This window comes from Podarcis gaigeae (assembly GCF_964106915.1).
Source record: "Podarcis gaigeae genome assembly, chromosome: 10".
NCBI classification, from domain to species: Eukaryota; Metazoa; Chordata; class Lepidosauria; order Squamata; family Lacertidae; genus Podarcis; species Podarcis gaigeae.
The window spans coordinates 64438009-65014724 of record NC_139686.1 but is presented as its reverse complement, the minus strand read 5'-3'; the positions used below and the strand labels follow the sequence as shown (position 1 = coordinate 65014724).

General features: G+C 42.2%; 1 protein-coding gene across 10 annotated transcripts; it reads left to right on the top strand.

Annotated features, from left to right (window-relative positions):
- The first annotated feature begins 230482 nt into the window (after positions 1-230482).
- Positions 230483-573402, top strand: TAFA5 (TAFA chemokine like family member 5). 10 transcript variants are annotated; one of them, XM_083701672.1, is made up of 7 exons: positions 230483-231806; positions 396677-396826; positions 435827-435883; positions 498429-498556; positions 547421-547467; positions 558641-558804; positions 571038-573402. In XM_083701672.1, the coding sequence occupies exons 1-6, from the start codon at positions 231695-231697 to the stop codon at positions 558681-558683; spliced, it is 537 nt and encodes a 178-aa protein (XP_083557798.1). In that variant the 5' UTR covers positions 230483-231694; the 3' UTR covers positions 558684-558804; positions 571038-573402. The 10 variants fall into 10 exon arrangements, with proteins under 10 accessions (XP_083557798.1, XP_083557801.1, XP_083557802.1 ...); XM_083701674.1 differs by lacking the exon at positions 230483-231806 and adding an exon at positions 314605-316694; XM_083701675.1 differs by lacking the exon at positions 435827-435883.
- The last annotated feature ends 3314 nt before the right edge of the window (positions 573403-576716 follow it).

Genomic DNA, 576716 nt, shown 5'->3' with positions numbered 1-576716 from the left:
TCGCTTCCCCGCTCCTCCACATGCAGCTGCTGGGTGACCTTGGGCTAGTCACACTTCTCTGAAGTCTTTCAGCCTCACTCACCTCACAGAGTGTTTGTTGTGGGGGAGGAAGGGAAAGGAGATTGTTAGCCACTTTGAGACTCCTTAGGGTGTTGATAAAGTGGGATATCAAATCCAAACTCTTCTTCTTCTTCATGCATGGTCACTATGCCAGGTCCTGAGTTATCTTCCAGTGCTGCTGGTTCAATGGATTATGCTGAGTCTCAGAGCTGAGGCTCAGCCTGGTGCTCTGGACAGGACAATCCCAATATCTGCCACTAGTGGTGGTCAGCCCTCCTCATTTTCATCTCACCCTGGCATTCAACCCTTGCTCAGTTCAGTATATGGCCTCTGGGTTGGGGTTGGCATCTTTACACACAGCTGACTCCCAGGTTGACTCACAGCTGTCCATGGAGGCACAAGTCAAATCTGTGTCCAGGGCAGCTGTTTACCAGCTCCATCTGGTACGCAGGCTGAGACCTTACCTGCCTGCAGACTGTCTCACCAGAGTGGTGCATGCTCTAGTTATCTCCCGCTTGGACTACTGCAATGTGCTCTATGTGGGGCTACCTTTGAAGGTGACCCGGAAACTGCAATTAATCCAGAATGCGGAAGCTAGACTGGTGACTGGGAGTGGCTGCTGGGAGAGATCTGCATTGGCTCCCAGTACATTTCCAAGCACAATTCAAAGTGTTGGTGCTGACCTTTAAAGCCCTAAACGGCCTTGGTCCTGTATACCTGAAGGAGCATCTCCACCCCCATCGTTCAGTCCAGACACTGAGATCCAGCACTGAGGGCCTTCTGGCGGTTTCCTCATTGTGAGAAGTGAGGTTACAGGGAACCAGACAGAGGGCCTTCTCGGTAGTGGCGCCCACCCTATGGAATACCCTCCCTTCAGATGTGAAGAAAATAAGCAGCTATCCTATCTTTAAAAGACATCTGCAGGCAGCCCTGTTCAGGGAAGTTTTTAATATTTAATTCTGTACTGTTTTTAACACTTGATTGGGAGCTGCCCAGCCTTTGGGGGTCAATGGGCACATTTGGAATTTTGAGGAAGTTTCATGGGCACAAGTCACAAAATGGCTGCTGTAGGGGTTTGCCATAACAGAAAATGGCTGCCATGGGAGCATGCACTTGGGACCAAAGCAATACAAACAAAAATTGGGTAGGAAGAACAAGCAGCTTCTTGTGCAATGTAAAATTTTTGAGGGGATATTTATTGAGGTGACCTTTCATGGATGCCAAAGGAGGTACTGGTGGGCACACTGGCACCCATGGGTGCCATGTTAATGACCCATGCTTTAGTTTCTTCACGTTAGATGAAACAGATGTATTTTTACAACTTTCACTCAGATTTCCTTACCTTTTGGGATAATATAAAAACAAAGCTTTCACATGCCCTTTTCCATCTAATAGCATCAGAACAAAATATGCTTTCTCAATGCAATCGGCCTTATCTTTTTCATTTCTGATTGCTGAAACACCTGTATGCTTTTGATCAGCATGAAAAATAATCACACGTAGGGACAGCCTTTTGAGAATTTCACTGACCTGCAAAGAAAATATGAGGCCAGTCTGCTGCACAGAAGTCCTGGCAGCTATTGATCGGGTAAGAATGAGCTTCATGCCTTGATCTTGCAGCTGCATCACTGCGCTTGAACACTACTGCCAGCCGTGTGCTGTTGCAACAGGTCAGGCTAAATTCAGGGAGCTGAAATGCTGAACAAGCAGCATATTTTAAAACAGAAAATCTGAATCCACCCTTGAGCTGTTAAGCTGATTAAAGAATATAGTGCTAATAACCTCCTACTCTTTGGAAGGCTCTCTTCCCAAGCCACTGTTGCAACAGTCTCTTAACACTAGGAAGGAAAATGAGATTTCTGCAGCTGCATATTGACTGAGGATCAGAGCTCTCTAATAGAGTCAAACACTGTGCCGTGAACTCGAGGCCATGCTTTGGACTCAACTGTCAGCTGAGCAGATTAACTTCTGCTCTTCTGTTTCCTTAACTGTGAAACAACTGCAATATTGTACAGTGAAGATGAGTGCATATTTGAAAGCTCTCGGAAAGGAATCTTGCGATGAGACATGCGAGAGAGATCAGAGCCAAAGAGAGATAAACCGAGTCGCAAATGAACACTTATCATACAGTCACTTGATAACTCAACTTGGCTTTCAACGATAATAGGGGTGAGGCACAATGACAAAAAGAAATCTTTATGCATAGGCTGAAAAATTCATCTGTTCTTTGGAACTGTGCTTCAATCGTGTTTTTTTCCATTGGAATATTTCTGTGGCTCGTTCAAGTTGCTTTCCAGTGCCAACTCTCTAGTATGCCCTTTCTCAACCTTGGGTCTCTAGATGTTGCTGGACTACAACTCCCATCATCCTTGATTACTGGTCCTGTTAGCTATGGATGATGGGGGTTGTAGTCCAACAGCATATGGTGCCCCCAGGTTCGCAAAGGCGACCCAGTCTATGCTATCAATCAGCACAGTAGCATAGACAGAGTCTCCATCCCAGCAGTAGTCAATCATTTCATGTGATATGATGTGTCTATGGATATGAACCCAACCAGCACTTATTTAGTAGATGTTCTGAGCAGAGAATTTGAGTATACAGCTCTGTGTTCTTTTGTACACCTGGAAATCCAACGAGAGGCAGGGTCCCTGTCTGTGCATTCAAAGCCTAGGTGTGTACACTTGTGATTTCATTTTTTAAAAAAATCCAGATCTTCTGCTGTACAGATTAAGATGGGACCAGTGTGGTGTAGTGGTTAAGAGTGGTGGACTCGTAATCTGGTGAACTGGGTTCGCGTCCCCGCTGCTCCACATGCAGCTGCTGGGTGACCTTGGGCTCGTCACACTTCTCTGAAGTCTCTCAGCCTCACTCACCTCACAGAGTGTTTGTTGTGGGGGAGGAAGGGAAAGGAGATTGTTAGCCACTTTGAGATTCTTTAGGGTGTTGATAAAGTGGGATATCAAATCCAAACTACTACTACTACTACTACTACTCTTCTTCTTCTTCTTCTTCTTCTTCTTCTTCTTCTTCTTCTTCTTCTTCTTCTCCTCCTCCTCCTCCTCCTTCTTCTTCTCCAGGTATGCATATCAATGTCTGTGCCAAGCAATTTATGGGAGCTAACAGCAATGGTCATCTGATATAGAGATGATGGTATGTCTTTTATATTATTCAACCATAGCTAGCATTTCTGGCTGGCCATTTCCTTCAGAGTTAACTCTTTTCCAGAAATTAATATAAAGGGACAAAGTTACAAAAACAAAGTTTCCACGGAATGTGTTTTCCAAAGCCGCAAATGTTTTAAACATGCTAACTGATTCATTAAGACCGTCTGTCACATTTTTTCTCAACCATTCAACCAAACTAGGAAGCAAGCTGTTCTTCGGATATTTTGCCAATAATATTATTTGGTCGAAAGTTTTACAAAGAGTTCTATTTCTTCATTGAGACATTTTAAAGAGTGAGAGCGTTATAATGGTTTTCAGGATGTGGCAACTTGCAAGCTTATTGCATGAAGGTATCCCCCCCCCCCCATACCAATCTGTCACATAAAAACTGAAGGGCAAGAACTAATCATGTTGATTTCTTTTAACCTTTAAAAATGGTTCAGTGAACATAATATTGACCTCAGGTGGACAAAAGTCACTTCGCGAAACCTGAGCAGCTACAGAAAAACAGAGGCCTTGACAAGAGCTCAGTTTAATTAAGGTTACTAAGCCGGTTAACATTAGCACTAACAAAAAGAAGAAGAAACGGCAACAAATACTTCCGATGTACTGTTCAGTTTTAAAACATGGTAAACCTGGACAACCTGTGCTTCCAGATGTTGTAGGACTTCAACATTCCCAACCTTTGGCCATATTGGCTGAGGCTGATGGGGGAACTGGAATCCAACAACATCTAGTGAGGTAAACATCTCCACACTGTGAAGCATAGCTTGCACAACGTTCAACTTGGCAGCAGACCCAACATCAACATGTGGATTCTTGGACTGGGTGGGCACCTTTAAGAAATTCTTATATTCTTGCTGCTTAGCATTGAAGGACGTACTGGTCTGATGCAGAAATGTGTGAGTATAAGAGTATATATTTAAAGTCGATGAATAAATGAGTAAATTAAGTTAATTTGGATATGCAGAAAATATTAAAAATCAATTTAAGGAACTGCAGAAAGAGGAAGAAGGAAGTCAAGTTTTGAAATGTTGAAATGATTAAAAAATTATTGACATGTATAAAATTGAAAATCATTATCATCATCATCATCAGAAGAAGAAGAACTGTGTGAGTCATCAGTTTAACCTCCTACCACTGCCTCTGATGTAGTATCACTCAGAAGTGATGGTTTGCTGCTGGCAAAAGGAGCTAGGCATAGTGTACCTCTGAGCATGAAAGGAACATGGAGAGTCAAGGATTTAAAAGTCTTAAAGAGGCTGTGAGGAGGAAGCCTCAATGCTGCTGTGTCTGTGTAAGGCTTTGCACCACCAGCAATAAATCAAATCAAGTGGGAGGGCACCCCTCTCCTTTCTGTAAAGCAGAAACACTAAGGGGACACTGAGGAATCAGAAAGAGGAAAGCCAAGGGAGGTGGGAGATGGCAGGCGAGGGTGGGGGGAGTGTTGGGTTGAAATAAACGACAGACGAATGACAAGTGGGAGGCATCTCTCAAGCATGTCTCAGGGAGTCCCTTTTATTGAATATCACAGCATTGCCACCCACATATGTGCTTGTTGCTGATTGGTTAACACAAATACAATGCAAAGGTTGCATATAGACATTAATCATCAATAGATGAAAGGTTGGGAAAGGGAACACAGGATTGGACAGGTATGAAAACCTCCTTATTAAACTATTACTAGTGATTGATATAGCAAAACTTAAAAGAACATAACTATCGCATTCCGTAGACGTGGTCAACCATGCATTAAGAACAGGTCAGGGTACAATGTTTCATAAACTCAATGTGAACTAAACATTCTAGGGTGGGTGAGGAAGGAATGCTTCAGCTTAGAGCGGTTTGCCAGAGTCATGTGCAGAAGCAAAACTTCCCATTAGGGGAGGAGGGAATTTGTTGGAAAACATTTCCTCCCATTCATAAAGTCAGCCTGGGGGGGGGGGGGGAGAGAGAGAAAAGAGGGTGGAGTTCTTCAGAAGAAAACACACACCCACAAAATGGTAAAAGGAGAAAATAAATTTGGAGTGGGGAGCTCTCCCACTTTGAGAATAAGAATGCAACAAGAAACAAATATCGGAGACAGGGTCTAGGACAAAAAGAAAAAGTGGCAAGACTATAACAGAAGACTGATGGAACACAAAGGCAGTACAAAGAGGCATCAGTTAAAGAACAAACCTTGGGGAGGAGTCTGGTGATGAACGGGGAGTCTGAGCTCTTATACCAACAGTTCCACCCTGCAGAAGGTAAAGGACCCCTGGACGGTTAAGTCCAGTCAAAGGCGACTATGGGGTTGCAGCGTTCATCTCGCTTTCAGGCCAAGGGAGCCGGCGTTTGTCCACAGACAGCTTTCCGAGTCATGTGGCCAGCATGACTAAACTGCTTCTGGCGCAGTGGGACACCGTGACGGAAAGCAGAGCATACGGAAACACCGTTTACCTTCCCGCCACAGTGATGCCTATTTATCTACTTGCACTGGCATGCTTTTGAACTGCTAGGTTGGCAGGAGTTGGGACAGAGCAACAGGAGCTCACCCTGTTGCAGGGATTCAAACCGCTGACCTTCTGAGGCTCAGTGGTTTAGACCACAGCGCCACCCATGTCCCTGCTCTCCACCTTGCATACCCTGTAAGAGTGTAGCAGGCCCACCTAGCATACTTTTTGCACTGGGCCCCATGGGCTGTGGAATTTTTTTTATCCCTACCAGCTGGTGGTGAGAGAGAAGCCATGCAGTCAAGGAACCGCATTACATTTAGCATACATTCCATGACACGTTCTGATTAATAATGATTTTGGACCTTCTTATGAATGTTAAAATGGTACGAACATAGTGAAGGCCTTTGTGCTGTGGCAAAAAAAAAGAAAAAAACCAGTGAAAGAGTACGATTCTGAATTTATCATAGAATCTATTTATTATGAATTATTCACTCGGTTCTTTTAATAATGTGCTGCCCTAAGCAACAGAGAATAGCTTTGGACTATTCCTTACAACTGTATCCTAAGATTCAAATGATGTATGTCTAGAAAAGGTTGGAGCAATATTTTCTTATATGATCACGGACAGGTTTTTTGACATGGCTTTTTAAATATTATGCACTGTTGTTGGGGTTATTTTGAGGGTAGGATGTCATTGTACTTGCATAAAACATGTTCTATTAATGATGTTGAAACCCCTCAAAAACTGCCACATTTAAATGGCAACAAGGAAGAATAATGTACATGGTGTGTACTAAGTTAAGGAAGTGTTAAATATCATGGCAAATTAATTTCAGCTAATGAAGATGTATAGTTGGAAAACACCAGCTGTTGACCTGTAAAAATAATTGGATCTGCAATATAAAGTTCCCCTCTCCTACCCAACTGTCTGACCTTTGATCTTTGTTATGGGAATGCCATTTCCCCAGAAATAGTTAGTGGCAGTAACGATTCAGCATTTTCAGTGCTAAAATGTCAAATGAAGTGCTGAAAGCATTTTGTGAGAACATTTGTAAGAACGGAAGTAATGAAAATGAGCACATTGAAGCAGTAGCCATGCTAATTTTCTCATGGAGCAGATGAAAGTTTTCCACCAGATTTGCTGTGCTTCAAAAAGCCCTTTGCTCAGTGAACGTCTACAGTTGTTGTTCTTGTCATTGAATTTGGGCAACATTCTAATAAATGGGTGCATCCAATTTCTACAATCCATAAAGCGATTCAACTGATCCTTTGCAGTTCAAACAGCATAAGGGGAGGCTTGTGGGCATTGTGCATGGCTCAGCCCACATTGAATTATGTTACAAAGGAGCTGCCTTATGCAAAGTTCACCTAGATGGGTACAATCTACATTAAGGTTACCAGACGTCCCCATTTCCCAGGGACAGACCCTGGATTTACAAACCAGTCCCCATACAAAATCCACTGAAGTTGAAAAGTGTCCCCGGATTCATTGAAAAAAATCTGGTAACCTTAATCTACATTGAATGACAGCAGCTGTCCAAGATTTCAGGCAGCCTTCCCTTCCAAACCTACACCCTTGTGCAAATTAATTGAAACAAACAATGAATTCAATATAGGAGTTTATTGTACAAAACTCACATATACATGTACAAAACTCACATATATGTACATTAGTAACGGATATGACCTCTGCTATTTTTAAGCAGCATTTGAACACTGTTTGGCATGGAGTCTACTAGTTTCGAACAGCCACTGTCGATTTTCGGATCTCTGTACCACATTTGAATCAGTGCCTAAATGAGCTTCTCTACAGTCATACAGTCTACAGCATGGAGACGACTTTTGCATATAGCTCACAAATTCTCAGTGGGACCAAGTACCTGCATTTGCTGCTCTGTCATGAATTTCTTCACCACTTTCGATGTGTGACACGGGGCTAGGTCCTGCTGCAATATCCCAGTACCGTCAGAATACCTCTTTTCCAGCTCTGGAATAACTCTTTTGTAGAACCTCAATATATTGTGGTGAGCACATCATTCCTTCTATTGGCTGCAGGCTTCCGACACCATAATAACTGAAGCATTCCCCAAAACATCTGTTTTTGTGGGTGTTGACAGACTGATCGATGTGGCATAGAAAACATGCTTTGTTTCAATTAATTTGCACAAGAGTGTACCTGGAAAAGTTGGGGATTGAACCTGGAAACTTCTGTATGCAAAGGGGATGTTCTAGCACTGGGCTATGGACCTTTCCTACAAAACTTTGTGGTGTCTCCTTCAAGAAGATCTCACTTACTGCCTTTCTAGTGTACAGTCGTACCTTGGAAGTTGAACGGAATCTGTTCCAGAACTCCATGCGACTTCCAAAATGCTCAGAAGCTCCTGCAGCCAATCGGAAGTTGTGGAACCCACGTCGGATGTTCGGGGTCCAAAAGAACGTTTGAAAACCGTAACACTCACCTCCGGGTTCCAATTGTTTGGGAGCTGATTTGTTTGGGAGCCAAGGCATTTGAGATCCAAGGTACGACTGTATTGCATTGGAATTATGGAATTATATCCTCTTTGGAGATAAGCAAAAGGTATAGAATCTGAGGGACAATAAGACAAGTACAAATGAGTGGGGGCACTACCTTCTAAAAGATTATGGGTTTAAGGAAATTCATGGAAGGAAAATTTTCTATGCTTCCTCCCCCTGCATTCACCTGAGCCTCTTGGAAATCTGGGTGTCGTCCTGATCAATGTGCAGTGATGTGAAAGGGACTGTGAGGAAGAGGAGGCGGAGGAAGAGGAGGGACCTGATCAATGTGTTTATTTCATGAGCTTCCTTAATTTAGCTCCTCTTAGGATCCAAACTCAATTTTGGGGGGTTCTCCTACTTCAGCAACCCTACACATTATTCAGGAGTGCCTTCCCAACCTCAAGAGATGCATTTAAGGGGAAAGGTAGCTGCAGAGAGAAGGCAGGAAAACTTACTTCCATGTACGTCCATCAGTTATGCTCCAATCCTGCGTATCTTTCTTGGCTGCATGTCAGAAACGCGACTTGGAAAGCTTCAAGAGATTTTGAGACCCATCACCTTACCTTGCTTGCTTGCTTGCTTGATTTCAGCTTCCCCCCTGCCCCCGCTGGAGCCGAAATCCGACTGGGCAAGAAAACTTGTAGTTGGCTAAAGTGAAAGATATGCAGCACGCAGCATCACTGTCCGTACACTGAACAGCTTTGTGATTAATGATCCAGGTACAACGATAATAGCTCCAATCATTAGCACTCGGCAAAACTTGCGGAAATGCTCCATGTTGTCCTACTAATATAACTGCTGTTGTTTCCAGCTGGCTGGTCTAGACAGCTGGGAATTCATAAAGAGGAATATATATATATATATATATATATATATATATATATATATATATGGGAGATTCCATTCATTAGCGGGATCTCATGTAGGCCATTATTGTTCTCTCATTAAAGGTGATTACATCTTCGTCTCCACCAGCAATGAAGAGTAAGAGCCACAACTGTTTTTTAACTAAGCAGACAAGATCAGGCAAGGTGCAAGGACCTTCTAGAACCCAGCGGACTGTTGGCCAAAACAGGACTGAGAAAGCGCGAGCAAATAAACAGTGGCATGCGGTGGAAATTTTCATAGCAGAACAGTTAGGGCTAGTTGCTCTAACCAGCAAGCAGTAAGCCATTTTGCAGTGTTGTATTATTCCATCTTAAAGAGCTGAGCACATTTTTTCCCTTTTGTAGGTATCCAGCATGAGCCTACCTTTTGCTATAAGGTCTTGTTTCTCTTGAAAAGGCAAGGCTCCAAATGATTTGTTGCAGAGGAGGTCCAAAACACAATCATGTAAGCAGGCACATTCTCTAAGGAGGGAAGCATTTCTTCAACTGAGTCGCTCTTCATACTTTCTAACTAAAGTACAAAGGCACAACGTGGTGTTTCTTGTCACCTCGTACTTCACTTGAAGACTTGAAACTCTTAATTGCCACAGAAAAAAACCTGTGTGGTGTTGTCTTCAGAACACAAGGAGACACATTAATCGTAAAGTACCAAACACCAGCAACCCACTTGTTTTTACTTCACCCAATGGACTAGTTATTGTTTTTCTGTTCCCCAGCTCCAACTGTAAGCCGAAACCGATGCAGGGCTGCACAAAACACATTTGCATGCAATGATGGGGTGAACAGGAGATAAACCAAGGGAAAAGCTCTCGGACAGAGTATTTGTCACTTAAGAGTGATAAATATCATGAGATAAAAATGAATGCATATAAACAAGTTGGAGTAAAAGGTACACACTTTAATACTCTCATTTACTGGGAACATTTAGGAGACTAGCCAAGTCCTCCCCAGTCCATTGACATCAGGCCACTGTACGTAAATAAGAGTCTGCCTAACACAAATGGATATATGGACCAGGACATCCTTGGTTCAGACTTTACCCCCAAAGTCCAAAGATGCCTTTAACCAAGCTCTCATCTCTTTGCATCCACTCCTCATCTGAAATAAAGGGATAAAAATGACCTATCTTATAGTTGTGGGATGTGATCCATGAGAGGCAGTCAAGTACAACATTCCTTGAAATGCTAGAGAAGACATGCGAGTCCAGCCAGTCGAAACTTCCTGTTCCTCTTGGCTGGAACATCCTTCCTTTTCCATGTGATAGAAGGTGGGCGTGACCTAACCTGTCCAGGTAACAAAGGGGCGAATCACGCAGCACACTTCCCTCTTTTTGACTTCCTTCTTTGTTTGACCAGCTTTCAGCTAGGACTGCTCTGCTAGCTCTCAGCTAGCAGAAGCACTGGGATTATTCCCCCATATGGGGTAGATCCACATGCACATATTTGCAACTAAGTCTGCCTTCAGGAATCCAACTGTGAACTGATGTGAGTAAACTCTTTTATTCTTCGAATAAGATTGTGGTGTCTTTGTTCTTTTAAGAGGGAATTCAAGGAAACGTACCAGGAACATACAATTCAATCTGAGACAGACTGAAGTGTATAACAGCGAGAGGCGCACATGAGCCTGAAACCAGCTGCTTGTTGTGCATGTAGAAGGGGAATGTAACTCTGCTAAGTAAAGGAACTTGCTAGTGCAAGTTAGGAAGCATATTAATAAAGAATATATCCTCTCCTGCCACCCTGAACATTCCCATAATAGCGTGGCAGCTTCGAATTACAGATATAAATTGGTTGACAGTAGTTTGAATGTTTATATATTACAGTAGTACCTCAGGTTAAGAACTTTACCTCAGGATGAGAACAGAAATTGCGCGGCCGCACGGCGGCAGCAGGAGACCCCATTAGCTAAAGTGGTACCTCAGGTTAAGTACGGTTTCAGGTTAAGAACTGACCTCCAGAACGAATTAAGTTCGTAACCAGAGGTACCACTGTATAAAGTACAATCCCATTGTAAAGGACCTCATATTTCCAGACTATTTGCTTCATACATGCAAAGCAATTACTGGGGCCATTGCCTGCACCACTTTATAACAATGCTCTTACTTTGGAGTCTAGAAAAGAAATTTTAATTCCATTTAATACAAGGTCCAGTTTCTTAATGAAGACGTATGGGCTTCAGTTCTCTTTTCTTGGCTAGAGAACGTTCTAAATCCCTCCCCTCAAACGTATTTGTGCTTTCCAGTTGTCAGTTGCTTAAATGCTTTCTTTACCACTTAGACCGCAACACCAACTAAATTAGAACTGCAGTTTGCACTCACTAAAACAGAAGGTGGCTTTCAGTTCCAAAATGCACTCTTTAATACGCTTCCTTGACAAGCGTCCAAAGGGAAGGACTTGACAGAAGTAATATAAAACATAGAAATTGGAACTCAAGTTGTAGGGACTAGCTCAACGCCCCCCCCCCCAAAAAAGTGAGAAATAGCTGGTTGAAGCATTGCCCATGCTTACAGTGGTTTAATTTGTTTAGATACTGCTTCATGCCAATATGGCTTCCGAGCAGTTTACAAGTATAGAAATGCATTAAAATGTAAACACCCCTAATTAAAATAAGCAGAAACAATCCCATAAAAACAATACAACAATTAAAACAGGAGACTCAGAGAAAAAGATTGTGCTGACCACGTTCCCACAGTTAGCTGTCTACTTGAGAACAGCTCTCGGTCCATTTCAATGAGATTTGTTGCATACATTTCAACACTTCTCCATTGAAAATAGGTACGTCCAGTGCTATTTTTCTAGAAAAAGAGGTTCTGGAGCTCACTGTGAATGCCTCTCTTGTTCTTTTATAATGGCAATAGTGCCCACCTGAGAGGTGCCAGAACTTAGTTCCAGCAAGTTCTGGCTGGAAAAAAGCCCTGGAGATGTCCTATTCTATACCCTCCTGTATTTCTTCGATGAAAACAGGGACATCCCCTCCAACATTTCTCTGATGAAAATAGGGACATCCTAAGGAAAAAAGGTAAGTGGTAAGGCACAGCTTCTGATTGGAAACAATAGTCAAAAGCTACATCAAATGTTCGGCTTCCGAAAAACATTTGAAAACCGGAACACTTACTTCCAGGTCTTCAGAGTTTGAGAACCAAGGCGTTTGAGAACCTAGGTACCACTGAGAGCACATGGGAGGCCGTGCTCTGAATGTGTCTTTTCTTGTAGATAAACTTGCATAAAACTGACAAAGTCATTACTGCTTATCAGGCTAATTGCTTGCCAGAGATCGTTAGAATGATGATGGAACAGGACATCCCTATTTTCGTTGGAGAAATGTTGGAGGATATGGCATGGTATCTCCTGCACCTTCCAGCTCAGACTCCATTTTGCAGCATGTTTTGCTTCTTCACTGCCGCGACCTAGAGCTGAGACAACCAACTAGCCCATGTACCTATGGACTTTTCTCCATAGGTTTATTAACAAAATAATAGATTTTTTAACTGAAGTTAACTATTGAGTCTGTGACTCTTTTAAACATATTATACTTTTTAAATACTTTATTGTAAAACTGACTGCATAATCTTATACACATCTATTCAGATGAAAGCCCTCGCTGAGGTCAATGGAACTCACTCCCAGTAAGTGTGTGTAGGTAGGGTTGCAGCCGAAAACTCCTCTTTTTACAATTTGGCACAAAAAAAAAGTACAGACAGTACAGTTCACAGCAGGCAGGCCCATCTCAGCAAGGAAAGTGCCTTGGTGAAAAATAACTCTTAAGGATTTTTAATACAGAAGGAATAGATGCAAAGCAATTGGGTCAGTGCTAGAGTCAAGTTAGATACAAAATTATTCTTGCCTTTAAGGGTGAACATTGCAGGTGTAGACGAAGGTGTAGACAAAGAACTACAGTAAACATTACAGAAGGCAAACTTTGACAAAGGAAACATAAAGAGAAAAATTATAGACTTCCTTCTTTCTCAACACGGGTCTGATTTTAAACTTGATAAACTGTTTCTTTCTTATTTTGTCTTTTCTACCCTTCTCCATATGTTGTATTTGTAAACCGAAGGAAGTCTATTAGAATAGAATAAGAACTAACGATTGGATAACTGAAGTCCGTGTGCAGATACATGCAGATTTATGGATATATGTTTATCATTTGTTTTGTGTTTTCTTTTGTAGTTTGTTTTCTAAGTGTCATGTGTGTTTGTGCTGTAATGATAAGTTAATGAATAGCATTTACAAAAGAAGAGACAAAAAATATATTTCTGGGATATGTGAGAAAATTTCATTAGCCTAATTAAGAACCTGTATTATTATTTTTTTTAAAAAAAGTTATCTAAAAGAGGAATGTTTACGTTGCTTGAACTACAGTGGTACCTTGGGTAACATACGCTTCAGGTTACAGACTTCGCTAACCCAGAAATATTACCTCAGGTTAAGAACTTGGCTTCAGGATGAGAACAGAAATTGTGCTCTGGTAGTGCGGCGGCAGCAGGAGGGCCCATTAGCTAAAGTGGTGCTTCAGGTTAAGAACAGTTTCAGGTTAAGAACGGACCTCCGGAAGGAATTAAGTACTTAACCCGAGGTTCCACTGCACTCGAAAATAAAGAAAACCTGCTTGATCTGTAGAAACTGGCATCAACTCCAGGGGGTGCCTGGGCACCCACAAAGATACAGCCCACGCCTGAACGCATCCATTTACATGTTGACGTGTGCATATGAACATGTGCTTATGAACTGTGTATGCAAACATGTGCTGCACCTGCAGCTTCTCGCTCCGGTCAAACTGCAAGAGTTGCATCTAAAGACCTTGTTGGAGAAAAGAGTTCTCCAGGAAGCAGAGGGAGGCGGTTGTTTCCTCCTTCCCACCCTGGGGTCAGTGCAGCTCATCTCTTTCACAAGTGTCCTGCTGTTGCAGCTCCTGCTCCCATCTACCTTCTCCTGCCTCCTCTGCCTGCTTTGCTGCAGCCCCATGGACCTACTGCAGGCAGAGAAGTACTACTGCCATTGTTGCCAATTTTGGGCCAAGAGCATGACAATGTGGGGTGAGATCTTGCCCAAAATTGGCACCGATGGCAGCGGCCCTTCTCTGCCAATGGAAGGCAGGGCACCCACGGGCATGCTGTTTGATGGGGTGGGAGTGCTTCTGTCGCCTGAAGCAGTGTCCTCACCTACCTCATGGCTGGGACAGCTCTGGCTGGGGTTTGACTTGTCCCTAGGTAAAGGTAAAGGTAAAGGTACCCCTGACAGTTAAGTCCAGTTGCAGACGACTCTAGGGTTGCACGCTCATCTCGTTCCAAAGGCCAAGGGAGCCAGCGTTTGTCTGCAGACAGCTTCTGGGTCATGTGGCCAGCATGACTAAGTGGCTTCTGGTGAACCAGAGCAGTGCACGGAAACACTGTTTACCTTCCCACTGGAGCGGTACCTATGTATCTACTTGCACTTTTGACATGTTTTCAAACTGCTAGGTTGGCAGGAGCTGGGACCGAGCAACGGGAGCTCACCCGTCGCGGGGATTCGAACCGCCGACCTTCCGATCGGCAAGCCCTAGGCTCTGTGGTTTAGACCACAGCGCCACCTGCCTCCCTTAACCTCTCCCTAAGGCATCCTTTATGTAGTCTTGGGCGTTCTGTGCTCACTTTTTTAGATGAGGATGCTCATTTAGAAGCCTGCACAAACATTTCAGATTATTGTTGCAAGTCAGCTCTTACACATCACACATGACCAATTAGAGAAGATGCAACATCTGCCAGTTTTAAGGTACAATGTAATCCTTTGTTGCAAAGAGCAATTATATATATATATTCCTGCAGTAGCATTAATATGCAGAAACAACTGTTGTTCCTCTTATTGTTGTTTTGCCTTGGTAGCCATGCAAAGCTAAATGGGGGATGACAACCAAGATCACACTTCCTCCTGTGAAAGGTGGGTCCAGATGGCAGCACCCCAGTGCACTGAAGGAATGCCAAATGAGAAACACGAGAACCTGGCAAGGAGAATAGCTTCCCAGTGCACTAATCTCAGCAAATGGACTGAGCTGGTCCTGCAGAAATTGGACTGTGCTTTAGAGTAGGTTCTTACAAATGACTTTAAGGGTGAATTAAATTAAAGCATGGGGGATCAATCTCTCAGTGGCTACTAGTCATGATGGCTAGATGCTTTCTCCAGAAGCAGAGGCATGGTGGACATGATGTGGCAGAACCAGGGCCAGTTTTAGGTTTGATGAGGCCCTAAGCTACTGAAGGTAATGGGGCCCTTTATATGTCCAGCTGTCCTTTGTCAACGACAAACTGTCACTGTTTTTTGTGTTGAATATGTGCTATATGGTATTTAATGGACCTAATAGGTATCCAAAGCCATTTGTACACAACAAAATATGTGTTTTATCAAAGTAATTGTTGAACTCAAATACAAGTGAATTTTTTTTTGGGGGGGGGGCTGGCAAGTGAGTGGGGCCCTAAGCTATAGTTTGTTTAGCTTATACAGTGGTACCTCAGGTTACATACGTTTCAGGTTACATACGCTTCAGGTTACAGACTCCGCTAATCCAGAAATAGTGTTTCAGGTTAAGAACTTTGCTTCAGGATGAGAACAGAAATTGTGCTCCGGTGGCATGGCAGCAGTGGGAGGCCCCATTAGCTAAAGTGGTGCTTCAGGTTAAGAACAGTTTCAGGTTAAAAACGGACCTCCGGAACGAATTAAGTACTTAACCCAAGGCACCACTGTACGTAATTCTGACACTGGACAGAACTCTTGACCTCATGACCCACTTGCAGGCTGACCATATTCAGTCAAACCTCGGTTCCCAAACACCTCCATTTTGGAATGTTTTGGCTCCCGAACACCAAAAACCCGGAAGTAACTGCTCCAGTTTTTTTAATGATTTTTGGAAGCTGAATGGCTTCCGAGCCACGTTTTTAATTTTTTTTCCCCCATTGACTTTGCAGCCCACCCATTGATCCTTGGTTTTGGAACTTTTCGGAAGCTGAATGGTCTTCTGGAATGGATTAAGTTAGAAAACCGAGGTTCCACTGGGCTATTGCTAGGCTATTGTGGACTAGGTAGACCTTTGGGCAGATCCAGCAGGGCTTAATATAGCTTTGTGTTTCCTGTTCTGAATTTACACAAATCTATCTGCCCCAGACCTTAATAGTTGGTTCCCAAAGAAAGTTCTGCGAAACTCTCTTTGAAAGTTGTCTGTAAGTTTCAGATAATATTTTCAAAGCAGTGTCCAAAAAAAAATGAGATCTGGTGGCTAGTCTGATTAATGCCACTGTTTAAAGAGCCAAAGGTACCCTGATATACGACTTGGAGGTAATTAATTTTAAATTGGATTAAGACATTCCTGGAATTACAAGGAAACACTTCAAGGCTGATTCTTCTTTTCAAGCTCTTTTCTGAAGGTTCTTATAAATGGTGATTTGGTATTCGGCCCAAAGCTCTGTAACTAAACTCTGACTAAATGTGAATAGCAAATCATTCCTGATGACATTTTCTATTCTATTCCTCTTTGGCAATTGGCACTCCGGTTACAGCGGAAAACTCAGGAAATGGTTCGACATAAACCCCGCTGTATGGTCATTCTGCTGCCTGAAGCATCAATCTGGTTTAAATAAAATCTAATGAAATTAAAATGCAATAATTTTGAAACACAATTATAAATACTGTATGACTCCAGGCATAAAAAGGCATTATTCACAGGCGATGTCTTCTGCGACTGATTTAATAGAGAACGGGATGGTGTGAGTGACCCTTTAAAATCCAATTCTGATCTGCAAAGAAGTGACTTGCAAAAAAAAGGGGGGAAAGCACGTTTCTTAAAAGGGAGATCTTTTCCCACTGTACAGTGACTCATGCTCAGAAATATGAATGGAGAGAAAAATGAAGCCTTAATACTTTTCACTTCATAGGTTTGTACAACCAACACAGTTGTTGGAAACTGAATTAGGAAGATTGCACTCTCTCATCCTCCTTTTCCGCATCATCCTTTAACATGATGGCTAACTTAATTCTGTTGCCATGGTTTCCTGGCCACCAAACACCCCATTCACTGAATCAGCTCCATGTATAGGTTAAAGGAATAATGTGACTTTTATATGCAAATTCCATATCCAGAGATGGTATAATCTTAGCCCTTCTGCTTTGTGTGACTTCCTTCCTTCCAAGGCAAAGCGACATTAGGGTGAAATCTGAACATGTGGGCTGGCCAAGCCTCACTGAAATCAATGAGATATGTAGCCTGATCTTGAAGACATTTGGAAATAAGGGTGCTTTCGGGCTGTTGCTATTTAGGGTGATGTCACACACATGTGACGGGACCCCCCAAAGTTGGACAGAACCTGGCTCCTGTTATCCTCACATAGATCTTTGAGGAAATAGGCACTGAATCGTTCAAGTAACTGTTCCACTTGTTCCAGTTACAGATAGGTAGCCGTGTTGGTCTGCCATAGTCAAAACAAAAAAATTCCTTCCAGTAGCACCTTAAAGACCAACTAAGTCAGTTCTTGGTATGAGCTTTCGTGTGCATGCACACTTCTTCAGATGTGTATCTGAAGAAGTGTGCATGCACACGAAAGCTCATACCAAGAACTGACTTAGTTGGTCTTTAAGGTGCTACTGGAAGGAATTTTTTTTGTTCCACTTGTTGCATAATGTCTCTTTTGACATACTGTATTTTTCGCTCTATAAGACGCACCACACCACAAGATGCACCTAGTTTTTGGAGGAGGAAAACAAGGAAAAAAATATTCTGAATCTCAGAAGCCAGAACAGCAAGAGGGATCACTGTGCAATGAAAGCAGCAATCCCTCTTGCTGTTCTGGCTTCTGGGATAGCTGTGCAGCCTGCATTCGCTGCATAACACACACACACATTTCCCCTTACTTTTTAGGAGGGAAAAAGTGTGTCTTATAGAGCAAAAATTCCAGTAAGCAAAATTTGCCGTTTGAACTTCCTCAAGAAATTGTGCAACCTATAAAATTTTCAGATAAGCATCTCAACTTGAGTTTCAGCATTTATTTTTTTTACCTAGTTAAAAAAAGGGGGGGGGGAGACTTCTTATCTGCACTGAAGTATTTAATTCATTTGAGCAACTGAAAAAAGTCTGCAAGGTATGCCAACCATAACAGCCACTCTTTATTTCTCAAGAACCCCAGAACTTTGTGTAGATGTTCTAACCAGCTTGGCAGCACTTTTTCTTTGTGACGCCCATGTCATTTCTGTGTGCAACGCTTGCTTTTTGTTCAGAACCCATTTCTGTGCAGAGAACTTCAAAACATCTTGAATTAAGAGCATTGGCTTTGATGAAATTAACAAATTTCACACTTTTTCAACAGCACGGTGCAGGACTTTATTTATATGTTTGGAAGCTAGCACTTCTCTGTGGAGAAAGCAACAGATCCAAGTTGCATTTGGAGCAACCTTGTGAGTGGGATCAGTCTGTTTTACCTTCCTGCCATAGAAACTACACCATCCACTAATAGACCAACATAGCTGCTCCATTTTAGATCATTTTCTACCATGGAGCTGTCCAAAGTTTTGAAATTATTTGCTGTAGTATTTGTTGGCAGTTCTTTGCTGAATAACATTTCTTCCTTACTTTCTCCCTCTTATCATGCTTCACATGTACAAGAAGAAAAGCATACTTGGACACATCTCTTAACTCATCTTACTGTAGTGCAAAATAATAATTATTTTATTCTTATTTTTATTGAATTTATATACCCTATACCCGGGTGTCTCAATGCTTGTTTTGTGATATATGCTGAACTTTTTGTGTTCTTAAATTGTCAGAAAGGTGATCAATTTTTCATCTTCCTCAACTACTGCTTTTCCAACTTTATCTCTAATATGCATTCTTATTAATATTAGCATTAGATCATGATCTTAAATAAACAATTTGTGAATTGCATTTAGTAATAAATGATAATTTAAGCCTACAAAACTTCTTGTAACCCTATTAGCGATGTCAGTTGTTCACAGTTGTCTTTTGAGTCCGATGTAAATTTGTTCCAGTCTTTCAAGAAATTCTGGTCCTGCTAGTTCCGAATTTCCCCAGTCAATTCCGCCAATTTGGCATAATCCATTAATTTCATCTGCCACTCTTCTTTCGATGGTATCTTTTCCTGCTTCCATCGTTGGGCTAGTAATATTCTTGCTGCAGTTGTAGCTTATAAAAACCATGTTTTATCCTGCCTGTGTATTCCTCTACCTATAATTCCTAATAGGAAGGCTTCCAGGTGTGTGTTTTTTCCAAATGTATATTTCAACTTTTTAAAAGTTCATTATATATCATTTCCCACCTTCTGGCACTTTTCTAATCCTTTCTCTAATCCACTTTCTCTCTCACCTCACCTTCTTAACTATTGTTTCTACTGCCAACTACCTGCCTGTTGTCTTATCTACTCCTGTCTTGTCGTGCTCCCTGAGTCCTTTCCCCTCTCCACTTTCTACTTCCTCTTGCCTGCTTATATTGCTTTCCTGTCTGCCTCTCACAATATTCTCACCTGCCTTTTCCTTCTCTTCACCACCTTCCGCTCTGCGTGACCTCCTCTATCACCTTAAATTCACCTCTCGACCTTTCCGAATGTCGCCTTTCTCAAATCAAAAGTTCAGAAAATGAACCCTTAGAATCTCATACAAATGGAAGATTTTCTTTGTTGGGTTCTGTAGGTGGTTTGTGTGTGGCGGCGTGGAGCTTCTCTGAATGAAAAGTTCTTTCCTTCTTTTTCTATGCAATGTCTTGCCATTTTTCAATTCTTTTTAAGGGCAACCAAATAATTTATTTATGTTTACTCCAGATCAACACTGAAACATTAAGGTTGTAGCCCTATGTAAACTTGCTTAAGAGTAAATCCCATTATTATTTTTAACATATTTTTATTGAACAAATTTAACAAATCAAATTATAAATCAATATAGCCAATTACATTTTTCCCCCTTTCCCCCTCCCTCCCTGCCTCTCCCACCCTCCAGAGACTTCCCTCAGCTCCCCTCTCTGAGTGTTTATACATGTTATTCTCTGCATATTATAAAATTGTACATATCATGACCTTATCTATCCTATATTCTACTAATAAATTTGTGGAGATTTATTCAAAACCTGCCAAGGAGTCCAAATCCTTTTGTTGTCTTTTTAAATAGTTTGTAAAAAGTTCCCATTCTTCCCTGACATCACGGTTGTCCTTCTCATGTAATTTGTATGTTAACTTTGCCAACTGCGCATAGCTCATCAGTTTTTCTTGCCATTGTTCTTTGGTTGGGATTTCCTCGTTCTTCCATAAGAGTAAATCCCATTTAACAGGGATCCAAAAAGAAAAAGAAAAACTCAGCCAAGGCTGAACCCAGCAAGTCTTGTTTAGTCGTTTAGTCGTGACCGACTCTTCGTGACCTCCTGGACCAGAGCACGCCAGGCACCCCTGTATTCCCCTGCCTCCCGCAGTTTGGTCAAACTCATGCTGGTAGCTTTGAGAACACTGTCCAACCATCTTGTCCTCTGTCGTCCCCTTCTCCTTGTGCCCTCCATCTTTCCCAACATCAAGGTCTTTTCCAGGGAGTCTTCTCTTCTCATGAGGTGGCCAAAGTATTGGAGCCTCAGCTTCACGATATGTCCTTCCAGTGAGCACTCAGGGCTGATTTCCTTAAGAATGGATAGCTTTGATCTTCTTGCAGTCCATGGGACTCTCAAGAGTCTCCTCCAGCACTTGTGGATTAAGCCTAACTCAGCAATGCAACCTCTGTCCAGGTACCTAATCTGTGTTTGAGTAAACTCACTGCAGACTTCACATACCCACCACTCATATTTTTGGTGTATTAATCCAGTCAGGTTAATGCAGATTTCCTGCCACAACTGTCCTGCCCCTTTCTTTTCGAAGACCAAAGTCTGGTACTTTTCAAGAGGTCTTAACTTCAAACCCTTCTCCTGTGCCAACCTGGACTGGCACAGCAAAGAAAAAGAAAGGGGGTAAAACACTCCTAAATTCTTCTTCTTCACCAGCAGAAATAAGCAGTAATACTGTAATATTCTTTTTCCCGCTCCATAAGACGCACTTTTTTCTTCCCCAAAAGTAAGGGAAAATGTCTGTGAGTCTTATGGAGCGAATGCATGGTCCCTGGAGCTGAATTGCCCAGGGGCGAAAAGCAGATCATGCTTCTTCTTTTTTTGAAAGAGGGAAGTGGGTGTTGAAACAAAGTCGCAGATCGGCAAGCAATCGGAGGGAGATAAGGAATGCTAGCAATAAAGGAGGCTGCCTGGGAGTGGGGAGGTAAAGAGCAAACTTGCAAGGACAGGAGACAGGAAGACTAAAGCAATGAGGAGAGAAATTAGAATAAAAGGAGGAGTAAAAAAACTGCTCCAGCTAAGGAAAAGACACTAAGGCAAACAACAGGGGAGTGTTGAAAGGAAGCAGCAGATTGGCAAGCAATCGGGGAGGGAGATAAGGGATGCTAGCAATAAAGATGGCTGCCTGGGAGGGGGAAGGTAAAAGCCCATGGATCCTCAGGATTTTGACATTGGGTGACTCCAAATTCACCATCAGATATCATGTCCATAGCACCTGCACCATCAGATCACATAGCACAGCCTGCACCAAAAAACACACGCACCCACTGTTACAAAGCACAGATCCACACGGATCCTCGGGATTTTTGCATTGGGCTACCCCAAACTCACCATCAAATCACATGTCTGCGGCCACAGCATGAACCACAAAAATCATACATCCACTGTTTCATTCAGAATTTTTGTTTTGTTTTGTTTTCCTCCTCTAAAAACTAGGTGCATCTTATGGAGCGAAAAATACTGTGTACCTTAGATGCATCAAAAGATCTACACCTTTCCCATCTCTGTTAGGAATGCTCTATTGCTTCCTCATTTAGAGATTTCTGGGCTGCCTTTTAGAACCATACCCCCTCAAGGCAACTTTTAATATAGAAAAGGGAACAGAGGTGGGACAACATTTTTCCCTTTTGGGGGGGGAATGGGGGGAAATTATTGAAGTTTTCACAATACAATAAGAGAAGCAAACTAAACTACAGGAAACAAAGAGAAGAAACAAACAAACAAAAAAGAAGGAACAGAAAAACAAGCTACAAGATTCTTTCTCATCACTATAGCTAAACTTTTATCCCCTACAGAGGAAGGTGAGGCACAACATTTTTCTAATGAAACTTTTTAAAAACAACAACACCTGAAATTAGTGTGGCACCTTAAAGAGCAACACATTTATCACTGCACTGCAGTCCACCAAAGCTTCTGACATAATAAATTTGTCAGCATTTCAGGTGCAACAAGACTCTCTGTGGTTTTGCTGAAAGAGACTAACATAACTGGTACTCTGGCAAAAGCATTCAGCTCCCTGCTCTCCCTCCTAGCTGCTCATGTTTAGTCTGTAGAGCTTGCTCTGAAAAAGATTAGGCAGGTGAAATGTTCAGAATTCATCACAAATGCCTGTCTAGCCTTAACCATTCCATAGTTCTTGCTGCTGAATTATGCCTGTAAGAATTTATGAGGTGTAGATTTAATAATCTTCTCCAGAGAAATTTCATTTAAATGAAAGCTTTAGTTCCTCCCTGTCGGTCTGAAATACCTAATATACTTCAGGGACAACACACATACACACACAATTTGAGTTAACCCTATACTGAACAGTGATTATGATTTGAAATTGTGGGAAGGAGACCTTTTTGGGGTTTTAAATACCTGAGCAGACATTGGGGCTGGGGTTAAATTAGTTCAATGTGCCTCTCGTAAGCTGCCTTATCTTGAAATCATTCCTGAATTTGTGGTTATTATTTCACATTATAGCCATGAGAGAGAGCATAAATTGTATGTCAAATTAGATTATTGTTCCTTCTCCTCTGTGTACCCAGTGTTTATTAGGCAACAGCTACTACAGCATACTTCAATATTTCCTTTCCAATCTTCTGCTTTTAGCTCACCAAGCTGTTTATGTTTTTACTTTTGCTTTGTGAGCAGACAATCGTGCTCCTTCTACTTTATCCTGCTGCTTCCCTTCCCTCACCCCTCCATGTCTTGGAAAGTTTAACCTTCCTCTGAGAGGGAAGTCTCTTAGAGCAACCCAGTCACCCATCTGATCTTTAGTAAAGGTAAAGGGATCCCTGACCATTAGGTCCAGTTGTGGCCGACTCTGGGATTGCGGCGCTCATCTCACTTTATTGGCCTAGGCCTAGGGAGCCAGTGTACAACTTCTGGGTCATGTGGCCAACATGACTAAGCCGCTTCTGGCGAACCAGAGCAGTGCATGGAAATGCTGTTTACCTTCCCGCCAGAGCGGTACCTATTTATCTACTTGCACTTTGATGTGCTTTCAAGCTGCTAGGTTGGCAGGAGCTGGGACTGAGCAATGGGAGCTCACCCCGTCGCGGGGATTCAAACCACCAGCCTTCTGATCGGCAATCTTTACCAGACCAGTATTAACAACATACTGGATAAATGAGAGTTAGCGATTCTGTACAGCTTTTCTCTCTGGTCACACTTCCTTCCTCAAGGTCCTTCTCTTGCAACACGTCTAAACTCAACCTCTATTCGTTGATAGTTAACCTCCACTTGACAGTGAACTCCCAACTGACCAGAAACGCCATGCAATCAAACCACCTGTCAATCATGTGACACAATGTGATTGACAGGTGAAAGACCTATCAAATTTGGACTGCAGTACCAATCCTAATAAGGATGCGGCCTATGGAGCCAAAAAAAATTTTTTTTTCACTCCTGACTACCCATCACACCCATCCATCCTTTCATAAAAGTTAGTGATTCTTCACTCCTGTTATAAACTCCATAGGTCTCCTGTTATAAACTCCATAGGTCCACCATGTAGCTGAATTAATTTTTATTTGGAGGGAATGATACAGGAAAGGTGCAGAGCAGGAGTGTGGATATACTGGCTTTTAAAGGGTTGGACTCCAACTGCCATCTACCTCAGCCTGCATTACCAATGATTAGGGATGATGAGAGCCATGATCCAATTGAATCTGAAAGCTCATGATTTCTGAACTCCTGGTGGAGAGGAAAAGCTCACCTGACTTGCTGGAAACTCAGTGATCTAAGAAAGGAGAAAAGACTGAGCGGAAAAGCGAATGAAAAGTTGAGGCAGCAGAAGGCAAAAGAAAAGTAGAAGAGCCAACTAAGATCAAGGAGAGAAAATTGTGGCCACGGGGGGACCGCCCCACGATTGAATGAGCTATTATCTTGCCAAGGAAATGAATACGAAAAAATTGAAAACATCTACAGTGCTATGTGCTAGATCAGCCCACTGCGTTCTCTTTTCTGCAAACACCTGCCCACAGTGGGCAGCCAAGACACAGCTCAAAAAAATTGCCAGCTTTCCTTTGTTTTAGCATCATCTTTCCAATTTTCGTACTTTATCAAATGCTAAAATGGCTAAATCTGTTGAAAAGATTGTGATCCGAGTGGGATGGGAACAGAATGCCATGGTTATTAACAATGTAGGGGAGCAATATCCGATACCAGAGTGTAACAGCGCCTGATCCAATTTAGTTATCCAATTACTCAGCTTGCAATCCTGTTGCTAGTTACTCATGAATAAGTCCCATTGAAATCAGAGGGAACTTTTCAAGCATAACTGACGATAGGATGTGTATTCCTCAGAGCCTAAAATAGATTAAGATGGATAGTTAGTTCGCAGGCTCCCTCTGTGCCCAGACACCAGCACATCAACCTGAAGAAATCCAAGTCGACTTCAAAGTTGTTGGTCTCATTCTGCATTATGGAGATCCTTGTGATTTAGGGTTGAGGGCACCAAACAACTGTTATAGACATTTCAGCAACCTGTCCTGCGTCATATCAAACATCTTTTGTACCACTAGGGTATATGCATCATCAAAATTCTCTGCTGGCAGTTTTGAAGAAAATTGTTGAGAGACCGCTTTCGTTTCCGCTCTAGCTGTACAGCGCTTGATAACAGCTGCATAATAAAAATGCTATCCGTTTCCACCAGTTTCTTCACTGGCGTCTTCTAATACAAGAGGGTGCTCCCAGCATGCCTTTCTCTGATTACCTCACCTCAGCAACTGGTGCAGTTAATTCCTTTAACCACTAGATGACACTACATCCAATAGCAACATCTATGCATGTGTGTGTGCGTGTGTGAACAAATGTATATATCTCATATAAAATATTCAGTTTGATGTTAAATACATGTGTGTGTGATGCAGAATTCTTGCTCAGTAGCTTCGAGGGACAAGGTGTAGGAGTTTCTTGCTGTAGATGCTTTGGGGCAATTATTAATAACACTCGGGGTGAGAGTCTGGATAGGCTGGAGAGGGGGATAAAATGTGTTAAGCTGCTCAAAAGTTGCAAGGTGAGAGTCTGTTGGCACAGAGTGGGGGTCCTCTGTTTGTGTGTGACAAAGTGGGGTGGGTTGGGGAATAGGCTACAATAAGTGGAAAAAAGGATGGGAACTGTTGAAAAGACCATTGGTTGCTTAATCTGTTTAAATATCTTGTGTTTGGTTCAATTGGGAATTTTAATTTTTTACATTGTGGTTTTGCTTGTGTACCTTATGAAAAAAACTTAATTGGTTGTTTACTGAACCCTATTTTTCATAATTTTTTTGGTATACTTTTGCTCTGTTTATTTTTATTTCTTTGGGATGGAAAACGTTCAATGAAGAGCTGGTTATAAATACCCCAATCTTTTTTAAAACAACAACAACAACAACAACAACAACAACAGGAAAGTGGAGCATCTACTTGTTTTTATTTTCAAAAAAATAAATAATTGTCCCAGTCACAATTTAATTCACAAAGAAGCCAATACAACTTGGCAAGCATAGATTTTCTACTTGAGTTTTCCTAAAATGTTCCTTCATTTCAGTAATTTATTTCACAGTACCAGTCAGAAATTACACAGTGGCGATGGAAGCAACCTGAACTAACATGCTCTGTGTACTTTATGGAGACCAATATCAGGTCTTAAAATAGTTCATCTTCCTTCTTACTATTCTAAGCAGGAAAATGTGCAGAGAAGGGTGACCAAGATGATCAAAGCTTTGGAAACCAAGCCTTATGAGGAATGGTGAAGGGATTTGGGTATGTTTAACCTGGTAAAAATGAGACTGAGAAGAGATATGAGAGCCATCTTCAAATATCTCAAGGGATTTCACATGGAAGATGGAGCAAGCTTCTTTTCTCCTGCTCTGGAAGGTACAACTTGAACTAATGGCTTTAAGTTACAAAAAGGTGATTCTGACTAAACATTTGGAAAAATTAAATGAGAGTAAGAGCTGTTCGGCAATGGAACAGACTCCCACAAAAGGTGGTGGACTCTCCTTCCTTAGAGGTTTTTAAGCAGAGGTTGGGTGGTCATCTGCCATGAATGCTTTATCTGAGATTCCTGCATTGAAGGGGGTTGGACAAGATGACCACTGGGGTACCTTCAAACTCTACAATTCTATGATTCTATGAACTAACCTCTCTGGGGTTGGCTATATGGCCCCTCGCTGGGTTTCTTTCCCCCTCCGAATTAAGACAATCTTTTTAAAACTTCTGTTGCTCTTCTCATCTGCTGACCCATTTAATTTTATTGGATCTGATGGTTTTAATGTTTACATTATGTCTATAAGTCATTTCAGTTCACTTTTGTGAGCAAAGCAACTAATAAATAGCAATAATACCAACCACAACCACCTCAACAATTAAAGAAAAAACACTGTCCAAATTTGATAAGACTTCAAAATGAATTTAGCAGACAGCATAATGGATGGCAAAATGTTTAAAAGAGAGCTTCCCCTTCAACAACATCAACAGCCATAAGTACAGTGCCATTTTTCTTGGGGGACGCATACCCCTAAATATTTTGTGAATCTTTGTCCTTTTGTCCATTTACTGAATTTTTCCCCCCAATTTGAACTATAAAATGGGGTTTGCTTGAGTCAAAATGAGAGTACCCCTAAACACTTTTAAGGGAAAAAAACACTGCATAAACATAAATAATATCATAACAATTGTAAATGCCTGAGAGAATAAACAGTGCAGGTATTTGAGAAACTTTCCTATGGAGAGAGTTCCATAACAGGACACAGGGGTGCCAACCTGAATAAAATATAGGGGGGTCAGGAATGCCCTGCCCCATATAATCGATCACATGACACAGTGCACACACACCACTTGAATGTCAATGCCCATCAACTTGGGAGAGGCCTGGCTCCCTCAAATATTTTATTGGGGAGGCCAAAGGGACCTCAGCCCCTAGAAGTTGGCTCCTATGACTGGGTACCACCAATGAAAATGTCAGAAGCTCATCCTACACTTGAGTAGGACCCTGGCAGAGACACATGTCCAACTGGCATGTTCTCTCCCTCCTGGTCGATCGTTGGGGAGCTTCATTAGCTTTCTTCAGCCTGAACATCACTGCGACCGATGGCAACAGAAATCGGCACACTTAGGGATCCGCAGAGTTTGCGCCTCATGCGTGACAGACCTCAGCAACTCAGCATTTTGGCTAATCTACTTTATATACATATAAACACACAGAGAGCACTGCAACATGGCTCCCTCTCTCTCTCTAGCATCAGACAGCAAATAGAAAAAGAACAAAGGACAATAGTCCCACTTCACGGAACACAGTAGCACAAACATCCTGTCTCCTTCACCTTCCACTCTGTGGAGTCAAAACATATACTGTTATGTGAAAGACAAAAATCCCATGACTGCAATCACGGAGCAGGAATTCTAACAGAAAAAGCCTTCTCCCTTGTGACTGCTCTTCTTCTTAGATGAGAAATGATGAACAGTCAATACATAAACATTGTGTGTTTCAGCTTGCTGGACTTCCCCAGTAATGACTGCATAGAAACGTATGTGTAGAAGATGTGACCTTTCATCTCCCCAGAGCAGGTTCCGCCTTTGGATTTGACAGCACAAGCACAATAAAAACAAAAGCAGGAGCCTCTCGCTCATTTGCTTGTCAATATCCCTCATCCTGTCTGAAGATTGCTGAGTTCCACATCAATAGAAATTTGGCTCTGCCAACAGCGTGCTGGTTTAGGAATTATGATGCATTCCCCTGTGTTGCTACCTTGACTTCTGGAAGCCGGTTCATGCCCACAGGGCTCCAATAACCAAGTGGTTTAGTCTGACACATCATTCATAACCGTGCTGCTATAGGGGGCTCTGCACTTTCTTTTCAAGACAGAATGCTGAATGAAAGAGCCAGGGAAAAGCCCACTGCCATCTTCCTCCCCCACAAGCAATCCTAAATCCCATATATCTTTCCAACTGTTTAGAGAAGGGTCATAGCTCAATGGTCGAACATCTGCCATGCATGCAGAAGGTCTCCAGCATCTTTCAAGCAGCATCTCCTCATCCTGAAACCCTCAAAAGCACTCCTGACTATCAGAAGGGACAATAGGGAACTACAGAGGTAGATAGACCAATGGTTTGACTCAGGATAAAGCAGCTTCCTATGTTTTTTAACATTGGTTCCCTTCACTGTAGCCTAGTTGATGCTTTTCCCCAACTTTCTCCAGATCTTCATCCAGCTTCTCCTCTAATGAAGTGTATCCAGCCCTCACCTAAAGGACTGATTTCCCTTGCCTTACGTTCTGCCTTTCCTCCTGTCCCACCTAAAGCCACATATGACACTACCTGCATGTGCCTCCTGAATTTGTAAAGCTAATTTTTTAAAACATTTAAAAAATTGAAGTTAGCATTGGCTTTGAAAAGTCAACCAAAAACTCAATTACAGTGGTACCTTGGTTTAAGAACAGCTTAGTTTATGAACAACTTGGATTAAGAACGCTGCAAACCCGGAAGTAGTTGTTTTGGTTTGTGAACTTTGCCTTGGAATAAGAACAAGTTTCACTTCCTGTTGAGTGTGTTCTAGTTGTAAATTGTCCCCCGCTGCTATGGGAAAGCATGTCTTGGTTTAAGAACGCTTTGGTTTAAGAATGAACTTCTGGAACGGTTCGTAAACCAAGGTACCACTGTACTGCAAAACCATGTTTCTGTTGCATTCTACACCAAACTTCATGCATTTTTTTCTCCTGCCCATGCAACAGATGTAAAGTATGTAAAGATATATTATAACTCATAATTACTTTTGTGCAGTAAGAACTCAAGCAGGGCAAATATTTTCACCAAATCTGAACCAGTAAAAGAAGTTAGCAGCATTCCTGAAACTCCCTAATGTGCAATCTGGATAAATCTACTGGGGTAATGTTCTATCCTTGCAATGGGCCATCTGGTGTGGAGATGCACTGCCAATTAATATAGATGAAATGGCTGTTAACATCACAGACTGTAAATATTTCAGGCTAATCCTTTATTGTCATTTATCAGCTGTATTTCATACCTCAAGGCTTGCAAGCAAGCTCTCTGTGAACTAGCTTAAAATAAAGAAAGAATTAAAGAACCTTTTATTGAGGGTGAAAGAGAAGAGCGCAAAATATGGTCTGAAGCTCAACATAAAAAAAACGAAGATCATGGCCACTGGTCCCATCGGCTCCTGGCAAATAGAAGGGGAAGAAATGGAGGCAGAGAGAGATTTTACTTTCTTGGCCTCCATGATCACTGCAGATGGTGACAGTAGTCATGAAATTAAAAGTCGCCTGCTTCTTGGGAGAAAAGCAATGACAAATCTAGACAGCATCTTAAAAAGTAGAGACATCACCTTGCCAACAAAGGTCCGTATAGTAAAAGCTATGGTTTTCCCAGCAGTGATGTATGGAAGTGAGAGCTGGACCATAAAGAAGGCTAATCGCCGAAGAATTGATGCTTTTGAATTATGGTGCTGGAGGAGACTCCTGAGAGTCCCATGGACTGCAAGAAGATCAAACCTATCCATTCTGAAGGAAATCAGCCCTGAGTGCTCACTGGAAGGACAGATCGTGAAGCTGAGGCTCCAATACTTTGGCCACCTCATGAGAAGAGAAGATTCCCTGGAAAAGACCCTGATGTTGGGAAAGATGGAGGGCACAAGGAGAACGGGATGACAAAGGACGAGATGGTTGGATAGTGTTCTCGAAGCTACCAGCATGAGTTTGACCAAACTGCGGGAGGCAGTGGAAGACAGGAGTGCCTGGCATGCTCTGGTCCATGGGGTCACGAAGAGTTGGACACGACTAAATGACTAAACAACGACAACAACAAAGAAAGAGGCTCATGAGAGAACCAAAGTCCAGGAAGGGACCAAAAGGTTTTGTTGTGGGGATTCAGACTCTACAGTCCAGAGCAGAGTGTACATTTATAGAACAGCTACTTTTAGGTTTTGTTTTCTTTAATTATTTAATCTTAAAAAAATATAAACATTCAACAAACAGCAATTCAAAATCCAAATATCAAGATTACTCTGAATCTCCTGACTTCCCCCCATCCCTTCCATGGGTCCTAATGATAATATTTGCAACTGCTTATCAGTATTTATATTTAAAAAAAAATATTCATTCTAAATTATCCATACTTTCCATTATTTTACAAGTGTGGTTAAAATCCTGCCAATGTTTTGACCTGCTTGCAATGGTCTCGTAAATAAATTATAAACTTTCCCCATTCCTTTTTAAAGTTCTTGGCTTCTTGGTTTCCGAGGTTCCCAGTTAATTTTGCCATTTCGGCATAGTCCATCATCTTGATTTGCCATTCTGACTCTTCCTTCCATCTCTGAGTTGGTGGGCCCACAAGGAGCTGGGTCAGAAAGGCCTCCCTAACCATCCTAAGGTGGCAGCCTTTCTCAACCTTGGGTCCTCAGATGTTTCGCCTACATCTCCCATTATCCCTGACCACTGGTCCTGTGAGCTAGGGATCATGGGAGTTGTAGGCCCAAAACATCTGGAGACCCAAGGTTGAGAACCACTGGAATCACTGGAGGAAGACGTGGGTGAGATTTGAACTCTTACATTTGTTCAGGGAAGTTTTTAATGTGTAAGATTTTAATGTATTTTTAATCTTTGTTGGAAGCCGTCCAGAGTGGCTGGGGAAACCCAGCCAGATAGGCGGGGTACAAATAATAAATTATTATTATTATTATTATTATTATTATTATTATTATTATTACATGGCAGGATGAGTCTCATCTGATTGGTTAACACCTAGATTCCTATACAGTCGCACTGCAGTTAACTTGCATAAAATTGCATACATTTAAATAAAAGGCATCTAATGTTTTACCCAAACATCGCTGTGCCATGTTTCTTTATTTCATGGCTACAGCTGCAATTAAAGCAGATCAAAGTGTTCTGCCACCTTGTGGTGGACATGCAAAAAGGCATAGGCATTCTGGGAAATGATATATAATGAATTGAAAAAAATGTTTAAGATAACTTTTGCTAAAACAACAACAACCAGAAGCCTGTTTAATAGGTATAATAGGAGAAGAATTACCAAAGGATATGAAAAGAGTGTATATGTATAGGATGACAGCTGGAAGAATGCTTTATGCCCAGGGATGGAAGGAAAACACCAACTGAAGAAGAGTGGATTATGAAGACGATGGATGGCAAGGATGACTAGAAGAATCAGACACCAAGAGGACAACAAATTTAATACAGAATGGGGAAAATACATAGACTATATTAAAGAACATTGTAAACAATTAGCAGGATTTTTATAACACTTGTAATTTGCAAAAACCGAAAGACTTTTAAAAAAAGGGTTAAAGTTAGATAAATGTAATCAAATAAGGTAAGATTAAAAAATGTACATTTTGAAAACAGGGAGGGGGAGTTTGGGGGTTCAGAAATCCCCAAGTTTGTATTAGTGTTATTTTGTTTGAATGGATCTTTGTAATGTTTAAAAATATGAAAAAAAATATTCTGTCACCAAGTGCAAAAAGTCCATTTCTTAAAAAAACCCAACAACAACTCCAGACTTTTTGCAGGTATGAAAGTGGTGCACAAACTGTGGGATGAACAAATTATTAACAAGAAAGCATGTAAACACCGTTCAAACTAATTAGGACGAATGCTCATTGCCACGTAAGCAACAGATTACAACTGGAACAATGATTACTGTGTATTCTTGGTCTCCCCTCTTGCTTAAGTTAGATTTTGTCTCCTGCACCCCATGCTGCAAAGAGAATTCTTGCCCACTGCATGAAAAGAAATGCTAAAGACCGGCAGCTCTTTGAAACACGCAATTATTTTGTTTACTCATGTGTAAAATGGGGATAATAACAGTTACCACACAGAGGTGTTGCAAGAGAGACCTAATTAATTAAAGCTCATAATGTGCTTTAATATCCTTGGGTATATAGAGGTGTTATTATGATTATAAATTATTCGATAATTTGAAATGACTCAACACACATTCATCCCCCAGTACCTTATTGACTCACAAGATTAAAAAGTTCAGTGTTGAAAATGCTTTCTTTTTCCCCCTCCCTCAAAGACATGCTGTGATAACATTTCTCTGTAATCTCTGCTTAAAAATAAATTGCTTATTTGGTTCTCTTATTGGTTACCATGGCTCTATTACACCAGCTGCATTATATTTGCTCCTGCCCTATTAATAGTGCAGGCAGTCTAGCTACCTTCTGCTTTTCTTTCAGAGGGCACAGATCCTGCTTCTCGTATGTAGGGAAATGCTCCTGTTGAAGGGGAATCGCTTTCCAGAAATCCGTCAGCCCTGCGGTGCTCACACAATCATACAAAACAGCTAAGCCCTTCGTTTGCAGAACATGCCACATATTAGACCTAATCTAATGGACCCCTCCCACTGACTTGATACCCACCCAGGTTACAATTAAACAACTGTTAACGGAGAAATCCGAGGGCTCCCTTGGATAAAAACAAAGACACCAACCAGGATAACTTGGAGGAAAACAGCCAACTGTAGGCTTGGCCTTTATTGGATACTGTCACGACAGGACTCCCACCCACAACAAGATGAAGCAAAATGGAAGCCCAGAACAAAAGAAGACCCCAACTTTTATTCGTTACTAATCCCCCAAACTACACCCCTAGAACTACATCACAACTACATCATGACTACATCATTGACACATCACAAAAAGGAGGGGTTGAGGGAGGAGTTGTGGAGGTAACCTGAGTATCTTGTCACCTGGCTGGCTCCTCCTCTCCCCCTCCCCATGAGTCATTTCCAGAGGACAAAAGGGAGTTGGCAGTTTCCTGCCCCCAGAGGGAAGATCTGATCATTGTCCTTTGTTCCAGTTCGTGTTGAATACACTCCCATATGTAAGTCCTTTGTGACCTTGATGGTCTTCTGTCTAGGACCATCAGGGTTGGCATAGCAACTGGGCAGGGCTCCTGTGTATGTGCTGGTATGCTCAAGGGATTGTGGCTGGCCTGTATCAAACCTTCCCCATTTTGTAGTCCTTCCTTCGTGGAGTAAAATAAAAGTGGAACGGTGCAGATCCGATGTATGGTTGATTTTCTATGAATTTATAACAGAAGCGTATGTTGTGTGTGAGTGTGTGTGTGTCAAGTTTGTACAAACTGAATGATTGGGGGGGGGGTTTCCTGCCACACATGTAAGCAGTTTAAGGCTAATAGGAGATGTTGCAGCTCCATGAGCAACGGCATGTCAAAATATTCCCTGAATTCATGGTCCCTCCATCTGAGTTGACTTTCCTCCAAAAGGAAACTCAAGCAGCATTTTACTGAACCAGTATATGTTTTAGCTAAGGTAAGGTTGTCACCTTTGGTGGGGCCAAAAAAGGGACAGGTTGGGGGGAATTTAGGAGACTAAAATTACTTCTGCCCGATGCAGAAATGACTTCAAAGCAATCCATTATGATGATCAAATGGAAGCTCTCAATAACTGCAAACATCCCAACTAGAAAACTGAAAGGAAATGCTCCCCACCTGCTGAATTTCTGCCTGCCAGAAGGATGGCAAATTAACAATAACAATAACAATTTTTATTTATATCCCGCCCTCCCCAGCCAAGGCTGGGCTCAGGGCGGCTAACAAGCAATAATAAAAACAAGTTGAATGAATACAACTTAAAAACAAGATTAAAATACAACATTAAAACATTAAAAAGCAGCCTCATCACAGGAGGAGAAAGGAAAAAGAAAGAGGGGGAAGGAGTCAAATTGACTCCAAGCCAAAGGCCAGGCAGAACAACTCTGTCTTACAGGCCCTGTGGAAAGAAATTTGATCCTGCAGGGCCCTGGTCTCATGAGACAGAGCATTCCCCAGGCTGGAGCCAGTGTTGAAAAAGCTCTGGCTCTGGTTGAGGCTAATCTAACTTCCTTAGGGCCCTGGACCTCTAGTGTGTTGCTATTTATGGACCTTAAGGTCCTACCGGGAGAGGCAGTCCCTTAGGTACAAGGGTCCTAGGCTGTGAAGGGCTTTAAAGGTCAAAACCAGCACCTTAAATCTGACCCTGTACTCTACCGGGAGCCAGTGCAGCTGGAAAAGCACTGGGTGAATATGCTCCCATGGCAGAGACCCTGTGAGGAGCCCAGAAACCCAGCCCAAAAAAGAAAGGGGGAGAGAGAGTGCAAAACAGTTTGCTTCTCTTACTCACAGAGCTTTGCCTCCAACATCTCAAGAGGGTTCACATAACCCCTCATCCCCATGAAATCTCCAATATATGAAGGTTATGATGCTTTGATGCCCAGGGATGGACAGATTATTATTATTATTTATTAAATTTGTATGATGCCCTTCATCTGGGCAATTTCAACGACAGAACCCTCAACGTAAGAAATCCTCCTTTGCAGCCTCCGCCCGATCCATTCTAGAGGTGGAAATAAGCAAAGAGAATCCTTAAACACCCATGAGAGAGAGAGAGAGAGTGAGACTTAGATTTGAAATATTTGAAGATTTGAGGTTACAGGGCCTTTTTGGTAGTGGCGCCCGCCCTGTGGAATGCCCTCCCAGCAGATGTCAAGGCAATAAACAACTATTTGAAAGACAACTGAAGGCAGCCCTGTTTAGGGAAGTTTTTAATGTCTGATGCTGTATTGTTTTTAATATTCGGTTGGAAGCCGCCCAGAGTGGCTGGGGAAACCCAGCCAGATGGGAGGGAATAAATTATTATTCATTTCACTTGTTCTCTTAGATCGGGCATGGCCAAACTTGGCCCTCCAGATGTTTTGGGACTACAGTTCCCATCATCCCTGACCACTGGTCCTGTTAGCTAGGGATGGTGGGAGTTGTAGTCCCAAAACAGCTGGAAGGCCAAGTTTGTTTGTTTTTTTTTAAATAATTTTTTATTAATTTTCAACACAAATAAAAACAAAACAATCAACACACACAAACAAACACAAACATATAAACATGTATAATTTCAAATCTTTTTTTCATAACCTTACTTCTCGGACTTCCCCCTCCCTCCCCTTCTCTGCTTCCCTGTTTTAAAAGTTTCTTCAACAACCCTTCAGGCCAGTTAAATTAATCACTTATTGTCTTTTTAAATTTCTTCTAGTAATTAATCTATCAATCAATTACAGCTGTAATTCTATATTTTCCTTTACCTTGACATTTTAACATTCATCAATATTACAACAGTTCTTAAGATATACTTTAAACTTCTTCCAATCTTCTTCCACCGTCTCTTTCTCTTGGTCACGAATTCTGCCAGTCATCTCTGCCAGTCCCATATAGTCAATCACCTTCGCCTGCCATTCTTCCAGCGTGGGTAGTTCTTGTGTCTTCCAATACTTTGCTAGGAGAATCCTTGCTGCTGTGGTGGCATACATAAAAAACGTCCTATCCTTCCTTGGCACCAATTGGCCGACCATGCCCAGGAGAAATGCCTCTGGTTTCTTATGGAAAGTACATTTAAGTACCTTTTTAATTTCATTATAAATCATTTCCCAGAAGGCCTTAATCCTCGGGCAAGTCCACCAAAGGTGATAGAAGGTACCTTCAGTCTCATTACATTTCCAACATTTATTATTGGGCAAATGATAGATTTTTGCAAGCTTGACTGGGGTCATGTACCACCTATAAATCATTTTCATAATATTTTCTCTTAAGGCATTACATGCCGTAAATTTTATCCCGGTGGTCCATAACTGTTCCCAGTCAGCAAACATAATGTCATGACCAATGTCTTGTGCCCACTTTATCATAGTTGATTTGACTGTCTCATCTAGTGTATTCCATTTCAACAGCAGGTTATACATTCTTGATAGGTTCTTAGTATTGGGTTCTAACAGTTCTGTTTCTAGTTTTGATCTCTCCACCTGGAAGCCAATTTTCCTGTCATGGAAGGCCAAGTTTGGCCATGCCTGTCTTAGAGCCATTGGCAAGAGCTCCACCCAACCCAGAAGAGCCTGCTGGCTGGCGAGCTCCATTGGCTAGCCTGGAACATCAATCAGCCAGCTTTGGAAGGTGGGCTCAACTTCCGAAGTGCTAGCAAGTTAGGCTGCGCAAGATAAGCAAGCTTTTAATTAATTAATTTTTTTATAAGTGATTTAAATGGGACAAAAAGCATCCCAAATGGAACAGGGGGCTCTGTGCCCACAAAACAGAACAAATCCGTATTTTAAAGGACGGGTGGCTGAAATATACTTGGAGTCGAGTGTGGATTTCATGCTCTTTATTCAGTTCATAGTAGTGAGGAAGTTCCTCCAAAATATCTGCTTTATATACATTATTTATACAATAGGCCTCACTTGATTGGCTAATTCTGGGATTCTCCCGTGGGCCAATCAGGTTGTGGATTCACTTCTACCTGGAGCTGGATCAGGTGGCTCCTGTGGACCAATCATACTGCTGCATTGTTCTAGGACCAATCAGACTGTTGCATTCTGAATCCTATTGTTCTAGGACCAATCAGACTGCTGCATTTTGGATCCTATTCAACTCAGTACATAACACCGGCAACCCTAGTTTTAGCCATTCCTGGGATGTCCATAGTTGTCATCTGCATTTCCAAGTGAATGAAAGCTATGATTCTGGTATGGCAATTCAGCAGCCATCCTGTAATCCCAGCATATGCTAGGCTTTGATAATTTATTCCGATTGGACATGAAACGAGACTAACAATATTCATGAGCGAAAAACAAATACAGAGTGCTCTGTGAATAGGCCTTTATATATAACATTCGTTTTGTGCTGTAAATTGCATTATCAGTGTGCATTAAATCTGTAACTCATAGTAGCTAGGAAATGAATATCAAAATACGAATTTAAAGGGGGGAGGGAGCTATTAAGCCCCAATGGTAAGTTTAAAAATAAGGAAATTTAATCATCTCTCCCTTTTCTGCTTATTGGATTACAGTAGAGACTGAGCTGAGCAGAAGACAATCAAGATAGATGGAAGGAACCGGCATACAGTAACTTAAAAGATTTTCGATGAATAAAACAGCTCATTAAAAGCCATTAAAGTCAAAGAGAGTCCTCCATCAAGTTTATATTCTAAGAGCACTGAATGGGTGGAGAAGCAGTAACTCTAGCAATTGAACTTTGTACACTGACCAGCCTTGCCCTTATTCCAATTCCTTTTGCATACGACTCACATTATCAGAGCTCTTTGCATTTAATTCAAAGATTCTTCAAAATGCACATCACCAAAGCGAGCACGGTGATGGGTGAGCTCAGATTGAATCATCTTTGGGGCGTAAATTGTAGGGTTTCCTCTGATGCTTCAGAAGTGACGAATCTCCAGCCCTGCTCTGAAATTTTGGTGGCAATGTAAGTGCTGATGTTTTGCACATGGGACACATGTTCCAGGTGACAGGAAGGAGTCTGCAATCCCACTGCCCACTTCCCTGGCAGTAAGTGTTGGTTTCTGTTTCCCTCACTGAGCAGCTGCTGGTAGTCACAGGACTATGTTTTCATTCCACAGTCCAGATACTGTTGGATTCCCACGGGAAAGGGAGACGGGATGTGACATTTACTGGTTTCCTGTTTCCTTCGTACTTTCATATCTTTGTAGGAGTTGCTCTCTGCTTCTCACAGAGACAAGATGTATATTTGTGTGCTCTCTGCATAGCTTAGCAATAAAGCTTAGCAATGTAGCCATACCTGCCTCATCCTTCCGTTGCGGACTCTGGGTATATACCCTGCTGGGCTCAAGCCAAGATGAGCTGTATCAGCTTGGAGGACCGGAGCTGAATTTACTAACATTTTTTGGTTATGGGCCCAGATGGACGGAATCAAGATGATGGACGGCAGAGGAACGGATCGCAGCTATCAATTGAAACCATCCTCTGCTACACCCAGAGTCCGCAAATGGAAGGATGTTTACTACTCTGCTTGGCTCAAGCGAAGAAGAGCCGTATCAGCTCAGATGACCGGAGCTGGATTTATCTAACAATAAGCCCCCCAGTGGGCCTTACATCTGAGCAGACACGCAGAAGTTTGCACTACAAACTTGCGCTCCCGGTTCCCAGCTATAGGATTGGGCTACTATTGTAGCAGCTGGAAGACTACATCTCAAGGAAATGGAAGCACATGCATAGATTTTAATAGAAGATTTACAGAGCTTTGCACAAAATCATTACTACCGCTCCCCCCTTCCCACCCACCCCTGTTATTTATGGTATAGCTCAGTGGCGTTTATGTATTTTGCAATACCTCCTTTCCCTCTTCTCGGTGGACCTGCGTAAATCTGCTTTCTCCCCAATGTGTTTTTGCCAAATGAATATTTTATGAGTATACATGTGTTGGTAACTAGAGCTGAAAGAGCTTATGAAATCTAACAAAGCGGTTTGCATGAGACACGGAGGAAACCCTAAACTGGGCGATCTATTATTCCCTTTCAGCTAAATATAAAAGGGGGGATATTATCAGGATCAGCAACTTATTTGAGTGTGCAGATAGAGCGTTTTGAGAGAGCATCTGCTTTCAAAGGGCCTCTTTGCGGATGGAGATATTCCCGGGCTTGTTTATCTCTCCCACCACCTCCTCCTGCTGCTGAAAATAGGCGCCAGGAAATTCACACAAAACTGAAAGTGACAAAAACAACAACAGCAGAAGAGCTGGGTTGTTGTTTTTTAAAGGATTTTGCAAAGAGAGTAAGATAGCAGAAACTGATATTTATCCTGTCTGGCGAAGATTATGGAGAAGCAGAGGTGGTGTTTGTCTCTCCACCCAGCCAACCCACACACCCTGTTGCCTCCTTTCAAGGAAGAGACATTAAAGATCCTGAGTCTGCCAGAGCAACAGGAGGAGAGGAAAGACCCAAGGAGCGAATGAGACAAAGAGGTGCTCACCTTGTGCAGGTATTCCCAGTCAATAAAGACAGACACGGGTTCTTTCCGAGGAAGGTCGGCATTTATCCACCTGCACAGGGGCTTTTGTTGTTGTTGTTTAGTCGTTTAGTCATGTCCGACTCTTCGTGATCCCATGGACCAGAGCACGCCAGGCACTCCTGTCTTCCACTGCCTCCCGCAGTTTGGTCAAACTCATGTTGGTAGCTTCGAGAACACTGTCCACCCATCTCGTCCTCTGTCGTCCCCTTCGCCTTGCGCCCTCAATCTTTCCCAACATCAGGGTCTTTTCCAGGGAGTCTTTTCTTCTCATGAGGTGGCCAAAGTATTGGAGCCTCAGTTTCAGGATCTCTCCTTCCAGTGAGCACTCAGGGCTGATTTCCTTCAAAATGGATAGGTTTGATCTTTTTTGCAGTCCATGGGACTCTCAGGAGTCTCCTCCAGCACCATAATTCAAAAGCATCAATTCTTCAGCGATCAGCCTTCTTTATGGTCCAGCTCTCACTTCCATACATCACTACTAGGAAAACCATAGCTTTAACACAGGGGCTACAGTGAGAATATTTCTCAAAGGCTAAGCGCCCCTTGTCTCTGAGGCTGCTTTTTATAGTATGCAGCAAACAGCTTCTTACCGGCTTACTCAAGCAGGCAAAAAGCGGAACTTTACTTCAGCAGGCAAAGAAAAACAGAACTTTATTTCTCCTCCACCCTCCTCCTGTCCTATCTGCCCCAAACTGCAAGCATGTGCAGATTTCTTGCCCAAAACTGCAGACATGCAAGTTTAAAAACAGACACCAGTTTGCTCATCCCTTGTGGCTGACTTTCTGGAATAGATTGTTTTACACACCACTTTCAGCTCATCTCCACAGTGGGGGTTTGTTGGGGGAGATAATCTCCATTCAGACCCTTCCTCAATCTGTTCAGGCCTTCATCAGTTTCACAGACACATCAGAATCAGAAATGGGGGAAGCCCAGGCCCTTGACACTCTTCCACCTGCAGCCACAGCCCTTGTTGACTCTGCTTCATCTTGGGTAGTTTTGCCTGGCTTATGTGTGTCCTTAAACTCTTACCCAGTTCATTTCTGAACCTAAAGCCCTAAACAGTCTTGGCCCTGTAAACCTGAAGGAGGGTCTCCACCCCCATCGTTCAGCCCAAACACTGAGGTCCAGCACTGAGGGCCTTCTGGCAGTTCTCTAACTGTGAGAGGTGAAGTTACAGAGAACCAGGCAGAGGGCCTTCTTGGTAGTAGTGCCTTCCCTGTGAAACGCCCTTCCTTCAAATGCCAAACAGATAAACAACTATGCAACTTTTAGAAGACATCTGAAGGCAACCCTGTATGGGGAAGTTTTTAATGTTTGACATTTTACTAAATTTATATGTGCTGGAAGCTACTCAGAGTGGCTGGGATATATTACTACTACTACTACTACTACTACTACTACTATTGTTGAATAGGACATCCATATTTTCATTGGAGAAATGTTAAAGGTTATTTGGCAACTTAAAGCTAATTGCAGAGCTTGACCTATGGGTATTTTAGACCACACACTGCTCTGTCTGTGTCATCAGGTTTTCAGAGATGACTGTGGCTTAAGTAGAACTCAGCCATTTAACACAGCTGACTTTTCAATCAAGCAACGTTCTCTTCAAAAACTCTGCTCCCAATATGGGAGGGGAAATGTTTAATTACATACTTCATTGCTCTTCAGAATAGCAACAGGCCTTTGTTAATCACTATTGCAAGCCCTCAAATATACCACTGAGATGCATGATTGTCATCTTAAGATGAATTAAATTCAGGAGGAAAGGATTTCAATTCACACAGGGCCTCTTGCATTGCGGGAAGAGTATCTAAAGAGGGAAAAGGCAAAGTTAAAAACAACAGAGATTCTCGCGACTCCTTTAAAAACACATCAGATTTATTGTGGCATAAACATTTGGATTTATACCCCTCTGTCAGTTGCGTGAAGTGTTACCATCAATTGACAGGTGTCTTTCGATCTGCGCACATGTACACAGTGTAAACAACGGGACCAAAATTTTATACTGCAAGGGACATTTTTATGCAGAGCCCAGCAGTATACAAGATAAGAGGAGAGACACTCACGATGGTGCAGTCTTTCTCGCCATGCTAGGTTAATTTAACACCAGTAGCGGGACAGAAACCCACGGTTATGATTAACCCTAAATTGAATAGAATCGAATTTGCTGATAACTTCTAGTTCAGCAATTTCACGCTGGAGCCTTCTTCTGAAGTCTCATTGTTGAAGCACAGTGATTCAGAAACCAGTGGGATAACTCCCTCTCCCGCCGTAGGGCACTCTGCTTCGAAACTCAACGTTACCAAGTGCCAGTGTGAAATAGCTGTACTGGAAGTAATCAAGAAGTTTGGGTTCTATTTGTTTGGGTTTGAATAGAGAAAATGGTTTCCTGGCACACTACTGGTGTTAATTAACATAGTGAAACTGTGATGATTTGTGCTGCCACCAACTACTGCTGTGGATAGTCATTCGGGTTATTTTGAGCTTTACAAAACTGTCACAGACTGTACTTCTTGTTGTTCGTCGGCATTGTGTTCCATTCCCACCCCCTCATTGGCGCAAATATACATGAAAACTGAGGATTACAGACATCGGATGAAGTGGACTTGGGTCCATGAAAGCTGATGCTACAACACATTTTCAGCAGCAAACCATGTTCTCACACTGAAGTGCTGCCATCTTAAATTCAGATTTGTCTCCTTTTTGTCTCTCTTGTGGGGAGCGACACAGCTCTCCTTACTTTTCATTGTTGGCAGGTGATGGCGCAATGGAAAATGAGGAAATCTGAGGCAAAGTAGTTGCCTTAAATTTGCCTTTCAGAGTAATAAACGCATAATACTTCACTAGGCATAAAAATTGGCCATCAATTCCAATGCAGGTCCTTCAGGAATTACCAGCACTATTTTTCTTTTTACAAAAGAGGTGCCAGAACTTGCCTTGTTCCCTTACAATTGCAATGGTGTCCACCTGGAACGTGCCAGAACTGAGTTCCAGTGAGTTCCTGCTTTAAAAAGACCTGGCTAATAATAATAATAATAATAATAATAATAATAATAATAATAATAATAATTTATTATTCATTCCCCGCTCATCTGGCTGGGTTTCCCCAGCCACTCTGGGCGGCTCCCAACAGAATATTAAAAACATAATAAAACATCAAACATTAAAAGCTTCCCTAAACAGGGCTGCCTTCAGATGTCTTCTAAAAGTCAGATAGTTGTTTATTTCCTTGACATCTGATGGAAAGGTGTTCCACAGGGCGGGCGCCACTACCGAGAAGGCCCTCCACCCACTTCTTAGGGTTATTTAAGAACTGGTGTGTTGTTTTATTGTCTTACTTAATCCTATAAATTCTCTCTTTGTCACCTTTAAGGGACTGAGTTCTTCAGCTAGTCTCTGCGGAAAAAATAAAAATCAGCTCAGGAGTTATCTGTCCAACATCTTCTGCTGGAAAGACAGATGCAAATAACTCACTCAGCTTCTCTTTTCTATTCTTCTCTCTTTCCTTTTTCTCACTTGTTCCCCACTCCCTTCCCTTCCCTTTGTATTTATAATTATCTTTGGCACCCTCAACAACAAAAAAACATTAAAAAGCAGGGAAGGAAATACTTGTAAGAAATTAAAATAATTCGTTCATATACTTGATGTGGAGGTTATGAAAAAATGTATCACTGGTTATTTTTATTTTCTGAATTTATATGACTATTATTTATACCGCATTGTTGTTTTTGTTGTTTTTGTTGTTGTTGTTGTTGTTGTTGTTTTATTAAAAATAAAGAAGAAAAGAATTCATTTTGTTTCTTCTCATTCTCTCCCCATTCTCCTTTAGCCATTCTTTGATTCCTTTGTGGACTAATGCTCCTGCAACCTCTCTGACCGCTTTCCTGTTTCTGACATATTGAAAGATTTTTGGTGTATTCCTCAAACTCGTTTTTCACTTGTCTTATCATCACTTACATTTGTTTGTTCTCTGGGAATAATGATCCAGCAGAGGTGCTTCCCGGGGGATACCAAGAAACCTCATTATATAACTACGCTTCTATTTTTGCTTTGTTTCTTTTAAAAAAGGGGAAAAAAGAAAAATAGGCAGGATCTTATTAAAGATTTAGCTGATAAATTTGTATCAGTGGGCCTGTATAAAGTATTGGAGATGTGGGGAGTTGTCAATCAGCAGGGAGGGCAACGGGGAGCGAGGACGACAACAACAGACCCTTTCTGAAAGATTAAACAGTTTAATAGCCTAAAGTCAGATTCCGACTGCACTCATCTCAGTGGTTGTTTTGCCTCTGACTTTGATGAAGCCAGGATGTTACCCCTGGCAAAATCTTTAGCAGGCTCTGCAAGCTTTCTTTGATTCTGACTTTGCTAAATATACATACTGGGAGCTGCTTGGATGTAAAATAAATACATTGCAGTGAACAAACCATAGGGAAAATATCCTATTAGGAATATATCCGGATCACTATTTTCTGTCCTGGAACTCATGGCCCTTGAATGGGAACAAAAGGATTGTGCCACTGATTGCAAACAAAAAACCAACATAATTTGGGGAAGTGGAAATCCAAGCCGGGGGGGGGGGGGGAATGCATATATAGTGATGATACCTGTAAAATATGACAGCCACTAAGATAAAAATTCTAACCAAGTTTAAATATCAATAGAGCAGGTATGTCTGGTGGCTAGACCCTTGCTCCAGTTGCCATAAAGCAGTTCCATACCATGAGTTCCATACCAGAGCTGGACCATAAAGAAGGCTGATCACCGAAGAATTGATGCTTTTGAATTATGGTGCTGGAGGAGACTCTTGAGAGTCCCATGGACTGCAAGAAGATCAAACGCATCCATTCTTAAGGAAATTAGCCCTGAGTGCTCACTGGAAGGACAGATCCTGAAGCTGAGGCTCCAATACTTTGGCCACCTCATGAGAAGAGAAGACTCCCTGGAAAAGACCCTGATGTTGGGAAAGATGGAGGGCACAAGGAGAAGGGGACGACAGAGGACGAGATGGTTGGACAGTGTTCTCGAAGCTACAAACATGAGTCTGACCAAACTGCGGGAGACAGTGGAAGACAGGTGTGCCTGGCGTGCTCCGGTCCATGGGGTCACGAAGAGTCGGACACGACTAAACGACTAAACAACAACAGTTCCATACCCAAGGCACAGTTACTGCATTAACCCAGAATGAATATTGTGTAGCTGTAGTTCACCTAATGTGGACTGGATCCAGTGGCATAGCACAGGTTGCCAGTGTTCAGGGCAAGGCAGGTAACCCGTAATTTTAAAAATCATGCAACCCAGCTATCAGTGTCACACACATCATAGAGATGAGGCAGGTAGGGAAGGAGGACAAGGCTATCTAGGCGCTCATTGCAACCCGTTTATTTGCCCTTTCATGTTGTAGAAACTGTGTATAATCCTCAAACAGTGGGAGATTTTCTGTGTGATGGGGGAGAGCACATTATTTTTTATTACTACTTTCTTTTCTTTTCCTTTTGAAATTTTATGCCTCTAAGAATTTTGTACCCATGGCCTCTCACATGGTACACCACTGACTGGATGCTTACATCAAGGCCTTTTCCCAGCATTCAGTTCAATTTATAGGAAGTACTTTTCCCTCTTAAACTCTAGCTACTTCCTTGCAGAAGGAAAGGCTCATTCAGCCCCTTTTGGCATTGGATCACCTTCCCGGTGGTGCAGCTAGGGGCTGGACCAAATGACTACCCAGGCAGTGACAAATGATGGGGTCCATTTCACACAAGCCCCGTGTCAGTACTTAGACTGGCATGAGAATGTCATGTCCGCCTCTGCTGGAAAGGACCACCCAACCAACCTCTCTGGGGCAGTGTGTAGAGAGGTCCCAGGCTGCCCAGACAACTGTTAGGAGTTTCATTCTCTCTCGTGCTGCAGAATATGTGACTACTAGATCACATGCTCTGTGAGTCGACATTCCATTCTTTGGAAGCGTAGGAACGGAAGGAACTGTACGCCACTTCCGTCTTTTTTGAACTTTGTTATATGTTCTGTTGTCCTCTCTCAGAGGAGAAGAAACACACCATGATTGTTCTGTTCTTTATTTTGATGCTGTAAATAAACTTACCAACAAAGGTCCGTATAATAAAAGCTATGGTTTTCCCAGTAGTGATGTATGGAAGTGAGAGCTGGACCATAAAGAAGGCTGATCGCTGAAGAATTGATTCTTTTGAATTATGGTGCTGGATGAGACTCTTGAGAGTCCCATGGACTGCAAGAAGATCAAACGCATCCATTCTTAAGGAAATTAGCCCTGAGTGCTCACTGGAAGGAGAGATCCTGAAGCTGAGGCTCTAATACTTTGGCCACCTCATGAGAAGAGAAGACTCCCTGGAAAAGACCCTGATGTTGGGAAAGACTGAGGGCACAAGGAGAAGGGGACGACAGAGGACAAGATGGTTGGATAGTGTTCTTGAAGCTACCAGCATGAGTTTGACCAAGCTGAGAGGGGCAGTGGAAGACAGAAATGCCTGGCGTGCTCTGGTCCATGGGGTCACGAAGAGTCGGACACGACTAAACGACTAAACAACAACAAACAAATCACTAAACCCAGATGCTACATATCCTCAGTCTCAGCTTCTGCTAAGCTCTGCTGCTTGCTTGAACGTCCGGAGGAGTGAATGCTGTGCTATGCGTTCCAGACCGGTGCCGGGAGAAGGCCGTTTCCTACCCAGAAGCACCACCACCAACAACAAGAGCCCCCTCTCGGCCTTGTTGATATGGCCCAAAGCTACTCATCAATGAATACTGAGCTAGGTAGCCAATGACTTATTTCTTTCAGGCCATTTCTGTGCCACTTAATATATAAAATATCTCTAAGCATAGAGCAACAGATTACAAAAAAAAATTACCATCAATATGAGCTACTGGGAAAATCTGTTAAAAAACTGAAAATGCAGCAGTATACATATTATAATAGTATAAGACAGCTGTGTTCCTAAACGCTACCACCCATCTGCTTCCTAAATCTCAGAGTCTAAGCCCTACGGAGGTTTGGGGAGCTAGGCTTATGGAGCCATCCTGATAACAGGCTGATATAGACAGCAGAGTATGATTAACAAATTGCCCGGCCCTCTGCATTTGAAAGAGAATGTGTGAACAAACCGCATACCCCTCGAGCAGCAAATAGTTTGTCATACCTGAACGATCCAACTGAATATACAATGAAGCTGAGAGAGATGAGATAAGGAAGCCTGCAAGAGCCACAAACAAGCGTATGTCATTCGGGGAGAAACTTCCCATAACAAAAGCCTAGCAACTTGGCACTCTGAGGGATTGGGGAAGTGTTTTTCTTTCTAATCCTCAGCACTGAACTCAGCTGCTCCTTCTTTTTGAGTGGGGAGGAGGTGAGAATTGCAGAATAAGTCTGGAAAATAGACTATGGATTTCCAGCATGAGTAATGGGTGCCAACTGAAAAGAGGTTCCTCTAGTTATTGGTAAGGTGAAACAACAGGTGTTAACTGATGGTGGGAAGAGGCAGCCGGCGAATGTGTTAGCTGTAGACTTGACAGCCCTAATCCACGAACCGATGAAGCAAAAATGTGCTGATTTAAGACAGTTTTGCCCCATTGATTTTCAAGGGCTGATCCACAGTGTAGCCTGCAGACTGTCTCACCAGAGTGGTACATGCTCTGGTTATCTCCCGCTTGGACTACTGCAATGCGCTCTACGTGGGGCTACCTTTGAAGGTGACCCGGAAACTACAACTAATCCAGAATGTGGCAGCTAGACTGGTGACTGGGAGCGGCCACCGAGACCATATAACACCGGTCTTGAGAGACCTACATTGGCTCCCGGTACGTTTCCGAGCACAATTCAAAGTGTTGGTGCTGACCTTTAAAGCCCTAAACAGCCTCGGTCCAGTATATCTGAAGGAGTGTCTCCTTCCCCATCGTTCTGCCCGGACACTGAGGTCCAGCTCTGAGGGCCTTCTGGCGGTTCCCTCACTGCGAGAGGCCAAGTTACAGGGAACCAGGCAGAGGACCTTCTCGGTAGTGGCGCCCGCCCTGTGGAACGCGCTCCCATCAGATGTCAAAGCGATAAACATCTACCTGACATTCAGAAGACATCTGAAGGCAACCCTGTTCAGGGAAGTTTTTAATATGTGACATTTTAGTGTATCTTTCATCTTTGTTGGAAGCCGCCCAGAGTGGCTGGGGAGACCCAGCCAGATGGGCGGGGTACAAATAAATTATTATTATTATTATTATTATTATTATTATTATTAAAGCCAAAGAAGTTAAGCTGCTATGATAACAGGCCTTTGTGGGAGTGGGTTAATGCACCACGCTAAATCGAACCCTTGGGGACGCAGGTGGCGCTGTGGGTTAAAGCCTCAGCGCCTAGGACTTGCCGATCGAAAGGTCGGCGGTTCGAATCCCTGCGGCGGGGTGCGTTCCCGCTGCTCGGTCCCAGCGCCTGCCAACCTAGCAGTTCGAAAGCACCTCCGGGTGCAAGTAGATAAATAGGGACCGCTTACCAGCGGGAAGGTAAACGGCGTTTCCGTGTGCAGCTCTGGCTCGCCAGAGCAGCGATGTCACGCTGGCCACATGACCCGGAAGTGTCTCCGGACAGCGCTGGCCCCTGGCCTCTTAAGTGAGATGGGCGCACAACCCCAGAGTCTGTCAAGACTGGCCCGTACGGGCAGGGCTACCTTTACCTTTACCTTTACCTTAAATCGAACCTTGGCTTAGTGAGACCATGAGGACATGTGGGCTTCTGGAGAAAGAGCTCACAGATGCTTTGCTCCTCTTTGCTGGTCCCTTTTGCTAACACACCATGCTAATCTAAACCAGCGTTTGCCTTAGTGGGTCAAACAACAACAATAAGAAGAGTTTGAATATGATATCCCACTTTATCACTACCGTAAGGAGTCTCCAAGCGGCTAACATTCTCCTTTCCCTTCCTCCCCCACAACAAACACTCTGTGAGGTGAGTGAGGCTGAGAGACTTCAGAGAAGTGTGACTAGCCCAAGTTCACCCAGCAGCTGCATGTGAAGGAGCGGGGAAGCGAACCCGGTTCACCAGATTACGAGTCTACCGCTTGTAGTAAAGTTAGTACTGTTTAGAAATCATTCCTTGGTCAAGTCAAAAGAGTGAAGCCTTATGGGAACTCCATCAGCCATAAGGACCCTGGGAAAGAAGTTGTGTCTCTTTAAACTCTAGACTAGCTGGCTCCTTGGCGTGAAAGGTTTATTGGAATCAAGGAAGCCTGATTTAATGAAAGACCTAACACCTGGGTTGAGAGTGTAAACCCCCCCCCCCCCCCAATGATGCTATCTGTCCTTGAATTGCTTGGGAATGTGTATCTGGCTAATTTCCACGGAAGGGAGGAAACCCTTTGATTTAAAGTTTGAATTCCAAATTGGCCCAGCTGTCAAGGGGTAAATTGATTGACCAGCAAGCCGGTCATTGGTGAATTTAAAAATAATTTGAGTCTTATGATTGGCTTGAAAGTTACGACGCCAAGTGCGAATTGTGAATAAAAGATCAGGGAATTGTTTGAGAATTTGCTCTCTGCCATTGCTCTGCAATCCGCATAGATGCCCGGCTCTGATGTTCCATACTAATAGCCGTCGTTTGTCTTTTGAAATGGAGATCTTCAAAAGCCTTCAACTTGCAGATTCGTAAAGGACTTCAACTACCCTGTTTTGTGTTAGACTTTGTGAGTATGTAGAGTTAGCTATACTATGCAATGTCTTTATTTCCTTATCTGTAACGTTCAAAAGATGTGCCTGCTATTTTAGCATGTTCCTTATGTTATTTTAAAATAAACTTTTAAGAATGAAGCTGATTTAGTTTGTGTGCCTTTCCGGGGGAATAGCTAAGTCCTAGCCTTACGCTTGGTTACGCTATACCATAGAACTTCTGTCTGCAAGTCTGTGGAAACAGCTTGTGGAGTGGGGGACAGCCAGGATAACGGGTCGCAGCCTTCTCCCTGGGTTGTGATTCTGGGTCCCCTGGGAAAGAGGGAGTGGTGGCAGCCCTACCGGGTCGTGTTTGTTCTGTTTTGCAAAAGTAATGTGTCTGCCAACCCTGCCCTGGGCGTCCTAGTCTGGCCGGAGAGCAGAGACAGGAGAAGGGAGGGGCAAGCGGTTGGGGGCGACATTACTACACCGCTCTTAACCACTACACCACATACTCTCAAGCTCTCTCCTTTGGTTTGTTCTTGCCTACAGATCATCCTTAGTGAGCAGATTGTTTAACCAGGAATCCCGGTTTGACTTACACAAAAAGCCAAAGCTTGGCTTAGTTTAGCATGGCAACAAAAGGACTAGGAAGGAGCAAAGTGAATGTCAGCTCCTCTATGGAAGCACACACTTTTGTAAGCCACAGTTTGGCTTAGCATGTTGCAGAGGCACCGGGTTGCCCCCCAGAGTTTTTTGGGAGGGGCAACTGTGTGTTGTGTGCACCGCACAGAATGTCAAATGCTCTGGGGGAGCCGGCCACTGGACTTGGGGTGCATGGCGTATGCATGATGTCATGTGCACACAACTGCCTTAAGATTGAGGTAGACTTGAGGAAGATTGAGGACACCCGGTGCGTCAACTGGAGGAACCTCTTACACCCCCCAGCCCAAATCGAGCCGGGTGCGAGACGGCCCAGCCACACAGCCAACTGCCCAGTGGCGCTCTGGGGCCAGGAAAACCCTGAAGCAGATGCAGGGAGAAAGGGGAGAGGAGAAGGAAGAGAGAGAAAGAGGAAGGAGAAAAAAGAGGGGAGCCCCGACCTTGCTGCGCCGCTGCTGCCACCACCGCTAAGGAGGAGAGGTTGGAGAGCACCGGGAGGGCAAGGACATGTGGCCAAGCCCAGGCCCGACCTGAGCCTACTCCACGATGGCTAGTGCTCCAAGAGAGCAGGCTGAGGCCGAGAGGAAGGCTGCACGACAGAGGAGACCACAGAAGAGAAGATATTACTCTTACTTATTATTTTTAAATAACTTTTTTAAAATAACTTTTTTTCTCTTTTTTTTTTTAAAAAAAGGTGTCCCCAGATTCTTTGGAAAAAAAATTGGTAACCTTAGTCTACCATTGTCACTTTAGGCTGACTTATGGAGAATATTGAAATGATTGCTGTTTTTAAATGATATTTTATTGTATTGCTTTTTGTTGCTGTATTGGATGCGTTATGCAAACTGCCTTGGGATGGATTTCATTTCTGCCAAGTGAGGGCAGTGAAGGTCCTGTGTGAGTGTCTGGAGGCGGTTGGAGGATGGATGGCGGCTAACAGATTGAGGTTGAATCCTGACAAAACAGAAGTACTGTTTCTGGGGGACAGGAGGCGGGCAGGTGTGGAGGATTCCCTGGTCCTGAATGGGGTAACTGTGCCCCTGAAGGACCAGGTGCGCAGCCTGGGAGTCATTTTGGACTCACAGCTGTCCATGGAGGCACAGGTCAAATCTGTGTCCAGGGTGGCTGTTTACCAGCTCCATCTGGTAGGTAGGGTGAGACCCTATCTGCCTGCGGACTGTCTCGCCAGAGTGGTGCATGCTCTGGTTATCTCCCGCTTGGACTACTGCAATGCACTCTACGTGGGGCTACCTTTGAAGGTGACTCGGAAACTACAACTAATCCAGAATGCGGCAGCTAGACTGGTGACTGGGAGCGGCCGCCGAGACCATATAACACCGGTCTTGAAAGACTTACATTGGCTCCCAGTACGTTTCCGAGCACAATTCAAAGTGTTGGTGCTGACCTTTAAAGCCCTAAATGGCCTCGGTCCAGTATACCTGAAGGAGCGTCTCCACCCCCATCATTCTGCCCGGACGCTGAGGTTCAGCGCCGAGGGCCTTCTGGCGGTTCCCTCATTGCGAGAAGCAAAGCTACAGGGAACCAGGCAGAGGGCCTTCTCGGTAGTGCCACCCGCCCTGTGGAACGCCCTTCCAGCAGATGTCAAAGCGATAAACAACTACCTTACATTCAGAAGACATCTTAAGGCAGCCCTGTTCAGGGAAGTTTTTAACGTGTGATATTTTACTGTATTTTTGGTTTTTATGGAAGCCGCCCAGAGTGGCTGGGGAGGCCCAGCCAGATGGGTGTGGTATAAATAATAAATAATAAATTATTATTATTATTATTATTATTATTATTTCTGAAATGCGCTGCAGACATTTATTAAACAAACAAATAAATATTGGCTAGTAGAAATATGCTTTTTAAATGTTATTCTAATTGAGAGATTGCAAGCTAGAGGAAATAATAATTAATCCTTTTAAAATACAGGCTTGGGAGAATTCTTCCAGAAAATAATAGCCTTATATTCTGTTTAATGCTTTCTCAATATGAATGAATTCCAAGCATCACGGTGCATCTCGAGGTGTTATAGCATATTCTACGCCATCCACGCAATTAGCCTCTAGAATCAAGCACCAAAGAACATCAAATATTGGTTTCTTGCAGTTCCACTTAATAGATTTGAGCATGTGTGTTTAAAAGGACAATCATGACACTTTGTCAGGGAACTGCCATCGGAGCTAGAGGCGGAGGCAAGGCTCCAGAGCGATGCTGGAGAGGGGCCCAGCACGGAGAGAGGCAGCCCATTCTGCTGGGGAAGGAAATCAGTGTAACACCGGTGGAGAAGGGGGGCAGATGGGGGAATCGGCGAGGGGGCTCTAGGACTCCTCGCCAGAGACCAGCGGGGAGAGCACGGGTCCTCTGCTGCCCACACCCACCCTGCGCAGAAGACTTCCGCGCAGGGAGAGTAGGCGGAGATTTGGCGTCAACGAACTTCTTTGCTGGAAGAAGTTCAAGAAACGCCCACTGACGGATTCTGCCAGCGACTGAAACAGCCACGAAGTGAAGGGCTGTACAGACAGAAAGGGTTTAACCAGGAGGTAACCTAGCCAGGAGTGGCGGCAACTTACGCACGAGCAACCCCTATAACCATTACACATTTATATGAAGATCAGGTTCACCTTCCCCCACTATTATTAGCGATATAAGGCTTGTTCTCATAAGCCGCCTTGCTCACAAAATGAAAGTTTGAAAAATTCCACAGTGGTGTACCCATTAGAATTTCTTCAGAAATCTGCTGAGTGCAAGGTTTATTTAGTTTACTGAGTTTAACCCCTCTTTATTGGGGGGGGGGAATGTAATTCTGGTGCAGAACCACAGCATGATTAATTGATTAATTAATTAATAATACAAAAATCACGCAAACCACTGCCAGGAACAGAGTAGGCAGGCTTCCTACCTTCCTGTGCTTATAGTTAAGCCCAGCTAAGGATGTCATGGGTTTTTCTACAAAGACTGACACTTGGAAAGATTGCAGAGTGCAGACCATTTGTAGGATGAAGTAAGAAAGCTCAAACCCCCCTCTGCCTGTTAGAATTCCTACTCCATGATTGCAGTCATGGGATTGTTGTCTTTCACATGACGGTGTATGTTTTGACTCCACAAAGTGGGAAGTGACGGAGACAGGATGTTTGTGTTACTGTGTTCCATGAAGTGGGACTATTGTCCTTTGTTCTTTTTCTCTTTGCTGTCTGATGCTAGAGAGAGAGAGGGAGCCATGTTGCAGTGCTCTGTGTGTGTTTATATGTAAATACAGTAGATTAGCCAAAATGATGAGTTGCTGAGGTCTGTCATGCGAACTGCGAAGACTCTGCGGATCCCTAAGTGTGCCGCTGTCTGTTGGTATCGGTCGCTGTGATGTCCGGGCTGAAGAAAGCTTTTGAAACTCCCTAACAATCGACCAGGAGGGAGAGAACATGCCAGTTGGGCATGAGTCTCTGCCAGGGTCCTACTCGAGTGTAGGACGAGCTCCTGACATTGCCACCTCAGAAATAAGGTAAGCACAACAAAACTCTGTGTGATGGCCTGGGAATCTGATTCAGAAGCTGAACCTGAGAAGTCCCAGCCTGCACAGGAGTCCCCGCCACCAGGGCTGGCTGAGCTGGGGCAGGGGTTTGAATCTGAAGGTCCTGCACCTGTGCCGGATCCTCAGGAGCAGACATCAGATGTATTCACTCTGGCTCCAGAGGTGATTGAGGACCCATTGCCTGCAGGTGCACATCTCCCAGCCCAGTCAGGGGAAGGTGAGCCTCCCCCTGGGTCCAGTAACCCTCCAGCCTCTCCTGAACTGCAGAGGCTCAGGGCAGAGAGGCGGAGGGAACTAAGTTCTCTCAGGAGGAGTGCTCACCTTAAGGCCAGGAGAGGCGGGTCACCTGTGGGCCGGGACTGTCCCTGGCCTCAGAGAAGATAAAGGCCAGTCAGGCCAGTCCCAGGTTGTGGGAGGAACGTCGTTAGAAACCTGTTCCTGCCAGCACCCTGACCTGTTCTTCCAGAGTTCCCAACTACGCCCGGCTTCTTGCTTTGGACCCCACTTCGATCTTGGTGGACAGTCTCCAGACCCTCGACCCAGGACCAGACTCTGACCACACCTCATGGTAACCCCCCCCCCCCAGGACCAGGACACTCTGCCATCCAATCATGGGAACTTTACCCAATCTTTCTCTTTGCTTTGATAATTTTTTGAATGCAGTTTCCTTTCTCATTCATTGATGGAGAAGGGCCTGGGAAAATGTGGCAGGGTTATTGGCACGGCATCAGTGGGGTTGAAGCTGTAACATCCACTCACGAAAGGCAAGGCATGGCAATAGGCTGTCCGGCTGTTGCACAGCGTGGATCTGAACGCAGACCCGCTGTGACAGGGACGGGTTGACAATGACTCATCTGACATCTGCGCAACTTCGTAAAGTTATTTCAGCCACTGTGAAGGCAGCGGCATTGGCACAACCCTATGTACCTGGGGTATGGCAGATGTTTCAGTTCCCTACATTATATGTCATTGAGACTGACACATATTAGAGAACGGATCCATCTGCTAAGCATAGGCTGCCAGTGGAGATACATCAATACAATCTAATCTGGGTTCTTCACAGGTTTATATAGCGATAGAAGCTAGTAGAAGCTTGCTTACTTGTGTGTGTGTTTGTGTGTGTGTGTGTGTGAGAGAGAGAGAGAGAGAGAGAGAGAGAGAGAGAAGACTGCAATGTCTTGTTCCACAGCTACAGCCATGACAAGGATGGAAAAACAGAAAGAACACCTGAAGGGTCTGCAAAAAGAAATGTTATTTTCCATCTTACTGTAGGCTTCATTTTATTTTGAAAAACAAAATTTAGTTTTACTGTTTATTGTTGTTTATATTTTGAATGTGGCGGCACTGAATGCCACGGCGAGACTCCTTGTCACGAGATCCAGTGCTTTACCAGCTGCACTGGCTCCTGGTGGAGTACAGGGTCAGGTTTAAGGTGCTGGTTTTGACCTTTAAAGCCCTATGCGGCCTAGGACCCTTGTACCTACGGGACCGCCTCTCCTGGTATGCCCCGTGGAGGACCTTAAGGTCCATAAATAACAACACTTTGGAAGTCCTGAGCCCCAAGGAGGTTAGATTGGCCTCAACCAGGGCCAGGGCGTTTCAGGTCTGGCCCCGACCTGGTAGAACACTCTGTCACAAGAGACTAGGGCCCTGCGGGATTTGACATCTTTCGGCAGGGCCTGCAAGACGGAGCTGTTCTGCCTGGCTTTTGGGCTGGAGTCAGTCTAACCCTCCCCCCCCCCCATTCATTCATTCATTCATTTGATGGAACGCCTTATATGGGATTTTGTATATAAATTTTACCTCAGCTCTTTTTGCTGGCCCATGTAGGACCAGCAGGGATAGTTGGCCCTGGTGAATATTTAACATTCCCCCCCCCCCTTTATGGCTTTGATTTATAGGCTACCACTAAAACGAGGCTGCATTTTAAGCTGCATTCTAATTTATATTTTAATCAACTGTTCGTTTGGGTTTTTTGCTTGTTTTGTTTTGAATGTTTTTACTGTATTTATATTTGGTGTTAGCCGCCCTGAGCCCATTCTTGGCCGGGGAGGGTGGGGTATAAATCAAAATGTATTATTATTTAAGTGTTTAGGATCTCAAGGTTTTGATCCAGCTCTGAGCCCTCAGGATGACTGAAACATCTAAGCAGCCACAGAGTATATAAAAATCTGACAGTATTGATCTTTGAGACCTTTGTGAACTACTCAAGCTCCTAGAAATCCCCTTTTCCATATAAGGCATCATAATCTGTTTGTCTGCTATTTGCCAGGATGGGCCAAATTTTGTCATGCTTGCCAGCCAAGCTCTTTGGTCACCTTAAGCCTGTCCTCTTTTATTTTGCATCTATGATTTCAAGGCTGTCAGTTTTAGCACTCCTGCTCCTGTCTCTTAAGACTGTCTAGTTCTATATCAGTGGAGTTTAGTTAGTTAGTTAGTTTTGTTTTATAAGCAGTGGGGACTCTTGAATCTTGGCACAATTGTTGTTGTTGTTTAGTCTTTTAGTCATGTCCGACTCTTCATGACCCCATGGACCAGAGCACACCAGGACCTCCTGTCTTCCACTGCCTCCCACAGTTTGGTCAAACTCATGCTGGTAGCTTCAACAACACTATCCAACCATCTCGTCCTCTGTCGTCCCCTTCTCCTTGTGCCCTCCATCTTTCCCAACATCAGGGTCTTTTCCAGGGAGTCTTCTCTTCTCATGAGGTGGCCAAAGTATTGGACCCTCTGTCCTTCCAGTGAGCACTCAGGGCTGATTTCCATCAGAATGGAGAGGTTTGATCTTCTTGAATTTGCTTGGCACAACATAAACCTTCAAATAATCCCACCTAACCTATGAGATTAAGTGAAATCACTTCTTTCCCCTCATTCCAGCTCTATTCCACCCCACTTCTCACCTGATAAAATATTATCTTGGGGAGAATATTCAGACAGTTCTCCCTCTGACAGCAGCCCCTAGCTCTTAAGGCAGCAGCTCTTTCATGCAGCTGTATTTGGTCTGTTGGCCTTCATGGCATCTGTCCCATCACAGCATTTCCATCTCCCAGACTCACATATTCTGTTTACTTCACATTTCCATTTGAAGTTTCCGCCCCTGATTTCATCTTCTGCCCAATGACTTATGTAGGTAGCCATTTGTTGGTGTCCATCTGTCTCAGGAGACAATAAGAGAGTGCACCTTCAGGGGCAAAGTCAAACCATTGGAGAGTTACAGCACCTGCTGTGGCTGTGGAGACTGATATGGGAGAGAAATGTTTTATTGCAGGTGGAGCCCCCTCCAATACATTGGCTTCTGTGGGGTGACATCCCCTCCTGTCCTATCTCATATAGTGCCAGACCGTGTCCTCATTCCTTATGTGATTATGTGTTTTGTTAATAAAACCCATCCAAAAGAAAGGAAACGTAAGTGTGAATTCCTTAGAGCAGAGTTTTCCATACTGTGTCATGACACGTTAGTGTGTTGGCTGCAGTGAACTTAAAAATGGAAAGTGTAATGCTGGTGATCAACAAAAGAGGTTTAAAGACTCTTTCAAGGCAAATCTTTTAAGATGTAGTTTAAACACCGACAACTGGGAAACACTGGCCTGTGAGCACTCCAATTGAAGAACAGCCTTTACCAAAGGTGTCATGGGTTTTGAAGACGCTCGAACTCTGGACAAAAGGGAGAAACGTGCTAAGAGGAAGGCACATTTGGCAAACCCTCACCGTGATCAACTCCCACCCGGAAACCTATGTCCCCACTGTGGAAGGACGTGTGGATCCAGAATTGGTCTCCACAGCCACTTACGGACTCACTGTTAAGACCATGTTCATGGAAGACAATCTTACTTGGCTACAAGTGATCGCCAAAGAAGAAAGGAGAAGAAGTAGGTGTGTCATGTGAAAGTTCCCCACGCTCTTCTGGAGCTGGAAAGGTAAAACTGGTAAAACTGAATTACTGTGTCACGAAACAATGCATGTCTAGAAAGTGTGTCACCAACATGGAAAGTTTGGAAAGCTCTGCCTTATAGCTTCAGTTGACAGTTGTTTACCAATTGGTTTTTCTGCAGCCTTGTTTCAACAGGGGATTTCCTCAAAGCATTCACTTGGCCCTTCAGCATTTGTCTGTGAAATTACCTAGATTTGTTTATGATAATTCTTAACATTTGATGTTCAATTATACTCTCCCAAAGCTGCCTGAACTCAGCTTTAGAAATCTATTTATCCTGGAGACTACACATCAGACATCATTAGCTGTGTCAAAAAAAAAATTAACACACACATACACACTTTCTTAATAGCTTTTGTTGCTCCTATCATAGAACGACCCAATTAGCATGACTTTCTCTTGTGCTTTGTACTGGTGTTTGCTTTGGAGTTTTTCTTTGTTGAGAGGCTTATTTTCTTCATAGCTCTCCATACAAATAACATGAATAATCCTGAGATGCATCAAAGATAATTTAGGTGGTCGATATCAACAGATTCGCTGCTCAGCTTGCAGGAGCAGCGAGTAATGGGTGACTCTTTCTCTCCTCTGATGGATACAGCACCCTTTAATCACATTTAGCAGGAACAACATTACAAAGGCCCCTTTCTTATGGAAAATTTTTCCTTTTATGTAACCTTGCATAATGCAGTGCAACACCACATACTTTTAATGATTATCCGGGAGATTAATGGCTGGATATATAAAGCAATAATAATTAAAGCATGTTAGGCTTTGGAATGATGGGCTTTTAGTCATTTGGCAGTCTTTTGAGCCAAATTACCTGCTGGCATTGGGAGGGGGGGGAGAGGCAGCAGTTTCCTCCAGGTTCTGTCAATGCAAACGTTTCATCTTAGACTGAATTCTGGCTGCCAATTCCTTATTGCTTATGAATGAGGACATTTCTAAGGAATGCCTAAAATTTATGGAGCCCTTTTTATAGGCATACCTGCAACTAATTTTAAATAGACATTTGGGGAAAAAAATATTTTGAATGATGCATGAGGAAGGAATAACACATGGGGCCATGTAATTACCTAGGGCACAACCGCAGAGAACCATTTTCCCATGAACCTGGTTCTGTGCCGCGATCAAAATCGAGCCTCTGAGTCACATAGATCAAATATCATCGGATGCAAAATAGGAATAGCAAATATTTGATGCTGATACTGAAATTCATTTCCTCTTTAAAGAGACAAAGGGGAGAAATTACATAATTATGGGATAACTCGAGACAACAGCAGTATTTTGGCCTTTGCTATGTCTGGTTGTGGCACATTTGCGATTGAATCAATGATGCAGACAGCCTCCTCACCATGTCAGGATATCCCATAGTAGGATGGGGATCGATAGGGAGTCTGTACAACTTGCTACACAGACTTCCTAAGTGGGAAGGGAGCAGCCAATAAGTAGACAGGCTCCTCTGTTCTGTAAAGACCAGGGATGAGGGGGAGCAAAGAAGAGGAGAAAACCAACAGGATACAGTAATCCTTTATCACCTGAGGTCATAAACAAGGCAAGCAGAGGGGAAATGGCTGAGGCTTTCCTTATTTTTCCCAGTACTACTAGGAACATAGGCAGCTGGATAGCATCCAAATATGGCTGCCACTCTGGAGGGCAGTGTTTACAATTTACTATATTCAGTCAATCAGTAGCTTGGTTTGCACGCCGTGCTTATCCAAACCATGGTTTAGCAGGTTCTCAGAGAGGAGCTCACAGTCTCTTTGCCCTTCCTCAGTCCTCTTTGGTTTCCATGCCGCATTAGGCTAAGACAAGGTTTGGCCTAACATGTCATCCAAACCTAAGCTCACAGTTAAGCTTTCTCCAGGCTAATCATGAGCTGCAACCAAGAACAAACCTTGGCTGGTTTGACATGGTGTGAAGTTTGAACCAGGCCAATGTATTGATCCAGTCAACAGACTTCACAAGAAAAATATACGTGTAACATACCAAAATAAATATCAAAATAACATCAAAATAAAATACAAAATCATCCAAATAAATTGTTAACAGGTAGCTACATAAGTATGGTTACATTTGTTTACATAAAGTTTAGATGCTGAGAGTAATGGAGATATCTAAACCTTAGATAAATATCAGTTTCTATACTGCCCTTAATATGATCTTCAAGAAACTGGATTAATTTACTTTTTCCAAATAGCTCAATAAAAGTTACAAAATGGTAAGGTGGCTTAATGGTTTAATTTCCTCCAAACCTCCCCTACATTTGAGATCTGAAGGTATTGCATTGAAACCTGCTGGAGAGAATTCTTCTGCATTTCCGATTCCTCCTGTTCCACAAATATTTGGCTTCAGTGTAAACAGAAGTTGAGTAAATGCCAAATGAGAAAGATGAGTAGGTCTTCCTGGCTACTAGAAGGACATTTGAAAAGTCCGCATGTTGAATAAATAAAGATCTACCCTTGTCACGACCAAAGAAAGAAAGAAAGAAAGAAAGAAAGGGGATAGCAAGAAATGTTGTAATTTAGTTTCCTAATCCATGAGTTTACATATGATCCTATGATTACATACAATTACATGGTTTTAATGAACCAATGACAAAGAAACATGAGAGAGCATGAGGAACATTTTAAAAAATTCAGTGCTAAAGACCTGACTTCTATAGAATTGAAATCACCTCCTAGTATCAGAGGTATGGCTATCACACTGTTGTGGACACCAAATATAGTCCTTAAGAAACTTGTCTGAAATTCAAGATCCAGCTTTGAATATTGTATAAATGCTGAGGAAGTGATTTATCAGTAAAAAAGTATCTTGCATTACCGAGAGGACATAGTGCAGAGAAGATGTGGAATTACAACCACATTTTTATGCATGTTTCTGGTAACAGAATTCCCAAGAGATGCCCATAAGGAAGAATAAAACATAATTCCCAGATACAGTAATATTTCTTATTACTCTTTGAGAATTCTAATGCAATTCCTGACACACTTAATTCTTCATTCTTACAATAGGTGTAAGAACTGAGGTCCACCTCCAAGGATTTTCTGGCGGTTCACTCACTGTAAGAAGTGAAGTTACAGGGAACCAGGCAGAGGGCCTTCTTGGTAGTGGCACCTGCCCTGTGGAATGTTCTCCCTTCAGATGTCAAGGAGATAAAGAACTACACATCTTTGAGAAGACCCTGTATTGGGGAGTTTTTAATGTTTGATGTTTTATTATGTTTGTATATGTGTTGGAAGCCACCCAGAGGGGCTGGGGCTACCCAGTCAGATGATCAGGGTAAAAATAATAAAATTATTATTATTATTATTATTATTATTATTATTATTATTATTACCATATGCTCACACAGGCAGTAAGATATTGGTGATGGGTGAGACCAAATCAACTTAAATGCAGGTAGGTAGCTGTGTTGGTCTGACACAGCTGAGATATATATATATATATATATATAATCTCCATTATCACCTTAGAGACCAACTAAGTTTGTTCTTGGTACAGTGGTACCTTGGGTACTTAAGTACTTAATTCATTCCGGAGGTCCATTCTTAACCTGAAACTGTTCTTAACCTGAAGCACCACTTTAGCTAATGGGGCCTCCTGCTGCTGCCGCGCCGCTGGAGCCCAATTTCTGTTCTTATCCTGAAGCGAAGTTCTTAACCTGAAGCACTGTTTCTGGGTTAGCGGAGTCTGTAACCTGAAGCATATGTAACCTGAAGCGTATGTAACCCGAGGTATCACTGTATAAGCTTTCATGTGCATGCACACTTCTTCAGATGCCAATTCAACCTGTTTGTGATTAACCATTACACTGCCTGTGCAAAGAGAAGGTAGTATGAGCAGTTATTGGCACAAGTAAGCTCATTGATAGATGATCTGAAAACTAAATTAATCTTGTAAAAATTATTCACACTAAGGGCTGACATGTAGTCTACCGACTATACCACCTTGCTCTGCATTTATTTTTTACTTATGTTTTCCTCAGGTACTAAAAGATGAAAACTGGTGAACAAGAACAAAATAAGAATTCAGAAACGCTGTTTGTCATTTGCACATTTATTGTTTTATCGCCCGGGCTTCCATTGATTTCAGTGTTTTAGGGTTATGAGCATTTTGGTCAGCTTGATTTCAGCTCATTCATTCATGCCTAGGTATATATGGAATGTAGTTTTTACATTCTAAGTCTTTTCTCCCCCTTATGCATTGCAAATATTTTAAAAAACACTTTTGACATTTCTTCGTGTAAATATTGATTTCTTCCTCTATGATAAATAGCTTTGTGCTGTAAAATACCATGCTAAAAGGCCAGCTTGCATTTGAATCCACCCAACTCTGCCCTTAACGTTCAGAGTGGTGCTTAAATTTTTTTGAGGGGGTGGGGGATTTGATCTTACCTAGACCAAAGTGATCATAGTCAGAGTATGATTATTTGAGAATACAATGTCTTCCCCTTTCCAATGATATATATTAAAGGAACAGGCTATGGGTATGGAAATACAAAGGTCATTGAAAGCATTAGAGTGGTCACTTGAGCCACACTTACAGATTTGCTTCCGCAATAATTGATTCAAAACTACGGTACCTATACAATGAGGAAGCAAAACCATGAATGTGGAGGCCAAATGAGAAGATTGCTCACCCCCTTGCCTTAATATCTGATGGAGGTTGGATTTGGAACAGGGCCTTGGCACTCTGTGAGGGTTTTTCTTTAAACCCTATCCTCCTGTTCCATGTCTCCAATTTAAATCAGCTCTCCAAAGCTGCTCTTAGTGATGGAGACAGAAAAAGATCTCAATTACTGGAAATAGCATGGGCAAAGGATTAACACCATTTCTCAGCTTCATCTGGCAAAGAAAAAGACATCAGGACATCCAATCGCACTTCTTGTGTGTCACATTTATTTTGGCCCTGGGAACTTTGGAACCCCCAGATGTTGCAAACTACCACTTCCATCATCCATGGCCATTGGCCATGTTTGCTGGAGCTTATGGGAGTTGTAGTTCAGTAACATCTGTAGGGGCAAATGTTTCCTTATGACTGCCCCAAACAGTGCAGCTATGTACAGGTTACAGGTTAAAGCTTTGAAAATAAGTAGGGGTTTTTTTTGGGGGGTTAAGTATTAACAACCCCTAAAAGCTAATTTGGACTATGGCTTGCTTTGTTGCATCCAGTCTGAAACAGCTCACATAATACACACTTCAGCAGCGGAAACTAATGGGATACTGCAGAATGTATCTTTTTGCAGGTGGATTATCTGAAGAGACTATTTCAGATAATGATTCTGTGTTTGCTTCTGTGGAATGTGAAATATCTGCCCAAGAGGAGAGAAAAGATTAATAGAATACACCACATCTGCTACTTGTTAGGCAACATTAAAATGGTAAGGGAAAGGGAGAAAGCAGAATCTCTAACAAATAATGTGTATGTGTGCAAACTCTTAATCAGATTTGGGAGGTGATAGACAGACAGATAATCCATCTCTTTGTTTATTGTGCTTAAGCATAACCACCAGACAAGGCAAATAAGTGTTCATCCTTGGGTCCCCTGATGTTGCTGAACTGCAACTCCCATAAGCCCTGACCATTAGCTAAACAAGACTAAGATGGATGGTGGGAGATTGTAGTCCAAAAACATCTAGGGATCAAAGGTGGAAGAACACTGAGTAGGCAATATGTTCTCCTTATTAGGCTCCCTGGCTCACTTCTGACCTTGTTTCCTTAGCTGAGTTCAGCAAGTGAATAGTAAGGAGCAAAATGGCTCCCTGTTGTTGTTTTTTATAGCATTTATTGCATGTTATACGGCTTAGAAATCATATCGAAATACAAATCGTGGTGATTTAATTTTCAATATAGCCAAGAGCTGCTTTTTCTTTCCCCCACCCCTTTATGAAATCTGAAATAGGGTTGTGTACAAAAATAGCAACATGGGCCGCAATTATCTAGGAAATTCACCAGGCTGTAGAAGGGAATATATTACGCTGAAACTTTCAACTTCATGTAGTTTAAAATAGCTGAAAGAAATGCAAATGTGCAATCTTACCAGGAAAGAATTTGCCACTAATTTATTTAAAACAATTCTTCTTTTACTTATCCTCTGACCAGGTGAAAGATAATGTCTTGTCCATGGACACCCAGACTTCTCCATGGCTGAGGAGGTGAGTTGAGGGAGCCTTGGCTTTTCCTGCCCAGTGGATTCTGAACAGAAAATCTATGGAGGAAAGAGAGAACCTTCCTCATAAGAAATCCACAGATGTCCTCTCTGGATAGCTATCCCTAGAAGGGAAAAGAAAGAGTCCAATTTACACACAACAGCTCATCAATCTTCCCCAAATGAGTCAGAGGACTGGCAAGATGCTCACGACCCCAATTTTTATTGTATTAAAAATTTCTCATCAGTATTGAAACTGTATATCCGGGACGTATTTTTGTCCCCAGAGAATGACTGAGCCATCCGTTCGCCTGCAGAAAGGCAGGTGGGATAAATGCATCACTTTCAAATCATCTCTCCCATAGAATAAAATTGGCGAACATTTACTTGGCTAGATGAAACAGGTACATTATTTTGATAGAAGAGCAGTTAGTTAATGTCACCGATGATGTATGGCACACGAACACTTAGGAGGGAAATAATGGCGATAATTTGTCAAAGAAGCTAAGAAGCAGAAGAGTAGGGAAGGTGAGGAAGAGGGATATCATGTGCAGGAAGAAAAATGTGATAGTGGGATGGTGAGGAAGAGGGGGAAACGCAACAGGGCAATATTAAAGTGTAGTGGAATGGCATAAAACACAAGAGTCCTCTTCAGAACATTTGTTGTGTGAACCAGAAGTGGGGCTCCACTGACTAGCTTTGCTCCCCTAGCATCTGAATATTCAGTGGGAATGCATTTTTTAAGGGAGACTTTGCTCATCCATGTTAAGACTTTGCTGAAATATATATTTAAAATAGTGATATGAAATTGCGTGCAGGATTTGACATATGAGTGACGGGGTGTGTGTGTGAAATGATATTGAGACGGAATTAGGGAATTTAGTAACAAGTAAGGTAAAGGGACCCCTGACCATTAGGTCCAGTCGTGGCCGACTCTGGGGTTGCGGTGCTCATCTCGCTTTATTGGCCGAGGGGGCCAGCCTACAGCTTCTGGGTTATGTGGCCAGCATGACTAAGCCGCTTCTGGCGAACCAGAGCAGCGCATGGAAACGCCGTGTACCTTCCCGCTAGAGCGGTACCTATTTATCTACTTGCACTTTGACATGCTTTCAAACTGCTAGGTTGGCAGGAGCAGGGACCGAGCAACAGGAGCTCACCCCGTCACGGGGATTCGAACCACCGACCTTCTGATTGGCAAGTCCTAGGCTCTGTGGTTTAACCCACAGCACCACCCACGTCCCCTTAGTAACAAGTACAGTGCAGCAATTAAGGAAAAGAAGAAAAGCATCATTGCGGGAGGTGTGGGAAGTAAAAATATATAAATGAATGATATATTCGAAACAAAATAAACAAATTACCAATAACTAACTTAGTTGGTCTCTAAGGTGTTACTGGAATGATTTTTTTTTATTTTGTTTCAACTACGGCAGACCAACACGGCTACCTACCTGTAACTTGAATGATATATTGTATGTGAAGTAAATTTGTTTTTAAAAATTGAGAAACCTAATAGATAATAATAATAATAACTTCACACAGATATCACGTGTGGGGGCAATCAGTATATCCCAGCTGACGTGTCATTTGAATGTGCAACCATAATTTCTGAAGAGGGATGCAAGCATCCACTACAGAGTTAAGGAAATAAACACAAGAGAAGTAAAGTTTGGAAGATAAAGGCCAGTTATGCTGTAAATCAGAAGGCCCATGAATTATTAGGCTGATGAATGCACCAATAGTCAGTGAACATTTGTAAAAGGATCCCTCCAAAATGGATAAAAGGGAAATATAAAGGCAAATGAGGATTAATGTAAATAAGGAGAAAGTCATGCAACTGGCAGCAGAGGCGGCGGGGAGCTAACTTTTACACAGATGCAGTCTGAACTTAATATGACTGAAAAAAGGAGGAGATCTTAAGGATATGGTGGCCCTCAGTTAAAATGTCAACTCAGTGGATGGGGGCAGTGAAAGAGATTACTTCCGTGCTAAGGAGTATGAGAAAAGGGAATGAGAAGGATATGGCCAGTATCTTAATGTCTTGATATAAATATATGGTGCAGCATATTTTTAATCCTACATACAGTTCAAAGATAGATGATAGATATAGAGAGATAGAGAGATAATAGATAGATGATAGATGATACATAGATGATACATATATAGATGATAGATAGATAGATGATAGATAGAGATAGATAGATGATAGATAGATAGATAGATAGATAGATAGATAGATAGATAGATAGATGATAGATAGATAGATAGATGATAGATAGATAGATAGATAGATAGATAGATAGATAGATAGATAGATAGATGATAGATAGATATAGATGATAGATAGATAGATAGATGATAGATAGATAGATGATAGATAGATAGATAGATAGATAGATAGATGATAGATAGATGATAGATGATATAGATAGATAGATGATAGATGATGATGATAGATAGATAGATAGATAGATAGATAGATAGATAGATGATAGATAGATGATAGATAGATAGATGATAGATAGATAGATAGATGATATAGATAGATAGATGATAGATAGATGTAGATAGATAGATAGATTAGATAGATGATAGATAGATAGATAGATAGATAGATAGATAGATAGATAGATAGATAGATATAGAGGATAGATAGATAGATAGATAGATAGATAGATAGATAGATAGATGATAGATAGATAGATAGATAGATAGATAGATAGATAGATAGATAGATAGATGATAGATAGATTATAGATAGATAGATGATAGATAGATGATAGATATATACAGTGGTACTTTGCAAGACAAAAAACGCGCAAGACGAAAGAGTTTTCCATTTTTTTAGTCGTTCCACAAGACGAATTTCCCTATGGGCTTGCTTCGCAAGACGAAACGTGTTGCGTGTTCTTGCAAGTTTGTTTCCTTTTTCTTAAAGCCATTAAGCCGCTAATAGCCGTGCTTCGCAAGACGAAAAAACCACAAGACGAAGAGACTTGTGGAACGGATTAATTTCGTCTTGCGAGGCACCACTGTAGATGATAGATGATAGATAGATGAGAGAGAGAATGGAACTGTGCAATATGAAGAAAGGGTCAGCCAAATACTGAACTTGGAAAGGAGAAGTACACAGTTGCTAATCTTTGAGCGGTTGGGGGCTGGAAAATTAGGCGACCATTCCATTCATATTCTGATTCCCATGTGGGGATCCTGGAAACATTTGGATCAACTACTCCAGGAAACAGAATACTACGCCAAATCGATCTTGGGTCTGATTGTTCAGGCTCTCCTTGTGTTTTTATGTTTGGCATGCTGTATTAATCCCCTGCTCCATGGGCGACCCAACTCTCAAAGAAAGAAAACAATAGATTAAAATGGTAGGCATACTTATTTGCATCACAGCTAAACTGGTGATTTGTGAAACCCGATTGTTTGCAAAACCTAGAGATGAGCAAAACCTGGGAATGAGCAATGTGTGAATGTGCACATACAGAAATATGTCTGAGAGATGTGCCTTTAAGAACATCTTGGCTAGATTGGATTGATCCTTGATACTTAGAAAAGCACATATAGAATACCACCCATATAATTATATAAAGGCTGTCTGGGGAACTTTTTGACTGAATACTTGGGGAGAAAAATATGCAAAATAAATTAATAACCATATTAGAAAAAGATGGAGATAATTGGAGGCTGCAGAATTTGAGAAACTAAAAGATAAAGTGCGAGATTGGTTACATTATGCTCAGATTAAAGAGGTTTTTAAGTCGGATAAAAAGATAGGATTCCAGGTGGAAAAATCAAAGTTGGAAACGGAATTGCTAGAACCTAAGACTAAGGTGGTGCTGTGGGTTAAAGCCTCAGCGCCTAGGACTTGCCGATCGAAAGGTCGGCGGTTCGAATCCCTGCGGCGGGGTGCGCTCCCGCTGCTCGGTCCCAGCGCTTGCCAACCTAGCAGTTCGAAAGCACCTCCGGGTGCAAGTAGATAAATAGGGACCGCTTACCAGCGGGAAGGTAAACGGCGTTTCCGTGTGCGGCTCTGGCTCGCCAGAGCAGCGATGTCACGCTGGCCACGTGACCCAGAAGTGTCTCCGGACAGCGCTGGCCCCTGGCCTCTTAAGTGAGATGGGCCACAACCCCAGAGTCTGTCAAGACTGGCCCGTACGGGCAGGGGTACCTTTACCTTTTTACCTAAGACTAAGGTACTTTCAAGAATGTATAACTTGCTGTTAAAATGGAATACACAAGATGAAACGGTCAAATCGGCTATGATAAAATGGGCACAGGACATTGGGTACAATATCATGTTTGCTGACTGGGAAAGGTTATGGACCACCGGCCTGAAATTCACGGCATGTAATGCCTTGAAAGAAAATATTATGAAAATGATATATAGGTGGTACATGACAACAAATGTTGGAAATGTAAAGAAACTGAAGGAACGTTCTTTCACCTCTGGTGGACCTGCCCTAGAGTTAAGGCTTTCTGGGAAATGATATATAATGAGTTGAAAAAGGTATTTAAGTATACCTTCCCTAAGAAACCTGAGGCCTTTCTTTTAGGCATCGTTGGCCAGAGGGTGTTAAAGAAGGACCGAACATTTTTTATGTATGCAACAACAGCAGCAAGGATACTTGTCGCCAAGCACTGGAAAACCCAAGATTTGCCCACACTGGAAGAATGGCAGATGCAACTGATAGACTATATGGAACTAGCAGAAATGACCAGCAGAATCCGAGACCTGGGAGAAGAGGCAGTGGAGGAGGACTGGAAGAAATTTAAGAACTATTTACAAAAATATTGTAAATTGTATGAGTGTTAAGAAAGATGTAAGATTATAAATAATATGACACCATTAAGTTAGTTGAAAGGAATATGAAGATAAGTGAAAATCTAAGAAAAGATAAATTTTGGATAAATACTATGTTAAAATTAAGCTTTTAAGGTTTGGGTAAAAATATCTAAAATTAGGGACACAATATTGGAAAATTATAAAACAAGAATTGAAACAAGGTGATAAATTACTGGTTAAAGTTTGATAAACTTGGAACGCAGGAACGAGAGATGCGAGGAAGTCCAAAGAAGCGAAGAAAATATGGTTATTATAATGTTATATGTTACTTTGTTTTTTTATTGTATTAAGAAAATCTTTAATAAATATCTTATAAAAAACAACAACAAAATAAATTAATAACCAAAATACTATGTCTGGCAGAAAGCCCCATTGATTAGGAAAGGTTCATTAGTGCATAAGCATCTAATCTGATTGACCTACAACCTGCCCCATCCCCAAACCCGGCTAATCAGTTTACCAAGCGATCCATTGATCATATGGCTTATTCACAAAAATGCTTTCACCATGTTCATAAAGTATTCTGTTTAAAGCAGGTGTAAGTAATTCAGAGTTTAAATTTTCATATGTGGCATGTGCAGCAACCCTAGCAATTAAGCCTCCCTGAGACTCTCGGCTGCAACAAATAATTATCATGCGTAGAAGCTGATCCTGTGAGGAGGGGAAGGTACACAGCATGTGCCGATGCAATAATAATCACAATATGCGGTTTCCCCAGCCCTGAAGAGATAGCCACTGCATATGCTAACGTCACTGGTTGATGCTATCATCAGATTAGAGATGGAGAACGTCGGTCTTTGTGAAATCCATCATGGGCCAACCTAATTCACACAACCATTACTAATGTATGGGGGGGGGGATTATTGACATATTTATTACATTAATATTCCGCCATTCTCACCACTTCTCAGTATTCCAGCACAGTTCTTCTGAGTGTGTGTGCATGTTTCTGAAAATCCATATTTTGAGAGAAATATGGAATAAGAAGAATTTAAATAGCTAAATGAATTACCAGGCTTTTAAAAAAACACACACAAAAACCCCCACACCATGTAGATTAATGCAGAAGCAGGGTATGCACCATATAAGTTTACAATCAGGGGAATGAAAACATTGACTTCAGTAAAAAAAATGTAAAGAAATACTGGTTGGGGAAAAGAAATCCATTTATGAAGATCTGCCTGAATAACGCCATTCTTAGGAATATGTCTAAAAGCAGAGAAAAATGATTCCTGCTCAACCTCAACAGGGAAGGGTTTTCCCAAGGCAGGGTCGGCAACATTAAAGACTTGGTTCCTAGTAAAGGATGGACAAACCTCAGGAAAGAGAGGAACCATAAGAAGTGCCCCATCAGAGGATCTTGGTAATGGCATAAACAATGACCGCTCCCCGCTTAAAACGGGGGGGGGGTGCCCTTTGCGTGGACGCGCGCAGCCCCCAGATCTGGAGTGGCTCCAACAGCATAGGCTTGGCTTGGCTTTGCCTTCCCTCAGGTGGGATACCTGGAGGTCTCCGCCTACCTCAGTCAATTGTCCAATCCCACCTGGGGGAAGCGTTGCCAAGGAGACCAGGCCAGGTAGGGGAGGGATTACTTGCCCACACAATAGAGGGAGGATCTTACCTGGGGATCCTCACTTGGCTCCCTCAGTTAATGTCTTATTTTGCAGGTTAACTTTTCTTCACAGGTATGCGGGCGCTGCTACGTTAAGGTCCCTGCATTGGCAGGTTTCGCCTTTCCTGTAGCAAAACGTCACAACTTTGGCGGTATCAGGCCTTGGGTGGAATCCCTTAGTCCATCTTCCTCTTTGCGGCGGCGGTGATACCAGGGTTCCCTGTTAAAGGGGTTTCTGAAGGGAGGCTTTAACCGTACGCCGAAAGGTTGTCATTGCTCTCCCCTGCGGCGGCGGCGTAACGGGGGCGGCTATCTCTGCTTGAACATATGTTCTCCAGAGCCGGCCCATCCCCCACACAAACACTGGATAACCCTGATGCTCCCTAGGTCCCTGGCTGGGGACTGGGGAGGGAGAATGCCCAATGCCTGAGCCAAGGTCTACCCACATTTGAAATTTAATAAAGTTGTGGCCAGTTTAATCCCATAGCACGTTGTCTTGAGTCGTTATTCCACATGAGGGGGGGACCACTCGGGATCTGGGGACTCCGCTTGTCCACGCAATAGATCACATAGCTCTTAAGTGGTTTCTCAGGTTGAGAACCTAATTCATTCTGGAGGTCCGTTCTTAACCTGAAACTCTTCTTAACCTGAGGTACCACTTTAGCTAATGGGGCCTCCTTCTGCCGCCACGTGATTTCTGCTCTCATCCTGAAGCAAAGTTCTAAACCTGAAGTACTATTTCTGGGTTTAGCAGAGTCTGTAACCTGAAGCGTCTGTAACCCGAGGTACCTCTGTACTTTGTGATTTAACAAAATACAGCGATACCTTGGTTTACAAACTTAATCTGGTCCTGAAGTCCGTTCTTAAACCAAATCCATTCTTAAACCGAGGCACGCTTTCCCTAATGAGGCCTCCCACCGCCGGTGCCCTTCCACCGTTCGGCTTCCGTTCATAGACTGAGGTAAAGTTCGCAAACTGGAACACTACTTCCGGTTTTCAGGCGTTTGTAAACCAAATAGTTCGTAAACAGGGCTGTTCTTAAACCGAGGTACCACTGTAACTTTAAACCTGGCCCAGTAGCAAATTGGCAACCAGTGCAGAGGAGTAGAATGTTGCCAGTAGAATGCTCCTGTGAGCAGTCTGGTTGCTTCATTCTGCACTAGCTGCAGGTACTGGACCATATATAAGCAGATGAATGAGCATACACGTGACAGCGATTGGAAATACCCAGATTTGGACATCCCTACATGAAATATCAGGGACGCGGGTGGCGTTGCGGGTTAAACCACAGAGCCTAGGGGTTGCTGATCAGAAGGTCAGTGGTTTGAATCCCCGTGACAGGGTGAGCTCCCTGTCCTGCTCCTGCCAACCTAGCAGTTCGAAAGCACGAACTGCAAGTAGATAAATAGGTACCGCTCTGTTTGGAAGGCAAACAGTGTTTCCGTGCGCTGCTCTGGTTCACCAGAAGTGCCTTAGTCATGCTGGTCACATGACCTGGAAGCTGTACACTGGCTCCCTCAGCCAGTAAAGTGAGATGAGCGCCGCAACCCCAGAGTCGTCTGCGACTGGACCTAATGGTCAGGGGTCCCTTTACCTTTATTTTTTACATGGAATATCATTGCAAGCTGGGATTTGATCACAAACTGGACATAGGTTAGGACTCATCTGTGTTTAACCTTAAAATGCTTTGGGGATGGTGAGCTTTATTTACTCAGAGCACATCTCCTGAAATTTAATGAAAATGTATCACTCCAGTTGAATAGCAGCCTAGTTTTTTTTTACATTAGATGTGCAGGTTGATATAGCCTCGTGGGCTTGCCAATTGTAAGGTCAGCAGTTCAAATCCATGAGATGGGGTGAGCTGCCGTTGCTTTGTCCCAGCTCCTGTCAACCTAGCATACCAGTGTGAGTAGATAAATAGTATCACTGTGGCGGGAAGGTAAACGGCATTTCCATGCGCTCTGGCACTCATCACGGTGTTCCATGCACCAGAAGCAGTTTAGTCATGCTGGCCAATGTGACCCAGGAAAGCGGTCTGTGGACAAACACCAGCTCCCTTGACCTGAAAGTGTTGATGAGTGCTGCACCCCATAGTCAAATTTAACTGGACATAACCATCCAGGGGTCCTTTACTTTTACCTATATGCCTTGTTAACCTTGTGCAATTCCATTGCAACTAATCAGAGAGAAGTTGCCCACATGTGTTTCATCAGATCAATGTGCACATTTGTTACATGCTTAGCTCTGTTGTCGTCAGGCGGTGTTACATCATAATGCAGCTAACCATGCCTCTCAAGATTAAAGTTTACAGGTGGAGATTTAAGTTTCAGTATGTCTTAGATGCGGCCAAAGTAATTGAATAGAATCATTGGCATTTACATTCCAAAGATCTACAACTTTACAACTGAGGTTGGAGAGCATATGCCGCTAAGAATTGATTCTTCATTTTCTCTGAGCCCATACTTGGCCACTTAGCCAACTGCCATTTTGCTCAGTGTTTATCGATTTTACAGCCGTGTGGATTCTTCCTGCTAGCCTGCCCTTCCAGCAGTGCACCACAGAAATAGAAATATTAAGATTCTGTTAATGCAGATGCCACACCTGAGTTCTGTGACCTGTAGAAATGTGCAACTTTCACAGCTCTGCATTTGCTTTGCGTTATATAATTCTGCTTTTGCTAATTATCAACAAGGGCCAGAATCTCAAGAGCCTATTTATTTTAACACGCTGAATCAACTCACTGACCCCATCTCCTTAAAATTTCATAAGGTGTTGCCTATGCATGTTCAAAGGCTTTTAAAGCAGAAAATGAAAGTGAAACCTGAAATTCACCAGATGTTGAATTCTGGACAAGACATACACACCATAATGTGAGCTCATTTTCCTCACTCCTAGCACATTCACATGATAGGGATTTTGATGGGGAGGGGATTCAGTTCAGTTCACATTCAAATACACTTACCTAATTTGTACCCTCCCAAACCATGTGTGAACGGAAACACAACCACCTTTGAAATTTGCACTCTTGCGAACTTTGCAATGCAGTCTCTAGCCAAGTAATATGTATGAAAATGTATATGCTAGTGGATGTAAATGCATATGTTAGTGAAAACAACTTACAAGAATAATTTTATTGGGGGAAATTGATTTGCAAAAAATTTCGTATTAGGAAAAAATTGCATCAAAAATGTGTATATTAGGAGGTATTCACAAAAATATGCCAATGCATATTCGGGAGTAGTTTCCCCACACAAAAATCACAAAGTGATGTGTAAACGTGGAGAACTAATTTGAAGATCTGAGGAATGAGAAACTGAAATAGACATATTTGCCATTCCCCAGGTGAGAACAAGGGTTGTGGGGGATGTAGACAAAGACAACATCAGGACCTACTCCATTTGGATTCATCCGCAGCCCACTTACGGAAACTGCCTTGTAGGAAGGAAAATCTGACGTTCCAGTGAAGCTGGTTGTGTTTTGTTTGTTTGTTTGAGGATGTGGTTCTTGGTGTACCTGTTGTACTGAAGGGGTGGAAGGAACTGTCTGCTATGTTTCTCTCAGATTCTCATTTTTCAGATCTTAAATTCAAATCTAAACATTTTGCAGTGATTTGTGAACTTGTTTTTTAAACGTCCTCATGAAAATTCATAAACACGTACTGTGGATTTATCCTAAACAACACATTTTTATATGCAGTTTTGACTAGAGTGCCTGTGTTTTGCAAGCAATTTTCCTTAATAAAAGGCATTTTGTATGTTAGTCTCATGAATATATATTCACTATATATCCAATATATTCAATTTTATGCACACTGTCCCCCAATTTTTGCATTTTTTGTAAACATTGCTTGGTTGGAGAACTGCGTTGGAGAATTCAGATAATGCAAATTTCAAATGATAGCTATCTTTTGGTACACATACTGCTTCAGAAAGTATGAATTTGATAGATACAGCTTCAAAAGTGGGACTTTACATCCCATTTATCTTCAAAATAGTTCGAGTTGGCATACAGTGTTCTTTCTGTCTCTATACTGTATTATCCTTACAACAATTCTGTGAGGTAAGCTAGGCTGAAAATTGGTGACAAGCCAAAGGTCATGACTGGGATTTGAGACCTGGTCTCTCAGGCTATAGTCCAACGTTGTAACCACTTTAACCACTACATTAATCCAAGAAGTGTGGATAAGAGCATGTCATTTAGGACTAGGAATATTACTTCCTTAAAAATTCACTCTGTAGGAGGCAATGGATACCAACAAAAATGACTGGAAATCCAACTGAGGTCTGGAAGAGGAACAGATTGGTTTCCTCTTTGCTTGTTTTATTTGTTTTATTTATTAAATTTACAATGGTACCTCGGGTTACATACGCTTCAGGTTACATACTCCACTAACCCAGAAATAGTACCTCGGGTTAAGAACTTTGCTTTAGGATGAGAACAGAAATCGCGCTCCGTCGGCACGGCAGCAGCAGGAGGCCCCATTAACTAAAGTGGTGCTTCAGGTTAAGAATGGTTTCAGGTTAAGAACGGACCTCCAGAACAATTTAAGTCCTTAACCAGAGGTACCACTGTATATACTGCCCTATACCCGCAGGTCTCACAAGATAAAAACACAACATAAAAACATGACCACACAATCAAAATAAAAACAAAGCCATCTAATAACCCCAGTACATTTTAAAAGGGCACTGGATGTTAATCAGCCAAAGGCCTGGTTAAAGACAAACGGTTTTGCCTGGCGCCTAAAGGTGTACAATGAAGGCGCAAGGCAAACCTCCCTGGGGAGAGCATTCCACAGACGGGGAGACACTGCAGAGAAGGCCCGTTCTTGTGTTGCCAGTCTCTGGACCTCTCGTGGGGGGGGGGGGGTTACTTTTCATTTATGTACCATTTCAGTTTAAAAATACCCACTATAGTCACTAGCCAGGCTACCGTGTACCAGTTATGATTCCTTCTTTTAATGCACTGTTCTTTGAGGAGTACAAACTCTGACTTGACTTCCACATTTTTGGTAACACACACACACACACACACACACACACACACACACACACACTATGTAAATGAGTTAATTATGTAGAATACCTTTGATTTTCCCAGTTGGGCAGAAAGCTAAAAGAAGAAGAAAAAGAGTTTGCCCGGTGAATCACCAGAGGCAGACTAGACCTGTGATAAGAAACCACATACTTTAATTCCCCCTGTTACCATTAAATGAGAATATGCTTCTTTTGAACAGGATTAGGAATAAATTAGTCTTTTGTGTGTGTGATGTAGGATTGAGTACCCCATGGGTAATAACAGGGTAGAAATAAACCAAACGACACTCAAAACTGACACAAATATATCACTCTTACTCAAAAGCAGATGTGCTCAGCGGAGGAGGCAACAAAAATGAAGGCTTATTTAAAAATACCTCATTCTATTCAAGCGGAGAGAATTTAAATTCTGCTCTGGTCAGACCTCACCTGGAGTACTGTGTCCAGTTCTGGGCACCACAATTCAAGAAGGACACTGACAAACTGGAACATGTCCAGAGGAGGGCAACCAAAATGGTCAAAGGCCTGGAAACGATGCCTTATGAGGAACGGCTAAGGGAGCTGGGCATGTTCAGCCTGGAGAAGAGGAGGTTAAGGGGTGATATGATAGCCATGTTCAAATATATAAAAGGATGTCACATAGAGGAGGGAGAAAGGTTGTTTTCTGCTGCTCCAGAGAAGCGGACACGGAGCAATGGAACCAAACTACAAGAAAGAAGATTCCACCTAAACATTAGGAAGAACTTCCTGACTGTAAGAGCTGTTGGACAGTGGAATTTGCTGCCAAGGAGTGTGGTGGAGTCTCCTTCTTTGGAGGTCTTTAAGCAGAGGCTTGACAACCATATGTCAGGAGTGCTATGATGGTGTTTCCTGCTTGGCAGGGGGTTGGACTCAATGGCCCTTGTGGTCTCTTCCAACTCTATGGTTCTATGATTCTAAATTGTTCCTTCTAATAGTACATTCAGATGGGGTGAGGGTGTCACGGGTATTAGAGCCATAAAGGGGCCACTTAGAAAAATGGGGAAGGCATCCAACAATCAGGATCAGTGGCGTACGGTGAAATTTTTTATAGGGGAACACTTAGGACCAGAGGCACCAGCTTGCGAGAGTTATGAGCGGTCAATGTCATGCATGTGACATTGTGGCGTCCTAATGTCGCCACACATCGCCAATGTCACACGTGAGCATTGTGTTAGAATTCCTGCTCCATGATTGCAGTCATGGGATTTTTGTCTATCACATGACGGTATATGTTTTGACTCCACAAAGTGGGAAGTGACGGAGACAGGATGTTTGTGCTACTGTGTTCCGTGAAGTGGGACTTTTGTCCTTTGTTCTTTCTCTCTTTGCTGCCTGATGCTAGAGAGAGAGGGAGCTATGTTGCAGTGCTCCGCGTGTGTTTATATGTAAATAAAGTAGATTAGCCAAAATGCTGAGTTGCTGAGGTCTGTTACGCAAGCTGCGAAGACTCTGCGGATCCCTAAGTGTGCTGATGTCTGTTGGCATCAGTCGCTGAGATGTTCGGGCTGAAGAAAGCTTTTGAAGCTCCCCCAAAAACCCTCCCTTAGCTGGGCTGAATCTTCCCTGGCTTTGCAAAGGAGGTGCCAGGGTTCTGACAGGATATCGGAGCTCTTCTGCCTTCTTCCAAAAGCCAGATGAGCTTTGGGAAGATGGCAGGATGGCTCTTGGACCCATCGGAGCCTTGCACCTCCACTCTAAGCTGGGCAGAAGCTTCCCAGACATTGGGAAGAAGGCACCAGCAGAACATTTAGGGTACTAGCCTAGTCCCCTTAGTCCAATGATCAGCATGCTCAGAGGAACCTGAGATATAATTCAACGAAGCCTGAGCATGCTGTGTAGCTATAGATTGTTGAGTGTTAATTGTGGAGGGAATGGAGAGTGGAGGGAACTCAGGAGAGTGGAGAAGGCTGTGAGTTCTAGGATGTTCAATATCTCAGTTGGTAGAGCATGAGACTATTACTCTCAGGGTTGTGGGTTTGAGCTCCATTTTGGGCAAAAGATTCCTCTATTGTAGGGAGTTTGGACTAGATGATCCTCAGGGTCTCTTACACCTTTACAAGTCTTTGATTCTACTGGATCACAGACTCTGATTTTAATATGCAGACCAACAATATAGGCTATTTAGAGTTCATTTAAATTGTAAAATCTTACAAGTCGGAATTGTTTTTCTGTGTTGCTGCCCACTACTTTACTGATAGAATTCAGGTACAGAACGCACGCACACACACACACTTCCCCTCTTTCCAAACAATTGCAAAATAAAAAGCTGTCAATTGCCTCTCGCATGTTTTCCTTGGTCTGGAATTTTTCATGGGGAGAAGCCTGTACATCATCCTGAGTACCTTTTAACTGAAAGGCAATTTATTTGTTTATCAGGAAAAATGGGCATTGAGTCAGCAAGACAATGTATTTTACCTTCATAGCCACAAAAAGCTTAGATCACATAAGAGGAAATCCAACACTGGAAATCATGCAACTTGCAATAGAATTACATCTCAGAAGACATTTGTAAGGATTGCGTTTATCCATCAGGCCTGCAGAAACCATCTGCATATACACTGTGGATATGAGAAAGACACTTTTATTAATGTTCCTTCAGTGCCTATTGTAAAAAAAAGGTCCCCTTGTTTCATTGTTTAAGATTATTAGTGTTAGACAAATATATGTCTGGTACATATAATTAACTACAAGTTGTAACCATAATTCTGTTCCATTCTACTTTAATATTAATATGCCATTAAAATCCCCACCAGAAAAAATACTTAAATATATATTTTAAGTGTGTATTTTGAAATGTTTAAATTGCCAAGAATTGTACATTCAGAGATTCATTTATTGTCCGTTTGTTAAATTAGTATGGTGCTCAAGGCTGCTAGCATTGGTAAACTGAAAGTTAAAATACAAAACAACAATTCAAGAAAATCGGGTAGGACTTATTAATAAAACAGATCACTGTAACAGCCAGTGTAAACCATTTCAGCCGACTTATCAATGGCCATTAACTAGTCTGCCTGCTGTGTGTGTGTGTGTGTCTTTGCCTGCTGGCGAGAGGTCATCAGAGATGGGGCCAGGTGAATATCCTTTAGCAAGGAGTTCCATAGTGCATCTGACACTTAGAAGGCATTCAGCTGGTTGAAATAGTCTCTATTCATTTTCAACTTATTTTTAGTTTTCTTTTTTTTGGGGGGGGAGTATCTGTAAATTGCCTGAAGACTAATGTAGAAAGCAATTCCTAAACTCTTCTCCTGCAGTTTCTTGCAACTGGTACTAAAGGCATTTGCCTCTGACAGTGGAGGTGCAATATGGTCAAAATGGCTAGTAGCTATTAATATGCTTATCCTCCATGAATTTGTCTAATCCTCTTTTAAAATCTTTCAAGGTGGGTGCCTGTCAGGGACTGGGCAGAGGAGCAATGGTGGAGACCGCCTCCCCATCATGACCCCTCCAGGGAGGAGGAAGAGGAAGACAGTATAGATTACAACAGTGGTTTGTGGGAGGTCACAGCCCAGAGGCAGATGAGGAGAAAAGTCGGGAAATAATGGGAGAGGAGGAGGCAGGACTAGAACAGCAGCTGACTGGAATGGTGTCTTTAGAAAACATCCCAGACCCACCATCTCCCAGAACCTGGAGACCCTTAAAAGTAGGAGAACAAAGAGCTCAAAGACACAGGGCACTTATCAGCACCCATAGGAGAGACAAATGAGGAAGTGGGAGAGACGGGGGTGGAGATTCACTTGGGACAACGCCATTATCCAAGAGGCTGGGTTCTATAGCCTCTCTCTGTAATATTGAAATAAAAAAGGACGGTAAGAGACTTTTCCTTGCCTTTATACTTTCCTGGGCAACCAACCGGGAGCCACTGATATCATCCTGACATGATCTGAGTGAGTCCTGAGGGAGCGAGTTCCATAATTTAACTATGTGCTGTGTTAAGAAGTACCGGTACTTCTTTTAATCTTGCCCAAAGCTTCCAACATTATGTGTTTATTTATTTATTATTTCTATCCTGCCCATCTGGCTGGGTTTGCCCTGCTGCTATGGGTGGCTCCCAATAGAACATTTAAAATATGATAAAACACCAAACATTAAACACTTCCCTAGTTCAGCTGCTTTTGGGCGCGCGGGGGGGGGGGACTTATCCACACTTATTCTTTTCCTACTTCTTCCCCCAGAGATAAACTGCTCTTTAGCACTCAATTGGAGCAAACAGCAATTCGGGTTTTCTTCGGGTGGATGTTTGCTCCGATTTAGCACTTACGAGCGGAAATTCCCCCAGAAAGGAGCAGTGCAAAGGGGAAACCGCTGAGACATTGAAAGTGTGGGTCAAGCAGAAATGTGGATGGGACCTAGATGTCCTTGAGATCTATTATCCCTTCCATTTGGATCCCTTCCAGTCGGGATTCAGGCCTCATCATGGGACTGAAACTGCCTTGGTCGCACTGGTTGATGATCTCCGGCGGGCTAGGGACAAAGGTGAGAGCTGTTTCCTAGTTCTGCTGGATCTCTCAGCGGCTTTAGACACCATAGACCATAACATCCTTCTGGACCGTCTTGAGGGGCTGGGAGCTGGGGGCACTGTCATACAGTGGTTCCGCTCCTTCCGCCTGGGCCGTGTTCAGAAAGTGGTGGTGGGGGATGAATGTTCAGACCCCTGGGCTCTCACTTGTGGGGTGCCTCAGGGTTCTGTCCTCTCTCCCATGCTTTTCAACATCTACATGCAGCGGCTGGGAGGGATCATCAGGAGGTTTGGGCTGGGTGTTCATCAGTATGCAGATGATACCCAGCTCTACCTCTCTTTTAAATCAGAACCAGTGAAAGTGGTGAAGGTCCTGTGTGAGTGTCTGGAAGCGGTTGGAGGATGGATGGCGGCTAACAGATTGAGGTTGAATCCTGACAAGACAGAAGTACTGTTTTTGGGGGACAGGAGGCGGGCAGGTGTGGAGGATTCCCTGGTCCTGAATGGGGTAACTGTGCCCCTGAAGGACCAGGTGTGCAGCCTGGGAGTCATTTTGGACTCACAGCTGTCCATGGAGGCACAGGTCAAATCTGTATCCAGGGCAGCTGTTTACCAGCTCCATCTGGTACGTAGGCTGAGACCCTATCTGCCTGCAGACTGTCTCGCCAGAGTGGTACATGCTCTGGTTATCTCCCGCTTGGACTACTGCAATGCGCTCTACGTGGGGCTACCTTTGAAGGTGACCCGGAAACTACAACTAATCCAGAATGCGGCAGCTAGACTGGTGACTGGGAGCGGCCGCCAAGACCATATAACACCAGTCTTGAAAGACCTACATTGGCTCCCAGTACGTTTCCGAGCACAATTCAAAGTGTTGGTGCTGACCTTTAAAGCCCTAAATGGCCTCGGTCCAGTATATCTGAAGGAGCGTCTTCTCCCCCATCGTTCTGCCCGGACACTGAGGTCCAGCTCCGAGGGCCTTCTGGCGGTTCCCTCACTGCGAGAGGCCAAGTTACAGGGAACCAGGCAGAGGGCCTTCTCGGTAGTGGCGCCCGCCCTGTGGAATGCCCTCCCATCAGATGTCAAAGCGATAAACAACTACCTGACATTCAGAAGACATCTGAAGGCAGCCCTGTTCAGGGAAGTTTTTAATATGTGACATTTTAGTGTATTTTTCATCTCTGTTGGAAGCCGCCCAGAGTGGCTGGGGAAACCCAGCCAGATGGGCGGGGTACAAATAAATTATTATTATTATTATTATTATTATTATTATTATTATTATTATCCCCCCCAAGTGAGAAAAACCCCTATAATGGTGTTCCTTCAGCAGTGCCCCAAGTCTGCTTAAGACTTAATATCACACACACACAGAGAAATGTCCATTCAATCAGAAACTGATCTGATCAGTTGACTCCTATCCTAAGTGAATAACATATTGCCATCCCAAAGCTTCTGGCTGGTGGGTTTAGCAGCCAACACCATTTCCAGGTGGGTAACACAGTTCCACCCAAATCACTGAAAGTGATGATTGTTGCGTGTCGAGGTCCCCAAGCCACCCCAAATTAACTCACACTTCACACAGAATTTTTTGTTTAAGGTTTTTGGCAGCATTTTGGCCACAACTTTATTTAAATACACAAACGTGAGTGGTTGCTTAGGCATTGGTTACGACTATCTGTCCATGCCCAAGGGACAGAACTGACTTCTGGATTCCAGCGGAAGCCAGTCAGGGAAAACAATATTGGGGATCAATGAAGCTGGAGAACAGACTCTCACCTCTTACCGCATGCTCCCAGGGGCTTGCATGGCCCAAACTCGATGCCAGGGATTTGGACGAAGGCATGGCAAGCCCCCGGATTCCTTTAATGGAATTCCCTTGCAGCACCAGCATTGGAGGGGTAGGCACTTACCCCTCCACCAACCAATTTTTTAACCAATTTGCTACGCAGTAGGCAACAACCAAATGGCACCAGCAAATCAGCCAAATGGACAAATTCCTACCAGACCCCTGCCCTAAAAGCAGGCGGCCCCATGACAGGCATAGCAAGGTCAAGCGAAATAACCCTCATTTCAGGGAGGGTGGGCGGGTGATCCCTTGCACACAGCAAACGAGAAAGTCCAAAGCTGTGTGACCTGTATTTAAAAGCTTTGTGTCCCACCCGCAAATTGGCAACATGAAAATCTCCCCAGAAACTCAACTGTCCAATGACAGCCTGTGCCCATCCAAACAGATCTGCCCAGCAACAGTGGGGTGGCCTGCTAGACCCCACCACAACACATGCTCTCTATTAGGGAGAACACACTCTGCCAGACAGATGGAGACAGTTGGAGGAGGGACTCAAGGTGACAATGGTCTTCCCCATCTCCTGCTGCTAGGGCACCTGTGTCCTAGTCAAATCTACATAGCAAGTTGTGCCCAGGCACAATGCCATCTCAGCAGATGGTACTGAGCGCGGGCAGTCAAGAGACCATGTCTGAGCATCAAGCGCATTTGTGCAGGGCAGGGTTGCCAGCATGGAATGTCAAAACAGCTGCCTGTTTCTAAGACTGGTGTTCCCGCAAGCGAGATGGGGGATAGTCTAGATAATTTATCACTACATTCCATTTCCTTCCCTCCGTACAAGCAAGCTTTGGCGATTCTGCAGAAAGCCAGTGCTAGCGAAGTCTCATTTACATTCATTACATTATGAGTAATAAAAACAAGAAAATAGAACTGGCAGGTTCAGCAGTCACTTGACAAATTGTTTCCAGCTACACCAGGATTAGAGATTTTTTATATATATAAAAAACAAACATACAAACAAAAACCAAGGGCCAGATTCCCTCATAGGGAACATTCTGGGGGCCATGGTGGGAATGCACTGAGATAGGCAAGAGAAGTTATCACGGATAACAACAACACTCAAGGAAGACAAGGGGGAGAGTTAATCAGAGGCATGGCCTAGGAAGAATCCTAGGGGCTATGTAGCAAACTGTGGGTTTCCTGTGATATACAAAATAACAGGTAAACAACAACAAAACAGACTTACAACCCTTTTTAAGCTCATTGTACATTCTTGGGGGCATAACTGTAAGCACAGACAGTCCTGGATTTACAGAAGCCATCCCTGCTTCTGATTTGATCCTGGAATGTCCTATTTTTCCTTAGGACATTCCTCTTTTCATTGGAGAAATGTTGAAGGGTATGGTAGGGCTTCCAAATTTTCATTGGAGAAGCAAGAAGACATCTGAGGTGCAGGAAAGTTTTTAAATGTTTTATATTTTTATGTACAGTGTGTTGGAAGCTGCCCAGAGTGGTTGGGGCAACCCAGTCAGATGAGTTGGGTATAAATAATAAAATTATGATTATTATTATCATGGAAGAGAACGTCCCTATTTTCATTGGAGAAATGTTGGAGGTATGTAATGACTTGCTTCTGGCAACTTTTTGCCTCCTGGCAGTACAGTTCAGGCCTGATCCAAAGAGTGCAACTGACATGAAGGCTGATGCCCTTTGATCTCCTAAGATTCCCAATCCTCAAAAAGCTTGAATCAGCACTGCTGTTTACCTCAGAGACATACTGTCTTCTTACTGGCAAAGAACACCTTGGACATGAATTGGGGTTTTCAAGTGTTCCAGTCAAATGCTTGAAAATCTCTTGAGAGGTTTTCCGAATGTTGGGTATCAACATGGAAACACCACAAATATTCTAGTTGGGCTTGCCATCAGAACCAACCAGTTAGTCACCACTGATGGCAAGCCCTTCTTACAAGGAACATCTGGGAGTACCCTTGAATAATAAATAAAAATAATAATAACATTTTATTTATATCCCGCCCTCCCCAGCTGAAGCCGGGCTCAGAGCGGCTAACAACAGTAAAAGTAACACAGTTTACATAAAATCACAATCAATTAATTGAAATACATTCTAAAATCAATTCATTCTAAAATCAATTCAGAATCAAATTAATGGCAACCATTGGGCTAGAGTTCTATGAGGATTACCAAAGGAGGGGGTCAGACTGTGCCTTGGCCAAAGGCCAGGCGGAACAGCTCTGTCTTACAGGCCCTGCGGAAAGATGTCAAGTCCTGCAGGGCCCTAGTCTCTCATGACAGAGCGTACCACCAGATCAGGGCCACAGGCAAAAAAGCCCTGGCTCTGGTTGAGGCCAGCCTAACCTCCCTGTGGCCTGGGACCTTCAAGATGTTTTGAAGACCGTAAGGTCCTCCGTGGGACATACCAGGAGAGGCGGTCCTGTAGGTACGAGGGTCCTAGGCCATATAGGGCTTTAAAGGTTGAAACCAGCACCTTAAACTTGATCCTGTACTCCACTGAGAGCCAGTGCAGCTTGTATAGCACTAGGTGAATGTGATCCTGGGGTGAGGACCCCGTAAGGAGTCTTGCTGCGGCATTCTGCACCCGCTGGAGTTTCTGTGTCAGTCTTTTCCCACACCACACTTAACATTGTATCATGTCAGACGTGGGTCAGATAGCTTGGTCCAAATTAGGACCACTGTTGGACCCAATCCACGCACAGGCAGAGTTTCTGCATTTCTGCCCTAATCAGTTCAAAACGTTGTGTATCACCATGGTCTTTTCTTTTATTCTTTCCTAACACATCATGTTTATCCTTTCCCTGATCCTGGTTTTTTAGAAGTGAGTTCCGACATTGCCCTTTTCCCATAATTGAAATCATTTTATATCATCTTTTTTGTTACAGTCATTCTCTTTGGCACTGGGGAATAGCTTCATAATGATAGCAATGTGAGTCTTCTTTTTAAGAAATGTCTTAGGAAGAAGCATTATAATTCCCTGTGATTATTATATTTTTGGTCAGGCACAAGATAAACTGTTACCTTGATCGGATTTCAAAGTGTCCACTGTACTTACTTTTCCAGCCTATAATATTTGCTAATGCTAATAAATATAATAAAACACACCAAAGGAGTAGCACTACTAAGCAAAAGAGAAATGTGACAGGGAACTTGAGTCCAACACATCAGCTACCATTGTAGGGGTCAGTTTGTCCATGGCTCTTTTTGTAATTTCTCATCCAGGAAATTACAATAGATGCAGTCCCCTGATGAACAGCTATTTTCCTGCAATGTTTGGCAATTTACAACCCACATCAATACATTTCCACTTGACTAGAAAAAAATAAGACTATGGTGACCAGTCCCCGTACTATAAATCTGTGGTAGACAATGTAGCAGCTCCAGAAATTGTAGATGACAGCTTCCATCAGCCTCTGCCTTCAAGACCAAAGAATGATAGGAGAACCACATTGTCTATAACCGCCTTACACCTAATCTGCAGAAATCTCCTGAGGTACTGTTGAATGCACAAAAGCAGGATCCAGTAAAAGGTTGGCAGCCCTATGACGTGAGGGGAAGAAAAGTTAAGTGTGTGTTGCGGATACATAAAAGATCTTTACCTTCCAATGGGAATCTCAGTTCATGAAGGCTGAAGATAATGTTGGTCTGTAGAAAGTAGTCGTGCTGGCTATTATATTGAAGTCAATGAGTTGAATAATGTTTACAGTGGTATCTTGGGTTACAGATGCTTCAGGTTACAGATGCCACTAACCCAGAAATAGTAGCTCGGGTTAAAAACTTTGCTTCAGGATGAGAACAGAAATCGTGCGGCGGCAGCGCAGTGGCAGCAGGAAGCCCCATTAGCTAAAGTGGTACCTCAGGTAAAGAACAGTTTCAGGTTAAGAATGGACCTCCCGAACAAATTAAGTTCTTAAACCAAGGTACCACTGTATATATAGCCGACAGATGAAGAATTGGAAGTTCCTTAGTTTCTTAACTAAATTTATTTATTCTTCTTATTCTTCTTAATTCTTCATCATTGCTCTCTCTATCGCGCAGCCCTTTCTTTCTCCTTTCTTCTCCTCTCGATCTATGTTTTTATTTTGTTTAATGTTTTAAGTAAAGTTAAAGGGACCCCTGACCATTAGGTCCAGTCGTGACCGACTCTGGGGTTGGGGCGTTCATCTCGCTTTATTGGCTGATGGAGATGGCGTACAGTTTCCGGGTCATGTGGCCAGCATGACTAAGCCACTTCTGGCAAACCAGAGCAGCGCACGGAAACGCCGTTTACCTCCCCGCCAGAGCGGTACCTATTTATCTACTTGCACTTTAACATGCTTTTGAGCTGCTAGGTTGGCAGGAGCAGGGACCAAACAACGGGAACTCACCCCGTCACGGGGATTCAAACCGCCCACTTTCTGATCGGCAAGTCCTAGACCCTGTGGTTTAACCCACAGCGCCACCCGCGTCCCTGTTTTAGTCTGGACGAAGAAAGATATTTGATAATAATCTTTGCATGTCTCTTTATAATGTCTAATAAAATTCATTCATATATGGAATATCAGTCTAATATTAATTTTTAAAAAAATAACTACTCCAAGAGCAGAGTTTGGATAGTGATATATAGGTGTAGGCTTTTATATCCTTGTTGGTAAAATAGCGCGCACACACACACACACACACACACACACACACACACATTACCCACCCACATGCCCATGATGGGGCCTTTGTTTTCTGGATAGCCTTTTCAAAAGGAGTGTGTTGACCTTGAGACAGAATTGCAAAAGATATTTAATTTTTTTATCAAAAGGAATGTAGACTCTGCTGATGTAGCCAGAGGTGTTTGCTCAGTCTGCAGCTAGCATAAGTGTCAGCGATTACCCAGAAGTGACATTTATAGAAGCGGCTGAGTGGATGGAAAACATTATGTCTAAATGTATGAATGAGGAATGTCAAAGATGACAGCTAGTGAGACATCAAGGAAATCTACATCTGTGTGGCTTAATCTCTTGCACAAAGAAAACTTTCATTGGCAGCACTCCAGAGGCCTTGGCACCAAGAAAAGACAGAGAAAAGGTTCTCAGCTTCTCAGACATGGATAGCTTACTAGCAAAATAAAAACATCAGGCTCGTCACAGCCTTAAGAGATGCACTAGGAGTCAAAATGATTTGTGTGGTTTTTTCCCATTGCCTTTTCATATTTGTGGAAGGTCTTGATCCCTGCCTGTATTCAGTGAGTACTCAAAACATTTGATGGAAATATCTCCTTTTTTCATGGTTTTGTCAGTGTTCCTTACAAATCTGTTTGCTTAGGCCATGGGTAGGCAAACTAAGGCCTGGGGGCCAGATCCAGCCCAATCGCCTTCTAAATCCGGTCCACGGATGGTCCAGGAATCAATGTGTTTTTACATGAGTAGAATGTGTGCTTTTATTTAAATTGCATCTCTGGGTTATTTGTGGGGCATAGGAATTCATTCTTTTTCCCCCCTTTTGAAATATAGTCCGGCTCCCCACAAGGTCTGAAGGACAGTGGACCGGCCCCCTGTTTTCTCATAAAACTGGCTCATCTCATTTCAAGAAGATATGTAATTAGATACTGGTATATAATATAACTAAATTGGAAACCCCCCCACCCCTTTTAAAAAGGGTATTTCACACAAGGTCCCACAACAAAATATGGTCGTCATTGCTAAGTCAGGCCTGGAACAAGATTTTAAAAAGAAATCTTGACTTTGTAGTTTATGAGTCTTATGTTCAAAGTAAAAAAGTTAAAACTCTCTCTCTCTCCCTCTCTCTCTCTCTCTCTTTATGCAAGCCCCCAGGTATGTATTAAGTAGCTATGTGGATCCTTGAAATAGGAACTATTAAAAAAAACAACCCAAACCCATCATAATATAAAAACAAACCAACTCGGGAGGCAAGGCTAAAAATGTTCACTGCCATTCCTAGTTGTCTCTTGGTTCACGGCACTTTTCCCCTTGTCCTTCAGGAAGGCTTGGCTCATGACAGCTCTTATGTGCGATTTTGTTTTTAAAAAAATAAAGGGTCCCAGTGTCCTTAATGAGAATTAAGCATTCCCTCTCCCCACTAGAAAAGTTAGACTTGCTATACAGTCATACCTTGGTAGTCGAACGCCTTAGTTGTCAAACAAATTGGCTCCCGAAAGTCGCAAACTCCAAGGTGAGTGTTCCGGTTTGCAAACGTTTTTTGGAAGCCCGACATCCGATGTGGCTTCTGCGGATTCCGATTGGCTGCAGGTACTTCCTGCAGCCAATTGGAAGCCACACCTTGGTTTGCGAACCATTTCGGGAGTCAAACGGACTCCCGGAACAGATTAAATTTGAGAACCAAGGTACAACTGTACTGATAGTTTTTCACTTTTACATTGTAGCCAAGAGGACTATAGCCGTTAATGGAGAATTTTATGGCCCAAACCAGTGTTTCTTTTCTGACCATGGTTACTTATCCACTTGGATTTAAAACAACCTGTCTACTCCAGATTTCCAACAATTGTAAATTGGAATCCGTTGCTTCCATAACAGAAGCTACACATTACCTCGATCTGTAACAGTGTGCTATTGTGTTGAACTTTGACTGGTGCACAGCAAATTCTCAACCAACACTAAATGTGACAGAAAAAGCAATACAGTGGTACCTTGGGTTAAGTACTTAATTCGTTCCGGAGGTCCGTACTTAACCTGAAACTGTTCTTAACCTGAAGCACCACTTTAGCTAATGGAGCCTTCTGCTGCTGCCACGCTGCCAGAGCACAATTTCTGTTCTCATCCTGAAGCAATGTTCTTAACCTGAGGCACTATTTCTGGGTTAGCAGAGTCTGTAATCTGAAGCGTATGTAACCTGAAGCGTATGTAACCCAAGGTACCACTGTACACTAAAAATGTATCAGCCACACCCTTGTTTTCTTAACATATTGATATTGATTCTTTGCTTCTCTGGGGTCCTCACAAATCTTTTCCTTGACTATTCTGTACAATTTTTTCCAGATGTTTTGTTGATACCAGCACTCTCACTATTTGGCATGTTGTTTTCACAGCTACAAAGCCTGAAATGTGCTTATATTCTATTTTCAATTTACTTTTTGCATTTTGTGACATACATTTCTAGCCCACTCAGGCTGCAACCTACAGATCACTGAAACTTGAATACTGTCCCTTAAAGCAGCAGTTTACTATAACTCTGCTTTGCTACTAGATCCAACACAGCTATTTGGGTTGCTACAGTGTAAGCTGCCTTTTATGTTTCTCAAAAAGGGTAGAGTCATTTTATTCCACATTAGTGATGTGGTGAATATTCATGATTTTCCACTCTTGAACCTATCCGCTGTTGCTGTTAGTGCTGCCTGATCTGCAGACAAAAACTGGTGACTTCTTTGCACTAGCTGTTGCACTATTAGCAAATTGCCCAGTTTGTGTTTTGAGCAGTCGGTCAGCACTTTGGGGAACAGATAATGAGCCAGAGCCCAGCATGATTAAATTGAATTCTCTTCATGGATGAACAAGAGGTTGGTGATCTTATCCAAAGTCTATTGAAATCTAATTTGATCCTTCCATAACTTAAGGCCAGAGTTCACAGGCAAGCGTAATCAGAAGACAAATGTAAACAAGTAACCCTTAGCACAACCCAATCCAAGCTGCCAGAGCTCAGATTCATAACACCTCTCTTCCTAGAATACATGACAAGATGGCAGTCACATTATAAATAATCACTAATCACCACATTATTTCTGATATTATTAAAAGTTATCTTGTGCTAGTTCGGGGCTGTTCCTATCACAGATCCATGTTGTTGTTTTTAGCAGCAAGGATAATTTCCTTCATTGCATAACATCAAGAGACAAGTTATCCTGGGCCTTTATGATGGAGTGGAGCTTTAAAAATATTCTATTTGGCATCATCAAAATCAGCATCACTAGAGCGTAGCAGGAACCATATGATTTGCCCTTTTAAGGATCATCATTTCCTATATGAAGTTGTCAGGAGCTTGTTCTACACTCGAGTAGGACGCTGGCAGTGACACATGCCCAACTGGCATGTTTTCTCCCTCCTGGATGATCATTCAGCAGCTTCAGGAACTTTCTTTAGCCCAGACATCACAGCGACCGATGCCAACAGACACCGGCACACTTAGGGATCCGCAGAGTCTTCGCAGCTTGCGTAACAGACCTCAGCAACTCAGCATTTTGGCTAATCTACTTTATTTACATAGAAACACACCCGGAACACTGCAACATGGCTCCCTCTCTCTCTAGCATCAGATAGCAAAGAGAAAAAACAAAGTACAATAGTCCCACTTCACGGAATGCAGTGATACAAACATCCTGTCTCCATCACTTCCCACTTTGTGGAGTCAAAACATACACTATCGTGTGACAGACAACAATCCCATGACTGCAATCATGGAGCAGGAATTCTAACAGCCTGGGCCGTGTCATTGTCATGTGAGGCCCTTTTCTGTGTGCCAGGAAGTGACAAGAGAATAGACCTTATCTGTAGTAGTTCCCTGTCTACACGATGCTCACCACAGGGAAACCAAACACCTGACACCAACTTTGCATTCATTTTAGCATCAGGCAAAGACTTCACACTTTTCGTCTCACAGAGCTATAATTCTAAGATTGATTTAATAGTCGGTCTCCCTTCCCAAGGAAGTCTGGGACTGTGGGAAACTGTTAGTTCCCAGGATTCTTTGGGGGAAACCATTATTGTTTTAAGATATTGCTTGAAATGTATAGTGTCCAGGCCTCACATGGAAGACAAGTTTCCTCGTGAAGGTTTCTTCTTCTTTAGATGTTTATATTGTGTGTGCCAACATCAGGCGAAATAGGTCCTTGGTGTGTATGTTACAAACCCACAAATTCTCCTTAACTATACATATAATGCAATAGTTAGTGCTGAAAGTGAGCTACCGGAAGTGCCAAGAATATTAATATTGGGTGCTGCTCCTCCATTAAACTAATCTGAGGTCTTGGTTGTGGTACCTGCTGAGATCCATGCCCCAAGGAATCTACAATCAAAGGATGAAAAAGAAAACCCATGGAGGTGTTCTTTTCAAATGCTGTGACCTTGAGATGCCTTTTTGCAAGTAATGAATCTCTTTCATTTACTCTGCACTCACATTATGAGAGGCGCTAAGGTTCATTTTTGAACTCGGCGCTGGCATAATTTCAACACAGAGTCTCATTAGTGGGCACCTTATTCATGCAAACATCCCAAGGCGGCGTAAACTTTAAAGGGGATTAGACGGGGGCTCAGCAAAAAGCAATATTAAAAAGGAGAGCCTTAATCTTACTCTTAAAAACATTAGTGAGGGAGAATCTCCTGAGCCTGAAGGGAGGCAAGCTCCAAATTCAAGAAGGACATTGTGCAAATTCAGTGTCAGTGAATATATGAATATGTTATTGGCCCTAACGAGCTCTGTCTTATTAAGCAAACTTTCATAAACCTCTTCTAAAATGTGTGCATCGGAGTTTATTGTATCACACTCTGGGTCGAAACTTGACTCCTTTTGTCATGTAAATTTTCCGGTGAAAAGCTTTGCCAGCCTAAATAAAACCAAACCAGGTTCTGTACTGCAGGCGGCAGAAACTTTGTTTTATTATTATTTTTTCTTAATATCTAAACTTTTTAAGGCAACAAAATTCAGAATTCACCCCCTCCAGACTAGTGATTTAGTGCAGGCATATTCTGCAACATGCTGTTGATCACAATCATAATAATGCATTAGTGATGGATCTATGCACCTGGAAGAGGGCCTTCTCAGTAGTTGCACCTACCCTGTGGAACACCCTCCCATCAGCTTATAAAGTCAGCTTTCTGACTTTATAAGACATCTGTAGGCAGCACTGTATAGAGAAGTTTTTAATGTTTGATGTATCACTGTGTTTTAATTTGTTCTATGCGACCCAGAGTGGCTTGGGAAACCCAGTCAAATGGGTGGCATATAATTTGTTGTTGTTGCTATATTATTATTACAGTGGACACTTGGGTTGCAAACGTGATCCGTGCGGGATGCACGTTCGCAACCCGCAGCATTCGCAACCCGTGTCTGTGCATCTGCGCATGCGCAGGTTGCGATTCGGTGCTTCTGTGCTCAAAGCACGATTTAGCGCTTCTGTGCATGTGCGACAGCCAAAACCCGGAAGTAACCCTTTCTGGTACTTCCGGGTTTCGGTGGTCCGCAACCAAAAAAACGCCACCTGAAGCGGCTGTAACCCGAGGTATGACTGTATTATTATTATACTTCACTTTGTTCTGCGATACTTCTCCAATTGTCTTTGTCCATGGAATTAGTGATGTATGGAAGTGAGAGCTGGACCATAAAGAAGGCTGATCACCGAAGAATTGATGCTTTTGAATTATGGTGCTGGAGGAGACTCTTGAGAGTCCCATGGACTGCAAGAAGATCAAACCTATCCATTCTGAAGGAAATCAGCCCTGAGTGCTCACTGGAAGGACAGATCCTGAAGCTGAGGCTCCAATACTTTGCCCACCTCCTGAGAAGAGAAGACTCCCTGGAAAAGTCCCTGATGTTGGGAAAGATGGAGGGCACAAGGAGAAGGGGGTGACAGAGGACGAGATGGTTGGACAGTGTTCTCGAAGTTACCAGCATGAGTTTGACCAAACTGCGGGAGGCAGTGGAAGACAGGAGTGCCTGGCGTGCTCTGGTCCATGGGGTCACGAAGAGTCGGACACGACTAATCGACTAAACGACTAAACGACAACAACAGCAACTTCTCCAATGCTTTTATTGCTTTCTGGAGGGTCTATAGCACCACAAGAATGGGACAAAAATAAACCAGAATAATTACGGTGCAGAAAGTTATGGGGATGCAGCAGGATGTTGCGGGGTACGCACTCCTGCCTCTCTGGCGGGTAGTCTGAAGGGTAAACACCAAACGAGGGAGCAACATCGATGAAGATCCACAAAAGTTCACCCCGGGGTTCCTGTGGTCCTGCCATGGCCCTAGTCCTTCAAACGCTCATGTATAATCATGGGTAGGCAAACTAAGGCCTGGGTGCCGGATCCCGCCCAATCGCCTTCTAAATCCAGCCTGTGGACAGTCTGGGAATCAGCATGCTTTTACATGTGGGACCTGCCTGGTGTTTTTACATGAGTAAAATGTGTGTGTTTATTTAAAATGCATCTCTGGGTTATTTGTGGGGCATAGGAATTCGTTCATTTATTTTTTTCCCCAAAATATAATCCGGCCCCCCACAAGGTCTGAGGGACAGTGGACCGGCCCCTTGATGAAAAAGTTTGCTGACCCCTGTTTATAATCATCCTTAGCATCAAGAGCACTTAATAATGATGAATGTGCAATTAAAAGGATGTTTGGAGGATCCCCCAGTAACACCACAATAGATCAGAATAAAGAGAATAGACACTTCTGTTTTAAAAGTTAGGGAGTCAGGCAATGGTCAAGGAGACCTAAGTTCAAATTTGCACCCAGTTATGAAACTCACAAAGTTACCTCTGGTCAGTCCCTGGATCTGAAACCTAACACAAAGCGGTTGTCATGGGGATCTGAGGGCCATCTGCTACATTTAGAGCCTTGAGAGAAAGGCAAGATGTATCTGTGATTATTTTTACATAAATTTTACAATGAAAATATTCTTACATCTTCTCGGCTTTTTCTCTTCACAGAATGGGGGTCTGGTTAAGAATGGCAGCTGCACAAAACTAGTTCAATTATATGTTGGAAGTGTAAGGAAAAGGAGGGGACATTTTATCATATGTGGTGGGATTGTAAGGTAATTAAAAAAAGTTTGGGAAATGATATACATCGAATTGAAGAAAATGTTTCATTTAACATTTGTTAAAAAACCCGAGGCATTTTTGTTGGGAATTGTAGGGAAAGACCTGCCAGAAAAGTTGAAAAACATCTTCATGTATGCGACAAGGGCCACGAGAGTTCTGGTAGCACAAGAAAGGAAAACTGAAGAAACTAAAGAATCATGGCAAGAAAATTTGATGGACTATGCAGAACTGGCAAAACTGACATACAAACTATGGGACAAGGATAACTGTGACTTTAAGGATGAATGGGAACCCTTTACAAAGTATCTGAAGACGCAACAAAGCGAACTGGACTCTTTGGCAGGTTTTGAATAAACATTCACAAACTTTTATAATCAGCTAAATAGTTTGAGGATCTCTATAACTTTGTACAGTGGTGCCTCGCAAGACGAAAAGAATCCGTTCTGTGAGTCTCTTCGTCTAGCGGTTTTTTCGTCTTGCGAAGCAAGCCCATTGACAGTTTAGCGGATTAGTGCTATTAGCGCTATTAGCTAATAAAGCTATTAGCAGCTTTTAGCGGCTTATCGGCTTAGCGGATAAGCGGCTTAGAAAAAGGGGGAGGGGGGAAAAACCTCAGGAACTCGCAAGACATTTTCGTCTTGCGAAGCAAGCCCATAGGAAATTCGTTTTGTGAAGCACCTCCAAAACGGAAAACTCTTTCGTCTAGCGAGTTTTCCGTCTTGCGAGGCATTCGTCTTGTGGGGCGCCACTGTAACATGCAGAAAACAGCATTCTTAGAGAAACCAAAGACTGGAACAGAGGGAAGTTGAGGGGTGGGAGTGGGGGGTTGTGTGGGAGGGGGGAGGGAGGAAAAATGGGGGGGGGACAAGGATGATATATTTTTGGATAATATGTCTTGTTATAATTCTGAATTAATTTTTTTAAAAAAAGAAAAGAATGGCAGCTACCCCATTCTTTACCTCAAGAATTCAGCATGAAAAAGCTATGCTGACTGCTGAAAGAGCCAGAGGGAGAGGAGAGAATCACATATACAGTGTAATAAGGAAACCTACTTTCATAAGTCTCCTGCATTTTATAGAGAGTAATTTACTCAGAAATAGGTCTTGCCGTGAATTTTTACAACCGCAGCTTAGGCAGTGCTTCTGAGGATAAATAGTTAAGAGCTATTTTTCCATAAATTAGCGAGAGAGAAAACCCATAAAATTTGTCAGCAGGCTTCAGAAGTGTGCTATTTTCTAGGAGTACAAATTGTGACTGGCTCAGCACCATATGCTATTTAATTTTCTCTAATGTATGCATGTGCACAAATTGCATTTAGGTAACTGGAAGGCTGTCAGTTTGAAGATAATTCTACATATACTCTAACAGGTATAAGGCAAAGGCCCTTGATAATAATTTGAGGAGATGGCCTTCTTGTAATTCATGCACTAGTACCAGTAAACATGCTGGGGGTGTGGGGGAAAGAGCCCTGGCGCTGAATAGAAATAAAGGTGCGCCTTTTTTCTGAATGATGCTTTACATTAATCATTCCCAGTCATGCTATTATTCTAGGAAAAGGGTGCTGGAACTCACCATGGACGCCTCTGTTGTTCTCTTAATGAACAAGTAGTCCCTGTGACGTTTTAGAAAGACCTGTCTAATATTCTTCTAATAGGGGAAAATAATGTTAAACAGGTCAGTGTAGATCCAGCCTAGGAAAGGGACTGGAAAATAAAGCTTCCAATATTGTACCACATTTATTCAAATAGATGGTGCAGCCACTTTTGCAATACAGTGGTACCTTGGGTTACATACGCTTCAGGTTACATACGCTTCAGGTTACACACTCTACTAAGCCAGAAATAGTGCTTCAGGTTAAGAACTTTGCTTCAGGATAAGAACAGAAATTGTGCTCCGGCGGCACAGCAGCAGCAGGAGGCCCCATTAGCTAAAGTGGTGCTTCAGGTTAAGAACAGTTTCAGGTTAAGTACGGACCTCCGGAACGAATTAAGTACTTAACCTGAGGTACCACTGTACAGTGGTTGTCTCTAGCCTTCCACTTCTAACGACATGGAAGCTGTATCCATAAACAATGAATCTTTGGGCACCTTAAAGACAAACGCAGTTAATGCGGCACAGACTTTCGTGAACTCCAATGCACCTCATCAGATGCAGATGTCTTATCTTGAGTTGCTTGACAGTGGTGGGAAAAAGTGGTGGTTGTAAAAAAAAAAAAGTGAGATCAGAAGCTATGGGAATGCAGAGAAGTACAGGCAGTGATAATTATGTTATTAAGAGTGATAATTACCATAGTCAAGAAATTATGAATTCTCTTACACCTCCATTTACTTGGCAAACAACACCTTAGATTGGTACTTGATTTCCAGTATCTATTGTGACTAGTTCTGAATGTTTTATGCAGAATAATCAGTGTTCAAGGCTGCCAGTGAAATTTTTGTTGCTGTTAAAGTTTTTCTTCAGAGTGCACCCAAGTTCTCAATGAGGTGCTAAATCTGTGAAGTTCACATAACTAAAGATTCCATATTAATATAAAACTATATGTTTGATAGGAATTCTATCCAAGCCTTCCCCTTAAAATAAGTTTCCTATGTGAAGAAGCAGTACTGCAAATATTCTTGAACGAAGCAATCAGCTATGTTAACTCCACCTTCCCCTTACCTGTTTACTTCCTCAACGAGAAGTGGGACAAAGTGAATACTGAAAAGTGGGTTATTTTGCTAAATTTAGAAATGGAAACCCAAGTTAGCCCAAAGATGGAATTTGCAGAACTGGAGAAACTGACGGAAAGAATCTGGAACCAGTGAGACCAAGCATTCTGAAAAGACTGGAATAAATTTATATTATATTTGAAAGACAACTGTAAGCAATTAATACCACTAGCAGGGTTATTTGAAGATGTGGAAGATGAAATTGCTACCTATCCAGGTTGAGTAATTTAATATTTGAGGTAATGATATAACAAGGATAGGAAACAAAGTGAAATGTAAAGATGTAAAGTTTAATTTTGTAAACCATCAGATGGGAGGGAGTGAAGTTCTTAGGCTCAGTTGAGCCAAAGAGATAAAATAAGAGGATGTGATGTTACATAATGTGATTATATGTAAAACCAATAAAAATCATTTTAAAAAAGAAGAGGAAAGGAAACCCGAAACCATACATTATTACCACAACAAAAATATTGGACGGATGAGTTTGATATTGCTAAAGGACATAGCAGTAAAGTTGCTGTTAATTTTTATGCCAGCCATATTTGACTCCTATCCTTAAATAAAACCCTGGGAATAGGACCCAAATTCTCACTCTACCAAGAGGTATGGGCCTCTCACTACCATGATATAAATGCACACAGGAAAAGTCCCCACTGTGATTTGGCATTAGCCAACTATCAGGAGACTTTGGAATGAGAAACAAGAGGCAAGTTCTGTTCTAGTTCTGCAGAGATATGTACTGGGCCAGAAAGATGGTGCCAAGTACACAACGTGCTTCAACCAAGGTCAAGAACCTCTGCTTCCTGAAAATCTTTCCCTGGCCCCACCCTGTTGTGGAGAAGATAGTTACTAAGGGGCCACACTTCTGGCCTGAAGACAAACACTCTATATGTGCCTTCTTGGTGTGCCCCCTGAACCAGTTGACCAGCAAAGAACTATGGGAGTCAATTGGTTATCCAGGCTCAAAAGGGTGGGGGAGGGTGTTGGGGAAGGCTAAAGTATGGTGTCTACTTTTCTTAGGAAAGGCTGCATTGTGGAGTCTACCAATATGGTATATACACTCATTTTATCACCCACAATTCCTGTCTTAGATAGCAACCTCCTACAGGTGCAAAATGAAATGACAGATCTTAAGGGAGGTGGAGGAATAGTTACTTCAGCTGTGTCACTCTCTGAAAGCATTTTGTCTGTATAATTCTTTTGGACACTAGTATCAAATAACACCATAAAGAAGGCTGATCGCTGAAGAATTGATGTTTTTGAATTATGGCGCTGGAGGAGACTCCTGAGAGTCCCATGGACTGCAAGAAGATCAAACCTATCCATTCTTAAGGAAATCAGCCCTGAGTGCTCACAGGAAGGACGGATCCTGAAGCTGAGGCTCCAGTACTTTGGCCACCTCATGAGAAGAGAAGACTCCCTGGAAGACCCTGATGTTGGAAGACCCTGAAAGACCCTGATGTTGAGAAAGATTGAGGGCACAAGGAGAACGGGATGACAGAGGATGAGATGTTTGGACAGTGTTCTTGAAGCTACTAACATGAGTTTGACGAAACTGTGGGAGGCAGTGGGAGACAGGAGTGCCTGGCGTGCTCTGGTCCATGGGGTCACAAATAGTCAGACACGACTAAACAACAACAAATCAAATAGCACCACAAAAATGCTGATAGATTGGCATTTTCACTGCAAAGTGTTTAAAGTTTATTGACAGTTTGAAACAAACAAATATGATACTCTCCATAAATAGTAACCCTCATGTCATTATTCAGCATGATAAAGCAGCCATGTCTGGAATAAATTACGGCATCTGTTTAGTAGGTTAAGTTTTTATATTCAAACGTAAATGGCGTATTGATTAATGCTATATCTAACTGGGAACGAAACTTGGGGAGCTTCAAATAAGCATAGTGCTATTTTGAAAATTGGAATTTCGAACCTAACCATTGAGCCAACTCTCAAGTGATAGGCATCTTGGCTATATTTCTCTTACTTGACGTTTAAGAAAGAGCAACTATTTAATTCTCAGAAGAGATGTCTCTGTATTATGGTATCCAAATAGGCTTTTAAATTGAAAATCTTTCTGTAATGCAATTCATTTCATGGCAAATATACAGTGTCACAGCTGAGGAGTCATAAGGAAATATTGGCTATTCAAATATAGCCTTATTGATACAAGGCTAATCCAGGCCTTACAGAAGAAGGAATGGTAGTTTTGGCTAAGAAACTAGAAAGAAAGCAAACAGCCCTTTTGGATTATTGTGTCTTTGCAGCACTACAGATATTTGCTGTCCAGTAGCATGGTACATTGCATTTTTCACCACACATATAAGATAAAGATGGGGAAAGGGTGCTATATTCATACCACCATGTATTGTATCACACTCATAGATTATAGAGTTATTTTACTTAATTGCTCAGCTCTTGGGGTGATGGCAAAGGAGGACTGTGTGAATCAGGTCTGTGCACATATGTGTTAACATACAGTCCAAAATAAGTCTGAGTACTTGAGTTTTCTAGTGCATATGAGTTATTCTCTTACAACGTTGCACTATTTGCAGGTGAGAATTTTCAGCCAAATGTCAGTGGTTTGCAAAGGCAGCTTTTCAATTTGGGCAATCTAAAATTATTATTATTATTATTATTATTAATAATAATAATAATAATAATAATAATAATAATAATAATAATAATATATTTAAACAAATTTGTCATGACAAATCTCATTGATTACAATGGGAACGAAGTGCAATTAACATGCAGCACAAACCTAGGCACAAACCTTTACTTAGATGTGTTCAATGGGGCTTACTTACTGTATAGTAAGTGTGCTGAGGAGTGCAGCTGTCATCTGAATCCAAGTATCCACATCCCATCTTGCCTAATATTTTCAATGCTCACCTCAACATCCTCCATAAAGTTGGGATTGTCTGCCCACTTTTATGAGATTGTGGACTCATCGCATTCTCTCTCTCTCATTTTATGTTTAATAATTTTCCAAATTATTACAAATCAAACCAAATTAATTCAATACAATACAATTTCCTAAATTCAGGTTTGCACTCCTGTTCCAAACACAGGACCATCAGAATTTCCTCACATAGTCGCATCACTTCTTATTTAGAATCCAGTTGACATCCTTCACTTGCCTTTAAACCATTCTTCCAGCTGACCCCCTTTTTCACCTTACAAACAGCACCTGTGTTACATCTTATCTCTTTTGCTTTCTAAGTGTATCAGATGCTGAAAAGTTACGTAGTTTTCGGTAATTTTCATTGCAGTGAAGTAAATTAGGCATGTGTTTAACTTGTTTCCTGGAACTCCGTGGGACAAACGAAAGGTCAACAAAGCCAAACAATATTTCCCGTAACTGTGACATATGAGTGAAGAAACTGATTTACGAAAAATGTGACAAGAGTGAAGAACCTTATAGTCTTCCATCTGATGTTGAGCTACAATTCTCAGCACCCCAGGTTATTGAAAATGCTGGCTGGGGTTGAGAGGAGTTGGTGTTTATCAGATGGAAGGCCACATATTTCCCCATTCCTGAATTAAAGGGTGATGACGCAGGTGGCGCTGTTAAACGACAGAGCCTAGGACTTGCCAGTCAGAAGGTTGGCAGTTCGAATCCCTGCAATGGAGTGAGCTCCCATTGCTCAGTCCCTGCTCCTGTCCACCTAGCAGTTCGAAAGCTCATCAAAGTGCAAGTAGATAAATAGGTACCACTCTGGCGGGAAGGTAAACGGCGTTTCCGTGCGCTGCTCTGGTTCGCCAGAAGCGGCTTAGTCCTGCTGGCCACATGACCCGGAAGCTGTACGCCGGCTCCCTCTGCCAATAAAGCGAGATGAGCACTGCAACCCCAGAGTCGGTCACGACTGGACCTAATGGTCAGGGGTCCCTTTACCTTTACCTTTATGCAGTGCTTTCTTTCTTTTTGTAGCTGGAGTGTTCCGTAGCACAATTTCGGCACCTCTCTGGTGGGCGCCATTTTGAGCCGGCCCTCCCACTGCCTCCTTCTTGCCTTTATGTACTTCTGAGAAGCCCAAAATGAACATTACAGGTCAAAACGGAAGCTGGGTAGTTTGGGCAAGTCTATATTATATATTATTTTAGCTCTGTGACTCCACCTAGCTCCTTCCCGCCCCTAACCGTCAAGCTACGAGGCAGAACCGATTTGTATTTCCTTTTCTTCAATGCATCTCCCATGTAGCAGCAGTGGGCTTTAAGCTTTCCATCCAGGTCTCTACCACTACATGCATGTCTGTTTGCAAGAGGGCTCTTCTGAGCTGCTCTAGCTATCCACCTGAATCTAAGAGAATGAGGGAGGGAGGGGGACATTTATTTAACCTGTACAAGAACCAGGGGCAAGACAGCTTGCCATAGTTTTCACCACTTCCGCAAGTGGTGAACGCAGCTGTTGTCAAACCAGCATCTGTCCAGGGCTGCCCAGTGTCACTCTGCGACTTACTGGAGCAACTTCATGGAGAGTTACAGCATCTATATTTCTTGCAAAAAAAAAAAAAGCACTGGTGATATGTATTTTAACATACGTGAACTTTTTCTCACTTTCTACAAAGCACATGGTGGTATTCCTAAATATTCTTTCTGTGGAAAAGTGGGAAACGTCTACTGGAAATATCTAGAAATTTGGAATACAAACCAAAGGTAAAAGGAGTACAGTGGTACCTTGGTTTAAGAACAGCTGAGTTTATGAACAACTTGGATTAAGAATGCTGCAAACCCGGAAGTAGGTGTTTTGGTTTGTGAACTTTGCCTTGGAATAAGAACACGTTTCGTTTCCGTTTGAGTGTGTTCCATTTGTAAATTGAGTTCCTGGCTGCTATGGGAAAGCATGCCTTGGTTATGAACACTTTGGTTTAAGAACGGACTTCCGGAACAGATTAAGTTCATAAACCAAGGTACCACTGTAATAGAATGTATCGTTTTCTTAACACAGACAGCTTTTGGTTTTGGATTTTAACTTCCCATAACTCCCAAAATATAGGGAAATGAAGATAAATTGCAGTCTCAAAGCATGACATTGAAATATGCTTTAATGACAGAAAAAGAGTGGACTTGTCAGGGGAGCTGGGTTCTCCTTCAGAAATACAAAGTGAGGTGCAATTGCTGTGTAACTCTAATGCGAGCCTGCCTGTTATATACTGTATTGGAGAACCTGCACTAGAATTAACTTCCCACTGGCAATTTGTGCTCTGTTACATTAGCAGCATACCATGCTTACCACAAAAAAAGCCATTCCTGAAGGGCAGAGCACAAAACATTTTATGCAGCACAAAGGGCTGTAGCCAGAAGGAGAAATCAGCTATTCATGTGTGCATGTATGTCGTGCCTCAGATTTGCATAAAGTCTCTTTGAACCCTGGCCATTCTGGGATCTTCAGACACAAGCCTAAGAGGCCTAAGGAAATTGATGCATTGCAGGGGATTGGAGTAGATGACCCATGGGGTTCCTGCCAGCTCTGCAGTTCTATTCTAAAATAAAGCCTGAAATCAAAACTGATCAGAGGGCACTTGAACTGCCACAATGGGAAGCCTGCCTGTTTTTCTCCAGAAGTCTTCTGTCTTAGCTAGCCAATCAGCAACAGCGCTGTGGCTGGCTGGTAAATTCTAGGATTCTTGGGTGGTAAATTCTAGGCAAGCAGTTGCCCGATCGAATCCAAATGAATACAGCCAGTACATTTATCCAGATTGTCAAATTTTCAGGCTTGGTTCATGACAATGGCTCTTCATTCTGCCACGAGATTTAGATAACAGGAAAATGTTGAAATGACACTAGGGACTCAACTACATTAGTAAAGAAAAGGCATTTTTAAATGCATTAGAACACTGTGACACCAGATACTGGGGGAGTTCTGTCTTTCAGCAACATAATTTCCCATTATGAGGTCTACAACATGTTTTCCTGAAAAGGTTTTTTGATGTGTCAAGATCCAGCAAAATCACAGCAATTGAAAAATAGATATTGTTTCTTTTAGGGTAAACTTTTGCAAGTAAAATTAATGATCATAGATTTTATTTATTCAAACACAAACTTTAGACAGCCACAAAGAACTATATCCTGAGATAATTACTTCAGCATTACCTACTGATTCCTGCATAGATTATAGTTCAGTGTTCAAGTGCAGGCCAATGGCTATAATTTACTGACATGTTATATCCATATCAAAATGTCTGACCTTGCTTCAGCAATTTTATTGAAGAAGAAGAAGAAGAGTTTGGATTTGATATCCCGCCTTTCACTCCCTTTAAGGAGTCTCCAAGCGGCTAACATTCTCCTTTCCCTTCCTCCCCCACAACAAACACTCTGTGAGGTGAGTGAGGCTGAGAGACTTCAGAGAAGTGTGACTGGCCCAAGGTCACCCAGCAGCTGCATGTGGAGGAGCGGAGACACAAACCCGGTTCCCCAGATTACGAGACTACCGCTCTTAACCACTACACCACACTGGCTCTACACCACACTGTAGAAGGATAAGTGCTTCTGTTTTACCTAAGAAGACGAAGACAGCACAGCAGTTCAGGATACAAGTTTCTCTACCAAGTTGTCATTTCTCACATCTTTTTTTCAGGCTGAATAGGAAAAAATATTTACTTTTCAACATGGGAGATAAACCTGACTAGCTTTTAAATAACATAAAGGTAAGTGGCATGGGAGAGGGATGAATTGTGCTCTTTTTAAAAGGAGGGTTTTCTAAGATCAGAGGTTACCTCTGATCCACAGGTAGATTTGATCAAATATATCAATAAAGGTACAGTGGTACCTCGGGTTACATACGCTTTAGGTTACATACGCTTCAGGTTACAGTCTCGGCTAACCCAGAAATAGTAAAGGTAAAGGGACCCCTGACCATTAGGTCCCGTCGTGACCGACTCTGGGGTTGCAGCGCTCATCTTTTTAATGGCCAAGGGAGCCACCATACATCTTCTGGGTCATGCGGACAGCATGACTAAGCCTCTTCTGGCGAACCAGAGCAGCACACGAAAATGCCGTTTACCTTCCCGCCGGAGCAGTACCTATTTATCTACTTGCACTTTTATGTGCTTTCAAACTGCTAGGTTGGCAGGAGCAGGGACCGAGCAACGGGAGCTCACCCCGTAGCGGGGATTCGAACCACCATCCTTCTGATCGGCAAGTCCTAGACTCTGTGGTTTAACCCACAGCACCACCCACGTCCCTTCTCCAGAAATAGTACCTCGGGTTAAGAACTTTGCTTCAGGATGAGAAGAGAAATGGTGCTCCGGCAGAGTGGCAGCAGCAGGAGGCTCCATTAGCTAAAGTGGTGCTTCAGGTTAAGAACAGTTTCAGTTTAAGAACGGACCTCCGGAATGAATTAAGTACTTAACCCAAGGTACCACCGTATATTTATTGGTTATATAACTATACCAATAAAGGTGGTGAATTATCTTCCTCCCCTATATGACCTCAGATTGGTCACTGTAATGAAATAGCCACTGCATAATCCTTAGCGCTTCTGGAAGCACCTCTCAGTGTGGCTTTCAGGTCTTCACCTATCCTTCCTTTGAAGTTAGGCTCAGAGAATGCGGCTGTTGAGTTTTGCAGAACCTTTTGTGCCCCTTGAATATATATATCCCAAATTCTGATTTTAAAATCCAAGCATTCCCCCCCCCCGCCATTCAAGCAGATCCTTCTTTAATATTTTAGTTAATTTAATACCATGTGGTAGCGTGCCTCAAGGCAATGAATATAGTTCTCTCTCTTTTCCCTTTGATTAAACATGCTGGCACAGTTTGTTTAAAGCCTGTGTGATCACAAGACATATGTAGCCTTTGAGAGTGAGGCCATTGGGGTGGTCTCATCAATGAACTGGTTTGCGTTCAACTTTATTTGGCAGGCCATGGTGGTAGTGTAGGGAATAGAAACTTTAAGGAAAGCTTATAATGTTACATCAGACTAATCCACACGGTGGTGGCATCTGAAGTTGTGAAGACTATAGGCCTCCTTTTACAGCCTTCATCTCAAATGCAAGAAGGCAGGGAAATGAGTTGTTGTTGTTGTTGTTGTTGTTGTTGTTATATCCCACCCATCTGGCTGGATTACCCCAGCCACCCCGAACAGCTAGCTAGATAGATGATAGATAGATAGATAGATAGATAGATAGATGATGATAGATAGATAGATAGATAGATAGATAGATAGATAGATAATTGATAGATAGATAGATGATAGATAGATAGATGATAGATGATAGATAGATAGATAGATGATAGATAGATAGATGATAGATGATAGATAGATAGATAGATGATAGATAGATAGATATAGATAGATAGATGATAGATGATAGATGATAGGTGATGATAGATAGATAGATGATAGATAGATGATAGATAGATAGATAGATATAGATAGATAGATAGATAGATAGATAGATAGATGATAGATAGATGATAGATAGATAGATAGATAGATAGATAGATAGATAGATAGATAGATGATAGATAGAGATGATCACAGTGGCATAGCGTGGGTTGCCAGTTCCCAGGGCCACACAGAGGGTAGGTGGGTGGGCGGGCGATAAATGGATGGATTATGCAGGTGCATTCAGCTGCCTAAGGCATTCGCAGCACCCATGAGATTGCAGCCACAAACATAAGAAAATATGAGTCATTCTGTCGTCTGGAGAGGTCACTTCCTAGTTTGCATGGAGGAACCGTTTTCAGTAAATCCCAGTGACAGAAGTGTGTAGGTATATTGAGGCAGCAACAGGTGTTGAAATGTTACACCCCTAACAAATGTACAAATGTTGTGCCCTGTGGCCCCTCTCATGCTACGCCACTGGATGATCAATAGATTAAATAAATAAATTTTATATTTACAGTGGTACCTCGGGTTACATACGCTTCAGGTTACAGACTCCGCTAACCCAGAAATAGTGCTTCAGGTTAAGAACTTTGCTTCAGGATGAGAACAGAAATCGTGCTCCGGCGGCAGCGGGAGGCTCCATTAGCTAAAGTGGTGCTTCAGGTTAAGAACAATTTCAGATTAAGTATGGACCTCCGGAACGAATTAAATACTTAACCTGAGGTACCACTGTATTGCCCTGCCAGGAGCCTAGAATGTAGGCCTGCAGTGAGATTTTGTCTATTCCCAAGACGAGAGTCTGAATGCTGATCTAGTTAATTCACTGTGATTGATTACAACACATCTTCCATTCAGAGATATTAGCCCCCATAACCTCACACCCATACCAACCAGTTAAGAAATAACCAATAACTCATTACTCTGTGTACAAGAGCTAAATCTGCTTTTTTCACGAACCATTTATTAGCTATATTTCAAGTTAATCAGTAAGAATCTGAATATGCTTCATACTGCAGGCATGTTTCTGTGATACCCAGACCAAGTAAGCCGTTATCTGTTATTAAGGTTGACATTTCCTCCAAGGAGCGTGTTGTAACTTCTTCGGGCACACAAACAGTCTAGGGAGGATGGTATTTACAAGAGTTGCTTAGATATAAGAAGAGCTAAATTCAAGGCTAGTAGCAGCGGCGGCAATCCAGTCCCATACTGGAAATCACCGCTAAAAGCGTGTGCCGGGAAGGACGGAAAAGATTTGACTCTTTAGAGACCAAGGCAGTACATCATGCACTCCAAAACAGTCCCTAAACAAAGGCAGTGGTGAGTGTTGAATTCCACAAGTCAAATCTGAATCCCTTGGAACTACACTTCTAACTCTTACATAAAACATACAGTGTGGAATCGAAGAGGTCACAGCGGCATAAATACCATCTGTCGGGTCTTGTGCTCAAGATTGCAAACTTTGATTGGAATCAACACCACGACACACACAACGGGGTTGTGAAGTCATGTTCCTTTCTCTTTCCTGAGCGCCAGATTGGAAGGAGCAGTGGCAAGCATGAATGGACCCATCTTAAATGTGTGATTAGCATGGTGCTTTTTGTCACAGAAAGCACAGCCCAAGGGAAGTGTGGGTTCACTCAAGCATTCAAGCCATCATAATGAGGAAGCAGGAAAGGATGGGGAGGGGAGAGAGAGAGAACCATCTCTTCTCAACTTATCTAAGAGAGACAGAGAGAGAGTGCACACAAATACAACTTTCAGCTAGCCATTTGTTCTGTGATTAAGCTGAAGCATATATTAACATGGCACCAGCGTGGATTTGAAGACTGCAAATGATGAAGGATACTTTTTAGAGAAACGATGTGGGGCATCCAACTTATATCCTCCAAGCCATTAACTGCCACTTATTTAATTTGAGTTAATGTAACAGAGTATGGATGCGGGTGGTGCTGTGGGTTAAACCACAGAGCCTAGGACTTGCCAATCAAAAGGTCGGTGGTTCGAATCCCCGCAACAGGGTGAGTTCCCGTTGCTTGGTCCCTGCTCCTGCCAACCTAGCAGTTTGAAAGCACGTCAAAGTGCAAGTAGATAAATAGGTACCAGTCCGGTGGGAAGGTAAACGGTGTGGCCAATCTGGTTGCCCGGGGGCGTGGCTTAGTGAATTTAAGCAGCTGTGTGGCTGAGGGATCACCCTTCTTGTTCCGGCTTCCGCAGATCTGCACGCTTGGCTCCTGCGATCGTCAAACTTAGAGAGGCTTTGGTGTGCGGTTTGGCTGCAGCTGTGGGAAGTGGGTGGCACTGTGGGTTAAACCACAGAGCCTAGGGCTTGCCGATCAAAAGGTTGATGGTTCGAATCCCCGTGATGGGGTCCCTGCTTGGTCCCTGCTCCTGCCAACCTAGCAGTTCGAAAGCACGTCATCAAAGTTCAAGTAGATAAATAGTTACCGCTCCGGCGGGAAGGTACATGGCATTTCCGTGCACTGCTCTGGTTTGCCAGAAGCGGCTTAGTCATGCTGGCCACATGACCCGGAAGCTGTACACCAACCCCCCCGGCCAATAAAGTGAGATGAGCACCGCAACCCCAGAGTCGTCCGCGACTGGACCTAATGGTGAGGGGTCCCTTTGCCTTGGCTGCAGCTGACCTCCTTAAACAGATGACTGGTGGCTTCCCTACGCGACAGCAAGACTGCATACCAAATAATAGGCTAGAAGCTGTGGTTCTTCAGAAACTTCACCACAGAGAGTCAACCTCCCAAGGCACCCATTCCTGATGAGTTGTGTACATGCAATAGTTTATTACTTGGATGTTCTAGCAATGATTTAAAGTTATCCATTTTGTCACTCAGCTCTCAGGGTATTGTTTTTGTACTTTTGCTGCTTTTGACAACATTGTTAATTACGCTCCAATGTGTCTCCAGTTTTGTTTTCCGCTACTTCTTCCTGAGTCCACTTAATGGACCTAAGAGGCCATTTGCTTGACTACTGACAGTTCATGCCACAATAATCCACCTTTTAAAATGTGTCACAGCATCTTCTGTCTTTTTTTTGCTGCTACAGAATAATCAGATCGCTGTTCCAAAATTGACTGTATGGAACCTATCAAAAGGGGCACTCTAAGGAATGTGTCCAATAGTGTAGACTCTTCGCTTTTGAGGGATCCAAGGTAGCATAATTTACTGGTGTTCATCCAGACTGGTATCCTTGTTTTCATTTTTCAAAGTGACCAGAGCTACATTTTTCTGAAAGAAAGTTTAAGTATTACACAAATAATCTGCACACACAGCAGTTTCTTCCTAACCCACTTAGCTAGTAGTTGGCTTGTGCCCTGAAGCTTTCGTATGGCTTCCAAAATTATAATGCTGAAGAAGTTGAAGACTCTTATAACTTATTTCATTATCCTCATAAATGACCAGTCTTGGGTGTGTGTGGAAATGCTGAGTTCTAAGCCTCTATAATTCCCTGTGGCTATGACAAATAATGTGATTGTTTTGCAGTTTCATTGAATGCCCTAATGCTATTGTTTCTGAAAACCGAGAATTCCTAATTTCACTTTATCTACAGCGCATTCTGCAATCTTGTTCAGATCTCGTCAGTGGTGTGCACCCCAGATGTTGTTTGACTACAATTCCCATCATCCCTGACCATTTGTCATGCAGTCTGAGGCAGATGGGAATAGCTGTCCACATTACCAGGAAAGCACCTCATTGGATACTTCAATCTTGTTCTTTAGAGCTGCCAGCCCAAACCAAAAACTGAAAGCAGAAAAGCAGAAAGTAGCTTTCTGTGCTACTGACTACTAGTCTAGCGTACCACTGGGATCAAAGAAAGTGATCGGGGACAAAGTAGTATTTTTCACCAAGGACTTCTGAACATTCAGCACTGGAAATCACCACATGGGCCATACCACCCAATATCTCCTGGTTCTTGTTCTACAGATAGCCCAGAATATACTTATTCAAAGGATGGATCATTCCCATAAGAACATAGGAAGCTGCCTTATATTGACATAGCTGATCCAGCTCAGTAAAGTCCTTCATGCAAAGAATGTAGCCTCACATTTGGACTATGGATATCAGAAACATTGGCATACCGTGCCTAATCACCAGGGGACTTCCAGATGTTGACTTTCTCCAGTTACAGTGCTTTTGCATATGGTACATACCCCACTTGATATCTGAAAGCCAGCTGAACACTGTGCCAGTCCTCCCATGCTAGTCCAAGAGGCCCTTGGCTGCACATGAAACAGGTTGTTTAGTATGGTGGCACCAGTTCATAATAATAATAATAATAATAATAATAATAATAATACAGTAATAATAATAAAAATAATTTATTATTTATACCCCGCCCATCTGGCTGGGCCTCCCCAGCCACTCTGGGCGGCTTCCATAGAAACCAAAAATACAGTAAAATATCACACGTTAAAAACTTCCCTGAACAGGGCTGCCTTAAGATGTCTTCTAAATGTCAGGTAGTTGTTTATCGCTTTGACATCTGCTGGAAGGGCGTTCCACAGGGCGGGCGCCACTACCGAAAAGGCACTCTGCCTGGTTCCCTGTAGCTTTGCTTCTCGCAATGAGGGAACCGCCAGAAGGCCCTCGGCGCTGGACCTCAGTGTCCGGGCAGAATGATGGGGGTGGAGACGCTCCTTCAGGTATACTGTGCCAAGGCCATTTAGGGCTTTAAAGGTCAGCACCAACACTTTGAATTGTGCTCGGAAACGTACTGGGAGCCAATGTAGGTCTTTCAAGACCGGTGTTATATGGTCTCGGCGGCCGCCCCCAGTCACCAGTCTAGCTGCCGCATTCTGGATTAGTTGTAGTATCCGAGTCACCTTCAAAGGTAGCCCCACGTAGAGTGCATTGCAGTAGTCCAAGCGGGAGATAACCAGAGCATGCACCACTCTGGCGAGACAGTCCGCAGGCAGATAGGGTCTCAGCCTACGTACCAGATGGAGCTGGTAAACAGCTGCCCTGGACACAGATTTGACCTGTGCCTCCATGGACAGCTGTGAGTCCAAAATGACTCCCAGGCTGCGCACCTGGTCCTTCAGGGGCACAGTTACCCCATTCAGGACCAGGGAATCCTCCACACCTGCCCGCCTCCTGTCCCCCAAAAACAGTACTTCTGTCTTGTCAGGATTCAACCTCAATCTGTTAGCCGCCATCCATTCTCCAACTGCCTCCAGACACTCACACAGGACCTTCACCGCCTTCACTGGTTCTGATTTAAAAGAAAGGTAGAGCTGGGTATCATCCGCATACTGATGAACACCCAGTCCAAACCTCCTGATGATCTCTCCCAGCGGCTGCATGTAAATGTTGAAAAGCATGGGGGAGAGGACAGAACCCTGAGGCACCCCACAAGTGAGAGCCCAGGGGTCTGAACACTCATCCCCCACCACCACTTTCTGAACACGGCCCAGGAGGAAGGAGCGGAACCACTGTATGACAGTGCCCCCAGCTCCCAGCCCCTCAAGACGGTCCAGAAGGATGTTATGGTCGATGGTATCAAACGCCGCTGAGAGATCCAGCAGAACTAGGAAACAGCTCTCACCTTTGTCCCTAGCCCGCCGGAGATCATCAACCAGTGCGACCAAGGCAGTTTCAGACCCATGATGAGGCCTGAATCCCGACTGGAAGGGATCCAAATGGTCCGCTTCTTCCAGGCGTGCCTGGAGTTGTTCGGCAACCGCTCGCTCAATCACCTTTGAAACTGTCTCTCAAAATATACACCAGATGCTTATGATCTTTCGATTCCATCATATACTGGAGAACGTTTTTCTTTCTTTCCTTCGCTGGGGCTCTCCCAGTTTAGTTAATTTGTCCACAATTAGGCTACGGAGTAAACTCTACACAAATCCAGAGCGGAGTCCCTAAGATGGTTGGATGATGCCTTGTACACCTCTTTCCAGCAACTCCTGCAGCCATGCTGGTGCCAAACATATTGCTCTGCTTTCCTTTGGACCACATCAGTGAGGCTGAGAAGGAGGTTTGTGGTCTGGGCAGCACAGGACCTCCATATACAGTGTCAAGGCTTGCGCTCCAGGAAGTGTACTCCATAGTCTCTTGAGACCAACAACAATCACTGCGGCCATTCTGGGATTCACCTTATTTTGTTTTTATGACATGTTACTATTTTTATGTTTTATATTATAATCTTTTTTATGCACCACGTGAATGGTTGAATAGTGAACAGTCTAAAAACATTTTTAAATAAATAAGATAAAGATTGGTACAAATGGCACAGTAGCCTATACATCTTTGAAGAAGTTTCTGCTTCGCTTCCAGGTTTGCCATTACCATGGCAGGTGCAGCCGCCAACTGGAAATGTCTTTCAGCAGTCTTCACCACAGACTAAAGGTAAAGGGACCCCTGACCATTAGGTCCAGTCGTGACCGACTCTGGGGTTGCGGCACTCATCTCGCTTTATTGGCCGAGGGAGCTGGCATACAGCTTCCGGATCGTGTGGCCAGCATGACTAAGCTGCTTCTGGCGAACCAGAGCAGTGCACGGAAACACCGTTTACCTTCCCGCCGGAGCGGTACCTATTTATCTACTTGCACTTTGATGTGCTTTCGAACTGCTACCGAGCAATGGGAGCTCACCCCGTCACGGGGATTTGAACCGCCGACTTTCTGATCGGCAAGTCCTAGGCTCTGTGGTTTAACCCACAGCACCACCCGCATCCCTCTCACCACAGACTAGGAAATCTCTTAAAATGGAAATATTGGTTATGCTGTATTGCAATGTAACAATTCAGGAGGTTTGGTTTGCCCATGAAATGGAGTGGGGCTGAGGGGGAGTTTGTTCCCTCATGAAAGCTGTAGCATTTTTTAAAAGTGTCTCCCTGGGGCAGAATGTCTTACAACTAGCAAAAATAAATAAATCCACATGCTTTAGGGATAATTGCCTTCTCATCTGCTCCAGGGTAATCAAGGTATATGCTGACGTACTCTGTTGAAATATAGTCCATGGTAAATGGCTCTAATAAATCATTTGATCCCTAACTTGAGGAGACCCTTGTGGAATTTGTTTTTCTTGAAAACCATCTCTGTGTCTTTTTAAACAATACAAATTAAGATTGGGAGGAAGGTGAGCTTGCTTAAATTACCTCAGGGCAGCTGTTTTAGATGAACCAGCTTTTGCAGGAAATATGGTCTCGAGTTGAAATATACATGTGGGTCTCCAGGCCTTTTTCATCTGGTGACAGCTGCCTATCTTAATGCAGAATATATATATATATATTTCATATATGCAGCCAGCTCTCCTTTACCAAATCAAGGAACATTTTCGATTTTGTAGACCAAATCATAGCGGAAAGTTGTTATTATTATTTTCTTCCTCATTACCAAGACAGGCCTGCTTGGCTAGATTATTATGTTATTCCGAAAGTAGCTATTCCCTCCAAGTCTTGCATACAAGTTTATTATCTACTTCTTCTCACTGTTAACAAGCCTAAACAGCATCCTGAGGCAGGCTTGGAGCTGCATATTAATTAGGCATTTCTTGCAAGGGATAGGTTCACAGAAAGCAACAGGGAAAGAGCTGTTCAGATAAGTATGAAAGGAGGGAATTAGAACTTGTATAAGCAGCTGGATAGACCTGCAAGACGATTTCTGGATCAGGGCAAATGCAAAATCTCAGCAGCCAATTTCCCCCTCCATGCTCACCTGTGGATGCTGCAGCTGCCATCTCTTATCCCTAAGGTACACTCATCTTAAGCATCTTCCTGTACAAGCAATGATGAGAATGGTCCCACCCAAGGCAGCTATAGGACAGCCTCTTGGGCATGCCGTATTTTCAAGATGAGCTGAAACTGCTCTTGCATTTCATTGACATTGCTTCAAGATTACGTTCAAATAAATTCTTATGCCCTCCTTCGTATAACGCATTCCGTATTTTTCGCTCTATAAGACGCACCAGACCACAAGACGCACCTAGTTTTTGGAGGAGGAAAACAAGAAAAAAAATATTCTGAATCTCAGAAGCCAGAACAGCAAGATGGATCGCTATGCAGTGAAAGCAGCAATCCCTCTTGCTGTTCTGGCTTCTGGGATAGCTGCGCAGCCTGCATTCGCTCCATAAGACGCACACACATTTCCCCTTACTTTTTAGGAGGGAAAAAGTGAGTCTTATAGAGCAAAAAATACAGTAACTGATATGTGGAATTCACTGCCAGAAGGTGTTGTGATGACCACCAGCTTAAAGGTAAAGGAACCCCTGACTGTTAGGTCCAGACATGGACAACTCTGGGGTTGCGGCGCTCATCTCACTTTATTGGCCGAGGGAGCTAGCGTACAGCTTCTGGGTCATGTGGCCAGCATGACTAAGCTGCTTCTGGTGAACCAGAGCAGCACACGGAAATGCTGTTTACCTTCCCGCTGGAATGGTACCTACTTTGCCATGCTTTCGAACTGCTAGGTTGGCAGGAGCAGGGACCGAGCAATGGAAGCTAGATGATTTATGCGGGGGAAATCTATCATAAATCATGATGGTGATATATAGTGACTTTTTCAACCTGAGACCTTCCATATTGAATCCATCACACATGACTGTTGACCATTCTGGCTGGGGCTGGTATTATAGTCCAAAAGATATGGAGGGCACCAGGCCAAGGAACCCTGCTATATACAGTCACCAAGTTCAGAGGCAATATGCAAGTGAATATGAGTTGCTGGAGGAACAGAATGAGAAAGGGCTATTGCATTTATGTCCTGCCTACAGGATTCCTGGACACATCTGGCTGGCTATTGTGAAAAACATGTTCCTCAGTCAGATGGATCTTCATTCTGATCCAGCCAAACTCTTGGAAGCTTGCTAGGACAGACCAATAACCCATTGCACTCACTACTATGGCCCAAGTCCTCTTGTTCAGAAGGCAGTCCTTTGCCTTATAGTGATAATATAATCGAGATTGTAGTCGTGGTAGTAGAAATAAAACAAAAAAAAACAAAAAAGTGAATGCTATAATAGGGCAAATGGAAGAATGGTTAGATAACTTAAAAATATATAGATTATAGATTTGTTTAAAAATTATAGATTGTAAAAAAATGAACACTTTAAAGGAAAAATTAGCATTATATATTATAGTAGAATGAATTTTATGTTAAACAGTCATATTTGTATATGATACTGTGCTTTAATCAAATTTGTGTGACTCCTGCTTTACTGGCATTATTTTTGTAATGCATTTTGTAATCTTTCTATCTATCATCTATCTATCTATCTATCTATCTATCTATCTATCTATCTATATCTATCTATCTATCTATCTATCTATCTATCTATCTATCTATCTATCTATATCTATCTATCTATCATCGATCTATCTATCTATCTATCTATCTATCTATCTATCATCTATCTATCTATCCATCATCTATCTATCTATCTATCTATCTATCTATCTATCATCGATCTATCTATCTATCTATCTATCTATCTATCTATCTATCCTATCTATCTATCTATCTATCCTATCTAATCTATCTATGTACCAAACTGATATATATATATCTAAATGCTTTTAAGATACGTCACTGGGGAGCAACAGTGAGAGGGAGCTACTGCCCTCATGCCCGGGTCTTCCCACAGGGATCTGATTGGCCACTGTAAGGGATGGAGTCTGGCCTAGAAAGGCCTTTGTCTGAGCTAGCAAGGCTCACCTTGTGCCCTTACAATTTAACTGAGACTATATTCTTGGGAGGGGATGCAGGTGGCGCTGTGGGTTAAACTACAGAGCCTAGGACTTGCCGATCAGAAGGTCAGCGGTTTGAAACCCCACGATGGGGTGAGTTCTCATTGCTTCGTCCCTGCTCCTGCCAACCTAGCAGTTCAAAAGCACGTCAAAGTGCAAGTAGATAAATAGGTACCGCTCCGGTGGGAAGGTAAACAGCATTTCCATGTGCTGCTCTGGTTCACCAGAAACGGCTTAGTCATGCTGGCCACATGACCCGGAAGCTGTAAGCCGGCTCCCTTGGCCAATAAAGAGAGATGAGCGCCACAACCCCAGAGTCGGCCACGACTGGAACTAATGGTCAGGGGTCCCTTTACCTTTACCTTTATATTCCTGGGAGGGCTTTTGGACCTGATTAAATTTCTACCCTGTGTTAAATTACCGGTATCAGGTGCCGCCCTCCGTCTCCCTCAAATCCGCTGCTCCCTTTCACTTTGTAAGTTTCTTTTTGAGAAATATAGAGACTCTGTCCTGATTTATTAAGTGAAACTCTGCAGAAGAACGATGTACTCCACTATCCAAACTTCAGAACACATATCCTCCCCAAAGTTGTTAATTTTAGGAGCCACAAGGTACAAAGAATATTGATATGTGTGCAGTGTATTAAATGGCATCCTGAACGTTTGCAGAACTCATTAGCTTGTATACACCAAGGTTCTCAAATACGCTCCTTAGACAGCAATCCAGTACAGTTTGCCTACTGAAGGTTAAATTTTATTTTTAGATAATACTTTATATTAAGGTGTGCCCTTCCTATGCCACACACACCACATGCCTTATGCCCTGTAGATACATAGATGCATAATAAATTCTTCAGGAGGTGAAATAAAAAATCCTTCAAATTGCAGAGATGCCTTGGAGAGGGGAAGGGTGAAAACTGAGGCGTTTGAGATCTCAATGGGATACAGAAGCGCTACCAAATGCAAATTTGCTTGCCCTGATTTTTTATAGTTTTTAACAAAGATATTAGCATATTAGTCTTCCATTAGATCTAATGCATAAATCAAGTCAAGATGACCCTTTGTTTTACTTTGCAGAGGAAAAAGAAACATATGCCCCATACTGCTTCTGCCTCCTTCACCTCTTCTCTCAATATAGTAGATTTTCATAAAGCGGTTAAATGAAAGAACAATATTTCAGAGCTCTGCTTCCCGGGGCTACATACTGTCAGGTAGGGGAATTAAGCTCATTAGACTGCTTAGAAAAACTTATTTGGGGGAAGATGGTGATAAATGGCTGCATCTGAGTAGCTGCAGGTGTCTTGATGGACAGCTTCATGCAAATATAATACTGTCCCCCCCCACCCTCTCTCTCTCTCTCTCTCTCTCTGACTTTATGGCATTTTGACAAAGACTTAAACTCTGTGTTTCTGTAAGATTGCTCTCTCTCGTCTAATATGTCTACCAATGACACCCATTTCCCTAACTTTATTTTTCTTCTTACTATAAAGCCCTATGTTCCCCCATAACCTTGGCTAATAACTCCGACTCTGTAGTGCAATGTAGCAGTAGGATCACTGCTTTCTTCATAGTTTTCTTTCATAGGTTTCTATTCTGGTAATGTGTATGTGTACAAGGGTCTTGTCAAGTCCAACTCTATCATCTATATCTATCTATCTATCTCTATCTATCTATCACCTATCTATCTATCTATCTATCACCTATCTATCTATCTATATCTATCTATCTATCATCTATCATCAAGTCATTTCAATGCATCTAAAAATCTATGCATTTTTTTTAACAGTGCTTAGTTGGCAAACTGCATCACAAAATTCAGATAAGTGGACATTTGAAAGCACAGCTGTGCTTTTGTTCTTGAATCTCTCACCCCCCACCCCTATTTCAGAGATAATTCACCTGTTCTACAGCTCTACACCAACTGAGTTGGTGACTGGAGCATAATCCCACCTCCATATTCTACAGTTCTTTACAGTTAGCACCCACTTGGAGATCAGGGACCACTGACCTTTTTCGACTAGTGGTACATTTGGAATTTTGCAAAAACACAAGGAACACCAGTCACAGAATGGCTGCTGTGGGGGCATGTATCACTCAATAGGGTGGCCACATTTTTAAAAAAGCAGAAAGAGACAGGAACACAAAATAGTGCAGGCATAACCCTCACTGGCCATCCTATCAAATGAAAAAGGTGAAGAACAGATTGGAGGGCAGGTTCCCAATCCTGGTAGCCAATGAAATATGCATATGATAGTGAACACTAGAACATGATGCATTATAATGAAGGTCAGGCATTATAATAATCTTCCATCATCCTGAGTCTCTCCCATATACCTTTATTTCAGTAGCCAATAACGTCTGAAAAGCTATAATTTATCAAAGTTTTTAAGAAATATCAGCTCCGCATTTCAAGATAAGTGTGTAGCCCAACATGTCCTTAGTCAGGCACCCCCAAACTCGCCCCTCCAGATGTTTTGGGACTACAGCTCCCATCATCCCTAGCTAGCAGGACCAGTGGTCAGGGATGATGGGAATTGTAGTTTGGGGATGCATGGCATTAGTTTTTGAGAAGATGAAGAAAAAGGTTTTGAAACAATTTGGTGAAGTGAGTTATGTTAGTGTGCTGGTCCCGGGGGGGGGGTTACCGTGAGGCGTGGTCAAAGTCCGGTCCTGGGCCGAGGGTCTGGAGACTGTCCACCAAGGGGGAAGCTGGGTTCAAAGCAAAAGCCGGGCGTGGTCGGGAACTCCAGAAAGACAGGTCTGGGTGCTGGCAGAAACAGGTTTCCAACGTCGGTGCTCCCGCAACCTGGGACCGGGCTGACTGGCCTTTATCTTCTCTGAGGCCAGGGGCGGTCCCGGCCCACAGGTGACCCGCCTCTCCTGGCCTTAAGGCGAGCACTCCTCCTGAGAGAAACCAGTTCCCTTCTGCCCTGAGCCTCTGCAGCTCAGGAGAGGCTGGATGGTTACTGGACCCAGGGGGAGGGTCACCTTCCCCTGACAGGGCTGGGAGAGGCACACCTGTAGGCAATGGGTCCTCAATCACCTCCGGAGCCAGAGTGGATTCACCTGGTGCCTGCTCCTGAGGATCCGGCACAGGTGCAGGTGCTTCAGATTCAAGGCCCTGCCCCAATTCAGCTGGCCCTGGAGGTGGGGACTCCTGTGCAGGTTGGGATTCCTCCGGTTCAGCCTCTGAATCAGATTCCCAGGCCATCACAGTTAGGCACTATCAAAATGGCAGCACAGTATGTTGTACGTAAGTCTGCTCACCTTTCCCAGTGGGCAGCATTGTGGCCGGGCAGCTGGGAACCAAGAGTGATTTGGCCAGGGGGGCGGTAAGTTGACGTCCCCTTCTGCATTGTCCCAGCCATGTTGCTGAAAAAGAAGAAATTGTTAGTTTCAATTTATGCTTTGAAATATATTTAAGGTTGAAGGGCAGTGTCTAACTAAGTCATACTCAGAGTAGACTCTTTAAAATCATTAGACAAGTTACTACATCTGTTGATTTCAGTAAGTCTACTCCATAGGAGCCAACTCCTAGGGGCTGAAGGCTCTTCAACCCCCCCCCCCCATAAAATATTTGAGGGGGCTGCCTCCCCATAGTTGATGGACATTGCCATTCAAATGGGGTGAGTGCACTGTGTCATGTGATCTATTAAGCGAGGCAGGCCTTAGCTCAGGCCCCCAATATTTTATTCAAGTTGGCACCCCAGTCTACTCTGAGTGTGACTAAAAATGAATTTAAACAGAATATGGTATAGACTGTGGTTAGGCAAACTAAGGCCAGGGGGCCGGATGTGGCCCATTCGCCTTCTAAATCAGGCCCCAAAAGTCCAGGAATCAGCGTGTTTTTACATGAGTAGAATGTGTCCTTTTATATAAAATCCATCTCTGGGTTATTTGTGGGGCCTGCCTGATGTTTTTACATGAGTAGAATGTGTGCTTTTATTTAAAATGCATCTCTGGGTTATTCATTCATTCCCCCCCCCCAAAAAAAATAGATAGTCTGGCCCCCCACATGGTCTGAGGGACAGTGGACCGGCCCGCTGCTGAAAAAGTTTGCTGATCCCTGTTTAAACAGATTCCTGCTGTGTAAAAATAAAGATAATCCAGTTTTTAAAAACCTTCCAAAAGACGCAATATGTAAAGCACACCATCCACTAACATTTTGAGAGCAATTTCTCTTAACTCCCTTTACGCTCATTTTGAATGCAGGCAATATTTATTTGTCAAAACATTGATTATGTTTGTGCAATACATTTGCCAGGGATTGAAAAAGCCGTGTTTTACTTTCACAAACACGCCACTGCACAACTGGGGTGAATGTGGAAATACATATTTGATAGCAGAAGCAGCAAAAATGGTCCAAAGCATTTTATAATTTTTCTGCAGCAGAATCTACTGCTCCCTCATGGTGTATTTTCTCAAAGGCTATTATTAACATGTGCTGTAGCAAAGCGCATTGCAAGAATCCTTGGGTACAACACATGTTAATAATAGCCTTTGAGAAAATACATCATGAGGCAGAATGAAGCAAGCTGACACAGGAAGACACCTCTAATGAAATCTGAAAGGGAGGAAAAATGGACCATTATTAGAATTCAATCTAAAATGATATCAATAGATGAAGGCAGATGGAAGAGTGAAATATTTGCAGATTCCAACTACCATCTGGCCCTAATTTATTATCCATCTGATTGCAGGTAATTATTATTTGTCTGGTATCACTAAGCACTTGTTATTTATCTTGTTAAACCACATTTGGTTTTAACACGAAGACCTTCGCAGATTTGGGTGATGTGTAATTTATGTAAGTCGTTTTATTGTCCTTTGCTTTCTTCACAGGGCATCTAAAAACAACCACTGCTCTCAACTTAGCTGATTAATTAATTTTCAGTCTTCCACCTCCCTGGATTGCAGCCTTGGGTTACAGGTTTAAAATGATAGATTTGCAGCAGGGCATCATTTGTCAAGCGATATACTGCGAATTCCTGAAAAATCCCCCTTTTAGCCAATATTTAATAGTCTGATGTCCCCCAAATACTCCTGTCCTTCCTTTGTTTTATCTTTAGGTCTGGATATGCATACATTATGGTATGCTTTGAATTTTGTGAGAGGTGTTGCCTTTAATTGTATTATTGCTGAAAATTGCAATTTTTTAATCTGTTATCGTGTAAGCTGCCTAGGATGACTTTTACAAATAAAGGTGGGCTATAAATGTTCTAAATAAATAAGTAAAGTGATGTACTGTGGACTAAGATTGTGTGTGTGTGTGTTTGTGAGTGTGGAAGCTGTCCAGTTGTGCAGTACTTGATATAAATGACAACCTTCCAGCTGCTAGTCTTTCGTTTCCCTGCCATACGTTGAACCCTCAATGGTGCAAACATGAATACCTGAATATCCAAGCAGTGAAGATTACATAAATTTGTAAAATCTAATTGCAGGTTGACATGGTGGTACAATCTTGCTCCAAAACCCAAATTGTTCCCAGCATCCTTGCAGTAGATTGGTGTTTCCTGCTTGGTGCTGATCCGTTGATAGACCCTTCTTATTGGGTTTTTGGTTTATGCAATGTCCCATTAGGGAGGTGTGTCAGTCTCCCCCATGAATTAATATTCAGGAGGAATTTAAAAGCATTATTGTTCACTTAGGCATTCCCCCCCCCCCCCGTTTGTGGGCTTCCCTTAGGCATCTGTTTGGCTACTGTTGAAATGGGATTCAGGATTACATTCGTCTTTGGTCTACTCCAACAGAGATCTTGTGTCATAGCTTAACTGTGGATGTATTCCTGAGACCTTACTGAATCTTAGGGGATTTTTTTTGTTGTTGACTCCACCCACTCAACTGCCTTCCACCTCTCAAACATCCCCTTCACTCTCACATACAATCATGCTGCATCATGGTGTGGTACGCTGGTTTGACATCAACGGATAGGAAGTGCCTATAGAAGATGGTGAATATAGCACAAGATATTATGGGCTGTCCCGTGAATCCACTGGATGACATCGCGGAAGAATGTTGCCTCAGGAGAGTGAGGAAAATTCTCAGGGATGATTCACACCCTGGCCGGCACTTTCTTGATCTCCTGCCCTCGGGCAGAAGATATGGAAGCATGATTAGTCGCACCGACAGGGTAAAGAACGGCTTCTATCCATGGGCTGTTAGGCTGCTGAATGAAAAGATAACAACAGGGCAACTGACTTTCGGGTTTGGAGGGTGTGCATCAGTAAATGAGGGGAATTAAGACTAAGAGAGCTGAGTGAGGGGTGCTTGTGTAATCTCACTGTATACAAGTTGTACAAGTGACAATAAAGTATTTCAATTTCAATTGTTAGACATCTGCAGATATCCTGCCATTTGTACTAAATGCTGCACTACAAAACAGACACATCCCAGCAGATGCCTGGAGTGGGTGGGCGGATCTATGTTTGTCATAATGAAATAAATCACAGTGAGACAAAATAAGTCCCAAGAAACCAGCTAATATACCTAGCACCGAAATTTGCGTCCTCCAACGAATGAAACCCAAGAATGAATTATGACATCAAATATACTCATAAAACAATTGCATATCTCCCCCAATTACATAATAAAGCTTTGACTGATTGCAATGGGAAATACATGAAACCCAAGATGTAGCTACCCTTACATCATGTACAGTAGCTGAGACTCTGAATGTACAATGTGTTATTTGTGAATTTCGGCAGCTTTCCACAACTGTAGCCACCCTTTAACCCTCTGGAACCATGGGTGTTGCAGTGAGGAATCCATCTTTCATTTATACTCACATGAAGGTTAGAGTTGCTACCAAAGTTCACTGAAAGTGAAACTTAATCAGTAACAACATTTCTGAAGGAGGGAAGGCTCACCTTTCTCTTCTTTGCCGTTAAAGTTTCCCCAAAATAAATTTCAGTTCAGATGTGTAGGGTCCTGGTAGCTGCAACTGGTCGGGGGGGGGGGGATGGCTTCCTTTCCTCACTGCAATTCCACCAGCAATGTCACATAGAGGAGGGAGAAAGGTTGTTTTCTGCTACTCCAGAGAAGTGGACACGGAGCAATGGTTCCAAACTACAAGAAAGAAGATTCCACCTAAACATTAGGAAGAACTTCCTGACAGTAAGAGCTGTTCGACAGTGGAATTTGCTGCCAAGGAGTGGGGTGGAGTCTCCTTCTTTGGAGGTCTTTAAGCAGAGGCTTGACAAACATATGTCAGGAGTGCTCTGATGGTGTTTCCTGCTTAGCAGGGGGTTGGACTCGATGGCCCTTGTGGTCTCTTCCAACTCTATGATTCTATGAAGCCACTGACTTTTAAAAGCCCATTTCAAGCCCAGAAATTATTCCCTAGCTTGGATTAACATCTCATCTAGAGATGAATTTCCATCACTCTCCCCCATTGCCAAAAGTTGTCCCAAGCAATACTCCACATCATACACTTCCATTTCCTTTTATTTACTTTAAATCAGCAGCAGAGGTAAGTGGAGAGAGTAAGGTAGTTGTTAGTTTTTGCTTTTCTCTCACCTCTCTGTTGGGTAACAGTACACAGGAGCACAGGGAAGTATGACTCGTCCAATTCCCTCAAGGGCTTCTGCAGCTGGGGATCATCTAGCAAATGAGATGATGTCATGGCTCCTGACTCCATGTTGCCAGTGTGATTTAGCTACCTAATAACATCAAAGAGGGCAATCAAAGCCAATTCAGAGTCAAGGCTATCCTTCCCAGCTCAGCATTGCTGCATCAGGGGGCATATTTCCCCCTCATTTTGGAGGAGTCCCTGGGGAGAAAATCCAAAAGTAGGAGCAGATTTTTCCCAGGCTCAAATATCTTAGCCACCTTTCGGCAACATTCGCTTTTTGTTTGCTCCAGGCGTATGGCATTGCACAGTTCAGTTCTCAAATCACTCCTTTTCAGTTTATGTGGCGAAAACATTTCTCATGTTAGAGACACTCTCCTGTGTATATAGGTGAACTTCCATGCTCTTCTTACCACCGTTAAACTCGTTAATTGCCTTGTGTAACTTATCTTCTGGGGTTTTGTATAGTCCCGTTTTAATAAAAGGTGGTCTTTGAACTTCTGCTATCCGTTACCTTTTTACTTATGGGCCCTTTTAATTACAGTTTCGTTGTGTTTGCCTTAGCATGGCCTTAATGTTACTATGGCAGAAGCCCAGAACTCCTACTAACATTTTGTGCACATGTGGGTCACTTTAGGCTGACCCAGGTTTGTCTGCATAGGAGAAACGTGGTAGATATCTTCAGCTTCCTGGTGGACTTCTTCGTGCATAGACATAGTTGCCGTGAGCATACCCAGCCCAAGGAGGACAATAGCTGGTAGTTTAATTCTTTATTGATATTGCACATCACTTACAGTAGCTCCGAAGATGCACTAAACACCAAGACACGCAGTTCTGGTGGCTCAATAGCTGGCTTGCACTGCGAGATGGACTCTTGGAGCAACCGTGTGACCATGCCTCCACAGGTACTTAACCATGTCCTCCAATATTTCTCCAATGGAAATAGGGATGTCCTATTCCATCCATCATCATCATTACTGTTTACACCCCACCCATCTGACTAAATTGCCCAGGCCCTTCTGGGTGACTTCCAACATATATAAAAACATAACAAAACATTGAACATTTAAAAAATGGCTGCCTTCAAATGGCTCAGGAGTCGGATAACTCCAACATTTATCCAATGAAAATAGGGGTGTCCTACTATACCAGGGGTCAGCAAACTTTTTCAGCAGGGGGCTGGTCCACTGTCCCTCAGACCTTGTGGGGGCCAGACTATTTTTTTTGGGGGGGATGAATAAATTCCTATGCCCCATAAATAATGCATTTTAAATAAAAGGACACATTCTACTCATGTAAAAACACACCGATTCCTGGACCGTCTGTGGGCTGGATTTAGAACGCGATTGGGCCGGATTCGGCCCCCAGGTCTTAGTTTGCCTACCCAAGTACTATACCCTCCAACATATCTGTGATGAAAATAGGGACTTCCTCAGTAAAAACGGACATTCCAGGATCAAGTCAGAAACCAGGACTGCTTCTGTAAATCTGAAACTGTCCCTGAAAAATAGGAATACTTGGAGGGTCTGATTACCTACCCTCACACACAAGCTACATGTGACTTCTCCTAAATGGAAGTTCCCCCTGTGCCTGCTTCTTCAGGCCTCTCCTGGTTCTGGGAGACAATGGAGAAGGGGATGGAGGGAATTCTACCAGCCTGCCCCCCATAGCCCCCAACTCTACCTTCACTCCTGCCATGTCCTGCACCTCCTCCCCAGTCTCCGACTGTGCAGACTCTTCCCTTTCCTCCAGCCTTGGCTCCTGCATCACAGGAGGTGCAGAACCCCTTAAATTTATACCCCCTTCACCTGATTCAGCCGTAGAAGTGCCACACACTTCTCAGAGCCCTGCCAGACCCTGACAATAATGGAGGCTGGTTCATTCAGGCCAATGGAACACTGTGACATCAACCACCCTTAGTTACAACCAATCAGGGTGTATCTCTGCCTGTCATTGGCTCTGACATTCCCTACTGTTGGTCTCCTCGTATTCCACCTTACCCATTCCACTGGGCACCAGATACCACTGCATACACTAATGGGATGGTTGCTGCTGAATGTTGCTTACTCTTCTTATCCCATGTGCCTCTCGATATGTATAGAACTCAAGGACTCACTAACATAGAGATCTATAATGTATTTCTAGGGACCTGAAGGAAAGCTGTGCATGACTGCATTAATCCAAACAGCCGTGCTTAAAATCAATGTCTGCATTAAAGTAGTGCTTACAGTGACATCTGCCCTCAGAAGTAATTTGAGCAGGGGATGAATCCTTCTTATATGTATTTATTTTATTTTATTTAAGCAGGAGGTAATTAAAAACTGATAGATGCTTAGAAATGGCACCCTGTAAAGTTCAAGTGTTGGCGATTACCAGAGAGAAGTTAGAAGTGGGCATTCAGAAACAGGCAAAAAGTACAATTTCTCTGTAGAATTGAGGCCAAGCTCCACTGTTAAGGGAAGCAAAGTGTCGTGAACAGATACCTTTGGTGTTGCAGCACCATATTGCTTGCATAATTGTTCCAACTTAGTTCGATTTCCTTGTTGGGAGAGGTCAGCTAGAGATCTGGAGTAAGGAGTCACCGGTAATCCGATGGGAAGGCAAAGCATACAACTGTGTGCACATTGTGTGCAAGTTATAGGATGTGTACACACCCTACAGTTAATAATAATAATAATAATAATAATAATAATAATAATAATAATAATAATAATAATAATAATATTATTATTATTTATACCCCACCCATCTGGCTGGGTTTCCCCAGCCACTCTGGGCGGCTTCCAACTGAATATTAAAAACAATACAGCATCAGACATTAAAAACTTCCCTAAAGAGGGCTGCCTTCAGCTGTTGTTTAAAAGTAAAATAGTTGTTTATTGCCTTGACATCTGCTGGGAGGGCGTTCCACAGGGCAGGCGCCACTACCGAGAAGGCCCTCTGCCTGGTTCCCTGTAGCCTTACTTCTCGCAATGAGGGAACTGCCAGAAGGCCCTTGGCACTGGATCTCAGTGTCCGGGCTGAACTATGGGGGTGGAGACGCTCCTTCACGTATACAGGACTGAGGCCGTTTAGGGCTTTAAAGGTCAGCACCAACACTTTGAATTGTGCTTGGAAATGTACTGGGAGCCAATGCAGATTTCTCAGAACCGGTGTTATGTGGTCCCGGCGGCCACTCCCAGTCACCAGTCTAGCTGCCGCATTCTGGATTAATTGCAGTTTCCAGGTCACCTTCAAGCGGGAGATAACTAGAGCATGCACCACTCTGGTGAGACAGTCCGCGGGCAGGTAGGGTCTTAGCCTGCGTACCAGGTGGAGCTGGTAGACAGCTGCCCTGGACACAGAATTAACCTGTGCCTCCATGGACAGCTGTGAGTCCAAAATGACTCCCAGGCTGTGCACCTGGTCCTTCAGGGGTACAGTTACCCCATTCAGGATCAGGGAATCCTCCACACCCGCCCGCCTCCTGTCCCCCCAAAACAGTACTTCTGTCTTGTCAGGATTCAACCTCAATTTGTTAGCCACCATCCAACCTCCAACCGCCTCCAGGCACTCACACAGGACCTTCACCGCCTTCACTGGTTCTGATTTAAAGGAGAGGTAGAGCTGGGTGTCATCTGCATAATGATGAACACCCAGCCCAAACCCCCTGATGATCTCTCCCAGCGGTGAGAGAACATCATTGTCCCCAAATCATCCTGGGAAATGTAGTTTGTTAAGGGTGTTGGGGATTATAGATCTGTGAGAGTAACCTAAAGTTCTCATGGCAACTTTGGAGGGAAACATGTGTTTTAAATATGCACAGTTATAAAGAGATGATAGATAGACAGACAGACAGACAGATAAACCAGACAAACATTGCACACAATTATTTCAAATTGTGTGTATGTGTGTAGCTTTGTACTTCTAAATAATGCAATATCACCCATTGCTAAGAGGCATATAACTGGAAAGTAGAGTGGTACCTTGGTTCTCAAAAGCCTTGGTACTCAAACAACTTGGAACCCAAACACTGCAAACCTGGAAGTAAGTGTTCTGGTTCGTGAACTTTTTCTTAGGAAGCCGAACATGCTCCATTTTGAGTGTTACGCTTCTGATTTCAGAGCCACACTTCCGTTTTGAATGTTACACTGAGGTGCGTCTGTTTTTGCTATTTATTTTGCTTTTTTGTTTTTGTGACTGTGTGGAACCCAGTTCAGCTATTGATTGATTGATTGTGTGAGTGCAGTGGATTGATTATTGCTTTCATTTTATGGATCAATGGTCTTGTTAGATTGCAAAATTCATGTTAAGTTACTGTTTTAGGGCTTGTTTTTAAAAGCCTGGAATGGATTAATCCATTTTGCATTACTTTCTGTGGGAGAGCGCGCCTTGGTTTGGGAACGCTTTGGTTTTGGAACAGACTTCCGGAATGGATTAAGTTTGAGAACCAAGGTACAAGTTTGTACCAGGTACAAGGTGCAAGTTTGTATGCAGTTGTATGTGTGTGTGAACATGTAGATATATTTGCACTTGTCTGTCATCATGCTGATTGAACGAGTGCAGATACATCATGAAGCAAGTTTGCAGGCAAGTCTTCCTGCAATGTCCTGGCCATCATCACCACCAGACCAGGGAGCAAGAAGAAGTCCAGGCTGAGCTGGTGAAATGGGCAGGTGGGAAGCCCAGGCAAACCTTACTACATTCTCCCTGCCATTGACAAATTTAGAAAACTGCAGATATTGAAGGAATAGCTGCATTTCAATTTATGTACCTTTGGGGGAACTGCAAATTACGCAGTTTATCCCCCATCACTCCCAACAGCACAGCTCATGCTTTGACCTTCTTCTACTAGAGAATGGAAGTCTTTGTGTCATGTTTAGAAGCACTCAAATATCTCTGTTGTAGAGAGTGTGATCAAAAAGGAAATGTCCTGGATTAAGAGCAGAAACCAAAGTAATATTTGGCTGGCAGAACAAACAGCACTACCACTTTCAAAGAAATGATTATAATACAAATACGTTCCATTGAACATTAATCAAATGCATCCTAAAAGAATAGCAAGTAGACAATCTTCAGTAAAGAACTGGGATTTTCAGTACATCATCAAGTAGCCATCACTTACTGGCAGGTTTGTATGGCTTCAGTCCTATGTGCATGGCTGAGCTCCTATTAGAGTTCAATTATTAGAGGCGTGTAATTCAGGTACAAAGCAAGAAAATCAAACATTCATTTATGTGTTATATGAAATGTTTTTAACACCTTTTTGTGGCTCATATCCCACCAAGATAGAGTGGCACTAGTATAAAGCAAATATGCACATTGCCAGTCTGAGATTTCTGATACGCCCGTGCATGTAAAAATGTAGGAATTAGGTTAAAAATGATTCGGCTATTGCAATAAATGGCTACTGTTGCTAAGGAGCCTTTTGGGTGGACGATTCCAAGGCTTTGATTCTGTTCTGCTAGAAAAACATAACCTGACCTACGACTATATGATAATACTCCCACCCCCATGATATATATATTTGGTTCCCCAGTGCCGTTGTCATTACCTCTTATAGTCTATTCATTGCAGAAAAATACCGCATACACTAGTATTTATCCCAGTTTGCATCCATCTTTGATTTTAACTGATTCTATCTAGGTCCTGTTTTTGTTTTTTTACATGTAATAGTTTTCATATGTGCAAATGTTTTCACTCCTTATATATGCAATTGTTCACTCTATATTTTTATTGTAAATCGCTTTAGGAAGTTTCATGGGATGCAAGTCATAAACGAAATAAATATGCACTTTTTCATTTGAGATACATTATTTGGGGGGTAGGGTTTTTATATCTTTTATTTCTTAAATAGGGATGAGGCCTCTGTTCTCCCGATTTACTTGTGCTGCAATCCCTAAACATTGATTAAGCTGCTGAGGCTGATGAGAGCTGGACTCTGAAAATATCTTGAGGAGCACAGGTTCCCCATCCCTGTCCTAAGAGACTAATAAACCAAAATATTTGTTGCTGATAAGCAGTCTGACAGCATTCCTAGGTCTCATTCTGCAACATCTATGGCTATTAAATGCTAAAGGTAAAGGGACCCCTGACCATTAGGTCCAGTCGTGACCGACTCTGGGGTTGCGGTGCTCATCTTGCTTTATTGGCCGAGGGAGCCAGCATACAGCTTCCGGGTCATGTGGCCAGCATGACTAAGCCACTTCTGGCGAACCAGAGCAGCACACGGAAACGCCGTTTACCTTCTCGCCAGAGCGATACCTATTTATCTACTTGCACTTTGACATGCTTTTGAACTGCTAGGTTGGCAGGAGCAGGGACGGAGCAACGAGAACTCACCCCGTCGCGGAGATTCGAACCACCGGCCTTCTGATCAACAAGTCCTAGGCTTTGTGGTTTAACCCACAGCACCACCCGTGTCCCTTAAATTAAATTAAATTAAATTAAATGCTACATCTATGCATATTCAGGAAGATGACTGCACTGAAAGTATGCATGTCCATTGACTACAACAATATTCAGTTTAGATCTCAGATGGACCCAGATGTTTCAGAGGCTGTACCATTTATTCCAGGTTCAAATCCTGATTAAGAAAAATGAAGCTTCATGCTTGAACCATTCCCTATTTTGTGGAGATAAAGAAATGGCTCTCACACATACTTCTTTTCGAAATGGAAATAGGAAAGTGAATGTGAGGGTGCGATTATGGTTTACACCAGGATAGCAGTTGATTTTTAGGAAGGTTCCTCCTTGCTTTGTTGTGTATTTTTTAAAAAATCTTTCACCCTGCTGTTTATCTGCTCTGCTGCCAGTTTTGAAAAATCTTATCTTTCTGGTTCCTTTCATTCTTGCTGATGCATGCCTCCTTGAGCATCTTATTATTCAACAGAAAGGCAAAATGTAAATATTTTAAACAAAGAAAGAAATGCTTCCTCTCTCCTTTCTTTGTTTCTCTAAATATTGGCAATAAGGTTCCTCTCCCCCTCTCACAAATCAGACCTGTTACCAAGTCTTGTAATTTTCTTTCTCTTTAATATTTACAAATTCAGGGTTGTTTTTTTATATATATCCATAGATATTGATACAATTTTACTTCAGGCTCTTATTATTTCTCTTGCCTCGATTATTGCAACATTGTGTTAGCACTTGTAGCGCAGGCTTGCTTGATGAGTCCTGGGCTCAGTGGCAGAGAGGACATCTTAACATTTAATATTGTTATGCAGATGCAGCTCCCTAATTGCAAAACTGAAATAACCGGGTATTCTGAAATTCTCTTCCTCCCTCCTGGAATGCATTAAAATTGTTTGCAAGCAATTCTGTTACTATGGAAATGATCTGCCATGCTTAAATTAATTTGCTATTATTTTGTTCAAGGAAAAAAAGTTCATATTTGAGTCAAGTAGCCTTTCTCTTAGAGTGCTGCACTAAATTTTGTTACTCACATAGTTTTCTGCAATGGTATCTTACCACATTAGGGACGCAGGTGGCGCTGTGGGTTAAAGCCTCAGCGCCTAGGACTTGCCGATCGAAAGGTCGGCAGTTCGAATCCCTGCGGCGGGGTGCGCTCCCGCTGCTCGGTCCCAGCGCCTGCCAACCTAGCAGTTCGAAAGCACCTCCGGGTGCAAGTAGATAAATAGGGACCGCTTACCAGCGGGAAGGTAAACGGCGTTTCCGTGTGCGGCTCTGGCTCGCCAGAGCAGCGATGTCACGCTGGCCACGTGACCCGGAAGTGTCTCCGGACAGCGCTGGCCCCTGGCCTCTTGAGTGAGATGGGCGCACAACCCCAGAGTCTGTCAAGACTGGCCCGTACGGGCAGGGGTACCTTTACCTTTACCTTTATCTTACCACAGTATATCATTACTATTACTATTACTATTACTATTACTATTACTATTACTATTACTATTACTATTACTACTAGTAGTATCTCTATATTCCATCCTTCTTTGCAAAGCAGCCCAGAGCAGCAAACAGGAAGCAATAAAATAAAAGTAACGTTACAAAAGTTGACAGATAGGTAGCCGTGTTGGTCTGCCATAGTCAAAACAAAACAAAATTCCTTCCAGTAGCACCTTAAAGACCAACTAAGTCAGTTCTTGGTATGAGCTTTCGTGTGCATGCACACTTCTTCAGTTACAAAAGTTGAGTGCCAGCAGGATTGGATCTAAGCTACTGAAGGTAATGGGGCCCTTTATATGCCCAGCTGTCCTTTTTCAACAACAAATGGTCGCTGTTTTTTGTGTAGAATATATGCTATATGGCAATTTATGGACCTAATGAGTTTCTAAAGCCATTTGCACATAACAAAATATTTATTTTATCAAAGAAATTGTTGAACTTATCTTATAATCATAAATTTTTATTTATACCCTGCCCTTCCCAGTTCAAAAACTGGGCTCAGGGTGGCAAACAACAAATTTAAAACACTTTAAAACAATGATAAAAGCAGCATAAAATACAGTATAAAAACATGAATAACAATAAAATTCAAAAATCAAAAATCAATTAGATAATCCCCAGGGCTAGCTGGCTGAATTGATCCTACCTGGGCCAGTGAGGAGGCCAGGGGAGAATTAGCTGTGGGGTCTCAGAGCAGGAAATGTACATGCAGTTTTTTTCTTTATTTTTTTTGGGTGCCCCCAAGAGAGTGGAGCCCTAAGCTATAGCTTATTTAAAGGTAAAGTGACCCCTGACCATTAGGTCCAGTCGTGACCGACTCTGGGGTTGCGGCGCTCATCTCGCTTTATTGGCCAAGGGAGCCGGCGTACAGCTTCCAGATCATGTGGCCAGCATGACTAAGCCGCTTCTGGCAAACCAGAGCAGTGCACGGAAACGCCGTTTACCTTCCCGCTGGAGTGCTACCTATTTATCTACTTGCACTTTGAAGTGCTTTCGAACTGCTAGGTTGGCAGGAGCAGGGACCGAGCAATGGGAGCTCACCCCATCGCGGGGATTCGAACCACCAACCTTCTGATCAGCAAGTCCTAGGCTCTGTGGTTTAACCCACAGCGCCACCCGCATCCCATATAGCTTATTTAGCTTATACATAAATCCAGCACTGGTTGCCACCCCTACTCTGCCAAGGAATGGCAAGATCTCAGGGGATTCCAGTTACTCACCCAGGGTCTGTGTTCCTTTGGAGAAGTGAGTCACAGAGGAGATTGTTGTAGCTTTAAGAAATACTGTTTATTCACCTATTTACACAGAATAGCATCTTATACAACCCAACCATGGTGTCCAGGAACTGACTTCAGAAACCCTGGATTTGAGAACACACACACTGAGCCTGGATTCAAATGTGGTCACTCGTGGTCCACAGTAACACTAAACACCACCTCAGTTTCCACACATTTCAAGTAAGATGTGCATGACAAACCAGTTCTATTGGCAGAACAGTAGTGAAAAAAATACTTCATTACCCAGTTTCCAGAATGCACAAGATTTACTGCATAGGCACTGTTCCCATCATTCCAGCTGTAAAGATTCATACTTTGTTGACCACCGGGAGTGCCATTCAGTGGAAAGGGGGGTTATCCATTTAACAAATAAATATTCATGGGCTGGAAGTTTATCCATTAGATAATGTTTGAAACAAACCCTGCATTATTGTCCCACACTACTTGCGTTAACCACCATAGAATATATATTTAGCCAGAAACAAAGGAATGTTTTTGTTGTGTGTAATTTCGTTAACACATTTTCTTTCCTTCAGTCCAGAAACAACAAATTAAGCTGCCTGCTAAACTCCTACACAGTCTAAATTCCCCTGGTGATCCGTATTTCATTCCAAGGAAGAACAGTGATCCCAAGATGTTGTTTTGAAAAATCTATTGCCATTCTGCAGCACAGAAGAGGGTACTAAAATCAGTCAAACGTGTATTTGTTTTTTTCTGTTTCTTTTCTTACATTTACAACCTACCTTTCATCAGTCATGGAACCCAAGGTTCATTCAAGTGGTTCTTATGTGGTCACCAAGATGGGCCAGACTCACATTTGCTTAGCTACAGCAAGCTTCATGTACTTTCAAATCATTCCCATTCATAATCCACACTATGATCAGCTCCTGCCCAGAAACCAATGTCCCCACTGTGGAAGGACATGTGGATCCAGAATTGGCCTCCACAGTCACTTACGGACTCCCTGTTAAGACCGTGTTCATGGAAGACAATCTTACTCAACTACGAGTGATCGCCAAAGAATAAGAAGATTCGTGGCAACAAAAGAGATGTGTCATCTTATGCCAAAGACCTCTGAAAATATCGTTGGAGATACCAGAACAAGGAACATTGACCATGAGTATCATGAAGTGTTTAGAAAGGGAGATAAACGTCTACCTTTCAACCCCATCTGGTCTATCTAGATAAACTACCAGCTGCCCTGAGTAACAGAAGCTATCTTGAGATCCTCCTAAGCTTTGCTCCCTGAAATTCTTTTTCATTGAAGGTGTCAAAAACTCAACCTCAAAGCAAAGGCTTTTTTAAAACACAGAGCAATAGTGGGATACAAGATAATAATAATAATAATAATAATAATAATAATAATAATAATAATAATAATAATTTTTATCTATACCCCGCCCTCCCCAGCCAAGGCCAGGCTCAGAGCGGCTAAATAAATGTGTAGATAAATAAATAGATAAATGTGTGGTAGATCAGTACAGATAAATCTAACTGTGTAAGGGAGGGGGAGGATTGGGAAATTATTTCATGCTTCCTGTGTGCATTTTATAGTTTAAAACCTTCTTGAGAATGGGTGCTACACTTCGTGTTGTGGTAATATAAGCAAATATTGGCTTCTAGGAACACATTGCCTTACGGAGCAGAAACTCTATGTCTATACTAAGGTTTGATAAATCTTTTTCTGACGGTTTTGGTTTCTTTCAGTTTCTCAGTTTTCCGGTTTTTCAGTTCACCACAATTCCAGAGAATAATAATAATAATAATAATAATAATAATAATAATAATAATAATAATAAAGAATCCTCAGAACAATTCATAAGCATTTTAGTATATTTCCTAATAAACACATTTATGTATGACATTTTGACTGAGATAGCTCAGTCATTGAGCATCTTAATTTATGGGTTGTGGATTCGAGATCCATGTTGAGCAAAAGATTCCTGCATCACAGAAGGTTGTAGTAGACTAGATGACACTTGTGGTCCTTTCCAACTCTACAATTCAATACACCTTTTGAAAGAACTTGTCCCATAATATTTTGTATGTTACTTTAAGATACATGTGTGAGCAAACTTTCTCTGAATATATGCATTCCCCCCACATTGTCAAAGGATAGTTGTGCTTCAATTTACAATTGGTTCAAGAAGTGCGAAGAAACAACTGTTAAAGACAAGAGCGTGTGATAAAATGGCATGTGTGGGTAAGCTTGTCTGAACAAAAAAGAGAGAGATTTTAACAGCCACTGGAAATTGTGCAAGATAAACCTTGTGGTTCGAGGATCCGATCCCCGCTTTGAGGAATAAAGACACGTGGACACAGTGTATAAGGTTAATGGGCAAGAAAAGGCCACAACTTTATTGATTACAGCAAGTGAGAAGGTATTGGCTTAGGCATTGGACCATGGAAGTTTTGACTCCACCCACTCGGAGAGGGGTGAGCCAAAAGAGGGGTTATTCACCAGTAGGGGGAGCCTGTTGATGCTAATATAACTATAAGCTCTCCCCTGATGTCACCGGGGGTCGTGCCATGGCCCCCTGCCACACAGGCATCAGACAGGATCCACGACTGCCGGATTCCTTTAAAGGAATACCCAAATTTGAAGGGGTAGGCAATGGCCACACCTTGCCCTTCCACACACCAACAACACATTCCAATGCCTAACCACCAAATACCAAGAAAGTTGTGACGATTGCTACGAGGTAGGCGAAAAAACCAAAAGGCCTAATGCCAGTTGGAAAAATTCCTACCAGGCCCCCTGGGCAACCTGGGTGGCCAACCATAGGCCCATAGCAAGGTCAAGAGAAAAGCTAAGCCCTAAGGGAGTGGTGGGTGGGTGACTTGCGGTGAAAAGGTGAAGAAATGGATGGAATGGCTGGCGCGGCTGTATCTTAAACAGCAAACCACACCCCCACCAAGCCGCCCGGTTGGGTGCTTACCTGTGGGCGTGGTGTGCCAGCCAGGTGAGTGGGGCAGGGGCCGTTTTGCCCCCTGCGTGACGCAAAAATCGCGTACCGCCCACAACACCTCCCCTCCAGGAGGAGGAGAGGCCTTATCAATAGGTAGGAAGTTCCAGAGATTAGGTGCTGCCACACTAACAGACCAGTGCCACAGTACAATAACTTTATGGCTGAGCAGAGATTTGAACCTGGCAATCCTATATTCAGACTCAACATTTTTATCAGTGGACTTCACACTCCATTCATTTTCCATCTAGATGAACCACACCACAGCACAAAGTGATCTGCAAATTGTAAAGATAGCAATATGAAAGTAGTTGGGGGTTGTGTGAGCACAGCTATTTAATTAAAGATGCACACTTTCTATTGTTCTTTTTTAAGGCTTGACATCACTCCTTAAGACTCAGAAATGAATTATCTTGCCCTTGCGAGGCTTAAGCATCTATTCATGATTCACTACATACAATAACACAAAGTTTCTGCTTATCTCGTTCCACTTAGAGATATGTGCAGACAAATGTTATTAACACAAAAGAGGTCAATGGAGACACTCATGCGAAGCTCTTATTCCTATGGCAGGTGGCACTATTGGGCAATTGTTAATGCGATCCATTTGTTGCTTCCTTTCTACCTGAAACCATGAGGCTGATGACCTAGAAGCTCTGTGTCTGCTTGTTAAAGGAGTGAGACAAATGCCACTGGACTGCTCCCTGATACTGTTCCTTGCAACCAGGAGACATCTCACATTTCAAAACAGGCATAACAGAGCTCTGGAATAAACACTATTGGACTCACTTTGCAAAATCATTTGCTTAGACATCGTCAATCACAACTCCAGTTGCAGTGCAAGGCTGATGCAACGATTAAAGCATTTTGTGGTTCGAGGACCCGATCCCCGCGTAGTGGAATGAAAACACAAGGACATGTGATATAAGGTTAATGGGCAAGAAAAGGCCACAACTTTATTGATTACAGCAAGTGAAAAGGTATTGGCTTAGGCATTGGATTACGTCAGCTGACTCCACCCCCTCAGAGAGGGGTGAGTCTAAAACAGGGGGGGTTATTCACCAGTAGGTGGAGCCTGTTGATGCTAATCCAACTATAAGCTCTCCCCTGATGTCACCGAGGGTCGTGCCATGGCCTCCCGCCACGCAGGCATCGGACAGAATACACGACCGCTGGATTCCTTTAACGGAATACCCAAAACTGAAGGCACAGGCGATGGCCACACCTAGCCATTCGACACACCACAACACATTATTCCAATGCCTAACCTACACACCAATACCACGAAAGTTGTGACGATTGCTACGAGGTAGGCGAAAAAACCAAAAAGCCTAATGCCAAATGGAAAAATTCCTACCAGGCCCCCCGGACAACCAGGGCGACCAACCTAAGGTCCATAGCAAGGCCAAAAGAAAACTGAGACCCTGAGCTCTAAGGGAGTGGAGGGTGGGTGACTCGCAACGGGATGACGAAAAGTGAGGCCGGAAGGCTGGTGCCACAGCAATTTAGGTTGTTAAACATGCCCCCTCGCAGGCACCTGGTTGGGTACCTGCCCGTGGGCATGGGAGCCAGCCAGGTGAGTGGGAGGCAGGGGGCTAATGCCCCCTGCTTGAGGCGGAGTCTGACTCCTGACCACAACCACTCCCCTCTCTTGCAGGAGGAGAGTCTTTTTAAAAAACCAGAAAAGTGCAATTTTAAAAATAGGTCCTATTTAAAAAATAGAAAATCAGTATCAAATGGGATCTACAGTGGTACCTTGGTTCTCAAACTTAATCCGTTCCGGAAGTCTGTTCCAAAACCAAAGCATTCCAAAACCAAGGCACGCTTTCCCATAGAAAGTAATGCAAAATGGATGAACCCGTTCCAAACTTTAAAAACACACACCCTAAAGCAGCATTTTAACATGAATTTTACTATCTAAGGAGACCATTGATCCATAAAATGAAAGAAATGAACAATGTACTGCAGTCGCACAATCAATCAATCAGTAGCTGAACTGGGTTCCACCCGGTCACACACACAGAAAGAGAGCCACAAAAATGCAGAATAAATAGCAAAAACAGACGGACCTCAGCATTACACTCAAAACGGAAGTGTGGCACTCAAAACAAAGCACGTTTGGCTTCTGAAAGGAGTTCGTAAACTGGAGCACTTCCGGGTTTGCATTGTTCAGGTTCCAAGTTGTTTGAGTACCAAGGCATTTGAGAACCAAGGTACCACTGTAGTGGGGAAATGTAAAGACTTCCAATACAAAACAGACAGACTCTCCAAGTGTCCCTATTTTCCAGGGACAATCCGGGATTTACAGAAGCCATCCCAGTTTCCGATTTGATCCCGGAATATACAGTATACAACCTTCAGAAGACATCTGAAAGCAGCCCAGTATAAGAAAGTATTTTAATGTTTAATGTTTTATTATGTTTTTATATATGTTAGAAGCAGCCCATAGTGGCAACCCAGTCAGATGGGCAGGGGCATAAATAATAAAATTATTATTATTATTATTATTATTATTATTATTATTATTATTATTCCCTATTTTAATCAGATAAATGTTGTATGGTTTGAAATTTTGGAGTGCCTGGTGGGTGAAGGTAGAGCTATAATTTGGGGTGGCATGAGTAGTCACAACGACCGATAGATTTTTATCTGCTGCAGCCTTCATCCATCTTCACAGCACTTGTAACATAGCGCTTGTAATCATCCACCCGTTCTGGAAACACGTGCCTGCGAGTGCTCCAGTTGGAGAACAGCCTTTACCAAAGGTGTCATTGGCTTCGAAGACACTCAAACTCAGGATGCAAGGGAGAAACGTGCTAAGAGGAAGGCACGCTTGGCGAATCCACACCGTGATCAACTCCTGCCCGGAAACCTCTGTCCTCACTGTAGAAGGACATGTGGAACCAGAATTGGCCTCCACAGTCACTTACGGACAGATCGTTAAGACCATGTTTATGGAAGACAATCTTACTCGGTTACGAGTGATTGCCAAAGAAGAAGAAGATAATTGGGGGGAACTGGGTTCAAAGTCTGACATGAAGACAAACTTATAAGGGGATGAGTTCCCCTTAGGAATGCTCTGCTCAGCTCCTGGACACATGTCAGAATAAAAGCAGGGTTGTGAATTAGTATAAACAGCCACCAGAATTGAGCTTAGCACGGACTCAGCAACAGCATTAAGGTTTTCTACTCCATTACAATGCTAGATGGCACTAGCAGTGGCGGAGAATTTATACCAATGAATATCATAAACTTTATAGCCCAATATATACCTTTGCATTGGTCACTGAGGATAAGACACAAAGCCTGCATGTCCTCTGTAGATGGAACGCAGGTGATTTATTTCTGTCTGTAGAGCCCGAGCGCTGCAAGAAGTTTCAATTTTCATAAATACTTCATGTGCTTTTCTTGGAAACAGTATATTTTTCTCATTAAACTGATCTTCTTTCAACAACTCCTCACAGCTTTCTCCCTTTTAAAAAGTGATTTATTCATCCAGAGAGTTATGAATTAAAAATGGACCTTTGATAAACTGACCAAACGCTGTTCTCACTTTTGTATCACACTACTGGAACAGAAAGAGCTACTGGAATGTAGCAGCATGCCTTTACATGCTTCAGTGTTGGAGGAATGCGCACTTCACATCATTTTCACATTTACAATTTGAAAACCTGTGTTTAAGTGCATTAAGAATCAAAGTATTTTACGGATGATGATGATTACCTTGCTGCTGCTTCTGCTTAATAATAAATTCCTAAAGTCTCGTCTACTGTTCTCCGTAATAGTACAGGTAGTTAAACATCCCTAAAATGCATCATATTACAAAGAGAAGGAGATGAAGCTGCCTCAGGAATGCTATGGTTTTGAAAGTTAGCATGGAAATATCTGAAATAAATGAATGGGTGGTGGTGGCGGCAGGTGGCAGTCGTATATTCTGGTCAATTTAAAGACCATTCCATCTCCTCAGAAGGTTTTAAAGGATTGATTTGGAACTTAGAGCTATTTTAAGAAAATAAGAAGAACATGCTGGATCAGGCCAATGTAGAGACGTAGCATGGAGGACAGGGGGGCAGTAGCCCCGGGCACACAATTTTGAGGAGGCTCAATCAGGTGCCCTTGTGACAGGTATGGAGCCTTTGAAGTGCAGTGGTTGGTCTAGTGGGCAGGTGGATGGAGGCAGTGAGCAAGAAGCTCTGTTCATCCTCCCTGTGCACCCCCTTATGTGCGCCCCCACTCCAGCTACCCAGTCCAACAGAGGGGCATAACATTTGCTCCGCCCCGGGCACGGGCAACCCATGCTACGCCACTGGGCCAATGGTCCATCTAGTCCGATATCCTGCTCACACAGTGGCCTACCAGATGCCTGTGGCAAACAGGCAAGCAGGACCCGAGCGGAAGAGCACTCTCTCCTCCTGTAGCTTCCAGCAACTAGTATCCAGGAGCATTACAGCCTCTGAATGGCTTGGAGCCACAGATAGCCTTAATGCCTACAAACTTGTCCAGTCCTCTTTTAAAGCCATCCAAGTTCATGGCCATCACTGCCTCCGGTGTGAAGAAGTACAGTGGTACCTCTGGTTACGTACTTAATTTGATCCGGAGGTCCATTCTTAACCTGAAACTGTTCTTAACCTGAAGCACCACTTTAGCTAATGGGGCCTACCACTGCTGCCGCACCGCCGGAGCACAATTTCTCTTCTCATCCTGAAGCAAAGTTCTTAACCCGAGGTACTATTTCTGGGTTAGCAGAGTCTGTAACCTGAAGTGTATGTAACCAGAAGCGTATGTAACCCGAGGTACCACTGTACCAGATTCAGACTCACTTTGCATAATGCAGCAAAGCAACAACAAGAACAACACAGAACTCTTGGCACTGCGCATGAATGAATGTGGAAGTGTTGGGTGCTTTGCATGTATACAAAATTTGCTATCCTGCTTTCAGTTACCCAGGCAGTATAAGAAAGAAAGAGAACAGGAGTCCAGACTAGATGGGGGGGCTTTGGCAGTGCTTTTACTATGTTCTTTGCGCGACCTGGTGGTGACAGTTCCAGCCCCCAGGGATCATAAGAAAGGAATAAGGACTCTGACAAGGTTGTGGAATTAAAATTAGGCCACAACTTTATTAAAATTCCAAATGTAGGAAGACCTTGGCTTAGGCCTTGGGCATGTATTCCTCCCAGCCCCCCAGCAGGGAGAACTGGGGCACATCAGGGTAAATAGGATATGGGGGTTATGCTAGACAGGTAGCCGAGTCCATATCCCCCCACACAGGGTAGTTCACTGACAACCTTTCAGTGTATGGCCAGTGACACCCATTACATAACCCCTTTTAAGAGGAGACCCTGGAATTGCTGCTCCAGGGGGGTGAATCACCACTTCACACACACCCCATTATAGGGAAGAAAAGGCTAAAGGATTCCACCCAAGGCCATAAACTGCCAAAGCTGTGACGAATTGCTTCGGGGAAGACAAAACCTGCCAATGCAGGAAATTTTCTTCCCGGTCCTTCAACAGCAACCAGTCAAAGACCTTAAAAGAGACCACTAAACAGGAGGAAAAAGTTAACTTACAAACAAGAAAACATTAAACAAAGGGAGGGTAGGGAGGGTGAATCTCCTGAGCCGACTGCCTGGCTGTTGTCGGTTCCACCCCCTATTTATAAATGGGGCAGCAAGAAGCCTAATTACTGAGACTGGATGTGAGCCTCTGAATAATAACACTGAGAAGCAAGCCAGCTCCCTTTTACCACTATGCTCCCTGGGAACTGTAGTCCCACACATGATCCTGCAAAGGCACCCACATTATGAAGTGTGAAGCTCATTAACTGAGCAATATGTGCATCTTCCTACAAGATCTTCTTCCTTTAGGTCCATAGAACCTCACACTAAGAATTATTTTATATTTGCTGCAGTGTGGGCCATGTTCATCAATGCTCCAATTAGAAGCCCTAACCTATAATTACTACCTTCACTGCTGGAGACTGAGGCATTTTCATTTGTGATGAGGAATTTACGACAGTTTTGAAATGTTCCTGAGTGTATTATTAGCACGTGAACACATGATAGAGAGAGAGGAGGTCGGGAGAGGAAGGAACAGAAAGGGGTATTAACATGCTTAATTTCTTTATCGTACATGCTACTTATTATTAGATATTTTGTACCCTTTGAAAAAAGTTAATAGCTTTCACTGGATTAGTAACTGAAGGTTTACATTTAATGCTTTAGCTAAAGCTGTATGATATGTATGTCAGCAGTCGCCAGCCTGGTCCCTCCAGAATGACACTTCTCATCATACCCAACTATTGCTCATGCTGAGAGAGAGAGAGAGAGAGAGAGAGAGAGAGAGAGAGAGAGAGAGAGAGAGATGGAGCTCTGTATTGTGCATCAACCACAATAGAGTGGTACCTTGGTTCTCAAAACGCCTTGGTACTCAAACAACTTGGAAGCTAAACACTGCAAACCCGGAAGTAAGTGTTCCAGTTTACGAACTTTTTTCAGAAGCCGAACATGCTCAGTTTTGAGTGTTACACTTCCAATTTGAGTGCCACACTTCAGATTTGGGTGTTATGCTGAGGTCTGTCTGTTTTTGCTATTTATTTTGCGTTTTTGTTTTTGCAGCTTTTTTTGTGACTGTGTAGAACCCAATTCACCTACTGATTGACTGATTGTGTGACTGCAGTGCATCATTTATTGCTTTCATTTTATGGATGAATAGTCTCGTTAGATAGTAAAATCCATGTTAAATGGCTGTTTCAGGGGTTGTTGCTAATTGTCTGGAATGGATTAGCCCATTTTGCATTACTTTCTATGGGAAAGTGCACCTTGGTTTTGGAACGCTTTGGTTTTGGAACAGACTTCCAGAACAGATTAAGTTTGAGAACCAAGGTACCACTGTATTCAGTTCAGATCCCAATTTAGGGCTTTGGAAAACAGTAAACTTTGGTTCAAGGTGGTTTATAGGCTGTCCCAATTTACTTCATTTAGAATCATAAAAGGTAAAGGTACCCCTGCCCGTACGGGCCAGTCGTGTCCGACTCTAGGGTTGTGCACCCATCTCACTTAAGAGGCCGGGGGCCAGCGCTGTCCGCAGACACTTCCGGGTCACGTGGTCAGCGTGACGAAGCTGCTCTGGCGAGCCAGCACCAGCGCAGCACACGGAAACGCCGTTTACCTTCCCGCTATAAAGCGGTACCTATTTATCTACTTGCACTTAAGGGTGCTTTCGAACTGCTAGGTTGGCAGGTGCTGGGACCGAACGACGGGAGCTCACCCCGCCGCGGGGATTCGAACCGCTGACCATGCGATCGGCAAGCCCTAGACGCTGAGGTTTTACCCACAGCGCCACCCGCATCCCCATTTAGAATCAAAGAATCATTGAATTGTTAGTAACCCTGAGGATCATCTAGTTCAGGGGTTCCCAAACCTTTTCCAAAAAGGGCCAGATTTGATGAAGTGAACATGCATGAGGGCCAACCAAAGTTGTTGAGCTTTTTAAAGTATTTTACTCCAGGACATATACTGCAATGGGGGCCAGATTAAATCAACCGGTGGGCCGAATTAGGCCCCCGAAATGGACTTTGGACATGCCTGATCTAGTCGAACCACTGCGATGCAAGAATATATAGCTGTCCCAAATGGGGAATGAACCTGCAACCACTTGGTGTTATCAGTACCATGCTCTAACCAACTGGGCTATCCTCTCCCTTCTCCCTCCATTCACTACTAGAAATTGACATTTTTTTGAAAATTTCTAGTAGTGAATGGAGGGAGAAGGGAGAGGATAGCACAGTTGATTAGAGCATGGTACTGATAATTCAAAATGTGTATAAAGAAGGCTGATCACTGAAGAATTGATGCTTTTGAATTATGGTGCTGGAGGAGACTCTTGAGAGTCCCATGGGCTGCAAGAAGATCAAACATCTCCATTCTGAAGGAAATCAGCCCTGAGTGCTCACTGGAAGGACAGATCCTGAAGCTGAGGCTCCAATACTTTGGCCACCTCATGAGAAGAGAAGACTCCCTGGAAAAGACCCTGATGTTGGGAAAGATGGAGGGCACAAGGAGAAGGGGACGACAGAGGACGAGATGGTTGGACAGTGTTCTCGAAGCTACCAGCATGAGTTTGACCAACCTGTGGGAGGCAGTGGAAGACAGGAGTGCCTGGAGTGCTCTGGTCCATGGGGTCACGAAGAGTCGGACATGACTAAATGACTAAACAACAACAAAGAGCAAACAATTGATAATATTAACTAGCAGAAAATTAGGCAAGAAGAAGAATATTGGCAAAAAATCCTGGAAGATTTGCTTTGGTCAAGTTTTCAGTATACAAAATTTAGCGTGAGGGATTGAGTTGGTGCATAAACAGGAGGCAATGGAAGATTAAGGCTGTTGATCGTTTCTTTTTTTTAAGGCACCGTGAGCTAGATTTGGAGCATGAAAGGTGCTGTTGAGAGATAGCAACGTACCCCTCACTATGACAACTTACAAAGAGTGTGAAGCATCAGCATAAGAGTCTGAGACTGCAACAGAGCAGGGTTTCCTATGAATGATTCCCAATGATACAAGCACAGCAGCTTGAATCGTTATGTTTGCATGGCACTGTGCTTGCTATTTCACCACTTGTTTAAATCTCTTGCATATCAGGCATTGGCATGAATATTCACAAACATGCAAAAGGATGAGCAAAAACTGGGGGTGAGTTTTCATATTCCATTTAAATAGCTGCCATGGAGTAGTAACAAACAGAAGCCTACATGTGATGATGATGATGATGATGATGATGATGATGATGATGATGATAATAAAGCAATTCTACCTGATAGGCTTATTATCAGCGCTTCTTGGGTTACTATTGTTGAATGATTTCTTGCTATGATAAATGTCAGTGATCTGAGATGACTGATGACACACTAACAGGTTTTTGTATTTTCACACGTTGTGGTCATTAAATAATAGCTCTGTTCAGATCCACATCATATATTTAAAGCACATCCGATGTGCATTTAAGGCAGATGCCAGGATGATATACATTGGGAAGCTAATGTATTGTATTGCACTGCATTGCATTGTATTGCATTGTATCACTTTGAGATTGTCCAATCTATTGTCCAATTTTACAACCAGTCCAATCCTCTTTGGCCTGCATTGAACATTGTGTTGGGACTAGCTTCACAGCCCTCACAGTGATGTCTGTAGACCTTAGCCTGTTATTTTGTGGACTCATGATATGTAACAAAATGTATTCCTGCCTTGCCATTTGCTTATGTTTTAGATATTATGGAATGAACAACAGTAACAACAACGTTTTTTTAAAAGAACTATAGCGTGCTGAAATGTATGGTTTCATTTTTCATTTCATTTTTCCTGCTGCCCAATAAAGAAGAGAGAGGAAAGAGGCATTGAAAAACCATAATTCTACAAGCAGGAAATCCTTCTTTGTTTAAATTCATATAACTCCCCTGTAGAAATTCATATAACTTCCATTCGTGTCATGATCAGATTCATAGGACCAAAGGAAATCTGCAGAGTGCACATCAGTCTCACTAACAAAGTCAATTTTTGTGGTTGCTCTTTCACTCCAGCTTGTACTGTGAAGCTCACATTTAACTTTTAATTAAATCTCTGGAATATGAGATGGTATAAAATGTTACATTTATCAGTTTAATTTTGAAGCATTTATTGAATACACAGCATTGCCCTATGATTCAAATGAATTTCATTTACTAGGAATCACGATTCATTTATTTTATTTTTCTGACACTAGCATAGATTCTCATGCCCAGCTGGTCTTTTCGAGAAAATGGTTAATAAATGAGGTCTAAAAGCAAATTCTCTTCCTCCAAGTCTTGTGTATTGCCAAACATTTCAGATCTATCGAATGTTCTGAAAAAGAGATCATTCACTCAGGAAATTAGTCTTTTCAGCAATACCTATATTTAAACTTCTATTCTTGAATTAAATGCCTCCTGTTGCAATAAGCAATTTTTTTTAATGGCAATACATACTTAGGTGGAGCTCTGAGAGTTGTGATGGTGGTAGAGTAACTATTATTTGTGCTGGCATATCCAAAGCTTTAAACTAAGAATCCAAAGAGGGGATCAGAATCTCCAGGTGTTATGCTAGGCTGTGACATTTCAGGTGAATCGCTAAATGCTCATATGTTTGAATCTTCTTGCACATTGAAAACAAAAAAAACCAAATCTCTTATGAATATAATATAAAATAAATAAGCAAACAAATAGGTATAGCACCCAGTTGTTGCAGGATGATGTGAGTTGTAGCCCAACAACCTCTGTAGGACCTCAGGTTCCCCAGAGTTTAATATAAGGCATCAGTGGCCTCTCTTTGCTTGGAAATTCGAAGCAAATTTGCCCACTGAAGAGGGGCAAAAAGAGATGTGCTATAATAGTGAGCTCAGCTGCTGAGTTGTGATGGCTATGTAACAAAAATAGGAAAAGAAGAGAGAGCTGAGGGGGGGGGGACCTAAGGTTCAGAAAAAGTATAGAAAATATTTAGGAAAAAACGTAAGGGGGGAAACCCTCAGTGTGGGTAAAGGGGAACTTGTTCAGTACAGATATTGAGGGAAGAAAGTAAAACACGATGAAATATTCCAGAAAGGCCATGGCTGGCTGGCTGAGACACTGAATACACCACACGATGACATTTTGTAGCAAGCTCCATTTATAAATGTATAATAATGATAACATTACACAAACAACAACACGGATAATAACCTTTCATAGTGAAATTATTTTGCTAATGGATGTGTTGGGGACATTCCATTGCCGGCCCTACCATTAGGCAGAGTGCTAGAGCCACTTTAGTCTGCTGATTTTGGCTGTCGTGAACGGGCAGCAAATCATTAGTTATTTCATTCATTGTCATTGAATTTTTTCTTTGCTGCCAGAGAAGAGGAAAGGCATTTGTGGATTTTTCCGCCCACCTCAAGTACCAAAATAAGTTGAATGGCCTTGGGTGCTCTGCATGTTGACTTGGGAGAATGGGAGCTATTTGCTGCTCTGCCTCAGGCAGCAAAATGTTTTGGGGTGCAACTTCTTTTAGTTTACATTAAATGTTGCCCTAAACATTGAATTAAACATTACAGTCAAAACTCAGTTGTTGAAATGTTCAACAACCGAGGTGCGGCTTTCGACTGGTTGCAGGAGCTTCCTGAACTCAAGCAGAAGCTACGTCGGACATTCAGCTTCCAAAAAACATTGGGAAACCGGAACACTTACTTCTGGGTTTTTGGCGTTCAATAGCCAAAACGTACAGTAATGGAGGCATTCGGGAGCCAAGGTTTGACTGTACACCTAAGGACTGAACTCAATGCTAAGTTCAACATGGGGCTGGCACTGAAAATATTTAGGTACATTTCAAAATAAATCCATACATTGATGTCACCAACCTCTCTTTCTATTCCAAAGAAATTGAAGACACCAGCAGGGTAGTGATTGGGAAATATGAAGCATCAAATGCAAAAGTGTGCTTAATAGTAGTAGTAGTAGTAATAATAGTAGTAGTAGTAATAATAATAATAATAATATATTCATACTCCACCCATACTGCTGGACTGGGTTCATCCCTGATGGATGACTTTTACAGGAACAGCACAGAGTTACCTTGCTTCTGCTTCATGATTTTGATACCTTTGATCCTGGACCAGCTCCACAGAATGGGAATTAGGAGCCCTACCAAATCAAAAAAGTAACATTTGAAGAGTTCTTTTTGTCCCTTTGCTATAGCGTGCCCCAGGGCCCTATTTTATCCCCAAGACCAGGGGTCAGCAAACTTTTTCAGCAGGGGGCTGGTCCACTGTCCATCAGACCTGGGGAGGGGCAGACTATATTTTGAAAAATAATAATAATGAATGAATTCCTATGCCCCACAGATAACCCAGAGATGCATTTTAAATAAAAGCACACATTCTACTCATGTTAAACACTAGGCAGGCCCCACAAATAACACAGAGATGCATTTTAAATAAAAGGTCACATTCTACTCATGTAAAAACACAGATTCCCGGACTGTCCGCGGGCTGGATTGAGAAGGTGATTGGACTGGATGCGGCCCTGGGGCCTTAGTTTGCCTACCCATGCCCAAGACTATTGAATATCTATATGTAAAACCATCCATCTACCCCCTAAATCATTGTTTCATTATTATTACTATTTAAAAATCCTCCTTGACCCACTCACATCCAAATCCCAAGATTAAACCCAAAAGGATTTTCAGCTGCCAAACACAAAATCATTACAGCTATAAACATTTCAAACGTAACTGGGAGGGAGCCAGTGTGGTGTAGTGGTTAAGAGCGGTGGACTTGTAATCTGGTGAACCAGGTTCGATTCTCTGCTCCTCCACCTGCAACTGCTGGGTGACCTTGGGCTAGTCATACCTCTTTGATGTCTCTCAGCCCCACTCACCTCACAGAGTGTTTGTTGTGGGGGAGGAAGGGAAAGGAGATTGTTAGCCGCTTTGAGACTCCTTCGGGTAGTGATAAAGCGGGATATCAAATCCAAACTCCTCCTCCTCCTCCTCCTCCTCCTCTTCTTTTTTTTCTTCTTCTTAAGCTTTTTCTGTATAAATATGCATTTCTGAAACAAAACCTTGCAATAAAAAGGACTTGCATGTAGCTAAGTAAGTAATGTAATATGCAATCCTAAACCCACTTATCAGAGATTGAATTAAAGAGGGCTTACTTATGAGTAGACATGGTTAGAACTGGACCAATAAATGATTTTGTGATGGGCCATTAGTAACTTCATTAATTTTGTCCTTAAGGTGCCACCAGACTTCTTGTTGTTTTTCTTCCAAAAAAAGGGCTACTCTTCTGGAAATTCATTAACTTTAAATAGGAAGACACAGGGAAGGTAATTGATTTTGTGGATATCTGTTGATAGCAGAGATATGCAAATCTATTGTCTGCTATAAGTTAGAATAAAAATGGAAAGACTTGTGCAAAATAATCCAATTGAAGTGGAATGGAAACTATCAGATTAAAGTATGAATGAATGCTGGAATGGATTGGGGAACATTTATACATCCCTAGTTCATTTTTACTTGTAGCCCCTTTGTACGTAAAATAAGCTATCTGAAAAGAACTACATTCTGTTGCTTCCCACTCGCTTAGTTGATCATTTTGCCAGTCTACCCAACCCCATCTTGTCTCTTTGTTTATCTAAGAATCAATTCTTTGTCTGCTTCCAGCCTAGATGAAACACGGAAAACAAACACGGACTTTTCTGTTCAATTTGCATCCAAGAAAAGTTGCTGCTAACAACCCTTATCCATGAATTACTCACTCCTAAAGATCAATATTTATATGCTTGCTGAAGTGTCCTCAGCAAGATCAATGAAACTCACTAGAGAAAAAGAATGAGAGAGTGTTGTTGTCAGAGGCTAGCAAACAGTGATGGCTTTCTTGTTCACAGTTAGGCATATCTGAACGTAATAAGGCCCTATATTCACAACCAACCTAAAAATTGTGTGTGTGTGTATGTTTACGATTAGTCACAGCCATGTATGGAGTAAGCCAGTTTTCTGATTCTGTGAAAATAATCAGATGTACGTTGCATACATACTCTGGTATTACCAGAAGCAGCTTGGTCATGCTGGCCACATGACCCGGAAAAAACTGTCTGCGGACAAATGTTGGCTCCCTCAGCCAGTAATGAGAGATGAGCGTTGCAACCCCAGAGTCGTTCACGACTGGACTTAACTGTCAGGGGTCCTTTACCTTTTTATCTTGCTGAATGCATAAATTCCTATTCAGTTCCTTATTTAGCTTATTTAGTTATAAATGCATAAAAGAGCTGTATGAAATAGATGATAAATCAGTGCTACATTCCCCACAAACTGTCACATTTTGGGGGTTCCTAAAGAGGCAATTAAGAGCAATTAAGAAGAAGGCAATCTTCTGCCTGCAGCTGTGGCCAGAAAGAGAGGGATGTGTAACATTACAAGTCGTCTAAGCAATTAAACGAACTAATGAATCCTCACAACACACATTTACCAAGACAACATTCTACTCAAAACTCAGGATGGGACAGCTTTCTCTTCATCCTTGGTCTCAGTATCTTCTAGACATTCGTTTTCAGAAAGAATATAAGCTTGTCTATATGAATGGGAGCCTCAGACACAGCCAGGTGACAGCTTGCTTCTCCAAAAAAAAAAAACAACTCTCCTAGTGTTTTTCTCAGTTGGATAAGCAAACCATTTTCCTCCTTGTCATGAATACATCACGCTGAATCTATTTAAAACAACTTGTTTATTTTCATTGCCAGGCATGTTGGGAGGGAAAGGGTTGAAATGACTAATTTTTGTATTCACATTTTCAAAAACATCCCATTGCTACTATCCAATTAATTTATAATAAAAAAACTCTTGTCAAAAGCATGAGGAACCTGTTGACAATTTCTGTTTTGAGAAAATAATTCACACCTTTGAATGTTCAGATAATTTGCAACCCAGATATGTGTGTTGTTGTTTTTCAACAAAACGAAAAAAAACCACTCAGCATCATGCTGACAACATGAAACGTTAAAGAAGGGAATGCAATTAGTGTAAAAGTTAGCTCTGTATAAAATCTAACTGGAATATTTCCCCTTATTTTTTCTGTTTAATGAAGAATGTGTGTATGTTTGGTATTAGATCAATAATCTGTTCTGAGATGACACCACAGCAGATTGGGTAAAACTTTAGGTGAAATGAATTGTGTGTAACTCCATTAAGGAAGATTAATTGGAGGTGCTTATACAGGTGTAATATTCAAACAGGCCTGGTTCCAATGTTATTCTGATTGACAGTATTCAATGCTTTCTAGGGCCACTCATACTGCCAAGGGCAAACAGCTCTCTGCCTTTATCCAAAGAACATTATGTGTTTAATTTGGTGGTGGTCTAGGTTTTCCCCCAATTCATTTTGACTGAAGATGTTTATGTTGGAAACATTTTCTTCTACAACACAACTAGATAAAAACAGAATAAAACGAGAGCGTTATACAGGGACTTCCGGGTCGGCGCCATCGCCGAATGGCGGGCTCCCTCTGAGCTCCGGAGGGAGCCGGCTTGGCAGGGGCTGGGTCCTACCGCACCGGCGATGCGGGGACCCTTAAAAACCACGGCCAGATTGAGGCCGTGGACATGGAGACTCGGCTGGCACCGTTAGCGCCCTCCCGACTCGTGAAGGAGCCTTTTTAAAGGCTACGGATCGGGTGCCGGGGAGAAGCGTGGTGCTTTGAGTTCTCTGCTATCCCTGCCGAGCGCAGCCGCATGCCATCCGGCGGAGAGCGCCGACTTCTTCTATTGAAAATTCGGCTCTAAAGAAGAACCCGTGAGTAATTGGAATGTGGACTAAAAAAAAAAAGGGGATAAATTTTTAAAATTCGGAGCGAACGGGGGAGGTGGAAAAAAGGAAGTCAGCCTACCCCTAAATTGTAGAAGAGCCAAAACAAAGGACTGGACAACTAAGATCGAGTGTAACCTTATCTTGCCGAATCAGCAACTTCGCGAGGGAAAATTATAAGATTGAGCTGGAGGAGAAAAGTGGAATTGTTTTTAAAAAAAAAGCAACCCCCCCGGAATCCCTGGAGCGATTCGTGAAACTGCCTGGAGAAAAGTGATGGAGGTTTTGACAGCTGTCAAAGAGCTGTCAAAAAGGAAGATTAAAATAGAGACTTTGTTATGAGGACTTTGCCGGTTATATTGGTTACAAATTGAATACAAACTGTTTTAAATATCGGTTAACAAGCTACTTGGTCTGGTGGATGTGATTCTGGAAGGGAACTTTGTTACTGCAATCCACCTAGAGGAGCCGAGGGACATTGCATGTGTTTTTCACAGGAAATGTGAACAGTTGAATGGAACTTTCAATCTCCTGGGAAACTGCAGGAATGGAACACTATTTTGTCTACAGAGGTCTACATACTACAGGAAACAATGGAACTATTTGTTGGAAAATGAAAGGAACATGATGTAATGCTTTGCTTCAAGAATAACAAACCTCTGCAGAGACACTAGAAACTTTTGGAAAAAGAACATTTCTGTGGGAGAACAGAGAAATAAAAAGGAGGAGAATGATTGATAAGAACAAGGAAACAACAAGAACTGGACAGAACTGGGGGAACATTTGGGATATTCAGGTTTGACAAGCTTATGGACACAAAATTGGAGTTTTTACTCCTGGATATAAAAACCTGGATAGAAGAAATGGGCCCTTATTTGATAGACTCCTTCTACGATTGGACATCCGTAATTAAAGACTGGCAAAGAATCGGAGGGATATAGTATAATGTGGGAACTCCAGGAAGATATTAGAAGTGGAGGGATAGGTGAAACGCAAAGGGGAAAGAGGGGAGGGAAAATTGGAATCCAAAGGCTGTAAAATTATTATTTACATTTATCTTATTTTCATCTGTACTATGTTTGAAAGGGGGAAACCCGTGGAAGGGTAAAGATCGATCTTAGGGGACGAGAATTTGGATAAAATGGGTTATTGACGAAGAGTGCAATTTGGGGATAAGAATTTGTTGAATTTAATTGCTTATTTGGAAGATTTGGAACACAAGAGGGGGTAGGGAGGGGAAGTCCTAGGTATTGGCAATAGATTGGATTTAATTTGCTTTGATTTGCTCTAATTTGGAAAACCTTAATAAAAATTATTATAAAAAAAAAAACGAGAGCGCTATACAAATCCAAAGTTGTCTCTTCACTTAGGACCCCTGACCATTAGGTCCAGTCATGACCGACTCTGGGGTTGCGGTGCTCATCTCGCTTTATTGGCCGAGGGAGCCGGCGTACAGCTTCTGGGTCATGTGGCCAGCATGACTAAGCCGCTTCTGGCGAACCAGAGCAGCGCACGGAAACGCTGTTTACCTTCCCGCCAGAGCACTACCTATTTATCTACATGCACTTTGACGTGCTTTCGAACTGCTAGGTTGGCAGGAGTAGGGACCGAGCAACAGGAGCTCACCCCGTCACGGGGATTCGAACTGCCGACCTTCTGATCGGCAAGTCCTAGGCTCTGTGGTTTAACCCACATTAAATAACTTAAAAGTACAGTGGTACTTCGGTTTAAGAAGTCGGGTCCATTTCCTGGTGGGGCCATGTTGTGGTCCGGCCCCCTAGCCACTCCCCCTCAGCATCAGTGTGGGACGGCATCCCGCGTGCAGACACGTCAGGATGCCAGGCAGCCAATCTGGACACCTAGAGGCGTGGCCTGGGGAGATTTAATCCTCAGCATGACTCTGAGGCTTCCTCTTTCAGCCTCATGCCGCAGATCTCCTGCCCTCCCACCCTTTTCCCCGGTTGCGTCATTGGTCTTGCTATGAACTTCGGTTGGTTGCCGTTGAGGGTCCTGATAGGACTTTTTCCACTTGGCAAATTGTCACCAGCCACTTGGTTTTCACCTACTTCATAGCAATCGTCACAACTTTAATAGTTTTGACAGTTAAGCACTGGAATAGCGGTGTGTGGGGGAGGGGAGGTGAGGCCATCACCTGCCCCTCCATGCTTAAGGGTATTCCGTTAAAGGAATCCAGGGGTGTGGATCTCTTCTGGAGCTCCAGGAGGGGCTAGGGTCATGCCACGACCCCAACGGGAACCCGGGGTGTGCTCGAGTTGATCCGCATCGGTGGGGCGCCCTCTTCTGGAGGTTTACCTTTACCAGACTTCCTGCAAGGCGGGCAGGAGTCACTTATAGTCTGTGGATGCCAATGCCTAAGCCAATACCACTCACATTCTGTAATCAATAAAGTTGTGGCCGAAATTTTGCCCATTAACATTTAACCTAAAATTCAGTGTCCTTGTGTCTTTATTCTCCTGGGGGGTGGCTTGGGGGCCTTGACACGCAACAGTCTGGATTAAAAACCATTCAGTTTACAAACTCCGCAAAACCAGAAGTAGTGTCTTGGTTTGTGAACTTTACCTCAGTCTAAGAATGGAATCCGAACAGCGGAAGGGCACCAGTGGCAGGAGGCCACATTAGGGAAAGTGCGCCTCGGTTTAAGAATGGTTTCGGTTTAAGAACAGACTTCCAGAATGGATTAAGTTCATAAACCGAGGTACCACTGTGAGAGAAACCTTCCAAAAAGATGCATGGGGAAGGTTTGGTACTGCATAGATATTACCTCTATTAACATTTGTGACTAATAGGTACCAAGTTTAATGGATTGAATCTCGTTATAGATACTTCTGATCACTCTTGTCTCTCATGTCAGTTTCTCAGAAAGATCTCGACGGCAGATTTCTTGCGCATAGTTCTGCGACAAATGTACTCCTGTTGACTTTCAATAATGTGCTATATCCATGCACGATGCTGTTAGGAGCAAAGTGGTGAAGTCTTTATGAAACACAGTTTTGCATTTACTCCCATTCATTAAGAACTGAACTAGCCTAGGGGGGTCCTTTTAGAATCAAATGGTGGAAATAAAAATATCAGTGTGTATAAAGAAATGGTCAATTTAGCAGCAAATGTGGAAGACACCTGCAATCGTTTTCTTAACTCTGTGACAATCTCCTCTGTCCTGCTCCTTTGGCATAAATGTGAAATATATAGATGCAATTAAATGAAGGTGTGTGAAATGCAGGTTTTACATTCAGATCTTATAAATCTTCAATTTTAATATATATATACTATTGGTTGAAGTAAGGGTAGCAAAATTGCAGCTAAGAAGCTCAAATCATATATATTACTGACACCCTTCTTTTGGAAATTAAACCAATGTCCAGACTTCAGCTTTCTAAAACTTTACTTGCAGAAACTTATAGATGAATTAAAATGTAATATTTACAGTCGCATGTCAGATAAGCAACACCTGCCCACTGCATTCTGCCATCTGCTACTGGATTGCCGTCACATCTAAAAACCTTTTGTGAGCAGCCAGAGAGCACCAGACTTCGTGTACAACTTGATTCATAGGCAGGGTTTTTACCTAATCAGTATGATAATCTGGGGTGGGGGTGGGGATTAGGCAGCCTTCATCCCTAACCTCACTCACCTGTCTTGGCTGTCTATGGCACATTTTGCTTCCTGTCTGTCAGAGACCATGCTGAAGAGGACGGCACTGAGGAGGAATGGTGGGAGCCACCGCCTCCGCCTGCTCCGGATCCTGAATCTTCCCAGAAGCAGGACAGTATAGATTTGGAACAGTGGTTTGCAGAGGGGCATAGTTCAGAAGGCAGAAGCTGGAAATTACTGGATGGGGAACAGCTAGGAGAAGAAACACTGGAAGATAGAGGGTTAACAGAGTCACAGTCTCTGGACAGCATTCACCCCCCCCCCCTTTCTCCAAAGTCACGGAAAGCTCAGAAAATGTCAGATCAGAAAGCACAGAGGCTACAAACTCAGATTACAAAACGTAGAAGTGACGTAGATTAGTTGGGACAGAAGGGGGTGGGGTCCTTAATTGGGAGCACCGCCATTCTAGGAGATGTGTTTTTGTTCTCTCACTGTGATTCTTAAAGTTTCTATCTGGTAAGAAGACTCCTTTTCCTTTGTTCTGCTTATCTACTGCCACGGGGGAAGAAGCCAATTCCCTGAAGCCTGACACTGTCTGAGTTTTCCACCCTGGTGAATTTCCATGTTTGCTCTGCTAACTGGCAAAACAAGATTCCAGTTTCCAGCATTTGTCCCAAATCTATTGACTGGTCCCCAAGAGCCCAAGAGCCTTTGGTTACAGGAACATCTGATTTTATTTTCTATGTGCCTCCACACACACTATTTATTTTCTATCTAGGGATGAGGGAGACTTTTGACTTAGTTTTGCTTTTAAAGGTGAAGTTATCAAAGCTGCACTTTCTGAAACAATGTGAGAACAAAACCACAGGAATCCTTTGAAATTCACATCTTATCCAAGTTTCTCCAACTATATTACCGCTTCCGGAGTAGACATAGCCTGTCAAATTACAGATGATAAAACTAAGGGGGGTTTTGTGGGGGAGACCTTCAAAGTTTCTTCTTTTCCTGTGGTTATGTAGGGAACAATTTGATCATGAAAATGGCATGCGTCGCATAGGTGCTCCTAGAAAAGTAAACCTGAAAAGAGTCAGAAGAATATGGACTGGGACTATAGAGTTATGATGAAGGAAAACAAAACGTCTTCAGACTTGTCCTCTGCTCAGCTGGAACCAAAAGTAACAGAAAGCAAGTGCAAAGATGATTTAACAAGAGTGGATGTGTTGGCATGTGACAAAGGAGGCAGAAGAACTTTAGCATAGCCAGAAGAAAGTGATACATTACTTCAACATCCCTTCCCACAAAGCTGTGTGATTGGAGAACATTGATAAAACCGTTCTCTCTGAAGAAAACCTAGCCCTGTCATGTCACAAAAGGGCCCTCTGCACCGTGTCCCTTTCCTTATGCAGCAAGTTTGGAAAGAAACATTTCGTGTTTTGCAGATACAATGTCCTCAGTGATCGTTTTAAGAACTGAATTTTGGCCGAGGTCCCTGCTTCAGTTTGGGGTGCTTCATATAGCCCTGAATCTTTCTGAAATACACCTACTTGAGTTATTGATGAAGGATCGCACAAATCCAGTATTAATGATGTACTTACTATTGCTAGATGGATAGAGGCAGTGGAGTTGCTGGGAAGGTATTCCCTAGTTTCTGGCAAACCTAGGCACATATACTGTGATTTACCTCTCCTTAAAAGGTAAAGGTAAAGGTACCCCTGCCCGTTCGGGCCAGTCTTGACAGACTCTGGGGTTGTGCGCCCATCTCACTTAAGAGGCCAGGGGCCAGCGCTGTCCGCAGACACTTCCGGGTCACGTGGCCAGCGTGACATCGCTGCTCTGGCGAGCCAGAGCCGCACACGGAAACGCCGTTTACCTTCCAGCTGGTAAGCGGTCCCTATTTATCTACTTGCACCCGGAGGTGCTTTCGAACTGCTAGGTTGGCAGGCGCTGGGACCGAGCAGCGGGAGCGCACCCCGCCGCAGGGATTCGAACCGCCGACCTTTCGATCGGCAAGTCCTAGGCGCTGAGGCTTTAACCCACAGCGCCACCTGCGTCCCCTTACACCATCTCCTTACACCATCAAATATGGACACGGGTGGCGCTGTGGTGTAAACCACAGAGCCTAGGGCTTGCCAATCAGAAGGTCGGCAACAACAGGGTGAGCTCCCGTTGTTTGGTCCCAGCTCCTGCCCACCTAGCAGTTTGAAAGCACATCAAGTGCAAGTAGATAAATAGGAACTGCTCCAGCAGGAAGGTAAACGGCGTTTCCGTGTGCAGCTCTGGTTCGCCAGAAGCGGCTTAGTCATGCTGGCCACATGATCCAGAAGCTGTCTGCAGACAAACGCCGGCTCCCTCGGCCTATAGAGTGAGATGAGCACCGCAACCCCAGAGTCATTCGTGACTGCACCTAATGGTCAGGGGTACCTTTACCTTTACACCATCAAATGCTACAGGAAGTATAATTAGGTCACATATTTAACTATTACAGCAATGATTACAACAAAATTATTATGAACTTACAGTGGGGGCATATAAGGTGTTTTGTAGACAATGTTAAGCCCTTCAAAGCTGCAATCCTACAATGCCCTGGGTATTCACTGGGACTTACTTCTGAGTAGACATATATCGAACTGCATTTTCAGTACCACTGGTTTCAATGGTAGAAGAGCTATAAACATGTTTACATATCCCACTGCAATAAATTGGACCAAGAAGTGCTTAATTATGTCTGGGTTGTGTTCATAATTTCCGTGTAAGTTAGCAGCAAATTCCCATTGAAAGAATTTGAATTAGAAGCAGACAAGCCATTAGTAGAGAACATCTGCTTTTTCTCAGTAGATTCCATTTCTTAAATTTGATGAGCCTGTTCTGTAGGATGGAATCTGCACAATTTATTACTTGTTGAGTTAAATTCTAATGCCAGTTGATATTTCTCATTTATCGGCTGATGTAAATGCATAGCAAAAACACAAGGAGTGTGAAGCAACATTACAAAGGATACAGATTTGAGATGAGGAGGATCTGAGATCTTTAATAATGTCAGTATCATTAAATTATAATAAAAGAGGTTTTTTTAAAACACACACACACACTAGAAAATACCTCCTGAAAACCAGGGTGCAAAATTAATCCAGCATGTCGGCTAATTAGCATTCCACTCAAGTCATGAGTCAAAGTCAAAATCTCCATTTAAATGAAGATATTCGAAAAGAGTACCACAGACCATTCTGCCCGCATCAATTTAAAGGCTTTACAGCTCTTGTGTGCGAACACCGTATTTCACATCTCCATATGGCTTCAGTTATGTACATTTTTCATGTTGCTAGGTGCTGCTGAGTGACTTTACAAAGACTGTTGCCTGATATTCCTGGAGTCGACAGGTTTCCCACCTGCTTAAACATGCAGGAAACTTGGTCCACGTGAGTCTTGCGCTGCAATGAAGCATGCATTTAAAATAGAAGCAGGCAGGCATTATCCCCAGTCTTCAAAAAATCCCTCTGCTATGTATTTGCAAATAAACATGAAATTGGCTTGTGCCGATGTAATAAATATTTTCACCCTCGGATTCACCTCTATATGCCCTGCTTTACATTTGGCAGAAATCCAAACTGTCATTCTACAGCCTAGCTGAGCAATATTGCCAATGTTTACAAATCCTTTAAAAAAAAAAAAAAAGATTTATTTCCAAAGGATTGAGCTCCCTTTTTAGCAGCGAATGCACCCTTTGCTTTGCTTTCTGCAGCGATTGTGTCTGCGGCTCAAAGAAACACCTCAATTCATAATGTCACAATTTCACAGAATCTGGATCACAAAGACAGGCTTTGATGTATCCTATGCATACTGCAGTTCGTTTCAAAATGCTTTCTTATAATTTGTCAGTGAATTATACATCACAAGGATTGTCGAAAGAAAAGGAAGAGGGCTGCTAGGCTAAAATGAGGCGAGAGTTTCAGTCTGTGTAAACAAGGGTGGATGAACTGAATTAATGATGGGGATTAATGTATCTTGGGTCCTCGAGCATTAGGAACCCCATGGTGCCTGACACATATGTATACCCATCAGCGGTAGAAATCTCTTCCATTTTGCAAACTTTTAATACACAGGGGGAATCCTATGACTAAACATAGTAGCAGAAGTGAGATCAAGCATTGCTGCTAGCTGTCTCAAAATGAGAAAGGAGTCCAGTTGCTCATGATTCTCAAATGTTGCAACATGCATGCAGTGAATCAAGAGCAGGGTGATGTAGGACCACTGGGGAAATTGTTAGAATTCCTGCTCCGTGATTGCCGCCATGGGATTGTTGTCTTTCACATGACTGTGTATGTTTTGACTCCACAAAGTGGGAAGTGACGGAGACAGTATGCTTGTGTTACTGTGTTCTGTTGAAGAGGGACTATTGTCCTTTGTTCTTTTTCTCTTTACTGTCTGATGCTAGAGAGAGAGGGAGTGATGTTGCAGTGCTTCATGTGTGTTTATATGTAAATAGATTAGCCAAAATGCTGAGTTGCTGAGGTCTGTTATGCAAGCTGCAAAGATTCTGCAGATCCCTAAGCGTGCCGATGTCTGTTGGCATCAGTCGCTGTGATGTTCGAGCAGAAGAAAACTTTTGAAGCTCCTGAACGAAAGACTAAGAGGGAGAGAACATGCCAGTTGGGCATGTCCTATACAAGTCTACAGAGGAAGAAGAAGAAGAAGAAGAAGAAGAAGAAGAAGAAGAAGAAGAAGAAGAAGAAGAAGAAGAAATTAGACTTCATAAAAAAAAACCTCAACAACTTTGACTTCCTAAAAAAAACCTCAACAACTTTGGTAGATCACTGACAGTTTTATATATATATATATATATATATATATATATATATATTTGCTTTCGTATATATATATAGTGGGAGTATACCTCAGCCTCTTGAAAGTTGAACATGCCTGGTCTAAACCACTGAGCCTTTTGGGCTTGCTGATCAGAAGGTCGGCGGTTCGAATCCCTGCAATGGAGTGAACTCCCATTGCTCTCTCCCAGCTCCTGCCAACCTAGCAGCTCAAGAGCACGCCAGTGCAAGTAGATAAATAGGTATTACTGCCGTGGGAAGGTAAACAGCATTTCCATGCACTCTGGTTTCTGTCACAGTGTTCTGTTGCACCAGAAGCAGTTTAGTCATGCTGGCCACATGACCCAGGAAGCTGTACTGTGGACAAATGCCGGCTCCTTTGGCCTGAAAGCGAGATGAGCAGCACACCCCATAGTTGCCTTTGACAGGACTTAACCGTTCAGGGATCCTTGACCTTTTTTTTTTTTACCTTTAATTCCCACTGAGTCCAATGGGCCTTGCTCCCAGGTCAGCGTGGCCTAAATTATTTCTGTGTAGTTACAGGAATCATTATGACGAGCCAGCAATTAAAGCCTACCACATACAGTATACATTTAGTGCGTCAAATGTAACTGATCATAAGTTCGTATATGTGACAAAATGATAGACCTTCCTGTTCTGCCTGTATTTTTCAGTCCTGAAACTTGATCAATTACTTTTCCATTCCAGTGGCCTCCACCATGTGAAGCCAAGGAAATTTTCTTCGTTTTACCTCCTTCTAGAGTTAACCCTGAAAGGACTGAGTCCTCTGCTCTAACTTCAGTGATCAGACAGAACATAAGGGAGAACTGCAATCTTCCCCTTTTCAGAAGCCCAAGCTATCCTCTGTGCAGACATATTGCACATTCACTTCTTATCCTCACCTCCTTCCCACCCACTCCTATCTCTGGGATAGCTTTCAAAATTAACCAGGAAACTGCCATTGTAAACTATTTTTGGAAAAATCATGGTGTCATCTCTGTTTCTTTCCTGTATTTCTTATGAGGGCAATCTGCTACCTGGGCTACACAATCCAACGTTTCTCACATTGTTATCCTTCGTATTTGAGAGTTGCCCTGCGATTTGACACTTATTGTCACACTATCTCTTAGGGGAAAATGTGATGGAAATTATTAGGGTTTTCTTTGCAACAGGAAGAGAGGTATCTATAACCTTCTCTCCCACATAGTTTCAAGCATATGGACAGCTAAAGCACTCCTGTGACTCAAGATCAAAAGCAGATAGTAAATAAGGAATTGAAAGCCAAATAAAAAAACCCATTTTTTCATAGTAATGTTAGCATGTCAACAATATACACATAATTTTACATAATGTTCTGCCACCCTGAATATGATGGTGAACAAAGCATACTTTGTACTTTCAGATCAACCATACATACTACTAAAGAGGTAAGTCACTATTCAATTTACCTCTTCAGGAACATGACAATTTTGTGCTCTTTGCAAAGGAAGTTCTGTTTTTTAACAAAATAATACAAATAGATACAGCACATTCATAGAGTGCAAAACATAGGTTATATATAATCTCTTTGAAGACTTGAAATCAGTATTTGCGTGCCAAGGCCCCATGACCTGTGGTCCCCTAGTGGATAAATAAAACACACAAACAAGCAGATTTTTGTTTATGGGTTCAAATAGGCCACAACTTTATTGGTTGCAGATGTGAGCGGTTTGGCTTAGGCATTGGGTGAAGCCAGAATATATATTGACTCCCGCCCATCTGCTGGGAGTCCAACTAAGGGCAAACCACCGATGGGGGAGCCCTAAGACTTACATCAAATAGGAGCACCCCAAGGGGTCACCGTCCCAGATCCAGGCATCAGACAGAATCCACACACCCAGGTTCCTTTAACAGGATACTCTTAATGAGGAGGGACAGGTAGAGGCTCAAACCTCCCCTTCATCTAAACATAGGCTTACCCAATGCCTAACATCAGAAAGTTGTGACGATTGCTATGAGGACTGTATTTTTCGCTCTATAGGATGCACCCAACCATAGGACACACCTTGGTTTAGAGGGGGAGAACAAGAAAAAAAATATTCTCCCCCTGTTTGCTCAGCGCTCCTTCAGTGAAGTGGCAGGAGAAATGGAGCCTCTTCCATTTCTCCTCCAGCTTCGCTGAAGGGGCGCTGTGCAGCTCTCCCTCTCTGCTGAAGCCGGGAGAGTCTTGCTCTCCCAGCTTCAGCAACTTTGGTGGTTATGACCTTGGGTGGAATCCTTTAGTCTTTTTCTTCCCTATAATGGGGGGGGTGTCATACATTGAAAGGTTGTCAGTGAACTACCCTGTGTACAGGGATATGGGTTGGCTGCCTGCATACACTTATGTCTCACAGTGCACCGCCATATCCCATTTACCCTAATGTGCCCCAGTTCTCCAGGCTGGGAGGCTGGGAGGGATACTGTAAGGAGCTTGTCCCACTCTCGTGTAGGACCCTGGTAGAGATACATATGCCCGACTGGCATGTTCCCTCCCTCCTGGTCGATCGTTCAGGAGCTTCAAAAGCTTTCTTCTGCCCAAACATCACAGCGACGGATGCCAACAGACATTGGTACACTTAGGGATCTGCAGAGTCTTCACAGCTTGCATGACAGAACTCAGCAACTCAGCATTTTGGCTAATCTACTTTTGTTGTTTAGTCGTTTAGTCGTGTCCGACTCTTCGTGACCCCATAGACCAGAGCACGCCAGGCACGCCTGTCTTCCACTGCCTCCCACAGTTTGGTCAGACTCATGTTTGTAGCTTCGAGAACACTGTCCAACCATCTTGCCCTCTGTCGTCCCCTTCTTCTTGTGCCCTCCATCTTTCCCAACATCAGGGTCATTTCCAGGCAGTCTTCTCTTCTCATGAGGTGGCCAAAGTATTGGAGCCTCAGCTTCATGATCTGTCCTTCCAGTGAGCACTCAGGGCTAATTTCCTTAAGAATGGATGCGTTTGATCTTCTTGCAGTCCATGGGACTCTCAAGAGTCTCCTCCAGCACCATAATTCAAAAGCATCAATTCTTCGGCAATCAGCCTTCTTTATGGTCCAGCTCTCACTTCCATACATCACTACTGGGAAAACCATGGCTTTAACTATACAGACCTTTGTTGGCAAGGTAATGTCTCTGCTTTTTAAGATCCTGTCTACTTTATTTACATATAAAAACACACGGAGTACTGCAACATGGCTCCCCCTCTCTCTAGCATCAGACAGCAAAGAGAGAGAACAAAGGACAATAGCCCCACCTCACTGAACACAGTAACACAAACATCCTGTCTCTGTCACTTCCCACTTTGTGGAATCAAAACATTTACCATCATGTGAAAGACAACAATCCCATGACTGTAATCATGGAACAGGAATTCTAACAGATACACACCCAAGGCCTAAGCCAAGGTCTTCCTACATTCGGAAGTTTAATCAAGCTGTGGCCTAATTTTAATTCCATAACATTATCAGAGTCTTTCTTTTCTTTTCCACATTCCGTGGGAGCTGGGGCTGTTGTGCCTGGTCATGCAATGCATCAAAGCAGAAAAAGAGAGTGAGGTGGGTGGGAGATTCGGTGAAGGGCACAAGAGGATGGCCTCCCCGCTGGAGTTTAAATTTCCGGTGGATATGCCCCCTGTGGGCACTGAATGGTTGGTGAGCATGGGGAGGCGATGGCAGGGAATGTGCCAGGCTCCGGCCCTCGCAATGACGCCCACCAGGACCCAGCTGCAATGCCACCCACCAAATAAGGCGCGTGGAGCTGAAAAACTCTTAACCCACCCACTTCTTTTCTCCCCTCCCCCTCTTTTGTAAAAACATGCACAATGACACTGTAAAACACCATAACTTCACTCCTATCATCCATGGATGGTAAAGGGAATCAACTCATTTTCTCTTGTGTGTAGAAGCATATCTGTCACTCTAGAATCTTTGTAGATTTCTCTTTGTTCTTCCTTGGCTTTGCTGTCTCCTGTCTGTGTATAATAGCGACATTAACAGCAAACAAGTTGTTGTTGTTTTTTTTAAATCCGACTAATGCAATCTTTGGCAGCACTCCCAAAATACACATTGTCACCCCTCCTCGCTCACATGCTTCCCCATACCTCCCCTCCCCCTTACCACCATTGTGATGGACTGATCATTTGTTTACAGAAGATGGAAGAGTCAATAAGTAAGTTTTTTTCAAATCAGTGAGTAGGGAAGTTTGTCATTTGAATAGCAGGTTCTGTGTCTGCAGTGGTTGAACAGCTTAAGATACTTGGGGGGGGGGAGGGACAAACAAATTTGGTTAAATATCTTGCTGGGGATGTGCAGTGCCTTAGTAGGAAAAAGCGACTTAGGGAGATAAACGCCTTGGCTTATCTGCAGATCTCTGAAAATGTTATGGTCCATTTTCTGTTCAGCACCAATTTGTTTCTAAGGGAACATTAAGATACCCTGCATTCACATGCAGTGTATGTATATACTTAAAATGGAAAGAAACTGGGCATTTGTTGTTGATAATGATGAGCATATTGCCTTGCATACAGTTTAAATGAAGTGAGAAATATGCATTGGTGTTATTGGACAAAGCATGGTGCTGAATTGTAAATTAAGGGAAGGAGGAGAGACCATTGCAGTTTTGATCAGCAGAAAAATATTGCAGGGATGAAATGTAAACAGTGAGTCATATTGGCCTGAACAACATACTACACTACTATGGCAATAAACTTTTCAGCCATGTAACATAACAGAAAAGTCTACTTTATATGCATGAGGTATTCACTGTTTTCATGCTTAATGTGGTTGTTCATCATTGCAAAGCAGAGATATAAGGAGTTGGATCTCCAGGTCTCTACTGTGATCTCCCCTGATCACAAGCTGTTTGCCAACTCAGATCTCATTGCAGGATTGAGACCCTAGATCCGATATTTCTTGATAAAATATGGTGGCTCACGCAGGCATTTGTTTATTTTTACATATACAGTGCAAAGCTCAGGAGTGTGATATATAGTAAGCCCATAATGTACACAGGGTTGCATTCCGGGGATTGTCCCTAAAGCCAAAATCACATATAGTCAAAACACATTGGGTACTGTCAGGGACTGGGCAGAAAGAATTGGCAGAGACTGCCTCCCTAGCTTGACCCTTCCAGAGAGGAGGAAGAGGAAGACAATTTAGAATTACAACAGGGGTTTGAGGGAGGTCACAGCTCAGAGGCAGATGAGGGGGAAAGTTGAGAAATTATGGGAGAGGGAGAGGAGGGAGAGGAATGGACACTGATGGACACAGTGTCTTTAAAAAGCATTCCAGGCCTCCCCTCCTTCCAGAACCCGATGAGCCTTGTAAGTAAGAAAGCAAAGAGCTCAAAGACAAAGGGCACTTATCAGCACCCGTAGAAGAGACGATGAGATTGACGAATGATGAAGTGGAAGAGACGGGGGGGGGGGTGGAGATTCACTCAGGGCAATGCCATTATCCAAGAGGCTGGGTTCTATAGTCTCTCTCTGTAAATACTGGATAAAAAAGGGGACGGTAAGAAACATTTCCTTGTCTTTGTACGTTCCTGGGCATCCGACTGTGAGAGTTGCTGGTAGCTGCCTGATAGGTATAATGGCGGGTGGAATTGCCAAAGTCTTTCCCCCCCAGGCACCTGCCCCCTTTCTTCCTCACTTACTTGAATGTACACAAATAAAATGTGCATAAATTGTGGGCAAAACAAGGGAAGGGAACCTGTGTCCCTCCATATGTTGTTGGACTACAACTTCCATCATCCTTGATGCTTGGCCACTCTGGCTGGGGCTGGCTGGGCCATGGGCTCCCCACTCCTCTGGGCTATGTGGTTCTAGAACATTATTATTATTATTATTATTATTATTATTATTATTATTATTATTATTACCCCACCCATCTGGCTGGGCTTCCCCAGCCACTTTGGGCGGCTTCCAACAAAATATTAAAATACAATAATGCATCAAACATTAAAAGCTTCCCTAAACATGGCTGCCTTCAGATGTCTTCTAAAAGTCTGGTAGTTGTTCTCTTTGACATCTGGTGGGAGGGCGTTCCACAGGGCGGGTGCCACTACCAAGAAGGCCCTCTCCCTGGTTCCCTGTAACATTCAGTATATGGTCTATATTTGGCTCAGATAATCTGTGAAAATAACAGAAGCAGATTTGGAGACAGGAAGATTGGAAGAACTTTGATAAAGGCTTTAAATAAGGTCAGATAAGATAGCTTTCATAGCTGAAATAGGTGCTTATCGGCAAGAATTTTGAAGCGCTTGCCCTTTGAAGAGTGCTCTTTCAGCATATGCCACGGGCAGCGAACATGGTGGCCAGTGATCAAGGATGGGAGTCATAGTCCAACAATATATTGAGGACTACCCTTGTTTTGTGGTAATTAATACACACTGCTGATCTTTGGTCTATATGTGCTAAACTAAATGCATAGGAGTTGTAGTCTGTGGCATCTGCAGGGCACAACATTTGCTGTAACTGGCTTAGTGAAAATGTCATTTCTGATCAGTGACCACAGCAATTTGAAGACACTTATCCTCACAGAAACCCAGATATTGAAATGGCAACATGATGCACTCCAGAAAAAAAACTGCTTTTAAGTCTTCACAAGAAGAGTCTATAACAACTCTAATAGTGGCAATCCTGACAGTCCCAAGGAAACCCACTCACATAGAAATCCACACAAACACAAGTTGTTCCATATTACGGTTTCTCTATGTTTTCTTTGTGCCAGTGCTACAAATTCTGGAGAGAATCCAAGCCCCAAAGCTATTGTTAGGGGCGGTTTTGTGGGGGTGGGGGGAGAGAGAACTGGATACAATACCTTTCAATGAAGCATCTGCATGAGCCAATTTCTGCTCTGGTAGAATCGTAACTTAAATGACAATAAAATATTATTACTCTCTTGGAAGATTTCCTTGCCTGCCAGTGTTTGCAATGAATAATGTGCCCTTGGCTCTAATTACTGACAGGTATTTATTACATCCACTCTACTGCATTTATTCAGGATGAATTGTTCATGTGAAGGACTAGCATTAACTTTTCCATGGAACTTAACAACAAAATAAAAAATCTAACTCCTTACATTGCAGGCATGGGAAATTCTCCATCAAACACTTTCAGAACGATATTATGTGTTCCATAGTTGTGTGGTTTTCAGGTTTCCACAGAAACGACACAATTTCTGTAAAATATATGCATCTATGGGAGTATAGGAAGTTTAGTTGTTTAGTCGTTTAGTCGTGTCCGACTCTTCGTGACCCCATGGAAATAAACCTCCAGAAATGGACTCTTCCTTGTGTGTGAAAGGGTGATCTATTGTATAAAACTATACATGTCTGTTGTTGTTGTTTAGTCATGTCCGACTCTTCGTGACCCCATGGACCAGAGCACGGCAGGCACTCCTGTCTTCCACTACCTCCCGCAGTTTGGTCAAACTCATGTTGGTAGCTTTGAGAACACTGTCCAACCATCTCATCCTCTGTCGTCCCCTTCTCCTAGTGCCCTCAATCTTTCCCAACATCGGGGTCTTATCCAGGGAGTCTTCTCTTCTCATGAGGTGGCCAAAGTATTGGAGCCTCAGCTTTAGGATCTGTCCTTCCAGTGAGCACTCCTGGCTGATTTTCTTAAGAATGGATAGGTTTGATCTTCTTGCAGTTCATGGGACTCTCAAGAGTCTCCTCCGGCACCATACTTCAAAAGCATCAATTCTTTGGCGATCAGCCTTCTTTATGGTCCAGCTAGCTTATGCTGATTCAGCTTAGGAATATGCTAGCTTATGCTGATTCAGACCATTGGTTTCTGCACTGACTGGTAGTGGATCCCCAGAATTTGGAGTAGGTGACACTCCCAGTTCTGCCTGGAGGTGCTGGGAGTTGAATTTGGGACTCTCTGCATGCAAAGCAGATGTTCTACCACTGATCTGTGTGGCCCTTCCTTGTGTATTGCAAAGGTGCGTGTTGAACATGAAGTCATAGTTGGAGTGCAACTGGGGAGAAGGCAGAGAAGGAGAGGCTATTCCTCGCAGGAAAATATTAGGCATTCTAAGCATATTTGGACTATATGATATGTATTTGTATAATTTGGAATATTTAATGTGATTGGATTGGATTGTTAATATATATATAAACATATATATATTAAACATAAAGAATTTATTTATGTATGCAACAACAGTGGCAAGAGTCTTGTTTGAACAAGGATGGAAGAATGAGGAAACCCCAACAAAAGAACAATGGCAAGAAAAACTGATGAGTTATGTGGAGTTGGCAAAGTTGACATATAAATTACGTGAGAAGGACAATTGTGACTTCAAGGAAGAATGGAAACTTTTTACAAACTATCTAAAAAAACAACAAAATGATTTGGACTCTTTGGCAGGTTTTGAATTAAAATCCACAAATTTATTAGGAGAACATATGACAGATAAAGCAATGATATGTACAATTTTTAACATGCAGAATATGTGCACAATATGTGCAAACAAATCAGAGAGGGGAGCTAAGGGAGGGAAGGGGGAACAAAAAAGGGGGGGTGTAATTGGGTATTTTGATTGATAATTTGTTTTGTTAAAATTATTTAATAAAAATATATTTTAAAAAGAAAATAAAAACATAAATAATTTTTTTTAAAAAAGACTTCTAGGTAAAGGGACCCCTGACCATTAGGTCCAGTCATGGCTGACTCTGAGGTTGCGGCGCTCATCTCACTTTATTGGCTGAGGGAGCCGGCATACAGCTTCCGGGTCATGTGGCCAGCATGACTAAGCCGCTTCTGGTGAACCAAAGCAGTGCACGGAAACACCGTTTATGCCGTTTACCTTCCCGCCGGAGTGGTACCTATTTATCTACTTGCACTTTGACGTTCTTTCAAACTGCTAGGTTGGCAGGAGCAGGGACCAAGCAACGGGAGCTCACCCCATCCGTGGGGATTCGAACCGCCGACCTTTATGATCAGCAAGTCCTAGGCTCTGTGGTTTAACCCACAGCGCCACCCGCGTCCCTAAAAAAGGACTTCTATTTCAGGCATGAAGGAACACTGAGGTTCCACTTCCTTTATCATGGGAGGAGAAGCTGTACTATAGAGCTCCCATTGTCTCTTACCATTGGCTACGCTGGTTAGGACTAATGGGAGTTGGAGTCAGCAGCAGATTTGGCATTTGCCACTGAAATTTAAGACCCCAAGATCCACCACTGTCGGAGTCCCAATCTCCCCACCCCTTCTTTACAATATGACTGCAGGCCAATCCTACCCTTTCAGCTTTGAAGTGACAATGAGCTGATTTAAAAAGTAAAAATAAATAAATGTTTGTATGAGTTTTTACTTGTCCAGTTTATTTTCTGGTTACTGTTGTTCTCACTGCTTAGTTGTTGTGGGCTTTTTTCCATGCGGATAAAAGGAGGAAATCCAGCCACTACTTCTGTGCTGCTGCTATTGATGTTCGATACAGCTCTTGACGGTGAGACTGATGAGTGGCATGTAATGTCAGTAGAAGATGAGAGGCTACAAAGTCAAAAGAAATCTGCTGGACATGAACCCCATGGCACTACAAAAGCACTTAAAAGCTTGGGCTTTCCAAGCCAAAAATGACTGAGGTTAAAAGTATGAATTAAGAGCAGAACCACAACAGTAGTTCAAATGCAACTGGTGACAGCCAGCGTTACTACTAGCCTGTGTTCTGTTATAAGAGCTTATGTCTCTGGAGTTTTTCATGGAAAGTTTGCTAGGGAATGAATATTGCTTGGCTGAAGCAATGAATATCTCTATCGTATGCATCGTACGTAGCTGATATGTCTTCCCTGCTGCACAGGGCGTATTCGTGGGAGCTGACAATCCAACAGATAAGAGGCTTTGCTGATTAGCAATTACTTGGAGCAAACTGCTCAAGGTATTCTAATTGAGGGTCCTGATCTTTGTAAAATCTTTGGGGCAACTTGAAGAGCTGTTTTTGTTCAATAAGGCTTGTTCACATTAAACCATCGCGTTTTCATAATTAGCCAACACAAACTGCCCTAAATGTGGGTTAGAAGCCAAATTCGTGACAAATTCAGGCTACGGCAGCATATCTATTAAGGTTAAAAAAGGGGGGCTAAAGGACCCCTGGATGATTAAGTCCAGTCAAAGGTGACTATGGGGTTGCAGTGCTCATGTCGCTTTCAGGCCAAGGGAACCACCGTTTGTCCACAGACAGCTTTCCAGGTCATGACTAAACAGCTCCTGGTGCAACGTAATACCGAGACAGAAGCCGGAGCACATGTAAACACTGTTTGCCTTCCTGCCGCAGCGGTACCTATTTATCTGTTTGCAAAGCTGTGCTTTCAAAGTGGTAGATTTGCAGAAGCTGGGACAGAGCAATGGGAGCTCACCCCGTTGCAAGGATTCGAACCACTAACCTTCCAATCAGCAAGCCGAAGAGGCTCGGTGGTTTAGACCACAGAGCCACCCATGTCCCACATAAAGCACCACCGATGACTGATAAGCAGGGCTTCCTCAAGCTACAAAGATTGTACGGAAAGACTTTTACATTTGTTTGGAAACATCTGTAAAATGGTGAGTCCCCCCCCACCTCCAGGTGTTTTTACTCAATTCTGCTATCTATGGGCAAGGTACAGAAAGTATGAAAGGAATCACAGCATTGAAGATCTGGCAGTCACCTGTGTCTCAGAATTATAGAAATTATATCCTTCTAATTACTTATTTCAGCAAGTCCGCCCAGGCACATAATTTAGTAACCTATATGTATAGGATGGCAATTCTGTATGGATGCCTATATGTTTAATGTAAGATGTATCCACTGATAATAATAATAATAATAATAATAATAATAATAATAATAATAATAATAATAATAATAATAATTTATTATTTATACCCCACCCATCTAATAATAATAATAATAATAATAATAATAATAATAATAATCTAATAATAATAATAATTTATTATTTATACCCCACTCTGGGCGGCTTCCAACAGAACATTAAAATACAATAACCTATCAAACATTAAAAGCTTCCCTAAACAGGGCTGCCTTCAGATGTCTTTTAAAAGTCTGGTAGTTGTTTCTCTCTTTGACATCTGGTGAGAGGGTGTTCCACAGGGCAGCTGCCACTACTGAGAAGGCCCTCTGCCTGATTCCCTGTAACTTGGCTTCTCGCAGTGAGGGAACCGCCAGAAGGCCCTCAGCACTGGACCTCAGTGTCCGAGCAGAACAATGGGGGTGGAGATGCTTCTTCAGGTATATTGGACTGAGGCTGTTTAGGGCTTTAAAGGTCAGCACCAACACTTTGAATTGTGCTTGGAAACAATTGTTAGCATTTTCTCCTACTGCCACCTTCCAGAATCGAGCAGGATAATGGAAGCTATCCATTCTGACAACCCACCATGCAGTCTGAGCAGGCCACAGGAAGGAGACTTTTTCAAAACTGCACCAGGGTCTGTCCCCTGTCCTCCCCATAAATCATTCTCTGCAAATGTGACACAACATTCCTTTCCAGTCTAATTAAAAACTCTTTTGACATAAAGGCATCTTTTTAATGAAAATATTTCAGTCAGAGATGATTCTCCAAAAGGACCCACAGACTCAAAAGATCTTGACTTTGGCTCAGAAGCTTCACACCGTGTGAGCGATCCTCCCACAGAATGTCAGCTGGCGGAAGGATGAAAGAACTGTGAAGTTGATTCTAATCGAGAAGTAAGATAAGTCAAGCTTCAAAGGCTAAGGAGCTGATTGGACCTCTCTCCCTTTTCTGGGTGGCATTAGCCCAGAAGATAGGAAGCTCCCTTGTACTTTTAATCTATCCATCTCAGTACTGGCAACACCAGGAGTAGGAAACATTTTCTAGTCAGAAAGGCCAGATCTTATGTTGACATCAGGCGATTGACAGACAGGTGATCCCACCTGCCTGTCATAGTTTGCCTGCTGGGGTAGGAGTTAGTCAACAAGCAGGATTGATACCCCAGCCTGTTCATCAGCTGATTTTTCTCCAGGTTAACGCCTAAAGAATTTAATACTGCTTCTGTAGGTGAAAAAACTGTATCTGCACCCCACATCAAGTGGGTGTAGTTTGGGGGAGATTATCTGGCAGGCCAAAATTGGCCGTCAGGGAGGAGCTTCTCCACCCAGTGTCAGGAGCAGGAGTCAGAAGCAGGTCAGCAGTAAATCACACAATGTCACTAAAATTAACAATTTATTCAAGAAAACACAGTCGACCCAGGAGGCCAGGCCTAGTGAGCACAGCAACTCGTTCTAGTAGATCTTGCCCCATGAGGCAGTTGTGGGGACTGAAGGTCGCCACCTTCCCACAGTTCCTCCTCTCCCAGGTCCTTCCCAAGTAATCTGAGACTCCATCATCTTATTTGTCTTTGCTCCTCTCTCTTCATACCACTACTGGTTCTAGGAGACCAGGAGTAGGAGAGCTGGTCAGATCAGAAGGTTCTTCAGCAGGCTGCCTCATCTCTGCCTCTTGGCCCCCCTCATCTCCAGCCTCTACTTCTGTCTCTGATTCTGGACTGCTTTCTGCCACAGCCTCTTCCTGCTCATTAAACCCTGTTACCTCTTCAGTTTCTGACACCTCCTCCTCCAAGTCTGCTCCCTCTTCTCCCTCTGGCCACTTGTCATCGTCCCACCACCAATCCCCTGACTCTGCGCCTTCTTCCCTTAAGGGTTCCCCAACTGGTGTCTCCCACCACTCCTCTTCATCCAGTCCGTAACACCCAGTCTACACTGACTGGAAGCAGATCTCAAGAGTTTCAAGCAGGGGACATACCTAGAAATACTGGGGACTGAAACTGAGATCTTTTGCATGCATAGAGACACTACCACTGAGCTATGGCCCAGAACAACCAACGAAAACTCATCAGTAAGTATTGACGGACATTCTTTTTCTGGATCTGCATATGTCTCAACAGAAAACAATACCTGTTTCAACCAACTCTAATGAACAAGGACCTTTGCCTATTCCGAAAGGATTGTGTGAAGTGACATCCTGGGAGTCATTCTACCTGAACAATTTGAAGTTCAGTCATTGCTCATTCTCTCCAGCCTGCACCCTGCAACTCCTAAACGAAGATGGCTTTGATTAAGACTGTTAATAAAATATTAATGTCCTCATTAAACTTTGTGAAAATGTTTCAGTTCCCCCAAAGGGAAAACAGGGTTAAAGGAGTATTTCAGTTCTTCCCCACTGTAGCTGTGAGCCTTCTCACAGCCTACAGGTCTACAGTGGGTCATCCAAAATGTTCCAAGGAACAGACAGAAATGCTTCTGGGGTGATAAACTGAGGTGTATCCAGTCTCTCAACTTATTCAGCAGAACTGCCAGTTACAAAACCTTTGCGTCTTTCCAAAAGCCAAAGGTAACGTCAGGTCAATTGTTGCCTCTGATAAAAAGGGCCAGAAGGCAGGATGACTACTCTTCACACAAGGGAGCAGATATGAATAGTTTCTTTGGAGAGAGGAAATAAGGAAAAGTGTAGATGTGATGAAGCATGACATTAAAATCCCAAAAGGTAGCTAAGGGTTTCCTTTAACAATATAGGTCAGGCTCATGCCATGATTTTGGATGACCCTGTTGCAATAATTAGATCTATTAAACTTGGAAAAATGAAAAAAAGAAAAGTAAATGAAGGGATTGGAGTTTGGTCTTTGAGAGATATTTCAAAGTAAGAAGAAGAAAGTTTATTTCAAAGGAACAACGTGGTAAGGCAAGTTACCTTGTTGAAATCAGTGCTGCGGCAGCTTCTAATCATTGTCATTAGAAAATGAGCTAGCAACTTCTGAGGAGCTTCTTCTGAGGAGCTTACTTAACGGGGCAATTGCTCAATAAAATCCATCCTACAATGCAAAGCACTATCTTATGGTAGAAGCTAGGAACTTTTTTATAAAGTTCACTGTATCCACATCCTCTTCATGGTTTGCCATTCAAGGAGGAAGAGGAGGAGGAGTTTGGATTTGAAATCCCACTTTATCACTACCCAAAGGAGTCTCAAAGCGGCTAACATTCTCCTTTCCCTTCCTCCCCCACAACAAACACTCTGTGAAGTGAGTGGGGCTGTGAGACTTCAGAGAAGTGTGACTGGCCCAATATCACCCAGCAGCTGCATGTGGAGGAGCAGGGAATCGAACCCAGTTCACCAGATTACGAGCCCACCACTCTTAACCACTACACCACACTGGCTCCCAAGGCCACTCAACAACCCCACTTCCTGTTTTCCATTTTTCTTTTCCAACTGGCACTCAACATTCCATGGCTTCTGAGCATGTGCAATCCTCATTGGGATGCCATCTTGGTCAAGGTGTCTTTTAATAACTTGTTTCGTTATGTTTTTTATTTTCTTGTACCTATGTAAGCATCAAGGTTCACCTGAACACTTTCTTCTTTCACAGTGACCCTGCTCCTGCTTCACCATCTGCATTCACTATTAGAGAGAGTGGTGTTGAAAACAAGATTGTTTTCTCCTGCTTTGTACCAATGGCTCCAAGTTGCAAACAGACTCGTACCAATGGCTTCAAGTTGCAAGAAAAGAGATTGCGTGGCAAGTTCCTGCCTCCCCCCCCAGTGGAAATAAAGACACACGACACAGATATTTAAGGTTAATGGGCTAAATATGGCCACAACTTTATTGGTTACAGGTGATGAGCGGTATTGGCTCAGGCATTAGTCCTAACCAACTATCCGGCTTCAGCCTGTTAACTTGAAGTCTGCAGCTGGAAGTGGCAAAGAGGGAGATCCCAGGCCACCCTGCATTAAATGGAGCAGACCACGCCCCCCCCCAGGCCAGCCGATTGGCTGGCCAGGGGATGATGCGATCGGGATTCCCTCAATCGCGCGGGGGCTGAGAGCCAGCCCCCGTGCGCATGGTGGGAGGGTGAAGCCCACAACCCCACCTCCTTCTACGTTGGAAGTGGCTTTCTGACTAAATATCAGAAGGAACTGTCTGACATTAAAAGCTGTTTGACAGTGGAACTGGCAGACTCTCATGAGAGATGGTGCACTTTCCTTCCTTGGAGGTTTTTAAACAATGGTTGGATGGCCATCTGTCATGGTTGTCCTTGCCAGGAGGTTCTATACACGAGTAGGAGGGCACAAGCACTTCTGTGCATGAGCCGCTGTCATCAGCACAAAGCCAGTCCAGCCTATTCGCTTTCGGTTTTAGGCTCTCGTGTCTCCAATTACAGGTGTACTCACACAGACTCCACGCTGTAGCTGCCAGTTACCAGAGGCTTCAACCGGGACAAAAACAGCTCCCAGTCCTTTCTGCTGGCACCGAGCCTGCTGTCCTCTGTGGCCACGATCCCTGGGCCCATAACCATTGTCAGGAGATCCTACACATGAGTAGGAGTCTGTTAGAGACACATGCCCAACTAGCATGTTCTCTCCCTCCTGGTCGTTCATTCAGGAGATTCAAAATATTTCTCCAGCCCAAACATCACAGTGACTGATACCTAAGAAGCATCAGCACACTTCAGGATCAGCAGAGTATAGGCAGTCAGCAATTTGGCTAAACTACGTTTATTTACATATACACACTTGGAGCATCATAACTCAGCTCCTTCCTCTTCAGCATCAGACAGCAAAGAGAAAGAACAGAGGACAAAAGTTCTACATAACGGAAACACAGTAATCCAAACATCCTGTCTTCGTCACTCCCCACAATGTGAAATGAAAACATTCACTGTCATGTGATAAAAACAATCCCATGACTGCAACACGGGAAAAGAATCCTAACAGTCCTATCAAACCTGCAACTTTGGAGTTTTCAGCACCATGTTCTAACCAACTGAGCTATCCAATTGGTCATAGATTTATTAAAATGATGGATTAGCTTCCTAAAAAAAACAAACCCAAGTTTCATAGGAAACAATTCATAAATGGAATGAAATAAATAATGAAACCGCGAGTCACAGGAAAATAGGTCTATGAGCATCAAATGTTTGAAAGAACAAGGAGAGATATTCCACTGACTTACTGGGCAACCCTACACACATTTACTCAGAAGTAAGTCCGAGGATTTCAAGTAAGTGGGTATAGCAGCCCTAGGCTACAACGCTAAACTACTCCACTAGGAAATGGTGAGACATGCTTATGTCTCAACATGCATAATGGAGGGCTTGAGGATCCTCTGAAGCATATGAGAGTTTTCATGGGGAGGTTGAAAGTGGTGAAATCACTAAATACCGCCTACCTCTAATGGAAATCACAGTTGCCTCCATCAACAAGAGGCAGCTTTTGTTCACAGAGCCCCAAACCTGAACTGGGTTGGACTAGATGACCCTTCCAACTATACGATTCATGTTCTATTTAAAAGGTATCTCTTTATCGTTACCATTTTATTTTCCCCCTTTCAATTCCTTTTTAAAGTCACGAATTCTATAAACTACACAATTCTTCACGCCCACCCCCCCCTTATAAACAGATTCTTCACAGCATAGAGTTTACAACTGATACAACTGATAATTAAACCTCTGAAAGATTGCTTGGTTCTGAAGAGCTGATGAGCACCTTGACTTCTGTGTTACGCAGGCGAAGTGTTTCATAGCTGCTACAAACGTTTGAATTCAGAGATTTCACAAGCAAATGCAAGCAGCAGCAGCAGCAACCGAGAGCACAAAGATCTCAGGGGCAATTGTTCAGCGGATAATTAATGGAACAGTCGTTACCATTTTATTTGTCTGGGAGTGAAACAAAGCAGAAGTTTTCTTCATTGAACCCAATTTGGCAGGGAAGTTGAGTGGGGGGTGGAATGCAACCCTTTGCATCAGTTTTGTAGAAAAATAAACCAGATAAACTGTTTAAGGCACTAAGCGTGTTTGCTAATTCAGTGAGAAACTGTCTGGACTAAATGAACAAGGTCAGATTTCTCTCTATTTTGTGTGAAAAATCTGAGGCCCCTTTTCACATGCCTCCTCCACAAGAGGTTCGGAAGGTGGCAACATGAGAAGAAGTCATTTCTGTGGTGGCTCCCCATTTATGAAATGCTCCCCCTAGGGACACTTGCCTGGAGCCTTCATTGCATATATTTAGGCGCCAGATGAAAACATTTCTCTTCAACTGAGTCTTTGGTTTGTGTTTGTGGTTATTTTATTATGCATTTTGTGTTCTCATTTTGTACTTTAATGTTGTGAACCGCCCTGTTGATCTATGGATGAGGGGTGGTACACAAATTTTATAAATAAAAAGACAGTAAAAAATGTTGACTGCTTCAATCTGTTAATTGCTAATCAACCCCATGCTGCTTTAATAAATTCATCTTCCAAGGCTGCTCTGTCAATATTTAATTAATGGGTCTTGGTATAATAAATTTTCTCATTAACAGCTGCTCTTTAAAATATGTGAAATCTCAATCATTTGGAATTGGTCACGTTCTCTTTTTCAGACTTCATCCCATCAATGAGCGACATTTAAAAGTTGTGCTTTAATTGCCATTGCAAACTAACAGCTTGGGGCAAAACATTTCAGAGTATCTGTTTTCGTCTATCTATTTATAGTGTGTGTTGGTGCATCAGCCAAATATTCACCTATCGAAATAAGGAAAAGAGACTTAGGCTGGATCTATATACACTGGAAAAAAGTTACATTAAAAAGTGTTATAAAGCTCTTAATGGAAAATCCCACTGGCAACGGATCACAGCTCTACAGCATCATCTGGTGTTGCCTGTTAATAATGCAGTTATATCAATCTAATTGATTAGTGTAGCTGAGTCCTTACAGTGCTACTCTAAGCATGCCTACAAAAAAGCAAGTTCTATCAAATTCAGTGGGACATGCTGCCAGCTAAGTAGAGTCACGACTGGAGGTTGAGATGAGGCAGAGATGTTCTTCCATCTAACCCTGCCTGATTCCATTGGACCCACTCTGCTGCTGAGATGGGGCCTCAGTGCACTTGCCCATTTGGTGGGTGAAAGCCACTCACTCATGGTAGCAGGTGGAAACCCCCCAAATGGGGCATTTTGCAGGGTTGCAACCTACTAAACCCTTAGAGTTTCAGCCTGTGCCCCATACGTTTCATCCTAGCTAGCATGAGCAACCATGTTGTGGGTGTAACAGTGGCTACACTTCTTCTATGAAGCCCTAATACTGCTGGCCAGGTATTTGTATTGCTCTGCCCAGCACAGTGTTTAACAGAGCAATCCTGTGCATGTCTACTGAGAAGTAAACACCAGGTGTATAGGACTGCAGCCTAAGTCTCCCGTTTAATGTTATTTCCCTCTGTTAGAACGATAACCGATATGTCGTTCTAATAGGTCAAAGGCATACTTGTTAATCAAAACGTTTTTACCTTGTTTTTTTCATCAAATGTAAGTAACACCCGGGACGCAGGTGGCACTGTGGGTTAAACCACAGAGCCTAGGACTTGCCGATCAGAAGGTCGGCGGTTCTAATCCCCATGACGGGGTGAGTTCCTGTTGTTCGGTCCCTGCTCCTGCCAACCTAGCAGTTCAAAAGCACGTCAAAGTGCATGTAGATAAATAGGTACCACTCTGGGGGGAAGGTAAACGGTGTTTCCGTGCACTGCTTTGGTTCGCCAGAAGCGGCTTAGTCACACTGGCCACATGACCCGGAAGCTGTACGCCGGCTCCCTTGGCCAATAAAGCGAGATGAGCACCACAACCCCAGAGTCGGTCACGACTGGACCTAGCTGTCAGGGGTCCCTTTACCTTTCCCTTATACGTACCTTGGAATAAGTCCCATTGTCACAGGACTTCTGAGTAGCCAGGCATCAGACTGCATTTCAATGTGCTTTACTTTGACTGGATCATGCCCATAGTATCTCTGTGGCTTTAATCATATGCAGTATACCCATTTCCAAATATTTGGAAGTGAACTACCTTCTCTTTAAACATTTATATAATTATAAGGGCATTTATAAATTGCTGACTCCTAAGAAAAATATTACAGTGTTGTATGCCCAAAAAATACAGTAAGAAACATTAAAGCATTGTGGAACCGTAAAATACAGTCCCAAATAATGGAAGGAATTAATTCTCTAAAAATACTTGAAACAAAAACATTTTCAGCAGATGACATAACATCATAAGTGTCATGGCAGGTCTGATTTCAACAGGAATATACAGCAATTGCTTCCCCACCCCACCCCCTTAGTAAGGGGGAAATAAATAAAACCCAATGGACAGTTGCACAGACTTACATTGCAATCATGTGTGTGTCTACTGAGAAGAATGGTTCCAGACAAGTAAAAGTAAACTTCATACTTCACAAACTGTTTTGTCATTGGATTTCCTGCAATTTAGGGTGATAAAATGTTAATTTTAATTAGGTTTCCCCAAGTTTCTTTCATTGTCTGCCCTTTAAAGTGCAATTATATGATATCTAAGACCCTAAGAGTTCATGCGATTATTTGCATATTGACCACATTTGTTCTCCACCATACTTGAGATCTGTAGGATTTTGTTCATTATAATGCAAATTGGCTGGCAAGTCATCTGCTAAAAGCATCAGGCGTACTTCATATAAATGCAATTAATAGCACTTTATTCACACAAATGATAAATGACTGGAGTAAATCTTCCACTTTTAATGGAATGAAGGCACAATTATTCCTTAACTGTTGAGGGGCTTACCATGTCTTCCCAATTCAGCAATTATGGAAGCTCGGCAAGGCCCCAAACATGTTTCACAAAGGCTAAAGGGTAAATAATCATAATAACAGGTGGCTTTGGGGGATAGAAAATTGCCTATTTTCAGCCTATTTCGTTTTCATAGCAAAAGAAAGAAAGCCTGTGAAATTAAGGGTGCAATATGGAGTGTAATACTCCATCATATACACAGTTACCCTTTAAAAAAGAGTAAGAAAATGTTTCTGTATAGTGCCCTAACCTAATTTTTATCCCTCCAGACTCTATAAAGCAGCTCTTTATGTATTTTCGTTTTACCAAACAAGTGGGAAACATATAATGGATGGGACACCAGGGGAAAATTTGGTTATATCTAAAGATTTCCTTCTACATGTTGGCATCCTCAGTTCGCAGAAAGGCTGTTTTATAGCTCTTTCTACAGTGTTGCATAAAGACGGTGAAACTAAATACCAATTGAACTTGCGCAGCCTGTTGCCTAAGCGTAAATATGAGGAGAGTACAAGAGCTTCCTGGTAGCATTTACAGAATAGCATTCATGGTTCTTTGGATTCAATCCACTGTCTAGAATCAGGTAACTAATTTAATGAATCGTCTACCTGATTTCAGAATTCTCCATCTAAGCTGCATAAGGAACTTCAGAATGACAGAACAGGTGTATGCAACTGAAAGGGAAGAAAGTAAAAGAATAAATTCTAAGCTTAAGACATCTTATGCAGTTTTGCTGGGGGGGGGGGGGGAATAGGCAGTGTTGATTGCCCAGGTGGGAGCATTATGTGACTCTTGAGAGAAGCAAAATAACCAGACTATACAACAGTGATGGGATAAAGTCAGGGCAAATCTTTATTGACAGCAGCAGGCAGGGCAAGGGTTAGCATAGTATTGGGTCCCAGGATCATCCACAAGCCCCATATTGATGGAATAGATCCATTGGGTTTGGATCTCTCCAAGCTTGTACACCGGGAGTTGGCCAGTGTTGAAGCTTGCTGTGGTGCAAGCCAAGCAAACATGTTCTCACTGGGGGACCAGGGTGCAGAGTCCAACCAGGCAGATACCGAACCCACGGTTGGGTTTGCTGTGGTCAATCCTCCCCTCAGGCCCCTTATGGGGAGCCCCCTATACCTGCCCAATGCCGTTGCCACCCTCATATTAACAATGCTCTTTCACTTAACAAAGGAAAGCCATAATTTCACTGAGAGAAAGACGACAACCCCCCCCCCAAAAAAAACCCAACCAAGTGACACTCAGGTTTGAGAAAAAAGATCCCTTCCAGCCCTGTCAACCAGCGACCCAAAATTGCTAAGTGAAGGCTCTAACCCAGGGGTAGGCAACCTAAAGCCCAGGGGCTGGATGCGGCCCATTCACCTTCTCAATCCGGCCTGTGGACAGTCCATGAATCAGCATGTTTTTACATGAGTAGAATGTGTCCTTTTATTTAAAATGAATCTCTGGGTTATTTGTGGGGCATAGGAATTCGTTCAATTCCCCCCCCACACACACACACACACAAATCCCCACGATTGGGTGAGCTCCTGTTGCTCGGTCCCAGGTCCTGCCCACCCAGCAGTTCGAAAGCACATCAAAGTGCAAGTAGATAAATAGGTACCGCTCCAGCGGGAAGGTAAATGGCATTTCTGTGCGCTGCTCTGCTTCGCCAGAAGCGGCTTAGTCATGCTGGCCACATGACCCAGAAGCTGTACGCCGGCTCCCTCGGCCAGTAAAGCAAGATGAGCGCCGCAACCCCAGAGTCGTCCGCGACTGGACCTAATGGTTAGGTGCCCTTTTACCTTTACATGCCATAGCCCAGGGTCCTTCTTAAAAGCGCAGGTTTGGATCGAAGAGAGTAAAACTACTCTGTGGCGAGAATCTGAGCTTATCCTGAGCTAAACCAGAACACAGCCACAGCTTACACACACACTCTACCAATCAGGAAGCAACCCCCAGTCTTTGTGCCATGCTGACATTACAGTGTGATGATATGTAATGGTGACAAGCTGAGATATAATACCATATACAATGCCATATTGATGTATCACTGCCTGATCTTTGGCACCCAACATTAAAGGATCTGATCAGATTGAATGCTTTGAGATTAAATGCAATTGAAAATCCTCACAACACAATGACCTTTTTCATTATTATACCAAAATAACAGCTGGAATTTTCACATTCAGCATTATGCTACTTAGTTTAATTTACAGAACAGAAACATTTAAATATTGTAATATTTATGTGAACAAAACAAAAGCGTGTTTTATAAAAAAAAATGCTTTCTTAAAAAAAATGTATTTTGTAGTTGTCCAATGATGTGAATACATTGTATTCGTTGTGACATATCTTAAATATATATCTAATTATACATTTATAATCCCTGTGCTGACTAAATTCTGTTATATTATTATTTAAGACCTGCTGTGTTGACATTATTGCAACGCATTGTACAACTTATGTTTTTACCTAGAAGGTTATTTGTGACAAATGACCTTTTTATAAAAATTGACTCATTTTTAAAATTATGATTCTGTGGAACAAATCAGCCCACTTCACCACCTACAGAAGTCAGTGGAAATTTCCTATCAACCTAAATACAGATTGGATCTGGGCATCAATCATTCATCTTAATTTGGCATATGGTTCCTGTTTAAAAAATAATTATTATGTTTATTGATCACAAGAGCTCCCTTAGATGTGCCAATGAATGTAAGCATGCCAATTGGGATTATTCTTATTATTCAAAAGCATTTCTTTTTCTATTGAAAAGTTTTCCATATCACAAAATGCTCACGAAAATCCCTGCAATGTTGACAGTTTTGCTGTGGAACAAAATCCTTCTCTCCTATATATATGGAATTAGTCACTCAGTTCTTTGGATGCAATTTGGCACATTCACCATTTAATTATTTTAGCGGGATAAGAGCTTGCAGAAGAGAGAGAGAATCTTAGGTTGTAGTCCTATGCTCACATAGCTACGAGTAAGCCCTATTGAACGCAATGGGACTTTCAAATAGACATGCATGCGATTGCACTGTTAGTCTCTTAGGGCCATACGAAACATGACACAATTCAGCTTGGCACAAATATGTGAGATGTCTGCATTGTCCTCACCAGGGGTGAGGAGCCAGTGAGCCTCTGCAGATGATTTTAGACTGTAGCTCTCATTATTCTTCACCATTGGCCATGTTGGCTGGGACTGCTCAGAGTCCAACAACATCCACATGGTCCTAAGTTCCCCATCCCCGGTCTACCTTGGTGGTGACAGCCCTCCTGGTTTTCAGGCAAGAACCTGAGACCTTTGGCATGCAAAGAACGTGTTCTAGCCCAGGGATACCCATCCCACCTTCAGAATATATTGAATTCCTTGCCTGAATATTCATCTGCCCAGTAAAATCTTTTTAAAAATAGTCATACGACTATTTGTAATCTCCCACCTCTGTCTTACTCGCATTCTTTCATGTTTATCATCTCCATATTTTGAGACAGGAGCGGTGACTTGCTAATCTGCTGATAATATATAGTTTTCTCTCCTTCTACATGGAGAGAGTATTTTATTTGCCCTGTGTGGCAGAAAATTGCCCTGTTGCGTATTCAGACCTTTAAACCTCCCCCTTAAATAAATTCAGATGGGACTCAAATTTTGGTTTAGTTTTTGGCAGAATTTAGGCCACAACTTTATTGATTACAGCACGTGAGTGGTTGCATAGGCTCTGGTTCAGCTAGCTCCCTGTACTGTTGCAGGTAGCACTGACCCAGGGCACCGGCATATGTCAGCCAAGGGTGAATATTTGGATAAGTGGAAAGCCGGGAACAGCCTGGACTCAGGCACGGGCACAACGCCTTCACAGGGGTTGACCAAACCATCGAGTCCCTGGATTCCTTTAACAGAATACCCTTCACATAGGGTTGGCAAGAGCGTTCTCCCATCCCTATCACCTGTGCAGGTCACAATTCACCGCTTCTGCACATGCGCGTGACATCATTTTCCGTGTCTGCACATGCGCGAGCGGCGAAACCCGGAAGTAACCCTTTCCGGTACTTCCGGGTCACCGCAGGACGCAACCTGAAAATGTGCAAAGCCATTTCTGACCCTTGGGGAGGAGAGGGGATTGCGGTCTGCCCCTCCCCCGAGCGCGGGGGCTGGCGTTTGGCCCACTCGAGAACTGGGGGAATCCCTGGGCGTGCTTTCCACCCGTCCGCCAATCGGCGGGCTGGGAAGGTGTGGCCTAGCATATTTAAGGCCAGGCACGCCCAGGGACCGCCCTCTTCACTCCTGGCCAGCTGAGAAGTTTTCCCATCCCACCCACCCTTAGCTTTAGGTAGACATAGGCGGATATGACTTTGCTATGGACTCCGGTTGGTCGCCGCATGGGGCCTGGTAGGAATTTTTCCAAGTTGGCGAATTTACGGCCTTTTGGTTTTTTCGCCTACCTCGTAGCAAATGTCACAACTTTCCTCAGTATTGGCGGTTAGGCATTGGCTGGGGTTCTATTGTTATGCAAATGGATGGGGGGGGAAGGAACGCCATCACCTTCCCCCAAGAAAAGGGGTAGTCCAGTAGAGGACTCCGGAGGGCGTTGTCTTGTCCGAAACCTTGGAAGGTAAGGGCCTCCGGCACGCCCCCCCCAAAAAAGGGCCTCCGGCACGCCCCCGAGCGGTGACACCCGTGGGATCCTAGTTGGCGTACTTCAACAGGACCCCCACGGCTTGTGTTAACCCTTCCCGGTCACCATGCCGGATAGTGGATAGGAGCCAATGCCTAAGGCCAATACCTTCAATTCTCTAATCAATAAAGTTGTGGCCTTTTCATGCCCAATTTAAACTTAAACAATGTGTCTTGTGTCTTTATTTCTCATGGGGGAGGGGTTTGACACGCAACCTGACGCAAACATAACGTGAGGCATGACTGTATTGGCAAATTGGCCGGGTCAATCTGAAGCCTACTATACCAAATATCTTCTGGACGACAAGTCCAATGATATCACAGCGGCCGTGGCAAAGTTTCTAATCAAAGATCATCATACCCATGACTAAACAAATAACGCTTTGGTCTCCCTCCCCTGGGGGGTTGTCTGTATGAACCTGTATTTTATTCTGAATCCATGTTATGGGTCATTGGACCGCAATAAAGAATTATATTATTATTTTTATAGATCTTAAAATCATTTATTTATTATTTTTGGCCTGCCTTTCATTATGAGATCTCAGAGTGGGTTGCAACATAATTTTTTTTAAAAATAAGCAATCGCAATACAGTCAAGAGCAGATGAAAGCACATCACTAAAAGTTTCAGTCATTAAAAAAAACACTCACAGAGCCTCTCATGTCTCCTAATTACATAACACTGTGCCAACTCACATAGTACAATACAATTACATTGGTGTTAGTGATGTACACCCCTATTACGCCCAACTCGCTGAAGACAATAAAAGTCAGAGCAATTATAGAAAATAAGTTTAACCAAGAGCACTGATTCTGGCTATATTTCAGAAAACTTTTCCCAGTAAAAACAAAGCAAGACTTAAATAGGGCTATCAAGAGGGGAAAGTGCTTTGATTTTAATTTTTTTTTAAACTATTATTACATAATACAAAAATATTGCTGGGCACCGTCAGTGTGAAAACAGTGGCTCTTACTGTAATTTAAAATTTGCATGGGACACCTAGGGGCAAAAGGAACAATGTGCTGCTGTCAATTATTTTACAACATTATTTGATTTTTCTGTGTAAAGCGGAATGAGTTCATGACCTCAAATGTTTCATCATTTACATGCCGTAGCAAGGGGGAAAGAGGAAAGCTCTGAGTGAATGTCTGAAGACATGGGCAATCGATAATGAAAAGCCTTGTCTTATGAAGTATACATTTTTATTATCCTGTCTTAGCAAGAACTTGTTTTCCTGCGGTTTTGACAATAATTGATCGCTCAGGAGTGAAAACCAGAGAGAAAGAAGGAAAATACATGGGATGTAAATAAATTTCAATCGTATACTTCTTCCCTCAGAAATAAATATCAGTCAGTGCGGCTTTTTTGGACATGACACTAAAAAATTTGTTTAGTGTAAGTGGAGGAAACCTTAGGTTGAAGGCCAAATGCAGCCATCTTGCCTATTACACAAAGGTGTAAAATTTACATTTTTTGTTACACACACTTTTTCCTTTGGCTGCACCCAACACTGGAACCTGGCCCTTAGAAGGTTGCCCGAAAGAGAATATGGCCCTCAGGTGGAAAAATATTCCCCGTGAATTCGCTGCTGGTTAGCTCAAACCAGTGTTTCCCAAACTAGAGTCTCTGGCTGTTGTTAAACTACAACCCCCATCATCCCTAGCTAGCAGGACCAGTGGTCAAGCATGATGGGAATTCTAGTCCCAAAACAGATGGAGACCCAAGTTTGGGAAACATTGGTTTAAACTCTGGTTAGTTCAAACACACTTGGATTCATTGTGGTGTATTGGTGCCAGACTAGGTTTGCATCCCAACTTGGCTGTGAAGTACACTGAGTGACCTTCAGCCAATCGCTTTCTCTGAGCCTGACCTACCTGTGAGGTAAAATGCCAGTGGTTTGGTAAAAAGAGTTGATTGCTTGGTGTTAGTTGCTTGGAGGAAGGGCAGAGTATATATACAAATATTAAAATGAAAAACAAATGAAGTCTGGTTAGTTTAAAAGCAGAAGCAAATGTTTCTTTGGATCTTATCCTGGCCACCACACCAGAAGAGGAGAAATATAATAATAATAATAATAATAATAATAATAATAATAATAATAATAATATAATTATTATTTGTACCCCGCCGATCTGGCTGAGTTTCCCCAGCCACTCTTGGTGGCTTCCAACAAAAATTAAAAATACATCAAAATGTCACACATTAAAAACTTGCCTGAAAGCTTATGAACACAAGGCTCAGAACAATTTGGGTTCATAATGCTTACACAGTTTAGGGCCTCAGTCCCTAACACTAATACAGGCATAGGCAAACTCGGCCCTCCAGATGTTTTGGGACTACAATTCCCATCATCCCTGACCACTGGTCCTGTTAGCTAGAGGTGATGGGAGTTGGAGTCCCAAAACATCTGGAGGGCCGAGGTTGCCTATGCCTATCCTAATACGATATGCTCCTCCTCATGCCCTAAGGCCATCTACAAGGACCCTTCTCTGGGTCCCCCTTCAGTCTGAAGCTCAGAGGGTGGTCACAAGCAGGATTTTTTTTCCAGCTGGAACTCAGTCCTGGCACCTCTCAGGTGGGCATCACTGCCATTATAAGAGAACAAGGGAGGCATTCATGGTGAGTTGCGGATCCTTTTTTTCTAGAAAAACAGCACTGGTCGCAAGAGATATGGCTTTTTTGGTAGTGGGCCCCAGCTGCCAGGGCTTCAGGAATTCTGTTCCTTTCTCAGTGGCAGCAAGAAGCACAGCAGGCACCCCGAACCTGTGGCCCTCCAGATGTTTTGGCCTACGACTCCCATGATCCCTAGCTAACAGGACCAGTGGTCAGTGATGATAGGAATTGTAGTCCAAAACATCTGGAGGGCTGAAGGTTGGGGATGCCTGAAGCAGAGAAACAAGATAAAGTCATTTTTAATAAGTTTAATCAACCATAACAGTGAGAGTCAAAAGAATGCTACCTGCCCTAATCGTGGCAGCATTATTATTATTATTATTATTATTATTATTATTATTATTATTATTATATTCCTCCTCCCTCTCGCCCTCCTGAGTCCAATCCCTGACACCAGGATATGAAATGCTGTGCTTGAAGCTTGAAGAAGACCGTCTGGCATTATTGCTCCAAGGCCTTTTAAGATCTGGTTAAAATCCCCATTATATAGTGAGTGATTTTAGCATACATGTTTGATAACTACTTTGGTTTTGTGTTGTACGTGGCATTTTATTGTGATAGTTTTGTATTTTTATGCTTGTTGCATCAATTTATTCAATGTAGTAGGAATAGGAATAAGAATAAGAATAAGAATAAGAATAAGAATAAGAATAAGAATAAGAATTTATTATTTATACCCCACCCATCTGGCTGAGTTTCCCCAGCCACTCTGGGCAGCTTCCAACCGAATATTAAAATCAATATAGTGTCAGACATTAAAAACTTCCCTAAACACGGCCGCCTTCAGTTGTCTTTTAAAAGTAAAATAGTTGTTTATTGCCTTGACATCTGCTGGGAGGGCGTAAGTGACTATGGACAGTTACTATTGCAGTTATCCAATCAAATGCTATATACTGTACACAAAAGCACCAATACGGTCAAGTAAATATGTGTAAGAGCGAGCCTAGGTTTAGTTGCACTTGTACTTTAATGTGTGCAACAATATGAAATACAGTGGTACCTCAGGTTAAGTACTTAATTCGTTCCAGAAGTCTGTACTTAACCTGAAACTGTTCTTAACCTGAAGCACCACTTTAGCTAATGGGGCCTCCTGCTGCTGCCGCGCTGCTGGAGCACGATTTCTGTTCTCATCCTGAAGCAAAGTTCTTAACCTTAAGCACTATTTCTGGGTTAGCAGAGTTTGTAACCTGAAGCGTATGTAACCCGAGGTACCACTGTATATTAATGAAGGATAAGCATTATTGTATAACTGGATTTCTATTTGACCTTGCAAAAGAGCAACATATTACAGTTCTTACAGCAGCAGCTCTCCCCCCCAAAAAAAATCATCAGTAGTTAACAAAAATAATTTGGTGCAAAAGTCAAATACCATGCTCTCCTGACCATGGAAACAAAAGGGAAGAATTTTGAACCCATTAGCCTCTGGACGATAATTCAAAAGCTAGATTCAAATCTCTGTATTCAGCTAGAAGACATCTCATGTAATTTCTGGATTACATGGGTTGCACTCTGCCACATTTGAAGAATTAAAATAGTGTTTTTCAAATTGAATGGAGCTTGCTTCCCTTTCCTTTTCCTAGTCCTCCTTAACTGGGACACTCTCCTGGGGAATCAGTGTTGTCAGCTGAAAGAGAACAAAAAACAAATTCATCACTTATTGTCACAGTCTTATATTAGTGAATATTCAGCCCTAGAGTCTGTGTTTTTATTTTTTAACAAACATTAAAGAGTACTCAGGACTAGGGCTGGGTGATATCTGGTTTACAACGTAGTGATATATCAGCAGCTAAACATCATGATATACTGATATATCACAATGTCTAAAATATGGATGAAGCTATGTAGAGGAATTTGCTGGCTTCATGGTTTTTCCCACTTTGTGATTTTTGCACAACACACACACACACACACACACCATGATTTGCAGTATACGGCCAGGTCAAATATTATGAAACCAATATGATGATATGACCTTGAAACTGGTTTTGGAAGATATATCATTATATCACCCAGTCCTACTCAAGACTGAATATTCTGAATAAAGGAACTGAATTTCATGTGAATCTAAAACTTCACAAAATCAGAATAAGATCAAAATATAATATCATGTTAAACATATAGCTGAATTCTTGATTTTGTTGGGGTTGTGAGCCTGGATAGCTCAGTTGGTTAAAGTGCAGTGCTGATAATGCCAAAGTTGCAGGTTTGATTCCCATATGGGACAGCTGCATTTTCCTGCACTGCAGGAAGTTGGACTAGATCCGTGGGGGCAATTTGATTTTTTTTGGGGGGAGCAATTTGAGAACAACTTAGACCAAGTTAATGGCCTTTTAGGCTTCCTCCATGGGAATAGGAGTTTGTTTTTTAATTAAATTTTATTTAACATAATTATTACAAAACACAAGCAAAATACTGCAAATACATACATACATATATTATTTCAGATAAGCACACATATATATAAAAGAACAAAAAAGGGAAAAGGGGAAAAAGGGAAAAAAGAAGAAAAATTGAAAGAAGATAGAGTTTCTTCCAAATTTATTCTACAAATATCTCAATAATAAAATTTCATTGATTGACTTCCATCGCTTACACTGCACTTTATATATACATTTTAAGCAAAACTGTATCTGTTATTCTGTATTTTCCCCATACAATCTCATACAAATATTCTAATCAATAAGTTTTCTAGATCTTTCATAAATCTATTCTAAACACAACCAATACCTGACACTTAATCTTTGTCTACATAAATAATCATTTAAACATTTCCATTGTTTCTGGATTATATTTTTTGGTTTTTGTCTTATCAAATCAGTCAGCTTTGCTATTTCCAAGTATTTGCATAATTTATTCAGCCATTCTTCTTTGGTTGGAACATAATTCCCTTTCCAATTATTGGCTATTAACATTCTCGCTACTGTTGTCGCGTACAGGAAAATATTAATTTTGTCATTCAGGATGTCACCATTCAAAATTCCTAATAAATATGATTCTGCTCTTTTATTATGTGATTTTTAATTAGTTTTTTAATTTCCTCATGTATCATATTCCAATATTTCTTAATTTCCGGACATGACCACCACATATGGGTTAATGTTCCAAGCATTCTATTACACCGTGGTTGCAGGAAGCTGGACTAGATCTGTGGTTCCCAATGTCACACAGGGGGGCAATTTGATTTTTTTTTGGGGGGGGGCAATTTGAGAATGGCTTAGACCAAGTTAATGGTCTAAAATTCTATGATTCTATGAGGATGCCCAGGATTCTGAGATAGAGAATGAAATCAGTGATATGTAGCAATGGGTGACTTCCGACAGGATGGTGAGATGTGTGTTCTAGATATGACAAAGAGATAAAAGGTCCAGATATACATTCCATGAGGCTGCCTTAGTGGGAGAGATGGGGAGTACGGCTAATTCCAGCAGCAATGCTAAAAGACATAGCTGTCAACGTTTCCCTTTTTAAAAGGGAAATTCCCTTATTCCGAATAGGATTCCTCGCAAGAAAAGGGAAAAGTTGACAGCTGTGCCAAAAGACCAGCTCTGCCTGGCACCTCCTATCCTTGAATTGTCTCTCTGCCAGCTGGTCATTGTAAGAACTCTTTAAGAACCGGTGCTTGAGTTTGATTTTCCCCTCCTCCTTCTCTTCCATGTAATGTTTTTTAGATGGCAAACCTACAAACAACGGCTGCTTTGTTTTAATTGATTGTGTGTAAGACTCTCTGGGAGCCTTTGGGCTGAATAGTGGGAAACAAAAAATCTAAACACCGTATTGGCCCAAATATAAGCCGCACCCGAATATAAGCCGCACCTTTAAAATTCAAGACGGGAAACAAGAAAAAAAAGACAATATCAGAGTATAAGTCACTCCCTTAAAATTCCACACGCACTCACACCCGTTCCGTTTTACCTTATGTCTGTTTCAGCAGTGATATCGTAAAAGCCAATTTTTGTAAGGTTGCAAATTTAAGCCGCACTTTAACTTTTCACAGTCAGAATTTGGGGGGAGGAGGAGGAGAGGCTTATATTCAGGCCAATATGGTAGATAAATACATGGCTGTATCCTCAAATAAAGGGACACGGGTGGCACTGTGGGTTAAACCACAGAGCCTAGAACTTGCCGATCAGAAGGTCGGCGGTTCGAATCCCCGCGACGGGGTGAGCTCCCATTGCTCGGTCCCTGCTCCTGCCAAACTAGCAGTTTGAAAGCACGCCAGTGCAAGTAGATAAATAGGTACTGCTCTGGCAGGAAGGTAAACGGGGTTTCCATGCGCTGCTCTGGTTCTCCAGAAGCGGCTTAGTCATGCTGGCCACATGACCCAGAAGCTGTACGCCAGCTCCCTTGGCCAATAAAGCGAGATGAGCGCCACAACCCCAGAGTCGGCCACGACCGGACCTAATGGTCAGGGGTCCCTTTACCTTTTATCCTCAAATAGCTGGTCATGCAACCTTTCAGAGGTGACCTTGGAATTCATCTCAGGTACAACACAGGACCTACTGGTATCGCTGAACCAGTTTGGAGCAGCTTCTGAGTTAAATTAAGCTGATTGTTGTAGCTTTGAGACCAGCTTGTCAATTCAGTTCGAAGGTGGAGATTGTCTCCCAGGTGCTACAGATATCAGATTATACACCTATGATTCTGGGATAAAGAAGCAGGGGCTGCTCTCCCCACTGTTGATGAAAATAAAGCTTGTAAACTCAGATGTTTTTTCTTCTTCACCACCTCACCCCTACCTTATCCTAAAAAAGGTATTATCCAACTGCAGACTACAGAATTAGTTAAAGTTAACTATCAAGCACTCTTTGAACAATTTGAACAGAAAAGGCCATCTTACGCCCATCAAGCAAGCTGACCTTGAGTAGAACCTCCCAAACGCCTAGACCTGTTCATACGGGTGTAGGCAGTTTGCCAAAAACCAAGGTCCTAAACCATTTAGAGCTTTAAAGGTCAGCATCAGCACTGTGAATTGAGCCTGGAAAAGCACCGACAGCCAGTAATTAGTACAGAAGTGGTGCCACAAACTCTGATCTTGAGGTACCTACAAGAAGCCAAGTGGCAGCATTGTACACTGCAAAGTTTCCAAAGTTTCTTTAAAGGCATTCCCACATATCTCAGGGCTCTTGCAGTCTACTGAATATTCATCCTGCTTTGTTTCCAAGGAGGTTAAATGGCAGGCATAGCCAGAGACGTAGGAAAGAGGGGCAGGGGGTCTGCCCCAGGTGCCATCATGGAGGGGGGTGACAAATTATCATGGAACAATTACTGCCCTACTAGGGCGGTTCATGAAAAACTTTTTTTGGAAAATGCCTGCTCCAGAGGTCTTCTTTTACTACGCTAGGGATTATATAGCTACATTTGAAATTTCATGCATATCAGTTAATATCTTGACCCTCTTCCACAAAAATAGCTGTTTACTTGGCCGTTTTTCTGTGTCGTGAAGGCTGAAATTTCAATTCAGTGGAGCTGGTTCAGACCTTGGTTCTCAAACATAATCCATTCCGGAAGTCCGTTCCAAAACCAAAGCGTTCCAAAACCAAGGTCCACATTCCTATAGTAGTAATGCAAAATGGATTAACCCGTTCCAGACTTTTAAAAACAACCCCTAAAACAGCAATTTAACATGAATTTTACTATCTAATGTGACCATTGATCCATAAAATGAAAGCAATAAACAATGTACTGCACTCACACAGTCAATCAATCAGTAGCTAAACTGGGTTCCACACAGTCACAAAAACAAAACAAAAAGAGCCGCTAAAACAAAAAGGCAAAATAAATAGCAAAAGCAGACAGACCTCAGCATAACACTCAAAACGGAAATGTGGTACTCAAATTGGAAGCGTAATGCTCAAAATGGAGCATGTTCAGCTTCCAAAAAACGTTCACAGACCAGAACACTTATTTCCGGGTTTGCGGTGTTTGGGTTCCAAGTTGTTTTAGTACCAAGGCGTTTGAGAACCAAGGTACCACTGTATTCTATAATAATGTCTAGTGTTAGAATCTGCTTCTTCTTTTTCCTTAAGGAAATAATCCATCTCTGTGTTTCAGCTGGACCTCCATGTTTTGTGCTGCTGCTGCTCCTGCGGCTTTTTATATTCACCAAATCACTGGCTTTGGCTGTGCTCTGTGTCTCTTCCTCACACATAAAGAAGCAAGCCTTCATTTTTTTGAACCACCGCTATGAATCATACTACTTCTTCTACTGATACCTATTGCATCAGCTGTGTTCCTGACCTTTTTATTTGTTCACAGGCGTTTGCCACACTGAACGGAAGCAGCGTTGTTGCAGCAACGCAGCTCAAAGCTTCAGAGAATTTCAAAGAAATTGGATTTAAACTGAGGACTATTAACTCCAAGGGGCTCAAACGTCTGCTTTATTTTATTTTATTTTATTTATTTCATCATATATGAGATATAAATACAAAAAAAAAAAAACATTTTTTAAAAAAATAAGCGATGTGCAAGAGTATCCATTCTCTTAATTTGTCAACAAAATCAGAGGGTGGGAGGAAACACCTTTTAGTAGAAACATTAAGAAGCCCATATTTCCTGCGCTGGTAGAACCAAGCAGCCCTGGGGGTTAGTTGTATTGGTATAAATCCCACCAAACAATATAAACAATGTACTGGATCTTTTAAGCCATTGAAAACCTGTAAATTGTGGGTTATATTTTCTGTGAATGCCAAGTTCTTTACATTTTTATACCACAAGGATACTTGCAGACCCTGAAAAGACTTTTGTGCTATGGACAGGTTTGATGAGGCCCTAAGCTACTGAAGGTAATGGGCCCCTTTATATGTCCAGCTGTCCTTTGTCGCTGTTTTTTGTGTTGAATATATGCTATATTTATGGAACCCCGAGGCACCCCACAAATGAGGGCCCAAGGTCTGAACACTCATCCCCCAACACCACATTCTGGACACAGCCCAGGAGGAAGGAGCGGAACCACTGTATAACAGTGCCCCCATCTCCCAGCCCCTCTAGACGGTCCAGAAGGATGTCATGGTCGATTCCAAGGACAACCTCTTAGGTATCTTAAATTAGAAAGCTGAATTATTGTATTACTGTAGATGTATATAATCTGTTTATATATTGTCTTCTGCTGTTTGTTATTGATACTTTTAATATTTCTCGTCAGCTAATTATAGGTTTGATTACACTCAAGCAGTATATAAATTTGTTAAATAAATAAATCAAGCAAATAAATCAAGCGAGTAACCGGGACTTTCTTCCATAAAGGGGATGACAACTAAATTCAGAACAGAGAAGGGAGAGGAAGTTGTTATCTGAAGATCTATATGAGGGCAACATAACATAACTCATTTGAATTCTAGGCAACGCTTCTGAACTAGATCAGATTTTGTGTTTGGACAGCTTTATAGGTTTTGATTGAGGCAGGAATACCAATGCTCTTCTATTTAGACAAAAATACAAATATCTATTGTTGGTGTGCATTGTGTGTATTATACATAATATATGTATCTATTTTCTGTTTATCTGTAAATTACATTTAGAAGCACACTACTTATCTTAACCATTTCCTTTAGTTTTATTCTTTAAAGAGTTGGCGTATGTTTTGACTTAGGACTTTCACATTTGCTATATTTTCGCCTGACCAATAGTCCCTAAATGGCACTAAAATCATAATCACATATCTTGCATTTTATTGAATACCACATCAAAAATATAATTCATGCTCGTCTTCCCACTGAAAATGATTTAGGGTGGTGGATAGAATTTTGACTATATTGAACCAGAACAGCCATATACTTTCCTATAAAAGACCTGTGCAAAAAGAGAACTTCATCTTTACTGCCTTGCCCTTCTGTCTGGAGGGAGTCCTATTTCTGCTTTATATATTTTCAGAAACTCTGCTGTTTTCTAAATTTATGGGCCAAAGAGAATACCACTACCTGAATATATACACACAGATTTATCACCAGTCAGAGTTTTTTATACTATAGCAGACAAAGGAAACACATAGTTTCTGCACATTAGCGGTGCAATGTATTGATAGGAGGGAGAAGAAACTTCACTATAAATTACCAAACAAGTCTTTCTGATTTATAGGCAATATAGCACTGCATCTTTTTCCCCTTTCAAGGCACTGTGATTAATGCCACCTTTATACCATACTTTGGTTGCCTGTCATGCTCAAACAATAAAGTTATAAGTATTTTTTTATTGTTAATTACATATACCGCAATAATAAAGTGGAAGTATAATCCCACTGGAAACTGTGTGTTCAGAATCCAAAGAGCAAGGAAATCCTTAATGAATCAGGAATGGAGAGAGAGGGTAAAAAGTTCCTACTAGCTTATTTACTTTATGTAGATGCCACGCAACCTCAAGCTTCCAAGATATGATCCTGGTAATGAGAAGACCGCTGAGGGATGGATGGACTTATTGGTTCCTGTGTCTTTCCGTTTCTCATTCTTATCTTCAGTTCAATCCATTTCTGCATCAGTTTGCAAAATAATAATAATTATTATTATAAATGGTCTGTACAAAAATGCATGTTCATTTCTCCTGATACATGTATTCATGCTCTCAGTTTTGCCTAATAAATGTATTGCTAAATTGTCCAGTAGCACCTTAGAGCAGTGTTTCCCAACCTTGGGCCTCCAGCTGTTTTTGGACTACAACTCCCATCATCCCTAGCTAGCAAGACCAGTGGTCAGGGATGATGGGAATTGTAGTTCAAAAACAGCTGGAGGCCCAAGGTTGGGAAACACTGCCTTAGAAACTAACTAAGTTTGTTCTGGGTGTAAGCTTTCGTGTGCATGCACAGTTCTTCAGATACAGCAACTCCAGCTGAGAGTGGTTAATGGTTTGTCTTTCCTTGTGGAACTCTTGCCAAGCTGGGCGATTCCTTGTAGAGTTGTCCAGTACAGAGTTCCTCCTTTATTTGCTTCTGTTTACAGAATGCTGATCAGATGTTTGAGCAGCTTCTTGGAGAAAATGTGGCATAGTTTCTTTGCATATTCAGTAGGATGAGTGGATTGTAGAGGGTTCTTAATTCTAAGACCCTTAGGTATAATGTCCAAGTTCTGGCATTTAGTCAGAAAGGGGATATCAGTCTGTACCTGTGCAAGTTTCTTTGTGAAGTTGATGGACTTCCATTTCATGCAGCTCAGTGTGGTGCCTTCCACGGGTTCTAGATTCAGGTAGGTAGCCGTGTTAGTCAGACACAGTCAAAAAAATTTTTTTTTAATTGTCCAGTAGCACCTTAAAGGTAAAGGTAAAGGGGAGCCTGCCCTGTGGAATGCCCTCCCAGCAGATGTCAAGGCAACAAACAACTATTTTACTTTTAAAAGACAACTGAAGGCGGCCGTGTTTAGGGAAGTTTTTAATGTCTAACGCTGTATTGTTTTTAATATTCAGTTGGAAGCCGCCCAGAGTGGCTGGGGAAACCCAGCCAGATGGGTGGGGTATAAATTATTATTATTATTATTATTATTATTATTATTATTATTATTATTATTAGGTCTAGTCGTGACCCACTCTGGGGTTGTGGCACTCATCTCACTTTATTGGCCGAGGGAGCTGGCGTACAGCTTTTGGGTCATGTGGCCAGCATGACTAAGCTGCTTCTAGCAAACCAGAACAGCGCACGGAAATGCCATTTACTACCTTCCCGCCGGAGCAGTACCTATTTATCTACTTGCACTTTGACATGCTTTCGAACTGCTAGGTTGGCAGGAGCAGGGACCGAGCAACGGGAGCTCACCCCGTCATGGGGATTTGAACTGCCGACCTTCGGATCAGATCAGGAGTTTGCTCTAGAAATCAGGCTTGCTGACTTCTACCCCTATCCCTGCCCATAGACTATACTAAACTAGATGACCCAATAGTCTGGCTCAGAATAAGACAGTTTCCTATGTACCTAATTAATAATTGCAAATGCTGCTGAACTACCTCTAGAGAGAAAATACATAGCAATTGTAAAACAAAATAGCAAATGGTGCCACTTATCTCTTAATGAACATGGTTGACATAAGGGAAAGTGTGTTTTGATTCCTTGTAATGCTTGCCGGCGAATATAGGAGGTTTGTTCTGCCGGATTAAACTGACAAACAGGGAAGACTTGTTTGTATTCTCCTGATATGTAGATGCATGTAGGAAGGTGTGTGTTACATTGAACAATAATGGCAACAGCTATTCCCAGTTAATGAGAATTTGAAAAAGAAGTCTATGCCGAATTGTTTATATAAGAGATTCACACTCCAAACAGCTCAGAGTAAATACCAAGTCATAGGCAAGGCAATTTGTGTAGGAAGTGAGGTGGAAAACCATCCATATTGTTCTCAAAGAGATTACACCAAATCATATTAATTTAATTAAGACCTGAAATCAGGTTTCTGTAATTAATTTATGCTGTCAGCAATCAGGATGATTGAGTAGCTTCCTTAGCTCATAGGCTAATTCTAGTGAGGTTGTTTACGAGATTCAACTTATGACCAAGAATGGAGAGAAAATGGTGCTAATATCTGGGTGTAATTTTTTGTTTGCAATGCTTACATTATGGGGAGAAAGGTTGAGAGGCCTTTGAAGGACTTCTGAAGCACAACCCCGACTCCAGTCAGTTGGAGTCAAATCATGGCATCCATGTATCCTCCTGAAAAGAGAAACTAGAACAGGAGCAAAAATTGTCTGTGTTCATTTATTTATCCCACTTTCACAACAGAAACCAGTCCAGCAAATATGACCAGTATTCTCAGTTGTTGCTGATTTTTGTCTGCAAATGATACGCAACAATAAGTAATTTGACACTCCCCCTACCTCATTTGCATTGAATTTCCTTTGAACTGAAATACATGGTGTGGAATAACATAGTTAATTAGATAAAATGTCTCCATAGCAGACAGCAAAACAAAAATAATAGTTTTTGCTGGAAGCTGAATTGCAGCTGCATGGAAACAGCACTTCATGTGACAAATAGGAGACAGAATGGAAACTGATACTTTCTTATATCCCTAGCTAAGGTACATCATAAAAGGGGAGATGGGCAGAGGGAGTCCCCTAGGAATTCATTCATTGCTGGTTTGTGGGTACAATTAGGGTCACGACTGAGTTGAGATTAGAGATTGAAAAGCAAACAAAGAAGAATGAGGCTAACTGCTTTCCAGATTCTAGTGATATAATCTTATCCTCATTCTGAACTATCCTACCTCCTGTCTAAAACAGTACAATCACAAGTTGATTAGTCACAGAAGTAAAATCTTCCTTCATTAGTAAAACTCTGAGGGATTCCAAGGTGGGCAGGATAATAGCTTTGATTTTTAGTGTCAAAGAGGTTGCATACATTTTTTTGACACACATAAAGTATATGGGATTTGACTGCAATTATTTTTAAAAAGGAAAAGGTTCTTCCCATGTGGTACCATTAATCTGGAGGAACCCAGAACACTCTTTGTACTGCAGGATACAGAACTCTTAGAAATTATTTTGGACACTACAAACTCAGGGTTACGTTGAAGAGACAAAACCACTGAAAGCACTCTGAGTCTTTCAATAAAGTCTGAATTTTCCTCTTTAAAAGAAATGAAAAGTTCTCCTTTGTATCTGGACATGTGATGCTGCGCCTCTCTTTGGTTGCATTCACACAGCCAGCCATTCTCCTTGTAATTGGAATGGTAAGATATAATGGAGGTATGTATTACCTGAGTTTCTCATGGGTTAATCTTTCCACAGCTCTATTCTGTATTCTTTTCATCTATTACTAAGTTTATTCTGCTTTTTTTAGGAGTAGACAACTTCTTATGATCAGTATTGTCAAATTTATAAATCACTCTTCACTGGAAAAGAATCACTAGGTGGTTTCCAACAGCATATCTAAAAACGGAATATCTAAGCTCCAATACAAAACCATTTCAAGTAAACAACAGGATAGCAAACAGACCTTGGACAGCACTTTAAACTAGAATAACTCCAAATGCCTGAGAGAACAGGTTTGCTTTAACTAGACACCCACAAGCTTAGCAATATTCTAGCTGTCCACACTTCCAATGGGAGTTAATTCTGTGGGATGTAATCCACTGGGAGCAGTCAAGTACAACATTCCTTGTTTTCCTAGAGTGGACATGCAAGGGGATGTTTGGTTCAGCCAGTCAAAACTGTTCTTCCTGGGCTGGAGCATCCTTCCTTTTGCATGTGATAGAAGTTGGGCGTGACCTAACCTGTCAAGGTAACAAAAGGACGAGTCACGCAGCACACCTCTCTCTTTTTCACCTCTTTCTTCGTGTGACCAGCTTCTAGCTAGGACTGCTCTGCTAGCTCTCAGCTAGCAGAAGCACTGGGATTATTCCCCCATATGGTAAGGTTACCAGATTTTTTCAATGAAACCGGGGACACATTTCAACTTCCCCATTCTGGGGATGGATTTTTGTCAGGGTTTTTTAAATCCAGGGACTGTCTCCAGGAAACGGGAGCTTCTGGTAATCTTACATATGGGGTAGATCCACATGTACATATTTATAACTAAGTCTGCCTTCAGGGATCCAACTATGAACTGATGTAAGTAAACTTCTTTATTGACTCTGAATAAGATTGTGGCATCTTTATTCTTTTAAGAGGGATTCAGGGGAACTTATCAGGAACGTACAATTCAATCTGAGGCAGACTGAATTGTATAATAGTGAGAGGCTTACACAAGCCTGCAACCAGTTATCTGCTGTGCATTTAAAAATGGGAATGTAAACTCTGCTAAGTAAAGGAACTTGCTAGCACAAGTTAGGAAGGATATTAATAAACAATATATCCTCTCCTGCCCCCCTGAACACTCCCACAAATTCCACAGTCAGGGTACCACTAGAGAAGACTGTCTCCTGCATCATTACATATCAGTAATGGCCACCCATGTGACAACAATCAGCCTTTCCCCTACTGATCTCAGAACATGTTTTTGTCCTCAGACAAGCACAAGTCCCAGGTCATTTAAAGCTTCATAAGTTAGAGAACTGAGACCTTGAATTGGGCTCAGTAATATAGAGGCAGCCAGTGCAAGACCTGCAAAATGGGTGTTATACGACTTACTAAGACTGCAATCCCATACACATGCCTTGAGTGAGTAACTCCTATTGAACTCAATTGAATTTGTTTCTGACTAGACGTGCATGGACCATAAAGAAGGCTGATCGCCAAAGAATTGATGCTTTTGAATTATTGTGCTGGAGGAGACTCTGGAGAGTCCCATTGACTGCAAGAAGATCAAACGCATCCATTCTGAAGGAAATCAGCCCTGAGTGCTCACTGGAAGGACAGATCGTGAAGCTGAGGCTCCAAGCCTTTGGCCACCTCCTGAGAAGAGAAACTCCCTGGAAAAGACCCTGATGTTGGGAAAGATTGAGGGCACAAGAAGAAGGGGACGACAGAGGACGAGATGGTTGGACAGTGTTTTCGAAGCTACAAACATGAGTCTGACCAAACTGCAGGAGGCAGTGGAAGACTGGAGTGCCTGGCGTGCTCTGGTCCATGGGGTGACGAAGAGTCGGACACAACTAAACAACAACAACAGACGTGTATAGTATTATACAATAGATCACCCTTTCACACACAAGGAAGAGTCCGTTTCTGGAGGTTTATTTCCATCTGGAGAAAAATTCATATATGTTAATACAAATCAATGCTGTTTTTGTTTTCATAAACAAGAGCATATTTGAAGTGCTATTTAACCCTGTTTAGGGAAGTTTTTAATGCTTGATGCTTTATCATGTTTTTAATATTCTGTTGGGAGCTGCCCAGAGTGGCTGGGGAAACCCAGCCAGATGGGCGGGGTATAAATAATAAATTATTATTATTAGAACCACATGTCCCTTGTAAAATGTTTTTAAAGTCTTGCTCCTTAAAAAAAAAAAAAGATAGAAAGTTCACCAGTTCAAAGAGACTTCTGATTTCTACTCTTTCCTCTTTTTTGCCTCATTTGCTTGTCTTTATCTCTGAAAGAATAATGGCAATATCTTAATTCAATTGCAATCATTTGAAGTGAAAAACTGCTCATCATTAATCTTTTAGTGACAGGCCTTTTGCAATTAAACTCCAAAGATATATAATTTCTTATTAACAAAGATTCTTTTATTGTACAAATCACAAGTCAAATTTATCTGTTCTTGCGGCACTTCATGGTAATAAATTTGTATCTAATTTTATTTGAGTGTTTCAAATGTGTGGATATTCTGATTCATATTTGTGTCTAAAATTGCCATGATGAAATTAATTCACCTTGCTAATGAATTAACAACAAAATGGAAAGGTGTTTTTTGATTTATTCTTGAATACTCCAGGAATAATGCCAAGAGACAGCAAAGGGTACATGGTTACTCTCAAAACATATTTAGAACCCAGGAATTTCATGCACTAGAGATGCACAACAGCTTCATGGCAAATTGCAAAAAGCAGGATACATTTCTTGAAATTTATTACTGGGAGTAAGTCTCATTAAACTCAACAAGACTTACTTCTGAGTAGACATGCCTACAGGGGTGGCCAACTCCCAAGAGGCTGCGATCTACTTACAGAGTTAAAAAAACTGGCAGTGATCTACCCCCTTTTGGGGGGTTCAGGTCAAAATTGCTGAGCTATTTTTTAGGGAGGAGGAAGGCCCTGTTTTTTGGGTCAAAGTTGTTGAGTTTCTCTTAGGAGGGAAAGCCCTGTTTATTTAAGGTGAGCCAAAGATGTTGAGCATCTTGTTAGAATTCCTGCTCCATGATTGCAGTCATGAGATTGTGGTCTATCACATGATGGTATATGTTTTGACTCCACAGAGTGGGAAGTGACAGAGACAGGATGTTTGTGTTACTGTGTTCCGTGAAGTGGGACTATTGTCCTTTGTTCTTTCTCTTTGCTGTCTGATGCTAGAGAGAGAGGGAGCCATGTTGCAGTGCTCTGTGTATGTTTAAATGTAAATAAAGTAGATTAGCCAAAATGCTGAGTTGCTGAGGTCTGTCATGCAAGCTGCGAAGACTCTGCAAATCCCTAAGTGTACCGATGTCTGTTGGCATCAGTTGCTGTGATGTTCAGGCAGAAGAAAGCTTTTGAAGCTCCCGAACAATCGACCAGGAGGGATGGAACATGCCAGTCGGGCATGTGTCTCTACCAGGGTCCTACTCGAGTGTACGACAAGCTCCTGATGCTTCTTGGGTGGGGAGCCAGTGATCGACCACAGAAGTCCAGTGATCTACCAGTAGATCACGATATACCTGTTGGACATGCCTGGCATACGTCATAGCAGCAACCAGGGTAGTAAAGCCCTCTTACTGGTGGAATGGGCTGTATTGTGAAAGGGAGGAACTCAGTGAAAGAAGATCTATTTTGCATGCAAAAAGGCCCTGGTTCAATCTCTTGTGTCTCCAAGTAGGGCTGGAGAGAGTCCAGCCTGAAAGACTACTGCCAATCAACGTCAACAATACTGAACTAGATGGACCATGGTCTGACTTGGTATGCTCCTTTATGGGATGCGGGTGGTGTTTTGGTCTAAACCACTGAGCCTCTTGGGCTTCCCAATCAGAAGGTCACGGTTTGAATCCCCACAACGGAGTGAGCTCTCGTTGCTCTGTCCTAGCTGCCAACCTAACAGTTCAAAAGCACGCCAGTGCAAGTAGCTAAATAGGTACCACTGCGATGGGGAGGTAAATGGTGTTTCTGTGCGCTTTGATTTCCGTCATGGTGTTCCGTTGTGCCAGAAGCAGTTTAGCCATGCTGGCCACATGATGTGGAAAGCTGTCTGTGGACAAACGCCGGCTCCCTTGGCCTGAAAGCGAGATGAGCGCCACACCCCATATTTGCCTTTGACTGGACTTAACAGTACAGGGGTCCTTTACCTTTACTTTTTACCTTACAGTAGTTTTCCCTGTTCCTATGAAATATACCTTACATACTGAAATCACTTGCTGACACAACTTGCACATTTTGTTGTGTTGTTTTTTTTAGTAAGAGGGTGAATAAGGGGCATGATAGTGATATATCAAAGCATTCACAAATCTCCAGTCCAAAATTAACCCGACCATGCCTTCCCTATCAAATTGATCTACTTTTCCTGAAAAGTTCCACAAGGGACTATCAGCTAACCCTAAGAATGAATGTGAAGGATATCTGTTTACATGATCACCTGGTCATTCTGTGCACAATGGAAGCACACTACTCTGCACAAAATTCATATTCATATATATATATTCTGTTGCTGAACAATAGGCGCTGAATAGGAACCACACACACAGCAATCACCTCAGTTGCAACACACATTAGCTTTTCAAGCAGCTATGTTGAGTCCAGGTTCACATGTGATTGGACCTTGATTTAATGAATGGTGCTTTAATTAAAATGCCACCTTACAAGACTACTGCTAAAATTGCACACAGACCTTTCCAGCTGTCCTCTCATTACATCGTAACAATCTGACAAACAGAACATTGTTGGACAATAAATCAAAGAAAAGAAATTCACAAGGCAACACGGTTCTATTGTATTCAGTCATTCGGAGCCAGCAGGACTGCAGTATGAAAAGAGAAAATGAACAATGTTGTCTATGATACATATTGCTGTAATATTTACTTTTCTAAGGTTATCACTGCTTTCAGGTAGCTTGATTCTGCACATTACAAAACAAAAGAGCTACAAAGGAGAGCCCAGCCATTTCTTGTTTCTCTAATAGACTGGAAAAATGCAGGGAACTAAAGGGTCTCATGCTTACTTGTTTCTAACAGGCAGTTCCACCCTTCAGAAATTAAAGTACAGTCATACCTTGGGTTAAATATACTTCAGGTTGAGCATTTTCAGGTTACGCTCTGCTTCAACATAGAAGTAGCGCTCAAAATGATGTCATGTGCATGCGTGGAAGTGGCAAAACGCGACCTGCGCACACACAGATGCACAGACGTGTGTTACGTTCTACAGGATGCGAACAGGGCTCCGGAATGGTTCCTGTTCACATCCAGAGTGTAATGGTTCTAAAGGGTTGCTCGTGCGTAAGTTGCCGCCACTCCTGGCTAGGTTACCCGGTTGAACCCTTTCTGTCTGGACAGCCCTTCACTTCGTGGCTGTCTCAGTCGCTGGCAGAATCCATCAGTGGGCGTTTCTTGAACTTCTTCCAGCAAAGAAGTTCTTTGACGCCAAGTCTCCTCCTACTCTCCCTGTGCAGAAGTCTTCTGTGCAGGGAGGGTGTGGGCAGCGGAGGACCCATGCTCTCCCCGCTGGTCTCCAGTGAAGAGTCCTGGAGCCTCCTCTCCGATTCCCCCATCTGCCCCCCTTCTCCACTGGTGTTACGCTGATTTCCTTCCCCAGCAGATGGGCTGCCTCTCTCCCTACTGGGACCCTCTCTGGCATCCCTCTGGAGCCTTCCCTCCACCTCTAGCTCCAATGGCAGTTCCCTGACACAGAGGTACCACTGTAAATAGTTCAGCTGTCCATTCAGCAGTTCTGAATACAGAGAGTCTCTGTTTGAATCCGTTGAAGAATTTCTGCCTCTCAATAGTCAATGCTGAGCTAGAAGGACCATTAATGGTCCTACTAGGTTCAATTTAACCTCATGCTGGCCACATGACCTAGAAAAAACTGTCTGTGGACAAACGCTGGCTCCCTTGGCCAGTAAAGCGAGATGAGCGCCACAACCCCAGAGTCGTTTGTGACTGGACTTAACTGTCAGGGGTCCTTTACCTTTACCTTTTTACTCCAGTCCAAAGTTACAAGAGACCTGCATCCAAAGATCTGGTCATATATTCTGAATAAATATTGCACACCTGATCTCTTGGTTTGTTCTCCCCACATTCCACCTGAAGTGCATATATTTGTCATCTTTTAGGTTCAATATGAAGTTTTCCTGAAGCCCAATTGATCTTCCCTTTGCAGCTGTACTTAATACCAGTTTACCCCTGATCTGCTTTCCCTCCTTCTTGGTCAGATGGTTTATGAATGTTCCTCAGCAGCACAGTGGTTACTAGGAACCACTGAGCTAGATCCTTCTTTTGGTGAATGAATGCAAGTAGAATGTAATGGTCAATAGTGCTATTACAGCATGAATGAGAATACCATAAATGTTATGCTAGTAAGAGTCCTAGCATCAAATGTACATGTACCTTAGCCAATGTCATTCTCTCTGAGACCTGACTTGATTTTGGGAACAGGGCTGGATTAACCATTAAGCAAAATAACCACGTGCTTAGGGCATCAAGGGAAGCCCCACCCCCTTACAGAAATTCTCCATTGCCAGATTCAGCATAGACCATATGGCTCATCTGAACAAAAACAAACATCATTTATGCAAAAATAAACATTATTTTCCATCTTACTGTAGGTTTTGTTTCATTTTGAATTTTTTAATTTTATATTGCAGTTTATTGTTCTTTATATTTTGAATTAGATACATAGGGGGACACCGAAATCTTTTAAGTGCTTGGGGCCGCTAAAGGTCTTAATCCAGGCCTGTTTTGGAGATTTGGGATTTATACTACTGGAACAGCACAGGCAGGAGAAAAAAATGTCTTGCCATTCATATCATATGCGAAGCTTTTCTTAAGCAATAATCCCAGGACTGCTAATGTGAGTGATTTGCAAGCTAAAACAGCACAGCAGACATGATCGCAACTCCAGGATAGTCCCAGAATGAAGGATCTCATTTTTTAGAAGGGTGGAATGCTTTACTTAAAAACACACACGCTAGGAATAAATTTAATTCTGTTTTAGTAGAGCAGTATGCAGTTAAGACAAACTCCACAGTATTTAATCCTGTAGCAGGTTCATATTCAAAACAGCATTTTGTGTCATATATATGGTTTTAACAGCTTCATCTTGCCAAATTTTCCATACCTTCATATTTAACAGCAAAAATTATTTAAAGCCTCTAACAGATGATCTATAAATAGGGTTTTTTAATGTTAACGGGGTACATTCTCCAGTAATAACTACAGAAGAGGAAGCTCAGTTCTAGGGATGGCATAGTATTATGTGTATCGGTTTCTTAAAAACAACAAATGAACATTGTTTCCCATTTATTTCACACACTCTGTCCTCAAGGTTCGCACTTCTGTGCATGGTTATCATATTTCCCCCAGCTTTCAAATTACAATACTTTGTAACTAAAAAAATGCATGCCGCCCCTTAGAGAATGTGCAGGACATCATTATTGAGATTGCTACTTGGGTTTTGTGTTGAGGGAAAGGGAACGGTGTCTGTTGCACATTTTCCTCTGATAACTAATGATGAGCAGCACAAATATATACACACAAATACACACACACACACTGGGGCAGCTCAATTTTGTGATTTTTTTTCTTCTTCAAAAGTTTGATCTTGGCGTTTTTATTATTATCATTAAAACACAAAATTCATTCATTGCCAATGTACATAAATTTAAAAAGAAGAGAGCCCCAAAATGGAAACAACAGGAGTTACCAACAAAAGAAGAGCGGCAGATGAAAATGATGGACTTTGCAGAAATGGCAAAAGTGACGGGAAGAATCTGGAACCAGCAAGACCAAGCATTTCAAAAAGACTGGAATAAATTTGTATTGTATTTGAAAGAAAACTGTTAAGAAATTAACATCACTGGCAGGGTTGGTTGAAGACGTGTAAGATGAAATTGCTACCTATTCAGGTTGAGTAATTTAATATTTTAGGTAATGATAAAACAAGGATAGGAAACGAAGTGAGATGTCAAGATGCGAAATTTAATTTTGTAAACCATTAGTCGGGAGGGAAGGAAGTCGATAGGCTCAGTGGAGCCAAAGAGTTATTATGAGAAGATATGTTACTGTGTAATGTGATTATATGTAAAACCAATTAAAAAATATTATTGAAAAATTTAAAAGAAGAGAAACAGCAAGCTCCCTTCCTCTTTTGGAATCTTCAGACTGCAATCCTATGCACACCTACCTAGTCTAGGAGGAAATCCCATTAGACTTAATGGGCTTGCTTCCAAGTTGATATAGGATTGTGCTGCCAGGCTGCAATGTTGTACACACTTATAGCAAGCTCTCTACACACATTCAGGGCATCTGCATGCAATGAAGGGAATTCATGAGTTCATTGGTCCCATACCTTCCACTATGTCCCTGGTGCTGGCTCTGTCGCCTTCCAAATATTGGGAAAGGAATGTTTGCAGTGGGGAGCCACCATTCTGTACTTGAGGGGTCTCCCTCGGAGAGACAAGTGTCATAATACATGTGGCACTTACATTGATTACAGCAGGTTCCCATTGCAGAAGTTCCTTTCCCAATACAGTGGTACCTTGGTTCTCAAATGCCTTGGTATTAAAACAACTTGGAACCCAAACACTGCAAACCTGGAAGTAAGTGTTCCGGTCTGCGAACTTTTTTCGGAAGTTGAACATGCTCCATTTTGAGTGTTATGCTTCCTTTTTGAGTGCCACACTTCCGTTTTGAGTGTTACGCTGAGGTCTGTCTGTTTTTGCTATTCATTTTGCCTTTTTGTTTTTGCGGCTCTTTTTGTTTTGTTTTTGTGACTGTGTGAAACCCAGTTCAGCTACTGATTGGTTGATTGTGTGACTGCAGTACACTGTTTATTGCTTTCATTTTATGGATTAATGGTCTCGCTAGATAGTAAAATTCATGCTAAACTGCTGTTTTAGGGGTTGTTTTTCAAAGTCTGAAATGGATTAATCCATTTTGCATTACTTTCTATGGGAAAGTGCACCTTGGTTTTGGAATGCTTTGGTTTTGGAACGGACTTCCAGAACGGATTATGTTTGAGAACCAAGGTACCACTGTACACAGAAAATGGTGAACCGAGAGACCAGGATGCAAGGAGCAGACAGGATGAATGGACTTGTCCCCAGTCTCCTTTCATGAGGGAGAATGGCTACAGAGGGATTTGCTTGGGAGTAAGTCCCTTGGAACCTAATGGAATTAGAAGTGAAACAGAATTTTAATAGAATTAGGTGCGCATAGGATTGCAATATTAGGATTTTGTTTTTAGTTCCTTGGGGGCTGCACTGTTGTCCTCTTCCGTACATGTAATCAGCCGTCTCCTTACAAAGAATAGTAAGCAGCAATATGAATTCCCTGCAGCAAAGCTGCAACAGATTTTATCTGGTTGCTTTATTACCTTAAAGGCAGGTTCAAAGAATCATAGAATGATCTCATCTTCTAAAAAAATCATACCCTAAAGGCAGCCTACATCTGTCTTCGGAGAATGTTAAGTTCACCCTGCTTTTATATGCTTGGAAATATTTTTGTTTCATAAATGTAAAGCTCTAAATCAGGGGCGAGGAAACTGCTGCCCTCCAGATGTTGCTGGATTCTGACCATCCCTTATCTTTGGCCATTCTGGAGGGTGCTGATGGGAGTTCAAATCCAACAAAAACATCTGGAGGGCCACAGGTTCCCTACCCCTACTTAAATGCTAAGATGGGGGACCACAAATTAGAGATTTTACTTTCTTGGGCTCCATGATCACTGCAGATGGTGACAGCAGCCACGAAATTAAAAGACGCCTGCTTCTTGGGAGAAAAGCAATGACAAACCGAGACAGCATCTTAAAAAGCAGAGACATCACCTTGCCGACAAAGGTCCGTATAGTTAAAGCTATGATTTTCCCAGTAGTGATGTATGGAAGTGAAAGCTGGACCATAAAGAAGGCTGATCGGCAAAGAATTGATGCTTTTGAATTATGGTGCTGGAGGAGACTCTTGAGAGTCCCATGGACTGCAAGAAGATCAAACCTATCCATTCTGAAGGAAATCATCCCTGAGTGCTCACTGGAAGGACAGCTGAGGCTCCAATACTTTGGCCACCTCATGAGAAGAGAAGACTCCCTGGAAAAGCCCCTGATGTTGGGAAAGATGGAGGGCACAAGGAGAAGGGGACGACAGAGGACGAGATGGTTGGATAGTGTTTGCGAAGCTACCAGCATGAGTTTGACCAAACTGCGGGAGGCAGTGGAAGACAGAAGTGCAAGGCGTGCTTTGGTCCATGGGGTCACGAAGAGTCGGACACGACTAAACGACTAAACAACAAAAAAGCATCGTCTTAAGGTTGCAATCCTGCATACGTATGTTTATCCAGGAATAAGCCCCATTGAACACAACGAGAGATTTCTCAGCAAACAGGTATAGAATAGGTCCTGTTTCACCCACAAAGCCGCCACAATTTTAGTGAATCCATGATGACTTCCATCTGCTCCACTGTGTCCAATGTTGCTTATGCACAACCAACATGGGCGGGAATGTAATTAATGTATTTCTCTTTCCTCTTGCCTTTAATCTATCTACATGGGGTTGATTGTCTGTTTGTCTGGTTGTAAGTCGCTTTGGCTTGACCTGGGCAAGATAAAGCAGCCGACAAATTTAATAAATATAAATAAATAAATGTGCTGATCTTCATTCACATGAGCGATGACATACAGGTCAGACTTTAGTTCCATTCAAGTTAGTTGCAGCATATGACTTTTTTCACGGACTTCCTCTGTTATAAGACGATTGGCTTTTGCTACCCAGTTTCAATCCATCGAAACACTGGGTTGCCATCAGGTCGCAAAAGATCATCTGTACCAAGCCACTCAAAGTCAGCGCTGGATCACTTGAAAACCAAGACTTCCACTGTTTTAAAGGTTCACATTGATAAACCTTAAGTTGTATTTTATCCCTCCAGTTTCTCTCGCATTTGCCCCATACTCCATGCAGTGTTTCCCAAGCTTGGGTCTCCAGCTGTTTTTGGACTACAATTCCCATCATCCCTGTCTACTGGACCTGCTAGCTTGGGGTGATGGGAGTTGTAGTCTGAAAACAGCTAGAGACCCAAGTTTGGGAAACTCTGCTCCAAAGCAAGAATTTGATTAATCTGTTGACCAATATTAAATGCATGCTTTACAGTTAAACTTCTATTTGTGAATTAAAAACTTCTCCTGGTTGTTAGTTTGCCTTTTAAAATTGTTTCTGGTCCCAGCAGTTCTTGTTTCTTTTTTTAGCATTCTCTCTCTGCAAAGCATGCCAACACCCTACAGCTTCATAAGCAATTGACTATATATATCACAGCGTTAGGGCTGTTTGTCAGCACCCTTAATGTCATAGGGAAAGTCAAAAGCAAATATTGTTTTTGGAAGTCAAGACGCTAATAGCGTCAAGTGAGCTCCTGTTGAAACAGCAGCGGCTGCTGGAGAAGCGAATTTCCTGCAGCGAGCACCATGTGTGGCTTTATGTGGAATAAAAGTGTGTAGACAGCTGTCTCAAATCTCAGAAGCCCTGGCTAAAATAAGACTTAGGGTCCATATGCTAGGAGTTGTGAAGTCATCCCATTGTGTACAGTGGCTAGTGATGGCTCAAAAATTCATAATTACATGGTTGAGCACATCAATTTGCCCAGCTTGTGATGCTCAGATGTATGAATGGATCCCCGGTTTCAAAAAAAAAAAGAGAGAGAGAGAGAGAGAGAGAGAGAGAGAGAGAGAGAGAGATGTTTTCTCACTTGGAATATTAATTGAGATTCTGTACCTCCACTGTCAACAGACTAAAGAGCCTCATGGCAGTTGGTTTGTAGGAACATGCACAGAAGTCATTTAACGTTAGTGTCTTATACTTGAGTTGTGTACACATGACATTTTCTTCAGAATCATTGGAGACTGAATACTTGGTGGGTTGTTGTTTATTTACATAGACCACACACAATCTAGATCTACTGCAGATTGTTTGCCCCGGAAAAGCGTCTCCAGAGAAACTGGTTTCGTTCTGAAAATAAACCTTAAACGGTATACCGGTATATCTACTCACAGAATTAAAAACTGCCGGTGATCTACCGGGGGGTGAGGTTGTTGAGCTTTTTTGGGGGGGGGAGCTACTGTGATCTACCAGTGATCTACCACAGATGTCCAGTGATCTAACAGGAGATCAAGATCTACCTGTTGGACATGCCTGCAGACAATACTAAAGTGAGCTCCCGTTGTTCGGTCCCTGCTCCTGCCAACCTAGCAGTTCGAAGGCACGTCAAAGTGCAAGTAGATAAATAGGTACCACTCCGGCGGGAAGGTAAACGGCGTTTCCGTGTGCTGCTCTGGTTCGCCAGAAGCAGCTTAGTCATGACCCGGAAGCTGTACGCCGGCTCCTTCAGCCAAAAAGTGAGATGAGCGCCGCAACCCCAGAGTCATCTGCAACTGGACCTAATGGTCAGGGGTCCCTTTACCTTTATCTACTTTTGTATCTCCGCCAACAATTCTTAGACCACCTATGTATCCCAACATGGAAACCAGAGACAGAGGTTATACGCTTCTTATTACAGGGGAGAGACCAGGAGCTCACCAAGACAGTAGCTAAGTTCCTTTATTTGATTTTTTGCCGCCAGAGTACGCTACAGGATCCTGCCCTTGCTGGAGTCCCACAGAGGTGAAATAGATCGCTTGCCTCTTCTTCCCTTTGGCAAATGACTGTACTGTTGAAATGGCGACGAGATCGCATTGGCCTATTTATTCTGAATATTTGCAAGTGATGCCAATAAAGGTTTGATGATGGTGGTGATGATCTACTTTTGTAAAAAAAAATACTTAGCCAATTCCAGTTTTAGTCAAGGGAGTTGTCCCATAACCAACTACAGTACAAAGTTGGTGTTAATATAGGTCATCATGGTGCGTCCCAAATTTTGTTGGACTATAACTCCAATCATACCTAACTAAGCTGGCTGTGGCTAATGTATATTGTAGTCCAGCAACATTTATAGATGGGGGGGGGGGGAGCTATTTGTACTAGTTACAGAATTCTGCCCATAAATGTGCATTGGAGAATTAAAGAACACAAATTGAAACCCCTACAATTATACAGTTGATTGCTCCTTCTTTTAGACCAGATGAAGGGAAAAGCTCCTAAAAATAAAGAAAGAGTACAGAAAGTACAATTTTAAAAAATCAAACCCTAATGATTTAATATAATGATCTCTCTGAGATAGTTGATTACAATCCACATGCTCTTGAAATCTCACGTGTGTTACCACTTCTGACACAAATTCAGCCTTTTAACTCACACCCAAGTCTTTCAGTAGTGGATACTAATGGTTATAAATTACTTTAAAACATAATAAAGCTTGTAATAGGCTTGTAGATGATAGTCATTTTCCATACTGGTAATTCAGATTTAAGCCAATATAACTGCTGCAAAAAAATCATCATCATCACTGAGCTTCCCCTGTGTGAAAAATAAACAATAACATGCATGAGCCCCATCCACCTCGAAACCTATTTTACTGCTTATGCATAAAGAGGAGAGGGGAGTTCTCATATCAAACTCATTCCGTTTTTGCTATGGTGTGATAAAACAGAATTTGTCAAAAATAAAAATCATGGGATAAGTTGCTGCTGCACAATATATGTTCACAACTGAATCCCAGTTGCAAAAGGCCCAAGTGGGAAGAAACAGATACCAGTGTCTCAATTCCAATTGGGCTCATGTAATTGTCAGGAGTTCAGCCTACACTCGAGTAGGACCCTGGCAGAGACACATGCCCGACTGGCATGTTCCCTCCCTCTTGGTTGATCGTTCGGGAGCTTCATAAGCTTTCTTCAGCCTGAACATCACAGCGACCGATGCCAACAGACACTGGCATGCTTAGGGATTTGCAGACTTTGTGCCTAATGCGTGACAGACCTCAGCAACTCAGCATTTTGGCTAATCTACTTTATTTACATATAAATGCACATGGAGCACGGCAACATGGCTCCCTCTCTTTCTAGCATCAGACAGCAAAGAGAAAAAGAACAAAGGACAATAGTCCCACTTCACGGAACACAGTAACACAAACATCCTGTCTTCGTCACTTCCCACTCTGTGGAGTCAAAACATACTACCTTATGTGAAAGACAAAAATCCCATGACTACAATCATAGATCAGGAATTCTAACAGTGATATGTTATCTCCCCCACCAAAGAAAAATAACAATATAACTCATATTGTTTCTCAGCCCATTTTCTCAGCCCAGTTTATACCCCATTTTCTTTCCAGTGATATTGTCAGAGGAGGCTGCATCAGAAATTTGGTGGCTTAAGGAAGCCAGTCTCTTTATGATGGCCAATTGAAAGCTAAGAGACTTTTTCTAATTGCTTGGACATTTTCTATAATGAAATGGAACTTACTCTGTATAAACATATCATTATGTCGACAGGGATGGGCACTGCAGACTCTTCTGTGGGGATTACAGTATTTTACTAAGGGGGGAGAATTTGTCATGATGCTTGAGTTGTTGTGAGGTGTTGCACTCCTCTCACACCGTTCTCCAGTTGGAAGGCGCCATGAGAAGGACGCAACAGCTCACGTCATCATGCGAGCCCAGTGCCACTTTGAGCTCTGCCCTATTGATTTCAGTACACCCCGTGTATAGAGGAGACAGCAACCCACATCCAGTGGAGCTGTGGGCACACGCTAGCAGAGTTCCGCAAGCAGCGAGACTGTGTAGGTATGTGGCATCACAAAACAACAAACATGGCTAGTGTGAACAGAGTCCCACACATGCATCTTCTCTGTCCAAGAGCAGAGAACAATGAGCAGAAAACAAAAGCACATAGAACGGAAGTCCCACTTGGACTACTGCAATGCGCTCTATGTCGGACTACCTTTGAAGGTATCCCAGAAACTGCAACTAATCCAGAATGCAGCAGCTAGACTGCTGACTGGGAGTGGCCGCCGAGACCATATAACACTGGTCCTGAAAGACCTACATTGGCTCCCAGTATGTTTCCGAGCACAATTCAAAGTGTTGGTGCTGACCTTTAAAGCCCTAAATGGTCTCGGTCCAGTATACCTGAAGGAGCGTCTCCAACCCTATCGTTCTGCCCGGACACTGAGGTCAAGTGCCGAGGGCCTTCTGATAGTTGCTTCACTGCAAGAAACAAAGCTACAGGGAACCAGGCAGAGGGCCTTCTCAGTAGTGGCGCCTGCCTTGTGGAATGCACTCCTATTGGATGTCAAAGAGATAAACAACTACCTGACATTTAGAAGACATCTGAAGGCAGCCCTGTTTAGGGAAGTTTTTAATGTGTTACATTTTAATGCATTTTTAATCTTTGTTGGAAGCTGCCCAGAGTGGCTGGGGAAACCCAGCCAGACGGACGGGGTACAAATAATACCGTAAATTGTTGTTGTTGTTGTTGTTGTTGTTGTTATTGTTGTTGTTGTTGTTGTTGTTGTTGTTGTTGTTGTTACTCTAGTCTGAGTTTCCGTTCCCACACTTCCAACAGCATAGAATGTAAATAAGGATCACATGATCCAGCAATGAGAGAATGAATTACTGACAGTTGTGTCCTTCTCACCTGCCCCCCAGCTGGAGGATGCCATGAGATGGACACAAAAGAGATGGGGCATGTGCCCTGCCAGCCCCACACAGTTAATGCCAGTCTCGCAAAGCAACACTGGGCTCGCAGGATGTTGTGAGTGTTCCCCTCAAAGCAGGGCCGCATTGGCCAGCCGGGCTCCCTACTGTGTGGTTGGGCAGGTAGTACTGCACAACTGTGCTTTGTTCCAGTGGGCAGAGGTTGCTCTGGCAGCCCCCCAGCCCCCATGGTTCACCATGCGCGCCCTCCCCAAACAGCAGCAGGGCACACTCCACCAATGATTCTGATTCCAGCTGACTGCAGAATATCAATACTTTACCTGTGCTAAAGGGTCCTGGTGTGGAAAGGGCAAAGGTCAACGGGACACAGGTCGCTTTGGGGCAGGAGGAACATTCAGATAGATATGTCACAAAACCTCTTATGTTTATGAACTTGGTGTTAGGATTCTTTTCCCATGTTGCAGTCATGGGATTGTTTATATCACATGACGATGTATGTTTTCATTCCACATTGTGGGAAGTGACGGAGACAGGATGTTTATATTACAGTGGTACCTCGGGTTAAGTACTTAATTCGTTCCGGAAGTCCGTTCTTAACCTGAAACTGTTCTTAACCTGAAGCACCACTTTAGTTAATGGGGCCTCCTGCTGCTGCCACACCACTAGAGCCCAATTTCTGTTCTTATCCTGAAGCAAAGTTCTTAACCTGCAGCACTATTTCTGGGCTAGTGGAGTGTGTAACCTGAAGCGTATGTAACCCGAGGTACCACTGTAGTGTGTTTCCGTGTATAGGACATTCGTCCTTTGTTCTTTCTCTCTTTGCTGTTTGATGCTGAAGTGGAAGGAGCTGAGTTATGATGCTCCAAGTGTGTATATGTAAATAAATGTAGTTTAGTCAAAAATCTGCGCTACTGAGTCTGAACACCGACTGTCTATACTCTGCTGATCCTGAAGTGTGCTGATTCCTCTTCATATCAGTTGCTGTGATGTTCAGGCTGGAGAAAGATTTTGAATCTCCTGAACGAATGACCAGGAGGGAGAGAACATACCAGTCGGGCATGTGTCTCTGTCAGACCCCTACTCTTGTATAGGACTTCCTGACACTTGGAACAGTTTTTCAGAAAAAAGTGATGCCCTGTTGCAACTGCTGTAAAAGTCGCTTCATTTGTTTTGGCAAGCAACATTAAAAGCCCAAAGGTACCTTTTCAAACAGGATGGGAACATCTTGCTTGAATAACCTTGTTGATTGCCCACATGTTCAATGCACAATGCACTAATGAAGCCCACCCTTCATCTTTGGAGTTTCAGTGTTTCTCCCTTGTTTGGAATAAATGTTGCTAAACATTCTGTGCACAGCACCGTTCGCACACTTCTCAGTCTTCCACCACAGCATATGCTACCAGTAACACCAACACTCATTGAAATGTACAACAAGAGCTGCTTATTATGTTCCCCATCCTGTCCCCAGTCCTCAAATAACTATTTTCTGGAAAGATTTTGGCTTTCTTAAAAGGTAGAGGACCCCTGACAGTTAAGTCCAGTCGCAAACAACTCTGGGGTTGCGTGCTCATCTCGCTCTATAGGCCGAGGGAGCTGGCATTTGTCCGCAGACAGTTTTTCCAGGTAATGTGGCCACCATGACTAAGCTGCTTCTGGAGAAACCAGAGCAGTGAACGTAAACGCCATTTACCTTCCCACTGGAGTGGTACCTATTGATCTACTTGCACTTTGACGTGCTTTCGAGCTACTAGGCTGGCAGGAGCTGGGACAGAGCAACAGGAACTCACCCCATCACGGGGATTCAAACCACCAACCTTCCGATCGGCAAGCCCTAGGCTCAGTGGTTTAGACCACAGGGCCACTTTCTTACTAGAGTCTAAATGTAGGCAAATAAACTATTACATGGGCATGGCTAAAAGCAACAGGCCAAACATGCATCAATATAAATCAATGGTTCACAAACTTTCTTTTTCTCTGGCCACCCTTTCAGAACAAAAATTTGCTCATGCCAATTTTTTTACTGATATGAAATATGTTGGAAAACCAGAAAAAACAACTCCTAGCAGTGCTTGATTTATAATATAGAACTCAACTACTTTATAATAGGACCGTGCGACATCCAGAATGTATAAAACGATGCAGCTACATAAGAACATGAATCAAAATACCCTTATAAATATTTTATTTTTATTTTGCATACCATTATAAATATGAGCCTTTTGCATACGTACCTTACGTATTACAGTGGTGCCCCACAAGACGAACGCCTCGCAAGACGAAAAACCCGCTAGACGAAAGGGTTTTCCGTTTTTGGAGGCGCTTCGCTAAACGAATTTCTCTATGGGGTTGCTTCGCAAGACGAAAAAATCTTGCGAGTTCCCGCGTTTTTTTCTCACTTTTTTCTGCCCTTTCCCTAAGCGCTAAGCCGCTTATCAGCTGTTCCGCTGATAAGCCGCTTCTCAGCTGATCGCTAAAAGCCGCTAGACCGCTAATAGCGCTAATCCGCTAAGCTGTCAATGGGCTTGCTTCGCAAGACGAAAAAACCGCTAGACGAAGAGAATCACGGAACGGATTAATTTAGTCTTGCGAGGCACCACTGTATATAAACTCAATGAGAGGTGTGTTTTTGCCAGGTAATATCATTTATGTTAGGTCTAATTTGAGACAGAGAAACTCTCATCTCATCAACACAAACAAGCCTTTATCTTTTCTGATCTTTCTTATTTGTCAGAGTTGAAAATCCCTGCTGTTCACAACAATATGTCACAGCGGACTGTAGCATAATGGCCTTGAAGACATGTGGATAGTTTCTGGTTGTATATCCATTTTTGTTTTTTGCTAGTATACTGCACTACACTGAAATGTTTAAATGTTTCTTTGATTGTCCTTGAATCTTCTTGCAAAACCTGCCATCCCTTTGAGAACTGCTGATATAAATGAACTAGTGTAAATAAGTTATTTGCGGACCTAGCATGTTAAGTCTTTAAGGTTGCAATCCTACGCATCCCTGAGAGAAAGACCCATTCAACATTGTGGAACTTAATACTGAATAAACATGCATACAATTACAGTGGAGATGTGCTTTCCCAAACCAACTTCCTTATCCCACGTATCCCTGTTCCAGCCCTTATGAGATAGGCGGTCATTCTCCTTATTCTGTACACAACAGTTAATCACATTTAAAGAAATGATCTATCTAGCAGCACTTCATGGTATAAATGTCAAACTATCTTTCTGGCAGAAACTGGTCCTTTAAGAATATCAGAGCCAATGCACACTCCAAAACATGATAGAAAGGGGATTTATTTATGACGACGTAGCCATCCCATGTTGGGAAGATGTTGAGTGCTCTTTTTTCATTTCATTGTTCTTTCTTGTTCTTATAGCTTTGAAAATCTAATACAAATATTTTTTTTAAAAAAAACAATCATATGTCTGGGTAACTTACATTAAAAGAGAGAGAAGAAATTCATAACAGTAAGTACCTTATTGGCTCAAATATAAGTCACACCTGAATACAACACAAGACGTAACCAGCTATACATTTGAAAAAATATATATATATACTATTCATTGATGCATACCATCAGATTGCAAACATAAGCCACACTTTAACTTTTCATGTTCAGAATTTGGGGAATAAGTGAGGCTTATATTCAGTCCAATATGGTACGTTGGTCCATTGTGGGGGGGAATGCAGATAAGGACGGTTAAACAATAACTTTACAGTGGTACCTCGGGTTACAGAGGCTTCAGGTTACAGACTCTGCTAATCCAGAAATAGTACCTCGGGTTAAGAACTTTGCTTCAGGATGAGAACAGAAATCATGCAGTGGCGGTGCAGTGGCAGCAGGAGGCCCCATTAGCAAAAGTGGTACCTCAGGTTAAGAACAGTTTCAGGACAGACCTCCAGAATGAATTAAGTTCTTAACCCAAGGTACCACTGTACTACAACCAATTTTAAATAAAAAAATGTGAAGTAACTTTCAGGTTACACACCCTGTTTCCTCAGCTTTGATGTGAACCAAAAAGAGACAGGAAGTGACACATGAAGTGTTTTCCTTGGTAGATAGAATGGTGGAAGTCCAGATAGTGATCTTAAAAAACAAAAAAAAGTTGCAAGCCTGAAAGAGTATCTGCCTAAGTTACTTCCAAACTAACAGGGCAATACTAACCATGTCTACTCTGGAGGAGGCCTGGAATGCTGTCTCATTGTGTACAAGAGGGAGGAATGGCAAGGGAGCTGATGCAGTGTGCCATGTTTGTCTTCCTGCCTGAGAATGTGCAAAATTAAACTTTCAGGAAGTGCAAGCTGGTTGCCTTGCTGGAAGAGATTGGTCTGTGAGCTCCAGTTGCGTGTTCAGACCATTAAACCTCCCCCTTAAATAAATTCAGACAAGACTCAAATTTTGGTTTGTTTTTGTCAGAATTTAGGCCACAATTTTATTGATTACAGCAAGTGAGTGGTTGCATAGGCTCTGGTTCGACCCGCTCCCTGCACCCTTGCAGATAGCGCTGACCCAGGGTTCCAGCATAGGTCAGCCTAGGGTGAACATCTGGATAAGTGGAAAGCTGGGAACAGGCTATCTCCACCACCCAAATGCCCCCCTGGACTCAGGTATGCACACAACCTCCTCACAGGGGTTGACCATACCATCAAGTCCCTAGATTCCTTTAATGGAATACCCTTCACATAGGGATGGCGAGACCGTTCTCCCATCCCTATCACATGAACCAGAGCCTATCCTCAACCTTACAAGTTGTGATGATTTGCTACGCGGCAGGCGAAACCCAAATGGCACCAACCAATCAACCAAGTGGGGGAAATTCCTGCCGTGCCCCTGTCCCAATAACAGATGACAGACGATGGCATAGCAAGGTCAAGCACACAGCCCTAAAAGTAGGGAGAGGTGGGCGGGTGTTCTGATGCACACACCGAAAGAGGAAGCTCTGGGTCATGTGCATAGGTATATATAGATCCCTTGATCCATTTAGCATGAGTCCCATTGGTCTGATTAAACTCAGCATCAAGGGACCTACCAATTGGGTGTTGTGGCTATTCAATCGAACCCACCCAGAACTCTGGGTTTGGTTGCCAGCTCTCACCGCAACACGTGCCCTCTTTAAGGGAGGACCCGGTTTTCCATCAGCCCCAGCCAGCATTGCCAATGGTCAAAGATGAAGCTGTTTGCTGCCCAATGACATTCAGAGTGATACAAATGCCCTATCCTTGGATTAAATAAACACAAAAAACCCTGACTTCACAAGTCTAGGTGAAACAAGATAAAGAGGAAAACGAACCACATACTGTACATGTTGTTTTATCTTCATAAGGGAGGGTTCCGATATTTTTCAGCTGTGCTCATTAGTTTGAGAAGAAAACAATTAAAATATGCATGCTTCTTGTTCAAAAATATGAACAGCACATTTTTTTTTTCTACTTGCAGGCACAAAAACAATCGTTTGAACCTTAAAACTGTTGACTGGAGTGCAGCTCTTTTGCAAGTACTAGAGCTACCCCATAGTGATTGATCCGATAAATGTCACCCAAGAGCCTTTTCATCCCATAGTATTACTAAGTACATTCCTTGGGAGTGTAAAAGCAATAAATCTGTTTGACCCCAAAGAAAAGAACCATCTGATTTTTATAAGTAACCATCTTCTGCTGACTGCATCTGTGACCTCTTCGACTTGTAGGTGTAGCAAAGAAAAGTTAAAAGGCATCTCTTCTCATCTCTGCCTTCAAGAAAAATAATAAGCTGTGGCCCACAGTCAGCTTTGAGTTTTTAGGCTTTCGAGAGTATGATTTCAAGCACATTGTTTCAAAGCCCTTATCACCTCCGCCAAAATACCTTTGGCAAAGAGATTCTAAGTCATTACTAACAGCACAGTCCTAAACAAGTCTGTGCAGAAGTAGTCCCATTGAGTTCCAGGCAAGAGGCTATATAGGACTGCAGCCTAAAAGATTCACTCATCACTTGTGAAATTGATTTGTGTTCCCTAAAATGGTGACACCAAATGATGCCCAACTCAGAACCGTTCTGGAGCAGTTATGCATAAATCAACCTCCCATCAAAAGATATTAGAAATTAGGTGACTATTTATTTGAGAAGTTGTAAACCACTAGTTCATTTTTTAAAAATTAAACCAGTGAACAAAATATACAAAATCACATAACAAATACATAAAAACAACAGAAGAACAGACAAAATTATTTCATTGTTGACAGTGTATAAACACCTTCGACTTTTATGTCCATTGACTTTAAGGATATAGGTTCATTGTAATACCCATAGAATCACAATATAGAACTGGGAATGACAAAAATCTTAGTCCATAGAAGTGACTTTATGGGCTTAAATACTAAATAATGCATATTAATAGTAGGACAGGGAAGACTAGTAAGTGTTTTTACTTATAATTCCTTCATAATGTCCAAAGCAGGGAGTGCCCTATATTTCCTGTGGAAGGATGTGTAAACTCAAGCTGCAAGCAGTGGTTTTCATCATTTTATTGTGGAGAAAATGCAGTGTCCCACTCTTTGGACATGCCCATTATGGTGTGAGAACCTTTGTTTATGCTTTTTTTTTTTTTTGGAGTCTTTAAAATAGCCATCTTGCAATTGGGACTTAGCTTGGATTTGTGGTTTTCACTATGGTGGCCAGACATAAGATTACCCATGCTTAGGAAAGAGCAGTAGCTCTTCTCCCTGCTTGGAAAGATTTCACCCGGTCCACTCAACCTCATTCATGCTCAAGGGAACATAGGAAGCTGCCTTATACAGCATCATAACATCAATCCATCCTGCTCAGTATCATCTATGCTGACTCGCAGAGGCTGTCCAGGCAGACATGGATTTAGGGGAGCACAACCAGTTCGGGTGCACTGGGCGCAGAGCCTTGGGGGCACCACATCTATAATTTGGAATGGTCTGTGACAGGTGGAGGGGTACTGAATGTTGGCGTCACACAGGGCACCACTGAAATTTGAGACCCCAAGATGCGGCACTGGTCCAGAGTTTCAGACAGGAGTCTCTCCCAGCCCTACCATTGGCTAATTAAACAATCTATGGCCTTTTAAACTGTGTGTTTGTGGAAGGGGGTATTGTTTGTTACTATGGTTTGTATTTTTGTGTTTTTTTACAGTGGTTACAAACACTTCGGGTTACAAACGCTTCAGGTTACAAACTCCGCTAACCCAGAAGTAGTACCTCATGCTGAGAACTTTGCCCCAGGGTGAGAACAGAAATCGCGTAGTGGTGGCGCGGCGGCAGCAGGAGGCCCCATTAGCAAAAGTGCACCTCATGTTAAGAACGGTTTCAGGCTAAGAACGGACCTCCAGAACAAATCAAGTTCATATCCCAAGGTACCACTGTATTGTAAACCATCCTGTGATCCTCAGATGAAGGGTGGTATAGAAATGTATAATAATAATAATAATAATAATAATAATAATAATAATAATAATACCCAGATTGAACCTGGGACCTACTGCATGCTAAACAGATGCTCTGTAGTGGTTAAGAGCAGTATTCTCTAATCTGGGGAACTGGGTTCGCGTCTCCGCACCTCCACATGCAGCTGCTGGGTGACCTTGGGCCAGTCACACTTCTTTGAAGTCTCTCAGCCCCACTCACCTCACAGAGTGTTTGTTGTGGGGGAGGAAGGGAAAGGAGAATGTTAGCCGCTTTGAGACTCCTGAAGGGGAGTGAAAGGTGGGATATCAAATCCAAACTCTTCTTCTTCTTCTTCTTCTTCTTCTTCTTCTTCTTCTTCTTCTTTTTCTTTCCCACTCACCTACAATTGATGCAATGGCCAGGTAGGAATTCAAAGGATACTTAACTTACGCATAATGGATCTATAGTTTCCATATCCATACCCATGTATTGAAGCAAACATAGCACAAGTGCAGTGACGCCAGCAAGTTAATATTAATCCTTTTCACTTTCCAGTAGGAAGTATACTCATGGTCTCCTGTACAATGCTGCAGGGACCAAACAATAAAACAACTTCATTTAATTTGACAACTTTGGTGATTTAGCCTTCAAACTGCCTTGTTTTGTTTTGATGGTGTTTGTTTTTGCTAATAAAAAGAAGAACATATATAACACTGGGCTAGTGAGCTCATTCCTATAAGAGGACTTTACATAATAATAATAATAATAATAATAATAATAATAATAATAATAATAATTTGAAATAGACTGTGTCCTGCTTCGCTTTTTGCTTTTTGCCAAATGAAGACCTAATGAGCTGAATCCAGAAAAGATAGTCTGACTTTCACCCCAATGGGACACGTTTGTCAGACTTTAAATCCAATTTATTTCAGTGGGGCTAACTTGTTCCTGATTCACCCCAATATGTTTTATTCTTATTAAGTTGGGCACTGGGTTTATGGTTTATAGTACAGTGGTACCTCGGGACATGGGTGGCGCTGTGGGTTAAACTACAGAGCCTAGGACTTGCTGATCCGAAGGTTGACGGTTCGAATCCCCATGACGGGGTGAGCTCCCATTGCTCGGTCCCTGCTCCTGCCAACCCAGCAGTTTGAAAGCACGTCAAAGTGCAAGTAGATAAATAGGTACAGCTCTGGCGGGAAGGTAAACGGCGTTTCCATGTGCTGCTTTGGATTGCCAGAAGCGGCTTAGTCATGCTGGCCACATGACCCAGAAGCTGTACACTGGCTCCCTCGACCAATTACGGTAAGCGAGATGAGCGCCGCAACCCCAGAGTCGGTCACGACTGGACCTAATGGTCAGGGGTCCCTTTACCTTTACCTTTTTACCTCAGGTTACATACGCTTCAGCTTACACACTCTGCTAACCCAGAAATAGTGCTTCAGGTTAAGAACTTTGCTTCAGCATAAGAACAGAAACCGGGCTCCGGCGGCGTGGCGGTGTAGCTAAAGTGGTGCTTCAGGTTAAGAACAGTTTCAGGTTAAGAATGGACCTCCAGAACGAATTATGTACTTAACCCAAGGTACCACTGTACATTTTACCTACATTTTGTTCACACAGTCCTTGATTTCCCCCCACACTTCTTCATTTCATAATAAAGAAATCTTACTTTGCTTCGGATTTACCAGTTCCTCATAGTTCTAACATTTTGTAATCTATTTGCTGACGAGAAATAGATGCAAACAGTATCCTAACTTATTTCACTGGGATGTTTCAGAACAAGAAGGAGAATAAGAAGAATTGAACCACAATATTTGTTAAAATTGCATTGTCTATACAAACACACTTCAGAGGGAAAGAAATCCTTACTTTTTTAAAAGCATAAGAAAAAGACAGAATGAATTCTTTCAGGTAATGACTATTTTCAGTTGTCACAAATTCTTGTTGAAATTTTGGAATAATTAAGAATGAGGCAAGTGCTGTTTGGATAGGCAGAAGAATAATGTGAGACTCGGCTGAAGGAGAGTTCAGAGAAATTAATAATAATTCCATGTGGATTCTGAATCTCTTTGAATCTGCTCAAATTATAGTACTGTGAGTATTGATGTTAATATTCTTTTGTTCAACGATATCTACCCTGGATATAACTATTCTGGAAAATTAGCAGTGTATTTGTAAGGGAGTGATTCATCAGAGACACAGATCCATGAGTCACCTTATTATATGGAAACTTATACTAAATTAGTCACAAATGCCACATACCTAAGAGAGGCAACACCTAATTTAGAGGATAGAAAACACCCATAAACTTGAAATATGAACTTGAGGTAGCTGGAACATCTTTGTTTGATGTCTCCAATGTTCAGCATATTAGAAATCCATTTCATAAAACTCATAGGCGTTGGAGCTCTTTACATCAGCACTATCCACTAATAACCATGAATAATGATGATGATTTTATCATTTATACCCCGCCCATCTGGCTGGGTTTCCCCAGCAACAAGTTATCCAACAAGTTAGTTAGTTAGTTATCCAACGAGTAATCCAACACGTTAGTTAGTTAGTCCAGTGATTTCCATTTGCTCAACAGAACTTCCCATTCCTGTCCTCTCTTCTCATGCCCTCTCCAAATCCCCTTTGGGGGATTGAGAGAATCCGCAGAACAGATTCAGGGGGCATAGGAGTGCATGGGGAAAACATAAGGAGAGAAAGTTCTGTTGTGCAGCTGGAAGATCTTGCACTCATGGAGCTACCGTACTTGGCTGGATATCACCCAACAAAGCTGGCAATAGGCTCCTTAGCAAAGCAACCTCTTGTCAGAACGGATAAAATGAACATAAGTCTTTCTCCCCATTTCTTCCAAAAACCTGCTGCTGCCCAGGTGGTTGCCCTGTGGTTGCAGGTTATTGTCTGTGTTTTGAATGGATCTTTTAATAGTATTTTAATTCTGTTAGTGTTTAATTATATTTTAATGATAGTCTTTTTAGTTTGTTCTATTTTATGTGTGTAAGCTGGGGGAAAGGCGTGATATAAAATATCAATAACTATAATAGAAAGGGCAGTCTGACCCCAGTACAGTGGAACCTTGAGTTGCAGACGTAATCCATCCCGTAGGCACGTCTGCAACTCGAAGCGTTCGCATCCAGAAGTGCCGCGTCTGTGCATGTGCATAGCGTGATTTAGCACTTCTGTGCATGTGCCAGGAGCAGAACCAGAAGTAACCGTCCCAGTACTTCTGGGTTGCTGCAGGACGCAACCTGAAAGGGCATAACCGGAAGCAGACGCAACGTGAGGTATGACTGCAATGCAAAACTGTGATCTGTACTCAGAAACACAAGCATAGGGCAATACAGTGGTACCTTGGGTTACAGACACTTCAGGTTACAGATGCTTCAGGTTACAGACTCCGCTAACCCAGAAATAGTGCCTTGGGTTAAGAACTTTGCTTCAGGATGAGAACAGAAATCGTGCGCCGGCGGCTGCAGGAGGCCCCATTAGCTAAAGTGGTACCTCAGGTTAAGAACAGTTTCAGGTTAAGTACGGACCTCCAGAACGAATTAAGTACTTAACCCGAGGTACCACTGTATAAGGAATGAAAGTTGCCATCATTTGAAATTTGCACTTATTAAAATTTAGCAATGAAGTTCTCCTACCAATGTTTATATATATATATATATATATTTGCTTTCGTAGATTTTCACGGGTACAGGAATGCAGGTTTTGGTGTCCTCGGGTGTCTTCCCGTGTAAAAGTTGGGGTGTCTAGGCGACGTTTCGACGAGGTCTCACTCGTCATCTTCAGGCTGGTGCTTTCGGCTTCTTGTTACTGGAACAGAGCGGGATCTCAATGTTTGAGTTCCTATAAATACTGTAGAGGGGGTGTGGTGTCTAGCCTCCAATGTTCTGGGCAGAGAGGAAGTTCCCAGGCTAGTGTGCCTTTTCTTCTTTTGTTCCTGCCTGAAGATGACGAGTGAGACCTCGTCGAAACGTCGCCTAGACACCCCAACTTTTACACGGGAAGACACCCGAGGACACCAAAACCTGCATATATATATATATATATATATATATATATATATATATATATATGCTTTCGTAGATTTTCACGGGTACAGGAATGCAGGTTTTGGTGTCCTCGGGTGTCTTCCCGTGTAAAAGTTGGGGTGTCTAGGCGACGTTTCGACGAGGTCTCACTCGTCATCTTCAGGCTGGTGCTTTCGGCTTCTTGTTACTGGAACAGAGCGGGATCTCAATGTTTGAGTTCCTATAAATACTGTAGAGGGGGTGTGGTGTCTAGCCTCCAATGTTCTGGGCAGAGAGGAAGTTCCCAGGCTAGTGTGCCTTTTCTTCTTTTGTTCCTTAATTACTTGAGAGATACCTTGAGTGATTTCTTGAGTGATATCCTGAGTACCACTTAGGTGGGTCATTAGGTGTGGATTAGTTGCTAAAGTCTTTGTGTCTTGACCTCTTGAACTTTGTGAAGAGTTTTCCTGAGAAGATGGCTGTATTGCACTTAGTTGTGCTTTGGCTTGGCTTCGTGTATAGGGGCGAGCTGTGGTTTTGTGGCTTGTGTCAGCCAGATCTGTGTAGGGATTGCAGGGGGGTGCAGCATCCGGAGGTGCCACCATGGATTGGCTACTGGATGGTGTCAGTAATTCATCTGTGGAGAGGGTCTGGGTTTGGGTCTGGTGTGGTTGATTGGTGTTGGCGTTCTGTGTGCCTCTGGATCTGGTGTCAGTTTTTGTGGGGAGGGCTAATTTCCAGATGTCTGGCAAGCGGGATGTGTCGTCACGCTTGTTCATGTTGTGAGGGTGTTTCTCTATCTCGATGGCTTCCATGATTATTCTCTTGTGGTGATGTTCCGTGTTAAAGAGCAATTTGGAATCTGCAAAATTAATTTCGTGTCCTGTTTCTTTCATGTGTTGGAAAAGAGAGGAAGTTTTTTCTTCTTTTTTGACGGCATTCTTGTGTTCTGCGATACGTGCATTTATTCGTCTGTTTGTTTGTCCAATGTACGTGGCTGGGCAGACTTTGCAGGGTATTTCATAGATCCCTTGGTTTTCCAACTGGATTTTATCCTTGGGGTTTCTGAGGATATTGGCTATTTTTTGGTTGGTGCAAAAGGCTGTTTTGATATTGTGTTTATGGAGGATTTTGCTAATTTTATCTGTAGTGCCCTTGATATAAGGAAGACCCAAACCCAGACCCTCTCCACAGATGAATTACTGACACCATCCAGTAGCCAATCCATGGTGGCACCTCCAGATGCTGCACCCCCCTGCAATCCCTACACAGATCTGGCTGACACAAGCCACAAAACCACAGCTCGCCCCTATACACGAAGCCAAGCCAAAGCACAACTAAGTGCAATACAGCCATCTTCTCAGGAAAACTCTTCACAAAGTTCAAGAGGTCAAGACACAAAGACTTTAGCAACTAATCCACACCTAATGACCCACCTAAGTGGTACTCAGGATATCACTCAAGAAATCACTCAAGGTATCTCTCAAGTAATTAAGGAACAAAAGAAGAAAAGGCACACTAGCCTGGGAACTTCCTCTCTGCCCAGAACATTGGAGGCTAGACACCACACCCCCTCTACAGTATTTATAGGAACTCAAACATTGAGATCCCGCTCTGTTCCAGTAACAAGAAGCCGAAAGCACCAGCCTGAAGATGACGAGTGAGACCTCGTCGAAACGTCGCCTAGACACCCCAACTTTTACACGGGAAGACACCCGAGGACACCAAAACCTGCATATATATATATATATATATATGGGAAAAGTGTGCATAAAACTAAGTGTACTAGTCAAAACAAGATAAATAAATGCATTAAAGTTGGAGAAATTTCTTGAAAAATGTGTATGTTAGTGAAATACCAAAATAACAGAACCTTCCATCCCTATTTTAGGTGTACATTTTGCTATCCTTCCTAGTTCCTAATCACTCGCTGAAATAAATGCATTTTTGTGTGTTTGTCGTTCTTTCAATCATATTTGCAATAGTATTGGCTTAAATTAATCTATTATTTACTTTAGGGTCAAACTAGATATTTTCTAGCCTTAGCATGCATGATTTAAAAAATGAACAAATAACTAGCATGTGGGGAGGAGCTAGATTAGGACTATGGTGTAGGGTGTCACTGTGAATTTTTCTCCCATTGCAAATAGCCAATGCGGGAGGAGTAAGTTTGACGAAGGAACTTGGCAAAGAGAAAATGTAGATCACCATGGTTCCAATCTAACTGGGTCCCACTAGGGTACCTATTCTGAAAAAACCAGGAACACCAGGGGTAAAAAATGTGAGTAACACCAAGTGTCGTTTGGATTTTAATATAATGATCCACCAGTGAACAGATTCGTAGCTGCTTAACTACTTAATTCTGTTTGTGTGTCAGGTCAAATCCATGCTATCATCCAGACTGAAGCAGTGACTCACTTCAGAATGAACAGGCAATTTGCTAAACTCTAGGCATCTTTTTCAGAATAGAATGTCAGGTACAAAAGAAACAAACCCTTAATTTTCAAAAGCAACCTAGGTTGCTAAGTGATGTACTCACCCATCACTTCACCTACAAAATCGAAGTGCTCGTTGCACAAAGAAAATTTAAAAAAAAATTAAGTTATTTAAATCTTAAACAGTTTCTCAAAATAAACACATCCACAGCTTTCTCAGTAACACGAGGTGAGCAAGGATAGCCAAGTTTATAAACGTAGCTTTTTACATTGGAGGAATTTGTTTGAGACCATGCAATAGCCATGTACTCTTATGTTGTATCACAGAGATAATGACTCCAATCCAGCAAGGAGTGGTTTAGGCCAGTGTTCCCCAACCTTGGGCCTCCAGCTGTTTTTGGGCTACAATTCCCATCATCCTTGACCACTGGTTTTGCTAGTGAGGGATGATGGGAGTTGTAGTCCAAAAACAGCTGGAGGCCCAAGGTTGGGGAACATTGGTTTAGGCAGTGCTTTTTTTCTAAAAAGGTTAGGGGTACTCTCATTTTCCTACTCATATTGAAATAATGCCCCTCAATGAGGCCAAACTTAGATTCACAAAATGTTTAAGGTTATGCGTCCCCCCACGTCTCCTCAGGAAAAAAAAAAGCACTGGGTTTAGGTGTATAAAGAATCTTCTAACACTGGCCGATTTCCAGAGATTGTGGAACAGGTTGCCATGAGGTAAAAAAGGCCTCAGCATCAGAAGCACAATTTACACATGCTAATTTATATGTATAGCTTCAAATTTAGAAATAATTACTATTGTTTGAAAAAGAATTGCATTTCATAGTATTGGGAAGACTATATAACTAGGTAAGATGTGCACTTGCTGTGTCTTCTGTCCAGTGCTAACAGCTGATGGGCTATTTCAAGACCTCTGCTCTGCCTTTTCATTATCCTTTATCTTTAAACCAGACTGTCTGTCACATGTATTGCTTTTGGAAGAAGAAGAAGAGCTTGGATTTGATATCCCGCTTTATCACTCCCCTTCAGGAGTCTCCAAGCGGCTCACATTCTCCTTTCCCTTCCTCCCCCACAACAAACACTCTGTGAGGTGAGTGGGGCTGAGAGACCTCAGAGAAGTGTGACTAGCCCAAGGTCACCCAGCAGCTGCATGTGGAGGAGCGGAGACACGAACCCGGTTCCCCAGATTACGAGTCTCTCGCTCTTAACCACTACACCACACTGGCTCATTGGACAGAGGTAGTGAGCATGTATTGGACAGAGGTAGCGGGTATGTTCAAGGTGCAGGAAGCTCCTGGGTCTCCAGGAATACAATTATTCCCTTGAGGTCAAGGGGGCAGAACTGGAAAAGCAGAAACATGGTTGGGTGAGGCCTTCAGGGACAAAATGGTTGGGATTTTTGCCTATGTGCTAGTTGATGCAGCTTCCCACAAAGCAATTAAGAAGTTGGCCGAAGGCCAAGAAGACTGAGCAGAGGGAGTTACTCTGCCTAGAGATATGGGACCTTGGATACAACTCTGCTATTGATTGAGGTCACCACATAGACATGATGATTCATAACCTTCCTTGGCTGGTTAGTTGGTTGGTCATTGTGGTGTTCTGAGAGTCGTTTGGAGTTTGTTCAGAGAGAGAGAGAGTTAAGATCCGTGTCTGTATCCTGTAACTTGTAGAAACTGCTGCAAATAATAAACACCTCTAAATAACCACATTACTGGTACCAGCATCTTGTTCCTGCTTCATCCTACCTGCCTGCGACTGATTGCTTCTGGAAGTCTGCATATGCACTGCTATATTCAACTGGGTCTGGCTAAGATCCTGCAACAGGTTAAAGTTGCGAAACATCAATAAAAACTGTGTCCCACTCCCACAATAATAGCTGTGGGGTGACAGCCATAACCACCCAGGCAACATGGCTAAGAGGATGAGTGCACCCACCTGGCAGTAACTTGTATTTTGGGCTGGCAGCAGGCTCAGAGATGTCTCTGTCTGATGGATTGGACCCTCATCAACTTACAAATGTTGCCTGCCCTGATGCCATGTCTACTCAGTGGAAATTGCATCCAAGTAAATATGCATACTTTCAGGCTGAAGTCCAATGCACAGTTCTTGTTTTTATTAAGTTGGTAGTGTTTAACATCAAGGCAATATGCATGGGATGAAACGGTGATTCTTATCACACTTAGCTTGGGACTCCAGGAGAAAGCTGCATTGAATTCACGGAAATGCCGTTTACCTTCCCGCCGGAGCGGTACCTATTTATCTACTTGCATTTTTGGCGTGCTTTTGAACTGCTAGGTTGGCAGGAGCTGGGACCGAGCAACAGGAGCTCACCCCGTCATGGGGATTCGAACTGCCGACCTTCTGATTGGCAAGACCAAGACGCTCAGTGGTTTAGACCACAGCACCACTGGCGTCCCATAAGTGAGAATTACTTCTACTAATATGTTTCATGAATATAATGCACACTTATTAGGTCCAATCAAAATCACTCAGTTCCCAAAATGTTTATGATCTGGCTAGCCCAGAGATGTTACTAGCCTAGAGATGGAAAGAAGACAGAGTCAGTACCAGAGAAGAATGGCAGATTAAGTTGATGGACAAATGGCCAAAATGGCAAAAAAAGACCAGAAGAATCAGAAATCAGGAAGACCAAAACTTTAAAAAGGAATGGGGAAAATATATTATTTACCTTAAAAAACCATTGTAAACAATTAAAATTATTAGTAGGATTGGAATAACACTTGTAGCTTAATGTTGACTTTTGGTTATAATGGAGATTTAATAGATTTGGATTAATAGACAAGATGCAGGAGGAAAAGGTTAATATAAGGACCCACAAAGAGGAGGAGGGAGACTCTTCAGAATTCCCTTTCTATGTGGGTTGTTTGTAAATTTCAAAATCTGAAAAAACTAAATATTTTTTTAAAAAAATGTTTATGATCTGGCAGGCCTTTCCGACAGGACTGAGCCTCATCCCCACTCTATTTAAAAATGTATTACCAATTGCTGTTCTTAAATTTAAGCCTACATTGTGCATGCTTTCTGCAATGTAAGCTCTACAGAGTTGTTAATAATTTGCTCCAAGTAATTATACATAGGACTGAAGGCTTGAGCATGCTTCTGGCCCAATAATAATAATATGAATAATAATAATAATTTTATTATTTATACCCCGCCCATCTGGCTGGGTTTCCCCAGCCACTCTGGGTGGCTATTAAATCTCTATATTAATTTCCCATGACCCAGTTGTCTTAACCCATCTTTCTGTTTTCCATTAACCAAAGCATCCTTTCCTGAAGGTTGAAATTGTATTCCACTGTATCCACACATACAATTGAAGTCCTGTTGAACTCACTCACTGGTTTTTTCCTGTTTCCCCTATCCTCCGGCAGCTGTGAAGGAGTGGAGGATGGGTGCTCACTCCCCAGGAGGGCTCCGCTGTGCCACCCACCCCTGTAGTGCCTTGTCCTCTAAGCTCTGCTACCATCTAGGAGGGGAAGTGTGCAAGCAACTGAAGACAGTGCCCTATCCTATCTCCTCCTTTTGCTCACCATGTCACCACAGTGGGGAGGAACTGGCCTGTCGTGCTGCCTTGGAAGAGAGTGAAGACGGTCACCAGTGTGGTGTAGTGGTTAAGAGCGGTGGACTCGTAATCTGGTGAACTGGGTTCGCTTCTCCGCTCCTCCACATGCAGCTGCTGGGTGACCTTGGGCCAGTCACACTTCTTTGAAGTCTCTCAGCCCCACTCACCTCACAGAGTGTTTGTTGTGGGGGAGGAAGGGAAAGGAGATTGTTAAAGGCGTTGAGACTCCTTCGGGTAGTGATAAAGCGGGATATCAAATCCAAACTCCTCCTCCTCCCTTTCTTCTTCTTCTCTACCCACTTGCCCTCTCTCTGCTCTTTCTGCATCCTGCGGCACGAATAGTTGGCCACCTCATCATCTCAATGGTCCACTTGAGTTTGCCCTCTAGGCATTACAGCAGGGAGGGATTCAGTCCAGTGTGAGCCAAATTCTTCCTGCCACATCCCCAAGTGTGGCAAGTGAGACAGCATGAGGAGTCCACATTTGTTCCCTCCCTTTCTTACTCCCAGATGGGCGAATTCTGCAACCATCATGGCTTCCTGGGCACAGGACCAATCCAGCCTGCAGGTTGTGCCCAGAGAGGACAAGCCAGAGAAAGGAAGGAAGGAGGGAACCTTCTCTTGCCTGCATGTTCCAAAGTGTATGTCCAATTGTACCTATTTTCTAGGGAGAGTCCTGGATTTACAGAAGCCGGTTTCCAATCTAATCCCAGAATGCCCCGCTCTTCCTTAGGATGCCCCTATTTTCATTGGAGAAATGTTGGATGGTATGGTAGGACTTCCCTGTTTTCATAGGAGGGTATGGCGTTATGCAACCCCAAGCCATAGCTGTCAACTTACAGATTTGAAAATAAGAGATCAGCAGCCAAAATAAGGGATCAACAATTACTTTGATAAAATACATATTTTGTTGCGTGCAAATGGCTTTAGATACCTATTAGGTCCATAAATTACCATATAGCATATATTCAACACAAAAAACAGCAACAATTTGTTGTTGACAAAGGACAGCTGGACATAGAAAGGGCCCCATTACCTTCAGTAGCTTATTTAAGGGACATCATCAATAAGGGACAGCAGCGGGACATGGCGCTGGAATAAGGGACTGTCCCGCCAAATAAGGGACGCTTGACAGCTATGCCCCAAGCAAAGGAGATAAGTAATTATACAACCTTCATAAGACAATTGAAATCAGCCTTGCATAAGGAAGGGGTTTTGTTGTTTCCAAATCTTTAATGTTCTATTATGTTTTTATACAGTATAGGAAGCCTCCTAGAGTGGCTGGGGAAACCTACTCAATGGGCGAGGTATAAATCACATTATCATGGAACAGGACGTCTCTATTTTCAGCAGAGAAATGTTGGGAGAGTATGTAAGCAGCAGGCGAGGTGGGGCCGCTGGTTCGAGGGACTTCATTTGGCCACCCCTTCCCCTTTTAACCAGCCCCTCTTTTCCAGTGCTAGGAGGAAAAACTGCTCTGCTCGGCGGATCCCTGCTCTGTTTCACTAGCAGCAGCCCTTTTTCCTGCAGCGGGCAGAAAGTGGCAGCGTTGGAGCAGACTTTTTTTTAAAACAACAACAAACAGGTTCTTTAAAACGGGCGCCCCGGCCCCGAATGCGTCGCGACGCGCGCTTTTGCAAAGGCGCGTTCAACTTTGCGCGCAGTTCGGCCTCGAGGGAGTAGGGGGCCGCTTCCCCGTCCGCGCGCACAAGCGCGCGCGTGCGGTGTGATTCTTTTGAGGCGCCCACCCCCTCCAAAAAAGCCGCAGCCGGGAGAGGAGGAGGAGGAGGAGGAGGAGGAGGAGGAGGGGACGCAGCGCGAGAGACGAAGCCGACGACAAGCAGCCGCGTGTAGTCCGAATTTGGAGCGCGCGCGCGCGGCGCTTGGCGTCTCTCCCACTCGCGCTCCAGCCGTCGCCAAAGCAGGCGGGAAAAGACAAGAAACAGAGAGGGAGAGAGGGAGAGAAGAGGGCGGGAACGGGACGCAAGCTTCGCCCTCGGAGCCCCCTCCTCACCATATATATATAAAAGCAAAACAGTGGCGGAGGAGGAAGAGGCGCCGCCGGGCAAGCGCTCGGTCGACGGAGCTGCCAGCTACGAGGACAGAAGGAGCGGATAGCTGTAGGAGGACGGGAATTATCCCACTGCGGATTGAAGACGGAGCGAAGAAGGGCAAGGCGCCCGGGAGAAGGCGGCGGCCAGGGGGCTCCGTCGCGCGCGCCCTGACTTGACCCGAAAGGGTGACGGAGGGAGGGAGGATACGCGTCGTCTGTTGCGCAGGGCGAGCCAGCACCTGTGGGAGCGGCCGCCCCACCTCCTCCTCACCAGGGACAGCTGCGGCCACCACAGCCGCCACCGGGGTCCGCGACGAGGCTGACGGCTCCACAAGTGCCGAAGGGAGGCGGCGAGGGAACGCGGAGGGGCCCGCTGCCGCCCCTCGGATAATACGCCCGGAGGGGTTTCCAGCAGCTCCGCCGGCATCTTCTCCCGCCAGGTTGGCAGGAAGGATGCGCCCGCTGCTTCTCTTCGCCTCGTGGAGTTACGACGTCTCTCCCCCGGTCTTGGCGTAGGGAGACGCCGCTGGCTGGCTGGTTTGCGCGCGCGCGCGTGTGTGAATGTGTGCGAGGCGGTCGTTTGCGTGTCGGCGTGGGTCCCGTTCCCCCGTCGCAGGACTCGCGAAGACGGGCCTCTGGCTGACGGGGAGGCTGGACCGCGAGGCATCGCCGGTGCAGAGGGGAGTCGCCTCGCCGATCTGTTCTGCTCGAGCCTCTCTGGATTCTCCGTAAAGGGGCGAATCATAAAAATAACGAGAAGATGCTGATTTTGGACACCGAAGCGAAATAACTTTGCCCTTCCCGCGAAACCAGTGCTCGCCCCTTCGAAAGAGAAGGAGGAAAGTTGCAGTGTTTCCACCCCCCGCTTCCTCGCTTCCCAATGAATCGGAGAAAGAGGTAAAAAAAATGTGCCATGGCTTCGTTGGGCTGAAGATGCTCCTCGCTGCTTGTGGATGCTGAACCCGAGATCGGCCTGGAAGATGTCTCTCTTTGGGATTACGCGTAGCGAAAGGCGGTCACTCGGAGGGAGAGCTGGCTGGTGGTGAGACTCACCTGACCTGACCTGCCCTCCTTGTTTTGTATTTGTTTTGGGCTTTTTTCCTGCACTGGGGGACACAGTGGCTTCAATGGCTCCATCTCCCAGGAGGATCAGCAGGAAAGATGCCAATGCTTTGCCAAGCGCGTCCTCAACTTTCTGGGCAATTATGATCTTGGTTGGCCTCCTCATCGCCTACTGCAGTAAGTAACAGCCGCAGCCAGATGGCAAATCCACTTCCTTTTTGGCTTGGGCGGTTGGTGGGTTTCTTCTTCTTCTTTGGGAGGTGGGGATAACATTATGCTTGAGAGGCCAAGTTCTCAAAATACACACAATGTGTTAATATTAAACTATGGTGCCAAGCAGTCCATCACACACAGAAGAAGCTCTGTGAGATGCGCTTCCTTCTCTTCGAAACACTTTAATGCTAGTAATAAGAAATGTGGAGAGCCTGTGTTTCCTATTGGAGGATGTGAGCACAGCAGCGGAATTCTTGCCTAGATGGTACTTTGTTTGCTCCTGTAATTGCAACCCTGTTTTCCTTTCACCTGTCTTGGTCCAGCCCCCCACCTGTGCTTCATTGTAGATCGATACCTGCGCCGAGTTTCACTTGCTCTTGTGACAGATGCCCTGGTACCACTAGCATCGTTTATGGCTCGACACATAGGAACGGAATTATCTGGCTGTAAAACTGCAATAGGACAAAACTAGAATGTCCTTAGCATCATTCTGGAAAGACTGTTACCAGTGTTCTAAATATATGCTAGTGCTTCAGACTTCTTAAAACTAGGAGCTGAGTATCTGTAAGTGAAGGGTTGTGCATTGTTGATAGATAAGAAGTGCTTCATTTAGAGAGGCCAATCTCAGGCTGCAGTCATACACTGTAAAGCTTACAGTTCTGACCAGTGACAGTTTTTGTACAAATATGAACATATTTGGTATGCCTGAAGGGGGGAAGCTGTATTTGATCTGAATTGAAATCGGTTTGAAGTGCAGTTTCCTTGGTGTCTCAGAAAATGATGCAGTTGAGCACTTGTGTCATTCTAAGGCTTTAATCCTGTACTTACCTGAAAGTAAGTAAATAAGTACTGTGGAACTTAATAGGACTTATTTTTGAGAAGGCAGGAATAGGATTGCTCTGTTGGTCTTCCTTATATTCCCCCCCCCCCCAATATTAGCTTTTACAGTATTTTTAATCTGTGGTGGTTGCAAAATTCATTCGGTACAATATGTTACTGAGATCCTTTCATGGAATAATTCTTAGGTTGAAGTACAATACTGAGTACAAAAGTCATGTTGCAGCCTATGCTTAGGTTATGGGGAATAGAAATAGTGTTGACTTTCAGAAGTGTGTCTATTGTACCCCATACACTTTTTATTTTGTGCACTCTCTCTCCCTGAACCTTTTGTGGGATACGTCATCCAGTGCTGTAAGGAAACTGAAGTGAGCTGTGATGCTTTGTCTCTTTGTGATGAATTCCATTACAGTTGGAATCTTCTGTCATTGGCTCTATAAAACAGACTCGTCCTAATTTCCAAACATTCTAGTAGCACTTGACATTTCATGTTTTAAAACCACAATGTTCATTCAGTATGCTGATTTTCCCCTAGGCTTTCAAGTTCTTTTAAAAAAATATTTCCATTTGTAAGCATTCAGTGACATGATTTCCTGTGTGTTTTCCTGGATTTTCATTGGGACTTACTTCATAGAGTTTATGGGATTGTAGCTCAAGTGTCCTTTGGGACCAATAAGTATATTGGAAACTGCAAAGAGTACTCTGCAACACTTTAAATTACACTGTTTAAATATTGTACTAAACATATGTTAGAGAAGCATGGTAAGAAGGGGGGGGGGTGCAGTATATAGGCATGATATTTCTAAATACTATTGACCAGGGTGTTTTCCTGCGCCAACAGAAGGGAAAACTTCAATAACTGTGAGAGAGATATTTCCTAGAGATTTGATCTAGATATTATGAGTTTTCTTCCCTTAAAATGTGTAACAATAACATGTCTTTTTTTTCATGTCTTCATGTTTTCATGTCTTTTCTCAGCACATAGATATAAACTACAGATGCAGTCTCATTTGTTTTTGTAAAGGAACAATTCCTGAATAACTTATTTGCAAACAAAACCTACATTAGTCAACACACAGTATATATATTATGTCATTCAACTCTGAGCAAACACCAAGCAGTCTAAAATATGTAGCATTGCAACAGTCTGCCACTTATATTCTTCACTGACTTGAATGCACAACTTTGGAATGTTGAAGCATAATTTGCAGATCACCTGACTGCTATAGTGTTTGAAGTACGTTTTTAGCTTGTCTTTATCCAGGAATAATAATCCTGTGCATATCTACTTAGGAGCAAGCTTCTTTCTGTGTAAACATGAATGGTGATTGTTCTGTAAAAGTGTAAGTAGGGAAAAGGTGTGCTAATGTAACTTCAATAAAGCCCCATCACTGTAATAGTATACATGTTTGAAGATTCCCCTCAAGAATTGAAACAGAGGCAGTTTGTTTTAAATGTCTCTTATTCAAATCATTTAAGAATTAGTCATTGGTTATTAATTTTGTGATGCCTGTAATGAAGAAGTGTAAACAATATGAACATTTGCAGCATCCTTAATGTTATGTCCATTAATATAAACACATCAATGCATTTTAAATTGGACAGCTTTAGTCCAAAGTACACAGGCAGTTAAATTACAGCAAATTACCCAAAATACAGACTTCATATGATGGATAAGTAAAAGATTGAAGTAACCTTTCAACATAATTCAAAGTGTTGCTTCTCTTATTCCTTTCTCTTTTCTCCTCTATTAAGGTATGTTCCTATTCTGGGTATTTTTAATGAAGAGGTGCAGTAGATAAATTTAGCTTGTAAAAAGTGTTACAAAAAGCATTTAGATCAACACACCACTAATTATAATGCTATTTATTGTTTAATTTATTGACATGATAGCTGTTACTTGTATGCCCTAAGATGATAATCTTATCGTTTCTCTTCTCCCACCCCCCTTAAATTTTTGGCTTATAGTTAAGGATAGTGGCTCCACCCAATGGCTGAAGCAGAGACCTGTACTAGACCAATTAGGTTAGTTGCTATAGTGATAAAGCTTTGTCAGGCATTTCCTCTGGAGGGAAAAAGATCCAGAGTTAAGGCGGCTCTAGGTGGGAGGCAGTGGCAGAAACTAGGGGAAAAAATAACTGTGATAAAATATTTTAAAATGTGCTTTCTTGTGAAAGATCCTGTAATATTCCATTTTCAAACAGCAAAACAATGCACTTAAAACCCTACTCTGTTAATGTGTTGAGTAGCGTATCTGACTCTTAAAGATGTCTGATCTTGCCATGATTAACATATGTTGTAATTGCATCTTGTCTGGGCTTCTGCAATGGGCTTTGTGTTGGACTACCTTTGAAGCACTGTTTGGAAACTTGAGCTGTTACAGCCTGATTTTTGACCAGGAACAGTTATAGGGAACATGCTGTTCACTGGCTACTGAATCATTTTTAGGGCACAATTTAAAGTGGCTTAACATAGGAAAGCCTAAGCAGCTTGGGACCAGGGTACTTTAAAGACCATCTTCTCCCATCTGCCATAGTCAAAACAAAAAAAATTCCTTCCAGTAGCACCTTAAAGACCAACTAAGTTAGTTCTTGGTATGAGCTTTCGTGTGCATGCACACTTCTTCAGATACACACTGAAGATACACACTGTGTATCTGAAGAAGTGTGCATGCACACGAAAGCTCATACCAAGAACTAACTTAGTTGGTCTTTAAGGTGCTACTGGAAGGAATTTTTTTGTTTTGATATTTTATATGATGACGATTATTGTTCTGAGTAGACTTATCTGCTTCTTATGTTCATGTTTCTATACATCCTGCATTGACTGCATTTTTACTGTATTGTTAGCGGCCTTGAGTGCCATGCATAGAAAAGCAGAATATAAATTGAAATTATAAACATATTAATGTAGATCTTGTGTAGCTCCAGCAACAGATTGCAAGGTGATTGGCAACTGCCCTCTTAAAATAATCTAATTCTACAAGTTCATTAAATAGTAGTGGCTGGAGAGAAATACTTAATTTGGGCTTGTGGTGCAACAGATCAGATATGTTAATAGTGTGATAAAGTACATGTTTGTAAGTAAAACATATCTACATTGTCAATATTTCCTATTAGCCTAGATAATTGATGTTGAACTATATAGTCAAATAATATAAACTACGTAATTTACAGTTACGTTGCTGATAGGTTTTTAAGTCCTATGTAGTAAATAAATTTTCTGCATGAGAACAACAGCAATGCTCCAGGAGACAAGACCTGTATGTAACTATCTTTAGAATGCTATAATATTTATCTACCATGATAGATACTTGTCGAAGGATGGTCTATGCTACAAATCAGTCCTAAAATGAAAGCCCATATTGTTAGATCTGTATCATTGAAGCTCCACCTCACATAGCTGTTTTAACTGGTCTTTTTAATTTTTTCTTATTAGTTTTTACTCACCCATTATTTATGTTTAATCAAGTATTCTGTGTATATGTCTTAATCTAAGGTTGGTTTTTGCTCCCATTTATTTAAGAATTATTTGCTTAGATTCATACTGTTATGCTGTTTATTTAGATGTTTTGCTTATGCTGGTCAGTGACTGAATAAAGTCAATTCATTCATTCATTCTATAATATTCACAATAAAGTTGCTGCATATAATTAGTTTTAATTGCCCCTGCACTAGTTCTTACAACTTCCGCAGCGTAGTTTCTGCAGCTTGCATGAAGTTCAGGATGCTGGTGCTACACACAGGCAGCCATGTGGAGGCAGACATCATGCATAGAACTTAAAACATGATGTTCTTAAAACACATCATTGCATGGGGGTGAGGAATTCCTTCCTTCCATCATCACCCCAATGTACCCATCCTATTTTCATCAGACAGCAGAAAGTACTAATCATCTACAGTGTTAGAAACTGAGCTATGACAGCTAGGAGTTAAATGGCTCCTTAAGCCTAGGTTATGGGCGCAACAATGAAATATTTAGACATGCTTTTTTATAACAAGAATACAAAGCTGAAAATGAATGAACGGCAGCTAAAATACTATGTTCTTTTTTCACATGGTCTAGTTCTTCCCCTACCCACCCCCCTAATATTCTTAGGAAGGTGTCTTCTCCGGTCTTCGGAGAGTAGCTGTAAGTGGGGAGGCAGAAAAAGGTCCTCCTTTCCTTCCCCTCTGCAGTTTTAATCTGAGATTGTAGGCGCAGTATTGCTCCCAGAGCTCAGAAACTGTTTGCGCTAAGGAAATTCCTGGTTACAAAATGTGCCTAGAACAATGGGAGTTTTGAGCACTGATCATCTAGGAATTGTGGAAGTGAACCATCAATTTGCGTGGAATTTTATGCTGTTCTAGATTATAGTGTTTTCATATTTATGGACACTCTGTGGAGCATCTTCATTTCTGGAACTTCCAAAAAACCCCGTACACGCATGCATTTCCTACTTTTGGAAAGCTGCTTCTGTTTCCCGCTTCCCACTTGCTGCAGCAATACAGTAGTTCACTGCATTATTTATTCCCCATGCAGAATGTGAAGATCAGTGATGAAGCTGCAAATGTTATCCCACAGAAGCACCTTCACCTTAGAGATGAAATGGAGAGATTTCGAACTTTTTTAGAGCTGGAACTCAGACTCCCTGCCATTTCATTGCTATCAACTGAAGTCTTTGTGCAGATTGTATGTCCAACTGCATCTATTTTCCCTCTTGCAGCATGAATGAAAGTTCGGTACACCCACCTCATCTTATTTATTTTTTTTAAATGCAGGATGGGAAATTAAATTGGACAGGATCAGACATAAAACAGCTGTAGTATACTTGTTCATACAAGCAACCCTACAGTTGCAACACTGAAAATAAAAACTGGTAATGACCGTAGAGTGAGATTTCCCTTTGTACAATAGTTAAGTGGTGCAGACATTACCAGAGTGGTGTGGGAGCAATGAACACAGAAGCATCTAATTGTTTGGCCTTAAATGGAGCATTCCAAACAAATGTTTAAAAAGGTTCATGGGGGGGGGGGAGTTTTCAAAATGAAAAGTAGCAAAAAGCTTGGCAAATGTTAGCAAAATGTTCCATATCTCCACTTTCTTCTCGCAAGACCTGGAAACATATTGGAGCCTGGAAAGTTTAGTTGGTTAGAGTGTGGTGCTGAGAACACCAAGGTTGCAGGTTCAATCCCTGATGGCTCCATATGGAAGTTAGGCTAGATGATCGTCCAGGTCCCTTCCAACACTACAATTCTATGGAGCAAGTCAGGGACCATATCTTGCTTGTGACTGAAACAAGTATCACCCTTTCTAGAATCTGTTGCAATTTGGGACTGGATAAAAATGGAGTCACCTTACCTCCCACATTCTTTTGTAGATTACTTGGTCCAAAACTGCAGGCACCACAGGGGTGCCTATGGGTAAAAAATCTGGCAAATTCCAGACAAATCACTCCAGAGGCTTTTATACCAGAAAACTTTTAGCATTGATTTTGCGGTGGAAAGTTATAAAAGAATGCAAGAGCCCTGCCAGATCAGGCCAAAGGCCCATGTAGTTCAGCATCCTGTTCTCAATGTGGTTATCCGTATTCCCATGGAAAATCTGCAAGGAAATTGCTATCTCAAGTAAAACAATTCCCTCTTTGCAAGCTAGACCTGTGAGTTGCAAATGAGGTCTTATTCTCCCCCGTCCCCATCCTAGCATGTTTCTTTAGTTTAGAGGCACATTTCACGTTTTGCTCTTGAAAGCTGCCCCTGCCAAAGCATTGGGATTTGAGAGTGCCAGTAAAACAATTCCCTCTGATTACCATCTAGGCCTGCCCGTCACAATGGAGCTCTTCTTCTCCACCCTCTCCCTACTCTGGTGTTCATTCTGCCTTCCCCATCATCTCAACCTGGCATGATGTCTGGGTTGCTGAGCAGCCACAAAGCTGTCCCTCCTTTCAGTTGTGCTGCCATATAGAGATCCTACTTCACTTCTGGGAAGTACAAAACATTGCTGAGGCATGCCATTATTTTGCGATTCATCTGTATCACCTCTGGGGCAAACAGTAGCTTTCCTGTACCATGATTCCAGTCCAGAAGAGGCCTCCCAGCTTTCTGTTAAGGAAAATATGAAAACTCCTAAACATTCTATTTAAAACAGGGAAGTTTAGCATGTTCTCCTTCATGGAGAGCATGTGTTGCAGTGGGGGCTGACAAGTCACCCCACTGTTGCTGGGCGGGCAAAAGAAGTAGTTGGCCACTGTTGTGATTGGGCTTCCCTTGTTGTTGGGGTTATGTTAATGTTGCCATTTTATGATTGACAGCCTGAAGTTTTAAAACCCCTGCACGCAGCGTTGAGCTTCCTCTTTTCGCTGCATGCATCAGATAGCCTGCCTTCCCTCCCTATATTTAGGGCTGTTCTTGTTGACCTTGCTATACCTGTCATGGAGTCGTCTGCTCTTGGAACAGGGGCCCGGTAGGAATTTTGTCCATTTGGCTGATGGGCTGGTGCCATTTGGTTTTTGCCTACTGCATAGCAAATCGTCACAACTTGTAAGGTTGTGATTAAAAGGTAAAGGGACCCCTGACCATTAGGTCCAGTCGTGGCTTTATTGGCCGAGGGAGCCGGCGTACAGCTTCCGGGTCATGTGACCAGCATGACTAAGCCGCTTCTCGTGAACCAGAGCAGCGCACGGAAACGCCATTTACCTTCCTGCCGGAGCGGTACCTATTTATCTACTTGCACTTTGAGTGCTTTCGAACTGCTAGGTTGACAGGAGATGGGACTGAGCAACGGGAGCTCACCCTGTCGCGGGGATTCGAACCGCCAACCTTCTGATTGGCAAGTCCTAGGCTCTGTGGTTTAACCCACAGCGCCACCAGCATCCCAATGAAGGTTGTGGTTAGGCATCGGTTTTTTGATTTGGTTGGTGGAGGGGCATGGATTGGCTGTGCCCGCCCCTCTAATTGCTGCTGCTGCAAAGGTATTCCATTACAGGAATATAGGGGCTTGCCATTGCTTTTGTCCAAACCCTCTCAAGAGGCTAGGGCCATGCAGGAGCCCCTGGGAGCATTTGGGGAAGGCTGAGGGCAGGTTCCCTGCTCTGTCGCTATCCCACAAATGTTTTCCCCCTTTCTGACTTTCGCAGTCGTGTGAAATGTCAGTCTGTCCCCATTCAGGGTCAGATAGTCGCAACCAATGCCTAAGCAACCACTCACATTTTTTGTATTTTAATAAAGCTGTGGCCAAAATTATGCCAAAAACCTTAAACAAAAATTCTGAGTGAATTGTGTGTTTATTTGGGATGGCTTGGGGACCTCGACACGCAATGCTCTTAGATGCATAATATTGCCAGATTTGCATTGGACGGGTGTCTGGAGCACTAGTTCCCATGCAGCTGAGATGTTGTTTTGGGGAACAGTATGAACGGGCAAGGGATACTTTTATATCTTGTTAGATTTAAGCTCAGTTTTGAAAAAGGTGTGGGAAAGGCATAGCATTGACATAGTATATAATGAAATGTGAACATTTGCCGTTTCCAATAAGCTGCCTTGAAACTACTAGTGTCCTTTGTGTAGTTTGTTGAAAGGCTTTCTTGATACAAGGTCACCGTTGTCTTAGGCCAAAAACAAGAAAGTGCTCTAGGAATAAAATATTGGGCACAGAAATCTTTTTTTTTTTTTTAGTAACGTTTTTGCCTTCTTTTGTGCCACTACCTTTCTACAGGGGAACCCTATTACAATACTTTTGCTATATACATATCCATATTTTTCTTCTCTCTCTCTCTCTCTCTCCCCTGCCTGAATACACATCAGTTTTTCCTTTTCAGTCTGTTTCTCAGTCAAGCTTATTATAGATATTATGATGATGATCATTTTATCGTATTAAAAAAGCAAATCATAAAAATGCCCATATCTTTTATGAGACATCCCAGCTGCTCTTTTTAAAAATAAAAATAAAAAGAGGGCATACTTTTGAATTACAAAAGGTACTTTAAAATTAATGACCTCTGCAAAATGCCACCTGTCAGGCATGGCATCCAAACTGACATTCAAAATATTCTAGGGAGAAAGGGTGAAGCAGTTGATTATGTGTTAATGTATAGTGTGATAACCAAAGCTTAATTTGAAGAATTCCTTTTGCACATGCCCTCAGTTCTCATCCATCAAATCTTAGGAGAGGCATTATCTTTAAACAGGTGCACAATGTTTGTTCTTTACCCCTCAATTACCAAAACTGTTCTTGCAAACATGGCTAAAGAAGGAAAGTTTCCAGGTGTCAGGGATGAACTGGCCACTGAAAAGTGGTGGCATTAGGGGGAATCTTAGACATAAAATCCACACAGAAACACATCATTGCTCGTTTTAACTCGCTTGTGGGAACAACTCAGAGGCTGTGAAAGAAGGAAGGTTAACAACAGAAAGAATTAGAGGAACCATCAGAAGTGACTATGAAAAGCAGTAGAAGTATGAAATGATCAGAACCCTCCGAACTTCAAGCATGGGAAGTCCTATTAAAATTTTATAATTTGGCAGAATATTCAGATTATTTTATATGTACAGTGGTACCTCGGGTTAAGTACTTAATTCGTTCCGGAGGTCCATTCTTAACCTGAAACTGTTCTTAACCTGAAGCACCACTTTAGCTAATGGGGCCTCCTGCTGCTGCCGCGCCGCCGGAGCACGATTTCTGTTCTTATCCTGAAGCAAAGTTCTTAACCTGAAGCACTATTTCTGGGTTAGCAGAGTCTGTAACCTGAAGCGTATGTAACCTGAAGCATATGTAACCCGAAGCATATGTAACTTGAAGCGTATGTAACCCGAAGCATATGTAACTTGAAGCGTATGTAACCCGAACCATATGTAACCCAAGGTACCACTGTATATGTATAATTTGGAATATTTCATGTGATTTGATGGATTGTTAAAGTGGAAAATTTAATAAAAATGATATTTATTTATTTTTTAAAAAAGAGAGAAGTGGTGGCATTATAAATACTTTTTAGAACATTTGCTCATAAGCAGAGCTTCTGGGGGAGGATAATTTCTTGCAAAACCATCTATCCTGCTCATCATTTTTTTGCTTCCGTTTGTTTCATGGTCCCATTGTTTCTGCCCTACCTAGAGTAGGTTTAGGAAGCCTTGCCTTCAGTTCAATTTGGCTTCAGAAGTGATCCATGCAGCATAAAAAAATGGAGACAAATCAAAATGAGAATCCACCCCACACTCTTGTTTTGGAATCCTTTGTGTTTTAAAAAGAATGCCACCAAACAGCTGCTGGGAATACAATTGCTGCAAGTAAATTTGCCTTAGATTTCACCTCTGTTCAGGCTCTTCAATCATTGAAATGTCTCCAACTTTGCACCTTACAAACAAGGGCTTTTCAGCTGAGCAGTAGCCTGTATAAAATTATAGGGCTTGGGTTTTCTATTTCTGTTCTAGAAGATTGTGTGTTGGTGTCTCTGGATAACTGTACTGTTACCATTTTCCAGACTGTCCTTGCATGAGAATAGGACTTGTTCTACAGCACTGAATAATAGTTAAACATGTTTTTTGTGTGTGAACTGACCTTACATTGTACTGTCACTGTACATCTTACCTTGTATATTTCTATTTTGTGTAGAATTCCATTGCTAATGGGAATTAAGGAATGGTTCACAATGCATGGTCATTATTTGATGTGTACAGTGTCAAGAATGAACGAGCCGTTTCAGAATTTGAATGAGCTATTTCTGAATCTGAGATGCCTCATTCAGATGCCTCATTCAGATATAAGACCAAAGTTATAACTTTAATTTCATTCCACGTGTCCAATTCAGTGCTTTCTTAGAGCATTTTAGCTCACACATTCAGCTGCCACCTCAGTGGTCCTGTGAAGAAAGATATATATATCAAGTGATATATGTTCATCTCGCCTTTATAATATTGGTGTGTGTTAAGAAACCAGAGGTCTTTCTCTTGGGCATTGTCGGCCAGATGGTGTTAAAGAAGGATAGAACTTTCTTTATGTATGCAACAACAGCAGCAAGAATACTCATTGCAAAGTACTGGAAGACACAAGATTTGCCCACCTTGGAAGAATGGCAGATGCAATTGATAGACTACATGGAACTGGCAGAAATGACTGGCAGAATCCGAGACACGGGAGAAGAACAAACGGAAGAGGATTGGAAGAAATTTAAAGACTATCTGCAAAAACACTGTAAATTATTTGAATGTTAAAGTGATGCAGGATATAAAGATTGTGCAGCATTAGTGATATAGTTGAAAGGAACATGCAAAGATGTTTTATGAGCAATAAGTAAAGAAATATAGTAAAATTAATCAATGTTAAAATGATGGGAGATTAGAAGATAAGTGGTTTGTAGCGGTAATGGTTAATTTAAAAGAAAATAAGCAATATTAAAATTAGTCAAAATAGAGGAAGGATTTGCTGAAAATAAATTAGAAATTGGAATACAGAAAGGGGAGGTGTGAGGAAGTCAGGAAAGTAAGCTACAAGAAATTAAGATTTGAATTTATATACTTTTTCTGTTTTTTATGTTTTACACTGTGTTTTGTTTGTTATTGTGTGGTTTTGTGTTGTTATGATAAAATTTGTTGAAACCTTAATAAAAATTCTTTTATAATATTGGTGTGTGTGTGTGTGTGTAAACACTGATGATAGTAGAGAAAATGATTTTAAGATAAGACTCATGACATGCTGTAGTACTCTTTTAAAACTTTGCTATATTTATTATAGGCCTATAAATAACGTATTCATGACACATAGAGGAAAAATTCTATAGCCAACCATAGTATTTCTGTTTCTATTTAGGGTTGTGATGAGAAACGAAACAGTCATACCAGATGGCATTTGAGGTTGTGTGTGCATGAATGACACCATATATGAATTAATCATTTCCACCCCCATTTATATTGAGCCAAATACCTAGGACTGACAATTTAGTTCATTATATGATCATTCTTGCTTCCATGGAAACTGATGCTCCACAGTCTAAGAATGCCACCGTGTGTGTGTGTGTATGTGTGTGCATGTTTAGAGAGACCTCTTTATTCCTTTTCTCTTTTCTATATTTATGACATTCCTCACTATCCTATTGCAAGATGTGCATGTACCAATTAATATTAATTTTATAAAAATCACTTGGAAGTATACAGGAGCAACAGCTTGGTTCATTAAGCTTATTTTAATTTTTTTTTTTGGAGTGGCTAAGTGAGGGTTGGGTCAAATGTAGACTGAACCTACTACATAGGAAGTCAGGCCATTGGTCCACCCAGCACAGTGACGGGCAGCTGTTCTCCAGGGTTGCAGACAAGTGTTTTCCACAGTCTTACCTGGACATGCTAGAGGTTGTATCTGGGACTTTCTGCATGCAAGCCAGATACTCTACTACTGATGTTCTCCTCAAACTTGGGATTACACACTCCTGGTGTACTGGTTAAGAGCAGTTCACTCGTAATCTGGTGAACCGGGTTTGATTCCCCACTCGTCCACATGCAGCTGCTGGGTGACCTTGGGCTAGTCACACTTCTCTGAAGTCTCTCAGCCCCACTCACCTCACAGAGTGTTTGTTGTGGGGGAGGAAGGGAAAGGAGATTGTTAGCTGCTTCAAGACTCCTTAGGGTAGTGATAAAGTGGGATATCAAATCCAAACTCCTCCTCCTCCTCCTCTTCTTCTTCCTCTTCCTCTTCCATTGTCTTCTGCAAAGCAGTTTCTTGTGGACAAAACAGCAAGCTAAGCCTGGATGAGGAGGAGCAAATGGTGAATATATGAACCTGAGGCTCCTTGCAGGCTCATCATCAGAGCACCATCAGAACACTGGGCATTATATCTAAACCAGCCCAGAGTGTTTGTCTAACTAAAAAATTTATAAAGGATAATATTACATTCAATTTAAGTGTGCATTTAATCTGGAAATTGAATTTCACTGTGGTATCCTATTACCTCTATGCGCTAGTATGACTATTTAGGTTATGGTATCCTGAGCTTATTGTAGACCCTATTTCATTTTATGTACCACTGCTATGCATGTTCAGACTGTTAATTTTTGAAAACTAATCTTATGTTGTAGTTGAATTCAAAGCCTCGACCCTCTTTTTTGCTAAACCTGTTCATGTAGTCTGAACTTTTCGTAAATCCCAGTTTGATCCTATCTAGTAGGAGGGAAAATGCCTCCTCCAGTTTATACTGTTTAAAATTATTTCCACAGGTAAATCAATGGGCTAAGTATCACTATCCTACATATCTGAGAAATCCCGAGGAAGCTCAACACCAGGACCAAAACAGAAAAATGAATAGGTCAGAACATACTTAAGGCTTGTTGCTAATCTTTCTTTCTGCCTGGGAAAACTTTCCCCCCCAGAATGAAACTTATGTCATTGGCATATAGAAGAATGTTACGTTTTTGTTTGTAACTTTGTTGTTGTTTACTGTAGTCGTTTAGTTGTGTCCGACTCTTCATGACCCCATGGACCAGAGCACGCCAGGCATTCCTGTCTTCCACTGCCTCCCACAGTTTGGTCAAACTCATGTTGGTAACTTCGAGAACACTGTCCAACCATCTCTTCCTCTGTCGTCCCCTTCTCCTTGTGCCCTTCATCTTCTCCTTGTGCCCTTCATCAGGGTCTATTCCAGGGAGTCTTCTCTTCTCAGGAGGTGGCCAAAGTATTGGAGCCTCAGCTACACGATCTGTCCTTCCGTTGAGCACTCAGGGCTGATTTTCTTCAGAATGGATAGGTTTGATCTTTTGCAGTCCATGGGACTCTCAAGAGTCTCCTCCAGCACCATAATTCAAAAGCGTCAATTCTTTGGCGATCAGCATTCTTTCTGGTCCAGCTCTCACTTCCATACATCACTACTGGGAAAACCATAGCTTTAACTATATGGAACTTTGTCGGCAAGGTGATGTCTCTGCTTTTTAAGGTACTGAAACTCAAAATAGGATCTATACTGAATGTAATGACTAGCTAAAAGAAAAGGCAGTAAATTATTATCTGTTTCTCACTCGCTGTACCTTGAACAACTAAATAAAATATACTGAAGTCTGCGGTTAACTGACTTGTTGATAGTTCAGGATTTCCCCACATGTCTGACTAACAGGTCCATGCTATAGATTATAGAGAGAAGTGAGGAGGAATAACAATCTTTAGCTTAGTTGGCAGTAACTAGCAGGCTTCAAATGTGACACTTGTGTGCTAAGGCACAGTCAGCCTGCCATGGTGCGTGTGCGCGTGCACACACACACACACAGAGCACAACAATCTTTGATCAAAACAGACCACAACATAAGTTGGTGTTCCAAGGTATTCCGTTTGTTTGGGATGGGTTCAGGGTGTTCACTGAGTGACTGGAATGGTTTCATTTCAAAAATGTTGTTCTCGTGTGCATCTAAGGCAGGGGTCAGCAAACATTTTCAGCAGGGGGCTGGCCCACTGTCATTTTTATTTATAAATCCACTGCAGCTTTTGCTCCATCCCCTCTTGATTTCTTCTTCACCACAACCTCTTTGATTTCAGCCTGGCTTCTTAGCTCTGTCTTTCCTTACCTGTCTGCTACCCAGCTTGGGTTTGTGGTCCCAATCCTGTCTGTTTCTCAGGTTCTTTTCTCTCTCTTCATCTTCAATATGTTTGCATTTTTACTTCATTTTTAAAAATCCAAGTATGTATTTTCACCTGGTTGCAATTAGTCCAGAGACAATCTCCTATCTCCTATACAAAGCACAATGTGTGTTTTCTCCCTGTTTGTGTCAGCACCAATGTTTGGCTAAGTAGGTGCTGTATCCCTTCTGCTTTCCATATTAAATCTAAGCAGGCTGCTTCTTTGTAGAGGGCAAAGGACTAAGCACTACTGGCTGGTTCATTTCTCAGGTGAGCTGCAATTGTCATCAGTTGTTTGTTTCTGAGTTTGTCAAACCTGGCATCTTAATGTTCTCATCTTTTCAATTCATTTTCTACCGTTTAGTATTGGGAAGACAACGCTTTAACAGTCTTGATTATTTTTATTCCCAATATGCATTTACATACAGGTTAATAACTAAAATATCTAAATATTGCAGAAATTAAGGTTTGTTTTCTTTAAAAAAATAAAATCAGTAGCTGCTGGCAACATGTTAGCTGCAAATTATCAACAGCAATTACCCCTGCTCAAAGCATTTGGTTCACCCTCTATACCTTTTTCTTTTCATACTGTCCAACCAGGATTATAACTGCCTAGTAAATATCCAAGTTTTGCTTGTTTCTATTTATAAAAACAAAGCTGCTGGTTATTTAGCAGGAAAGATGCCTATAGAATTGTTGGGAACAAATTCAAGTTTTCTCTGAATTCTGCAATGCATAATCTTGTAATTGTTCATCTCATAATTGCTACCAACCTTGTGGCTAATCAAAAATGTTCTCTTCTTTCCCAAGGTTCTAAATTGCTCGATGTGATTTTGGGGGATGTATAGTTTTTGTGCTGCTGCTTGGGAAGTGTGGCTAATTGTGGGGATGATGAAGGCACCGTGTTACCTAGTCAGCAACCCAAGATTTTTTCATTCTACAGAGGTAATGCTGGGAGGATGAGATAAGTGGAGGAAACCATCCAGCCCCACGATTCAAGACGAGATAATCCACCCACAGAATAAAGACATGCATTACATGAGTCTGACTAAAACCACACCTAAGAGGAACCTTGGGGGGGGGGGGGGAAGAACCATTGGCAAAATATAGTGCTTACAAAACATTACTGGGTGTTTTTTTTTGCGTGTGTCCAAATGCTCTGGAACTAGTGTATAGTCAAACATGTCAGGGAACTGCTATCAGCTCAGAGGCAAGAGGTGGAAGGGCTGTTGGGTTACAGGGAGCCTCCGAAGATCATGCAAAGCAGCTGTTCCTCCAGCGAGGAGGGAAGCCCCGCCTCCAGTGGGGAAGGGATGCAGGGACCGGAAGATGCTTGAGAGAGCCGCAACACGGAGCCTGAGCAAAGCGCAGAGAGGGGAGGAGAAGGATGGGAGTCAAAAGACTGTTATGCTGGGGAAAGCTTAAGGACCACCCACTCCCAGATTCTGCTAGCGACATGAGCAGACATGGACTTGAGACGCTCTGCACTGTAAATGTTTTTGTACAGATAATAAAGCCTGGAAAAGACCGGTGGGAGTCTTGCCTGTTCGCTCTCGAGCAGCCACGCCTGCACATAACACATGTATGTTTGTTTCTCAGCTATCTGCATTTGTTTTGTAAATATCTCCCTGCTTACATGCCATAGCTACACTCCTTGCTGTTGGGGTGCGTGCAACATTCCAAGCCTTCCATGGGAAGGAAATCAGCAAGGCCTTTCTTCTGTAAATTTCAGAAATGAAGCCTTGTCTAAAAGTTGGCCACAGAGAATTAAAGGCAATAAATACAAAACACCTAATAATTAATTACAAGTGGTTTGCCGGGCAGAGGTGCTTGTCATCCAATACATTGAATATTGCAATCGTATCTGCAGTACTAAGCCCTGTGCAAAATGCAACACACAAAAGCTCTGATTTCACCTTTCAGTTTGCATTTAAAGGAGAACCTACCTAATTCACATATTTTTGAATCAACACACGAATCAAAACAGCCGTCCTTTGAATTTTGCTGTGCTGTTCTCCAGCCAAGTGATTTGCACTAACATGTATATACAGAAACAAAATAAAATAAATAAAATAAAATAAAATAAAAAGATTCCTTCCAGTAGCACCTTTGAGACCAACTAAGTTTGTTATTGGTATGAGCTTTCGTGTGCATGCACACTTCTTCAGATACACTGAAACAGAAGTCACCAGACCCATATATATAGTGAGAGGGTGGGGAGGGGTATTACTCAGAAGGGTGGTGGGAATGGGTGATTGACCGATAGGTGTGGTAAACCTGTTGACGACTGTTAATGACTGCAGTTGGTCTTACAGGAAAAAGCAGGGTTAAAAAGAGCTTTATCATGTATAATGAGATAAGAACCCAATGTCTCTATTCAGACCAGGTCTCTCCATGGTTTTAAGTTTGGTAATAAGTTGCAATTCAGCAACTTCTCTTTCCAGTCTATTTCTGAAATTCTTTTGTAATAAGACAGCTACTTTGAGATGGACCCCACCGCCCCCAGTCCTCTGTGGTTGGTGACATCTACAGTTAATAGCTAAGACATCAAGTCAAATATTGCTCTATAAATGTTTAGCTTTTTTGCTTCCATTTTAAAAACTCACCATTTTATTAAACATTCATAATTCATTCCATCTCATAGGCTTGCAGCAGGGGAGCAACTGACAGAATCTGTAAGTCGACTGCAGACCACTTGGATTGCTGGCTTCTAGTTTAAAATTGCTACATTACATATTGAAATTTCAAAACATTCACTTGTAAAGATAATGAAGTTTTTAAAGGTGACAGTTCAGAGGCAGCATCTACTAAGCCAGTGTTTCCCAACCTTTGGTCTCTAGCTGTTTTCGGACTACATTTCCCACCATCCCTGACCACTGGTACTGCTAGCTAGGGATGATGGGAGTTGTAGTCCAAAAGCAGCTGGAGACCCAAGGTTGGGAAACACTGTACTAAGCAATAGCAGCAATGGGACACAGACACAGAAGGTTGTTGATCCCAGAGTCAATGGTTTTAGAAGTAATAGCCTTCATTGAATATTGCAATGGAAACATTCATCCTCTTGGCTTAGCAACATCATTGCTATTAACTTTATAGCATCGTACCTAAGGAATGATTAAACCAGATGGCATGTTAAACCCAACTGAAAGCGTATAGGCATTTTTACTTTTAAGTTGATAAAAATTAAGTAAAACAACATATGTTCTTACACATCCAAGTTCCTTTAACAACATATTAACTGCTTTCTTTAATATTCTTCTTGGTGATCAGAGACACTATGGTTCCTTCTCTAATCTTTCCACTCTCATAACGTGTTACTAAACTGCTCTTCTCTTGATATTCAAGGAATCGGTAGGAAATGTTTAGAACGATTATTTTTAGGCAATATTCAGGTTTTAGAAACCAATGGATTCATTTGCATTCAAAATAATACTTAATTGACTCATAGGAGATACAGCGTGTACAACCAAGCAAATTATATTTTATGCAACAGATGTTTAGAAGAGAATAACAAACATCCTATTTCCTGTTATTGGTAGTGACCTGTCACTTTTAATGCCATAACGCACAATAATGCTATGCTGAAATTCTAATTATACTTTGAGTTCTTCCGGATTGCAAAAGAGGGAATGTTGCTCAGTAGTAGACCATATGTTTCCCATGGAGTTAGGAGAGGCTAAGATACAGTAAAACATTTTATTTGTACAAAGATGGTCTAACATGAAAGAGTGGAAGTAGACAACATTTTCTAAAAAGCAAGCCTATAACCCTTTGACCCCTTCAATGACATATACTCTCTTTCTCTGGTTTGGAACGCCTGTTGCTTTATTTTGTGTCATAAACCAAGTCGAGACTACCTTGATATCTTTTCACATTGCAAGCTAGTTCTAAAGTGTGGTGCAGAATTCATCAACAACATACAAAGGCTGTTCTACCTGTTCACAAAGAATTTTGCTGTGGAATTATTCAGGGATGCCCCCATTCTAGAATGTGTGTAACACCTTTGAAAGTTCCTTAAACTCGTTGAAGATAGAAAGGTAGTATATTTGGATAAAAGACTCAAACTCTTACATGCTTTTTTCATCCCGGAGTGAGTTTGAATGAAGCATCTGTTCCATTCTCTGCCTGCATTTTGAAAAGGATACATTCCACAGCTAACTGGCTTTCCTGCTGCTTCTATTTCCCAGCTTTCCCAGGTCCAATGCATTCCTGTCAGCTGAGAAGCATGTTGCCTGTTCTCAAATGGGGTTGGGAGATAGGGTAGCTTTTGATGAAATCCACAAGTCTTTCCCCTGCTCCCTGGTAACCTGCTAAAATAGTAGCTGGTTGGAGGGGTCTTTACAGCTCCCTTTAATTGACTATATACAGTGGTACCTCGGGTTAAGAACTTAATTTGTTCTGGAGGTCCGTTCTTAACCTGAAACTGTTCTTAGCCTGAGGTACCACTTTAGCTAATGGGGCCTCCCGCTGCCGCGCAATTTCTGTTCTCATCCTGAAGCAAAGTACTTAACCTGAGGTACTATTTCTGAATTAGCGGAGTCTGTAACCTGAAGCGTCTGTAACCCGAGGTACTACTGTAGTTCACTATGCAACTTGGCTGAGTCGGTCGTTCTGTCCTCTAGGTGCCCTGAGCTCGGTCTCCTTTGATACAGGTGCAGCTGAGAAGATAGTGGAAGACTATTAGGTTCATTAAGCTGCCTGGATTTCTCTCCAGAAGGGAAAGGAAGAGGAGCATAACTAGAGTAAAGGTATTCTGTGGGGTCTGGAACAAGAAAAAATTCCTCCTAGGTTGTTAATTGAACCGATGGGTTTTTGGGAAGCGAGTTCTCATAAACCCAAAACAGTAACTGTCAGGGAACTGACATCGGAGCCGAGTGGAGAGGTAAGGCTCCCTAATGATGCCGGAGAGGGAACCAGCAAGGAGAGAGAGAGAGCTTCCGCTGGGGAAGGAAACCAAGGTGACATCAGGAAGAAAGGAGAGGCTGAGAGTACTTCGGAGGGGAGGCTCCGAGACTCTTCCAGTGAGGTCAGTGAGGAGAGTGCAGGACCACCGCTTGGCACGCCCACTCTGCGCAGAAGGCTTCCGCGCAGAGAAGCGAGGAGGAGACTTTCTGTTAAGGAATTCTTATGTTGGAAGAAGTTTAGGAAACGCCCACTGATGGATTCTGCCAGTGACTGAGACAGTCGCGCTGTTAGGGCTGTCAAACCGGGGAAAGGTCCAGCTATACAACCAGCTCGGAGCAGTTTGGAATTTACGCACAAGCAACCCCAATTCCCATTACAGTAACTTTACGTATCAGCATTTGTCTATGCTTAGGAACATCACCATTCTGTTGCTTTAAAAATATTATGTGTGCAATTGTTAATCAGTATATAGTTTGTTTCCTCATTGTTGATGAAACCTGAAAGCCCTGTCTGTAGAACTGGATCAGGGCTAGTCGTGTAGTTATGTGTTTATAGTTCTTAATGGAAATGACATTTAATTCTGCAGTGCTTGCTATATCAAATAACATCCTGGAACTACAAAAAAAACCCTGAATTGCTCATTGGAAAGGAACAGAAACAAAAGGATAATATACCCTTTAAAATTTTCCTCTGGACGGTATCCAGAAGGAATTTAAAAGATGAACAGGTTTTGTTGAAATCCCCAATGCTGAAGTAAACTTCAACATGCAGGGTAAATTCAAAGTGTCACTTTTGCCCACTTGCTTAATGGTGTCTCAAGGCATAAAGGAGTCTGTGAAAAAAATGATACGGGCTCAAATACTGAAAGTACAGATTTAAAATACTACAAATTACCCACACAGAGCTTGATGCCATCAAAAACCAGTTTACCATAGTGCCCTAAATAAAATGACCACAGGCTACTTTCTTAAAATGGGAAAATTAACATTAAATCAAAAGAGACAGAGTAATTTTTAATGCAGCTTGAGAGGCCATCTATATTCTGAACTGATGGAAAGTATGCTTTTGCGCAGTGACAAAAGGTAAATGATTTTGAATTAGATTGAATTTAAATTTCATTACATATTTGCTGGAGATAGGAGGCTTCACTGTTCCTCTTTTCTCTCACTTTCACTTCTAATAATTCTAATGCCCTAATGTATTTATTACACTATGATTTAAAAATAACCAAGGGTGCTTCTATTCAAAAATAAACAGATTTGGTATGTCTGTGAAATAGACTTATGTGTAGACGGAAGCTTTTTAACAATTCCAGAAAGCTCTTGAGTTTCGCATTGCTTATGAAATGATAATGCAAGTGGATTTAGCATTTGTATATCTGCAGGCTCAAGCTTACTCAGTTGTACCAAGGCAGCTTAAACTAATATCTAATCTTCTTATGGAATTGTTTCGCTATAACAACAGGATAGCTTACAACAAGCTTGAACCACCAGATGGTTGTTTGGGAAGAGCTGAATGGAAGATGGGAGTTGCACAACTTAAGGAATATCTAATTATATTCCTCCATGTGCTTATCATTTTTATGTTTGAGATGGCATGGCAAGAAAGAATGATGAAACCAGAATTTTCACAGTTGTCCATCTTCGTAGTTTAAAAGCACATCTTTTGTAATTGTTTGTAGGAAGCTGCAAGGGTAGAAGGAACAGTACTTCAGAGTAAGTACTTTAACACTTTATCAGCATGGCTATGAGTATGGAATAATGATGTGGAAATATAATTTGCTCTTAGTAACAAAAAAGATAGTCAAACTTCAATATTCAGCTAGCATTTCCTGAACTTTAATCTGCTTTTACAATTAAAACTAAAGGTAAAGGACCCCTGATAGTTAAGTCCAGTTGTGAACGACTCTGGGGTTGCGGCGCTCATCTCACTTTACTGGCCAAGGGGGCCGAGGTTCATCCACAGACAGTTTTTCTGGGTCATGTGGCTAGCATGACTAAGCCGCTTCTGGTGAAACCAGAGCAGTGCATGGAAACGCCGTTTACCTTCCCGCCGGAGCGTTACCTATTTATCTACTTGCACTTTGACGTCCTTTCGAACTGCTAGGTTGGCAGGAGCTGGGACCGAGCAACGGGAGCTCACCCCGTCACGGGGATTCGATCTCCCGACCTTCCGATCAGCAAGCCCTAGGCTCAGTGGTTTAGACCACAGTGCCACCCGCGCCCCAGTACAATTAAAACTAGCAAACCCTAAACAAATCGTTTAAAAACAAAACAAGAAAACAATGACTCTGTTTTTTTTAAAAAAAATGTAGAAGAAAACATTTAATAATCATACATTAAACTTTCCCAAATCAGGAAATATTTATTTAACTATTTATAATCATTAAAAAATTGTATATATTAAGATGGTTATAATGTGTAATATGCTAAAACAAAACAGCATACTGACAAAACATGAATGCATGTTTAGTATGTTCTGCTTGATACTTTAATAAGGTTGTTACCACGCAAGTCTCCTGGGAAGTAAATTCCACAATTGCATCTGCAAAATATGTGTTCTTCATTTACATCTGTCTCAAATGCCTTTGCATAAGCCCCTTTGTAATGCACATTGTGACCGTCATATCCCAGTTATAATGTACAAGTTCTAATTGAATCCTAATATTTTCTGACCCTAAACATGTAGCACCACAGATCTATTACAATATCTTAGATTATGAAAATGCTATACAGATGGCATCATACCCCAGCAAAACTTGCAAAAATGTATAAAAACAGATCACCGACTTGCTGGAGATATAAGAAAGAGACTGGGTCTTATTTACATATGTGGTAGATTTGTTGAGCTATCCAAGATTTCTGGAATAACATCTATGATGAACTTAAAAAGTTATTTAAAATTGATTTTAAAAGAGACCAGAAGACTTCCTTCTAGGCATATTGCCATCAGAGATAAGTAAAAATATCAATCCTCTATTTATGTTATGCGTCGATGGCAGCCAGAATATTAGTGGCAAGGAATTGGAAGAACGAAACTGTTTCCACAATAGTAGAGTGGCAAGCTCCAATGAGAGAATACCTTCAGTTGGCAAAGTTATCAGGAAGAGTAAGAAACGACATGAAACAGAGAGTCTACAAGGAATGGAGAATATTTAAAGAATACTTAAAAGAATCATTATAAGAGTGAAATTCTCTTGGCAGAACTAGACTGATTCTTCTAAAACAAAAAGTGCAAATAATATTATGATAGGACATACGAAGATAACTGAATGTAATATGAGACTGCACGTTATAAAGGAAAGAATAGACACAGTAAACGAAAATTTTTGGAAGTCTTTTTAAAGTTTATAGAAATCATTTTTTGTGTGTCTTTTCCCCTTCTTTTTACGAAATTGTATTTGTATGAACATAAAGGACGATTTGTTATTATATTCATACAGAAAAATTGTATAAAATTATGTACTTGTTTTTCCTTATTTTCTTTTTTCTTCTTTGTTCCAGCTTTTGTATTGAATACTGTTGTATATATAGACTTCCGTTTTTTAATTGAAACGAATGAAGATTATTTTGGGACGCGGGTGGCACTGTGAGTTAAACCACAGAGCCTAGGACTTGCCAATCAGAAGGTAGCCGGTTCGAATCCCCTTGACGGGTTGAGCTCCCATTGCTCGGTCCTTGCTCCTGCCAATCTAGCAGTTCGAAAGCACAAAAGTGCAAGTAAATAAATAGGTACCGCTCCGGTGGGAAGGTAAATGGTGTTTCCGTGCGCTGCTCTGGTTCGCCAGAAGCGGCTTAGTTATGCTGGCCACATTACCCAGAAGTGTACGCCGGCTCCCTCGGCCAATAAAGCGAGATGAGCTCCACAACCCCAGAGTTGGCCACGACTAGACCTAATAGTCAGGGGTCCTTTACCTTAAAGATTATTTTAAAAAAACAAAAAAAACCAGCCAATACAGTGATACCTCAGGTTACATACGCTTCAGGTTACATACACTTCAGGTTACAGACTCCGCTAACTGAGAAATAGTGCTTCAGGTTAAGAACTTTGCTTCAGTATAAGAACAGAAATTGTGCTGTGGCGGCGCGGTGGCAGCAGGAGGCCTCATTAGCTAAAGTGGTGCTTCAGGTTAAGAACAGTTTCAGGTTAAGAACGGACCTCCGGGACGAATTAAGTACTTAACCTGAGGTACCACTGTATCTTAGATAAGGGGTGCATAACCTTAGGCCTGGGAATGCAGTCCTCCAGCCCTCTCTGTCCAGCCCTAGGACTTTCCCCAGGTACACCTGTCTCCTGAAGCTTTGCCCCTCACTGATCCTGCTCCACACCCTTATCCTTGTAAAGTGATAATGCTCTTGCTTGTCTAGATGAAGGATGGAGGTGTATGTGTAAAGATCACCTTACTTTTGTATGCAGAAATGTAACCTACTGCACAAAGGTAAGAGTTACATCTGTTCTTCCACCCACATTTGCCTCTAGCCCTCTTGCACTTTTGACTTTTGCTACACTGTCAATGGCATGGGTGCCCTCAGAAAACTGCCTATGGCGCGGTGCAACCCTAAAAATCCCATACCCCTGTGGTAGGTGTAATTCATAAGCATACCTTATCCTACCTAACCAGGTCCTTGGTCAGTTCTGTCCAGTTGGTCTCAAATGTGACAATGCTTTCAAGAGAATTAACAGGTATAAATAATTGCGCATGGAGTACCTGTGTAGTCAGGACAGTGATTCATTTGTTAGATTTCCAACACTACCTGTTTCTAAGCAGATGAGTTATAATTTGCAAAAGCAACTAGTGGTATTGAGTCTTATAGTCTCTGAGTCTTATATTCTCTGTAAACATCTTTAAGTTTCATGATAAATATCAAAGCCTGCCATAAAATAACAAAGAAGATAGAATCTCACCCTGAGGTCCTTTAGAGATTTGCTCTCAATCTTAATGCAGTTTTAACCATGGGGTTGGTTAATATCTCAAGGTGACTTGGTTAAATTTTCTTTCCTGAAAATACTTTGACAAAGATGAAATTCAAATCCATTTTGAATCTTGCACAGGTTGACTTCTGCTATTTTAATGAACAGCAGATACGGTCTTATATTGGAAGTCGAACAGAATCCGTTCCAGAAGCCCATTCGACTTCCAAAACATTCAAAGACCAAAGCACAGTTTCTGATTGGCTGCAGGGAAAGATGGAGGGCACAAGGAGAAGGGGCTGCCAGAGGATGAGATGGTTGGACAGTGTTCTCAAAGTTACCAACATGAGTTTGACCAAGCTGCGGGAGACAGTGGAAGACAGGAGTGCCTGGCATGCTCTGGTCCATGGGGTCACAAAGAGTTGGACATGACTAAACAACTAAACAGTAACAACAACCTGCTCTTTGTAACTTATAAAAAGCAACTTCCAGGAAAACATAATAGCCCTCCTTTCAGTATTTTCTGTGGACGAAACACTACTGTGCTACATGACTATTTTGGACTTGTTCTCACATCAGAATACCACACTTTGCATAAGAAACTGTGCTAATGCACACCAGTGATAATTCTGCATTAATTAACATGGACATATGCATATGTGGCACATCACTGTGGAATTTACAAACCTCTATTGATCATTACTCCTCAGCTAAGGTTTTGTTAATGTGTCCACTAGAAGACATTTCTGCTGTCTATTTATCTTGTAATATGTATGGCGGCATTAGATAAGCTTATAAAAGACAATGAAGTGAATTGCGTGTTGAGTCCCACAATGCCACCCACCAAAAAATTCACACTTCACACATGATTTTTTGTTTAAGGTTTTTGGCATAATTTTGGCCACAACTTTATTAAAATACAAAAAATGTGAGTGGTTGCTTAGGCATTGGTTATGACTATCTGTCCATGCCCTCAGGGACAGAGCTGGCAATCCGTACACCAACGGAATCCAGTGTGGGAAACAAGTATTGAGTGAGAAAGTGGAGCTGGGCATCAGTCCCGCACTTCTCACCCTCTTGTTCCTGTGGGGCTTGCACGGCCCAAGTCCGACTCCGGGGACAAGGACGAAAAGAATGGCAAGCCCCTGGATTCCTTTAACGGAATTCCCTTCGCATCATTTGGAGGGATAGGCACTTACCCCTCCAAGCACCAATTTAACCAATGCCTAACCGCCAACCTTACAAGTTGTGACGATTTGCTACGCAGTAGGCAAAAACCAAATGGCACCAGCCAATCAGCCAGATGGCAAAATTCCTACCAGGCCCCCGCACCAAGGCGAACGACCCCATGACAGGCATAGCAAGGTCAAGCAATATGAAAAAACCACCCTATAAAAGGGAGGGAGGGCGGGTGATCCGGTGCAAAAATGGCCAAGAGGACGTCCTACATCTGGCCCCTGTATTTAAAGACTCTGACCCCTCCTCCAAATTGGCAACAATCAAAACTCCCCAGCAACCCAAAGTTAACCACTTAAAGGCTTGGGTTCCTCACCAAATTTGCCTAGTCACTGCAGGGTGGCCTGTTTCCCCAACCGCAACACGTGCTCTCTGTTATGGAGAACACGCCTTGTGGGTGGAATAGAAATGGATAATTTACTGCAGGTATTATCTAGGGTTGTAGCTTGTCCTGGGGAGGGGGGAAATAAGTAAATGGAAACTGGAAAATGACTACAGTGGTGGCTGGAGGGGTGGACAGCTAATTGCAAACTTAGAGCAGGCCGGAGGCAGGAGCAACTTATTCTGTTTTTCTCCCTTTCTAACTCCTTTAGAAAGCTGCATCCAGCACCGGATTTACATATTTGCTAAAGAAGCTATAGCTTAGGGGCCCACTCTTTTTGGGGCCCCCAAAAAATGTAAAGGAAAAAAACCAACTGGATGTACATTTCCAAAATATAATACAGTGGTACCTCGGGTTAAGTACTTAATTCGTTCTGGAGGCCCATTCTTAACCTGAAACTGTTCTTAACCTATAGCACCACTTTAGCTAATGGGGGCCTCCCACTGCTGCTGCGCTGCCGAAGCACGATTTCTGTTCTCATCCTGAAACAAACTTCTTAACCCGAGGTAATATTTCTGGGTTAGCGGAGTCTGTAACCTGAAGCGTCTGTAACCTGAAGCGTCTGTAACCCGAGGTACCACTGTTTAAAAAACAAATCAAATAAAACCGACATGCAGCAACAATGGTTTGTGTTGTGTAGGCTCCTATGATATACATATTTTGTGAGGTGCAAATGGCTTTAGATACCTATGAGGTCCATAAATTACCATATAGCATATATTCAACACAAAAAAACAAGCGACAATTTGTTGTTGACAAAGGACAGCTGGACTTAGAAAGGGCCCCATTACCTTCAGTAGCTTAGAGCATCATCAAACCTAAATCCGGCCCTGGCTGGATCCCTCCTGATTTTAATTAATCTTTACATGTAGTAATAATGCATCACCTGTAGGGAGGAGACACGTATAGTTATTTTTTCATAGGCTGCATAATCCAATGCTAGTAGGACTTACCGTATTTTTTGCTCTATAAGACTCACTTTTTCCCTCCTAAAAAGTAAGGGGAAATGTGTGTGCATATTATGGAGCGAATGCAGGCTGCGCTGCTATCACAGAAGCCAGAACAGCAAGAGGGATTGCTGCTTTCACTGTGCAGCGATCCCTCTTGCTGTTCTGGCTTCTGAGATTCAGAATATTTTTTTTCTTGTTCTCCTCCTCCAAAAACTAGGTGCGTCTTGTGGTCTGGTGCGTCTTATAGAGCGAAAAATATGGTACTCCCAAGAAAGCATATATTGAATTGCAGTCTTAGAAGTCACAACTTTTTCCTACTAGTTCCGTGCCTGTGCCTTCAATAGCAGCCAGGGTTGATGACATGTCTATCAGTAGCAGGGAAAGCCAGTTCCAACTCAGTGTTCATTGGCTTATTGTTTACATATCAGTCTACTACCAAACAGAGGAAAAGATTACATTAAGGTGCCTTAACTAAATTATATGTATAGGTGCAAATTTAGAAAGAACAGTTAATTTTCATAGAATGCAATATGATTTTCCATCCAAATAACCCTGGATAGATGCCCTGTACAAAAAAATAAAAATAAACCCTCACTAGTCCTTCCCACCAGTCGGATACATATGTTTTTCATTTGCTGAAAATGTAATTCTTTAATGATGAATTTTACTTTAAGCAAGCAAAACAGAATGGTAGGAACATTGGCTGTGAGCCTTGATCCATTCCAAATGTTTTTTTAAAAAAATATTTCTTGAATGCTGTCAAAATGGCACTTAGGTTCCGATAGATGGGACATTCTTTTTATAGGCATCCTAGAGGTACAGGTCATGTTCACATCGGCATACAAATTAACCTGTAGAAAGTTGCCTGGTGGTAACCTATAAAGAAATCTTCAATGTCAAGACAGTCAATTTCTGCGGGAACACTTGCTATCTAAAAGTTCCACATCCATACTTGGCTTTCCCAGTTTTTCCATCTCTCACGGTAGAGGTTTTTTTATCTTTTTATCATAATTGAAATTATTGCCTCCTGACCTGGCAAAGAGGATTTCAGCAGAGACATTCTTAAACCTACTCTCTGTGTTAATATTTGTACTTCTACGCCTCCCCTCCCTTTCCTGCAGTGTTCTGAAATGCTTGCTCAGTGTCTGGATGCTTTTGTAGAGAGTCTGTACTTACAGAAGTTGCAGTGTGGAGTTTAGCAAGGTTTGTCTGTGAATGTGCTTCCCCTGTGAAATGAATGTTGACAGGGTTGCAGAGGTGATGGTAGCTTCCTGTTGCTGTTGGGTTGCGTGTTTTTTTACAATGCAGTTGAAAGGTATCATGGAGAACACAGGATGCCTTTAAATATTCTCTCTTGCAGGCAGTCACTCCAGATTAATTCCTGCACTTTAGTTTTCCACTAAAAGCTTAGGAAGCTAAGCTGCTACACAAGCACTGCTCAGGCAGTTAAGACACACTTGTTGCTCTCAAGCTAGCCTGTAAGGGAAAGCAAATTAGGGAAATGCATTGGAAGAACAAAACAAAAGAAAACCCTACCTCAGGTAACGAGACGTTTACAAAAAAAACACCTGTTTTCTTTTTGTATTCAATTGCCGTACATTTTCAAAAGTCCATTCCAGTTGATATTCTTAGTCTATTGGGAGAAAATAAATGCAAATCAGTGCTGGAGTAGTCAAGAAGCATTTTAACGCTGCGAAACATATATTTTAAAATTAGCTAACCCAGCAGTGTTCGAAAAGAAGAATTCAGTAGTTTCAAATAAAAAATGATTATATGACATCCTGGGAGCTGAGCTAGACGAGAATGAATAATCCTTCATAGACTGAATATTTAGAGGAGTTCATAATGGTACAGAATAAATGCAGCTCCTTCATGCATGTTTTCTCTAATATTATTCTTTCAGAGAGTCACGCAGCGTGTTTTTACTTGACCTATAAACTGCTTCTTTCAAAAGAAAGCTCTACTTCCAAATTCAGTGTCTCACTCAAAAAGTGCTATATATATCACTGGAAAACTGTTCACAAAGTCATGTGTGAACACTGCACAATATCATTCCATACACATGTTCAAAAAGCATCAAGAGGTGGATCAGTGTTTTTTGTACTAGATATGGATGTCAGACATACCAGGCTCATTTTATGTTTGGACCAGTCATCTGGCTAGTCCATGAATACATGTTTGGTAGGGAGGATTTACAACTTAGGGCCAGAATATATGAAGATTTGCTTCTTCTTCAAACTTCCAAGACCATTCTCTAGATGAGAATCATGTGCTGTGCATGATCTAATCCGAACCAGGAACTTAACCTTCAGAGCATTATTTGGTATGCAGCGCAGAAGATTTACCAGGCTTTCTGAGAGCACAAAAGTGATATGAATTTCGATGCTTGGTTTTACGATTGTTGTATCTCTGGTTTCTCACAAACAGGCAGACACCATCTTGTCTTTGAAACAACTTTTAGTTAGCCTTTCAGTACTGTGCTTCCTTTACAACAGGATAGTCTGTGCCCTTTGGTAGTTTATATATTATAGCAGCCATAATCAAGCAATTTAGATACTTAGTTTGTGAGAATAAAAAGGCAAAGCAGTTGAACAAAAGAAGAGTGCTGACAAACTATTTTGTGTTCTCTGCCAAGAAAAAACCCCCAATAACCCATAACCACTATTCTTCTTCTTTTGAAAATTCCTAAATGGTAGAACATTCTGACGTGTAGGTGATTGAATTCTTTGTTTCTTTCCAATTAGTCAGGGCCTCAAAAACATGCAATCACTGCTTGTTAAAATACTGCACATAGCATGCAGTTTTATCGCTAAGATATTTCGATTGCCAAAAGTTAATAACAGTTATTTCCTCTGCATGCAAAACAGGAATTCAGTATAGGTTGTGGTGACATTCCAAGGAAATGAGCAGCTAAAAAAAAAAGTCAGGGGGAGCATTTCTTATCTTTTTAAAAAGCCACCCCCCCAAAAAAAAAAAAGTTTGTAATAACTAATGCTGAGTTCCTAGGATAATATCCAAGGAAAATGTTGCTTGTATATCCCTGTGTTTATCTTAGTACAGTGGTACCTCAGGTTAAGTACTTAATTCGTTCCGGAGGTCCATACTTAACCTGAAACTGTTCTTAACCTGAAGCACCACTGAAGGAGTGAGGACCAAGGGTCCACCTGGGTCCTCTTTGGAGAGCCAGACTGAAGCCATTTTATAAGAAGCAAGCTAAAAGCTAAGAACTATTTCTCTCCTCTGCCTGCACACAGCATTTCTGTAGATGCAACAAGTGTGGTCAGAGCACTTCACACCTGCTCTAGCTGCTGACCCAATTCCAGTAAACAGACCGAGGAGAGAGCAAGAAGCAGGATGTCTAGCCCACCACAAAGTTCTAAAAGAAGACTTAGGCCTGAACTTGTTAAAACCACAGAAAGAGGTGGGGGTCAAGGAGCATTTACGGGAAACAGTAAAGAGGTCAGATAGATTTTAAGCCATTAGTGCCACCTAGTGGATAATACAGCCTGGAACCGAAAGGCCACCATCAATTTTTTAATTGGTTGAGCTTCAATGAATATGCATAAAGGGGAATGTTTGGGGGGTGAGTTTAGAGGCTGAACTTTGCTTTGCCTAAGGGGATAAAAACTGTCTGCCCCTGGTGTTCGGGGGCATTCTCTCATTTTTGCTGAATGTACCCACTTTGCTTTGCTTGTCTGACAAATAAACCAAAGTCAATAAAACTTCTGTTTTAAAATATTGCTGCCTGGATTTTTCCATTCTGGTCTGGATTCTGAAGTCTCCAACACCACTTTAGCTAATGGGGCCTCCAGCTGCTGCTGCGCCGCAGGAGCCCGATTTCTGTTCTCATCCTGAAGCAAAGTTCTTAACCTGAAGCACTATTTCTGGGTTAGTGGAGTCTGTAAGCTGAAGCGTATGCAGAAGGAGAGAAGAAGAGTTTGGATTTGATACCCCACTTTATCACTACCTGAAGGAGTCTCAAAGTGGCTAACATTCTCCTTTCCCTTCCTCCCCTACAACAAACACTCTGTGAGGTGAGTGGGGCTGAGAGACTTCAAAGAAGTGTGACTAGCCCAAGGTCACCCAGTAGCTGCATGTGGAGGAGCGGAGACGCGAACCCGGTTCACCAGATTACGAGACTACCACTCTTAACCACTTCACTACACTGGCTCTGTGTGTAACCTGAAGTGTATGTAACCTGAGGTATCACTGTACTGCCTCTGGGCAGAAGACGTTTGACACTGCCCCTTTTCCTCTCTATTTCAGGCTAGTAAAGGGAAAAGTCGAAGGGGAGTGGGGAAGAGGAAAGTATCCCATACCTTGTAGATCTGCCTCCCGATCTTGTGGCTGTCTCCTCAGTAGCTGTCACCCATGCCCCTCACTCAAACTCGACCCAACCATCCCTACATCACACTGCTGGGTTTGGCAGCTTGTTGTCCCCATACCTCTGGTTCAGAATAAGGAATGAGATCCTGCCACCCTAGAAGTTATCCGGCTTGTATAAGGCGGCGGCTGAAGTGGACCAAAAGAAAACAAACCCCCATACAGCAAAGAGACAAGTTCACACATCACCTTTTCTGGTCTGGGGCAGTAGCGGTAGACCTTTGAGGGTCCCAAATTTCAGCAGCGTCCTGTGCAGGGCCAAAATCCCCCCCCCCACTTCTGCACTTCATTCTAACTCAGGGGTCAGCAAACTTTTTCAGCAGGGGGCGGTCCACTGTTCATCAGACCTTGTGGGGGGCTGGACTATATTTTGAAAAATATAGATCACACTAGACAAGAGTTTCAAAAACCGTGGGGAAAATGCAGAGAATACTTTACAAAACAGTGCCTTAAAATACATACCTGGACTTGTTTCGATTAATGTCTGCAGGAGACTTTGTGGATATTTAAATTATAATTAGAAAAAAATCTTAATCATTATTCATAAAGGAAACAGCTTATAAGAAGTAAATAAAGAGGCCAGATACAGGATAAAGGAAGTCTTTTATTTCGTTGTTTGTATTGTCGTATGTTATGCTCACTGTATGTTATGTTCACGTTTAGTGAGAGTGGATTGTGTATTGGGGGGTGGGGGTTATGTTATGTTGTAAATAAAATTCCAATAAAAAATTAAAAATATATATTTTGAAGAAAATAATGAACCAATTCCTATGCCCCACAAATAACCCAGAGATGCATTTTAAATAAAAAGACACATTCTACTCATGTAAAAACATGCTGATTCCTGGACCATCCATGGGCCAGATTTAGAAGGCGATTGGGCCAGATCCGGCCCCCGGTCTTAGTTTGCCTACCCATGTTCTAAATCATAGTTGTAGCACCCCCAAGATGTGGCACCCAGAACCCCTAAATTCAGTTCTGATCCCTGCCACATGCTCATTGGCCAGAAAAGTGCCACCAGCCAGCCAATGGGACAGGAATTTCCTTTTTCATCACCACCTCCTTCTCTTGCCGGTTTCTTTCCTTCTCTGAGCCTGCAAAATCTCTGAGCCTATTGCACAATCCAAGAGCAAGTTCCTGTTCAGCTATCTAAGATGTGATGTTGTCAAAAAAAATCATGCCAGTGCTTGTTTTTTCCAAACATTTTACTAAGAAGCAACCTGGTTATCAAAATCTGACATTTTGACACAGCAGATAGATTTTTTTTAACTATTTAGTTTTCTCGTCAATAGTCTGCTTCTCTCAATTTATCCAGTCTTTGCTATGTTAAGCAAAAGGTTGACATTTGTGTGCTAGCTATTAATGATTTCCCCCCTTATCTGCATTGTAGAAACCTCTCAGTCACAAGTACTCAACTGTATAAATTGTATTGGACATAAACTATCTGAAAATAATGTATGTGCTGACTTGAGTGCAAATTTTGATGTAATAAGCATTATTAAACTTGTAATCAGGTTTTTACTTGTATTCTGCTGGGTCAACAGCAGATCAGTTAAGATTTAATGCTTCTGATTAAAGCTCAGCATTTGTTATTAAGCAATTATGCTTTAATTTTTTTCCTGTTGTCTAAGACTTTGTGTCTGTAACCTTGAGGGTGCTACAGTCATTCAGATTTTTCAAAAACTGTTACAGTGGTACCTCCATTTACAAACAGTCCTGTTTACGAACTTTTCGGTTTATGAATGCCGCAAAACCGGAAGTAGTGTTCCGGTTTGCAAACTTTACCTCGGTCTATGAACAGAAACTGAATGGTGGAAGGGCAGCGGCGGCGGGAGACCTCATTAGAGAAAGCAAGCCTTGGTTTAAGAATGGATTTGGTTTAAGAGTGGACTTCAGGAACAGATTAAGTTCATAAACCGAGGTCTTCTTCTTCTTCTTTGGCGATCACTCGTAGCCGAGTAAGATTGTCTTCCATAAACACGGTTTTAACAATGAGTCCATAAGTGACTGTGGAGGCCAATTCTGGATCCACACATCCTTTCACAGTGGGGACATTGGTTTCTGGGCAGGAGCTGATCAGGTGTGGATTTGCCAAGCGTGCCTTCCTCTTAGCACGTTTCTCCCTTGCATCCTGAGTTTGAGTGTCTTCGAAGCCCATGACACCTTTGGTAAAGGCTGTTCTCCAACTGGAGTGCTCGCAGGCCAGTGTTTCCCAATTGTTGGTGTTTATACTACATTTTTTTAGATTTGCCTTGAGACAGTCTTTAAACCAAGGTACGACTGTACTAAGAGTAGATCAGGAGCAACCAGCTGATCAAAAGCATTTTGGACCTGGCTTGGCCAGGTGAGAGGAAGCAATCGGAATTTTTAACTCTGTGGCTTCCTCTGGACAATCTCCACCCAATGAGATTTGAATTACAGTCAACCAGCCCCCCACTCCCGCTACTTCATTCTCTCCCTTTCAAACCCCAATGGAGTGAGTGAATTATATTCCACAGATTAATCAAGGAATACTCCCCCCAGCCCGTACATCATCCCTTACTGATCTATATTTTAAGATATGCAAGTGATTTGGGGAGACCATGTTAACAATTTATACAGGCCTGGGAATCAGTGGAACACAGAAGCAGTTGTAGTAAGGCCATATGTTTCATGTTTCCATCTCAGCTGGCCTGTTGGGAACAATGGAAATAATGGCTGTGATAGAATACAAAGGTAAACCCTAAATTACTTAGTTCCCTGTACCCATACTGATCACCTCTCATTTATGTGTGTTACCCAATCAAGAGAGTGTGGTGGGTAAAAGGCTCAGTCCAGAATGAGAATGCGGTGGGTGAACTCCTGATTTTTTTCCTTCCCCTTCAGGCACTTATCAATTAATTTGTATAATCTGAAAATTTCCCCTGATAGATGCCACATAATTGGCAACTGATGTTCTCCAGGAGGATGGCATTGGCGCTTGCTTGTCAAACTCTGTTCCCCACTACAGTCAACCCTGAAAAAAACATGTTCTTCTTGGCAGTGCTTTACGTGGCAGTAGGATGGCAATGTTTCCTGCTCTCGGGTTGTAAACTATGCTGCAACTGACACATTGTTAGCTCAGATGCCAGTCATGAAGCACCACTGTTCTTCTACTTTTCAAATTAGATTTTCCGGGAGGAAAGAGCATGGCATGATTGGATCACAGTGGCTGGCAGATGACTGAGTTCTAAAGCACACAGATGGGCTCCTCGTTTCTGCTTAGCCCTCGTGTGTGCCCCGTCTCTGGCAGATGACATGAGAAAGCCATGGGGACACATCTGCATACTAATGTGATTATTTTAAAAAGGTAATTTTCCATTCCATCTCTCCCCCTCCCCTTCCTCTCCTTTTTCCATGACGGATCATACTTCATTTATATAAACTGGTACATCGAAAGCCAATGGCCTCGATCACATCTTTGCACATCACAGTAATAAATTTAGAATAAAAAGGGAGCCGTAATTGGGGCATAAAAAATAATAATCCAAAAGTAGCAATATAGTAGTAGCTTCATTAGAACCAAGCTGCTTCACTTGTGACCCAGTTCCTAATAAACTTATTACTGTTTTGGATGTTTTAGAATTAGAATAGATTTAGTATTATTAATTTCATTTATATATCCAATTGGAAAGTTTTTAGGTGGTTTTTTTAGGGTCAAAACTTCTCAAAACAGCTTTAAACATATAAAAGCCCCCCACAGAATATTCAGTCGAAACCTAATAACTGTAAAACAAGAATGGTGGCACATCAGCTCAAACATACAGGCAATTTTCTATAGTGTTTTTATGTAGATGTGAAATGAGGTAAAGGTAAAGGGACCCCTGACCATTAGGTCCAGTCGTGAGCGACTCTGGGGTTGCGGCGCTCATCTCACTTTATTGGCCAAGGGAGTCAGCGTACAGCTTCCGGGTCATGTGGCCAGCATCACTAAGCCGCTTCTGGCGAACCAGAGCAGCGCACGGAAACACTGTTTACCTTCCCGCCGGAGTGGTACCTATTTATCTACTTGCACTTTGGCACGCTTTAGAACTGCTAGGTTGGCAGGAGCAGGGACCGAGCAACGGGAGCTCACCCCGTCACAGGGATTCGAACCACCAACCTTCTGATTGGCAAGTCCTAGGCTCTGTGGTTTAACCCACAGGGCCACCTGCGTGCCAGATGTGAAATAGTGTGGTTCAAAACAGAGTGAGGCACCCTGGAAACAGAAGGCTCTAGACTAAAATAAAACTCCCTCAGCACTACCTTCTGGAACTGATTCTCCAAAAAGGAGTAGGGCTAATATACCCACATTTCCTAAGTTCAACCCAGCAAGGCAGACCAGAAGGATAACATGGTTGAAAGGAGAAGCAATAGGTTGTACTTCCTGTATTCACTTCCTGGTGTCAGTTAGGCACCAGGATTTCCAAAGCTGGTAGATTCCTCCTGTGTTTCTTTTGCTTCATGTTGCCTGCTTAGTGGTGCCTAATGCTAATCATTAGAATTGCAATTAATAAATGGTTGGGAATTCTGAGACAAAGAAATTTATACCTGAATATACTAGCCTAGATTTGTCTCTAGCAGTGGAGTGTATTATCTTCAGCTAAGTCCATTTGTGTACAGTTGTGCTTACTCATAGATAAGTAGATATAGGATTCCAGTCTAAATAAAGAAGTAACGTTGTTGTTTAGTCATGTCCAACTCTTTGTGACCCCATGGACCAGAGCACACCAGGCACTCCACTGCCTCCCGCAGTTTGGTCAAACTCATGTTTGTAGCTTCAAGAACACTGTCTAACCATCTCGTCCTCTGCCGTCCCCTTCTCCTTGTGCCCTCCATCTTTCCCAACATCAGAGTCTTTTCCAGGGAGGCTTCTCTTCTCATGAGGTGGCCAAAGTATTGGAGCCTCAGCTTCACGATCTGTCCTTCCAGTGAGCACTCAGGGCTGATTTCCTTCAGAATGGATACGTTTGATCTTCTTGCAGTCCATGGGACTCTCAAGAGTCTCCTCCAGCACCATAATTCAAAAGCATCAATTCTTCAGCGATCAGCCTTCTTTATGGTCCAGCTGAAGTAACATTATTTTAATCTTACTCTTTTCCCTATATAGAGTTCCATCTATATAGCTGAGAGTTATAAACCACCAGTGGGTTACATCAAATTTTAGATGCCTGTGACTTCCCCTTGGCTCTCTAAGGATGATGTTCTAGGTATATTTGGAAATTAATATAAATTTGGGAATGCTTAATGTTCCCATGTTCCAAGTAGCAAACAGTTCCCAATAGTATGGGATGGGATGGACTTTGATGGTGGTAAACAAACAGTAATAGTTCAAACAGGGAAACGTTTGGTTTTCCTTGAACAAAAACTTTCTTTCTGGGAACATTTCTGTTTGAAATCATATTTAGTTGGTTTTGTTCCTTAGTTTTTCTCCTAGCTATGACGAGCCTCATTTTTAGAAAACACACACACAAAACCTTCTACCAGTCCCCCCCCCCCCCATATTTCCCCTGCAGGGCAAATGCTGTAGCAAGGATTTTTAAGGTTTTAATAACTTTCCATATATGTTCTTTAAAGAATGAGTAAATAAAGATTCCAATTAAAGTAAATAAAATGCAGACTTCAATATTCAAATTGCTTGCCCCAGTACATCTACCATATTGCTTCTATTCAATGCTTTTAAAAAATTGCTTGGGCTGGGTCAGTATATTTCGCATACTCCCAAGTATTATGCCTGCTAGATTCAGCAGGATATTAAGGTTAAGAACTATTTCAAAAGCTGCTATAGCTGCAGATCACAATGGAAAGCTTCCTTGGTGTTCAGACCAATAAATAAATTAGAAGAAGGGCTTTAAGCTCTGCATGATAAAACGAACTGAAAGTAGGGCAGAGAAAGAGCAACCTTTGTAACGAGCCCTGCCTGGGGCTAAGAAGAATCAGAAGTTCATTGTGCATTGCTGCACATGGCGCAACAGTGTTGCAAAGAGTTGGTGACTGAGGTTTTGCAGAGCCTTGGGGTACCAGCATTTCAGCTGTATGTAATGATGGCGAATGCCTGGGATGTACTAAATAAATCTTGTTTCTGCAGTTCATATTTTCAAGCTGTAGTTTAAGAAGGGGATGGGAAACCTGAACATGATGTGTCCCTAGCTGCCAAGATGTGACGAGGCTCTGTTATTCTACATTTGCCAGAGTATTAGAAATATGAACAGTTAATGATTAATAATAATAATAATAATATAGGTAAGTTTGTGAGTTACATAAAGTGGTAGAATTAAAACAACAGAATTTATTTTTATTTACAGTGGTACCTCAGGTTAAGTACTTAATTCATTCCGGAGGTCCGTACTTAACCTGAAACTGTTCTTAACCTGAAGCACCACTTCAGGTTAATGGGGCCTCCCACTGCCGCCATGCCGCCGGAGCACGATTTCTGTTCTCATCCTGAAGCAAAGTTCTTAACCTGAAGCACTATTTCTGGGTTAGCTGAGTCTGTAACCTGAAGCGTATGTAACCTGAAGCGTATATGTAACCCGAGATACCACTGTATAGGGCAACTTCAGGATTGCCCTCATTAAGAACAATGGCTGTATGTAACAAGGTTGACTAGCTTCTGTCTCAATTAAGTTCCTAATCTTCATTAGCCTTCATTGTCTTGTATAGACAGAGCAGTTATTGATCTCTCAACCATACTTGGGAAGTACCCTTTGCCCCTTGTACTCTTGCTGGTTCCTGTCTCTCAAACAGTACCGTATTTTTCGCTCTATAAGATGCATCAGACCACAAGACGCACCTAGTTTTTGGAGGAGGAAAACAAGAAAAGAAAAAATCTGAATCTCAGAAGCCAGAACAGCAAGAGGGATCGCTATGCAGTGAAAGCAACAATCCCTTATTGCTGTTTTGGCTTCTGGGATAGCTGCGCAGCCTGCATTCGCTCCATAAGACGCACACACATTCCCCCTTACTTTTTAGGAGGGAAAAAGTGAGTCTTATAGAGCAAAAAATACGGTAATTTCCCCCATTTTACAGTTTGCAAAACACCTGAACATTTTGCCTAACTACGTTTACTTCCTCACCACACCATTTTTGTTGCTTTCCCCTTCCAAAATTCCTCAATGTTCTTTCATTTGAAACATCTCATCTTCTAGCTCTTGTTGTTGCTAGTTTGATACCTCCCAGCTTTTTCTCCCCCCATTTCCCCCCCTGTCCACTAAAGCCTGTTTTGGAACTAAACTATTAGATTATTTGTAAGGAAAACCAAGGATTGCTCATGCATACGTTACTATGAATAGAATACACATGGACCAGCCTTGAAACACAATAGGCAGAATTCTGTGTTGTACAGTGGTACCTCGGTTTAAGAACAGCCCTGTTTAAGAACTATTCAGTTTACGAACTCCCCAAAACCGGAAGTAGTGTCCCGCTTTGTGAACTTTACCTCGGTCTAAGAACAGAATCTGAACGGTGGAAGGGCACTGGCGGCGGGAGGCCTCATTAGGAAAAGCACGCCTTGGTTTAAGAGTGGTTTTGGTTTAAGAACAGACTTCTGGAATGGATTAAGTTTGTAAACTGAGGTACCACTGTATTGTTATTTTGTTAGCTTATGGGGGGGGGGACAAACAGATTGAAGCAAGAAGAATAAGTGGGCACAATTCCAACAACTGCTTAAGGTGAAGTTTTGGAGTCTTTATTTAGTTTAATTTCAGACTTCACACACACACACATTTCCTCTTCGGTGTTTTTTATGCTGAGGCATTTTATAAAAGCAACACACAGAATGAAAAAAAAACTAGTTTGCCCTGTTTTCATCTACCAAAAAAATAAAATTAGTTTGCCCTGTTTTCATCTACCAAAAAAATAAAATAGAAATGTCTGCACCCCAAAATATTAGTGTATAACATAATTAGTCATTCATTGTTGTGCATACTCCTGATGCCCCTCCTTTCTTTAAAATTTTTGCTCTTATTAATATTTCAGTGTACAAAGATATCTAAACATACAAAAGCTGATTCTCATTGTTTCCTCTCATCTATCCTGACTTTAAAACCTTTGGGCTAATTTCAACCAGTTTCTTTAATACAGGGCTGGTGAAAGATTTTGCTGTAGGAAGGCTTGCTGTCCAATCAGGCAAGCTGAAGAAACAAATCAGCTTTAGTAGTTATGAGGGCGAAGAAATACAGCTAGAAATCAAATTGGACTCTTTTGTTTACTTGCTGGTTTGGAACTCTATTGGCTTAGACTTGGATGTGTTACAAACATCTCTCTCATATTTTGTCATTTCAGATGAATTTTCTGTTTTGTTGTAGCAGTAGCGCTACTTCCTCCTTTTTCTGGATTGCCCTCTGTAAGAGCCCCAAATGATTTGATATGAATGTAGCCTCAAGTTACAGTCTATTCTACCACAGTAATGCTGCGTCTGAAAGAGGGGAAAATCCTGATTTGTGCCATTGTAAACTACCATGTATACCTCTGTAGTTTTATACAATATCAAAACAATCCCTTTCATACATATTTTTTCAAGTCAATTTTTCTCACTGATATTTAAGCAGTGTCAAAGGGAGGTCAAGTGTCAAGTGGGAGAACAAATTGGTGCAGAGGCCTGTGTCTGCATAATTTCAGCTGTAAATTCACAATGGGCTGAGCATATTACTTGAACTGTACACATCGAAGGATCTCCAGAAACATTTTAAGATTTGTGTGCTGGAAATGTATCCTGTCCTCTGTGTCCCAGAAAGAGACAGGGGGAAAAAAAATGGAAATCTCTTTCACAGGGAAAGACAAGTTTTGAGAAACTGGAGGACAGCTTTTGGTACGGTACAACTTTCAGACATGGAAATCTTAAGCCTTTAGAAACAAAATCCTAAATTTTAATCCGCAAAATTGTGAAACTGTACTAGTATTTTGACAAGTTAATTCATCAGCGGTGTCTCCGAAAAATTTTACACATCACTTGGGAAGACAGGCGAACTAATATCAGTGTACTGGAAGAAGCAAAGATCACCAGTGTTGAAGCAATGATTCTTCAACACCAACTTCGTTGGACTGGTCATGTGCGGATGGCTGATTATCGTCTTCCAAAGCAACTACTCTATTCCGAACTTAAAAATGGAAAGTGTAATGCTGGTGGTCAACAAAAGAGGCTTAAAGATTCTCAAGGCAAACCTAAAAAAAATGTAGTATAAACACTGACAACTGGGAAACACTGGCTTGTGGGTGCTCCAGTTGGAGAACAGCCTTTACCAAAGGTGTCATGGGCTTTGAAAATACTCGAACTCAGGACGCAAGGGAGAAACATGTTAAGAGGAAGGCACATTTGGCAAATCCACACCGTGATCAACTCCTACCCGGAAACCAATGTCCCCACTGTGGAAAGACGTGTGGATCCAGAATTGGCCTCCACAGTCACTTACAGACTCACTGTTAAAACCATGTTTATGGAAGACAATTTTACTCAGCTACAAGTGATCGCCAAAGAAGAAGAAGAAGTTTGTAATATTAAAACTGCTCAAATTCAAGTAGCGTGTCAGAACTGGGTTCATAGGTTAGAATATATGTTTCTAAACTAGCTAATTCCTATGATAGTGGAGGTAGACTATGCAAGTGCAAAATTCAACCAGGAGAGGACAATTGAAAAATCAGTTACAATGAACTATGCTGTCTGATAGCCAGACTGGAGATGATCGGTGATTGAAATAGTAATTCTCTCCATGTGCAAAGGAGTCTTTCTTTGGGTTTCAGTGAGAAAGTAGCAGATTCATGGCTTTCCCCTCTCTTCCCAGCATGGATGTTTTATTGGAACAGACATGCCAGTTCTCTCATGGAAATAGCAACAAGTCCAGGTGTTCCTTTTGTACTGATTGTGGCAATGATAATGATCAGCTGTGTAACTCAGTGTTCTTATAAGCTATTTATTTTCCCCAAAGTCCCTTTGTTCGAACACTTTAAGGCTTCTTCCATTTCTTATTACCCTTCAGGCTAAGAACAAGAATTAGCACTTGTAGGCAAACTGTCTGCCTTTATTTTATCTTTATTTTGTCTCCGGCCACTCAAGTTCAGTTTGTTCTGGTTTCGCCTTTGGCAGGTTTGCTGTGTCACAATTTTAGAACTCCTGAGTTAGGAAATGGCACGCGCAAAACATGTGTTTGGAGTGGTTTGAAAAGGCCGAATGTTCTCCTGAAACAAAATGTGACAGAAGAGTGAAAGACTACCTTGTGTGCAAGGTTTTGAGACTTTAGGGACATAATATTTCGTAGTTGTGGGATAGGTATCAGTAAGGCTTGCTGCCTTTGGTGGCCTACACCCACATGGTAGTATTGAACAATTTTATAATCAAAGTGGGTCTTATGTATATGTCATAAAATGGTCTGAAAGGACATTATGCAGCAATGTTTCTGAAGCTAAGCATATATTGGTCTAGTCTTGAATGGAAAACCAGCTGTGAACCCTATCTACATTTTCTCACATATCAACCTCAACATGCATTGAGGTACTTTTAGAGGTCCCTCTCCAGTGCCCTCACCATTTTAGCTGAAGTGGGTGATGACCAAAGAAAGTCTTCTCACTTTTGACGCCCCTCCCCAAAGAGATTTGTACCATTGTGTTCATTTTGGTGCCATGTGAATCTGTTTTTATTTCTCCAGGCTTTAAAATGTCATTTTTAACATAATCAATCCACATATTTTAGTTTGGGTTCATACTGTATCTCATTTTTCCAAAGTCCTCTGAAAGCACTGATGCTTTGTGTTCGCTGGCAGGCCTGTTCAGACTTTTTAGGTCAATTGGCCTGTTTAGTTTAAATTTCTTGAGGAGCTAGTCATTTTTATTATTATTTTGTATTGTTTTTATGGTGTGTTTTGTCATACACCACCTTGATAATTTACGTGAGAGGATAGTTTGTAAATATTTTAAATAAATAAATAAATATGTGCGTATATATGAATGATGGCAGAATAATGTATATACATTGCATTCGGTTTCATCAGGGAAAAAATGGGGAGTACAGTTGGGTTGAGAAATAAGTAAGATGTGAATCACTTATGAGGAATCTCCAACCAGTAGGCTTAGTGTTGTTCCACAGGCCTTCCAGTTTGACCTCTGTGGCTTTCTTGCCCAGGGTAAGCATACCTGGTGTGCATTGTCGTTATGACAATTCTAATGGGCTTTGGGAAGAATACAAAAATCAATGCCATTTATTTTTATCACAGCAACTTACTCTTGATTACTTCTTTCAGAACCAGCAATTTAGCCTTTAAAATCAAAGGATTCACAGTACTTGTGGTTAATAGGTATTAATGTTGGGATGTTAAAGAGCATGGGCTCCTCAACTGGTCATGCCATACAGGTATGGTAGAATCTGCGCTGAAAATGGGAAGTATATTGGTAAAACAACTTTCAGTGTTTGCGGCTAGCAAAAAATGGTGTAAACTTTATATTATTCACTCAGTAAGACCAATGTTAAGTAGGATAAACTCCTTAAACTTTTGCAATTTAATGAGGAGGTTGGTTTAGCTAATTTAGCTCTAAGTGGGGTGACATACTCAAATGAGAACAGAGAAAACAGCAAAAAAAGAAGAGATTATAAAGCTTTTTTCTCAAATAAAAGATGTAATATATTATTATTATTATTTAAAAAAAATGCATTGCTGTTTGACCTGAATTAGACAAGGCATTAATGTTGAATTTGACCAAACAGGGCTGGACCAAAGATAAACCACCCATGGTTCATGAGCTATATTGTACATTGATTTCAGGCTAACAGGGGGAAAAGACAATTTCTTCCTGTTTTTAGCCTGTAGCCTTTATTACGGTAAGTGAGTAAGAGAGACAGGAAGAAATCAAAGCAGCCTGCAAGCAGCAAGTTCGTAACACACACTACCATCATAATTCTAATGCCTATTGCATGAAGTATTTTGGCTAACTAAGTTACTCAAGTTGAAACAGGGCTACAAAGTTAGTGTTATTAAGCTTGTGTGTTTGAGATAGGCATAAAGAAGCTTCCTAACTCATGCCTTTTATTCTCTTCTACCCATTTTTATAAACCGCAAACATAGTGATGTAACATGCTTTGTGCCCGAGTTAATTATAACAGAAAATAGGTAGCTTTGGATGAGCTCTTCACTTCCTCCTGAAGTAACTTCCTCCTGTACAAACAACATTTTGGCCAACTGCCTGATAAATTTAAAACTCTCATATAGTGTTGTTTCTAGTACTATGCAGAAACTGTTACTGTAAATTCAGTCTCTGCTGAGGTTTACACAGCCAGCTATCCACACAAAGCCAATCTTTCAGACTTGCTGTGCTTTAATACACCTGGCAGCAGAAATTCAATTACATTCTGCCTGCTTCGCAATCACCTTGTAATTTTGTACAAAATTTGATATGCAATTTTGGTATTTATGTTTTAGATACATCCTAGTATGGATTCGGCTGCAAATTGCCGATTTGTTTCTTTCATTCAAACACTGTTGACAACCACTAATCATGAGCGTCAGTTTCTATATAGTCTCTCCTGACAGGTGGATCATCATTGGCAAGTCTTTTTTTTCTTACTTTACACCAACCTGCATTGAAATTTCTTGACGAGTAGACTTTACTCTGCATCTAACTCATAAAAATATCATAGGGCAAAGTAAAAAAGCTGACATTAAATTTCTAATTCTCAAAGTTAAAACGTATGCTGGATCAGAAAACTGCAACCCCAGTATAATACAGACACTGCCAGCAGACAAGGAGAGGGGAATAAACAAGAACACAGTGTGAGGTGCATTCATAGGGAGGGCAGAAATGCTTCTGAAAACTAGCTGCTGGAAAGCACATTCCTGTTTTTGGATTAACCTTGGATTAACCTTGATGAGCTGGACCAGCTTCTAGGGGCTGATCTGGAGAAAGACTTCTCACCTTCTGATGATGAAGAACTGGCCCATGTGCTTGAAGAGGGAGATGAAGGTGAGGATGAAGAAATTGAGTTGATGAGGATGTTGAGCCGATCCTCAACTGACAGTTCAGATAATTTGGATTTGAAAGATGGTATTCTTTCCTGTATAACCAGGTCTTTATCTGTGGCCTTTTAGAAGTGGGTGGATGTTTTTAATGTATTTTTTCTTTCCCCTTAGTTTTAATGTATCCATGTGGGGTTTTGGTCTGGTTGGTTGTAAGTTGCATTGTGTTGCTCTGGGCAAAAGTGACTAACAAATTTAATAAGTACTACTACTAATAATGGTGTAGGGATGTGGGTGGCCCTGTGGCTTAAACCACTGAGCCTAGGGCTTGCTGATTGGAAGGTTGGCGGTTCAAATCCCCACAATGGGGTGAGCTCCCATTGCTCAGTCCTAGCTCCTGCCAACCTAGCAGTTCGAAAGCACGTCAACGCACAAGAAGTTAAATATGTACCCCTCTGGCGGGAAGGTAAATGGCGTTTCCGTGCGCTGCTCAGGTTTCGCCAGAAGCGGCTTAGTCATCCTGGCCACATGATCCGGAATAACTGTCTGCGGACAAACATTGGCTCCCTTGGCCAGTAAAACGAGATGAGCACCGTAACCCCAGAGTTCTTTTGACTGGACTTAACTGTCAGGGGTCCTTTACCTTTACTACTAATAATGTTCTTGTGATAGCAGGCTCCGTGGAATAATAGAGTGCCAAAAATCCAGAGCTAGAGTTTGCACAACAGCTAGCTCTTCCTTCTAGAGGTCTTCAAACTTGACAGCTGTTGAGCAGCTCTTGCTGTTCTTCTTAATGTTCCACCAAATCTACCCTCCGGAAACTGAAGCCGATAGGTGATGATAATGGATAAGGATTATTTGATTTATTACTCACTCTTCATCAGAAGGTGGCAGGGCAAGTTACAGCAGTATAAAATACTGCATTAAAGCAGTTTAAAACAAATTGCAATCACAACTAGAGCGGGTCATAAAAATATATATCTCAAGGGTCAAAGTTCAAGTGTCTAGTCTACAGTAAGAGACCAAGTCTTCCCCTGTGGCAGCTCTTCAGTTATTTGACAGTTCTTTGGCTATCAGCCTGCTCTAGGAGTTTCCCTCCCTATCTTTTCTCATATGGTTTCAATCCCACTGACAGTCTCTATTGTCCTAATCATATTGTCCCTTGTTAGTTGTATATATCCTTCTGCAGCAAATAATCTTTGTATTAATGTTTGGAGTGGAGTGGAAGGAGTTTGCATGGCGTATGAATGTTAATGCAAGTAGGCAGGCTGAAGGGGGCATTGAATAACAGTTGGGGTAGTGATAGAAATTTTGTCAGATGGAGAGAGTGTGGGTGGAAGGTAGAGTGGAAACTGGATGGGAACGAATTTAGGAGATTACTAGTTCCAATCACATCCATTTTACAGCTCAGTTTCCTCTGAATTTGTTTTCAATACATTATTACTAAGATAAACATTTTTTGATTAACCCCAAATAATGTCAGTGAAACCAATGCTGAAGTGATTTGAGCATCTGTCCCAATGCTTATACCATCAACTGGACACCATGCCTGTGTCCAATTCTGGATGCTACACCTTAAGAAAAGAGTAGACTAATTGGAATAGGTTCACAGGAGGGCAATGGAGATGTTCAAGAGTATGTCTAAAGTCTCATGAGCTTTCTCTTGTGCCATATGCATTTCTCTATATATACTTAAGCAACTCTGTTGGTCTGAATATTACATGACGTAGATACCAAGTATTAGAATTATGATGACTCTGTGTAATTTAAGCTCCTCTTCTTTTGACAACAGGAACGGAGATAAAGGGCGCCCTCACTGAGTTTCACTTGAGAGAAAGACATTCTAAATTAACAAAATCTTTCTCAGTGTCTAAATAAAATACCCCACACCCAATATATAGTGACACAAAGAGTACAGATACACATTTTTAATAAGTCAAAAAATTAAGTGGAACAGAGCTCATGCATATAGACCAGTGTTTTTCAACCACTGTTCCGCGGCACACTAGTGTGCCTCGAGATGTTGCCTGGTGTGCCATGGGAAAAATTCGAAAGATTTAAAAATAAAGTATTTTATAATTTTTCATATTTCTGTTTACTTACTATTTCATAATAAAGTAATTATAAAATACTTTCTTTGTGTTTATTTGATTCCTATTCAAGAGAATTACTTTATAAATAGTCAATATAGGCACAGAGTTAATTTTTTTAACATTTTCTAATGGTGGTGTGCCCTGTGATTTTTTTCATGAAACAAGTGTGCCTTTGCCCAAAAAAGGTTGGAAAACACTGATATAGACAATTCCTGATATGATATGGTAGCCCACAGTACTTCTCAATTAAATGAATCAACCTCACTGTCTTTTTTCATAACTTTTTTCCCCCATGGAATATTTTGTAAAGTGAATAATTTTTAAAAAGAAAGAAAGAAAGAAAGAAAGAAAGAAAGAAAGAAAGAAAGAAAGAGAGGGAGGAGCTACATTGCAGCTGTAAATTGTTGGTATTAATAGTATGCCCAACAGCACTGTCCTTTTTTTAAAAAAGCCGCTTACAATACAAAGATGAGTTCAAGGCCCTAACATAAATGTTTGATAATGGGAAGTATTTGCATATATAATAATTATATTATTTCAAAGCACTTAATGCCAGTTGAATGTTTTAACTATACAAAAGCGTGTCTCTCTTTTATAGTGCTGAAGAGAACTTATTATAATCAAAGAACAACATTATCAGCTGAGTATTTGTGTCCATTAGTCTTTTCCTCATGTTCCCAGTATTTAACTGCTTTCCTTTTATTAAAAATGTATACTTATTGTGAAAAGGACAAAGGATATCCTATTTGATGTGCTTTCAGATATAGAACCTTTTATCATGTTACTTTAGAGAAAATATCTCTTTAGATGAAAGACTTATACGGGTTTGGATAGATTTTATTTTATTCATTTTTAATCGTATTTGTAACTTGCTCTTCATTTAATGACCCCAGAGTGGGTTGCACCTATAAGACCCAAGTTCTTAAAAACATTAGAAGAGTCTGCTGGATCAAGCCACTGGTTCATCTAGTCTAGCATCCTTTTCTCACATTGGCAAACCATTATCCTTATATCAAGGATCACTGCCTGATCCCCCATAATCAATTCACATTGATGCTGTTTCTGCTCACCTTCAGTAGCTCTGCTCTCATGTTCTCTCTCTCTTTGGCGATCACTCATAGCTGAGTAAGATTGTCTTCCATAAACACAGTTTTCACAGAGAGTCTCTAAGTGACTGTAGAGGCCAATTCTGGATTCACACGTCCTTCCACAGTGGGGACATTGGTTTCCGGGTGGAAGTTGATCCCGGTGTGGATTTGCCAAGCTTGCCTTCCTCTTAGCTCATGTTTTCCTTTCATCCTGTATTTGAGTGTCTTCAAAGCCCATGACACCTTTTGTAAAGGCTGTTCTCCAACTGGAGCACTTGCAGGCCAATTTTTCCCAGTTGTTGGTGTTTATACTACATTTTTTTTTAGATTTGCCTTGAGAATCTTTAAACCTCTTTTGTTGACCACCAGCACTACGCTTTCCATTTTAAGTTCGGAATAGAGTAGTTGCTTTGGAAGACGGTAATCGGGCATCCGCACAACATGACCAGTCCAGTGAAGTTGATGTTGAAGAATGATTGCTTCAACACTGGTGATCTTTGCTTCTTCCAGTACACTGGTATTAGCTCGCCTGTCTTCCCAAGTGATGTGTGAAATTTTCATTGACTGAACTTGCAGAAGGCAGTAGAATTGTGCCTGTTGCCCCTCCTCTCAACCTCTGCACATTCAGGGGAAGAAGATGGGCTTTACACATGCAAGCTGCATGCGTGTAATGTCAGCTTATTATATGTGTGTGCAAGAAAGACAAAGCATTATAAAAAAAAATCGAAACTCGATAACATATTTTGATTAGTTTAAAAAATGTCACATACTTGAACTATTATTTATGCTTTGGATTTGTATATCTTGTAATATTCTTATTTTAAGAAATTTTCTTTTTCTTGTTAACAGAAATGGCAAAGCTGTTTTGTTTTTAAGGAAGAGTCTGTAGTGCATGGGAAGTCTTACACAAGCTAGAATCCCTCATTATGTACAGTTGTTACAGCTATATGTGTGTAGAACCCTATTTTCACCTGTTGCTGGATCCATAAAAGTTCAGAGGCTTGGGGCAAGGCCAGTGGGTTTGTTACAAACGCGCTGTCTAGCTTCTACCTCCCCCTTTTGAAGGACAGGTGCCTGACATGTAATTTGCACATGGGCAGTACTGCCACCATCCATTAATAACTTAGCTTGAATGTGTGGAGATTCAAATTTGCTGTACCTTAGAGGTGAAAGACACACTTAGCCCTCCTAGCAATTCTGTAGCTTCTGTAGTCACAACAGTCAGTGTGAGATTGCCTAAGTCAAGGCTTATTACTCAATTCTAGCTTTCTAATTTAAGAGATATATTAAAGATTAAAGAGCAAAATGAATGAGAAAAGTATTAGCTCTATGAAATAGTACTTTCTAACAGATTCCATATGCTTGATATAAACCCCAAAATTAGTTTCAGTAACTCACCTATAAACATGGTACGTCCTTCAGTATGTCAAGGGCATTGGTTTTGTCCTAACAGTGAAATAGGCAGAGCTTTCTTAGGTCAAATAAGGGTGGAGACAAAAGCATATTCAAAATAATTTTTCATGCTATGTTCTAGCAGCAGGACCTGGAATGGAACGGGACCAATCCTGGCCCTTTTAGGTTCATGTACATATGGAAGGTGAAACTTACTGCTGTGAACAAAACAATGTGTTAACTCTAAAAGAAGATACATCTCTTCTCCATGTGTGGTTTTGCGGTAGATGCTTTTGATGACATGACTTGTTGTCTCTGCAGTCATGCTGCACTGAACTTCTGGTCAGAGATAGTATTTCTGAAAAGGGAAAAAGGGGGAACCCAGCTATTTCATCATTGGGTAGGAACCTTATACAGTACACTTCCAATCTATGCATGGCTAGATTATAATACATATATGGATACAGAATAATTTGCAGTTGCCTGTTTTTCACAGTTTTAAAAGCTAAAGCAGTGTTTGCTATTTTAGAGGTTTTTGCCTAGATATGCTACAAATGCAGAACTGTCCTTGAATAGTTATCAATAGATCAAAACCTACTTCGTTGGCTGTGATGTGTGAAGTGGCAGCTTTCAATGCATGGTTTCTTAATATTCATGTGCATGATTTGTGTCACAATCTGGGTTACAGGCAGTTGGAGTCCAGGCTTGGTATGTCGGGACCGGGGTAGAGGTTGGGAAGCATGAATTAGCAGTCCAGGGTCAGCAGTCCAGGGGTCAGAAAGCCAAGAGTCCATGAATCAGGAAACCAGGAGTCAGGAAGCCAAGAGTCCGAGGGGCAGGAAACCAGGAAGCCGAAGCACAGCTAGGTGGGTAGCGTGTTGCTGTGGCAAAGAGCCAGAGGGAAATGCTGGTCTTATATACCCCTCCCGGCCCTTGCCACCAGGTGCTACAAGTCTTCTGTCAAGCCTCACCTGTGCGGCCGTGCGTTGCCCTTCTAGGCCAAACTCAGGAAGGCCCCAGTCCTACCAATCACAGGGCCTGGCTCCTGCATGCACTCCTGACAATTTGTTGCTATAGAGTAGGGCCCAATTCAGCACTTCAGACTGGGCTTGACCTGGACCCTGAACTGAATTGGTGGCCTTGCACAGTGTGAAGTATAAGTGAGTTTAATTCACCTGTGTTCACCACCACCACATTATTAAGCATGGTTTTAAACTCATATTTTAAACACATTTTAAACACATATTTAAATAAAATATGTGGGTGGCAGTGAGAGGGGGAGAAGGATAGGAGACAGTCTGTGCCTGCAACTTCTTCCCTTGCTCTTCTCACCACCAACTGCATGCTCAATTAGGGTTTAAAACCATGATTAAACATGTAGTTACTACTACTACTACTATTAATAACCATCACTCCTTTTGACAGCCCTAGAATGCTTCAGGTGGACCCAACACAGGATGTGTAGACTTGGGAGTCCCAGTATTAAATAAGACTTACATTAGGAAGATGTGTTGCATACAAAAATGTGTAACTTTGATAAAACAGCTTTGCATGTAGTGACATACCAAATCTATATATAGGCTTGCACACTCATATGTGGGTGTGGTAATTATCTTTAATGATATAGAATATTATGGAGTTGGTGGCTTGTGGGATGATTGTTTTCGTGATCACCTCTTGTAAACAAACAGAAGCAAGTTAGTTGGGATCATCTTATCTAAAGTTTTAAACTGAGTCACCAGAATGCCCCCTCTACTCCCCATTTTCCCTATCGTTTCTTATTCACCAGAATATATCCTTCTCTCCCCACCTCCAATTCTCATTCTTCTCTATTACACATTCTCCCCATACCTCCTTCTGAGCAGGAACCTATGCTTTCTGTATTGTTAACCACCTGGAGCCAAACGCCTTTAGAGGTCCTTTAAAAATTGGCCAGGGCAGAAAACTCAATGGCAGACTCCTCAATGGACAATTAATCCTCTCTTCCAGGGTTATGACTTCCAGTATTGTAACCTACAGGAATCTGTAGATCAAACAATGGAATGTGGATCAAAAGTACAAGGTAAACATGTCTGCCAACCTTTTGCCAGGCATATAGTTTGAGGATTCTCTCATGCCTGTATTAGATGTCTTGTAAAAGTCAGATGGGATGTGGGCGGCGCTGTGGGTTAAACCACAGAGCCTAGGACTTGCCGTTCAGAAGGTCGGCGGTTCAAATCCCCGCGATGGGGTGAGCTCTTGTTGTTCTGTCCCAGCTCCTGCCAACCTAGGAGTTCAAAAGCACATCAAAGTGCAAGTAGATAAATAGGTATCGCTCTGGCGGGAAGGTAAACGGTGTTTCCGTGTGCTGCTCTGGTTCACCAGAAGCGGCTTAGTCATGACCTGGAAGCTGTACGCCGGCTCCCTCGGCCAATAAAGCGAGATGAGCACCGCAACCCCAGAGTCGGCCACGACTGGACCTAATGGTCAGGGGTACCTTTACCTTTTAAAAGGTCAGATACATGTTTATTTCCTTGACATCGGATGGGAGGATGTTCCACAGAGCGGGTGTGACTACTGAGAAGGCCCTCTGTCTTGTTCCCTGTAACCTCACTTCCCGCAACGAGGGAACTGCCGGAAGGCCCTTGGAGCTGCATCTCAGTTTCTGGGCTGAACACTTTGGGTGGAGATGCTCCTTCAGGTGTACAGGGCCAAAACCGTTTAGGGCTTTAAAGTTCATCAGCCCTGGCCATGGGTGAAAGGCATGTCAGAATTACCGTATTTTTCGCTCTATAACACGCACCTGACCATAACACGCACATCGTTTTTAGAGGAGGAAAACAAGGGAAAAAACATTCTGAATGAAACAGTGGATGTATCATTTTTGTGCTTCATGCTGTGGCCACAGACATGTGATCTGATGGTGAATTTGGGCTGACCCAATGCAAAAATCCTGAGAATCCCTGTGCATCCATGGTTTGTAACGACGTTTTTGCACCATTGCAGCCCCAGGCAACAGTGGGTGCGTGATTTTGGGGGGGCAGGCTGTAGCCATGGACATGCTATGTGCTCTGATGGTGAATTTGGGCTGACCCAATGCAAAGATCCTGAGGATCCATGTGGATCCATGGTTTGTAACCACGTTTTTGCACCATTGCAGCCCCAGGCAACAGTGGGTATGTGATTTGGGGGGGGGGGCAGGCTGTAGCCATGGACATGCTATGTGATCTGATGGTGAATTTGGGGTGACCCAATGCCAAAATCCTGAGAATTCCTGTGGATCCATGCTTTTTAACCACATTTTTGCACCATTGCAGCCCCAGTCAACAGTGGGTGCGTGATTTTTGGGGGGCAGGCTGTAGCCATGGACATGCTATGTGATCTGATGGTGAATTTGGGGTGACCCAATGCCAAAATCCTGAGAATTCCTGTGGATCCATGCTTTTTAACCACATTTTTGCACCATTGCAGCCCCAGGCAACAGTGGGTGCGTGATTTTTGGGGGGCAGGCTGTAGCCATGGACATGCTATGTAATCTGATGGTGAATTTGGGGTGACCCAATGCCAAAATCCTGAGAATCCCTGTGGATCCATGCTTTTTAACCACATTTTTGCACCATTGCAGCCCCAGGCAACAGTGGGTGCGTGATTTTGGGGGGGCAGGCTGTAGCCATGGACATGCTATGTGATCTGATGGTGAATTTGGGGTGACCCAATGCAAAGATCCTGAGAATCCCTGTGGATCCATGCTTTGTAACCACATTTTTGCACCATTGCAGCCCCAGGCAACAGTGGGTGTGTGATTTTTTTGGTGCAGGCTGTAGCCATGGACATGCTATGTGATCTGATGGTGAATTTGGGGTGACCCAATGCAAGGATCCTGAGAATCCCTGTGGATCCATGCTTTGTAACCACATTTTTGCACCATTGCAGCCCCAGGCAACAGTGGGTGCGTGATTTTTTTGGTGCAGGCTGTAGCCATGGACATGCTATGTGATCTGATGGTGAATTTGGGGTGACCCAATGCAAAGATCCTGAGGATCCATGCTTTGTAACCACATTTTAAGTGGGGAGCGAAGGAAAAACAAAGAAGGGACATTAGAGGGGTGTGCAGAGAAGCAGCTGGCTAAGAATGCAGGAGAGGGATTTAACGGGAGGGAGGAAAGAAAGGCAAAAGTTTCCCCCCACCCAAGCCAGCCATCTCTCTCTCTCTCTCTCTCTCTCTCTCTCTCCCTCCCTCCCTCCCTCCCTCCCCCTCTCTCTCTCCCTCCCCCCTCTCTCCCTCCCTCCCCCTCCCCCCTCTCTCTCTCCCTTCCCCCCTCTCTCTCCCTCTCCCCCAGCAGCACCGGAGCTTGCCTGGAGGGGAGGGGTTTTCCCTGCTCTTTGTTCCGTTTCAGCAAACACAGCAACGAAACAGAGGAGGGTGGGCAGTAAGACCCTGAGGCAGAATGCAGGAAAGCAGCCGCTTCCTCTTTTCAGGTTTCGCTTCTCCGTGCAGCGTGCAGCGCCGCGATTTGATTTTTGCATGATTTTTCGGCTCCAGGGACCACACATTCGCTCTATAACACGCACAGACATTTCCCCTTCCTTTTTAGAAGAAAAAATCTGCGTGTTATAGAAGGAAAAATACGGTATATGTCTCTTTCCTCAATAAAAAGGGACGTGGGTGGCGCTGTGGGTTAAACCACAGAGCCTAGGACTTGCCGATCAGAAGGTCGGCGGTTCGAATCCCCGCGATGGGGTGAGCTCCCGTTGCTCGGTCCCTGCTCCTGCCAACCTAGCAGTTCAAAAGCATGTCAAAGTGCAAGTAGATAAATAGTTACCACTCTGGCAGGAAGGTAAACAGTGTTTCCGTGCGCTGCTCTTGTTCGCCAGAGGTGGCTTAGTCATGCTGGCCACATGACCAGCTGTACACCAGATCCCTCGGCCAATAAAGCGAGATGAGCGCCGCAACCCCAGAGTTGGCCACGACTGGACCTAATGGTCAGGGGTCCCTTTACCTTTACCTTTTTTCTCAATAGAACCAAGAGCTCCCTATCCAGTTCAGCAACTATAATATTTGCTGAAATTCTTTACATGGATAAAATCATTTTATCCCAGGATGGGTGGAAGGGGACAATAATATCAGAAATCCTGTCTCACAACTTGGCCGGCCTCACAAACCTCTCTCATCTTCAGGGTGCAATGACAGCATTTATAAACTCTGTATATCTCCATTCAAGGTGTCTCTTCCAATCCATTTCCCATTTTTTTCTGTCTTTCTTCATGAGATATAGAAGACAGATAAAGAAGATTAATAATGTTTAATAACCACCTCTGAACTATTTTATTGCCTATATCAAAATATATATTTTACTGGATTTCAGTCTTCTTATCATTTATACATGCAGTCACCCCTGCAAGCATGGAACTATAGCTCTTTATTTTCTTTCTCTTTAGCCGTGTATCTTATGCTAGATTACTGAGTTGCTGAAAATGTGCAATCTCTTCGTAATTGAGTCAGTCATTTTAAAACACTCTCAGCATTTTTGCCAAAGATGCTTAAAATATTTGCTGGATGTTACAATGCAGATTAATTGATATTAGTTGGCTTATTGATTTTTGCCCCGTTTCAATTCATTTCAGGAACTGACACCTCAAAAAAGGTAACAAATTTAATTACCCCCTTTCTCATTTGGTGTGTTGTATTTTCAAAGTGATATAAAAAAGACAGCCTTCACAAATTCTTAAATTTAAACATAACTCCTATTCATAGCTGTCAACTTACAGATTTGAAAATAAGGGACCAGCAGCCTCGAAAATAAGGGATCAGCAGCCAAAATAAGGGATCAACAATTACTTTGATAAAATACATATTTTCTTGCGTGCAAATGGCTTTAAATACCTATTAGGTCCATAAATTACCATCTAGCATCTATTCAACACAAAAAACAGCAACAATTTGTTGTGGACAAAGGACAGCTGGACATAGAAAGGGCCCCGCTACCTCCAGGAGCTTATTTAAGGGACACCATCAATAAGGGACAGCAGCGGGACATGGCACTGGGATAAGGGACTGTCCCGCCAAATAAGGGACGCTTGACAGCTATGCTCCTATTACAAAGGAATTTGTTACTCACATATTATAGGGCCTGAAGAAAGAACAAGGAAAATGGAGATGCAGGTTGGTCCCACTGCTGTGATACCAAGTGTAGAACATATGGACTTTATCCTACCAATGCCAATTCTCTGTGGAGAGGGCTATTTGTTAAGTTGTGGGCAAACATATCAGATGACACAGCGATTCTTCAAACAGCTCTTGTTTATTCCGAGGCCAGAACAGAACTGAACTGAAGAGCTCAGTCAGCCTGCTTATATAGAGCTCCAGAACAACGTAACTGTAGCAACTTTCTAAAACTATCCAATCACTGAACGTCACTTTCAATCCTTCATTTGCATAACTATCTACAGTATCCCCCTGCTGGTCCAGGGTGAGAACTTCAGTACATAAGACTATTGTTTTCATTTGTTATTATGGTATGTATTGTTGAGTTTTTATATTGTAAACTGCCCTGTAATCTTTAGATGAAGGGTGGTATAGAAATAATAATTAATAATAATAATAATAATAATAATAATAATAATAATAATAATAAAATGGATAGCTGCAATAATTGGAAGATAAACTAAAAAGGTAAAAGTAAGATCAGCTGTAAGATCAACATGCTTAACACAAAGCGGGTTCTCCTTCAGAGAGAGCACGTGTTGCAGTGGGGGCAACCATCACAACCTCCTGTTGCTGGGCGGGTTAGTTTGGATGGCCATGAATTTCTCTAACAGTTTTCCGTATTTTCCTCCCCACTCCCATGGACTTCCCTCATACTCCCATTTTGTTTATTTGCATACTGTTCACCCTCCGTATTGTTTCCCCAAAATTTTCCCAAATCCATATTATCTTATTTTTATTATTATATACAATTGTGATCGTTTCCTCAAATCCTGCCAATGAGTCCAGTTATTTATGTTGTCTCTTCATATATACTGTAAATGGATCCCATTCTCTATTGAAGTCTTTCTTGTCCTTTTCATGTAGTTTATCTGTTAGTCTTGCCAGTTCTGCATATTCCATAAGTTTCCCTTGCCATTGTCTTCCGTTGGTATTTCTTCTGTCTTCCAAGTTTGTGCTAATATAATTCTTGCCACTGTTGTTGCGTACATAAATAATATCCAATTTTCCTTTTTTATATCTTGATCTAAAATTCCTGGGAGGAATGCTTCTGCTTTTTTAACAAAAGTCTTTTTAAACATTTTTTTCCAATTCATTATATATCATTTCCCAATAATTTCTAACCTTTTTGCATTCCCACCACATATAATAAAATGTGTCATTTTTTTTGTTAGATCGCACCAGTTTCAAGCAAGATCTCACCCAAAATGGATGTGATCTTCCCCAAAATTGAAGCAGGTGGTGACTGGGCTTTTCCATCGCTGGTGAAGGTGGGCAGGGCAGCCAGAGCACCCATGCACATGCTGCCAGGGGGCTTTTGCTGCGTGAAGCAGTGGGCTCACCCTGCCTAATGGCTGGGCCAGCTCTGATCATGGTGCAAAAAGAAAAAGGGGAAAGGCAGATGGATTACCGTATTTTTCGCTCTAGAGGATGCACCAGACCATAGGAGGGGGAGAACGGGGGGGGGTGTTTTTCTTGTTCTCCCCTCTAAAACAAGCTGCGTTCTGTGCGTTCAAGGTGCGTTCACCCAAAGCCTCTGGAGCCCAGCGGGAGTTCCTTTCGACCTGTTCTTTGGGTCTGGCGGGGGGGAAGCATTGCTTTCCCCCACCGCCAGCCCCAAAGACCAGGTCGGGGAGCAACGAGAACAGCGAGACGGAGCTAGAACAGTGAGACGGAGCGCTCTGCAGCGTGGGGACAGCCTTTGTATCCTCCGCAGGGCAGCGGGGTGAAGGCACCCCGTTGCCCTGGGGAGGCTTTGTGCAGCTAACCCCAAGCTAGAACAGCGAGACGGAGCGCTGCGCAGCGCTCCGTCTCCCTGTTCTGGCTTTGGGCTTAGCCACGCAGCCTGCATTAGCTCTATAGGACGCACACACATTTCCCCTTAATTTTTGGAGGGGAAATAGTGTGTCCTATAGAGCGAAAAATACGGTAAGTGCACCAGATATAGCAAGTTTAGCATTCCTTGCCTTGCTGAATGAGATTAACGGAGGAGGTTATAGCAACACTTACACCTCCTACTCCCAATACAGCCTCCCCAGCATCAGGACACCAACATGCACACAATCTCTATTCTGGCATCACGTGAGGAGAGGCCAATCTGCTCTTCACAAAATGCAGGGGGAAGCATCATTCTCCATAATTATGGTCAGAGATCATTGCAAGCATCTTGAGATGCATAGGTTTTATGCCAGTTAATCATTCGGTAACAACAAGCAAGTTGGACCCTGAAGAATCACCTTCGATATTCTTCACAATGAATGGGGATTTTAGTTTAAGTTGACAGCAAGGCTCCTAATGAAAACTTTTATTTGATTGGGCACTGGCAGTTCATACTAACGCTGCTTGTCACATGACATCTCTCCCTTTAATACTGATTTCATGCAGAAGCTGAAGGTATCCAAAGACCTAGAAGAACACTAGTTTTTCTGAAAGGGAATGATATATTATTTCTCTCTTATACCACCTACATTTTTTTTTGTTACTTCAGCCCTTGTTGTTGTTGTTGTTGAGTCGTTTAGTCGTGTCCGACTCTTCATGACCCAATGGACCAGAGCACGCCAGGCATTCCTGTCTTCCACTGCCTCCCGCAGTTTGGTCAAACTCATGTTGGTAGCTTTGAGAACACTGTCCAACCATCTCGTTCTCTTTCGTCCCCTTCTCCTTGTGCCCTCCATCTTTCCCAACATCAGGGTCTTTTCCAGGGAGTCTTCTCTTCTCACGAGGTGGCCAAAGTATTGGAGCCTCAGCTTCAGGATCTGTCCTTCCTGTGAGCACTCAGGGCTGATTTCCTTCAGAATGGAGATGTTTGATCTTCTTGGAGTCCATGGGACTCTCAAGAGTCTCCTCCAGCACCATAATTCAAAAGCATCAATTCTTCGGTGATCAGACTTCTTTATGGTCCAGCTCTGACTTCCATACATCACTACTGGGAAAACCATAGCTTATACAGGGTTAATTGTAGGAAGCACTCTCCCTTTGTAGATAGCAGAGCATTTAGCATAGAGATAGTGCTTCACACTATCATTGTCATTTTACAAACATATGGTGGCAATCTTGTAATCCCCTCATAGGTGCTTGATTTTGGGAAATGGCACATTACATTTGAAAAGTCACAACCTTGAACCTAAGCTTTGATTTAAAAAGAAGGCTTTCTTCTCTAAAAGTCACTTTTATAAGCTGAAACGTAACAATTCACATTGCACTTTCAATTCAAATGACCGCTATGTTATGTGGTAAATTCATCAACTTTATGGATTTTTATGCATATTTGTTTTGGTATTAAGATTTATTGAAAATTTCCTCTAAATATTGACAATGGGGACATTATTTAAAAGTTTGTTTTTGTTGTGATTGCTGGAATTGTTGCAACAAAGAGCATGATTGAAACCATTACATAAATTAATAAATAAAATAAAAATAACAAGGAAAATCCCACACACATTACTTAACACAGCTCGACAAATTGTACCAATGGGGTCATGGAATATTTTAAGGGGTTTGTAGCTCTCCAGTGATGAGAATGCAATTTTTACTTATTTGAGATGATGATACGACAGCATATTCAAAATATGTGTTAATACCTTTAACTGGAATGCCAGATTATTCTGCAACATGCAGTGTTCTTAAAGCAGTTCTACTTATTTTCAGTGGGACTCCACTAATTTAGCAACTGTTCAATTAATTATGCTAACAGGTGTACATTATTTAGATTACTATTTTGTTGTTGTGCTGTTGTTTTAAACTCTTATATTTACATTCGTACCTCGGCTCCCAAACGCCTTGGGAGTCGAACGTTCCGGCTCCCGAACGATCGAAAACTGGAAATGAGTCCAGCACAGCTTCCGCTATTGTTTCCGGCGCACCTGGGCAATCAGAAAGCAACCAGAAGCTGCGCCTTGGTTTCTGAACATTTTGGAAGTTGAACAGACTTCTGGAACTGATTCTGTTTGACTTCCGAGGTATGACTGTATAACTTTTTAAAAATAGTTTTTGTATATGCGGTTGTTTTAATTGTTTATATATGTACCTTTTGTATGTGTTCTTGCATTGTAAATTGCTTTGGGGTGCCTTAAGGGAAGCAATTCATAAATGAAATAAACAGCTGCATTTGCATCCTATTTTTCTGGCCTCCCCCTCATATATTTCCTTCTGATTATCCTTTCAGTAACTGCCTTTCAAATCTGTAAGTTATTGCAAATCAAGGAAAATGCCTAGGAGCCTTTGAGGAATTTTAACTAGTTTTAGAAAATGATAAAAATGTTTGAAAAACACCTTTAAGAAATTACAGGAATTTGTCCCACTTTGAAATGTAGAGAAATGTCAATGTTTGTTACATATTTTCTAACCATTTTACTGCATAAAATACACTTTTACACTGATCCATAGTTCCTGTTGTTCATGTAATGGCTACACATGCAGTAATTGGTTCTTCACATTCCAGTGACTGTGCTCATTGATCTCTCACTCATCCCTCCATCTCCTTTTCCACATAAAATTTCCCTTACTGTACATAGAAGATGACACAACCTTGATGGCCAAAAGTGAGGAGGAATTAAAGAACCTTTTAATGAGGGTGAAAGAGGAGAGTGCAAAATATGGTCTGAAGCTCAACATCAAAAAAACGAAGATCATGGCCACTGGTCCCATCACCTCCTGGCAAATAGAAGGGGAAGAAATGGAGGCAGTGACAGATTTTATTTTCTTGCATTCCATGATCGCTGCGGATGGTGACAGCAGTCATGAAATTAAAAGATTCCTGCTTCTTGGGAGAAAAGCAATGACAAACCTAGACAGCATCTTCAAAAGCAGAGACATCACCTTGCCAACAAAGGTCCGTATAGTTAAAGCTATGGTTTTCCCAGTAGTGATGTATGGACCATAAAGAAGGCTGATCGCCAAAGAATTGATGCTTTTGAATGATGGTGCTGGAGGAGACTCTTGAGAGTCCCATGGACTGCAAGAAGATCAAACCTATCCATTCTGAAGAAAATCAGCCCTGAGTGCTCACTGGAAGGACAGATCATGAAGCTGAGGCTCCAAGACTTTGGCCACCTCATGAGAAGAGAAGACTCCCTGGAAAAGACCCTGATGTTTGGAAAGATTGAGGGCAGAAGGAGAAGGGGACAACAGAGGACGAGATAATTGGACAGTGTTCTCAAAGCTACCAGCATGAGTTTGACCAAACTGCGGGAGGCAGTGGAAGACAGGAGTGCTGGGCGTGCTCTGGTCCAGGGGGTCACGAAGATTCAGGCACTACTAAATAACAACAACACTGAAGATGAATATGCATTAAATGGAGACGGAGGGAGGGAGAGAGAGAGAATTGTGGTTTTGGGCTTGGGAAACAAGTTTGAATTGAGAATGTTAGATTTCCAGATAATGTATATAAGATTTCAGGCTTTGTCGATGCAATCCAATAATATGAAATGACCAAATGATATATTTTCACTGAAAGTTTGGGGATTTTAAAAGCTAAAGTGAAAATTAGATTGTCTGGTTCTGTGTAGCTTGCTAATTCCAAGGAAAGGAAGAAGAAAATGTTTAACATTCACTCTTGATATTATCCCTCCCATTCTTTGTGGCTGGCAGCCTATTTCTATTCATATCATGGTATGTCTGCCAGCCTTTAAGAGAACTGGGAAGGAAGGTGGCCAACAAATTTATATCTTTCCTTCTCCGTAGTAATTTCAAAATGTTGCATAGGTTGAAGCTGGTCTGCCAAAACATAGTATAAGGACAAGAATGCTTTTTTAGGTACAGTTTTTTCTTCCTTATGACTGAGCATTTTGGTTCTTCTCCTTTGTCATCAGTCAGGTCAAACAGCCTCACTAGAGGTGTTTACACAGATAATAATAATAATAATAATAATAATAATAATAATAATAATAATTTATTATTTATACCCCACCCATCTGGCTGGGCTTCCCCAGCCACTCTGGGCTAAGGTTACCAGATTTTTTTCAATGAATCCGGGGACACTTTTCAACTTACCAAGTGGGAAACGGGGACGTCTGGTAACCTTAACCTAGGTAGGAACCAATGCTATGTGGCTTATTCTCTTGCTTCCAGGTTTGTGGCATTTGGGAGCCAAAACATTCAGCTCGCAATGCATTTGGGATCCAAGGTATAACTGTATATATCTAGAGAGAGAGAGAATATGTTTGAGGGCAGTCAGCAGTTTTCAGCTTGGTTCCGTTTCTCCTCCATTACATTCCTTATAAGCGAAATATTGTAGTGCCTGCTAAAATGGAGAAAGTTGACAAGCAACCCAATATTGGGTTGACAAGCAACCCAATCATAGAAATGTAAAGTTGGCAGGGACAATGAGGATCTTCCAGTCCAACCCCCTACAATGCAGAAATCTTTCCGTGGGAACAATTGACAGGAAATCATGTTAAACAGCATCACTCTCTAAACAAACAGACCTGGGTAGTGCTGTGCCCCATTCCTGCCTCCTTTTTTTGCAGTTTTAGATATACTTTGTGTGTATACTTTATGCTTAAGCCATTATGGATGAAGTAGTGATGAATTTACCAAGAATAAAGGTAAAGATAAAGGGACACCTGACCATTAGATCCAGTCAAGACCGACTCTGGGGTTGCGGCGCTCATCTTGCTTTATTGGCCAAGGGAGCCAGCGTACAGCTTCCAGGTCATGTGGCCAGCATGACTAAGCCGCTTTTGGCGAACCAGAGCAGCGCACGGAAATGCCGATTACCTTCCTGCCGGAGCGGTACCTATTTATCTACTTGCACTTTGACCAAGCAACGGAAGCTCACCCCATCACGGGGATTTGAACCGCCAACCTTCTGATCGGCAAGTCCTAGGCTCTGTGGTTTAACCTACAGCACCACCCGTGTCCCTTTACCAAGAATGCAAAGGAGCTAAAACAAAAGCTGCAAAGATGGCAAAAGCATGTGTAAAATAAAGGTTTAGTATATACAATTATGAGGGGAGTGTGTATCTAGAAGCACTACTAGATAGGATGTATAAATGTTCATTTTGACAGTTGCGTGTGTGTGTGTGTGTGTGTGTGTGTGTGTGTGTTACTTGGTAATTCAGACGCAAGGAATGCAAGGTTCTAGTGATCTGCAGTTTCAGGATTCAGTACTTTGGTCACCAAAGCATGGATTTCTCATTAGCAGTTCTGTGTACCCAATTTGTGCCCAATCTAAACACATTGCCTTAGGAAGAACAGGATGGTTAGTGATTCCGTTGGCAGAGAAGCCATTTAGTTGCTTCGTTTACTGCCTTTCTAGAAATTGGCCGTGACATTTTTCATGCTTCTAAACTTGCATGCGCAGAGAGCAGCATGAAGCAGCATTTTTTAAAATGAAGCAAACGGACATCTTTAAGGAGATTGTAACCCCTGTACTTGACCATATGTCACCAGCAATGAGAAAATTAGACTAGAAAAACTGGAGCGCCGTACATGGTTGCTACGTTTAGCCCAATAGAACTGTGACATTGTAGCCTTCAGTGACACACTGACATTGATGGTACAGTGGTACCTCAGGTTAAGTACTTAATTCATTCCAGACGTCCGGACTTAACCTGAAACTGTTCTTAACCTGAAGCACCACATTAGCTAATGGGGCCTCCTGCTGCCGCCGCGCTGCCGGAGCACGATTTCTGTTCTCATCCTGAAGCAAAGTTCTTAACCTGAAGCACTATTTCTGGGTTAGCGGAGTCTGTAACCTGAGGCGTCTGTAACCTGTAGTGTATGTAACCTGAGGTACCACTGTATACAAATGGGAACCAATGTGGTATCAGTGTAAGACTCAGTGTGGGGAAACCCAGGTTCAAATTCCCACTTAGTCATGCAAGGGTGTCCTTGGGATAATTTCTGTGTCCTGGCCTACACTCTCAGTGGGTTGCTGTGAGGCTAAATAAAGTAGGAGATGCATTTGAGAATTGTTTTGTTTTTTAAAATCTATATCTATATCTATGGGACGCGGGTAGCACTGTGGGTTAATCCACAGAGCCTAGGACTTGCCGATCAGAAGGTCGGCAGTTCGAATCTCCACGACGGGATGAGCTCCCGTTGCTCGGTCCCTGCTCCTCCCAACCTAACAGTTCGAAAGCACGTCAAAGTGCAAGTAGATAAATAGGTACCGCTCCGGCGGGAAGGTAAACGGCGTTTCCGTGCGCTGCTCTGGTTCGCCAGAAGCGGCTTAGTCATGCTGGCCACATGACCTGTACGCCGGCTCCCTCAGCCAAAAAAGCAAGATGAGAGCCGCAACCCCAGAGTCGGACACGACTGGACCTAATGGTCAGGGGTCCCTTTACCTTTACCTTTTTCCTCAATAGAACCAAGAGCTCCCTATTCAGTTCAGCAACTATAACATTTGGTTATAACATTTGCGCTGCTCTGGTTTGCCAGAGGCAGCTTAGTCATGCTGGCCACATGACCCGGAAGCTGTAAAGCGAGAGTCGGTCACGACTGGACCTAATGGTCAGGGGTCCCTTTACCTTTACCTTTACCTATATCTATACCTATCATCTATCATCTCTCTATCTATTTATAAGTTTTCAGTATAAGATACAATAAAAACCCATCTAAAAAAGAGAAAGCAAAAATAAGAAAGAGAAGTAGCTATAAACACTGTCTATCTCAGTTGTATCATATCCTTTATCCATATGCAGAAAAGTCGATCTTCCCAGTTCTCACCTGGGAACTTCTGTTTCTCCCCCCAGCCTTCAACTCTCAAGGGATCCTTCCTGCCTTGTCTCACACACAGAACCCATCACTATCCACCTGGCCCCTTTTCTGTGCATATCCTCATCGACCCAGGACAGAGGTCTTCCTGAAATTAAAAATAAAATTGAGACTATACAAAGAAAGATTTTAAAAAAGGAAAGAAAGCAGAGAATTTTAGACGCCTGACAGGATATTAATGTAATAAATAAATAAATTATACTTAAAGAAATATTTTTGATAAGCAGGTTTTATTTTTGAGGCAGATTTTGTAGTTCTGTGATCTGCACCATTTCGCCTTCTGACAGTGTCTATCTGCTTCATTTCGAAAAGAAGAAAACCAGGACTGCAGGGTTTGGAGGTATGTTTGCTTTTTCTGTTTCCTGTTGCCTAAGGAATGAGAATGTGCATTTGAATGTGTATCCTATTGAAAGCAATAGACAGCGTATGTGTTTGGGTTTTGTATCCAATTTTCACTTACAGCGCCTATCAACAAGAAGTTCCATCCTGTTCCATGGGAGGGAAAAGTAGAAAACTGTAGAAATAAAGGAACATATTTTGTATTTCCCTAGTTACTGACCATATAGATTGCCCACCTCTTCTAAACAAGATCACAACTAGGCATAAATGGTGTTCTAACATACACTGAGTAATTAGTATGACTGAGCAAAAAGGGTCTATGTCTGTCGTCCAAGAGCTCTGAAATGTTTTCCTTGGGGGGGGGGTGTATGTAAATTATTTTCCCTGTTGAGTTTTAGGAATGCAGTGCATCTGTCTTCTGGGAGACTTTGGGACAGAGAAGTTTTGATTGCTGATGGAACTGTTTATTTTATATGGTAAAATAAAAAACCTATACATTGCATTTTAATATACTCTTAATTTTGTAATTGCAAAATGCGTTTACCATTATTGGTAGCCTGGAATATGATGCAGATATTCTAATAGTTAGAAAAGAGAGGAGAAAAATGGAAAACCCACGGAACTTTAATTCAGCAGATTAAAACTATAGCATAAAATACTCAAGAAGAACAGCGTTATTCAGGCTTGGTGTCTATTATGATATGCCTCTCCTATGATATCAGAATCAATTTATATTTAGCGCTAGGGACTGACAATATTAGGCTGCACCCTAAACCCTGAGTTTAGAAAATTTGTATTGTATTATGTTATTTATGTGTGGTGTGTTATGCCTAATAAAGGATTTTGAATTTATAAAAATTTATTTGTGTAAGATCACATCATGGATTTTAATTTATGTCTCTGCTCCCATTCCCAACTTCTTTGCTTTCTTATGGTTAAAATGTCACCACAAGGTGGAGTTCTGGAACAATTTATTTAGAATCTAAAGGTTTGGATTGAGGTTGTTGATGGACATCCCTTTAAGTAGATAAAACCCAAGTATTTTTAAGCTCTCCTCTTTCAGTTGTGTCATGAACTTATCAGGGATGCAGTTCAGCATGAAATATTAGCATCTAAGGCAAGCAGGCTAAATCTTCAGAGCTCTTGTTAGAAGGTCAAGCTAGCATCTTAACACGTATTTAGACTTGGCATTAAGCCTGGACTTTTCATCTCTTACTTGTCAGATACAAACCTAGTGAAGCTCTGAAGCCCAGGACAGATTTTGATTTAGCTTTGCTCTCTGATCCTAGATGCTGCATGGTTCCCCGGTTCTTGGAATGCCACGGAGGGGCCTAACTTTCCAGGTGTTAACACAAACAGCAAAGTTGTGGGGCTTGATAGGCATACTAAAGCACAAAACTTTAGTCTGGCTAACATGCACAGGTTCTTTAATCTTGGCTGAAATTCTAATTGAAAATCTAGAAACAAGATAATATACAAACAAGGCAGATGCCTGGTTTTCTACCTGCGAGTTAAGAGTGCTATTTTTCTGCTCAGCTTGAAGCATCTGGTGATAAACTGCAGAGTCTGTACACCTATATCAGCCGTTTATATCTGGTAGAAGTGAGAGCATAGTATGGAGAATTGGGTTTGGGCTAGTTTGCCCCATACCCGCCTCCCACTTCCATTGGTTCAGGGCTTCCTTTGCACAGAAATATGGGGAAATGAAGCGTATGTGTTGTGTGTAGGTTCTTGGTGGCGCCTTTAATTCATGGAGGGGCCAGTGGATACAGCTTGAATCTCTCCTCCACCACAACCTATTCATTTCAGCCTTTGATGACTGACTACTACTGAGAGTGTGGTACAGTGGTTAGAGTATTACACTAAGGAGACCAGGGTTCAAATTCCTACTCAGCCATGTAGTTCACTGGGAGACCTTGGTCTAGTCACTGGCTCTCAGCCTAAGCTACCTCACAGGGATGTTGTGCGTCTGAAATGAGGAGGGAGAACTTTAGATGAAGGGTGGGTTAAAGGTAAAGGTACCCCTGCCCGTATGGGCCAGTCGTGACCGACTCTAGGGTTGCGCGCTCATCTCACTCAAGAGGCCGTGAGCCGGCGCCATCCGAAGACACTTCCGGCTCACATGGCCAGCGTGACGAAGCTGCAGCTGGCGAGCCAGCACCAGCGCCGCACACAGAAACGCCGTTTACCTTCCCACTATAAAGCGGTACCTATTTATCTACTTGCACTTAGGGGTGCTTTCGAACTGCTAGGTGGGCAGGAGCTGGGACCGAACGACAGGAGCTCACCCCGCCGCGGGGATTCGAACCGCCGACCTTACGATCAGCAAGTCCTAGGCACTGAGGTTTTACCCACAGCGCCACCCGCGTCCCTTAAAGGGTGGGTTACAAATGCATTAAGAAAGGAAGTACTGTTTTGAATATATATCTTATTTTTTTCTTAGCCTTTTTTATTAGGACTGTTGCGTAATGCAGAAACCTTTTTTCTTTTAAGATTCCTTTGGCCCATGATATTATATTGGTTTTCAGTGCCCTGTATCTTATTAGATTTTGTATTAAGCTCTTTTTAGACATGCATTGGGAAGGATTTCAATGAATTCATTATCTAACAGCACAACCCTAACCATGTGTACTCAAAAGTAAGTCCTATTGAATTCCCAGGGCCTTATTCCCAGGTATGTTGGATTAGAATTGCAGCCTCTGTCTGCTGGTTTTTCAGTTTAAGGCTCTCTTAAAGTTCTTAACCATATTATTTCTAGCAAAGAAGGTTGCAGTAGATACTGCCGTGATTAAGATGATACACATTTGGCTGGAATTGTTTTTATTAGTGTCTTCCTTATTGCTTTGGAAACACAGATACTAAAAATAAACATGTTGGTATGGTTAACATTCTGAGTAGATCACGTACCTGAGTAGATCACATAGACTGCACTTTTCATTGTGCAGTCTACTGTGGTACCTCGAGTTAAGAACTTAAGTCGTTCTGGAGGTCCGTTCTTAACCTGAAACTGTTCTTAACCTGAAGTACCACTTTAGCTAATGGGGCCTCTCACTGCCGCCATGCCACTGCCACGCAATTTCTGTTCTCATCCTGAAGCAAAGTTCTTAACCTGAGGTACTATTAGCGGAGTCTGTAACCTGAAGTGTCTGTAACCCGAGGTACCACTGTATATTGATTTACTTCCAGCATAAAGTTTCCATTTTACTTTTGCTTTTATGTCACTTATTCACAGCATCCCTTGAAGATGATTTTTAAAGACGTTGTGCATATTAAATATTGAGTTAATTAATACATGCATATCCCACCCTCTTCTTGCATAAGCACCGCACAGGGCAGCTTATAACATTTAAAGTTACAATTTCATAAAGACAACAATATAAAACAAGCAACCCAGAAGACAGGAACGGGAGGTGTTGACCCTCATTTTCTTCTTCTTGTAGGGTTAAGCATGATTCCTGGAAATAAGTTCCACTGAAGTCAATTGAGCATGCCTCCAGATGAATGTGTTCTGGCTCAGCATGCTAGGAATCACACTGCTCACTGCTGCAGGTCTAGTATGGCATCATTGTGATGCTGGAATGACAGCATACAAGTACAACACAGAGAGCACATGATAAAATATTGAGACAAGGCAGCTAGACTGTAGTCTCTGTTCAGAATGTTCCTTGTTCCACCTGACAGGAAGCAAACTGATCAGATAATACAAGAGGTTAGAATTAATCCATATTAAATGTTCAAATGGCTGTTCCAACTTTATAAACTGTAGCTGCTAATATGGAAAGCAGGAACACTGTTCTGGTACTTATATAATGTGACGACCATAGCATTTTCTTTTAATAACAATGTATTTCTTATTATTCTTGACATCCATGCCGTCCTATGGAGGCATTGTCTCACCGGAGATACAAGGCTGTTTCTATTTAGTTAATAACTAGTTAAAAGCTTGAAACGAAATTATAAATCTTAATACTTGTTTTTGGTATATGTAAACATATGAAACACAAATCTCTTTAAATGGAGCCCCTGTGCTTTTGTTCTGTTTTTGTTCTTTCTTTCTTTTTTTTTTGCCTGTTGTGAAATCAAATACCGGTATATATTATATGAAAGAATTGCCTTTAAAAGCATAGTTATCCTTTGCATAGTGTACAAACTGAATACTGGGAGGTGGTCTTCTCATTCAGCTAAAGAATACTAAACTAATTTGTTCAAGTTCTCTTCATTTGCCAAATCAGATATATTCATTTGTCAAAGCCACATGAAGTACTGCAAGTTCCCATTTCTCTAGCCATCCTGCTGTACAATCTTATATCCATTATTCTTCAAAAAGAGAAGAAAAAAATCCAGGCAACTACTGAATGGGCAGATTGGCATCACTGCCTAAAAACAACATCTAGAACGGATAATTAATCATTCAGTCTGCGCACAGTTAGGAAATCAAACAAACCATAGATATCACAAATATCCAGCATTGATTTCTTAAGGCTAACCAAGATGATCATGCCGTGATGGAGAACTGTGCAAAACATTAAAATGAACCTTAAAATGAGTTTCAGGAGAGAAGTGTACAGTTCTCTTTTGGTTAGGAAGAATCAGATGCCCAAATACAGGATGGGTGACAAGATACCTTAGCAGAAAGCAGTACCGGTGAAAAGGATCCAGAGGTTTTAGTAACCAGAAGCTAAAGGTATATCACCAGCGCAATGCAGCATCTAAAATGGTAGCTGCAGTTCTAAGTCACATCAACATGCATAGTGTCCAGATTGCAAGAGGTAAGAGCGCTGCTCTATTCTGCCTTGACCAGACCTTATCAGGAATACTGTGACACTGCAGTCCTCTGATGAAACGTTGGCTATATGTAGCCTGGAGAATATTTTATTATACGGCAGTAGAATAGCTGTTGGTATCCATCTGTCTTGTGGGACATGGAGTACACCTCTTGGGGGGTGAAGTCAAACTGCTGTGTGAGCAGTACTGAAGTGACCTCCCCAGGGAACAAGCATGGTCAGTGTGTATGGAGCTCCTAGGCTGCCCAGAAGACAAGACCCCCCTAGCTGATGTGGTCCAAAGGAAAGCAGAGCACCAGCTTGGCTGCAGGAGTTGCCAGAAGGAAGCATGTAAGGCACCATCCAACTGTCTTATGGACTACACCAGGGGTGTCCAAACGTTTTTCAAAGAGGGCCAGATTTGATGAAGTGAACATGTGTGAGGGCCGACCAAAGGGCCGACTAAAGTTGTTGACCTTTTTTGAGGATTGAAGTTGTTCAGCTTTTTTGAGGATTTTACACCAGAAAATAAACTGCTACTGGGGTTGGATTAAACCGACCGGGCTGAATTAGGTCCCAAAATGGACTTTGGACATGCCTGGACTACACCATGCTTAGGCAAACTGAGGCCCGGAGGCCAGGTCTAGCCCAATAGCCTTCTAAATCCAGCCTGTGGATGGTCTGGGAATCAGCGTGTTTTTACATGAGTAGTATGTGTCCTTTTATTTAAAATGCACCTCTGGGTTATTTGTGGGGCCTGCCTGGTGTTTTTACCTGAGTAGAATGTCTCGTGCCCCTCACTTCCCTCTACAGCACATGTAGAAACGGCCTTCTTGACCATTGAAGCCACTATCGGTCTCATCCCACTGGAGCCTGTCTTCTCCTGCAGCGGAAGTCCCTAATGGGATTTGAGACCCATTGGCTCCCCTCACCTGGTTTAGCCGACCATATTTGGAATGACATTCTTCGAATATTTGAAAGGCTGTCACATAGATTAGGGTTGGGTAGAGCTGTATTTCCCCAGGGGCAAATTTCCAGTGGCCACAGGCCAGTAGTGGGTGTGGCCAGAGGCAAAATTGGGTGGCACAAGATATGTGACTCAATATGTAGACTCAATTTTAGCCACAAAATGGAAGAGGCTCTGCATCCAAGCAGAGGCAAACAATACAGTTAACACAGTTCAAGAACAGGCACAAGTACTTGAGGAAGGCATACATCAGAACCAATAGGAAGTGTGGTCTGAAGAGAGGGGGTGATTGTGACCAGGAATATATATATATATACGTACATACATACAGATATCATTTGATTTGTATGATACCTTTTCATAGCCAAAACCATGCCCAAGGTGGCTTACAGCATGAAAACAATTACAGTGGTACCTCGGGTTACAGATGCTTCAGGTTACAGACTCCGCTAACCCAGAAATAGTACCTCAGGTTAAGAATTTTGCTTCAGGATGAGAGCAGAAATCGTGCAGTGGCAGCGGGAGGGCCCATTAGCTAAAGTGGTACCTCAGGTTAAGAACAGTTTTAGGTTAAGGACGGACCTCCAGAACGAATTAAGTTCTTAACTCGAGGTACCACTGTACATAATTGCAAACGTAAGAAAAGTAGTTATTAACAATAAATAAAAAATCAGAAAGTACGCAACCAAATTGAACGAGATACAAAACAAACATATAATATATTAACAGCAATAACAACAACAACCCTGTCCGACAAAACTCCTATTAGCAGTACCCCAGCCCAAGTAATGAATACAAGTGGCAAACCAGGTCTGTAGTGACAAGCTGGATACTATAGCAATTCCCTGAAGCCACAGGTCTGCTCTTCTGGGGAGTGCAACCGTGTCTGGAACAGGTGAACCCACTTTTTCAAGGAATTACATCCCTTGACACAGAAACTATCTACCAACAGTAAATCTGATTTGCCATGATCTATAGATGTCAGTGAGAATATTCTGGAATAAGTGTGCTGTGCACCAAATACCAATTTAACTTTATTAATTTCCTTAGTGACGCCATGCATTTGTTTTACCGTTCAAGCAATCTAACGACAAAGCACTTAGAAATAAACATGTCCTGCTAAGGACTGATTGTATTGCCTTTGGTGAAGCCTTTGAGATTGAAGGTTTTTCACAGCAGAATGTTTGTGCTTAAATAGATTTGCTAGTGATAGGGTGAGGTTAAGTTTATTTTTAGAATGCTGTTTGGTGTGTCTCCTCAGAATGATGTAGAATAGCATTTCCAAAATCAATTGGAAATGGATTTCCACAGTTTCACATGTTGGAATGAGAGAGGCCACCTGGGTCATTTTTAGTTCAAATGTTTCCATGGAGAAGGGTTTACCTCTTTATTTAGAAGACTCACTTACAGAGCAATACTATTCTTGCATTACATTTGGGGTTGTAGGTGGAGGATATATGCTGCCATTATGCTGATATAATAGCTACCCTATTCCATACATGGCGCAGCCTGGGAAGCGAGGGGAAAACACCCAACACGGGGGGGGGGGGGGGAGAGGCAAATTATAGATGTGCCTTGGAAAAACTGCCAGTGTCCTCCAAACAGCTGTGGAATGTGATACATAAGAAGCAGTCAAGTACAACATTCCATGTTTTCCTAGAGTGGACATGTGAGGGAATGGGCATCACATGGATTTCCAGAGGCCCTCTCCCTCCATGTTGCCAGACTTCCAATAAAGGGAGGCCAATCACTGAAAAAAAAGACTGATCTTGGTCAATGGCAATCTAAACTCAAGAACCCAGGGATGGTGAGCTCTTCATCAGTTGCTGGACTGTAAATGCCATCATCCCTGACTATTGGTCGTGCTGGTTAGGATCAGTGGGAGCTGGGAGTTCCAAAAGATCTGCAGAGCCATACATTCTCTACTCCAGCCTTACTGATGGGGCACAGATTGGGGTATGATAAACATAGCTTAATTTTTCAGCAACCTTTCTTATTAATCTCTCTCTCTCCCTCCCTCCCTCCCTCTCTCTCTCTCTCTCTCTCTCTCTCTGCCCACTGCTCAGGAAATTTTCATAAGTTCAGGTTCACTTTCCTTTGGATGAGAATTGGGAACTGCCTTTTATTTATTTATTTATTTATTTATTTATTTATTTATTAAAATGTATTTTTTATTAAATATTTTCTTGGTTTACAAAAGTATGTGCAATGTCTCTCTCTCTTTTTCAAGGAACATTTTTTTACAGATCAGTTTCATTTGTTGAGACATTAGGAAGAAAAGGGGTAAAGAGGTGGAGGGGGGAAAGGTGAGGGGGTGGGGTCGGGTGGCGATGTTTCTATTTTACGTAATATATGTGGGGTTTTGTGTCAGCGTTGCTTGTGCAGGTTCTCTGCTATTCACTTGTGTTCCTTTGGTGGTGAGAGAGGTTGGGGTTGGCCTAGGGTGTGGTTGTTCGTTTGTGATTGGCTGTGGGGATCTTTGTCTTCATGTGTGAGTGGGGTGTGTGTGTGTTTTGGATCAGGTTAGCCATATTGATTTGTATGCTGTTGGTGGATTTTTGTCATTGTCTTCTTGGGCTGTGTATGTGATAAAGGGGAGCCATACCAGGGTGAAGGCATCTTCTTCTGTTTGTCCCCATGTCAGTTTCAGTTTATTGGTTAATTTTTCTAGTAAGCCTGTATTCCATACTATTTGGTACCATTGGTCCATGCTTACTCCTGAAGGGTCTCTCCAGTGTCTGGCTATGGTGTTTCTGGCTGCTGAGTTATTTGTGGTGTAAATGGGCATTATTGTCTTGGAAGATGTTTAGTAGGGCCAATTCTGGGGTGATTTCTAATACTTGCTTAGTTATTTTACATATTTCTTGTATGGCTGTTGTCCAGAATAGTTGGATTTTGGGGCACTCCCACCACATGTAAATGTTGTGTTTGGGGAGGGACACTGGTTTGCAACACTTGCCCAATGGCATTGCACCTAGTGCTTTTATGTACAGATTCTCACCTTCCTAAATTTGAGGTTGTGCATTTAGTTTAAGGAGAGCTACCCTTTCTTATTTTTTAGAACCAGGTTAGTTGGTATGTCACCCGCATCTTTGACTCCTATGGCTAGAATAATTCTTCTGGGTTTTCAAATTCTAATACGTTTTTATGAAGGGTGTTCTATAAATGTCTCAAATAAAATAAATGTGCATCAGAAGTGCAACATGAGAAGAATGTTGCGTTTTTGTTTTGTGTGTTTGTGTTTGTTTGTGTGCGTGCACACACAGCTTTCAGTGGGCAAATGGTGCAGTAGAAACTGTCAACAGCCTCTTTCTCTTTTCACCTTCGCACTAAAGCTTCTGATAGACTTCCTTGGTTACTTATGTTTTGAAATATAATGTGCAACATGATCTCAAAATACAGTGGCACCCTCTCCTCCATGATGGGCTCCTAACTTTGTGCAGTTGTTCTGCTTTTAATTTGTAAGTTGTCTTTTGAATCCATTTTAGGTTGAAAAGTCTACTGGCCTCAATGCAGAAATGTTTCTTAACATTATTAATTTCAGTTATTTAGGACACTCTTAATTATGGTAATTATAGCTTGTTCTTCTGTTATGCTGGTGGATAGTTTCCAGGCACATATTCACATGTCTATGGCCAACATCAGAATTCAGCTTAACTCTTGCTCCTTAAAAGCTTGGATATATGTGGCAGTTGTAAGAAGCACTTTAACAAATAAGTTACAGAATTCAAGCTCTGTTGTCCTCCTGCGACGATCATGCCAGTCATTTTGCTAAGCAATTTTTAATCCACCTGCACCGTAAACAACTCCTCTATTCCAAAGGGGGAAACAATGTGTGGAGGAAAGACTTTTGTAGTAGAATAAAACAAAACACACACACACACACACACACACACACAAACATTCAATGGAAAAATGTACCTTCTGGGATATCGCTTCTTATCTTCAAAGAAAGCTATTTAACATTTTAGGTCAGGCTCCTTGAATGTGCTATATTCATTCACATAGCTATAGATGGTAATATAAACAGAATATTAATGCATTTGAAAAAGCCATTTACAAAACTCGGCACACCTCTCCACAAAAAAACCCCCTCAATGTTCTGTTAACCAGCCTATCGGGAAAGAAAACAGTCAGAAATGGATGCAAATAAAACCTGAATATTTTTAGTACAAATGTAAACTATTCGGGGGGGGGGGAGTTACTATCAGCCATAATTTCAGTTTGTACACATGCCTTTGTATTCTGAGATCATACTGCACATTATATTTGAAAGTATAAGTAACCATCAGATGCCTTAGTGAGAAGGTGAAAAGAGTTTCTTATTGCAAGGTAAATTGCTGTAATTTCTCATAGTCAGAGGGTCAGGAGCTCAGATACTGATCTCATCCACTTACTCAGATAGGACAACGTTATTGATAAACACCTTGGTACTTGTGGTGTCTGCTGAGAATTGATGCCAGTCCTCCATGCTTACATCAACAGAACAGCCTCTTTCTTGCTAATCTCCTCGCTAACCTTTATACCTCAAGCAATACTCTTCAATATCAAATTAATCACAGTTTTGCCAATACCATCTGATACTTCAATTTACTACCTGACATTTTCTTTTATTCTAGAAAGGCAGACTCTGAACAAAATAAAAGTAAGTTTCCATTTAAGTGAGGCTTGCATAACTTCAATGGCAAATTAAAAATGAACAGTCATTGTTCTGACCTGCTAAGCATATTGTGAAACAAAAAAAGTACCCATATCTCCTCCCGGGTTCATAATAATAATTATAAGCAAGCAGGTCATAGGGTAGATTAAAGCTAAAGGGACCCCTGACCATCAGGTCCAGTCGTGGCCGACTCTGGGGTTGCGGCGCTCATCTTGCTTTATTGGCCGAGGGAGCTGGCGTACAGCTTCCAGGTCATGTGGCCAGCATGACTAAGCCGCTTCTGGTGAACCAGAGCAGCACACGGAAACGCCATTTACCTTCCCGCCAGAGCAGTACCTATTTATCTACTTGCACTTTGACATGCTTTCAAACTGCTAGGTTGGCAGGAGCAGGGACCCCAAAAGAGAGAAATTCACCAAATCCTTTTATGCAAACCACCATTCTCAGTATGGAGGCTACTGTCATTGCCTGGCTGTGATTAACTGAGATTGTTCAATGACAGCACTTGCCAGTTATAACTACTTTTCTTTTTTTTAAGACAGTGAGAATCAAATGTATGCACACTGTTCTGGTCCACTGCTGTATTTCTGTCTTAACCAGGAAGAGTGGTAAACACTGACTCTGTGAAATGTTTCAATCCTGTATTTTCCCATGTGTTGTTGCCCTGTGTCTTCTGATGTGTCAGACCCACAATAGGGCACTTGGTTTTGTTATGTTTTCATTACCTTGTGTATTTTCAAGAGTGATTCTGACTGAATCATGTATTCAAGATATAATAGCAATTTTGAAATAGATAACTCCCAGTAGTTAGGCTGTGTTAGGTTGCCTGAGGTGTTTTTCGATGGGTTAAGAACTACACAGAGCCTTGATGTATACTCACAATTTTGTGCTGTGAATTTAAATTTCACAAAACCTGTTCAAGATCTCCCAGTGTTCCATTATTTCAGGATCATTGACACAACAGGTCAACTGGTGGTGTAAAATGAGTTTGTACTCAGGGGGTTTATCTTATGGACCAAATGGAGACCTTGTGCCACAGGAAAATGGAATTATGAAAATAAATCAAAAGGGATTGTTGGTCTTTGTATAAAATTCAATAATAAAAGCCGTGGACTGTGATTTGAATTGCCCTTAAGTATCTAAAAATAAAAATTGGTGAATTGCATCAAAACTCGAATACAGAATACCTCTAGGTGGAAGGAACCTACAGCAAGTACAGTCGTACCTCAGGTTACATATGCTTCAGGTTACAGACTCCACTAACCCAGAAATATTACCTCGGGTTAAGAACTTTGCTTCAGGATGAGAACAGAAATCGTGCTCCGGCGGCGCGGCAGCAGCAGAAGGCCCATTAGCTAAAGTGGTGCTTCAGGTTAAGAACAGTTTAAGGTTAAGAGCGGACCTCCGGAACGAATTAAGTACTTTACCCGAGGTACCACTGTATTTGGTTTACTGAAATCTGATTGATCTGATTTGAACTTCCCCTCAAAACTAAAGTGGGAGGAATTAGGGACACTAAGTCTTTCAACCTCAGAAACAGATGCCCACACCTCCCATTTTAGCCATGCCATTAGTTTAAAAGGAATCCTTTTAGAAAACTAGAAACTTCGTTGAAGCCCAAATTCTAGGGGGTCATATAATTGTGTGTGTGTGTATGTGTGTGTGTGTGTGTATAGTGTCAAGTATGAGTTGAGTTATCATAATATGAAGTCTGGGGGTGTTTTTTTTCCCCCTTAAAAAAATCAGGGCTGACTAGTTATTGGCAACTATAGCTTGGCACTTGCTTAGAAATTAATTGCTTTTGGGATAATTTTCACTAGTGCTTTAATTCAGGGATTACTGAGCAGTGAGTTTCTCTTTTGACCTTCTCCAGTTATAGCAACTCTGAGACAAATCTTTCTTAATGTAGCTGAAAAGTAGATAAGAATCAGGATGTCTTCCAATAAATTGACTTAAGTAAAACTTACAGGATGGAGCCGAATTTAGTCTTGCTTAGAGAAGACCCGTTGAAATTATTGTGTCTGTTCTGTGCATGACTAAATCCCGATTCAACTCACAGCAGCAGAAATAAGAATGGGAAAGTAAGTTCAAGAAATGGAACACACAGCTAGAAAAGTTGCTAGCTAACTTTAAGAATGTGCTGTTGTAGAATATGTCATATGTCTCTATATCTATCTTTGCAAATTGAAGCTTAATTGTATTATGCCATCCTATTTGAACATGACTGGCATTTTGAAACATTCATTTCTTTTAAAATATTCTAACCATTTATTAAAAGAATATTCTAACCTGGCATATCAAAGGGATTTATTTCTAAGTAATATGGAGAGCTTAGATAATGTGTTTGCAGTTATATTTTTCTGAACTTCAAAATCTTAGATTTCAGGGAGATGAATGTATATATTAAGTCATACTGTTAATACTATATCATGAGAAACGAAAGGTGGCAAATTTAGCAAAGTGGTCTTATATGACAATGTACTTAACTGGGGCTTTTATTGCAAGTGATGTCTGCAATTACAGAATGGTGGTGTACATACAACATAGAGGGGGCAAAATATGTATTGGAGGGTCAGCAGAAGAGAGAAGGTAATGATTCCTAATCTTCATATTACTCTACCAGAAGAGAGTTCTTAAGAGCATTAAAATAATTCCTTAGTGCACAGAGGACTGAAATGATCCCTAGATTATCTGCTGGTAATCCATTTCATCCTGTTGGACAGAAGAAGCTGTAATTCACCGTAATGCCTAGTCAATGAAACTTTGGGTTTTATTCATAAAAAGAACAACCCAAAGCTTCTAAACTGTATTCCATATAGCTTGCTTGTAAACTTTAGCACATTGCTATTCAGAATTGCGCATGCAGTTACTAAAGTATTTGAAGTATAGTTGCTTTTTTTGTTTGCATTGTGGAAAGGAAGATCTTTGCATTACAATTCTGTTTCATCAGACTGATTCTGTTTCATCAGAACAGCATGCTTATATTGAAATAATTTTCAAAAAATAATTTTCAATTCACATGGCCAGGATTTTATCTGTGTTATGCATCCTTTTTATCAAGCAATATCATCTCTTAAAGATGTGAGGTCTCCATCTATTCTGTTTACATAATGTGAATACGTTTTTGGTTATTTGGCTGGCAATGGCTTGTGTTTTTTCATAGAAGTACAAAGAGCTGCCTGTTCATTTCCTTCTGTGTCACCCACTGTGTCCATAATATTAGATCACTGTATGGCTGTAATGATGTCACAAACTGCAGAACCTGGCCTCCATACATGCATTAGTTTCCTCCTACAATTTCTTGAAAATAGCAGGAAGAACTTTCTCATACTATTTCCTGTAAACCCTGATCTGTTGCCATCCAATAATCTCAGCAGACGAGACTACTGCACAGCATGGTGTAGTGGTTAAGAGCGGTGGACTCGTAATCTGGTGAACCGGGTTCGCTCCCCCGCTCCTCCACATGCAGCTGCTGGGTGACCTTGAGCTAGTCACACTTCTCTGAAGTCTCTAAGCCTCACTCACCTCACAGAGAGTTTGTTGTGGGAGAGAAAGGAAAAGGAGATTGTTAGCCACTTTGAGACTCCTTAAGGGAAGTGAAAGGCGGGGTATCAAGTCCACTCTTCTACTTCTAATTTATTATCAAGGCAAAACATTTTGCCTGGTATGGACTTCCAAGCAGAATTGGCCTAAATAATATCATTCATTCATATATATATATATATATATATATATATATATATATATATATATTTGCTTTCGTAGATTTTCACGGGTACAGGAATGCAGGTTTTGGTGTCCTCGGGCTCTGTTCCAGTAACAAGAAGCCGAAAGCACCAGCCTGAAGATGACGAGTGAGACCTCGTCGAAACGTCGCCTAGACACCCCAACTTTTACACGGGAAGACACCCGAGGACACCAAAACCTGCATATATATATATATATATATATATATATATATATAGCCAAATGATCACTGCCAGTCAGCAAATGTTTCTGAACAGAATCAGAATTTAGATGTTTGTTTTGGAATTTCACATTTACATTATTGCCTGAAACTACTATATACTTTGTAAATGATTTGGATAGGCATTCCCCACCACCACCACACTTCTGACCTGCACCCTCTCATCATGGCAGTGGTTTATTGCCACTTTGTAGAGCCTGAAACAAGAAGGTTTGAAATGTAGTTGGTATGAAGTATGGCTAATTTGCTGACAGGACTGGGTGCACAGCTGTAGCTGACAATCTAGCATTCAGATGCATTGAACAGGCATTCTTAGTTGACCTAAATCCACATTAGTGCTGCACTGAAAACCTATGATGGGTTCATGCACTACATCACCCAGCCATAAGGGAATGGTAGGTGTTACATTGAGCATAAAATACTTGTAATGGAGATAGTTAATGTACATGCATATTGTCCCCCCATCCACCTTTTTTTCCTACATGTTTTTGGCTTTGTTATGCTAACTTGCCTTCTAGGTCCTTGATACCACTAAAGTAAAGGTAAAGGTATCCCTGCCCGTACGGGCCAGTCTTGACAGACTCTGGGGTTGTGCGCCCATCTCACTTAAGAGGCCAGGGGCCAGCGCTGTCCAGAGACACTTCCGGGTCACGTGGCCAGCGTGACAAAGCTGCATCTGGCGAGCCAGAGCTGCACACGGAAACGCCGTTTACCTTCCCGCTGGTAAGCGGTCCCTATTTATCTACTTGCACCCGGAGGTGCTTTCGAACTGCTAGGTTGGCAGGCGCTGGGACCGAGCAGCGGGAGCGCACCCTGCCGCAGGGATTCGAACCGCCGACCTTTCGATCGGCAAGTCCTAGGCGCTGAGGCTTTTAACCCACAGCGCCACCTGCGTCCCTTGATACCACTAGACTTGGTTATTACAAAGAGCAAATGGCTTCACTTTTGATTATGCATGACTGTTTCTAGGGTCTCCTATCTTCAATTCTGACTTTTTTCCCAGAGGACGTGATTAATGATGAATGCTTCTACACTCCTGCAATTATTACTTAACTCTATTTAAGGAGATGTCAGCATGTTAGACAGATATATTCCAGATCATAGCTGTCAATGTTTTCCCTTTTTTAAGGGAAATTCCCTTATTCCGAATAGGATTCCTCACAAGAAAAGGGAAAAGTTGACAGCTGTGTTCCAGATCGACAAGGAAGTGATGTTGGAAAGTATGTATGTGCAATGCAAATCTTTTATTGCTTTTATTCATGAGTTAATTTTGCTCACAAAATAATGAAACTTAAATCACACGACCAAATTTGGGCAGAAATGCATGTTCTTAATTTAGTATGTGACAGAGAATCATCCTACTAAAATGGTAGACAGCCATTCCCCCCCCCCCCTTATTGTTACTTTTACAAATCTATGTAAGTAAAAACTATCTATAGCTATACAAAAATCCAGATGGAGCACAGAGTACCAAACCCACAAAGGGGGTTTGCCTATGTCTACTCAGAAGTTAGTTTTATTGAACTCTCTGGTGCTAACTCCCAGAGTAAGCAGGGTTTCAATTGCAGCCTGAGTTCCCTGCTGATGACTTATGTTTCTGATAATAGGATTGGATATCTCACCTGCACATGATAGCTGATTCATTTGTTACAACTGATGTAATTCTGGTGCTATTAAAGTAATGCAGAATAAAATATTCTGCTCTTAATTTCCTTTTGTGTGTGGTTCCTCTGGTCAAGAGAAATTTCTCCCTGAGACCATCATGGCCATTACTGCATAATGGGGGGTTGCAACTGATCATATTGATTTTTCTAGTAAGAATAACAGAAATCTCTGAATAATTTTACCTATTTAAAAATAAATAAACTGTGTACACTGACAATATTAAGAAGGATATAGGCTAGATCTGACAGTTATGTGACTATATTAAATATAGTGGTACCTCGGTTTACGAACTTAATCCGTTCTGGAAGTCTGTTCTTAAACCGAAACCGTTCTTAAACCAAGGCGTGCTTTCCCTAATGAGGCCTCCCGCTGCCGGTGCCCTTCCACCATTTGGATTCCGTTCTTAGACCAAGGTAAAGTTCGCAAACCAGGACACTACTTCCGGTTTTGCAGAGTTCGCAAACCGAATCGTTCGTAAACAGGGCTGTTCTGAAACCGAGGTACCACTGTATGTCATTTATGCAGTAATGTTAGAAGAGATCTGATGAGCAATCTAGGACAGCCCATTTGTACCAGTCGAGGTCCCTGTATCTAGACTGAACCACTTCAGTTCAATTTTCTTCTTCTTTAATCTGTTTTTCGGTTAAGAAGCAATATTTGATAGACAGGCTAAAGCTGTTTCTTTCAACTTTGGCAGTGTTCCTCAGGACAGAGAAAAGGAAGTTATGGTCATTTCTTTCATACGCTTAAAAATTGCTACGGCACCTTTCCTTCATACCTGTCCTTCATCTAATAAGGTTTCTGCTGCACTATTTTTATATTGCATGTTACAGATTTTTCTTACTATCGTTCTCATGTTTCCTCCAACAACCAACTGGGGTTGGAACTAGAAAAACAGTATGTGACTTAAGTTCACCTCTGAGAAGCTCTGTGTGTATCAACTTATTCAGTTGTATAAGAACTATGTTGTAATTTTGATTTTTCATCCTTTCATACTATACCTCAAATTGGCTTTGAATAAATAGTTAACTCTTTGTTTGATTTTGTCAGATTTCAAGGTTTCCAAGTATTCACATTTTTCACTGTTTTCTGGGGTTTGTGCTTCATTCAGTGATTAGCAATGGGGCAGTTAGAAAAATTCAATAAAAATATTGCAGTCTACTCTGCCCTCCTCTTCCCCCTTCACAGAACACCTGGTTTTTAAAATTATTGATTCTACCCTATTCCTTAGGTCAGCTAATACATTCTTAGGGTGTTTCTTCACAATGTGGGGGTGGAAGCAAAGGCCATGAGACGAGCTTGATGTAGCAGTTCTATTCTTGGCTAACCTTGAGGAAACTGGAGCAGTTATTATGTTTTGTTTTTGGAGGAATTGCTTAGATAAAACAACAACAACAAAAGTTGAACCATTCTGACCAGGAAAAATTCTGTGCCAACTAGAAATCTGTTCCATCAACACCAGAGCTACTGATTTATAGGGCCTGTACAAATTAGACTGACGTGGAGATTGCTTGAAACCCTATTTGAGTGCCCTGCATCAACTTCACACTTCAGCTACATGTCTATGCTACAAGCACATCGATTTTATGGGAGCATGGTTCACCTGTTGAATTCTGCTAGTGATCCGAATCTTCTTTCATTGTATCACAGCCAGAAACTTTAAAACTAGAGAAAATCTGTGGTGAAGATTTGTCCTGAGTATCATAAGCAACCATCCTTCCACTCAGATCCTACATATTCAGAAGAAAATCCATTCTGTTAAGCAAAAATGGACTTTCAAATAAGTTGTATAGGATTCCAGCCTTACAACACTATGCATACCTATGTAAGTTCAGTGAGGCTCTCTTTGTATGTTTTTGCAACAATGAAGAAACTATATACTCTTTTTCTAGCCTTGAAATGCAATCCACATTTTCTGACTCTTTCTGCACCAAAACTGCTCTGCAGTCTTGCTGGGCATAGCGGCACCCACTGAAATAAGATCTTAATTATATCTAAACAGACTGAATACTGACTGTGTGGATACCATTGAACCTTCATTTACTGTTTGTTGTAGGGATGGTACTAGTACTGGGCAAGCACTAAGTCTATTTTGGAAGATGGGTCAAGAGTACATAAAAAAAATGTGCATGTATGCATATAAAATAACAGAACACAATGATTTTTGCAATATTTGCTTAGGCAATGGAATTGACGAAAATGGTTAGGCAAGTCCCATTAATTTCAATGAAGTAAGCCCTATTGATTTTAGTGACACTTGCTGCCAGGTAGGTAGATAGCTTGCAGTGTAAGAAATTATGATAAGGAGATGCAATGCCAATAGTAACACCCCCGGAGAGCCGCTGGATGTCAATAGGTAGTTATCAGAAACAGGTGGTATGCCTTGAGAGGGGAACTACCAGCAAGCTGCAGATGGCATAGTGACATTATCGGCAGAAAAGAAAAGTAATGGAAGTGTGATCTGCAGAGAAGTAAACGAAAGGGAGTGCTAAACAGCAAAAAGCAGCCTGCGTTTCGCATGCCTCTAAGCTGCTCTTCTGTATTTCCCGCACCGTTCCATGTGGCCCATGTTGCTTCCGAAATGGTCCTTCTTCCCCGTGGCATCACTTACATCACACTTCTCAGCCCACAGCAAGCGCACTGTCTGGGATCTCTTGTCGGTCCCTCTGGTACTGTAAATCACACCGCCGCCTCCTCTCCCTACGCCCGTGCGCCCCTGCAGCTTACTTGCCTTTCTGTAAATCGCTACAACCTACTGACATTCAAGCGGCTCCGCTGGCATTCTGCTGGGTGGCTGAACAGAAGCCTCCAATCTGTCACTCTGATTTTAATAAATATCACCCACATCAAAGCCCGCATTTCGAGGCGGGGTGGGAAAGGTAGTTCTGGCATTCCGAGAGGCTGCTGCCCGGCTCTGGCCACCTTTCCTCCTCTGCTCCTGCCTTGCGCTTTGGTGTCTCCCTCTCCACCCCTTTCCTGCCGCCTAGCTTCCAGCGGCGCAGTTCCAGCTCGGCGCTGCCAGACTGCCTACCTCCCCGCTTCGCTTGTTTGTCATAGGGAGCTGCCTGTCGGAGCCCGAGCAGCTTGCCGGAGGGGGTTCGCTTGCGCCCAGCGCGCACGCTCGCCTCTCGGGCATGCTCCTTAACAAGCGAGCGAGCCCAGCCTGCTGGGGACCGAGGCGCCGAGAAAGTTGCTCCATGGCGCTAGGAGTCTTGCAATAAGACGCGGCTGGGGGAGAGCGCGCCCAAGGCGCTGCTTTCGCCGCCATCCAACGAACGCGCGCAGCCGGCCAGCCTTCCTGCCTCTCCGCGCTGCGAAGGGGGGCGGTGGGGGGGGGGAGAGAAGCAGCAGCCCCGAGGGAGGCTGGGTCCCTGGAGTCCGTGCAGAATTGGCTCCGCCGCCTTGGCAGACGAAGAGGCACTTCGGAGCCCGAGCTGCCTTCGTCAGCCTGCAGCCGGGAAGGGAAGATTCCAGCCCCAGCGACACCCACCAGCACCCGCCAGAAGAGGAAAGCTCCGGGGGAAGCCGAGGCGGCCGTCCCCGCCCTGTGCCAGCGCACCTCGAGCAAAGCCTCACCAAAACCCCCTCGCTGCCTGCAGCCAGCGAGCTCTCGCGAGCGGGGCTGGGGCTCCCTGCAGAAGCTACCTTCCTCCCGCCACCAGGACCGAGGAGCAGCCGCGTCTCTCCGCCCGATCCCTCCCGCAGGAGCGGCGGCGGCGTCGCAGCCTGGGCACCGATGTCCGTGGAGAGGTGGGGGGGCAACGCTGCGATGGAGGTGTCAACCTGTGGGCTGCTGCTGCTGCGACCCCTCTCCTAAAACGCTTGCCCGTTTGCCCCAAGACGCTCTGCGGGTGCCGCGGCGGGGGGTGCTCGGGTGCGCGCGTGTGTGCGCGGTGGAGAAGGCGAGGCTAAGGCGCACGGGGCGCGCGAGGGAAGAAGAGCGAGCCAGCCTTTCCCCGGCCAGGTTGGGAGGCGACGGGAAGGTGGCGGCGAGCAGAGGGGAGGCGGGAAGTCCCCGCGCCCTTCCCGGCTTCGCGCAGCAGCAAGCGCGCAAGAGATGCCCCAGCCGCCGCCAGCTGGCACCTGCGCTGCCCTGCGATGAAAGGATTAATTGAGTGGCTTTGAACCGCGGAGGGGAAGCGGCCGGCTCTGGGGACCGAGCAAGGGAAGCCGTCGGAGGGAAGTTGGACAGCGAGGCAGCCTCCTTTGCACCCTCCCTCCTTCGCAGCCCTTCCTTCCCCTCTTCTTCTTTTTTTACAGGGTCGTGCCAAGCGAACCCAGCGAGCGGCATCTGCAGGAGCTTCGTGCCCACAGGGCAGCATCAGCGCTGTGAGGACCGGCTTGTCTCCCGCATTGCTCTCCCTGCTGAACCGAAGCCGTCGCTGAGCAGCAGCAGCAGCAGCAGCGAAAAAACAAGCTCATCAGAGCAGGGGGAGCGATTGCGCAATTCTGCCCAGATTGTTTTCCCTCCCCTTCCTCTCTACCCCCCCCCCACTCCACCCCAACCCCCAATGCTGCTCAACTCCCGAGGAAACAGAAAGCTGATTCATGGAGCCCAGACCCAGCTTACTCTATGCTTCTCTCCTTTTGAAGATCAGGATGCTTGCTCCTGCTGCTTGAGACTTTGTGTTAACCCCCTTGCTCTCCCCTCCCCCCAGCCGAGGGGAGCGAGGGGGAGGAAAAAGGCTCCCTGCGATCTCTAGCCTTTTCTCTGTTTTGGAAGTGTGGTTACTGGCTGGCTCAAACCTGGGAAACATTGATGCATCGCTCTGGAAATTCATTGTGTGACTTTCTGGGTATTTGCTGAGTTCCAACCCGAGATGCAGCTCTTGAAAGCTTTATGGGCAATAGCAGGAGCAGCTATCTGCTGTTTTCTTATATTTGTCATCCACTCCCAGTTCCTTAAAGAAGGTAATTATATCTGCATGCCTGCATACACTGGTGTCCCCCCACCCCTTCCTGATTCCGAATGCTGAGATATTCCTTATTTCTTTCCATTTATTTGCAGTGTGTCCTAGTTCCACAGATCTCTCTTATCTAGTACATTGGTGCGTTATTACCAAAACAGGCTTTTTTTTCTTTTTTAACTTTATTTTATATGCAACGAAGACACAGGGTTTATATTCCAGCTGAGTGCATTCTATGTGGGCAGTGTTGAAATCTCTAGCCTTAGTTCATACATTTATAAGCTGAAAACTGTTGTTTTCTTCTGGATGAATGACCTGCTCTGCTGCTATTTAGAACTTGAAATAACACTAAGCCACTGGTAAGTGTATTAATACACTATAAATCCCAATAAGTAAAAATATGTATCATTCATATATATATATATATATATATATATATATATATATATATATATATAGACTCACCAGTCATCCTCTTCTTTTTCTTTTTTTAAAAAAAGCAAATTCAATACATTTTCAATAGATGGCACTAAAGTTCTATGATCAGGGCAAGGAAGAGTAGAGATTGGGCAGGAGGCTCATTCCTCCATCCTCCTTTCCTAAGAGTGGAAGAGGCCTTTCTGCCTGATTTTTAGGGGTTTTTTCATTAAGTGTTCAAATAAATTTTGTCTCAGAACAAGCAAACAAATAGGCAATACAGCCAAAGCAAAGCAAATGTAATGATTAAATTTCAAGTGGGGAAAAAGAAGAAGAATCTGATGCATTTCATAGTTGAACATAAGATTGTTATTGTTATTATTTTTTCTTAAGCCTTTCAGGGGTTTTTTTTGCCACCTTACTGAGAATATTAGGGGTCAGTCCTTCGAGAAGGTTGATTTAATTAATTGAATTCTTTACAAGCCACTGCCCATGGTGAAAGTTTAGCTTGTTGTTGATTGAATATGTGTGTGTTCAGGTGTGAGAAAAGGTGTAGCTATTTTTTTTTTAAAAAAAGAAATGCAGCAAAGGTTTATAGTAGGTTTTTTTGCTACCAGTAGATTAAATGCAGATGGTAACTTAATTGCACTAAGGTCCGATTGAAATCAATGGAAAAAATGAGTCGTGGTTTAAGTCAGGTCGCATTGATTTCAGTGGGAGTGAAGTGCAACTAATTTCATCTGGACCTCACCTAATACTAGCAAAAAAAGAAAAGAAAAAGTGTTCAGATGTCTCAGGATCCATATTTATTCAAAGTAATCACTTAGTATGATATTGGGTCTTGGAAATATGCAAGAACTTTCAGTGCCTCATTGGCAAAGTGCTCTCCCCAATTGGCCACTGTAGTCTTTACACATGTCAGTTGCTCATGAACTTTAAATATGTAAGTCATCTAGCAAATATATTGTTATGTATCTATAAGTATTTAGCATTTTTTTAAAAAATGTGCACCAGATACATGGAATGTCTTACTAGTGTTTCCTGAGCTCCTGCTCAGTGATTTTAAGATTGTTGTTAATGAAGATACTGCTAAGAACAACGCAGTGTAGAAACATTCTTAGTGCCTTTCCAGTTTTAAGAATTGTATATAAGTAGATATATTAACATCAGGAAAAAATATGGTTATCCCCTTAACAAGAATTTTCAAATTTATAGACTTCCCTAATGCATCCAGAAAGTAGTCCTCTTAAAACACTATAGGGATTAGCAATCTGGTTTTACAAGAAGAGGAATTAAATCTCAACTGTTTACTTTTTTTGAGAACAAGAGAATAATGCCTATCCATTTATTATTTTATGTCTAGAATGTGGTTACTCTGGAAGTTGGTTGAGAGAATTTGTCCTAAGCTTCCTGTGTAGCTAGGCAACTTGAAGCTTAGTCTATTTTAGCATTTTTTTTTTAAGGCCATCATTCACTGTGATTGTTGTACTTTAGCTTCTACAGAAACATCACACAATTAAATAGGTTTGGAAGGAATTCCATATTGTTTATTCCTCCATGTGCTTCAAAACACATTTTTCTCGCCTGCATGGCTGGATCTGTTTTTATATTTGAGTGTAGTGATTTTCATATACTGTTCTAAGATTTTTTTGGGAGGTAAAATATATCTATGATGCACTCATTTTTAAACAGTGGGGAACTGAATTTTACTTTTTCTTTAGTTCAGTATTAGATGATGGGGTTGCATGTATTCCCACTTGTAAATCCCTGGATAAGTCCACTTGCTTGTATATTAGACTTACATCATCAGCATAAATGTGGCAAGCAGCCATTTCTTATTGTCATATGTTTGGACCTCATAATTTGTTAGCTTGAGGATGTTAGTTCGATGGTTGGTGGATAAACTCAGTTGTTTCAGAGTACGGTTGAAGTTAGTACACCTTGCCTTCATTTTTGGTGGCCCCATTGTATAGCCTTATTTCATGATAAAAACCAGAAATCTCCATTTAATAATCTTTTTTTCAGGAAGATCTATTAGATGGACTCATAATATCAAGCAAGTACCTTACAATTTGTTTATCTTGATCAGACTTAATTGCCAGAACTAAAATATGATGATCTGTTCAAATATCACCTGCTTCAATGTTCTTTAGCTAAGAACTGCTGGAAAATATTGTGCCGAGTTGGGTGTAATCTTTGGCTAAGTTTTAAGGCACTTACTCTGAAATGGTCTTAGTCATGCTAAGAGGTAGCAAGGCCTTTGCTTAAATCCAGATTATCATGCATGTTGGTTTGCTAACAAATGCTAGATCTATTTATTAACTAAATGTAGCAACTGTTCAGTTTGTTGTAGCTGTTAACCCCTCCCGGAGCTATCATTTCCACCACCAGAATTCCTGGTTTGTGGGTGTGCTTTAAATATATCGTGTGTACACTGCCTATATTAACTGCAGCATAAACATAATATTTGTGCAGTCTCAGATTTTTGTGATCCTAGAGAATAAAGCAGGTGAGACTGACTTTAATATTGAAAAAAAAATCTAGCAAGGTCAGTTTCCTGTGTTGGCTCTCAAAGCTGTTCAGTTAGGTACAGAATAACTATTTTGTTGCTGTGGCAATGGGTTACTCTTGAAAAACATACAGAATAACTATTTTGTTGTGGCAGCGGGCTACTCTTGGAAAATGTACAGAATCAATTCACATTAACAGTAGTACTGCATTACTGTACGACTCATAAATGGTAAGAAAACAGGCAACACTTGTTCTGAGATGAGTGAGAAAGAGCTGTTTAAATGGCTGTTTCCATTAATACGTTGTTTTTTTCCACCCAAGAAGTGAAGAATGGCTGACACAAGAGTGCCATTTTTCCACACTTTGGCTTTTGTGTGGAAATACAGGTCGTCCTGTGGCTAATCCATTCCCCTACGTCCAATCTGTCTTTCATTGTTTCAAAAAGATGAATAGAGCTGTGAACCAAGAAAAGGCTATTGTGATATATAATTGCTGTCCCATGCCTGTCTGATCTTCATACAAAGCAGTTTAACACATTCTGGTAGGTTTCTGTCAGTTTGAAGAGCTGCTAAAAATTAAAACACTTAGCAATTGCTATAGAAGATTAGAAGTAGACATGGGATATGATTAGCTCTTGCTCATTCAAAATGTTCTCTCACCTTTTTAATATTATCTTCAATGGAAAGCAGAGCTGTATAAATATTATAGGGTGCTACAACCCTTTCCCAGCAAAACAGAACATCAAATAGTTCCCCCATTGCAATCACTGAATAGTGTGTCGATGATGAAAGGGCATCTTGAATAGGTGGCTGTGTAAAGACTTTAAAGCAGCTTAATTAGATGGAAAACGTCACCGCTGTATACAAGGAGCAATATATAACCACTCTTTTCTTTATCTCAGAGAATGTTGTACAGCTTTGGAATGTCTGTTTCATAATATGGATGTAGATGTTGTAGAACATCCTTATGAATCCTTGTTATGTAAATATGAAGCAGACATTTTTATATATAATAATTAGGATTTTGAATGCAGTGTTGGGTCAGAATAGAATGATATGCCTCTGTAAAAGTTAAACTGTGAAAAGAAAACACTTGCTTAGTTAATTGGAGTATACCCAAAACCAAATGAAGTTAAGAACTACCACCAACTCTTATTGGCCTGAGGGTTTTAGAATGAAAGGAGTAAGGCGATGGATATTTTTTAAATTTTTGTTGTTGTTTCATATAGGTATAATGGTATAATGCAGCCCAGTTTCTGGGCAATGAATCTCCCACCACCAATTTCAATCTTATTTAATAGTTATTTTTTATTCGTCATAGATTTTGATCCATTAAGGTCCAATAACCCAAAATTTACCTAAGTGTCTTAATCTGAAACTTGCTGTATTACCATGAAAACTATACTACAGATGGGGTACACCAAAGCTATTCTTGCAACATTTCTCAAAGCATAGCATAGCTCAACATTGCAGTGATGTTTCAATTCAGTTATAAGCACCAGCGTTGGTTCAAAAAAGGACACAAGGCTTTGGGTGAATTATCATTGTAGATACAGGCTTGTTAGCGGCTTATGTTAGAACTTGTTGAGAACATTAGTTTTTATTTTGTGACTGAGTGCCATTTGACAAATATTTCAAAGTATATGAAAACCAGGCCTGAAACTTTCCTACTGTATCAGACGGTAGTTTGCTTCATCAAATCACTGTCTTTATGGAGACTCTCACTGTGAGAACAGATTGCTAGAGTTGATGGATTTTTGATCTGTTACCTTCTTGTGAGGAGATTATCACAACTGTCCAATATGACGACATAGCAAAAGGTTTTATGTTAATATTACAGTATTTATGTGACCTACTTCAGTTCCGACTCTATGCCGTGGTACTGTATTGCTGGAGCATGTGGAACTGGCAATAAGGACTCCCGAATCTAAGAGACGATACGGATAAGGAACATGGGTGTGGTCTTGGCACTGCACTGTTGTAACCTTCACTTGTTTGCTGTTGCAGTGTAATGTGTACAAGGTCACAAACGGCAAGGGATGGAGATGAGGGCTGCTGTTCCCTTGGGCTGTTGAGCAGTCTTTTACTTGACAAGTCAAGCTCACAAAGACTGTTTTTGCTGCAGTACATAAAATCCTTAAAGCTGGTTTAAAGGATTCAACAACTCAGTTTTGCATATTTCAATTGGGCTAATTCCAGAGTTGGTCTTTTTCAGTTGCAACCTTAAAGTATGTGTATATTTCTCCCCACAAATGTAGCTAATGCTCATTTGAGACAGGGGGCATCATTGTTGTTGCTGTTATTATTATTATTATTATTATTATTATTATTATTATTATTATTACTACTACTACTACTACTATTTCCTCTATGGAGCTGAAATTGGTATGCACTGTTTCATCACTTGTTTTATCTTCACAATAGCTTTGTACGGTAATGTAATGGTTATATGGGGTTGCTCGTGCGTAAGTTGCCGCCACTCCTGTCTAGGTTGCCTGGTTGAACCTTTTCCTGGCTGGACACCCCTTCACTTTGTGGCTGTTTCAGTCGCTAGCAGAATCCGTCAGTGGGCATTTCTTGAACTTCTTCTAGCAAAGAAGTTCTTTGACGCCAAGTCTACGCCTACTTTCCCTGCGCGGAAGTCTTCTGCGCAGGGTGGGTGTGGGTAGCGGAGGACCCGTGTTCTCCCCGCTGGTCTCCGGCGAGGAGTCCTGGAGCCCCCTCGCCGATTCCCCCATCTGCCCCCCTTTATCCCTGGTGTTACGCTGATTTCCTTCCCCAGCCGATGAGCTCCCTCTCTCCCTGCTGGGTCCCTCTCCAGCATTGCTCTGGAGCCTTGCCTCCACCTCTAGCTCCAATGGCAGTTCCCTGACAGGTAAGTTCAGATTGACAGATAGTAACTGGCTCAAGGTCGCCCAGTGAGTTCCGTGGCTGAATGGAGATTTGAACCTTTTGCTTCCTCAGTTCTAGTCTGACACTTGAACCACTGTTCCTCGGACTGAGGCTTATAAATGACGGATACACATTTAGGAACATGATATATGTGCCAGCTATTAACCAACTGTGAGTTATATGAGGCTTCAAAATCTGTTGGAGCAGATCCTTCCTGCTTCGAGTTTCAGGATGCTCGTATGAGGCTGCCCCTGTGGTTTTTACAAGACAGATTGCATCATGGAACTTCCTTAATGGAATAAAGAACAACATATCTTTATAGACTGATAAATATGTGCTATCTTTGGAGTGCAATGCATGTATTTCTGAGCAGACTAACAAGTCTATTTCTTTATCCTTAAGTTTCGTAAGTCCAGAACATTTTGCCTTCTGGAAAGGAGTGGTTTTTGCTTCTGTTACTCTTTCCAGTTTTTAAAAAAACTCATTTGTATTTTAGCCCTTACTGAATACCAATAGTATACCAGGTCTGGATTGTGGCAAATCTTTGTAGCTATCCTGACCTGTCTTGTGCCCTGAAAGACACTGCATTGAGCTCCCGGTCCCCATATTTCACTGACCACTCATTGGCTTCCATCTTTTAATCAGCATAAAAACTGTAATAGAATTGTTGAGTTGGAAGGGGGGCCTTGAGGATCATCCAGTTCAACCCCTTGCAATGCAGAAATATGCAGTTGTCCTGTACAGGGATTGAACCTGTGACCTTGGTGTTATCAGTAAAAAGGTAAAGATACCCCTGACCATTTGGTCCAGTAATGGGCGACTCTGGGGTTGTGGCGCTCATCTCGCTTTATTGGCCGAGGGAGCCGGCGTACAGCTTCTGGGTCATGTGGCCAGCATGACTAAGCCGCTTCTGGCGAACCAGAGCAGTGCACAGAAACGCCATTTACCTTCCCGCCGGAGTGGTACTATTTATCTACTTGCACTTTGACGTGCTTTTGAACTGCTAGGTAGGCAGGAGCTGGGACCAAACAACGGGAGCACACCCCGTTGCAGGGATTTGAACTGCCAACCTTCTGATCAGCAAGCCCTAGGCTCTGTGGTTTAGACCACAGTGCCACCCGCATTCCTTGGTGTTATCAGTACCGCACTCCAACCAACTGAGTTTTCTACCAGACTGTTGAGATTTTGAATATACTTAAAAATAAATAAATATAAAGTGTCTAACTACAAATAGTTCTGTGCTGTTTGTAATGCAGTGAGAGGATTTTCACAAAAAAAGTATGCTGTTCTTTGTTTTCATTTTTGGTAAAATGTTTTGGAAAACTTTTTTAAACCAAACAGTCTGCTTTTGCTAAATTTTCCTGGAAAGCATCACTGTTCTTTCAGGTGCAGTGGTGAAATCAACTCTTACTCAGGTTGGACTGAAGCATGAGAAATTTGGATGAAAATTCCAGTATGTCTCGATTATAACTTGGGAATGGGAAGAAGTATACTGCATAAAAGGAAGACGTACACTGCATAAAAACTCTTTCATTAAGAGAATGTTGTCTACTGTGTGGTTTATTAATTGTCATGCAGCAATTGTTGTTATGGTAACAAATAAGTATGGATCTGTGCTAGAGGACTAGGAGAACACAGTAGCTGAAGCTGGAGAAAATTGTGCAGGAGAAAGCATGCAGTCTGATGTCCGAGATGAAGCCACATCAAAAGACCACTTTTTAAATTCAGCCATAAGCCCTGATGTGCTGCCATCATCACTCCTTTCACCCAATTTAGCTATTAAGTTCAGACCACAGTCTTATTTGGAATCAGATAACTATTATGCACTGTGTCTGGACAGCTTTATTCTTGCACAACCTACTTTCTTGAACTTGGTTTTCCATAATTGCCCATTGGGTGTTAAATTTACTAAGCAAAAGTGCATGTTCAGGGTCGCCAAATGGTTAAGGCATAACTTATCAATTTCAACAATCAGGAGTTTTATATCTCCATCCTTATCTAGAGACAAACATATTGCTGGTTTTTCAGTAACCTCAGAGGTTCAAGGCATTAAGAGCAGGGACATCATTCAAAGATTAGAAGCTTCTTTCGAACCACTTAGAAGTGGCAAGGTTCCCCCCCTCACTTTATTTAAGACATTTAAATATCATGAAATCATTAGTGTTTCTAAGTAGCATACTTAAAAGTAATCCATACAGAGAATAAAACGATAAAAATCCATCATAAAAATGAACATAACCTGGCATTTAATTTAACATGTATGTTCCCTAAACTTTTATTGTTATTTATGGTTATCAGTCATGTGAAATCTTAACTGCTGACTCTTACAAAACAGCATGTTTTTACATGAGTAGAATGTGCACTTTTATTTAAAATGCATCTCTGGGTTATTTGTGGGCCATAGGAATTCGTTCATTTTTTTTTTTTGAAAATATAGTCCAGACCCCCACAAGGTCGGAGGGACAGTGGACCGGCCCCATGCTGAAAAAGTTTGCTGACCCCTGACTTAAAATATGAACAAGAGTGTTTGACAACACATGCCCAGTGTGAAGCATATCGTGCTATTTCTGTTACTCTTTGGAGAAGTCAAGTCAATTGTTGATACAGTACCTTGGATTTTGTTGCTTGGTCTGCATAGCATAGGAAAATATACATTGCATGCAGTTAATGACAGATGAATCAGTTTTTAGATTATGCACTGACACAAGTAACCATATTTTTCTCACCTAGGCTTTCTGTGGTACTGAACACCCAAGGACAATGTATTTATTTATTGCTGTAACAATCACAGTTATAAAACTAGACAAAAATAAAATCTAACTTGTATCTTCATCATTATGCTAAACGTTTAACTAAAAATATCTGGTATTTAGCATTCCAAGTGATAATTCCTTAATAATTCTTAGCTGATCAGTGAAACAACCAGTTAAAAATAACTTCAGATTACTGACCATGTCAATCTCAAAGCTGTCTCTTAATGCTTGTTAACATACCAATTTAGTTAGAATGGTTGCTTAAAATGCTTTTTGAATGTTTTTAAAATTACCTACTTAACAAATTCAATGTTTTAAGGTAATTTGTTTCAATTACAAAAGACTGTAGAACATAAGCAAGAAGCTACATGCATGATTGCATCAATTGGCAGAGCCAGAAGTTGAAAAGACAAGAGTGGATTCTTCCATTGTTGAGATGTCTGCAAAAAGAAATTTCTTGTTTGTTAATGTTTGTTTAATCACAGAGACTATCTAAGAGACAGAAGCAGAGAGGTTTGGATTTGAATAATAAGTAAAAATTGGCAGGAAAGAGGGTTGCATATGATGAAGGTTGCATACTATGAATAAGGCCCCCTGACTGTTAAGTCCAGTTGCAGAAAACTCTGGGGCTGCAGCACTCATCTCGCTTTACAGGCCGAGGGAGCTGGCATTTGTCCGCAGACAGTTTTTCCAGGTCATGTGGCCAGTATGACTAAGCCGCTTCTGGTGCAACAGAACAGCAAAACCAGAGCAGTGCATGGACATGGCGTTTACCTTCCCGCTGCAGCGGTTCCTATTTATCTACTTGCACTTTTTGGCCTGTTTTCAAACGGCTAGGTTGGCAGGAGCTGGGACAGAGCAATGGGAGCTCACCCCATCACGGGGATTCGAACCGCCGACCTTCTTATTGGCAAGTCGAAGCGGCTCAGTGGTTTAGGCAACAGCGCCACCCATGTCCCACCCATACTATGAATAGGTTGCAACTATTTCTAAGGTGCTACCTATGAATCATTTAGGGACAGGATATGGCTAAGCAGACTTCATCCTGAATATATACGTTCTGTTGGTTAGATATGTAGCAAATCTGGGAGGATGTGTCCAACAGGTTTGGGTGGAGTTAAACTTCCTTGTAGGAACAGGATTGTAGTTTTGAAGTACAGTACTTCTGGATCTGGTCTTGGTTGTTTTTTTAAAGACAACCAGATGGCAGTTGTGGCAGTGATTCTGACTGGTGCACCAACTGTGGTCTTTGCTGTAAAGGGTAGACCTTGCCACAAGCTACTTCCACTTTCATCAAGAGGTCCGGAGGGTGGCAACACGAGAACGGGGCCTTCTCTTCAGTGGCTCCCCATCTGTGGAATGCTCTCCCCATAAGTGAAGTTCACCTGGCGCCTTCATTATACAACTTTAGGCACCAGGCAAAAACATTCCTTTTTACCCAGGCCATTGGTGGATCTTATTGACATCCAACACTCTTTTAGAAAGTGGTTCTTTTTTGGGATTGTTTATTGGGTTATTGCTTTGGATTTGATTTTATATGTTGTGGTCTTGTTGTGAACTGCCCTAAGACCACTGGGTATAGGGCGGTGTATAAATTGAATAAATAATAAATTATAATAATAAATTCATGTGCTGTGGATGGGCTTAAGTATGTTGATGCAAAATGGAGCAGCTAGACTGATGTCAGAAGTCCATCTTTGTTATTGTGTGACATATGGTTCATTCTTAGGCCATATTGGGTCGTTTTGACCCTTTTAAAGCTCTAACCAGTTAGGGAGACTGGATGTCTGAAGGACTATCTTCCTCCCAAAAGAAATTTTCCTCCATACTTTAGTGTAGTGGGGAGACTCTACTGTATTGTCCACTTCCATCAGAGATGTGGCCATCGGTCACAAGTGACAGGGCTTCTTAGCAATGGAAAGTTTTCGTGAGGAGTTTGCTGACCCTCTCTATGTCTTCAGACTCCAGTCAAAAACATTTCTTCCTTAGCTCTAGTGATAAATACCACAAAATGTATCGGTGGCTGTAATGCTTATGGTTTATTTAGGTTTTTTTTTTTTTGTAGGGGGGAGTTGTTGGTGCTCAGATTTTATGTATTGGGTTTTTATTATTAAAAATAGGATAGTTTTCATTGAAACTGTTACAGTGGTACCTTGGGTTAAGTTCTTAACCTGAAACTGTTCTTAACCTGAGGTACCATTTTAGCTAATGGGGCCTCCTGTTGCTGCTGCGCCGCTGGAGCATGATTTCTGTTCTCATCCCGAAGCAAAGTTCTTATCCCGAGGTACTGTTTCTGAGTTAGCGGAGTCTGTAGCCTGAAGTGTCTGTAACCTGAAGCGTATGTAACCCGAGGTACCACTGTATATCTCAAGGACTGCTTTTCTCAATATGAACCTACCCCAACTGTGAGATCGTCTTCTGAGCCCCCACCCCTTGTGTGCCCCCTCCTTGACATAGCTGTCAAGTGTCCCTTATTTGAAGGGACAGTCCCTTATTCCAGCGCCATGTCCTGCTGCTGTCCCTTATTGATGGATGTCCCTTAAATGTCCCTTAAATGATGTCCCTTAAATTTCAAAGGAAGCAGCTCCTCTCCCTGCTGGCCAGGGAGGAGGGAGGCTTCAACTGTGTTGCTTGGCTGTGTTGCTCACCCAATAAGAAGTCTAAGAACGACTGGGGGGTGGAGCTTGCATGTGTGATGGCCTGGAAATCCGATTCAGAGGCTGAACCGGAGGAATCCCAGCCTGCACAGGAGTCCCTGCCTCCAGGGCTGGCTGAACTGGGGCAGAGCCTTGATTCTGAAGCGCCTGCACCTGTGCCGGATCCTCGGGAGCAGGCACCAGGTGAATCCACTCTGGCTCCGGAGGTGGTTGAGGACTTAGTGCCTACAGGTGAGTCTCCCCTGGGTCCAGTAACCCTTCAGCCTCTCCTGAACTGCAGAGGCTCAGGGCAGAGAGGCGAAGGGAACTGGTTTCTCCCAGGAGGAGTGCTCGCCTTAAGGCCAGGAGAGGCGGGTCTCCTGGGGGCCGGGACCGCCCCTGGCCTCAGAGAAGTTAAAGGCCAGTCAGCCCGGTCCCAGGTTGCGGGAGCAACGTCGTTGAAGAGCTGTTTCGGCCAGCACCCAGGCCGGTTCCCCCAGGGTTCCTGTCCTTGCCCGGCTCCTCGCTGTGGACCCCGCTTCACTCGTCGAGGACTGTCTGCCGACCCTCGACTCCTGGACCTCGCCCCACAGTAACCTCCCCCCTGGACCAGCACAGCATGCCTTGTGTGTGGCTAGTTAATGCAAGCTGAGGGGGGTTTTGAATGCTGGACGCCAAAGTGTGCTGCTGCAAACTTTGCAGTGTAAAGCCAGGCCGGGGAGCCATCTTAAGTTGAGGCTGCATAGGCCTTGTGGTGCATGTGATTCAGATTCTAATCAGTTGAACCTCTGGTTACAAAGTTGGTTGGACAGTGTTCTCGAAGCTACCAGCATGAGTTTGACCAGACTGCAGGATGACAGGAAGACTGGAGTGCCTGGAACACATGAGACTGCAGGTCCCTTATTTTGGCTGCTGGTCCCTTATTTTCAAATCTGTAAGTTGACAGCTATGCTCCTTGAGAGGTCCAGAGGGTGGCAACACGAGTGCAGGCCTTTTCTGCATTCCCATTTGTGGAATGCTCTCCCCAAGGAGGTTAAGCTGGTGCCTTTAGGGGCTAGGCAAAAATGTTTTGACATCCAATTCCCTTTTAAATATGTCGTTGGGGGGCGGTAATTAGTTTGTTGTTCTTATTTTTACTACGTATTTTGCGGTTTTTATATTGTTTTTTTAAAAATTGCCCTGAGATCTGCGGATGAAGATTGGCATACAAATTTAATAAATAATCATATTAATTCTTTGCCAGCTATTGTGAAGTTGAAGGGGCAAGATAAAAAAAAGAATTAATAGAAGTTGCGGTTGCAATAAAATCTGAGTTAGAAATTTAACATTCCTGTCAGCAGCTTTGAGCACTCGGGGTTTTGTGGGAATGGCATCCATGAAACAGATGCATAGTTTTATGTATTAATAAATAATAATTTTTTATTTATACCCCGCCCTTCCCGGTTCAGGAAACAAGGCTCAGGGCGGCTAGCAACAAATTTAAAACACTTAACTGATGCTAAAAAAAACCGAAACAGTAGAACAATCCAGAAAGAAGAAACCACTTTTATTTCTAGTTCCTCTTGCATTCCGTCACATCAAAGCCACTTCTTACATTGCGAAGCATGAGATATGTGTTGTAGCAGAACATCAGTTGGGGTTGCTGCTACTGTTGGAAATAATCATCATTTGGATTGATGTATGTTTGTTTAAAATGCCAGCACTTTCTCCTGGTGCTCCTTATTTCCTTCATATATCAGCATAGGGAGAGAAATTCTTACCCTTCCTCAAAATCTCTGCACATACCGGAGAAGTTGGGAGAGATTGGCAGCAAAAACAAATGAAGCTTGCTAGTTGGAATCTGTCTGTCTCAGGAGACATTGGAAGAATCCCCTTTTGGGGGTAAAGCAAAACTGTTGGAGAGTTGTAGCGCCTGCTCTGGTTGTAGGGACTGATATGGGAGAGACATGTTTTGTTGCAGATGGGTCACATGAAGGCATCCATTTTTGTTGCAGGTGCACCGTGGTGCTTCTTCTCTCTGTGGTCCTCCCAGCAGTCGTTCCTCCTCTGGTCATTGCTGTGTATACACAACCTGTCTTGTCTGTCTCGAGGCACCACAGTCATCTGCAAGAGATGCCTATGTGGTGGAGTTAATGTTGCCATTCTTCATGTCTCATTTGCAGAGTTCTTTGGTCTGGCGGACAGGCCTAGTGCCTGAAGCTAGCTCCTCATAGAGCAATGTCCTTGAGATCCTGCCACCCTCTATTCTGGGTACATGACCAAGCCAGCGTAGAAGTCATGTCTCAAGCCTGAGACGGAAGCGTGAACATACTGGGAATGTGGGTTTGGAAGAGCACATCTTTCTTTGAGACTCTCTCCTGCCATTTGATGCCCAAAATCTTCCTGGTGCATATGAAAGGCATTGAAGCAGTGTTTCTGGTGGGTATAAACTGGTACACCCAGCCAATATTTGTAGGCACCTACTGTATATATGGGACGCGGGTGGCGCTGTGGGTTAAACCACACAGCCTTGGACTTGCCGATCTGAAGGTCGGCGGTTCGAATCCCTGCGACGGGATGAGCTCCCGTTGCTTGATCCCAGCTCCTGCCAACCTAGCAGTTCAAAAGTGCAAGTAGATAAATAAGTACCACTCCAGTGGGAAGGTAAACAGTGTTTCCATGCGGTGCTCTGGTTTGCCAGAAGCGGCTTAGTCATGCTGGTCACATGACCCGGAAGCTGTATGCCGGCTCCCTCAGCCAATAAAGTGAGATGAGCGCCGCAACCCCAAAGTCGGTCATGACTGGACCCAATGGTCAGGGTCCCTTTACCTTTTACGGTATATTAGTTGATATTCTAAAGCTGTATGCAAAATGCTTCATTTTGCTAGTGGCATGTGGAAAGAGCACATTTTACTGTTGCTCATCATGCTGGCATAGGGAGGAGCTGGAAAAGGCTACCTCTGTGTAGCCAAAGACGTCTCACTATCCTAGTGTAGGGAACAGGTGGCGCTGTGGTTTAAACCACTGAGCCTCTCGTGCTTGCCAGTCAGAAGGTTGGCGGTTCGAATCCGCGTAACGGGTTGAGCTCCCATTGCTCTGTCCCTGCTCCTGACTACCTAGCAGTTCGAAAGCACACCAACATGAGTAGATAAATAGGTACAGCTGCAGCGGCAAGGTAAATGGCATTTCTGTGTGCTCTGGTTTCCGTCACGGTGTCCCATTGTGCCAGAAGCTGTTTAGCCACACTGGCCACATGACCTGGAAAGCTGTCTGTGGACAAACGCCGGCTCTTTCGGCCTGAAGGCGAGATGAACACCACACTCCATAGTCACCTTTGACTGGACTTCACCATCCAGGGGTCCTTTACCTTTTGACTTAATCATAGTAATGTGGGAAGGAGCTTTTTGTCCTATAGTTTTTAATACCAACAACATAAACAGGATGGACCTGTTAAGGTGGTTTCATTGCATTTGACAAACTTGGATTACACTGTGCAGAGAACCAAACTGACATTTCCTCATTGGGAGTCAAATACTCTTTTCAGTTATACCACACCAACTTTACTGGTGTAACAGTGTTAAAAATTCTTCCAGTAAGCTTTTTTTTTTTAAGGAAATAAAAATTTCTTGGGAAAGGGGGGGGGGGAGAACTTCAGATAATTAAGTACTTTCAATGCTTTTCAATAATCTTTGTGGATCTATCCCCCCTTGGCTATGCCCATGTCTACTACTACAATTTGTTTGGCAATTTTTTAAAGCAGTACCTGGAACTAGTTTACAATAGTGCAATCGGAGCACCTCTGCATGTAATGTTCTACACTCCCCAACCTGTACCTTTAAGTATTTTCACTTCTCTTTCCTGTGTAAATGGAGTTGAAGAGTGCTGCTATTTTGCATCTCAATTATCTCTTGTCCCCCTATTCCCTGGGCATTCTCTTGGCTATGTAGTTGACTGGTAGTTGGCTGGGTATCAATTGAAACTCACCTGAGGCAAAACCTTTACAAGTTGGACTGCAGCTCAGGGTATCCTTCAATTGACCACCTAGCCTGCTACACTCGAAGAAACCCAAAACCTGTTTATATGTAGCCAATGAACTTGAACTGAAACATTCGCTTTCTTTCTAAAGTACCATTTTGCTTTTGCTTTGTCTTCCTGATTTGATTTTAAAAAAATAAACTTTATAAAATTTGGCTGCTGTGGTCGTGGCTGTAATTGTGCCAAAATGCAAAGGGTTATATCAACCTTCCATAGGCTTAAGGACTTGGTTCATGCTATGTGTGTGTATGACTAGTGGTCAACAGATTAAAGCAAAATGTGTTGGGCTCAAGAAAGAGCTCAGCATGCTCTGCCTCAAAGCACTTAAGTTGCATAGCACATTTGTGATACGTACAGGTGTTTACGGAGCTAAAATGCAAGAGAGCATCAGGGATGAGTGAAGGAGAAACTAGCTTGGCTTCTTTACAAGTTCTCTTTAAGACCAAACTGGAGGTGAGGGCAGTTGTTTAATTGTGTAGTCGTGTCCAACTCTTCATGACTCCATGGACCAGAGCATGCCAGGCACTCCTGTCTTCCACTGCCTAACACAGTTTGGTCAAACTCATGTTAGTGGCTTCGAGAACACTGTACAACCATCTCGTCCTCTCTCGCCCCCTTCTCCTTGTGTCCTCCATCTTTTCCAACATCAGGGTCTTTTCCAGGGAGTCTTCTCTTCTCATGAGGTGGCCAAAGTATTGGAGCCTCAGCTTCAGGATCTGTCCTTCCAGTGAGCACTCAGGGCTGATTTCCTTCAGAATGGATAGGTTTGATCTTCTTGCAGTCCATGAGACTCTCAAGAGTCTCCTCCAGCACCATAATTCAAAAGCATCAATTCTTCGGCGATCAGCCTTCTTTATGGTCCAGCTCTCACTTCCATACATCACTACTGGGAAAACCATAGCTTTAACTATATGGTAGCCATGTTTATTCATGTGCTTGCCCTGCTGAAGTGTAAATGAGGGAATCATGGGAAGCCACGCTTAATACCAAAGAAATGTCTGTGGGAACCTTTCTCCCCCACTTGCCTTTCATATCCCAATATGCCCCCTCTAGCCCAACGACATTGCTGTGATAAAGTGAGCTGGACTGAGAGAACAGTGCCTGGAATGACTGCTCTTAGACCTATGAGGATGGTTCACCCCCTCCCCCACTCTGCTTCACACACATTTACCATTTGGAATTGAAATTAGACCCCACTCAGCTGCTTAATATGTTGACATGGCAAGCGTAGAAACAGTAAACATCTACGGTATTTTGGTCCTTCACTTCGTCAAAGAAGCCCGGTGTATTTTGACCAGGCATAGGCAAACTCAGCCCTGCAGATCTTTTAGGACTACAATTCCCATCATCCCTAGCTAACAGGACCAGTGGTCAGGGATGATGGGAGTTGTAGTTCCAAAACATCTGGAGGGCTGACTTTGCCTATGCCTGGTTTTGAGCTTTACTGTGGTCTTGGGGCAGTAGAATGCAAAGCAGCAATGATGAAGCCTAGAAGAAGTTCCTCAAAACCAAAACAAAACCCAATGAATTGTCTTAAAAATTGAGAAGCTTGCAGTGGGTCCAGTTTTACTGGTATAGAATTGTTTAACCTTTTCCCTAAGCCAATAACGGCAATATATGCAGGAACAAGACTCTTTGACTCAGAACCAGACCAGACTCTTTCTAATTAAAACTAGGAAACTTATGGCACACGATCAACATTTTTAGTAGAGGGTGGTAGCAAAAATGAAGGCCTTTTTTTGAGTGCTTTTGAGGGTGAAAATGTTGCATTTTTTTTTGTAAATATACATTTTGCCTCTTTTGTATGTGAGTACTTATTATTGCAGGTGGCGCTGTGGGTTAAAGCCTCAGCGCCTAGGACTTGCCGATCGAAAGGTCGGCGGTTCGAATCCCTGCGGCGGGGTGCGCTCCCGCTGCTCGGTCCCAGCGCCTGCCAACCTAGCAGTTCGAAAGCACCTCCGGGTGCAAGTAGATAAATAGGGACCGCTTACCAGCGGGAAGGTAAACGGCGTTTCCGTGTGCGGCTCTGGCTCGCCAGAGCAGCGATGTCACGCTGGCCACGTGACCCGGAAGTGTCTCCGGACAGCGCTGGCCCCTGGCCTCTTGAGTGAGATGGGCGCACAACCCCAGAGTCTGTCAAGACTGGCCCGTACGGGCAGGGGTACCTTTACCTTTACCTTTACTTATTATTGCACTAAATGTCCCTTCTTTTATAAAAGATAATTATGAGTGTCTTAAGTTCCGAGATAACATAACAGCAATCACATTGTTCCTGATTTTATTTATTTATTCATATTCTCATGTTTTGCTGTGCTTGCCGGTTTTGGTTTGGCAACTAGATGACAAACTGCAAGAAGCTTTTGTTTCTACTCCTCCTACGCTTGTAAAAAAAAAAAAAAAGCACTTTACTAATCAAAAATATGAAGTGAAAAGCCCCCAGTCTGGTGTTTTTGGTTTTAGTTTTAAGATGTATTTCACAATGGTACTTATCAGTTCTATGTAAAAGCATTAGATTGTGTGAAGTATTATTGTTTAATAAAGGGATGGTATCTCTTTCTGACATCTGTAATAACACCTGCTCCCTCCCAATCATTCCTGTGAGGTAAAGGTAAAGGTAAAGGGACCCCTGACCATTAGGGTCCAGTCGTGACCGACTCTGGGGTTGCGGTGCTCATCTCGCTTTATTGGCCGAGGGAGCCGGCGTTTGTCCGCAGACAGCTTCTGGGTCATGTGGCCAGCATGACTAAGCCGCTTCTGGCGAACCAGAGCAGCGCACGGAAATGCCGTTTACCTTCCCGCCGGAGCGGTACCTATTTATCTACTTGCACTTTGATGTGCTTACAAACTGCTAGGTTGGTTGGAGCAGGGACTGAACAACGGGAGCTCACCCCGTCGCGGGGATTTGAACCGCCGACCTTCTGAACAGCAAGTCCTAGGCTCTGTGGTTTAACCCACAGCGCCACCCGCGTCCCTGTGAGGTACTGCAGATCTAATGATTCACTTGTACAGTCCCCTGCCCCACTTCAGCCTGATGCAGATTAGAAGTATGAATAAAAAGCAATGTGGAATTACTAACTTTCAGTTACTTAACCGCCACATCAACACAGAGTATTAAAGTCACATTTTTCATGATGTTGTGGGAAGTTAAGACATTCCACTTCCGCACCTTGAATGTTTACTTCATGACTTCACTATGCATTTGTCTTTTTGCCTCCCTTGATGTTTATTTGATGAATAATCAAAGGAATACAGAGCTTGGCAATGGACTAAAAGATGAGCAGAGCTTTCTTTTCAGCTGGAAGTCACTGAAACTCAGTTCTGGCACCTTTTTGGTGGGCGCCATTGCCGAGGGAAGAATTCATTGCTGAGAGAAGCATTTTCCTAGAAAAATAGCACTGAACTCAAATGCTTAAAACAAAATTTGAAGCTAGTATTGTGCATTGTGATTTAAAAGAAAGTTAAATTCTTATTAAGAAGCTGCAGCTCCCTCAAATTTCATTAATAACAGGGGTGGTTAGAAGACCAGAGCAATGACTATCAATAATCATGCATGGGCAGGTTTGTGGTGGATGTGGGGGGGAAATACATTTTATTTATTGGGGTAACAACTAGTGTTGTCCCCCCTCTGCTATAAACCTAACTGGAAAAAAGCCATAATTTTGTTTTAGAAAAGCAAGGCACAGGCTTGTTGTATTTTCTGACCTTGTAGGAATGGTTCTTTTGCTCCTTTCATCTCCTTCCTTTTCTTTATTGATCTAAATGAAGTCCTGGTTCTTAATGCGTCTTAGTTTCCATTTAATTTCATTATGTTTTCTTTTTATTGTATAGCCTCCACCGGCTTTATTGAATTCTATTATTTGAGAGACACAAAAAGTCTTGACTGATCATAATTCACAGTATTAATTATACCACCCAAGCACTATGTACACTTAATAATTTGAATGTGATGTGTAGAATAATGAAGAAATCAGTACTCTGTACAGTTACATTAACAAGTAATTTGAAAAATGAATTTTGCTTCACGAATGGATGAGGTTTGTACGCTTCTCTAGTACTTATGGAGATGATGAAAGTCAAATTATAAATGCAGCATCTCTCTAAGATTAATTCCAATACTATTACTTACTAACATTCTGCCTAAGGTGTCTGTTCTGTCACTCCCATGCCCACATAATGTCTATTAGCCGTAATGGGAGTTGCAGGCATGCATACATTTGTAAGAAGATAGCAATACCCATTTGGAAAATTAAGTTATCCAACATTAGACAGACTCCTAAAAGCATAGTTTGCTACTTGGAAAATGGCACCCATGGTTTTATTCTCTGGCGTTAACACAAAAGGCCAAGCACTAAAACTTAACCACCCAGCAAAAAGTGATATAATTATTTATTTTAATACAATTATGTAAACAGTAACCAGAAAATATTTCTAAGTCAGACGTATTCTTATTCAGAATATCAAATCCAGCTTTAACTACTTTTTGTGTTAGCTTGCCAGCAGACCATCAAGCTAATTCTACATAATGAAAAATAACACTCTGTAGTTGCATAAATTAGAAGTATTTTTGCAGCATTCAGTGAAAGAATTTGAATGAACTTCACACTATCTCATCTTCCTTTTTCTCTCTTTTGTCATTCACACATGCCACAAAGCATGATTATTGTGTGGCAAGTCCCCTCCCCCATGTGAAATGAAGACACTGGACACATTATTTGAGGTTAATGGGCATAAAAAGGCCACAACTTTATTGATTACAGAATTGAAAGGTATTGGCTTTAGGCATTGGCTCCTATCGACTACCCGGCATGGAGACCGGGAAGGGTTGTCCACAAGCCGTGGGAGTCCTGTTGAAGTACGCCAACTAGGATCCCACGGGTGTCACCGCTCGGGGGAGTGCCGGAGGCCCTTACCTCCCTAGGTTTCGGACAAGGCAACGCCCCCCAGAGTCCTCTACCGGACTACCCTTTTCATTGGGGGGAAGGTGATGGCGCTTCCTCCCCCCCACTCATTTGCATAACAATTAACCCCTGCCAATGCCTAACCACCAATACCGCGGAAGTTGTGACATTTGCTACGAGGTAGGCGAAAAAACCAAAAGGCTCGAAGTGCGCCAAATTGGAAAAATTCCTACCAGGCCCCTTGCGGCGACCAACCGAAGTCCATAGCAAGGTCATAGCTAGCTAAGCCTAAGGGTGGGTGGGATGGGAAAAAACATCTGGAAAGGGGGAAAGTGGGTCATCCCCGGGCGTGCCTGGCCTTAAATAGGCTAGGCCCCACCTCCCCGGTCCGCTGATTGGCGGGCTGGGTCGAAGACACGCCCGGAGATTCCCTGTTCACGCGGGGGCAAAGGCCAGCCCCCGCGAGTGTGTGGGAGGGATTAGCCTGCAACCCCCTCTCCTCCCAGGTCGGAAATGGCTTTGTGCATAAGGCAGCCACACCTGTTCAATTCCTCCTATTAGTGCTGGGAAGCAACAAGCCAGGATCCCTGGTTTAGTGTTAACTCCAAACAATTGGTTGCTTTAGATTTCACTCCCACAAACCCACAAACTCTGGTCCAGGTTTCCTACACACTGTAGTTCATTGGTGTGAAATAAATCACAGTCCTAACACTTAGCCAGGCATCATGGTTTGTTTCCTCGACACACTAGTCAGAAGGAGGAAATCAGCTCTGATAGACATGATCACAATAAATCATTATCCATGGTTTAATGAGATGCTCAAACTCACCCCATTTGCTAGCTTGGCTATAATGGCCAGGTCCCACATTGTTTTTATAGTCCCAAGTGTATGAAAGATTCTCCAAGTTTATATATAAGTTTGAACCTTAACAGTGCACATCAAAGACTTGTAGACAGCCTGAATTTAGATATTGTCAAAACAAGCTGTCACCAGTAACAATTTTTGGGATATATTATAGAAGGGAAAGAGGCTGGCGTGTCTTCTCATTTACACCTCAGGACTTGGAATGGTATTTTGACTTTTGAAGCTGTATAATTGAGACTAAATTAAATGATAAATGATACATTCCTATTTTGCTGCTGAAATGTTCCCTGTTTTCTTTATGAGGAAAAAAAATACCCAGTTAATATCGTATCCTTTGAAAATCAAGATTACACATTTGTCACCGTTTTCGTCACGTACTGGAATGCAAAATAGTTTGGATATGTAGATTCTCAACTCTGCTCATAGATCATATCAGTTCACATACTGAGAATCCCTAGTTGGTTTCCCAAAACAATAATAATGGAAAAACATGACACTTTAACATCTTGGGGGGCAGGGACCTATTTGGAGAATGCAAATGGTATTTTAGTAATATGTATCTTAGCACTGTTCTTAAATGCACAATAACTCCACCTTAATACTCAAACCAGGTCAGCATTAATTCACCTATAATGTAATTTATATTTTGCTTTCTGCCTCTTCCTAAGGATATTTTAAACTGGCAAGATGTGAAGGAATGGGATTGTATAACTGTCAAGCAATATTAAAACACAAAGGCAGATGGACCCTTTCTTGTGCCAGAGGAAAACTGTGTGTGTAGCGATGCAAGCATTTGCCAGTTATGGGCAGTTCAGCTAGGGACTGAACATGAGCCTAGTTATAGACAAAAATGTCTGCCTCCATAAGCAGCAGAGATCCCATTTTCCCTGTGCAAGTATTTCCTCCTTAAAGTACTGCTACATGCATTTTGCAGCATCCTGTTGAGAACTGATTTAACATCCCCCCCCCCACTTGCTGAGGAATAAGCTAATTTCCTAAACTGTTCTGAGATCAGAAATGATATGTAATGAAAAATCAAACATTTCCACAAAGATACTCACTAAATAGTTAATGATTTATGCAAACTCTGCGTATGCCGTGTCTGATCTGCCGATTTCTTTAGAATCCTGCAGGATGCCCTTATACAGTGCAAAGGATAAACATTTGGGAGGAAGGGTTCTGTGACTCCAGAGCCAAGAATTGGTCAGAGTTTTTTGCTCCTCTTGTAAAGAACACAGCGAGCCACATTCGTCGTTCAAACAATTTGTTTATAGAGGTTCAGGAAAGCAACCCTGTCATGGTTATAACCTTTTGATGTTTTGAAGCTTCTGGTTATGCCCACAGGGATGCTACTTTCTTTTGTCAAAGAAAGCATTGGTTCTTCGAAGTTCTTAGTATCTCTCCTCCCCCCCCCCCTCAAAAAAGCTTTGAGCTCACAATTGCTGAGTGGAATATTTTTAGCCCTATCTGCCATCTCCCGTGCACTTACTTGAATGTAAATCGCTTTGAGATGAATAATATCTTCTCCTGTGCAAGACTGAGCAGAATTGCTGGCCTTTCCCCATCTTATGAGGATAGCTTTGCTGAAAAGAATAAGATTGGAATGAAATAGGGTAAGGGAAGGGAGATGGGCACGTCTCCTGTCTTTTATGGTCTTAATCCAGTAACACTTGCACACAGCTCTCTGCTCACACTGTGTTGAATTACAATGCGTTCTGAAATCTGGGGAAGTTTCCTCTTGCAGTATAACATATGCACTGCTAATTTTAGGGGGGTGGGAATGCTTCCCCCGCATAGCTGTCAACATTTTCCTTTTTTAAAGGGAAATTCCCTTATTCCAAATAGGATTTTCCCTTAAAAAAAGGAAAAAGTTGACAGCTATGTTCCCCCGTTCTCTTAGAAGGCAGTGGCACCCACCTGAGAGGTGCCGGAACTGAGTTCTGGTGAGTTCCACCTGGAAAAAGCCCTGAATATATGATGGCTAATGAAGGGAACGTGGGTGGCGCTGTGGGTTAAACCACAGAGCCTAGGACTTGCCAATCAGAAGGTCGGCGGTTTGAATCCCCGCGACGGGGTGAGCTCCCGTTGCTCGGACCCTGCTTCTGCCAACCTAGCAGTTCGAAAGCACACCAGTGCAAGTAGATAAATAGGTACCGCTCTGGCGGGAAGGTAAACAGCGTTTCCGTGCGCTGCTCTGGTTTGCCAGAAGTGGCTACGTCATGCTGGTCACATGACCCAGAAGCTGTACGCTGGCTCCCTCGGCCAATAAAGCAAGATGAGCAACCCCAGAGTCGGTGGATCCAGTATTGGCCTCCACAGTCACTTACAATTGTTGTTGTTTAGTTGTTTAGCCGTGTCCAACTCTCCGTGACCCCCCTGGACCAGAGCACGCCAGGCACTTCTGTCTTCCACTGCCTCCCGCAGTTTGGTCAGACTCATGTTTGTAGCTTCAAGAACACTGTCCAACCATCTCGTCCTCTGTCGTCCCCTTCTCCTTGTGCCCTCCATCTTTCCCAACATCAGGGTCTTTTCCAGGGAGTCTTCTCTTCTCATGAGGTGGCCAAAGTATTGGAGCCTCAGCTTCAGGATCTGTCCTTCCAGTGAGCACTCAGGGCTGATTTCCTTCAGAATGGATAGGTTTGATCTTCTTGCAGTGGGATGGAAATAGCCTGGTCCTAAACTCTTAATTCATTCCAGAACAGCAAACCCTGTGAAATGACATAAGGAAATGGACTTTGTGACTTACTTGTTGGGCGGATTATTATTTTATTTATTATTGTACACTGGTCTATCTGTTAATGGCTAATATATGTATATGAAAATAGCATTAGCAGAGGCTTCCCTTCTCTACTGGTGCCACAATTAATATACAGCAACGTACTCTGTGTGTAAAATGTAGCACTCCTCCTGAAATTAATATGTATTTTAAAAGGAACAGTCTTAACACATGGGGTAGATCAAACTGTAAATACCATTTACAAGAAAATATACATTTCACTGCATATGTTTTTTGCACCCCACATCTTATAATCTTGTTCTCAGTTCAATGAAATTTTCAGACTGTAGGTAAACACTATTGTTTGATTTTTTTTTAAGGGTTTGTGTTTGAGCTGAGACACCTTTCTATCCTTTTATGTGTTTGCATTGATGTACAATAATAGGTGGTGAAAGGCTGCTGCTACACTGATGCTTTAATCATAATGTATACTTCACCAACACAAGAGTAAGAATATGAGAGCTGCTGTTGCTTTTGTGCTTTCTAACTGCAGGTCACTGTTCTGTAGTTCCTTTATGGAGAGAAAAAAATGAATGTATTAAAACACTGAAAATATGATCCCTATACAAAAATGCTACATTACATTAATTTCTTACTACCTTAAGAGGTTTGTATTTGGCTGAGGTCTGAATTCAGTTAAACTACTGCTCCTGAAATGAGATTAGAGAAATTCATGTAGAATAAAGATATTATCGTTGGCTGCTAGTCTTGTCATCTATATACTGCCTTCGGGTTCAGAGGCAAACCAGTTGCTGGAGATCAACAGACACTATTTTCCACATGGCCAGGTTGTGGGCTGCTCATATGCATCTGTTTGGACACTGTGGTACTGGAATTCTGGAACAGATAGCCCTATGATCTTATCCAGCAGGACTCATATTCTCTTTTTATTTCTTTTCTAGAAGAATTATGCACTTGAAATGGACATGCCCATGCATGTCTAATTTACAGGTTGTTGTTGTTTAGTCATTTAGTCATGTCCGACTCTTCTTGACCCCATGGACCAGAGCACACCAGGCACTTCTGTCTTCTGCTGCCTCCAGCAGTTTGGTCAAACTCATGTTAGTGGCTTTGAGAACACTGTCCAACCATCTCGTCCTCTGTCGTCCCTTCTCCTTGTGCCCTCAGTCTTTCCCAACATCAGGGTCTTTTGCAGGGAGTCTTCTCTTCTCATGAGGTGGCCAAAGTATTGGAGCCTCAGCTTCAGGATCTGTCCTTCCAGTGAGCACTCGGGGCTGATTTCCTTCAGAATGGATTGGTTTGATCTTCTTGCAGTCCATGGGACTCTCCAGAGTCTCCTCCAGCACCATAATTCAAAAGCATCAATTCTTAGGCAACCAGCCTTCTTTATGGTCCAGCTCTCATTTCCATACATCACTACTGGGAAAACCATAGCTTTAACTATACGGACCTTTGTTGGCAAGGTGATGTCTCTGTTTTTTAAGATGCTGTCTAGGTTTATCATTGCTTTTCTTCCAAGAAGCAGGTGTCTTTTAATTTACAGGTTACTATGCTCTATTATTCCACTGCAGTATACCCACTTGGCTGAAATTGCAAATATGTGTGCTGTAGCATCTATGTTAAATACTGTGTTATGGATATTTAATTGAAGTACAACTGTACACTAATCCTTCAAGAATTTTTGTCAGAGTGTATTTAAATCATATATTGCATTAAATCAAAACGTTCTGGAATGTTTTCTTTTCTATTGCCTGATTAAACTAAAAACGAGTGTGAAAAAGAGTTTGCATAACTTCTTAAACATATCACTTTGCATTTTTATACATATAAAGTTGTGTTAGCAATAGTGATTTTACAATGCTTTATATGTAATACTTTATAGTAAAAGCATGTTTTGCAGCTTGTGTAGTACTTTGAAAATGTTTTGTGGATTAAGCAGTTTTAACTAGGGACAAAGCCAGAAACCTCATTATGTAGTCTTCAGAATTGACTTGAAATTGATAACTAAAGCAATAGCTAAAGAACAGAAACACAGCAAATGTGCTGGACATCTAATTTGTCCCCTGTTCTAAAACACAATATACAATACCTAAAAGCACCATGAGGAATGCTTAACCACCCATCACTTTGATCCACTGTTATCTGGACACTAGAGTTGGTGAAGTTCAACCAAAGGTCATTTATATAGAGAGCACCCCGTATTCCTTTTTGTGGGATGAATTTTACTTGTTTAGAAATGTAAACAGCAAGCTTGGAGGAATGCGGCTACCACACTTCTGTTGAATCCATTCCCAATTTTGCTACTAACACCCAGCAGGAAAGGTTGCCTGTGTCGAGGAAGTGTTAAATATCTCATTTTGTATGGTCCTAGACACCTTGATGGAGATGGTTCCACTGAAGAAATCCTCCATAGATCCTGAGGACTTTAATAATTATCAGCTGCTTGTGAATAACCTCTTTTTGAAGAAGATCCTTGAATATGTAGTTGCTATGAAACACCAGACTCTCTGGGATAAAATTGATCATCCAAATCAATTTGAGTCTGGCTTCAGTCCCTGTCCCACTTTTTAAACTTGTTTTATCTTCAACGTTTCTTCCCTTCCATTAAGTTATAAAATGGTAATTTTGATCCATCTTCATACTGCTTTCTGAATATCATACTTCCATTGAATAAAGCTTTATGTTAATATATTTGCTCACTTTTCATAATATAGAAGGAGGTCCCCGGTAAACAGGCAATATTTTTATTAGATAACTCTCAGTAAAACCATCGGAGAGGGCTAAATATTACTCAGCCATCACAAAATGGTGGTGGTGGTGTTTATTTCAGTAATTCCCAGCTGATTATGACAGTCCTCTATTGCTCTCTAAACCCTCTGTAGAATTTCCCCAAAGCTTTGCCATAGTAATTTCCTTGGGGGGGGCAGAAGCAGGTGGTGGGGTATTATTAGGAGGGGGGCAGGGCAGTAGTGAGACTGGGGTGGTTTGGCCACACTAGAGAAGCCAATCTTGTCATTCCTGCTCATTGTCGCAGTACATGGCAGCAATGCCATTGCCAAAGGCTTGATTCATGATTCTGCCCATCTGTGCCAGCTGCTACTGCAGCAAGGAGTTCCTGTTTCTTTAAGAACTCCTGAATGGAGAGAAAACATTGCTGACTCTCTGCCAGAAGCAAATAACATAAAAGTCAAGGTGGGGAAAGGCTGTAAATAAATAATAAACTGTGTTTCGCCTTTAAAAAATAAAGTCAGCCTAATGCCTGTTGCAATATTTATACAAGCATGTGATAATGAGGGAATCAGCTTATAATGAATCTAAATATTAAAAAGAAGGTTTCAAACATCTGAAAACTAGAAAGTACAGCTTTGCACAGAATCTATACAATTCAAAAACCTGTTAAGTTCAGATTCTATTCTGATGACATGCTTGTACAGCATACATAGCAAAAATGCATTTTGCCACTGTAGTCTTTAGGTTGGCTTTATAAACGGGTGGAAAATATTCTTTATTCATAACTTATTTACGTTGACTTTTGCCTTGTTTGTTTCTTTAAGAACCTCTTCCCTGCTCCTTGTGCAGTGGTACTTCGGTTTAAGAACAGCCCTGTTTATGAACTATTCGGTTTACGAACTCCGCAAAACCAGAAGTAGTGTTCTGGTTTGCAAACTTTACCTCGGTCTAAGAATGGAAGTCGAACAGTGGAAGGGCACCAGTGGCGGGAGACCTCATTAGGGAAAGCGCGCCTCAGTTTAAGAACGGTTTCGGTTTAAGAATGGACTTCTGTTCTGGTGCACTATGTTGGACAATGGTGATCTGATCTGAAATAAATGTAAGTTGCAGGCAATGTGCCCCTTGAATGACTCTAAATTTTGCTGGCATCCATCTTTGAACAGTCAGTCTTGCAAGCAGTTAAGGAGAACACTTTCTCACACACTTGGTGTCTCTCTCTCTCTCTCTGTGTGTGTGTGTGTGTGTGTGTGAGAGAGAGAGAGAGAGAGAGAGAGAGAGAGAGAGAGACAGAGAGAGAGAGAGAGAGAGAGAGAGAGAGAGAGAGAGAGAGAGGTAGGCAGACTTTAAACACATCTCAGCAAGTCCCTTAAAGCTGGCTTTTAAGCCACTCTGTCCGCACTCTGAGAAGCTATTTTTAAACCTTAATGGAAACTATTCAGCATGGTGATGAAAAACATGGAAAGCAATGTGGAAATGGTATTTAGAACTCTGCTTCCAATGAGGAAATAACCATATTTCTTTCTTAGACTCACCCCGCCCCCTGCACCTACCATTTTATATAGCCAATATATCAGGGTTATAGTTCAACTGAGACCCCAACATTTTCTATGTTTCATTTCCTATGTGAGTTAGTGTAGCACAGCAAAAAAATACTGAGTTGGGAATCAACAAGTTCGGATTTTATTTGTCATGGAGTCAGTGAGTGGACTTAGAAAGTCTTACTCCGATTGCCTTAGCCTCACATCAGTAATAAGTCGATAAAATTCTGACCTGAATTATATGGTTGTAGTAAGGATTTCTTAACGTTTACGTATGTGAAGCACTTTGATGTGTTCAAAGTGCTACATAACCACTATTCACTATTACTCATACTATGACACGCTTCTCTTGAGAAACTAAGATAGCAAATAAGAGCTTATTTCAGTCGCTCCTAACAGTCATGAATGCAACTCATCAGTTTGTTTTCTCGTCCCCTCTTCTCTGAGGTTGTTTGTTACATATTCATTGTGTATTACCCTGATTCCATTTCTTCTTGCGATATTTTTGAGGCAAGGAGCAGCTCTTCCAGTTGTATTGAATAATGCTAAATATAAAAGTGGATTGCAGAACTGGACACCAATAAAATAAAGCAAATGTTTTGTGGTGATGAATAGAATAGTCATGGTTGAAGCTTTCTAAACACATATATTAGTTATTAAAATTGTCCAATTTTCCTCTGCCGGAAAATGAAAATGTATCTTTATACAAGTACCGTATGGAAATCTAAGATTTGCATGATAGCATGTAGGGATGAACATAGATTTGTGTTGTGTTTTTAGGCTGCAAATGCATTTCATTGGTTGGTGGTTCATGCCCTGTGCTCTCTGTCTTGTTTCATACACCAGCTCTGAACATTTCTGCCTTCTTTCTGCAATGCCATTTGTGATTCACTGTGGCTGGAAGGGACTAGCCCATTTTCACAGTGCTAAATGTGCATAAATAAGGCTCCGTTTACGCTTGAGAATTCTGTGCCACAGATTCGTCTTGGGCATTTCCTCAGCATTTCCTATCTGTAACAGTATGCTACATTTGAGAGAGAGAGAGAGAGAGAGAGAGAGAGAGAGAGAGAGAGAGAGATTTCACCTGAGTTGAGTTCTGTGTTTGCTGTTTTGAATTATCAGCTCTTGAGGAATATGAGACAGGCAGGGCCAGATTAAAGTTTGATGAGGCCCTAAGCTACGTAAGGTAATGGGGCCCTTTGTATATCCAGCTGTCCTTTGTCAACAACAAACTGTTGCTGTTTTTGTTGTTGTTGTTGCTGAATATATGCTATATGGTAATTTATGGACCTAATAGGTATCTAAAGTCATTTGCACATGCAGAATGTAGGCACCCTATATATAGAAATGAGCAAACCAGTGATATTTTAGGGAGCAGGCTAGGAGGCGGGACCCATTACTTACATCATAGGAGCCTACACAACACAAAACACTGTTGCTGTATGTAGGTTCTATATTATTTGGTTTTTATCTTATATTTTGGAAATGTACATCCAGTTTTCCCCCTTTAATTTTTTGGGGGGGCCCTAAGCTATAGCTTGTTTAGCTTATACGTAAATCCGGCACTGAGCGGTACTAATACAGTGGTACCTCGGGTTACATACGCTTCAGGTTACATACGCTTCAGGTTACAGACTTGGCTAACCCAGAAATAGTGCTTCAGGTTAAGAACTTTGCTTCAGGATAAGAGCAGAAATCATGCTCCGGCGGCGCGGCAGCAGCAGGAGGCCCCATTAGCTAAAGTGGTGCTTCAGGTTAAGAACAGTTTCAGGTTAAGAACAGATCTCCAGAACGAATTAAGTACTTAACCCGAGGTACCACTGTAGTCACAAACTGCTGTTCACTGAGAGGCTCTGCGTAAGCCCGCAACAGTGGCAGTGAAGCATCAGTTCAGTCTGCTCAAAATCAACAAAGTGTAGGGACAAAAGGTTTTGTGAAAGAGCCCTTTGACAAATGACAAATGATTCCATGCCGTGAGTGTGAGGGCATGGGCAGAAGTGACTCACCTGTTGGAGTAGAACCAAGCCAGTAGCTTCCAGGTAGATGTGCGGCTGCTTCTTACCAGGAGGGAGAAGGGAAAGGACATGGCAAGGCAGAAAATGCTCTGGTGGGACTAATCTGGTGCTTCCACCAGTGCATCATCATCACCTCTCTTGCCCTCCCACATTTGCTGGTGAGCTGGCTTTGCCATTTTAAATCTCATGTTTAGTCTTCAAAGGGCCGTGTCCTAATTGATAAAAACCTGGAGCAACTTCTTAAGTTTTCGAGGTAATTAGGTAATTCACGGTGAATCAAATATTTCAATGTTTGCCGTTTACACAGTCTGTTGGTGAATCGTTTTCTACAAAATAAATCTGGAGGGAGAACTCTTGCAAATGCCATGATGAGATATTTCTAAATAAAGACAACGCTTTCTCAATTTTGGAAATGGGAGTATGATGTTAATTCATAGATTTGTTTGCTTCTCTTTCCTTTTTCAATATGAGGCATTACCAAAATAGTGCTTTGCTGTGATATGGACATTCGTACAGTGGTGCCCCGCAAGACGAATGCCTCGCAAGACGGAAAACCCGCTAGACGAAAGGGTTTTCCGTTTTGGAGGTGCTTCGCAAAATGAATTTCCCTATGGGCTTCCTTCGCAAGATGAAAATGTCTTGCGAGTTCCTGCGGGGTTTTTTCCCTCCCCCCCTTTTTCCCAAGCCGCTAAGCCGCTTATCAGCTGATCTGCTAGGCCGCTAAGCCGCTTAACAGCTGATCCGCTAAACCTCTTAACAGCTGATCCGCTAAGCTGCTTAACAGCTGATCCGCTAAACCGCTAAGCCGCTTATCAGCTCATCCGCTAAGCCCGCTAAGCCGCTAATGGGCTTGCTTCGCAAGACGAAAAAACCGCAAGACGAAGAGACTCGCGGAACGGATTCTTTTCGTCTTGCGAGGCACCACTGTATATAAAACTCTTTAGCTGGCACCAATTCTCACAGTTTAATTCCTACAGATTTAATGCACTCAATTCAAAGAATGTTGCGTCATGTGTACGTAAAGCTGGTAAAGTCTCCCTATTTTTCAGTTGCATGTTTTGGGGAAATATGCATTTAATTCATATTGTCTGGAAATGATCAGAAGAAACTTGATCATCTATCATCTCCTGGCTGATGGGGAATCATATTGGTATTTTAGTGATCTCTGTCGAAACTTTGGTTAACCACTCCCAACACATATGACATTTATATTTAAAGATAGAAAATAGTGTACAGCATAAATAGTTTGTACATGGTAGATGTCTATGTTTCCATAGGTTTTCAAATCCGTTAGAACTCTTCATCATTGATTGCCTCTAATATTATTGCACAAATTAATGATCTGATTGGAAAATGTTCAACTCAATGGGGATCTTAATCTTTCTGTCCTTCTTTTGCCTCTTACTTAAAAGTGCAAACATTGTTGTGTGTTGAGGTCCCCAGGGCCACCCCAATAACTCACACATTACACCAAATTTTTGTTTAAGGTTTTTGGCATTATTTTGGCCACAACTTTATTAAAATACAAACATGTGAATGGTTGCTTAGGCATTGGTTGCGACTAGCTGCCCCCACCATGGGGGACAGTCTGACATTCCGCACACCTGTGAAAGTCAGAAAAGGGGAATACACTGGGGGCTAGCGACCGAGCAGGGAACCTGCCCTCAGCCCACCCCAAATGCAGCCAGGAGCTCTTGCAGTGGCCTGAGCCCCTCAACAGGGTGGACAAGCAATAGTTAGCCCCTGATTCCTTTAACAGAATCCCTTGCAGCAGCAGCATTAGAGGGGCAGGCACAGCCAATCCATGCCCCCTCAACCAACTAAACCATAAACTAATGCCTAACTGCAACCTTACAAGTTGTGACGATTTGCTACGCAGTAGGCAAAAACCAACTGGCCCAGCCAATCTGCCAGATGGACAAAATTCCTACCGGGCCCCTGCCCCAAGAGCAGATGATCCCATGACAGGCATAGCAAGGTCAAGCGAACAACCCTAATTCTAAGTGGGGGGGATGGGCAATCCAATGCACGGTCGAAAAGAGGAAGCCCTAGCCTCGTGCAAGGAGTTTTATCATTTCTGGCTGTCAATCAACAAATGGCAACATTAACTTCTTCCCAACGACAAGGGAAGCCCAATCGCATCAGTGGCCAACAGTCAATTAGCCTGCCCCACAACTTTGGAGTGTCCTGGCGGCCCCCACCACAACACGTGCTCTCCATGAAGGAGAACATGCTTTACCATTTCAGATAATATAAACCTTATTCTGCCCCACAACTTTGGAGTGTCCTGGCGGCCCCCACCACAACACGTGCTCTCCATGAAGGAGAACATGCTTCTTTAATCCCCCCCCCCAAGATTCAGTCTCATATAGTATACATGCTTTTCTTCTCCTGCTCCCCTTCCACTCCACCCTAAATATATATCCTGTCTACTTTGTTCAGCGACTTTTTTCTGGGGTAGGACTCTGTTGTGGGGGGGAAATGGTGTGAAGATAAAATGCAGGCAAAATAAAATGAAGCGCAAGGAAGTGATTCAAATGACGTGCTTGCCTGAAGCTCTTCAAAGGCTAGGTGAAATTTTAGGAGGTAAATTGTAATGAACATTGTCAGGCTGACAGCCTGCAGGTTCCATCTTTTTCTCCTGGTGAAAAGGAAGACACCTGCATCTCAAGCTGTGCCCTAGTAATAATCAAATATGTTGCCACTGCCACTCACAATAATGCTTTGGGAAGAAAAGTAGAATGAGGTACTAAGGCTTTAATGTGCTAAAGGTAATTAGCACCTTATTGGGAGGCATGTTGGCCTTTGGATAGGAAATTACCTTTAATTCAACGTTCAGATGTAGGATAAATGTATACACTATTCCTGCTTGCTTAAAACGAGTGTTTGCAAAGGAACAGGAATATAGTTCCTTACTGTTTGCTAGTGGAAGATTACCGGTAAAGGTTTCAGTGCATTGAGATTGCTAATGCTGATATTACAAACAATGATGTGTGGTTAGTGGGATTTCCTGGTTTAGCTCAGGGAAGTTCTGTTTTATTTCCTTTTCTTTCCTTTTTTGCAATTCATTTTTAAATTTTTTTAATAGTTTGTGTGACAGAAAAAGAAGTAAAAACTAGAAAAAAAACTTACAACCACAATCATTCAAAATAATTCAAATTACAAACACAAGCATTTTACTTTTATATGACATTTTCAATAATTTTCCAAATACCACCCACTACTATTTTATTTCCTCTTCTTACTGGATGAGCTGTACTTCAGGCCCTTCTTGCTTTTCTCCTTCACTTCCGCTTTCTACATTGTGTTATTAATTAGAAGGAGATTTATAAACAAAAGGGAGGCAAGTGTAAGTAATTGATTGTGGCCAATTAATGTAATCAATGCAAGTGTCTCTTTCTTTGCTAACTATTAAAGGGCATCATAAGGGACAATGAATCACTGCGCTAAGTTTCTTCTATTGTTTCTATGTTAACACTGCATATGAACTGCATTACAACTAGCCTATAGTCATAAGGTTACGGGATACACTATGTTTCTACACAATGGGCAAAACAATAGCAGAAAAATCCAATCTCCCTTAGCTATAACACACAGCGGCAATGTATGTGAAGTTTCAAAAATGGCATTTGGTGAAGTAAAATTCTATGTGGCATGCAGAAGGAGATACAGAGAAGGGCGCTAGCACTGAATTTTTAAATAAGCAAACCAGTCTGCTCAAGTTGAGCATGTCATATGAGGCTACAGTAAGTGTAGAGAACAACCCTTAAGGTAATCTCTAAGTAAGTCCCCTGACTATACTCCCCACCTGTATCAGCCTGTCCATCTGCCTGTTTCTTCTGAAGAAGAGAGTGTGAGTCTTTTTAGAAGCTACCTACAACCCCTGTTGATTTATTCCTGTTCTCAGTATCAAAGGGAACTGCATACTCTGATCCATCCTAGCTCTGTCAGTTTCCTTCTGCTTCTCACATTTCATAAGAAAGCTGCTTGTCCTGTATGCCACATTCTCACTCTTCATACGCTTGATGTCGTGTGTACAAGCTGGCTTGCAAATTCTTGGAGTAAATTGGTTTTAGGAGTTGCTGGATCACTCCTCTCAAAGGCTGTATTCTTTTCAAATCGACCTTCTGATGTTGAGGATCAAAAACCCAGAATTTATCAGTCAGACTTGGACAGGACACCTACTATTTCATTGGACCTCATTAATATGCTTTGCTGTGAGAAAGATGTTAAATCATGTCAATGGAGACCTGTATATAGTTGTCTTTTGGCTGTCTCCCAATTCACCATGCCTGACTGATGCAGCAAGAGTACAGACTTGAAAAGCAAGGTCCTGGTTTAAACTGAAAATGTCACAAGTTGCTCCACCATGCACTTGCAGTTCTTCACCACAAAATCAGGTTGGAGACGGATCTCTAATTGGCCTAACTCAGCAAAGTTTAGTGAAGATGACAATAATCAAGGAGCAAAGTTGCAAAAACATGAATCAGCATGATAAGATCTCTGCCCTCCAAGAAGGAAGAAGAAGAAGAAGAGTTTGGATTTGGTATCCCACTTTATCACTACCCGAAGGAGTTTCAAAGCGGCTAACGTTCTCCTTTCCCTTCCTCCCCCACAACAAACACTCTGTGAGGTGAGTGGGGCTGAGAGACTTCAGAGAAGTGTGACTGGCCCAAGGTCACCCAGCAGCTGCAGGTGGAGGAGCAGGGATGCGAACCCAGTTCACCAGATTACGAGTCCATCGCTCTTAACCACTACACCACACACTGGCTCTCTCAATTTACATAACATAAAAGGAATTTACATAACAGAGGTAATTGAGAGAAAGCTGATCAAGAAACCACAGCAACGTGCATATTAAAAACATATAAGATTCAGAATGACACTCAAGACTGTGAACCTGTATTGATGTGGTGACGAGCACCCCACTGATAATTAGCAAAATTAACTGATCCAGGGTACACAGATTTCTCAGCGACACTGCCTCCATTTTTTTAAAAAAATGGATTTTGTTTTAGTCTGTTCAACCTCATCTGTTCAACCACAGATTACAAACTCTAGTTAAGGGCAGAGATTATAGCTGTGCCGACTAGAAATCCAAACCTGAACATCCTGATTGATTTCCAAGAATTTCAGATGGTGGCTGGTCCGTCTATAGTTTGTGGCACATCTAAAGCCTCTGCAAAAATCTGGAATGCTCAATAGCGTTTAGAACCTGTTCCTCCTAGCAGAAACTCCTTTTAAGTAGTGAATCACTGGAGGTGCTTGCTGTCAGCTCATTTTCAAGTGTAGTAGTTGAAAGAAACCAACACTGAACATCAAGTGAAACAGTCTATCAGTATATCAATCAAAATAATAATCAGTGGTGACTGCAAATAGCTGGTTTGTAGACCCCTGACAATTGAAAGGGGAGGTCCACAACTTGCACAGGCAACGTTCAAACTGTCAGGTGGTATCCCCAGTGGAATGCAGATTCCATTGCAATAAAAAAAAGGCAACATCATTCATGTTAGGTAAAATTTAGTATGTGATAAGGCACATTTAACACAAGCAAAGGCAGTAACATTTGATTATAGGATTACCGCCACAACTAACAATTACAGGTTATCATCATTCAATTGCTAGGTCTGTACCCTGTGAAAATAGATAGATCTTAGAGTATCAAACCACTTAGCCAACAAAATCCCTCTCTCATTTGTAGGCCCCTTGACAGCATTGCATGTTAAAGGGCAGCAGTTGATGATTAAACCAGAATCTGAAATAATTTTCTTTTTATCTTCCATAGAGCATTTGAACCCTACAGCGCAAAATAATCTAGATATTTAAAAGCATACATTTTTAACAGTTAGGTGGGGTGCTGTTTTTTGATCTCTAACAGAATTATCAGCACACTTACCAAACTTCAGTTTCTTAGATTGTTTGTGAGGAGGACAGAACTACACTAAAATAATACTAGTATAGTGCATGTCATGGTATGTACTGAGGGCATACCTTGTTGAAGTTAAGCAGGTCTGTCTGGATTGGAGATCATTTAGTAATTCAATGCTTGCTGCTTCTAGCTTCATGATGGAAGAAAGGCGGGATGTAATAAATACATAAATGGGAGCTCTCTCTTGCTGGAGAGTGTATTTAGCCCTGTGCTTTGGATCTGGAGATCCAGCCAATTCTTTTATTGATCACCCCTCATGGGTGATCTATACAATCTAATTCCCTCCCACCCCCACTTTTAAAGAAGATTTCTCCTCTTCTTGGCTACCAGCTGCTCATTTCTCCATAAGGAGACTAAGAGTAACACTCTGAGAAAATTGGCTGTATAGTAGTATAAGAAAAAGAGACACTGAATGTTTAGAATGAAGGATACTGATAACGGCCATGACTATTAAGTGTATATTGTGGCCACACTTGCATATCTGTAATTTGGACAAGAGGGCCAAAGCAGCATGTACATAAGGTTCTTGCCATTTGCCCTACTATTTGCCCATCTTCTTCTTTGGCGATCACTCGTAGCTGAGTAAGATTGACTTCCATAAACACGGTTTTAACAGTGAGTCTGTAAGTGACTGCTCACTGGAAGGACAGATCGTGAAGCTGAGGCACCAATACTTTGGCCACCTCATGAGAAGAGAAGACTCCCTGGAAAAGACCCTGATGTTGGGAAAGATTGAGGGCACAAGAAGAAGGGGATGACAGAGGACGAGATGGTTGGATAGTGTTCTCGAAGCTACAAACATGAGTCGGACCAACCTGCGGGAGGCAGTGAAAGACAGGAGTGCCTGGCGTGCTCTGGTCCATGGGGTCACGAAGAGTCGGACACGACTAAACAACTAAACAACAACAACTGTAAGTGACTGTGGAGGCCAATTCTGGATCCACATCCTTCCAGAGTGGGGACGTTGGTTTCCGGGTGGGAGTTGATCACAGTGTGGATTTGCTAAGCTTGCCTTCCTCTTAGCTCGTTTCTCCCTTTTGTCCTGTGTTTGAGTGTCTTCAAAGCCCATGACATCTTTGATAAAGGCTGTTTTCCAAAAGGAGCACTCGCAGGCCAATGTTTCCCGGTTGTTGGTGTTTATACTATATATATATATTTAGATTTGCCTTGAGAGAGTCTTTAAACCTCTTTTGTTGACCACCAGCATTACGCTTTCCATTTTTAAGTTCGGAATAGAGTAGTTGCTTTGGAAGACGATAATCAGGCATCAGTACAACATAACCAGTCCAACGAAGTTGATGTTGAAGAATCATTGCTTTGACACTGGTGATCTTTGCTTCTTCCAGTACACTGATATTAGTTCGCCTGTCTTTCCAAGTGATGTGTAAAGTTTTTCGGAGACACCGTTGATGGAAGCTATCGAGGAGTTGGAGATGGTGTTTATACGTGGTCAGTGTTTCACAAGCATACAGTAAGGTTGGTAGTACAATTTGCCCATCAAGATGATGTTGAACATGCTGCAGTTTTTATTTCAGGGGAACCCCAGCCCAAATCACTGAGGAGATACTTACTCAAGGGGACTGTGTGCACTAATCACACAACAATGACAGCCGACATTATTCTTTTGTGCGCACCCTTCCTCCTTTCTCTGTGTTACTGTAGGTCTTTCTGAATCTATTTGGTAACGCTTCCTCCTTTTGCCTTTCAACTGATGGAATAGGGTGTGTAATATTTTCTCTGCTACCAAGAATACTGTCTCCATATATTCACTATCTGTCACTCCCCTTTTGGTGTTTTCCCACAGATCAGTTCTCCTTGTGCCAGTTTTTAGTAATCTGCTTCCCTACCCCATAGGTCTCACTGCACCCATCCAGTCTCAAAATCTGTCCCTCTTCTTCATTTTCTGTCTTTGTTTTGTTAGTTGCCTCCTCACGGAAGCCTAGTCCCTGTGTTTCTGTGTGTATCACTTGTCTGGGTATTCCTGCTGCTTGCAAGGTTGCAACCTCGAAGCAGTGATTCATGCAGACCTGCTCCATTTGCCTCTTCTGGGGGGTGACACCTTATGCCCCTCTTTCCCTCAGGTTTAAAGGATCCACTCACACTAATGTAAACACAGGCATAATTCGTGCAGTAGTGGAAAGGGCAGCTGCCTCTCTATGTGGTGTGGAGCCAGTGTAGTGTAGTGGTTAAGAGCAGTAGACTCGTAATCTGGTGAACCGGGTTCGCGTCTCTGCTCCTCCACATGCATCTGCTGGGTGACCTTGGGCTAGTCACACTTCTCTGAAGTCTCTCAGCCCCACTCACCTCACAGAGTGTTTGTTGTTGGGGAGGAAGGGAAAGGAGAATGTTGGCCACTTTGAGACTCCTTCCGGTAGTGATAACGTGGGATATCAAATCCAAACTCTTCTTATGTGGATACTGTGGGATGTGATCCATGAGAGGCAGTCACGCCCACCTTCCTTTTCCATGTGATAGAAGGTGGGCGTGACCTAACCTGTCCTGGTAACAAAAGGACAAGTCACGCAGCACACCTTCCTCTTTTTTACTTCCTTCTTCGTTTGACCAGCTTTCAGCTAGGACTGCTCTGCTACCTCTCAGCTATCAGAAGCACTGGGATTATTCCCCCATATGGGGTAGATCCACATGTACATATTTGTAACTAAGCCTGCCTTCAGGAATCCAACTCTGAACTGATGTGAGTAAATTTATTTTATTGACTAGGAAGATTGCTGTGTCTTTGTTCTTTTAAGAGGGATTCAAGGGAACTTACCAGGAACAGACAATTCAGTCTGAGACAGACTGAATTGTATAATAGTGCAAGGCTCACACGAGCCTGCATCCAGCTATCTGCCGTTCATATAAAAGGGGGGAATGTAATTCTGCTACATAAAGGAACTTGCTAGTGCAAGGTAGGAATGATATTAATAAACAATATATCCCCTGCCACCCTGAACATTCCCACAGATACTTGATTTTACAGGAGCCTTTCTTTCATTTATTTCCCATGCCATACCTGCAATTCTCATGTGATACAATTTTAGAATGACTTATCTTACTCTGAATTATCCTCTCAGCTACAAACCATCAACATGTCCATGCCAGAACTTTGCCACTCGGTCACAAATGTACAGGAAGCTGAAATCTACAGGCAGCAAACATTATTTGAATGCTGACATAGCATCATTATATCCTCTGTTTTCTCAAAGGATTGTGGGTCCTTAGTTAGCAGAAAATATGTTGCTTGATTCGTTTAGTCTGGCAAGTATTTTGTTCCTCTCCTAGCAAAGTGGATATATAGTTTCCTGGCTGCTAGAATTTTCCGGTGTCCTCTACAATAAAGTAAAATGCAAAGATCTGGTTTCCTTGCTGGCAAAACATTATTTGCCTTCAAGCTTATATTGAAGATCAGATTTTGTACCCAGCGCTGGGTTTTTAGTGTTCTTTTTGCTGAAAGTGGGAGTTTTATTTTGGTAGCTGGCAAGGAAACATTGTGTCCTTTAGCTGATAGTGGAGATTGGATTCTCATTGACTTTGAAAGAAATGTTTTAGTGTTCAGACTTGCCCTGAAGTGCTTAATTTGAAAACAGGCACTCAGGCGAGGAAAAGTTACCACAGTGCATAAAATAATGCAACATGCTAATAAAAACTTATTATTAATTTCAGTTCAAGTCCTGCCTTAATAAACTTTATTCCACATAATATAGTCTGTTCCTTATCTGCAGTGTACAGAAGATGCTTGGGGTGTGATTTTTCTTGAAATAAATTACTTTTCTTGTACATTATGCATTCTGTTTGTTAAAGAGATTGTTTTAGGTACAGAGAAGAGAATTAAATTTGGTTTTAAAAACTACTTAACAACTGTTTTGAAAATTACAGATCACCTATGATAACCACACTTTATAACTGGCAAATCATAGCTGTGAATTGGCTTGAAAAGCAATCGTGTATGGCATTCAAACATCATTTAACATTCTTACACTTCATTAAATGTACATGTGTTTATCTTTATAATTTGCAAGTTGCCTTATCATATTGCCATAATTGGAAATAATGACTATTTTCCTGAACATAGGGAATTTCAATGTACATAATCAAGCCATGACTGTTGAAATAGCAGCATCAACAAGCCAACAGACATTTTCTTGAATTTCATAAACTCATTTTTCCGTTTCATCAAAATGAATCAATAATAATACTTAACAGGAATAGGATGAATGTACCAAAGAGAAAGTTTTTACAATCTTTTCAGTCAGTTTATTAGTCTTTATGAACTATAAATTGTGAAATTCCCTAAAGCGCTTAGTGATCTGAATGTTTATGTTGCTTATTGCATATTTATTCCTAACTACCTGATTGTTAAAATTCGTGTGCATTGTTCATGTATACTATTCATTCCTTGATAGCCCCATGCATTCAGCTTTGAATAATTGCATCTAGAAGCATTGCGTCACTTTTTCTGATTATCAATTTTTACCTTTCTTCCAAGTCATATAGAACTGCAGGATTTGAGGAGAGAGTAACTTCTATCAGGAAATGATAATATAATATTCTATTCTTGGCGGAAGGAAGCACATGCTTTGTGTATTGGAAATATTTTCTCAATTTGATACTATTATACACATAGCTCAAGGTTTAAACACCATCTTTATCACTAAGCATTAGATTATCTCCAGCTAATATAGTTGGATAAAAATATTATTCAATTATTCCACAATACAGAATGCAACATTATTTCTGTGTCTGCTGAAAATTATTCATGTTAAACTAAGCTAGGAGATATACCTGCTGAGTATCTCTTTGGCTGTTGAAAACAGAGAATGTTTCTTTCTTTAGACACTTGAGGGTTTGCTGTCTATTTTGAGCAAATATCATTTTGAGTGGTAATTAACAACCAAGTCTTAAAAGGGCAGTGTCATCCTTGATTTCATCCCTGTCAAGCATAAACTGTGTGTGTGACTAAAAGATTCGGAAATCAAAGATGGATAAGAAGTTGGCCACGAATCATTCTTACTAAAACAAGCAAACAAACCAGAACAAACAACATTTTCAATGTAAATGTTTACTGAAGGGTTTTTTTATTTGCAGAAAAAGAAACCAAATGTTGTGTCCATGGCAAGCTTCTTCAAGAGTTGCCATATTACTGTTTGTTTAAGGCAGGCATGGCCAAACTTGGCCCTCCAGATATTTTGGGACTACAATTCCCATCACCCCGACCGCTGGTTCTGTTAGCTAGGGATGATGGGAGTTGTAGTCCCAAAACATCTGGAGGGCCAAGTTTGGCCATGCCTGGTTTAAGGGCTGCAGGCACCACTCCACCGTGTAGAGACCACACCTGAACCCATTTGTCATGTCCCCTGAGAAGCTTTCACCGGCAAGGATGGGCAGGGGTCAAGAGAACATGAAACTGTACTAAATAAACTTTTGTACATTTGAGTCTGAAATTTACTGGGGGCACTCAATGACTCTTGGCTAAACCATCTGGGGTACCTTAGTTATAAAAGCATTGATAAATCTTGCTCCATTTGGAATAAAGACAGCTTCTTCCATGCCCTGAGATCTGCGTGGAAGAAAATACATGTGAAAAAAACCCTTAATTGTTCAGGTTCCCCCCCCCCCCCCATGTTGCCCTGTCTTTTGAAACACCCCGATGATCGTTTGACCAGTCAGAGCATTAAAAGGATTTAAATACAGATATTACAGGAGGTTAAAGTTTTTAAAGATGTACCGGAAGCCAGGATTTTCTCTCTGATGAGCTAGTGAAGTATATCTACTTCATGATTGTTCTGTTCAGATTCTTTGGAGAGATATTATCCTTTCTATTTTTAAACTACATGAAATGCACATGCAAATCAGCAGCAGATTTGCCTAATGCACACTTAACACATTTGATCATTAGGTAGAACAGTCAGTTTCAAATATTCACAGGATCAGATTTCTTGTGCCTTTACATTTTGGTGTGTGCTGAGCTAATGAAGCATTATCTTAATTGTGCTAATGCAATAGATTCTCATGCCGTCTCACAGTATATTTTTCAAGCTTTGCAATAATTATCAAATAGCTTTTCATATTTGACCTATTTTTTAAAAGATCTTAAAAGCTATGCTTTAAGAACAATGCCTTAGTGTTCTCTAGGCAATGAGACCAAAGTTGATTCCAATTTCCATTCACATCCTTCTTACATTTTTTTCTAACCTCAAAAGAAGATAATTCACATTAGCATCAGATACTTACTGGTACAATATCATTTAAAAAAACAAAATGGAATAATTACTCTTTAGAATAAAGCTTGGAGGAGAGGCTCATAATTTGCACATTTTTCATGTTTTAATTTAAGGAAAGAGAGGAACAAGCTCTTGCTCGATGGTCCAGTCAAGGGGTTGCATCCAGTGGTGGCCTTGCCTTTGTGGGACACTTGGTTTTGAGATGGCTCAGTCTGTAGAGCATGAGACTCTTAATCTCAGAGCCATAGGTTCAAGCCCCACATTGGGCAAAAGATTTCTGCACTGCAGGCGGTTGGACTAGATCATAGAATCATAGAATCATAGAATCATAGAGTTGGAAGAGACCACAAGGACCATCGAGTCCAACCCCCTGCCAAGCAGGAAACACCATCAGAGCACTCCTGACATATGGTTGTCAAGCCTCTGCTTAAAGACCTCCAAAGAAGGAGACTCCACCACACTCCTTGGCAGCAAATTCCACTGTCGAACAGCTCTTACTGTCAGGAAGTTCTTCCTAATGTTTAGGTGGAATCTTCTTTCTTGTAGTTTGGATCCATTGCTCCGTGTCCGCTTCTCTGGAGCAGCAGAAAACAACCTTTTATATATGTGACATCCTTTTATATATTTGAACATGGCTATCATATCACCCCTTAACCTCCTCTTCTCCAGGCTAAACATGCCCAGCTCCCTTAGACGTTCCTCATAAGGCATCGTTTCCAGGCCTTTGACTATTTTGGTTGCCCTCCTCTGGACACGTTCCAGTTTGTCAGTGTCCTTCTTGAACTGTGGTGCCCAGAACTGGACACAGTACTCCAGGTGAGGTCTGACCACAGCAGAATACAGTGGCACTATTACTTCCCTTGATCTAGATGCTATACTCCTATTGATGCAGCCCAGAACTGCATTGGTTTTTTTAGCTGCGGCATCACACTGTTGGCTCATGCCAAGTTTGTGGTCAATCAGACTCCTAGATCCTTTTCACATGTACTGCTCTCAAGCCAGGTGTCACCCATCTTGTATTTGTGTATCTCATTTTTTTTGCCCAAGTGCAATACTTTACATTTCTCCCTGTTAAAATTCATCTTGTTTGTTTTGGCCCAGTTCTCTAATCTGTCAAGGTCGTTTTGAAGTGTGATCCTGTCCTCTGGGGTGTTAGCCACCCCTCGCAGTTTGGTGTCATCTGCAAATTTGATCAGGATGCCCTTGAGTCCATCATCCAAGTCGTTGATAAAGATGTTGAATAAGACCGGGCCCAAGACAGAACCCTGTGGCACCCCACTAGTCACTCTTCTCCAGGATGAAGAGGTACCATTGATGAGCACCCTTTGGGTTCGGTCAGTCAGCCAGTTACAAATCCACTGAGTGGTAGCATAGTCAAGACCGCATTTTACCAGCTTCTTTACAAGAATATCATGGGGCACCTTGTCAAATGCCTTGCTGAAATCAAGGTAGACCTTCGTGTTCCCTTCAAACTCTACAGTTCTATGATTCAATTATTTTCTTCTACTCACTTAAGCCTTCTGTCCTCCTCCAAACCTGATCTTGAAGCCTGTGTGTGTGTGTTTGTGCGCATGCGTACATACATGCCCATATGGAACAGAATGAGATATAACATGGAGGGCTGCAGTATTTAGTAAAGGTAAAGGTAAACGGACCCCTGACCATTAGGTCCAGTCGTGGCCGACTCTGGGGTTGTGGCGCTCATCTCGCTTTATTGGCCGAGGGAGCCGGCGTGCAGCTTCCGGGTCATGTGGCCAGCATGACTAAGCCGCTTCTGGCAAACCAGAGCAGTGCACGGAAACACCATTTACCTTCCTGCTGGACGTGCTTTCAGACTTCTAGGTTGGCAGGAGCAGGGACCGAGCAACGGGAGCTCACCCTGTCACTGGGATTCGAACCGGCGACCTTCTGATCAGCAAGTCCTAGGCTCTGTGGTTTAACCCACAGCGCCACCCGCGCCCTGCAGTATTTAGTAGGGATAAGCAAAAACTGGTGCTTCTTTCTATGTAGAGAGATAACAGTTACGCCTCTCATGTATTTCACCTTTTAGGGATGGAATATTGATTTAGACCCAATCGCCTTCTCAATCTGGCCCGTGGACAGTTCAGGAATCAGCGTGTTTTTACATGAGTAGAATATGTCCTTTTATTTAAAATGCATCTCTGGGTTATTTGTGGGGCCTGCCTGGTGTTTTTACATGAGTAGAATGTGTGCTTTTATTTAAAATGCATCTCTGGGTTATTTGTGGGGCATAGATATTCGTTCATTATTATTTTTTCAAAATATAGTCGTTTCCCCCCGCCACAAGGTCTGAGGGACAGTGGACTGGCCCCCTGCTGAAAAAGTTTGCTGACCCCTGCTGTACACTAAGACTATCACAGGCCAAGTAAAGGTTTTGCTCACTCTCTGTTAGTTTTCCAGCGAGGGCCACTCTCATATACATTAGTGGCTGCCAGGCACTCCTATAGGGAAAAGTAAAAGGCTGAAGTTGAATATCCAGACCCTATGTGGAAAAGCTTTCCCAATACAGTGGTACCTCGGGTTACATACGCTTCAGGTTACATATGCTTCAGGTTACATATGCTTCAGGTTACAGACTCCGCTAACCCAGAAATAGTGCTTCAGGTTAAGAACTTTGCTTCAGGATAAGAACAGAAATCGTGCTCTGGCGGCGCGGCAGCAGCAGCAGGAGGCCCCATTAGCTAAAGTGGTGCTTCAGGTTAAGAACAGTTTCAGGTTAAGAACAGACCTCCAGAACAAATTAAGTACTTAACCTGAGGTACCACTGTAGTGACAACATGTAATCACATGGGAAAATGCCCTAGGCTTCATTGCATTGTCCATCATAAGAAGTGGCATTTTGCTAGTTTATGCATACATCTGTGTATATGGCAGACTTCTAAATAGCTACTTATTGGCAACAAACTTTCTTTCTTTCTTTCTTTCTTTCTTTCTTTCTTTCTTTCTTTCTTTCTTTCTTTCTTATTATTAATTAAACTGTATCCTGCCTCAAAAAAGCCGAGGGCAACAAATACCAAAGTAGTGAAACATTACAATTTATAAAAAGTGAGCAAATGGGAGGGGGGTATTTTTCCCAGTGGTTCCCAAAAAATGTTCCCTTGCATTGGTATGCATCAACAAACGATCTTGGAAAAAGTTTTGTGGGCTGTTACTATTAAATGGAAGTATTTCCAGAGAGAGAGGAGTTTAATTGATTGTGGTAATGTTAAGACTATGGAGTTTTTGAGCGGTGTTCTGAGGGACCCTGAGGTTCATTGAAAGCTTATAAGGGTGTTTGTCAAATACGTTTATGTTTCGGTTTGTCAAGAAAATGTAAGTCGTCTATTTTACAGAAGTCATCTCGAATAGCGCTGAGTGCCAATAGAATGACAAAGTGTTTACTATATTATTCCAGCAAAGTACTAATCATGTGCTAAAGAGTGACATTGAAGCCTGCAGTTTGTGATTTCTAATGCATGTCAAGATCTTCATTAATATGCACATTAATGGAGCATAATTGACTGTAAGCCAGATGGACAGTGGTAAAATACTTAATAATGAACCTCTTCAATGCAGTATTTGCTGCCTCAAGGAGAACAATAAAAGCATCCACATTTCCTTTAATGTCATTCAATAAAATGCTGGCATATTAGCAAGCAAAATGATCGTGTTGTGCAAGGTCTTTAAAGATTTGGCGAAGTGAAATCCATTAAGCCATAAATTGCTGGAGTGCAAGAGTTTACCAAGAGAGAGCAGAGGAACGTATCTATGTCTTATGACTGTTGCATATATCTATTTATTTTTTTAAAAAAGAGAAACAATTAGTACTGCAGATGGCAATGTGAGAGGATAAGGAAATAATTTCTTCAGCTAGGAAAATAAGTCATTATGAGCTGAGCCCAACGGTCTCCAGGTTTGGGCCTAGCTCATAACCAGCATGTCAGGAATCAGCTAATCTTAGTACTCAATCCATTATCTCGGGTGTGTTGGGGTGTCTGTGAATATATTAGAACAATATTCACTCTAATGCCAATCCTGTTAGTATCGGGATAAAGCTTTTTTACACTTTGAGAAGTCTATAATTGTTTTCAGCTTTCAATTTATGACCTTTACTGCTAGAGTGCATAGTAAATGTTAGCATAGGATAATAGTAGTAGTAGTAGTAGTAATAACAACAACAACAACAACAACAACAACAACAACAACAACAACCTGAAACTGTTCTTAACCTGAAGCACCACTTTAGCTAATGGGGCCTCCCACTGCCGCTGCGCCGCCGGAGCACGATTTCTGTTCTCATCCTGAAGCAAAGTTCTTAACCTGAAGCACTATTTCTGGGTTAGCAGAGTATGAAACCTGAAGCGTATGTAACCTGAAGCATATGTAACCCGAGGTACCACTGTATTAAAAACACAGTGAAACATCAACCGTTTAAAAACTTCCCTGCCTTCAGATGTCTTCTAAAGGTTATGTTGTAACTCATCTTCCTGACATCTAATGGGAGGATATTCCACAAGGAGGGTGCCACTACTGAGAAGGCCCTTTGCCTGGTTCCCTGTAGTTTCACATCTCACATTGAGGGAAACACCTAAAGGCCCTCAGAGCTGGATCTCTGTGTCTGGGCTGGATGATGGAGTGGAGATGTTCCTTCAGGTATACAGGGCCGAGGCCTTTTAGGGCTTTCAAGGTCAACAGAAATACTTTGAATTGGGCCCGTAAACATACTGGGAGCCAGTGTAGATACCTTAGGACCAGTGTTATATGGTCCCAGCAGAGCTCCCAGTCACCAGTATAGCTACTGCATTCTGGATTAGCTGTAGTGTCTGAGTCACCATCAAAGGTAGCTCCACGTAGGGGCGCATTGCATTAAGTAGTATGCCAACAAGCTATGTGGAGACTGCGTTCTGGAATCGCACCTAAAGCCAAAATCAGGTTTAGTCAAAGCCCATTGGGTTCAATAGTGCACGGAATTGCCAAAGTCTTTTTCCCCAGAACCCCGCCCCTTCCCACCCTCTTTTGAATTTATTTTATTTTTTGGCCACATGTATGAAGCTGAATGAGTGCAAGTTGAATGCACATAAGGTGTGGGCTTGCTGCCGTAACTATGGAGTAACCTGATAGGAAGCCCGAGCTGGTATTCCTGATAAACCGTGTCCTCCATCATGGAGAGCATGCATTGTGGTGAGATCATCAGAACTGCCTCCTTATTGTGGGGTGGGGCCATTTGAATAGCCACATCACCCCATTGGATGCCCCTCGGTTGCTGGGGCAGAAATTTGGCCGGTTGGGTTGTTTATTGGCTGCCAAGGGGCTATTTAATCTGCTGCACGTTGCTGGGAACTTTCTCTTTCTTGCAATGTGCACCTGATTACCCGCCCTCCCACCCTATATTTAGTGCTGTTCTTTTGGCCTTGCTATGCCTGTCTAGGGGTCGTCTGTTTTGAAGCAGGGGCCCATTAGGAATTTTGCCATTTGGCAGATTAGCTGTTGTCATTTGGTTTTTGCCCACCATGTAGCAAATCATCACAACTTTGTAAAGTTGGTGGTTAGGCACTGGTTCAATGTTTTTCGGGGGGAGGGGAAGTCGTTGGCTGTGCCTGCCCCTCCATTGCTGCTGCTAGGGAATTTCGTTAAAGGAATCCAGGGGCTCGCCTTGCTTTTGTCTGAACCCTGTCACGGGGCTAGGGCCACACCAGAGCCCCTGGGAGCATCTGGGGTGAGCTGTGAGAGTGAAGCCAACTTTGTGCTCCCCCAGAATGCTTTCCCTTACCGACCTCTGGTGATGCCCAGTTATCAGTCCTGCTCCTGCCACTGTGCAGGTTCAGGTAGTCTGGAACCATGCCTAAGCAACCACTCTCATGCCGTAACCAATAAAGGTGGGGCCAAAAATTATTACTCAAAACCTTAAACTAAAATTCTGTGTCTATTGTGTATTTATTTGGGGGGTGATTTTGGGGGGTCTTCGCACACAACTGAGTCTTTAATCCTTCATGCTGCATATTTATTTATTTATTTGAAATATTATATTCTGTTGTTCATTATCAAATTAAAACAGCATGTGTTACAACAACAAGAACTCAAAGCAGAAATATAGCATAGCTGTCAATTTGAAAATAAGGGACTAGCAGCCTTGAAAATAAGGGACCAGCAGCCAAAATAAAGGACCTGCAGCCTCACCTCTTCCAGGCACTCCAGTCTTCCTGTCCTCCTGCAGTCTGGTCAAACTCATGCTGGTAGCTTCGAGAACACTGTCCAGCCAACTTTGTAACCAGAGGTTCAACTGAATAGAATCTGAATCGCATGCACCACAAGGCCTACGCAGCCTCAGCTTAAGATGGCTCCCCGGCCTGGCTTTGCACTGCAAAGTTTGCAGCAGCACGTGCAACAAAATGGTGTCCAACATTCAAAAACCCCCTCAGCTTGCATTAACTAGCCACACACAAGGCATGCAAGCTCCACCCCCCAGTCGTTCTTAGACTTCTTATTGGGTGAGCAACGCAGCCAAGCAACACAGTTGGAGCCTCCCTCCTCCCTGGCCGGCAGGGAGAGAGGGAGAGGAGCTGCTTCCTTTGAAATTTAAGGGACATCATTTAAGGGACATTTAAGGGACATCCATCAATAAGGGACAGCAGCGGGACATGGCGCTGGAATAAGGGACTGTCCCTTTAAATAAGGGACACTTTACAGCTATGAGCCATAGTATAAAAATACAGGAAAGAAACATATTACTGAAAGCTAGGTATTAAAATCAGCAGCTGTTTGACAAAAATGAAATTAACAGATGGCAAAACACTTAAGGTTGGCACCGGGTTCTGCCCACCCATGAGGCGCGAGGTGAGGCAGCTGCCTTGGATGACAGACTCTGGAAAGTTGGGAGGGGTCTTCGAACCCATCAGCTGTCACTGTCATCACTGCGTCTCGCGCTTACCTGAGAGAGGGGAATGCAGAGACTGTGAGCCAACCCCCTTGGGTAAGTACTGCCCTGGCAATAAGGGGAGAGTGAAGATGGGCATGGGGAGGGGGGAAGAGTAAAGATTTCTCCCCCTGCTTACTGTTTCCCATACTTATCTTCACCCCCCCCCCATTGTTTCCCGTGCTAATGTGAACATAGCCTAAGTCATGGGTAGGCAAACTAAGGCCCGGGGGCCAAATCCAGCCCAGTGGCTTCTAAATCCGGCCCGTGGACGGTCCAGGAATCAGATTGTTTTTACATGAGTAGAATGTTTCCTTTTATTTAAAATGCATCTCTGGGTTATTTGTGGGGCCTGCCTGGTGTTTTTACATGAGTAGAATGTGTGCTTTTATTTAAAATGCATCTCTGGGTTCTTTGTGGGGCATAGGAATTCGTTCTTTTTCAAAATATAGTCTGGCTCCCCCACAAGGTCTGAGGGACAGTGAACCAGCCTCCTGCTGAAAAAGTTTGCTGACCACTGGCCTAAGTCATACCCAGACTAGTTCCACTGAAACCAGTGGACTTAAAACAGTAATGTCCACTGATTCTCAGCCAGTCCATTCAGAATATCACTTAGCCACATGCAACCTACTGAGATTTATTTTGAAACTTTATTAATGGGCACCTGCTTTTTTCCTTGGCGGTCTGATACTACTGGCAGTGGTTGCTAGCTCCATGTAGTGAGTTTGTGCCACCTTGTGCCACCGAAGAAGGCAGGACCCTGTGCCTTGATAACATTATCTGGATTAGGAGGACTCATGCCAGATAACTGAGGGCATAATCAAGTTGCATTCCTGGGTTGATGCAAACCAATTCAGTGTGCTTTTGTGTGGTGTTGGGGATCTGTTGTTGTGGTGACTAACTACAAAGTATATAAAATTGTGCACTATCCCCCATGGGCAAAATTTTCAACTCCTGTGATTAAGTCTTGTGAGACTGATTCATTCCCACTTAATTTAAGTGTGTATTAAGGGTTTACATGCCCAACTGCGATTGTACCCTTGTGAGAACTAACATTCTGATATGGCAGGATTTTCATTGCCCTACCACCGTATCTGCATAAAAGGGCTAGGTTAGAAGCAATACATTGCGGCTTCTGTCACAGTGCAGTGATTACGTCAAGTGTGTGATAAATAAAGTCAGTCAATCAACGATCTGGGATAAAATAGGCCGCAACTTTATTGATTCCAGATGCAGGTGAATTTTGCCTCAGGAATTGGGTATATATCCGTTTTACCCTTCTGCTGGAGGGCAGAGACATTTCAGGGTTGTACCAGCGATTATGGGGATGCGGGTGGCGCTCTGGGTTAAACCACAGAGCCTAGGACTTGCCGATCTGAAGGTTGGCGGTTCAAATCCCTGCGACTGGGTTTGCTCCCGTTGCTCAGTCCCTGCTCCTGCAAACCTAGCAGTTCAAAAGCACATCAAAGTGCAGGTAGATAAATAGGTACCTCTTCAGCGGCAAGGTAAACGGCGTTTCCGTGTGCTGCTCTGGTTTGCCAGAAGCACCTTAGTCATGCTGGCCACATGACCCGGAAGCTGTACGCCGGCTCCCTCAGCCAATAAAGCGAGATGAGCGCGCAACCCCAGAGTCGGCCACGACTGGACCTATTGGTCAGGGGTCCCTTTACCTTTACCTTTTACCAGTGATTACGGTCTCTGCAAGATGCCTGTCTACTATGAAGGCTACCCACAAGCCATCACTGCAAACTCTCTGACCCATCTGGGCAGAGACTTCCACCGCGACCCCTTTAACAGGGTACGCTGAATATGCCACAGGTTTAGTTCAGGGCAATGCACCGATTCACCCAACTTCTGATGACTAGGATTATAAAAGGTCATTGATAGGGGAGGGAAGGAAGATTTGCTCTTCCGCAAGGGAGGGAGTCAGGCGTGACTGGCTTTTATGCATCGCTGGCTGGCCAAGCATGGGAACAGCCAATACCTGCCAGCCAGCAAGGGGCTGTACCCATTAAAATAATACCCATTAATACCCATTAATAATACCCATTAGCAGTGGCTTCTGATTGGCATGTTTAAATTTGCATTTTTGGAGCCAGGAATATTCTCCAATGGCCGGCTGAACACATGTGTTCTGACTGCCGCCGCCCATTCAGGAAAAGGGTAACAGTCCATTCTAGCCATAAAAAAATAACAGTTATTGTTTAAGTGGAGCATTGCTCTCAAATGCTGCAGACACTCATTGAATTGTTTTGATATATATTAAGGCACACATTGAGTTATCTTTTTTTTTTAACACGAAAGATGCAGATAGCATTGCATTTTTGTGTGTGTAACCCTCCTACTCCATGATATTTAGAAGATCACAAATTAGTCATTGGATTTAAGAGTGTCATCAGATATAGTCAATCTATTCACTTACAGTCCATTAATCATCCCATCTGCACGCCTATATTATTTTTTGTCAGTTCGGTGAGAAACATCTATTTCTGCTTTGGTTATAAATGGAGTCAGTGGCCATTTACTTGTTCAGAATTCCTTGGTACATCCCCCTCCCCTTCCTTTGGAAACTTTGAAAAACATGTTTACACACAAGTATTTGACTGTGTCTAAATAAGCTGCCATTTAAAACCCTCAATTAAAATTCAATTACCAGCTTGTAGATATTGTCCCTGCCAGGTTTATGCATTAACCTTTGGTTTCTTGGGAGATAGTAACAAATTTTCATTTCCAACTTAGTCTATATCTCCAATAATAAGTACACTATCAGGACCCAAACTTGCATCAAAATCCCCCAGAAGAACAGTATTAGTACTAAGCTTTATCTCCAAGCTCTTATAGCAGATGTCTTGAATCCTGCCAAAGTGAAGGGAAAAATAAAAAAATGAAGAGTTTTGAAAGGACAATACTTTAAAAAAAAAGTCCCACAAACTCAGAATCTGAAATAGCAGTGTCAAATTTCCTACAAGGATTTACCATATTTTTCTGTGTAACCCCCCCCCCCGCCCCACTTCGATGTTCCTAACACAGAGGTTTGCCTTCACCCCCAGAAGTGCACTCTGTTGTCTCTCGAAACAGACTGATGCCAACAAAACATGCTTGTGAATTGGTTGGCACCTTTTCTCTGTGCTTTTAGGAACAGTAAAGACATTTCTGATTAGATGTGCATTTCAACGATTGTCTTTGTAATTTACTGACCTTATGACTTGGCTTTTTACTACTGCTGTTTTTATGATTGTCTTTATTCCATTGATTTACTACTGTTTTTGAGTGTCTTGAGAGGCAGGTGGGCATACGTATTTTAATCATTAACTGCAACAGATAATTTTAGAATGTGTCAAAAGAGGGTATTGTACATTGATTTATAATTCTGTGCATGCTCTAGGAAGACACACAGAGGGTTGTGCAGCAGGTTCCTCTCCCTTCTCCTTGATTTCAACTGTTCCTTCCATCGCTTATTTTCACCTTGCAACGGCGTGGACCATTTCATAGCAGGTGGTTGTTTCAGCAAGATATAAATTTTGTTAAATAAAATAAATATATAAATAGTTTCACTTTTGCATTGGTACTAGCTGCTGTTACCACTGTTTAGGATCAAATTTACAGAATGTGGTAACTAGAGAATCTGGCTTCCATTCAGCATGGTTATTTCAGATGTAACTTTAGCAAATGCGCCTTGGACCCAGTGGCGTCTCAAGGGGGGTCGGGGGCCGGTGCGCCCCGGGCGCCATGTCTGGGGGGTGACAAGAAGGCACCCCCAGGGGCACGCGGTGGCACAAGCAGCCATCCTGCCGCCGCATGTGGGGGATCCTCCTTTCGCAGCTGTAGCAGCGAGCAGAGGATCCTGGCGCCAGCGGCAAACCGCTATGTACAGCGCATGTGCGGCGTCACATGCATGTGCTGTACGTAACGACGCCACACATGTGCTGTACATAGTGGTTTGCTGCCAGCACCGCTCGAGGGCTGTACAGACGGTGGTGGGATCCCTCCGTCGCTGCTGCAGCCCGGGATAATTTTTCAGGTAAAGGTAAAGGGACCCCTGACCGTTAAGTCCAGTCGCGGACGACTCTGGGGTTGCGGTGCACATCTCGCTTTACTGGCCGAGGGAGCCAGCATTTGTCTGCAGACAGTTTTTCTGGGTCATGTGGCCAGCATGACTAAGCCACTTCTGGTGAACCAGAGCAGCGCACGGAAACACCGTTTACCTTCCCGCCGGAGCGGTACCTATTTATCTACTTGCACTTTGATGTGCTTTTGAACTGCTAGGTTGGCAGGAGCTGGGACCGAGCAACAGGAGCTCACCCCGTCGCGGGGATTCAAACCACCGACCTTCTAATCGGCAAGTCCTAGGCTCTGTGGTTTAGGCCACAGAGCCATCCACGTCCCATTTTTCAAGTACAATTCAGCAATTTTTTTTAGTGCAGTTGATGCTAGTGTATTGTGGTGCTAACAAGAAGTGTATGTAAAGGGCCACAAAATAGAGTTGTATTGTCTGCTGTTAGGGGGGCATGGATAGGGTCATTGTCTTTATGGTCCCATACATCTGGCAGCATCAAATATATTTTGTAGCTGAATATTTACTTTGCTGTTCATGCTATAAAATTAGTGAATGTTATTAATTCTCTCTTGCTTGGGACTTGCTCATTTTATACCATAATGACTTGCATAGTCACATGCAGCCTCTTGAGAAAACTGTTGAAACTAAGATTCTTGGCAGTTTTCTGTAGCGCTGAAGAGAGTGCACAAAAGCTATACTGCCTGTCAATTTTAGTTTCATTTTCTCTTTTCTTGGATGCTTCTACTCATCTCCTTGACAAGCCACAAGACCACTACATTTGCCCTAATTATGCTGTAGCTCCCAGATTAAATAAAGTTCTGTAGACCGGTTTAAAAATCTGAGTGAGGTCATTTCTACTGTCTGCATTATCACAGATCGTATCTTTGCTGCAAATGAGATTTTATTCACCTCCTATCTGTATTTGAATATATTCCAAATATTTCAACTATTTCTCTATCCTTGGCTATTTCTTTTCTTTCCTAAAAAGTAGCACTTCCAAATGATAGAAATTTTCCTAAATGGAAATGTCAGTTTTTGTCACAAGCTCTGGCCCTGTCAATCTACAAATTTACAAAATTACAAATTACAAATTATCATTAACATAGAAGCATGGCAAAAGAAGGGAATAGAAAATCAACCCATAAGACAACTGTTATCTATTAGATAATAATGTAAGCCATACAATCTTAATGCATAAAAATTGTGAAGTGTTTGAAATTTGTTTTCTAACCATTATTAAGGACACTTCCTTGGGTCTAAGGATTGAAGAAGAGGCGTCCCTATTCCCAAAGATGCCATTTGCGCGTCGAGGTCCCCAAGACACCCCCCCAAAGAAAAACACAATTGACACTTAATTTTTGTTTAAGGTTTTTGGCATAATTTTGGCCACAACTTTATTCAAATTACAGCAATGTGAGTGGTTGCTTAGGCATTGGTAGCACTAACTGACCCCGCCCGGGGACAGCTCTGACATTCGCACCCCCCGCGAAGTCAGCAAGGTTAAGTCACCTGGCAAGAGAGACGGGACTGGGAACCATGCCTCACCTCTCCCCAGAATGCTCCCAGGGGCTTGCGTGGCCCTAGCCCCTTGCCAGGGGGTTTCGGACAAAAGCATGGGGAGCCCCTGGGTTCCTTTAACGGAAAACCCTTGAAGCAGCAGCTGCAGCAGCATTTTGGAGGGGCAGGCACAGCCGAATCCATACCCCTCCACCAACCAATTCCAAGACCAATGCCTAACCGCAAACCTTACAAGTTGTGACGATTTGCTACGCAGTAGGCAAAACCCAAGTGGCACACACTAATCAGCCAAATGGACAAAATTCCTACCAGGCCCCTGCCCCAAAGCAGACGATCCCATGACAGGCATAGCAAGGTCAAGCAAACAGCCTAAAATTAGGGAAGGGAGGGCGGGTGATCCGAAGTAAGCAGCGAAAAGAGAAAGTTCCTTGCTGTGAACATTGTATTTAACAAATAGGGCTGTCAATCAACAAATGGCAACATCTAGATTTCCCCAGTAACAGCCCGCCCCTGCTTAAAGGGTGGCCAAACCATTTGCCTAGTAACAGTGAGGTGTCTTGTCAGCCCCAACCGCAACCTGTGCTCTCCATGAGGGAGAACATACTATATCGTATAGCATCACCTTCCTGTTACATCACATTATACTCAGTTTAAGACAGAGTTTTGTTTTGTTTAAGTATGCAACTGCAAAATAATGTGCAGTTGAAAAAGAAGGGAAGAAAATTAGACACACGGGTTGTATGTGTTTATTAAGCACTTGAATTACAGGTAGTGTTAGGGACTGTTACGTACACACATTAAATGATCTCAGCTTCCGTACGTAAACTGCCCAAACCATATTAAAACACTTACATTTTTTTGACCAGAATCTCCTCTACTTCACCTTCATATATAGGCAGGTAATGCTCCATCACATCCTTATCAATATTCTTAAAGAATTCCTGTTTTTTGTCGCTTAGGCCTATCTTACTCACTAGGTTTGCCTTGGGTCCCACTCAGCAAATTGTGGCATATTAATACTAGGACAGCTAGGTCTTTGATGAACCCTATTTTCAAACTAGGGGAGGGAACTTGAATTCTTGAACATTTTTTTGCAATTGGAAGGTTTTCTTCTAGGCTCTGTTTTGAGTTTGTGCTACTTTGCTCTGCCGTCCAAATTAACTTGGGGTTTGCAGTTAATTCCCCCCCAAATAATATTGCCAGATCTCCCCATTTCTGTGCCCAACTTTTTCTGCTAGTTTTGTCCTACCTTCCACCTCTTACTTTCCTCATCTTCTATCTTTGCACAACTATTAATAACACCAGTGTGGCGATCACACAGGGTCCCTGGACGTGTAACGGCCGATTGATCCCTGTGCCACCACTGTGCTCGCTTTCCTGCTGCCACCAACCCGCTACTCTCGCGTAAAACACTGAGTCCAGACAGCTGTTAAAATTGAACCTAATAAACAAGTTTATTTTATAAGCATTAACAAGTTTATGGTTTCTCAGATAATATTCCTGTCAGTTTCTTAACTTTAGTTCCTTTACTGGCCTATACCTTCCTAATACCTTCTGACTGATTATATCAACTGTTTGACTGACTCCTCTTAACAAATCCTCTCACTCTCTCACATCAGACTAGCCCAACCCACAGACTTATCTTCCCTCTCTCTTCTCTAACTCCAGACTGACTTCTTAACAACTCTAACTCTTCCCCTTGGGTTCCTATAGGTTAGTCATTTTACAATTAATTAACCCTTTCCTTATGAACCCAGTATGATGTCACACACCTTGGAGGGCAGACACCACAACCAGTATTATCTCACCTGCAACACACACACACACACTCACACACACACACACACACACACTGGTTAAAGTACCTAGCCAGAAAAAAACACACACTTTGCAGTCATATTTCAAACTATGTTGGAGAGTAGTGAAAAATAGGCAGTTGAAGCACTACAGTGGTACCTCGGGTTACATACGCTTCAGGTTACATACGCTTCAGGTTACAGACTCCGCTAACCCAGAAATAGTGCTTCAGGTTAAGAACTTTGCTTCAGGATGAGAACACAAATCGTGTTCCGGCGGCGCGGCAGCAGCGGGAGGCCCCATTAGCTAAAGTGGTGCTTCGGGTTAAGAGCAGTTTCAGGTTAAGTACGGACCTCCAGAATGAATTAAGTACTTAACCTGAGGTACCACTGTACTAGCAAGACTACAATAGACAAGGAGGACGCCAAACAAAACATAAACTATATTGTATATATTTTAACATTTTTTCACATTCAAAATCATGATTCTAAAGATGGTACAAACTGAAACAGACTACAGAAGTCTTCATTTTCCCCCTCTAGAGAATTTTAAGGAGTCTAGATATGGCAGCAGATGGTGAGTGAAAGATTGATTGCTCTGGTAACTTGAACTTCTCAAAAAAAGCAGAACTTGACCAGGAGAGAAGCCACCATGGGGAGAGAAAAAAGTGGAAGTAGTGTGGAAATGAGCAGTTCATAGGGAGAGATGAATTGTTGGGAAGGGAAAAGCTTTCTGGCACTTTGAAATTCTTTGAAGTGGCAAATGCCTCATCCTTTTTTTTGGAAAAGTACTGATTTGAACACAATTGATAAAAGCAACAAAGATATCTAGGTCAAATATTGACTTCTTTAGTCTTTAGGTCATCATTTAATAGCAGACAGCAACCTTTGTCGTTCAGTGTTTTTGATATTTATAAGTAAGTGCAGTGCTGGATTTAGCCCAGTGAGGGTGGTTCCCTTGCACAGGGTGTTGAGCCAAGGGGCTGCAAAATAATTACATTGAGAAGATCCATAAAAAGGCAAAAGGCATTATAGTGGGGGGGGGGGGAATTTGGGTGGGTGCACCCCATATTTTGTCCTCAGGACACCATGTTACCATAGTCTACCCAGGTAAGTAGGCTGCTTAGATCTATAATAAGGTATTTTATTAATCATTGTGTAGAACTAATACTGGACCATAAAGAAGGCTGATCGCCGAAGAATTGAAGCTTTTGAATTATGGTGCAGGAGGAGATTCTTGAGAGTCCCATGGACTGCAAGAAGATCAAACCTATCCATTCTTAAGGAAATCAGTCCTGGGTGCTCACTAGAAGGACAGATCCTGAAGCTGAGGCTCCAATACTTTGGCTACCTCATGAGAAGAGAAGACTCCCTGAAAAAGACCCTGGTGTTGGGAAAGACTGAGGGCACAAGGAGAAGGGGACGACAGAGGACGTGATGGTGGGACAGTGTTATCGAAGCTACCAGCATGAGTTTGACCAAATTGCGCGAGGCAGTGGAAGACAGGAGTGCCTGGCGTGCTCTGGTCCATGGGGTCATGAAGAGTCGGGCACGACTAAACAACTAAACAACAACAAGAACTAATACATGAGTTTCAGTTATATTTTAAGAAAGAAATAATTAAAATATAATTATAGCTTACTCTGGAGAAGAGAAAAAAGGCCCAAAGGGGACAAACCTTCAGTTGCTCACATGTAATGGATCACGATAAGTTTATTTTATTTCTAAGATGCTCAGCCTGTGCTGGACAGCGCAGGATATTGCATGGAATTATTTGGATATATATTTGACGTTTTTGTTCTGTTATGAAGAAAGTACTGCAAGTAAAGTTTTGAATAATATCTAATGGGTCTGGACAATGCTTCATTCCAAAATGAGTTTTTATGCACCCAGTCACTTCAAACTGCACAATATTAATATCTGCAATATGTCAGTGTATGCTAGCATTCTGTGAGAGAAGAGGCAGTATGCCTTGAGAAAAAAAAACCAAAAACTAAGGGCATGTATGAAGCTGGGTACTCTGTTCTACTCCTGCTTTCTTGTAATCAGCCTCACCTGAAAGCTTCCACTGTAATTGGCCCAACCTGCTTCCCATACTGGATAGAGTAGCATGACACTTAGGAATGATCTCAAGCCAAACTATGTTTTTGATATAAGTAAGGCAAAAAGCTAACCAGTTCTTGAGAAATTTATTTTAGGGGGGGGGGAATAATAATTTTACAGGTGAGGGATGAAATCTCCTGATTCGTCTGCTGATTCTCCAGAGAGGAGGGGCAGTGTTCTGCTCTCTACTTATTCTGCTCCAGCACCACATCAAAGAGTCAGTCAGTCAGTGTATCGGAGAGAGAGAGAGACTGAGTGTTAGAGAGAGATCATGTGTATAGATAAGGTTGCTGCTAAGAGCAGCTGCAGACACTCAGTGAAGATCAGCATTCATTTATGGTTAGACCTCATTTAGCTTTGTATATAGTTGTGTATTATAGTTGTAGATAGAATAAAGAAGATATTCTGCAGAGCTGCTCTCCGAGTCGTTTATTCTCTGCTAGACTCTGCTGTGCGACGACTGTCTTCTTGTGGAAGTGAATCCGTGCTCACAACTCTAAATTGTGAGTCCACAGCACTTTGACCTGTTCCTGTGCAGAAGGTGGTCTCTGGAAGTGCTACCCAGCTCGCCTAGCCCAGTCGGGGCTGAAGTGGATGAGTCCAGTTTGTGGCACTGGCTCAAGGGCGATGCTGACAACAGGTTCAATGGTTAGGTATTAGAGCAAATTAAGAAAATAAAATAGGGATAAAAACTTCCAGTTATATGTATTCTAGACTAAATGAAAAAAATTGTCCAGTAGTACCTTATAGACCAACTAAATTTGTTCTGGTATAAGCATGTACATGAAAGCTTACACCAGAACAAACTTAGTTGGTCTATAAGGTGTTACTTGACAATTTTTTTATTTTTATTTTGACTGCATCAGACCAACACGGCTACCTATGTATATTCTAGACTGTTTGCCTAAGAAAGCATCTGAGGTCCTTTTGATATTTTGGCTTCTACTGCAGTGCTCATCTATACTCTTAAATTTCCAGTACTGCAGCTCTCGTAAAAGTGTTTTAGCCCTTTAATTCTGATGCAACTCTCCACTTTTTCAGTTTTCTCTCTCCACAATTTCCTTGACTTTTCCGTATTTTTAAAGTACTAAATACCCTATTTTCTATCTCATATTCAGTATTTTCAGTCCCATTCTCAACCGTCTAGTCAATCAGAAGAAGAGGAAAGACCTGGTTAAATTTCTGTTTCCCCTTAATTGCCAGGTTCCTAGGATTAACCACCTTTGACCCTGCTGTGCACTAAGCCATCAAAAAGCAACCATTTTACTAGCCATGTTCTACAACCAAAAACCCAGCAAAAATGGCTGCAATTCCTATTCCTTCGCATCATGTCAAAAAAGAAGCTTGCTGACAGCTTCTATATTTAGGGTGGGCCTCATTAAAATAGCGGAAGCAGAGAAAAATATTCTGCTGAGAAAGAACAATGGTTGTTCATTAGTTCTGATTATAAACCTTACTATAAAGAGTTATTGCGGTGAGTGGTATTCTGGTGTCACCAGCAGCATGAATACCTGTGAGCTGAGGCAATTGCAGGAGCTAAAATAGCATGCATAAAAAGGAATACATTAAATTTGGGACTGCTACAAGTAGGAATTAGATCTCATAGTTTGTTACAGGCATTATTGAGAGGGGATGTGAATAATAATAAATGCAAACAAAGTAGTCTTGCCTGAAGCTTGATATATGACTAGTAAGCTTGTATCTGTCACTGCTCAGGAATTCTAAGAAACCAAAGATATCCATGCAGTTTTGAAAAGTTCAGCCTCCCATATTTATTAAAAATGGTGTCCAGTTGTATCCAAGCATAGACTAAAAACCTGCTATTTGATCTCAGGAACTATCATGCAGAATTTGGTTATGCCATCTTAAGAGGTGCCCAAATGCATAACAAACAACTTTCCAAATTATCTAAGTTTCTGGGTTAGCGGAGTCTGTAACCTGAAGCGTCTGTAACCCGAGGTAACACTGTATACAACCCATGTGTTGCTTGCTCAGGGTTGCACAGAAAGCTACATCATTTACCATCATTTCTTAACTTCAAAAACGATGTGAAGGAGCATCTTTGTTAAATGAGATAGCCTTAACTTTAGGTCAAGTTAGATTTTTACCTCTCCCTTCCTCCAATCCTAAAACACGTAATATTATTTGTCAGACAAACTTTAAACCTGTTATGTACTGAAGTTCTCAACCTGGGCCAGCAGGGGGATACTGTAGATAGTTCAGGTCCACATATGCAAATAAGGGATTGAAAGTGATGTTCAGTGATTGGATAGTTAAAGAAAGTGGTTACTGTTGCATTCTAGTGGAGCTCTATATAAGCAGGCTGGCTGAACCCTTCAGTTCAGTTCGCACAGAATCACTGTGTCATTTGATATGTTCACCCACAACTTAACAAAACCCACTTGTATAAATATGCTTCATTGTAACTTACACATTTATCTTACAGTGCCAATATTTATTTTTCTTCAACATATCTACCCCCAGATTTAATTGGAACAAGAGTGCCTTGTCAACAAATGTATTTCCCTCTTTTTTTGCTATCGTTGTTGTTTAGTCGTCTTAGTCGTGTTCAACTCTCTGTGACCCTATGAACTAGAGCATGCCTTGGAAGCTCTCACTGTCTTCTCAAAGCTTCTCCCTTTTTTTGTCTATGGAGTTGTCTTGGCAAAATACTGAAGTGGATTGCCAGTTCCTTCTCCAGGTGCATCACATTCAGTCTAAACTCTTGGCTATGACCTGTCCGTCTTGGGTGGCGCTGCACGGCATAGCTCATAGTTCCTTCGAGTTATTCAAGCCCCTTTGCCACAACAAGGCAGTGATCTATGAAGGGGTTGTCTATCATAGTTGTAGTCAAATACAAAATTAAATTGAATGAAATATTATGGACAAAAGCTACCCTCATATTATTTAAGTAACAGTTTTCAGTGATTCTGAATGAGCAGATTGTATGAGCAGATCGTCTGGTTAATGTAAAATTGTGAAAGCAATTGCTCCTTCATAGTCCCTTACAAATTAGAAGGCCAAATATAGATGCTGTTATATTTTCATTCAGAGTATACCTCCAGGGCTATTTCCATAGATCCTCATTAAATTCTTTCCAAAATGGTTTTCTTTAAATAAGGTGAAGGTCATTGTGGTTGTCTTGCAAATCTCTCATCCTATTGAATGAGAATTCAAAAACCTTTGTATTGGAAGCAAGGTAACTCTTGATGATTTCTTGAAATCTTGAGTACATGTAATAGCTACTTAAATAAATAAAGGATTAGACATTTTATAGAAAATTTTATAACCTTTTGTTCAGTTGCGAATTGTTCTTAAAATAAACCCTCTAAGTGTCTTTTTTGATAGTGTATATCTTCTTAGAGCTGAGTTTTTTTGTATAATATTTTAGTCAGCTTCTCATAAATATGTGTTAAAATATATGACCTGAACAAGCTCTAGTCATGCCTTAAAAAGTACTCATGCCTAATTAGTTCTGACACAATGCAAGTTTGAAGTGCACCTCCAAAACCCATTGTACTTATGGTTTCCTCTCTAACAAGACGCCTGCTTTATATACATGGATCTCCTTTGCCGGATGAATAATCTAAACTCTGCATAATAATAATAATAATAATAATAATAATAATAATAATAATAATAATAAAAAATCATTTATATCCCACCCTCCCCAGCCGAAGCCGGGCACAGAGCGGATAACAACAGTAAAATAATACTTCATTCTAAAATCAGTTCAAATCAAATTGATGGCAACCATTGGGCTAGAGTTCTGTGAGGATTGCCAAAGGAGGGGGTCAGGCTGCGCCTTGGCCAAAGGCCTGGTGGAACAGATCGGAGCCACAGCCGAAAAAGCCCTGGCTTTGGTTGAGGCCAGCCTAACCTCCCTGTGGCCTGGGATCTCCAAGATGTTTTTGTCTGAAGACCAAAAGATCCTCCGTGGGACATACCAGGAGAGGTGGTCCCGTAGGTACGAGGATCCTAGGCTGTATAGGGCTTTAAAGGTTAAAACCAGCACCTTAAACCTGATTCTGTACTCCACCGGGAGCCAGTGCAGCTGGTATAGCACTGGGTAAATGTGATCCCACATACCTAAACAACTACTGAGGTGCATTGTGCGCAGAATATTTCTCTTTTTTCTCACAATAACCTTTATATGCAATCATTTTGTATTGCGATTCATTAATGTACAAAATGCCAGAATGCTTGTTGCTGTTGGCATCTCAAGAAACTATGGAATGTGCCTCCAGGGGTGAATTCAAAATGCTGCAGAGACCTCTAGCTCGTAAATGCTGCCTCCTGCATTGTTTTTGCTGTGTTACCTCTTCGGGGCATAAACCTGGTGTGTTTGGAGGTCCTGGTCCTGCCCAGACGACAAGATGCAGCCACCCACCTTGCTGATGTGGTCCAGAAGAAAACAGTGCAATACATTTGGCTCCCAGTATGTTCCCAAGCACAATTCAAAGTGTTGGTGCTGACCTTTAAAGCCCTAAATGGCCTCGGTCCTGTATACCTGAAGGAGCGTCTCCACCCCCATCGTTCAGCCCGAACACTGAGATCCACTGCCGAGGGCCTCCTGGCAGTTTCCTCATTGCGAGAAGTGAGGTTACAGGGAACCAGACAGAGGGCCTTCTCGGTAGTGGCGCCCACCCTGTGGAATGCCCTTCCTTCAGATATGAAGGAAATAGGCAGCTATCTTATCTTTAAAAGACATCTGAAGGCAGCCCTATTTAGGGAAGTTTTTAATATTTAATGCTGTATTGTTTTTAGCACGCAATTGGAAGCCACCCAGAGTGGCTGGGGGAACTCAGCCAGATGGGTGGGGTATAAATAATAAATAATAATAATAATAATAATAATAATAATAATAATAATAATAATAATAATAATAATTTGGCACCAGCTTGGCTGCAGGAGTTGCCAGAAGGTGTACAAGACGCCATGCAGTGTGGTGTAGTGGTTAAGAGTGGTAGACTCGTAATCTGGTGAACCGGGTTCGTGTCTCCGCTCCTCCACATGCAGCTGCTGGGTGACCTTGGGCTAGTCACACTTTTTTGAAGTCTCTCAGCCCCACTCACCTCACAGAGTGTTTGTGGGTGGGGGGGAGGGAAAGGAGAATGTTAGCTGCTTTGAGACTCCTTCGGGTAGTGATAAAGCGGGATATCAAATCCAAACTCCTCCTCCTCTTCTTCTTCTTCTTTTTCTTCTTCTTCCAACTGTTTTAGGGACTCTGGATTTGTCTTGTCTTTACTCCTTACCTTATTCTTCTTAGTGAGAGCTACTATGGAGAAGATTCATTTCTGTGTCGTCATCAAGCAGTGTGTTATAAAATGTGGGGCCACTAAGCTTCTGGTTTTGACCTTGATTTATACAATCCTTTTATTCTAATAATGTATGAATCTCATTCAGCTCATACTGTCTCCTAGTGTATGGTATGCACTAACAAGGCAACATTGACGTGTGATTCATTTTGTAACATCTGATCATGTTTTGTCGGGGCTTTTGGATAAATGGATGTTTTCCATCTTCCTGTATTGTTCCTCTGTACTGCTATTCTGAATATTTTGTTATTAGTTGACTTTGTGGTATGTAATTTAATTATTTTAATGCTTGCATATTTTGTTCTTAATTGTAACATTTTTGTAGCCATTTGTTGAAGAGTAGCTTATAAGCACAAGTTGTTGTTGTGTTACTCAAAAATTGATCATAGGATCAGAGAGAGAACGTGGATCAGGTGTCATAGTTTGTATACTCTTATTTAAATACATAATCATTTAACAGACTTTCTGGTCAACAGGTTGATTTTTTGCAGTGGCCCCTAAAAATACACCATAATGGAATATATCTATGGTGCTAAATGTTTAGGTTTGGTAAATTTTATGATTTAATTAGAACTTGCATGTTGTTACTGGGATATAAGGTAGCCTCAATGTGTATTAGAATGGGGTAATGTTACAGTTTTAGGTGTTCAGTTAGTGGTTATGTGTAAAGACCAAGAATGTTCTCAAGATCCATGTTGATTGAGATATGTGTGTGGACATACTTCTGAGCACCAGCAATTAGCATCCGAAGAGTTAATTAACCTAGATAAATGTCCTAAGTGTGTACCAGCCTTTAATCCTAGTCAGTAAAAAAGTGTTGATGAAGGTGAAATCCTTTGTTAGGTGACACCTGGGAGGATAAAACATTAGTATTTCAAAGTATTGACAGAACTGGCTGTTAGAATGCAAATGGTTAAAGGGGGCTTTGTATTTAGAAACAGCAGAATTTGGAGAGATGGGACCAGGAAGCAGAGAATGTTCCCTGCAGACTAAGATTGGCTGTAGAGCAAAAAGGATAAACTGGTGTGTTTTGGGATACTGATGTGCTCCTCAACAGAGGACTAAAGATTGCATACATGTGTAAAATAAATCATATATCCTGGGTGAACACTTGGAACCCCTTGGAATCTTGTTGTTTCTCAGCAGAGATTGGAGGGTTGGCATCCAACCTTTGTAACAGTACATAAAGTGCTTTCTAGAGCATTTTTTTTCTTTTTGTATATAGAGCATTTAACCTACTTCTGTATATTATTGATTGGTTCTTTATGAGCAGATGTAAACATGTTGTGGGACAGGCTTTCACATTATTCTGCCCACAAAACCATTGTAAGATTGCAATACTGGGTTTAAGAATATTTTTTCCACCTTCATTTCAATACAGTCTTGGGTTTAAGAATAGTTTTCCCACATTCATTTAAATATGAAGTCAGATTTTAGACAAAAATTGGGTAGTATGATTTATAACTCGATAATCGTTTTCTAAAAAGAATCTGGCAACTGATGAATGTAAAACAAGTCTTCATGTTGGCTTTATATATACCTTTTCAGTATTAAGATTTTTGTAAAGTGAAAAGTGCCCTGGTACTACATTTTTATATAAATGGAACATTTCCTCTTATTTATTCCAAGTATGACCACATCAGAACCTTCTGCTGCTTCTAAATATTTGTACGCGGTAATCTTTGACATATTTTTTTTACCTCCCTGCTTCGTCTCTCTCACACACATTCCTGCTTGCTCACCCTCCTATGGAATCTCATGACTGCTGTGTGTTTATCATACAGCTGTGCCAAAAGTAAAGGCTGAATGAATGAGATGGAGATTAAAGCCAGTAGTCTGAACCTGTATTCAATCACTGCAGTCGTGCTGTTTGCCTCCTGAATGCTGATGAAGTGTCATGAATGGTCCCATGTACTCTCATTCCAATATATTTCAGGCAGTAGTGATTATTGCTTGTACTCGGCTAAAGCTTGAGATAAATGGCAAAGCCTTGCTTAGCAACAGAAGGCTTCCTCTTATCTCTCATAGGATTGCAAACTTAAGGATGTGGCACTCCGTATAGAAGTAAAACTGACAGAGGAAAGATGCCATAGGCTCTTTGCTTTCCACGAAGATTTGAAACAGCCAACAGCAGCATGAATCTTTGCAGTTCAACAGGTTTACGTGTACAAATAATTTCTCTCTTTGCTAATGTAGCCCAGCCAAACACCATTTTATCATTCAATAAACAACTGTACTTTTTAAAAAAAAAACCTTAGCACTAAAATTGTTTCAGTTTGATGTTTGTGTTAGGATTGTACGTATACACAACCCTCCATGCTTTGTTTTTCCCCTCAGTGATACATAATGGCTTGTATTTTTTAACTGCAAAAAGTTCCACAATCTTAAAATGTTACATTATTTTGCTTGTATGCTTGGTTTACCTGCTTGCACCTACCAAAGTTTAAATATTTGAAAATCAAATAGGTGAACAATGCTAAAACAGCACATGGGAGTAGGAGATAAAAAGACATAGCTACACAACTTGGATTGCAGGTTCTCAGCAATATAACTGGAACACGGTTATTTCATTGTATTTTTAGTGCAAATTAGAAGCCTCTTTTTTGGTTTCTGTTTTCTATCTCCACAAGGGGGAGATAGGCAGAACATGGGTTCAGTAATAATGTACTCTGCATTCCCACTTCATGTACATCAAAACAGAGCCCAGGCACGTCAGGGGTGAAAATCACTCAGTCTCTCAAAATCAAACAAACTTCCGCAATAATGGCTTCCCAGGCTAATTGCACACTTTTAATAAACAAACAAACCTGTGACTTTTGCATTAGATAGGGTAAAATGTTTACACTGACTGAGCAAAATTCCACTGAGTAAATAGAATAGAATAGAATAGAATAGAATAGAATAGATTTTATTATTTATACCCCGCCCATCTGGTTGGGTTTCCCCAGCCACTCTGGGCGGCTTCCAACAGAGTATTAAAATACAGTGGTTTGTTAAACATTAAAAGCTTCCCTAAAGAGGGCTGCCTTCAGATGTCTTCTAAAAGTCTGGTAGTTGTTCTTCTCTTTGACATCTGGTGGAAGGGTGTTTCCACAGGGTGGGTGCCACTACCGAGAAGGCCCTCTGCCTGGTTCCCTGTAACTTGGCTTCTTGCAGTAAGGGAACCGCCAGAAGGCCCTCAGCACTGGACCTCAGTGTATGGGCAGAACGATGGGGGTGGAGACACTCCTTCAGGTATACTATACTCAGGCTGTTTAGGGCTTTAAAGGTCAGCAGATAGGGTCTCAGCCTGCATACCAAATAAAAAATAGGCAAAGTGTTCAGATTATTAGATTACAAAACCTATTTTTTGTTGGTTATTTGTTTAACGCTCTAAGGATCCAAATAAGTATTTCCTTGACAAGGGGCTAAATCTCTGCAGGTACTAGTGAACAGTCTTTGCTTCCTGACGTGTACTGTGGAAAAAAATAAGTATAGGAATCCTGTATCCCCCCCCCCCCCAAGTTTATATCCTGCCCCTCATGTGTTATGCTTGCAAGCATTTACTACTTGGGTGAGTGGGAAAAGCAAATATGTAATCTTGAAAGCTGCAGGTGTGTGAGTAGGATTCTTGAGTGATGAGTGGCTACAAGATCCATTCAATGAAAGGAGGATAATGGCATGTTGGCTTTCCCATATGATGAAGCAGATGTTTATTGCTTCTAAGAGCCTGTTGTGGTTAAAACTTTTAGAGATTCAAGTGGAGGCGATTTTATTATAAGGATAGCAAGCTCAGCAAGGCGGACAGATGAGCCTTTGCTGCTTGAAGGGTGAAGTCCAGTGTGAAGAAGTTTGAGTAGCTCTCCTTACTTGATAAAAAGAAATCTTCAATGCAGTAATTTAAGCTGTTTTATACAGGGCCTTTTTTTCCAGCTGCAACTCAGTTTTGATACTTCTCAGGTGGGCACCATTTCCATTCTAAGAGGTGTTCATGGTGAGTTCCAGCACCTATTTTTCTAGAAAAATAGCACTATTGGTTTTTTTTTAAGATGACTTATTGCTGTTTTTATCTGTTCTCTTGTTTCTTTTTGGTGTCTTGTAACCCACTTTGAAGGGAAGTGGGTGGCTATGTGGGCTTGCCGATCAGAAGGTCGGCGGTTCGAATCCCTGCGATGGGGTGAGCTCCCGTTGCTCGGTCCCTGCTCCTGCCAACCTAGCAGTTTGAAAGCACATCAAAGTGCAAGTAGATAAATAGGTACCACTCCAACGGGAAGGTAAATGGCGTTTCTGTGCGCTGGTCTGGTTTCTGTGTTCCGTTGCACCTGAAGCGGCTTAGTCATGCTGGCCACATGACCCGGAAAAACTGTCTGTGGACAAACACTGGCTCCCTCAGCCTGTAAAGCAAGATGAGTGCTGGAACCCCCAGAGTTGTCTGCGACTGGACTTAACTGTCAGGGGTCCTTTACCTTTAACCTACTTTGATTATGCTTGGAGAGAGGCATGCTAGAAATGAAGGAAACACTGGTTTGGGCCATCGTCTCTTATACAATCACAAAGGATATCCTGGAGGGTTATATATAATCATAGGTGTGTGTGTGTGTGTGTGTGTGTGTGTGTGTGTGTTTTAAGGTAAAGGACCCCTGGATGGTTAGGTCCAGTCAAAGGTGACTATGGGGTACTGTGCTCATCTTGATTTAGGCCGAGGAAGCCGGCATTTGTCCACAGACAGTTTTCCGGGTCATGTGGTCAACATGACTAAACCGCTTTTGGTGCAACGGGACCCTGTGACGAGTGCCAGAGCACACAGAAACACCATTTCCTTTCCCACCGTAGCGGTGCCTATTTATCTACTTGCACTGGTGTGCTTTCAAACTGCTAGGTTGGCAGAAGCTGGGGGACAGAGCAACGGGAGCTCACTCCGTCGCGGGGATTTGAACCACTGACCTTCCGATCGGCAAGCCCAAGAGGCTCCATGGTTTAAACCACAGCACCACCTGCTCCCCTACCTTTATCTTTACCTATATATAGTCTTATAACCATAGCAACAACATGGGAAAGTTGGCCTTCAAGTTCCTGCTTAGGTCAGCTTTGCAAATAAGTCCACAAAAGCCGTTGGTCTAGAGAAAGGTGAGGAGGGTGAAGAGCTCTTCCCCTTTTGCAGCAACCTACTTCATTTCTGTGCTGGTCCTGGAAGAAGGAGTTTCCTTCTGACAGCCCACTTCATCTCTGCACTGAGAGCAAAGAAGGGAGATAGCATTTGTGGGACTTGCTCACTCACCTGCATGGAGATGAGTGAGCAAGTTGCCTATCTTCTAGTTGCCTATGGCTACCAAGCTACTGCTTAAATAAGGTCTGGCTTAGATCATTTGCTTCATTTCCCACAGCATATGTTTTCCCCTCTCTCTTTAGAGGATTGCTAATCTGTATGTTAACTTTCTTCCTTTTTAAAAATATATTTTTATTAAGTTTTACATATCAAGTTTAAATTCAAACATTAAATATCAACACCTTCATTTAGGATTCCCTGAATTTTTGACTCCCCTCTGCGCTTCCATGATTACCATTATCAATCTTTTTTCCCCCAACTGCTTCCCTTATTTTCTCTATTTTCATTTTTAATAATCCATTTTTACCATAGTTTTTCGTCCATTATAAGCATTACTCAAATCCTGCCAAAGTTTTCAGTTGTTTACTGCATCTGTATTCAAATGTGGTTTAACCAACCAGTGAGTGATACGTAAAACAGGTAGACTTTCTCTCAACAGTTTCTGATTTTGGCTGTCAGAATGGGTCTTTAAAACCAAATATGCACAGGACTTGTGCTCAGTCTTTTTAAATGGTGTTGTTGAACTGCTACCACATTTATCACCCTGCTGGATTTCCATTTTCAGTGCCTATGAACTTTATCAAAGAGGTGAAAGAAGCCAACATTCTTCTTCTCCTTTTTAGTTCCATATGACTGTATCCTTCCTTTTAATTCCACTGTTTTCAACTTTTATTTGAAATGGACCATTATTCCTGATGTACATTTGGTTATGCCATCACATGTAATATATCTGGTATAGGGACACGGATGGCGCTGTGGTCTAAACCACTGAGCCTCTTGGGTTTGCCGATCAGAAGGTCAGCGGTTCGAATCCCCGCGATGGGGTAAGCTCCCACTGCTCTGTCCCAGCTCCTGCCAACCTAGCAGTTCAAAAGCATGTCAAAGTGCAAGTAGATAAATAGGTACCGCTGCAGCGGGAAGGTAAACAACGTTTCTGTGTGCTCTGGTTTCCATCACGGCGTCCCGTTGCGCCAGAAGCAGTTTAGTTCTGCTGGCCACATGACCCAGAAAGCTGTCTGTGGACGGCCTGAAAGCGAGATGAGCACCGCAACCCCATAATCACCTTTGACTGGACTTAACTGTCCAAGGGTCCTTTACCTTTTTACCTTATCTGGTATGGGTTAGTGTTTGTGGATGTTAGCAACAGGAGGATATTATTCTGTTGCTTGCCCTGAATGTATTTTTGCAGATAAAGTAAAGGTAAAGGGTAAAGGAACCCCTGACCATTAGGTCCAGTCGTGACCGACTCTGGGGTTGCAGCGTTCATCTCGCTTTATTGGCCAAGGGAGCCGGCGTACAGCTTCCAGGTCATGTGGCCAGCATGACTAAGCCGCTTCTGGCGAACCAGAGCAGCGCATGGAAACACCGTTTATCTTCCCGCCGGAGCGGTACCTATTTATCTAATTGCACTTTGACGTGCTTTCAAACTGCTAGGTTGGCAGGAGTAGGGACCGAGCAACGGGAGTCTCCCCGTTGCGGGGATTCGAACCACCGACTTTCTGATCAGCAAGTCCTAGGCTCTGTGGTTTAACCCACAGCACCAACCGCATCCCATTTTTGCAGGTAGCCATTGGCAAAGGTGTGTGAATGATAAAGGTTGTGTACATTTGAATGCAGCTCCCACCAAGGGTGTTTGTAAGTCCTTGAGCATGTTTCCAACTAGTATGTGCAGGGCCTCTCAAAATATGATAGTTAAGTTATTTAATTTGGCCTAATATGATTGTAATTCCACTGATAAAGTGGAATGTTGGTAAAAAAATATAATTGAAAACCCTGTTGGAAAACTAGAAGTATGTTCTTCCTTTCCATTTACCCTGTGGAAGATTTCTGTAAATGCTTTCTGACTGCTCTCTTTGAACAATGCTACTTTGGTGTTAAAATTACACCTTAGTTTTAAAAACTCTCAGTACTTTAGGTATAATATTCTTTGCTTTTGTGTCTGGAGTGCATCTTCCCTTATTTTCTTCAGTTTTCACATAACGCTTTGATTAGGTGCAACCGTACAAGTATATTGCAATACCTCATTTATGCTGAAACCTGTACGAGGTATGAAAATCCCTGAGCAGAATTTGTAATGCATGTATTTGAGCAGTGCAAACCTACCTTTCTTTGCTGTTGCTAAATTCTAGGGAGTCTGTAGGCCTGCTTTTGCTCCTATGATTCCAGCAGTCATCGGACTCATTTGATTAGAGATAGCTGCATTCAGTTTTAAAATGGAATGGTAATAGAATAAGCTTATCTCATATCAGCTGTGCAGTTTTGTTGGACCAAACTGACATAAATTTATGAAATCTGATGACAGTAGTAAACTGAATCTGTCTAGCTCAAAATTGCAAAGGAAGCGATGGAGAAGCAGGCATTAATGAGCTGGGAAATTTTTCATCTGGAGCAGTAAACAAGAAACTACACATTTTAGAACTGGGCCTCAGATCGTAAAGCTAACGTTTATAAATACTGTACTGGACACTGCCAATAGATTGACTGCCAGTAGATTGTGCTTAATGTAACAATCCTTATTCTTGCAAATAGCCACATTGTTAATGCCAAGTATGTGATATGTGGGGTACGGCATACCCCTCAACATTTCTCTGATGAAAGTTGGGACGACAACAGTAACAATTTTATTATGTATAAATTTTATTATGCATAGTTGCCCCAGCCACTATGGCTTCCAACATATATAAAAGCATAATAAAACATTAAACATTGAACAACTTCCCTACACAGGCCTGCCTTCCGATGTATTCTAAAGGTTTTATAGTTACTTATCTCCTTGGCTCGGGAGTTGCATAACTCCATACCCTCCAGCATTTCTCCAGTGAATTTTTCCCAAGGAAAAGAGGGACATTCTTGGATCAAATAAAAAACCGGGGTGACTTCTGTATCCTTGGAAAATAGGGACACTTGGAGGGTCTGTGTATGGATGAGGAAATATCTAAATGTTGAAGAAGAATGGAATATTTCGTCAAATTTTCATGTTACTTGTACTGCACTCAGAATGTTCAAGCATTAGAAGTCCTTGTTGTTGTTGTTTAGTCATTTAGTCGTGTCCGACTCTTCGTGACCCCATGAACCAGAGCACGCCAGGCACTCTTGTCTTCCACTGCCTCCCGCAGTTTGGTCAAACTCATGCTGGTAGCGTAGAGAACACTGTCCAACCATCTCGTCCTCTGTCGTCCCTTCTCCTTGTGCCCTCCATCTTTCCCAACATCAGGGTCTTTTCCAGGGAGTCTTCTCTTCTCATGAGGTGGCCAAAGTATTGGAGCCTCAGCTTCATTATCTGTCCTTCCAGTGAGCACTCAGGGCTGATTTCCTTCAGAATGGAGAGGTTTGATCTTCTTGCAGTCCATGGGAATCTCAAGAGTCTCCTCCAGTACCATCCTACTTACTCATTATCTCCACACACTTACTTTTACACAGTGGGAGTACAACAGGGCCATAGCTACTAGCTCATCCCTGACATAATGTTCTCATGGGCCCTACTTTACATGTAGATATGTCCTCAGAGGGACAGCTATGTGCATGCAACTGTTTGTGTGTATAGAATTTCTGCTGCCCGGGTGACACACTGGCTGCTGCTGCTGCTGCTGCTGCTGCTGCTGCTTCTTCTTCTTCTTCTTCTTCTTCTTCTTCTTCTTCTTCTTCTTCTTCTTCTTCTTCTTTTAATTGTACCTGTCAGGGGCTCAGGAGCAGAGGCACAGGAGAGGGAGGAAATGGAGAGCGAGGGGGAGGAATCCAAGGGGAGCGTAGGCGGTGACAGTGGTCAGAGGGATTCCATGAGCCTCTCCAGCGAATCGGAAGATTCACAGAAGGGAGCGCCGATGGCCAGGGCAAGGGGGCTACCAAGGGGGAAACCCCAGAAGGAAGGGGCCGGCGGGGACTCCCAGAGCAGCAGTTGGAAATCAGGACCAGCTTCCCCACCAGAGCGCAGTGGGGGGGAGGAGTCCCAGGCATCGGGACCAGTGTTCTCACCACCAGCGAGAGGAGATGAGTCAGGATTGACCACGCCTCCATCGGAGAGCGGGGAAACGGTCAAGAGGAAAGTTACTGGCTGGGCGCGCGCGCCAAGTTCAAATGTACAGGCGAGCGGCACAGCAGGTAGCCCGGAAAGGGAGCCAGGTCCTAAAGCCCGCTGGAAGGAGGGGCAAGACTCAGGGGGGTCAGCGTCAGAAGAGTCCAGAAAGGAGGAAACCCCAGGGGGCAGAAGGACCCAGAGGAGGAAAGAACAACGGAAGAGGTGGAGTAAGGCTAGAGTCTTAAACTGATGTCTAGGAGGCGGAGACTCAGATGGAGCTTCGCCGGTCTAGGTTCTAAGACGTAGAGTTGCACGCTGCGGTTTGGAAATGGAAACTAATCTTCAATAAAGACTTTTATACGTTATTACTGACTAGCGTTGGTCCTCTGTGAGCTGGGACCTAGAGGCAACTCTGAAAGTACCCTTCATCCTAGGATCACAGGGTGGTTTACAATGTAAAAACACAGAAAAACATAGCATAGCAACAAACAAAAACAATCCCAACCCACCGAACAGTTTAAAAGGCCATAGATTATTTAATTAGTCAAAGGCCTAACTTAAAAAGATAGGCAAGACTACCACCAACTGGCTATGTTTCAGTACTGTGCAAATAGCGAAAGATGTCACCAGAACATATAGAATTCAAAATATCAGAGTGTCAGGTACCTGGCTACCCTACCAGAGCGGTGAGCACAAAAAAAAGGTAACTATAAAAATTTAACTTTCATATGTCAAAATTTCTTACCAGGTGTTCATAAAAGCCTGAGTCAGGGCTACTAATGGAATGAAAGTGGCTAAGTGGTTTTGAATGGAAAGAGATCAGTGAGCAGAATTGGTCTACGAGATGCGGACCAGAACTTTCTGATTTGTAGTTTCTTAGCTCTTGCATACCCCAATTTTTCATACCTGTTGTGCTGTTTGTTTATGCATCAATCAATCAATTAATTAATTAATCAGTTTGGTCACAGCAAAATTCTCAACTGGTAGCCAGGGGTCTGTGAGTTGAATTTTCTTTCGGTCCATATTTGGGAGCCTAGAGGATCCTTCATCTTATGATGGCAATATCTCATTGGTAAAGCCTTGCAGAAGCCTTCTTTTGTGCTCACGAGGTACTGCCCACAGCCACTGACATTCAGCTTGAAGCATCCTTTGGTAGACAATTGTGGGATGTGTGGGGCTCTCACAACAGTTTGTCCAGTTTGCAGATGTGCCCACAGCCTCTACACCTCAAGTTGGCAAAAAGGCTGGGCAATATATCAATATATCATCCCAAACCAGATTGAAGTCCATATTGTGATACCGATTTCATAATTTTTTGACCTGGCAATGTATGGTGAATCATGATTGTGTGTGTATGTGTGTGCTGTGAAAAAATCACAATGTGGGGAAAACTGTGAAGCCAGCCAATGCTTCTCTCGATTCCTGCAGCCCCTGTTATCTCTGCTGGCTAAGCTCTCCCCAGGCGGCATCGAATCACAAGAGCAGAGCAGGCGCCAGCAAAAATCACGATGCAGGGAAAAACTGTGAAGTCACCACTTGCCTCTACATAAATCCATCCTTATATCAGACATGATGATATATCAGAATATCGTGATGTATAGCTGGTGATAAATCATGATGCTGAAAACCAGATATCGCCCAGCCCAAGTTGGCAGCCTCTGCTCTGGAGTGTATATGTTGTTCATGCATATATGATATAGGCAAGCTTCTTAGTCTTCCTTATGAAATCTGCAAAAAACCTACTGGGATTCACTTCTTCATAGCAGATGTGATATCTGCAGGTAAAATTTGTTAGCAGCGAATTAGTCAAATGAACCTTTGTACATTTTGAGTTATAAAAAGAGCTTGTGTTGCTAGGCATCCAAATGACGGCACATGGGGAAAAATTACTGTGTGAGAGTGTAACATAAGGCTGCATGTGCAATTCAGAGAAATACATTTCTAGATTAATATAAAACAAAGTTGTTGCTTTTTAAAGGTCTCTAGAATGCTAAGTTCAAACAGAACAGAACCTCTTGATGGCATAGGATCCTGTAAGAAAATGTTTCAATGTTCATTGTGCCTTTTATGACTAAACAAAGGTACCCCTCCCCGCAATAGGATAAAACTGCTTTCAGCCATGCAGGATTGCCCTGATAGTACCTCTGAAGGTAAAGGTAAAGGACCCCTGACAGTTAAGTCCAGTCGCAAACAACTCTGGGGTTGCGGCACACATCTCGCTTTACTGGCCGAGGGAGCTGCAGTTTGTCCGCAGACAGTTTTTCTGCGTCATGTGGCCAGCATGACTAAGCCACTTCTGGCAAAACCAGAGCAGCGCACGGAAATGCCGTTTACCTTCCCACCGGAGTGGTACCTATTTATCTACTTGCACTTTGACGTGCTTTCGAACTGCTAGGTTGGCAGGAGCAAGGACTGAGCGACGGGAGCTCACCCCATTGTGGGGATTTGAACCGCCGACGACCTTCTGATCGGCAGGCCCTAGGCTCTGTGGTTTAGACCCCAGTGCCACCTCCAGCCAATTGCCAATAGGTGCCTGGGATTCACATTTCCACAGGTACAGAATACAGCATATTCCTGATGATCTAAAAAAGCGTTCTATTTGCAATAGAAGTGCATCACTGAGAAAGTTCTGATTACAGTGGTACCTCAGGTTACATACGCTTCAGGTTACATACGCTTCAGGTTACAGACTCCGCTAACCCAGAAATAGTGCTTCAGGTTAAGAACTTTGCTTCAGGATGAGAACAGAAATCGTGCTCCGGCGGTGTGGCAGCAGCAGCAAGAGGCCTCATTAGCTAAAGTGGTGCTTCAGGTTAAGAACAGTTTCAGGTTAAGTACGGACCTCCGGAATGAATTAAGTACTTAACCCAAGGTACCACTGTACCATAAATGGAAACCATATTTAGAATACATTTATTGGGTTACAGCCAATAGTGTCCATAAACTAGCAGAATGGGCATCTGTTTGCACTATGGAACACCCTCTCTCTCACTTCCCCAATGTCCCTTCCAGATTGCTCTGAAAAGTTAGTGAAGCATCTACTATTGTCATTTTATGTTTTTAATGCGTGCACGCACACGCACACGCACACGCACACACACACACACATTCCTGCCCAAGTATGGAGGGTTATTATAAATGCCAGAAAGGTGGTATCTGCTCTGCCACGTTCTTGTGCAAATTCAAATTTCTGCTGCTATATAACTTTCAGCATATTGCAGATATTAGCATAACTGTGCGATCCAGTCTACTTCTCTATCTGCACCTGCACTTCATTCCTATTTTCAGATTTCCTGACAATTAAATGCATTCTGCCTGTGCAGGTTCACATAAATAAAATTAACATTATATATTCAATCATGAGCCAATAACTGGGGGCTCTGTTCTGTCTTGCAGGAGGCAAACATAAAACACCTGTTTAGGGGGAAAGTTATGTTTTTATCGGCTCTACATTAAGAACCAGGACATAAACTGCAATCTAGCAGCTGCAACAAAGCAAAGAGCACCATCCTCCATTTTTTATTTTTTTTTAAAGCTTATCGGCGGGAGGGGAGTTACTTTAAAAAAAAATTAACCTAGTTAAACAATCCCTGCTTAGCCACCATGGTTAGAGAGCTCCAGCAGCCCAGTGTAACCCAGGCAGCGTGCAGCCACACATTGTGTTGGAGTAGGGTGGGCGGAGCTGAGCGAACAGACTATGGAAGCCAGTGATGGCCAAACTCGGCCCTCTAGCTGTTTTGGGACTACAATTCCCATCATCCCTGACCACTGGTCCTGTTAGCTAGGGATGATGGAAGTTGTAGTCCCAAAACAGCTGGAGGGCCAAGTTTGGCCATCACTTTCTCTTACAGTGTTGTTTTGATTCTTTGCCTTTCTGAACTAGGTTGATTGGGTTGTTCTGTTGGTTGGCTGTTCCTATCATCATCATCATCATCATCAAACCTTTTATTGGCATCACATCCAAACATCCAAATCAAATCAATACAGAATTACCACTTACCCAGTGGCACAAAACATTTGCTCAAAGAAAGGAGGCAGGGCAATCTATTGTCTCATCTCTAGGTCTCCAAGGAGATCAGATGTCTGCAGTGTATTTCGACAACAAAAAAACAAATAGAGATATTTAGCCACTAACTTGGTGAGCTCCTGGTCATTCCCCGGTAAATAGAAAATGTATGACCTCCAACTCTGGTTTCCATTTGGGGATGCAGAGTTGATCTAGAAATTGCTGACGGAGATCAGCATATAGTTTACAATTAAGAACCATATGTGTAAGGGTTTCCACCAGGTGGTCTTCACACGGGCAAGTTCTTTCTCCTTCCACCCTGCCTGAGAACCTTCCCCAAAGGAGGTTTGATGGATTTAAATTAAACCTGTCCAGTGAAAATGACCTTCATTCTTGAGGGTTAAGCAGAAACTCAAGGTAATTGTGGTTAGTTTCATGTGCCCAAGAAAGTTGAAAATAAAGTGGGGAACATGTTTTCTCTGCTGCTACTGTTAGTTCCTGGCACTCAGTATTGCGTGTCGAGGTCCCCAAGCCACCCCCCAAATAACTCACAACGCACACTTAATTTTTGTTTAAGGTTTTTGGCATAATTTTGGCCACAACTTTATTTAAATACAAAACCGTGAGTGGTTGTTTAGGCATTGGTTAAGACTATCTGTCCCCCCGCCTGGGGACAGAACTGACTTCTGGGCACCACCGAAAGACAGTGCGGGGGAAAGCAAGTCAGGGAGAAATGGAGCTGAGTCACAGACCCTCAACTCTCACCCGCCTGCTCTCCGAAGGCTTTCCGGCCCTAGTCCCATTCCAGGGATTGGACGAAAAGATGGCAAGCCCCAGGATTCCTTTAACGGAATTCCCTTTCCGCAGCAACCATGGAGGGGCAGGCCCAGCCTATCCTAAGCCCTCCTCCACCAATTTATAACCAATGCCTAACCGCAACCTTACAAGTTGTGACGATTTGCTACGCAGTAGGCAAAAACCAAATGGCCCAGCCAATCAGCCAGATGGACAAAATTCCTACCAGGCCCCTGCCCCAACGGCAGATGACCCCATGACAGGCATAGCAAGGTCAGTGCAACAACCCCTTACTCAAGGGCGGGTGGGCGGGTGATCCGTTGCACGCAGCAAAGAGAAAGCTCCAGGCTGCGTGCAGAGTATTTAAACATTTTACCCCTCCCACCAAAATTGCAACATAACTTTTACCCCAGCAACCCAGTGAACCAATCACTGTCCCAGGCCATCTTTAGAAACCCTGCCTGGTAACAGAGGGGTGGCTCAGCAGACCCCACCGCCACACGTGCTCTCCATGAAGGAGAACACGCTTTCTAGTTCTTATTATAGCCTTGGCAGATGGTAGGGACATCGGTCACAAAAGTTCCACTGACAGCCTCAGTTGCTGTACCTTCTTGTTAAACTGTTGTAGCTCTGGGGAAAGAAAGGGGTCTACCAAAACTTCACTGTTCTTGTCATTATCCCTGTTTAGTTGGCCACTTTGGGCAGCAATGTGTTGGAATTTCACAGGGCAGGGTTTGGGCGAGCATCCTTAGGTACCTTTATGGTGAATGGCGAGGCCAGAGACTAACCTTCCAGGTTTGTGTGGTCTCTTGTCTTGGTAAGGATCACCTTGGGGACTAACCCCCCTGAGAGAGTGGGTCAGGAAGGCCTCCCTATCTACCCTCAGGCATGATAAAAGTGGGGTGGTAGTGGAACTGAAGGCAATTCCCCTTTTCATGGAGCATGGCAGGCTTCACCCAAAAGCGAGGTTCCCACACAGTCACACTGCAGATAATTTGTATAAATTTAAATAAGCATGCCCTCATGTTTTACCCAAACTTTTCTTGTGTCACACCTTTTTATTTCATAGCTGTGGCCACTACAGGCAACCCCAGATTTGTGTTGGAGTTGTGTTCTGGGTCATTGCATCCTTGCACAAAATTGTGTGCAAATGAAATATCCTGCCTCATTCAGCTTCCATGCCTCCTTGCGCCACTCTTTTAGTAACATCTTTTATTATGTTATCAGGTGGCTTCTGTGTTCAGTGCTGTGCACAAGTGCACAATCGCACACATACCCTTTGCACCTAAAACGGGGTTTGCCTGTACAAGGTTTTCTGTCAATATAATTTTTTGCCTTACATTTTTTTCAGAGTAGTAATCCTATTGCTTTTCTACGTAGTAGTAATATAGAAATATTATGGAAAAGATCACAAGTTGAAGGGGGCAATATTTTATTTCCTGAGTAATTCCTATTGCTTAGAATTGTTTAAAGCAATTACATATTTTATGCTGATGTTTTGTAACAGAAATAAGATTGAAGCAGAGTAATGATGAAGCTTTTAACTGGCTGCAGTTTGTTATTTTTAAACTGTAGTGTGTTTCACCAAAGCTGTGGAGGTATGGATCCATAATTCCAGGTATTCTGGATAAAGGATAGGTAATTCTTAACATACCTCTTTTCCCTTTGAATATTTTTGTGCTTCTTGCACAAGTGTACTTGAAATACATCTTTTATTTTAATCACTGCTAAAGTAGTTCTTTCAACAAAGTAAAAGTGATTTGTTCCATGAAACCATTTATAGAAAATAGTTTTCTGACTGGTCCAGACTTAAAGTTTTCATTTGGCTAGCACAAGGAGAATATTCTGGTTACCTCTCTTCTTATTGTATCCATAAGCTCATTTTCCATTTGTTGTGGAGTGCCTGTGCGCCTGCTACAACAATGGATTGTGACTTTTTTTTCTGTAATAGAGTGGCTATGGTTCATTCAGTGACTGTGGTACCTGTTGCTGGTTCTTTTTCCAGGTCAATTGGCTGCAGGTACCTGTGAGATTGTTACGCTGGACAGAGATAGCAGTCAGCCCCGAAGGACTATAGCCCGACAAACAGCTCGTTGTGCATGTAAAAAAGGACAGATTGCCGGTACAACGAGAGCAAGGCCAGCCTGCGTCGATGGTAAGAGACAAAAGATCATTTAACTTAATATCCGCCCAACACGGAATTGGTTATCAAGCACTTTATTTGTTCAGATTGAAAAAGTGTCTTGTCAAATATTTGTGCAATCACCAGCCAAGTGAACATGTTGACCCGAGGATTACTCTGGAAATTCTTGTACACATTAACTGTGTGCCTCTAAAAGGCAATTGACTCGCTTTCTCTTCTGGTCTGGAGCCTTTGTTTTCTGTTAGCTGGTGAAGTTGAGAAATGTCCGGTCATTTCTCCATGGATCTGTATCTGTGGGATGGTTGTGTGTCAGTTCCATACCAGTGGGCAACCAAGCCATGCTGTCCAGATGGCGTATTGGAACAAGCACTGTATGTTTTCTCTGCCAGAATCCACAGACTTAGAATTGGTTTTGTAATGGTGTAGGAAATGGATGTCCTGCATTGCAGTACTATTGTGTTAAGAGAGAGAGATTGCTTCTCAAAAACCTTTCTATTGCTTCCTCCGAGCATCAAGAGCTGGGTTCACAGCCAACCTAACTGGCGTTGCTAGTTTAATACTCTACATCTTAATTTGAATCATAGCCAACGTGACCACTCCTGCATGAAAGTTAATATGGTTGGGGAGAGGTGGAAGTGCTGGTGAATATGACATTAGAATGGAACTGTTGTATTATACCTTATATTTCTGCTGCCCCTTACCTCATTAAAAACGTCATTCTGTATGATTCACTGCAGATGCAGTGTGTTGCCTGCAGCTTGCAAAAATGCTGATGTAGAGGGAGGATGAAAATATTTCACTTTGAAATCATTTTTATGTCTCAAATGAGCTGCTGTATTCCAACTAAGACACCAGTGGTGCAGTCAGCAGTGTATGCCTGCTGATGAAAACTTACCGACAAACGTTCAGGTTGCAATTAAACTGAGATAAAACAGGACTCCTGTTATAAATAGACAGCATTAAAAATAGCATGTTTTGATTTAGGTTTTGCAGGGGAAAATACAAACGGATGCTTCTGTAAAAAAAGATAATAAATTCAGGTCTGCTTTGAAAAATGACTCACACTTGAGCCCATTAAAAAAAATAAAAATGCTGAGACTTCAGTACCATTTCATCAGAATTTGACTCCCCCACTGACTATCAAAAAAGACAGCACAAAGGGGATTTCATTGCCTGCCCACCAAGCTAAATATAAGGCATCACATCCATTCTATTTTTGTGTTCATTCTTGTTGGTACTCTAAAATCTGCTTGTTCTTTCTGTTTGCTTCATCATATTTTGCCATGGTATGTTTAGTTGTCCCCCCCCCCTCCCCTTTAGATTTAAATAATGTTTTTTCACTGCAGTTCTAAGTCAAAGATCTTAATAGGTCTACTAATTTTGGAATTGCATTTGATTGTCTGGCATGTTAACTTGCTTTATTTTTGCATAGTTTAAGGATTCCTATCCAACTTTTCCTCTATTGGGTATACTCAGTTTATGATATACTTGAGTTCTTCTACCTGAAAATATAGTTGCAGCTTTGGTTCAACCAAAGTCATTATGTACATATGAGTTAGATATGTATTAGTGTTGAGTGGACCGATGTTCTACATTTGCAGACTCATTTATTCTGTACCAATGAAATAAAAAATATATTTTTTATTTTGATTTAGGATAGATTTTGTTATGAATTCTGTTCTTTTATTCCCATCGTGCATGTTATTTATTAATACCCTATTTGGAAGTAAACTTTATTACAACCAATATAATTTGTGTCAGTTGTCATTATAAAATATTTATCAGCATCATTTTCTTAAATAATTCAAATAGTGAACTCAAGTGGCTTAGTGTCTATCAGGTTGGTAGTAAAGAGACTACCTCAAATTAGATTGATTAGTGCATAGTCAGGGAACTCCCTAGTTATTTAGAAGGATGTAAGTATGTATAAGTAACCCTGAAATGACCTGATAAGGACTTACGAATCTGAAGAATTTAGGGGTTGTTGATGCTATAAACAGTTGAGCCTGTAGCAATGATAAATTCTAGAGCAACTGAACTTGTTTGATAGAGCTTCAGACTGCATGCCAAAGGCAGGGACTTCTCCCTTTATTGTTACATTTTATTTAGGCAGAGGGAGAAACCCACTGCTGCACCTCACAGCTACCATAAATTCTGAATTTAGACTTTTTTCCCTCCCTTTGTACTGTTTTTGCTTCTGCCACAGGAAGAAGGGCTGTAAAGGTACTTGAAGTCAGAAAGACTATAATCTAGCCATTAAGTCTGATTGAGAGCAATTGAGACAGATAATGTCAATGCATATGTTAATTACAAGAACAAATTAAACTGAAATGTTTTAAAATATATATTAAATTAAGATGAAATAATGAACGTAACATTTTAAAAACCATAGTGAATTGGTATAACTTAATAAAATTTGATAAGGTTTCTGTAACTATAGTCAATTCACTAAGCGGTTATTCTTGCTAGGGCAGCATACTGTTAACAAAATAAATAAAATCAGAATTAAAGCAAAGTAACAAATAGTTGCTATTAACATGTCAAAGGCAAACATGTAAAGGTAACCTGCCATCTTCAGAGTGTCATTCTTAGTGTCATGGGATATTTGACAACATGTGTGGACAATGCCTTTTCAGTTGCCTAGCATTCCCAACCTAGATTTGTATTCATAACACTTCATAGTTCATTTCAAATCATGGTTTACCTCAGTGTTATACAACAACCTCTTAAATGCAGGACTTTTATAGGTTTGATTCCCTGTTGAATCTCTGGTTTAATATTCACATATGTTAGTGTTCACATCTGATGACTAGCACGTTTTCACTTGACACCGATTTTTATTTTTTTAGACCAGATTGTTAATCACATTACCTTCAGCTAATATTATTCTCCCTCTCCCCCTCCCACACCCAGTTATCTTTGAAAACCTACATAGAATAGTTGGGGTCAAAACTGATTGTGAATGAATCCTAGTTCACCAGACTCTTACAAAATTATGGTGTGTGTGCTTTTCGTTGTGTCCTTGAAAGGGAGAATGTAAAATATGTTCCACTCTAAATATAGAAAATAAGAGCAATACATAATTAAATTAATGCACTGCAACTGTGATCCATGAAATAGTTACAGTTGACACTTGGATTTTAGCCATTCTAATTGCATTGACTTCAATGGGTGCAAATTGTTTTAAATTAAAGCACCATGGCTTAAATAGCTTATCTTCAGTGAGACTAAAATGGCTGCACTCCAAATACCCTGTCTTAGTGTATTCATGAGCTGAGCTGAATAAGTACAGTTCTTATGACTATAAGAAGTTTTATGGATTGGTATCTGTTAAATTCCTGAAAATACTCTGAATGTACAGTAGGAGATCTCAGCCTTTAAATGTCACCCTACTTAAGATATAAGGCTTCTTAAGATTATAAATACTGAATTTATAGTGTGTGTTACTGCTTTCACTGGATATAAATCTAGCACAAATAAAACAAAAAAGGAAAGATCTGATGGATTTGTTACTAGCATGGTGTTGGCTGGTGGGAGAAACTTTAGGAAGACAGGTGTTTGTTGCTAAAACCTTGGGATTATTCCATATCCGTATTCAGACGAATAGGCTTGGATAATTTATTTCAAGACAGAAGAGCTAACTAGTTTCAGTAGTTATTGGTCTTATCATATAACAGTTTGTTAATTAGGAAACTAATTAGTTATTGCGTGTTCAGATCCCGAGACCTCCCCAATAAATAAAGACACATTCAACTCAAATTTTTGTTCTGGTTTTTGGCAGAATTTAGGCCACAACGTTATTGATTACAGATAAGTGAGTGGTTGCATAGGCTCTGGTTCGACTAGCTCCCTGTACCGTTGCAGATAGCGCTGACCCAGAGCTCTATCATAGGGTGAACACCTGAGGCAGGTGAAAAGCCTGGGAACAGACTCTGTTCTCTCCCCAGATGTTCCCTGGACTCAGGCATGGGCAAAACCCCCTTTTGGGGGTTGACCAAACCAAGTTGAGTCCCTGGATTCCTTCAATGGAATACCCTTCACATAGGGATGGTGAGAGCGTTCTCCCATCCCTATCACCTGAACCAGAGCCTATCTACAACCTTATAAGTTGTGACGATTTGCTACACGGCAGGCGAAACCCAAATGGCAACAGCCAATCAGCCAAGTGGGGAAATTCCTACCATGCCCCTGTCCCAACAACAGACGACAGATGATGGCATAGCAAGATGCTTGCCTTCTTTACCATTAGCCAAATTGAACACAGCAGTGAGGAACCACCAATTGGGCGTTGTGGCTATCCAAATGACCCCACCCACAACCTTGGGTCAGTCACGTTGATCTCACCACAACACATGCCCTCTGTGAGGAGGACACGATTTGTCAAGTTGCTAAGCCAGTACACCTTTTTTTCTTTCATTCAGGAAAAATAAAAGTACTATGGTCACAATTATCACTATTGAGGGGGTGAGACATTGGTCAAAGTCTAACTTTATGCTCTTTAAAGGCTTGTCGTTAATTCAACTCTTTCTTTTCACGTAATATGAATACAGATAGACATAAGGATACAATAACTTCAGAGGTCCCTTCCACATCTGTGTACACAGAAAGATCAGCCATGCATCATAATTGCAGAAAGAAATTCTAATAATACCATAGTAATTTGGATGCTAATGCAGCTTGGCAACCTGTGACTAGTGAAGATTTATTCTAGTTGAATGGAGAACGTTACTTGGATACCACAAGTATTTAATGTTTCAAATGAAACAGTCCAAATTATCTTGGAGCACAATGAAGTTCCTCAGCCATGAGGTAAAGACAGAGGTACCGGCTGGATCCAAGCTTTTAAGTTTTTTAATTGTGTTTCAGACAAGTTAGTCTGACACCCAATGTACCCGAACGCAGAAGAGATAGTAGACTTTTTTGGAATGTCACTATATGCTGATCTACATGGTAAAATCTGTAAGGAGGACATGACAACACCAGTGTGACAGCTATGCAGCAGTTATAAATTTATTTAATTAAGCCACCCTGTTTTACTTGCACAATGGAACTTTTCAGCCTTATCTCCCTGTGTCCCTACAGTCTGCTCCAGGGTTTCCAAGGAGAGAATAGGGAGTGGAGGTCCAACTGTACTTGCGCAAATGGGTTGACTTAAATGGATACAACTAATTAGCTTGTATCACCGTGGAGAACCGTTGTACCAATATAACACAATAATGATAATGTATGTGAAGCAGGCTTCTTCTACTAGTTCCAGAGCTTATGGCCTTGGGATAGTCAGCCATCAAGTGTTACATCAGGAGTTTCAGTGGTGCTGATGACGTCCAAAACAGCTTTCACCATCTCTCCCTCATGAGAAGAATTAATAACAGTGGTACCTTGGTTTTAGAACAGCTTAGTTTATGAACAACTTGGATTACGAACGCTGCAAACCCAGAAGTAGGTGTTTTGGTTTGTGAACTTTGCCTTGGAATAAGGACAGGTTTCACTTCCTGTTGAGTGTGTTTCATTTGTAAATTTGTAAAGTCCCCCACTGCTATAGGAAAGCACACCCTGGTTTAAGAGTGCTTTGGTTTAAGAACGGACTTCCGGAACGGATTAAGTTCGTAAACCACTGTACGTCAAAGGCACACTTGGCAAGCACTGTCCATAATTTGATGTTAAGGCTAAAACACCAACATGTATGTGGACCGGCTGCTTTCAAAGGTTGGAAAATCTGAGTGCACTTCCTGTGTGGTGTGGACACTGATGGTAAAAGGGAAAAAAAGAAGTACCTTACAGATGATATACCAGTTATCATATGGACTTTGAAATTAACACTGTTGGGTTTTATGCAGCGGTTGCTCATCATCCATCAGACTAATGTGTTTTGCGCTATAAGGAATTGAAATGACTGCTGGTGCAACTGTCCTTCTGTCCAGTACACTGGTTGGTTTGCTTATCTCCTGTGAAAGTGCTACTATGGTTGTTGGGAAACGGCTGTGAGCCTCTGAATGTAATTATTTTTTTTTGAAACATTACTGAGGTGGGGGAGAGAAGTGTTCTCTCATGCATTTCTATGACTCATGTGTACAGTTTCCTGTGTTTTGTGGATAATTTTAAGAGTCAGAATAAGGTATGATGTTTCTTGTGTTTTACAGAGGTGACAGGCAAAGGAAAACATAGGTCGGTTACTGTGCAATCTGTTTTAATATGCTCTAAAGCGGGTGGTGCTGTGGTCTAAACCACAGAGCCTAAGGCTTGCCGATCGGAAGGTTGGTGGTTCGAATCCCCGCGACGGGGTGAGCTCCCGTTGCTTGGTCCCTGCTCCTGCCCACCTAGCAGTTGGAAAGCACGTCAAAGTGCAAGTAGATAAATAGGTACCGCTCCAGCGGGAAGGTAAACGGCATTTTCGTGTGCTGGTTTGCCAGAAGCGGCTTAGTCATGCTGGCCACATGACCCAGAAGCTGTACGCTGGCTCCCTCAGCCAGTAAAGCGAGATGAGCGCCGCAACCCCAGAGTCATCCGCAACGAGACCTAATGGTCAGGGGTCCCTTTACCTTTACCTAAAGCAGTTGAATGACAACTACAGTCTCCCCACTTTACCCTGATCAATCTTGTTCTTTATTCAAACTCCTTAATTACTGATGGCGCCATCTTAGAGCTCGTATGCATCCCCCCTTATATTGCGTCGTTCATAAAGGATTTCCCCAATGTTTGTTCCTTTTAAATTTCCCTGTCCTTGATATGCATGGTCCCTTCCCCTTCCTCATCATTTTGCTTCTTCCATCACCAATAATCTCCTTTGTGTTGTACTCATCTTTCTATTCCGTCCTATTTCTGTTGCTCCCTGAATACCATTTGGCTGAGGAGGTGATCTCTATTATGTCCTAGAAAGCATCTAGGGATGAAAATAGGTGTCGCCAAAGCATGAAGAAAGAATTATAGGTGATGAATAGCTATCCATGTTATAGTTTTCTTCTCTTGCTTCCCTGGAAATTATATTTCATCTGTAGTATCCCCAAAGACATGGAGATTTAACTATAAGCACAAATTACTTCATCTCTCACTTTAATGTGGTCTCCTTTGGGGTCTAACCTGGCAACAACATGGCAGCTGAGGCTGGGAAATGAAAACTGAGAGTGCTGGGAAATTTTAAGATTTAATTATTTAAACTGGAATGTCGCCAGGATGCAAGGTTTAACTCCCTCATGCATACAGACGCTGCCATGGGATCTTTAATTACATCAAATGCATGCTTTATTTTACTGGGGAAATGACATGTTCAAAAAACATAGTTCATCAGAAGGGGATGTTTGTTCATTGCATACATAATTCTGCCATTTGCATTCCGTGTAGTTCCCAGGTAATTTTGCTTTAGTGATCACTAGGGATGTGCCAAACCTGTTTCCTTATTTCTATTGAATTTTCTGCTTGGCTTCCCTAAGCTCTCTGGTAGCCCCAGGTTCAAAGTTCAGATAGTCTTGCTTTTCTGTGTCTTTGCATGCAGGGTTCTTGTCCCATTGCCACTTAAACACACACACACACACACACACACACACACAAGTAATTTGTACAAAGTGAAGCAGGCTTCTACATTCATATTTACATCATACATACACATTTTGACAGGGGTGGTGCTGTGGGTTAAACCACAGGGCCTAGGACTTGCCGATCAGAAGGTCGGCGGTTCGAATCCCCTGACGGGGTTGAGTTCCCGTTGCTCGGTCCCTGCTCCTGCCAACCTAGCAGTTCGAAAGTATGTGAAAGTGCAAGTAGATAAATAGGTACCGCTCCAGCGGGAAGGTAAACGGCATTTCCGTGCGCTGCTCTGGTTCGCCAGAAGTGACTTAGTCATGCTGGCCACATGACCTGGAAGCTGTAAGCCGGCTCCCTCAGCCAATAAAGTGAGATGAGTGCCGCAAGCCCAGAGCCGGTCACAACTGTACCTAATGGTCAGGGGTCCCGTTACTTTTACCTTTACACATTTTGAATGCACAAAGTGACACTCTGAGCTACGCAGCAAAGGCTTGCATGTGGCTGTATATGTGCTTTGAGTCTACATTCTTTGTAGTGTTTCACTAATGTATGGAAGTACAGTGGTACCTCGAGTTACATACACTTCAGGTTACATACTCCACTAACCCAGAAATAGTACCCCGGGTTAAGATTTTTGCTTCAGGTTGAGAACCGAAATCGTGCTCCGGCGGCATGGCAGCAGCAGGAGGCCCCATTAGCTAAAGTGATGCTTCAGGTTAAGAACAGTTTCAGGTTAAGAACAGACCTCCAGAACGAATTAAGTACTTAACCTCAGGTCCCACAGTACTCGATCCATATTTTCCAGTACACAACCATATTTGCTGTCTATATTCTGTAAAATGATAATAGTGAGAAAGTGAACCCTAGCATTCAACTGTTCCTGAAGGCCTCTATTAGTGAAACTTTCTGTCTCTTCTTTAGTCATTGCAGAATTTCATTATCCCACTGGGAAAGAATAAATAGAATGAGTGTAGATAACTAGAAGCTTATAATGGCTGTATCAACAATAGCCATCCATACTCATGTCAAGAAAAATAAGGAAAGCCTATCTTCAAAAACCTTTACTACTTTCTGTGAGAGTTTCAGTAACTATTGAATCCAATTCTTTACAGCTTTCATAAGAGTTCTTTATCCCCTAGAGCTTATTAACCCCAATTGTAGTCCTACAATGCAGTATTAATGATTTCTTTTTTCAGGTTGTCTTGAAGCATTGTTGACATTACATGGTCACCTTCACTGATGCTTTAACTGAATAAAAGCTTTAACTCTGAATAAAAAGTAGTTGTGAGAATATATAGCAAAATAAACATTCTTCCATTTGCACTCTGTTAACAAAGTAGCTACTACACTTCCCGGCAAGGTACCTTTTCCATTGCATTAAGCTACAAAGTATTCACTTGGTGTCACTTGGACACGGGTGGCGCTGTGGGTTAAACCACAGAGCCTAGGGCTTGATGATCAGAAGGTTGGCGGTTCAAATCCCCACGACAGGGTGAGCTCTCCTTGCTCAGTCCCTGCTCCTGTCAACCTAGCAGTTCGAAAGCACATCAAAGTGCAAGTAGATAAATAGGTACCGCTCCGGCAGGAAGGTAAACGACGTTTCTATGTGCTGCTCTGGTTCGCCAGAAGTGGCTTAGTCATGCTGGCCACATGACCCGGGAGCTGTACGCCAGCCCCCTCGGCCAAAAAGCGAGATGAGTGCTGCAACCCCAGAGTCGGCCATGACTGGACCTAATGGTCAGGGGTCCCTTTACCTATTCACTTGGTAACAAACAAGCAAACACGTATCTGTGTTTGTATTTGGCCAATAAATTCATTTTCAGTGCCCTAGACAGGGGTTTCTAACAAACACTTTTATTTTGGTTACAGGGAGGTAGCCATGTTGGTCTGCCGTAGTCAAAGCAAAATAAAAAGATTCCTTCCAGTAGCACCTTTGAGACCAACTAAGTTTGTTATTGGTATGAGCTTTCGTGTGCATGCACACTTCTTCAGATACACTGAAACACAAGTCACCAGACCCTTATACATAGTGAGGGGGTGGGGAGGGGTATTACCCAGAAGGGTGGTGGGAATGGGTGATTGCCTGATAGGTGTGGTAAACCTGTTGATGACTGTTAACAATTGCAATTGGCCTTACAGGAAAAAGCATGGGGTGAGATGGCTAAAAATAGCTTTATCATGTACCTCATGTTACGTTTGCTTCATGTTACATTTTTTCAGGTTGTGTCGTGTGGTGACCTGGAAGTACCGGAAAGAGTTACTTCCGGGTTTTGCTGCTCGTGTATGCGCAGTAGTGCTAAATTGCACTTTGTGCATGCACACAAGCGTCAAAACATGCCGCGCACCTGCGCAGATAGGGCACTTCAGTTGCGGCCTTTTCATGTTGTGAATGGGCTTCTGGAACGGATTCCGTTCGCAACCAGAGGCATCACTCTATAATGAATCCAGTGTCTCTATTCCGACCAGGTCTCTCCATGGTTTTAAGTTTGGTAATAAGTTGTAATTCAGCAACTTCTCTTTCCAGTCTATTTCTGAAATTCTTTTGTAATATGACAGCTACTTTGAGATCTTGTATAGAATGTCCTGGGAGACTGAAGTGTTCTCCTACTGGTTTCTCTGTCATTCCATTTTCTGGTATCATCCAACCCCACAGGACAATTTGGAAACAAACATTTCACCCATTGCTTGAAAATTTCAGATCACAACTGAAATCTCAGTAATATCACACAAATATAGGTCAAGAAGTATGGAGCGTGGTGAAGTCCCCTCGATTTTTTGTTATAATTTGGCATAATATTTAGGACTGTTTGGTTATTGAATAATATGTATAATTCAGAATGTATGATGTGGTTTGATTGGATTGTTAAAATGGAAAATTTAATAAATATAGGGTTGTTGTTGGTTTTTTTAAAAAAAGAGTATATAATCTACAACCATCCGTTTAAGCATTCTCAAATCAGCCTTATAATTTGCTCACTTCTGATACACAGCAACTGCTGTTTGTTCTCTTCTCTGGCAATGGAGGTGCGTATGGAGTTTGCCATAGCTTTGCACTGTGTTTAATTCCACAACTGTTCCAGAGGGGCTAAACATGCTTTCTTTTTTCCACTTTAGTGCTAGGAAAAAAGAACAAAGGTTGTGAGTGGGATTGGGATATGTGTGAGGATTTGAGGTGGGATTTTTAACACTGACACTTTTAATAGCTGTTCTGTGATGAAATGCAATTTCAAGCTTGCTAAACTCACTGGCCCATTTTTAAGCGTTCCTCTTTATGAGATCTGCTTATCTGTAAGTCGGAGGTTGCATTTAAATGACTCAATCATATAGGTGGGAGAGTTGCCGATAGGTGACAACTTTTTGTAGTTTAGAAAGTGGAATTATTGTTATTATCATTATAATTATAGCACTGTTTCACCAGTATTATCCCTCAGTGAATTGATACCACAAAGTTTTTTCCCCTGTTTTTCCCTGTGTGTATTCAGCCCAGCATGTGTCCCTTTCTGCTTAAACAACCATACATGTCCCTAGTCCATTTCTAGGTCAATTGAAACTCCTGGCGCCTTCCTTTAAAGCTTTTCACAGTTTGGGACCAACTAGGGTCCCTGAAGAACATCATTTAATGTTATTTTTCAGGAGGCTCTACTGTTTGTAGATTACATTGAGTACAAGCTATTGAAGTTTTTCAGTTACGACACCCTGACTCATGGTAGATGTGATGGTACATGTTGTTGTTGTTTTTTGCTTTAGAGCAATGCAATTGATAATGAAAAGATTTCGGGAAGGAACCCCAAAATCGGGGGATCAGAAATTCAAGCTTACTCTAGCATATGCCCAAGAACATGAATTAAGCAACGAGAGGTTAAAATACTGAGCAATGAATTAAGGAAGTCAAATGTTAGATCCCACAGTGGAATTATTTATTTTCTATAAAGGGAAATTGTGAATTTTAATGCTCTTGATGGGGGGAAAAGGATCATATGCAACAAGATTTAGAAAGAACTTATAGACATGGTGTGAGAGATAGTGAGATTTTTTTATAAACAGCCACCAGAAAATCATAAACAGGAAGCAGCAAGAGCAACAGAATCTACTATAGAAAAGGGCCAGGATCAGAAGAATTAAGTTTGTAAGGAATATGGAGATATTCAGGATGAAATCAACCAATTTATAGCTAGGTTGTGTTAAAGGAGCTCTTTATAAATGGTTTCAGAAATGTTGTTATAAATGAAACAAATAATAATAGCGAATGTATTATTCGCTTATTTTAACTTCAATGGATTAAATAACCCGGTGAAATGAAAAGGAGGTTTACTATACTAGGCAAATAATATACAAGAAACTCATATAAAACAAAAGCACTGTTATCTGCTAAGAAATTGGGGGATGATTTTTTATTGTTGCCTCTAATGTTATCTTCTGAAACTAAAAGGGTATGTGTGTTTGTGTGCGTGTGTGTGTGTAATACAGCATATATAGCATATAAAAAATTTGAAGTGGAAAAAGTAGAGCATGATGTTCAAGGCAGGAACTAAACACACTATTGCAAATATACATGCCCCCAAGGCAATGTGATCTATTTTCTATAAATGGTTTTTCTGATTTAATAACTAAGTTTTCATATGGCCACATTATACTCACTGGAGATTTTAATGCACCAATATGTATCTGAAAGAGGAGCTTTGGGGTGATCCCACAATAGTGTATCATCATCATCATGTATTTAAAAAAGGGAAAAAAGTACCCCCATACTTTATGTTTAACATATATATGGCAACATAAATGTCCTTATGAGAGAGATTACACATTACAGTGGTACCTCGGGTCACATACGCTTCAGGTTACATACGCTTCAGGTTACAGACTCTGCTGACCCAGAAATAGTGCTTCAGGTTAAGAACTTTGCTTCAGGATGAGAACAGAAAACGGGCTCCAGCAGCGCGGCGGCAGCAGGAGGCCCCATTAGCTAAAGTGGTGCTTCAGGTTAAGTACGGAACTCCGGAACGAATTAAGTACTTAACCTGAGGTACCACTGTACTCTAAAACAGCCTTTCTGAACTTTGGGTTCCTAGATGTTGTTGTACCACAACTCCCATCATTCCTAAGCAGCCTGGTCAGTGATCAGGGATAATGGGAGTTGTAGTTCAAGAACATATGTGGACTCAAGTTTAAGAAAGGCTTTTCAAAGAATACAATTCATTTTCATATATTGATTTTTATTTGCTATCTCCTGAGTTAATAAAAAGTTCAGTTTTGCAAATAACTAACTAATTATGATAACCATTAGGCTTAAGAAGGAGATTGAATACTTTGGTTTTAGAAGTTGAGTTTTTTGGTATTTTTTGTAAAATCTTTTAAAGATTTTAAAATATTTTTGGAAATTAAAAATACTATTGCTGTCAAATACACTGCTGTATAGGAAATATTAAAAGCTCATATTAGGGAGTATTTCAGAAAGAATTCAGCTATTTTAAAAAGAAGATTGGAATATTAATATAAATTGGTTTGCAAATATTAATTGGAATTGAGAAAAAAAAACCTTTCACAATTAAAACAAATTGTTAAATTGCCGAAGTACTTAGGAGATACCAAAGATTATTTTTTTTGAAAAGGTGATAAAAAATAGATTAAATTTGCAACACCTTTAAAACAATTTCATATTGAATAATAAGCCTGGAATAAAAGATAAAATAATCTACATTAACAGAAATAAGGAAGCCTGTCATTCTTTAATTTAAAATCACACTAGCAGGCTAATGGATTAGTATTGATATCTGAATAGTTAGCATCAAGGCTTTGGATGAGACTATATGAATGACATCAAAAAGTTTTGTGCAGATCCTACCAAGTGCCTTACTATGTATAAAAGCAAGGATAGAAAGTCAGAAAAAGGGATCAAGTTGTATTTTTCTAGCCATGTGAAATAGACGTAACAATTATTTGCGCCCGGTGTTGGCTTGTTTTATTTCACCCACAATTTAGTAAAAATGGAACTATTGGCACATTCACTAATTCCGAGAAGAGATTATTGTGGAGATAAACTTTCGAACCAAAGCATGTTTCAAGAAGAGCCTGGAAGGTATAAAAGCTTTGGAATGACACAGTTAATAATGCCGTCGCCATATTGGGAAGCTCTGTCGGAGGTCTTGAGTCTGGGAGGAGAAAGCTGTTTATATATTGTGGATTAAACTCCTCAGTGGGACTTAAAAGCGACAGTTTCATAAGATAATGATGGAAAGAGCGATGTTATCTATGAAGGAGATGATATATGGAAACCATCTTGATTTGAGGATTGGAAGAACGGAAAATTCACACAGGATTATTATTACCATTGGTGTTTATCGGCTTAAGGAGACTATCAGAAGAGATCATAAAGAAAAAAGAGAAAATATATGAACAAGATGTGATGTGGAAACAGCAAGATAAGATGAGATAGAATTACGAACTCTGTTTGGACTGATTTGGACATTAACGCAGTAGCAAGAAGATGATCAGAATTCCCCTTCGGATCTTGAAATATGGGTCCCCCCAACAAAATTCAAAATTTGGCTTTGTAATTCGGAATTTATGTGATGTGATTTAATTTGTTGTGATTGGCCAGTTAATAAAAATTATATATATATATATATATATATATATATATATATATATATATATATATATTTTCATGGCTAGCTCCGATCCTGAATGTTGGATGTTTGTGAGTTGCTGCTTTTGCTGTTACTGTTACTGCTTAGAGTCATTTAGCAGTTATTTCAAGTCTATCTCCATTCACTAGATGGGCTTCTTTGTAGCCAAATAAGATTGTCTTCCATGAATGTGGTCACACAAACTATTAGGCAACAACTATTTTCTTTCTTTTTTTATAGACATCTTTATTGGTTTCTCAGTTAGTTCACAGCCATCCTTTTAATACACATCAATATTCACAAAAAACAACAATTGGACACAATGAACATTCCAATGTTTAACATGTATACATAAACTAAAGAGAAAATGATTCTGTTTCTTATCTACTTGTTGGTATGGAGGAGCCAACAACTATTTTCTATGTGATATAATAATGATAATTTTTATACGGCATATTTGTAGGGTCAGAGTTCCTTTCGGATTTCCAGAATATTAGCCTTGTTTTGCCATCCTAGGCTTCATCAGTAGAACAGGCAACCACTACTATGCTATAAGATCCACTATCCTATAATATTACACATGCCTATCTTAGACTCTGTGAAAGGATTCTGTGGAACTGTAACAACTCTTCATGTGAATTATTGGACTCTATGAACAGACAGGTGGAATAGACACTTATACATGTATGGACCTTATGCTGTGGACTGTATGAACAGTATACAATGAACAGTATACCTTATTTATTCAAAAGCACAGCCGATTTCGTCTTGTGTGTTTATTGAGTATGTTTCACGTAACCATAGGTTTGTTGTTGTTGAGCCACACATACCCTGCAGAGGGGAATACCAATGGTGCAGAGATATGCCTCTTATTTTCTGTGGCTTAGAATCTATGCATATTGGTGTCAACAAAATCTGCTGCTTTTCCCTTATCCAAGAGCCTGTATAGAGTCCTTAAGTAGGTTCCCTATTGGTAGGAGAAAATAACAGAGGCCAACCAGAGAATATTGAGAAGCAAAGCAGCTAGTAAGCCTGATCTTTATTAAACTGTTGCAACAGGGCCCTCACTCCCCACATGCAGGAGGGAGGAGGAACTCTGAACAATGGTGCGCAAGACCTTATATAGACTTTTGAAATTGCCCACCCTGTAGCTCAAGACCACCCGCCAAAACATGCATACATCACAGAAGGAGGCGGTCTACAACAGAAATCCTGTCTGCCAGAATACCTGACAATGGCCAGTGATTGCTTACTTGGGCAGCCTGGCCGTTCTTTTGTGATGGTAAATACTTTAATTCCTGAATCCTATTCATGCACAAATATGCCCTAAAGACAGGTAAGCAAAAGACAATGGAGAGGCTTCCCCATTTCCTTCCTCCTTGCAGAGAAACATTTGAAGTCAATTTGGGAGAGTCAAAATGGTTTCAGGATTGTTCTCCTGTACTATTTCAGACACGTGATTTACGTAATTATGTATGTGTTTGCCTTGTAAATTTATGAACATTTAATTTATATATTTGAGACCTTAAATTCTTATAACAACATTAGCAGGATGCTATAAGTTTTCAAAAATGCTCCTGTCTCAGATTTTTCTGCCCTTTCCTTGCCACTCTACTCCTCTTTCTTCCCCTCATCTCTTATCTTTCTATTCAGCTGACAAAACACTCTGCAGAGCAGTGCGTCATTCTTGCAATTGGCTGGAGGAAGTGTTGGAGCCAGGCAAGAAAGGAAAGCGTCTACTATTTCCTTGTTAGCCCAAGGACAATTTGCTACTCTTCCCCCTGTGAGCAAGCGAATGAATATTTGTGCTGCTGGTATAGCTAGTAACATAACAATATTTGAAGACCTTTCTATTATTTAATGCTAGGTGTTTTTCAGCAGTACTGAAAGTCAGTCGTTCCTGATTACAAAATGGACGCTTCCCCCCAAAATAGTATGCATGCACTAGGATTGTGCCATATCCTATTAGTACTAGATCTTCTGTGGCATTCTTGCTTTTCATATTATTTGTGTGCCTGAGGGCTTTTACCATTGAATTAGTGGTCCAATAAAGCTATTCATCACAAATTCTCTGAAAGATCATATGAGAGCCGCTACATTTTGCTATGATCCACAGTCACTGCTTCTGATTAACAGAGACTAAGATGAATTTAAACTTCATTTTAAGTAAGAATCAAATCAGATGAAACATCAAATACCATTCTTATAAAATTTATTTTCAGGTTTTACTCTGAATGTGACACTTTTTACAGCAACGATTGCCAATAATATTTGACATAGTTGACTTCTACAACACACGTAATGTCTCTGCCTTTAGGAAATGCCTGGGGCTCAGAACATTTTTAGTAAGTGACTTTCTGTCAGAATCCAGTGTCATAAATTTAAAATAATGAAAAATTAAAGTTTCCATTGTCTGTGGTTTCTCTACCTGGGAAATAGTCAGCTATTTTATTTTATTCATTTTAATTAATTTCTATACCAGTTTTCAAGAATAAAATTATTTCATGGCAGGCCAAATAAAATGCAACAACAGAATGTAATATGTATGTCTCCAAAATACTTCAGTAAAGCAGTCCCATATCCTTCATACTAGCAATCCAACAATAGTAAAGTGACTAAGACTAGGCCACACAATCAGGTTATATATTCACAAAAGTAATATATTGATGTAGCACTGGGGCGATAAAGTCCCTTGTTTTAATTTGACTTTATGCAACTCTCTATTAGGTCACAAGAGTGCCTGGTCTAAAATTGTCTATCAGAAACTTCACTCTTGTGGTTTATCACCACAACAGCTACTCACCTTGGGTTTTAGTAAAGCAAACAGTCTAATTTGTCAGTGCCTAAATGATATTGAGCATCAGAACAACTTGGCCACAGTAAGGAAATTTTGCCCATGGTATGATTATTTCCCACCTTCCCTTTTTGACTCTCTGGCACCCTATCTGCATAACCTAGCAATTCTAAAATATAGACGTGCATTTACCCTCGCAAGATTGAACAAACTGCCCTCAGCTGTACTTGAGGGACAATTCCAACAGCATCCAAGAGAAAAATGCTTATGTCCCTGTGGAGATGGCAGTACCGAATCAGTGGCACATTCGTTTCTGACTTGCACTCTTTATAAAGACTTGAGGAATGAGGTTATCACCCCTCTTTTATTGTCCATTCTGGGTTGCCCAACCACTGCCACAGTGTCTTTTCTCTTGGCAGATCAAGATGAGCAGATGACAACAAAGGTTGCAAGGTTTTTAACTGGGGCAATCAGAATAAGGTCCACTACAGAGGTACTTCTGGTTACATATGCTTCAGGTTACAGACTCTGCTAACCCAGAAATATTACCTCGGGTTAAGAACTTTGTTTCAGGATGAGAACAGAAATCGTGAATGTGTTCTTAGGGGAAAGGTTTTAACATCTGAAAGGTTACTTGCTCACAAACATCCCTAAATAACCTGAGCAATGAAAATAAAGCAAAGTAAATACATCTAGCAAAGGATTCCTGCATTGCGGAGGACTGGACCAGATGACCAACTCTATGATTCTATGAAAATGGGTGCAGACAAGATCCTTATCATCCCCATACCTGCAAGCCAGGTTTGGCAGGTGTGTGGGACAAGCCACAAGTCAAAGTTCAAGGGAGATTGCTGTAACTTCCAACCAGCTGATTGGTGGTTACAGCAATGTCCTTTGTAGATGCTGAGAGCGTCCCTTCAAAGTGGCTCCCTGTAGCAGATGATCAGATGATCTTCGGTTACCAGAAGCCCCTTTGAAGCCTCTGCAGAGCAGAAAATGCTCTTAAAATTAGAACAGTTTTCCCTCTCCAGAGAAAGTGGTTGGTATTCAAAGTGCTTCTTCTAGCACTTGGAATGAAAAATTCTTTCTGTGGAAAAAAGAGAAACACTTTTTCTTGCCACAGGACACAGTTTCCTGGAGGAAGCTTTTAAAATCCATGCTGTTTCCTCCAGCCTCTTCAGCTGCAGCGGTTTATTGTGACTAAGATATAATCACATTGATCTAGTAATACTTGATTTATACAGCATAAAGTTCTGTGTAAATGGTCCTGAACAGAGTTGGAAAAGAGTTGACTAGTGAAGAGCAATTTCAGTTTCTAGAGTAGGGTTGAAGAACAAGTCAATAGTATTCATGATATTTCTACAAAATGATTTACCAAATTGTTATTGATGCACAAACTCTTTTCTCAGAAACATACTTAAAAAATAAAATAAGGCAGCATAGATTGAAATTTGTTTGGATATCTTGTGCCTTCACAGACAATAAGTGCAATTATTATCTATGGGAGGTTTTCTGTTCCAGGAGTTTGAACATACCATTAAAAATCATTATGGTTTTGTTCTCTCAGACATTTCTGCTGGTGTCTTCCAAACATCCTCCTCTTAGCAACATTTATACTGGTTTCCCCTTTCTGCAAAGTGGTTAAGAGTGAAGACAGACATGTATTTGATAGGATATAGATGTGCTTCAAGTGTTATTTTCTTGACAAAGAATGTTAATGAATGTCTGTCTATATTGGTTCCATAAGAATGACTTTCTGTTGGTGTACTGCTAGTAATCCTTTAGCCCCCCGCCCCCAAATAAGTTCAGGGTTTTGAGCTACTCCAGACTAACCACTTTGCATTTCTGTACTGTTCAACCACATTTTGTTTAAATTCTTACAAGAGCCTTTCTGCTAAGAAAGTGGACTACCATGGAGCCAGTCAGCCAAATCCCACATATATAAGCATGGCAGACATCCGTTCCTAAGGAAAGCATGGCAAGGTCCTGCCAGGCACTTTAGAGAGACCTTCTCACCTGAGTCTCTAGAAGGACAGTCAATTATTTTCCAAAATAAATAAATAAATACAAAAAAATTTTCCAGTAGCACCTTAAAAAGGTAAAGGTACCCCTGCCCGTATGGGCCAGTCTTGACAGACTCTGGGGTTGTGCGCCCATCTCACTCAAGAGGCCAGGGGCCAGCGCTGTCCGGAGACACTTCCGGGTCACGTGGCCAGCGTGACATCGCTGCTCTGGCGAGCCAGAGCCGCACACGGAAACGCCGTTTACCTTCCCGCTGGTAAGCGGTCCCTATTTATCTACTTGCACCCGGAGGTGCTTTCGAACTGCTAGGTTGGCAGGCGCTGGGACCGAGCAGCGGGAGCGCACCCCGCCGCAGGGATTCGAACCGCCGACCTTTCGATCGGCAAGTCCTAGGTGCTGAGGCTTTAACCCACAGCGCCACCTGCGTCCCTTGAGTAGCACCTTAGAGACCAACTAATTTTGTTTTGGTCTCTAAGGTGCTACTGGACTTATTTATTTATTTATTTCAACTGTGTCAGACCAACACAGCTACCTGTATACCTGAAGGAGCATCTCCACCCCCCATCGTTCTGCCCGGACACTGAGGTCCAACGCCAAGGGCCTTCTGGCGGTTCCCTCACTGCGAGAAGTGAGGTTACAGGGGAAGGCAGAGGGCCTTCTCGGTAGTGACACCCGCGCTGTGGAACACCCTCCCATCAGATGTCAAAGCAATAGGCAACTATTTTACTTTTAAAAGACAACTGAAGGTGGCCCTGTTTAGGGATGTTTTAATGTTTGATGCTGTATTGTTTTTAATATTCGGTTGGAAGCTGCCCAGAGTGGCTGGAGAAACCCAGACAGATGGGTGGGGTAGAAATCATAAATTATTATTATTATTATTATTATTATTATACCTGAATTATTTTCCAGTCCTCTCATCCACACATATACCAACTATGGCACACTTTGGTTGCCCCTTTTGACTGGAATATTTTAGTGGTGTGGATCAGATTTGCCTTTTTATAAATATTATAGTATGAACATATTAAGGTATTGTGTTTTATGACTGATAGGGTCTTTTGTGCTACAAGTTGTTTTGGGACTCACCCCTGTGTGGGAAAGGTGAGAGATGTAAGTAAATAAATAAATAATCTCACAATATTGATGCACCACTAAAACCTCAAAGCAGTCTACAAGAATAATTATGACACAGAGACCAATAAAATGCCGTCCGATTAGAGCTAACCAGAGCTTACTGCTCAAAGTAACACAGGTCATAAAATGACAAAAAGTAATCATTTTCATGTATTTGAAAACAAAATCAATAGAGATATTATTGCTACAATATCATGCAAACTAATACAGCATATTCCTAGTGGCTTTTCACAATTATTCAGCTGAAAATTTCTATGGTGTCAATGAAATCTCTGTGTGCATTTCTGTTTTTCCAGGGCAGCTTTGCCAAAACAGTCCTTCTGAAACATGATAAAGAAATAACCATATTTTGTATTTTACAATGTTATATTTGTCATAATTTCCCTTCTCTAGTATGGGGGGGGGGGAGTATTTTGCTCTGCATGATGTAGCACCAAAAATGTATTTTCAAGTATCCCATCTCAAAAATAGTAATGAATTCATGAGGGTGGGGATAACAGTGCTATTCTCACCTCTGTTGCATTTCTACTGATGGTTTCTTAATGTAATTATTGAATACTCCAGAACAGTAAACTTGAAGAATGCATTCACACCTTCCTGTTCACTTAATTGAATTGTTGTTCAGCTTCTTGTGTCAGAACTAGAAGTGGCAACAATCAAGGTGTTGCTTCCAATGGTGGCACCCACATGCCAAAAACATGAAGTAATAATATCATTTCCATAAATGGGATCATCTTAATAGATGGTCCTGGTTGCTCTCCACCTGGTTCCCCCCACCCTGGTGCGGGTGGAGCTATCGCACGCACGCCAGGGTGGCACCACAATCACCCAGGGCTATAGCCCAATCGTGTCAAAGGGTGATAGTGGGGGAAAGTATAAAAGCGGCAGTTCAATGTGTGTTTGGCTCCTTCTTTGCGCTGCTGAACACCCACCCACCCTCCCTTTAATTTAGATCCTCTGGCCTTGCTTTGGACTTCGGTTGGTTGCCCGTCTTGAGTCGGGGGCCGGGTAGGATTTTTTTCCATTTGGCAAATTGGCACGGGCCACTTGGTTTTTGCCTCCCTCTTAGCAATCGCCACAACTTTGTAAGGTTGGGCGGTTAGGCATTGGCTTATTGCGAATGGGGGAGGGGAGGTCAGCCGTCGCCTGCCCCTCCAGGGTCAAGGGTATTCTGTTTAAGGATGCTGGGGCCTGTCCGAGGTCCGCTTGAGGGTGAGGACCATGCCAGGTCTCTGGGAACACCAGGGGAGATGCAGGCAGGTTCCCCCGAAGCAATTTCCCTTTGGGTGGTTTACCCTTACAGACTTCCTGCAAAGCGGGCAGGAGTCAGATATAGTCTTGCCAGTGCCTAAGCCAATACTGCTCTCATTCCTGTAATCAATAAAGCTGTGGCCAAATTTTTGCCCCAAAACCTTAAACAAAATATTCGTGTCTGTGTGAATTTATTTACCTTAATGCGGGGTCGGCTTGAGGGTCTTGCCACGCAACTATACATTGCAAAAGGAGAAGGAGTATCATGACGATGAGGTCCTGTTTTTGGGACCAAACCCAACTTTATTGTCACAGTAATGGATTCATACATAAATTAGAGTTATTAACAATGTGCATGCAATTTTATTTACATTTTATTTATTTTGATGCATGCCCTAAGACAGCTTAGTAACTGCTATATTGCTACTGTTGCAGCAATGTTTAAAATATCCAGTTACTGAATGTGTCATTGGAGCCTTAAACAAACCATAGTATCAAGAATTTCCAGCTAGAGGTGAAAGAAATGTAAACCATTAGCTTGCATTGGAAATGTCTCTGTATCTTCTTGTCTTGTTCACCTGGTCTTATTTAAGTCACGTGAGTCTTCAGTCAGGTTGAAATATATTTCTAAAAATTATTGATCTAGTTTTATTTTTACAGTATTGCCAATCAAGTGCATTCAGGAAAGGCTGTAGGGGAGTCAGATGACTGCGAGTAGAGATTAAATCAAGTATAAAAAGTCTTGCATCGCCCAGTTCAAAGATCCTGAAGGCGCTGACTGTTCTTTATCGCAGTGCACTGTTTTAGTTTAAAGAACGGTAATGCAAACACAGCTAACAAGACATTTGCAGCCATTTAATCAAATCTCTGCCTCATTTAGCCTTTGCCAGAGGGGGCCACATGATCAAAGCTGTGTTGTGAAGGAGGCAAAATCCCATATAAACTATTTATTTCTGAAGTCTGCTGAAATAGTTACCACTGCATTGATGCTTTTTGCCACAAGGCCTGGATGTTAAAGCACTTTGGGTATTATTTTCCCCTCTGTTAAGGTTGGAAATGTGCATTGCAAGGAGAGGAAAGTAATGTCATTGGACTAAAATAAAAATGTTTAAGTTAAGTTTAGTTCATTGTAGATGTCTCCTATCTGTTTAATTTAAAATCAAGAAGTGCAATCTGAATTATTTTTCATCTAACACTGTAATCTGTAATATAGCCACTGTGTTGGTTTCCTTGACTGTGCTTTGAAAATAGCAATTCCTGTGATTAGGGTTTGAAATAAGTGCTGTGTGATATCAGGCAGTGAGTGGCAATTTTCATTTTGCATTGAGATGTAAATCAGATATGATTTTCTTTGTTCCGTCTATATTGGTGGGTCTGGATATAATGAAGCATTTATTATCTGAGCTGCGTTAGTGGAACATGCCTGCTGAAGAATCAACATTTACCACAGCTAGTATTTTTATTTACATAATTGTAAGAAGATTACACAGATTGTATAAGGATCTTCTGAAAGACTTCTTGTAAAACCTGGCAGATTCAAAATATAATAATAATAATAAGAATAAGAATAAGAATAATAATAATAATAATAATAATAATTGTTGTTGTTGTTGTTGTTGTTGTTGTTGTTGTTGTTATTTATACCCCGCCCATCTGGTTGGGCTTCCCCAGCCACTCTGGGCGGCTTCCAGTAAAACACTAAAATACAATAATCTATTAAACATTAAAAGCTTCCCTAAACAGGGCTGCCTTCAGATGTCTTCTAAAAGTATGGTAGTTCTTTTTCTCTTTGACATCTGGTGGGAGGGCGTTCCATAGGGCAGGTGCCACTACCGATAAGGCCCTCTGCCTGGTTCCCTATAACTTGGCTTCTCGCAGCGAGGGAACCACCAGAAGGCCCTCACCGCTGGAACCTCAGTGTCCGGGTAAAACGATGGAGGTGGAGACGCTCCTTCAGGTATACTCCTTCAGGTAAAGGCTTTTACATGATTGTTCTCTTTCTGTTGGTTTATCTTTGGTATCTTTCAGAGCCATCCTAAACTGAAGTAGGGTGCCACTCATACCGGTCAGGGTTCAATATGGGAGGTAGACATTATTTCATTCACATTGCCAGCTCCAGGCTATCATTGTTGCAGACTTGGACTGTGAACAGTGTTGTTGTTGTTTTCCATGGGGTAAGGTAAAGGTAAAGGGTAAAGGACCCCTGGACGGTTAAGTCCAGTCAAAGGCGACTATGGGGTTGCGGCGCTCATCTCGCTTTCAGGCTAAGGGAGCAGGCGTTTGTCCACAGACAGCTTTCCGGGTCATGTGGCCAGCAGAACTAAACCGCTTCTGCTGCAATGGGACACCGTGACAGAAATCAGAGCTCATTGAAACACCGTTTACCTTCCCACCACAGCGGTACCTATTTATCTACTTGTGCTGGTGTGCTTTCAAACTGCTAGGTTGGCAGAAGCTGGGACAGAGCAACAGGAGCTTACCCCGTTGTGCGGATTTGAACCGCCAACCTTCTGATCGGCAAGCCCAAGAGACTCAGTGGTTTAGTCCAAAGCGCCACCCGTGTCCCTAAAGCCCTGCCCCCCATACCAGTCAGGGTGCAGACATTATTTCATTCACATTGCCAGCTCTAGGCTAGCATTGTTGCAGATGGGGATTGTGAACAGTGTTCTTGTTTTCTCATGGGGTACTCAAGGGCACGCAGTACCGGCACCTCTCTCTTTTTGGTTGAAAAGTGTGACACTCACTGTAACAAATTCATAGTGAGTACCGGCATCCATTTTTCTAGAAAGAAACAACAGTGACTGTGACCCTCTCTGTTGTATGCCACTCCCTTAAGATCCAGTGTATCCATGATGTCATCTGTTCTGTACCTACCCTGTCCTGTAATATCCCATTTCAGGATAATACATTGCCTACTACAGGGAGCAAAATGGCCTGCAGGAGCGTTTAATCTGCCACACTTTCTGCAGGGTGGGGGTTTCTGTGGTGGCAAGGCCTCCCCACTGTTGCAGGCCAGCAGACAGAGAGGTATATTGCATCCCAACCAGCCCATACAGCAAAGATTGGGGGTTAGGATCGCAAAATTAGTTTTGATGACTGCTTTGCATTTTGTTATGAAGTTTTGGCTTCGATGTTAAATATTTGCTATTTTACTAGGGATTTTCTTTTTTATATTACAGTGGTACCTCGGGTTAAGAACTTAATTTGTTCTGGAGGTCTGTTCTTAACCTGAAACTGTTCTTAACCTGAAGCACCACTTTAGCTAATGGGGCCTCCCGCTGCCACCGCACGATTTCTGTTCTCATCCTGAAGGAAAGTTCTTAACCCAAGGTAATATTTCTGGGTTAGCGAAGTCTGTAACCTGAAGCATCTGTAACGTGAGGCATATGTAACCCGAGGTACCACTGTACAGTAGTACCTCTGGTTACGTAACCCTCTGGTTACATAAACTTCAGGATGCGAAACGGCAAACCCGGAAGTATTTGACTGGGTTTCACCACATGCGCAGAAGCAGTCCTCAGGTTGCGGAAACCTCGGGATCTGACCGGACCTCCGGAACAGGTCCCGTCTGTAACCAGAGGTACCACTGTATTGTTTTGTGTGGTGAATTATAAACTGCTTTGAGTTTAAAATTAGCTGGTGTGTGTGTGTGTGTATACTAAAGAAATACAGTTCTGACTGTTTCTTAGAACATAATTTGTTCTGCGGTATCAACAACATGGGACGCAGGTGGCGCTGTGGGTTAAAGCCTCAGTGCCTAGGACTTGCCGATCGAAAGGTCGGCGGTTCGAATCCCTGTGGCGGGGTGCGCTCCCGCTGCTCGGTCCCAGCGCCTGCCAACCTAGCAGTTCGAAAGCACCGTCGGGTGCAAGTAGATAAATAGGGACCGCTTACCAGCGGGAAGGTAAACGGCGTTTCCGTGTGCGGCTCTGGCTCGCCAGAGCAGCGATGTCACGCTGGCCACGTGACCCGGAAGTGTCTCCGGACAGCGCTGGCCCCTGGCCTCTTGAGTGAGATGGGCGCACAACCCCAGAGTCTGTCAAGACTGGCCTGTACGGGCAGGGGTACCTTTACCTTTACCTATCAACAACATACCCCAGAGATTGCCAACATTGTGCCATGTGCCTCTCTTTGAATTTAGGCTTGAAAGCAGCCTGTTATATCAAATATAGAATACTTATTGTGTGTTCTTGGTTGTGGGGTGTGGGTGTATTGCACCCATCACAGTTTCTCTGGTTTGTAAAGGTGCCACAGGAGCAGAATAGCTGGCAACTTCTTATATATCCTATGGGAAACATTCTTTGTAGGAAATGCTTATCTGCATTTGAATCATATTTTATAATGTTTGAATCATATTTTATAATGTTTGCAGAGTGCAACTTTAAGGTTGATATGGGGAGGAGGAATCTGCAACAGGAAACTGTATCAACTGTACAAGTAAATTCAGCATTATTCCCTAATTCAGGACCGATGAAGATTTTGTGATTATTGAACAGTGGTACATTGGGTTGCATCAAGACTTAGAGTAGTTCCAGTTGAAGTCAAGGGGGCTTAAGTAAAGGACTAATGGTTCACATTAATTTCTATGAGAACTAGCTGCAACTATAGAATCATAGAATAACAGAATAGTGTTAGTATGGATACAGTCCACTGGCTGGGATCCTAAATTGTTGCTTGGTACATGTAAACAAGGATGCAAATTCTGCCAAGTCTCCCTCTATAGCAATTTCCACATCATTTCCAACTAACCTTCAGTAGAAGATTTTTGTGAATACAGGATTATAGAGGAACGTGGCAGGTGAGAAACACTTGTTAAATAAACGTGAACTATGTCACAGTTAGTAGGGACGCAGGTGGCGCTGTGGGTTAAAGCCTCAGCGCCTAGGACTTGCCGATCGAAAGGTTGGCGGTTCGAATCCCTGCGGCGGGGTGCGCTCCCGCTGCTCGGTCCCAGCGCCTGCCAACCTAGCAGTTCGAAAGCACCTCCGGGTGCAAGTAGATAAATAGGGACCGCTTACCAGCGGGAAGGTAAACGGCGTTTCCGTGTGCGGCTCTGGCTCGCCAGAGCAGCGATGTCACGCTGGCCACGTGACCCGGAAGTGTCTCCGGACAGCGCTGGCCCCTGGCCTCTTGAGTGAGATGGGCGCACAACCCCAGAGTCTGTCAAGACTGGCCCGTACGGGCAGGGGTACCTTTACCTTTACCTTATGTCACAGTTATGGAATAAATGTTAGGATCCACGCCATTGTCTTTTATTTGCAAGCTTCTGAAAGTCACAAGGCAAAGCTTTTGCCAGATTTTGTGGGCTGGTTGTGAATTGATTGCCTCTTGACAGTTTCATCAATGGTTGAAGATGATCATTTCCTTCTTTGAGAGTGTAGTGGTTTTAACTCAAAATAGAGAATTGGTAGAAAGTATAATGTGAAAGGAAGTTGTCTAGTGAAGTTCAGAGTATTTGAAGTATTTGCTCAACTAGCACTATATTGGTTTCCACTGAAATTGGAAGGAAGTGAAGAAAAATCACCTTAGTCAAAGAGTTCCCATTGCCTTCTGAGACAAGTTGCTCTGACCTTTCTTGGACATGGTTTCATTTCTATAGAAGTAACAATAACAAATGCAACATATTATCTTATCACATGATTTAAAAAGGGATAGAACACATCTAGTATTGTTATTGTTGCAGTGCTGATTGTGATGACATACATAATTGCAACAGACGTACAGTGGTACCTGGGTTACATACGCTTCAGGTTACAGACTCTGCTAACCCAGAAATAGTGCTTCAGGTTAAGAATTTAGCTTCAGGATGAGAACAGAAATCGTGCTCTGGTGGTGCGGCAGCAGCAGGAGGCCCCATTAGCTAAAGTGGTGCTTCAGGTTAATAACAGTTTCAGGTTAAGTACGGACCTCCGGAACGAATTAAGTACTTAACCTGAGGTACCACTGTAAAGACCTATGGCTCCATAAAAATGAAATTGCAAAGAACAGGACAAAATGCAAGCTTGATTTTTCAGTTAACTTGTTTGTGTGGTGCCTTTTCCACAGACTACAGTGGTACCTCAGGTTACAGACACTTCAGGTTACAGACTCCGCTAACCCAGAAATAGTACCTCAGGTTAAGAACTTTGCTTCAGGATGAGAACAGAAATCGCACAATGTTGGCGTGTTGGCAACGGGAGGCCCCATTAGCTAAAGTGGTACCTCAGGTTAAGAACAGGTTAAGAACGGACCTCCAGAATGAATTAAGTTCTTAACCCGAGGTACCACTGTACTGAGTCCAAAGGAGCTCACAATGAATGTTAAATTCATATCAAAATGTATACTCTCTCTCTCTCTCTCTCTCTCTCTCTCTCTCTCTGTGTGTGTGTGTGTGTGTATTCCATTTGTTTCTTATGAAGGATATAAAGAATTCAGATGACAAAATTCAGTACATCCATACCAGTCAAGGTGTGAGGCAAGTTCTACGAGGTAAATGCAAAAGATGTTACTAGGAAGGCTTGATGGATTCCATCACCTCAATGCCATTTTCGTATATTTCATAGGGCCAGTATTTTATACAAACTAACATTAGAAAATTTTGCTAATAGACGAGAGGTTTGCCATCCCAGGGTTAAACCTTTCCAGCTGGCTCCTTTATCTCTCCTCTCATAGACTTGCAGCAGAAAGAAAGGAGTGGGGGTAATTGATAATGATAGTGATCACCCTTGACCAGACTCCCAAGTCTTCTACCTGCTCCTTCAACAAAAAATCCAATGTGATCTTAAAATATTTACTGTCCAAAAAAGAGTTTCTTCAAGCTCCATGTATTTTCAGTAAAACAAACAAACAAACAAACAAACATAAAATAGTGCTTGGATAGTGAGCTTTATCTAACCGCTTTGAACAAATATCCAGTAGTTAAGAATGTTTTGCTTGTAGGTCTTACTACTAAACAACCCAGATACATATTTCACATTTTACAGTGCATACTCCAAATCTATGTCGATATGGATTAGCACTGTGCTGAAACCTCCTCAGTTACAGTATTCCCAAAAGATTTCTTCCTTTGTGGAAGAAGCTTCTATTTTTCTCCCTTATTCTTAGACTGCTTTAGAACTTCTTCAGGATTTTGGTGGGTGTATGGATAATGTTAACAGTATTTTTGCAAGGTGGTATGTTTGTGGTTCCCCCTTTCCATTAAATATTTCTCCAGCATTCTGCAACTTCCCTGGGTTTAAATTGAGGTGTGGGAAGTTGGCTGCTGAATGCCTGAGATGAGAGTACTTTCTGATTTATTTTTTGTAATGGAAGTAATTGCTTTTGAATTATGGTGCTGGAGGAGACTCTTGAGAGTCCCATGGACTGCAAGAAGATCAAACCTATCCATTCTGAAGGAAATCAGACCTGAGTGCTCACTGGAAGGACAGATCCTGAAGCTGAGACTCCAATACTTTGGCCACCTCCTGAGAAGAGAAGACTCCCTGGAAAAGACCCTGATGTTGAGAAAGATGGAGGGCACAAGGAGAAGGGGACGGTAGAGGAAGAGATGGTTGAACAGTGTTCTCGAATCTATTTGTAACTATATTGTATCTATTGTAACCAGCAGGAACATCAGAAACAAAGTTCTCTATTTTTTCCGACTTCGACAGCTAATTTGACAGCTGTCAAAATCTTTTATGTCTCCTCAGCAGGCTCCTCTCGCGGATCACTCCTGGTCCCGGGATGGGTGTCACTTTAATTCAAAAAATTAACTCTCATCCTCCAGCACAATTACTTATACTATCAATCCGTGCAATTAATAACTTTTATCCAATTAAGAAAAGGTTCTTCTTCGACCTTAGTTGTCAAATCCTTGCTTTAAATTGTATACATTTCAATTCTTCTGTCCAAAATGTCCAGTGACTTTTCGTAGTGTAGGCCCAAAATCTTATCCCTTTCCTCCTTTGATCTCAATGTTATCAAACAGTCTCTGGGCTTCTCTTTCTTTGCAAATCTTCCAAGCCTGAAAGCTGACACAATTTTAAAGTCCTTTTCCTCTATATTCCAAAACTTGGAAAATTCTTTAGTCAAAAACTCAGCTAGGTTGCCTTCTTCCGCTTCTGGTATCGACCTTATCCTTAAGTTACTCTCCCGGTTCCGCAGTTCTATCATAGAAAGATAGGTCTGGTGTTCGCCTACTTGTTTGCAGAGTGGTCTTACCTCTTGTTCTAAATTTTCAAGTTTTTGGCTTTAAATTGTATACAATGGGGGGGGGGGAGACGGACTTCCCTTTTGCATCTCCCCCGCTCGTACCAAATCCAAGAAAATTTTTAGTCCAATTTCAAAATTACTCACGGGTCGTTGTCTTTAGATTTTAGTCCCAATTTTCCAAAGAAGAAGTCAGTGCTCTCAGTCGAATGGCATGCGGCTTCGCTTGGCAGGGGAAGCAGAAGACTCCCACCACCGCGCCGCTCCCCGTCCCCCGCTCCGCAGTCTTTAAAAAGGTTTCTTCGCAGGTTCGGGGGGGCGCAAACGGTGCCCGCCGAGTCACCAGGTCCACGGGCTTCCGCGCCCGTGGTTTTTGAGGGTCCCCGCGTCGCCGGCGTGGCAGGACCCGACCCCCTGTCTAGCAGATTCCCTCCAGAGCTTGGAGGGAATCCGCCATTCGGCTATGGCGCCAACCCGGAAGTCGCTTTTTCTGAGGTATGTTGCATACATTGAGACTGATGCATTTGTTCATGAAGCTTGCTTCTAGATCTAGATATTAGGATCACAATCCAGTTTATTGTTATGCATAAATTCCATTAATATTAATTCACCTATGTGACTAAACTTAAGCAAAAGGTTTATGACCATAACCATTCCACTACTTACACACCAAGGGATGCTTTAATGTTCAAATATTTATTAGCAATTACTAAATATATAGATATTTTCCTGCCCCCACATGTTTGTTCTTAAAGATAACCATTTTAAATAGACTGCTATACACCGAAGAAAATCCCCTGTGTTGCAAAACAGAACACTCTGAAAATAGACCATTGACAGAAGGTTTAAAGAACATTGTCTTCAGTGTGAAAAAACCTCCCTTGGTCAGTATTTATTTATTTAAAGCATCATATGCCACATACAAAAATGAGCAGATAAACAAAACAGCAGCTGCTTAACACCCAAACTTATTACTAAAATTTTAAAGCTCATTTAAAAACTAACAAAGACAGGGACCATGCTGGATTTTGTTAGGCAACAGTTCCAAAGAAATGGGGCCCTCCCTGACAAGACCCTGCCTCAATTGCTGGTGATTCTTAATAGTTCTTCTTTGACAGGGGCCTCAGAGGCCTGAGGATGTTCATATTGTTTTAGGAAGTTCTTCAAATAACCTGGCCCTTTCAACTTGAACCTGAAAACAATTAGGCAGCCAGGGCATATTGTATAGTAACGTCGCTACATTCTCTGAACATCCAACCCTTATAGGTATTGTAAGTGACTATGTTCTGCATAGGGACGCGGGTGGTGCTGTGGTCTAAACCACAGAGCCTAGGGCTTGCCAATCAAAAGGTCGCGGTTCGAATCCCCGCGACGGGGTGAGCTCCCGTTGCTCAGTCCCTGCTCCTGCCAACCTAGCAGTTTGAAAGCACGTCAAAGTGCAAGCAGATAAATAGGTACCGCTCCGTCGGGAAGGTAAACAGCATTTCCGTGCGCAGCTCTGGTTCGCCAGAAGCAGCTTAGTCATGCTGGCCACATGACCCAGAAGCTGTACGCTGGCTCCCTCGGCCAATAAAGCGAGATGAGCACTGCAATTCCAGAGTCAGCCATGACTGGACCTAATGGTCAGGGGTCTCTTTACCTTTACATAGGTCAATAGTCTGTGAAACGACCTGGGGCTCTGTATGAATGCCACACCTACCTTCTGCGGCTATGTGTCCTGTAAAGAACTTAGCCACTGTAACACTTTTTCCCAGCTCCAGCCAAGGACAGTGGTCTAGCAGGATGTCATGGTTGATGGTATCAAGAACCACCGAAGGGTCTAGGGGGGAACTTAACAGCACTGCACTTCATCAATTCCTGCAACTACTTTGCTAAAGAAACTCTGGGACCAGGACTGGCATGAGTGGGGTCCTTCCTTGCAAAAAGGTAGCACCTTGTTCCTGATCGTTCACTGAAATTGCTGCTGTTTCCCAATGGCCACTGCTCTGCTGCATTCCTCCTGGCTGCTTCAGTTTGCTAGTTCTCAGGAGATTGGTAAATATCAGGAGAAAGCAAGGGCTGCTGCTGCAAAAGCTCTCCTTCTGATCACACTGTACCTTTCTGCTGTTTATGTAGCAGAGAATTTGTGTGCAGACTGAAGATCATGTAAACTTATTCATTCCTAAGCAAATTGCTTAGCAACAGGTAGGGCAATACAGGGAAATTAGCCTAAATTTGGCTACCGTTTCTACACACGTTCCAGCTGACTGTTTATCTTAGGTTTTCATGCATGAGCATGAAAGGTTTTCCTTTTCTTTTTCTTCATGTGTTTATGTTTAGAAAGTGTGGGTAGGAGGAATGAGGCAGTATTTGGGAGATGCTCAAACTTTAAAAAAAAACAAGCCTGACGTTTTTGCTACTGTGACAATAAAATGCAACTGCAGTGGTTACAGAAGACGGTCTGCTTAAGAACTCAGGGCAATTATGTTTTTAAAAGTTTTCCTCTGCAGCCAGGTGGGCTAGATTACAGTGGTACCTCAGGTTACATACGCTTCAGGTTACATATGCTTCAGGTTACAGACTCCGCTAACCCAGAAATAGTGCTTCAGGTTAAGAACTTTGCTTCAGGATGGGAACAGAAATCGTGCTCCGGCAGCCCGGCGGCAGCAGGCGGCCCCATTAGCTAAAGTGGTGTTTCAGGTTAAGAACAGTTTCAGGTTAAGAACGGACCTCTGGAACGAATTAAATGCTTAACCCGAGGTACCACTGTATATCAAACAACTAGCAGTAGTCATTTTCAACAGAATGTTAGATCAAAGTGTAAATCAAAACTGTCTTCCAAACGTAAACAGATATTTTACAGGCTAGAATTCCATGTAACTTATTTTGCAATTCATTGATTGTGTCCTTTGTTGGAACAAGTAGGCACAACATTTCTATATGATGCAGATGTTGCAGTAAACCTATGGCCCATGTTCACATGTTACAACACTGAGCAAACTAAGGTTTGTTCTTGGTTACAGGTGACAGCTTAACCACAAGCCCTGGTTCAGATGACTCAGTAAGCCATCCCTTTGCTTAGCTTTCATGCAGAAAATGAGCGAGGAGGAACAAAGAAGGTGTGAGCTCATTTCAGGAAGTCAGGACACTTGTGTAGTTTTAGCAAGCCATAGTTTGGCTTACTGTGATGTGCGCCCCAGGTCCTTGTAATCTTCAAGAAATTTATGCAGTTCTTCAACAATGGAGAATTTAAAAAACCACACATTTTCATATGCTTATCGTAAGAAATAAATATATAGGTTCAATTCTTTCACATATTACTCTGGATTTTCCATATGCTTTCTATCTTCATAAATATGTATAAAGAAAAAGTTCCTAGTGAACATACATTTCCAGAATGCAAAAATCTGTCGCTTACTGATTTCAAACTTAACTGTACATACAATGAACATAACAAGATTATTCAGTGTAACACTTGATTGCATTGATACCTTATCTTAGCAGCTCTTGTGACTTACTTCATTCAGTTTCTTTTGTATCCTGATATTTAAAGTAAACAGCTCATTGCACACAGTAACACAAATTTGTGATGGGCAATATGGCAATAATTTATTAACCTTTTTAGCAAACTACACTGTGAGTTGTATCTGCATGGTACTATGATTAACTTACCTTTCCTGGTTTTCATGGAAATTCTGCTGTCAAGGAGGTCTAAAACGTTCACTATAATGGATAAGATTAAAGATAAACTGATCTGTCCAAATGTGTGTTGATTCATTTCCAGAACATTTGGAAATTAGAATCCCACAAAGTGCTGAGCACTTGTAGGTTTATCAGCATGTAAAATCCGAGACAAATTGATTCTTAAAATAGGCTGATAGATTACAGAAACGAGCACCATTTTCAAACTCGATTAGATGCGTTGCTGAAACATGCAGAAAGTCATTTCTCTCTGGGAAGATTTTTATCAAGTTCTTCTCAATAGAGTGCAAGTGTTAAATGGGCTTATCACATTGACAACATGTCTGCGCTGTATCAAACAAGGCAAACATCATAGAGCGTGCTCCTCAGGAATTGTTGCAGTTCTTACGTGTAGCACAAGGTCGGACACTGTCACACAGCTAAACCGAATGTCGCTCCTCCTCCCCAGGTCATTCTCACGTAACTTGAGGATGAGGATGACATTGCGCACTCACAGACCATTGGCATGTCCTGTCCTGTACACCTAATAGTATTTTATACATCTTTAACATCTACATGGAACTGCTGGTGGCGGTTGCCTGGGAATGTGGGGTTGGGTGTCAGTAACATATAGATGGCATACATTCTATCTTTGGGAGGCTATGAAGGTTCTGAATTGTTTCCTGAGCACAGTTATATATTGGATGTGCAAGGCAACACAGTGACCAAGAACGACAATGCAATATCAATATAAACTCTTTATATAATCTATACAGAACATTGAACAATATGAGAAACCAAATAAACAGAAATCTTATAAATCTCTGAAAGTCACTAAATGTGCACTCTTGATGGATTCTCTTGAAAACATAAAACCAAAAAAAGTAAGTCTTGTAAGTCTCTGAAAGTCTTTGTAGACTATGCAAGTCTCTGAAAGAAGCAATGGGTCAGATTCTTATCTGATGAAAACAAGCCATAAAGCTTTGTTTTATGACGTCCAACGCTGCCGAAGTGGTCCACAGACAGACAGAGTGAACAGTGATTCTGGGTATACCCACTGTTTCGCAGAATTCTTCCTCAGCACAGCAGAAGGATACAGAAATGCTTCATAAACTGCAAATGAATTATTGAAACTATGACCTGCATATACATGATAACATACAATAACGCAAATTATTACAAACTATACGCATGAACTATAATGACAATTCAATATGAAATAAAACCAAAAGTACATACCCCATCTATATGGTGGATAGAATTGTATAACAACAATATCTAGAAGTGTTGATAGTCAGCGGAAACTACCGTATTTTTTGCTCTATGAGACTCACCTTTTCCCTCCTAAAAAGTAAGGGGAAATGTGTGTGCGTCTTATGGAGCGAATGCGGGCTGCGCAGCTATCCCAGAAGCCAGAACAGCAAGAGGGATTGCTGCTTTCACTGCGCAGCGATCCCTCTTGATGTTCTGGCTTCTGAGATTCAGAATATTTTTTTTCTTGTTTTCCTCCTCCAAAAACTAGATGCGTCTTGTGGTCTGGTGCATCTTATAGAGCGAAAAATATGGTATATGACAGGGCTAGGTATACAGCTGAGGCTGAACCGGATTTTGCTCCTCTTGAAGGATTGGGGTTATAGTATGGGAGTTATTCTTGTTATACATTTGCACCCGGATTGGATATACAGTTTGCGGCAATGCCAAGGACTGACTTTGCACAGCTTCAGCTAATGTATCAGCTACACCTTTTCCTGGGGAAAAGCCGATCTGTCCCAGTTACACATTCTTTGCCACATCCAGCTTGGTTTACTGCATGTTTGCCATAGGGCTGCCCTTGAAATGTGTTTGGAAACTTAAGCTCCTTCAAAATGCACCGGCTTAAATGAATCGCACTGGTTTCTAAATTGTTTCAGGGCACAATTTAGGGTGCTGATGATTACTCGTGAAGTCCTAAATGGTTTGACACCAGACTATTTCAAGGGCTGTCTTCTCCCACATGAATCTGTTGGTTTTCAAGCATTATTTTCATTCTATTTCTCCTTTATCATCACTTCCAAACACATTTTGGGCAATATCTAGCTTTATTCATACTCAGAGGAGACCCACTGAAATTAATGGACTTACTCTAAGTGTAACTTAGTTGAGCTCTAGATGCACTCCTAGTCCTTATTTTGCAGCTGTGGCTTGAGTTCATCACTTTAAAAAATATCAAGCTGTGTGGGGAAGGGGGGGGGGAGGGTGTGTGCTGAAAAGTTCTCTCTCAATTATTATTAATATTTTGCAATTGCAGCTGAAAGGTTTTCTGCACCTGGTGTTGTGTTGGCCAAGGGAAAGGTGGGTGTCGGTTGCCAAAACACTTTCAGAGGCTTAGTAGGCCTAATTGTTTCATGGGCCAAAGATTCTCAGCACTATTTTCACTGCCCTCTGATTGTTTTTAGTGTATACTACTTCCAGCCTAGCACCCACAGTTAAATTGTTCAAGTTAAGAATGAAATATGGATTTCATACTCTTTATTCAGCTCATAGTGGTGAGGAGGAATGAAAGTCCCCTCAAAGTATCTGCTTTATATACATTATTTACACAATGGGCTATACGTGATTGGCTAATTCTGGAATTCTCCTATAGGCCAATCAGGTTGTGGATTTACTTCCATCTGGAGCCGGATTGGGTGGCTCCTGCAGACCAATCATACTGCTGCATTGTTCTAGGACCAATCAGACTGCTGCATTTTGGATCCTATTGTTCTAGGACCAATCAGACTGCTGCATTTTGGATCCTATTCAACTCAGTACATAACAAAGAACTTACAAAAATGTGAACTGTTGATTTAAAAGAGGTTTTGTAGAGTAGGAATAGTAGTAGGAGCAGCAGCTGCAGATATTCATAATTGTAAAACTACTACTTAGGATCTTTCCATATGTTGCATTTTAAAGCTTATTGGTTTTGATATTGTATCTTACCCTTCCAGGTAGTCTTTGGTGTAGAGTGGGAACCCATCTGTTTGGCTAAATAGATTCTGTAGGGTGGGCATTAAAGAAAAAATAAGTCTGGATACTGCATTGATAGTAAGTCAATGCAGCAAGTCTCCCTCTTCCCTCCCCTTCTCAGCTTTGATAATACATAAAATATGGATTGGTTACTCTACAAATATTGATCTGCATTGCTTATACAGCACTTAATTAGTTTTGCTGAAGACCATATTACTGCATTTATAGCAATAATCTTTTAAAGAAGATGATGTATACCCAAATAATGAAGCAAGAGTTGCCAAACAGGATATCTAAGGACAATTAATAATCATTGGAAAATAGGACTCTGTAAATAATGCTGTTGAAGTTCTTTTAACTGTTCTTTTCTGGAAGTGGTTTAATTATGTTTTATTACTTCTTGTATGTTTTGTTTTTGAGTTCTTTTTGTTTTTACATATCCTTTCCCATCTATTAAGAGGCTCTTAAGGCAGCGAATAAGTAAATAAATATTAATTGAAAGCAGTATTTATTAAAGTTGCCAACATTTTTTTAAAAAAACAAATCAAACTGAGGGCGGCGGAGAAGTTGGTAGACGAGACCATCAGGGACATTATAGCCGCATCCTGTTCCCAGGATTATAGCTGCACTGTTTCTTGGAGAGTAAGATTCTTTAAGAAGGACAGCAAGACTTTGAGGAAGAGGTAAATGCGGGACTTGACATCTTTCCGCAGGGCCTGCAAGACAAAGCTGTTCAACCTGGCCTTTGATTTGGACTCATTCTGACCCTTATGTTTCCCTCCCCTTATGGTTTTGATCTGTGGGCTACTTTTAAAATGATGCTGCGTTTTAAATTGCATTTTAACCTGTATTTAAAATTGGTGGGGTTTTTCCCCCCCTATTATGTCTTTACTGTAATTTTACTGGTGTTAGCCGCTCTGGGCCCAGCTCTGGCCAGGGAGGGTGGGGTATAAATAAAATTTATTTATTTATTTATTTATTTATTTATTTATTTTATCCCCTATCTCATAGGTATGTACACATAAACAAAATTTGAACAAAATCTGAGATGTGAGAGCACGGTTGAGTATTAAAATCAGATGATTTGGTGTGGAATGACCCACCTATTATTTACAATGGCGCACAAAAGGCAGAGTGTGCCTGCCGAATTTTGGCATCGCACAGGGAACTGCTAAAATTTGAGACCCCAATAGGCTTTTGAATAACAGTTGTTGGAAACTGCAAGTTTTTGAGAGTGCTGTTGTGTCCAAATCCTGCTTTGTTGTATTGCCATAGGCACGTGGTTGGCTTGGACTATGTGAAAATAGGATGTTGCCCTAATAATAATAATAATAATAATAATAATAATAATAATAATAATTTTTTATTTATACCCCGCCCTCCCCAGCCAAGGCCGGGCTCAGAGCGGCTTACAAGCAATAATAAAAACAAGATGAATGATTACAAACTTAAAAACAAAAATAAAACACAACAATTAAAATAATGGAACATTAAAATATTAAAATGTAGCCTCATCGCAGGAGGAGAAGGAAAAGAAGGGGAAAAAAGAGAGGGGGGGAGGGAGGGAATCAAACTGGCTCCAAGCCAAAGGCCAGGCGGAACAACTCTGTCTTACAGGCCCTGCGGAAAGAAATCAGATCCTGCAGGGCCCTGGTCTCATGAGGCAGAGCGTTCGATGAGGCCGGAGCCAGAGTTGAAAAGGCCCTGGCTCTGGTTGAAGCCAATCTAACTTCCTTAGGGCCCGGGACCACTAGGGTGTTGTTATTTATGGACCTTGAGGCTCTCCGTGGGGCATACCAGGAGAGGCGGTCCCGGAGGTACGAGGGTCCTAGACCGTGAAGGGCTTTAATGGTCAAAAGCAGCACCTTAAATCTGACCCTGTACTCCACTGGGAGCCAGTGCAGCTTGAAAAGCACTGGGTGAATATGCTCCCATGGCAGAGACCCCGTGAGGAGCCTCGCTGCAGCATTCTGTACCCGCTGGAGTTTCTGGGACAGCTTCAAGGGCAGCCCCGTGTAGAGCGAATTACAGTAGTCAAGCCTGGAGATGACCGTCGCATGGATCACTGTGGCCAAGTCAGGGCGGGAAAGGTAAATTATATAGATATATTCTTACCTGAAATCTTTGGGGAAAGAATAAAATGGAAGTTTGCAAGAATGCAGTGTTGAAATTGGAAATAAATGTGCATGTATTCTAATTTTTAATGCTTATATAAGGCATTTTGCCTGACAACAGGCCCCAAGGTGGCTGACAATAGATGAACATTAATATGTAATGAAGACAAGCTTTTGTTTTCTTATATTGTGTGGCTTTATAAGTTCGTTTTGTGTGTGTGTGTGAGCTGTGATGGTAAACTAAAGGTCACAAAATAATAAAAAAAGTTGCCTATGCTTGATTAGTTTATGGCAATCCTGCTACCCCAAAGGCTGCCACAATATGGTGTGAATGGAGTCAACAGTTGGTTTTCATTCTTATTTCTTTCATTGCATTCTATCAAGGTTGCTATGGAAAACAAAGAAAGTTATCTCTGCATGGTAAGCCTTTATTTCCCGCAAAATAAGGAACGACCAATCCCCTGCGAGCTTTTTAATGAAAGAAAATGTCCTGTCTTGGAAGCCAAGGGAATTTCTGTCAAAAGACGGTTAAGGAATTATAAATAAGGCTTTAATAAAATTCAGAAAAAGATTAATGCTTTGGCATGAAATCAGAACTTTAGTATTGAGCACACCATGCTGAAGTCCTGCAAAAAAAAAAAAAAAAAACCGGCACTAATTTTAGATGCTTCCTTTCTCACCAGGTACACAATATAGGTTTCTTCTACCTTCCACTCAAATCTCATTTTCTTCCTCACTATAGATACGACAGCTTCTTTGCTGACTCTTTGGTTTGTTGTGATCGACTGCTGGCCCATTTGTAAGTTACTTCACCTCACTTAATTCAGCTTGCATAGTGCTCCATTTTGCCTTTATGTTATACCTCATCTTAAGGAATGAATGTATTTACACAGGGAAATTTAACTGCAGATAGGGAAGCTGTTGAAGAGAGAGAATGTGTGCAAACAAAACAGGATTTACCACAGGTGAACACCACATGGCACCTCTGCCTGATTATGAGAGCAATTTTGATTGCTTTTGTATGTGTTTGACGACTGAGCAGAACGCAGTGACTTCTCGTTTTAATCTTACATCCCATTACCTGAACGGTGTGTTTATTTTATTGACACACACATTTTGCAACTCTGCATTTGCTTGAGCCATTGATATTTGTACTAATCCATATTAATGAAATTATATGCTGCAAACTGTAACTTAATTATGGTGAAAGGAAGAGTAATGGTTTGCAAAATCATCCTAATGCATTTGCCTGGGTCTCAGATATTACTCGCAGCATCTGTAAATTAGCTGTCATTGTGTTAGTAGTGGTTAGCATTTAAACAACAACAACACTGCGATAACCAGCAGCATATATTTGGGGGCAAAATGTGCTCTGGAGCTAGGAATAGTTATTGACTAGTAAATGTTGGAAATAATTGTAGACAGAGAAAAAAAAATGGTTTCCCCTTATCCCCCGTTCCCCTCCCTCTCCTTTTTTTGTACAAATGGGAGTTATTTATTCATTTAAAATCTTACTACAACCATCTTGCAAATAATTATTTAAATAGTTGGAATTTTGTGGGTGCTGTCTAATGCTACAATATTTCCCTTATATACCAAAAAAATGTATAAGTAGATGTTTAAACTAGGCTAAACTGTGATGTTTCAGGTGTGGACTGCAGCTGTACCGAAGTCTTCTTGTACTTTAGAATTCATTCTGCAACCCTGTCTGTGATGTTAAAATCAGAATATGCCAGGAGTCCCTAGTGTGGGAGTTAATGGATAATATGTACACAGCAGTTGCATTTAAGTCAACTCTATGGTCGGTCCCATTGAACTCTTATCATCAGTTGATCATGCATTAATCTATGCTAGAGGAAGAGTCTGTGATTATTTTTGCCTACTACGGAAGGACTTAAATCCTGTGAACCATGAATTACATTTTGCCTATGGGACCTTCTTCCATCGCTTCCCAGCAAATCTCCTTTTTCAAGGAGCCATTGCTGAGTGTTGGCAAACACTCCAAAACCACAGTTTACTTGCCTAGGTGGTAGGGAGAATAGAGCAGTGTGTGTGTGAGAGAGTGTGAGTGAGTGGGAGAGGGAGTGAGGAAGGAAGGAAGGAAGGAAGGAAGGGGAGAGGGAGAGAGTGAGGGAAAGGGGGGAGGGGAGAGGGAGGGAGGGAGGGAGGGAGGGAGAGAGAGAGAGAGAGAGAGAGAGAGAGAGAGAGAGAGAGAGAGTTGGTTAGTGGAAATCAAATTCCCCTATTACAAGTGGAAGTGTCTAGCATAATGACTGCACTGGATCAAAGCAATTGGATCAAAGCACTGGATCCACCAATTGCCACAGATGCATTTTTGCATGTGTATACAAGAATCATACGCATGCGAGTTGTTCTTCGATTAGTGTGCATGTGAAAAATCCCATCAGTTGCAATGACTAAAACATGTGTACCTTAGCAGATGTTTTTTTTAAAAAAAACACACACCAAAACCCACAACTATCATGAGGTCTTCGACTAGGTAGAGTTGCGGCATGAAACAGATGAACAAACAATGCTTGCCACACAGAGATAATGTCTGTCCTATTAAAAACTGTGCTCCTCTACCTCTGGTGCCCTCTGTGATGGGCAAAACTACAACCATGCTTGGTTCCATGAGTGAAAAAATAGGACCAGTTAAAGCAATTGCCTAAAAGACTGTGGGGTACTGGTCTGCAGACTTAAGCAAGGCTGCTCAAAGTACTGTGGTGGGAACAATAGGAAAATGATATGCTGTACACAGAATGGGCACTTGCTGCAGCTATCAGTTCCAGATCTAGTCTGTTGTTGGGATGGGTCTGTATTCCTCTTCTCTCGTCCCAGTAGAATTAGCAGAGTGGCTGCTATTATGTTTCAGGACACTTAATGCAACAACTATTTGGAGAGCAACGTAGACAACAGTTTTCCGTGGCAGAAATGAGCATTCAGAACCACTCCACTTCACCTTAGGCTAATGGAGTGCTCTGCTTCTTTCGAAATGTTCAGTAACTATGTAAGATTGTTTCCCATGGACCTCTCATTGCCATGCTGTTGCAGATAACACTCAGGCTAGCAGCTCTCCCACAAATGGCATTTAACTTATTAACTTAACTGTCAACTTTCATTCAACATGCCACCACCATGGGTACTCTTTTTATGGCACTTCTCTCCCTGACATATTAGAGCACTTCTCATTATGAACTACTGTGTTCAAGTTAATGTATTCAATTTCTGCTTAATGACTATCAAATATAATTTAATTAAGGGAATGCTAATTCATACATAATAGAATAAATATAAATCTGTACAGGCAGCCTTGGCTGATGACTCTGTGTACCGTGAGAAATTTATTTATGCATATTGTAAGCTCCATATAGATGGCCTTGTCGGTGGGTGGGTAGTAATTTTAGTTCTTTAGATGCCTCAGATGTCTATAAATTGAAATAATTTGCCTTTGTATCAAGTCCTTTAAGGACTAGAAGTAGTTTACATTTTGGATGTGTGTTCCTCTGGTGCTTTGTTTCACTACGGTAGCACCTCGGCTTATGTTACCCTCGAGTAACGTAAACTTTGGGTTGCGAAAGTGGCAAACCCGGAAGTGTTTCACCGTGCGCGCATGTGCAGAAGCAGTCCCCCCCCCATTGCGGAAACCTCGGGATCCAATCAGAGCTCTGGAACGGATCCCGTCCACAACCAGAGGTGCTACTGTATTTTAGCATCTACAAATTGCGAGAATTGTGCCAGTTAAAATACAGTTGCAGATGGGGGAGTTTCCTAATGATAAACTCCACTAACATCAAAAACTTGCTGTATAGATCCGTATGAATTTATTGAGAACCTCTGTTTGCAACAGTTGGGCATACCAGGAAACGTTGCTGTAAGCTTTGTCATTTTGACATTTTTATCCAGTTGTTTGAAATGTCATTTCGCTAAACTGGAATACAAGTTGTAATCAAGGCTGCAGGCTGAGCAATTGAAACCCACTGTTAGAATATTCCGTTCCACCTTAAGGGACAGGCATGAGACTGTTGTGGGTCACATGTCTGTTTACACTCCAGCACAGCTTGCTGGGAACTTCCATTTGTGTACAGCTTTTGCTTATCCTGTCTTGCTTTGGACATGAAGGAGAGAAGACATGTTTTCCTTTTGTCCTTATGTGTGCTAAATAAACTGCTTGTAAATATGCTCAACACAGCCTCTCCATTCCACTTCCGTTGCACAGTGTTTTACTCTGCTGAGTATGTGTGCCCAGCTTCTGAAGTCTTCTGAAGCTAGGGTCACAGTTTCATGCTGATCCAAGGACCAGCTGGCCCCGGTGAGCTGGGGGCCTGCCAATTGCCCCTCATTCCTCGGCTGCATCCCAACACCCACAACCTACTGCACTGGGGTGGGTTTGGGTGAAGAGGAGGTGTCTCCCTCCAGAACTGCTCCAGGCTGTGTCATTGGAAAAAACCACCAGTTTGAGTGCTGCCGGACACCTGCCCAGACTGTGGTCAGAAACTACCAACAGTAGCACCCCCATTTGTCAGCAGAAATGCCATAAACAGGGCATTTGGGGGGCACGGAGGAGGTCAGCCTGTGAGTTGTTCAGTGAAAGGTTATTTCCCCTGCCCCACCTTTCCTAGCTGATGCGAGAGGTGGGGTTCTGAAAGCAGGAGTGGCCATACTACCCTATCATGCCCTGTCAATGTCAGCAAGCGGTTTTGACAGAAGTTGGAGTGAACACATGGGATAATAAATGATTTTATGGGGAAAGATGATACAGTGGATTGACTGACTGTTCCTTCGCAGGAGCAGGAAGAAGTGGTTCGGAAGCAGGAGGAAGTGAAATCAAGGGGGCATATGAAAAGGTTAGATGAAGAAAACAGGAGGCAACTCAAGTAAAATGGGGCGGGGGACAAGAAAGCATGGAAGAGAGGTGTGGGAGGAAGGTCAACAGAGAGAGGACAGAATGGAAGAGGAATCTGAAATCAGAACAGGTTGTTATACTATTCTATAACACACCCCAAAGGCCTTTGAATAAGCATTCTACCTTAATTTCTGGGTTTTAAATTTGACCTTATGTGCATAAAATATTTTCAGTATTGAGTTTAATACCACAAACATTAAGATTTGTTAATACAAGGTTATTGACTCAATGTTATAGTTTAATACTTCAAAATCTCCGCATTATCAAAAAAGCAGGTAGGGAGATAAATTGATAAAATGAACAAAAAAAAAGGTTGATAGTCCCAATTTGAACAAGCAAAATTGATGTAGGAGAGGTTTTGCATAGCTCCTAATAAAATGTTAATATTTTGTTTATATATACACAAACTGTAGCACATTGTTTTTTTTCCAGCTTAAAGCAAATGTCAAAGAAAACTTGAGTAAGATTTTTTTTTAAAAAAAAATATGGATTGTATCTTTGCATTGCAGTGCAATTAGATTTAAATGTGTACATGAAATGTCACAATGACCTTTCATATTCCCTTCTCTCCTTTAGAAAAAAATACTACTTATTATCTAATCCAGGGATTCTTTCTTTCTTTCTTTCTTTCTTTCTTTCTTTCTTTCTTTCTTTCTTTCTTTCTTTTTGACTTGTGCTCAGACACTCAAGCATTATCTCCCAGTGAGAGGATACAACCCTGTACTGCCAACTTGCCCATTCTACCAAGATCACCAAAGAACTTTTGCCAGGAATGCAATTTCAGTCTGGATCATATGAGAATAACAGGAGGGGTGACATTCATATACCTAGGATCAAACACATCCAAGGTCTAAAAAGGTGCATTGTAAGTCGTGGTTTATTTTCTTGGGGTTATCAACCAAAGACAGCAGCAGTAATAACTACAACAAATAGGGTTGTGGACAGGCTGCTTGGACAAGTGAAGCCAACCACCTGTCTCCTGGATCCTTGCCCATCCTGGCTTATAAAAGCTAGCCGGGAAGGACTGGGCAATGGGCTTCGTGGGGTGGTGAATGCTTCTCTCCGTGAGGGAGCCTTCCCCGACCCGCTGAAAGAGGCGGTTATTAAACCGCTTCTTAAAAAAACATCTTTAGATGCGGCCACGATGGCCAATTATCGCCCAGTCTCAAACCTTCCATTCTTGGGCAAGGTGATTGAGCGAGTGGTTGCTGAACAACTCCAGGCACGCCTGGAAGAAGCGGACCATTTGGATCCCTTCCAGTCGGGATTCAGGCCTCATCATGGGACTGAAACTGCCTTGGTCGCACTGGTTGATGATCTCCGGCAGGCTAGGGACAAAGGTGAGAGCTGTTTCCTAGTTCTGCTGGATCTTTCAGCGGCGTTTGATACCATTGACCATAACATCCTTCTGGACCGTCTTGAGGGGCTGGGAGCTGGGGGCACTGTCATACAGTGGTTCCGCTCCTTCCGCCTGGGCCATGTTCAGAAAGTGGTGGTGGGGGATGAGTGTTCAGACCCCTGGGCGCTCACTTGTGGGGTGCCTCAGGGTTCTGTCCTCTCCCCCATGCTTCTCAACATTTACATGCAGCCACTGGGAGAGATCATCAGGAGGTTTGGGCTGGGTGTACATCAGTATGCAGATGATACCCAGCTCTACCTCTCTTTTAAATCAGAACCAGTGAAGGCGGTGAAGGTCCTGTGTGAGTGTCTGGAAGCGGTTGGAGGATGGATGACAGCTAACAGATTGAGGTTGAATCCTGACAAGACAGAAGTACTGTTTTTGGGGGACAGGAGGCGGGCAGGTGTGGAGGATTCCCTGGTCCTGAATGGGGTAACTGTGCCCCTGAAGAACCAGGTCTCAGCCTGGGAGTCATTTTGGACTCACAGCTGTCCATGGAGGCACAGGTCAAATCTGTATCCAGGGCAGCTGTGTACCAGCTCCATCTGGTACGTAGGCTGAGACCCTATCTGCCTGCAGACTGTCTCGCCAGAGTGGTACATGCTCTGGTTATCTCCCGCTTGGACTACTGCAATGCGCTCTACGTGGGGCTACCTTTGAAGGTGACCCGGAAACTACAACTAATCCAGAATGCGGCAGCTAGACTGGTGACTGGGGGTGGCCGCTGAGACCATATAACACCGGTCTTGAAAGACCTACATTGGCTCCCAGTACGTTTCCGAGCACAATTCAAAGTGTTGGTGCTGACCTTTAAAGCCCTAAACGGCCTCGGTCCAGTATATCTGAAGGAGCGTCTCCTCCCCCATCGTTCTGCCCGGACACTGAGGTCCAGCTCCGAGGGCCTTCTGGCGGTTCCCTCACTGCGAGAGGCCAAGTTACAGGGAACCAGGCAGAGGTTCTCGGTAGTGGCGTCCGCCCTGTGGAGTGCCCTCCCATCAGATGTCAAAGCGATAAACATCTACCTGACATTCAGAAGACATCTGAAGGCAGCCCTGTTCAGGGAAGTTTTTAATATGTGATATTTCAGTGTATCTTTTATCTTTGTTGGAAGCCGCCCAGAGTGGCTGGGGAAACCCAACCAGATGGGCGGGGTACAAATAAATTATTATTATTATTATTATTATTATTATTATTATTATTATTATTATTATTTGGGCTTGTAGTGTACATCTAGTACATAATCCATTTTGAGATGTAGATGTATCAGGGAAATAATGTCATGTGGTGTGAAAGGTGGAAATGATTCACCCATTGCTTTTCTAATTTCTTTATTGTTGCCGTTGCCTTATCCTATATGGTATCATCTGTGTGAATAGCTATGAATACATATTCCGTATTCCTGTTCTGAGACAGAAAAGGGCACCCTAATCTAGAAAGCAAAGTACAGTTTGAATTTTAGAAGCAGGTTGTCCATCTTGCAATCTGGTTTTTCTGCTAATTTGTTTACAAAGCTAAGGATGCAGTTCCACCTAGAAAATGTGCTTCTTCACCTGCCTACCCCCACAAATAACAACAACAACAACAACAACAACAACAACACTGCTCAGGATTTAAACTTCACCAAGACTTTTCAAAGGCTACATCTGGAACCTGACTACGGCTTCTCTTTCATTACGAAAATGAGATTTGAAGAAACAGTCCTTTCTCTGTCTTGAAATAGTTCCTCGCAACTCTGTTTCCCTGTGCACCCAAGTTTGCTTCTGTCGTTGCACAGAAGGGCTACAAGAAGAAAAGTATGACAGTTGGATAGGTTATATTCCTCCATTCCACGGAGGAAACGAAAAACATTGGCAAAATGTGAAGCGCTTTGTGCTCACCTAGATCTCAGGAGACCAGCAGCTGGGTGCCAGAGATGACTTGAATTCCTCATTTGCCAAACAGAGCATCTTCAGACAAGAATACATATTGCACACATTCCCATCTTGAATAATCCAGGACTGTTTTGCCTTCTGTCTAGAATCAAACAATGCTACCCATAATTGTCAGGATAGGAACAAGAATTTTGTGGTTTTTACAGGGGCGGGTGTAGATAGCACGATAAAGGTGTTGTTTTATATTTGAAAATATTTGCTCAGACTTGGCAAAATGTGTCCAGGCAGTTAGTTCTGTTGATGCTCTAGCTGCTCTTTGTGAGAAAATTTGTCTGGATCAGACAAATGAATCGGAGAAATTAGCATTCTGTTCTCACAGTGGCGAGCCAGATAACTGTGAGAAATCTGCAGGCAGAACCCAAGAATGGAATAAATAATTGAAACTGAATCTCACATCCCCCAGTTCTATAGATACAAAACTGTGTCTCTGTGATGAAGGTCTCTTAAGACATTGTTGATCAATTATGATTTTCCTCAGTGCTATTTTTCTCGAAAAAAGAGGTGCTGGAACTCACCATAAACAACTCCCTTATTCTCTTATAATGGCAGTGGTGCCCACTTGAGAGGTGCAAGAGCTGGAAAAAAAAGCCCTGATTGTCACTGACTCCTTTAAATTGTGTTCTCTATTTGAAGACTCCCTGTTTAAAAATCTGCTTTGCCGGCTAAATTGATTCTGATTACATGCATCTTCTATCTAGTGCTCAACCAAATATCTAATTTAAACGATTGGCTTCTGAAGATAATTCTTTCTTGGATAGAGATAGGTAAGAATGTGTTTTTATCACTACTGCTTGTTGAAATGTGTTTTTTGTAATTATGCACTTTAAATATAACGTTTTGGTAAAAAAGAAAAGAAAGAAATCTTGATGAGTTCCATGCGGCAATATGCATCTGATTATTGGCACCACGCATAACAGTTATGGAATGAAATACATAGAAATAGGAAGCGACATTTTATAGAATATGATGAGCTAGGATCTTAACATTTCCACTTCCTTGTTATATCTTTGCACCCTTGCCAACCCACTGAAAATGAAATGGATCAAAATCAAAGTGCAGGGGGAAAGAAAGCCTCTGCATTAAATCTATGAAAATGCAATCAGCCAAGGCCCGCAGAGTTGGTAGAAGTAGCCAACAAAAAGTAATACTGCAGCTCTGACCGGTTTTAATTAAAAAGCCTCAAAAATGAATATTGGGACTGATTAACTTTAATCGCTTGTCCCAGAACAAGTGCTAATTAAAGTTATCATAGGAAAATTTATGGAAGTAGCCAATGATGTCTTTGCAAGAACCCAAGTGGAGTCCTAAATTATCCTGATTGCCAAGGCACAAGGAGACGCCACAAATTATAAGAGCCATAAGTAATTTCTCAAGAATGTCTACAAAATATTGCTATCCTGGGTGCACTCTTCTATCAAACCAACTTCATCAGCTCTTGAGGTTGTACATATTTACTTCAAATAAGTCAGCATTTTTTCTTGCTTCTTAGGTTGCCTCCAATGATAAGGTAGCATATGCTGGGATTGAGCCTAAACTTTGAAATGTTACTTTTGAGGATCCTTTCCCTTTGGGACTGAAACTGCCTTGGTTGCACTGGTCAATGATCTCTGGTGGGCTAGGGACAAAGGGGAGAACTGTTTCCTAGTTCTGCTGGATCTCTCAGTGGCATTTGATACCATCAACCATAATATCCTTCTGGACCGTCTAGAGAAGCTGGGAGCTGGGGGCACTGTTATACAGTGGTTCCACTCTTCCTTCCTGGGCCGTGTTCAGAAGGTGGTGGTGGGGAATGAGTGTTCAGACCCCTGGGCTCTCACTTGTGGGGTGCCTCAGGTTTCTGTCCACTCCCACATGCTTTTCAACATGTACATGCAGCCGCTGGGAGAGATCATCAGGGGGTTTGGGCTGGGTGTTCATCAGTATGCGGATGATACCCAGCTCTACCTCTCTTTCAAATCAGAACCAGTGAAGGCAGTGAAGGTCCTGTGTGAGTGTCTGGAGGTGGTTGGAGGATGGATGGTGGCTAACAGTTTGAGGTTGAATCCTGACAAGTCAGAAGTACCATTTTGGGGGGACAGGGGGCGGGCTGGTGTGGAGGACACCCTGGTTCTGAATGGGGTAACTGTGCCCCTGAAGGACCAGGTGCACAGCCTGGGAGTCATTTGGGACTCACAGCTGTCCATGGAGGCGCAGGTCAATTCTGTGTCCAGGGAAGCTGTTTACGAGCTCCATCTGGTACGCAGGCTGAGACCCTATCTGCCCACGGACTGTCTTGCCAGAGTGGTGCATGCTCTGGTTATCTCCCGCTTGGACTACTGCAATGCACTCTATGTGGGGCTACCTTTGAAGGTGACCCGGAAACTACAACGAATCCAGAATGAGGCAGCTAGACTGGTGACTGGGAGCAGCCGGTCTTGAAAGACCTACATTGGCTCCCAGTACGTTTCCGAGCATAATTCAAAATGTTGGTGTTGACATTTAAAGCCCTAAACGGCCTCGGTCTAGTATATCTGAAGTAGCATCTCCACCCCCATCGTTCTACTCGGACACTGAGGTCTAGCGCTGAGGGCCTTCTGGCAGTTCCCTCACTGTGAGAAGACAAGTTACAGGGAACCAGACAGAGTTCCTTCTCGATAGTGGCACCTACACTGTGGAATGCCTTCCCACCAGATGTCAAAGAGAACCACAACCAACTTTTAGAAGACATCTGAAGGCAGCCTTGTTTAGGGAAGCTTTTAATGTTTGATGCATTACTGTATTTTAATATTTTGTTGGAAGCCGCCCATAGTGGCTGGGGTATAAATAATAAATTATTATAATTAGCAGGAATGGATCATGGCTGTCATTTGAATGGGGAATTGCATAAGCCCTCATTCACCTGCTGTTAGTCACTTAAGAGGTTGAGGAGCCAGAGTGTAAGACAGTTGGAGGCTACAATTCTAGACACAGCTACCAGGGAGTAAGGTGATGTGAACTAAATAGTATCTACTTCTGAGTACATGTGCATAGGATTATGCTATGTGCCTAGTAATGTTGGTTGTGATAATTATAAGAACATAAAGAGCCCAACTGAATAATCCAAGGTCTATCTAGTCCAGCACCCTGTTTTTGCAGTGACCCACCAAATGCCCATGGGAAATCTGCAAGCTTCCAACTTGTGGTTGTTATTTAAAAAATCCATGTCAAATAAACACAAAACATGCAGTAGATGTTGCTGGTTGTAATGTGTACCATTCACTTATGAAGATAATTTTCCTGTCTTTATTTTTACATTGTTTATTTTTTCTTACACATTCATTGTACTTCTGTGTAAAGAATGAGGTGTCTGCAGATAAGAAATATGTTAATATCATGACAGCATTGTCCAGTATTTTATCTGGATCTACGATAACATAATTATAAATCTTATATATGCAAAGTTAACACATTTTTAATAACAGTATTGTAGGGTTTCAACTAATCAGCTCGCAACTCAATAATATCATTCAAGTGCTTCTTGAGAATACATACACTTTTCTTTGTAATTACTCGATAAGAAAAAATAATTATTGTGATACTTGAATTAAAAGGAAACATCTTCAAGTGCAGAAACTATTTAAATAATAGCGGCTAGAAACTTGATAGATAGAAGGTGGCTGTGTGTAGCATATTGTATCCTTTTTACGAATTGGATTGAAGGGGTTTTTGTATGAATGTTTGTTACCTTTATATTCTCTCCCTTATAAACTACAGGCAGCTCCCCAGTTATGTATGTTCAATCTGTGCATTACCATGTATACTTGCATTGCGCTGAACCCGGAGGTGACCTGGGAACATAAAGAACGTCACCAAAAGGGAGGAGCAGGGGTGGGACAGAAAGGGGTGTTTGCAGGCTTTTTCAATTAACACACAATTTCACAGAAGCACCTGATGACCCAGGACACAACCCCCGTGCAAATCAGGGGTTGCATATGCCTCATCCATATACAGTCATACCTCGGAAGTCAAACGGAATCAGTTCCGGAAGTCCATTCAACTTCCAAAACATTCAGAAACCAAGACACAGCTTCCAATTGGCTGCAGGAAGCTCCTGCAGCTAATCAGAAGCCACAAAAGCCCTGTAGGATGTTCAGCTTTCAAAAGAACGTTCAAAAACTGGAACACTCACTCCGAACGTTCAAACACTGGAACTTTTGACTCCCAAGGCGTTTGGGAGCTGAGGTACAACACGTACGTGTGAATTTTCACATATATCACTGACATTTGGATTAGGTTACCACCAGAAATGTGCAGCCAATTAAGACTTTTTGATGCACAACAGAGTCCCTCCTTTTTATATTTAACTGAATTAGAGAAAGACTGAGCTTAACTTTACAGCGGTGATATATAAAATTTGTTGCCACTTGTGTGGAGACCTCCAGAAAGTGCTTCATCGTGTCTGTCACTGCACATGACTGTCATAATGTTATCCCTCTTGTCTCATAAACACATGCTGCAGTACACTGGCTAGCAAACAAGGTGTTGAATTCTCCATAATTCTTTTTCAGTCTGTTAAACAAAGTGGGGAGGAGAGAAAAAAGACGTAGAAGCCATGAAGACTGCAGTTTAGTCACAATCTTAAAATAAAGGTACGAGGAGACTGTTGGTTTAATTGGATTAGGCTCTAGATGCTGTGCTGGTTTCAAGATGGCATCTAGGACTCCTGGGACAAAAAGCAAATCCCTCTTCCTTAATTAAGACTGTAACTAAATTCATACTTGGTGTCTTTAACTTTGTCTGCTAATTTTTTCATATCCACTGAACTCTATTTTTCTTTTCACGGGGTGAGTTCTCGTTGCTCGGTCCCTGCTCCTGCCAACCTAGCAGTTCGAAAGCACATCAAAGTGCAAGTAGATAAATAGGTACCGCTCCGGCGGGAAGGTAAACGGCGTTTCCGTGCGCTGCTCTGGTTTGCCAGAAGCGGCTTAGTCATGCTGGCCACATGACCTGGAAGCTGTACGCCGGCTCCCTCGGCCAATAAAGCAAGATGAGCGCCGCAACCCCAGAGTCGGTCACAACTTGACCTAATGGTCAGGGGTCCCTTTACCTTTACCTTTAAACATGATGAAAAGTTCTGGAGATTATGAAAACTTGCTTACTGTTTTGTGACATGGTAGTATCCAGCTGTGGATTTTGGATTTAATTTTTTCCCCAGTTGACCGTACACATTTGTTTGCTGTTTAGTCACATGCTAACATGTCTCTATGGAAGAACTACATGGCATGTTTGTGAACAGTTGCATGGCATAAAAGACTTTAACAGTGGGTTGTATCCAGACTGTTGGTTGTGTTTAATCCCCTGTTTAAATCACTGGAATTTAAGTTGTGACTTGCTTATCCAATTTTCAGTGGGAGCTAAGTGCAACATCTTTAGTTGCCAGTTATGTCCACCAAATGGCGACACACAGCGAAGCATTTTACACTGGTTCTCATGTGGTACTGTAATAGTTACAGCAGTTCTTAGATGACCATATCACTGGGTGCCCATCGAGTAAACAAAGCCGGACACCACATATATTGTATGGAATTTCATTCTTTCATTGCAGTTTTCTGTGCTTGATTATTCTTTACTGCTGCAAAAAAACCACACACCTGGATTTAATGTTCAAAACAGTAGCAGTCCAGCAGTGATAAAATGATTGACAACCATAATTGCCCCTATCCTTGAGATGTTCTTTGCCCAGTTAAGTGCTCACCTGGAATCATGTGAAAAACCGAAACATTGGATCAGACACATACGTTGATTGTTGAATTAGAAACAACAACAGAATATATTTTAATGTATTCCTTTGTGCTCAAAACAAAATTCTGTGGTTTGGGGAATTATCGATAAAGAAACAACCAAACTAATTAGAATGTTGTTTTATTGTGAAAGATGGTTTTTTTTAAAAGAAACCAAGGCACAGCTATAGTTCACCAAATTCTGATTGAAAACAAGAGCAATCCTAAAGGGAAAGCTTAGTATTAGTATTGCAGCTCTGTAAATTGGGGGGGTGGTATTGACAAGTAGGGTGGGAAACATGCAGCCGCGCTGCCAGGGCTGTCTTTACCCAGGGGTGCAAGAGATGCAGTGCACCTGGGTGCCGAATTCTGGGGGGGCACCAGGCGCCCACCGCTGAAGCCGCTTAAGCTCTTAACTATCTACCTCCGGGATGTCCAACCGGTTGACTGCAATCGCCGGGTCATTTCCGTTCTCTTTTGCGGAAGAGCTGCAGAATCAATGTACATGATTGCAAAAATGGAAGACGGCGCTGCTTTTTATGTTTTCATATTAGCCCCTAAAAAAAGCTCAACAACTTTTTTTTTATAACATATTTTTATTAGACTATTTCAACACAGCAAATTATCATTCTAAATAATCAATTACATTCCCCCCCTTCTCCCCTCCCCCCCAGGACTTCCCTCAGCTCCCCTCTCTGGTTTCTTTGCACATATTGTTCTCTGCATGCTATAATGCTATAAAATTGTACATATCCTTGTCTTATCTATCATGTGTTCAACTAAATTTGTGGATGCTTATTCAAAACCTGCCAAGCAATCCAGATCATTTTGTTGTCTTTTTAGGTAATTTGTAAAAAGTTCCCATTCTTCCTTGAAGTCACAATTGTCCTTATCATGCAGTTTGTATTTCAATTTAGCCAATTCCGCATAGCTCATCAATTTTTCTTGCCATTGTTCTTTCGTTGGGATTTCCTCATTCTTCCATCCTTGCGTGCTAACAAGACTCTTGCCGCTGTTGTAAGTTCTTTGTTTTTCTTGGCAGGTGTTGTTCTACAATCCCTAATAGAAATGCTTCTGGCTTTGTTTGTTTGACCTGGCAGATCTTTGTACCCTGGCAGCACATATGCTAAAGACGGCCCTTCGACCTGCTGGCCCCCAGAGACAGGTTCCACTCTCTCTCCTTTTGCCCATGCTATCATTGTGCTGCCTCTGTCTATGGTGTCTGCTTTGGCCAACGGGTAACAGCAACTGTACACACCTCCCTGTTGCCCTGCCCCGCCACTGTAACTCTCTGGGAGCGACAACGTATCTTTCAACCAGTTGCCCTAGAAAAACCACCCTTCAGAGAAGATGACAAGACCCACTGACCCTCCATATAGTCACCTTTCCTTATGACACGTTAATGAAAGGAGAGACAGTCATTAGCTGCAGTTGGGTTAGAGCGTTGTGCTGATAATGCCAAGGTTTGCAGGTTTAATCCCTGTATCGGACAGTTGTTGTTGTTATATTTATATTTATATTTATATTTATTTATATATATAATAATAATAATCTAGTTGATCAATGTGGGGTATAAAAAATAAAAGTTGCCCAATTGCCTAACAATTTGAGCAACTTATAGTGATTTGGAATTCTAGGGCAAACTAAAAGAAAATAAATTATCCATATATAGGTTTTCATTTTCAAAAATTATCCATGATTCTTTCTTTTTTAAAAGCAAAATATAAAAAGTTGCATATTTCTGCATTGCAGCGGGTTGGACTAGATGATCCTCAGGGTCCCTTCTAACTCTACAATGAGAGGCACCCACAATCAAAAAACAGAAACACTTCAACATACAACGCCTACCCCCACCCGATTTTGCTGTGATAGATGAATCTGCATGTTTTTGACCAAATGTGTTGCTGCTTTCTGGAGAAATGGGAGGGCAGAAAAAGCAGGAGAGCAGCAGGTATGTTGTGCTGCTTGCTTTGGTTGAAACCAGAAACTGGGGGCCATGAAATGATAATTTGATTTTCGCAGCACTGAAAAGCTCTGTGCCCCCCCCCTCACGTCTTAACCTTGCTCTTTTTTCTTGCTCTCCCAGCCCCTAGTCTTGTTTCCCCTCTCTCCAGCCTTAACCCGTGTGTTTGTGTCGCATATTTGTGCCTAATCTCTCCCCCCCCCCCGTGTGCCTGTATCAAGTGTGCTTTGTCTGTTGCCATTCCTGGCCCTGCCCACCCCTAAATCCATCTGCAATTAGCTACCCTGCCCTCTGCCTTGCTTTCTGCCACAGTGGACACCAGCTGCCACTGCTTGCTTCAGATGTAAACTCTTTGGTTGACCTTAAACAAACTTAATCTCAGTTGGTTTTCACCTTCCTAATATGGAAAGTGTCCTCAACTGCCTACACACTTGGAAAGCACTTAGAAGTTGGGGAGGGAGATTGCTGCATCTGATCACTTTCTTATATGAGGACTGATTTGGGCACCTTTTACCCCAGTTGAAAGCCTCAGTCAAGTCTTCATTAGTGCAAAAGCTAAATGTAGGAAATATAATGTTTTGAAGTTCCTGAAATGTGTGCAGCCCACAGCAAGTGTGATGTTCGTGTGCTGGTTCGGTACTCAAGATTTATAGCACTGTAGGGGTGAGCTCCCGTTGCTCGGTCCCTGCTTCTGCCAACCTAGCAGCTCGAAAGCAGGTAAAAGTGCAAGTAGATAAATAGGTACCACTCTGGCCGGAAGGTAAACAGCATTTCCGTGTGCTGCTCTGGTTTTGCCAGAAGCAGCTTAGTCATGCTGGCCACATGACCCAGAAAAATTGCGGACAAACGCTGGCTCCCTCGGCCAGTAAAGCGAGATGAGAGCCACAACCCCAGAGTCGTCCACGACTGGACTTAACTGTCAGGAGTCCTTTACCTTTACCTTTTAGGGCCCTGCACACACTATTGTGTAATGAACGTTTAAACACCAAAACTTAATCTCAGTTCTCAAACCTTTATTGGTATATAGACAAGATTCCAGTGAGGTTCGGTGCAATAATGACTTGTACACACAGGGATTTGTGTATAAATTAGGTTTTACTCAGAGTAGACTCATTGAAATTAATGAACTTGACTAGATTAGGTCAAGCAATAGAAAACGAGAAAGCACAGAGTTTGTACCCAAAGTAAAGTTAAATGATTATCTTGGTATGGAATTATTAATACTTCAGTGACCATCGAAAGTGTTGCGCATTGAGATTTGAATGTAGTAACTGGTGTGCCTAAGCTGCTTTGCGTGTCGAGGTCCCCAGGGCCACCCCAATAACTCACACATCACACAGAATTTTTTGTTTAAGATTTTTGGCATAATTTTGGCCACAACTTTATTGAAATACAAATTTGTGAGTGGTTGCTTAGGCATTGGTTGTGACTATCTGCCCCCACCCTGGGGTACAGACTGACATTCCACACGATGCGAAAGTCAGAATAGGGGAATACACTTGGGGGTTACACGGAGCAGGGAACCTGCCCTCACCCCAAATGCAACCAGGAGCTCATTGCTATGGCCCGAGCCCCCTTGACAGAGTGGACAAGCAATAGTTAGCCCCCAATTCCTTTAACGGAATCCCTTGCAGCAGCAGCATTAGAGGGGCAGGCACTTAACCTACCAAGGGCAGGCACTCAACCACTTCCCCTCAGCCAACCAAACCATAAACCAATGCCTAACCGCAACCTTACAAGTTGTGATGATTTGCTATGCAGTAGGCAAAAACCAAATGGCCCCAGCCAATCTGCCAGATGGACAAAATTCCTACCAGGTCCCTGCCCCAAGAGCAGACGACCCCATGACAGGCATAGCAAGGTCAAAGCGAACAACCCTAATTCTAGGGAGGGGGGGACGGGCAATCCGATGCACGGTCGAAAAGAGGAAGCCCTAGCCTTGTGCAAGAAGTTTTAGCATTTCTGGCTGTCAGTCAACAAATGGCAACATTAACTTCTTCCCAACAACAAGGGAAGCCCCAATTGCATCAGTGGCCAACAAACAATTAGCCCGCCCCCAACTTTGGAGTGTCCTGGCGGCCCCCACCGCAACACGTGCTCTCCATGAAGGAGAACACACTTTGTCTCTCATGAGGAAATATTGTAAAACAAGCAAGGGCCACCAAACATTAATGGGAATTTGTATGGTGCACAACTGCCAATATCACTTTGTGTAGTTGTCAAAAAAGTTATACATTGTTACACTTTTGCAATGGCTTATTCGTTGTGAACTAGGAGAAGATATTCCTTTTTCACCTTTTCTCTGACATATGCAAAATGACTTTTTGGGAGAGGAGGGTTACCTCTGACAGTTCCTTTTACCACTTTCATTGCCCCTGTCAATAACTCTTCATTAGCTAGGAGTCTCTTGGGTGCTGATTAATTTCAACTCTCTCAAGATGCTAGGTCCAATTAGGTAGGCCCCAAGGAAATTAGATGAAATGGAGCGGCATTATCCAAAGCACTTACTAACCCAGATTTTATTTTGCTCCTCTCTTTACTAATACTTATATTTAATTCTGGAGATTTTTGGTGGGCAGACTCAAGTACTAATAATTTTGTGTCAGTTTAATGAGTAAGAATGGCATTTGGAATCTCCTGTGCCATCTGCATTGACAGATAAAGGTGTTTTTGAAAAGTATTAACACTGAAAAATATTGATGGAAGCTATTTTGGTTTTTTATTTCATTTTTAAAGAGGAAAGGGGCCAGCTTGGAATGTGTACTTAGCAAGGTGATTTGCTAATATACACGGCATTTGTCATTTTCAGTGACAATACATATGGGCAATTACAACCCTAGTGTTTAGAGTTGATAATATGGAGGGATAATTTCCTTATATTGCTCTGGAAGAATGCCTATTATCAGGCTGGGTTTTATGCTGAGTAGCCTGTAGCTGAAGCAGATTTTAACAATGCATTTATATATAACACACACCACTAGTGATGGAGAGTAACAAAAAAAAATAGTTTTATTTTCCTACAAAAAAAACCCTATCGCGATATGCAGACTTAGAAAAAAGACCCTATTGCTGCCCAAAACACACATAAATAAAACCCCATGTGCTACTGGAATTCACCCTCCAACTTGTCACCACAAACAGTTTCTGAGTAGGGCTGGATCTAGACACATCAAAGAAGCATTTCACATTTAAACAGGGGAAAACAGGTAGAGAAAACTGGGACTCCACAGCACCATCTGGTGGCACACTGTAATATCACATATACAATCCATACCAATCTAGCTGAGTCCAGAGTTGGTGACTGAGACAGTCCTGAAACTTAAGAACGTGCTGAACCAGACCATTGGTCCATTCTAGGTCAGTATTGTCCATGGTACTGTTTTCAGATAGGAATATACCACAATCCTACTTGGGCATGCCAGAGTAGGGTCATTTTACATGCATACACTCCTGTACACTCCTTTGCTGGATCTCTCAGCAGCATTTGATAAAACCACATAGTTCTAGACAACTTGGTGGAGATGGGATAGAGGGTTCTGTATCTTCCATGGCTCTGGTTCTTACTTGAGAGAGAGTCCCAGAGGGTAGCTTTGGGTGTTGCTGTTCACCATCATGGCCACTGCTGTATGGTGCTGTGAGCATTCAATTATGTCCTCCATGTCATTCAGCATGAAGAAGCTAGGAGAGACTGAGGGATGTATGGAAGACACAATCACACACACACACACACACACACACACACACACACAGTGGTACCTTGGTTCTCAAACTTAATCCGTTCTGGAAGTCGGTTCCAAAACCAAAGCATTCCAAAACCAAGGCATGATTTCCTATGGAAAGTAATGCAAAATGGATTAATCCGTTCCAGACTCTTATAAACAACCCCTAAAGCAGCAATTTAACATGAATTTTACTATCTAACGAGACCACTGATCCATAAAATGAAAGCAATAAACAGTGTACTGCAGTCACAAAATCAATCAATCAGTAGCTGAACTGGGTTCCACACAGTCACACACAAAAAACACACCAGAAAGCCACAAAAACACAAAATAAATAGCAAAAACAGACAGACCTCAGCATAACACTCAAAACGGAAGTCTGGCACTCAAAACGGAAGCATAACAACCAAAACAAAGCATGTTTGGCTTCCGAAAGAAGTTCGCAAACCAGAACACTTATTTCTGGGTTTGCAGTGTTCAGGTTCCAAGTTGTTTTGAGTACCAAGGGGTTTGAGAACCAAGGTACCGCTGTATATATTTTTGTCCAACACTAAGGACGTTGGACACAGCAATGGGCTGGATGAGTACTGAAACCAAATCTCAACCCAAGCAAGACAGATGTGCTTCTGGTCAGTAGAGGCAGATTCTGTAACAGAGATTCAACATGTTTTGGATTAGGTTATACTTCCCTTAAAAATAAATAAATTATAGTTTGGGAGTCTTTCTGGGTGCACCTTTACTTCTGGGTGGCCAGGTAGCGGCTGTGGTCAGGAGTACGTTTGCTCAGCTTCAGTCAGTCCAGTAGCTGCAGCCATTGCTGGGTAAATCAGACCTGCTATGACCACACAACCCTCGGTTACATCAGGATTGCATCACTTCAATGCATTTTACACGACACTCCTTTCGAACAGCCATTGGAAGCTGCGGTTGGTCTAGAAGGCTGAAGAAAGGATGTTAGTGAAAACCACTAGAATGCCTGTGTTACGCAAATCCACTTGAAAAAACACGCAGTGGCGTAGAGTGGGTTGTCAGCACCCGGGGCAAGGCAAGTAATTTGTGCCCCCTAACCCGTGATTTGCGCCCCCAACACGTGGATTTGCGCCCCCTAACCCTAACCCCCAGATGTTGCGCCCGGTGCGGCCGGCCCCCCCCTGCACCCCCCACGCTACGCCACTGAAAACACGTAAACGTATCTGACGTATTCCTTAGAAGAGTACCATGAAATAGTCTTGTAAGTGTCTAATGAAGATGATAAGGTTGGTAGACATAAGAAACTGGCACTGGTAGATGCTAGCACAGGTAGACAAGACAAGGATTCCTGGATATTCCCTTGTTTCGCACCAGGGGCTTCATCAGCTGTGCGTGGTTCATTACTGTATATAACAGCTACATGGATCTTATTCGTGATAAATTCTCATCCTATAGAAAAATACAAGAGAAGATGAAGAAATCAAAAATGAATGTACCATGGGACTGATAAAATAGGAATCCCATTTTGGACTTGGTGGTTAACTGAAGAAGCTACATTTTAATACAGTGGTACCTCGGGTTAAGGACACAGGTGGCGCTGTGGGTTAAACCACAGAGCCTTGGACTTGCTGATAAGAAGGTCGGCGGTTCGAATCCCCATGACGGGGTGAGCTCCCGTTGTTTGGTCCCTACTCCGGCCAACCTAGCAGTTCGAAAGCACATCAAAGTACAAGTAGATAAATAGGTACCACTCTGGCAGGAAGGTAAACTGAGTTTCCGTGTGCTGCTCTGGATTGCCAGCTTCCGTGTGCTGCTCTGGTTTGCCAGAAGTGGCTTAGTCATGCTGGCTACATGACCCAGAAGCTGGCTCCCTCGGCCAATAAAGCGAGATGAGCGCTGCAACCCCAGAGTCCGTCGTGACTGGACCTAATGGTCCGGGGTCCCTTTACATTCTGGAGGTCCGTTCTTAACCTGAAACTGTTCTTAACCTGAGGTACCACTTTAGCTAATGGGGCCTCCCGCTGTTGCCATGCCACCGGAGCACGATTTTTGTTCTCATCCTGAAGCAAAGTTCTTAACCTGAGGTACTATTTCTGGGTTAGCGGAGTCTGTAACCTGAAGCGTCTGTAACCCGAGGTATCACTGTATGTTATGTTACGGTGTTGATTTTGACGTTATGAGAAGCTGTATCTAATTTTGAGAAGTCATTTCTAGTAAATAACTTTACAATTGTTATTGTACAGCCTATTATGTTTACGTGTTTCCACCCGAAAGGATGTTAGTGGTCACCTGCCAATTCCACCGTGTTGCATCAACATCTGCTCTGGTTGCCAAATGGCTTCCAAGAGCAATTTAGAATGTTGTTGATGGCCTTTAAGGCCCCAATTGTCTCGGATGCAGGATACCCCAAGAGGTCATCTCCTTCCATACCAGCCACCGCTCTCTATAAGATCAGAAGGAGAGACCCCTCTGACCTAGTTGATGACAGCAAGGGTTAAGACCCTTTCAGTGGCTATACCAGACCATGCCCCTGTTCATCTGTCTTTCACTGGTAAAACATTCCAACTAGCTTTGCCTGCTTAGACTATTTTTCCTTGCGATCTCTGCTGCTGATGCCTTTAAATGGATTTTAATGCCATGCATTTTATTCATCGTGCATTTTGCGTATTTTAATATGCTTCCTTGTTTGTGTAGTGATTTTTAACTGTTGCAAATCACCCAAAGTGATTCAGGGGTGCAAGAAGGGCCGGGGGTTTTAATTCAGAGAAGTAAAATTGTAAAGGCTGTGCTTTACCTCTGAGCTACAGCTGTTCCTGTGCATGCTCAAACAATTGGTTAATTACCAATAGGCTTAAACAACCTCTCTATCTGCAATTGTTAATTCTTCCTCTTTATTAGTTCCATTAACATTTTAAGTCTTCTATCTTGTATGTTGCAGCTGTTCCTCTATTTAATTACTAATTGGAAATTCAAAATCATTAACAGTTGGTGTTTTGATTTTTGGCTTCTTTCACCTATGGATGCTGTGATGCAAAATTAGAAACCTCCTTTCTGGGTTATATGCTGTCTTGTATTCCATTTTTAAAACAGGAAAGTTGGCATTTAATCACTTGTGAGTCGCTTGAGTTAGGCAATATGAAATTAACTAGTTCTTATCAACTTTCTGGCTAGAATGATCCACTTTCTGAAATTTTAGTCACCTGGGGGCGGGGGAGTATGCACTCTGCTGTTTTTTACACTTTTACTTGTATTTTGGCGTTGCATTTCAGACAAACAAAGCACCCTGCTAAAGAAAACACAAATAATAAACAGTAAATATGTCTTTTAGAAGTATTAAAGAGAACCAGCACCAGGGTATCTCATTTATTTCACACCCATACTACCAAAGGCCTTAGTTGTCGCTGATGTTACAAAGGGTACATTTCTGTTTCTGCAAGCTGTATGTTGGGTTGTCAATAAGCTAGTCTTTCATGTCCCAGTGACTTCTTTTCCTGTATGTTACCAGTGTTCAGGCATTTTGATGAATCTTTTCCATTCTGTTGGAAAACCAACAGCTTTCTCTTAAGTGCTTTTAGAAAGTTATTTCAAACCTTTATTTCTTTTACACGTGGAAGGTATAGCACATGATCATCTTTGTACTAGTTTTAAAACAAAACAAAACAAAAAACAGAATCACATTTAGGGTGTATTTTGGTTTCTCTAGACTGTTTTCATAATTTATAATTTTTAAGAAGGAATTTGTGTGTGTGTGTGTGTGTGTGTGTGTGTGTGAGTGAGAGAGAGAGAGAGAGAGAGAGAGAGAGAGAGAGTGTTTCACACTGAAATAGCAAGTTTCTAGGCTTGGGAGTGACCACTGTAGAGCTCCAAACTGCAATTTCCAAAAAATAAGCGCACATTTGGAGGTCGTGGCCTTCACCTGCTCCTCCTCTTTAAGGGGATTCCATTAAAGGGACCTGAGGGTGTGGATCTTGTTCAAAGCCTGGGTAAGGGCTAGGGCCATGCCGGGACCCTGGGGGAGTTCGCAATTGATGTACATCAACAGGGTTACTAAACTACCTGCATGGCGGGCAGGAGTCAGATATAGTCGGTTCAATTCCAATGCCTAAGCCAATACCGCTCACATCTCTAACCAATAAATTTGTGGCCTTATTTATCCCATTAACCCAAATCCCATTAACCCAAATACTTTGGCCACCTCATGAGAAGAGAAGACGCCCTACAAAAGACCCTGATGCTGGGAAAGATGGAGGGCACAAGGAGAAGGGAACGACAGAGGACGAGATGGTTGGACAGTGTTATGGAAGCTACCAGCATGAGTTGACTAAACTGCGGGAGGCAGTGGAAGACAGAAGTGCCTGGCGTGCTCTGGTCCATGGGGTCACAAAGAGTCGGACACGACTAAATGACTAAACAACAACAAACCCAAATTCTGGTGTCTGTGTCTTTTATTATCCATGAAATGGGGGAGGTCTCGGGCCCTTGACATGCAAGGAGACGGGATGATTCTGTCGCGTATTCCACGCGGCGCTTTCAGCAGAGACGCTAAGAGTTCCAGGTTTTCCAGTGCAGTCTTTTTTTAATGTGAGCTATATACAGGCATTTATAAAAGAAACAGTCCATACAGAGTACTTACAAACGAAGACTCTCCACCACAGCACAACCACCACACTACAGCACAACCACCACACCAACCACACCCACTGTTAAACAGGCTTTCCTTTTTAAAGCAGGTGATAGCCAATCACATTAATCACACTCCTGCTGAGTCACTCTGACCCAGCAGAGTATTGCATCATCCTGTTGAAGCCTGCAGACTTATCCAGGATCCTGCGAATCCCAACACTCCTCCTTAAGTCAAAGGCTTGAGACCTAATAATTCTCTTAAGTCTCGAAATTTAGGAGCATCCAAACATTTTTTATACAAATCTGCCACATTACATTTTGTGTTACAGTGCTGTACCTTTAACAAATTTCTTTCCAAAGCATTTTTCACATTTCCGTATCTTATAGCTATATGTTTACTTTTGCTTTTAAAGTTCTGTTGGTTAGCAAGCTGTTGTGCAGCCATGTTGTCACTTAGCACAGTGATTGGCATTTCAGAAGGTATTCCAAGTTCTTTTGTTAGACAAGCAAACCACTCTATTTGTGACACACATTCGCTTATGGCTGAGTACTCTGCTTCACAAGTACTTGTGGCAACAAATGTTTGTTTCTGGGATTTCCACTGAACCAGGGCATTTCCAATATATATGGCATAGCCAGTGGTAGACTTTCCATTTTCTCTGTCCCCCCAACTGGCATCAGCGTATGCATACACTTGCTGATCATTTCCTGTATCCAGCACCAATTTGTAATCTTTTGTGCCTTTCAGATACCTTAGGATTCTTTTAAGTGCTACCCAATCTCTCTGAGCCGGGTCTGCACTTCTTTGGCTTAACATGTGCACTGCCAGTGTTATGTCGGGTCTTGTCCAACAACTTAAATATAACAGAGAACCCAACAGAGAATGAAATGCTGTTGCATTCTCACATTTTTGCCCTTCTGGTTCATTTTTGTACTGGGTAGTTATGGGAGTGTCAGCCTCATTTGCCCTCTCCATTCCATATGTCTTCAGTAACTTTTCAATTTTTTCCTTCTGACTCAGAGAGTAGACTCCCTCTTCATTTCTCTGAACCTCTACTCCTAAGTAATTCTGAATCTCTCCCAAATACTTCCGTTTGTATTTGTTACCTAGGCTGTTTATAAACCAAGACACTTGCTTTTGTGCAGTTGTTATCAGACAGATATCGTCAACATACAAAAGTAAATAACAAACACTTCCTTGCACCATTGCTGAATATAAACAGGAATCAGCCAGGCTTTGTTTGAATCCCATCTTTTTCAACGTTGTGTCTATGCATTCATGCCATAGACGTGCACTTTGGTGTAAACCGTATAGTGCCCTTTGCAGTTTTAACACCATGCTGTCTTTTTCAAGCTCATAACCTGGTATTTGCTGTAAATACACCTCGGCGTCAATAGGAGCATTTAAATATGCTGAGGCAACATCAAAATGATTAACTTTTAACCCTCTCAGACTTGCCATTGCTAAAACTGATTTTACTGTTTCAGCCTTTGCTGTTGGGGCAAACACTTCATCATAATGTATCATTTTCCTTTGTGTAAAGCCCCTTGCAACCAATCTGGCTTTCCTCTGATAACTACCATCAGCCAGCTTTTTCACTTTAAAAACCCACTTACAGCTTATGGGCTTTTTACCTTCAGGCAATTCTATAGGGACAAACACATTGTTGTTTAGCAGAGAGTTATACTCTGCCTGCATTGCCTTTAACCACGCCTCTTTCTCTAGAGTAGGTAACTCTTGCACTTCTTCAAAGTTTTCTGGCTCAGTTACACAAACCTGGTTTATGGTGGCTGGGAACCCATAACGGTCTGGAGGCTGACCTTTATTACTTCTTGCAGACCTCCTTGGTTCATTAATCTCACCCCCTGGGCTACCTTCAGGACTGCTTTTGGGGTGGATTGACTCTGGAGATCTACCTCCTCCTGTCCCTGTTGCACTTTCTTCTCTCCCCTGCTCCATGCTAGCAGCTGGAGAAAAATGCTCAACCTTTACCTCCTCCCTTTCAGTTTCTCTGGGAGAGCTGCCAATTCTTAGCTTTGTTTCAACTGCCTTATCCGGTACGCTCGGCAGTAAAACTTTTCCTGGCAGCAGGTGTGCATGTATCTTGGGCCAATTTCTTTGCTCATTAAAGCTGGCTGATCGACTATAACTCAAAAGATTTTTATCATCTTCAAACCTGTAGGCTTTCGTACCACTTTCATACCCAAGGAATAGCAACTGCTGTGCCCTTTTCCCACCTTTTCTTCGGTTCTTTACAGGTATGTCAACCCATGCCTTTGTCCCAAAGATTCTCAAATGTTGCAAACTGGGACTTTTGTTATAGAGAATTTTATAAGGTATGTCATCTAGTACCCTTGACCACAAGCGATTCCCAATATAATTTGCGGTCTTAATACTCTCAGCCCAGTACTTAATTGGAAGATTTGCATCTGCTAACAATGCTTTCATTTGTGTCTGCAAGACACCTCCTCTACGCTCTGCTACCCCGTTCTCCTGAGGCGTCGCCACATTGGTAAGCCTATGTTTAATCCCTTGGAAACGCAACCAGTTTCTTAGGGAGCTTGCCATAAACTCTCCTCCCCTGTCTGACTGAATAGAGCACACCTTTTCACCAAGTTGCCTTTCTACCCTTCTTACCCAGAACTTCAAAGTTTGGGCAACGTCAGACTTTTGCTTTAATGGATAGACCCAGCCAAATCTAGAATAGTCATCCACTAGGATCAAACAGTACTTGTTATGGGAGACACTTGGTGGAAAAGGACCAGTTACATCAGCATGGATCAACTCCAGTGGTTTTTTGGTTTCTCTTTGGCTTGCTCTTACTACTGGGCAAGCCCTGCTTTTAACCTCCTTGCAGATATTACAGTCTAAGTAATTATCACAACTTTTTATGTTTTTCATCCCCCCACACAACTCCAATGTTTTGTTTAGCACCTTATAGCTAGCATGAGCCAGACGCCTGTGCAGGAGATGAATACACATATCATGGGTTGGGACATTTTGCACATTAGCAACCTTAGACTCACACTGCAGTACATACATATTAGTTCTAAGGTTAGCATTTGCCAACACTGCCCCATTTTGCTTTATCTGGCACTGATCTCCCACAAAGTTTACTTCAAAGCCTGCTTTTGCCAAGTCAGGAATGCTTAGGAGATTGTTTTGCAAACTAGGCACACACAACACATTCCTGAATGTGTGTCCCAGCTGTGGGAACACAACCTCCCCCTCACAAACCACATTAGCTTTCTGGCCCGTAGCAAGACTTACATGTTTTTTGTTTGAAGCCCTAGCATCAGTTAGCAATGCTTTTCTTTTACAAAAGGTTTGAGAAGCTCCACTGTCCAGAACCCACAGCTCTTCATTTTCTTGACCATCTGCAGACACCCAAGCGGTAGATTCTCTCTGCTGCCTCCTGTGCTTCTGCTGTTTTTGTTGTTTTCTCGGGCAGTCCCAAAGCAGATGTCCACTGGACTTGCAGCAAAAACACCTTTTTACTCTGTTGACCACCGGCTGGTCTGCAGCAGCTCCTCCTGGCTGTTTCTCCGGCTCCCGACACCTCTGCTCTTCCCGGCTGTTGCTCCCTCTGGGATGCTCCAACAGCTGGGCTGAGGTCATCTTTCGCTCTGCATGCCTGTCCTCCTCTGCATACAACCGTCCGGTAACGTATTCCAGAGTCAGCTTATCAGTCTCTACCGACTCGAGGGAGTTGACCAGCATATCATAGCTGTCATCAAGGGAACTCAGGACTATAAAGACTTTGTCCTCTTCCCCCACAGGCCTCCCTCTTAAGGCTAGCTCCTGGAAACAGCCTGTTAGGAATTTTAGGTGGTTTACCAGGGAGTCCCCCGGTTTCTTCCGACACCGGTACAGTCTCCTGGTCAGTGTTATCAGTGAGCCAGCTGTCTCTCGCACATGGACAGCCTTGAGTGCATTCCACGCCTCACTTGCTGTCACCTTATCAGCTACGTAGACTAGCTGGCTGTCGTCCACTCCAAGGATGATCGTAGCCAAAGCTTTCTCATCCTTTTCAAGCTGGGCCTCTGCTAGTGCCAGCTTTTCATCGTCGTCCTCATCCTCCTCAGGGGGCTGCGGTGGAGTTTCCACCACCTTCCACAGGCCCTCACGCTTGAGGAAGTGTTGCATGCGGACCGACCAGATGCTGTAGTTTGTGGCCGTCAGCTTCTCCAGCAACACGCCACTTCTGGACTGCTCCATCCCTGCAGCTCACCTCCAGCACCCACGGCTAGATAACTGCCACCTGTACTCTTGCGCAGCGGAAGCGTGCTGGGCCCATAACCCTGTCGCGTATTCCACACGGCGCTTTCAGCAGAGACGCTAAGAGTTCCAGGTTTTCCAGTGCAGTCTTTTTTAATGTGAGCTATATACAGGCATTTATAAAAGAAACAGTCCATACAGAGTACTTACAAACGAAGACTCTCCACCACAGCACAACCACCACACTACAGCACAACCACCACACCAACCACACCCACTGTTAAACAGGCTTTCCTTTTTAAAACAGGTGATAGCCAATCACATTAATCACACTCCTGCTGGGTCACTCTGACCCAGCAGAGTATTGCATCATCCTGTTGAAGCCTGCAGACTTATCCAGGATCCTGCGAATCCCAACAGATTCTAAGATCCTGTCAGTGCCCTCATGACCCCTTATCAAAGCCCAGCATCTCACTTAACTGGCTTTTGGAAGACAGCATGAGGACCGGGAATGGGGCATCCAATGTATTGCTGAGGGTCACCAAATAAAGCCTTGAGTACCACAGGTGATGGTTGGGGCTATGCATTTGACAATCCTGACATAGGGTGTGAAAACCTTCAATCTTGAGGAAGACCTGCCCAGAGAGAATTTATAATTCCAAAGTTTCCTTTGGCCCAGGGAACTATCTGAATGATTTCCCTTTTTAAATCTTGACCAGTTACCACAGTTATCCATCCATACGTGATTAGCAGTTGGATAAATATGACAAGTTCACACATAGGTGTTTTCCTTCTGCATCTGTATATCATTTGCCTTACTGTGAGCAAATTCCAGGGCAAACTGGATTAAATGCATTTATTGAGTTTGCTCCTTCCTACAGGCAGTTAACAGGAGGAATTTTCAAAAAGCAGTTTTATTATAAGTATATGCAGAAGTCAACTAAAAAATTTCCCTAGGGCTGAAAAAATTATTAAGTGTTTTAGTTTAAATCTAGGTAAAATACAGTAAATAGATAATGTGTTGCACAGATATATATATATATATTTATGCTTCAGCAACACATTTCTGCACTTTCACATTGCTATTTCCAGATATGTTTTTCCTCCCAGAGTAGAATGCTGAATAGTTTATAAGTAATGTAACCATTTAATATCCAATTAGATTTGCTTATCTCACAGAAATAGAATTAGAATATAGATTCAGCATGCTTGGTCAACAATTAAAATGTTGTTTTCCTATATTTAGTTTCTGTAATCTCACTTTGAGTTTCTAACTAGAAGTTGTTTTCTGTACAATCTCTTACGTAAAATTCCTTTTCCTCAGTGGTACTTACCCCAGACTACTGGTGCTAATTTATTCACATGAATATTTTTTATTTGAAAATTACTTAGTATTATATCCATAGTACAGGCAGAATCTGCTCTCTTCTTAGCTCTTTGATTTTTTTTATTTAGTAGAAGCTACTCAGATTATTTTAATTTCTAGACTTCTTTATACCTGATTTGAGGGGATACTCCATCAGGCAAGGCCTTTTCCCACCTGCCTTGCCCCACCCTCCAGTTGCTGCTTCTCAATTTGTATTGTATTATTTTATGCCCTGTGGCTTGCTGTTGTTTTGTTGATTTTCATTTCAAAATTATTTATTGCAATTGTTAAGAGTGGGTTTCTGTTTAATTTTTATATGCTGATATTATTCTTCTATACTATTCTAATGATTGTTGAATGGTACTTTATTTGAGGTAGATTGCTTATTTTAAAGCTATGTTTTATTATCACATTTCTGTATTACATTAGATTGTTATAAGGTGTACATTCTTTGTCTTTTCAGCTTGTAAACCGCCTTGAGTATTGTAAGATAGAAAGGCAATATACAAAATATACAAATTAAAAGTGATGAATGATGATGACTGAATAGAAATTATTGTTGGAGTAAGATTTTGGTTTTTTTGGTTTTGTTTTTTTTAAATGCGGAAGCAGATTATCAAACTTTTGCAAAACTTATCTAATTCTACTGTGGTGCATATAGAGATGGGAAGGCCTAGGGGAAAAACTGGAAAAACTGTGGAGAAAGTGTGGAATATTCAAACTATATCAAACTGTGCTTTTTTTTAATTTTCCAGAAAAAACAGTTTTGGGGGGGGGGGAAATGGGGTTTCCTCCCCAATTTTTCTGATTTCCCCCCAGGCCTTCCCATCTCTAGGTGTATAATGTACTCATTACTTATACGTTGGCAAACATCCATGTGGTATTTGCTAGGTTCATAGCTGCCAACTTACAGATTTGAAAATTAGTGACCAACAGCCTCAGAAATAAGGGATCAGCAGCCGATGTAGGAATGAAAATCACGGGAGATGAGTAGTAGGTGTCATGTGAGAGGCGTCTGCCGGGGAAGCCCCGGGAACTCTCTTTTATTGAATATTACAAACATTGCCACAGGTGTGGTTGTGGCTGATTGGTTAATACAAACACAAAGAAACTCATTGCCTATTGGTTAATGCAAATGCAAGGCGGGAATTACATGTGAGGGGTGGGAATTACATGTGAACATTAATCACTGGTAGATTAAAGGCTGGGAAACGAGGTAGGGACTAGACAAGCATGAAACCTCCTAACTAAAGATTAATATGGCATGAAACAATTACTAATGATTGATCATAACATGAAAGAATACAATAATCAAGTTCTATAGATGTGGTCAGCTATGCATGGAGTACAAGTCACCATGAACTTTAGGTGAACGGAGCGATGAGGGAATGTCTTGGTGTTTGGAGCAGGTTCGTACAGTGTGTGCAGAAACAGAGAAAAGATCATGACCGAGAGTTCCCAGAATGCAAGAGAAAAGAAGCAATACTTCCCATAGCAAGACTTCCCATAAGGCCACAGTTATGTGTAGAAAGAGATGCAATGCTTCCCTATAATGCAACAGTTATGTGCAGAGGGAAAACATATGTGCAGAAGGAAAACTTCCCTTTAAGCCAAAATAAGGGATCAACAATTACTTTGATAAAATACATATTTTGTTGCGTGCAAATGGCTTTAGATACCTATTAGATCCATAAATTACCAAATAGCATATATTCAACAACAAAAACCGGCAACAATTTGTTGTTGACAAAGGACAGCTGGACATAGAAAGGGCCCCATTACCTTCAGTAGCTTATTTAAGGAACATCATCAATAAGGGACAGCAGCGGGACATGGCGCTGGGATAAGGGACTGTCCCGCCAAATAAGGGACGCTTGACAGCTATGGCTAGGTTGGATGGTGCCTTGTGCAGCTCCTTTCAGTAATTCCTGGGGCCAAATGTATTGCTCTGCTTTCCATTACAGCATATCAGTCAGGCCGAGAGGGGCTGGGTCTTGTTGTCTGGGCAGCAGGGGCATAGGAAAAGGGGGCGGGGATGGGTTGCCCCAGGTGCAATCATGGAGGGGGGGTGACAAATTATCAAGGCACAATTGCTGCCCAACTAGGGCAATTTATAAAAAACTTTTTTTTAAAATGCCTGTTCCAAAAGTCTTATCCTACTACACTAGGGATTATATAGCTACATATGAAATTTCATGCATGTCAGTTAATATCTTGACCCTCCTTCACAAAAATAGCTGTTTACTTGGCCATTTTCCTATGTCGTGAAGGCTGACATTTCAACAAAGTGCATACCTTTGCTAGACTCCTTTAAGGCACTAGCTAAAAGCATTCTTCTTTAGGCAAGCATGTCTAGATGCTTAGGAAGTTGAAGTAATTTTAATCTTCATATTTTAGCTTTTGTATGTTTTAAAGTAGGATTGTTAATCTTTCTTGATTTTTACTGCTGTGGGTTTTTTGGTAAACCACTTTGCAGGTTTTTTTTTTTTAAAAAAATAAATAAATAATAAATATAAATAAAATAACACAAGCCAAAATACAGTCCATCCTGTAGATTTAAGTATCTGTCCATAGTTGCCTACTTGTTATCAGAGGCTCAGAATCCACATTCCTTTGTAAGGAAATATGAAATAATATAAAACCATTTTTGCAGGCTTAAAAAAAAATCAGTGGAGGGTGGGGGGACACAAGAAATTTTCCACACTTGGTACCACTTGACCTTCCTACGCCTCTGCAGCCCAGGACCTCCAGACACACTGCCCAGACTAGCAACCGAGAGAGGTTACTTTGGTGCTACTAATGCAATGGTTTGACTTCACCCCCAGAGGCACACTGTCTCTTGAGACAGATGCATGGCAATGCTATTGCAATTAAAAGGCCTGTGATGAATCAGAAATTTGAAGTATATTAGAATGGATATTGTGAAAAAGAGTGAAGAAATAGAGGTGGCAGGGAGCATATGAAATTAAGTGTGGGGATACATTTTTAAGGTTCAAAGGAGTCTTTAGTGAGTTCTTCTAATGCAAAGACTAGGAATGTGGAACAAAGACAAATACCTTGCTTTGTTGTTGTTTAGTTCTTTAGTCGTGCCCGACTCTTCTTGACCCCATGGACCAGAGCACGCCAGGCACTCCTGTCTTCCACTGCCTCCCGCAGTTTGGTCAGACTCATGTTAGCAGCTTTGAGAACACTGTCCAACCATCTCGTCCTCTGTCTTCCCCTTCTCCTTGTGCCCTCACTCTTTCCCAGCATCAGGGTCTTTTCCAGGGAGTCTTCTCTTCCCATGAGGTGGCCAAAGTATTGGAGCCTCAGCTTCAGGATCTGTCCTTCCAGTGAGCACTCAGGGCTGATTTCCTTCAGAATTGAGAGGTTTGATCTTCTTGCAGTCCATGGGACTCTCCAGAGTCTCCTGCAGCACCTTAATTCAAAAGCATCAATTCTTCGATGATCAGCCTTCTTTATGATCCAGCTCTTACTTCCATACATCACTACTGGGAAAACCATAGCTTTAACTATGCGGACCTTTGTCGGCAAGGTGATGTCTCTGCTCTTTCTTTCTTTCTTTCTTTCTTTCTTTCTTTGCTGGTTAACCACAAGTGTTTGTCTTGGTCATTTCTGTAAGATTTTGAACATGGAGCAGTAGGAACTGAATGTGAAGAATAGTTGTGGTGGTGGGTGTCCTTTATGGTGTCCTTTTAGTGACATGCATCCAATCAGTGCTATCATTTCTCATACATCACCAATTTCTTTAATTTATGTCATGTAGTCAGTGCAGTTTGCGGAAAGTAAAGGGCTCATTACTTACACCCCCCCCCCAATTTATCCCAATTTCTTTACAAGTGATCTGCTTTTGATAAAAAGAGAGAGGATTAAAGAATTAAGCAAGTTTACCTTTAATAGGCTCCCTGTTGTCTTCCCACCACACTTCCACCAAGCAACCATCTATTTCACATGATAGTCTGTTAGTACTTATTAGGCAGCTAATTAAGCTGATTCTGTTTATGTCAGAATGAAGGTAATGGAAGGTAGAAAAGGTTTGTGTGTGTGGTTGTGACAGGCTGAGTGGGACACACTGTTGACCTGATTGCTTTCATTTATCACATCCTTCCACGTGCAAATGAGCATTGCATTGTGTGGGGCCTGATGAAACTTTTGCCATTATGGGCTAATTCTGGCTCTGTGGGTGGTTGGTCATTGAGATATCTGATATTCTGGTAGAGGATTCAATCTCCTTGACAACAACAGTAAAAGTGATTAGTTCAGCTTCTAGGCTGGGTTAAGTACTGGCTCCTAAGTTTCAGAATGTTTTCCTATTTTTCCATTGTTCTGGCTTTCGGTCTGATCTTTGCATTTAGACGACATTGTGTATGCCTGCATGTTTATTTGTTTTTTGACTAAATTTCAGCATGAGAAACATAGACCTTACTGCACTGATTTAAATAGCTCACCTGCTGTTTAATTAGTGTATTAAAAACTAAAACAGATAATCATATTTCTAGGCCTTTTTTGGTAGAAATTTCACCAAGGCAGACCTAGCACCAAGTTCAAAACTGGCATATTAACTAAAAATAAGCATACGATTATGACATTTCTGCTGCCTTCACTTTCCTGGTTTGTCCTTTCATGAATTCATGCACTCTCTCTCTCTATATATATTTATATACATAAACAAATATGATCTGCAATATATATGTATCTTTGAAAACAAAACAAAAACCATCCAAATAATTACTGTATTCTTGGGGCAATGAGAGATGGCAGATGAAGTAAAAACATATAGCCTTTTCTGGTTGGTTCCTCTGGAGGAAAAAGCCACAAATACAATTTAAGGATTTGGCACTGCAGAAATTCATTTATGCTAAGGTGTGTCTGACTTTTCCTGGGTTTGAAGCTTCTCATGGTAACAGCTAGAGCTGCATTGTAACAAAAGTGGCTGCTGTTGTGCCAGAGTAGTCATGTTGCTTTCATATATTAATTCTGTTGCTGGGAAATTTCATTTCATGTCCTGACACTTTTAAAATGTGAGAGAATAAGCAGTGCAGTTGAAAGTAAAAGCTTGCAACTGGCATTAAAGTGATGCTTCTTCATTAGCTCGCTTTACAAAATATTTCTGCTTGCCATCTGAATCTCCTGATGCAAATTGTTCCAGTTAGCAGATGTGCAGTGCTTGTGTGCTACAGTTTTTAGCAGTTAAATATAACTACCGTTCTGTAGGATTCAATATGGCTTCGTGCAGCTTATGTGCTTCAGCTGGGACACTCTGTATACTTTGAGTATGAATTTCTGGCTCTTATGCTTCACAAAAGTGGCAAAAAGTTTTAGACACAAAAAGATAAGTGAAGAAAACCCGAACCAATTTGCACTCACCCCCATTCTTTTCTTATTGCTTGAGTGTTTGTATCAACATGCATTCCATGACTGTAGCCTAATATCTAAAAGCCTGATAAATATGACTGTCAAATCATATAAATTGCATGCAACCTTAACTGTCTTCCTTATTCATGCAGCATCTCCTCAGTGTAACATTTATTCTTCTTAGGACAAGATCAGCCAAAAAACTGGACTGTTTTGGTACAACCCTCAGGCATGTTTCGGGGATCTAATCCAGCCCTCCGGTCAGTTTAATCTGGCCCCTGTGGCAGTTCATTTCCTAGGGTGAAATCCTAAAAAAAACCTCAACAACTTCAACCCTAAAAAAAGCTCAAAAATGTCAATCCTCAACAACTTTGGGGTAAAATCCTAAAAAAACAACTTAAATCCTTTTAAAAAGTTAACAACTTTGGCTGACCCTTTGATAGGCCCTCACGGCCCTTCACTTCATCAAATCTGGCCCTCTTTGAAAAAAGTTTGGACACCACTGCTACACACAGAGACATACACCCCCCCAATACTAATAGGTTCATTATGGGTTAGCCAACAGCCAGATACCATAGATATGGATATGCAACTAATATTTACCTATTTGCAGGTGTTGCAGACTCACTGAAAAAAAAATTCTGGTTTTCTGGATAGGAACAGTTGCTGAAAGAGATTGCCTTAAACACATGCACACACAACACATCTAGGGAAATATAGCTTTGAGGTCATAGACATGGGTTTTGTCACATATCCCACCATACTCAGATCATGCCTATGAGAGAGGAGGGGTGATAGCCCTGTTAAGAACCAAGGAATTAAATAATATGTCTCAATTGAAAACGATGTCCTTAAATTATTGAAACAATTGCTTCAGGTAGATTTAAACAGATATTTTGGAAGGGTATGGCTGTGTTAATGTAGTAGTGGGCAGCTATGCTATATAATTACTACTCCTACATAGGGCAATTGTGCCTTGGATATCCACAGCTGACCCAATTTTTTTTGCTGGTATTTGTGCTGTGCTGGGTCAGTCCACTACAATTTCATTTCTGTGCTACATTGAGGAATCAGGCTTCCTCACCGAACAATTGGCATAACTTCCACACAGCTATGGTGAATAGTAATGCTGCTTATATGTTTCAAACTAGGTCTCCAACAATCAGAACATGGCTATATCTTCACAATAATATCGAGACCATCAGATACAATTCAATTATGTTAATTATTTCATATATTACCGTATAATGTGTCTAAAATTAGAGGAGGTGACCTTTGATTAACAACAACTAAAAGGATAAGGCTTCTGGTGGAATACCCTATAATTCAACTTTATTTTTCGTGGAAAATATTGGACTTTAAAACTGAATGGGAAAACTCACTTAGTCAGGTTCATTTAAGGGGAAAAAATTGACAGTTATCAAAGCCACATGAGCGATGACTGTGGAATAGCTCCTTGGGGCCTTCCGCTGAAATCAACCAAACTAATTCCACATTACATAAAGAATATTATATCAAGTCATTTAGTTCTAATGTCTTTGCACACTTAGTGAGCACTATTCCTTACTCTTTCAGCTTCTCCATCCCAGTCTTCTGGTGATTCTAAGTTGCATGAACATCAACTCTTATAATTTGCAGTGGGCTGTGTGTAAGCAAGAAAAGGATTTCAGGGCTTAAAAGCACTGCTGGGAAGTCATATGCTAGATTTCCTCATTTATATTTAACTGTTATCAGCTTTGAAAAGGGTTTCTAATTTTAAACACTGCTGCTTCACCCCCTTTTTCTCTCTCCAGAAAAGCTTTAATTTGCTTGGGTGCATCTCTAATTTAGCTGCCAACACACTTCAGCCCTAGAGTAGGCTTTGAACATGGAAATTGCTGCCTCTTCCCACCCCGCTCCTTCACAGGAAATGGGGCAAATAGCTAAAAACTGGAGCTGGTGCTTCATCAAGACATGATTTGTCTGGTGAGACTGAAGCCTTATACCGTGTGTTTGTGTAATAGTTGACCAAGCACATCCACATGTGGCTGCTGTCCCCGTGCAGAGGATTGTCGTTGTGTAATTAAAAAGAATTAGGGAAGCATTTTGCAAAGCAGAACTGTACCATGGACCTGTTTTCTTGGCAGGGATACTGGAGTGACTTGCCGGCTCCTGCTCCTGGTGGATCACGTTTAGTCAAAACTCTCCACTATGACCTGTCCATCTTAGGTGGCCCCACATGGCATAGCTCATAGCGTCTCTGAGTTATTCAAGCCCCTTCGCCACGACAAGGCAGTGATCCGTGAAGGATCTGCTTCTTGGGAGAAAAGCGATGACAAACCTAGACAGCATCTTAAAAAGCAGAGACATCACCTTGCCAACAAAGGTCCGTATAGTTAAAGCTTTGGTTTTCCCAGTAGTGATGTATGGAAGTGAGAGCTGGACCATAAAGAAGGCTGGTCGACGAAGAATTTATGCTTTTGAATTGTGGTGCTGGAGGAGACTCTTGAGAGTTCCATGGACTGCAAGAAGATCAAACCTCTCAATTCTGAAGGAAATCAGCCCTGAGTGCTCACTGGAAGGACAGATCCTGAAGCTGAGGCTCCAATACTTTGGCCACCTCCTGAGAAGAGAAGATTCCCTGGAAAAGACCCTGATGTTGGGAAAGATGGAGGGCACAAGGAGAAGGGGACGACAGAAGACGATGGTTGGACAGTGTTCTCGAAGCTGCTAACATGAGTTTGACCAAACTGCGGGAGGCAGTGGAAGACAGGAGTGCCTGGCGTGCTCTGGTCATGGGGTCACAAAGAGTCAGATGCGACTAAACAACTAAACAACAACAACTACCATGGACCTGCTGTCACAACCTTCTTGTTTCTAGGTATGGAGGTTGTTGCTTTTCATAAGCACACACTCCTTGTTTCTAAAGACCTTTTTAGGAATATGGTCTTGTCTGCCTCGTAATGTGCAGCCTGCATTACAAATCAAGTGCCATTTCCCCCACTTCCAAAATCAAAAAACGTTGATCTTTGAGTTCAAAATAGATAATATAAATATATTCAAAATATACAAAATATAAAATGAGTAGATGGATTATCAGTGAGTTTTCGGTTGCCCTTCAAAATGTTGTTTTTGTTGTGTAGGTTTCTGCGGTTGGTTTTGGTTCAAATCCAATACACCAATCACAGCTCACAGAATTCTGCAAAGCCTATAACCGAAACAGAACGTACAAAATATATAAACTATTTATTTATTAGATGTTTGATTTCTTTCCCACCCTGCATTCAGAAGGACCCCAGACTAGCAAACCTATTAAGAATATAATTAACAACATTCCCCAAACAGTATGAAAATTCTTTCTACAAGCTAAATTCTCTAAATTCTTCTTCCTTGTTAATGCTTGTGCAATATCGTATGACGGGACTCTTGTTCTAAATGTAGGGGCGCATTGTGACTCATCTTTTCTTCAGGACTTTTTCTACAATTCTGGTTCAGAGTTATTCAGTAACCTCAGGGAAGTGCCGTCTGAAAAACATTCCTTCCCACCGATTCTTGTAGCGGTGTTTCCAAAGCACAGAAGATCTCTTATATGTCAATGTATGAAGGAACAACTTAATTCCGATTCATTTGGATTTAGTTTATCTGTGTGTTTATGGTCAAATATCACCATGGGTTTTCAGTGCATCTTCCTCTTTGTGAAAGGGAGATGTTTGTATTTGTTTTTCTTCATAGAGGTTTCCCGAGGCACTGAAAATTCTGGTGCAATATGTAATAGCAGAACAATTTGTGTTACTATGCTGAAAGACAGCCCCCCCTTCAACAAAATCATTTTGAAAACAACAGCAAAATGTCCCTAAACAGAGAGAGAACTCCTAAATGGATGTGGCAAGTGTCCTTGAGGTCTTTTCAGTAATGAAGAGTGTTGCTTGGGTGTGTTAGTGGAGAGAATTCAGAATATACATCATTAACCCTCATCATCTCTCTAACTGTGGAGCTCACTTGAGCATACAGAAGGTATTTAGTTTGTTCGCTGTTTGCAGGGGCAATTTTTATTAGGTCCTATCACAGGGTACCCACATGCCTGAGAAATTCATTTTGCCACCAAGCAGCACGTGTAAGTCAAGTAGTGTTTTCTTGCAAAGATTACTGCAAATGGATATAGATTAAGGTCTACTTTCTGTGAAGAAGAAAATTAATCGAAGCAGGATTAAGGCTATACATTGCTTTCATTCTGTAGAGGTGCTTCACTGATTTGTTAAATAATGGATTATTTGATGTACTGTAGTGGGACTGATGTAGGTCACTTTCATCTTCGCAAGTTTTAGACTTAAGAAGAAAGAGGGCAATCTTGATGTTCAATTTCCCGAAAGAAAAGGTTGGATCCACAAAACATATTTTTTTGCTGGCTTCCTTTGTATTTTTGATTATTTTATTTAGTTTTTTCAAGCCACCTTTCAGGGCACACTGCAACACAAGCTACTTTGTATTTTTAGGTTGCTAAAAATAAATAAATCACAATATGCCATTGAGTTATAATCGTTAAATTAAACCCAGAAACAATAGCTTAAAAAATTCAAGCACAGTGCATTGACCAAGCATTGGAATATAGCAGCAGCAACAACAATAATAACATTGTCAGAGTTTACTAGCAACTTCATTCAATATTTCCCTGAGTAAGGACTTCCAGAAGTATGAAAGCACCGATGAGAAGGTCTTATACCTTGTATTCACTAATCTAACAGCTCTTAGAAGAGGACCAAACCATCTTAACACTCTGACAGGTTGTTAATGTAGTTTGTAATTTAAGCCAAGGAAACAAAAGCTATACGGGTATATAGTGAAAGTTATATTTTTATTGTTGCAACAGTGTTAGTAATGGAGCCCACTGCATAGGTTCTACACCAGCCAGTTCTCTCTCTATTATTATTGGAAATGACAGGCAGCTGTGTTTTTCTTAAAAGGCCTTCATTTGCATGGAAAATAACTCTTAACAGAGAATGGGCGGGTTGAGAAATGAAGTGTGATGAGTTGGGAATAGTGGTAATTTTTTACTGCCTCTTAATGATTATTTTTTTAAATATGCAAATCTGGAAAAAGTACTTTTCCTTTTTGGCTCAAAACACTAGGACTCACTTTTAATTTCTTATTTAAGGTAAAGGTAAAGGGACCCCTGACCATTAGGTCCAGTCGTGGCTGACTCTGGGGTTGCGGAGCTCATCTCGCTTTATTGGCTGAGGGAGCCAGTGTACAGCTTCCAGGTCATGTGGTGAGCATGACTAAGCCACTTCTGGCGAACCAGAGCAGTGCACGGAAATGCTGTTTACCTCCCTGCCGGAGCGGTACCTATTTATCTACTTGCACTTTGACGTGTTTTTGAACTGCTAGGTTGGCAGGAGCAGGGACCGAGCAACGGGAGCTCACCCCGTCATGGGGATTCGAACCGCCGACCTTCTGATTGGCAAGTCCTAGGCTCTGTGTTTTAACCCACAGCGCCACTCGTGTCCCATTAATTTCTTATTCAACTGGTATTCATTCGAACATTAGTGGTGGTAGCTCAGCAAAAATCCACCCTGCTCCCCAAAACACAGCAGCTTTCAGAGCCCTAAATAAATTGCAAATCTTTGATGAGAATACATACATGAATGTATGGATTTTGAAAAGAGAAGGTGGAATGTTACCAAAGAATCTCATCAGATAAATACTTCATTGGCCATTCCCCAAGATATTACAGGAGCAAATATGTATGCTAATTAAAATCCAGTTCTGTACTTCAAATCAAACATATATATTTCAAGAGTAGCAGAAAATTATCTGCTACTTAAACGAGCAGTTTTAAATATAGGCTATAATCCTATATCCAGTTACCTGGGAGAAAGCCTGTTGGAACTTATTATCTGGACTAAATCTAGCTTTTTAACCCTGTAGATTCAGAGCACTCAGTGGATATCCTGTGTTTCATAGCTCTTTTGAGAGCGCAGATATTCATATTTGATGAATATCATATCCCACAGTGCTAAATCTAAGTGCAGAAATGAAACCTATGTTGGCTTCCTGTTTCCAGTGCGCCAGGAATGGGGTCTCTCCCAACACCACGGGAGAGAGAGACAGATGGAGATAATCAGATAATGAAGGAGGAATTTCATTTTCTGTATTCCTCTTTGGTTGGATGAGGAACCAGGTTCTCACCTGCAGTTTGCCTAGGGGTCTGGCACTTGCTTCTCCATGGAATGCGAGGGCAGGCAAAGGCACTGTCAGGTTTACGATGTCTCTCCCACACAAGACAAAGCAAGCTGGCAGGTTTATTACTTTTAGATTTATTAAGTAATTACAAGTTCTTGGTAATCCAAGCTCTCTTAGTTCAGCCTTCACTGCTTGAGCCAGTTGGTTCTACTAGATGACATGTTCTGCGCCAACAGGATATTTCCCACTTTTTGCCCCTGTCGGGCTTACGTTGCTCCAATAGTTGGCTTCTTCTCCCACTCCAAGGAGATTCAGGGGCAGCCAGCCCTTCCTCCTCCTCTTGAGCAGAGTCTAAACACAGCCGTTCTCCTGCAGCCTGTTCTGTCGGCTCTGTGCTGCTTTGAGAACTGACAGCCAGCATTCCAGAGAGAGGGGGGGCTTACCTCACTCTCAATGTGAGAAGGAATCAAGTTTCCCCTCAGTCTGCCCTCCCTCTACTTTGGATTCTTCGCTGTCTGTTTGGGCAGGAACATCCCTGACACACGGAGCACTCTGGCTGCCGTGACCCCCGATCCTGATCCCATTCCTGGAAGCACAGGGTATCCTGTTTATTGGATTATAATTGGAGTAAACTACAGGCATGTGCCAGGACTGGGACGCAGGTGGCGCTGTGGGTTAAAGCCTCAGTGCCTAGGACTTGCCGATCGAAAGGTCGGCGGTTCGAATCCCTGCGGCGGGGTGCGCTCCCGCTGCTCGGTCCCAGCGCCTGCCAACCTAGCAGTTTGAAAGCACCTCCGGGTGCAAGTAGATAAATAGGGACCGCTTACCAGCGGGAAGGTAAACGGCGTTTCCGTGTGCGGCTCTGGCTCGCCAGATGCAGCTTTGTCACGCTGGCCACGTGACCCGGAAGTGTCTCCGGACAGCGCTGGCCCCTGGCCTCTTGAGTGAGATGGGCGCACAACCCCAGAGTCTGGCAAGACTGGTCCGTACGGGCAGGGGTACCTTTACCTTTACCTTTACCTTACAGGCATGTGCCAGAGATGATGAGATAAGAAACTGCGAAAACAACCCAGCTACAAGGATGTAAAAGGTTTGGACTGAGCGTGGATTTCATTCAGTGAAAGAGATGATGGGGTGAGGGGAGCCCACGGTTTGCTTATTTAAACTTTTTCTCTGCATTTATGATGCAGCAACCCTCCCCGGAATAAGTTTTATTTGAACAAATCTACACAAGTGAGGATGGAAGAAATTGGAATATAATATAGAATTTAACCAAATTGGAACTGTGCGTGAGAGAGAAAGGAACTGAGAGGGAAGGGCAGGAAACACTATGCTTTGAAAATATAGAGCAAAATCATCCCTAACCTCTGTTATCCACAAAGGAATGTGTTCAAGATAAGGATAAATGGCCATTAAACAATGGCAGGGAGGAAAGAAATATACCAGCTGTGAAAATTGAAGTTTTTGGATTAACTATCTACAGTCTGGATTCAGACCGTTCTTCCTTGGCTGGAAAAATGGAGAAGATGGTTTGTTTACTGGAAGCCGAATAACGGGATGAAGCGACGCAGTGACTTTTGGAAACTGTGAGCTACAGCTCATTCCGGGACATGATGGGAACCATGAACAGTTGCAGGAATGAAGGATACAACACCATATATGAATGGGAAAACATCATGGGGTAAACTGTCACACGCAGGAAGGAATAAGGATTATAGCTAAAGTTCCTCACTTAAAACTTTACATATTACCTATTATACCAGACATAGGCAAACTCTGGCCCTTCTGATGTTTGGAACTACAATTCCCATCATCCCTAGCTAACAGGACCAGTGGTCAGGGATGATGGGAATTGTAGTCCCAAACATCTGAAGGGGCCGGAGTTTGCCTATGCCTATATTATACCAACAGGAATAGAAATCACAATATTGCAGCTGTTATATAAGTGATTCGTATCTGAATGGAATGGAATGGAAATTATTAAATTTTTGGAACACAAAAAAATGTAGAAGAATGAACTCATTAACACTGGCGTATGAGGGGTCCAGTTTAATTAAATTGTATAATTTGACATTTTAATAATTGGCATCAATAATTGTATTCATTGGGTAAAATTGGTATTGTTATAATGAGGCTGCTATTGGAATGTTAGAAAATCATTATATATATATATATATATATATATATATATATATATATATGAGATTAAATCTATGTTTAAGAGCTGTTAATTACATTCACATTCATCAGTATTTTCCCCTTTAATAGGATAGCTGGGTGCATTATGTTACTTTGTTTTGATTGTACAGAACTGGCGCAGGCTAAATGCCTTTGAGTACTATATTCTTACCAAGCTCTGCTAGTTAGAGCAACTAAGGACAGGGAGCTGGGTGCAAAAGCATCATGATAAGCTTAGGGCTCACAATCTCCAAAAGGAGAAATATTTATCATCATCATTTTTTTATTTGTATGCCGCCTTCCCACAGTTAAAACAACAATGCTCAAGGCGGCTTACAGCATAACAAGATTTACATAATTACAAAAGTCATAAACAATAAATAAACCACATAAAAAAAAAATACACAACCAAATGGGAAACAATTTCCACATAAATCAAAATCTAAAACTAAGAATACACCATTCATATCAGAGTTTAAAATGACATAGGTAAAAAACAAAAACAAACAGAGCCCTCTCTGCCCAGAAGCAGCAGCAGCAGTCTTTTATGGAGCCCATCAGGCCCCGCCCTGGGCCAGGTGGTGAGTGGCAGGACTGGGGCCCTCAGACACTGAGCAGGGGAGTTCTCCTGGGTGGTAGCCACAGCAGCAGTTCTTATAGGCCTGTCAGGCCCTGCCCTGGGCCAGTGACATCAACAATGCCCTGTTAAAAAGGGGGAGCAGACAGCTGCAATTCTCTAACTCTCAATGAAGTTTTTCAATGGTTTAGCAGAAACTGGCCAGTCAAACCCTCCACCTTCTCGGCATTTAGACCTCAGTTCGCATGACCACAGAAATTGAATCTTCGGCCAGGACACACCAATCAAGATAGAAAATCTATTGAAGATGCCTGTTATTATCTTTGGTACCCCCAAATCAAGATCACCCACTAAGGGTCCCATTACCTTGAGACACTGACTTTCCCATAACTAAACAGGTCATTTGTTGACCTCAGGTTCCAACAGATGCCCTCAGCATATTTAGAGGGTAGATACCTGGGAATTCCCCATATGGAACGTAAATGTATTTATGGATGCAATCAGGTCAAAGATATCATGCATCACCTGCTGATTTGCCCCTTATATGCCTAGAGAAAATTTCCATCATCTATTCCTAACTGTTTCTAAGACTGATCCCCCCCCCCCAGGAAGTGATAGTCAAACTCTTAGCTGATAAAGATCTTCAAATTAGAGTGGTACCTCTACTTACATGGCCCTCCTGTTACGTATTCCAGCAAACCTGGAAGTATATTTCTGGGGGTTTCTCTGCGCGCATGTGCAGTAGCACTCTATCACACCACACACATGCACAGAAGTGCTCTGTCAAGCCACTTGCATGCGCAGAACAGGCACCTCCAGTTGCAGAAACCTTGGGATCTGACTGCAGCTCCGGAACAGATCCCATCCACAACCGGAGGTACCACTGTACACGTCTAGTAACCAAATTGCTCTGGCAGCTAAGAAGCTCTGAACTACATTAAGGCTTTCTAATTTTAAAACCTTATGCTGTAAATTATTATGCTGTAAACTTTTACGGATCATGTTGTGTGATTTCAGAGGAAAGCCTTGTTCTTATCCCCTGCTGTACATTGTAAAGGCCTTGGGCTATACACAATTGATTGATTGATTGATTGATTGATTGATTGATTGACTGACTTGTGTATCATGCCAACTAGGCTAGTAACTATCTCACTATTAAGGTAAAGGTACCCCTGCCCGTGGGACGCGGGTGGTGCTGTGGGTAAAAGCCTCAGCGCCTAGGACTTGCCGATCGAAAGGTCAGAGGTTCGAATCCCCGCGGCGGGGTGCGCTCCCGTTGCTCGGTCCCAGCGCCTGCCAACCTAGTAGTTCGAAAGCACCTCCGGGTGCAAGTAGATAAATAGGGACCGCTTACTGGCGGGAAGGTAAACGGCGTTTCCGTGTGCTGCGCTGGCCACGTGACCCGGAAGTGTCTCCGGACAGCACTGGCCCCTGGCCTCTTGAGTGAGATGGGCGCACAACCCTAGAGTCTGTCAAGACTGGCCCGTACGGGCAGGGGTACCTTTACCTTTACCTTTTTACCCCTGCCCGTACGTGCCAGTCTTGACAGACTCTAGGGTTGTGCGCTAATCTCACTCTATAGGCCGGGAGCCAGCGCTGTCCGGGTCACGTGGCCAGCGTGACAAGCTGCATCTGGCGAGCCAGCGCAGCACACGGAACGCCATTTACCTTCCCGCTGGTAAGCGGTCCCTATTTATCTACTTGCACTTAAGGGTGCTTTCGAACTGCTAGGTTGGCAGGCGCTGGGACCGAACGACGGGAGCGCACTCAGCCGCGGGGATTCGAACCGCCGACCATGCGATCGGCAAGTCCAAGGCGCTGAGGTTTTACCCACAGCGCCACCCGCGTCCCCCGATCTCACTATTAGATTTATTCTAAATCATTCATGTGTCTCTTTATATGATAAAACAGAACTGCTATATTGTTGTTTTTAGTAGATTTAGATTGCCTAATATTGAAATACACTTCTAAACTAAAGTTACAGCATATGCTCTGCCTTCACCATCAGAGGCAGTATGCCAATTGCTTGGCCCAGGGGGAAAGTTTGGTTCACACTTTAACATGCCGTTCCTTAATTTGCACTTCCTGAAACAATGCACAAACTGAAACACAGTTGCACTTCAAAATTCACACATCCCTGAATGTTGCAATACAGTTCTCCAATAATTTGTGCAAATACATGTGTACTTAAGTTTGCATAAAAAGTCTACTACAACATAAAATAAGAATCAAAAACGGATTACACTGGGAGAAATGCTTGCAAAAATGTACGTATTGGAGGGAATTTTGTATGTATCAGGACAAATTTGCACTACAAGGCTGATGGATTTTCATGAAGCTTCTTTTCTAAAAAATAAAATTTGCAAACTGGTGGGGAAATGGGGAGGACTCTGTTTAAGATTTGGAATATGAGATTAGAGAGGTCCATGCATTCATGGTCGGAGTCACAAGTGATGAGAGTGCTGTTGTAGTCAGAATCTATTTGCAGGCATCCATAGGCATCTGGTTGGTGACTGTGAGACCAGAATGCTGGGCTTGATGGATCATTGACTCATTCAGCAGGGCTTTGTGGAAGTGCAAAGCAGTGTTTCTAAAACTTGGGTCTCCAGCTGTTGATGGACCACAGTTCCCATCATCCCTGACCACTGGTCCTGTTAGCTAGGGGTGATGGGAATTGTAGTCCAAAAACAGCTGGAGACTCAGGTTTGGGAAACACTGGTGTAAGGATCTGAATGCATGCACACACTTTTTTGATCATATGGGTGTTCTACGAAGTGCTGCTGAGCTGTATGTGTAATGTCTCTTCGCTGCTGAAGTGTGAATGGGGCTTTTGCAAAGCTTTCAGAGCATTGCCTATTAGGGCTGGGCGATATCAGCTTTTCAATGTTGTGGTGTATCACCAGCCAAACATTGTGGTTTGGCGATATACTATGATGTCAGAAAAACAAGGTGCATCGGCCTCTGCCTGCGAGACACCAGGTGAAACTGCCCCAGCTCTCACCTCGAGAACTGAGGCGGTTTCACCCAGGCTCACGGGCTGGGAGATTGCAGCTTGTTTGTGCCTCTCAGTCACGGGTAGGGAATGTTCCCCTCCCCAGCTGAGACAGCCTTGGTGCTCTCGTCGCTCGCAAGCAGGCGAACATAGGGGCTCCTTTAACTGCTGGCTGCAGGGAGAGGCAACTGCGCTCCCCTCAGCTAAGCAGTTTCACGGAGCCCCCATCCCGCTGCTGGCTTGCAGGACACAGTGCCAGACGGGGGCTCCTTTATCTGCCTGACTGAGGCAAGGGCATCTGCACACTCCTCGATTGAGCATTTCAAAGATGCAGAGGGAGGAACAAGCTGTATCAGTGTCTCACAGATACAGCTTGGTTCTCCTTCTCCGTTGTATGAGGAGCAGGAGATAGGAACTGTGGTGTTTGCCTCCTAGGTGGGTCATAAGGAAAGGGTTAAATGAGTGTGAAATGATTGGCCAGTGGAAACAGAGGGGAGGAGTTAGAGTGAGAGTTGGTGTTGTGTGGAAATCAGTTGGGAGTTGGAGAAGGAAGAGGGAGGATAGGTTTGTGGGTTGGTCGAGTTGTGTGGTGAGAGAGTGAGAGGAACTGTTAGATGGAGTCAGATAGTTAGTTGGGATAATCAGTTCGAAGTTGTTAGGAACGAATAGGACAATTAAGGAACTAAGATTAAGAAATTGACAAGAAAAAATAACTGAAACCATAAGCTTGTTCATGCCTATAAAATAAACTTGATTATTTGTGAATATTAACAACTGACTGGTCTCCGTGTGTACCACGGAGTTGGTGGCAGCGAAGAAAGTAATTACAGTGGTGGCACAGGGTCAATAGACCTTCAAACATCCGGGACCCTGTGTGATTGCCACAGGAACTCGTGACTCGCTGCTAGCAGAGGGAGTCAGGATTGGTGGTGGTTTCACCAGCGATATACCACTGACATTGCGGTCTGCTCCTCATTAGGGTCCTGGGCAATATATCACCTAGTCCTATTGCCTATATATAAAACGATAAGGACCATGTTTATCCCACCTGGACTTCCAGCCATCCAGGTGCCTATTTTTTATGTGCAGGATATTGGATCACATACCATATTTTTCACTCTATAATACGCACCAGACCACAAGACGCACCTAGTTTTTGGAGGAGGAAAACAAGAAAGAAAATATTCTGAATCTCAGAAGCCAGAACAGCAAGAGGAATCACTGCACAGTGAAAGCAGCAACCCCTCTTGCTGTTCTGGCTTCTGGGATAGCTGCGTAGCCTGCATTCGCTCCATAAGACGCACACACATTTCCCCTTACTTTTTAGGAGGGAAAAAGTAAGTCTTACAGAGCAAAAAATACGGTACTCTCAAAGCTAGGTTATGGTCAGTTGGAGATCTGTGCGATAGTTCTTACCCCTTCTGTCAAATGAAAGAGCCAAATACATAGTTTCACACAAACTGTCCCGGAAAGAATCAAATGCTGCACGTTAAACGTAACAAAGGCATGCTTTCATTGCAGATAACAGACACTTTTTAAAGAGCCTTCTTATCTAGTTGCCTTGTGCCCTCTAACACTCCCATGAAAAACGTGCATGCTGTGTTCATGAGGATTAGTTTATTCAAGGCCAGGGACGTTTTCTTAAAAAGCACTTGTGTGTGTTTTTTTGAAAAGCCTGAGCGTTTAGATTTCAAGAAAGATTTCCATGTACAGATCGGGTTCACTCTGGAATAATAACGACTTTTTATATTAGTTGTGTTTGCTTAAATGGTGCTAAGAAGATAGAATGATAAACACTTTGACCTTTTAGTGAAGTGCTTTTATGTTGATTTGAAATGATAAAAACTCATTCATACCAGATGCGTATGTGTGTGCGCACTCACAGTAGAAAGAAGTCATGCTGGATCTTTTTTTATATAAATGTAAACATTTTGATGAACCTTTTATGAACATCCTCTTCATTATGAAAGACTCTCATTTTCTAAATAGTACTCTCCAAATCTGGAAGAGGTGAATAAAGCCATGTACTCTTGCTTGAAAGATCCCAAGGTGGGGGACAGGTGCTTCCTGAGTGATATCTCTTGACTCTGAGTCAGAAAGCAGACTGAGAACACATAGCATGAAGCACCTATGTTTGCTCGTATAAGCTTCTTGTTCTTTTTAGAAAGTTAAATATTGAAAGGCAAGGCAGGTCTCTAATGTTCATGGCATCACACAGTCATACAGTCCTACCTTGGATTCTGAACGCCTTGGTACTCGAACGTTTTGGCTCCCGAATGCCGCAAATCCAGAAGTGATTGTTCCAGTTTGCAAACGTTTTTTAGAACCCAAATGTCCGACAGGGCTTCCGATTGGCTGCAGGAGCTTCCTGCAGCCAATCAGAAGCCATGCTTTGGTTTCCGAACGTTTTGGAAGTCGATTGGACTTCCTGAATGGATTCCGTGCAACTTCCGAGGTCCGACTGTATAAACATCTGTCTACAAACCTGAAGGGCAAATATTCCAGCTTCATGAATTCCAGTGCTTGGTACCCATTTTCGGTTGTTGGGTGTCTGATATATACGGCATTCCTCAATTTTCCAGTATGACAGTGAGCATAGTACAGTGATACCTCTGGTTGCGAACGGGATCCGTTCCGGAGGCCCGTTCACAACATGAAAAGAGCGCAACCCACAGCGGCATGTCTGCGCATGTGTGGGTTGCGATTTGCTGCTTCTGCGCATGCGCGCGACCTCATTTTGTGCTTCTGTGCATGCGCGAGCGGCGAAACCCAGAAGTAACCCTTTCCGGTACTTCCGGATCGCCGTGGGACGTAACCTGAAAGAATGTAACATGAAGCGAACGTAACATGATGTATGACTGTATTGGAACTGCAGTGGTTGTTTATAAACTTCTATCATTTTGCCTTGTAGGGACGCAGGTGGCGCTGTGGGTTAAAGCCTCAGCGCCTAGGACTTGCCGATCGAAAGGTCGGCGGTTCGAATCCCTGCGGCGGGGTGCGCTCCCGCTGCTCGGTCCCAGCGCCTGCCAACCTAGCAGTTCGAAAGCACCTCCGGGTGCAAGTAGATAAATAGGGACCGCTTACCAGCGGGAAGGTAAACGGCGTTTCCGTGTGCGGCTCTGGCTCGCCAGAGCAGCGATGTCACGCTGGCCACGTGACCCGGAAGTGTCTCCGGACAGCGCTGGCCCCTGGCCTCTTGAGTGAGATGGGCGCACAACCCCAGAGTCTGTCAAGACTGGCCCGTACGGGCAGGGGTACCTTTACCTTTACCTTTACCTTATCACTTTGCCTTAGAAATTTCTACAACCTTTAATTAGATAAACCTGCCTTGGTTTCACTGAAGCATAGATTGGTTTGTGGGGCGGAGGGCAGAGCTTTCAAGCACATTCCATAGGTAGTCTCACAGTAGTGATTACTGAGATGAAGTGATGCATATTCTGCCAATGGAATATTCATGCTGTTTTGATGCCGGCAGATCTGTCTTGTCAGCATTCCTTTCGGTAAGAACTGCAAACAAGAGACAAGAACTCTTCGGAAGTAGTAGCCCTTAATTGATTAAATTTAGTTTTAAAGGTCATCGGTATAGTAAGAAGAAGAAGAAGAAAAACCCGCACATATGGTAGCCTTTTAATAATAATTTATTCTTTGTACCCGTCCCATCTGACTGGGTTGCTCCAGCCACTCTCGAAGGCTTCCAGCATATGTAAAAACATAGCAAAACCTTAAACCATAAAAAGCTTACCTATACAGGGCTATTATATTAGAATTGGTAGTGAAATAGTTGCTTCATTGTCAAAAGGAAGGATGTGTGTTTTGTAACATCCTCGATACGTTGGGATCATTTTGAAAGAAAGTTATTTTTTGCCCAAAAAAGAGTGAGTGTTGCAGTCCTGCAACAAAGGGGCTGATTCACTGCAGTCTCTACATACAATTCAATGGGGCTCACAATTCCATCATTCTATAAAACATTAAAAGTGAAGAATAATCAATGAAAATATAGTGCTTATAGTGATAATTCATAATAATATAATAAGAATAATTTATTATTTATACCCTGCCCATCTGGCTGGGCTTCCACAGCCACTCTGGCCAGCTTCCAACAAAATATTAATATACAGTAATGCATCAAACATTAAAAGCTTCCCTAAACAGGGCTGCCTTCAAATGTCTTCTAAAAGTCTGGTAGTTGTTGTTCTCTTTGACATCTGGTGGGAGGGCATTCCACAGAGCCGGTGCCACTACTGAGAAGGCCCTCTGCCGGGTTCCCTGTAACTTGGCTTCTCGCAGTGAGGGAACCGCCAGAAGGCGCTTGGCACTGGACCTCAGTGTCCAGGTAGAATGATGAGGGTGGAGACGCTCCTTCAGATATACTGGACCAAGGCCGTTTAGCACTTTAAAGGTCAGCACCAACACTTTATTCACATAAGTTATTAGCATTTATATGCTCCAGGCCAAATACTTTATTAAACATTTGTCTTAAATCCTTACTCTAGGGGCGGCTAACCTGTGACCCTGCAAATGTTACCGTACTCTGCCAGCATGGCTAATAGTCAGGCATGCTGGGTATGAACCACCCCTGACCCAATAGCAGGCCAAATTGTATATATTCCTCTTTAGCTGAATTGCAGCCACAGTATGTGTAAAAGCAACTGAACATGTTCCTTCCTGATACCTTGTCATCTTCCATACACTCAGGCAAAGACCACCTCTCCTCATATGAACTGACCTGGACCCTCGGCCCTTCTTTGTGTGGCTCCTCTGCAAGATGTCCGTAAGGCAGCAACACAAGAACAGGCCTTTTATGTAGTGCCTCTCTGCTTGTAGAATTCTCTCGCCTGGGAGCCTCGCCTGGCACCTTAGATAAATATCAAAAATTTTGTTGTTGTTTAGTCGCTTAGTCATGTCCGACTCTTCGTGACCCCATGGACCAGAGCATGCCAGGCACTCCTGTCTTCCACTTCCTCCCACAGTTTGGTCAAACTCATGTTAGTAGCTCCGAGAACACTATCCAATCATCTCGTCCTCTGTTGTCCCCTTCTCCTTGTGCCCTCCATCTTTCCCAACATCAGGGTCTTTTGCAGGGAGTCTTCTCTTCTCAGGAGGTGGCCAAAGTATTGGAGCCTCAGCTTCAGGATCTGTCCTTCCAGTGAGCACTCAGGGCTGATTTCCTTCAGAATGGAGAGGTTTGATCTTCTTGCAGTCCATGGGACTCCAGCACCATAATTCAAAAGCATCAATTCTTCGGCCTTTTTTATGGTCCAGCTCTCACTTCCATACATCACTACTGGGAAAACCAAAGTTTTAACCATACGGACCTTTGTTGGCAAGGTGATGTCTCTGCTTTTTAAGATGCTGTCTAGGTTTGTCATTGCTTTCCTCCCAAGAAGCAGGCATCTCTTAATTTTGTTGCTGTTGTCACCATCTGCAGTGATCATGGAGCCCAAGAAAGTAAAATCTCTCACTGCCTCCATTTCTTCCCCATACAAGTAATGCTGACACAGAGCTCCACACTTAACACTAAATAGAAGAATAGAAGTATAACCACACCACACCACTTAGCACCCCTCCCCTTCTTTCCCCCTCTTTTCTTCTTAACAAAAAAATTTAAAATAAATGCTCGATGAATTAACAAAAAACAGAAAAACTCTGTTCTATCCTGTTTCCTCTTTGTTTAAACCAATTCATGAACCAAGAACGTATACATTGACCACTAATGATGAACCATATTTTGTAGATATTACTCCACATTTATTATGCTATTTTTGTGATATACAAATGACATGAGAAAAATTAGTATACTTATTTGTATGACATTATTCTTGTTTATATAACCCAATAAAAAGTTATAAAAAAGACTAATTAAGCAATCTATGGCCTTTCAAGCTGGGGGGGGGGAGGGAAGGAAGTACTGATTTTGTTTCTTACTCTGTTGTGTATTTTTGTGTTTCATATTGTAAACCACCCTGTGATCATCAGGTGAAGGGCGGTATAGAAATTTTTAAAAATAATTATAATCACTCACTAATTCAAATTCTGGATTGGAGATTCATCACAGTAGAGACTAGCCTGTTTGCTCATGTTGTCCTGTACAGTGACATGTACATTAATTGCAGTATATATATTAAACATTCTTTGTGTTTGGCATACTTCATCTCAGAAATCCTTACTGTCTATAAAGTAATTTACAGACCTGTCAAGCAGTGCAATCTGATTATCTGATTGTGACTAGTGAAAATGGGCAGGGATTCTTGTGGCTAGCCTAAGATTATACAGGGGATTTCACAGATCACATTCTTAGCTCCTACAGCAGCTCTCAATATAGTTATAAGAATCATAGAATCAGTTTACAAGCTGTTTCACAGCTTCATGCATCCCAGTATTCTTCAGTTGCTTTCCTATAGGCATTAAACACAATTTTCTTATTGATTTCAGGCCTCTCATTTTAAGGTACTTAGGAACATGATATATTGCTAGATTTTTTGTGTGTGCGCACCATTCTAAAATGTGGTTTAACTCAACCATAAGTCACAGGCTTACCACAGAAACTTCTTGATGTTTGTTATGCCTTACCACAACATTTTATAGAACCGCAGAGATTTCTCTTGACCTCCCTATTCAGTAATGCATTAAATACTACACATTGCCTCTCTGGGAAAGGCAATGCATTGAAATGCTATTGTACATCTCTGAATGTTGTTTATCTCAATATTCTGCAGAAGCAAATATGGATAACAGCCGCATATTTGCACGGGAAAGATTGATTCATTTTTAAAGCTGAATTTTTTATACAAGATTAATGCTTTCTGGAGTCCCTGGAGTCACAGAAACAATGGCAAATATTAACTTCTGTTTAACCAATACTTTATCAATGTAATCATGTGGACTGGAATGATAAAAAGGGCAAATTTTGAGAATGAAAGAACAGAGTGAGCTGGGGTTAAATATTAAAATTTGCTATGGGTTGCAGTCAGTATTACATGAGCAGAAGGCAGGTTCATAGAATAAATCTTTCCTTTACCCTTCTTCCCTCTGCAGCTGTTACGGCACTGCCCCAATTTTTGCTATATCAGTTTATAAAACTGTGCACTCCCTGTCTATTGGTCTTCTAGTGAGAGTAAGGTAAAGGTAAAGGGACCCCTGACCATTAGGTCCAGTCATGACCGACTCTGGGGTTGCAGCGCTCATCTCGTTTTATTTTTAAAACAAGGAGTACTTTTTTAAAAATAAAGGAATGCACTTTTGCATTTTGTATTTCTGCTTTATCCATAAAGTGTTTCTGAAGCTTGAAGTTGAATCCTGATAAAACAGAAGTCCTGTTTTGGGGGGACAGGAGGAAGGCAGGTATGGAGGACTCCCTGGTCCTGAAAGGGGTAACTGTGCCCCAGAAGGACCAGGTGCGTAGCCTGTGAGTCATTTTGGACTCCCAGCTGTCCATGGAGGCACAGGTCAATTCTGTGTCCAGGGCAGCTGTCTACCAGCTCCATCTGGTACGCAGGCTGAGACCCTATCTGCCCGCAGACTGTCTCACCAGAGTGGTGCATGCTCTAGTTATCTCCCGCTTGGACTATTGCAATGCACTCTACGTAGGGCTACCTTTGAAGGTGACCCGGAAACTACAACTAATCCAGAATGTGGCAGCTAGACTGGTGACTGGGAGCGACTGCCAAGATCATATAACACTGGTCTTGAAAGACCTACATTGGCTCCCAGTATGTTTCCGAGCAAAATTCAAAGTGTTGGTGCTGAACTTTAGAGTCCTAAATGGCCGCAGCCCAGTATACCTGAAGGCGCATCTCCACCCCCATCATTTGGCCCAGACACTGAGGTCCAGTTCCGGTGGCCTTCTGGTGGTTCCCTCACTGCGAGAAGCGAAGTTACAGGGAACCAGGCAGAGGGCCTTCTTGGTTGTGGCACCCACCCCGTGGAATGCCCTCCCACCAGATGTCAAAGTGAACAACAACTACCAGACTTTTAAAAGACATCTGAAGGCAGCCATGTTTAGGGAAGTTTTTAATGTTTGATGTTTTATTGTATTTTTAATCTTTTGTTGGAAGCCGCCCAGATAGGCTGGGGAAACCCAGCCAGATGGGTGGGGTATAAATGTTATTGTTGTTGTTTGTTATAGTTTTGCTTGGTTTTGTGGTTTTGTTTTGCTTTGTTTTTTGTGCTTCTGCCAAATGTGAAACCACCTTGGATTATTATTTTTAGGAAAAACTAAGAAACCAGTGCTCTGTTTCCCATTGATTTCTGTCCCTTTATAACACACATCAAAATGTGTGAACAATGTGACAGGCTTTAGCTGTCAATCAGGAATTTCATTATGTGCGTCTATGACATCAGATGCATATCTAACAAGAGCTTTGATTGGCAGGAGAAATAATCAATTCATATTACGTCCATGTCTATCAGTAACTGATATTCCAACACATGGATTTTATTTATCAGCCAGGTATTTTTATTTTAAATTGTTAAAATTTGATTGCTTGTCAAGGGTAGATGGGTGGATGAATGGATGTATATGCAGATCAAGCTTTCAACCTAGATCTGCTTTCCCCCTCATAAATCTGTTGCAACATTGTAAACTTCCAGAAACAAAATAGTTTTGCTAGCTCTGTGGGGTGGGGGATGCGTGTGTTATTCTTGTGGGAAGGGATTACGTACAGTTCTTTTAATACAACACATTTGATGGATAAATGAAAGCAATAAAAAATGTACTGCAGTCACACAATCAATCAATCAATCAATCAATCAATCAATCAATCAGTAGCTGAACTGGGTTCCATACAGTCACACACAAAAAAGAGCCACAGAAATGCAAAATAAATCGCAAAAACAGACAGACCTCAGCGTAACACTCCAAACAGAAGCGTAGCACTCAAAACAGAGCATGTTTGGCTTCTGGAATTCCCCCCCCCCCAAACCAGAACACTTACTTCCGGGTTTGCAGTGTTTGGGTTCCAAGTTGTTTGAGTACCAAGGTGTTTGAGAACCAAGGTACCACGGTACTGCTAAAAACATTCCTGCTTAGAGAAGCCTTCCCAGATGCCTGGAAAGTAGAAGTAATTTTAATCTGTTTCAGTAATTTAAATTTTGCATGCTTTAAAGTATGGTTGTATTCCCCCCCCCCTCAATTTCACTGTTTTATCTTTTAAAATCGCTTTGAGGTTTCATTTACAATCAGTGTATGCATTTTATGAAATAAATAAACTTGTTCTTTGCTGTATTCTAGCCATTGGAATTTGTTTCAGCTTAGTGCCAGGAGTACAATATCACAAAGTGCGTTGATGCCCTTTGGTTTTCTTGGGGGTGGGGGCAGCAAAAATTATTTCAATGATAGAAACAACGAATACCTTTTATGTCCCTTTGCATATCAGTTTGCATTTTCTGCTTCCTGTTCACTCTAACAAGTTGGGTTGGGACAAGAACATTTATCAAGGATTCTGGCTCATCCACAGGGTGTACCATAGAAGGAATATGATACGGATGCCATCATTTTCCCCCCTGTCACTTTATTTTACCATTTTATAGCTTTATGACATTTTAATGATTTCATTGTCCACTGCATTGGCATTTTTATGCCCTGTCGATGTATGAATATTCTTTTAGAATCTTGCTAACGCTAAGTTAATTTTCTCTGGTGAGCGTTTCGAGATTGCCTGGGTACCCCTGTGTCCTCCCACCTTGAATTCCATTTTGGGAGAAAGACGAGATATAAATACCATAAATGAGCTGGTTTGTTGATTACCCCTATGTTGTCTTGGGTGTGAAAGTGAGGTAATAGCACTAGAAGTTGAGTGAGCTTATCAAAAACCTTTTTTCAGAGTTGTTCAAGAGTATATAGACTTCTTGGGAGATTCCAGAAGAAGAGGCGGGTCTAAAGGATTAAGACGAAAAGACTGATAAGAGAGAAGAGAAGTTACAAGAATGACTCATAATTGGAGCTTGCTCCTAATACCAGAGTGGCGAGGTGGCTAGTCTGACATATCCAAGCCTATGAGTGACTGGTTAGAATCTCTATTCCCTTCCTTTCCAAACACCAGGGACAAGGATGTGAAACACTGAGCTTAGAGTGAGGGAATAGCAGCAAGCTGCTTTCATACATCACTACCCAGTATTGTCTCCTCTGATGGACAGTGGCTGTTGACATGCAGATGGCCAGGAGGCCAGCTGGCATGCCCCAGCTCGGACGTCTCCTTCCATCAACCCGTGCTCCGACGTAAATCAGCGGCCCGGACTTCAAAAGCCGGGGCACGCTATTAGCAGAGTGTACCGCGCACACAGAATAGGCATGAGGCTTGTGAAGTCATGCTACAGAGCCTCTCCTCCTTCCGGAGGGGAGGGGTTGTGATCAGGAGACGATTCCCACGTCACGCAGGGGCCGTTCGGCCCCCTGCCCTCACCTTTGCTGGCGCGCCACGCCCCCCAGCTGGGCACCCAATGGGGTGCCACCGGGGAGGCGTGGTTTAGCCGCTCAAATGCGGCCACACCAGCTCTCCCCGCCATTCGCTCCCGATCTACCGTGAGTCACCCACCCACCACTCCCTGTAGGGCGTAGCTTCTCTCTTGGCGTTGCTATGGACGCATGGGTGGTCGCCCTGGTTGACCAGGGGGCCTGGTAGGAGTTTTTTTCCAAATGGCAAATTGGCACCAGCCTCTTGGTTTTTTTCGCCTACCTCGTAGCAATCGTCACAACTTTCTTGGTATTTGGCGGTTAGGCATTGGAATGTGTTGTTGGTGTGTGGAAGGGCAAGGTGTGGCCATTGCCTACCCCTTCACTTTTGGGTATTCTGTTAAAGGAATCTGGCGGTCGTGGATCCTGTCCGATGCCTGTGTGGCGGGGGGGGGGCATGGCACGACCCCTGGTGACATCAGGGGTGAGCTTATAGCTGTATTAGCATCATCAGGCTCCCCCTACTGGTGGTTAACCCCTCAGCAGACTCACCCCTCTCTGAGTGGGTGGAGTCAAATTGGTCCGTGGTCCAATGCCTAAGCCAATACCTTCTCACATGCTGTAATCAATAAAGTTGTGGCCTTTTTCTTGCCCATTAACCTAATATACTGTGTCCATGTGTCTTCATTTCCCAAGCGGGGATCGGATCCTTGAATCACAACTACAGATTTATTAAACAGAAATCAGAACAAATAAACATGTCATCTCTTTCTCATGTCGTCTCAGAAAGAACAGCAAAAGCTATACACAAACAGAAGTTCTTAGCATACTGTGCTGGAATGCAAACAGACATGTGACATACAACAATCTCATGCCTCTTCCTTAAGGTGGAATGGAAATGTTAACAGTGGCTCTCCTGGGGTTTTAGGGAGAGATCTGTTCCCGCTCCCTCATCTTTTGAACGGGAGATGCCAGAGATTGAGGCTGGAGCCTTCTGCAAGGGAGGAATGCTCTGCCCCTGAGCTCTCGCTCCTCCCAAATGCTATGTGAAACAGGGAGCTGCCTTAAGAGAGCCACAGCTTAAAACTGGCAATTTTTCTTGCTACTTTGACTCCTAGTACTTTGCCTCTTCTCTCCCATGCTCCTGCGATACCTCCACTAGCTGTTTCCTCTGGCTCCCATTAACTCTGACATGCTCAGCATATTGGCAACAAAGCAAGATGTCCCAAAAAACCTGATCCCTGTAGTGGTTTCTGCTGGCATGTCAGAGATCAGTTTAAATTTTACTTTCCTTCCAGTACACTAATTGAATACAGCAGAGCAGAACAGCAGGGGATGGAAACAGAGCACAGTGATTCCTGACAAAGATTTCTCTCTAGAGGCAAGCATTCAATTAACATCCCTTGTTAGACAGCAAAAACTAACTACCCTGAAGCTATCTGACTCTTATTTGTTCTTTCCCCGAAAACTAGGATTTCAACAGTTTGGGAGATATTCTCTTCAGAGTTTCAAAATCTCATGCAAGCCTTTGTGGCCTAGCTTATCCATGCTAGGTGGTCAGCTGATTTAGATATAAATTGGAAGTGTTAATTTGAAACAGGCCAGTGGTTTCATAAACTTTGTGCCTTCGGGAAACTTTACAGAGAGAAATATCTGAAGCAGGCTGGTGGTTTTATCAATATTCAGGAGATTTTGCAAATGGAGTTCTCATGGTTGCTGACACATTTTAGCGTATAAATTCATATCAAAGGTACAGAAAAGTACAAAAACCTGATAAATATGTGTGTGCACATGTTCACATGTTCTGTCTTAATCCTGTTTTCCTAATCGTGCCCAGTTTAAGTGTCATAGTATTTTCAAAACAGAGCTGGGTGTTTTGCTTTGTTCAGATCTTCAGAGGAAGGGGATTTCACTCTCTTAAATAAATAAATAAATAAATAAAGGATCAAATCGCTATCAACCCTGTATTAATATCCTTGCTATTCATACTTTACATGTAAACAGTAAATGCAAAAAGTCCTCATTAGTCAAAGCTAAATATCATGGTTCAGTACAAGGAATTAAGTACAGTGGTATCTTGGTTCTCAAACACCTTGGTACTCAAACAACTTTGAATCCAAACAATGCAAACCTGGAAGTAAGTGTTCTGGTTTGTAATTTTATTTTTTTTAGAAGCTGAACCTGCTGCATTTTGAGTATTATGCTTCCCTTTTGAGTGCCACACTTCCCTTTTGAGTGCCAGTGCATGGAAACACTGTTTACGATCCCACCGCAGTGGTACCGATTTATCTACTTGCACTGGTGTGCTTTCAAACTGCTAGGTTGACAGGAGCTGGGGCAGAGCAACGGGAGCTCACCAGGTTGTGGGGATTCAAACCACCAACCTTCTGATCAGCAAGCCGAAGTGGCTCAGTGGTTTAGACTACAGCGCCACCCTAGTGTATGATGTGATCCTACTATATATTTGGATTCCCCACCCACGAATGTTCACAGGGGATTTCCAGTTACTGTTGTTCTTACTTAGAGTATAGACCTGTGGTGTATAATGACAGTTTGTGGCATTATTTCTGACAATATTTCCATCTGGGGAAAATGATACAGGCAGTCCTCGGTTTACCCAGGGGTTACGTTCCAAGGCACCCTGCACATTGGTGATGTCATGTATAATTGAGACCCATTGAAAAAGACTGTAAACACCCCATTCCATCCCACCCCCATCCCTGTTCTGCCCTTTTAGTGATGTTTCAGTGACATCTTTATGACATTTCTCGACCATTTCCGGGTTTGGCACAATGTGTATATACATGACCATGCACATATTGAACGTGTGTAGACAGGGCTTGCCTGTACCATATGGGGAGAGAAAAGTCTTGCTAGAGCAGATAGCCACACGGCTATGCTTAAAACCCCAGCCATCATATCATGCTGTGGCATAGATCTATCACTATGATAATGTTGACATCAAAGTTCTCAACATACACATAAAGAAAAACACCTTGTTTGCAAAGGAATAACCCATACCCAACACATGATGAAGAAAGAGAGGAGGTTGTCAGGGTTGCTTGCTTCAAACAAACAGACAAGAATATGGACGAATGCTGGCCGTGCCCAGAAATAAAAAAAATTCTGGGACACAATCTACGAGGAAATGAAAAAAAATTACTAAAAATTAGGTAAAGGTAAAGGTAAAGGTACCCCTGCCCGTACGGGCCAGTCTTGACAGACTCTGGGGTTGTGTGCCCATCTCAAGAGGCCAGGGGCCAGCGCTGTCCGGAGACACTTCCGGGTCACGTGGCCAGCGTGACATCGCTGCTCTGGCGAGCCAGAGCCGCACACGGAAACGCCGTTTACCTTCCCGCTGCTAAGCGGTCCCTATTTATCTACTTGCACCCGGAGGTGCTTTCGAACTGCTAGGTTGGCAGGCGCTGGGACCGAGCAGCGGGAGCGCACCCCGCCGCAGGGATTCGAACCGCCGACCTTTCGATCGGCAAGTCCTAGGCGCTGAGGCTTTAACCCACAGCGCCACCTGTGTCCCTCCTACTAAAAATTACATTTCATTAAAAACCGGAATCATTCCTTCTTGGAATTCTAACTGATAATATTCAAAAAGAAAGATTAAAATTATTTTTCTATGCAGTGACGTTGTATTAATAGCCAAGTATTGGAAGGGAGGCCATATACCAAATAAAGAAGAATGGCTACAAAAATTGAGTGAGCACTTCAAACTCACTAAGTTGACGGAAGCCTTAAGGAACAAGTCAAATAAAATAATCCAGAAGGAATGGGATTGTTTAAATACCTAGCTATTGAGTCAAGGTTCAACAACCAATGTTTGGCTGTGTTTAGAATAAACCCATAAGTGGGAAAATGTCTCCTTATACCAAGATAAGGAATATATTGAAACACAGAGAAATGGTACTAGTTATAGGAAATGAACCACCTTGAGGTCGACAGAAGTCAAAATCAATAATCAAAAGTATAATAGAAAGAGATTCACCCCAGAAGGGTCAGTATTCAGGTTTATAGTTACCTTGTATTATACTTAATTTTTTACTGTTTGTGTTTGTTCTGTTTTCTTTTCTTTCCCCCCTTTTTTCTTTTCTTTTTCTTTTCTTTTTCCTTTCCTTGTGTATTCAGTAGAAATGTCGGTATTCTTTGTTTCATTTGTATCTGTATAATAATACAATTTTTTTAAAAAAAATTCTAACGAATATGGATGAATGCATTCACTAGATCTGTAAAATCCATGAACCGGAGCCAAATAGGTTCCATGGAAGAAAATCCACACCCTGGTGCAATTGGTGCATGTCAGCTGCTTCCAGCACTCATGAGCCCATATCAGTTTCACAGCCTTTACAGGAGAGGTCAGCGTGGAGGTTAAGCCCGCAAAAGACCCATCTTCATTGATTGCACCTCTTCAGAGATGGATCTTGTGTGCTGGCTCTGTTGGCCCCTTTCTCCCTTGAACTTGGGGCAGCTTATTTTGAGCGAGGACCATATGATTACTCATCTGTCATTTCAAGGTCTCTGACCTGGAGTGTCATAAAGACTTTTTTTTGTATTGTTGTGGTGGAATTTAATTATGGTCACATTGGCTGTGCCTGCAAGGAACACCTCAGGCTCCAACCTACACGCATACCCTTCGTCTAACACAACTGCAAGGAAAAATTTCAAAGCTTTTACTTCCATTTTGGATTAACCAGAGCTTGCCTTTTCATCCATATCTGGATAAACTGTGATTAATCTGACCTATGGTTTGTCAAAACAAGCCAACTTCATACTGCATTTGATGAACTGACCTGTTTCAGCAACCATGGTTAAGATCAACCACAATTTAGGGTTCAGAAATGACATGAAAGTGTGGTTAATCTGAAATGGAAGCAACATCGTTCAATCTCCTTATAGTTGTGCCCAAGGAGAAGGGTCATGCTATACATTGGTTAAGCATTTTACAGAATTGGAGCAATGATGTATTGTCAAAATAAAGCGTGTTCTCCCTGAAATGAGAGCACGTGTTGCGGTAGGGTCTGCCAGGCCAACCCTCTGTTGCCAGGCAGGTAAAATTGTGATGGCCTGGGGCAACGATTGGATGGCCGGGTTGCTGGGACAAATTGCATGTAGCAATTTGGGGGGTGGGACCAAAGGCTTTAAATAGTGGGGCACTCAGCTTTTGCTTTCTCTTTCGCTGAGTGCATCGGATCACCCGCCCCCCCCCCGAGTTCTGGTTGACCTTGCTATGCATGTCATGGGGTCATCTGCCATTGGGGCAGGGGCCTAGTAGGAATTTTGTCCATTTGCCTGATTGGCTGGTGCCATTTGGTTTTCGCCTACTACTTAGCAATTCGTCACAACTTGTAAGGTTGAAGTTACACATTGGTTATAAAAATTGGTGGAGGAGGGGTCAGGATAGGCTGGGCCTGCCCCTCCAATGGTGGTGTGGAAGGGAATTCCATTAAAGGAATCCTGGGGCTTGCCATGATTTCGTCCAATCCCTGAAATGGGACCAGGGCCGGCAAGCCTTAGGGAGCAGGTTGGGTGAGCGGTGAGGGACTGTCACTCAGCTCAACTGATCCCCAATATTGTTTTCCTTTCACTGGCTTCCAAGGGAGTTCGGAAAGTCAGTTCTCTCCCAGGTGGGGGGACAGATAGTCATAACCAATGCCTAAGCAACCACTCACAGATTATGTATTTTAATAAAGTTGTGGCCAAAATTATGCCAAAAACCTTAAACAAAAATTATGTGTGATTTGTGAATTATTTTGAGGGGTGGCTTGGGGACCTCCACACGCAAGCAAATCTTGTGGACAGGAAAACGTGAACTATAAGCTGATTTTTTTTCTCTTTTGTTGTCCACAGCACGCATTATAAAAACAAAACAGTGGTGTGAAATGCTTCCATGTTTAGAAGGAGAAGGCTGTGATTTGCTAATCAATAAATCAGGCTGGACCTGTACACAACCAGGTGGGAGAATAAAGACAACTACGGTAAGCCTTTTCTCTTCTTTGTATACCTTTGCGTTCCACCTAAACGATAACTTTTCACTCATCAAACAGGTGTTCAGCCATAAATCCCACACACAAACACACCATTAAGATGTGTGTGGAATCCAATATGCTTAGGTATCTGTCGGCATTTATAAGTTATGCTTGGCCATTGCCATATGCACTCTGGAACTTGTCGCCTTGCCTGCTGCATGTGGGGTGGCCTTTGAAGACAGCTCAGAGCTTCTGTTGAATATAAGACTCTGGAAGCATGTGACACCAGTTTTATGTAAGTGGCTAAATTCAGAGTGGTGCTTTTCCTCTTATACTTAAATAACTGGATCTGAAGCACCTTCTCCTATATATGTCCCTTTGAGATGTTGCCTAAGGCATCACCACTGTTTGAAATAAGGTTTTCTGTTACTGGAAATCTGTCAGTTTGGGTGCTAGAATCTGGATTATGAAAGTCTGAGCCTAGAAAGCCTTACAAGGTCTACGCTGTTAGATTTCTAGGCATTCAGGGAAGTCAAACCGGTAGCTGGCTTTTTATGTAAGAAACTTTTAGATGAAAATTTGAGTTGCTTTTTGAGCATTCTTGACGTGTTCGATGAAACTTTTAATACGGTTTTATGATGATTTTGATCTCTTTTTTTATTTTGATTGTAAGTTGTTTTGAGCACCTTCAGGTGGGAAACTGAAATATAAATCAATTAATGCAAATAATTCAGACCAGGAAAGTTTAAGGGAAATGTCACCGTATCAGATATGTGGCTGAAATCATTCTCTGAGTTATGCATTTGGCAAGACCCTATTGCTGTCTTTACACCTCACTTCCCACCTGATCCTGGCTGTCCATCAGATGCCTAATCACCCTAAGCAGCTTAGTTTCACTAGGCCAGGACAATATTCATTGGCAACCTGCTCCCCCTTCCCCAGGAAATTTACTTGAGATGTACTTCCTTTGACTGTCATTCACTCATCTTTGTATTCCTGATCCCACTGGTTCTATGCCACATTTTGTTGCAGAACTAATCAGTGAAAACTGAATCATCATAATATGTGAAGAGAAACCAGCATTAGAGTCTAAAAATAACAAGATGACTGTAATTTGCAAATTTGCAAGTGTGTAAACCCCCCAGGGATGTAGCAGTGACTTTAAAGTAAGTCAGTGTGCCCCCTTTGTAAGGTCAAACTAGACATGGGCATTAACCCATGTTGTTTGGCCTTCTGTTTTCTTCCTTTTTGTTTTTCACAAATAATGGGTGATCTGGATTTCGAACAGTGGCATGGAGAGAGGCCTTAAATCTTTGACTGCTGCTGTGGCTTCATTCAGGATTGTGCAATGTGAAGAAGGTCCCCATCAATCCAGAGACATGAAAGTTCTAGACATGTCTTGCGCCCAACTGGAGAAGAGGAGGTTAAGGGGTGATATGATATCCATGTTCAAATATATAAAAGGATGTCACATAGAGGAGGGAGAAAGGTTGTTTTCTGCTGCTCCAGAGAAGCGGACACGGAGCAATGGTTCTAAACTACAAGAAAGAAGATTCCACCTAAATATTAGGAAGAACTTCCTGACAGTAAGAGCTGTTCGACAGTGGAATTTGCTGCCAAGGAGTGTGGTGGAGTCTCCTTCTTTGGAGGTCTTTAAGCAGAGGCTTGACAACCATATGTCAGGAGTGCTCTGATGGTGTTTCCTGCTTGGCAGGGAGTTGGACTCGATGGCCCTTGTGGTCTCTTCCAACTCTATGATTCTATCATTCTATGGTGAATCACCAAGCATAGTACACCTCAGCAGTTGCCTGACCTCCCAGGCAATTGACAATTTCTCTGTTTTTATTTCCCAGCACATATATATTGAGTCTTGGGGGCGTGGAGGGCCTGTATGTTCTATGGCTGGTGGACCATGTTTGGCTTGGTGTTCACATTGTACAAGCTTTGTTTTATCCCTCTGAAGCAGCTGGGGTGGTGGTAAGCAGCATTGTGCATATTGGGACTAAGATGGAGTGGGGCAAGGTACAAGCAATGTCAAGGGAACTCTGGTTTGACAGTGGCAGCCCTGGAGATGTGTGCATATATTGCCACCACCAAAACTGAACTCACCTAATCTCACCACTGCCATGCCCCTTCGTCTTCCTGGTGAGTGTACCAATACCACCAGGAAAACTCTACTGCTTGTTCCCAGAGAATATAATGTGCAGTATCTTTCCCCCCCAATGGACTATTAATTATATATTGTGGTTTCACTCATTCGTCTTTATTAAGGCTGAGTTCCACAAAGATTGTCCCGCAAGTATTGTGAGCTGTGCTTGTTAACTGTATCATAAATGGTCTAGAGTAAGGGATGAGAAGCAAAGTTTCCTGATGATGTAAAATTGTTCAGGGTAGCTAAAGCAAAAAGGAATTGCAAGGAGCTCCATGAGGATAGCTCCAAACTGGGTGAATCAAAAGAGATCCATTCTAAAGTAGTGACCTATGGATTGTCTCCATCAGAATTATTGGAACTGGACCTAGCCACAGCAAAAAAAAAAACCCTCACTCAAAAACCTGAGGAGATTGACCTACAACAAAACACCATTTTGGGTAGTGGCACTTGTTCACCATTAAATCTTGGCATAGTGCCCTCTCAGCAGATACCATCTTATTTGACTTCTTTGTCTGTAGCGGCCCATAGATATGCCTTTATTAAGGCAAGATTTAACGCCTTTCCTTCCAATGTCTTGAATAATAGAGTTTCCAATGGTCAGATCTCAGCGGTGTGTGTATGTGATAATAGATCTATAGAATCCTTACAACATATACTATTCTGTTGTTCACTACATTCAGTTTCTCGGATCAGATTTTTGTCCCCTTTATTATTGGAAATCTCGGGTGACTCCTTGGAAATACAGCTAATACATTTACTGTAAGATTCTGATCTGAGTAGGTCCCTTTCTGTTGCCAGATTTCTGATAACAGTATTAGCTTATAAGAGGAAAAATGGATTACTCTATGATTATTGATTTTGCCTAAATAATATTGATTTATACTGATAATTTGACATTTTAAGCGCTATATTGTTCTTATTTTAATGGAATTTAGAAATTCACAGTTTGAGATGTACTTGCTTTAAACGTATTTTAATTTATTAATTTTATTTTGTTATACCTGTTTTGCTGTATGATGTATCGAATATGGGCCTATGGCCGTAATAAACTATCTATCTATCTATCTATCTATCTATCTATCTATCTATCTAAACTGGGTGAATGGGCAGTAAAATGGGCAAAGGCAGCTCAACATAAGCAAGTATAAACTGATGTACACTGAGGTTAAAAAACACACCCAATTTTACATGTACTGTATGCTGCTGGGGTCTGAATTTGTGCTGGCTGACCAAGAATGAGAGAGACATTGGGGTCATAGTGTTAACTTGATTAAGACATCAACCTGGTGTGTGATATCTGTGAAAAAGGCAAATGCCATCCAATGGATCATTCAGAAAGGGTCTTAACAACTAAACTTTTATTTATCATAATGGTGTTATGCAAATCTATTGTGTGACTACACTTGGAATACTGTGTACAGTTCTTGTCTCCTCACCTCAGAAAGGATATTTATATGTTGGGGAAAGGTACAGAAAAGGGCAACCAAAATGATCAAGGAGTTGGTTCCAAGATTTGGGGTTGTTTAGTTTAGGGTAAAAGGAAGAGCAGGTTCTCCTTTTCGCATTTCAGGGATATAACTTGGCAGTGTTTTCAAAGCAAAAAATGCACTATTCTGTTGGTGTTATAGGGGAGATTAATTTTAGCACCAAAGTGTATATATATTGTCAATGATCCATCACTACTTAATTGTTACTTAATTAATTCCTTCTTTTACATGATGCGATTATAAGGCATGGAGCTTAACAGAACATTCATGCTCCAGTTCCTCAGCAGCTAACCTTTTTCAACTTCTGCGATTTTACTGCTAAATTGGCTGAAGTGGGAAATTAAGGAGTATGAAGAAGCTAAAAGAGAGCTCACAGTAGATAAAGGGTGTAATTACTCTGACACAGAGCTCAGTGCTTGGCTAGTTAAATTTACTAAGGATCCAGTTTCACCAAGGGATGTGACTTTCTTAATAGAGTTTACTTACACACAGAGCAACTTAGCATCCCCCACTATTAATATAAATGACATGCTGGTTGGGTGGGAAAGGTAATTTGTTCCTTACCATCAGCTTTATTATACTGTAGTTCGTTTCTACTAACTGAAATCCAAGTGAATTTTCTTTCTTTATTTCTTTTGGAAATAAACAGGTTTTTCTTACCACTTTATATCAGTAACCAGTTATCTGAACATGGGGGTGGGTGTCAGCAAATCTGCCAGAACTATAATCCTACTTCAAACAGTGACTTCACCTGTAAAACGTTTCTTTTTCAATGCCAATTACTATAAAGGAGCAATAATTATCTCCATGAAATAATGGAAAGGGAGAAAGAAAGAAAAATGTATCTGATATAAGGCCCAAATGGATAGCTGTTACAATCCTGGAAGAAATCTCAGTCTGATCACACAAATATTTGCATTGGTATCCCATACCCTCCCATACTGATCAAAACCAAGACACTCGTTTTTTTGGTCCTGAGCTCTCGTGGGAGCTAGATGATTCATGCCACAGCACTGGCCAAAAAATGGGACATTCCAGGATCCAATCAGAACTAAGATCACATAGCTCTTCCTGGGACAATGGTTCAATTACTACTAGTGTGTGTGTTTGAGAGAGGGGGGGAGAGAGAGAGAGAAAGAGAGAAAATCCTTCAGCTCAGTTATAAATGGGGTGCTTTGCATTTCTCAGGTTTAATCCCTAGCAGAAGCGTAGAAAAGACAGGTGATACCCGGTGCAGAAAATTTCTTGTCACCCCCCCCCCTGCAAAAACGGTTTTACAGTGGTACCTCGGGTTACATACGCTTCAGGTTACAAACTCCGCTAACCCAGAAATAGTACCTCAGGTTAAGAACTTTACTTCAGGATGAGAACAGAAATAGTGCTCTGGTGGCGCAGGGGCAGCAGGAGGCCCCATTAGCTAAAGTGGTGCTTCAGGTTAAGAACAGTTTCAGGTTAAGAATGGACCTCTGGAACAAATTAAGTACTTAACTCGAGGTACCATTGTACGTTATTTCAAATTTTCTTACATAGGAATGTGGATTCTGGGCCCCTGATAACAAGTAGGCGACTGTGGACAGATACTTAAATTTACAGGATGGATTGTGTTTTGGCTCCACTGAATTGAAAGTTCAGCCTTCACAACATATGAAAATGGCCAAGTAAACAGTTATTTTCGTGGAGGAGGGTCAAGATATTAACTGATATGCATGAAATTTCAGATATAGCTATATAATCCCTAGTGTAGTAAGATAAGAGCTTTGGAGCAGGATTATTTTTTTTTAAAGAAGTTTTTTATGAACCACCCTAGTAGGGCAGTAATTGTTCCTTGATAGTTTGTCACCCCCCTCTATGATGGTACCTGGGGTGAACCCTCTGCCCCCCGCCCCCCTTCTAACACCCCGATCCCTAGTGTTGTTGTTGTTTAGTCATTTGGCCATGTCCGACTCTTCATGACCTCATGGACCAGAGCACGCCAGGCACTCCTGTCTTCCACTGCCTCCCGCAGATTGGTCAAACTCATGCTGGTAGCTTCGAGAACACTGTCCAACCATCTCGTTCTCTGCCGTCCCCTTCTCCTTGTGCCCTCCATCTTTCCCAGCATCAGGGTCTTTTCCAGGGAGTCTTCTTTTCTTCTCTTCTCATGAGGTGCTGATCCCTAATATCTTCAGCTTTTTTTATATACAGCAAACCTTGGTTCCCAAACGGCTTAGTTGCCAAACAAATCGGCTCCCGAACGTTGCAAACCTGCAAGTGTTCTGGTTTGTGAACGTTTTTTCGGAAGCCTAACAGCCCCTGCAGCCACACCTTGGTTTTCAAATGATTTTGGGAGTCGAACGGACTCCAAGAACAGATTAAGTTCGAGCACCAAGGTACCACTGTATACCACTGCATATGGTCTCTTATCATGCCAAATTATCTTCAGTTTTTCACTCTTTTCGTGTGTGTTTTTTGGGTGGAGATTAGTTTATAAAGTGGCATTAACACCATCCATCAACCAGTTCAAAAAGAAAAAAACACACCAAAGATCAGCTATTACAGAAACAAATCTGCAGATTTGTTGAATTGTTGAGATTAAAATGTCAAAAAGACACTTCCAGTTTCTGGGATAGTTGCAGTATTAACTTGAACCTCTTGCTAATCCTATATATTCTTTCAAATCCCCGATTCTCCATAAAATAAAGCCACCTCTTTATGTAATATTACTTTAATGATCAGCAAAGGGTCACCCAAGTCAAAGTATGTAAAAGTGATGAGATATTAATACTAAGTTTGAAAATATTAATCTTTCCTGTTACCTTTTCAGAGTACAAATGTCCTGCAGGAAAAGGGTTCTATCCCCTATAGAATTAAGTCAGTTTTCATTGCGCATGGGTAGATTACAGAGCCAATCAATAATGCCAGTGCAAACTTTTTGCTCCAAGCTTCTGTTTAATAGTATGCTCTTGAAACAATTTATTTTAAAGCTTTCCCCTTCTTGCCCAGAAGTTGTCAGTGGGTGATCAGTACAATTCTCAGGATTAGTAATTAACTGTTACTTATCTAGTAGCTGGTATATGCTACTAATGCTAAATGAAAAAGAAGGACATTGAAGATGAGTCTAGATATAAGCTTCCTGTATAGTTTATTCTAAAGTTTATTCAGTTTCCAAGTATGTGTTTCTTTGAAACTCCCTGTCTTTCATATGAAGCACATGCCTTTGATGTAAGGTCTGTCACACCTGTGGAAAATATTTCTTGTTGCTAAACCTAACCAGGCAAGCAATTTTGTTGCATGTATTTGTTTTTTAAGTTGTTGGTTTTATATCATTTTGGTTAATTTTATCATCTCTACTATTTCTAAAATCTGCTTTAACATTGTGATGCTAAATGAATGTTATGTAAACCACTTTAAAATTTATTATTATTATTAAGCACTATATAAATCTTGCGCATCAAGGCCCTGAGGCCTCCCGCATATGTTGAATAATAACACTTGGAAATGGTATTTTAGGTTAATGGGCAAATAAAGGCCACCACTTTTATTGGTTACAGAATGTGAGTGGTATTGGCTTAGGCATTGAAACTGAATCGACTACATCTGACTCCTGCCTAAATCTTGCTAAACAAAAGAAAGATACTCTGCACATGCTCAGAGGCCTTATGGTCCTTGACAAGTTCTTGGAGTAAGGCCTGGCATTCTCCGAAGTGAAACTGGCAAGTCTTGCCTCAAATTTAACCCTGGGGGTAGGAAGTATTTATTGTTTTGCTGCTTTTATGGAAGTAGCAATTGATGTATCTGATTTAAGTTTGGCCATGGTGTTCCTTCATCTTTTTTTTTACCTTTAGGTGCTTCAAGATGAGCTCTGATGTTGAAGTCAGGGGGAGCCTATGGAAGCTTCAACTGTAGCTGTGCTTCCCAAAAAGCTTCTCCTGAATATTGCTTATAATAAGCAATTAAAATATACTGAGAACATGCAGTCTACCCACACCTTTTTATGCAGCAGATGGATTGTGTTGGTGGGGCTGGGGACTACTCCTGTGTTGATGTACACACGTAGATGTTGTAAAACACAATATGGTCTAGGCTTCTGAATGCCAGGCCACTGTCTGAGTCATCATAAGAATATTCTTCATCTGTTGCTGCTGAATTGTGACTTTCAAAGTCACAAAAATTAGATAGATAGATGATAGATAGATAGATAGATAGATAGATAGATAGATAGATAGATTAGATAGATAGATAGATAGATAGATAGATAGATAGATAGATAGATGATAGATAGATAGATAGATAGATGATAGATGATATAGATATAGATATATGCATTTTAAATACCACAGTTGAAAGCATGACCTACCAATAACACATTTAATCCCTCCTACTGCTAACCTATGAGCTAAAAGCCTTTTAAGGTTTAAATTTCTTCCTGAAAGCTGGAGGAGATCTTCTCAAAGATCATTTTATAACCTTAGAGTCAAAGTTGTAAAGGATTGGGGATGTGAATCCTGCATGTGTTCAGATGTTTGAAAATTCCACAATTTAGATCATCCCTAGCCAGCATGTTCAGGGCTATCTGCAGAAGCTCTAACAAACGTGGCCTGATCAGATTGTAACAATATGACTAAATAAATAAATAAAATGATGTTATGCCCATGAGAGTAATGCTTAATAACACTTGATCCTTATGAACAGTCCTTTAATTTAGCTTTTCAGCTATCGTGGGCCCAGTTGCAGCGCATCCAGCTTTTTAACCCTAGCCAATGGACCAGAGGAAACTTTGTCACTCTGGTCCATCTTCCAGACCCCTTTCACTTGGCTGCCCCTGATAGGGCAGTTTCAACATTTGGCTTGTCAGGCTTTTAATCTGGCAGTGTGGCTGGACCAGGGCACTTAAAACAGCTGGCCATAGAGAGCCTACTGTGATCCAGTCATATACCAATTTACCTGGGAATACTGAATGCAAGATACTTCTGAGTAGACATGTATAGGATTCTGTTCTTGGCTTATGCCTTAATAATTGTAGTTTTTGGTCTGGATGAACATCAAGTGTGTGCTCTTAGTAGCAATCAGTGAAGGAGAAGCCAAGGTTTCTTTTTGCAGGTATTAGGGGAAAAATCAAGCTGCCCACGGTGAAGGATTTTTCTACATACATAATATCATATGTATGATACATAATACCATAGTACAATGCAGCATAGAAAGCTTCCATCAGAAAAATGCTATGCTTTCTCCATTGACTACTTGGTTATATAATACATTGGTTGTATACAGTGTTTTAGGATAAGTTAGTAAATGATATATAATAAGAAGCAGTTTATGGATGTAAAGAATGCGTAAGTAAATAACCAACAGTATTATTTTATGAAGTAGTATTTATGTTGGCATAGGGGCGTGGGTGGCGCTGTGGTCTAAATCACAGAGCCTAGGGCTTGCCGATCGGAAGGTCGGCAGTTTGAATCCCTGCGATGGGGTGAGCTCCCGTTGCTCGGTCCCATCTCCCCCCCTCCTAGCAGTTCGAAAGGACGTCAAAGTGCAAGTAGATAAATAGGTCTATTTATCTGGCAGGAAGGTAAAAGGCGTTTCCGTGTGCTGCTTAGTCCTGCTAGCCACATGACCCGGAAGCTGTCACCGGACAAACGCCGGCTCCCTCGGCCTATAGAGCGAGATGAGCTCCAACAGCATAGGCTTGGCTTTGCCTTCCCTCAGGTGGGATACCTGGAGGTCTCCGCCTACCTCAGTCAGTTGTCCAATCCCACCTGGGGGAAGCGTTGCCAAGGAGACCAGGCCAGGTAGGGGAAGGATTACCTGCCCACACAATAGAGGGAGGATCTTAGCTGGGAATCCTCACTTGGCTCCAGAGCTTCTCCCACCCTACCCACCCTCAGTTAATGTCTTATTTGCAGGTTAACTTTTCTTCACAGGTTTTGCAGGTTAACTTTTCTTCACAGGTATGTGGGCGCTGCTACATTAAGGTCGCTGTTAAAGGGCCAGAAAGGAATTTCCCTGCATTGGCAGGTTTCGCCTTTCCCATAGCGAAACGTCACAACTTTGGCGGTATCAGGCCTTGGGCGGAATCCTTTAGTCCATCTTCCTCTTTGCGGCGGCAATACCAGGGTTCCCCGTTAAAGGGGTTTCTGAAGAGAGGCTTTGACCGTACGCTGAAAGGTCGTCATTGCTCTCCCCTGCGGCGGCGGCGTAACGGGGGCGGCTATCTCTGCTTGAACATATGTTCTCCAGAGCCGGCCCATCCCCCACACAAACACTGGATAACCCTGATGCTCCCTAGGTCCCCGGCTGGGGACTGGGGAGGGAGAACGCCCAATGCCTGAGCCAAGGTCTACCCACATTAGAAATTTAATAAAGTTGTGGCCAATTTAATCCCATAGCACGTTGTCTTAAGTCGTTATTCCACATGACGGGGGGGGGGGGCCGTGCGGGATCTGGGGACTCCGCCTGTCCACGCAAAGAGTGCAGTGTGGCTTAAGGTGATGTTCCAGACCAGTTTCTGCATTTTGTCCCTTGTAATTTACTGGCTGTTATTTCATCCCCCTCCCTGCCAAACAACAACAGCAACCTATCACAATCACAGATTGAACATTGACTTTATTTTATTGCTGAAAATTCAAACTTTATTTCAGATTCCAGTCACCTGCCTGAGAAGGCCAACAATGTCAGAAATCCATAATACTTCATTTCCAAGTTCTTTCCCCTGCTTGTTAGCTCAGATTATAGGAAATGCTGGTTGATAATACCAGAGGTGTCTGTGACAGTAAATTCTTGAACTATAATAAATGATGCATTTGGTACTGAAGATTTCATTTCATGACATGTATGTTCAGTTTCAGGTGGTGCTGGTTGTTTCTGTAGTAGTCTAATTACCACAGTGTAATTTTACTGCATTGTATGAGGAGATATGGAATCTCTGTTAATGCTTGATTGGTAAAAGCTCACAAGAGATCCCTTGATATTCCAGTTGCTGAGTGATGAACCATATACTTAATTGCCTCCCATGCAAAAACAACACTGTCATCTCTAGTGACTTTTAACTTCATTGAACCAACTAAAATGGGCAAGGTTTGCTGATAGAAGGGGGCAGGTTGATAATTTTGTAAATCTAAGGATTTGGGTCTTTCAGTCGATAGCCATCCTTGTGGAAGTGTAAAACTTTTCAGGGGTGTCTTAATAGGACCTGACTTTAGCAGGAATAAACACTTGGGGAGGGAATGTAGTAGCAACACAACCTGTTTTTATAAGATTCAGACAAGAAATTTGCAAGAAACAGCACACTATTACTAGAATAAATAGCAGCAATATAATAACAACATTAAACAGCAAGTTGCAATACGTTGATCAAAAATAGCAGCATGAAGTAATTAATAAATAAAAATCCCAGTCATCTATTTTAAAGGACCCCAATATTTAGGGTTGCCATATTTCATAAAGTGAAATTCTGGACACAAAACGTACTCTATTTCTCATCTAGAAAAAAATTACTCCATGTCATCCTCCCACGCCCACCCCCAAAATCTAGGGCACTTTATAATATTACCACCCTCTACCTCTCCTCCCCAAACTAAATAAGATGCCACCATCAACCATACCTGAAGGTATCTTCCATTGTAAACATTTCCAGGGAGGTAGTCATGTTTGGTTCTTGTAGCAAAAAAATAATGAACTATCTTGTGGCATGCTAAAGCCTAACAAAAGTATGAATGGCATTGGCTTTCATGGACAGATGCACAACATCAGATGCACATGACAAATGCAACCTAGAAACATGAGGAGTTAGAAGTCCGTCATGATTTATTGCAAAGCAATAGGTTACAGTTGGATCGCTCCGTGAAACCTGCAACCCTGCCCGGTGGTTCAGGCAGTGGTATTTATAAAGTTTCAAACAAAGCATTTCAGTTTTCACCAATCATATACATCATCACCTCATTTCATGTTTAATACGCATGCTCTGTAAGCACTGGCAATTTTGCTGGTTCAGTGTGGTTCCCACCGTATTCTGTTACACTGTGTTAACAGAGTGGCTGGGGAGACTCAGCCAGATGGGTGTGGTATAAATAATAAATTATTATTATTATTATTATTATTATTATTATTATTATTATTTGTATTCCTGCCCCATTGCTGGGGGGGGGGGCAACTTGCAAAATCATCAGTTTCATACAGCAGCAAGTTACCATAACTTTCTCTATTAGAAGCACACTCAAGGATTTCCAGGGGCACACACCACATCCCGCCCTTCAAGCTTAAAAGTGTGAGATTACTCGCATTTAGTTTGACCCTTAGGTAACTCATTTTGATCCTCCTGGGGCAGTGGGTGGTATTGCAAAAGGAACTGCTTTTGGGCTATGTTTGAAAGCATTTCAGAAACCAAGCAATGGACTAAGGCAAGTTGGCAAGGACTCATGGCCACAAAAAGCTCTGCGAGATATACCCATCCTGGAAAATGTATGGTACATTCAGTGGTCTTGGCAACTCCCAGTAGTGAGCCAGTAGAATCACTGGGAGGTTACATTGCTTGAGAGCCAGTGTGGTGTAGTGGTTAAGAGTGGTGGACTCGTAATCTGGTGAACCGGGTTCACTTCCCCGCTCCTCCACCTGCAGCTGCTGGGTGACCTTGGGCTAGTCGCACTTCTTTGAAGTCTCTCAGCCCCACTCACCTCACAGAGTGTTTGTTGTGGGGGAGGAAGGGAAAGGAGAATGTTAGGCGCTTTGAGACTCCTTCAGGTAGTGATAAAACAGGATATTAAATCCAAACTCTTCTTCTTCTTCTTGAAGCATCTATTTAAAGGCCACGTATTGTTCCTTCCATTTCCGCCATTGCTGATTCTGCCACTTTCTTTGCTCAAAGCAGGTTAAGGGAAATATTTCACTTTCTTAGAAACTGCTGGTCAGTCCATGGTTAAGGTTTTCCCAGCTCTACGCATGGGGAGCAATGGGAAATATTGTCACCGCTACTGGATTTCCAGTAGGTTTGGCATTTAATCCACTTTGAGAGACGGCTTTTAAGAGGGATATAAAATAAATGAAGAAAATAAATAAATCCCTAGTACACTGGTACAAACGTACCAAATGTGCCCCTTACAACCCTCACTAATTTATTGACTCCTAACTATATAAGGGGTCAAAGGAACATTTTCAAATTATCCATATGATTTTGCTTGAATATATGTTTTTCCCCCTAACTTTAATTTGCTCAGAAATGCAAATGAGAAGAGATTGCAAGGTTAGGGAAGTTTTCAAATGTAGTCAATAAAGTACAAATTATGCACAATATGGACGTTTCCAAATAGCCAACACATTACATTAGCAAAATTGCAGTGCAGATTCTGTTATGCATTAGTCCATGAATAGCCTCATAAATCTGTGTCTAGAAAGAAATGCTTATTACTAACAAGCATCTCCCCAAAGACCTGTTATTTTTTTTTAAATAAAAAAACCCAAACTTCATTTTGTGCTTACTCAAAGATATAGGATAAGCACACACACACCCTTTCCTGAAATGAATATAACATCAGAGGTTCTCTCGGTTCTGTCTAGAGAAATATGTGATGTATATTTTTTACATGGTTCATGCTATTTCATTAGCATGAAAAATGCTGAGTGGTGTGTTTTGACTAAATACGTTTTCATTACTTCTGTATATAAGTCATCAGTTCTGAACTGACTTTGGATATGTTTATAATGCAAATGATTCCCAACAATCCCAGAATCCCTACTGTGAAATCACACCGTGCATGTGATTTTCCTCATGGAATTCTTATGCATATATCCTTGAATTCGTATATTTTCACCTTGAATTCATGTATGGGGGTTTAAAATCTGTAATAACTGAACAATCACACAATCTATTGTTGGCGAAAAACTTTAAATACCCTGTACAGTGATACTTTGGTTCTCAAACTTAATCTGTTCCGGAAGTCTGTTCCAAAACCAAAGCGTTCCAAAACCAAGGCACGCTTTCCCATAGAAAGTAATGCAAAAGGGATTAATCCATTCCAGACTTTTAAAAACAACCCCTAAAACAGCAATTTAACATGAATTTTACTATCTAACCAGACTATTGATCCATGAAATGAATGCAGTAATCAATGTACTGTACTATGAACTAAATAAAACAGTATTGTAGATGATAAAAATTAAAATTAAAAATTTTTCTTACCTGCATTGTTTGGATGGGTGGATGGGGGGCTTTTATCCATTTCCGCAGTCACACAATCAACGAATCAATCAATCAATAGCTGAACTGGGATCCACACAGTCACAAAAACAAATTAACTGAAAAAGCCTCAAAGCAAAAAACGCAAAATAAAAAGCACCTCAGAACACTGCAATCAGAAACAGAAGGCTTGAATTACAATGGGGGGGGGGCACAAATGAGCAGCGCAAAAGAAAACACAGAGGGACTCAAAATGGAGCACGTTCGGCTTCCGGAGGGAAAAGTTCGAAAACCGGAACACCTACTTCCTGTTTCGTAGTGTTTGGGTTCCAAGTTGTTCATGAACTAAGCTGTTTGAAAACTGAGGTACCACTGTGCTCGATTGATCCATCGTTTTGGTATCACAGTGCCTATATACAAATGGACTTATTTATGCAATCCTGCATATGATATATTACAATGGTTTGGGAGTCTTGGGCCATTTTTTAGTAGACCTCAATACTGTAGCCACCCAGTGAATTTCTCACTTGGCTGTCCCATCCCCATGCTATAGCCTTTTAGCTGGACCAATACCAGAACCAGCAACTCCTTGCATGTTGAGTAAAAGTGCCCTGGAGACAGACCCATTCAAGAGGGAATGAAGGAAGGTCCTTACTCAGCTTGTTTCCATATGTGTCTGTCCATTGGCAATGGAAGATATCTGATTCGTGTATATTGTACATGTCACCAAATCATGATTGATACATTTCATGTATCCAGTTTGCCAGTGTGCGTTGTTATATGGAGACATTTTTAATTTTTTTGTCATTGTGGCTATAGTATTCATTTTATACAGCTATCGTTTTAAGTTGTATGTTGTATCTATGGAAGAGTTTTGTACTACTTACATTCACAGGCTACCTTGTCTCCTTTGTATTCATATATTATCGATCAGGGAACACTTACTCTTGTTTCGTTTTTTGTTTTCACTTAGTCGTAAATAATAATTTCAGGATTGGAGTTTCCAGAGAGAATTCAAGTATCTCGTTGCAAAAGTAAAATTTACAAGAGATGATGGAGCCAATGATTTTACAAGACTGCTATTAAATATACAGTGGTACCTCAGGTTAAGTACTTAATTCATTCCGGAGGTCCATTCTTAACCTGAAACTGTTCTTAACCTGAAGCACCACTTTAGCTAATGGGGCCTCCTGCTGTCGCCACGCCGCTGGAGCACGATTTCTGTTCTCATCCTGAAGCAAAGTTCTTAACCTGAAGCACTATTTCTGGGTTAGCAGAGTCTGTAACCTGAAGTGCATGTAACCTGAAGCGTATGTAACCCGAGGTACTACTGTAAATCTACCAAAATTATTATTATTTTATAGTGTGGATAGTGTTAACACTTCTAAAGAAGCTACCAGGATATGCCTAACATACTTGGAGGTTTAATTTCTCCCCTTACAAATTATGTGAACTTTTTTTTTAAGCAGACTTTAAAATAAGCATATTTTGCGGTAGGGAGGTTACACAAAGAGTTTTCTTTTTCTAGCTGCTATTCCATATCTCTGTGAAGCTTTGGTTTTGAAGTTTGATTGTATGGTACTTCGTTTGAATTTCTGCTGTCTTATGTATGCGACCAAAACTGGGACAGGTGGGAGGAAACTGTCACAATGTGAAAGAGGTATTTTTGAAGCAAAAAACCTCCAGGTTTCTTTTACTAGATGAAACCAATGGTCTAATACTATATCCCAAAGTGGCAGTGGTGCCGCCAGAAAAATAAAATACATGCTGAGGAGAACACAAAAGGAGCAAACTCCATTTTGGGAAAGGGCGGGAGAAACATGTGAAAAGTGCCTTCCCTGTAAAGGGAGGCCCAAGTATTGGTTGTTGTTGATGAGCTACCATATTTTTCGCTCCATAGGGCGCACTGTACCATAGGGCGCACCTAGTTTTGGGAGGAGGAAAACAAGAAAACATTATTCTGAATCCTAGAAGCCAGAACAGCAAGAGGGATCTGGCTTCTGGGATACCGTGTGGCTGTTCTGGCTTCTGGGATAACCGCGCCAAGCCTCTTCAGGGCAGCAGGATGAAGGCTCCCCCTGCCCGAAGAGGCTGCGCAGGGCTAAGGCAGAAGCAGGACAGGTGTGTCGCTGAAGGGGCGCTGCGCAGTTCTCCCTCTCTGAGAGGGAGAACTGCGCAGCGCCCCTTCAGCGAAGCTGGAGAAGGATCAGAAGGAGACCCTTCCGTTCCTCCTCTGGCTTCCAGGACGCTGCGAAGCCGGAGGAGGAACACCAACCCCTCTCGCTCTCCAGGCTTCAGCGAAAGCAATGCGAAGCCTCCGGAGCAAAGAGGAATCACTCCCTCTGCGCTTTGGAGGCTTCGCATTGCTATCACTGAAGCCAAGGAGCCTGCATTCGCTTCCATAGGACGCACACACATTTCCCCTTCATTTTTGGAGCGAAAAATATAGAGCGAAAAATACGGTATTTCCATACGAGGCCCCAAGGCCCATCCCATTTCTTAGATAATGAAACACGCAGACACCAATACTTTGGGTTAATGGGGCGAATAAGGCCACAACTTTATTGGTTATAGATGTGAGCAGTATTAGCTTAGGTACTGGAACTGAACCAACTATATCTGACTCCTAACCATCATGCAGGTAGGCTAGTGAGGGTCAACCACCAGTAGGGGGAGCCCTGTTCATGTAGAGCAACTGCAAGCTACCCCAGGGTCACCAATGGAGTCGTGGCATGGCCCTAGCCCATACCCAGGCTTTGGACAAGATCCACAACCCTGGATCCCTTTAACACAGGCATGTCCATTTCAGGGGCCTAATCTGGCCCACTGGTCAGTTTAATCCGGCCCCTGTGGCAGTTTATTTCCTGGGGCAAAATCCTAAAGAAACCTCAACAACTTCAATCCTAAAAGAAGCTCAACAACTTTGGGGTAGAAGGTCAACAACCTTGGCTGGTCCTTTGGTCGGCCCCCACAGCCCTTCACTTCATCACATCTGGCCCTCTTTGAAAAAAGTTTGGACACCACTGCTTTAACGGAATACCCTTAAAGAGGAGGGTAAACCAGGTTTTACCAGTGCCTAACTGCCAAACCTTACAAAGTTGTGACGATTGCTACGAGGCAGGCGGAAACCACATGGCTGGTGCCATCTTGCCAAGTGGGGAAATTCCTACCTGGCCCTCTCAACAGGCGACCAACTGTGGTGTATACCAAGATGGTGAACACATGAAAAAAGGGTGGGAGGGTGGGAGATCCAACGCAGGGGGAGAAAAGGAGACTGAACCCCTAGCCGCACGGATGTTTAAACCAGGTAAGGAATGGCCCCAGTCAACCAGATTGGTCGGCCATGGGGCATGACACAGCCGGGATTCCCAACAACGTGGGCGGCATTGCCACTCCCCTCGCTGTATATGGACAGTGCTCATGGCCAGCCTGGGAGGGTGAGCGTTTTTGTCAGGGCTGCTTGGCCCCATGCAGCACCACTTATGGCTACTCACACAACTCTGGGAAGCTCTTAAGCAAGGCATGAAAGTGAAAATCATCTTGTGTTCTTTATTCCTACCCTGTGCCGGTATTCAAGGCATACTGCCTCTCTATATTAGCAAAGCCAGCCCACCTATGTGGCAAGGTGAAGTGACTGCCTCGGGCGGCAGGATGCACAGGGGCAGCAGATCCCAGTGTAGATCTTTATTCCCCATTTTTTTTTTCCTGGTGTAGATTTTGACTCAGCATTCTTCCCTGGTGGGGAGGTAGGCGCCATTTTGAGGTACTTTGGGGACCAAAATGTCTTGGGCCAGCCCTGTACATAAGACAGACTTTTCACCTGATAGAAAGCAATTTAATCTCCTGTGCTCTTCGCAAAGACTTTAACTTTTCAGTTTCATATTTCCCAGACTGTTTTTTTTTTTAATGTTTTCTATTAGTTTTCTATTAGCAAACTCTAATGGGATTCAATGAATTGTAGCTGGGTGGAAAATAGAAGAAAATCCGCTGATATATTTGTTGTGCTACAGAAGAAAACAGGTTTCTTCTTTTTAAGCAGAAGGCACACTTTCTTTTCTTTTCCTTTCCTTTCCTCTCTTTCTTTTTTTTTCACCATTGCAGATGTTTGCAGATCTGTGGCATGAGAATTGCTCATGGTAATGATATTCCAAAATACTCTAATCAGTGTTTATTCTGCCCCATTTTATTTTTGTTTGTGTTTGAAGGCAAGCTGGATGCAGAAATCTCTGAAATTGTAATGAAGCAGCTAGATAAAAATAAATGACCAAATGCCTATAATTTGAAAAAATTGTGATAAAATCACTGCCAGTTTATGGAAAGTTGCTTAACCGAGTCTCTGTGTTAAAGAGTTCCATTTTATTTGACAACAGAAGCACATTCTACAGTAAATTTGGAAAGGCAAGAATGGTTGGGAAATTTCACCTCGGGCCTGCTTAGATAACATTGTAAACTTTTTCATGCCTCCATCTTGACAACAGATCTTCAAAGTCGTGGAAATACCATGACAACTGTCAAACTGGAGGCAGAGTTGTACTTTTGAACGGTAATCCACACCCAATATAACACTCCGCCATTTAAGTTTCTGTTGTAATTTGCTGCCCCCAAACAACAAGGAAGGAACCTTTTTGCTTTTCTTCTTTTTGCTTACCCACGCAATGCAGTTAATTGGTTGTTTCTCGCTTCCCCACAAAACACTCCTTAAGGGCACGCTTAGAAGAATGCATTTGAAATAATATGTTAGTGTTTGTATTTAATTCTGGATTAATTAAATTGACATGGTCCCCAAAGTATAGTGTTGTGGCTTTAAAAATACAGCTACACACTATAAATTCCTTGGAGGGTTGTTGAAAACTCCACCCATTGCATGTGGAATATGTGTTCTCAAATTTGCCAACTGTCTATTATTTTGCTAGTTCAATTAATAAAATCTTGTTATGGCAGGTAATAGAAAGCCAGGGAGCAATGGAGCCAGCTTGATAGATCTCCGCCTTCACCTGATATTGACCCAATCTGTCTGTTTATGGTCCACCAAACGCCATTCTAGTTCAACACTTGACCTAAAAAGTTTTGTCTTGCCTCAATCTCAGATTCAGAATTACCACCACCCACAAAGTCCTCCCTTTCTCCACTTCTGTAATGCTATCCTGACACCTATCACTACATAAACAATATTCTGGCTAGAATATTTGAATGGGAAAGGTACACATTCTATGTATCCATATATGTGTACATAACCGTGATGTTCTGAATATCTCTTTCCATTTATTACACAATATAATTTTAATTGCTGAGGTGTTCGACACACAGGCCCAAAAGGAAACAAACCCATTCACTGGTTCTAGATTCAGGTAGGTACCCGTGTTGGTCTGACGCTGTGTGTGTGTGTGTGTGTGTGTGTGTGTGTGTGTGTAGCTACTGGACCATTTTTTTAAAAAAATTATCCATTCACTGGTGTCACACCTATTCACTTTCTGTTTCCAGACGTGCTTTAATCTGGTAATGAAATAGTTTTAGTCTGTTTTCCTTCCATCTTATAGAAAAAATGGCTTGCTCACATACAAGATTTTACAGTTGTATCACAGGTGAACCTCTGACATGGAAAATGGAAATAAAAACAAGTGAGATCTTAAACTGCAGTGGATTCTGCTTTAGGAAGCCAAACTACACATGATGTGGGAGATCTGTGAAGATTTCTCATGTGCTTAATTTTCTGGGGAGGGGAAGTCCAATTTGGATTATATCCACAGCCTTTGAAGAGAGAGCCAGTTGTTTCCCTCTTCTCATGTTGTTTCCCCAAAATTGCCAGTTCAACTAAACATAAATTAGGTTTATTTTGGACTTTTTGGTGTAGGAGTTTTCTAGTTCATATGCAAATTCATTTTCTTACATGTGTTTTTAGCCTTTAGATAATTTTGGCATTTAAGCTTAAAGTTGGGAAAAATAAGCAATTCATATTCCTCTGTGTGTGTGCTTTGATAATTTAGCATAGTAGGTTGAAATATTCCAGGTGCTGGGTGTGTGTATGTCTCTCTCTCTGTGTGTGTGTGTTTCTGTTTGTTTTTGTTTGTTTGCTTTTGCCAAAGATTATTTGAATGATCTTGAAATGAACTGTGAAGTAAGCATGAACTGAACCAGTTCATTTAACAGAGGGACAAATGTGAACTTGAATGAGTTCCTTTTGGGACATGTTTTGAACTAGAACTTTTTTTTTCTTTTTTCTTTTTGTAAATGAACTTTCCAAGGTCTGCTTGATTATTTGTACTGATACAGATTGTGGTATTTTAGAAACTGTAACTTTACAAGGTGATCAGTTATTGAACAATTTCGTCAATGCAGTAGACACTAGGAAAGTGTGACAGCATAGTGTATAGTAAGTCACCTGTGTTGAGTGGAGCCATAATGATTTTTGTATCCAAGTGAAGAAAAATGCCACCCTCTATTTACATATGTTTTGCTCTCTACTACCTGCTTACTTCAAGGGAAACGGGTGGCACTGCGGGTTAAACCACTGAGCCTAGGGCTTGCCGATCAGAAGGTCAGCGGTTCAAATCCCCGTGACTGGGTGAGCTCCCATTGCTCGGTCCCTGCTCCTGCCAACCTAGCAGTTCGAAAGCACGAAGTGCAAGTAGATAAATAGGTACTGCTCCGGTGGGAAGGTAAACGGTGATTTCGTGTGCTGCTCTGGTTCGCCAGAAGTGGCTTAGTCATGCTGGCCACATGACCTGGAAGCTGTACGCCGGCTCCCTTGGCCAGTAAAGCAAGATAAGCGCCGCAACCCCATAGTACATGACTGGACCTAATGTTCAGGAGTCCCTTTACCCTTTACCTTTACCTGTTTACTTCAGTCCCTCTGGTGTGTCTTAAACTGTTGCTTGGATAAAGCATGCAGTCACTCAAGAACGACATAGGAACTGTTCTGATTTTTGTCCAAGAATACACAAAAACAAGGCAACAGGGAGTTAAAGAGAAGTGAAAAATGGCAGACTCTATGCATCCCTTTCCAATTGCAGAGCATTCTCTGCTGCGGCACTCCAGAACTACCTTTCCATAAAGAGCTTGTTTTTCCCCTACACTACCTAGTTTTTGGTGTCTGCTCCAGACACATTTACAGTGGTGCCTCGCAAGACGAAAATAATCCGTTCCGTGAGTCTCTTCGTCTAGCGGTTTTTTCGTCTTGCGAAGCAACCCTATTAGCAGCTTAGCGGATTAGCGCTATTAGCGGTTTAGCGGCTTAGCGGCTATTAAAGGCTTAGCGGCTTAGCAGCTAAAAGGCTATTAGCGGCTTAGCGGCTTAGAAAAAGGGGGGGGGAGCGAAAACAATCGCAAGACGTTTTCGTCTTGCAAAGCAAGCCCATAGGGAAATTCGTCTTGCGAAGCGCATCGAGAAACGGAAAACCCTTTCGTCTAGCAGGTTTTTCGTCTTGCGAGGCATTTGTCTTGCGGGGCACCATTGAATTCCCCCAGGCTTGGTGTTGGATTGTCTGGTAGTGGATTTCTTGTACTTATTCTAGTTCATTCTTTTTCTTGATATATTGTTTTAACATTCCATCTCCTGAAAGCAAATATTCAGGAAGCCAAGTGGCAACAACCCTCTCTCCAGAAGGCCACATGTTTGCTCATTCACACTAAACCATGCTTAACATTGCATGCAAACCAGACCACAGTGTGTGCTAAGCTCTAGTTTGCATATTTGCAACCCATTTTTCTATGCATCTGGCAGACAGTTGGTCAGTTCTCTAGGGAATTAAAACCATTCAAGTATTGGTGTTCAATGCGTGTTATCATTTTGTTACTTCAGTCTATAAGAAATTGACTGTGTTTAATCTCTGTCTTCTTTGTAGTCCAGCTGCTGGCATGTGAGTTGGCTGCACAGACAGACTGATCAATCGCCATATGCAAACAGCAGTTGCTTGTTAAGCCCCTACTGGGGTTTTTTATTGTTCTACCATTTGTGTAGATCTTCCCACAGGATTTTTAAGAGCTTCCCCATCCCAGTTTTGATCTTTCATGGGAAACTGAGTCTACGATCTAGTCATGAAGCAGAAGCAGATACATTTGGAGGAAGGAGTGTTGAAAAGTTGACCTACTACTTACAGGGGAATTTGTTCCCAAGGTTATGCTATCTAAGACAACCATCCCACACTGCTTATTATCCTAAAATAATACTTGCCTAAGAAGATAGCAGTGCAGCTCCCTTCCTTGCCATATCTCTCGCATGAGGTCTCCAAAATGTTGTTTTCCCCAGAAGATAAATAGTACCACTGTCTTTAAGCAATTATGCATTCATGTGTATAAATAAGGAACAAGGAAATAATAAGCTGTCTGCTAAATAGAAATCTTCAGTCATGGGCTCCTGCATGCCATGGCTCTAAATCACAGACTTGTGCATTACCAAAAGGTTTCTGCTTCAGATATTTCTAGTGTAACATTAAGTTGCCATGACAGCTGCCTTTTGTTACTGTTTTCTCGGCGTTGTTTTAATTAACTCATTCTGCTAGAACAGCAGAAAAGGTAGCTAGCTAATGATGGTGTCTTCTCATCTAAGAAGAGCAGGTGACATAATGGATGTCCAGATGAGGTTTTTGGATTACTTCTTTATGTGGCTGTTAAATTGTCTCTACTTCTCAAATTCAAAATCCAAATACAATGAAGCAAGTGTTTTTGCAGGTATTTTTACTCCCTGATCTGATGTTTACCTAACTTTAACATGGCAGCTATTATCCTATCTGAAATTATAGATTGCAGATATTAATGTATTTGAAGAACAGAATCCTGCCTTTTCTTGAAGGGAAACAGTCATCATAATGATATTTAATTAACTATAGAATAGATGCAGATTCATCTACCAGCAGTTTGCTAGGCAGCAGGAGGGAAGGTCAAATCCTTATTCCATACATATCTACGTGTGTATAGTATAGTGTCAACCCAGGTTGAGCACGTTAATAAGTAAACTAGTCATCTACAGAAATATTGATTGATTAATCTGGAGGGGGTATTTATTCAGTAAGGTAAAGGTAAAGGGACCCCTGACCATTAAGTCCAGTCGCGAACGACTCTGGGGTTGCGGAGCTCATCTCACTTTATGGGCCGAGGGAACCGACGTTTGTCCGCAGACAGTTTTTCCGGGTCATGTGGCCAGCATGACTAAGCCGCTTCTGGTGAAACCAGAGCAGCGCACGGAAATGCCATTTACCTTCCTGCCAGAGCGGTACCTATTTATCTACTTGCACTTTGACGTGCTTTTGAACTGCTAGGTTGGCAGGAGCAGGGACTGAACAACGGGAGCTCACCCTGTCGCAGGGATTCGAACTGCCAACCTTCTGATCGGGAAGCCCTAGACTCTGTGGTTTAGACCACAGCGCCACCCGCGTCCCATTTATTCAGTAGGCCTTCATAAAATAGCTCTTGCCTGTTTTGCAAGTTGTTTTAGTTTGACACCATACAAAAGAATAAATACTAAAATATTTCAGATGATACTTCCTGTGAACAATTTATTCAACAATATACTTCCACCCTGCATTTTAATAGAAGTCTCCACAAGGTGCTTATGAAAACTATGAAGCTGTAAACTTTTTACGAGAAAAATGTTAAAAACAGGCCAATTTGACAAGGATCAGATTAAAAATGTAAGTATCTAAGAATATCCCGGCCAGATCAGGCCGAAGGTCAGTCCCATCCAGCAGTTCTCACAGTGGCCAACCAAAAAATTGCCCATGGGAAACCCACAAGAAGGACTTGAATGCAATTGAACCCTCCTGCTCATGACCCCAGCAGCTGCTATTCAGAGGAATACTGTCCTTGATACTGGAGGTAATACTCTGTCATCATAACTAGTAGCCATTACTAACCTCCTTCATTAATTTGTCTAATCCTCTTTTAAAGCCATTCAGGTGGGTGACAATAACTACGTCTTGTAGCAAATTCCCTAGTTTTACTTGAGCATATTTAGGGGGGCACAGATCAATAAAAAGCTTGACAGAATTAAAAAGGTCACAGAGAGGTGGAAAAGGAATTCTCAGGGGAGGAGATTTCCACCAGTGTGGGACCAATATTGAAAAACCCTGTCTTGGGTACCATGGTTGGCCAAATACACTTTGGCTCCTGAGGTGAGCCACAAAATGGCGCTCCACACCACCAGCTGAGTGGAGATGTACCTCAGGAACAAGAGAAGAATAAAGATCTACATCAGGAACAAAGGGGTAAATCAAATGAAGCTTACCTGAAGTGTGTTGAAGTAGGAATCAAGGGCTATTATTTTGTTTTGAATCACACCAGGCAAATGTAGAGCCCAGGAGACCCCAGAGGGCAAACCCTGCCATTTCCTCACTACCGATAGGAAGAGACCAGCAGCGCCTCCTATTTGTCAAGACTCAAGAAGCTACTGTTGAGGAGACAGCAGATCCAGCCTCCCAAGGGATGATGATGCTTTCTTTGGAGGCTGGATCTGCTGTCCCTGTGGGTACTGCCGCCTGAGGCAGTTGTCTCACCTTGCCTCATGGGTGGACTGTCCCTGCCTGGAAGCAGCCTACTGGATTGACTTTAGTGGTGGTCTAGAAAGAAGGGCAAAAGGGACGCAGGTGGCGCTGTGGGTTAAAGCCTCAGCGCCTAGGACTTGCCGATCGAAAGGTCGGCGGTTCGAATCCCTGCGGCGGGGTGCGCTCCCGCTGCTCGGTCCCAGCGCCTGCCAACCTAGCAGTTCGAAAGCACCTCCGGGTGCAAGTAGATAAATAGGGACCGCTTACCAGCGGGAAGGTAAACGGCGTTTCCGTGTGCAGCTCTGGCAGCTTTGTCACGCTGGCCACGTGACCCGGAAGTGTCTCCGGACAGCGCTGGCCCCTGGCCTCTTAAGTGAGATGGGCGCACAACCCCAGAGTCTGTCAAGACTGGCCCGTACGGGCAGGGGTACCTTTACCTTTACCTTTACCTAGAAAGCAGGGCAGGTTCATAATGGTTTAAGTCAGCGTGGGGAACCCAAATGTTGTTGGACATCACGCCTGGCAATGGGGTCTTCGCTTTGCTGGTGCAAAGCAGATCTAGGTCTGCTCAGTGTCTGGATGTTTGACTGTGTGGGAGCCACATGTACACCTGCTTAAATTCCATGATAGAAAAAAAAGGCAGAATATAAATGGAAATAAGCATTTAGAGCACATCAATATAGCCATCCGTTGTTTAGATTATCCTTCAGATAACTTAAACCCAAACATTTAGAGTTTTAAAGGTTACTGCTAGCACTTTAAATTTGAGTTGACAATGACTGGCAGCTTCTGTTCTTTAAATTACCATTTGTGTTGCACAATACAGTAGCCTGATTTGTAAAATTAGTAGCTTGATTTGTAAAATTAGCAGATTTCATTCTGTGATTGCTACTCTTGAGCTTCAGTTTATTTGCTTATATCGCAGCTATACATTTAAACTCACACCTACACCAGCACTGACTTCTGGCATCGAATGAAGCTACCAATTACACAGTTTAATGTTAATAATGTTTACTTTTCCCATTCAGATCAATTGGTCCAGATTCAAACTTTGGGGCTTCAAAGGGCATTGTGGGAGTGGAAGAAGCTGTGGAAGGGGTATGTTGAAGGCATTGTGAAAAGGTGGCTGGGGCTGTAGAGAAGCTGGGTGGGAAGATCTGAGGTTTGAAAGGAGCTGTGGTGTGTGTTTGGAGCTATGGGGTAGAAGGAGCTATGCGGTTTGGGGGGTGAGCTGTAAAGGTGGCAAGTGGAGCTCCTAGTTTTACATGTTAATCCAAATCATTCCAGCGATAATAAGAGTTCTAAAGTTCCACCAGGGCTAAAAGTCATTATAAAAAAATAAAATAATCTAGAAAATATTGCATAGAGGAATTGCATCCTGACTCATTTTGTGACTTTGTACATTGGTACCTTGGGTTACAGACGCTTCAGGTTACAGACCCTTCAAATTACAGACTCTGCTAACCCAGAAATAGTACCTCAGGTTAAGAACTTTACCTCAGGATGAGAACAGAAATCGTTCGGTGGCGGCGGTAGTGGGAGGCCCCATTAGCTAAAGTGGTACCTCAGGTTAAGAACAATTTCAGGTTAAGAACGGACCTCCGGAACGAATTAAGTTCTTAACCCAAGGTACCACTGTACAAGATAATTTTCTCTCACAGTTGCCTGTTCATAAAAGAGAATAACAGTGAACACTATTGACTTCTCCTGCATTTGAAGGCAGGCTCTGGCAGATTGAGCAGACAAGACCAATAGTGAGTCCAGTGGTCAAGAAGGCGGTTTCTGCAAGTGGTGCAGAGGGAAGTGAGGGGTAGTTGAGGCTTGTCAATGTGGAAAGGTAGCTCATTTAGGACAAGGAAAGCACTGCTTTCCTTTAGAACACACCTGCAAGTCTGAGAAGAGGGTCGTGTCACCTGGGCAGCCCAGGGCCTCCATACAGGTCACTTCGGTGCTGCTAACACAGTGGTTTGCCTTCACCCCCAGAGGCACACTCCATTGTCTCTCAAGGCAGATGGATGCCAACAACATCACTATTGGGCAGTTGAAACTGTTTATGTGGAATACAGTCATACCTTGGAAGTCGAACAGAATCCATTCCGGAAGTCTTTTCAACTTCCAAAACATTCGAAAACCAAATTGTGGCTTCTGATTGGCTGCAGGAAGTTCCTGCTTCCAATCGGAAGCCGCAGAAGCCCCGTCGGACGTTCGGGTTCCAAAAGAACATTCACCAACCAGAACAGTCACTTCTGGGTTTGTGGTGTACTAAAAGGTCCGAGTTCCAGGGCGTTCAGGATGCAAGGTATGGCTGTATTTCTTTGCCATCCTTTAGTAAAAACTGTGTAACAAAATGATTAAAAACAATAAATACAAGAAAATCATTATGATTTCAGATAGGGATGCCTCTGCCAGTCACTGCCAGTCCTGATGAACCGCTGGTCTGAATCACCATGTCACCTTCCTTGATCTTGCAGCTAATCTGCCTTTGACTGCATACTATTGAATCAAATCGTCTAACGGTTCCCAATTAGCTAAGCCAGGCTTCCTCAACCTTGGCCCTCCAGATGTTTTGAGACTACAATTCCCATCATCCCTGACCACTGGTCCTGCTAGCTAGGGATCCTGGGAGTTGTAGGCCTAAAACATCTGGAGGGCCAAGGTTGAGGAAGCCTGAGCTAAGAACTATGGACCCCCCACCTGTTTTTCAAAAGCCAATCCATGGACCCCCTACTTTTGAAATTTTTGATATCTTTATGGTAGTTTTTTGTTATATGAATGGTGCCATGGAACCCACAGGAGGGTTATGCTGAGCCCCTGGGGGCCACAGACCACCAGTTGGGAACCACTTGGTCTAACAGAATTGACCCGCAGATTTCAGTGAAGAGCACTGGCAACACAATACATCGTCAGTAAAATGATTTACTTCTTCAACAGGAGTCTTGTGGAATACAAAAACACTATTATTTATTCCTTTGGGCAGAAAATAGGCCGTACATGAATGCAAGCACAGTATCTGTTAATTGGTCCTATATTTCAATAAAATGTATGTGTTGGATAATTGAGCAGTATGAAAATGATGTGTTTACTTTTTGGTCTAAAATGAAAACCAAGAATTGGATAGACCAAATTCACATTGTTTCTGACAGCAATCAGCAATAATGCAGTCCTAGAAGAACATTGCCATTACCCTCCCAATGGCTATTTACAGTAATTGCACAACATTACTCTCAATTCTCCTTAAAGCAGTATTTCAGAGGACTGTTTTAAATACGTAAATGGTAAATAATTGAAATAAACGAGGACTTTGCATAACTGCTTATTCACCAGTAGGCTTAAGAAGAAAAGCTTCTGGAGAAAGCCGTGCACATATATGGTACTTAGCTCTCTAAATGAAGAGGGATGATCTTTTGCAGGAAAGTAAATCTTGTTTGAAGTTATAATCTGCACTGTACTATTCGTACATACCCCTTATGCTGTATGGAGCTTACATACAGCAATATACGGATATACTGTCAATATGTATATTGATATATCTATATACATATAGATATACTGTTTACTGTGGTGGAAATAAACACAACCTGCTCGAGTGTCTCAGAAATGGCAGGTGTGTTCTTGTTTAGATTAAATATCTGGTTGGTACCATTGGGACGTGGGTGGCGCTGTGGTTTTGACCACCAGCATTATGCTTTCCATTTTTAAGTTCAGAATAGAGTAGTTGCTTTGGAAGACGATCATCAGGCATCCACACAACTTGACCACTCCAACCAAGTTGATGTTGAAGAATCATTGCTTCAACACTGGTGATCTTTGCTTCTTCCAGTACACTGATATTAGTTCACCTGTCTTCCCAAGTGTCTTAATGATGTAGTAGCAGCAGCAGCAGTAGTAGTAAACCACTGGGCCCTCTCTGGACCACCAAGCTAGGTAGTTAAGCTTGTTTGGTTCAGCCTTGCAGATAGATAAAAGAAAAGGCACTGCTCCTTTTGTCTGTGTGCATGTAGCAAGCATTTTGCAGTAATCAAGATTAAGAAAAATGGATGCAAATAAATAAAATGGATCAAAACCAGGCTATTTGGATCCATATATATTTGACAGTGTATCTCAGTACGCATCAACAATCTCAGTCTTTACACCACAAAGCATTTTTCTCAAAAGTTCTTCACAGGGTCAGACACTCAACAGTGTTCCTCTGAGAGTAAGACTCAGCCTTGTACACTATATTTTTATCTGCTTCAAAATGACAGGATGTGCATTTTAATGTAATCTTGGTACACCCTGTTCACTTTATGTGTCTTTGCAAGTAATACAAATTAAATTTCGAATGCAAGAAAAGGTCTCTGACATTTACTACTGAAACAATGCTTTGATGAGGGGAGGGGGTGGAATCTGCAGTACACCACTTCTCCTCAGATCAAAATGGACTGTTATGACCCTCTTTACAGAAAAAAGAACCGGATTCACTTTCACACTTCTATTGTGGATCAATATTCTGCCACTTGAATGCTGAAGTAGTTCAGCCCACACCTTTGCCACCAACAAAATGGCATAAACTAGCAACAAGGATAGCAGAGGAAATACGTCTTCTTGCAGTGCTGTAAAATTGTGCCGCCTTTGGTCTGAGAATTATTCTTATTGTCAATATATTCTCAACTCTCACCACTTATAGTAAAGGTAAAGGGACCCCTGACCATTAGGTCCAGTCGTGACCGACTCTGGGGTTGCGGCGCTCATCTTGCTGTAATGGCCAAGGGAGCCGGCGTACAGCTTCCGGGTCATGTGGCCAGCATGACTAAGCCGCTTCTGGGGAACCAGAGCAGCACCCGGAAATGCCGTTTACTTCCCACTGGAGCGATACCTATTTATCTACTTGCACTTTGACTTGCTTTCGAACTGCTAGGTAGGCAGGAGCTAGGACCGAGCAATGGAGGCTCACCCCGTCGCGGGGATTCGAACCGCTGACCTTCTGATCGGCAAGTCCTAGGCTTTGTGGTTTAACCCATAGCACCACCCGCGTCCCATTGAGCCATCCCAAATTATGAGCCAACCCAAATTATGCTACTCTGTCTTACGTATATGTGGAAGAGATCCCTGTTACTTCTGGCATTTGCCTGTCTTCTGGGGCAGAGGAAGGCATTGTGACATTCAGGGTGGGCGTCACTACGTAGGGTGCATGTGCGGCGTTGCTACGTATGATGCATGCGCCGTACATAGCAACACCGCACATGCGCTGTATAGCAGTTTGCAACCAGCGCCGCTCCAACGCTGTACGGACGGTTCCAGGATCCTCTGCTCGCGGCTGCAGCCATGAATGGATGATCCTCCACGGCTGTAGCAGCGATGGAGGGATCCCAGCACCGTCCGTACAGCACTGGAGTGGTGCCAGCAGCAAACCACTATACAGTGCATGTGTGGCATTGCTATATACAGCGCATGCCACGCATACAGCAGTTTGCTGCCGGCACCCAGATCCTCTGCTCGTGGTTGCAGCTGCGAACGGAGGATTCTCCACATGCGGCTGCGCCAGCACGATGGCTGCTCACACTGCCGCGCGGCCCTGCAGGGGTGACTTCTTGTCACCCCCGCAGACATGGAACCCGGGGTGTACCGCCTCCCACCCCCCGTTGTAACACCACTGCCTGTCTTTGAAGACATTGGATGAGTACACCTTCAGGGATAAAGTCAAACTGTTGGAGAGTTACAGTGCCTGCTGTGGCTGTAGAGATACAAACAAGATCCTTTTGAGTGCAAGAGATGCCCCACCCCAGTAGTAGAATAAGTTGCACCCAAGATGGACTACCACAGTGCACTCTACTTGGGGCTGCCCTTGAAGATTTTTCGAAGAAGAAGAAGAGTTTGGATTTGATATCCCGCTTTATCACTACCCTAAGGAGTCTCAAAGCGGCTAACATTCTCCTTTCCCTTCCTCCCCCGCAACAAACACTCTGTGAGGTGAGTGGGGCTGAGAGACTTCAGAGAAGTGTGACTAGCCCAAGGTCACCCAGCAGCTGCATGTGGAGGAGCGGGGAAGCGAACCCGGTTCACCAGATTACGAGTCCACCACTCTTAGCCATTACACCACACTGTAGTTTGAGATACTAGGGAGATTTGCATTGGAATCCCTGCTCAGTCACAAAATGCAATGGGTGGTCTTAGGCAAGTCACCAATTCTGAGTCTATCCTGCATCTCAGGGAAATTTTGCAAGCATAAAACGCGTGCCAAGCATGGCAGCACCATAATTTCTCTACCTCTTGTGTCTCAAAAGGACCAATATGCTAAAGGAAGATGCAGGTAATGGCAACTCCAGGGAAACCAAGGGTCAGAACAGATCGTGGGAAAAGAAGGAGCAATTTAAATGAAGTGAGGGAGAAGGAGGAAAGAGTCGTTAACTCAAAGCTATCTTCCCAATCCTACTTCTTCATGGAAAGGTGCTAGTTTTATTAATTACTTGTTTCCATCATTTTTAGCATCCAAGGACATCTGAAATTGTAATTCTATCTAAACCGACCCACAGTTTCCCTTTTCCTATTCCATGCTTCTAAGTAAGTGGTTATAGGGGTGAAAAAATACACCACTTAATTATTATAACCTTGATTGCAATGCACTACCCCACAAGAAAGAATCGTGGGAATGTTAAGATCTCTTAAAGGGTCTTCTGATATCTTGTAAACAGTCTGTGTGGTTAGAGGTGCAAGGGATCGAAGGCACATGCATATATTTCTACGAGACACCTTCCAGAATATAATAGTCAGCGCAAAGTCAAAGAAAAGAAGAGAGGTGAAAAACCAATGAGGCATTATATGGCAGTAGCCTCACATTTTTAAAAGATAGCAGGGTCCCTACAAACAAACCAGTAAGTGGTATTTCATGGACTGGAGTCATATAGGCATCAGCACATATATATGATGGGAAAACAGTCTGATTATTTTAGAAATACGGGCTGCATCAACCTTTAATAAGTCATGTTTTAAAACATTTTAGGGATTGCCTAGCTATGTATGGAAACAGAAATGTTTTCTTTTCTTTGGGTTATGCCTGACTGACTGACTTAAATACCGAACCAGCTGCATGTGAACATGAGTAATTCTAAAGCTTGCAGCAGAGGGATGTAAAGTGAAAAACACGTGTCAGCTCTTCTTGCAAAATCTGTAAATTATAGCAATAATAAAACGATTTCTTAAGCATATTTTCCAGCTTAGAATTCACTACTGTTTTATTTGATGTGGCACTTCAAAATGCTCTTTCATTTCTGGATTAAAATAATAGGATAACAGCAGCTTTTGGCTACTTGACAAAAATTTTAAATGTACAACAGCCCAATTGATTGGTGCGCTTGCCCCCATCTTTAATTCCAGGAAGCCTCAAGTCTTCCTTTTTCTTATGTTACAAGGATTTCCCCAACTCAGCTAAATATAGTTAAGAGTATTCTGTTTGCTACTCTGAAGTAGTTGTAGCTCTGGTGCTGGTAATGTCATTTTATTTAAATCAGCCTGCTCTCAAGAGTTGTATAACTGGGAGCCTAAAGGTAAAGGTAAAGGTACCCCTGCCCGTACGGGCCAGTCTTGCCAGACTCTTGGGTTGTGCGCCCATCTCACTCAAGAGGCCAGGGGCCAGCGCTGTCCAAAGACACTTCCGGGTCACGTGGCCAGCGTGACATCGCTGCTCTGGCGAGCCAGAGCTGCACACGGAAACGCCGTTTACCTTCCCGCTAGAAAGCGGTCCCTATTTACCTACTTGCACCCAAGGGTGCTTTCGAACTGCTAGGTTGGCAGGCGCTGGGACCGAGCAACGGGAGCGCACCCCGCAGCGGGGATTCGAACCGCCGACCTTTCGATCGGCAAGCCCTAGGCGCTGAGGCTTTTACCCACAGCGCCACCCGCGTCCCCTAACTGGGAGCCTAGGGACCCTTTAATACTGCAGTACCACTGGGCCCATCACCTCCTGGCAAATAGAAGGGGAAGAAATGGAGGCAGTGAGAGATTTTACTTTCTTGGGCTCCATGATCACTGCAGATGGTGACAGCAGTCACGAAATTAAAAGACGCCTGCTCCTTGGGAGAAAGGCGATGGGAAACCTAGACAGCATCTTAAAAAGCAGAGACATCACCTTACCAACAAAGGTCCGTATAGTGAAAGCTATGGTTTTCCCAGTAGTGATGTATGGAAGTGAGAGTTGGACCATAAAGAAGGCTGATCGCCGAAGAATTGATGCTTTTGAATTATGGTGCTGGAAAAAAGCTAGGATTCCAGGTGGAAAAATCGAAGTTAGAAACGGAATTGTTAGAGCCCAAGACTAAGATACTCTCAAGAATGTATAACTTGCTGTTAAAATGGAACACACAAGACGAAACGGTTAAATCAGCTATGATAAAGTGGGCACAGGACATTGGGTATAATATTATGTTTGAGGACTGGGAAAGGTTGTGGACTACTGGGCTGAATTTCACTGCATGTAATGCTTTGAAAGAAAATGTAATGAAAATGATATATAGATGGTACATGACCCCAGTCAAACTTGCAAAAATATACCACTTGTCTGATAACAAATGTTGGAAATGTATGGGAAATGAAGGAACGTTCTTTCACCTCTGGTGGACTTGCCCTAGAGTGAAGGCTTTCTGGGAAATGATATATAATGAGCTGAAAAAGGTATTTAAGTATACCTTCCCTAAGAAACCAGAGGCCTTTCTTTTAGGCATCGTTGGCCAGAGGGTGTTAAAGAAGGACCGAACATTTTTCATGTACGCAACAACAGCAGCAAGGATACTTGTCGCCAAACATTGGAAAACCCAAGATCTACCCACACTGGAAGAATGGCAGATGCAACTGATAGACTACATGGAACTAGCCGAGATGACTGGCAGAATCCGAGACCTGGGAGACGGTAGAAGAAGACTGAAAAAAGTTCAAGATTTACTTGCAAAAATATTGTAAATTGTATGAATGTTAAGCAGGATGCTTGATTATAAACAGATGAAGTGAATTATGAAGACAAGTTAAATTTAAGAAAAAACAAATTTTTTTTAGATAATTATTAGGCTAAATTTAATCTGTTAAAGAGGGAAATAAATGTATCTAAAATTTGAGATATAACATTGAAAAAATAGACAGTTAGGATGGAGACAAGGTGATAAATTGCTGGTTTAATTTTTATAATTTGGAACGCAGGAGCGGGAGATGTGAGGAAGTCCAAAGGAGATAAGAAAAGATGTTATGATATGTAATATTTTTGTTTGCTTATTTATATTGTAATTAAAAAACTTTAATAAATATTATTTTTTTAAAAAATGAATTATGGTGCTGGAGGAGACTCTGGAGAGTCCCATGGACTGCAAGAAGATCAAACGTATCCATTCTGAAGGAAATCAGCCCTGAGTGCTCACTGGAAGGACAGATCGTGAAGCTGAGGCTCCAATACTTTGGCCACCTCATGAGAAGAGAAGACTCCCTGGAAAAGACCCTGATGTTGGGAAAGATGGAGGGCACAAGGAGAAGGGGACAACAGAGGACGAGATGGTTGGACAGCGTTCTTGAAGCTACAAACATGAGTCTGACCAAACTGTAGGAGGCAGTGGAAGACAGGAGTGCCTGGCGTGCTCTGGTCCATGGGGTCACGAAGAGTCGGACACGACTAAACGACTAAACAACAACAACCAGTGAAGTACCAGTACTGGCTGGTACTACAGCATCCCTGGGATCCACATAAGCAGGTCTGAACTTTGCTTTGCAGAGGAGGAGTGGGGTGGGGTCAAATAGTGTCTTGTTGGTCATGCATTAAATGTCCTCATTTGTTAATACTTTTTTTCCTGAACATATGTAATATCTGCATTCATCAAGCACAGCAGAGAGAACAAAAAAATTCAGGAGTGAAGTCCTTTTCCCCCCAAAAAAGCAGAAACTACAATTAACAATGACAGCATGTAATAATTCAGTGTATGTTTTTAGCAAGAAAATGAGAAGGGAGAATAGAATGAAGTCATTTCAGAAAATAAACTGTGAACGAAAGCCAAGCTGTCCAAGCCTTGAAAACAAAAACAAAGAACAGTCTTTGAAATTCTGTGGTGCAAGACCTCTGCAAGCTATTTCAGATTTTAGATCCAATGTTCGGCATGATCTTCTGCAATCTGGATATTTTATTAAGTGTGATCACCTTTGACACAAAAATCCACTTTGATCCTTCCAAACATTCACTTAGCTATTGACAGAAAGCTTTTTGAATATTAACTTGGTTGTAGACCATTTGTTCAGCACTGATAGCGGCAGTAGAACATCTTAAAACTGATCTATAGCTGGGGCTCAAGGATCTAACTGCTGGTGTAGAAGTGGTGTAGGACCTCGATGAACCATCACTGGATTCCATAGCTGATCTACACATTTCAATTACATTTAATTAACAAGCTACCAATTCCTGTAGCTCACAGTGTTGCACCTCTCAGTGCTGTCTCCTTGCAACATTCAGAATTGCCAACAGAGAATACTTGCAATACCAATATGCATTTTCTCTTCTCTTCCTATTGGTTCAAATGGCCCAGGAACCCATACAGGATATTAGTCTCTGACAATCTTTGAAAATTCCAGTATGCAGAAGCACAGTCCTAGAGAGAAAATTTGAGTGGGCATAATTATTTCCTAACCTTTATTAGGTTATTCTATTTAAGCCCTGCAGTTCAAGGTTTCAAGTAAGTGCCCTACAAAATAATAACCCACATTCTCAAAGCCACACAACTATTGGCACAAGGTGACTCCATACGTTTTGTAAGATTACTCTTAAATGGAAATTAATTTACTAAGTAGAAACTCTTAGGAAGGTTAGTTGAAGGGAAAGCGATTAAAAACAGAGAAATGTGTCAACATGGCGCCTAAAAAAATGAAGATCCTTTTCTCTCAACATGAACGACTTTACAAATCTGAGAAATTTTCTTACTCCAATTACCGATATATATATATTAAATTGTAATGAATGTATGGAGATTATTGTCCTGTTAAACCATGGCTAAGTGTTTACATAGATAAACTAAAGCAAGCCTTGTCCTTACATGCCCCCCTCCAACTACTGCCCCTTCTCAGCCAGAAGCACCTTGTTTTGAATGCTAAACTTTCCCAAACCATAAAGGTAAAGGTAAAGGGACCCCTGACCATTAGATCCAGTCCTGACTGACTCTGGGGTTGCAGCGCTCATCTTGCTTTATTGGCCAAGGGAGCTGTCGTTTGTCCGCAGACAGCTTCTGGGTCATGTGGCCAGCATGACTCTGGCGAACCAGAGCAGCGCACAGAAATGCCGTTTACCTTCCTGCGGGAGCGGTACCTATTTATCTACTTGCATTTTGACGTGCTTTCGAACTGCTAGGTTGGCAGGAGCTGGGACCAAGCAACGGGAGCTCACCCCGTTGCGGGGATTCAAACCGCCGACCTTCTGATAGGCAAGTCCTAGGCTCTGTGGTTTAACCCACAGTGCCACCCACATCCCTTTACCAAACCATAATTTGTATCAAATAGGTTAGTGGAAACAAACTTGCTTCAAACCATGGCTATGAGCAGAGAGCTTGTTTTTGCTAACCATGGTTAAGACTGACAGTAGTTTAGGGTTTGGGCCTGATGCTAAACAGTGGTAAATGTAAAACAAATGTGAAAGCTTCTGATCTGCTCTGACTGCACGAGAAAAAGTGAGAGGTTGGGAAGAGTCAGGGAGGAAAGCCAGAGGCAACCATTTTTCCAGGACAGGTTTATTCACCTTTAGGCCTTTTCTGTACATCCTTGTTTATCCTGCTTCAAGTTGTCCATGATTTGAAATTTCTGCTTCTTTCCCAAAAAAGTTTGTGCATATTGGTTCAATTACATTTTTAATGTAACTCAACTGCATTACATTACGTTTGTTTGTGGCACAAACTCTCCCGTAGACAATTAAAACAATATAGATAGTTGCTGCATTTGCAGAGTATAGACAAAAGCTCTTTTCTATCCTCTGCAGTAACACAGCTAGCACAGGGAATTTATTTAGCTAACCAAGCGCAGCTCCAGAGCTGTGCTGACATAGGGATCTATGCAGGTGCAAAAACAAGAGGATAAATATATATAAGCAACAATAATGTCCAGCATCATTAGAAACAGACTCCAATGAAAACTAAATGCTTGCCAAATGGAAAAACAAATGCATTTTAAAGCATCTGATAAATTATTGCAGGCAGGGAGGAAAATAAAACTATTAAAATGTAATTCGGAATGTAATTAAAATGTACATTGTTGCAGACTACCAGTGCTAAATTGAGTAATTTAACTAAGGAAGCAAGTAAAGATGATGGATTTTTTTTGTGGCATTCTCCCTTCAGTCTAAACATTAAGAAGTTCTTCTCTCAGTTACACTGATGTAATATGGAATACATATATTTAGCTAGCATTCCACAGGCAAAAAGCAACAATACCATGAAGCCAACCCACACCGTATTAATTGGTTTAAGATGCCTCATTATTTTCACATAAAGTATATTTTGGCATGCTTTTAGAAAACAATCTAGGGTAATCTCTTTACATCTTGCTCTGAAAAGCTGCTGGTTGGTAGATCAAATTCTCCAATAATATTAATATATAAAACAGGGCCTCTCAGCCATATTAACTCTTGCAGTGTCAGGGAAATACTCTCTTTAACACCTTGCCATTACTCTTGCCATTACTCTGACCTCAATAGTGTGACCCATTTGATTCAGTGGCCCACTTCAGGCAATGATAACTCATTTTTTAAAAGCCAAGAGGAGGTAAGGTAAAGGTAAAGGACCCCATGGCAGTTAAGTCCAGTCGAAATCGACTATGGGCTTGTGGCACTCATCTCGCTTCAGGCCGAGGGAGGCGACATTTGTCCTTCGGACAACTTCCGGGTCATGTGGCCAGCATGACCAAACCGCTTCTGGTGCAACAGGACACTGTGACAAGTGCCAGAGTGCATGGAAACATCGTTTACCTTCCCGCCACAGTGGTACCTATTTATCTACTTGCGCTGGTGTGCTTTTGAACTGCTAGTTTGGCAGAAGCTGGGACAGAGCAATGGGAGCTCACCCCATCATTCAGACTCAAACTGCTGACCTTCTGATCGGCAAGCCCAAGAGGCTCAGTGATTTAAACCACAGCGCCACCTGCTCTTATCCTTTTGCTCCTCCCTCCACAGCCTAATTAACTCTAGTTCCTTCTTTCATCAGAAAGACTAGTTCCAAAGCTGGTAACAATGGTTTTCTGGTAAGACTTTGGTTTGTTAGGGACGTCATGATTTAATCATGGCTCATGTGAACAGAGCTGTATCCTGTTCCTTTGCTCCGACAAAATGATCATTCGTACATTGGCTCGTTGAGATATTATAATCTAAAGTGAGCCACAGAGAGCCATTGCAAAGGTAAATGAATGTGTACATGAAACCACCATAAATTGATCACCTCAGCCCATTTCCATCAGCAGTCCATTAAATCATAACTACATTTACAAGACCGTTCGTGGTTATTTTTAAAACATTTGCTCATTATGAACATCAAGGATACTTTAAAAATATAGCAATAACTATCTTTGAAGTCATGTTCATTCAGGGAGTGAGAAAGTATTTTGGCACGGTTCCCAGAGCACTGCAGAGTTAGTTGGTGTGTGAGACATTGTCCCATGGGGAGAAATTGTAAGGCTGAATCACTGTGTTTTAATTCTTAGCAATTGTTCTTGCATGGTCAAGGGGACACATGGCAGTAGTGCTCCTATTTATTACTTACTGCTATAGCCATTGGCAGTGAGCCTATTTCTATTAGTCATCAATACTCAATGCTTTTAAGCTGTTATTTTAAGTCGAGTACCAACTTAACCAAACAATGAGTCTATACCAAGCCTCAACAGTAAATGGACTTAGCCAAAGTGGATGGTCACTGACTTGCTCAAAGAGATCTTTGAACAATTTAACGCCACGTCATTAAACTATGGAATTTGCAATCGCAAGGTGATGTGATGGCATTTTAAGATAACTTTTAAAAGGGGGTATTAGAGTAATCAGTGAAAGATACATCTATCAATGGCTGCTAGTCATGGTAGCTATATACTACCTCTGGGAAAGAAGAGTTGGAGAGGGCTAGTACCCTTCTTGGCTTCCTTAGATACATCTTGGTTAGCCACTGTTGGAGGATGGATGGCAGCTAATGGATTGAGGTTGAATCCTGACAAGACAGAAGTACTGGGGGGGACACGGGGCAGGTGGGTGTGGAGTACTCCCTGGTCCTGAATGGGGCAACTGTGATCCTGAAGAAAGATGGTACTGCCTTTTGAAGAAGAAAGATGGTACTGCCTTTTGCTGTTTTAGATGTCAGTAGGACATAGGATCAGACATATCGTTTAGTTTTAATTTTCTTTCCAAATTTGTTGGGAGCCCAACCAAGCAGTGTTTTCGAGCCTTAAAAAGAGTGGTGTTTTACCTGAAGCACACACTGCATTACAGGTTACATTTTAGGGCGCACACTGACACGGGTTTTGATATCTTTTGTGCCGCATCTCACACGTCTGAGCAATTCAAATATGAAGGTGTGTCCGGTTTTGTTTACAGATACACTGAAGGCCCATTTGAGTGGAATGTGGGAATGTTCAGGGATGCAGGAGAGGATATATTGTCTGATTATATCCTTATTCAACTTGTGTTAACAAGTTCCACAATATCAGCAGAGTAACATTCCCCTTTATTTTAAGTTTGCAACGGCTGCGTTTGCTCAGGCTCGCTAAAGCCTCTATAATAACTGTTCTGGTATTTTCCCTTTACTCCCTCATAAAATAGAAGAGATGACACAGTCTTTTACAAAAGTATAAAAAGAGTTTACTCACATTCTGTTCACAATCAGATCCCAGAAGGCAGACTTAGCTTAATGAAGTAACATACACTTCGAATCTATCTCTTAAGACAATCCCTTTGTCCTCTCTTGACTGGAAGCCAACAGGGCATCTTTGGCTCAGTAGATATTGTTTCTTCGATGCATGTGGTGAAAGAGAGAGAGATGGCTGCCCTGCCCTGTGCTTTTGTCATTACCTGCACAGGTGAGGCCACACCCACCTCTAGTCACATGCAGAGGAAGTCTGTCCCAGGCCAGAAGGAAACAGGAAGTTTACCTGCTGGCTGGACAAACATCCCTCCCCATGTGTAAACATGTTCACTCTAGGAATGTTGTACTTGACTGCTCTTGTGTTTCACATTCCACATGGAAATCGTGCAGACAGAACATAATTTGTCTGTCAGACACGGAAAGCGAGCTTTGTGCATGCTCTCAAGCTATCGGAGATATAGAATGGTTTTTGCAGTTGTTTTTGGACCTAAAAATAAAAGTAAAATTCCCAGTACCCATGTCCATTGATTCCCAGAGTGGGACAGCCATTTTGACATTGGAGAGCAATACACGACGTACCAGAACATTACAGTTACGTTTGGAGTTTGCAAAACAAATGTTTAACAATAAAATAGTTAATTTTGAATACATAGCTAGGTAAAGGTAAAGGGACCCCCGACCGTTAGGTCCAGTCGCGGACGACTCTGGGGTTGCGGTGCTCATCTCGCTTTATTGGAGCCCGCGTACAGCTTCAGGGTCATGTGGCCAGCATGACTAAGCCGCTTCTGGCAAACCAGAGCAGCGCACAGAAACGCCGTTTTGTTGGTTTCTGCTTCCTTCACTGTTCAGCGAAGTGCTTGTCACGGGACAATGTTTTGCATTCCACAGTCAGAGTTACTGTTGGGTTTCCCACGGGAATGGGAGACTGGATGTGACGTACACTGGTTTCCTGTTTTTCACTATTCTCTCGGTGTTCTTTGTTTCCGAGGAGAAGGGAGTTGCCTCTCTGCTCTCGCAGAGGCAAGATGCATGCTTGTAATCTCTCAGCATTGAAGTGTAAATAAAGTAAAGTTAAGCATGTGGCATGTACTGCTCATCCTTCCGCTGTGTACAGGAGTCTGCAAATACAACATTTTTGGTTATGGGCCCAGACAAACGCAATCAAACTGAAGGATGGACTCCAGAAGCCGAGTCGGAATGCCGGCAGAGGAACAGAGAAACGGATCAATGTTATCTGCTCTGCGCGTCAAGTTGATTGATGAGAGGTATGTGCTCATGTTCCGGGCAGCCTGCCAGCTTCTAGTTGATGGCTTTATGGCTGGACTTTGAACTTTTAAAGCCGTGTTTACCGCGGCAACAGGCAAAGGCTCTAAGGCACAGGCTCACAAGCTTGGGAGGCTAGAAAACCGAAAGTACCTTTACAAGTGCTTTTGGAATGAGGATTGAAGCAGCAGTGACGCAGCTTGATTAAACGCCGTGGAGATGGCAAATGCAAAGCTGGCTGATGTTTTTGGGATTCCTAAGCTCAATAAGAAAAACTATGCGGACTGGGTTATCTATGCAGAGGCTATTCTGCGGAAAGAGGGTCTGTTTAAAGTTATTACAGACAACCCCCCCAGCCCCAATTGCAGATGAATGGAAAACTAAAGATTCCAAAGCGACAGGAACTTTTACATTGATAGTATCCCCAGAAGAGCTCTGTCTGTTGCGTGATAAGACCACAGCCAGAGAAATTTGGGACGCTTTGAGAGAGGCTCACTTGAGGACAGAAGCTGGTTCCTCTATGTTCTACTATGCCAAGCTGCATAATATGGCTCTTGCTGAAGGTGGAGATGTGCGTACACATCTGATGGAGATGCAGAATCTGAGACATGAGCTGCAACAGAGAGGACTCACCTTTCCAGAGGCTGTGTATTCCTTCATGATACTACATTCTTTGGGTCCAAGTTGGGAGTCCATTGCCACTCAGATTGCTGTTCAGCCAACTGCTCAGCTCACAGTAGCCTATGTTACTGCCGTGATTCTGAATGAAGCAGACCGCCGGGGTGCTAGCTGCATGGGTAAGGGGGAGTCTTCACAGACGTCATCCCAGAGTGCAGTGGAACCACCAGATGGTGCCAAAGCTTTGAAGGCAGTGAAATGCTACTCGTGTGGACGTCTAGGCCATATGAAGAGGGAATGCAGATACCCAGGGCCAAGACAGAGCAGCTCAGCGAAAGCTCATCATGTGGAAAAGGCCAAAGCAAAGGTCCAGTGTCCAGGACAACGCAGCACAAGGCAATGGTCTCACGCTTCACTCCAAAGGTTGCAAAGGTCCAGAAGACGTCTAGATCTTTCTTCGTTGTTGATTCAGCAGCGACCCACCACATGTGCAACGATAAGCGACTGTTTGTGTCTTTTACACCACAGGAAGGTGCGATTCACCAGGCGGATGACCACACGATCCCCAGTCAAGGCTACGGAACTGTTGTTCTTCACAGTTTGGACTTATCGATACAAGACGTACTTTACGTACCAGATGCCACACACAATCTACTCAGTGTTGCGCAGCTGAATGAACGGAAAATTGACGTTTCCTGTTTATCTACTTGCACTTGGATGTGCTTTCGAACTGCTAGGTTGGCAGGAGCAGGGACCAAGCAATGGGAGCTCACTCCGTCGCGGGGATTCGAACCGCCGACCTTCTGATCAACAAGTCCTAGGCTCTGTGGTTTAACCCACAGCGCCACCTGCGTCCTAATACATAGCTAGACTAGAGCAAATTGCTGATATCTTCACAAAGGCTTTGCCAACAGGTATGCATCTTAAACATACACGGGAAATGCTAGATGTTTCTGCTACGCATCACTGACCAGCAGGGGGTTTGCTGGTTTTTCTTTATCTTAAAGTGGTCAATAATGAACTCAGAAACCAGGTTGGTTTCAGAGGTGTATGCTTGCAGTTTGACCTGCTTAGCTGCACATCCGTGGTCTCTCAACCTTTTGCCTAATTAAAAGGGAAGATACTTTCAGCACTGGGTGCAGGAAGGGATGTGATGGGATAATTGGTTAATTGAAACTATATTTAGTTTGTTCAGATGTCTTATAAGTTGCTGGTGAGGAGGAGTGTTGGCTTGCAGCGTTTGGTGGTTATGTTTTCAAAAAGAAAACTTAAGAAAAGATATTGTGGACAGCTTTTTATTTTTACGCTCCATTCACTATGCACACTCTGTGTTGATGAAGAAGTTCAACAGGGACACCAGATTACCTAATATGACTAATGAAACATTCACAAAGCCACTGTTGATATATACTCTTCATTCACCCATTGCCTTCCTCTCTGTTTTCATCATCAAGCACAAGCACTTATTTCAGTCTTTCTCAACCTGTGGGTCCCCAGATGTTGTTGAACTACAACTCCCATCACCCCTAGCTAGCAAGGCCAGAGCTCAGGGATGATGGGAGTTGTAGTCCAACAACATCTGGGGACCCACAGGTTGAGAACCTCATTGCTACATATGTAGATGAGATTTTGCTTCTTATTTAGAAGTGTTTTCATCTGCCATCAAACCAATGAAGATAGCTACAGGCAATGCCTTTGTGGTTTAATATACATATACTGCATCCTGTAGTTGTTTGGAGAATACTGCCATCAACAGTTTTTGTCATCATCTTACTGATAAAAGCAACATTTATACCTAACTTTGAGCTATCAATTAAATTTAAACCAGACCAATTGAAACTGGATCACTCATAGATGTTAAAGACTCCCAAATCCTGCTGATGAAGGGATTGTGCATTTGCCATTTAACTTGCTCTGTCTTCTTTTGCCCTGAGGGAGGGAAAGTGGAGTTTTTAGAATTCTGCCTTGCTTGGAATAACAGGAAAGGAACAGAAGTGAAAAGGGCACAGGCTCCATTTTCTCCAAGGCAGGTGAGTGAATCAATAGCAATGGAGCTGAGTGTCCATTTCACTTACTTTTTTGCCTTTTCCTGCCACGCCAGGGTAGAGAAGAGGTAAACTAATGAGCTCTGGTAATCTAATGTGCTTCAGAATTTGGGTTATCTGATCTCGTTGGCTGGGATCAGAAGAGCTGCTGCATTTGGATGCTGCTTTCAGTTTTAAAGGGACGCAGGTGGCGCTGTGGGTTAAAGCCTCAGCACCTAGGACTTGCCGATCGAAAGGTCGGCGGTTCGAATCCCTGCGGCGGGGTGCGCTCCCGCTGCTCGGTCCCAGCGCCTGCCAACCTAGCAGTTCGAAAGCACCTCCGGGTGCAAGTAGATAAATAGGGACCGCTTACCAGCGGGAAGGTAAACGGCGTTTCCGTGTGCGGCTCTGGCTCGCCAGAGCAGCGATGTCACGCTGGCCACGTGACCCGGAAGTGTCTCCGGACAGCGCTGGCCCCTGGCCTCTTAAAGTGAGATGGGCGCACAACCCCAGAGTCTGTCAAGACTGGCCCGTACGGGCAGGGGTACCTTTACCTTTACCTTTTTCAGTTTTAAAACTGCTTTGCATTTTGGAGTAAAATGCAAGCCCCTTGGGCATGCAAAATGAATCACGTGGTTTTTGTACCTCAGTCATAATGTTTTGCACAATAGCTTCTTATTGTATTCCTATTTGCTCCTTAGCCTCATCCTTTTTTCCTATGTGAAACTGAAGCTTTTTTAAATCTGCAGGTTCACTCACAAAATAGATTTTCTTTGAAGTACAAATGGCAATTGCTGCTTAGTAGAGTCTGCAGGTTCCTATAAATTTATGAAAAAAACAAATCCTTAGGGTGGCATCCGATTAAGTCAAACTCAAGAGTAGGCCCACTGAAAACAATTGACAAGTTGCTTACATCCATTGATATCAACTGAGTATGCCTAATGTAGAAAGCATACATATTTACAACAAAAGAAAATACAAAAGAAAAAGAAAATACATATAACCAAGGGAAAAAAATAGAGAATACTTTGTCTCCTTTCATATTTACAGTTATTTATACCTCTATAAAATGCTATTCACAATAAAGGAGTGAAATGAAAGATAAGATATCAGAAAAAAGAAAAAAGAACAAAGAAAAAAATAAAGAAGTAAAAGAAAAAGATCATAGGCAAAAAATTTTTAAAGTAGATAAATATTCACTATTCATAGCCATTTCCCATCTATATTTATATTCAATTGTATAATTTCATCTTGTCCTTATCTACCTTAAATAAAGTTTTTTTTAAAAAAAATAAAACTTTATTTTTATGGCTAGATCATCATACACAGTAACATATACATTTTACTAGCCTTTTCTCCAGTACATTACTGGTGCCCTCTAGAGTTCTGCTCCTAATCATTTGGAGGACAAGCTGTTTGGAGAAGACTGCCTTATACAAAGTTAGTCCATTGGTCTATCCAACTCAGTAATTGTTTTTACCAACCAACTTTGCCCCAAACCCAAGATGAAGACTCAGCAACAGGTACTGGTAGGAAGGCTATATTTATTAAAACATAACAAGTGAAACGTGTAAAAGTCTCAAACACATGTGTGGGCAGGTAAAACTTAACAGGCAGTTATCAAATATCCTGCCTGAGGCTGTGGGCCAAACCACACTAGATGAATGTCATCACCCAAGCTAGTTCGATGGAAGTCAAACTATAATGGGAAACCATGGGGGTGCCATATACAGTGGTGCCCCGCAAGACGAATGCCTCGCAAGACGGAAAACCCGCTAGACGAAAGGGTTTTCCGTTTTGGAGGTGCTTCGCAAAACAAATTTCCTATGGGCTTGTTTCGCAAGACGAAAATGTCTTGCGAGTTCCTGCGGGGTTTTGTCCCTCCCCCCCCTTTTTCCCAAGCCGCTAAGACGCTTAAATAGCTGATCCGCTAAGCCGCTAAGCCGCTTATCAGCTGATCCGCTAAACCGCTAATGGGCTTGCTTCACAAGACGAAAAAACCGCAAGACGAAGAGACTCGCGGAATGGATTCTTTTCGTCTTGCGAGGCACCACTGTAGCAGATGCCAGCAAGGTATCCTGCCCAGTGTTCAGCAGGTGGCACTTACCAGGCCCCAAGTAAAGCAAGCAGCCCACCAAGTCGGCTAGCAAAAGGAGGCGGTTGGTGAATAATAATAATAATAATAATAATAATAATAATAATAATAATAATAATTTATTTATTTATACCCCGCCCTCCCTGCCCAGCTCAGGGCAGCTAACACCTATAAAATTACAGTAGAAACATAATAGGGGGGGGACCCAATTTAAAATACAGGTTAAAATGCAGCCTCATTTTAAAAGTAGCCCATAGATCAAAATCATAAGGGGAGGAAAACATAAGGGTCAGACTGAGTCCAAACCAAAGGCCAGGCAGAACACCTCTGTCTTGCAGGTCCTGTGGAAAGATGAGTAGAATGTGTTCTTTTATTTAAAATGCATCTCTGGGTTATTTGTGGGGCATAGGAATTTGTTCATTTTTTCTCCCAAAATATAGCCTGGCCCCCCACAAGGTCATAAAGTCTGATGACCCCTGGCATAGTGTATGTGCACAGTTTTTGCATCAGCGTCACATGGATAGGTTATGTATTTATGTATGTATGTTGGTGGTGCGAGATGTTGGAGAGCCCAGAACATGGTTGGTTGCATTCAGTTGATTGCAGTGAGTTGTGTGTGTGTGTGTGTGTGTGTGTGTGTGTGTGTGTCATATCAATTTGTATGCTGTGTGTGTGGGTGAGTGTTAGGTCATTGTCTTGTTGGGCTGAATATGTAATAAAGGGGAGCCACACCGGGGTGAAGGCATCCTCTTTTGTTTCTCCCTGTACTAATTTTCAATTTTTTTGTTAGCTTTTCTAGTAGAGCTTTTGCCCCATACATCTTGGTATGGGTCCATGTTAACTCCTGATAGGTTCCTCCAGTGTCTAGTTATGGCACTCCTAGCTGCTGAGAGTAAGTGGGTTATGAGTTCTTTGTAATGTGAGTGTGCATTGTTGTCTCGGAAGATATTTTATAGAGCCAGTTCTGGAGTTTCTTCTAATACAGTTCTGTTATTTTGCAGATTTCTTGTAGGACTGATGAATATGTAATGTCTTGTTATGTTTGTATATATGTTGGACTCCGCCCAGAGCGGCTGGAGCAACCCAGTCAGGTGGGCAGGATATAAATAATAAAATTATTACAGAATAGGGCATCCCTATTTTCATCAGAAAAAAGGTTGGTGGGTATGTTGTAAGCCGGTATAGATCCTGTGGAGTAAAGGCAGGGCCACGCTAGATGTGATGGGGGCATTTTCCAATGCTTAAATATGGGACCAACCCATTCAGTAAGAAAAAAAAGGTAAGAAGAAAAGGGCAAGGGGAACCACAGGAATGAAAAGTACATGTCCCCTCCTTCTCTGACTGGTGGCTTATCTCACCCATGGCTCTGCTTTTCAGTCCCAAATGCGCCTCTGCCTTGGGTAGAAGAGCTGTGGGTAATTAGGAGCTTTTCCACACATCTGCTTGTTACATGCTTAGAGAGGTTTTTTCATTCGCCCCACTGCTTTCCCTAGGGAAAACACACTGCTTACCACTGAATTGGAGCAAACTTCAATCCACCTAAAAACAGATTCAGCAGTAAATGTTGGGTTTCCCCTGGGGGCGGGGGGATGGAAGAAGTGTGGGTGAGCCGTAAGCAGTGGTGGAGGAAGCCACCTGGGCATCTGGGGCTTTGTGCCCAGGGGCAGGACACTCCTTGGGGCCTCTGGAGTTTGCTTGCCTCCCCCCACTCAGCCTCCCTACAACTGGGGGGGGGGAGGCAGTGGGCAGGCCGTTTGGGCAGCGTGGAGCCTGCGCGGTCCTGAAAGATCTTCATTGGCTCCCAGTACATTTCCGAGCACAATTTAAAGTGTTTGTGCCAACTTTTAAAGCTCTAAACGGCCTTGGTCCAGTATACCTGAAGGAGCGTCTCCACTGTTACCATAAAGCACCAATGCAGCTACAAGCAAAGGCTCTAGCAGCTCAGTCAGCTGCTGGTGGCTGGAAAGCCAAACAGGATGTTTGTGACTGTTGCCATGGGAACAAAGGGGCAGTCCATTCTGTACTGAGCACCGGATGTTAGCTCAGTGTGTGTGTCATATGACTGGAAGTACATGGGTGGAGTTTGTTTCTCACTGCTGTGGAGTGCAGACATGTTTCTCTGTACTGATGTAAGAGACAGAAATAAAGAATGTAAATAGATTTCTGTCTGCTTCTTTCCCCTCCCTGGGGATACCAAAGGGGAGAGAGAATGAACGGTGTGTTCTTCTCACATCTGGGAGGAATCGCCGAGACCTCGCCTGCTTATCTGCCAGGAGTAGCAGCGGGGAGGTCGACAAGGAATATCTGCCGGTGCCTACGTTGTGGCACATTCCTCTGACCCAGGCAGAATTCCAACATCCACTCCCATCGTCCAGCCCGGACCTTGTAGTCCAGCGCCAAGGGCCTTCTGGTGGTTCCCACACTGCAAGAAGTGAGGTTACAGGGAACCAGGCAGAGGGCCTTCTTGGTAGTGGCCCCCACCATGTGGAACACTCTCCCAGCAGATGTCAAGGCAATAAACAACTATTTTACTTTGAAAAGACAATTGTTTAGGGAAGTTTTTAATGTCTGATGCTTTATTGTTTTTAATCTTTTGTTGGAAACCACCCAGAGTGCATAGCTGTCAACTTTCAGATTTGAAAATAAGGGATCAGCAGCCTCATCTGTCCTGGGGACAGTCTATCTAACAATCTGGGATAGCAGCGGGAAACGGTGCTGGAATAAGGGAATATCCTGCGAAAAAAAGGGAAGGTTGACAGCTATGCCAGAGTGGCTGGGGAAACCCAGCCAGATGGGCAGGGTATAAATAATAAATTATTATTATTATTATTATTATTATCTAAGCCACTGCATCTCTCACAGGAGAGACGCGTGGCTCGGGCACGCTGCAGGCCCCGTGGTGAGTGCCGCCTGGCATTTTGTCACCCCCCCCCAGTGGTGATACCCAGGGCAGCCCACACCCACTGCACCCCCCTTGCTTTGCCTCTGGCTCCCCTCAATTACAGTCGTGCTTTTAAGATCTTGTGTTTCCCACACTTCTCTCTGTAATCGATTAGGGCAGTTCCCTGTTGAACCACACAGAACTGTGGCTGTCTCCTCCAATGTTGACCTGAGCATCTCATTTGAAGTGGAGCGAGGAGGGAAGGGGACTGTAAATTCTGTCGCGCCGCGTAAACAGAAAGTAGAATTCCAGCCCACAAATTCCAACCGGATCATTCTCTTTTCTCCCTGAGCATATGTCAATACGCAGCACAACAGAGCAGGGAAAGCTAAATAAATAAGTGTGACATGAGGTTTTAGTACAATCACAGCAAGGGAGGAGGCAGGGCACTTCAATTAATAATGGAGCGCAGAGTTCCTGATAGAGCCGTTCTTTAATAATGTTTAAAAGAGGTACAAGGAGCCCTGGGAGAAGCTTTAGAGATAACTGCAATGGGCATTTTGCCCAGCAGTGCCCAGGGGGCACAGCTCCTCCTGCAGAATAAGTTCAAAAAGGAAATGGAAATTGCTTCCTTTGATGAGAATGGGTATTTTTTGAAGCAAGGTTTCAGCTGGCCCTGACGCAGGAATAAAGGTGGCCTGATACCCCATAATACTGAGAAAAGGAGTAGGCAAATTTCCGCTTTCCAGAGTTCTCACCATCAGGATAGGGGTTGTGCCTGTTGGTGATTTGATGGAGATTTAGGCTGCCACACTGAATCTTCCGTAAAAGTTTGTTTGAACTAGATGGACGCTCAATGAAAATTAGCTGCTTCTTCCATACACTCGCAATGTTTCTCCTTTTTTCCAGCGTAACTATGATGACAAAAACTTCTCTGAATATAATTGCATTTGGAGGTAAGCAAAATCTAAAGAAAAGAAAAGAAAAAAAAAAACAGTTCATGTTATATGTTAAAATGAACAATCCTGTAATGAAAAGAGAATTACAGGGGTACCTTGGTTTGCATACATCTTTCCTTGCATACTTTTTGAATTACAAACACGTTTAACCTGGAAGTGTGTGTCCCAGTTTGCAACCTTTTTTGGGATTACAACCCATTCTTTTGGATTACAAACACATTTTTTGGGGAGGCCCCATTGGTGAAAGCGCGCCTTGGGTTACAACCTGTTTTGGTTTACGGATTATGAGTGTAAACCAAGGTACCACTGTACTAAATTGTGGTGAGAAAACAAATTGCAAGTAAATAGCAGTAGGAGGTTACTGATTCGTATCTTATAAGGAAGTGCAGTTTATAAATCTTTAAATAAATAACTACAGTGGGAACATATTTAAGCAGTTGTCGTAATGGTTAGAGTGCCAGCCTGGGAGATCTAGGAGTTCAAACCTCACTTGGCCATGAAACTCACTGGGTGGCTGAGGGCCAGTCATTGTTGCTTAGCCTAAACTTTCTCTCAGGGTTGTTATGAGAAATAAATGGCAAGAGAGAGATAGCCATGTACACTACCTTGTCCTTTTTGGAAGAAATGAGGGATAAAAGTACATTAAAATAAATAAATGTATCTTAACAGTAACTTTGCCAGAGTTCTAGTCTCAAAAATCTCAGGTTTATTTTTTTATCTTGCCTAGCCTAGAAGGGCTGGTTCCAGGTTGAGTTCTGGCTCAGCATTTTCTAAAGACAAGCAAAGGCCCATCACCTGAACAGGATAAAGTAATACACATTCTCTCCAACTCTGAGCACAGTACTTACTATTTAAATTCCCCTCGCCAGTATTGCTTGGATAAGTTCAAGTCATTGCAGCCTAAGAAAGTTGGAGAGTTTTCCATTGTGTCTAATAACATCTGAGGGGGATTTGTTGTTGTTGTTTAGTCATTTAGTTGTATCCGACTCTTCGTGACCCCATAGACCAGAGCACGCCAGGCACTCCTGTCTTTCACTGCCTCCAACAGTTTGGTCAAACTCATGCTAGTAGCTTCGAGAACAGTGTCCCACCATCTCATCCTCTGTTGTCCCCTTCTCCTTGTGCCCTCCATCTTTCCCAACATCAGGGTCTTTTCCAGGGACTCTTCTCTTCTCATGAGGTGGCCAAAATATTGGAGCCTCAGCTTCACGATCTGTCCTTCCAGTGAGCACTCAGGGCTGATTTCCTTCAGAATGGATAGGTTTGATCTTCTTGCAGTCCATGGGACTCTCAAGAGTCTCCTCCAGCACCATAATTCAAAAGTGCCAATTCTTCGGCAATCAGCCTTCTTTATGGTCCAGCTCTCACTTCCATACATCAGCTGAATCTTTGAATGTTAAAAGAGAGAGTGGTCCAGTCATTCTGACAAAAATGTGTTTGCAGACACATTTCTCTCTCTCTCCCTCTCTCTCTCTCTCTGAGTCCGACTCATAGTTTGCACAGTTTTCCATTTCCTTTACCTGAGATGCTATGTTTGTTTTTCCATGGCAAACCATCCGTATTCAGAAGTTCAGAATATTGTTGGATTCAGTATATATTTGTGTGTCATTATGCAAGTGAGATTGGACATTAGTACTGACGCAGCTCCCCAGCTTGTAACCAAGATGGGATATTTCACATTTGACTGTATAAATGGAATTCCAATCATACCCTATATAGGTCATGTTCTATGGTGGAGGTTTGCACAGAAATCCCATTATTTGTGCCCTACTATTAACATATCACCTTGTGTCACAGAGTGGCATTTCTTTCGGTGCTTGCTCTTGATACCAGCTATCCTCGTAAATGTACTGTAGCTTTCACCCTATCCAGATCACGTTTCACAAGTCAGCCTGCATTTCAACGTCAAAATTGAGATAAAATCTGTTCGCCAAAGGTATATCATTTACATTCCTTTTGTCTTCTTTTGATTGCATTATGTAGAATACCATGAACACAGTGTTATGTACACACATAATAAAATTACTACTACTACTAATAATACCAGGTTTAGAATAATCTTGTGCATAATATAAAAAATACAAAGTGAGACATTAAGGAAATCCAAAGGGAAAATATGAAGAACAGAGGATCTGACGAATGGATTATTAAAAAAGTGTGAGGCAAATGGTGGAAGTCTTTAAAAAAAACACCCAACACTTTTTAAAGGTAGATAAGGACAAGTTGAGATTATACAATTGAATATAAATATAGATGGGAAACGGCTATGTATAGTGAATACTTATCTACTTTAAAAAAAAAAAATCACCTATGATCCTTTTCTTTTACTTCTTTATTTTTTTCTTTTTTCTTTTTTCCCTTTTTTTCTGATATCTTATCTTTCATTTCACTCCTTTATTGCGAATAGCATTTTATAGAGGTATAAATAACTGTAAATATGAAAAGACACAAAGTATTTTCTATTTTTCCCCCTTGGTTATATGTATTTTCTTTTTCTTTTGTATTTTCTTTTGTTGTAAATATGTATTTTTGTAATACTTAATTTGTACTTAATATAAATAAATAAATAATACCAGGCTCATTGCGAATTTTGATTACCTACAAACCAAGGGTTCTAATCTGCAAATTCCAGCTTTCTGTTGCTGTTCATAGGAGCATAGTATAATTTTTCACCTTCTATGATGTTTTAAAGAAATTATCAGCAGGCTTGTTTGGGGCATGTGCCTTTATGCACGTCTCCATGTCCAAGGAACAGAAATAATTGGAGAGAATTCAATTCCAGATGCTAGGGGAACCATTTCCTACCGCTACCCTGCCTCTCTTTTGCCAGAGAATGCTCTGCTGCCCTCCAGAATCCTAGGAGTTCAGTTCAGTTTATTGTGTTTACTGTGCAGCCATCACACATAATGAAGTAAGGTGTTAGGTTTGCTGGTAGGAGATGTTATTAGATGATGGAGGCAGGCGTTTGCGGATGTTAGCCTTTTTTCAACTGTTCAATTGGAACATTCGTGAAAGACGAAGCAAAGAGTTCTGCTTAAGGAAACGGTAAACATATGTCCTTAAGCAGAACAGGAACAGACCATTGAAAACAGTTGCCAGTTGGGAATGAACTGTTGCTACTAGAATAGAAGAACTCATGGTCTCAGTCAGTATAATGACCTATGTTTAGGGTTGATAAATAAGGCATCTCTTCATAACAAAGGGGGAGGAAGCTTGTTTTTACTATTTCTCAACCTGGATGTAGTTTAAAATACTACTCATGAAACTATTTACTTCTGCTTCCATTCTATGTGTCCACAGTTTTAAGTTACTGGCAGGTGAAATGCTTTTAGCATTCTTCTTCTATTAAGAAAGATACATAAAGAAAACGACATTTTCACAGGAACAAGCTGCTTTTTATTACAGCCTTAAAAGTAAAAACAGCATGGCTGTAGGTGGAGAGCATTTCTTGAAAGCTATAGATAATTTGTCAGGCCAGCTGCAGCTCTTGATAGCTATTCAGCCATATCCAAACAGTTTTCAATCGCACCTGCCTTTTTTTGTGTGAAAGAAGGTAACATGATAAATGCAACTGCTTCTGGTTTATACTGTATCAAAAACGGTTTGATAACCCAGATTGTTATGCCTAGCCCTAAAATCCTATTCCAAATATGAAGCTTTTATAGCTCTTCTTGCCTAGGGCGACCCACTGATCAGCCCAGGTGGGCAGGACCAATCCAAAATTTAGAACACTTTAGCATCTGGGTTTTCCCAGTAGTGATGTATGGAAGTGAGAGCTGGACCAGAAAGAAGGCTGATCGCCAAAGAATTGGCACTTTTGAATTATGGTGCTGGAGGAGACTCTTGAGAGTCCCATGGACTGCAAGAAGATCAAACCTATCCATTCTGAAGGAAATCAGCCCTGAGCGCTCACTGGAAGCACAGACCCTGAAGCTGAGGCTCCAATACTTTGGCCACCTCATGAGAAGAGAAGACTCCCTAGAAAAGACCCTGATGTTGGGAAAGATTGACGGCAGAAGGAGAAGGGGACAACAGAGGACGAGAAGGTTGGACAGTGTTCTCGAAGCTACTAGCATGAGTTTGACCAAACTGTGGGAGGCAGTGGAAGACGGGAGTGTCAGGCGTGCTCTGGTCCATGGGGTCACGAAGAGTCGGACACGACAAAACAACTAAACAACAACAAGCATCTGGGAAAATGCTCCAAACTACAGTTCCAGTGGCAACTGCACACAAAATTAAGAGTTCCTAGGCATTGTTGTGGTTGCTCCTAACACTAGGATTAATTTGTTACAGACAGTTTGAAGTTTCATTATTACACTAGAGTTGTTTTTTATCCTCATCATCATATTCAGGTGTTCAAAGTGCCTCTCATGCATTATCTCCCAGCTCCCAGCTAATAAAACATGTGCGGATGGCAAATGTATAGCTAAATCACCAGGATTTGTAAGGTACAGTGGAGATTCCCAGCAAGCGAAGTTTTGTGTGCCCCTCGGGGCAACCATCTGCCAGCTACCTGACAGCATTGTTGCGACTGCATGAGATTAGATAGTGTTACTGTTAAAGCTGAAGGATTGATTGTTATGACTGTCATCTGAAAGTAAATGGGTTAGCGGAGTAGGAATAATTTAGTCAACTGATTAAAAGAAATCTTACGCCAGGTAAAAACATTGAGGACATTAATTAAAAACTGTTGGGTGATCAAGATTTTAGTCTTTGGAAGAATTATTACTCAAAATTTTCAAATTAACAGATGTGCAAAAGCTTAAATCGGCAGCACATGTTCGTAGGATAGCTGATTAAAAATCTTAGTTTTATCCATGATTATCCATGCTGATTAATTTATTAGAGCTTGTTGTTGGCCTCTTTCTTCTTTGACCACTCAGCTACTAGCTTGGTCATCCTTTGACTATTAACGATGCTTTCTATCACTTGTGCAGCCTCAAACACACAGACGTACAGGTTCTGTTGTCTAGCAATAACAATATATGTAAGGAAATAAATACGGTGTAAATTTGTGAAGAACCCATGTGTGATGTTGCCTTCGTGAGATGTTAGACTTCAAAGTATAGAATTCATGTGAGAATTTCATTGTTGATCAAGATAAATTCACTGGAGTATGGTAAAAAAAAAAAAGCATTTAGCTATACTTGGCAAGCGTATTACCCATACTTGCCCGTCTCTTGGAAACATATCACAGAAATACTTTGGGAATTACAAGAAGCAGAAGACTTGGGGTGGGAAGCCTTCTAAATTGTACTTTCAAAAGGTAGGATGAGAGATGTGTGAACTACTAAAATAGGAGTGGATTTCACAGTATGCTGAGAGAAATGAGATGGGAAAAATATGTTTGAAGCAGGCGGAAGAGTGGATGTTGAACAAAAAGCAATGCTTGGTGGGTATGGCTGTAGCCATTGGAGGTCCTCTTCAGAGCCCAGCCCATCAGAGATATACCAGATGCCTACCTGAATTTTCAGTGTTCTCTCTCTCTCTTTCTAAAGACCATCCTTTTTGCTTTGGGAGGAATGGTGAGGGTAGATGTGGAGACATGAGGGGGTCATTCTATCCAGATGTTCAGTACGAAGTTAGGTTTTCCACTTAAGCTCCCTGTGCAAAATGAAAAGCCTGGGTGACCTTTCTGAATGGTGTGGGGAATGTCATGAAGAGAGAGGAGTGCCATTAAGTGGGAGAAGAGAACTGGCAAAAATCAGCTGCAGGCACCTTGCATAAGCAGGATATGGGTACTATACGGTCTCTGGGTAGTGCCACCGCTACTAAAGAGGTGCTTTAACCCAGTCACATGTTGCCTTTAGTTCAAAGATCAAAGGCACCAAAAATAGTTGAAGGAAGGAAGGAAGGGGGAGAGAGGGAGGGAGGAGTAGCCAATGTTGCTTAAGACAGAATTGGGATTCAAGATGATCATAATAGATTGGAGAACTGGGTCCATACTAAGAAAATGAATTTCATTAGGAACAAATGTAAGGTTCTACACTTAGGCAGGAAGAACCAGCTGCATCAATATAAGATGGGGGATATCTGGCTTGCCATAGTACATGTGAAAAGCACCTAGGTGTCTTAGTAGACCACAAGCTTAATATGAGTCATCAAGAGTGCATTGGGGGGGGGGGGGAGCTAACGCTATTCTATGCTGCATCAACAGAAGTATAGTTTCCAGGTCAAGGGAAATAATAGTCGCACTCTATTCTGCCTTGATCAGAGCACACCTGGAGTACTGTGTGGGCACCACAGTTTAAGAAGGATATTGATAAGATGGAATGTGTGCCAAGGAGGTTGACCAAGATGATCAAAGGTCTGGAAACCAAGCCTTATAAGGAATGGTGGAGGGAATTGGGAATGTTTAGCCGCGTAAAGAGAAGACTGAGAGGTAATATGATAACCATCTTGAAGTAACTAAAGGGCTGTCACATGGAGAGTGGAGCAAGCTTGTTTTCTCCTGCTCTGGATGGTAGGACCCAAGCCAGTTGCTTCAAGGTAGAAGAAAGGAGATTCCAACAAAACATCAGGAAGAACCTTTTGACAGGAAGAGCTGTTCGACAGTGGAACAGACTCCCATGAGAGGTGGTGGACTCTCCTTCCTTGAAGGTTTATAAGCAGAGGTTAGGTAGTCATCTGTCATGTATGATCTAGAAGAGATGGGTTGGACTAGATGTCCTTCAGGGCCCCTTCCAAATCTATGATTCTGTGTTTCTATACTATGCATAGTTTGCTTTTTGGTGGGTATGGTGTATTGGATGCTGCTAAGCACTTGCAAAAGATGTAGTTTATCCTCATTGGCATTACCAGTCAAGTGCATGTTTGCCTTTGAAGAGCTCATCTTTTTAATTTAGCAAAAGTGTGTATGATTGATGAAACATGGCTTTTAATGTTTGACTTCTATAAATGCAAAAGCTACACAAATATTCATTTTAGATATATCAGGCACGTCCAACTCCCAAGAGACTGCAATCTACTCCCACTAAAAGAAAAAACTGGCAGTGATATACCCAAGATGGTGGCTAGCTGCCCAAAATGTTGAGCTTTTTTGGGGGGGGGGGGAGAAGCCACAATTTTCTTGGGGGAGGGGAGTGATCGCTTTCTCCCATCCTGCGATCTACCTGCGGCACCCCAGTGATCTACCTGTGACGGCCCCGTGATCTACCAGTAGATCATGATCTACCCATTGTACATCCCTGAGATATATCATTGAAACACTGTAAAATGGCATGCGTACAACATCCTGGGTTCCATATCTTGCATCTGAAGATGATATTTGTGCCCATTGTGAATTAACATGCAACACACGAGGTCATTGAACCAGGGTCTTGCAGAGCCAGACAGAGGCCCGGGCCAGGTAGATAATGTGGCCCCCGCTTTCTTTCTTTTTTACCCTGGGGATAAATGAAGTTTCCACCAAATTTTATCCTCATTGAGCTATATGTACTCCTCGGGTGTAAGTAATATTCCTGGCCAAGTCAACAAAATTTTTAACAAATGGCCGCATCTTCATCAATTTTTCATCATTTTTTTTTTTAAAAAAAATTAGCGATAAGAAAGCCAACACGCTTATCTTTAAGGTACGTGTGGTTTTAATTTTTGGCAAACAAGATTTGAAACAAAAACTCACCAACTTTTAACAGCCTGAAAAACATGGTCCACCATCACATTCGCGGCACGCTGGCTGCTGGAGCCTTGGTCGCCTCCACCCACCCGGCGCCCGTTCCACGCTCCTCTGTGGAGCTAATCACAGGCCCCGGACGCCGGGGAAGCTTTTCTCTCACACTGCCAGCCATGGCCCCAGGGAATCCTCCCGCCAACGCCTTTGCACCCCTGCGTTCGCCCCAGTGCATCTCCTGCGATTGTGAATATGCTGACCGAGGCCCCCTTTGGAATCAGAGGCCTGGGCCAAGTGGCCCATATGCCCCCCCCCCCCCGTCTGGGCCTGCATTGAACTAGAATGCACTTTGTAAAACACACCCAGGATACTTTGCTGTGCCTCATTTGGAACTGTGTCAAAGGGTTGTCCAAGCATCTGTGACATTTTGCGTATCGTAAGCTGCAGGGAAGCAGAAGGTCTGAGCAAAACTCTGATTCTGTTTTGAACATGGTGATTTCCAAATTATTCTCATTTGCATTCTTCATAGCTGAAATTAATTGTCAATCCTATTTAGAACAGTAAAGAATTTAATTTGTATTGCCCTACCCCAAGTTCACAATTAATTTCACAAAGCCAATAATAGCCTACACTGTGATGATAGTTTCTATCACCTTTCCGGACATCGTGAATTCTAACTGAGTTTATTTAATGCTGATTAGTTTCATTTCCTTCTGTCGCTCAAAACTTAAAACTCTCATATGGATTTGTAGATAGAACAAATGTTGTATGGATGGAGAGATGCTGCTGGATAGTCCTGATATCAATATATATTGGTAACTTTTCAGCATTTTATTTGTTCATGGCAGGGTGGATTTCATTAAAGTCAAATTGATTTAAATCATGATTTAAATCACAATTTAAATTACTTTTCAGTAAGACTTGATTTAAATCAATTTTTTTTAACAGAAAGACTAATTCTTGCTGATATAATCTTAATATTTACAGCCAGAGGAAGGTTTCATTTTTGGAATAATAAATTTTCAGAGTAGTTTTTTCAGTTATATCAAAAATTACTGATTTGGTTATACTATTAGAAATACATAGATAATGATGAAATTATTGTGAGGTTTAATAAGTTAACTGTTTATATTTGGACAACTTTTCTGCTGTACTTTATTGGAAGGTGAAAAATAATCATTTCCTTAATAACAATTTAAACAATCTATTTAACTAAAACAATAACATTATAGCATAAGTATCCATGTTTGTTAACTGATGTGTTTAAACAGTTTTTTTTTAAAAAAAAACTTAGAGTTTTAGCACACAAATCATTTTCTGATGAATAGCCTTTGGACTATAATGTACCGTAACTTAAATAGAAGACTGTCTTTAGAAAGATTTTTCCTCCAAAAGCATTTTATTTTAAAAATCCAATTTAAAATTTAAAAAAATCTGATTTAAATAAAAAACACCTGATTTTTATCCACCCTGGTTCATGGTTTATGCTTCTTGTTAGTTGAAAATTCTGTGCAAGGTTATACTATTTCAGACTGCAGTTGAGTCTTTAAAGGATTGGATATTTTCCATACATGGAGTGGGGGCAATCCACACATATAATAAAATGAACTTGTCTGGGAATATGGCTTGACCAGAGTTTTACCTCCTCAGTTAACTACAACATGTTGATATGCTTTGACACTGTGTGTTTCTTAAAGCCCAAATAATGAAAATGCTGGAATTTCCCCCAACAAGATTTCAGCTTACCCTGTAGACTGCTTCTGAATGAATGAGACATCAGTAACATTCTTACCAGCTGTTAACTTGTAGACAGCCTATAGTTAAACAGGGAGGTATGCTTCCATAGTTCCACAGCCTGTTTCAATAAATGGTCAGGGAAAATAATATTCTGCTCAAGAAAACAGATGAAATTGTAGGGGAAATGGAAGGTTACCATATTTTTCGCTCTATAGGACGCACTTTTCCCCCTCCAAATATTAAGGGGAAATGTGTTTGCGTCCTATGGAGCAATTGCAGACTCCTTGGCTTCAGCGATAGCAACACGAAGCCTCCGAAGCGCAGAGGGAGCGCTCCCTCCGCCCTCCGGAGGCTTCGCGTTGCTTTCGCTGAAGCCTGGAGAGCGAGAGGGGTCGGTGCGCACCGACCCCTCTCGCTCTCCAGGCTTCAGGGATAGCCACCTGAAGCCTTTGGAGTGCAGCGGGACCTCACACTGCGCTCCGATGGCTTTGGGTTCCTTTTGCTGAAGCCGGGAGAGCAAGACTCTCCTGGCATTAGAAGAGAGGGAGAGCTGCGCAGCGCCCCTTCAGCGAAGCAGGAGGAGAAATGGAAGGGGCTCCATTTCTCCTGCCACTTCGCTGAAGGGGCACTGAGCAGAGAGGGGGAGAATTCCCCCCCCCCCGGTTCTCCCCCTCCTATGGTCCGTCCTATGGCCCGGTGCGTCCTATAGAGCGAAAAATACGGTATTTCCTTATGTTTATCCCTACTTCTAGAGACTCAATTCCTCCTCCATATGGCTTTTATCTCACTCCCAGCTCATTTGGGACCCATCTATGTTAATACTTGTTAACTAGATTGTACCTATTTATGGATATTTATTTGGATGAAGGTTTGGTAACAAGTTGCCCTCTACTGTGGGGTTTGAACTGGGAGCATTGTGCTTTAGCCCTCGATTCTTGTGCCACTGAGGTTGATGACCAGGGGATGGAAGTAAAGGCAGTACCAGGCAGAACTCTATTCCCACATTCCCACTACCTCTTGCTCCTGCTGGCCATCAGTTGATAACAAAACCAGATCCCATCCTGACAAGTAGGGAGGAGGGAGAAATTCGATTCATTTCACATTTAGAGTCAAGCCTACTTAATTTGCACTTTCCATAACAATATGAGAACTGAAGCACAGCCATTCTTCTTCAAATTTTGCAGTGAAATATGCCAGCCCACCAGTGTGTATGGATATGCACACACCAGAGTACAGTGTGCACATATAAGTGGGGAAAAACATACAAAATGCATTTTTGGGGGGGAAATTGCTTGGGGAAAGTGTGTATATTAGACAATATTGCATACAAATGTTTGTACAGTTGTACCTCGGAAGTCGAACGCCTTGCGAGTCAAACGATTTGGCTCCCGAACGCCGCGAACCCTGGAAGTGAGTGCTCCGGTTTGTGAATGTTCTTTGGAACCCAAACGTCCAACACGGGTTTTGCGGCTTCTGATTGGCTGCAGGAGCTTCCTGCAGCCAAGCGGAAGCCGAACCTTGGTTTCCGAACGTTTTGGAAGTTGAACGGACTTCCGGAATGGATTCCGTTCGACTTCCGAGGTACGACTGTATTAGGAGAAATCTGCAAGAAAATGCTAATGAATTTACATGAGACCATTTTTAAAAAAAATGCAAACTAATGTGGAAATACGGTTAACTTAAAACTGGGGGGGGGGGGGAGAGAAACGAAGCAAAACTGAAATGGACACATTTACCCATCCCTGCTGCATAGCCAGGTGTCCTACTTTACAGACGACAGTCCTCTTTTTGAAGGGATATCATAGGTTAGTCTTCTGTTTAAAGGTGTTCACTGTCTGAAGAGGTGTCTGGTCCAAGTCTGAATTAAAGATAAAGAATCCTAAGAAGGGAGAGCAGGAGGGGCCTTGAAGCTACTCATCAACAGTTAGCACCCGGACAGCAGACTGAACAGAAACACAGGTCACCCGGTCACAATCTTCGCTACTATGGTGAGATGCCCTGTATTTCTATTTAAGTTTTAGTAGTTATTTCCAAATAAGTGTCTATACATAAAAATCAACACATAGAATTTTTATGCAAGCTTGTGCCCTCTTTTGCCCTCTTCTGTATTGACTCATTTCCTCTTTTTTGGTAATGCATAACTGGCATTCTGTACCATGTTCTTGCAGGCTGTATTTTTCGCTCTATAAGATGCACCAGACCATAAGATGCACCTAGTTTTTGGAGGAGGAAAACAAGAAAAAAAATATTCTGAATCCCAGAAGCCAGAACAGTAAGAGGGATCACTGCACAGTGAAAGCAGCGATCCCTCTTGCTGTTCTGGCTGCTGGGATAGCTGCACAGCCTGCATTCGTTCCATAAGATGCACACACATTTCCCCTTACTTTTTAGCAGGGAAAATGCGAGTCTTATAGAGCAAAAAATACAGTATACTGCTTTCCTGTAGGGCTTACCCATACATACCTTTTGCTCCGCTGTTTGCAGACAGAGGTCCACACTTTAAAGCTCCATCCCTGAGTGCCTTTTCCCCCTCTGGAGTTTTCCTCGCAAAACCCAGTTCTTAAAGCTGAATCGGAGCAAACAGCACTTTGGGTTTTCAGTGATTCTAGAAATTACAGAGGAAAGGTAAGTGTTCATAAGCACTTACTCTGGGCAATGAATTGCTGAGCTAGCAGGCTATTCCTGAGTTGCCAGACAATGTGAGCTCCCTGTTTGCCCCAGGTATTTGCTAACCCTTGAACATGATCTCCTGACACTTTGGACATGTGTTAAGAAGGAGATTTCAAAGAGACTTAGTAGTATTGAATCAGGTATACATATATTTGTGTTTGCACCTGCATCCAGTATGCATGGAAATTACAGTTGCAATTGTATTATACATTTTTCGTTAATGTGATGCATCCCAGGTTTTGAAGAAAATTGTGTTTATTTCCTTGCAAAAGTTAAATAAAATGACTTAAGGAATTCCCGTGAAGAAACTCCCACATCCTCTGTATATGAAGGGAAACATCAGTGAAAGAACCTTATTACAAGTGTAGTCCTGTTTTTACATGTTCCTTTGAAGTTACTGCAAGATAAACAAATAAAAACAACCTCCTCAGATATATTTTTGCTGCTGAGTTTTCTTTGTCTTGCTTTAATTTTGGGAACCTAGAACAAATTTGCATTATGACTCATTTTTCTAAGGAGAATTGGACTTAATGGCTAGAAGAGGGAGAGAAATGATTTAGCTTATGTATTAGTATGAATAGTCTCCTGTTCTTTTCTTTTTATTACAGACATAGTAGCTATTGTGAACTTGTTTCTAAAGCTCGATATGTTCTATAAGGACAGATGACATTGTAACAGTTTGTGATAGCATTGCTTTCTGAAGCTGCTGCTGAATCTGAATAGCTGAATGTTTCTCTGCAGTCTGGGTTATTTGCCATAAATGCCACTCCCAGCACAGAGAAAAGATGATCTCTGGCAAAGCATTGGGTTTGTTGGAAGATTTCCCCCCACCTTCCCTTTGGAGACAGCCCAGGAAATTCCAGGTGTCAGAATTTTTGGCTCATTGCGCTGCCAGGTTTTAACAAAAGTCCCAAGAGTAGAATGGGTAGAATGTTGCTGTTCAAGAAATTAACAAATTGTGTGTGTGTGTGTGTGTGTGTGTGTGTGTGTATGCACCTTTATGAACTTTTAAAAAAATGTTATAAAAGAGAGAGACTCTTGTTATCTGGTTACTATTTGTGTATAAATATTGTGTAAGAATACTGGATTGAATGGAGAGAAGAAGGTATGCAGTTGGATTATAAAATATGAAAATTGGCATCGCTGCTGCAATATTGTAGGCATAACCCCATCTCTTGCATTCTCCATCCCATGAAAATCTCCCCTCCTTTTCAGGATATCATAGTGTAGCATAACATCTACACTGATGCTAATCATAGCTAGTGTTATCCAGGATTGACTTTAATCTGGATTTGCAAGCTAGGAATCAAGTTTATTATCTCGTGAAAGTGTCTCTCAAGATATGATCTCCCCTGTTGATTGTCTTCATTCTGTAAGTCCATGGCAATGAGTAAGATAGTTATTATGACTATAGCCCTGAAATCATGGCATTTATGCACCTACCCCTGGTCTATGTGTGAAAATTGTTCGCTTTTTTAAAAAAGAAGGCCAGAACTGTACTAGATAAGAGTAGTTAACTTGTAGGAATCAGGTGCTGCTAATACATTGTGTTTTGGACTTTAAGACAGTAATCTGGTTTGCACTGCATACTTGCCAAACCATTTTTTAGTGTGAACCCACAGGCTCTAGGAGAGAATGTTGCAGCTGTGTGGCTACTCCCTGGCCTTTCCACTGCCACACAGTGCCAAGGCATGACCTGACTTAGTTTGTTGTCTGAACCCAGGATCATGGTTTAGCTCTACCAGACAAACCACAAGCCATAAACCATAAGGTGAACCTTGGTTACAACTAATCCAGAATGCGGACGCGAGACTGGTGACTTGGAGCGGCTGCCAAGACCACATAACACCGGTCTTGAAAGACCTACATTGGCTCCCAGTACGTTTCCGAGCACAATTCAAAGTGTTGGTGCTGACCTTTAAAGCCCTAAATGACCTCGGCCCAGTATACCTGAAGGAGCGTCTCCACCTCCATCATTCTACCCAGACACTGAGGTCCAGCACCGAGGGATTTCTGGCGGTTCCCTCACTGCAAGAGGTGAGGTTACAGGGAACCAGACAGAGGGCCTTTTCGGTAGTGACACCTGCCCTGTGGAACCCCCTCCCATCAGATGTCAAAGAGAACAATAACTACCAGACTTTTAGAAGACATCTGAAGGCAGCCCTGTTTAGGGAAGTTTTTAATGTTTGATGCTGTACTGTGTTTTTAATATTCTGTTGGGAGCTGCCCAGAGTGGCTGGGGAAACTCAGCCAGATGGGCGAGGTATAAATAATTTTTTTATTATTATTATTATTATTATTATTATTATTAGGCTGGGGAAAGCTAAACCACAAGCTACAGTTAAACGAAACAATGGCTTAGATCAGTACTGCTGCAGAATGAATGAGAAGGAGCAAAGTGACCATTATCTCATATCCAGGAGACAACATGCTTACACCTAGCATGGTCTGTGAACTATTGCACTCAGGCGTAATTACTATTAATAGCTTATAATTATTGTGGTTTTAGCCTTTTATTTGATATTAACAGGAGGTTTTCAGTGCTAAGAATTTGAAGAAACAAAAAAGTATGTGTGCATTTGTTTCTGTAGCCAAAACTTCAGGCATTCCAAGCATGTGTCTTTTCTTGAGGGAAATCTTTGTCACCATCATGTGTACAGAGAGATCTGGGTGTTCACCTTCCCATGCCATCTGGACTGCAATTATTTCTTCAGACCCTAGTCATTTAATTTGGTAGTGTATTTTATAACTGCTAATACTCGGTGCTTCTATAGTTCCCGAGAGAGTCTCTCTTTGCTCATAGTCTCTAAAAAAGTGGGGGGGGGGGAGATTAAGTGCCTTGTAGTTTCTCAACAACTTTAAACATTAAATTTATTCTAGTTTTCTTAAGTTTGTGACAGCTGGAAAAAGAAAAATGGAAAACCTTGTCTGCACTTAGTACTAAGAACAGGATTCCAGAATCTTCAGGTAGCCAGGCGAACATTTGGGTTTGCCAAAATCTCTACCCCTTCAAAGGACAAAGGTTTTGTCTCTGACTTATCACACTGTACTTTGAGTCCTAGCACAAATGTGGGGAATGTGGACTTGTCTCTCTCCTAGAAGTTCTTGAGATGTCCCCAGTTCAAGTATGACTGTCTTCCTCCTTGTCATTCTTTTCTGAGACACTCAGAAGGTAGTGAAATAATTCACTCTCTTTTTAAGCGCAAGTTGTGATTTGCCAAGGAAATTAAGCATGGCTTGGTTTATCTCTGCTGCAGTTTATTTATGTCCGCATTATTTTCTATTTATGCTACCTTACTTCACTTTTACGCTGTTAAACTTTGTTTCGGAATGGCCTGATGGCTAGAAATCTCACTGTGCTCTGATTGATTTCAAAACCTGGTACAATGTCAAGTAAAGCCCAATCCTTCTCTAGGCTCCAGAAAATGGGACTCTCTCAAGTTGAAATGTTGTCAGGAGAGTAAACACTGTACTCACAAACACAACTGTGAACCCCTGACCAAGAAGCAGAGCTTTGCTTTTAGAAAGCAAAGTTCTGAAGCGGAGGACAAGTTTAATGCTAATGGGTTCTTGTTGAACTGCTGCATGTGATTATCAGTTCAGAAATGGCACAATGATAAATAGCAGATCGTGTATCTCACTGGATTTGACTAATGACATTGCCACTGCAGTACCCTGGCTTCTCTCTTCACATCAGGCTTGTTTGCTTTTCCAGTTCATTACATTTATTCTGTGTAGCAGTTTTATGACCCCCTAAGGTCAGTGTGATACCTGTTATTAGAAGGAGTAAAGAAGAGAATGCAAACTATAGTGTTAATTTAAGCTGGAAGTCCATTTTGATTTCAGTATTTACTAATGCTGAGATTAACTATTTGGGAGGGGGGAATATACAGTGATTGCCAAGTTGTGCATTCACGGGACTCTGCTACATTAGTCAAAAGACAGTGTTATAAATGCGTTATAACACTGTGACATCAGATGGCACTGTAGAGCTGAAATCGCAACTGTCAGCTTTCAGTTGTCAGCTTTACAACTTTTTTTGCAAATCATTTTCAGAGCGTTCTTTATAGCTGTGTAGATCTAGCCTTGGTTCATACACTATTAGTAGTCGAACAACTTGAAGCAGATTTAACTTTACTGCGGAGTATGGGCACACATCCAGTCAAAAGATCTTTGCCCAGACAACTATGTTTACTACAAAGAATACAAATTCCAGGCAACTGGGACAAATAAACAGCCTGATTTAAAAAAAACAAAACAAAAACCAAAGCAATGGACCAGAGGTAATTTGGATTCATCAGGAGTTCAACGAATTGTTGTTGATTTTGGTAGTTTGACTATCTTTATAAAACCAGTGATTGGTTTCTAGAAGAAAACCAAAGGTAAGAGTCCTACAAGGAGTAAAAGCATGATTGGTCAAATGTTCTGACCAGGAGGCAAAGAAGTAAATTGGACTTAGAGATTTAGAGAATGAGAGAACCCTAATGGGAGAGGACCTGAAATCCAGTGGCGACAACTGAGGGGAGCAAGAAGCCATGCTGTGAGGTGGTAGTGAAATTTCTATAGGCAACTTGGTTTTGCATTAGTCCCATTATATAAGAAACGGTAGAGGCATTTTATCGTTGTCATATTTGTTTAGAACATTTCTGAGCTGTTCCTTGCGAGATTCCTCATAAGAAATCAAAGTTCAGTGTGTGTGTGTATGTGTGTGTGTCTAGTCCTGCCCTTAGTCCCTCTGTGCTGAAATCTAAACAGAGCAGAATTAATTTTTGTTTGTCCAGCACTCCCTTTTGAGATTAACATTCCTGTAAGTAATTGTTTTGCAGTAATTGATTCAAATGCTACAGTGTTGGCAGTGGCCTCAAATCAAATTCCTATTCGCTTACCTGTGGCATCAAAACCTACATCCGAACCAGATTGTTTTGGTTGTTGATGGGATCAGCTGTAGATGAGTGAAGACTGACTTTTGCATATTGTTTCAAAAATAACTAGTAATAACTTTTCAAGTAAAGCAGGATTGTGGGGTGGGGATTTGAAAAAGTAAAGAAGCCAAGAGGATGGAGAATGAGTGTGACGATCACACAGGGTCCCCGGACATTTCACCGTCTATTGATCCCTGTGCCACCACTTCATTTCTTGCTGCCACCACCCAGGCCCTACCTGGTACAATACTGAGTCCAGTCAGGGTTACATTGGAACATCAACTTCTGTTTATTTATTGCAGTTTAACAAGCGTGTGGTTTCATAAATGGTATCGGTCAATTATAATCATGGGGTGCCTATCCAGACCTATAACTTCCGCTACCTGCTCTCACTCACTAAAACCACCTCTCAGATGTTTACTTGTCTTCCTAGCTCCTAACTGTTCCTGACTCAGCTTATTTCGCTACACTAACTCAACATATCCACAAACTCTATCCCAATTCACTCCCACTCCAACCAACCACCCAACGCCCAACGAACTCCTCCCTTCGCCCCTTCCATTGCTGGTTTTATAGTCCCTCTGACTCCACCCCCTGGGTTCTGATTGGGTAACCTGTTTAACTATTTCACCTCCAGCACTCTCATATGTTAACAGCACAATGAGCTGCAGAGCTTCACATGAGGTTTGAAATAAATCAGCTTTTCCTTTGATGCAGGCCCTCTAGTCCTTTAAGGCTGCAATCCTAAACATAGGTAAAGGTAAAGGGACCCCTGACCGTTAAGTCCAGTCACGAACGACTCTGGGGTTGTGGCGCTCATCTCGCTTTACTGGCCGAGGAAGCCAGTGTTTGTCCACAGACAGCTTCCGGGTCATGTGGCCAGCATGACTAAGCCACTTCTGGTGAACCAGAGCAGCTCACGGAAACGCCGTTTACCTTCCCACCTATTTATCTACCTATTTATCTACTTGCACTTTGACGTGCTTTCGAACTGCTAGGTTGGCAGGAGCAAGGACCGAACAACAGGAGCTCACCCATTGCAGGGATTCGAACCATCAACCTTCTGATCGGCAAGCCCTAGGCTCTGTGGTTTAGACCACAGCGCCACCCGCTTCCCTTACTTACTTAAAGGTAAAGGTAAAGGTACCCCTGCCCGTACGGGCCAGTCTTGACAGACTCTGGGGTTGTGCGCCCATCTCACTTAAGAGGCCATGGGCCAGCGCTGTCCGAAGACACTTCCGGGTCACGTGGCCAGCGTGACATCGCTGCTCTGGCGAGCCAGAGCTGCACACGGAAACGCCGTTTACCTTCCCGCTGGTAAGCGGTCCCTATTTATCTACTTGCACCCGGAGGTGCTTTCGAACTGCTAGGTTGGCAGGCGCTGGGACCGAGCAGCGGGAGCGCACCCCGCCGCAGGGATTCGAACCGCCGACCTTTCGATCGGCAAGTCCTAGGCGCTGAGGCTTTAACCCACAGCGCCACCTGCCCCCTTACTTACTTACTTACTAGCTAAAAAGTGTCACTGAACTCAGTGTAACTTACTTCTAAGTAAGCATAATGAGATTGTGTTGCACATGATTCTAATTATTCCCCATTTAAATGGTCTCTTTTCTTTATTTAATTCCCATAAAGAGAATAATAGGCTGATTCTTTTTTAGAAGTCGGTCATTTGAATGATTAGTTCAGAATTTATAGAGCTGCAATTGAGAAACTTTTTCTTTTTTAAAAAAATCTTTTTGTAATTAAGAAATAATAAACCTTAGTTGCACTACTTAGTTGTATATAGCAGACCAAATGTACTGCCAACAGCCAACAAAGCATAAAGGATACTAGAACAAAATTGCAACACTGTGTTTTGTTATTGGGCAGAAATGCCAGATGTACTAAGAATAAAGTTTTAAAAAATGAGAACACACAATAAAAATGCTAAAATGGACAAACAACACAAAATTTATTACTGTATAGTAAAATTGCAAGACTGCCATCGTGCTACAATTTCAATAGTTGCCAATAGGTGGCGATGGCAAATCCAGCATGACAACAGCCATACAACAGGCAGACAGGTGAGCATGCTGGCAGCAAGTGGCTGAGGTGAGCTGTATAGATGAGAGAAGAGGGAAGGGGCTTTGTGCAAAGAGAGGGGGAAGTGGTTGGCCAGGTGTGGGGCAAGGTAGATTGGCAAGGGGTTGGTAGGTGGGGTTGGCGAGAACAGCAAATGGGATGTCAGCCCCCAGTACATTACCAAAATAGCAGGGGGCCTGGTAGGAGTTTTTTTCCAATTGGCAAATTGGCACCGGCCTCTTGGTTTTTCCCGCCTACCTCGTAGCAATCATCACAACTTTCTTGGTATTTGGCGCTTAGGCATTGGAATGTGTTGTCGGTGTATGCAAGGGCAATGTGTGGCCATCACCCACCCCTTCACTTATGGGTATTCCGTTAAAGGAATCCGGCGGTCGTGGATCCTGTCCCATACCCTGTGGGGCGGGGGGCCATGGCATGACCCCCAGTGACATCAGGGGAGAGCTTATAGTTGTATTTGCATCATCAGGCTCCCCCTACTGGTGGTTAACCCCTCATCAGACTCACCCCTCTCCGAGTGGGTGGAGTCAAATTGTCAGTGGTCCAATGCCTAAGCCAATACCTTCTCACATGCTATAATCAATAAAATTGTGGCCTTTTCTTGCCCATTAACCTAATATACTGTGTCCACGTGTCTTCATTCCCACAAGCAGGGATCGGATCCTCAAATCACAATGTAAGATTCTATGGAGTATATATTTAACAGTTCAAACAGTGAATATAACTGAGAATATTAGTGTGAACTCCCTATATACAAATATTCTGTACAGGCATCATACAATAGAGAATACCCTGTAAAAGAGACACCTTAGAACCACCTACACATGTTCTAGCAACCCTGTGGAAATTGCTTCAATTAAATACTTTGATTTTAATAAAAATGTTCCTAGCAGGTTTCAGAAATAGCTATGAGATCCCCCGGTGGCTTCAAAATCACCAATTGGTATGCAGCTGGTTTTGAAAACAAATTCGTTCTTTTGAAAACCCTATTTTTGTATTGCGGAAATACATTACTGTTTGTGTAATACAAAGTGGGACTTCGTCAAAATTGCATTCTTCATTTCTTTGGGTTATTATAATCTGAAACAAAATGCAGTACAACGCAAGTTTAATTTGAAAGGTTTTAATCAAGAGAGAGAGAAGTGTTATTTAGCAAGCATTTAAGAAAATCTATAGATAAACAAGGATCTCGCTTTGCTTTTGACTTGCCCTCAGTATTTGAGAAATGCTTTATCATATGGGCATGTTTGTGTGCATCACAACTTGCATTAATATTTCTGCTTTTTGGCTCTGTTTTAAAAGGCGGGGAGGGGCATGATAACTTGTTTAGCAGGGATTAGTTATTCCATGACTTGCTATAGTAGCAAGTTTTTTTTAAAAAAAAATAACAACTATCCAATGAACATGTGTACCTTATTTTTTGAAAGTGCCAACATACCTTTAAACAAATGCTAGCACATGTCGTAAAATATTTATTTTTTGAGATTCGTTTTAACCATTAAAGAGAAATGAAAACCTGCAGGTTTGGCCTACAAAGCCGCCCCAAAATTGGTTCAAATACATACCTGATATAATACATGGGCCAAGGATGTGGAGCGCTTGTGTGTGTCTGTGTGTGTGTGTGCAGTTGCTGTTCAGTTTCCTATTGTGTGGTATGTGAAGGGTGTCTGAGTGAAAGATCCTAACTACCAAACCAAATCCATTGCTTGGAAATAAGTTTACTGAATTGCATCGGGTCTTTCTTCCATTCAGGATCATGGTGTAAATACTGCAGTTCAGCAAATAACCAATTTGCTGCTGAAAAATACATGGCTACTTTTAGGGAAAGCTGCTGTTGATGTTTTCGTGGGATATCTAGCTTCACTGCAGATAGTGGTGTAGCCATCATTCCTCTCTTTACATGGGTCCCTCAGAGGTTTTATTGTCTAATGTTTGGGATGTAAAGCTCAGCACCTGGGGAATTTGATATTTCCTGAGGGATGCTGTTGGCTTTTGAAGGTTTCTGGTGCTGACTGACTGCTGACAGAAGGGAATCCATCCGAGGAACAGGGAAGGAGGTAATTATTGGCACGTGCGTGCGCGCGCGCACACACACACACCATGCCTCCTAGAGCATCCTGCAGCTCCATCTCAAAGCAGTCCCTCAATTCTCCAAACCAGACTTAGAGTTGTGGGGGATCACCAAAATAATAATAATAATAATAATAATAATAATAATAATAATAATAGTTAAGTTGTGGGTGAACATATCAGACGACACAGCGATTCTTCAAACAGCTCTTGTTTATTCAGAGGCCAGAACAGAACTGAACTGAAGGGCTCAGTCAGCCTGCTTATATAGAGCTCCAGTACGTTACTGTAGCAACTTTCTAAAACTATCCAATCACTGAACGTCACTTTTGATCCTTCATTTGCATAAAAACTATCCAATCACTGAATGTCACTTTCAATCCTTTATTTGCATAACTATCTACAGTATCCCCCTGCTGGCCCAGGGTGAGAACTTCAGTACATAACAATAATAATAATAATAAATGCTAATTGAATGCTGTAATTGCTCAAGAAGACAGCTCTTACCCTGGTCAGAAAGAGGAAGGAGAGGGTCACAATAAATGGATCGTTTCAGCAGTTGTTAAACACGAAGCCACCAGTGTCATGTGAGAAGAATATAGTGGTAGCAGTTTATTTATTTCAGTGGGTTTGTAATCTTAACAAAATAAATACATACATACATACATACATACACACACACATACATACATACATACATACATACTTCAATTTATTTGCCTCTCCACAGTTCAAACACTGCTCAAGGTAGCTGACAGCATAAAAAGAATACATAACTACAACATAACAAAAGTGAACAGACAGTAAATTAATCATTAAAAAAGTACAAAACCATGCTGGACAATTTCCACATGAATCACAACAAAATCTAAAATAAAGATACAAAAAAGAAACAGCAACACCTGTCCCTCCTAAACAAAACCCCACTCTGCATAGAAGATATTACCCATCTGGTATGGGCACCATAAAATATTTAGACAATTCTTCAGGAATAAGTTCTTTGTTTTCTAAAAATGGGAAATGGGTGAACCTTCTGGTAACTCGAGGCAAAAACTATTGACGGCGATTCCTTTGCAGTATTAGTTTGCTGTACAAGCAGAGACAATACAAAAATACAGATTTTTATGCACCTGTTAGTGCAGATACTATTTTTTCCATATGAACAATGATCTTGCAATCCCAGCAGCTTAAGGTTTCTAAATCTAGCAACCCTTTGATTGTAAGCTACAGGATTTGTGTAGTGTTGCTGTAATGTTATACTGATTCAAAAGATCAAGTGAGAGAAGCCAAAATAGAAAGGCTGGGGAAGGGACAGGTACAAATGATGTTTTCTTGCTAAATGTATATACGTCAACCAGGAAAATATCACAATAACCAACCCAGTTTTTTGCCTTCAGCCTATCTGAGGTCATGTGGGTTGGAGTCTGACCACTAGTCCGAAAAGGAAAGGCTGTTTGCAAGAGTTCTGGGGTGTGTTTTCCTGGAAAAGGTGAGAGGATAAAAGCAGAACTCTCAAATAAACCTTGTGCCCTATGTGAGACTTAATACAAAGACCTTTTGTTTAACTGCTGGAGGCAGCTGTTCTTTTCATTTACCTCTCAAATTGGTAGGTTAAAAAACATATAAATTTCATGCTCTGCTTGAATGAAGTGAAAGTAATTCTGTTGTTCTCTGTTTTGCTTGCTAGTGTTTGCTGGTTAATATTTTCTTGACCGTCAATAGTAAACATTCTAAATATTGAGGAAACGTGATAATACCAAAGGAATTATTGCTTTACTGTTTAGAATTCGGGTTTGCATGACACAGCTGTAATCTACCGTTATGCTGAGGTAGATTCTATAAACTGAGGGGAATGCTTTTTTTAAAAAAGCAAGCCTTGCTTCATTAGTGTTCCAGTAATCAGTTCTTTTAATTTTCTAATATCTATATGGTTTTTTTGGTTCTACCTTGTGTATATGCATTTTAAAATGTTTCTTGTCTGCTTCCCTACAATCTTTTATCTGTTTTTAATAAAATAGGTTATATTTTGCCTTTATTTTACAGTAATTTCTATTGTTGTTTTTTTATTTATTAGCTTCCTCCTTTTAAAAAATCGATATCTAATTATATTGATCATAAACACCTGTTTAGTGATGGTATCACTAGAGGGCAGTATTGATTAAATTAGTCTACTGAATAATCAGAACATGACCTTGCATCTTAAACAGAAAACACCTGTTATAAATCATATTTATTCACTGTGCTGCACTATACTGTGCCCAAATGAGGCTGCATTTCAGAGTATTGTGTGTACAATATGTTAAGAGCTTCCATTCTTTTTTCTGGAAATGTTTATTGAACTTTCTTTACCCAGTTAAGGCCAAGACAAATATTTTATATTTTTGGAGGTGATGGCAGTGGATAGCCGGCGCTAGTCTAAAACGTCTGTTGATCAAGTTTGCGGTTAAGATATGTACTCATTTGTTCTTATTGACTTGCAGGTCTCCTGACAAATGCATCAACAGAGAAGCCTTGTAGGAGTTTTTAAGCTCTGCGTGGGCTACATTCCCTAGTCAAGTTTCACGGCTGTGGATCATCCATTATATGCCATCAACTCAACTGTCTGTTTCTCTGTATTTCATCAAAGACAGCATAATTCTACGTTATGAGCTAAAGTCTGTTCTACCATACTAAAGAGCACTGGACTAAGGAAGAGAGAGAAAGAAATGCTTGGGCATTAGCAATACGAAAACAAAACAAAACACCAGTTCACAGTTAACGTCTCATCTGCGTTTTCCGCCACTGCTGAACTTGATCTGTGGTCATGTTTCAACGGGACGAGTCAACTACACTGGAGAGTATTCATCCCAATCAGCCTTAGAGAAGACTGTTTTGTCTACGGGAGGACACTAAGGTGCAGAAGGCAATTTCTTCTTGTGCCCTAGACTGCCTAATTGCTTTTATTTTCTTATGTTTCAGTATATACAATAGACCAAAGAGCAAAATCTATTTTAAAGTGGACACGATGTTACTGTTAACAAGGTTATTTGGGTTCAGTAGTATGGGGAACACCTTGCACGGATTCAACTCGCCTAGTGCTGCAATATTGCCGTCCAGCCAAAGTCCTTGTGGAACACTGCAGAAAAGGCTGGAACTGCTCTTGGGGAAAGGTACATGGAAAAACACGAGGGAACAAGGAGGGGAAACGGCCGTTCTTCAACAAGAAAACAGAACTTTGATCAAAAACAACACAAACTGTCTACGCACCACCTTTACTCCTCTGTGCTTAGATTGACTTCTCGTACTAAAAATCATTTTGAGTTTAACCAGTTCAACATGCCTCTTCTATGGTTCCATTTTTTGATCGTTAAAAGTTGGATAATACAGTATTTGCAAAGAGCATGTTTGGTCATCTGTGGCCTATGTCTCATCTGATACACCATTTAGCACCAGAAAGCAAAATCCAAGGGGTGGGGTGGGGGGGAAGTAACACTTGTTTGAAAGAGATCATTAAATGTATTTTGAAAAGCCTAAAGTTATATATTTAACAGTTTTTATATGTTGTATATTTGTAGAAAATCCTATTTAACAATTAACGTGGTAACTCTGACAGTCATGACAAAAAAGAAAAAAATATGGATCAGAGTTGAGTTGTTGTTTTATTACTTCAGTTGTCTCTGAAGTGACTGGTGTAGTTTGCTTTCTTCCATTGGGACATTCTGGATGTAAAGCATGACCAGAGAGGACTCTGTAGAAAAAGCAAAGAATAATGTTGTTTATATTACATAAATGCATTCAACCATTGCACTGTTAGAAGGCTTTCTCTCTCTTTCTTCCCCCCCTTTCATTTTCTCCCTTTTTTCTTTGAGGGGGGTGGTCTTTTGTATACCAGTCAAAAACAGTGTAAAATATTTTAATCATTTTCTTCCCATACTGAGTTAAGTTCTTTTCTCTCTCTCTCTCTTCTCTCCCCCTCCTTTCCAATTTGGTATAAGGGTCAGCTTGCTCCTTGACAAGATATAGGTGGTCTGTTTGTTTTATCTCATACTTTAGGAAGTCCCCTTGTCCAATATTATATAGGGCAGTGAAGAGTGCTATTTAAGAAACAAGAGAAGGAAAGAAGATAGAGTCTAGACCAATAACCTCCAAACATGGTACCTTTTTGTCTACTACAAGTATTGCTCACAGTGATATGACGAGGTCAACAAATGAGCTTTCCTCCTTCCCCCCAAATATTTGCCGATATTAAACTTTCCCCCCAGTGTCCACTGTAGTATACTACCTAAATACTCCAATTAACTTTTAGTGTTATGCTAGTTCTATGCTACTAAAGAAAAAAAATATATAGGGATTGTTCAAGCAACCATAGATGAGAGGTATGAAAAAGAAGTTCGTTTATTTAAGACCTCTTCCAATTTTCAGGATTATTTTAATGCACAGGTTGAAGAAACCATGAATTGTAGGTGATAGTGTCTATGAATAAAACATGTACATGGACGGTCTTATTTCATCCTAAGGGTTTTGATCAGTGTCCAAGTAGCAATTAAAGCCCAGCCACTTGAAAAGCATTATGAACTGACTGCACTATAAATGACCAATGTCTGATTCAAAGTGTCATGCAATAAATGATCGCAGATACTTCACCTGTATTACAAGAAGAACTGGAGAGCCAGATTCCCCCACTCCGCTGATTTTCTCTTCTGTTATGGTTTCATTTTTATTTTTCAAGGGAGTGTAGCAGCCTTATTTAGTAAATACTGAACAAAAAAATAAAATGTTTCAACATTTTTGTTGCTTTACAGTATTCAGTTTTGTGTTGGTTCAGCTAAATTATGAAAAAAATAAAGAAAACCCTTTTATAAGTGAGACTTTTGTTCACTGCTTATGACATGAGACAACTTTCTCAGGAGGGAGGGAGGAGGTGGGTATGTGAGGTGAACAAATCATTATTTTATATGGAAAGTGGTAGTTGGGGCAGGACCATTTCTGGACCGTGCTGAAGTGGAGACTGCAACCATCTCCTTGAAATGGCTCTCAAGACAGAAGGATTTGGAAAACACAGGAAGATAACTAGTTTTCTGCTTTCTAAAGTGAACTACCAGCTGATTAGGTTCTAATCAAACTGACAATTATGTGCATGAAAGTTAACTTTGATTATAATGGTGATTAAAAATCGTTGGCTGCATAAGATCAAAAAAACTCACTGAAGTCTCTCCAGGAGGCATGGGGACCTTTCTGGACAATGTAGGATGGGGGATGCTGGAGAAGAGGAAAATTGCTATGCCTTACCTAATGACTAGGGATGTGGGTGACGCTGTGGTCTAAACCACTGAGCATTTTGGGCTTGCTGATCAGAAGGTTGGTGGTTCAAATCCCTGCGACGGGGTGAGCTCCCATTGCTCGGTTCCAGCTCCTGCCAACCTAGCAGTTCAAAGGCACGCCCCCCAAAAAGTGCAAGTAGATAAATAGGTACCAATCTGGTGGGAAGGTAAACGGTGTTTCCATGTGCTTTGTTTTCCGTCACGGTGTTCCATTGTGCCAGAAGTGGCTTAGTCATGCTGGTCACATGACCCAGAAAAACTGTCTGTGGACAAATGCCAGCTCCCTCGGCCTGTAAAGCGAGATGAGTGCCACAATCCCAGAGTCGTCTGTGACTGGGCTTAACAGTCAGGGGTCCTTTACCTTTTTTACCTAATGACTACAGTTTCAGGCATTCAAATGCATGGTTTTCTCATACTTACCTATGGGAAAAAATGTTTCCTGTACATCCCATGAAAGTGCCAGGATTTGAATGAAAAATATGACTGTATGAATCCAGGTGCGTACCATTCTTTGGCTTGTGGGAATGCCTTGGTACAGCCAGCTAGTCATTTCAGTGTGTAAACAGGATGGAGTAGCTTTACTTACTTACTTTACTTACCTTGTAGGCTCTGAAAATAAGTTTTTAGTTTACATGGACCCTACCCAGAAAAAATTAATTTACCCAGAAAAATTTAATTTACATGGACCCTACCCATCTTTCAACCCTACCTAGGTTGAAAGATGATGCCTTTTTAATGCATTTGGATCTTCACCATAGAAAGGTTAATTTAGGTTGCAAATCTATCCATACTTTACCTGAGAGTAAGCATTACCTGAAAGTAAATGTGCATATGATTGCGTTGTTAGTTAGCAATGCTTCTTTACTTTATCATATGAACTCAATATTACTTTTTTATGTAGTAAAGGTAAAGGACCCCTGACAGTTATGTCCAGTCGTCAACGACTCTGGGGTTGCGGCGCTCATCTCGCTTTACTGGGAGAGGGAGCCAACATTTGTCCACAGATAGTTTTTCCGGGTTATGTGACCAGCATGACTAAGCCACTTCTGGCAAAACCGGAGCGGTACCTATTTATCTACTTGCACTGTGATGTGCTTTTGAACTGCTAAGTTGGCAGGAGCAGGGACTGAGCAACGGGAGCTCACCCATTGCGGGGCTTCGAACCGCCAACCTTCCGATTGGCAAACCCTAGGCTCAGTGGTTTAGACAACAGTGCCACCCGCTGTGTATGTAGTACCTGTTGTAATTGGCTTAATTTTGTAATTGGCTTAATTTGTTCATTGAGCTGAATGGAGCTCTGCCTTAGTACAATCTGTTTCTCCTTGCTCTCACATTACACTGGTACCTCGGGTTACAGACGCTTCAAGTTACAGACTCTGCTGAGCCAGAATTATTATCTCGGGTTAAGAACTTTGCTTCAGGATGAGAACAGAAATTGTGCAGCGGCGGCACAGCGGCAGCAGGAGGCCCCATTAGCTAAAGTGGTGCTTCAGGTTAAGAACAGTTTCAGGTTAAGAACAGACCTCCGGAACTAATTAAGTACTTAACCCGAGGTACCACTGTACTTTATAATCTGGGTAATCCTGACTGAACCACAATTCTTCCATCCTTGCAAGACTGATGTTCTCTGACTCCAAAGAAAAGAAAATGCACAAAAAATGGGCTAGGAAGCAACCCAATGTGCTCTAATTAGAAATGAATTTCTGCCTAGTTTTCTATGACAGCAGCCTCAGGCAAGTTCCAGAGGCAGCTCCTTCCAAACTGTCTTTCCAAAATGTAGAATTTTGAATGCACAGCCAATATTTGCTTGGCTGTATGAACTGAAATGTGCACTTAGTGTTGTAATGGGAATGAAAGTATTTATTTCCTATTCTGTACGATGAAGCACATATTTTTGCTTCAGAAATGTGTCCCTTTAGATAGCCTTACCTTTTGAAAATGGTCAAAGACACACAGGCAGTTAAAAAACATATTACTAGTCATACTCCCTTTTCTTGGCTGGGAAATTGGTGTCTAATCTGCCATTATGCCTTTGAAATGATTGTGTTTTAAACAGCAAGCAATGGGAAATCATACGGCAGTTCAAACAAAAATGAATGTGAGTAAATGTAGCACTTAGTCAATGCAACTTTTAAGAACTAAAAAAACCCGACTTGCTGGATAAGATCAAGATCCATATAATATAGTATTGTCTTTCAATAGCAGCCAACAAGATGGCTTTGGAAGCTCTTAGTTTTTCTGAACAAGCTGGATTTTTAAAACCATTATTTTAAATATTAATTTACTACCACAGCTGTTTAATTCAATCCCACTAATGACATTCGTTATACTCACAGTGGTAAGTATTCTTTATATGGAGTCCAAAAGGAAACCATAGCTGAATATATGAATTCCGAAAGACATGTCATCTCAACTGATTTATTTCCCTGAACTTGAGAGAGGGAATGAGACAGGATTATATGTCTGATCGAATCCAGACATAATTTGTTCCTTCCCTCTTATGAGGCTCCCAACCATTTGGTGCAACATGAGGAGAGCTTATTAGAAGTATCTTTCACAGGTATGTATTAAACAGATACCTATCACAAATGGAATCGAATCATTATAACAGGCTCTTCTTGTTCATTAAACCCTGTTGCCCCTTCAGTATCCAGCCCCAATCTTCTCCCTCTGAGCTCTCCACAGTGACCCACCTCCAGTCTCTGAACCTTCCTCCCCTGGGGTTTCTCTTGGAGGTTCCTCCCACCATTCCCCTTCAGCCAGCCAGTCCCTGACATTGGTTGCATTTTTGTTAATAATACGTAACAGAACCTGGCATGTGGCATGGTCCTTTGCAGGTTTAGCAACAGAAGAATAAGT

Bases quoted from the DNA above. Each gene is read 5' to 3' on its own strand.
- TAFA5 (XM_083701672.1), top strand. From the start codon at position 231,695: ATGGCTCCATCTCCCAGGAGGATCAGCAGGAAAGATGCCAATGCTTTG. The intron at 435,884-498,428 runs GTAAGTTACTTC...TGTTGTCCACAG, and splicing joins GATCGACTGCTGGCCCATTT to CACGCATTATAAAAACAAAA. The intron at 498,557-547,420 runs GTAAGCCTTTTC...CCTTTTTTCCAG, and splicing joins GGAGAATAAAGACAACTACG to CGTAACTATGATGACAAAAA.